Source organism: Pelophylax lessonae (assembly GCF_965119305.1).
Source record: "Pelophylax lessonae genome assembly, chromosome: 4".
NCBI lineage: Eukaryota > Metazoa > Chordata > Amphibia > Anura > Ranidae > Pelophylax > Pelophylax lessonae.
In genome coordinates this window covers 242,584,029-243,136,699 of record NC_138771.1, presented here as the reverse complement: position 1 = coordinate 243,136,699, position 552,671 = coordinate 242,584,029, and the positions used below count along the sequence as shown (strand labels likewise).

The 552,671-nt window shown below is 41.9% G+C and overlaps 1 protein-coding gene and 1 pseudogene across 2 annotated transcripts; one reads left to right on the top strand and one right to left on the bottom strand.

Moving 5' to 3' along the window:
• The first annotated feature begins 150,877 nt into the window (after positions 1-150,877).
• ADAMTS20 (ADAM metallopeptidase with thrombospondin type 1 motif 20) lies at positions 150,878-434,781 on the top strand. The gene is made up of 39 exons (XM_082253104.1): positions 150,878-151,112; positions 172,589-172,944; positions 184,981-185,143; positions 247,767-248,029; positions 272,210-272,293; positions 279,179-279,303; positions 294,603-294,643; positions 294,853-294,958; positions 304,599-304,745; positions 313,175-313,316; positions 314,674-314,778; positions 315,630-315,772; positions 319,190-319,371; positions 319,471-319,607; positions 322,643-322,760; positions 326,607-326,702; positions 328,820-328,986; positions 331,411-331,540; positions 338,141-338,267; positions 339,739-339,949; positions 342,954-343,118; positions 345,224-345,388; positions 346,664-346,783; positions 349,567-349,674; positions 350,268-350,432; positions 350,528-350,821; positions 351,242-351,403; positions 354,607-354,783; positions 407,114-407,278; positions 409,947-410,120; positions 413,291-413,461; positions 417,091-417,291; positions 417,879-418,008; positions 427,814-427,905; positions 428,953-429,047; positions 430,323-430,456; positions 431,374-431,465; positions 433,997-434,101; positions 434,582-434,781. Exons 1-39 carry the CDS (start codon positions 151,022-151,024, stop codon positions 434,678-434,680), a joined length of 5,748 nt encoding a protein of 1,915 aa, XP_082109230.1. The 5' UTR covers positions 150,878-151,021; the 3' UTR covers positions 434,681-434,781.
• Positions 434,782-511,034: 76,253 nt separating this feature from the next.
• On the bottom strand, positions 511,035-537,840 carry LOC309552597 (annotated as a pseudogene). Its single transcript has 3 exons — positions 537,648-537,840; positions 513,565-513,753; positions 511,035-511,611 (listed from the first exon to the last, which is right to left on the bottom strand). The product of its transcript is annotated as an uncharacterized misc_RNA (transcript).
• Between the last annotated feature and the right edge of the window lie 14,831 nt (positions 537,841-552,671).

Sequence of the window (552,671 nt, the reverse complement as noted above, 5' to 3'; positions counted from 1 at the left end):
GCAACATATTTTAGTAATATATAATCTGGTTTGTTTAATTTTTATTTGACCAAGCCAATGCCTACCAATACCCTTTGAACACAATCTTTGTTTTAGATGCACTTAGTCTAGAAGAGATTGAAGCTCTACTCTCTTTGGCTACAAAATCTGGAAAGTAAGTGTCTGAGAACTACAGTTCTCAAACTAAAGAGGATCTTGTGGAAGCCCTCTCTCTCTTCAAGTGGGTGCCATGTGATATAAGACCTCCTCTTAACTCACACTTTAATGCTTCCCACTGTAAAATAGTTTGTACCACTTGGGTCTTGTAGCTTCCCACTGTATAAGGTGTAAGGTAGTAGGATTATCATGATTTTCAAGAAAAGACGCGATTGCCTCCAATATAGCCAGTCTAGTTAAAGTGTATTTCGAGAGGGTTTTGTTGAACCTCCGAGTTGACTGGGGTTTAAATGTAGAAGGGAGGGTTAAACAGTTAAAGAAAGGTAGATTGCTGAATGGTCCTACCATAACTGGCTATCAATTGATGTTTGAGGAGGCCAGTCTAAAACCCAATGCAAAGCAAGGAAGTAGTTCAGTCTACTATAAGTAGCATGTACTGTATAGTCCTTTACAGTAGGATGTAGCATATGCCAAAGATCAGCAAGTTGAAGAGAATTGAATTGTCGCTTAAGACGGATTAAATGTGATATTGAAATTTGAGGGGTGACTGTCGTATCTAAAATGGGGTCCACGGTTACATTCAGATCTCCCCCCAGGACAGTCACTCCTTCCTGAAAAAAAGAGGTTGGAAATTCCATGCTTATGGAATAAATTAAGGCTGCAGCCTACCTCAAAATATAAAGAAAAATAGTGCAGCGCTAAAAATGTGTGAGTAAATGTGCACAAAGTAAAACGTGAACAATCAAACCAAGATGCAAAAAAATGCAAAAAATCAAAGTCCAGAATGTCCATAAAGTGTAAACTGTGACTTGAAAAAGGTGTTGACTCCAGCATGTGAAATAACTGCAACAAACGATAAATCCCACAACCAAAGGAATAAAGGAATCAAGATGTGCTCACCAGATGGTATGGACCCAAAGTACTGTACAGCAAATGGGTCATACACGCTGTATATGTAGATGTCCTCAGTACCGAATAGGCGTCTCTGGATCACAGGTGGTGATGAATATCTTCCAAACCGGTCCGCACGGGAATGCCTAGGAGTCCCCACTCATGGGATTGTTGAGAGGGATAAACCAAAAGGACACCATAGCATAATACCGTATGGGCAATTTATTGGAAGATAAAGGAATACACTTACAATTTCACAGGTGGTAAGAAGCATTCAGAAAAGATAGGCACTCATGATACTTCTAACACATTTCCTTAAAAATAACATCCTCAAAGGAATCAGCTAATTCCCATTAAGGCCCATTAATTCCAATATCCAAGCTGTCCATCCACTCGAACGGATGCGGCTCACCAAAATCCCTATATTGGGGGGAAAAAGACTCTCTACTTCTAGCTCTTAAAATAGTTGTTTGTAAAATCTACCTGTGGTTCAGCTTTAACTAAACCACTTTGCTCAGTGTGGCTATACACAAAAACAAAGAACAGAGGGCACACCAACCAGTGTCCCTGAGGAAGAGGGGATCTCCCCTCGAAATGAGCCAGCCGTTTGGAAGGTCTTTTCATGCTTGGGACATGTCTAGGTGACTAGGCTCTTTCAAGTACATTGTGGAATTTGATGTGCCTTATTGCTGATGCTGTTTGTGAGTTTACATTTGTTCTTTTAACATTAATAAAGCTATCACAAAGCTAACATTGGTGCCCCCTCTGGTTTTGCAGTACTCCTTTTGAGTTTCCCCGGCCCACAGCAAAGCCTGTGCAAATATTGGAGTAGCCGAAGAGGTCTGATTGATGTTGCCAGTTCACTTTTCTTAAGCGCAGGAGATTGGTCTCTTTTTTGTTTGTGGCTATACACAAAGCAAATATTGGCCTGATTCTGATGAACTAGCCTGAATTCGAGCTGTACGTGGCCCTGAAATATAAATGGCTAACAATATAAGTCCATAAGGTGATTGTTTGGTGGGTTAAATTTCAAAAATACGTTGATGGGTGAATCTCGGGGTGATCCAAAAACAGCGTGCCGGGTGAGGAAACTAGTGCTCCCCTCTCAATTCTGCCCACACTCACCAGAGATCAATACCCCTACAGGGGTAACCAGCGTGATGTTATATAAGGGGTTCCCTCTGCCAAGCAGGGCCTGGATGCTGGTATCCTCAGTTTGTTCTAATGGATCATCTCTCTCATGTATATGCTATTCAATGTAATCGATAAGCCTCATGTGTTATCCAAATCCCATCAAATATTTATGGCAAGTTCCAGATCATGTGCAAGAAGAATAGCCTCATATAGTGAAGTATTGTAAAATTACTTTTTTATTAAATAAGAAATGGTACTCACATTAAAAGCAGGTAAAACGAGCATGCAATGGTATAGGGGCCGCGGCTTCCTCGTTCGCGGTATGCTTCCGGAACGCTGTGCATTCCAACCGCCGGCTGTGCGTTCCAAGGTAGCGGAAATTACGTGATTACGCTTGAGCTATATTTCATCAGTCCCCTTATCTCACTCTGTTGACCGCCCCATATTGCAAGATCTTTGCAGATATACTGGGCTGGATGCATCAAGTCACTTCATATCAATTAATAATACTAATTTAATATATTTTTTATATCTTTTCTTTTTCCATTACCCCTAATAAGTTATATTATTGGACCAACCAACACTGAGTCACTTTACTATATATTTATTTGGACACATTCAATTTTAGTTTATTCACATGCTTTAAAGCATTTTTCACATACCAGTTGATATATGTGCTGATCACCTTTTGATGCACTCTGGTTATTATTGATTAATTACACTTGTCACTTTCCACCAAGCACTTTATATCTATTTCATATGTAAAAAATTCCTGTGATTGTGTTATAACTAATACTTATTGCTCATACCACGTATTATCACTTCATTGCACTGATTGCACTTTACAATTTATCTATTTATTGATATGTATTTATTATATTTGCAGTATTTATTGTGGTGTTAGAGACAGTAGTACGATCACCCTGCCTCTTACGTTTGTACCCTTATTTATCTATTGAAAGGCAGCGCCATTCACCTCACTATTCCTTTATCCTTCCTGAAAAAGTTTATTCAGGAAGGCTGTCAACATAGTGGCCTAGCTATGGTTCGGTACATATACTTTACGTTAGCCAATGCAAATTCACAGTTATAGATTTTTAATTTAAGTAGACGAAATCCCCCCTCATCATCGATAACTGTATGTACATAAGGGACTGGTAAAGAAGCGTACTCCTCTAAAAAAAATTTTTAACAGGATTATGGCTCATATACAGTACCAAGTATAAAAGAACCTATTGGGCATACATGGGGCAGAAGAGGGTTTAAAGTAAGTTTCCTGTAAGAATAACATATGTACCTTATTCTATTCATATCGTCAAGTGCCTGTGATCTCTTTTAGGGTACATTTAGACAAAGCATTGGGTCGTCATGACGCATGGTAATCAGTAAATGCTATCCTCGGCATGGAAAGTCCACCCCTGTCTAGGGCCCCCACCCCCCCAAAAAAAAACATATAAATATATATATATATATATATATATATATATATATATATATATATAAGTGGGGGCAAGGAAGAAAAGAGAAAAAATAAGGGGATGCAGGAAACATCCCGCAGTACAACCAGCCACAGATCACTTAGGTTCTCTTATCGGGAAGAGGTCAGATCGAGAGCCAGTCCTAAAGAACAAAAGTAGATTAACAATCATATTGTAATAGGGGCCTCAAGGGGGATTAACACATTTGTCCCCTGATATACTCAATAGGCTTTTGATGATAAATAAGCTATATGAAATATAAGAAAAGAAAAAAAAAAACATTAATTGCAATATCCAAGCTGTCCATGAACCCCGAACTTCCTGCTGCTCACCAAAATCCCTATATTGGGGGGGGAAAAGGACTCTCCACTTCTAGCTCTTAAAATAGTTGTTTGTAAAATCTACCTGGAGTTCAGCTTTAACTAAACCACTTTGCTCAGTGTGGCTATACACAAAAACAAAGAACAGAGGGCACACCACCCAGTGTCCCTGAGGAAGAGGGGATCTCCCCTCGAAATGCGCCAGCCATTTGGAAGGTCTTTTCATGCTTGGGACATGTCTAGGTGACTAGGCTCTTTCAAGTACATTGTGGAATTTGATGTGCCTTATTGCTGATGCTGTTTGTGAGTATACATTTGTTCTTTTAACATTAATAAAGCTATCACAAAGCTAACATTGGTGCGCCCTCTGGTTTTGCAGTACTCCTTTTGGGTTTCCCCGGCCCGCAGCAAAGCCTTTGCAAATATTGGAGTTGCCGAAGAGGTCTGATTGATGTTGCCAGTTCACTTTTCTTAAGCGCAGGAGATTGGTCTCTTTTTTGTTTGTGGCTATACACAAAGCAAATCTTGGCCTGATTCTGATGAACTAGCCTGCATTCGAAAAACTGTCCACCCAAAGCCCCTAACCATGTGATAAGCCTGATTTTAACTGTCATAATGTGAATTGCCATTTATCTTTTCATCACAGTAAATTTGTTAATATACTACACTCAGATTGCGCACTGCCGCTGTTGTTATCTGTCAGAAAACCTTAGCTGTTAGTGGAGATTCGTCCATCCACGCCATTTAGTGTTGTTGAGAGAATAAATATTTTTTTCTTGGACAGTCCATGAATCTGAACAAGAGAAATCTTACAATGTATAGCCATTTTTGGTGAAATTCATTATCATAATACAGTTAGGTTGTAGATTTTTAGAAAGGGAAATAATTGGTCGTATTCAGTAAGGGTCCTTTCACACAGGTGATCCAAATTGTTTTTTCAGGCGGACCTGATCGGACTCTTCACCCCTATGGAGCGGTGGATATCAGCCGTGACCTGTCCGCTGACACCTGCCGCTATCCTATCCGATCCTGTCAGCCAAATCCAGACAGATGGTGACCCTATTTTCCATCCATCTGGAGGATCAAAATGGATAAGATCAGGTGAAAACGGACAGGAGGTCCATTTTCACCCGATTTCCCCATAGAGGAGCGCAGGACTCTGTCTGTCTCCGCTCTGCACAATGAGCGGAGACGGAGCTGTCATCCACCTGCTCAGCGGGCATCAGCAGAGCGATCCCCCAATGAGCTAAGCGGAGTCCGCCGAGCGGACCGCCCATGTGAAGGGACCCTCAGGTGATTCAAAGAGCAGTAATTTGTTGCAGTAATTTGATTAAAGGAATCTGAACTCTGAGTTACAATGGATAACTGCACATTGTATATTCACATACTCTCCATTCTTCATTACTTGGGAAAGTAATAAACATTCTACTTTATGCCATAGCAATACATGGCAGGTTCCATTTTTCAATGTTATACATAACTATTTTGTATGCAAATGTTTTTATTAAAGGAAAATAGGTGGTACATATACATAATTATTTTATTACATGGGTAAAACAAGCAGTGTTTTTAGGCTGCAATATGTATTTTATCCTGCTGGTGGCAGTATGCAGCTAATAAATGAGTCTTTACAGCAATATGTTTCTTCCAATGCATATTAACCATAGAAAGTCACTAGAAAAAAGTCTGTTAGCAGAATCTTCTGTGATAAAGGTGCAAAAAAACAGTTTGGAATGCTACAGGTTTGTAATTGATTTGTAGAACTCGCTGCTAACAGCAATATGCTTGGAAGAGTATAATAAAACCTATCAGAGAATGGACCCTATATGTAAAAATGGTATGTGAAAAATAGTTTTTGCTGTGTTAGAAATCAGTCCTCTTTCAACTCTCATATTCCTAGGGCAAAAAAATTAGAACAATTAGCAGTAATTGAGATTTACATTGAGAAAAATGTAGCCAGTTGATAAAATGATTATTAACCGCTTGTCGACTGCCCGCCGCAGATATACTGCTGCAGGCTAGCTCAGCTGAGCGAACTGCCGTGCAGGTACGGCGATTTACAGAAGTGCTCCTGGGGGCGTGCGCCCGCCTTTCATTAGGAAGCGGGGAGGCCGATCCACGGGACCGGCGGCAGCGATTGCCGCCGGGCACCCGCTATCGCTCCCCGCTGAGAGAGAATGACGGTCTGCTGTTTTAAGCGCAGCTGACCGTTGTTTTCTCTGGAATCATCACAGAGTGCCTGTGATCCTCCTATTTAGGAACACAGGTCTCTGCGTTGATTCCACAAGTATCTCCCCTATACAGTTAGAAAACGCTCCTCTAGACTCACACTTAACCCTTTGATCACCCCTGGGTTAACCCCTGCCAGTGTCATTATTACAGTAACAGTGCACATTTTTTAGCACTGATTACTCTAGTATTGTCACTGGTCCCCCCAAATGTTTAAAAAATGTCAGTTAGGGGTCCGCAGTCCCGCTAAAAATCACAGATAATAAATAAATAAAAATGACATAAATCTTTCGCCTAGTTTGTAGACTCGATAACTTTTGCACAAACCAATCAAAATAGGCCTATTGGGATTTTTTTACCAAAAATATGTAGCAGAATACAGATTGGCCTAAAAGGATGAAACATTTTGATTTAAAAATTTTTTTTGGGGTAATGTTATATAGCAGAATTTGAAAAATATTGTTTTCTCTTACGTCCTCTGACAGACGCAGCCACTTCATAGTTTCCTCACAAATGGGTTATGTGCCACCTAGTAGACTAGGCAGTGAAACTATTTAGAAAAACTTTTCACTAGACACACCATTAGGGGCTGTCCCCTCGGACATTACCCCAGACACATCCAGCTTACTAATCAGTTTCTTGCTGCCTAGTGTTAGGAGTGGACCTAGGTTTCCCTGCTGAGACTCCGGTCTCAGTTTTTTATTTTCTTTGAGAAATGTTTCTGTTTATTTTTCTTTACTCACTATTGCTAGCTAGTGTCAGGGGGATTCTCCTGGTGAACTACAAGCGACAGCCAGGCTGAGGTTTCGCACTGGATAATCTAGATCCTTATGGTCTCCCAACCTGGCCAGCGAGCGTGCGCAGGTTGTGGGTTGCAGGTTGCCCAGTCCTCACCACGACGGTGCCCTGATGGATAGGGATGAGCCTGTGAACAGAGTTTTTTGCTGGGATGCATCACACTGGAATGCCCTGGTTGCAGCGTACCCTTCTTGGCTGGCAGCACCCCCACTCAGGGTGGGAGGCGAGCTGCCTTGGAGCGGAGACCGCGGTCCATGGTATGGTGAGTGATATTGTCCCCTGTGTCCCTGGCACAATCATCGGTGGGGGATCTGGGCCTACTTCTGGGGATGTCAGAGCTGCGGTCTCTGTAAGATCACTCTGGCCTGTCAGGACAGGTCCTGCCTTCCCTGCTCCTAATTGGGGCGCTATGTTGTCGTTTAACGCCTAGGGGGTTGTATGACTGCTACCTTGTCCTGGAGGGGGTCCCTGAGGTATATTACCGCACTGGCCTTGTTCCCTGGGCTCCTGATCGTGTTCGGCCTCCATTTTGGGTGTGGGCAGCCATGTTGCATCAATGTAAGGGCAGCAGCCATTTTCTGCTTTGCTGAGTGTTTTGGCACCGTTTTGGGGCGCCATCTTGGATGTGGGCAGGCTGCTCTGTATGGGCAGTGGCCATTTTCCCTGTGCTTCTCCTATTCTTTATTATGGCTAGATTTTCTTGTGGCTCAGGGGGAGTTCGGCCTCTAGTGAGCTGAGGTCACTTCCTCCCAGTAGTTTAACTTTCTGTAGACAGTGTGGAAAGCGGCTACTCATCCTGTTTTCTCTGGACACAGTAAGGAGGTTTTTTAGTCCTTTTGGCATTCTTCAGACACATTTAGCCTTGTCAGTGGGTCTGCCTGCTAAAGGGGAACTCCAACAGTAGTGCGATTTGGCGGTGTGGGCCGCTAGCGCGGATTTAAAGGCCAAGTGTACCTTTTTTTGTCAATTTGTCTAAATGGAGTCCCAGAGTGAAAATTTCCCCTCTGATCTTGTGTGTGCATCCGGATCATCCGGATTTCATTCCCTAGCATCCCTGTCTGCAGTCATGGTAGCTTTGGCGTCGAAAGTTGATCTTGTCATGTCACAAGTTCCTACTAAAAAACGACCGATGCCCTCTCAGTCTTCTGATTCTGAGCCTGAAGTGGTTGCCACAGACACTGCCCTCCCTGAGGGATCCCTGTCCTCACACTCGGACGGCGAGGAATATGAGTCCTTCTCCGCTGCAGCACGAGAACGCGCTTTTGTGGAAGCACTGATTCGCTCCATCAGGGAGACTTTGCATATTTATGATGAGCCCACACAGTGAGGAAAGCGGGTTGTTTTTGGCTCCTGCAAAGCCCAGAAGTGGGGTTGGGTTTTCTCTTGCCCCGAGGAGTTTCACAAGACTGTGAACGAGCAATGGCGGCACATTAAGCACATGCTGGCAGTGCCTAAACATTTTCAGCATCGCTACCCTTTTGCGGACGCAGTTTCCACACGTTGGACTGTGTCACCTAAAGCGGACCACACTGTGCCCCGGTTGAATAAATCCACGGTGGTTCCCATAGAGAACTCCCCGGTGTTTAAGGACCCGGTGAACAGGCACCTGGAATCTCTTTTCCGCCACCAACACTTGATGGTGGGCTCGCTCCTCAAGCCTGTGTTCGCTTCCGTACTGGTCTCTCAGACAGTCACGGAATGGATTAAGGTGCTTAAGAGCAACCTGCTGGCAGAGTCGGTTCCCCCAACTCTCCTCGAACTCACAGACCAAATGGCGCAAGCCATGGTGTATCTGTGTGACGCGGCCCTGGATGAGGCTCCCCTGGTCGCGAGATTGTCTGCGGTGGGGATTGCTATTCACCGCATGATCTAGCTTAAGAGCTGGTTGGCGGACCTAGCCTCTAAGTAGACCATGTCTGATCTCCCCTCTTTGGGGGAACGCCTTTTTGGTGATTCCTTGGATGAGATGATCAAGGGTCTCACAGGGGGTAAGAGTACCCTTCTGCCCCAGTCCGCGAAGGGCAAAGCGCCCCGCGGCAAACAGAGTCCCTCCTTTAAGGCTCACCGGGGTCATTTTCGTGCCTCAGGGGCGCAGGAAAAAGGAAAACCGCTCAAGGCCTCCAGCGGAAAAAAGAAGGCTTGGTCAGGTAAGCCCAAGGCCGGTCAGTCCGGTGCTGCGGCCAAGTCTTCCTCCGCTTGAAGGGACGCCCTCACCCGGCTCAGGGGTGGGGGGACGTCTGCGTTACTTTCAGGAACCCTGAATGTCTCTGATTCAGGACAAATGGGTTCAAAAACTGATTCATACAGGGTACAAGATCGAATTTCGATCTCGTCTGGCAGGCAGGTTCTTTCCATCGAATCTCCCCCTGTCCCCAGATCGCTTAAGGGATCTCCAGGGGGCTGTGCAAAATCTTCTCGCACAGGGCGTCTTTGTCCAGTTCCTCAGCGGGACAGGTTTCGAGGCTTCTACTCAAACCTGTTCACGGTACCCAGGAAGGATGGCAAGGTGCGCCCTATGCTGGACCTCAAATCTCTGAACTGCTTTGTACGGGTGCAGAAGTTCTGGATGGAATCCGTCCGTTCGGCGGTGGCATCTTTAAATCAAGGTGATTTTCTGTCCTTCATCGATTTGAAGGATGCGTACCTGCACATCCCTATCTACAAAGGTCCCCAGCGGTTTCTCCGCTTTGCAGTAGCGGAGGAACATTTTCAGTTTGTGGCGTTACCCTTTGGTCTAGCTTCGGCTCTGAGGGTCTTCACCAAAGTTTTGGCTGCGGTGCTGGCTCTGCTGCGCAAGAACGGGATTGTGGTCCTAGGCTATCTGGACGATCTCCTGCTGCAGGCAAGCTCGTGTGCCACTCTGTCAGGTGATCTGACAGTCACGGCTCAGATGCTCCAGGAGTTCGGGTGGACCATCAACGTCCAGAAGTCGACACTGACCCCATCAGTACATCTGAATTATCTGGGCATGGTCTTGGACTCTGCTCAAGCGTAAGTTTTCCTCCCGAAGGAGAAACTACAAACCTTGCAGCGCGAGATCAGAGCCCTCAGGGACAGCGATCTCTCCTCCCTGCATGAGGTCCCTGGGGCTGATGTTGTCAGCCTTCGAGGTGATACTGTTTGCTCAGTTTCACACCAGCGGTTCTTGCCAAGTGGAACAAGGACCCTCAGTCCTTGGACAGACTGGTTTGTTTGAGCCGTCTCATGAGGTCGGAGCTTTCATGGTAGCTTCTGTCACCCGCTCTGAGCCAGGGCAACTCTTTTCTGCCGCTGTTGTGGATGGTGATCACCACAGTTGCCAGCTTGATGGGCTGGGGTGGAGTACTGGGCACTCTTTGAGCACAAGGTGTGTGGTCAAGGGAGGAATCTTCCTTGCCGATAAATGTCCTGGAGCTCAGAGCCATCAAACTCTGCCTGCTCCATTGAGCGTCTCGGTTACATGGTCACCTGGTTCGGGTTCAAACCGACAATGCCACGGCGGTGGCTTACATCAATCACTAAGTGGGCACCAGGAGTGCCTGGACGGCCAGGGAAATGGGCGGAATTCTGACTTGGCCGAGGCGCACGTTTCAGCTCTCTCCTTGGATCAGGGGGAATGGTCCATGCATCCGGAGGTGTTTCGCCTCCTGTGTGTGGGGGACACCAGATGTGGATATGTTCTGTCTCGTCTCAACAGAAAGGTGGACAGGTTCATGGCCAGGGCTCAAGATCCTCTGGCAGACGACATGGACGCGTTGGTGGTGCCTTGGCACCGGTATTGGCTGATTTATGCCTTCCTTCTGATTCAACTGTTGTCCAAGTTCCTCTGCAGATTTGCATTGAAACGGATGCAGGTGATTCTGGTGGCCCCAGACTGGCCTTGCCAGTCTTGGTACACGGACCTCGTAAGGATGGTAATGGAGCCTTCCTGGCGGCTGCCTCTGAGGGAAGATCTACTTTCTCAAGGACCGATCTTCCATTCTGCTTTACGGTCTCTGGCTTTAACGGCGTGGCTGTTGAAAGCCAGGTGTTGAGAGATAGAGGTCTCTCTGCTGCCGTGATTCCTACTTTGTTGGGAGCTCGAAAGGCTACCTCCAGGAAGATTTATCATTGTACCTGGAAGGCATGTATTGCCTGGTGTGAGTTGCAAGTGTTGCATCCTCGTTCCTTTTCGGTGGCAAGGGTCTTAGCTTTCTTGCAGAAAGGTGTGGATCATCGTTTGGCTTTGGGCACGCTTAAAGGTCAGATGTAGGCCTCGGCCATTTACTTCCAGCGTCCCTTGGCGACTAATTCCTTGATTCGCACCTTTGTTCAAGGGGTGCGTCATCTGGCTCCTCCAAGGAGATCCCCCTTGCCTCCGTGGAATCTGAATTTGGCTTTGTCTGCTTTGCAATGACCTCCCTTTGAGAATATCAGAGAAGTCTCTCTGCCTGTGTTGTCCCAGAAGGTTGCCTTTCTTGTGGCTCTGACCTCTGCTCACAGGGTGTCTGTGTTGGTGGCTCTGTCTTGCCGTATGCCTTATCTGGTCGTTCATAGGGATAAGGTTGTTCTGCGACCCAACCAATCTTTTCTCCCTAAGGTGGTGTCTGAGTTCCACCTCAATGAAGATAGTGTGTTGCCTTTGCTTTATGCGAAGTCTAAGCATCCCAAGGAATTTGCTCTGCATGCACTGGATGTGGTCCGGGCGGTCAGGGTTTACCTGTCGGCCACGGGAATCTTTTCGTCCTTCCTGAGGGACCTCGTAAGGGTTCGGCTGCGTCCGCTGCAACCATTTCCAAATGGATCAGACAGGCGATTGTTCAGGCCTCTTCACAAAAGGGTCCGTGTCAGGGACTCACTACCCTGTGCAGGCTCACTGGCGCCGCTAACCGGCGAACGCCTATGCGCGTGCGCTGAGGCTACCATGGATAGTTTGCGGCTATCTTGCATTTGCGCGAACGAGCATGCGCATGCAAATCTCTTTGGCGCCAAGCGTCCTATTTAAAGCCAGTGATCACTCTGAAACATTGCTGTGTGATCTTCAGCTCTCCTGTACCCTGTGACCTGTAATTATCTGCTGTTCCTGTTTACCTGACCCGGCTTGTCTTTGGATTCTGATTACCTGCTGCCAGCCCTGACCTCGGCTTGTCTTGACTATTCTCCTGCCTCATCCTGATCTGTTTACCCGTTACCGGCTATTGGTCCTGGACTACTGGCTCAACCAGGGAATCCGGGGGACTGCGACCTGGTGTTAGCAAGCAGCCAAATCCATCCCCACCATCTGGGGCCCTGGTGAAAACCAGCTAACACTTAGACTCCGCACCTCTGGTGAACCTGTGTCACGCCAGATACCCGGTAAGACACTCCTCCTACGTCAGGCTCTGCCATAGTTTCCTGTGACAGTATCACACAGCCATGACTGAGCCTGCAAGAGGAGCCTCTCCTAGGGATGAGATCTGCCAGCATCTCGCGGCCCTCACTCAAGCTGTTAAGTCTCTGCAGGAGGGTTACACCCAGTTGAAGGGTCGTGTCCAGTCCCTAACCTCCACCACGGACCCAACCGTTTCTTCTGCTTCCATGGCTTCCACCGGGAATCCCTCTGGTCCCACGGTGGTGATGCTGCCTTCTGAGCCAAGGGTCCCTACGCCGGAAAGGTTTTCAGGGGATCAGAGCAAGTTTAGAGCCTTCCGCAATGCCTGCGAGTTATACTTCTCCTTGCAACCCTGAACCTTCTCCTTGGAGGCAACTAAAGTGGGGTTCATCATAGCCCTGCTGCAAGATGAACCTCAGTCCTGGGCTCACCGCCTGGTTGAAGAACGCAGTAATCAGTTGAACACCATGTCAGCATTTTTTGACGCAATGGCGCAGTTGTATAAAGACCCGCAGCGCACTGCCACCCCAGAAACCGCGCTCACCACACTTCAACAAGGCCGTAGAGCCGTGGAAGATTATGTCACCGACTTTAGGCGTTGGAGTACGGACACTCACAGGAACGACGCAGCTCTGCAACATCAGTTCCACCTGGGTCTTTCCCGACAAACCCGAAACCCTGGAGGCATTAATTGCCCTGGCCATACAGATTGACCGCCGGCTCCGTGAATGCAGAGCAGAGAGGTCCACGCAGCGGACCCATCCAGTCTGGATGATGCCGCGGGTTCCCAATCCTGTTCACATCTTCTCCTCTGGTTCCTGTCCCAGCAGCGCAACTCCGGTTACCCCTGAATCAGATACTTCAGAGCAGATGCAACTTGGGCTTATGCGCCCCTACTTATCGGCGGAAGAAGGCTTACGGCGATGTCAGAACAACCTATGCCTGTATTACGGAGAAGCCGGACACTTTGTATGCTCATGCCCAGCAAAGATGCGTAAGTGTCTTTCTATATCTCCCTCAAGTTACCCAGTTCCTGTCAACAATACCACTCACCTTGCTCTCTCTATCTCATTCCAGCTTCCAGAAGGCCCGATCCCGGTCACGGCTATAATTGACTCCGGGGCATGCAGCTGCTTCATTGATCTTACCTTTGCTGCACAACAACGCATCCCACTCTGACCCAAGTTGAAAGGACTCTCCATCTTCCTAGTGGATGGGTCCTACATCAAGTCTGGACTAGTAACTCAAGAAACCCCTCCATTGCCTGTGTCCACCCTCGAAGGTCACAAGGAGTTGTTGTGGAGATGCCTGGATGCCATTTCTTCTCCCTTGTTCCCTGTTATTCTGGGGTTACCCTGGCTGCAAGCGCACAACCCACAAATAAACTGGACTTCTGGAGACGTCAAGTTTCAGTCCCCTTACTGCCAGAATCATTGCCTGCCAGTACGCCCCAGTGCGCCTAGCACCCTACTTTGTATGGACGCTGATAAGGAGATGCATTCCTCTGACCCAGTACACTATCACGAATACTTGGATGTCTTCAGCAAACAGGGGGCCGAGGCCCTACCCCCTCACCGCCCCTATGATTATCCGATTGAGTTGCTCCCGGGGGCCGAGATCCCTTTTGGACGCAATTTTCCTTTGTTGGAACGAGAATTGGGTACCCTAAAGGACTATGTAACGGAAAATCTAGAGAAGGGATTCATCCGACCCTCTACTTCTCTGGCAGGAGCTGGGATCTTTTTTGTGGAGAAAAAGGACCATTCACTTCGGCCATGTGTGGACTACCGTGAATTAAATAAGTTTACGGTCAAAAACCGGTACCCCCTGCCTTTGACTCCCAAACTCTTCCAGAGATTAAGAACCACCTCTGTATTTACCAAATTGGACCTGCGGGGAGCCTATAACTTGGTCCGTATCAGGGAGGGGGACGAATGGAAGACAGCATTACGCACCCCATTCGGTCATTACGAATATTTTGCAATGCCTTTCGGTCTCTGCAATGCCCCGGCCACCTTCCAGCACTTCATTAACAATATCCTTAGAGACTATCTGGACATTTTTGTGATTGTTTACTTTGACGATATCTTGGTTTTGTCTTCCTCTCTGGTCCAGCATCGAGAGCACGTTAAAAGGGTACTCCACCGACTCCGGCATCACAGACTCTACGCAAAGCCTGAAAAATGTGAGTTCGAACAGCAGAGTATCCAGTTCCTTGGTCTGGTGATTTCCTCAGAAGGGGTCAAGATGGATCCACAGAAGGTCTCCGTCATCCTGAATTGGCCCGCACCTGTGGATAAGAAGGGGATTCAGAAGGGGGTTCAGCGTTTCATAGGATTCACAAATTTCTACAGGAGATTTATTAAGGGATTCTCCTCCATCATCTCCCCTACTACCCTGCTCACTAAGCAGAGTACCCATTTTCACTGGACTCCCGAGGTTCAGGTCGCCTTCACGACCCTAAAAGAGCTGTTCACTTCTGCCCCTATCCTGAGTCACCCGGATCCTGCCCTGCCTTACATCCTCGAAGTTGGAGCAGTTATCTCTGAGCGCCAAGGCATCAAGGACCTGGTCCACCTGGTAGCGTTTTTCTCCCGTAAACTTTCTCCTGCAGAGAAGAACTATGACGTAGGAGATCGGGAACTCCTTGCCATCAAGACCGCCCTGGAGGAGTGGAGGTATCTGTTGGAAGGGGCAGCACATCCCATACTCATCAACACTGATCATAAAAACCTGGAGTATTTGAGAACGGCTAAACGCCTGAGACCCCGCCAAGCACAATGGGCACTTTTTTTTTCTCGGTTTTCGTTCCACATCACCTACCGACCTGGTTCCATGAATGCGAAACCCAACGCACTCTCCCGGATGTACGACAGCTCAAAAGAAACCCTTGTACCTGACACCATCTTAACCAGAGGTAATTTCCTGTTATTACAGTCTGACTTTCTTACCTCTCTGAGACAAGCCACAGTAGATGTTCCCCATCCTCCTGGAATTGTACTGGTACCCAGGAATGGGTTGCTATGGAGAGGAGATCAAATGTTTGTCCCAGAAGATGCCCGGGTGTCCGTCCTGGGACTTTGTCATGATCACCCGATGGCTGGCCATTTTGGGATTCATAAGACCCTTGACCTTGTTCAACGCACGTTCTGGGGGCCTGACTTAGAGAAAAGTTGTAAGCAGTCACCTCCTGTGCTATCTGCACCCGAAGCAAGACAACCCGAAACAAGGCATGGGGCCTGCTCAGACCACTACCAGTCCCTGACAGACCATGGAAGATGATTGCCATGGATTTTATTGTGGAACCTCCTCCGTCAGGCGGTTATTCTGCAATTTTTGTGGTAGTGGACCGTCTGTCAAAAATGGCTAATTTTGTAGCACTAAGAAGTACACCCTCCGCTCCCGAGATGGCACAGGTCTTCAACAAGGAGATAGTGAGACTCCACGGTGTCCCAATGGACATTGTGTCGGATAGAGGAGTTCAATTTACTTCTTGTTTCTGGAGAGCTTTATGTGACTTATTGAAGATCAAGTTGTCAATGTCCTCCGCATACCACCCCCAGACTAACGGGCAGACTGAGAGGACCAACCAGACTCTTGAGCAATATATTCAATGCTTTACCACCTTTGTTCAGGATGACTGGGTCTCACTACTACCGTTGGCAGAGTTTGCGTACAACAACGCCAAACACTCGGCTACAGGTCAGTCTCCTTTTTATGCCAACTACGGGTTTCACTCATCCTTCTTACCCTGCTTTGTTTCTGAACCTACAGTGCCAGCAGTCCGGGATATTGTGGATTTCCTTAAAAAGAACAGCAAGTTATTACAGGATGCCATAACCAAGGTTTAGACCTCCAATAAAGAGACCTTTGACAAAAAGAGGAGAGGTGAGTTGGTTCTTCAACCTGGCAACCAGGTATGGTTAGCCACTACCAACCTCCGATTGGCATGCCCCTCCAAGAAACCTGCACCCAAGTTTATAGGCCCATTCTCCGTGAAGAAGAAATTAAATGAGGTGTCATGAACTCGCTCTACCCGACTCTCTCAAAATCCATCCGGTTTTCCACGTGTCACTATTGAAGCTTGCAGTACCTGACCCCTTTCCTGGTAGGAGTTCGGGACCACCTGCTTTTGTCACCATCAATGGCGATGAAGAATTTGAGGTGGAGGCCATCTTAGACTGTAGAAGAAGGAGGAATCAATTACAGTACTTGGTCAAATGGAAAGGCTACGGCCCCGAAGAGAACTCCTGGGAATCAGTACAGAACTTTCATGCCCAAGCACTAATCCAAAGTTTTTTTCGCAACCATCCTCACAAGAGCCATCTTTTTGGCACCCGGAGGTTGCCCTTAAAGAGGGGGCAATGTCAGGGACTCACTTCCCTGCGCAGGCGCACTGGTGCCGCTAACCGGTGAACGCCTATGCGCATGCGCGTGCGATGAGGCTACCATGGATAGTTTGCGGCTATCTTGCGTTTGCGCGAACGCGCATGCGCACGCAAATCTCTTTGGCGCCAATCGTCCTATTTAAAGCCAGTGATCACTCTGAAACATTGCTGTGTGATCTTCAGCTCTCCTGTACCCTGTGAACTGTTATTATCTGCTGTTCCTGTTTACCTGACCCGGCTTGTCTTCGGATTCTGATTACCTGCTGCCAGCCCTGACCTCGGCTTGTCTTGACTATTCTCCTGCCTCATCCTGATCTGTTTACCCGTTACCGGCTATTGGTCCTGGACCTGCTTCTGGCTGAACCAGGGAATCCGGGGGACCGCGACCTGGTGTTAGCAAGCAGCCAAATCCATCCCCACCATCTGGGGCCCTGGTGAAAACCGGCTAACACTAAAGCCCCGTACACACGTACCGATTGTCGGCCGAACGATCGGCCATCTTTTGTCCAGTGCTGTCGTGTTGGTTGAAAAGTGCTCAAGACTGCACACGAATTTTGTCGGCCAACAACAGCCAACTTCAGAAGTGATGCCATGTGATGGTTAACTTTCCGTGTGTTTTTTCTTCTCTGAGCATGCCCAGTCTTGCTCATCTGGCTTTTGTCGGCCGAAATCTGTACTGACTGACGAACAATCGGCCGTTCTGGTGTTGGCCAACAAAAATTTTATAGCATGCAGACCAGATTTTGTTCGGCCGAAAAGTCGCAGTCGGTTGTCGGAAGCATCATACTAACAAGCCGACAATTGGCCGATCGGACGTTGGCCGAATATTTACGGCCGACAATCGGTACGTGTGTACGGGCCTTTAGACTCCGCGCTTCTGGTGAACCTGTGTCACGCCAGATACCCGGTAAGACACTCCTCTTACGTCAGGCTCTGCCACGTTACCCCGTGACAGTCAGGTTCCTCCTTTCCCTGTGAGGGCATATTCTACTAGAGCCACGAGTGCCTCTTGGGCTTTTCGCCATCAGGCTTCTGTGGCTGAGGTGTGTAAGGCGGCGACCTGGTCGTCAGTACACACTTTTACTAAATTCTACAAGATTGATTTAATGGCATCCTCGGATGCTTCCTTTGGCCGCAAGGTTTTGCGGCTGCTGTTTACTGAAGAGACATGATTTTCTCTTCCTGGGGTGAATTTTTGTTTTGGGGTTAGCTCCTTTTGGTTGAGCTTATGTTGCCCTGTTGGCTATGTTTTTTTCTGGCCTTGATGGATCGTTACCGTTTAGTTGGTTGCGTTTCTTCCCACCCCTCATGCCTACACTGCTTTGGGACATCCCATTTGTGAGGAAACTATGAAGTGGCTGCGTCTGTCAGAGAATGTAAGAGAAAATATAATTTTTTGTAAGAACTTACCGTAAAATTATTTTCTCTGAGTCCTCTGACAGACGCAGCCCCCGTCCCTCTACTTGGGGTTGGTTGTCTTTTTCCTTCACTGCTTGCTACAAAACTGATTAGTAAGGTGGATGTGTCTGGGGTAATGTCTGAGGGGACAACCCCTAAGGATGTGTCTAGTGAAAAGTTTTTCTAAATAGTTTTACTGCCTAGTCTACTCCTGTAGGTGGCGCATTACCCATTTATGAGGAAAATATGAAGTGGCTGCGTCTGTCTATTTTTTTTTTTTTTAGAATTGTTGCTATTTTTTTGTTTATAGTGCAAAAAATAAAAATCACAGAGGTTATCAAATACCACCAAAAGAAAGCTCTATTTGTGGGGAAAAAAAGGACATCAATTTTATTAGGGTAAAGTGCCGCACGACAATTATCCGTTAAATTAACGCAGTGCCAAATCGCAAAAAATGGCCTGGTCATTAAGGGGGCAAAACCTTCTGGTCCAGAAGGGGTTAAATACTACAGTGTTTGACTTTTTACTGTCCTTATTTCCCAGTTCCCTGTGAACTCTGTAACATCCCTCTATTAATCTTACAAAGCATATTGTAAATGCGCAGATTCTCAGTAACTGAAGGGGAGTTACAGGTTTTATCCTGAGCTACCTGCAGTGCATTAGTAAGAAATCCCTGTTGTAGTTTATGTGGAGCCTCCTGCCCCAAAATGATCTCATGCTGAAGTGATTTTTACTCTTGTACAGATGTTTAGCGTATGAAGCCTTTAACACCATGTAAGTCATGCACATTGATTGGAAACTTTATTTAACCTCTTGACAGCAACAGACAGTTTCCAGCCTCCCTATCTGGCCTCTGTAGGCAGAGCAAATACTGGGCATGTAGTGGTTTATTTAATGTGTTAGGGCCTCTTTGTGTCTCCCTGGAGTAGCAATTATCATAAGAAGGCAGTTTCATGACCTGCTTATATGTGATGATTTTTTTTCTCTCTCTCTTCCCCTATTCTGTTTTTCCTACTGACTAACGTGTGTCAGTTGGTAAATAGCTTACTAGTATTTTGGAGCACTATTGTAGTTCTACCAACTAGTCCTAGTTGGGCTCTCTTTCTTTTTATTTTCTTCTTTTTGCAATTAAAGTGTTACTAAACCCAGGACCCTGCATTCACTATATCTGGTCTCCCACAGTACACAGAACACAGAAACCCAATTATTTTAGTAAATATAAACTGCCTAATACCTTTTCTCAGCAGCAGTATATAGCAGTCTTATGATTTCTATCAGTTCCTGGTTAAGCTTGTAGGAGGAGTTTTTATACTGCACTGAGCTGTCCTATGGGGCTGCCGGGCTCCTGGCCCTCTGTCTGGACAGTGCTGATTGGCCCTGTGCTGATCACATGTACTCTCCTAAGAAAAACAAACAAAAAACCTCTCTAGCAATACACACCAAACTGAGCATGTGCAGACTGACTCCAAAGACTCTGTCTTTTTCCGGGCATGTTTTAGAGTCATTGGAGCAAGAGGAGGATTTGTGCATGCAGAATCAAACAGCCTTTTTACACAATGCAGAGGATTAACCCCTTAGGTTCCACAGCTAGTATAATAACCGTGCTTTACTGCATATATAGACTGATTTTACTGTTGTGGGTTTAGTAACACTTTAAGTTTCATCTTGGAAAATACTAAGTATCCGCTTAAGAGGTATTGAAATCTCATATCTACATGACCTACTGTTAGGCATTTTTAGTAAAGGCGTTTTCCCACTAAGGACTGATATTTGGTCTTGTTGCCACCTTTTTTATTACATGCTGGATAACCTTTGTCTCCATTTATCGTTTCTGTACCGTGTACTGTTCCGTATCATGCTGTGATCCATTTTGTTCTTACTATATGCTATCATAGGAGGCACCTTTGTGTTTGGTATCATTATTCCTATTTTGTAAGACTTTCTGTCTTGCTGTAGTATTCAAAAAAAATTAAACTTTTGTAAAAAAAAAAATAATAATTGTGATGAGGTTAAAGTGAACCCGTGTGTCACCTGTGTGTTACCCTTGCAGACCAAATAGTTTCACTTTAATGCCAGCTCAAGCAGCAGCAGCTTATGTTTACCTACCTTAGACCACTCCATTTTTTACAGGGTGCAAGGGTAAAAGTCCTTGTATAAGCTCCAAGTTGGTTCTAGTCTAGGCCTATACAGGGAGGATTTTTTCACACTGATTCCTGTTTGGCCAGATACCAGCCATCAATGGTTTAACATGGAGGAAGGTTTGCTCCCAGTAGTGTGTAGCTAAAGAAAAGTGAGTATAAGCCTTTATAGGGCCATGATTAAAGAAAACTTTCCCAGCATAACACAAAGTGAAGAAATATCAACAGCACACCAAAGATTCCTCAAAAGGGTCAAAAGTTTTGTTCCGTGGTCAGGCAGTGAAGGGGCCCTGCGTGGCCCAGAAACATTGCTATATATTTATTATGCGACCGAATAAAGCTTTGGACCCTTTCGAGGGATCATTGTTGTTCCAATTACATTTCTTCACTTTGAGTATCCACGGTTTCCAACCTGTGGTCATTACAGCACCCAGCATCACTGAACAGCCGGTTATCTTGAATGTGTTTGTGGGGAATATTGCATCAGCATAACAAAGATTGACTTTACTTTGTGTGTGTTTTTATTTCTTCTTGACACTTTTTTTTGAATGGATGAGTAGGGGTACATTGTATTCACATGGGAGGAGGCAGGATCTGGGTCCCCTTTGTTAAACGGGGCTTCCAGATTCCAATAAGCTCCCTGACCGCAGACCCCCACAACCACAGCCCAGGGTTGTAGAGAAGAGGCCCTCTTGCTTCAAAGCACCCCCTCATGTTGAGAGCACGTGGACTGCTTTCCTGGCCTGCCAGGCTGCATTTTTTATGTAAGGGTTTGGTATGGATTTTGGGGGGACCCCACACTGTTTTTTTTTACATTTTGGTGTGGGGGGCCCCTTAAAATCCATACCACACCCGAAGGGCCTGCTATGGAATGGGGGGACCCCATGCCATTTTTTCACATTTTCCATTGCTGACAACGTTTTTTTCATTCTGCTGTCAGCTGGGAAGCATATTGACAACTGATGACGCACGGCGGCCGGCTTCCAGGCCCACTCCTTAACAACCAAGTATTCACTGTGCCCTGATTGGGCAAAGCTTTGCCCAATCAGGGCTTAGAATGCATATAACCCTGCCAGAGGTCCATAAGTTACCAGTCGTTTTTTAGTCTGGTGGCTTTATATGTAAGTGCCATATATGTTGTTGCACTGTATGGATCTCCATTTGTGTTTTGTAGATTGTTTTTTAATCATTCTGGAAGTTTTAATAAATACTACACCATGAGGAGATCTCTTTTCTCTCCTGCCTGTTAATTTGCCACTCACACATCTGAGGAAGGCATGTCCGGTGAAGGGATAAGAAGATCATTCCCCGCTTGATTCCTCTGGCTTCATCTCACACGTTTTTAGCTGTCCTGAAAAGACAGCATATGGGTCTGGTGAGTGTTCACTTTTTACTTTGGTGGAGAAAAACTAGCTGATGTCGGTATTGAATTCACATTGACACAGAATATCGTCTTCCACTTGGATTTATGAGTTATTTGGACTTATATTCCATTGAAGGACTTGATTTTTCAGACACATTTCACAATATTGTTTAGCGCTGCAACCTTTTATTTTTTTATTTTCCTTGACAATTCATATAGAGGCGACCAATACAATACATTGGTTTAATACAATTGGTTGATTTGTGTGATACACAAGACACAATATCCTGTATATAATCAGTAAAAACAGTGAAAAAGTCACACATATGTGGTATCACCATACTTTGAAGGAGTAGTAAAATATGTGTTGGGTTATAATCTTACAGTAAGTATACTCATGCTGTATGTGAGAAATATCTTATTAAATTGACAACTTTGTGTAAAAAAATAAATTTTTTTTTTCATTCTGCATTTTCCAATAACTTGCAGAAAAAAAACAAAGTCTTCAAAAGACTAACAATGCCTCTTTCAAAATACCTTGGAGTGTTTGCTTTCCAAATTGTGGTCATTTTGTAGGTGTTTCCACTGTCCTAGTGCTCGATGTGATCAGTACTCCATTTGGCTAGGCTGTGATAAAGTCTTACACATGTGGTATCCCTATACTCTAGAGGGGTAGCAGAATGTGTTTCGGGGTGTAATACTAAATACATATAAGTGTGTGTGTATATATACCCCTATACAGAAGTTCAGATGTTTTGCCGGCCTCCAAAGACCCACAAAAAATGCCCAAAAAAACGCCTGCGCCAAAAAAAAACGCCCAGGTGTGTCATTGCAGGCGTTTTTTTTGGGCATTTTTTTGGGGTCTTTGGAGGCAGGCAAAACATCTGAACTTCTGTATAGGGGTATATATACACACACGCTTATATGTATTTGTACACATACACACATATAGGTGTTATAGCAGAGAAGCCATATGGGTGTTAATTATTTCATTAGCGCAAGCATAGTGTTCTGCTACTTTCACACCTATATGTGTGTATGTGTAAAAATACATATAAGTGTATGTGTATATACACCCCTATACAGAAGTTCAGATGTTTTGCCTGCCTCCAAAGACCCACAAAAAATGCCCAAAAAACGCCTGCGCCAAAAAAATCGCCCAGGTGTGTTATTGCAGGCGTTTTCTTGGGGTCTTTGGAGGCAGGCAAAACATCTGAACTTCTTTATAGGGGTATATATACACACACACTTATATGTATTTATACACATACACACATATAGGTGTGATAGCAGAGAAGCCATATGGGTGTTAATTATTTCATTAGCGCAAGCATAGTGTTCTGCTACTTTCACACCTATATATGTGCATGTGTATATATACATATAAGTGTGTGTGTATATATACCCCTACACAGAAGTTCTGATGTTATGCCTGCCTCCAATAACCCCCAAAAAACGCTTGCTACAAAACCGGCAAGGTGTGAAAATAGCGGAGCCATATCCCTGTTCTATATTAATTCTAATACAAACAAACTTTTTTTTCTGGTTCTGGACATGCTCCAGAGCTGAAACTTCACAGGTACACTTTTTAGACCCCCCAGACACTAAATCCAAAGAAACCTCATTTTTTTTGTTTCAATAATTTTTTCAATAATTGGCTCTCTATCAAAAATGACAATTTTAAGAACTTTTTTTTGTGTGATTAATAGTCCCTGGGGCATGACCCAGAACCTTAGGGCATTTATTGTGTTTTAGGGCTTCAAAATGGTGTTTTTTGATTACCGAAGTTTGGGTCCCATTGATTTCAATGGGGTTCTGAAATCCGGGCCGAACTTTCGGGAAGTTCGGGTGTTCTGGTCGAACCGAACTTTTGAAAAGTTCGATCATCCCTATCTACCATATGTGGAATTACACTTGGATCGCTCACACCTATACACACTATCATAAGAAGTGTACCAATGCAAAATTATGAATAATAATTCTGCCATGCTCCTTCAACAGAAATCAGTGTTACTGTCTCTTTAAACTTGCCTTACCATATTGCAATACACTAAGTTTACAAATAATGAGTACCATAATAAGTAAACAGAAGTGTGCTGTGAACAATAATACAATCCTTAAAATGTCCTTTGGTATATGAATGTTTACATACACCTCCAACTGCAATAGTGAAAACACTTTGTTGGTATATTCAAACATGCATCTGTTTAAATAATGTCCACTTGTGATGTATAAATGCTTGCATACAACTCTACTAGCAGCAATGGAGAAACCTAATTTATTTATTCACACATGCATCTGCTAGTGTCCAACTCTGTGTGCTCCAATATACAGGATGCAATAGTGTTTTTTTCCTCACCCGATATGCCCTCACCTGGGGGACAAGAATAAACAATGGCCTGTATGCGTTGTTTTCCACTCTGGGGGTCTGAGATGATGTTTCCTTCCCTTGTGGTTAACTGCACTCATCCATATTGCAAAAAGGAGAAAGCTAAACATAGTCCTTATCTTTTTTTAAACCTGCCTTACCTTATAGCAATACACTAATATTACAATATTCCATCCCCTGAGGAAGCTACGTGTCCCTGTGGGGCAACCCGTAGGGGAGGAGCCAGTCTGACATCAGGCTGAGGCGCTCCACACGAGGATTGTGGTAATAAACAAACACTGTCTTGGAGCTTGATACCCGTGTTATGAGGATTCTTTGCTATGTATAGTTTGGTGGAATCACAGCACCTGTAAAATGTGAGTTTTTTATTGTAAAAACATTTAATAAAAGCATTCATCTGATGTTACAAAGTGATGCCAACAATACTAGGTTTTCCTATATTTTGAGGGTGTCTATCTAGCTTGATGTACAAGCTCCTCCTTTTCAGCGATCTTATTTATACGCCTGAACCAGTCAGCTATGGTCAGAGGGGTGGTTGCACGCCAAAATGTTGGAATGCGTATTTTGAGCTCATTTACTAGATGCATAGCTAGCGAAATACGACACTCTAGGGAGTGAGGTGTGGTGTAGGCGAAATTAAGCTGGGGAGTAATTAAATGTGTAAGTAGTAACTTGGGTAATGAGCCAGCGGATTTCCTTCCAGAAAGGCTGAATTAGCAGACATGACCACCAAATGTGTAAAAGCGAACCTACCTCCTCATTACATTGCCAACATTTGGGAGAGATTGCGGGAGAGATCTTATGCAACCGTAGTAGAGTCCTATACCATCTTGAAAAAATTTTAAAGTCGTTTTCCTGTGCAGAAACATTGACTGCCCACTTATGAATGTAAGTATAAATGCATTCCCACACCTCTTCTGTGAGGTCCATAGAAAGTTCTTGCTCCCAAGTATGACTGGCTTTATTAGATTTGGGATTGCGTTTAGAAAACAGGATGGAATATAAGTCCAAGATTACATAGTTACATAGTTAGTGAAAAGACACCAGTTCCATTCAGTTCAACCTATGATATGCGTGTTTGCAGTTAACAGTACATGGTATACCCCTGTATGTTGTGGTCATTATTGTGCCCATCTAATACTTTTTTGAAATTATCGATGCTCCCTGCTGATGCCACTGCTTGTGGAAGAGAATTCCACATCCTTACCGCTCTGACAGTAAGTATCCTGATTTCAACTAAACAGGAAGTTAGACTGACACCGCTTAAGCATTTTCTGTTCTGAATAAATATTTACCGCATGTGATTTTGAGAAGTTTATCTGTAGGTTAGTTAGTGCTTTAAACATGGAGAAGTCCTTGAGCAAGTTAGGGATAGTGGTAAGCGGTTCTGTTAAAAACAGAATAAAATCATCTGCAAAGCAGTAACCTATAGGTGTGCTTAGAGATGGAAACACCTTTAATAGCTGGGTTCATCCTTAGCCGGTGGAGTAACGATTCTAGGGTTAGAACAAATATTAGAGGAGAGGATACCCTTTTCTTGTTCCATTTGGATTGGAGAAGGCATTTGGTAGGTGGTCATTGACTCGAACATTAGTTGTGGGGAATGAATAAAGTGCTAAAATTAAGTGTAACATATGTTCTCAAAGGCCGAGAGCTTTAGTTTCTTCAGTCATATAGTCCTAGGCCACTCTATCGAATACCTTCCCTGCATCCAAGAATAAAAAGAAGCCGAGTTGGTGTAAGGAAGTAAGCCAATGGTGTATTTTAATAGCTTTCAAAGTGTTATCTCTTGCTTATTTTCCTGGTATAAAACCCACTTGGTCAAGAGATATCATCTTAGGTAGTAGAGCGTGTTGGCGGTTGGCTAAGATTTTAGCAAATAATTTAGGACCTACGTTTAGTAGCTATATTGGCCTGTAATTGGTGACCAAGGATAAATTGCCCTGATGTGGGCCTCTAAAAGGTCTCAAGAGGGATGGGCATGAGCAGATATGGGTGAAGGCTTTTACATAATGGGGTAGGAGTAAGACTGCAAAAGACTTATAGTAGCCAACCGTCAGTCCATCTGGACCGGGATCTTACCTATTTTCAGCTATTTAAGCACCGCCATAGCTTCTTCTGCAAAGATAGGGTATTCCAAATCTGTCGCCTTAAGATTAATCAAAGGTTTCGGACTACAGTATATTTATGTAAAAAGTCTGTAATCATCTGATGTCTGGAAGCACCATCTCTATCTGGTTCAGTGGAAGATAAATTATATAATTGAGAGTAATATTGTACCAATTAGTTCGCTATTTCGGCATTTGATACTATCTTACACCCCGAGGAATCTGTTAAAGAATGTACAGTTGCATCTGCCTTTTTAGATTGCTAAGAACTTCCCAGATGTATTTCCGTATTTATAAAACATTTTTTGAGACAGGATATATTTAGGTTTTACTTTCTAGCCTAGTTCTTCTAAGAGGTCAGACCTGGCCTGTAATAGGTCCTGTAGTGAGTGTGAGGCCTGTGATAGCTTGTGGGCCTGTTCAAGCGTGTGAATATGGGAAATCAACTTATCAATGCCGGATTGTTGATCTCTTCTATACTCGGCAGCTATGGTTGTTAATTCATCCCTGACAACACGTTTATGTGCTTCCCATCTAGTCATTGGCAACACCTCAGGAGAATCGTTATCAAAAAAATGTTGCTAAAAAATTACAACTTTAAAAAACTCGCCATGCCTCTTATTAAATAACTTGTACTGTCTACTTTCCAAAAAGAGGTCATTTGGGGAGTATTTGTACTGTCCTGGCATTTTAGAACCTCAAGAAATGAGATAGGCAGTCAATACATCAGGATTGATCAATTTTCAAATATGTACACCATAGTTTGTGGACTCTTTAAATAATATACACTGATTTAGGTTATTTTTACCAAAGAAATGTAGCCAAATTACCTTTGGCCTAAATTTATAAAGATTATTTATTTACAAAATTTGATAACAGAAACAAAGAAAACATGTTTTTTGTTCACACTTTGGATTTTATTCATTTATATAGCAAAAAAATAATAAAAACTCAGTGATGATTAATTACCACCAGATAAAAGCTCTATCTGTCTAAAAAAAAAGTATAATTTTTCATTTAGGTACAGTGTTGCATGACTGAGCAATTGTCATTTAAATTATGACACCACTGAAAAGTCAAAAATAGCCTGGACAGGGAGGGGTGAAAGTGTCTGGTATTGAGGTGGTTAAAAAAAAATACCTTTCATTTTCAATCTGCAACTACTGTAATTTTCTGGAAAGTTCAATGCAATATGGCAATCTGGAGGTATTCTGTACACCTTTGGCATAAAGAACGCCCCAAGATATGTCATTTCCTGCCTGTGTGATTGGCTCAGTGATTTATCCAGAAGTCTGCACTAATATACAAGTCAAATTTCAGGCACCCCCTGCAACAGGAATTTCAGAGATGCAGACCCTGCAGCTTTTCTCATTAGAACACTGAGAGAACACCAGGTGGTTATAATGAGCACAGACCTTCTTATTCAGATTCTACATAGGAAAAACAATCACCTATTTTTTCAGCACAACAAAAGATAACAATCTGCTGCAAAGTTTGTTAAAAGGCCAGCAATTTACATTGATAACTCAGTGAAGATTTTTTTTTTTCTCAACAAAAGTGGAGTGCTACTCAATAAGTCATTAATAAATGGAAATAGTATATTGTAACAGTAAATCTGCCAATAATAGGCTATACGCCAAATAAAAGGTCCCTGTAAAAAAGAAAGACTGGTCAAAGAGACCCCCAAGAGACCTATGATCACTCTGAAGCGGTTAGGCGTCAAAGTCCAAGACTACATACAACAGCTGTTGTCTGAGTGCTTTACCAGTTACAGCCTGAAGAAAAGAAAAGAAAGCCACTGTTAATTAAAACTCACATGACATACTGTCTACAGTTTGCAGAAGGCACTTGGTAAACTCTGAAGTCAGCTGAAAGTTTCTATCACTAATGAAACCAAAGTATTTGGCAATCATGATCATCAACACTGCACATCATCATAAACACATTAGCCCCATCGCAAACCATGGTAGTAGAAGTCTTCTGCTGTAAATAGGTTTCTCTGTAGTAGGCCTTTAAAGGTTTTTGACTGCAAAGGGTAGAATTAATACAGCAAAATACAAGGAAACCCTGGAGAAAAGCCTGTTACACTGTGAAGAAAAACCTTGAGAGATTTTTTATGGCTTGAAACAACAACATTAATGTCCAAGAAGCAAAGTCCAGATTTCAAGACAATAAAGAACATGTGGCTGGACTTCAAAAAGACTATTTATTCATTATCACCATGCAACATTACAAAGATTGAGCTGTCTTGCAAAGAGAAATTAGGGAAAAAGCAGCCGTGTCCAGATGTGCAGGTCTGATAGAGACTTGTCCACAGAGATTTAAGGCTGTAGTTTGGGCAAAGAAGCATCGACTAAACACTGACTAAAATAACTGTATACTTCACTTATTTTTTTTATGTAATTCATTTAAATCACTTTTCAGAGATCTGTTTTCTCTTTGAAATTAAAAAGTATCTTATGTTAATTGGTGTTAACAGGAAAAATATGATATCCAATGTTCTATGACTTTAAAACATGAAAGTGATTAAAGGATGTACACAGTTTTTTTTTTTTGCTGGCTCTAAATCCCATAGGCCTACGATTTTCTAGGAAAAGAAGGGGGAAAGGATATGGGGTTCCATGCTCCTGCAAAGTTTGTGTTGGTAAAATCAAATTGGGGGCATGGACAAAAAAATGGGTGTTTTTAGGGGCCATGCTCAAATTGTAACACCTTTAAGAACTTCAGCTCCGGAATGTTTTACCCCCTTAATGACCAGGCCATTTTTTGTGATTCTGCACTGCGTTGCTTTAACTGACAATTGCGCGGTCATGCGACAATGTAGCAAAATACAATTGATGTTTTTTTCCCACAAATAGGGCTTTCTTTGGGTGGTATTTTTTCACCTCTGCAATTTTTCGTTTTTGCGCTATAAACAAAAAAATAGCGTTCATTTTGAACAAACACCAATATTTTCTACATTCTGCTCTAAAACATTCACGATAAAAAATTTAACAAAATCTAATTTTTTTTATCATTTTAGGCCAATGTGTATTCCGCTACATATTTTTGGTAAAACAAAAATCCCAAAAAGGGCATATTAATTGGTTTGCGCAAAAGTTATAGTGTTTACAAACTATGGGATAGATTTATGTTTTTTTTAATCTTTTTATTAGTAATGGCGGTGATCAGTGATTTTTATCGGGACTGCGACATTGCGGCGGACAGATCAGACCCCTAACTGACATTTTTGACACTTTTTGGGGACCAGTGACATTAATACAGTGATCAGTGCTAAATAATATGCACGGTTACTGTATAAAGACACTGGCAGGGAAGGGGTTAACACTGGGGGTGATCAAGGGGTTAAATGTGTTCCCTTTTGTGCTTACTAACTGTGTGGGGGATGGGTTGGACAGAGGCAGAGAGAGAGAGATTGGTGTTTCAGCTTAGCCGAATCACACGATCTTTCTCTGACAGAAGAGCCGCCTGCTTTGTTTATATAGGCAGGCGGTTCTTCTGACATTCTAGCCGAGGATTGCGGGAGGCTGGCATGCGCCGCTGTGCACCTAATCACATAGATCTACATGATTATGCACAGCTGAGTAAATTTGCGTGGGGCGGTCGGCAAGCGGTTAAAGAATTATCAAGGAGACCACTATCTACACAGCTGTTCTGGAAATTTTAAAGGTAGGCAAATCCTATTTTCATGTTGATTAGTGGTTGCAAATATATATAATACTGTAGTAGGGAACAGAAACAAAAGATAAACTCAGCAACTTTTCAAATACTGTAACTGATCTGTTTATTTAATGAAATTTAAGTTTTTTATACAAATGATTACGTAGGTATCACGTTAATATTACAACTGTACTTTTATGGTAACAATGGGTGTAACATAGGCAGGCTAAATTCCAATAAGGATTTAAAAGAATGCAATATGTAATCAAAACATTTGTTCTGTCTCAGCATCGATTGTACCTGTGACCTTCTTGTAGACCCCCAGTCTGAAAGTGTGTGCAGCAGGTTGAATGATGGCTTTAACAGATAGTTTACTCAATGAATAAAGACTCCAGAGGTGTTCTCCAATGCTTCTTTATGCTTCAAGTTAGCAAAGGCATAAACATAGAGGCTTTTCCATAGGTAAATTTACAATGAAGTTACACAGCTTCCACACTCTGCAGTCTCCTCATAACAACTAAACAAAATGGTAGTTACAGCAGGAAAATGGAGGATGGGAGAAACCATCTAGCCAGAAACAGCAGGGGTGCAAGGAAGATACCAATAACATAGCATAACATAACATGTAATAACAACTGCTAGACAGTTAAAGCTGCGTGGCAGCACACTCCCCGCCTGGTATCATGAGATACCACTACACAAATATTTTCCATTAACATACAATTAATATTGCATACAGTATAATGCTATGTAGCCCTCTCCTCTAAGCTGAACACTGAATCAGGATTTTTGGAAGCAGGCATAATTAGGACTGTCTCAGTGACTGGTCTCAGGAAGGTTTTTGGGCTCCCGTCCTTTACAATCCTGACTTCCACACTTCGGACCTTTCCATCATCACTAGCAATGGCCTTTGTAATAACTCCAACTGGACACTGGATCCGATTGGTTTGCTTGTCTTTTAGAAGAACCAGGTCCCCTTCCTTTAAGTTAGGCTTCTGGGTTTGCCACTTTTTACGTCCTTGAAGAAGTGTGAGGTATTCCCTCCTCCATCTGTCCCAGAAACAATCTGCAAGGTATTGAGCGTATCTCCATTGACGTTTATATATGTCCTTTTCATCAAAGATGCTCTTTGGCGCTGGGATCTGTCCAATTTTCCGGCCCAATAATGCAACTGGAGTTAAAACAGTTGGACATTCTGGGTCTGTGGATACAGCTGTCAGCGGTCTTGAGTTGATTATTGCTGCGACCTCAGCAAGGAATGTAGTAAGTACTTCATGGGTAAGACGTGAAGAACTCACATCAAGCAACATAGAATCCAGTATGCGCCTTGCCATCCCAATCATACGTTCCCATGCTCCGCCCATGTGTGAAGCGTGTGGTGGGTTGAATTTCCACTGGTTTGCAGTGGCGGAGAAGGTGGCCCTTGGAGGTGGCTCTGTCTGAGAAGCTCGCTCCCGCAGGGGTTTGTTAATGCTCTGGGACGCTCTCTCGCTATAATTGAACTGGTTGGTCAGTTTTCTCTCCTTCTTGTTCCTGGATGGTATTTCCTCACCTTCTGTCCATTCTTCACTAGCCTGAGCGTCAGACTTCCCATCTGTATCTTTGTCTCCCGGCTCTGTGGAGTCGTTGGTCTGAGTCTCTTCAATGACTCCCAACTTCGCCATCTGTCGCCGCGCTTCATCAGAGTCTTCGCGTGGCATGTTTCCATCCAGGGAGAAGCGTACGGCCAGCTGGTCCACGATGCTAATGGGTTTGTAGGCCCGTTCCTTAAAACTGTACCTCACAATGTTCTGGGGGGCATGAGGGTTGTTTGCAGTCAGGATACGAGTGAATTCCTCCTTAAGTTCAGCGTCGCTGAGTTCCAGCTGGTCCGGAGGCTTAACCAGAGTCTTGGCCTGCATCCATTCATCAGCTCCATCCCCCATATCTGTGGAGTCATCTTCATCCTCCAAATTTCTTCTTGAGCAGATGTTGGAACTCAATGCTACAACTTCAGGCCAGATTTCCGGATCAGTATCTGGATCCTCCAGGTGGAAATCGATATCTTCTTCTGAGTTTGTAGAAGACTGGTCCATTAAAAACTTGGGTCCTGAAAACCAAATGGTTTGTGTGAGGACAACTGCTGGCACTAAAATCTTCTGCATGAATGCTAGAAAGTGCTCTCGCTTCTCAGGTTTGTTACGGAGAGTTTTCTTCAGTGCAGCAAATCTGGTTAAAGCTTGTTCTCGATTGTTAGGGAGAGTAAGCCTTGGTACTCGGAAGGGTACTGGAGCTACCCAACTGTTGGAATTGTCCTTGAAGAACTCTTCATCCATAATCTTGATGAACTCCTTGTCTTCGACTGAAGGGGCAATCTTGTTGTCATCACAAGTAGTCTGGTACACTGAATCACCAAAGTCCTTTTGAGAAGTGAGTTTACAGTTAATACTTTGAAGTGCTTGATATGGAACTTCGTTTTTGAAATCAAGTCTTTCCTTCACATAATAATGCGATGGACATTTCATCAATTGACAGGTAACATTAGTTTTGTAGGAAGCTACATCCAAGAGCTTGTGAGATTGGTCTAAACAGACTTCTCCTATTATCACCCATCCAAGATCAAGTTTCTGGGCCTGAGGAGCATCGTCTGGACCGTTACATAACTCTCTTATTTTATGAACTCTAGGAATGTCTCTCCCTAGTAGAATCAAAATCTTAACATCCTTGTTAAGTGGTGGAATGTAGTTAGCAATGTGGCTCAAATGAGGGTGATGACGTGCAACCTCTGGTGTGGGGATTTCTTCTCTGTTGTTCGGTAGCTGATCACATTCGATTAGAGTTGGGAGAGGAAACTCTGTGTCCTCATATTCTGATGCAACTATGAAGCCATGGGCTCTTCTTCCAGAAGTATTGACCTTTCCTGCACATGTCTGCAAGGTATAAGACCAGGTCTCTCCTTGAATGTTTAATAGGTCAAAGAATTATGTACTGGCCAATGAGCGATTGCTCTGATCATCGAGTATGGCATACATTTTTATGGAATTTTGTGGACATCCTTCAGGAAAAACTCTTACAAGACATATCTTGCTACAAGACTTGCTATGAAGCCCTTCTCCACATACCTCTGTACATCTTGTGGTTACGGGGTCGGCATATTGCTCAGTTCTCTCCCCGCCATCATCTGATGTAGTCTTGGGGTTGCTGCCGGGTGAAGGTTTCCTTTTGAACAGGTCTGAATGAAGAGCGTCCACATGTTTGGCACTGTTGCAGAGAGAACATCTGATGGCGATCTTACAGTCTCTAGCTAAATGATCGGAGGATGCACAACACTTAAAACAGATATTATGCCCTTTGAGAAATGACTTGCGTTCTTCAATAGGCTTGTCCTTAAATGCACGACATTTGGAGAGAGAGTGTGGCACATTATGAATAGGACACTGTTGATTAAGATTGCTAGCTTTAATGTCTGTAGCTAAGACGTTGGATGCTATTGCAGTCTTCCTAATGGCAATAGGATGCCTTAAATCCTTGAATTTACTGTTGGTGGCAATACCCCTTGAAGTACTTAAAGGAATGGTGGTTGTATCTGGATAGAAGAAGCTTGGGTCATTCTTGGATCTTGCAACCTTCCGCACGAACTCTGAAAAATAAGAAAAGGGAGGGAAGGAAACACGATGCTCATACTTATACTTTGATCCTACACTAGTCCACTTTCCCTGAAGATGACTAGGCAACTTTGCTACAATAGGATTTACGCCCTGAGCAGTGTCTAAATAGCTAAGACCTCGTAAACTAGGATCTAACTTAGCAATTTCAAGTTCATGAAGGAGGTCACCTAACTCTCTAAGCTTATGATTGTCCTTAACAGAGATTTTAGGGAAGTCGTTAAGTCTCTGGAATAAGGCAGATTCAATGACTTCGGGGCTCCCATAGTCTTGTTCTAGACGTTCCCAGGCAGCATCAAGGCCTGCTTTAAAGTTATAAATGTAGACAGATTTAAGTCTCTTTACTTGTTCTGAAGATTGACGCCCCAACCACTTTATTAGTAAGTCAAGTTCTGCTTGAGGATCAATGTCCAAGTTCTTGGTTACCGCCTTAAATGTAGATCTCCAACTCCTGTAGTTTTCTGGGCGGTCATCAAATCCAGACAGTCCAGTTGTAATCAACTCTTGTCGAATCATATACTTGCTGAACTCTGCAATGTCAGTGCTTTCAGTTTTTATAGCCACAGGGGGTACTGATGGTGCGCCGTCTTGGGCCATGGTTGTTATCTGATGTTGGCTGGTAGGTAGAGAGAAAGGTGTTGCAGATGGGTTTAATTTAGGTAAGGGTCTGTCGTCTGAAGGTCTCTGAGCATTTGAAGTCAAAGAGAGCTGTATCAAAAGGGGTATAGAGTTCATTCTGTAGTCTTCTGCTGTGCCCTTGTAATCTCTATGCACATAGGGTTGTGGTGGCACATGAGCTGCATAGGTTGATTCACTTGATTTTGTGACATGCGGTAATTGTGGAGGGTCTCTGTTAGTAGGTGCGTCTAGTTGACCAGCTTGCTTTGGCGACACATTGCCTTCTGATCCACTTGCTGGATGATTATGAGAAGAATCTCCAACTGTAGGTGGGACTGTATTGTCGTGGTTCTGAGTTAAGACAAACTGTAGGGTCCTTTCAACAGGGTCTTGAAAAGCAGCCAAGCTGGTACAAGCTGCTCCTTCTTCTTCCAATAGGGCTTTTTCCAAGACAGATAACTCTGCTAAAGCTACTTCCTTTTCTCTATTCTTCTGAAGAATTTCTAGCTGAGCCTCTGTTTCTGCTTGTATTCTTGCCTGAATGCGTTTAGCTTCTGCTTCCTTGCATTTAGCTTCTGCTTCCTTGCATTTAGCTTCTGCCTTGATGGCTGCTTCTTTTTCAGAGCAGGCGGCTTGAACCTGGGCTACTGCAACCTTTTGGCGAGCTTTGAGTATTTGGTCGCTCAGTATTGACCTTATAATGCAGGACCGCAATGACTTAGAAGAAGATTTATGATATGAGCGGGCAGACCTAGAAGATTTTCCTGAGTGTCTGGAAGAAGCAGAGTTACAGGATATAGTTTCATGTAGCTGTGCCAATCTACATTCTATCTGTGCCTTTGTTTCAAGATATGTGCTATGCCTCTGCTGGTCATTAGAAGTAAAGTCCTTTAATTCCAATGCAGCTTCCTCTATGTTGGAATGTGACAATAGGGAATAGTACTTCTCAGAAATTCTTTTATAATTCTCAAATGCCTTCTTAACCCTTGAGAGAGCAGTGTTCAATTGCTCAGAATTGTTGCTAGTTTCATTAGTGGCTGTTAGGGTTGAGCGGACACCTAGATGTCCGTGTTCGACGGGTTCGGCCGAACTTTAAAAAAAAGTCCGGGTCCGTGTCCCGGACTTTTACCGAACTTTTCCCGGACACCGAACCCCATTGAAGTCAATGGGGACCCGAACTTTAAGGCACTAAAATGGCTCTAAAACACCAAAGGAAAGGGCTAGAGTGCTGCAAATGGCAGCAAAACGTAATTAAGAGCATGGCAAGTGCTCTGCAAACAAATGTGGATAGGGAAATAACTTAAAACAACAAAAAAAAACAGAAAAATAAAACAATGTTCTTCTTCATCTCTGAAGGACGAGGCCCATATGGAGTAGGAGGGAGGTTGAGGTGGTGGTGGATGTGGCGGTGACATAGGCGTGCGCACAGGGTGTGCTGGGTGTGCCTGGGCACACCCTAATCACCTAGGGCACATAGCATTGCCAGTGAGGAGATGGGAAAGATCTCCCTGGGACCTGCTCTGCTCTATTTCTCCTTGCCTACAGGTACATGGCCCCGATACATTACTCTCCCTGCTGGCAAACACATGCATGTGTATTTCAACTTTGGGGTGCACACCTTAATGCAATAGGCTGCGCACACCTATGGGCGGTGTAGGTGGAAGCGGCGGTGGAGGAGGACCAGGGCCGGATTAACAGCATCATGGGCTTGGTGCTGAGGATTTTGAAGGGCCTTAGGGCCGTGCCTTGCCATGCACCCAGAGGAGGAAGGGTGCAGCCATGCATGCCTAATTCAACATGGGATGCTGTCTCTGAAGCCCATAAACACATCCATGCATCGCCAACTGTCCCTCCTTGTCCGGCCTTCACGCTGTGTGGGGAGGTTCTGAGGGTGCTGCCTGGGGAAGCGAGCATAGAAGCCAGACTTCTGTGTTTACAAGTGACAGAAGAGCGGTAACAGTGAATATGGCCAACCCGGGGCCTATATAAAAGGTAGGGGCCTGGAGCTGCAGCTCCAATAGCCCCTACATTAATCTGGCCCTGAGGAGGAGGACGAGGTAGCCAACACTGCTTCTTTTCACAAATTTTAAATGAGGGTACACCCCAAAAGAGTGAGAAAGAGCAAAAATGGAACAATGGGTGGGTAAGGTCGGTATCCATTGCTATTCTGCATAAGGTACGGAAAAGTCCCGTGGGATCCATGCCTGGTTCATTTTAATGAACGTGAGCTTGTCCACATTGTCTCTGGACAGGCGGCTGCGCTTGTCTGTTATAACGCCCCCAGCCGTGCTAAATACCCGTTCAGATAATACACTGGCTGCAGGGCACGCCAGCACCTCCAAGGCGTAAAGGGCAAGCTCAGGCCATGTGCCCAATTTGGAGACCCAGAAGTTGAAGGGGGCAGACCCGTCATTCACTACATGTAGGCGTGTGCACACATACTGCTCCACCATGTTGGTAAAATGCTGCCTCCTGCTAAGACGTTCCATCTGAGCTGCTGGTGCTGCTGTTTGTTGTGGCGTGCTGACAAAGCTTTTCCACATTTCGGCCATGCTAACCCTGCCTTCTGAGGTGCTGGCGGTGCCCTGGTTGCGTTGGCGACCTCCTCCTCCTCCTCCTCTGCCTTGTGCTTCCACTGTGGCCCCGCTGTCAGATGGGAATGCCAGCAGCATGGCGTCTACCAGCGTGCGCTTGTACTCGCGCATCTTGCGATCGCGCTCCAGTGAGTGAATTAAGGACGGTACGTTGTCCTTGTAACGGGGATCCAGCAGCGTGGCCACCCAGTAATCAGCACAAGTTAGAATGTGGGCAACTCGGCGGTCGTTGTGGAGACACTGCAGCATGTAATCGCTCATGTGTGCCAGGCTGCCCAGAGGCAACGAAAGGCTGTCCTCTGTGGGAGGTGTATGGTCCGTGTCCTCTGTATCCCCCCAGCCACGCACCAGTGATGGCCATGAGCTGGCCTGGGTGCCACCCTGCTGTGAACATGGTTCCATCTCCTCCTCCAGCTCCTCCTCCTCCTCATCCTCCTCATCCTCCAGAACTGTGCCCCTGCTGGACAATTGCGTCCCTGGCGTTTGCGTGTGCAGGAACCCACCCTCGGAGCCCCTTGCGAATGACTGCCCTGAAAGCCTTGGAAATGTTACCTCTTCATCCTCCTCCTCCTCCTCATCCTGTGCCACATCCTCTTCCATCATCGCCCGAATTGTTTTTTCAAGGAGGCATAGAAGTGGGATAGTTAAGCTGAGAACGGCGTCATTGCCACTGGCCATGTTGGTGGAGTACTCAAAACAGCGCAACAAGGCACACAGGTCTCGCATGGAGGCCCAGTTATTGGTGGTGAAGTGGTGCTGTTCCGCAGAGCGACTCACGCGTGCGTGCTGCAGCTGAAACTCCACTATGGCCTGCTGCTGCTCGCACAGTCTTTCCAGCATGTGCAAGGTGGAGTTCCACCTTGTGGGCACGTCACATATGAGGCGGTGAGCGGGAAGGCCGAAGTTACGCTGCAGCGCTGCCAGGCGAGCAGCAGCAGGGTGAGAACGCCGAAAGTGCGCACAAACGGCCCGCACTTTCTGCAGCAGCTCTGACATATCGGGGTAGTTTTTAAGGAACCTCTGCACCACCAAATTCAGCACATGCGCCAGGCAAGGGATGTGCGTCAAACCGGCTAGGCCCAGAGCTGCTATGAGATTTCGCCCGTTATCGCACACCACCAGGCCGGGCTTGAGGCTCGCTGGCAGCAACCACTCATTTGTCTGCTGTTCCATGCTCCTCCACAACTCCTGCGCGGTGTGTGGTTTGTCCCCCAAACAGGCAAGTTGTAAAACTGCCTGCTGTCGTTTACCCCTGGCCGTGCTGAAGTTGGTGGTGAAGGTGTTACGCTGTCCGGATGAGGAGGCAGTAGAGGATGAGGAAGCGGAGTAGGAGGAGTTAGGAACAGGAGGCAAACTGAAGCGCCCTGCAATCCTCGGTGGTGGAAGGACATGCGCCAAATTGCTATCCGCCTCAGGCCCATCCGCCACTGCATTTACCCAGTGTGCCGTTAGGGAGATATAACGCCCCTGACCGTGCTTACTGGTCCACGTATCCGTAGTTAGGTGGACCTTGGCACAGATGGCGTTGCGCAGTGCACACCTGATTTTTTCCCCCACTTGGTTGTGCAGGGAAGGGATGGCTTGCCTGGAAAAGTAGTGGCGGCTGGGCACGACGTACTGTGGGACAGCCACCGACATAAGGTTTTTAAAACTGTGCGTCTCCACCAGACGGAATGACAGCATTTCAAAGGCCAATAATTTTGAAATGCTGGCATTCAGGGCCAGGGATCGCGGGTGGGTAGGGGGGTACTTCCTCTTCCTCTCAAGTGTTTGGGAGATGGAAAGCTGAACGCTTCCACGGGACATTGTGGAGATGGTTGTTGGTGACCCAGGTGGTGGTGTTGCTGACAGATCGTCTGTTTGCGGGGTGGCAGGTGCCGGTATCACTACAGATGTGGCTGGAGCGGCCGAGACTGCAGCAGAAGAGGAAGCAGGATGAGCCAGAGACGTTTCTTGGTTTTGAAGGTGTGTACTCCACTGCAGCTCGTGCTTTGCACTTAGATGCCTGATCATGCAGGTTGTGCTCAGGTTGAGAAGGTTCATGCCTCGCTTCAAGCTCTGATTGCACAGGGTGCAAACCACTCGTGTCCTGTCATCAGCACATTTTCTAAAGAACTTCCACGCTAGAGAACTCCTTTGAGCTGACTTTGGTGCGCTCGTTCCCTTGCTGCGTTGGGCAGTAGCGGGCGTAGTTTCTAGGGCACGGCCGCTCCGCTTCTGCACCCTGCTCCCTCTTCTGCTGTGCTGGTGGCTCTGTGCGACCACCGCCTCTTCCTCCAAACTACTCAGTTCACCTGCATGACGTTCATTCCATGTGGGGTCGAGGACCTCATCGTCCTCCACATCATCTTCCACCCAGTCTTCACCCCTGCCCTCCTTGTCGGTCTCCACAATGCTGAACGCCGCAGCAGTTGGCACCTGCGTTTCGTCATCATCGGAGACGTGCTGCGATGATCCTTGCATGTACTCATCTTGAGAAATAAGTGGTTGGGCATCGCTGCACTCAATCTCTTCCACTTCTGGGGCAGGGCTAGGTGGATGGCCCTGGGAAACCCTGCTGACAGAGTCCTCAAAAAGAATAAGAGACTGCTGTATGGCTTGGGGCTCAGACTGCTGGCCTGATTTGCAAGGGGGTGAGGTGAAAGACGGTTGGACATTGGCTGCAGGTGCCAACTCTGACCTTTCTGCAGTAGACTGGGTGGGAGACAATGTGAAGGAACTGGAGGCACTGTCAGCAGCAAACCAATCTACTATCGCCTCAACTTGTTCTGGCCTCATCACTTCTAGGGGCGTTTGATGCCCTACCAAATACTGATGCAGGTTCTGTCGCCTACTCACACTTGAGGAAGGTGTTTCACTTGTGCGTGTAGCTGGCACAGATCGACCATGTCCTCTCCTTGCAACAGGAGCTCTACCAGCAGCACCACGACCCAGGCCACGGCCCTTATTTGACGGTCTCCTCATATTTCTGTAATTTAAGATCTTGCCCTAGAAAGGTTTTTATTGAATAGCGGAATAGAAAATATGATCCAAAAAAAGTGTATGTATCTCGCACGTACACAACCACACTAGGCCCCAATTACTATTGTTTGTACCCCTAAAAGGCTAGATGAGGAGTAGGGGGGGTATGGAACAGGCAGCACCCTCAAACCTTCAGAAGTATGAGATGAACCCCAACAACTTGGAAAGGTGGATCTCTCTCACACGTACCGACACAGACTATCCCGCAATTCAATTGATCCTCAAAGGTTTTTATTGAATAGCGGAATAGGAAATATGATCAAAAAAAGTGTATGTATCTCGCACGTACACAACCACACTAGGCCCCAATTACTATTGTTTGTACCCCTAAAAGGCTAGATGAGGAGTAGGGGGGGTATGGAACAGGCAGCACCCTCAAACCTTCAGAAGTATGAGATGAACCCCAACAACTTGGAAAGGTGGATCTCTCTCACACGTACCGACACAGACTATCCCGCAATTCAATTGATCCTCAAAGGTTTTTATTGAATAGCGGAATAGGAAATATGATCAAAAAAAGTGTATGTATCTCGCACGTACACAACCACACTAGGCCCCAATTACTATTGTTTGTACCCCTAAAAGGCTAGATGAGGAGTAGGGGGGGTATGGAACAGGCAGCACCCTCAAACCTTCAGAAGTATGAGATGAACCCCAACAACTTGGAAAGGTGGATCTCTCTCACACGTACCGACACAGACTATCCCGCAATTCAATTGATCCTCAAAGGTTTTTATTGAATAGCGGAATAGGAAATATGATCAAAAAAAGTGTATGTATCTCGCACGTACACAACCACACTAGGCCCCAATTACTATTGTTTGTACCCCTAAAAGGCTAGATGAGGAGTAGGGGGGGTATGGAACAGGCAGCACCCTCAAACCTTCAGAAGTATGAGATGAACCCCAACAACTTGGAAAGGTGGATCTCTCTCACACGTACCGACACAGACTATCCCGCAATTCAATTGATCCTCAAAGGTTTTTATTGAATAGCGGAATAGGAAATATGATCAAAAAAAGTGTATGTATCTCGCACGTACACAACCACACTAGGCCCCAATTACTATTGTTTGTACCCCTAAAAGGCTAGATGAGGAGTAGGGGGGGTATGGAACAGGCAGCACCCTCAAACCTTCAGAAGTATGAGATGAACCCCAACAACTTGGAAAGGTGGATCTCTCTCACACGTACCGACACAGACTATCCCGCAATTCAATTGATCCTCAAAGGTTTTTATTGAATAGCGGAATAGGAAATATGATCAAAAAAAGTGTATGTATCTCGCACGTACACAACCACACTAGGCCCCAATTACTATTGTTTGTACCCCTAAAAGGCTAGATGAGGAGTAGGGGGGGTATGGAACAGGCAGCACCCTCAAACCTTCAGAAGTATGAGATGAACCCCAACAACTTGGAAAGGTGGATCTCTCTCACACGTACCGACACAGACTATCCCGCAATTCAATTGATCCTCAAAGGTTTTTATTGAATAGCGGAATAGGAAATATGATCAAAAAAAGTGTATGTATCTCGCACGTACACAACCACACTAGGCCCCAATTACTATTGTTTGTACCCCTAAAAGGCTAGATGAGGAGTAGGGGGGGTATGGAACAGGCAGCACCCTCAAACCTTCAGAAGTATGAGATGAACCCCAACAACTTGGAAAGGTGGATCTCTCTCACACGTACCAACACAGACTATCCCCCAATTTAACTGATCCCCAAAGGTTTTTGATTAAATAGCGGAATAGAAAATATGATCCCAAAAAAGTGTATGTATATCACACGTACACAACCACACTAGGCCCCAATTACTATTGTTTGTACCCCTAAAAGGCTAGGAGTAGGGGGAGTATGGAACAGGCAGCACCCTCAAACCTTCAGAAGTATGAGATGAACCTCAACAACTTGGAAAGGTGGATCTCTCTCACACGTACCAACACAGACTATCCCCCAATTTAACTGATCCCCAAAGGTTTTTGATTAAATAGCGGAATAGAAAATATGATCCCAAAAAAGTGTATGTATATCACACGTACACAACCACACTAGGCCCCAATTACTATTGTTTGTACCCCTAAAAGGCTAGGAGTAGGGGGAGTATGGAACAGGCAGCACCCTCAAACCTTCAGAAGTATGAGATGAACCCCAACAACTTGGAAAGGTGGATCTCTCTCACACGTACCAACACAGACTATCCCCCAATTTAACTGATCCCCAAAGGTTTTTGATTAAATAGCGGAATAGAAAATATGATCCCAAAAAAGTGTATGTATATCACACGTACACAACCACACTAGGCCCCAATTACTATTGTTTGTACCCCTAAAAGGCTAGGAGTAGGGGGAGTATGGAACAGGCAGCACCCTCAAACCTTCAGAAGTATGAGATGAACCCCAACAACTTGGAAAGGTGGATCTCTCTCACACGTACCAACACAGACTATCCCCCAATTTAACTGATCCCCAAAGGTTTTTGATTAAATAGCGGAATAGAAAATATGATCCCAAAAAAGTGTATGTATATCACACGTACACAACCACACTAGGCCCCAATTACTATTGTTTGTACCCCTAAAAGGCTAGGAGTAGGGGGAGTATGGAACAGGCAGCACCCTCAAACCTTCAGAAGTATGAGATGAACCCCAACAACTTGGAAAGGTGGATCTCTCTCACACGTACCAACACAGACTATCCCCCAATTTAACTGATCCCCAAAGGTTTTTGATTAAATAGCGGAATAGAAAATATGATCCCAAAAAAGTGTATGTATATCACACGTACACAACCACACTAGGCCCCAATTACTATTGTTTGTACCCCTAAAAGGCTAGGAGTAGGGGGAGTATGGAACAGGCAGCACCCTCAAACCTTCAGAAGTATGAGATGAACCTCAACAACTTGGAAAGGTGGATCTCTCTCACACGTACCAACACAGACTATCCCCCAATTTAACTGATCCCCAAAGGTTTTTGATTAAATAGCGGAATAGAAAATATGATCCCAAAAAAGTGTATGTATATCACACGTACACAACCACACTAGGCCCCAATTACTATTGTTTGTACCCCTAAAAGGCTAGGAGTAGGGGGGGTATGGAACAGGCAGCACCCTCAAACCTTCAGAAGTATGAGATGAACCCCAACAACTTGGAAAGGTGGATCTCTCTCACACGTACCAACACAGACTATCCCCCAATTTAACTGATCCCCAAAGGTTTTTGATTAAATAGCGGAATAGAAAATATGATCCCAAAAAAGTGTATGTATATCACACGTACACAACCACACTAGGCCCCAATTACTATTGTTTGTACCCCTAAAAGGCTAGGAGTAGGGGGAGTATGGAACAGGCAGCACCCTCAAACCTTCAGAAGTATGAGATGAACCCCAACAACTTGGAAAGGTGGATCTCTCTCACACGTACCAACACAGACTATCCCCCAATTTAACTGATCCCCAAAGGTTTTTGATTAAATAGCGGAATAGAAAATATGATCCCAAAAAAGTGTATGTATATCACACGTACACAACCACACTAGGCCCCAATTACTATTGTTTGTACCCCTAAAAGGCTAGGAGTAGGGGGAGTATGGAACAGGCAGCACCCTCAAACCTTCAGAAGTATGAGATGAACCTCAACAACTTGGAAAGGTGGATCTCTCTCACACGTACCAACACAGACTATCCCCCAATTTAACTGATCCCCAAAGGTTTTTGATTAAATAGCGGAATAGAAAATATGATCCCAAAAAAGTGTATGTATATCACACGTACACAACCACACTAGGCCCCAATTACTATTGTTTGTACCCCTAAAAGGCTAGGAGTAGGGGGAGTATGGAACAGGCAGCACCCTCAAACCTTCAGAAGTATGAGATGAACCCCAACAACTTGGAAAGGTGGATCTCTCTCACACGTACCAACACAGACTATCCCCCAATTTAACTGATCCCCAAAGGTTTTTGATTAAATAGCGGAATAGAAAATATGATCCCAAAAAAGTGTATGTATATCACACGTACACAACCACACTAGGCCCCAATTACTATTGTTTGTACCCCTAAAAGGCTAGGAGTAGGGGGGGTATGGAACAGGCAGCACCCTCAAACCTTCAGAAGTATGAGATGAACCCCAACAACTTGGAAAGGTGGATCTCTCTCACACGTACCAACACAGACTATCCCCCAATTTAACTGATCCCCAAAGGTTTTTGATTAAATAGCGGAATAGAAAATATGATCCCAAAAAAGTGTATGTATATCACACGTACACAACCACACTAGGCCCCAATTACTATTGTTTGTACCCCTAAAAGGCTAGGAGTAGGGGGAGTATGGAACAGGCAGCACCCTCAAACCTTCAGAAGTATGAGATGAACCCCAACAACTTGGAAAGGTGGATCTCTCTCACACGTACCAACACAGACTATCCCCCAATTTAACTGATCCCCAAAGGTTTTTGATTAAATAGCGGAATAGAAAATATGATCCCAAAAAAGTGTATGTATATCACACGTACACAACCACACTAGGCCCCAATTACTATTGTTTGTACCCCTAAAAGGCTAGGAGTAGGGGGAGTATGGAACAGGCAGCACCCTCAAACCTTCAGAAGTATGAGATGAACCTCAACAACTTGGAAAGGTGGATCTCTCTCACACGTACCAACACAGACTATCCCCCAATTTAACTGATCCCCAAAGGTTTTTGATTAAATAGCGGAATAGAAAATATGATCCCAAAAAAGTGTATGTATATCACACGTACACAACCACACTAGGCCCCAATTACTATTGTTTGTACCCCTAAAAGGCTAGGAGTAGGGGGAGTATGGAACAGGCAGCACCCTCAAACCTTCAGAAGTATGAGATGAACCCCAACAACTTGGAAAGGTGGATCTCTCTCACACGTACCAACACAGACTATCCCCCAATTTAACTGATCCCCAAAGGTTTTTGATTAAATAGCGGAATAGAAAATATGATCCCAAAAAAGTGTATGTATATCACACGTACACAACCACACTAGGCCCCAATTACTATTGTTTGTACCCCTAAAAGGCTAGGAGTAGGGGGAGTATGGAACAGGCAGCACCCTCAAACCTTCAGAAGTATGAGATGAACCTCAACAACTTGGAAAGGTGGATCTCTCTCACACGTACCAACACAGACTATCCCCCAATTTAACTGATCCCCAAAGGTTTTTGATTAAATAGCGGAATAGAAAATATGATCCCAAAAAAGTGTATGTATATCACACGTACACAACCACACTAGGCCCCAATTACTATTGTTTGTACCCCTAAAAGGCTAGGAGTAGGGGGAGTATGGAACAGGCAGCACCCTCAAACCTTCAGAAGTATGAGATGAACCCCAACAACTTGGAAAGGTGGATCTCTCTCACACGTACCAACACAGACTATCCCCCAATTTAACTGATCCCCAAAGGTTTTTGATAAAATAGCGGAATAGAAAATATGATCCCAAAAAAGTGTATGTATATCACACGTACACAACCACACTAGGCCCCAATTACTATTGTTTGTACCCCTAAAAGGCTAGGAGTAGGGGGAGTATGGAACAGGCAGCACCCTCAAACCTTCAGAAGTATGAGATGAACCCCAACAACTTGGAAAGGTGGATCTCTCTCACACGTACCAACACAGACTATCCCCCAATTTAACTGATCCCCAAAGGTTTTTGATTAAATAGCGGAATAGAAAATATGATCCCAAAAAAGTGTATGTATATCACACGTACACAACCACACTAGGCCCCAATTACTATTGTTTGTACCCCTAAAAGGCTAGATGAGGAGTAGGGGGAGTATGGAACAGGCAGCACCCTCAAACCTTCAGTATGAGATTGTGTTCACTGTACCCCACAAAGATTGAGTTCACTGCACCCCACAATGATTGTGTTCACTGCACCCCACAAAGATTGTGTTCACTGCACCTCACAAAGATTGTGTTCACTGTACCCCCCAAAGATTGTGTTCACTGCACCCCACAAAGATTCTGTTCACTGTACCCCACAAAGATTGTGTTCACTGCACCCCAAAAAGATTGTGTTCACTGCACCCCAAAAAGGATGTTGTTCACTGCACCCCAAAAAGGATGTTGTTCACTCCACCCCAAAAAGATTGTGTTCACTGCACCCCACAAAGATTGTGTTCACTGCACCCCAAAAATGATTTTGTTCACTGCACCCCAAAAAGGATTTTGTTCACTGCACCCCAAAAAGGATGTTGTTCACTCCACCCCAAAAAGATTGTGTTCACTGCACCCCAAAAAGATTGTGTTCACTGCACCCCACAAAGGATTTTGTTCACTGCACCCCAAAAAGATTGTGTTCACTGCACCCCAAAAAGGATGTTGTTCACTGCACCCCAAAAAGGATTTTGTTCACTGCACCCCAAAAAGATTGTGTTCACTGCACCCCACAAAGGATTTTGTTCACTGCACCCCACAAAGATTGTGTTCACTGCACACCAAAAAGGATTGTGTTCACTGCACCCCAAAAAGATTTTGTTCACTGCACCCCAAAAAGATTGTGTTCACTGCAGCCCAAAAAGATTGTGTTCACTGCAGCCCAAAAAGATTGTGTTCACTGCAGCCCAAAAAGATTGTGTTCACTGCAGCCCAAAAAGATTGTGTTCACTGCAGCCCAAAAAGATTGTGTTCACTGCAGCTCACACACAGAAAAATGGATGTGGATCACTGACACCTGCCTATCTCCAATCCCACACCACACAGCAATATCGATTGTAGTTTGTAGAACACAGTTTCCCTAAAATTCAGCAGACTCTGTCCCTAACAGGATTGAGAAGAGATCGTAGATCAGGATTGAGTGCAGACCCCACCCCCCACACAGCAATATCGATTGTAGTTTGTAGAAGACACTGACCCTATATAATTCAGCAGACTCTATCCCTAAAATGCCTACAACTCGCCCTGCCTAAACACTCCGACCTGTCCCTCAATTCTATCCGGACACAAATGGTTTTTTCCTGCCTATCTTTCCCTAATCAGCAGCCAGCACGTTGATGTGTGCTCTGTCCCTGAATCTAAGCAGCATAATGACGCCGCTGCGGCTGCCTCGAACTTATAAAGACTTGGTCACATGCTTCAGACGGCCAATCACAGCTACTGAGACATTTGCAGGCATGGCTGGGATGGCTTAAGGCACACCAGTTAAACGATTGTTGATTGGCTGTTGAAAGCCCGCCATGAAAAGAGCGCCAAAGCATGCAAAACCCGGAAATAAAACGACCGAACACGGATTTTTACCCGAACATACAGTAAAGTGTCCGTGTCCGTGTTCGGGTACAAAAAATCCAATTATTCGGTACGAACACGAATAATACAGTCCGTGTTCGCTCAACACTAGTGGCTGTTATACAACTTAAAGTCTTTTCCCATAATGCAGTCAGGTTACTAGATGTTTCTTCCTTACTTGCTTCATAAACCTCCCTTGCCTTCAAGGATGGATGAGGGGCTCTGACAGGACGAGCAGAATGAAGTAAGGAGTCTGCTTTATCTTGACTAAATGCAGGTAATTCTGTGAGATCTCTGTCAGACATAATAAGTACTGTATTTCTGGTGTCTTGTTAGAAATCTGCCAGAGCTCAGCTCTGTAAGTAGTGACTTCTGTTATTAAGCAGGCTGGGCTGAGGTATTTTTTGTTACAATAGTGGCTAGTGCTGGAACTAGTTCAAACTGGATCACCTCAGAAGGCTGTAACAGTAATGAAGCATTCAGTAGGTAGCTGGTTTCATATGCAGAGTAATGCTTCTGGTGACACACAGGTGTACTTACGTTTCTGAAGCTGGAAATTTACTATTCTGAAGCTGCAGAGATACCTGGAAATTTACTTCAAGTACTTCTTGGAAATGTACTCTCTGAAGCTGTGTATTCCTGTAAATTTACTGTTCTGTCTCAGCATCGATTGTACCTGTGACCTTCTTGTAGACCCCCAGTCTGAAAGTGTGTGCAGCAGGTTGAATGATGGCTTTAACAGATAGTTTACTCAATGAATAAAGACTCCAGAGGTGTTCTCCAATGCTTCTTTATGCTTCAAGTTAGCAAAGGCATAAACATAGAGGCTTTTCCATAGGTAAATTTACAATGAAGTTACACAGCTTCCACACTCTGCAGTCTCCTCATAACAACTAAACAAAATGGTAGTTACAGCAGGAAAATGGAGGATGGGAGAAACCATCTAGCCAGAAACAGCAGGGGTGCAAGGAAGATACCAATAACATAGCATAACATAACATGTAATAACAACTGCTAGACAGTTAAAGCTGCGTGGCAGCACAACATTATTAGGGCAGTGTGCACAATGAGTACAAAATTAGAATACAGTTTTATACAGAATTTTACAAATTTCCTTTACAACAGCTTCTACTTCCTCCAGCAACCCGTGTTAATTTTGACCTTTAATTTAGTTTTAGATATAGTCTTTTGACTAAAATACCTGTAGCACAATTCCCAGCCGTTTTGCTGGATATGGGTCCCCATGGGTTACCGCTAACATCAACAGCCCATTTAAGCATGTTTCTCACTGGGACAATGACCAGTCCAGTATCTTTGGGTTTTTGATTTATTTAGGGACTTGGATGGGAGAAGGGATGAGTGGGATACTCCTTTAACTCAACTATGCACAATTGAGCAGAGACACTTAAGAAGTACTCTTTGACGCTGGTTAACGCTGGCTGAATGCCCACCAACGCTGACTTGACACTGGTTAATGCTGGGGGGATGCCGGTTAACACTGAACTATTCTTGTAACTGAGCTTCAACTAAAAAAATCCTCTCTTAGCTGCCTTAGGTACTCCTTCCTGAGGTAGCTACTTGTACACTTTTGCTGCACTGCTGAATGCTCCAGGGCCCACACTGGCGCCCCCTTTCACTCCCTTATCTTCAGGACTTAACACTTGGCACCCCCTTTCTATGCCACAACTACCAGTTAGCTGGCTCCTGGATCCCTTTGACCTGCTGTAGTGGCCCCCTCTCTTAGGCAGACCCCCGGGCAGATTTTGAGTACTCACAACACTGTTTTCCTGGAAACTCCTGCCCAGCAGCTCCACTCAGTCAGCAACACTCTGGATCCCTTTCCCCAGATGCCTGCATACTTACATGTGCCTCTTTTAATCATCAACCATGTGAGTTGCTAAATGTTGTACCTGCATTAAATATAACCATATTGCTACACTTAGAGGCGCCTCTCTTCTCCTTTATACTCAGTAGCTCCTGCTGGATTTTGCTTCTAATCCCCTTGTGGAGGCTGCCATTTGTGGGTGGATGTTTTATGGTTACACAACCTCACATTGCTATAATCTTTTTATATGTACTATAAACTGAAGGACTTGTGAACAAATGGTTGTGGAACAAATCATCTGAGTTTGCATTATTTCTTATAGGGAAATTTGCTCTGCTATAAGAGTGCTTTGGATGCCAAGCATGTTTCCAGAACAAATTATGCTCACAATCCAAAGTATTACTGTATGTGACCTTAGGTAAGGCGCCTGATTGCTTGTAAGACTTATTACTAAGTTGCACTTCACCCAGAACTTTGTGTGATATATATATATATATATATATATATATATATATATATACTGTATATACTATATATATATATATATATATATATATATATATATATATATATATATATATACTGTGTATATATATATATATATATATATACACACAGTACAGGGAAAGATGCAGGTATGAGGGCAAGTGTTAATTTATCTGGACAAATAACTTCTTTGTTCCCTTATTATTAAAGATTTTGTTTTACTTACACTGAACTTAAAAATTGTGCTCTTGTTAATACATGTATGTTTTGCTGCTCATAAAAATAATATTTTTTTTACAGTGCTGTTTCAATATCCATATGTATGGACTTTGCATCATGTATAATATTTGATACCTAGGCACAGAGTTTATATTATTATTATATTATATCAGATTATATTATTATATTTATATTATTATATATCGATGTTGAATACTGTGAATGTTAAGGTGCAAGAGCATCTTCTAATGAGATTTGGAATTCTTTTGAGATTTTGGATTTCGAGGAAACTTTCCCAGGAAGATCCATGATGTCATCCTCGCCAAGACATCATGGGCGGAGGGTTAGTATATTTTTAATTTTCCTCCTTAGGTTTTTTTTTTTGTAATGTTACTGTTTTTTTTACATGTGGGGTAAGGATCTATGGGATAAGCAGGCATTGCATTTTCCTGCAAGATCAAGTCTACAGTGATCACACAGCTCACTTAAACCAAGTTTTCTATTTTGTTCAATTTTGTTTAAAATATCTGTATAAAAAGTTTTTTCTTATGGTATCATCAAAATGTAAAGGAATAGCATTTCCTTTAAAGACCTTTATGATTGATCTTTGCAAGTGTAACAGTATTTAACGTACAGGCTGTGGAGAGCTTTTGAACTGAAAAACTAGAAACTGCAGCTAATTGCAAACAGGTCACTAAAAAGAACACTGATAAAGTACATCCTGGGTTTTACTGCCATCCACTGATAATGTACTAATTGCCTTTGATTTCCTCTTTTCCCATCATTTCATCATAAACTTCTGATTTGATTTCCTGGTGGCCTGTAACTTCAAACTTGAGCATTTCCAGTAAATGGTCCCATTATCTATTATTTTGTATTCACACGACCCTTTCCTTTAGTTCTTGTAAGCAATTTGCATGCACTGAGATCAAAGCATATTTCATGTTACATTAAATTCAGTACACCATTTTTTGCCTCTTTTATAATTGTGTCTAGAGCTTTTGAATAATGTATATTTAGTACAGAATTTTTTTTTTTATAATTGTTGGTAAAAGTTTCTAAGTAATATTCTTCTTCAACTCCTTCAAGACCAGAGATTCTAAATGTCAAGACCAAAAAAAGCAATGCCGGTATGTATCAGTTGGCTAGATAATAACCCTTTGACTTATGTACTTCCCTAAATCATTTTATATTGCTTGTTAGGGCATATGGGATTTTTAATTTTTTACACTGTTTTTTATAAACACCCCAAAATTTTTATTGCGGGCTAACAAGTAAAAACATGAAAGAATTGCAGTTGTGGGTATTTTACACAATACAGATATACATTTTTTTACGCATTTTGGATCAAACAATGGTTTTTATGATGATTATGTGATTGAGAACCATAGTGATTGGTTTCTGATATTTAATGTGTTACTTGCAGCTGTCTCAGAACAAGAGTATACGCAACTGTGCACTCCCTAATTTTCAGCTGAAATGAAAATGAATGTCCTCATAGCACAGGTAACTGTCCCTTAAAATCTACGGACTGCGGTCATCCGTTGGTTGCTCCATTGGTGATGCTTTTTTTCAGTCATCATTCTGTTTTTAATCAATTTTGGTAATTGATCTTTCAGTAGCAGAAAACTAGAAAAAGATGGATTAAAAACAATACACAGCATGAATGAAAACAGGCCCTGAATTTTATATCTGCTTCTCATGAATAGCTTTTAATATATGTACAAATACTGAGACCAGCAGAGGCAGCTTGTTTTGTTAAAACTGAAAAGAAAATATTAATCTAATATCTATGTCCATGAAATAACTGAAATAGGAACTGTAGTAAGCGACACTTTCGTTTCTGCTTTCAAAAAATATTCAAAATATATAAATTCTTGAGTAAAAACATCTGTGTGCATATACCCCAACATAGTTACAAAACGACTACAGTAATGCTATTGTGATGCAATGAATACAGAATTGGATTTCCAGATAATTTGGTTGCTTACCTATACTTTTATGCGAGGACTGGCTCAGGTACAAAATAGCAGTACAAAATATGGAGAAAAGGGGGGCTGTAATTAGCCCCTCTTTTCTTTATGGGATTGCGGCAGGGGCAATATTAACAAGTGACCCTTTATTGACCTTGTTCATATGTGGGGGTTGTGATGGCTCTGTCTCTGAGGAAAGGGCCATATGACCGTTTCCTTGGGGGTCAGCTAGAATCCTTTTCCCGCTCAAATTATTCCTTGTATCTGGGAAGATATGGTTTAGCACCCCTTCTTCCCACTCAAATTAGGCTTGTTTCTGGGGAGATTTGGCGCAGTACCCCTGTTCCCGCTCAAATCTCCCGCCTAAGTGGTCAGCCAGTTTCATCCAGATCCTTAAAGTCAGGGCTATTTAAGGAGGACCCCCAGCGGCTTGGATTCAGCCGCCTCAGAAACGGAGCTGTGGTGTTCCCCTCCCCCCCTCCCCTTGTGTTGTCGCGGCCAGTTATTATTTATTGGTAAGTGTCGCCTTTGTGTAATGCATATTTGCAAATTTGGGTTTCAGTGGTTGGATAAAATGATTTGAAGTTTAATGTTGTGTAATTGCAACCTGAGTCGTAGTGGCTAGGTTGTTTTGAGTGTATGTGTAATATGTTAGAAATAAAATCTTTTATTTACGTTTTGTTAATAAACCAGTAATAAAATGGCCGCGGCCTAATTTATTCCAATCCAATGTCGTGGTGGTGCCTGCTGTCCTATAACTTAATGCTACTACGTTTTTTCACTGATACCTAAAATCACTTTAGGGCAAACAGAATCATTACTTTATGGTATATTATCCTTTTAATTTAAAATCCAAAATGTTAGTTCGTTTTTTGGTTTTCAGCTTTTATCCTCTATCATTATTTCCACTTGAAATGTAATAAAACTGTGAGAATATCAGGAGACTAGCAGTTAAATTGGGCACAGACTGGTCACATAAATCAAAAGCCACCTTATGTACCTCAAGATGGTCATACACATGAACAAATTATCCAACCTTTTAAAATGTATATTTTCATCTTTATCCACAAGTACCTGTAGATGACATTTGAACATGGTCATTGGACAGAAAATGTTGATACCCATAAAAAATTTGGTGCTAGAAATGTCAAACATTCAATAGCTCTCTGACCACCAGACCTATCACTTGCCTACTAATGGTAACCTCTAGGAAAGGTGTACTTCACTAAAAACAAGTTCAGCAGAAAAAGCTGAGTAAAGGAAAATCATCTGTTCTTTAAAAGTGTTTGTGTCGGTCATAGTGTTAATAATATTAAACCGTAAAAGTGCAGCGCTAAATCAGTGAACCAATGTATGAATATATATAAATGTAAATTTATATAACCAATGTAAAAAAGTTCATAAGTGAGTCCAAAAGGTATGCAGAAATGAAGTAGTGCTTCAAACTCATAAGTGAAGAAAAATTGTGTAAAATCCCCACACCAAGAGTAGAAAATGGATGCGCTCACCGGAGGTTATGGACCCAGGATACCTTATAGGAGGCATGTCCAACCTGCGGCCCGGGACCTCAGGCAATGCGGCCCACTGCCCCCTGACACTTTTTTTTTTTGCTGGGGAGGAAGGAAGTCAGGTCGGGGGCACAGCCACAGCAGCTGCCAACTAACAGTAGGCAGAGGCTGCCTCAGAGGGGAGGGGGGGAGGGGAGCATGTGCAGTGTTTCTGACTCCTACCACCATGACCACTTCAAATCACTGAAGTGGTCATGGTGGTTAGAGTGTTCCTTTATTATCGCTCAGAAGAAGTAAACCTCTGTATACTGTTTCCATTTCATTTGATCATCCTCTAGTTGTGTTAAATTAGTGCAGGGGGTGTGGCGCGAGAAGGGCGCAGCGGCATTTTATTACTTATATACCTTAACTATAATATATATTTTATATGCGGCCCGAGAAAATTTCTCTACACTCAATGTGGCCCAGAGAAGCCAAAAAGTTGGACACCCATGCCTTATAGTATGTGGGCCATACAAGCTGGTAGATGGTATAATTCCCAAGCGGTGGCTGGAACCCTCGATGTTAAGAAAAGGTGGCCAGAGCGTCTCATGTAGGAACTTGCAGGTCTAAGTATCCAATGCAAATGAGCAGGGAATATACAAAGATTGATGGCATTCACAACTAATTCTAACGCGTTTCTTCTAATAAGACATCATCATAGGAAGCTGCCATAATGTGCTACTACCTCCAGTGCTTTTATATATATGAGTATACCCTTAATTAAGTGGACATTCAATTTAGCTGTAAGTGCACACCACCACCCCCTCCAAGATGGCGCCAGCGTGCACCTGAAGCCTATCTGTTCCAGTCCCACACTGAGCTGTCAGTGGCGGCTTCACTTTGGAGAGGAGGCAGAGGAGGAAGCTCTTAGCATACAGTTATATCTCATTTGCTGTAGCACATTGTTAGTGTCGTCTGTTTTTCATAGAATTCATATACAAATAAGACCCCTGCTTTTGCACTAGTGAACTGTCCCTTCCATATGCATTTCTGCTTGCTGAATAGACCAATTATTCTGTCATTAATTAGGATTTGGAACCCATTCTAGAAATCTGCAAGCAGTGATATCCTATACTTGAATAATCATCTAGTACCCATTTTATATTGACCTTACTGTTACAGAGGAACATGTGTTCTTTAATATATGAATGACCTGTATTTTATCTAAAGTTTTACATTAAGTAGAAAGGATAGCTATGTCTGTTGGTGATTTTACCTATCTACACTCCTACTAAAAATACTATATAAATGTTCACGTCTGCACTGTAACCCCCACCGAGGCAATGTTCTTGTGGAGCTTATCTGCTACATCATCTAAAAAAGTTCAATAGTTTGATTTATGTCATCATTGCAGAAACATTCCTTTGGAGGCAGAGGATCCTGGATATCACGACTGAGCACTAATACAATAAAGTTATAACTGGTTTTCCTGTGCAGTAATTGGGTATAAACTGGCTTTTTTTTGCTGATATTTTATTAGTTTATTTTAATACCACACTTAGTCATGTTAGCAAAAAATCGTTTTGTAAGCTTAAGCAGATGTTCGCAATCAGAGATATATTTGGTAAAGTGACTTTCCAGGATGAAATAAGGTGAAGCCATCATTATTTAAAAAGTACTGTGCGCTCAGCCTGCTTTGACATATATAAATATATAAGCTATTACAGTATCTCTGCTGCATATGAGTTCCCTTGAGCATATTGTATAAAATGATTTTTACAAGAGTTGCTTTTCTTCCTAACTGTAAGATGAAGTATCATGACATAGGCACTAAATGCACAATGACAAAGTACTTATGTCACATGTCTCTTGTGGAAACTACAAGCTGTTGTACTAACACACCTTGCTCAGGGTTGTATAGTGGAAACCATATGGTTGTCAAGGCACGTGACACATTCATATATATGTCGATAACCCCTCTAATGCATGTAATAAAATAATTGGTTTTAAAAAATGTATGACAAGAACTGAAAATACTTAAAAATTAAATCACATGACCCAAAGGAAGGCAAAGCAAAACATGACCAAGCCTCAAAAAGGAGGGATTGATAAAGTAAAAGATAATAACCAAATCAATAGACCAATTGGAAATCTAAATATTGCTCTAGTCCATTATTAATATTTGGTAGCTGAAGTGGGTAATGTAGTGTTTGTCTTAAAACTCCACTTCAGAGATGGGAGGGCATTTATTTCAGTATTTCAATAGATGCTTTGCAGAATATTTAGGTAAAAACTGGGATTATTACACTAACAAAATGTTAAAACAAAGAAAAGGAACTTACATTATGTCAAGAAAATTAGGAACAGAAGAGTTAAAAGTATACAGGCTCACAATGATATATATGCCTATTCTTGAATAAATAGAAGCGTTCCCCAAAGGAGCTATAGTTCATTTCCAGTTTATTATCTTGATTCATTTCTGTTCAAATACAGCATTACAGAGCTTTAAATCATGACTGTACTGTCATGATACTGTGTTTTTATTATTAGTTAAAACTAAAATAAAAGTAACAGGTGTCATCTGTGTGACTTCATTTTACAGATGACAATGCAAGTTGCACTGAAATCGCACATAAATAGTGCAGGGCCCTTTTTCAAAGTTTCTGTGACTTCTGTCGTAGCGATTTGAGCGGTTCTATCACCGCAAAAAGGGTGTGACTTTTTGAACTGTCAAGTCACATGGCAAGTCACACTGGTGTAAACCAGGGCTTAACATTCAATTTTTAAATGAATAGACTTTCCCAAATGACCTGCTCCTTTAAAGGCTCTCCCCAACAAACGTTGTCCTAACCCCACCAATGATTAGAAAATTAACCACAAAAACAAAAAAAATGTAATTAAGTTCTGCGAGTATTGCCAGCTTAAAGCGATTGTAAACCACTGGACTTTATTTTTTTTATTTTATTTTTTACACCTTGCAAGGAAAAGGCACTATGTGCTATTATGCATTGCATACTAGCACAATATGTTAAACTTATCTTAAAATGAAGCCCTCCCATGCCGAGATCTCAGAGCTGCAGCGAGCTCCCATCTTCACCCGTCTTGCTTCCGGGTTCGCGGACTCCGACTCTGTGGCCGGAGCCACGATGACGTCACTCCTGCACATGTGTGCAGGAGCTGCAAATTAGGGAGCAGGGCTCAGAAGGAACAGCACAGCACAGCTGGCCGTTCCTTCAGAGTGCATGCGCCAGTGACGCCACTGGCTGAATATAATGTAAATATCTCCTAAACGGTGCCTGTTTAGGACATATTTACACTACCTATAGGTAAGCCTTGTTATAGGCTTACCTATAGGTAAAAGTAATGTGTGGAACTTTACTTCCACTTTAAGGCATAAGAAACTGAGGTTCCTATGTTGCCATGAGAAAGAAGTTCTGTGAGTCCCCAATTTTTTTATGTTTGATGTGATATTGTCCTAGGTCCTCTTGCCACCTGAGCATATATGGTTATAAATATTAGCTACTGTGACGATAAACTGAGAGTAGAGTCCAGGCAGTACATGCATTGAAACCCTTTGTGTGTAGACCATGGTAATAAAAGTGGAAATAATATTTTAGGTAAGTTTATTGAAGAGGTTTTTTTCATAGTAAAGGTTATCAAAAAGTTTTGATTAGTAAGCAGGTAATCAATATATCTGAAGCCACTGGAGGCTTCATATAACATAACACAGTGTCAGACATTTAAAGTGTATCTCTAAGCAAAACCTTTTAGTTTTTTATAGAGTAGGAAGAGTTAAACCATCTGTTAATTTTTTAATGCTGTCTGTGCCCCCACTAGGGATATTCCACCCAACCTAGAGATAACTGTCTAAAAGAGGAATCCCCTCATTTTGGGAGATTTTCTCTACTTCTGTTGAATTTCTGGGACAGGAAGTGAGTGGAAACCTTTCCAATGGTATACAGTCAGAAAAAAATAACCTGGCAGGGTTTTAACCTCTCCCTATTCTATTCAAAATTTGAAAACAAAAGTTTTGGCTATAGATTTACTATGGGCCCCATTATTACATCCAAACTCAGTCTCCAATAGCTTTAGCATGCCTATAGTTGAACAATCCAAGCCACTGTCAAATTAAAATGATTCTGCCAAATCAAAGTGACTTTTTTACCTAAAGGGGTTAGTTCACCCTAAATGACATTATTCAAAAAAAAATGCTATGCATTTAATTTTCCTCGGTTCATGAATATGCAGTTCTTTGTTTTGTAAAAGAAGACTAAAGCCCCGTACACACGTACCGAATGTCGGCCGAACGATCGGCCGTCTTTTGTCCGGTGCTGTCCTGTCGGCTGAAAACTGCAAAAGACTGCTCATGAATTTTGTCGGCCAACAACAGCCGACTGCAGAAGTGATGTCATGTGATGGTTAACTTTCCATGTGTTTTTTCTTCTCTGAGCATGCCCAGTCTTGCTAATCGGCTGTTTGTCGGCCGAATTCTGTACTGACTGGCGAACAATCGGCCCTGTACTGACTGGCGAACAATCGGCCGTTCTGGTGTTGGCCAACAAAAATTTTAATGCCTGCACACCCGATTCTGTTTGGCCGAAAATGCGCTGTCGGCTGTCGGAAGCATCATACTAACAAGCCTACAATCGGCCGATCGGTCGTCGGCCGAATATTTACGGCCAACAATCGCTACGTGTGTACGGGGCTTAACTTTTCAAGTTGCTTATTCCACTGGCCACCCCTCTCTGTCCTGCCCCTGCAAGAGTGAAAGACAGTATATTGGGCATGCATGTAAGGTACGAAGGTAGGGAATGAAGCCGAGTGCTCCTTCCTGAGTTTCCAGGTTTGCGCATCTAACGCTTAGTACATCCATCTAGGCAGGATGGAGAGGGAAGGGCAATGGAGCAAACAACTTTAAAATTAAAGTAGAAGCTCACCCTAATGCTAAAATCTCTAAATAAACTGTCATCAATAATCTAAGACTAACCTATCTAGCCCTGTAAAGAAGAAATTGCTATACATACCGTTTTTGAAGCCAATCCAGTCCCACGCTGAGCTGTCAGCGGCGCCTTCTCTGTGGAGGTCAGTGCAGAGGAGGCAGCTGACAACAGAAGCCCCAAAGTAAATGTATAGATGAGGTCACTTCCCAGGCATTTCACAGCCCTTGTCAGCTGTCCCTTCTGCAGAGCGTCCGCATCTGGAGATCGGAGGGGCATCAGAAAAGGTATGTATAACTATTTCTTCTTTACAGGGCTAGATAGATTGTTGATGCCAATAGATTTAGAGATTTTAGTATTAAGGTCAACTTCCACTTTAAGTATTTGTCTACAAAATGGAGGACAGAATAATATTGTACCGAGGAAGCTGTAATGCATAGTGATTTTTTAGGGGCAAATGTTATTAAAGGTGAACTAATCATTTAAATTAGTCACTGCTGTTTGTATGTCCTGCATTAGACAAGATGTTAAGATTATAGTAAGGCAGCTATATTTGAATTCTCTTTGTGTCCTTAAAGGAGAAGTACAGTCAATGCTTGTGTGGCTGTACTCCTGTGTTATACAGGAGTGCAGATCATTCTACACTTATATAACCCGTTTTCAGCTGACAACGGGCTGAAGCCTGCTGTTGGCTGGCATCACAGAGCCAGTCCAGGCCTACAAAAAGATCGTGAGCATATGGTCAAGATCCACCCATATGCCTATATCAGTACCTGGCTTAGCCTCTTAGCAAGCCGCTGAGAGCCTGAGCCGGCTGCTCCCTCCTCCTCCACATCCTAGTACTCCAATCACTGACAGACATGAGCTCTCGGCAGGGGACAGATGCAGCAACCACCTAGGTAAGTATAATTCAAAAAAGAAAAATCCCATTATTCTCTTTTTAGTAAGATTTTTTGTGACAGTTTTGTTGTCAGGCTGCACTCTATGAATTAGTTCAGGGGAAATGTAAAAAGAAGAGCCAACAAGTACAGCCGATAAAGATAAACCTAAAAAAAATGTTTTCCTTTATTTGGGTGATATTGTTTCTTTTGAAGTGTGGGGTTATTTTATTTATTCTGTACTTGGTGGCCGTTGTTCTACTGCTTTTATTGTATAAAATAAATGGCTTGTTTTTTGACACTCCCATATTTCTTCCTATTTTATTAGCGCTACATGAATAGGAGGCTGATGCAATAATTAAAAAATCCTGACACTAGTGGGTATGAATTACTGAAAACACAGCGGCTATTTAGTGACCATGGAAATATTTACAAGAAATGATTTTCTGCCAACCCCTGTAAGTCATGAATTCCACAAAACAAAGAACTTGTGTCATTGCTCTTTTAAGTCACAGTCTCATTGTACATGCAATAATGGATATGTGTTGCTGAACTACTGTAGAATGCCAGCCACACACTATGGAATAAACTAGAACTTTCCTTTATGTAAATTTGTGGTCTAACGCATATTCATAACTTCAACAGATTTTGTAATTTGGAAAGAATAAAGTAATATTTCTCCTAACAAGTCATGTGAGGAAAAAATTCAAAATTTGATTTTTTAAGCACAGCTGAGAGCAAAGGCCATTTTGTTCAGTTGAAAGATATTATAACTGCTCCCAGGCCTAGCATAATAAGGTAAAGAGCAAACTACAGTAACTAATAACTAATTCATGTTTTCACTACTCTGTACTGATTACATGCATTGGCTACAGTAATGTATATTTATGTCAAAACTTTTTAATATCATTTTGAAAAGTGTTGGAAAGGGTTTTTTTTTTTTTTGCAGTTTGTGTTCCATTTTGGAGATTTCAACTCCAAAATGGAACACAATGCAAAAACATTAGGAAGTAAAAAGAAATCTCTAAATGAGAAAAATCCTTCCTTAGTTGTCACCATAAAAAATGTCCCCACTGGAAAGTGTTCCATCTCTTTATTTATGAGAACAACTCAAAAATCTGTATGTCTCCTTTATTAAGGTTTCAGTGACAATGGTCAATGGAAAAAAAAAGAAATAGAAAAAAAAAAATCTAAAATGTTCAATGTGTTGACAGCAAGGCTTTAGATATACAGTACGTTAACTGCATGTCACTGTTCTGTTTAGTTAGTGGTATTACCTAATAAATGGAAATTGACAAATATTTCTTCCTAACAAATGTCCAGTAGTACAGTATATTTTCCTCTTTTTTTTTTTCTTTTTTAGAGAAAACCAAAACTGTACATTTTCTGTAATTCCATAAACGTGAAATACACCACAAGTGGACACTTCATTATTTTTAATCAACCCATAGCCTAAAACATCCTAAAATGTACTAGCAGTCACATTTTCATCAAGTTTTCGTTCACCTCTGCGAACATATTACATATATTATGGGGGCTATTTATAAATAAGTGATATAGAAGAATTTTAACAGTGATTAGTTGCCCATTTAAAAAACCTGCACCTGTATTTTTTTTTTATGTAAAATGCTTAATAAAGTTGCCCCAAAACTACTATAATTTCTTTTAAAGGCACAATTTATAGTCCATTAAATACAGGAGCTATGAAAAACATGGAATAGATTTTTTGTTGACCAAAGATTACCTCAAGAGTCAAATTATGTGAACTGAAACCATGCTGTTTAAACATAAGGGCTGCGCTGTTGAACAGAAAAGGTAGCTTACAATAAATTCTCTAGGCAAAGAAGTTAACAAGACATTTGCCAACTGACCTAATTTAAATGCTGGGCTTGAAAAAACATCTACAGTATCTATAACTTCTTCACCCAGTGCCATCTAACAAATGATTTAAATACATCTCCAAACTAAAAACTCTGTTGCCCAAACAATTAGATCATCCTTTTCACTTCTAACATTGACAACTTTTGAATACATACACCTATGCTACCCTACCTCAAAGGGCATTATAACTACTGTGTACACCTCACTCTTGGAGGAGCAAGCCCCTCAACCACACATATACATGTCTAAATTGAAAGAGGACTTGGGGGTGGTTTGGCAGACCACAGCACATTGCTCACAGAACGCATCTGCCATAGGGTCAAATTATAAATTACTTTTGTTTTGGTATATGGTAACTCATGTTTGGTGAGATTTGGGTTTTCGGCATCTGACCGATGTTTCAGGGGATGGCCAGCAGCAGGCACCCACCTACATATTTGGAGGGATTGCCCTAACATAAAGTGGCTTTGGACCAACGTCTACCAACTTGTATTTGCAATATTGGGCAAAGACATTTGAAGGTCGCTGAAGAAGGCCCTTTTTAATTTAAAACAACTTGATTGCACCAATACACCATGTCAATTCCTAAAATTTATATTCACTTTTGCAAAGCAAATTTTGGTGAAAGCATGGTGGTCCTCCACCCCAAATATATCCCAAGTGAGCAAAAGATGGCATGGTACATGGTCAATGAAAAAATGGTGGCGATACTGACTGACACAACATGTAAATGTAAGAAATGTGAGAAATATCCCCCAAAAGACTAGTCCTAAGTGCTCATAAAACAGGCCCTGTTTCATGGCACACTTTTAGCACACTTTTAGCTTGCTGATCAGTTAGAGGTTCCATTCCCTGGTGTATTCTCTTCCCTTTCTCCCCTATCCCCCCCCTTCTTTTCTTTCCTCTTTTTTAAGCTCATGTCTCTTGTCTTCCTTCACCTATATTTTTTTTCTAGTCTAGACACTACTTCTATCACTCCAGTTCCTCTTTCATGTGTCTCACCATTTTCACCCAGTGCCTCATGGACACATCTTGAGATGAGTCCCCTCCACACATAAGGGGCACTGCACAATGCTGCCTTGCCAAATAATAGACCAATATAATCTCCTACCACCTAAGGCTTTGATATGCTTTTCTTGTTAAAGCTACAATCCCGAAAAGCAAAAATGGAAACTAACACTATTTATTTGCTATTTTACCTAAATGTGCAATTGCAGTTTTGCACGACTCTGAACCTATGTCATTTGCATTTAAAAACTGTTACTGTTTTTTTTTTAATTATGTTCGTTTTTTAAGTTACTAATAAGATTTATTGGAAATAAAAATATTTTTTTGTACCGCACTCTTTTTCAGTATGAGAAAATAACAAAGCACAAGAGTTGTAGCTCAGAGGGACCAATCAAAATTATTTTTTACTTTAAATTAAATCTGAAAGCATGAGCCTCTTGAGTTGTTACTCCCAGGCTCAATAGAATTACACATACGCACTTTTTCTTATAATCAACAAACAGAATGTGTAATTTTCTATGTATATGAATTGTGGTACAATTTTCTTTGGTATATTATTTTTTTGCAATTTTTGTATCTGTGTCTATATGACATGTTATCTATATTTTTAATGTGATTTAATAAATGTACATCTTTTTACTATATTGGTGTCTTTATTGCCCTTAAAGTTCCTAGTTATAGGGGGATCACCTTTGTTTTAAAAACAAACGTTGTGCAAACCAGATTTCCTCCGACAGTGGTATATTGATAGCTGTAGGTCTAAAAACATATATAATAAAAACCCTGGCACAATATTTGAGCATGTCTATGAACACAGCTGTAATGAAGCATACAAAATCATCAGAAAGAAAGACAAAACATACCTTGAAACATCTGGAGCACTTTGAGGGTCATCTTTGATCATATATTCTTGACAGGTGGCAACAATTTTTCTTGATTCACATTGAGATCGAATGACTTGATGTCATATTTCTGATTACACCATATAAAGAAACACATTTACTAGCAGACAGGATCAAATATTAGGATGACATAAGACTTTTTAGCTCTGTGTTTAATCTTTTACGATGACACTTTCTTTTAACGAAGGACTTAAATAGTAAACGTGATGCACATGAGTAAATACCATTTCATATGCAGTTGCTATATGCCCTTTATATTACAATGTTTTCAAAGAAAATCAGTTTCAGAATAATGCTCCTGCAAAAGAGCATAAAGATTTTTTTTTACATGATAATATTTTTAAGCAATGTTTAAACAAGTCGTTATCACTTTTGTGTTTCAGTTCTGGGTTCAGCACCAACCAGGGACAGAATCTGCAGGTATGTATGTCCTTGTCATTTGAATAGCCTTTTCTTGGGTGTTTCAGTTTCCTTCCCATAACCCAGAGAAAGCATGCTACTTAGTTCACCAGTTTCCACAAAACTGGCCTGTATGTGTGCATGCAAGTCTATGGTAAGAACTGTAAGCTCCTTTGGGAACTAGAACTCATGTGAATGGTCTCTCTCAATGCCATTAACACACAATGTGTAGTGCTTTGCAAAACACAGAAAATTCAGCTTTTGCTATGATAAATGTACAATGTAGTCTTACTACTACTGTATATTCATATCAAGTACACATATGGGCCAAACCTACCAATATTGTATTTTTTGCATGTGGGAAAATCTCAGAGAAAACCTGTGTTAAATTGGAGACAATATAAAAATATAATGCAGAAATTAAAGGAATTTAACCCAGGGCGGAAAGGTAAGGGTGGTAGCCACTTAGCATTTCTAGGTCATCTGTACTGGACATGGGGCTTACACAGAGTTACACAGAGTTGATGACTGTCCTCTCAAACAGCAAGTGAAAGTGAAGTGTGCCAGTCATCAAGCACTAACATTATTACATTAAAAGATGGGAAGTGAATGGGAATGATCCATTGGCTGGGTGGAATGCATGCATGAATCTGTATGCATCTTGATAAAGGTCTGTGTGGTCTTCAGATATTGTTGGATTGCACAATGCTAAAAAGAAGACTGAAGACTCAGTTGATACACTAGCTACTTTTTGGTCATTAGGAAGTCACATGCTTCCTTCTCATAACCAGAGGCACTGGGCATTTTTCTCTACTTCCAGCATTAAACTGTGCTTTGGAAGAGCAAAGTAGATTTGAACATGCACATCTTGAAGCTAAATCTAATTTGGGCAATAAAAAAATATAAGATTTCCTAAAGTTCCTAAAAAAAAAAAAGCAGCTCTAGCTGCTATATGTACAGTACCTCCTCTCAGTTACTCTGCCCCAGTACCTCTTCTCAGTTACTCTGCCCCATAGGGATACAGCACAGTTTCTCCTCCAGGTTGAATGACACATAGCTTCATTCAACCTACTTTCTGTGAGATGAGGGTGTAATGTTTAACTATTTTAGTTGAAAAAACACAGTTTAGTGCTAGGATGGTCTCCCTTTTGTGTTGTCTAAACTTTATGCACTTACATTGTTGGAACTGTTGAGGTTGGAAAAGATTGGGGAGGATTGCGGTCTATAAAGCTCTCTGATGTATGGATAAACTTCATGCAAGAATAGACCTGTTTATTAATTTAGGGGTCAACACTATCCAGTAAATGGATCCTCTTAATGGAGTGGAGTGTTGGAAGAAAGGCGAAGGTGACACATGTTGAAGCAAAGAAGGAGGATTATGATCACAGATATGCACTTTATGAGAGATATTTCTTTCCTGAATTTGCACCAAGAGTATTGTTTGGACCTTAGCACACAGCACTTTCATATTTTGAGTTTGTGTTTTGCACATTATTGGATAACATGCACTTTATTTTTTTGTGGTGATTTAACTGTTTTATTTGATTATGAATTTTTATTATACAGTATCTCACAAAAATGAGTACACCCCTTACATTTTTATAAATATTTTATTATATCTTTTCATGTGATTACACTAAAGAAAGGACACTTTTCTACAATGTAAAGTAGTGACTGTACAGCTTGTATAACAGTGTGAATTTGCTGTCCCCTCAAAATAACTCAACAGACAGCCATTAATGTCTTAACCACTGACAACAAAAGCAAATACACCCTAAGTAAAAATGTCCAAGTTAGGCCCAATTAGCCATTTTCCCTCCCCGGTGTCATGTGACTCCTTAGTGTTACAGGGTCTCATGTGTGAATGGGGAGCAGGTATTTTCTATTAAATTTAATGTGCAGCAATCCTCTCTTTGTCTCTCTTTCTCTCTCTCTCTCTCTCTCTCTCTCTCTATATATATATGTATATACATACTTACAGTATCTCACAGAAGTGAGTACACCCCTCACATTTTTGTAAATATTTTTTTTTATATCTTTTCATGTGACAACACTGAAGAAATGACACTTTGCTACAATGTAAAGCAGTGATCAATATGTGGTAGAAAAGGACTACCAAAAAAGGTGGATGGGGGCTCGAGGTGTTCGAGCCTTCATCCAGAAAATACATGGAAAGCCATGAATGAGCATAGAAAGGAAAGAAGTGTAGAGAAGGGGAAAAACAAAGGCTGGGTAAAAAAAGGGGGGGACGAGAGACAGAAAATGAAGAAAAAGAAAAAGGGAGGGGAAGAGAAGGGGAACAGGAAGAGAAAAAAGAAAAAATAGGAAAAAAGAGGAAAGAGAAGAAAAAAGAAGAACAAAGAGACAAAAATAGAAAAATGAGAAAGAAAAAGAAGAAAAAAAGAGGAACAGAACAAAGATCCAAGAAAAAATAATAATGAGGGCTGGTGGGATTTTAATGGTACCGTAGAAAAAATCATAGAAGAGGTAATAAAATCAAGTATTTTCTGGATGAAGGCTCGAACACCTCGAGCCCCCATCCACCTTTTTTGGTAGTCCTTTTCTACCACATATTGATTATTCAACTGGGATGTCGGTACTTTGCTAACATGTCTTGTATATCAAACACTTTAATCCTTTAATGTAAAGCAGTGAGTGTAAAGCTTGTATATCAGTGTACATTTCCTGTCCTCTCAAAATAACTCAACACACAGCCATTAATGTGTAAACCGCTGGCATCAAAAGTGAGTACACCCCTAAGTGAAAATGTTCAAATTGAGCCCAATTAGCCATTTTCCCTCCCCGGTGGCATGTGACTCGTTAGTGTTACAAGATCTCAAGTGTGAATAGGGAGCAGGTGTTAAATTTGGTTTTATCATTCTCACTCTCTCATACTGGTCACTGGAAGTTCAACATGGCACCTCATGGCAAAGAACTCTCTGAGCATCTGAAAAAAAGAAAATTTGATCTACATAAAGATGGCCTAGGCTATACGAAGATTGCCAAGACCCTGAAACTGAGCTGTAGCATGGTAGCTAAGACCATATAGCAGTTTAACAGGACAGGTTCCACTCAGAACAGGTCTCGCCATGGTTGACCAAAGAAGTTGAGTGCACGTGCTTAGCGTCATATTCAGAGGTTGTCTTTGGTAAATAGATGTATGAGTGCTGCCAGCATTGCTGCAGAGGTTGAAGGGGTGGGAGGTCAGCCTATCAGTGCTCAGACCATATGCCGCACACTGCATCAAATTGGTCTGCATGGCTGTCGTCCCAGAAGGAAGCCTCTTCTAAAGATGATGCACAAGAAAGCCTGCAAACAGTTTGCTGAAGACAAGCAGACTAAGGACATGGATTACTCTCCTGTGGTCTGATGAGACCAAGATAAACTTATTTGGTTCAGATGGTGTCAAGTGTGTATGGCAGCAACCGGATGAGGAGTACAAAGACAAGTGTGTCTTGCCTACAATCAAGCATGGTGGTGGGAGTGTCATGGTCTGGGGCTGCATAAGTGCTGCCGGCGCTGGGGAGCTACAGTTCATTGAGGGAACCATGCCTGCCAACATGTACTGTGACATACTGAAGCAGAGCATGATCCCCTCCCTTCAGAGACTGGGCCGCAGGGCAGTATTCCAACATGATAACAACCCAAAACACACCTCCAACATGACCACTGCCTTGCTAAAGAATGGACTGGCTAAACATGTCTCCAGACCTAAACCCTATTAAGTATCTGTGAGGCCTCCTCAAACGGAAGGTGGAGGAGCGCAAGGTTTCTAACATCCACCAGTTGCGTGATATTGTCATGGAGAAGAGGAAGAGGACTCCAATGGCAACCTGTAAAGGTCTGGCAAACTCCATTCCCAAGAGGGTTAAGGCAGTGCTGGAAAAGAATGGTGGCCACACAAAATATTGACACCTTGGGCCCAATCTGGACATTTTCGCTTAGGGGTGTACTCGCTTTTGTTGCCAGCGGTTTAGACATTAATGGCTGTGTGTTGAGTTATTTTGAGGGGACAGCAAATTTACACTATTCTACAAGCTGTACACTCACTACTTTACATTGTAGCAAAGTGTGTTGTCACATGAAAAGATGTAATAAAATATTTACAAAAATGTAAGGGGTGTACTCACTTTTGTGAGATACTGTATATACACCTTGTCGGGCTATAACAAAATAGGGATGAATATAAGGCTCCATTTTATTTATGTACAGTATGATTATTATCAGATGGATGTTTAGCATATTGCTATTTTTTTTGGAGGTTGTTCAATAATTAGGAGAGGTAGGGCCGTATACTGAGTACTTGGCATATATTCATACTGATGTATACTGTACATGTAGCATCCCTAAGTTTACTAAATTCACTAAGTGAGATTAAGATTCTCTTCATTATTGTGTGCTTGTACCTAACATCATCTTGACATAAACGCTTTTAAAGTGTATCTCAGGCCAAAAAACAAAAAAACAAAAAAAAAAAACATATGCAGTGTCTCTCTATGCAATACTTGCAAGTTTCCCCATGTTTTACCCCATTAGCGATCTCTGCAAATACAGAAAATATTTGTTGATCTGCCATAAAAAATTATTGAGTCCTGCTGTGGGCTGACAACACACTGCATTTGTATGATTGAGTGGTGACAGCGCTCTTGCTACTACACCCACTTTTCTGTCTACACAGCATAAACACTAAAAATTCTGTAGTCCCAAGAGAAGAAGTAAGAAGGCTAATTATTCTTCTTCAGATAACACAGAAGGTGTGCACAAGACACAGGACAGCTTTGAATTTTAAAAATAGCAAAAATGATTATCACACCAAAGATAACAGGTCTCAAATGTTTACAGTGATAACAACATAGATTGTGCAACATACATTGTACAGCCACCACATTATTACAACTAGGATCTCAGTAAGGATGAGATAGTGTGCTAGCCTTTCTGCTAATTTGAAAGGAGAAGGTACAGGATGGATTTTTTTTATCAGCTTTAAATTTCTATCAAAATACATTTTTTTTACTCTTAGTGAACAGATGTACAAAAAAATGCCTTTAATGGCATATTTAACAGACCAAGCAAGTAAATTATTAATTGTTAGGGTTAACAAACTTTTTTTTTTTTTTTAAATATGTAATTATTTATGATAGAGGTATGAACGAAAGGAGCAGATGAGGGTGAGCTAGGAAAAAAGAGAAATTGTAGTTTTATAGTTTTGATGGTGGTGGTGGGGGGTTATTTAGCCATAGGGAGTCACCCAGCAGAAGACTCCTAATCAGCAACATCAATAGCCAATGATGTCCTTAGATCTCAAGTTTTATGCATATTTTTTTTTTTTATAGAGTTATGCATATAGTCTCTTTTTTTGGAAGAGGGGAGTTTGTATCCCCTTTAAGGTAATGTAGCCTTAAGTAATATCTTTCACTGTGTACCATAAAGCTTTAATTTTTACTTTTTATTGCAAAGTTTCATATGTAATACAAAAGCATGAACAATGTTAAAGAAATGGTAAAAAGATGAAGCTTCCTCCTTGGTGCTCAAAGGCCAAATCATAGTACCCAAAGTACAGTTAAATCAAAAAAACAAAAAGATTTTGCCTAGCGTTTAGGCCCTATCTAATTATTAGGTACCTGTTAGGTAAAGTCCGAAGTGGAGCTTGAGTGCTGAGGATTCAGGCGAAAACTTAGTCAGAGTTCAGGCCGGCAACAGATCAGGCAAAACAGTACCCAAACGTAATCCAAAGAATGGTCAGGTAGGCAGAAGTCATACACAAGCTGGCGGTGAAGTACAGATTCGGCAGGCTGAAGAGGGGTCAAGAATACAGGCAAAAGTTCATACATGATAGTCAATAAAAGAGCAAACAGCACACCCAGGAAGATATTACAAAACAAACGGGCATTGAGGAACAGGAAGTGATGCTATTTAGAGGCTGAATAAAATTGTACATTGTTCACAGCTGGTTAAATTGTACATTGTTCGCAGCTGGCAGCAGGTGGAGCTAGTGAGTCCAAAAGTAAAGCATCAGGCTGGAAAATCACTGCCAAAACTCCAGAGCTTCTTTGTGGCACAACAGATAAGGCTGCAAGCTACGAAACAGGGAACCTCCCGGTTCAAGGACACCCAGGTACATGACACTAATATAGCAAGCTTATGTCTAAGCCTATAAGCCCATAAGTATAAACAACTGGTAACAAAAGAGAAATCAGAAAATGTAATTAATTGTAAAGTAACATTGCGATAAACTGCAGGTCCCAGAGAGGTTGCGGTACATTGTTTCCAGGCATTAAACTCAGTGCCTCATATCTCAAAGCCTAGTTCCTGAGGGAGTATAAAGATTAGGGAGGCTTTATTGTCCCCGGTCAGCATCCTTGCTTGAAATTATTAAAGCATAACAAAAACTGAAATAAAAAGAAAGTAGAAAAAGGAAAGAGGGAAAGAAAGAGAGAAAGTTATGGTTCGTCCCCTTGGCTCGGGCCTTCATCCACAAGAAGACCCAGCACTTAGGGGGCTTGAAGAGAAAATGTGGGAGTTTAAAGAAGGAGAATAGTCTACTCATCCTGTCCACCATTTGATCTGGCTTGAATGAGGTATGATTTGTGCCATATCCTGAACTGTCAGCATAAATTAAAACAGAAGAAAGATGGGACCTTTAACGGCGCTGCAGTCCCAGGAATAGAATCATAACTACAAAATATAGAATAAAAAAATATACATTTTATTGTGTACATAATATTAAAACAATTAATCAATGGTGTACCCAATAATACCTTGGATGGGGCATGTATCTCACCCTGTATATTTTCCCTCTAACAGACGACAACCAAATGTCTATAAATCATACCCTTGTACTCTACACAAAATATATAAAGATAAAACAGTCTTCAATATATAGAAGAGACCTAGGGCGAACAATAAAAAGCAGGGTAAATGTACAAAAAGGTGATGTATATTGTCCAGGAGTTGAGGGAGAACACCCCAGAAACTGTTCCAAGGTGATTAAAAGATGGGGTAGCTAACAAAGAACCCAAACCAGGGGGGTATCTCTGTGTTTATTGGAAAGATCTACCCATAGGCGATCAGTTCCCCAAAATACTAGTAACCGGACCATGCATAAAAATAAGGGGAAAGCAGAAATTGACATGCTCAGAAGAGCATTGTTTTTCATAGGGCAATAATTATTTCATGAATGATTGAATGGACAAAAGGAAATTCAGGGAAAAGGTGGGTAGAACTTGAACTTACACAAAATAACACACAATTAAATAAAACTATATGGATTCCACCAAAATTCAGAGAAACACAACACGAAGTACTTGAAATGACATGAGTGCTGTATAAAATCTGGGATAAGGCTAATAAACAGTTAAATTGGGAATTTAATTCCCCTTTGATATCGCTGGAAGGCACAAAATATTTTGCTCCTGCTAACGAGAAAGATTTTAATAATTGGATAGGAAACACTCAGTTAAAGGATATTATTCACAATGGTGAAATTAGGACATACCAAGAGTTAAATTTAAATAAAAATAATATAAAATTATATTAATTGAGGTATTTACAATTGAGGCATTTTGTGAGGTCTTTACCTCAGCTAATACGATCTGAGAAAGACTTACATATTGTTGACAAATTATGCAATACGACCTGTCAGGGTTATTTGGGGAGGTTAAATTTACAAATAGAAATGAAATGTCATATATTGTTCTACATAGAAATATGAAACAATGACATCCATTTTTTTGTTAGGTTACTGAAAGGTTAAATCTCCTTTAAAAATGCCTGTTCAGGAAATTCTTAAACAGGTTTACCCCAAACATGCGGTGTTGACCTAAGGTAATAAATAAATAGTCTGTTGACTTTCTTTAAGATAAAGTCTAAGACGCTATTCCAAGGTAATCTTATCTGTGTGTGGAATCATAAAACCTTAGTTAGTATTTTCTATGCTTAGACCTATGTAAACATAAGATGTACGGATATATTATAATCCTATGTAAAGGAATATTAACAATGAAATATATATATAAATAACATACATAAATATGTAGGAAAGCGTTATATATTATAATTGTTTCATATATTTTGCTAAATTCTAACTTTACTGATTTTGATGACTCATCACTGCATGTTTAGTAAGGCTTCAGTAAATAAGCTCTTGTAAGTGGTAAAGCATCATAAAACTTTTCTGGCCTTGCCAGATGTTTAGTCTAGGAGGTCTGAATTGTAAGCTCTCTATCAATATAAGGTGCAAAGTTTATTTGAAGATAAATAATGCTGCTATATGCTGTCATACTGAACCTAAGAGCAATGCAATACTGCCATCACTGTGACTGAATGCTACTACGGTATTTGAAGTCTTGGGTTAAAAAGTAAAATCCAATATATATTAAATAAGATATATTAAATATTATTATGGTGTTACCAAGATTTGATCTTTATTTAGATACATGATGGATATTAAATGGACATGTAATAGATGAGAGCATGGATACTTTTTATGTTGTTTTATGATACTCTTAAATATGGAGATATCATCATTTAGATTTAATTTTAATATACTGGTTGACCAAGAGGTGTCACCCTATGACATCACCAGTTAATGAATAAGATGTTCCAACCAATGGGGATCATGTTACTCCCTCTGGGTTTAACTTATGGTAATTTTAGTAGTCCTTTGTTCTATACCATATAAAAAGAAAAAGCCCAGATGACACATGACACTTGCCCAATATACATCACACATACAACATACACGCTACTACAGCCATGCATAGACTCATCTACACAGACTCCATTTTGCTCCATCATGTATCTGAACCTTTGAGGGACGCCAAACGAAACTCCTCCCTAATTGGCCACCATCTTGGAAATGCAGCCATCTTAAGGACTCTGGTAACGACCATTCTAAGCCAGCCGCCATTTTAAATATGGTAAATATGCCTTGCTGTTTATTTGATTATTATTCAATATTGTTTATGTACTTCCTTAAATGTTTTACATTTCATGCTAAAGGGTAACGAAAGTACAATCCCAGCCATATAAACCATATGTAGATTTTTCTCTAAAAAGCTGATTTTTGTTTTTATAACATTTTTATTAATATCAGATTTAGCTTATATTGGCGTATTAGTCTCACGTGTTGCATAGCCTATTCTCGCTTCATCTGCAGTGGAGTGACTATCAGACTGCGCATTGCGCAGACAATTGTGGTCTGATTATATAGAACATTCATTTATGGTTTATACTATACCTGGAGAAAACGTAATCTTGCTTTATTTTCACTTTCATTATTGAGCTACAAATCACATTGCATTTATTGTTTGAAGTTCGTATTTTTGTAAAGTTATCTTTTTGTGTCATCTCAAGTTTGATCATTTATTGTGATTACATGTCTGGTGAATAAATATTCTTATATATATTCCATACTGTAGACTGTTTTCACTAACATTGGTATATGCTTTTAAAAATAAATTAATCAATAAAAAGAATTCGCTAAATATTGATTTATGGAAATAAGTTGAGATTCTCCTTTCGCACAGATCTTTGCTTATTGACATAAATAGACACTGTTATATTCAGAGCAGTATAAACATTCTGACATAATGGAGGCGGCCCAGTGAGATATTATTCATTTCTGACATAATGGAGGCGGCCCAGCGAGATATTATTAATTTATTATTAATTCTGACAGACCAATAGATTAAAGCATAGTATATCTCAACTATACAAGATGCTAACAAAGGGGATATGCTTGGAGAAACCTCCATTCATGAAAAAATGGGCAAAGGAGATTGGGTCACAATTGTCAAATCAAGAAATAGATGTTATATTGAGGGCTGCACACTGCTCTGCAATCAGAGTGTGTATAGTTCTATAGTATATACTATACACATGTCAGAATGTGTATAGGAATTCAGAAGTTTGGAACACTATTATAGCATATTAGTATTTCCTTATTAAAATCAATCTAAAAGCAGCGCTAGCAGGTGTGAAAAATATGGATGAATATTGTTAAATAAATCCATGCATAGTATGATCAATAAATACAAAATTCATATATAATAAAGTGCATAGTATGATCAATAAATAGAAAATTCATATATAGTAAAGTGCATATAATAAAGTGCAATCATAATCACATATGTCCATAGTGCAAACAATGCAGTAGTGCAAAAAAATTTTTTTGAATTAAAGTGCAGCCCAAAATGAATGGTTCCCTTGACTGGAACTAAGGTGCTGGAAAGGTGCTCAAAGTAATCCACATAGGTGCCAGAGTGCTCTCAGGAAAGAAACCCCTATGGGGATGCACTCACCAGATCTAGGATAGAGACAAGCCTTAAACTGAGACAATGTCCCCTGGATGGATGGATCCAGCAAAGCCTTCAAAATATCTCTGTATCAGCTCCTCACCGCTTTCTCCACAGCCATGTATTTAAAAGAAGGGGAAGGAGCCAGACATAGTGAAGCCCGTAGGTGTTTATTTCATAAAATCTAAAACAAAAATGTACTCACAAAAGTATAATAGTACTCAGCATTGGAATAAGCGATCACAGCAAGTCATCCCACTTCCGCGTACGCTGCCGGCGTGCGTTCCATGGTGGTTTCAGGAAGTGACGTCGTGTGATGTTCCTCTGCCCGGAAGTGCATCGACGCGTTTCGCCTGCCTATTATGGGCGTTATCAAAGACATCACTTCCGGTTATGCAGATCTTATTTATACTACGCCGAATCGTCATGTAGCCAATCATGGGAGGCGGGAATAGGAATTTTCCAGTATAATCAGCTTGATGAATATATCCACAACCTCACTTCCTGTTTACAATAAGAAATATATAATGATATAAAAACTATCTTTATTTTTAAATAATTAAAATGATCTAAAATCTATAAAAACATTACAATAATGCCAATATTTATTGCATGACCCACAGAAATCAATATTTAATTTGAAAAAAATTATAAAAAAATTATAAAATAAAAAAATGATAAATAAATAAAAATAAAACTGAAAAAAACAGTAAAAATAAAAATAAATATAAACAAAAATAAAAATAAATATAAAGATACTAAAAATAAAACTAAAAATGAAAATAGAAATAAAAATAACAATAGAAATAAGGAAAAATAATAAAAAATTAAATAAAAAATAAAAAAATAAATAAAAATATAAATAAATAAAAAGTAATCAAATAAAATAAAAATAAAAATATAAATAAAAAGTAATCAAATAAAGATAAAAATGAAATAAAAAATGAAATAAAAAATAAAAATAAAATAACAATAAATATAAAAATAAAAATAAAATTAATATAAAAAATAAAAAATGATAAACATTATTTTACTGGCCAGATCCATGTGTATTGTTATTCTAAAATGGACAAATTACCAATTGGATAGGAAACAGTTTAAGTCCAGATCTATGTTGAGCCCCCGAGGTTGGAGGGTCCCTAAACGGTGTATCCACTGTGTTTCATTTTTTGAGATTGCTCTCTTGAGATTCCCTCCCCTCCAATGTGCCTCCACCCTGTCGATGCCACAAAATGTGAGGCCACTGGGGTCACAGTTGTAAACCAACCTGAAATGATTGGACACGCTATGATAGTGATAGCCCTTTTTAATATTAGTAACATGTTCCCGTAATCTAACTCTAAGTTCCCTGGTGGTCCTACCCACATATTGGAGTCCACATGGGCATGACAATAAATAGGTAACATGGGTGGATGCACATGTGATAAACTTATTAATAACAAACTGTTTCCCATAAGCATGTGAATTAAAATAAGAAGTTTTCCTTTTACGATGTTTTGAGGTCCTACATATTGCACATTTACCACAACTAAAATAACCAGCCTGGTCTAAGAAAGTGCATGTTTTTACGAGGGGGGTTGACTACATTGTGTGCCAATTTTAATCTTAACGTATTCGGTTAAGTGTAAATGAACTTAGGTCTTGGAGGTAAAATAGTTTTTAAAATATCATCTTTTAAAAGCAATGACCAATGTTTTCTTATTATGTGTTCCAAATGTTTGTATTGTCTTGTGAACCCTGTCATAAAAGCCAAACTATAATCATTGGTGGTGTTAAAATTTTTCATTGGATGTGGCTGTATGTGTAACAGCACAGATCAACGGTCCTACATAGCAGGACCGAGTGATCAGTGCTTTTACACAGGGGAGACTGACAGGCGGCTTTGTTTACATTAGCCGCCTGCCTTTCTCCCTCTCTACCCGATGATCGTGAGTGACCGTCGGACATCGGGTCCGCCGGTCACATGCGCACATGCGCTCACCCCCTATTCGCTCCTAGGCTAGTGACATACCGGTACGTCACTTTGCCTGGGAGGGGCTGACCGCCGCTGTATATAGTCGGGCGGCAGTCGGCAAGTGGTTAAGGAGTTCTTTAGAATCATATCCTTTGTTTGAATCTTTCTATTAGCATATCGGCTTGTTGGTTATAGTCTTCTTCCAAGTCACAATTACGTCTGACCCTTAATAGCTGGCTTTTGGGAACAGAACTCAGCCATTTTGGGTGATGGCAGCTCCCCGTAGGGATGTATCCATTTCTATCAACATCCTTAAAATGGGTGCGGGTATACAGTTTTCCATCAAATTTAAAGATTTCAAGGTCCAGAAAATTGATAGATCTATTTTGTATGGTTTCTGAAAATGAGATACCATATGGGTTCCTTCCAATAAAATCAAGAAAAACAGCAAGAGAATCCTGTGAGCCCCTCCAAACCATGATGATGTCATCTATATATCTATAGTAAAGCTTGAGTCGGGCTGGTTGGTTCATGAAAATGGTTTCTTCCTCCCATTTCCTCATAAAAATGTTGGCTATGGATGGCGCATATTTGGCCCCCATAGCTACTCCCCTTTTTTGTCTATAGATTTTTTTACTGTGCCAGAAAAAATTGTGGCTCATGGCTAAATCAAGAGCTTGCAGTAAAAATTATTTTTGTCTCTTCTTGATCTGGGTTGTATCAAGGGCCCACTTTGCTGCTTCCAAAGCATGTGTTTGTTGAATGTTAGTATAGAGTGAATTCACATCTATACTAACAAGTAAATCATTTTCTTCTATTTCCATACCATTAAGTATTCCCATGAGGTGTTTGCTATCTCTCAGATAGGACTTCCCTTGTTGCGCCAAGGGTTGGAAGAAACAATCTAGGTACTCACCAACCCTGGAAAACAAGGAGTCCACTCCACTGATTATGGGTCTTCCAGGGGGTTTCTTGCTGTCTTTGTGGATCTTTGGTAGTTGGTAAATTACCGGTATCCTTGGTGCATCTGGTACCAAATATCTGCTTTCCTTCTTGTTTAGGATTTCATCTTTTGTAGCTTTCTTAATTAGTTTCGTCAGTTTGGCTTTATATTGGTTACTAGGGTTTCCTCTCAATTCCTCATATGTTTCCATATCATTGACCAATCTATCAAGCTCATCCAGGTAGTCTTGTTTGTTTAAAACCACTAATCCTCCCCCTTTGTCTGCTGGTCTTATTACAATATTTTTCATTTTTTTCTAACTGCTTTAGACTTCTCTCAACATCTATCTTTCTTCTGGATGGTCGAGCTTTAAGTTTCTCCAAGTCATTTTCCACTAAAACTTTAAAAATATCTAAAAACTGGTTATTATTGGGCTTCGGATTAAAAACAGAATTATTCCGTAATTGCGTGTGCGCATATTCCTCGGCTTTCGCTTCTCCTTTTGGTGGATTTTTTACATTTGTTAAATGTTTCTTTATATTAACTTTTCGAACAAATTTTTGAAGATCAATAAAAGTATCAAACTTGTTGATATTTTTATATCTGGCGCAAATTTGAGACCCAGCGCCAGAACTTGCAGTTCATCATCAGTAAAGGTGGTGTCACTTAAATTAAAGATTCCTTCAGTTAGGTTTCTCTTTTTCTTCTTCTTTTACTTTATTATATGCACTTTACTATATATGAATTTTGTATTTATTGATCATACTATGCACTTTATTATATATGAATTTTGTATTTATTGATCATACTATGCATGGATTTATTTAACAATATTCACCCATATTTTTCACACCTGCTAGCGCTGCTTTTAGATTGATTTTAGTAATTCTTGGTTTTTACCTAAGTGAGTAGCAGCTTCAGGACACACACTCTTATCTATATTTATATATGTTCACTTAGCGCGGGTTTTAAAATTTTTTAGTCTTATTAGTATTTCCTTATGTTTGCACTTTACTATTTGTTTCATATGGGGTTTGTGCAATAGGATTATATACATATATTTTTTTAGTTTACCACTTCCAAAATAATCTTTTCACTTGTTTTTTTTTCATGAGAATTGCACATAATACATAGGCAGTGCCACCTATACTGTACCTCTTTCTCTTATTCATTACCATACCTCACTTTGTGGGATATATGAGGTAGGCAGCAGCCTTCTTGTCCACACCGTATCACGTAACTATAACCAATCCCATAACAGAACATTCTTACCTCTTTTTAAGAGCATTTCCCAGACCAAACCAATATAGAAAACTGTACCCTTATCACTCCTAGACTGTATAGCTTTGGCTAAAATTACTATTCTGCATAAGCCTCTCTTTTGTTCGAAACTGTGCCAAAGTTTTAAAATTTAAAAGCCTCAGACTGCCCAGCTCAGTTCTATATGCCCCTAAGCAATAAGATGGACTGGGGGTAGCAGACATATCCAAATACTAACAAGTAGCGCTCGACAGAGATGTGGTGGCAGTGGGTCTCTAGATCTCTGGTACACACTATCTTTTTTTTTAAAATAAACCCAGCAGGGCTGAGCAAAAGAAACCTGACAGCTCAGGAGGAGCCACTGTACTATCTATGCGATTTTAGTACACTGATTTCCCCTGCTGCGCTATTGTGTTTGGACAAGGGGGACTGCCTTTCGTCAGAATACTCCAGTCAGCCGATTGGCAGACCTTTTTTGGACATGCCGGCTTCTGTCAGTCCAGCTGCAGCACACATGGGCTGAATGTAGCCCGGTTTCTATTGAACCGGTCCATGCCGTACGACATTCGGCCCATGTGTACTAGGCTTTAGAGGCTAGGCAGTGTGGTGAGAGGCTGTGTGAGCATCAATAGAGTAAAATATTTATTTATTTATATTTTCATATTTATTTATTTATTTATTTCTCCTGAACACCTATGGTGTTAGGGTTTTTGTAATGTGAGCTGCTAAAAGTTCAATGCAGAAAGCAAAAAGTACGTGTGATGGGGGAGCCTTGACAGGTGTCATTGTACAGTGTAAACATGTGAGATGTAGCATGTGGCGTTTTCACCACTGCCGAGGGGGAAGAAAAAAGGGCTGATATTACTTGTAGAAATGAGTCTGTGATACCAATGTGGCTAAGGGCAGATGTGATAAAGGGCTAAGCTAAGCCTGTCAAAGGTTTTTTCAGTGTCTGGACATAGGGCTCCTTTGTTGGGTTTGTTAATATTGTTATTTAGGACAGTAGAATAGTTTATATTATCTCCTGCCTGTCATGGTGGGATAAAACCCACTTGGTCTTTGTAAATGTATTTGGGGAAAAGAGTGGTAAGTCAGTTTGCTAAGATGCTAGTGAAGATTTTTAGATCAGTGTTTAGAATGATGATTGATCGATAGTTGACACAGTCGTAGGGATCCTTACTTGATTTTGGTATTACTATCACGTGGGAGTGAAACATCAATTGGGGCATGGGATTCTCTTTTAGAAAACTGTTAAAAAGTGATAGTAAGTGGGGTTCCACTTCCAAGCATGGCGATAAACATTTTGTAGCAAAGGTATAAGAAAACCATCAGTGCCTGGTGCCTTAATATTTGGAAGCCTGCCTATTATTTATCTGATATTTTTATTCTGATGGAATAAGACTAACAAAAGGTCCTACACTATCCTTTCTCTGCTACTAATATAAGGTGGACATCGAGAAGGCTCCAACTGGTTAACTTTCCCTTAGTTAATGTGCAAATCAAACATGTAACTTGTGGCCCTCTCACAGTTTGTACAACTACACACCATACCTAGAATGTTTACTAGGGACACAGTGCTTGATATTAAAGTGATGGCAAATGCTTTGTCTTTAAAAAAATATATATATATATCTATATATAGATATATAGATATATATATATAACAAACAGGTTCGTACTTACCTGCTCTGTGCCAAAAATTGCACACAGCGGCTCCAAACCTCCACTTCTCGAGCCCCAACTGATGCTCCTGGCTCTTCTCTTCCCAGAATTACCATAGAATTACCCAGAATTACCCATAGAAAGTGGATTTTAATGGGAGCACTCATGCGGGCTCCCTCCCAAACCATGCTGTCTGCATCTATTAACACAGCCAGCTGGACTTGGCCCCACCCCCTGAATCCTTGCCATTGGCTTTGATTGACAGCAGCAAAGCCCAAGAGATCAGGAAGGGATGGGAGAGATGAACTGTAGACATAAACAACGCTGGATCGAATGAGGGTTCTGGTAAGAAAAAGGGAGTAAGGGGTGCCTGAGGTTCATATCTTCACTTCTCGAGCCCCAGCTAACACTCCTGTCTTTTCCTCTCCCAGAAATGCCTCCATAGAAACCAGATTTATATGGGGGCACTCATGCGTGCTCCCTCCCGAACCTTGCTGTCTGCGTCTATTGACCCAGACAGCTGGACTCGACCCCACCCCCTGAATCCTTGCCACTGTCTTTGTTTGACAGGAGCAAAGAGATCAGGAAGGGAGGGGAGAGACGAGCTGTAGACATGCTGGATCGAATGAGAGCTCTGGTAAGTAAAAGGGGGTAGGGGTGGCTGAGGGGGCATACTGATGCCTAAACATTTTTTACCTTAATTATACAATTATACATTGTATTTAAATATTCATATTTATTGCTCCTTCTTTGAACTCTGTCTAAAAATATATGGGTTTCAGAACAATTGCATCTATAAAGCCCGAAGATGGGATCCAAGAATAAAAGCTTTAATCTTCACTAACTTTGGTTAGCCAATATAGGATATCACTTAAACTCAAAACTTTCTGCATTAATTGATGGCTTACTTGGTACAATACGCTTTACCAGCTGGGAAATTCCTTGTAGGACAGATTAGTGGCCCACCCCAGTCAGTGATCTGAAATACAAGAGGAGAAAATTGCTGAGAGGAGGAGATACAAGAGGAGAAAATTATGTATACGCTGATAAGTGAAAATAAAGCCTATAAAGAGATTAAATAGAATAAAAGCCGTGCTAATTTGAGACATGCACATTAAAACATATACTTAAATTGACATTCAATTAATAAATGATACAAAAATAATGCTTGAATAGATAATCAAAGGCAAATAATAAGTCAATTGATGTATATCCAGATCTTATATAAGCAAAGAATAGAGTCCAAAGAGTTGTGCAAAGTGCAGAAACAAGAATTCCTCCACCGTAATAAATAGTCCTTCAATCTGCAATAACTTAAAAGACCACGCTATGCGCTTACCACAGATCGAGTTTAAACAGGGACAGTAATAAATGAGAGCGGTCAAGAAAGGGATTCATTCACCACAGTGCTTCAAATCCGTGATGACAGGTGAAGATCACACTATGCGCGTACCACAATTTTGATGAGAAAAAGCCCATCTTAATGCTTAGAAGGTAAGCTGCTGCCCAATCCAATAGCAGTGGAATGATCCATCCAACTGATGCAGCCCAACAGAAGCGCCAATCAAATGGGGGGCTAAGGCACAGACCCTCCGGATCAATCACGCTCCCGCATCAGCCACAAAAAAAGAGCTGTTTATTTTGTTCCATCAATGGTACTTGGTAATGTATTTTTCCACTGCTAAGATGCTTTTATTTCTTGGACTGAGATAGGCAGCTTCGAAGATTCATGACCACAGCTCACAAAGATCAGGGCAGCAGCTTACCTTCTAAGCATTAAGATGGGCTTTTTCTCATCAAAATTGTGGTAAGCGCATAGTGTGATCTTCACCTGTCATCATGGATTTGAAGCACTGTGGTGAATGAATCCCTGTCTTGACCGCTCTCATTTATTTCTGTGCCTGTTTACACTCGATCTGTGGTAAGCGCATAGCGTGGTCTTTTAAGTTATTGCAGATTGAAGGACTATTTATTACGGTGGAGGAATTCTTGTTTCTGCACTTTGCACAACTCTTTGGGCTCTATTCTTTGCTTATATAAGATCTGGATATACATCAATTGACTTATTATTTTCCTTTGATTGTCTATTCAAGCATTATTTTTGTATCATTTATTAATTGAATGTCAATTTAAGTATATGTTTTAATGTGCATGTCTCAAATTAGCGCGGCTTCTATTCTATTTACTCTTTAATTGGTGTGTTCCCACTTCAGCTGCTGCTTTGACTTTTTAGTTGTTTTCACTGTGTGTATTTATCAAGCACATATATTCATTTCTTCTAGTGTGTTTAGCGCGGTTATTTTTTGGTATCTATAAAGAGATTAGCATGATTCTTGACTGTTAACAGACTGGGAAAAACTGTGTGACACATCTTTCTGAACTAAATGGCAACCACCAAGATGAGAGTATGACCAAAAGAGGAAGATGGCCTATGTAATCCAAAGATAGGTCAGTACAAGACTTTGTGGGGTTCACCAAAGGATAAAAAAAGCCCTGGACCTTCTTGATTTTTTACAGCAGAAACAAGTATCTCATTAGCTCACAAACTCCATGACTAAAGCGACTAAAAAATGGGGCCGCTAAACTAATATTGCAATTGCATATTTTTGACAATGCCAGCTTAGTTTAGCCATTGATCTTTTTTTATTCTACTGTTAAATATTTCAGTGTAATTTCTCTGGCATACAAGTAAATGATTTGGCTAATAAAGTAGAAACCTATGGTGAAACTTTGTAAATGATAAGCCATTTCTAGAGACATAGCAGCCTAAAAAATGTTAGATGACAGGATGGTAACCACTACAAAACAACATATTTTCTATGTTACAGTCAGTCATAAAAAAATACAATAAAAAACGTTTTTGGCATATGGAATCCTGAAATATTGCTTATTGATACTGTATTTTTTTTTAGCTAGCAGGAAAAGTTTTTCTGCTAAAAAATGTAATTGCCTGGCTGCTTATCCTCTAACTTCAATACTATCTGAGACACATGTGTGGCCAAAATGTAGTGCAGGGCAGACGTGTTTGAGTGAAACTCCTGGTATCCTCTTAGGATCCTTTTATATTCACCTTATATTTGGCTTCATCCTACCTGCTTGGTAGGATATGCCGAAAATGCACAGCACAGCATACTCCTCTTCATGATAATCCATCAGCAGACAACACTATGAACATGATATCTGCTGTTGAAAGACTTCTTCTTATTGGTGTGGATAGATCATCTGACTCAGAAATGCAGCTTAATTAAAAATTATCTGGATAAAATCCACAGCCTGTTGACATAGACAGAGTCTCACATCTCCACCACGGAGGATCCTACTGCCCAATGTCCAGGTATCCTGGTGGACCTGTAATGCATGGTACAGGTTCTTGTGGCCAAATTTAAAGTTACTGAAAATAGGCTGCGCCAGAATAATGTCTGTTTTCTCGGTCTCCCAGAGGGGACTGAAGGCGATGGCAGAATTTGGGAAAGCATTTTTTAAAGACCTTCTTTGGCTAACTGAGTTCCCCCCACTTATGTTGTAGAATGGACACATCTCTTTCTAGTGGGATTTCTTACTGGGACAGAATCCTTACTGACTCCAGGAAGCATTTTTTGCTTCCTTATGGCAACACAGCCATACTTTTGTTCCCAGATTTCTTGGTAGAGCTTCAAAAGAAAAGAAAGACCTGAATGGGTGTTACACGATGTCTCCAGGAACAAAATGTGAAATACAGCATGATCTACCCTAGCTGCCTCTGTACTCAAAAAGCTGCTACTGTGAAATTATTTGATACTACTGCTGAAGCAGATTCCTGGCTCACCATGCTCCAGTATGATCTGCACAAAATGCCAGCAAAGTCCTTCCTGTTTTTGACTGCTGTCCTATTCTGTTCTCCTAAGGCTTAGAGACTGTTCATTCTTCCTCAGTTTCGTAACTTGTACATATGGAGCACTTTATAATCCTTTGTTTTCTCTTTTTTGGGATTGTCACCTTTTCTGTTTTGTGTGCCTAGGATATAGACACTCCTCAGCACCCCTCATTTGCACTATTACAGTCATATTTCTTTCCTCCTCCACCCCACCGCAAGATATTTAGAATCACAAATATGATTCTGTGGAACCAGGGAGGAGCTCAGCTATGAAGAAAGATTAGAGGAACTGAATTTATTCTCTCTTGAGAAGAGGACATTAAGGGGGGGTATGATCAACATGTATAAATGCATAAGTGGTCCATATAGTGAACAAGGGGGCATTCTTTATGTTTGCAGCAAAATAGATTTATTCTCCAAATACGGAAAGGTTTCTTCACAGTAAAGCCTCGTACACACACACTCACCAATAGTTTTTTTTCCATTCAACGCAATGGGTTGAACCAAAAAAAAATCTGACAGCTCAGCTCGGAGTCGCTGTACAAAAATCCGATCTTAGTACAGTGATCTCCCCTGCTGTGCTATTGTATTCTGACAAGGGGACAACATAACATCATCTTTTATATTTTAGGCATTCTCTGGGTATTTCTTCCCATTTAACACTTTATACAGCCAGCTTCCTCCTCCATCGGCTTCCACCTTGATGGGGATTTTGATGGATAAATCTCTGCCTTCTTTGTCAGTAGCCAATGCCTGTGAGTTGGATAAGGAGGTTTCTATTACGGAAATTGAGGTAGCCATACATTCCTTCCACAATAAAAAAAACTCTGGGACCAGATGGTTCTAGCCACAAGGTAATGAAAGCCCTCCAACAAAAGCAAAGAAAATTCCCAGCTGTACTAATGAAGGCCCTTCCCTTTTTGGTTGAAATTGATCAAACAGCCATTATGCCTGGCAAATTGACTGATATCAACCTTTGGAGGGTGTTCAAGCATTTACAGCTACCTTTGAAAAAATCTGCTACATGAGTAATGGTCATATTAGACATGAAAAGGCATTCAATTCTGTTGATTGGACTTATATATCTGCTGTCTTGGAGGCCATTAGCTTTGGACAAGGTTTTTGAAAATGAACTGAGGTATTGTATAGGTCTCCGATGGCACATATCTAATTGGAAGGGGAGCTCTCCTCTCCGTCCGGTACCTGTTGGGAGGGGGATGTGTCAGGGGAGTTCCCTTTCCCCATCCTTGTTTGCACTAATGATGGGACCCATTGCTTTGACGATTAGATGCTCTAATCAGGTGGCAGGAATTCGAATGGGCTCTATAGTGAAGAAACTAGCAATGTATGCAGATGATCTTATCCTTTTTCATATTGACCCAGGACCCGCTCTTAATGAGGTTCTCAGACTCCTATCCTCCTTTTCTGAACTTTCTGGATTGAAAGTGAACTGGGATAAGTCCCAAATCCTCCCCATTGACCCTAAAGCCTGAGAGGCAGCTGATTTCACCCTACTATTGAAATGCATAAGTGAGTTTAAATACTTGGGCATTTTTATTTCACCAAAAGTCTCAGAACAAACTTAACTTTTTGCCAATGCTACAGAAACAGAAATTGATAGCATGGGACAATTTGCCCTTGTCTCTCAAAGGTAGGATCAACTTGTAATGTAATTCCTTTGTGATGACTTTTTTATGGGGCTCCTGCTATCCTGTGTTCCATCAGTCCATCTATCTATACTTCAAAGGCCCTGGACACAAGGAGGCTTAGCTCAACGGGATCTGTTGTGTATTATTACATTATAAAAAAAAAAAATGTGTTTCCTCGCTTCACAACTCTTCATGCACTTACATAATCTACTCAAGATTTTAAACAACTCTGGTTGACATCAGGGCCCGTTCACACCAGAACCCGGTGTTTGCCATTTCCCACACCAAGTTTAAAACGCACTGCCCCAAATGCAGGTCACAAACACAGTGTTTTTGCAGACACTAGATCGTATGGTACCATGGTACCATGTTATTTGGTGCAGCACATATTCCAAAAGTCGTGCATGCAATACATTTTGTGCAATTAGGTTCAATTTCAGTCCATCCAAATAAATGGGCTGAAAATTGCACAGCAGGGAACAGACCGAATTGTGGTGTGAACTATCCCTAAGACAAGCCTATCTTTTATCCCCAACACTTTGCCCAGGCAATAGAGACACCAGCACATTTGTGAAAAGCATAACATTACAGGCCGGTATTGGCGGTTCACCAGCGCAAGCTTTGCCGCTTTGCAAATTATGTCACCTTACTTATTTTTAACCTTATTACCTCATTACTGAACCTTTTCTAGGTCTCAGGTAAGTTCTCTAATATTTCATGACTATGAAAAATGATAGAAAATCAAAGGCTCTCAGCTTCTTTCTTCCGGGTGTACCCGAAACCCCTTAAAACAGATATTCAGTTTTTAATGGCCTGCAGGTGCTCTTCCCTATCTTGGGATTAACCTCTCCCAATCCTGTGAAACAGTATTTATTGTCAGTTATCTTTACCTAAATGAAATAAGTCAAAAGCACAAAAACACACTGGCAGCATGGATTAAATATCCCTTATCATGGTTATCAATTCCTGTTATCAACTTGGCTCATACTATAAATAAGACTACATAGTACAGTTGATAACAACCACCTCAATGTCTCTTAGCCCCTTTCAAGCATTTAGACTAATTACTCCAGGCATTCCAATGCAATACCTGCTTACATTTAAAATTCATACTCACCATTAAATACACATCTGTAGATATACTTCACCAGCCTGATAAATCTTTCTTATCCGTCTACCCCCAGATGTCAGTTCTGCTATGAACCCTCTTGAAAAATATCTAAGGTTTGGGAAGGACAAGATGGATCACCATACAAACAACCCTGCATTAGAAATCTTATCACTAACAGATGTCAGCCATAGGTTGCCCAACAGAAAGGAGTAAAGAATCAGTGAAGTTTAGACAGGAAGACCAGTTCCAATTTTTAAAAACAAAATAAGGAAAAAAAATCTGGCTTTAATCATACCACTATGATGACATATTGTATGGGCTGAATAAAATGACTAGTTTACACATTTATTTTAAGTATGAGATACTAGTCCAAGACTTAGAGAGGTGTACTATCGCTGTATACAAAGCAATAGTAGGTAGGTAGAAGAGTGAAAGAATTTTTTGACAAAATTCATAATCCTAATTATATGTGTGTGTGTGTGTGTATATATATATATATATATATATATATATATATATATATATACACACATATATATATACTGTATATATATTTTTCTACTCCCATAGGTGCTGATTTGGAAGGGTCCTCTGTTCTTTGCCTCAATCTTTTCAAAAACCTCTAACACACCTGTTAGAGGTTCTTGAAAACCTGTGAGCAGGGTGTCCGTGGAACCCAGCTTACTTTAGAGAGGTTGGGAAACTCCTTGTTCAGCTCCCCAGGCCCCTCTTATGTGTAAGTCACCCTGTGTTTATAAGGGGCACAGAGTGACTGAGATAATGATGGACAACTACTCAATGGACGTTGAGAGCAAGGTTTGGATTACTTCACTTGGGACAGTAATACTTAGCATGAAGTGCTCTAGAATTTCCTGATAGGGCTGCACTTAATTGTACTTGATAAAACACAGTGGACCAACACCATCAGATGACATGGCTCCCCAAATCATCACAGACTGTGGAAAATGTTGAATTTCATTTGGAAATCAAGGTCCCAGAGTCTGGAGGAAGAACACAGAATCCAAGTTGCATGAGGTCCAGTGTGAAGTTTCCACAGTCTGTGATGATTTGGGGAGCCATGTCATCTGCTGGTCCACTGTGTTTTATCAAGTCCAAAGTCAGTGCAGCCCTCTACTAGGAAATTCTAGAGTACTTCATGCTTCCCTCTTCTGACTAGCTTTATGAAGATGCTGATTTCATTTTCCAGCACGACTTGGCACCTGCCCACACTGCCAAAAGCACCAATACCTGGTTAATTGACCATGGTATCTCGCCTGACCTAAACCCCATAGAGAATTTGTGGAGTATTGTTAAGAGGAATATGAGAGCCATCAGATACAACAATGCAGATGAACTAAAGGCTGCTATCAAAGCAACTTGGGCTTCCATAACACCTCAGCAGTGCCATAGGTTGATCACCTCCATGCCACTCCGCATTGATGCAGTAATTCATGCAATGGGAGCCCCAACCAAGTAATGAGTGCATACTATACTGTATATGAACATACTTTTCAGTAAGGTAACATTTCTGTATTAAAAATCCTTTTTTTTTTTGGTCTTATGTAATATTCAAATTTTCTGAGATACAGAATTTTGAGTTTTTACTAGCTGTAAGTTATAATTGTCAAAATTAAAAGAAAAAAATGCTTGAAATATAGCACTCTGTGTGTAGTACATCTATATAAACTATATGAGTTTCACTTTTTGAAGTGAATTACTGAAAAAAATAACTTTTCGATGATATTCTAATTTTTGAGATGCACCTGTACGTCTAATGTGCCTCCTAAGTGTCTTTCACCCATTGTTATTTGTGCTAATTAACTATTGTCTGCTAGTATTCCGTGTCTCTACTTAGGCTGGTGGTAATTAGCTCAAGTTAATTATATCACTGGCAGCTATTAGTTGCTAGAGGTGAATTAGCATATTTTATGTTGGCTGTTTCTTAGTTATCTTAATTATATTTCTGTATTCATTGTCCTTTGCACACGATAATATGATCAGCCTCACCTGAATGTGTAGTGTATAAATTCTGTGCGAGTTTTCAATAAACAGTTCCAGTTCTCATCTAAGCTATGGTCGGCTAGTCTTGGATCATCAGCTATAATATCTGGTATCTATGTCCAGACTGGAGGAAAGCGGTATACTGACAGAAGCACCAAAGCTGGGTGCTGGGACGGTTTTGTCACACCAGGCTTAATGTACAAGCATACATCACTGACAGTAATGCTTAGTACCAGTAGTAGTGCTATAACAAAGAATTTAACTTAATATATTGTCACCCAATATGACTGGTATTTAGGCAAACATAAAATGGACAAAAATGGTAATAACACAACTTAGCACGCAAAAGGATTAACAGTAAGGACTAGTACTGGACCTATACTGCCATAGCACATTTATGGTGGCGATGCTAGTCCTAGACCAACTGGGTATGCACTGTCCAAAAGAAAAGGAAAATGGTAGATGGGCTGGCAGGGAACAAAAAGGATTTGCATAATAATTATTACAGGAGGGGCAGTCCTGTGAGATGTTCTTCTGCTGGCAAACATTGGGGCCCTTTTAGAATGTTAGGGCACTTAATGACAGTCCCAGTTAACCTGCATGCAGTAGAAGTACACTATAGGTACAGTAAAGTCTTGGCACATGTGCAAAATAGATGTGGTTCAGATGTGGTAAAGGTTTGGAATAACGCAGTATAGGGTTGGTATAGGTGCAGTCTAGGTTTTAGTCTCTGCTGCTGGTCACTCACCCCATGGAAAATCCATATGCATCAGGACTAGGGGTAGGCTGAACACCCTCCTGTTTGGTTCGCACCAGAACACCTCGAACAGGGAAAAAGTTCTAACGAACATGCAAACTCTATTAAAGTCTATAGGACACAAACAAGAAAAATCAAAAGTTCTAATTGTAAAGGCTTATATGCAAGTTATTGCCATAAAAAGTGTATGGGAAGCTGGATACTGCCCTGGGGGACATGTATCAATGCAAAAAAAAAGGTTTTAGACACTCGTTTTTTAAGGAGCAGTGTTTGTAATGATGCTTAAAGTGAAACAATAAAATGAAAAATTCCTTTAACCACTTAAGCCCCGGAAGATTTTACCCCCTTCCTGACCAGGGCCTATTTTGCGATTCGGCACTGCGTGACTTTAACGGACAATTGCGCGGTCGTGCGATGATGTAACCAAATGAAATTGACGTCCTTTTCTTCCCACAAACAGAGCTTTATTTTGGTGGTATTTGATCACCTGTGCGATTTTTTGATCATGCGCTAAAAACAAAAAAAGTGCGACAATTTTGCAAAAATAATATTTTTCACATTTTTTTATATGAAATTCCCCCCCCAAAAAAATTTAAAAATCTAAATTTTTTAACATTTTAGGCCAATTTGTTTTCTGCTACATATGTTTGGTAAAAAAAATCGCAAAAAGCGTATTTTGATTGGTTTGCGCAAAAGTTATTGCGTTTACTAACTAAGGGAAAGATTTTTGTCATTTTTATTGTTTTTTTTAACGAGTAATGGCGGCGATCTGCGATTTTTTTGCGGCGGACAGATCGGACCCTTGACTGACATTTTTGACACTTTTGGGGGTACCACAGTAATCAGTGCTATACATATGCACTGTTACTGTAAAAATGACACTGGGAGGGAAAGGGTTAACTTTATTGGAGAGGGAGGGGTTAAGTGTGTACCTAGGGGCTTGCTTCTAACTGTGATTGGATGTGGCTGTGTGTGTAACAGCAAAGATCAATGGTCCTACATAGCAGGACTGTATGATCTGTGCTGTTACACAGGGGAGAATGACAGGCGGCTGTGTTTACATTAGCCACCTGCCTTTCTCCCGCTGTATCCGACGATCGCCCCCTATTGGCTCACAGGCTAGTGATGTATCGGTACGTCACTTTGCCTGGGAGGGGCTGACCACCGCCATATATAGTCGGGCGGCGGTCGGCAAGTGGTTAAATATCGTGCCTGGGGGTTCCCTTAATGTGCCTGTAAAGTGGCACATCTGTATGATGTATGGAGCCTGCTGGAGCAATACTGACATTTCTAAAGGAAAACATGTCATTTAAACTTGCTCCCATCAATGCAGATAAAAAAAAAAATGAAAAAAAAAAAAAAATGGCATGGAGTACTTCCCTCCCCCCCTCCCCAGTCGATACCAGGCCGTGCGGGTCTACCAATGTGTAGTTCATATGGATTTGAGGGATCGGCATAGGCTAGAACAGGGGCATTGGTTAAACCTTTCAGTTTGCGGAATGCCTTCTGACACTAATCTGTCCACTGGTCTTGGATAGATTCTCAGGGTCTTCTAGGTCCTTGACTTTGTTTCAGAAAAAACGTGTCAAAGGCAGATCACCATGTTGGTCATGGTCTAACATATAACACATTCAGCAGCGCTTAATCATCCTATTAAAAGCATGATGAGAGTTCATGATAAAAAGTCTCTTTCACATGAAAAAATGATAAACAGTAGTGTCCAGTATTTGAGCAGGGAAAAAACACTTGAGGTTGAAATACTCCTGGCTAAACAACACCCGTGTTCCTAAGCTTTAAAACAGCAGCCTTCACCACACCTTTCGTGCTCCCCTTAGAAGTGGACACTCACCACATCTCACAATGATAACAGCCTGTATGCATCAGCTGCATGAGCCCTTGCCCCCGGATAGCGGTCGCCTCCAACGCTTCAAAACCTCCTTTATCCTCCTGCTTCCACTTAGGGTAAGGCTCCAAATCTCAGCCAGACAATCAGAATGTAAGCAGACAACAAGGAACAGAGGATAGTGTAATACTGATATGACTTTATTCAAACACAAACAATCACCCTGATCCCCTTCAATCAATCTGCTTACATTTAGTCAAACTGTTACAGGCATGTAAAAAAGTATAGGACCGAGTGTACCGATGCTCGCCGGCCGCAAGCTGACAGTGTCACCTTCCACGGGAATACAGCAAACTCCGTCTCAGCGCTAGTTCCGGAACAAGCGCTGACTAGCTGGTCACACTCACGGTCTCCTAGGTAACGACGTACGAGTGACCTGACGTGTTTCGTCACGTGGGACTTCAACTGAGGACGCTGGCATGTCGTTAATCACGGGATTATGTATGCAGCCGGGGACCGCCCCTTCGCAATCATTGGTTCCCATACGTAAATCTCAATTTAGTCCGCCCCGTTTTGTATCTTAGGACGGCACTGCAGTATTATTGGATGTCCATTATAGAGCATTTATAAATGCAGGTATTATAATCCATCCTTCGGCAATTGTAAACTTATACAAGAGTCTATGCAGCATCTACTAGGAGCAGCGTCCCAACGGCTCCCAATTTGCTATGTAATTTAGAATATTATTATCTATATTACTCATTAGGTTGGTCAGCGATCAGATTGGTGACAGATCTGATCATGTATGGTCTCTCTTTCAGAAAATTTTACACTACTATTATTTCAAATGTGTCAACCTTCTCCATAAGAACTCTAGTTTACAATGCCTTCTAGATGTAACAATAAATATAAAATCAATCCATACAATATTTCAATCCATAAATCATTTCACCTATAAAAACTCACATATAAAATTCATAAAATTTAAGGTAAAATCGAACTGGTTTGGTGTAGGTCTATATACAATTGGTTGCTGTATTCTTAATGATAGAAACGTTTCGTAAAATATATCATGTGTCATAAAACGTTAAAAACTTATCTTCCATCAGTAATTACTGCATGGTAAAACATACAATCTCATAAAACGTTAAAACCCTCATGGTAAAAGGCTTCATAAAATATCACAATTCAGATCTAAGTCTATATTCAAGCCATTTGGCGTCAAAGAATTTGTTCTATAAATCCATTGTGTCTCTTTTTTCGAGAGTTCCCTCACTCTGTTTACACCTCTCCAGTTGGGTGGAATTTTTTCTATACCCAAAAACTTTAAACCCAAGGGGTCCCTGGAGTGTTTCTCTCTAAAGTGTAGTGGGACACTCTGCTCTTTAAAGCCAGTCGTGATTTTATAGATATGTTCCGAGATACGGATGCCCAATTTTCTTTTTGTGCGGCCTATATACATTAGACCGCAGGGGCATTCCATCCCATAGACCACATGTGTGGATACACATGAGATGAATTCCTTGATCTCAAATGTGCGATTATTTGCACTTGATGTAAACTCTGTGAGACCTCTGAAGTATGTATTCACCTGCTGACATGACTTGCATCTCCTAAATGCATGGAATCCCGTCATGTTCCAAAACATTTTAGGTATACTGGGAGGATCCAGCACCTTTTTTACTATTTTGTCTCCTATGGTGGGTGCTTTTCTATAAATAAACACTGGATTCTCGGGTAATGCAGGACCCAAGATGTTATCCAATTTTAATACTCCCCGGCCCAGTGTCTCTTCATAACCGCTTCCAATTCTTTGTATTGGATGTTGTAATTGGTCACGAAACCCCACTGTTGTGTTTCGTTCGATGTTTTGTTAGTGGGGACTAAACAGGAACCATGTGGAATGGCCAGAACATCCCTCACTGTTTGCTCCAGAGACTCCGGCCTATAGCCTTTCTCTATAAACCTGCTGGTTATAACATTGGATTGTGCGAGATAGTCTTCGTCAGTGGTACAGTTTCTGCGAATCCTCAGCAGCTGACCTTTTGGAATATTCCGCAACCAGCACGGATGATGTCCGCTTTGTATGGGCAGGTACCCATTTCAGTCCGTCGGTTTGAATTAGGCAGATTTGAAGATAAACTACTGTTTATCATTTTTTCATGTGAAAGAGACTTTTTATCATGAACTCTCATCATGCTTTTAATAGGATGATTAAGCGCTGCTGAATGTGTTATATGTTAGACCATGACCAACATGGTGATCTGCCTTTGACACGTTTTTTCTGATATAGAGTGATTTGTTTACAGTAGCTGCTAATGCACATTTGCACACAATATTTTACCGTATTACTATACACATATATCCTTTTAGACCACAGATTTTATATATAATTTTTATATATAAGAGCGCCGGGCGGGTGCATGTAGATTATCTTCAGACACCTTTTTAAATCCTTTACTTTGTTTGCTTGGCTTTGGTGTATCAATATCTTCTTCCTCCCCATTAATTGAGGGATAAGCTACTTTAGCAAACCCATTGACAAATCTTCTGTAGAAGGAACAGAATCCTAAGAATGACCTTAGTTCATTGACATTATTCGGTCTAGGTCATGACATCTTCCAGCTTTTTAGGGTCAGTGGCTACTCCTGTGAGATAAAAACAGAGAAAACTCCCAGCTCAATGCACACATTTGCAAATGCATTATCTAAGCTGCAGGGCCACTTCAGAGCACCCTGTATTACCTACAACTGTGTGCTAACTAAACCCCTGTTTTTAACGCATACTGTTAGACAGGTTAATTTGGTTGGTAAGCAAACTGGTTGGTGAATTGAGCTGGGAATTTTTTCTGTTTTTGTCTCACATGCGTTGCCCTTCCATGTGCTCTTTGCTATGAAGGCCAGTTAGAGGTGGGGACAAGGGTCATTTTGTTTGTTGTTGATGTATACTGGTGAGTGGATACACTGGATGCCTTTGCTGCCATTGTGCTATGAGCTGCGCGTCCACTGTGCCCCAAGTGTCTTTAAGGAGTGTTGGGCTACCTCCAGGCTTTCCCTCCTCCTTAGGGGTTTTTCCCCTTATGGAGGTGTATTGTGTCCCCTTTTTTCCCTTTTTCACCCCACAATTTTTGTTTATTTTCTTTATGTTTCTACTAATTTTATGATTATATTTTCTCTAATTGGTGGTCTCAAGTATCACCTATACACAGTGATGTGTTCATGTGATTTATAAGAAATCTTTTTTAATCATTTTTCCAATAAATGTTTCAATTTTATATATTTTCTTTTGTTTTCAATTGATTGCCTTAAAAATCCCAATTAGGAGGAGAAAAACAATGTTTATTTTTAAAAACTCCAGGCTCACCTACCCCCTATCTATCCATTAGAGTGCATGTGCTTCCACTGTGGAGACTCTCATAAATTTACAGGAGTTAGGACTGCAGGTAATACAGGGTGCCGTGAAGTGGCCCTGCAGCTTACACATGCATTTGCAAATGTGTGCTAACTAAACCCCTGTTTTTAACGCATACTGTTAGACAGGCTAATTCAGTTGGTAAGCAAACTGGTTGGTGAATTAAGCTGCAATTTTTTCTGTTTATGTCTCACATGCATTGCCCTTCAATGTGCTCTTTGCTATGAAGGCCAGTTATAGGTGGGGGCAGGGACCATTTTGTTTGTTGTTTATGTATATTGGTGAGTGGACACCCTCGATGCCTTTGCTGCCATTGTGCTATGAGTTGGGCATCCCCTGTGCCCCCAAGTGCCTTTAAGGAGGGTTGGGCTACCTCCATGCTAACCTGGCCCCTATATATCCTTTAGAGTGCATGTGCTTCCACTATATAGACTCTCAGAAAATTTACAGGAGTTAGGACTGCAGGTAATACATGGTGCCGTTAAGGGGCCCTGCAGCTTACACATGCATTTGCAAATGTGTGCTAACTAAACCCCTGTTTTTAACGCATACTGTTAGACAGATTAATTCGGATGGTAAGCAAACTGGTTGGTGAATAGAGCTGGGAATTTTTTCTGTTTTTGTCTCACATCCATTGCCCTTCCATGTGCTCTGTGCTAGGAAGGCCAGTTATAGGTGGGGGCAGGGGGCATTTTGTTTGTCGGTGGCTACTCCATCTGCGAAGACAACATGCTGCAGATAGGTGACTGAGGGTCAATGGAATCAGCATTTCTCCAATGACAGTTTTAACCCTTCTTTATGGAGTCTCTGCAGTACCTTTTCCAGTCTTCCAGTTGCTCTTCGTGTTTCTAAAGAGCCTTCCTGAAAATAATGATATCCAGCACCAGCACCTCAATCACATTCATGTCCCCCACAATATGTTTTATTAGCCATTGAAAAGTTGTAGAGGCTCCAGACAGTCCTTGGGGCTCCTCTTTTAATTAAAAAAAAAAACTCCAGTGTGGAGATGAAAGCAGTATTCTCCCTATCTTCTGGATGCATGGGGATTTGGTAAAACCCACTTTTTTCAAATCTAGCACTCTGAACCACTTAGCACTGCAGAGTATCTTCTATCCGTGGAGTGGTGTACTTTCAGGAATTGTTCTGCTAGAAAAATAAAGTGACCGCGCTCAAACAAGTGACACACAATAAATATAAAATGTAAAAAACAGTAATTCTGTGTATACGAGTTAATAATAATTTATATCTGAAATATCATAAATAATAACTTATATTAATATATAAGGGTGAGTCTTTTTGTGGTGAAAAAAAACCCACCAAGGATATCACAGTGTATAAGTGACGGACAATTTCCTTAAGGAAGAGCACTTATAATTATGCAGATAAAATGCAACCTCCACCGGATAGCTTCCACCAAGTGCACACAGAGTCTGCTTACCAGATAAGTTTGACCCCTTAATTATAGGGGGTCAAATCGGGCCGTATTCACAGATATATGCTCCTTCTAAGCTTAGTCCATCCATGTTTCAAAGTCCTCTTCCCTAGATGCATCTAGAGTCTTCCCTAAGAAGAATTATAGCATCCGATATCTATGATTAATGGGGACAGAACCATTCTTGAGAAAGGTCTCAACTGGCTTCCCTACATCGGTGAAGAAGGAAGCAGGAGGTAGAAGTAGGTAGTAGAAGTAGATGCAAGAGCGATGGTTTTCGCTTTTAGCCCCTGGTGTGATCTGGCTTAGGCTCTCAGGGTTTATGTCAGACACTGGATTAAGTGCACATGGACTTCTTCTGTTAGGTGGATACTGTCTTTCAGGAAATGGGTGGCAATGACCCTTCTCCATTCTAATAGCACATAGGTACAAGCAGCAGCTGTATTCTCTTTCATCTCTAGCATAAACATTCTCTGCTTGGGAGTTAGTATTTTTACCGCTTGGTGAATCTGATCTTTCGTCCATTCATCTTCCAGCACATCAACCATTTTGCTATTGGCACCATTCAACAGCTGCAACAGGGTCCATGCTGACTTCTTCTGGCTCATTAGTTAGGTTACTGGCACTCAGAAATCAGGAATCACAGACGAGCCCCCACATGCCCCTGATTAGGATGGGTCCTTTGTACTTTACCTCAACCTTTTCAAGAACCTCAGCCCCTCTAACAAACCAGGTTAAATTTACAAACATACAACATCACAGAAGATCACTGAAAGTAATACTTAGTACACACTACTTAGTAGTAGTGCTATGTCAAAGAAAACAGGCATAAAACAGGTAGTAAAGGCAAACATAATATATTGTCACCCACTATGGTTGATAACTAGGCAAGCATGAAATTAATTAACAATGGTATTAACACAATTTAGCATACAAAATTATTAACAATAAAGACCAGTCATAAGATGACATTTGGCTGTCGTGATTTAACCTGCAGTTTTCCTGCTTGTGTAATTCTTACCTCCTTGCTGCAGTGCTTCCCATAGTCCTCTGATTTCTTTAACATGTGTTGTTGGCTTCTGTGCTCACCTACTGTATGGGCATCACCTGCTATTCTGTTGGTTCATTTTTCCTTTTCCTTCCATCGCTTCCTGGCCCACTTCCTAGTTCTCTTTTCTATATATACATGTGCCCCTTGCAACCCACTTTGCCTGAGCCACTTCACAGTTCTCTAAACTCCTGTTTCCTTGCTATTGCTTGTATTCTGTGTCTGACTTCCTGTGTACTGACCGTCTGTGCTTGCCTGCCACCTGCCCTGGCCTTGGCTTGTTCCTAGATTTCCTTTTGTCTCCTGCCATTGCACTCTGCATACTGTATGCAAGTGGTCTCCACATCCTCAGCTGACCATATTTGGGGCCCATTACCTGGTTCCAGCTTGTTGCATGTCCAACCCCACCATCAGAGGCCCTGGTGAAGAAGCAGGCTAGGGCTTAGATTCCACGCCTAGGGGAGCCCCAAGCTGGTTATCTTTAAGGGCTCACTATCACTGAATCCTCACGGTGGCATCCAGATCAGCATAAACAGTAGCAAGGCCACTTCAAGTGCAGCAGAGAGCGATAGTAAAGTTTAATAAACCGAGTGCTGGAGAGTCAATAGATTGCGTGACAGGCAGTTCTAATGACAACAACTTTTTAAACAAGTTAAACAACTGTGAAGAGAAGACTTCAAGCTGCAGGTTTGACAGTCGAGTGGCTGTAACAAAGCCTTTGCTCAGGTGGCAAAATAAGAAGAAGAGGCTTGCCTGGGACATGAAGCACCACCACTTGACTACAGAAAACTGGAAGAAGGTTTAATGGATCGATTAATCAAAATTTGAGATCTTCAGTTCATCACGCAGGGTTTTTGTATGCCGTCAAGTAGGTGAATGGATGGTTACCCTGTGTGTGACAAACATGGAGGAGGAAGCGTTATGGTCTAGGACTCTTGCTGAATCGGTGACTTGCACGGAGTAAATGGCATCTGAACCAAAACTACTAGCACAGCATTTTGCAAAGCTATGGAATACATTTTTGTTAGTCAGGGGTTCATCTTACAGCAAGATCACCCAAAACATACCTCCAGGCTGATTCAGAATTACCTTAGAAGAAAAGATTAAGATAGTAGGCTTCAAATCATGGAATTGCGAGTTTCCAGGCTTACACCCCATTAGTAAATTTGGGATGAACTGGACAAAAGGGTAAAAGCAAAGCAACCTACAAGTGCAACACATCTGGGGGAGAATCTGCAAGTGTTGGGAAAAACTTTCCAAACAATATTTGATTTCCGTTGTAGAAAGAATGCCATGAGTGTGTTTGGCTAGTCGAAAATTTCTTTAACATTTTGTTAAAGAAATTGTTTTCATGATTTCTTTTTTTTATGTGCAATTTGTTCAATGCTTTATTTTCAGAATACATTGAGACATTAATCTGTGTAAATTTAAATAAAAAACTGTAAAAATGGAGGTGTTCTAAAAATTTTAAGAGATAGTGTGTGTGTGTCTGTACAGTATCTCGCAAAAGTGAGTACACCCCTCTAATTTTTCTAAATATTTTTATATATTTTTTCATGTGACAACACTGAAGAAATTACACTTTGCAACAATGTAAAGTAGTGAGTGTACAGCTTGCATAACAGTGTAAATTTGCTGTCCCCTCAAATTAACTTAACACACAGCCATTAATGTCTAAACCGCTGGCAGCAAAAGCTATTACACCCCTATGTGAAAATGTCCAAATTGGGCCAAACTATCCATTTTCCTTCCCCGGTGTCATTCGACTTCTTAGTGTTACAAGGTCTCAGGTGTGAATATGGAGCAAGTGTGTTAAATTTAGTGTTATTGCTCTCACTCTCTAATACTGGTCACTGGAAGTTAAATAAGGCACCTCATGGCAAAGAACTCTCTGAAGAATTGTTGCTCTACATAAAGATGACCTAGGCTAAAAGAAGATTGCCAAGACCCTGAAACTGAGCTGCAGCAAAGTGGCCAAGAACATACAGTGGTTTAACAGTACAGGTTCCACTCAGAGCAGGCCTCGCCATGGTCGACCAAAGAAGTTGAGTGCATGTGCTCAGCGTCATATCCAGAGGTTGTCTTCGGGAAATAGACATATGAGTGCTGCTAGCATTGCTGCAGAGGTTGAAGAGGTGGGGGGTTGGCCTGTCAGTGCTCAGAGCATACACCGCACACTGCATCAAAATGGTCTGTATGGCTGTCGTCCCAGAAGGAAGCCTCTTCTAAAGTTGATGCAAAAGAAAGCCTGCAAACGGCTTGCTAAAGACAAGCAGACTAAGGACATGGATTACTGCAACCATGTCCTGTGGTCTGATGAGACCAAGATAAATGTATTTGGTTCAGATGGTGTCAAGTGTGTGTGGTGGCAACTTGGTGAGGAGTACAAAGACAAGTATGTCGTGCCTACAGTTAAGCATTGTGGTAGGAGTGTCATGGTCTGGGGCTGTATGAGTGCTGCCAGCACTCTGGAGCTACACTTCATTGAGGGAACCAAGAATGCCTACATGTCCTGTGACATACTGAAGCAGAGCATGATTCCCTCCCTTCGGAGAATGGGCCACGGGGCAATATTCCAACATGATGACAACCGCAAACACACCTTCAAGCCGACCACTGCCTTGCTATAGAAGCTGAGGGTCAAGGCGATGGACTGGCCAAGCATGTCTCCAGACCTAAACCATATTGATCATCTGTCAGGCATCCTCAAACAGAGGGTGGAGGAGAGCAAGGTCTCTAACATCCACCAGCTCCGTGACGTCGTAATGGAGGAGTGGAAGGGGACTCCAGTGGCAACCTGTGAAGCTCTGGTGAATATATATATTGACACTTTTGGCCCAATTTGGACAGTTCCATTTAGGGGTGTACTCACTTTTGTTGCCAGCAGTTTAGACATTTATGGCTGTGTGTTGAGTTAGTTTGAGAGGACAGCAAAGTGTAATTTCTTCAGTGTTGTCACATGAAAAGATATAATAAAATATTTACAAAAATGTGAGGGATGTATTCACTTTTATGAGATACTGTATATACTGTATATACAGTATATACTGCTCCTAGCTATCAGATAATGCACTGCTCACATCATGGAAGATTTGTAGTACTTTTGACATGCATGCACAGTGTATAACAGCTATACTAGGTGTGACATAGTAAATCTTATGTAAGTCTTATTAAATCTTTTCTCTCTATAGTCTGCTCTGCTTTGAAAGCATTACTCTTTCTGCAGCCTTTCTGAATAACCCTGGATGTGTTACACTGCATGTAATGTAGGAGCCATTTATATGTATGAAGGATACTTTGAAGTCTGTAAATGGATTTTAATAGCAGTCCGCTTGATGACATATCTAATAACTGCTTTCGAAGTTACCAGGGGGAGTGTAAGGTTATGTTCTGGCAATGTGCCACTATACTGCATTGCCCCATAGAACTATATTCTTTCAGTGGACTCTAAGGGACGTTAAAGCATTAAAAGGAAGCAAGAACATAAAGAGTGCAATTGCTGACCTCTTCCTCTGAGCATACTAGTTGCCTGGCTGTCAGATTGATTCATTGGCTTTATTACTTTCTGAGTGACTGGCTTGGAACAAGTATGCAAATAGGAGTTTTGACCTCTGTGTGACTTCCTAATAGGCGGCATGTGTGTTCTAGGTCAGGGGTTCCAAAAGTATTAAAGATAGAGACAGTCAACTATTTTTATTTTTGGTATTCTCTTAAAATGGAGAGAAAAATTCTTGTGTTCTTCTTCTACAAAATAATTGTGGTGCAAATGGTGAAAGCTGATTGGTTGCTGCTGCCAAAAACACATTTTCTTTCCTCCAGTTTTAAGGAAGTAGACTATACAATGTTTAATTATTGTGGCTGTAATGATCTCTAATTTACTATTTGAAAGAAATTCCCCTTTCTGTGATGATAGAAGTCTGTAATTTGTTCTTGTGGACAGGCTTATACTAGCACTGACTTACAGAAATTGAACAGAATTCCGGCCAGCCATAAACAGCCATTCTATAGTCCAGATGTACTGTATATTCAGAAATCAGTAACCATATTTTTTATACTTAGTTTCTAAATCTATTTCTATAGTAATTTATTTAGGCAAACTCTTAATCTACCATGTAAACCCTTAGAATTAAACTATAGACTTTTTTCTTTAGGGTATACACATGAAAGGTATCTTCTTACAGTGATATTAAAGTTTTTTATTTTTTTATTTTAAAAATAACAAACATGTTATACTTACCTGCTCTGCGCAGTGGTTTTGCACAGAGCAGCCCCAGTCCTCCTCTTGTTGGGTCCCTCGTCAGAGATCCTGGCCCCTCCTTCCTACGAGTGCCCCCAGGACAAGCAGCTTGCAACTGGGGTCCCCAAGCAGGCTCATTCCCAAGCTGTGGCTCAGCATGTCCATTCACACAAAGAGTTGCAGCTCATCCTCACCCCCCCCCCCCTCTCTCCTCATTGGCTCACTGGCTGTGATTGTTTGCTTTGTGTACTATACGTGTTTTTAAAACTGTGTCCTGCATGCTGTCTATGGTACCTGTAGGTTCTGACGGCATGATCTGTATGTGCTCAGTCTGTGTGTTCTCTGACCACATTTGCTCTGTCTTCAAGTGATGTCTAAATGTGTGTCTCTGTTATGTTCTATGACTGTTGCCTCTCTTTTGTGTTTTTTGACTATGTGTGCATGCTTTGACTTGTATACTCCTACGTTAATGTCTTGACTGTGAATGCTTTGTCTACATGTTCTTTGACTGCGTATGCTCTATTGGTGCATGTTCTAATTGAACATGCTATGGCAACACTGCCTGTTGTGTGTTCTTTGACTGTACTGCATGTGATCTCACTGTGCTCGTTTTGACTGTCAATGCTCTGACTACATATGCTTTGCCTACCTGCTTTGCCTGCATGAGCAGTGTCTGTGCTCTGCATGTACTGTACAGTATCTCACAAAAGTATAAAAACACCCCTCACTTTTTTTGTAAATATTTTATTATATCTTTTCATGTGATGACACTGAAAAAATTACACTTTGCTACAATGTAAAGTAGTGAGTGTACAGCTTGTATAACAGTGTATATTTGCTGTCCCCTCAAAATATTTGAACACACAGCCATTAATGTCTAAACTGCTGGCAACAAAAGTGAGTACACCCCTAAGTGGATCTGTCCTAATTGGGCCCAAAGTGTCAATATATGGGTGTGGCCAGCATTATTGTCCAGTACTGCCTTAACCCTCTTGGGCAGGGAGTTCACCAGAGCTTCACAGGTTGTCACTGGAGTCCTCTTCCACTCCTCCAAGATGACATCATGGAGCGGGTGGATGTTAGAGACCTTGCGCTACTCCACCTTCCATTTGAGGATACCCCCCTGATGCTCTATAGGGTTTAGGTCTGGAGACATGCTTAGCCAGTCCATCCCCTTTACCCCCAGCTTCTTTAGCAAGTCAGTGGTTGGCTTGGAGGTGTGTTTGGGGTCGTTATCATGTTGGAATACTGCCCTGTGGCCCACTCTCTGAAGGGAAGGGATCATGCTCTGCTTCAGTATGTCACAGTACATGTTGGCATTCAAGGTTCCCTCAATGAACTGTAGCTCCCCAGTGCCGGCAGCACTCATGCTGCCCCAGACCATGAAACTCCCACCACCATGCTTGACTGTAGGAAAGACACACTTGTCTTGGTACTCCTCATCTGGTTGCCGCCACACACGCTTGACACCATCTGAACCATATACAATTATCTTGGTCTCATCAGACCACAGGACATGGTTGCAGTAATCCATGTCCTTAGTCTGCTTGTATTCAGCAAACCGTTTGCACACTTTCTTGTGCATCATCTTTGGAAGAAGCTTCCTTCTGGGACAACAGCCATGCAAACCGATTTGATGCAGTGTGCGGTGTATGCTCTGAGCACTGACAGGCTGACCCCCCACCTCTTCAACCTCTGCAGCAATGCTGGCAGCACTCATACATCTATTTCCTAAAGACAACCTCTGGATATGATGCTGAGCATGTGCACTTAACTTCTTTGGTCGACCATGGCGAGGTCTGTTCTGAGTGGAACCTGTTCTGTTAAACCACTGTATGGTCTTGGCCACCATACTGCAGCTCCGTTTCAGAGTCTTGGCAATCTTCTTATAGCCTAGGTCATCTTTATGTAGAGCACAATTCTTTTTTCCAGATCCTCAGAGAGTTCTTTGCCATGAGGTGCCATGTTGAACTTCCAGTGACCATTATTAGAGAGTGAGAGCGATAACACCAAATTTAACACACCTGCTCCTCGTTCACACCTGAAACCTTGTAACACTAACAAGTCACATGACACCGGGGAGGGAGAATGGCTAATGGGGCCCCATTTGGACATTTTCACTTAGGGGTGTACTTACTTTTCTTACCAGTGGTTTAGATATTAATGACTGCGTGTAGCGTTATTTTGAGGGGACAGCAAATTTACACTGTTATACAAGCTGTACAATAACTACTTTACATTGTTGCAAAGTGTAATTTCTTCAGTGTTGTCACATGAAAAGGTATAATCAAATATTTACAAAAATGAGAGGGTTGTACTCACTTTTGTGAGATACTGTATGTGCAATGTCTCTGCAATAACTGTGTGTACTCTATCTATGCGTGTTCTATGTATGCTCTAGACATGAATTTACTTTAGAGTCTGGATACTTAACAGTGAGGACAATGAATGAAAAGAGAAGCAACCACCAGGAGGTGAATGTAACATTGCAAGAAGTACATTAGTGGGGTTGGGGGTGAGTTACCCACTGTGAACAGAGCAGAGAGATGGGTGATGCATGAGGCCTGAGGGTGTAAAACTTCAAGAATTGCTGCCAGGAGACAGGAATTGCTGTTCTGTAAATGAGAGAGAGGAGAAAAGGAAATGGAGCAAGCTGCGTGTGTAAATCTGGATAGCTGTAAATAAACTTTCAGTGCTGCTGACAAAAAACAGTAAGTGTTCTCCTTTTATGTCACAGGATAAGTTCCTTTTTGTAATGTACTATTGCCTACCTAAAATGAAGCTTCTTTGCAAGGACTGCACAGATCCACACAGCTTCAGAATTTTCCCAGGCATAACCCCCATCTTTTTGAGATGGGAAGAGGGACACCTATTAGCAAACATATGTAGGCATAGCAGAGCTCAATATGTCAAGTCCTGAGCTACTAGCCAGGCCTTAAGGGTTACTCGCCACTGGTTGACCCACCCAACACCTACCCTGCCCTGGCCCTAAATCTGCCCCTAAACATGCCCTCATAAATGATCTCATAAAATTACACTGTTAAATATTTTTGCATTAATGCAGAAGTTACAAAAATAAATATTAATACCTCTTTGTCAGTGCCCATCAGTGCAGCCTCATTAGTGCCCATCAATGCACCCTATCAGTGCCCACCAGTGCAGCCTCACCAGTGCAGCCTGATCAGTGCCCATGAATGCAGCCTCATCAGTGCCCATGAATGCAGCCTCACCAGTGCTCTTCAATGCAGCCTCACCAGTGCCCATCAATGCAACCTCCCCTGTGCCCATCAGTGCAGCCTCATCAGTGCCCATCAATTCCCCCTCACCAGTGCTCATGAATGCAGCCTCACCAGTGCCCATCTATGCAACCTCACCTGTGCCTATCAATGCAGCCTGATCAGTGCCCACCAATGCTCATCAATGCAGCCTCATCTGTTACCATCAATGCAGCCTCCCCTTTGCCAATCAGTGCAGCATTCCCTGTGCCCATCAATGCAGCCTCACCTGTGCCCATCAATGCAACCTCACCTGTGCCCATCAATGCAGCCTGATCAGTGCCAATCAATTCAGCCTCATTTGTGCCCATCAATGCAGCCTCACCTCTGCCCATGAATGCAGCCTCACCTATGTCTCTCAATGACCCCTCTCCAGTGCCCATGAAGGCACTCTCACCAGTGTCCATCAATGCAATCTCACCTGTGCCCATCAATGCAGCCTGATCAGTGCCCATCAATGCCGCCTCACCTGTGCATATTAATGCAGCCTCACCTGTGCCCCTCAATGCAGCCTCCCCTGTGCCCATCAATGCAATCTCACCTGTGTCCATCAAAGCAGCCTGACCAGTGCAGGAGAAGAGAGGAGAGGAAGAGAAAGAAGTCAGGATCGCCCCGCTGTAACAGCTTTCATCTGAATTGCCAGGCACTCGCCATCCCACACACTCCCGCCTCTTGGATCGGCTCCTATGATAGACGTCACATGTCCCGGCATTGGACCAGTGTTCTGTGTATCATAGGAGCTGATAAAAGAGGCGGGACTGTCTGTGATGGTGAGCGTCCGGCCATTCAAAAGAAAGCTGTTACATCCACTCGGTGATTATCCGGCTGGCTTTCTCCTCTCTCTCTTCTATCTTTCTCTGGGCGGTCGCTGGGAGAACGGCTCCTGAGGCAGCCCCACACTCGCTCTCAATCATTTTCCACTCGCAAAATGTGAGCAGGTGAGTGAAAAGTTTGAGGACTGGGCATAAGACACACCCCCTGCCATGCCCTCTTAAGAGAATTATAGAAAAAATGATTAGTTAAAAGCCTTGATTGATTTTTATAGCCATTACTATTCCTTAATACTGGCTTTGAAAATTTACAAATGCAGCAATTTAGAAATCGGATGAAAGGTTTAGCACTGGAAAACACTTTTTGAAAGTTAAAACATTTATTTTATATACAACTATAGAGATAAAACCAAAATGAGGGACAAATGAGGAGGAAAAAGGGACAGGGGGACTTTGTTCCAAATCAGGAGCAGTCCCTCAAAATCAGGAACAGTTGGGCGCTATACTCAAGTCTGCATCTTTTCCCTAGCGCATAATACAGCCCAATCTCTATAAAAAACCTATCTACAGGCAGCCAACCTGCCGACAGGCTTTCCATTACAGAAAATGGGGTTCAGGCTACACAAGCAGAATAAGAAAGATTCCAAGGTATGTATAGTATGTAATGTATAGTATAGTGCATGGTATAGTATATTTTGTATAGTATAGTGCATAGTATAATATGTTATGTAGAGCTACCTCCAGAGGAGCCGCTGAATTATTTTTTGATTTCTCTGCACACCTGAAGATAATACAGTGGGGTTGATTTACAAAAGAAAGAGTATTGTTGGGAGTCTGGTGCTCCAAGATTCCAATGTTTAGGAGTCATCTGGACTGTTAAGGAAGGGGCTGTAAAATAAGTCTGCTGTCCATGCACAAAGTTAATTGCACTGTATTTCAGGCTGCCATCCTCACGGTGTGCACATGCTCTGTGGGTGTACAAGAAATTAGAGGGGGAAGAGGGGGGGGGGCGCCACTGAGTGCAGTAATAAATAGGATGCAAAAAATTAAAAACACTTAAAAGAATGTAAAAGGTAATAGGCATGTATAGAGATGAACAGTCTATCTCCTACTTCTGCATTCTAGAGGACTGGATCTCTCCAACGTAATTTGGGGTGAAGGGCTGGTATTCGTCCGTGGTGCTTCCACGTTTAGCCAGCATGGAACGCGGGGGCGGACGTGATGTTACTGGAACTGGGGAGTCCTGAACACAGAGTCCGTGGAGACTAGAAGGCTACGCGCTCAGAGCTGATGGCTCCTTCTCAAGTTATGTTAAGGGTAGTGAGGTAACTGGCGCTGCCTGTAGGTGTGTATGATAAATAGAGTATAAATATCACAATAAATTGCAGTAACTCATATACAGAAGTTTAGAACATATATAAATACTATATATAAAAACCATATAAATAATATAAATATAAAGTGCAATGGTATAAACAGATGAATAAATCAATCAAAGAAGTATATATCAAAAATATATATAAAGTGCTCTGTGATAGAGGTGACCAGATAAGGTGAAGGTACTGGCCTATGGGCTATATATTGCTCACCAAGAAAAGGTTAAACAATAGTTAAGACAAATCCACGTGTATCAGCCAAGGCTGGTAAAAAGATATGAAAGTGTAAGTGATTCCAATATGAGTAAATATGGAATATAGGAAATAAAGGTATAGGTGATTCCAATAAAAAATGGAATAAATTACAAGAAAAAAGTGATGAAGTGCAAAGAGGTCCTAGAATGGACCAGTGAAATAAAAAATGGCCACAGTATTACTAATAATGGTGAATAAATTATCTCAGCAGAAAGTGATATAGTACAATAGGTCCTGCTTACCAATAGTTAATCATAAGGACCCGTGAAACGTATTGGTAAACAGAAATCTGGCCAAAAAATTATCTGCATCCAAGCTTTACAAAAAATGGTAGGTAAAAAAAGTCCATAAAGTTCACACAAAATTGAAGTGATAAAGTCAGTGGGTGATTCTTGAGGTGATCCAGGTGTCTAAGTGCCGGGTGAGGAAACAGTGCTCCCCCCTTCCAATCTCTCCCGCACTCACCGGAAATCGGCACCCCTACAGGGGTAACCAGCGTGTAGGTGGCAAGGTATGCCCTCAATGGGGAGTACTCCTACGTGCCGATCCCTTCAGTGGTAGATCCTGAATCCTCTATCCCATATATATCATATAAAAAGCGGTCTTAGAGATGAACTTCACGAAAATAGTCAGACTGTTTAGCAACCAGCAAATTTTGTTCTGAGTAGTCTGTCTGCTTCATCAGTTGTTCTCAAAAGGAGCAACAACTGATGAAGCAGACAGAATGTTCTAAATTTCTGCATATGAGTTACTGCAATTTATTGTGATATTTATACTCTATATAAATATCTATACACACCTACAGGCAGCGCCAATTACCTCACTACCCTTAACATAATTTGAATATTGACCTCACAGTCTATATTTTTGAGGTAGGCAGCAGCCGTTCCACTCATTTCTCCATAGTGTGGACACTCCCACTTATACACCTTTAGGCTCCTTCTCAAGGCCTGCTGCCCCCTGGAGGGGAGCAGCTAATATACCCTAAATGTGCTGATTCATTGCTGCTGCTGCTGTGGGACTACAGAGGCCAGCAGACCAGCAATGTAATCATATACAAATCACCAAATAATGTCCCTAAATATAATTAAAACAAAGTGATAGATAATGACAAAGGACAAATATGTAGGTTAAAATACACATTTCTAAGGACCTAGCATCATAATGATGGTGTTAAAAAAACGTAAAAATAAAAATAAATATAATCTGTACAATGTGCAAGGCTGCACCAGATTTTGCACTCTCCAGTTTTTGTAAATCAACCCCACTGAATGAATGAGATATGGATTTTGTATATACTGTATATGGATGTCTAGATTTCACCTGGAAGTAAAGTCAAACTCTGAGATAGCAGATTGTTTGTCCTCTGTTTTCCAAAGGATTCCATAAAACAGAAACATCATTATGTTTTCCTTGTTTTAGTGGCTACTATGTCCTATTGAGAACCCCTTTTCTCTTGACTGCTGAGAAGCATAGGCTCATTTATGACCAGCTAATAAACAAATACCACGTCCCCCAAAAAGACACAGAAGCTGATTAATTTAGAAAAAGGGCAAGGCCACAGCTTTATTGAACTCTGCAAAAGTAACAACTTTCCAAATGTACCAAACAACAATGCCAGTCACAGTTATACTGTGAGCACCCATAAAACATAGACTCACATAGTCTAAGAGGCCTGTCCTTGCCATCAGTGCCAGACAGGATTTAGATTAACCCCAAGATGTTTATATACCTACATGCAATTTATACTGTTATGGACCTATATGTATACTTTTTTTGTATTTTTGCTGTTTGATCCTGTTTACTGTGTATTGTATGACAAAGTAAAATGCAGTATTTATGGCCTAGGGTACCCACCTCATTTAACCATGTGACGGGAGTCACTTTGGGCATGGGGGTTGTGGACCCCAAATTCCTTTAGAGAGGTTGGGGGCACCATGCCCAGCCTTATGGGTCTCTCTTATGTTTAAGTCACCCTGCATCTGTTATGGATGCAGGGTGACCAGGAGGGTGGTGAACACTGAAAGTATGGTTTGGACTACTACAAATGGGACAGTCATATTCAGGAATAATGTCTCCCTTGTAATATGAAGATTTTTATTCCCTGTACAGTATGAGGTCTCTGACCAGGAAGTACAACTCCTAATATGGTCATTCCAGGAAATGAGGAGACGGACTGTCTGGCAATGTTGCTTTTGTCTGAGGTGGCTTTCCATTCACCTAATGTCGGGTGTGCTAATGAACTCACCTGTTGTCTGCTAGGGGATATGTGTATTGGGGGCTCGTTATGGAACCATTGTTCTGTGTCTGGCTATTGTGTACATTGATTGCCCCCTGGGGCTTCTGTCTCATTGCACATAACAGTCCTTCTGGTCAAGCTATCCAAGCTGGACCAATCCCTGCTGACTCATTTTCAAGTCCTCATTTGCATGGCTGGAGAGGACATTAAGGGGAACTGCAGGTACTTTGCAATTGACCAATGGGAGGGCGGTTGTTGGGGGCAGGATGTTCCAAATTCTGTATAAAAGTGTGCTGTGTTCTTCCAATAAATTGTCTTCCTGTTTGAACTTACATACTAACATTGGTGTTTGTTCTAATGGATTCCGAACGGCACATAGCTGTAGTTCGGATCCCGGGATCCTTGGTTGACCGAACCATCAGACGTTGCGATCTGCAAGCTGACTCACTAGAAACAGAGGAGTGTCGGGAGAGCGGAAGCGAGCGATTAAGGGATTAACATCCAGGCCACTTTTTTTAACTTGGTACTGCCCGAATTTAACAGACAATTGCACGATCATGCAACGCTGTACCCAAACGAAATTTAGGTCATTTTTCCCCCACAAACAGAGCTTTCTTTTGGTGGTATTTGATCACCTCTGCGCTTTTCATTTTTTGCAATATTAATAAAAAAGAGCGAAAATTTTGCGAAAAATTGACATTTTCTACTTTGACAGTTAAAAAATATCCCATGGGCACTGTTATTTTATTTTTATATAACCCCAAAATTTACTGAACAACAATGCCAGTCACAGGTGTACTGTGAGAACCCATAAAACATAAACTCACATAGTCTAAGAGGCCTGTCCTTACCATCAGTGTCAGACAGGCATTAGACTGACCCCAGAATTTAGTTTGAGGGCAAAGCCCATAAAGCAACATCAATTACTGGCAAGGTCAAAACTGCCACACGAAAGTCAGTTGTATACTGACGAGCACCCCACCACAGCCAGCACCTTGGGCAGCCAGATTGTAGGCTGAGATTAACATATTTAGGCCAATCATTTAAATGAACCCAATAAGGTCTCAATAAATACTGTTATCGCAGCATATGCTGATGATTTACTATTTTTAATCACACAGCCCCACATTACCATGCCCAATTTATGTTCCACTTTTAAACACTTTGGCTATGTCTCTAATTGTAAAATAAATTATAAGAAATCAGAAGCAATGAACATCTAGACACCTTAGAGTCCATCTGGACTAATTGTGCCTTTAAGTGGGAAGAGAGAGGCCTCAAATACCTAGGTGTATGGCTCACATCTAACTTAAAAGCCATGTATGAGACAAATTTCAAACCCTAACTACACAATATAACCAAGGACCTAAGAGATGGACGCTGAAGCATTTCTCTTGGTTTGGTAGGGCAGTGATAATAAAGATGACAATCTTACATAAGATACTCTATCTGTTTCAAACCATACGAATACTCATACCGCAGAAATTCTTTAAAATTCTTCAAGCCCTGACGAGGAGATTTCTATGGGCATCTCGGAAGCCGCGCGTGGGTTTAGACATACTTGCACGGGATAAACGCTTGGGAGGCATGGGCCTTCCTAACTTTAAACATTATTATTAAGCTTCTCAGTTCACTAGGATCATTGACTGGAATTGTCACGCCGCAAATAAAGATTGGGTGGACCTGGAGAGTGCGGCTGCCGTGACCTCGGTGGCTTACTTTCCGTGGATCCCTTGGGAAACGTGTCCATCCACTCTGAAGCAACGCCTGCTGATAGGAGCCACACTCAACATATTCCAAAAAACTATAAAGGAATTTGCCATTTCATCCTCACCAGGGCCCCTGACACCATTAAGTTCTAACCTGGACTTTGCGCCTGGAAACCGCAAACAAAGGTCTTTCTCTACAATTCCAAACCCCTTTTGGCTACACATTGCATACTAGGTGGTAAGCTAAAGCCACATATTATCCTACAACAAGAACAGAGTAGTGACGCCATGACGGTTTGGTCATTTAGACAACTTCATAGCTATATTTCCAATTGATACGGGTTCCGCAGATTTAGTAGAGACTTAACCCCACTGGAGGCAATATGTTTACAAGGTTCTCAGCTGGATAAAACTACGTCCATGATATATTCATGGCTACAATCATTAAATAAGCAGGGTACAACGTGACATAAACTGCTATGGGGAATAGTCCTGACTCCTGAATACTTCCTTTAGTGACGAACAATGGCTATTTTTGCACATAAGTGTTCTATTAGTACTCGACTACAGGAAACCTCATTTAAACTTCTTACCCATTGGTATAATACCCCGGATAAACTTCACAGATGGTTCCCCAGAACCTCTGATAGATGTTGGAGATGCAAACGACATTTGGGCACCCTGTCCCATATATGGTGGGACTGCCCGCTCATACAGCCATACTGGCAAAAAGTCACATCCACGATTAGACTTTTAACAAACACCTCAATGCAATTGTCCACAGCATATTGTCTGCTAAACATCTCCTCATGCTCAATGAGGAAATATAAAAAGTCCTTGACCAAACATCTCCTTACCGCGGCTAAATCTGTGATTCTGCGGCTCTGGAAATCTACACAGACACCCCCCCCCCTTAAGGCTTGGCTATTCTCTGTAGGACACATGTACCATTTGGAAGAGATAAGGGCTATAGCGAATTACTCCACAGACAAATTTAATAACCTATGGAGCCCTTGGCTTGCATTTAAATTCTCAAAAAAATTTGAGGAACTCACAGGGACTAACGCGTGAGTCCCTGTGAGTTGGAGGCAATATGTTTACAAGGTTCTCAGCTGGATAAAACTACGTCCATGATATATTCATGGCTACAATCATTAAATAAGCAGGGTACAACGTGACATAAACTGCTATGGGGAATAGTCCTGACTCCTGAATACTTCCTTTAGTGACGAACAATGGCTATTTTTGCTCACTCACAGGGACTAACGCGTGAGTCCCTGTGAGTTGGAGGCAATATGTTTACAAGGTTCTCAGCTGGATAAAACTACGTCCATGATATATTCATGGCTACAATCATTAAATAAGCAGGGTACAACGTGACATAAACTGCTATGGGGAATAGTCCTGACTCCTGAATACTTCCTTTAGTGACGAACAATGGCTATTCTCTGTAGGACACATGTACCATTTGGAAGAGATAAGGGCTATAGCGAATTACTCCACAGACAAATTTAATAACCTATGGAGCCCTTGGCTTGCATTTAAATTCTCAAAAAAAATTTGAGGAACTCACAGGGACTAACGCGTGAGCATGGATATGTCTTTCTTCTGCTGTTATTATTTTGACATCCTCACTCTGATATCATTACTTTGACATCTGTCGCACACAAACAGTCATTGATAATGCTACACTCTTTCTCTCTTCTACCTTCTTTATCTTCTTTTATTCTTAGATCTTTATATGTTCTAACACAGGAAAATACAGTTACATACCTTTTGTGTTTTATCAGAGGCGTAACTAGAACCTTCAGGGCCCCGATGCAGGAAACGATGAAGGGCCCCCCAGACCCCTGGCCGGGGCCCTTCCCTTCAAGCCCGGGGCTCTTCCCACTAATCCTGGGGCTCGTTGCATGGCCTTTTAGTATGGTCCCGCAGCAGGATCCTTTCACAAGTTCTGCAGTGGGCCCCCTTCCTGTAATCTTGGGGCCTCCCCACAGTGGTGCAATGCCAGGGCCCGGTAGCAAGTGTGACCTTTGATATCCTGGAAGTTCACCCACTGGTTTGCTACCGGGCCCCCTGGAGCATGGGGCCCGGTAGCAATTGCAACCCTTGCAACCCCTGTAGTTACGCCCCTGTGTTTTATGGTCATAGAAGAATGGCCCCGGAACATTGTCATAGATTATATTCTATACCTGTTATTATGAACAGACATCTATGCTCTGGATAGTACGAAGGCTATGTTATGATTCTTACTTATTTTGTTCATGACTGTCACCATATGTTTGATACAAACTATTTTTTGTAACTTTTTCTTGTTTGAAAATTTTCAATAAAAATCTTTATTGTTGAAAAAAATAAATACTGTTATCTCCCTCAAGACCCTGGTGGCAGACAATGTCCTTCAAGCCAAGATCGAACCAGCAACCTAAGGATTCCTGTGTGATTTCCTTCTACAGTCCTGTGCTCTACCAGCTGAGCTATTGAAGGAGATAACAATGCCCCCAATCCTGCAGACAAATTTGAAAACCTAGGCATTCACCCTGCACCAGCTCCAAAGAAGAACTAAAACAAGAAAAAAGTACGGGACAGGCCAAAACCAGAAACGGGGACAATGTTGGACCAAACAATAGATTGGTAAAAGTGGCACAACATTGAGCAATAACATGCTTAATATATGAGATTGAATCTACAGACCGGCAATGCCCTTCATCGTTACCCCTAAATGATAAGAATAAAGGGACCTGAAACAAACTGTTTTAAGCAATACCAGCAACTAGCATAGGCCATGAGCACTGCAACAACAAATTCTGCCAACTGCAAAGGAAAATTCTCCCCAACAGTGTCAAAAAATCGGCATGGCAAAAGGCCCAATAAACAAAGGAGTCAACGATAATCCAAAGTAATGCTGGGGAGAAACATGAAATCAGAACAAAAGGTGGGGAAGAACATATAGCACAAATTTAAATGATTCCTATGTACCTAAAAAACATCTCTCTCACCTGAAAAACATATCCCATGGGCAGCAATGGCTGCGCCAATGAGGAAAGAGTATGTAGGAAAAATCAGTAGGAGGCAAGACCAGCTGAGAAAGGAAAAGTCGGCAGACCCGAAACAAAATCAGAGTTAGCTGAGGTTGAAAGAATCAGCGTGAGATCAAAACAAAGGATTCTGAGTTACCACCAATTGAGTGTTTGTCCTCAGCTACAAGTTCACTAATCCTAAAGGTGCCAAACAATGGCAAAGAAAAGGCAACTCAAAACAAGAGAGCTCTAAATGCAACAACAGACAGAGGGAAAAATGGAGAGGATGTTGGTTAAGTTGTGCACAGAAAACAGGTGCCGAGAATCAGGGAAGGAAGTCAGATGATTACAACCCTTTAAAACTCTCTGATTAGGAAAACCTTAGGGATGTCCTCCCAGCTGAATAGTCTGAACCAAAATTTGCCGGCAAGTTACCCATGAGTTCTGGGAATGGGAGACATGGACTGATTCCAACAGGAGTCAGAATCGAGAGTACACAAAAAACCTTGGACAAGGAAGACCCACAGCCGTTGAAGCCAAAGAGCAAAAGCGGGTGAACTGTAACCAAGAGGACAAATCAGCAATGGAATTAGCTACACCTGAAACCAAACAGTCCACTGCAGGGATGGAACAAGGGGTGGGCAGGAGGGACGGCTGCCCTGGGCGCAATGGTTTATTGCAGGGATCTGGGCGCCTTGACCCTAACCCTAAGGGAGGTGGGGGGCGCAGTTTAGCATCTTTGCCCTGGGCACTGGATGACCTTGTCCCCACACTGGTCCACTGAAGACATCCAAGCACCATAAAAACATAACAGGGAGAACAAAGGTGGAGAGCATGCATAGAGGCAGTTAACCACTTGTACCACACTATTCTGTGCAAAAAAAAAAAAAAAAACACTTGCCTATTCTGCAATTTTTACACCGATACTTCCACTATCACCACATTAGGAAAGAGTTCTGACAGCATCATACTACACAACAAATAGAGTTGGGCCCATGAGGCCAGCCAAGGTTCAGCACACCAGTCATCTTGGAAGAAAATGCCAAAGCTACAGGAGCTGAATGCAATCCTGTAAAACTCCATCTGTGAGTTCAGCAATTCCTCCATTTATCAAAGAATGAACATTAGAGGAGTGCAAGAAGGACAACCACGCTTCCAAGTCTCATCACTTATCAAGCATAGGTCTGATAATTTGTACGTAATGACGTGTATCTGATATACATTTCATAGACATCCATAGAAGGCACTGACCATCAGAAGTACGCAGAATATGAATACAAAATGTACAGAAAGTGAGGTTCCCCTTATTGGGACTTTACAGGCACATGAAATTATATGGAAAATAGTTATTTATAAAAATAATTTTTATTTTGTAAACACATATATTAATAGGTTAAGATCAGTGCAAGCAAATAAAGACAGGTAGATCAACCACAATGGTCTGAACTAAAAACCCGACATGTTTCGAAGCCAGAGAGATTTGCTTCTTCTTCAGGGGATGGTTCAAACGGTACTCTAGTAAATAATTATTATAATAAATAATTATTTACTAGAGTACCGTTTGAACCATCCCCTGAAGAAGAAGCAAATCTCTCTGGCTTCGAAACATGTCGGGTTTTTAGTTCAGACCATTGTGGTTGATCTACCTGTCTTTATTTGCTTGCACTGATCTTAACCTATCAATATATGTGTTTACAAAATAAAAATTATTTTTATAAATAACTATTTTCCATATAATTTCATGTGCCTGTAAAGTCCCAATAAGGGGAACCTCACTTTCTGTACATTGTTACTAGGGATGTGGCACACATAAAGCACTAGGCTTAAGCACCTTTCATGAATACAAAATGGCCCCAAAAAGTTTGACGTTGCTACAGCCAGAGCTTCCTAGAGTCCCTTGGGAATTTAACCAAGGACAGAAGCTAATTACCTTAGGAAGTAAGCAGACCATCTTCACAATGTCAGTCTCAATGCCCAAAAGGACAGAAGATGGGCAGGACCTTCCGTATTGTTAGGATGGAACAGTCACAGTGTACAGGAAGGAGGGGAAAGGCAGACTCGATGTCGGCCTTCACCAGAAGGGTTGAAATACAAGAGAACTCAGCAAAGAAAGCGTTGTATTAATAGTGGTGTATTGGTCCTGGGATTTCTCCTGATCAATAGCACCATTAACCGACAAGCTTGCAGGGAATAGAAAAGTGTAGTATAAATCAGAATTTTTTTTTTTGGGTACCACACCAAGTGAGTAAAACCCACTAGGAGCGTTAGGGAGGCAGGCCAAATGGGCATGCCATGAGACCAAAGTCCAATTCTTTCTCAGTTTTATCAGCTACCACTGATTCAAACTGTAGAGCTGATTTAAAGACATAGTAGGCTCATCTGATGGCATGAAAGGGATTCAAACCCCCCAATTATATCCCAATTGTAAGAGCCAAGCCTCCATACTGAGTCAGTGAAACATCTTTGAGATGTTCACTGGCATCCTCTGTCTTAGAAGGGTCGAACTTGGAACCTGTTGTGGCAGATATTCCCCATTCAGAAAGAGTCGAACTGCTGGGTGGGCACCACTACCAAGGGAAAAGTCATGTTTGAAGTAACATGCGGTGCACCGCACACAATGGCTCTCATTAAACAGCCAGAAGTTGCCTATTGGTATACCGCTGACGTTCTGTGCAAGTGACTGAAAAGAAGTTGGCCTGTGCAGGCACATGAGTAATAGCCATTTGCAGAGTAAATTCAGCGCTAGAGTGAATAATGTTAGCAGCTAGCAACGCAGGTCAATATACATATAGCATAGATTACGATGTCGACAGTCAAAATGCAGTTTTTTCCAGGCAGCCATTTTTAGGCAAAACTGGGTATCAAAATAAATAGCACTGTCCTCTATATATTGAGTTGACCTCCCAACTAAGATCCATATAACTGAATAGGGAAGGGACTAATTCTGGAAATGATTGACAGATCAATGCATTTGAACAGAAACCCTGTAGCCAGTTCCAAAAAAGTACAAGGAAGCTGCTTTGATTTTTCACCCTCGGTATTAACAGCTATATGCTTTGATTTGTCAGCTGTCTGTGTATCAAAAAGCACCAGCGTCAGCACATCAGTAAACTCATGGTGCCATTTTTAAAATGTATTTATTTAATAACCTGTCCTAAGTGCAAATCGACAGAAAAAATCAGAGGGCCACCCAGGTAAGAACCAGACCCTGGGTATAGGGTGGGTGCCACAGCTTGCATGACACCCACATAAACTATTAATATAAACTGATTGGACTGCTGCAGAAAATGCAGCCGTGGCCCTAAAATAGCTACACTTGACTTACCCCAGACCATCCCATAATCATACTTACCCAGCGGAGGTCGAGTAGGAGGACTGATGATTGCCTTCAGAAAGAGCTGGAGAAAGAGTGGGGAGTCCAAGAGTTGACCCTGTGTGTCAGAGGCTGCATTGGGACATGCAGGGTTAATAGAGAGGAGCCTCCTACCTCAAATGACACAGAAGCTCTGTTAGAGAATCTGAGGCATGTCACTTGGGGAGGCTGTAACACTGAAATCACCTGTTTCCGAAGAAGAGGAGAGCTGGCTTGCATGCAGGCTAAGACAGGGATGCAAAGAGTTAATAAGTGCCTCCTGCTGTATGTAAACCTAATCCCTCACACAGGCAGTGAGAGGGGCTGAGTGAAACACTGGAGGGGATAAGAGCTGACAGTATACCTCAGTTCCTGCCCTCCAGGGCACAGGGAGCTCAGTGTCAATGACAGAATCCAGGTAAGGAAATGCTGCAGGCATCCGAGGTCCCTTCACATGTGATGCCAGTGCTCTGGGAATCCTAGAATGGGGCAGGCAGTGTCCATTAACATTGAAAGATGCTGTATTAGAGACACAGCTGTGGCGGGAAGAGCTCAGGGGGATGCAGGCAGAGTGAGGGACTAGCAGAGAAGAAGTCGAGCTAGCGCCCTTGGTGCCAATAGCTCCAGAGGAGGTCCTGTATCTGGCTGTATTAGTAGTGACCCTGAAGGTGCTGGGGCTTGGTCTGGATGGAGAGAAATTGCATCGAATGACCCTGGAAGAGAGTGGCCTTGCAGCAAGGGATGGGTAGCAGATGTAGGAGCTGAGGGAACTCTCACCATAAGAAGAGGAAGCAGCCAGTCAGCCTGACCTCTGGATAAAAGTTCTGTGTCCATGATGATACAAGAACCCTGGGAAAGGACAACTCTTGTGACAGCTGAATCTCTTTAGAGCAGTGGATGTGCCCCAGCGTAGCCTTTTCCTAGGGTTCAGGCTCCACCCAGTCACCTCAGGTCTTTGTAACCAATTCTAAGGGAGCTACTTAACTTCCCTTTTAGATTCACACCCACAGTGATGCCATGCTTCCAGCAGTCAAGGCTCCCTTTCCCTGAAGGAGGTTCAAGGGGCCTTCATTTAGATTATCGTAATCAATGGCATTACCACCCCCCCAGCAAACTGGTAAAATAAATGGTAAGAATCAAATATAGTGATTCACAAACTATACAATGTACAATAAAATGCTTCTCAAAAGTATGAGAAACTATATTTTAGCAATAAAATGTAAAGACAACAATCTGAAATTATGTTTTTGAAATCTTTTCATGCCACTATTAATACATGTATCTTTACTGCCAAAAATATGTTCAGTATAAAATCATAAAAACCATTTATGTATTCCAAATCGAGTACTCTGTTAAGTGTACTCTGCTAGTTATAGCTCTGACCTACATTTCACTCTTGCATTTGTACAGTAGCTGACATTCCCACTGGCTGATACAACAGCTGCACTGTCTAATGGAACACCAAAAAGGGTGAAGTCCAATGCAGTTGCCGTTTCAATCCTGGCAGAATGCAGAAGCATACTGCCAACTTCTGATCTTGTGGATCATATCCTTACAAGCAGTGCACTTCTCTATCATATTTGGTTTCACGTTATTTAGTTGGTTTCGCATATTTATTTATCACTATAGTTTTGAAGACAAACTTTAGGTAATCTGCTAAATACACAGTTGAAGTATATAAGTAATGTTCTACCTACTAAAGCATTCAAAATTTTTGTGCAGTTGGTTTTGTGACCTGGCATGGCTGCCAGGCAGCACAGGGGTTCCCAAATCCTTGTGACCAAGCACACGCTTGGTCAGAGCACTAAGGTTTGACACCAGAATGTTTAAGCAGTAGTCACAAGTACAATTTTAATGTAATAATTCACCTGCAGAGAGGGAGGGGGACTAGGCTAGCATATTGCATTATTAATAAGGACTTACTGTATGCAGGCCATAGATGGATCGAATTTCGAACAAATTTTCTTTAAAAAAACAGAAATTTCATGCGCTTTGTGATCCACCATTGATTTCCAAATTCAACCAACCAAGCCTTTAATTTCATCTAAGTTGCTACAGAAAATAATTTTTGTGACCGGGAATCTTTTCTTTCTGGGAAGCTTCTTTTCTTTCCAGGAATTTTATTTTCTTGTGCTTATACACATTTCTTTTTTTTTCTTTATATTTCTCACATGATTCTCTCACCATGGATTAGCAAATCGTTAGTTTTTTAAAAAATTTCCAACATGCCCGATCTCTAAAATTCTTTCAAAATTCGTCCCATGTATGGCTGGGTTTTTTAAAACCAGACAGCCGTTTAATTGCACAGCTGCTGGTGTGTGCTTGCAGGAACAGTGCTGCCTTATTTTTGTGTCCAAACTTTTATGCATGCAGTACATTTTTTTTTTTTTTTTTTAGTGCTCAAAGTTGTGTGAACTGACTTGATAGGAAATAAGGCTTTTTACCTTGTCTTGTCTAGGGCTGGACAGTCCCAGCACACCTTGGAGCTTTTTCTCCCTTTCACTAAAAATCACATCATCATGCAGCTCAGCATGCTGATATGAACTCATCGTACATTCTAAGGTTAAACACTTAAACACATTGTACATTCAAAGGGTAAATATTAACAATTATTGTTTTTCCATTTCCTGGTTGAGTAAGGCACTGATAGTGTAACCAGGGCCTCACAGATGCTTCCCGGGAAGGATACATTACCATTGCATTCCCCATCAGATGAAAAAAATGTGGAAAAAGAAAAAATTGTATGCAAAGAACAAAAATCATGCATTTATCAATAATATCAGTTTGCCTTTACTAAACATTCCTAACAGGTGCTTTTGTTGTAACTTTTAAGATAAGGGTGACATTCCTCTTTAATACTAGGAATCATTATCATTGCCATGTTTCTTACTCCTGTAAAATTATGTAATAATATCACATTAAAATGTACATGATAATTTAAAAAAAATGTAACTCCCTCCATTTCTAAACAGCAAATACAAATCAGCACACTATAATAGTTGGCTAGTTAGAACATTTTTATTGCATGTTTAGGTTATCATATATGGAATTATAAACAAGTCTGGGTGAAGGTCATTTAATCTTTGCCACTGGCCCTCATCCAAGAACGCTAGTCACAACTGTTTACTATGGTTTTGTAATTCATATCTGAATTTTGTTTTACACTAAACTGCAAAAACGAATAACAGGTGGATACTGACGTTAAACCACATATTGGCCTATTGCGTACTTTAAAGAGGGTATTTCAGAATTTCCAGTTCTGCCCAATTTCCATGGTTATTACAAAGTCATTTGAAATGCCATGCTCTTCTGATGAGATCTTTATAATAGCGAGTTAACAAATTATAAGGTATCCAGATGCACACCTTCACCTTATGGGAAGATATGAAGGCACAAACTACTGAAAGGAATTAGGGCAGGTTTATATCTGTGTGGTGCATTTTTGGTGTGTTGCGTTTTAGTCACATTACAGTAGAACACTGTACTACTTGTATTTTTATGAAAGCACATCAAAGTTGCAGCATGCAGGACTTTTTAAATGCAATGTACCTATAACGCACCAATTCAACCCAAAGGTGCCTATCAAAAGCTGAAATATCAGTTTTTAATGGGGTTAGTGTTAATTAATTATATACTGTACATATACTTTATACTGTATTTGCAAATGTAAAGAGTCAAGCTTATCAAAGCTAGCAGATAGGTACAACAGGGAGATTAAAACTACAGTTTTGGTGTCAGAGGTTTGGGATCTTGGCACTAGAGTTTCTGGAGGAGGAAAATACAGAGATGAGTTTGGCCATGTGCTCTTTTTGACAGCTGCCATTCAGATGACAGGTAACTTGGCAAAAAGCATTATAAAGCGAATATGAGACACAAGTATTTAAAAAGAGCTAAATATTAATATTTGATTATTCATTGATGTAGCAACTTTATATACAGTGTAATGCAACTGTATTCTGTCTGTTTTGCCCAGTAGCATAGGAATTCCAGTTTGAGCATAAATGTGCAATTTTTAAATTTCCATTACATTCAGTAACAGTGCAAGAATGCCTTCTTTGGAAAACAGGACTACAATCCTTAATATTCTATCATTCTTACTTTTTCCAGCTCTCGCCTCATCCCCCAAGCAATGGTCCCTGGTATTTTATAGGACAGATGACAATAACTGGTATGTAGACGTTTGCTTATGTTGGCATAAAGCCTCCCAGTTATAGTGATACCATCACATTCCCTCGCATATTGACAGGTTTCACTATGGGGTCTGGATATGAAGGCCTCTACGTTCCACCTTAGTCACAATTCTTTCTGTCTGTGGCTATTTTAGGTCTTCAAAGAAAACTGAGGGCAAACAGCTAAATATACATTTAAAATACATGTATATTTACTGTTTACAATCAAAGAATTTACAATTGTGTAGCCAGCCTCATGGCTTATACACATTTCTACATTGCTTAGCAGAGTGTTCCAAAAACAATAGCAGGTATAAAGTACTGGCACTCATCTACAGCAGCCTCCATAACCTTCTTGTGATAGCCAAACTTGGGCCATTCTGCTAGACAAAGCTTTGGCACTTTCTGATAGTGCCAAAGCCTGCCTGCCTGCCCTTCCTACAACCTGCACATTTCTGTTGGCTAGTAGGGCTGTTCATAATAGCTATGGCCCAATAGTAATGTGGGAAGAAGGGCTTAGTTTCAACACTTACCTGAAAGTGCTGGAGCATAGTCTGTTAGAATATCCTGAGATTCAGCAGTGATTGGAAGGTCTGGGTGGTTGCTGAAGGTATGTGTCTGCACTTCATACCTGTGACAGTTCTCCCCTACCCTTCCTAACAAAGTATTTTTAAGACCTTATGAATATGGACGGTTTTGAGCCTTCAATACCAAATCTCAATGTTTTTTGGTGCCAAGGAGGCATAGGTGAAATATCCAGCCCTGTTGCTAGAATCCTATTAAAATGTATCCAGGAGAGAGAGAGAGAGAGAGAGAGAGAGAGAGAGAGAGAGAGAGAGAGAGAGAGAGAGCCAAGCTCCGATCTAAGTGTAGCACAGCAGTACTTTATTCACACACAATTAAAATGGTACTCACAAGAGATCCATAAAAGCAGGCATCTATAAAAGCAGTGAGGGGAAGGTCTCTGGTGTCACATCCGAGGTGGTAGATCCGGTCGGGCGGTAGCGCTGTGATGAGGGAGGACAACCGATGGCCTCATGTCGGAGGCGGGGGACGTACAACTCCTCTGTGGTGGCAATGCAGCGTGGGTCCGCCGGTCGGATGGCTGTGACGTCACTTCCGGAGACAGCAGGGGGTTCGAACGGCGACCCACACATCATATTTTATGGCCGGTACATAGATGACATCATTGTCATCTGGGACGGTCCCCAATCCACCTTCACCCAATTTGTACAACATTGCAATCAAAATCCTTTCAATTTATCCTTCACTTCTGTATGCGATTCGGCCCAATTGGCATTTTTAGACCTTACCCTATATCATGAAGAAGGCAACATTGTAGCCAAAAATTACACAAAACCCACCGCTGGAAACTCATTCCTACACTACCACAGTTGCCACCATCCCAGGTGGATCTCCAACATCCCAAAGAGTCAATTCTGCCGCCTAAAACGCAATTGCACCAAACTACAGGATTACTGCGAGCAAAGTGCCCTCCTAACCCAAAAATTCCTAGACAAAGGGTACCCCGCATCCCTGGTCCGACAAGCCCACTCAGAATACCTGTCACAATATGACTCTAGCGCTCCCCAGGCCCCACCCCACCCAAAGAACTCATTGCCCCAACCCCTACGATTTACCACACAGTTCTATACCAAACACAGACAAATGGAAAAGATCTTACGAAAACACTGGTCCATCGTATCAGAGGACCCTCATCTTAAATCCACCATCCCCCCTGTTCCCAAAGTCTCCTACAGAAAATCCTCAAACATCAAAAATCTCATCGCCCCAAGTAAACTCAAATCGGCCACCCCCCACCCCACCACCACCATCTGCCTCATCCCCCTCATAGGGATGTTCCAGTGCCGCAAAACCTTGTGCCTCACCTGCGCCCATGTCCAACACGGACAGACTGAGTTCACCGTAAAAGGCAAAAAACACCAAATTAAACAATTCTACAACTGTTCCACAGAATATGTCATATATTGCCTAACCTGCCCATGTGGACTATTCTATGTAGGCCGCACCATAAGGCCCCTTAGGAAACGATTTGGCGAGCATCGTCGGCTGGTCGAAAAAGGGAAGGACAAACACAGTGTCCCCAGACACTTTGCAGAGTTCCATAACCAATCTCCCGTTGGACTCAAGGTGTGGGTAATTGAGTCAATTCCGAACACCTTGCCCAGGACAGAGCGTTTCAAGCGGTTGTGCCAGAGGGAAACCTTCTGGATTTACTCCCTTGAAACGCTCTCGCCGGGGGGCCTGAACAAAGAAATTGAAATCAATGTGCTGCTGTAGCCCATCTCCCTAAGTTAGTAATTATTCTTGTGGTATACTAATATGATCATTTTTTGCCCAGGTTCTTCCTTCCGTCTTCCAGAGTCTTTTGAACCCTCCTGACATATGCTTCTCCATACCAAGCCAACTCCAAAGTAAGTATCCATATATAAGTTGACCTGACCCACATAGTCTCCTTACCACCATTCGATTTAGAGCATGACCTTCTTCTACATGTCACCCGCCCACACACTGGCACAACGATTCCATATGGATGTGCGTGCGTGTGTGTGGGTGTGTGCGTGTATGCATAAGCGCATACACGCATACTCGTGGGCGTGCGTGTGCAGACACGTAAACACGCAGGTTTGTGAGCAGTCGTGGCTGACTTCTGACCATGTACCAGGACCTGTGCAATGTGCATGTATAGATATGCCTGCATGCATGCGCACACGCACACACTCTCTTTCCCCCCCCACTTCCTTTTCTTCTCCCCCCCCCCCCCCTGCCCCCCATTTGTTGCCCTCATGCGTAGGACCATATATTCCACAATACCATTTGGAATCCATCGATCAATCATGCTGAACAAGTACAAACATTTCCCAAGTACAAACATTCCCTTACTACACCCTTCACACATTTATTTATCTATTATACCGATTCATATCAAATGTCCTTATTGCAGATGTCCACACACGTGCGCTCTCATCCCATGGGGCGTTTTCATTAATGCACATTACTCTCCATACTATATCTTCAGCCTGTGTTGTTACACCGTTATTGGCCCCATTACAAAACATCCAGTTCAGTCAGCACATTCCCCCCCCTCCCTCCCTTTCCCCCTCCCCTTCCCTCCTTCCCCTCCCCTCCCCACACATCCAAACTCTTCCTCCTCCCCTCTTTAACCTCCACCACTCTTGTTTAGTATGCAAATTCCATTGCTGGTTTGCCTTTCCTAAATTTGTCCCACCCGAGCCACTGTACTTGTTGTCCCGGACTATGGGCATAAATACCACATCCAAAATGGCCCCTGTACGGCCTGAAGAAGGAGCGGAGCTCCGCAACGCGTCGCCGTTCGAACCCCCTGCTGTCTCCGGAAGTGACGTCACAGCCATCCGACCGGCGGACCCACGCTGCATTGCCACCACAGAGGAGTTGTACGTCCCCCGCCTCCGACATGAGGCCATCGGTTGTCCTCCCTCATCACAGTAATTATTACCAAAAAGTTCTGGCGCTACTCCAAGATGATGAAGTCCTGGAATGTCCCTTCACAGAGAATACACGAAAACCTGTAAAGTTCATGTGTTGAAGGTGTATGGGAATAGCAACACTGTTCGCCCGATTCCTGATGTAAGACAGCATAGAACATGTATTGGAAATTGGATATAGGAGATGGCGCTCAGTGTGCATATAGTAACAAACCCCAATATGGACTTAGATGGATAGTCTCATAAACACTTTATTATGATGATCCAAGGGTAAAGCACATTATGAATAAAACAAGGTCAGTCCTACCACCCTTTGTAGCCTCTGGACATTCACACCGATGGTAATGGAATCCTGTAGGAGACCGGTCGATGATGTTAAGAGCCGGTTGTCAGATGGGGTCGCAGGCAGGAGAGCTCGGTTGGTCTGATGTGCGGCCGCTTCCTCAGACCGGAGCTTCTGTGTTACACTCCCTCGGCACCCGACAAGAGCCTCGGGAGTCGCGCTTTGATGACGTCACTGCACGGGACCGAAGATCCACAGCCAGCCGGCTTAGAGGAATACTAGGATGTCAGCATGGATGGGGGACTGGTTAAGTTTGCTTCTGAAGAGCCTCCCGATCGCCACAACGACATGTTTCGCTACAATAGTAGATTTATCAAGTTGTGGCAAGAGGCGATCGGGGGCTCTATAAAGCCGAAAAATGGGCGGAGTTAGGCACAATGGCCAATAAACTGACCCCAAACAGCTGAATCAGAAAAAGCATTAAGAGATCAATGAAAAAAAATGGAAAAAGGGGGAAATAAAGGTGTAAAAAAATCGGGAAAAAGGTGAAAAAATTGGAAAAATAATTGATAATTAAAAAACAATGAGCATGTAATAAATAAGAAATATATATATAAAAAAACATATATCATGGTATATTGAAGGTCCAGAATGCTACAGGGGGCTAACAAGAATTAGTATATCACAACTAAATGTATACGGTTATAATACCTTTGTTGATATACATGAAACGATCTAAAAATTGATAAGATAATAAATATGTGTAAATCAATAAAAATATATATCTATATGATATTTATCTATAAAAAATATATATATAAAATATATATATATATATATATATATATATATATATATATATATATATTAATTACGGGTTAATTTTAATATATATATATATATATATATATATATATATATATATATATATTTTATATATATATTTTTTATAGATAAATATCATATAGATATATATTTTTATTGATTTACACATATTTATTATCTTATCAATTTTTAGATCGTTTCATGTATATCAACAAAGGTATTATAACCGTATACATTTAGTTGTGATATACTAATTCTTGTTAGCCCCCTGTAGCATTCTGGACCTTCAATATACCGTTATATATGTTTTTTTATATATATATTTCTTATTTATTACATGCTCATTGTTTTTTAATTATCAATTATTTTTCCAATTTTTTCACCTTTTTCCCGATTTTTTTACACCTTTATTTCCCCCTTTTTCCATTTTTTTTCATTGATCTCTTAATGCTTTTTCTGATTCAGCTGTTTGGGGTCAGTTTATTGGCCATTGTGCCTAACCCCGCCCATTTTTCGGCTTTATAGAGCCCCCGATCGCCTCTTGCCACAACTTGATAAAACTACTATTGTAGCGAAACATGTCGTTGTGGCGATCGGGAGGCTCTTCAGAAGCAAACTTAACCAGTCCCCCATCCGTGCTGACATCCTAGTATTCCTCTAAGCCGGCTGGCTGTGGATCTTCGGTCCCGTGCAGTGACGTCATCAAAGCGCGACTCCCGAGGCTCTTGTCGGGTGCCGAGGGAGTGTAACACAGAAGCTCCGGTCTGAGGAAGCGGCCGCACATCAGACCAACCGAGCTCTCCTGCCTGCGACCCCATCTGACAACCGGCTCTTAACATCATCCACCGGTCTCCTACAGGATTCCATTACCATCGGTGTGAATGTCCAGAGGCTACAAAGGGTGGTAGGACTGACCTTGTTTTATTCATAATGTGCTTTACCCTTGGATCATCATAATAAAGTGTTTATGAGACTATCCATCTAAGTCCATATTGGGGTTTGTTACTATATGCACACTGAGCGCCATCTCCTATATCCAATTTCCTCCCTCATCACAGCGCTACCGCCCTACCGGATCTACCACCTCGGATGTGACACCAGAGACCTTCCCCTCACTGCTTTTATAGATGCCTGCTTTTATGGATCTCTTGTGAGTACCATTTTTTTTTTTTTTTTTTTTTTTATTTTTTTTTTGAAAGGTGTTTATTTAAATTTTTGCATAACAGTAACAAAAAGAAAACACAAGGGCAACATTGCCCATAAAACAAGTGTAAGGCAAGCATGTAAATTACACAAGGGTATCAGAAGACATCTTAACCTAACACCACAGAAGGGGGGGGGAAGGGGGGGGGGAATAGAGAGGGGCCTGAAGGCCCAAAACAAGGGGGGGAAGGGGAAAAAATGTGATGCGTACCACAAAGAGCCAGGAGGGCCAAGCAACTGCGAGGCTACACTCCCAACCGGTTGTCACAGAGATGGGGGGGGGGGGAGGAGAAAGGAACATACCAACAAGACTAACCATACCATACACACCCACACATCCACATTCACACACCATCCCCTACCTCCAGGTACCCACCCCCCAAGATAAGGGGGGGGGGTATAGGACAAACAACTCATGTAATAAAACAAATATAAACCGCATAACATCCAGGGCTACTCAGACTCAGTCGAGAGATAAGCTGGAGGGCAAAGGGGCATCTGCCCAATACGAGTCTTCCACATCAAGCCAGGGCTGCCAGACATTAGTGAACTTTTTAGGACACCCTCTACTCTTATAAATTAGCTTATAAAGCGGAACATCACTGCGCACCAAAGTATAGAACTCCTGTATGGTAGGCGGTTCAGCCCTCCTCCAATGTAACAAAATAAGTTTCCTGGCATAGAACAGTAAGATGCGGAGCAGGATCCTAGGGCGTACACGATGTACAATGTCATTCAACACACCCAGCAGGCCTACCTCAGGAGTAAGAGGGACCGACAGGTGCAGTTTATTAGTAAAAAAGGCAAAAATAGATGTCCAGTAACCTGTAACATGGGGACAGGACCAGAACATGTGGAGCAAGTCCGCAGCAGGACAGCCGCACCTAGGGCAAGCGGCTCCCGGGGCTACCCCCATACGGACCAACTTCTGGGGTGTATAATGCAGATGATGGATAAATTTAAACTGTATTAACCTATTATTCGAACTAATAAGATCCTGAAAACAAACCTCCGTGGCCTCCTCCCATGTCTCCTCTGTCAGGCCGGGCAAGAGCGCGACCCACCGGCCCATGGCCGTTTTAAACGGGTCAGCACCCGCCGCCTGCAGCCTCATATAAAACGTAGTGACCATTTTATTAATCCCTTCAATAGACAATAACAGCTCCATCGGGGATTCCCCGAGCTCCAGGGTCAGTCCCGCAAACTGTGCACGGGCGGCGTGGCGTAATAACAGGTATTTAAAGAAAAAACGGTTGCTCACACCATGGTGGGCCTTCAGGTCATCAAAGGAAACAAAATGAGACGACCGAAAGACGTGAGAGACATGGGTCACCCCAAGTCCAGACCACCAGCCCGAATCTGGATGACCATAGAGCTCGGGGAAGTTGTGATTATCCCATAATGGGGCATTGGGAGACACAGCAGGCGTCCCCACTAACAACTTATTACCAGCATGCCAGGCCAACCACCCTACCTCCATAGGAGAGTTACGGGAGCAGCGTCTAGGGACAGATCTGTGCAGGGCATCCGTAGCCTGTGCCTGCGAGCCATGCATGGCCAATACGAGAATGGTGGAGGAGTTACCCGGAGAATCGCCGAGGCCATCATACAAGTACGTAAGCTGGGACGCAATGAAGTACTTATAAAGGTCTGGACACGCCAGGCCCCCCTGGAATTTGGAGGCCTGGAGAGAGGACCTGGCTATGCGAGGGCGGGAGCCCTGCCAAAAAAAGGAGGTAAGGGCAGAGTCAATTTTGTTGAACAACCGCCTAGGTAGAAAAACTGGGGAAGCCCGAAAAACATAAAGGAATTTAGGTAAGTAAATCATCTTAAAAATGTTAATCCTGCCAATGAGATTCAGTGGCAGTGAAGACCAGGTACGCAACCGAACCTCCATGTGGGCGATAATAGGCTGTACATTCAAAGAGCTATAGACCTGGAGATCCGTGTGTACCCGTATCCCTAAGTATTTAAACGCTGTAGAGAGGGAGACGCCAAAACGCTGTAAAAAACTATAATCCGCGGGTGGGCCAAGCGGAAAAGCCACCGATTTATCCCATCCCACTCTAAGGCCGGACACCCCGCCGAACTCCTCCACCACTCCCAGCAAGGCTTCAAAGGAGGACTCGGTGCCATCCAGATATATGAGGGCATCATCCGCGTACAGCGAAATTTTCTCCTCCAGGCCACCACAAAGGATACCACCCACCGTCACCGTCTGTCGCACCGCCAGAGCCAACGGCTCAATGGCAAGGGCAAACAGTAGCGGCGACAGAGGGCAGCCCTGCCTAGTACCACGGTAGAGGGAAAAGGTCGCAGACACATCCTTATTCGTACAAATTCTGGCTAGCGGCCTTGAGTAGAGCAGACGCACCCATCTGATAAACTGGAGGCCAAACCCCATCTTCGACATAACCTGCCAAAGGAAGTCCCATCTCACAGTATCAAAGGCCTTCCGAATATCGAGAGACAACACCAGGCCACTCCTCGCCTCCTTAGTTGCAGTGTATTGGTGTATATGGAGCCTGCGAATATTATCATACGTGCTCTTCCCAGGCATGAACCCATTCTGATCGGGATGGATAAGGGTAGTTATAGCTTTAGCGAGGCGGGTAGCCAAAAGTTTTGCAAGAATCTTCACATCACTGTTAAGCAGCGAAATGGGTCGATATGAGTCACACAGTAAGCCGTCCTTGTCCGGTTTGGGCAGTACCACGATGAGTGCCTCCCGCATAGATGCCGGGAGTTCACCCTCATCCAGGGCCACCTTATATAGGTCCCGCAATCTACTGGCAAGATCCCCGGGGTACTCCTGGTACCATTCCGCGGGCAAGCCATCGAGTCCTGGTGTCTTATTAGATGGCAGGGAGCCAATAGCCGTCTCGATCTCCTTAGTTGTCAAAGGAGCGTCCAACATCAGCCTGTGGGCATCGGACAACACCGGAAAGACCAACGAGTCCAAAAACCCCACAAGCTCGGTCTCGTCAACCGCCCCCCGCTCCGAATATAAATCAGAGTAAAAGGAGCGGAATGTCTCATTAATTCGCAGTGGGTCCGCCACTACCGAACCATCAGTCGTTCTAATCTGGGCAATCGATCGGTCCACGTAATCCGCCCGGGAGAGAAAGGCCAGAAGTTTACCATTCTTCCCACTATGTTCATGCAGTCTAGCAGCAAGATACAGTTGCTGTTTACGAGTCATGTCAATCAAGTGTAGTTTAAGGGCCGTATGAGCCCCAACCAGGGCATCCCGGAGCACCGGAGTAGGGTCGGCAGCGTAACGAGCACGCGCAGTAGCCAGGGAGCCTTCCAGCTCACGCAAAGCAGCCCGGCTGGAACAGCGATGGGCCGCGATGCGGGAGATGTAGGCGCCCCGAGTAGAGGCCTTAAAGGCATCCCAGCGGGACCCCGCGGTAGAGGAGTGAGCATTAAATTCCCAGTAGGAATTCATATCCTGGAGGACCAAGTCCCGCAGTTCAGGCGCAGAGACCCATAAAGGGCTGAGCCTCCACGTCCGAAAAGCGACCCTGTGGCCCAACATCAATTCAACCGTAAGCATAGAATGGTCCGAAAGCGTCTGAGCAACGTAGTCCACAGAGTGAACCAAAGGTGTCATGGCAGAGGAAGTCAGGGCATAGTCAAGCCTGGAAAGAGCATTGTACGTTCTAGATTGGCAAGAATAAACCCTCGCCACCGGGTGGCGCAGGCGCCAGACATCAACATAGTTACCCGAGGCACACCACTGACTGAACAGCCTAGACTCATGTTGGAGGGGCCGCAAGCGGTCCAGGATAGGGTCCAGGACCGAATTAAAGTCCCCCAACAGGAGAGTAGGAACACAGGGAAATTCAGCCAACCCCACACTCAGGTCCGAGAAGAAGGCAGCCGTAACAGGAGGAGACACGTACACCACCACCAGGAGGAGCTGTACCGCATGTATTTGGCAATGTAAAAATATGTAGCGGCCAAACGGGTCCGTGAGCACCCTGGAACACACAAAGGGCAACCCCTTACGGATCAGTATGGAGACCCCCCTAGCGTAATTAGAGTAAGTGGAGTGGTAGGAACTAGAGACCCAATATTTGTGTAGCGCACGGGTGCGAGAGCCAGTCAGGTGCGTCTCCTGCAAACACAGGACATGCGGCTTATGGCTCTTCAGGAAATCAAACAACATGGCCCTCTTAAATTTTGAGTTCAGACCCCTCACGTTCCAGGAGACACACGTGACCCGTGACATAGATAAATCAACAAATAAGCAAGGAAGGGCTGTAAAACCCAACAAACCAAATCCCCAGGTACTGCAGCGTGATCCCGGAGGCAGAGGAAGGCCACAGAAAAACAGTCACACACATACACCTCATACACACAAACACACACCCAACCAAACAGAAAAGACATAAGACAAGAGGGGGGACAGGGCTCACAAAAAGAACAGCCCCAGCCCCCCAGCACACAAACAATCAGGGAGAAAAAAGGAGGGGGGAGGGGGGAAAAAACAAAATAACCCCTCAGAATCCCCTGCCCGGACGCCCAAAAGAGAGAGAACAAAAAAAACAAACTAGGCGCGGGCTTTATCCCAAAAACTTGTACTGGAAGCGAGAGAACGTGGCCAGCCAGGGTCAGTCGGCTAAGACCAACCTGGGCAATGTCCCCAGCATGTAACCAAAGGAAAGTACACTACTGTAGTGTTCAACAAGTCGAGGGGAAAAAAAAAAATGTAGAACAAGGGGGAATCAAAAACAAGGCAGCCCCTAGCTCTAGGAGGGGGAGCTCCCCTCACCAGAAGGGCTGTAAGGCATCCTAACACTCCCAGAAAAAGAGTCCAAGTGGTCCTGGGCGGGAGACGGCCATCACCAAACTGAACCAAAACAGCATCCGAGAAGACAGATCAGGTATCAGGGGCTCGGTGTCCAGACCCCCGGTCTTGGCGAGGCAGGGACTCCAACCAGGAAACAACAGCAGCAGGAGACTGGAAAAAATGTGCTTTATCTTGATAGGTGACTCGAAGGGTAGCAGGAAACATCATGGAGTATTGCATAGCCCTTTCCCGGAGCATCTGCTTGGCTTGTTGATACTTAGCCCGCAGAGTGCGGACCACAGGAGAGTAATCTGGGTAAAGAGAGACCACCGCATTGTTAATCTTCAGGTTCCCTTTAATCCTGGCAGAACGAAGGATAGAGTCCCTGTCCCTGTAGTTCAGGAAGCGAATTATCACTGTGCGGGGGGGGCTGCCCACAGGGAGAGGCCTACCTGGTACCCTGTGAGCCCGCTCAATCACAAAGCATGCGGACAGGGAATTTTGGCCAAATTCCTCCTGGAACCAGCTTTCCAGGAAGGACACAGGGTCAGACCCCTCAACCCGCTCTGGCAGCCCCACCAGCCGTACGTTATTACGGCGTAAACGGTTTTCCAAATCGTCCATCTTGTCCTCCACACTTTTAAGCCTCTTCCCGCACTGTCTCAAATCAGGGACCAGGGGGTGTACAGTGTCCTCCAAGTCACTAATGCGACGTTCCGTTTCAGTAACCCGGTCCCGGACTTTGCTCATGTCCTGGCGCATGATAGTAATGTCCAGCTTGAGCTCTGCCACCTTCCCCATAAGATCGGAATGATTTACCTTGAGGGCCTGCAGAACGTCCTTCAGGGTGGGTTCCTGCACCGGATCGTCATCCATCCCATCCGCGCTGGGGGACGTCTGGGAGAGAAGCTCCGGAGGAGCCGAGGCACCCGGTGAATGCGGTGGAGAGGCTCCGGATGCCTCCCCAAACAGATCCGGAGTGGAGGCCGGGGAAGGCAGAGGCATGGTGGAGCGGCGGCCATCTTGGCAGGACCGGGTGGTAACGTTCATCCTGGCCGGAGGCTGCTTTTTCCTCTTGCCCATCCACCGAAATGGCAACCGGAGGCACCCAGAACACTGCACCGAACTCCCGCAGCAAGAAAAAACGAAAAAGGAGCGTAGGATTCCAAGGATGGAGCAGGATTACAGCGAGGGGAGCTCAGAGCCGCCAAAAGCACGTCCGCTCACATGTCCCGCTAGCCACGCCTCTCGAGTACCATTTTAATTGTGTGTGAATAAAGTACTGCTGTGCTACACTTAGATCGGCGCTTGGCTCTCTCTCTCTCTCTCTCCTGGAAACATACAGGGTCGCTTCACCCTCTACAAGCCTGCAGCCATCCAAGTGTCTAGCCATCGGATTGCACCCCACCATCTGCCCACAGTATACTACGGCAGTCACCCACACTGTCTGATTGCGCCAATCTCTCTCTCCCCCCTCTATTAAAATGTATGACAGGCTGAAATAAACAGCAGATGGATACCATAGCAAATCATACTGATGTGTTCAGGGAAGTATGCCCTGAATATAGAATTCCTGCATTCAGGGCATATGCCCCTGAATACATATGGCCCTAAATGTGAGTAGCGCTCGCATCCATCCTCTGTGTGTTTCAGCCCATCATAGATTTTGATGGGCTGTTGGCTAGGCGCTGCACCTGTGCCTCCTTGAGTGCCAAAAAATGTCAGAGTTTGACACTGATGGACCAAACTGCCCATGTGCATATAGCCTAAACAATTTATTTTCCTGGTTTAGCCATACTGCCTTCTATGTCAGTACTTCACCTTCAGCCTTCTCACAAGACAGCGAATAATTATTGTCCTTAATTTTGTGCAGGGAGCTGACCCAGGAAGCAGTAATTGAAAACCAGGAATTAGAGTAGTTTTACTGACTAGCAGACATACTGTATATGTACCCCAAGAACTAATAGATGAAACAGATGAAATTACAAATCTTTTGGTAGGTAAAACAATAAATGTGTATGTATGTATGTATGTACCTCAATTTTGTTTTTAACTGTTTGCCTGAGTTTAATTTATCTTGTTCAGGACTTGATTTTTAAAATAAATCTAAGAGACTGCGCAAAAAAATACGGCCCATGAAAAGTCATTTTTTTTCTAAAAAAAATAAATAAAAATAAAACGGAAATTGTTAATTTTGTGCTGTATTTATATAAACGTTGTCTCTTTGTTACTTCTTGTTAGACCCTAAATGGTGTTTTATTGCATACCTCCTTGTTTAACATGTTAATCTCTTGCAGAACAGCTGGATATTCCATCACAAGCTGCATTCATTTCCTTGATAACTCGGGGTAGGCTGCTTGCCATGTATTAATCTAGAGCCATTTTCATACTGCTAAACTTCCTTATATCCAAGAAAACCTCTTGGAACAAGTCACTCTTTCTTTTTAGGATTAGCAATTGTTCAAAACAGTTTAAACTCTTCTTCACATAAACAGTAAAGCTCCAATACTTGACATTTAGTACTGTAGTCAGGTACTGGACTGCAACAGAATAGAAGAAAAAACACTGCTCTATTAATTTCTTTCCCTCCTCTCAGTTGCTAGTGTTGTGCTGCACAATCCTCCTCTGGCCAGCAGGGGTAGGGCTAAGTCAAAGTGAACCCATAGACTTTCTGGAGGCACCTGGAATACCAGAAGTCATCGTTAAAAGCAGCAGCAGCCATGAAATTAAAACATTTCTGAACTACATGATCAGACAGACTGTGAGTGGCAGGAGGAGCCTTAGGTGACTTCATGTTCTTTTGCCTGGCAAAAGCCAGGTCTCTTGGCCCCCTGAGAGTCCACAGATGCAGACTAGTTTGTGGGAGCCTAGTTATCAACTTTCCTGAGTTATAATACATTAAGTTTACCCTTATTGATTTCTTTGTTGTCAGCTTTCAAAACAGCCTTAGAATTTGGTAACAGCCATTATCTGCTGTGTTTTACTTACTAGTTTGCTTGTTTTTCTCTCAACCTGGTGTGTCAGAGGGGCTGAGGTTTTTGAGGAAGTTGAGGTCAAGAACAGGGGACCCTTCTTAACAAGTGGCTCCTTTAGGGGTAGCACTACAATATACTACTACATTTAGTGCAATCAACTGAATGTGTACATAAATGATACCAGTTTGCTCTTGAAGACTCGAGAGACTCTCCTTCAGCAAATACATTTACTTTAGCTGTATTCTAAGTCAATGATTCCATAACAATCTTTGTTATGTGCAGATTGTACTACTGCAGATAAAGGCTATTAATGAAAGTGTATGTCAAGTTAAAAAACAAAAAACATACGCACTACATATATGCTATACATGCACATTTCCCAAAGACCTTGCAAGTGCAGAAAAATACCCTGTTGATCTGCCAGAAATGCACTTACTGTAGCTCCCAAAGTGATATTAAACTCAAAGACAAAGGTGTAATATATTGTGGATTACCAATCACTTCAACGACATACGGACCTGGCAGCGAAAAGCTTAAAGTGTATTCCCACTTTTGAAAATAAAGTTGAGAACCCCCACTGTATGTTATTTGTTGCCATTCGTGCAACGTATCTAAAAGTTAACCACTTGAAGAACGGGATGTTAAACCCTCTTTCTGTCTAGGCCATTTTTCAGTTTTCAGCACTGCAATACTTTAAATGATGAATGCTCAGTCATGCAACACTGAACCCAATTTAATTTTATATCTTTTTAAGACAGATAGAGTTTTGTTTTGGCGAAGTTTAGTCCACTGTATGTTTTATTTTTTACTATATAAAGCAGAAAAAAAAAATAACTGTTTTTCTTAATTCCTGTTATAAACTTTGCAAAAATAACCTTTCTTCATAAATTCAGGCCAAAATGTATTCTGCTACATTTCTTTGGTAGAAAAAAAATTACAGTATGTAAAATGTATCAACCCTGATGTGCTGTCTGCCTTTTAAAAGGCTAGGAAAGTACAAGCACCCCAAAAATGACCCATTCTTGGAAAGTAGACAGTCCAAGGTATTTAGTAAAAGGCATGGTGAGTTTTTTGAAGTTGCAATTTTTATCACAATTTTTGGGGGAAAATAAAGAATGTAAATAAAATGTGATTTTATTTCACAAAGTTGAAAATGTAATGAGTTATTTAATACACACAGCATGGGCATACTTACAAAGACTTCAAAACACATTTTTATACTCTTCCCTAGTTGGGGACTTTTTTCCTGTCTAGAGGCATAGAGAGGTTCAAAATCCAAGGTGTACCTTCTGGCTTTTTTCATAAAGAATGCATCTGATTTCCTAACTACCTATCTAATTTCTTGTGGCCCTGAAGCACCAGAGCAGAAGAATTACTCACAAAATGATCTAATTTTGCAAAGTAGACTCTCCAACTTATGTAAATAGAGTCTATTTATTACATTTTTTTGCCACAACATTTTGGATACTAAAGGCAGAAAATGGAATTGTATCTTTCTTACAAACAGCATAGGCATACTTAGAATGACACCCCAAAATACATTCTACTATTCTTCCTGAACATAGGGATACCACATATGTGAGACATTTTTGAAGCCTAGCCGCATTATGGGGTCCAATAGCACTTTTAAGCTTTTAAGGGGCATAAATTACCCATCTAATTTCCTGACTACCTATCACGTTTGGAGGCCCTACAGTGCCAGGACAATAGAAACATCCACAAAATGACCGCCCAAGGTATTTTTTGAGAGACAGGATGAGTCTTTTGAAGATTCAGTTTTTCTGCTACAAACTTTTGGAAAACTCCAAAAGAAAATGAAAATTCCAAAAATTGTATTAAAAAAGCATTGGTAAAAATTATAGGAGGAAAAATTAACATTTAACACCACATAGCCAAAATATGCTTTAAAGCTGTAAACATATCTGTCAGATCACTGGGTGGAGGCCGAAGTGCTGAGAGGGCTTCCCTTGCAGCTCGGTGCGAATCATCCCTGGAAGTGAGACAGGAGGTGACGCGACCCAAGTAGCACTGGCTGCTTGTGGTGGTATAGGTGGATGGCTGAGAGGGATATCCGGGTCCCTTCTGAGAAGCTCCAGTGAAAGCAAACAGTGCAGTGGTAAATGCCAGGCCGGGGGTCATACACATGTGGTCAGTCCAAGTAACAGCAAGCCGGGGTCGGTACACAGGTTATCAGGCAGAAGCAGGTCCGTGGAGCAAGCCGGGGTCGGTACACAGGTTATCAGGCAGAAGCAGGTCCGTGGAGCAAGCCGGGGTCAGTACACAGGTTATCAGGCAGAGACAAGTCCGTGGAGCAAGCCGAGGTCACAACAGGAAACAGGAAACAGGCAACAGGAAACAGGAAGCTGACGATAATCCAGCACTGGATGAGAGGGTGAGTGATCCTTAAGAGGAGGCTGGGTTGGTACAATGTTCGTCATGATGCACGCACATGCGCACTCGCCTAGATGGATTGTAGGCTGCACAGCGGTGTCTGAGTCCCTGACAGTGCCCCCCCCCCCCAAAGGGAAGCCTCCGGATGCCCAACTGGGCTTGTTTTTCAGGGAATTTGTCATGGAATTCTTTTATGAGTTTAGGAGCGTGAATGTTACTTACAGGTTCCCACGAATTGTCCTCAGGGGGGTAACCTTTCCATTTGATTAGGTATTGTGTAGAGTTACCCTTCTTCCGACAATCCAGGATGGACTCGACCTCGAATTCTGATTCCCCCTCCACCGTGATTGGGGGTGGAGGCGGCTCTTCCCTCCCTGGGAAGGGACTAGGCACTGCAGGCTTCAGCAGGGAAGCATGGAACACAGGATGAATCTTGTAGGAGCCTGGTAGGGCCAGTTTAAAGGCCACAGGGTTGATGATCCTCCTGATCTTGAAGGGTCCGATAAATCTTGGTCCTAATTTCTTAGAAGGGCTCGAGATCTTTAAGTTGATTGAGGAGAGCCAGACTTCATCCCCCATCTTAAATGCAGGATTCTCCCTTTTCCCGAGATCGTGGAATCTTTTGTACTCCTGTTGAGCTTTTGTGATGTTATCCTGTAGCAGTTGATAATTGGTTTTAATGGTAGTTATCCGGTCCTGTACTGCAGGAACTGATGTCTCAGGTAAGATGTTGGGTAAAAAGGAGGGATAGAACCCGTAGTTTGCCCAAAACAGAGTCTGGTTAGTTGCAGAGTGCAAGGAGTTGTTATATGCAAACTCTGCGCAGGGAAGAAGCGGGACCCAGTTATCTTGAGAGCAGGTACAGAAGCAACGCAGATACTGTTCAAGGGTCTGATTGGTTCGTTCGGTTTGCCCATTACTCTGCGGATGATAGGCAGACGATAGGCAAACCTCAATAGACAGAGACTTGCAGAGTTCTCTCCAGAACTTGGAATTGAACTGAACACCTCTATCTGAGACTATGCTGTCCGGGAGTCCGTGTAGCCTGACCACTTCTTTTATAAAGGCATTGGCTGTGTCAACTGCAGAGGGTGTGCCCATCATGGGCAGAAAGTGAGCCATCTTAGAGAGACGGTCTACGACCACCAGAACGGTGGTAAACCCTTCTGAGGGTGGCAGTTCCACTCTGAAGTCCATAGAGATTCCCTTCCATGGTTGTTCAGGGATTGGCAGTGGTCTCAGTAGACCCCAGGATTTAGTTTTAGCTCCCTTATTCCGCTGGCACGTGACACATGAGCTTACATAGTTGGTACATTACCGGACCAGATTTGGCCACCAGAAGAGACGCTGAATGAGCTCACACGTCTTCTTGACCCCAAAATGGCCGGCCAGCTTGTGGTCGTGTAAGGTTTTCAAGACCCGTAGTCTAGCTTGTGCTGGGACAAAGATCTTTTCACGGTACCATAAGAATCCTTCTTGTCGTTTCAAGGAAGAGACACCCGGCTCTATACATTGAACGGAAGCTTGCTGGATTGCTGACCGTAAATCGGTCTGGATAAGTAAAAAATTTTGAGCCGAAAGAATGGTGTTAGGCTCAGTCATATTTGGAATGTCTGGAAACATCCGGGAAAGGGCATCTGCCTTCCCATTCTTTGATCCTGGTCTGTAGGTTAGGTGAAAGTTAAATCTAGAAAAGAACAAGGCCCTTCGGGCCTGACGGGGTCTCAGGCGTTTAGCTGTCCTGAGATATTCCAGGTTTTTGTGGTCTGTGTAAATCATGATGGGATGAGCAGCCCCTTCCAGTAGGTATCGCCATTCCACCAAAGCACATTTCATGGCCAGAAGTTCCCGGTCCCCCACATCATAGTTCCTCTCAGGAGGAGTCATTTTCCGGGAGAAAAAGGCAACAGGGTGAAGAAGGGCCTTTGGGCCTATACGTTGGGACAAAATTGCTCCAGTGGCTATTTCTGATGCATCTACTTCAAGCACATAGGGTATGGCTGGGTCAGGATGCTGAAGAATAGGTGCTGAAATAAACAAGGTTTTTAACTTGTCGAAAGCCATTTGAGCCTCTTGTGACCAATGGAAACTGACCTGTTGACGAGTCAGCTGGGTAATAGGTGAAATAATTGTGGAGAATCCTTTTATAAATCTTCTATAGAAGTTGGCAAACCCCACGAATCGTTGGACCCCCTTCTTATCGGTGGGAGCTGGCCATTCCAGGATGGACTTCACCTTTTGTGGGTCCATGGAAATGCCGTTGGTTGAAATAATAAGCCCCAGGAATTGGATGGAGCTCTTTTCGAACTCACACTTTTCTGCCTTTACATAGAGACCATGTTCCCTTAGGGTAGACAGTACTCTCTTAACATGGACCCGGTGGAGCTCAAGGTTGGGAGAAAAGATGAGTATATCGTCCAGGTAGACGATGAGAAAGTTATCCAGAAATTCCCGGAAGATATCGTTGACCAGATGTTGGAAGGTGGCCGGAGCATTACACAGCCCGAAGGGCATGACCAAGTACTCGAAATGGCCAAAACGAGTTCTAAAGGCCGTTTTCCATTCATCCCCCTTCTGGATGCGGACCAGGTTGTAAGCTCCGCGAAGATCCAATTTTGTGAAGATCCGGGCTGAGTGGAAGCGTTGGAACAGTTCTGGAATAAGGGGTAGAGGGTACCGATTTTTAATAGTGACCTTATTAAGTTCCCGGTAGTCCACACAGGCTCTTAGGGTACTGTCCTTCTTCTCCACAAAGAATATGCCGGCTCCTGCTGGTGAAGAAGAGGGGCGAATAAAACCTTTTTCCAGGTTTTCATTAACGTAGACTCGGAGGGTCTCCAATTCCTTTTCTGACAGAGGGAATATCCTCCCGAAAGGAATCTCTGCACCTGGAAGAAGCTCGATAGGACAGTCGTAGGGTCTGTGCGGAGGAAGAGCTTCGGCCTTTTTCTTGTCGAAAACGTCTGTGAATTCCCCATAGACTGTGGGGACGTTCTCGGGAAGATCCACTACTGGACCGACGGCCAGACAGGCAGCAGGGATATTGAATCCTGAAGGGAGGCAATGATTCAGACAATAGTTAGAGGTAAAGGCAATCTTTTTATTAACCCAATCAATTTGCGGATTATGGGCTTGAAGCCAAGGAAGTCCTAAGATGATAGGAAACATAGGTGAGGACAGGACATCAAAGCAAAGGAACTCTTGGTGATGGGAGTCTGTTGTGGTGAAGATGGGGTGTTGTCTCTTCACTGACTGGTCCAGAACTGGGCAGGGTGCCATCCGCTAACAGGATATGGAGTTGTTGCTTCTTGGCTTGCAGAGGGACACCCAATCTCTTGGCTAGTGAGAGGTGCATGAAGCAGCTACTTGCCTCAGAGTCAATGATTGCCAGGAGCGGAATCTTCTCTTCTGCTACCTGTAGGGAGACAGGGAGAACAAACTGAGCAGGAGATGGTTTGGCAATTTGACAACTCAGCAGAGGTCGGGTGTAGCACTTACTGGGCCTTACTGGGCAGCTGCGCAAGAAGTGGCCAGATTCCCCACAGTAAAGGCAGAGATTGGCCTGGCGTCGACGTTGCCTCTCTTCAGGGGTCAAGGAGGAACGGATCAGCCCTATTTGCATAGGCTCCCCCTCAGGTCCCGTGGTGGCGGGAGGCCCAGGATGCGGTGCGGCAGCAAATGGAACCTTGGGCAGTACCCAGGTGGGTCGAGACCCTTGAAGACGCTCCGAGCGTCTCTCCCGCAAGCGCCTGTCCAGCTGAATCGCTAGTGAGATCAGGTCTTCCAAAGATGCGGGGGCCTCTACCCGAGCCAGTTCGTCCTTAAGGGCTTCAGACAGTCCGTGTCGGTACTGGTACTTAAGGGCTGCCTCATTCCAGTCCGTGTCCGTGGCCCATCGGCGAAAGTCCACGGTGTAATCCTCCACAGGATGTTTATTATGCTGTAAGGCATGCAGAGCGGATTCGGCCGTGACTGTACGTTGCGGATCCTCATACAGTTGGGCCATGGCCTCAAAGAAAGAGGTCACGGAATTCAGGGCTGGACTCTTTTGCTCCAGGAGGTTATGAGCCCAGGTCTGGGGCTCTTCAGCCAGCAGAGAGATTATAAACCCCACTTTGACCGTCTCGGAAGAGAAGGTTCTAGGTTGAAGTGCCAAGTACAGAAGACATGCGTTTTTAAAAGACCTGAATTTTCTTCGCTCCCCACGAAAGCGCTCAGGAGTGGGGACCCTGGGTTCAGGTGCGGTAGCCATAACTTGTCCTTGCGGAGAGGAGACAGGCACCGAGCTGGCAGGAGGTTGATTGGGGTCAGCAGGAGGTGGTAAGCCTGCGAGATTTAATACTCGACCCTCCAGCTGGAAGTAGCCATCCTGCAGTCTTTGGACTGCTTCGGTCAGACTGGAAACTTGCTGACACAGTGCCTCGAGCTGGGAAGCGCCTCTGTCGGCCTCTGGCATGGCTGGATTATACTGTCAGATCACTGGGTGGAGGCCGAAGTGCTGAGAGGGCTTCCCTTGCAGTTCGGTGCGAATCACCCCTGGAAGTGAGACAGGAGGTGACGCGACCCAAGTAGCACTGGATGCTTGTGGTGGTGCAGGTGGATGGCTGAGAGGGATATCCGGGTTCCTTCTGAGAAGCTCCAGTGAAAGCAAACAGTGCAGTGGTAAATGCCAGGCCGGGGGTCATACACATGTGGTCAGTCCAAGTAACAGCAAGCCGGGATCGGTACACAGGTTATCAGGCAGAAGCAGGTCCGTGGAGCAAGCCGGGGTCGGTACACAGGTTATCAGGCAGAAGCAGGTCCGTGGAGCAAGCCGGGGTCGGTACAGAGGTTATCAGGCAGAAACAAGTCCGTGGAGCAAGCCAAAGTCACAACAGGAAACAGGAAACAGGCAACAGGCAACAGGAAGCTGACGATAATCCAGCACTGGATGAGAGGGTGAGTGATCCTTAAGAGGAGGCTGGGTTGGTACAATGTGCGTCATGACGCACTCACATGCGCACTCGCCTAGATGGATTGTAGGCTGCACAGCGGCGTCTGAGTCCCTGACAATATCCCTGTAGTTTAATGCAATGCCTTCGGCTTACCCCTACACAGGCTACCCCCCCTTCAATCCATCATGAATGCTGCTGCCAGACTCATCCATCTTACCAATCGCTCAGTGTCCGCCGCTCCTCCCTGTCAAGCCCTCCACTGGCTTCCGCTCACCCAAGGAATCAAATTCAAAATACTGACAACATTTTACAAAGCCATCCACAACTTAGCCCCCAACTACGTCACTAGCCTAGTCTCAAAATACCAACCTAATTGCTTTCTTCGTTCCTCTCAAAACCTCCTGCTCTCTAGCTCCTTCATCTCCTCCTCCCATGCTCGCCTCCAGGACTTTGCCAGAGCCTCTCCAATCCTTTGGAAGTAGTAGTGCTCTCTCTCTCTAGCAGTGGGCTCTTTATATAGCAGTGTGCTCTCTCTCTCTAGCAGTGGGCACTCTGTAGTAGTGCTCTCTCTCTAGCAGTGGGCACTCTGTAGTAGTGCTCTCTCTCGCTAGCAGTGGGCTCTTTATATGGCAGTGTGCTCTCTTTCTAGCACTGGGCACTCTGTAGTAGTGTTCTCTCTCTAGCAGTGGGCACTCTGTAGTAGTGCTCTCTCCAGTGGCGTATCATCCATGTGTCTAGGGTGTGCGGTGCACACGGGCCCCCAAGGCCACGGGGCCCACTGTGCCCTCTCACACTCTGCCCACGTGGATTAACAAAAATGCAATGTGCACATACTGTAGGCGGCAGCTGCCACCACATTTGCTGATGCCTGGATCCAGATCCAGCTGCCGCCCACAGCTACTGAAGTGCCCGGCCACTGGCGGAGCGATCTGCAGCTTTGGGAGCTGCACTGTGGCCTGGCACGTGTCTTCTGACCAGGGGCAGACTAACCATTGTTTACAGCAGTTTACACAGGGAAATCCTGCCCACTGCCCCACCCTGCAGTGAGACATTGCGCCCAGACTCCGACAGGTGTACCACCTGGAGATACTAATGTAAGGGGAGAGTGGGGAGGGGTGCAATGTATGGCAGCCAGGGAGTGATTTAAAGGGGGTAGAAGGCTGCGATCTCCTCATGCTGTGTGGAGGACTGGTAGCAGTCTGCTCTGTTGGGACTTGTAGTGCCCTTTGTGGGGGACTGAGATATGGCAACCTCATATGCTGGGACTTGTAGTGCCCTAAACTGTGGGGGGGGACTGATGAATCCTTAGTCCCACACAGATGCCATTCTTCAGTCCCGTAGGGCACTACAAGTCACAGCATAGCAGGCTGCTCTGACAGAACAGGAGAAGGAACCTGGGGAGAAGGAGATCTCTCAGCACTGAGTTTCCGGTGTCTGAAGTCTATGCTGGGACAGAAATATGAGGAGTTGTGCTAAATAAGGAGAGGGAGGGGAGATTCATGCTTGGAGGGATTAAGAGGATTTTTGGAGGTGAGAACAGGTTTATGGGGGGGATATAATTTGTGCTTGTAGTGGGAATTTGGGGGAATAAGAGAAATGGTGTAAGAAGGAGGGGTTTAGGCAGGATTTTTACAGGGAGGGGGAATATGGGGGGGGGGGGGATTTGGGGGGTAAGAGAATTCGTGTAAGAAGGAGGAGTTTGGGAGATTTATACTGGAAGGGGGGATATGGGGGGATTTGTGCTTGGAGGGGGAAGATGGAGGCAATGGTTTGTGCTGGGGGGGATTTTTACTGGGAGGGGGGAGAAGGAGGCAAGGGTTTGTACGGGGGGGGGGATTTTTTCTGGAAGGGGTATGTGGCGGTGAGGATCTGTGCTGAGAGGGAGGATTTGTGCTTCAACGAGGAATTGCGGGGTAAGAGAATTTGTGTAAAAAGGTAGGATTTATGCTGGGAAGGGGAGACGGGGAAGGATTTGTGCTAAGAGGGGGGATTTGTGCTGGGAAAGTGGAGGTGGAGGCAAGGATTTGTTCTGAGGGGGGATTTGTGCTGGGGGAGGTATTTGTACTAGAAGGGGTTATATGAGGGTGAGGATTTGTGCTGGAAGGGGGGATTTTGCTGGTAGGGGGGAGATGGAGGGGGGATTTTCACTAAAAGTGGGTGGGGTGTGGTAAGAGAATTCATGAATGGAGAGGTTTTAGGGGGGATTTATGTTGGAAGGGGGATATGATGAGTGAAGATTTGTGCTGAGAGGGGGGATTTTTGCTAGAAGGAGGTATATGGGGGTTTGCCATGTTTGCCCTGGGCACTGGATGACCTTGCCCCGGCATTGGTGCGGTCTATAAAGTGCAAGGAGCTGTGAAGAGGGAGAGCTGGGTGCCGACATGAAGAGTGGATCGGAAGCTGTTCCAGCCTGTACTGACACGGTGGTGACTGTTGCAGTCGGGAATGGCAGACCCTTGAGTACCTGGTGGCCCTGCTGAGTGGAGAGGCACACACACACACACACACACGTGTTTCTTTGATAAGAGAGAACACCCCCCCCCCCCAGCTAGCCCAGGTGTATAGAGTAGCGGTGGGAATACTTGGGACCTGGTCCTGCTGAGTGGTGGACCAGGACCCAGGTACTCCCACTGCCAATCTTTACACCTTGCCTGGGGGGGTGACTCTCTTACCAAAGAAACATGTGCGCCACTCCACTCTGCAGGGCGAGGACCAGGACCCAGGTACTCCCTATTTAAACATTCTGAACTATGTAAGTCACCTAAGACTCTATTTACCCACACCCCTTTAAACCACTCCCAATATTAAGTGCAACTTAAACCATGCCCACTTTTTGACACGGCACGCTACTTTGTAGCAGTGCTTTCTTTCTAGCAGTTGGCACTCTGTAGTAGTGCAGTCTCTCTCTCTGGCAGTGGGCACTCTGGAGTAGTGCTCTCTCTCTCTCTGGCAGTGGGCACTCTGGAGTAGTGCTCTCTCTCTCTCTCTGGCAGTGGGCACTCTGGAGTAGTGCTCTCTCTTTAGCAGTGGGCACTCTGTAGTAGTGCTCTCTCTCTCTAGCAGTGGGCACTCTGTAGTAGTGCTCTCCCTTTAGCAGTGGGCACTCTGTAGTAGTGCTCTCTATATAGCAGTGGGCTCTCTCTATGAGTGGGCTCTCTCTGTAGCAGTGTGCTCTCTCTGTAACAGTGGGGTCTCTATATAGCAGTGTGCTCTCTCTATGTATGGGCTCTCTATCTAGCAGTGGGCTCTTTCTGAAGCAGTGGGCTCTCTCTATGAGTGTGCTCCCTTTCTAGCAGTGTGACCTCTGTAGCATTGGGCTCTCTCTTTAGCAGTGCTCTCTCTGATATCCATTGCATCCCATGTACTATAATCCCATACTTAACTTACTCTAGCTCATATAATCAGACAGGCAGCCATAGTACTGATCCCATAGTACTGGTAGTGGTCTCTCTTTCTAGCAGTGCTGGTCTCTCTGTAGCAGTGGTCTTTCTGTAGCAGTGGGCTCTCTATCTTGCAATGAACTCTGTGTAGCATTGGTCTCTCTATATAAGTGGGTCTCTATCTAGCAATGGACTCTGTGTAGCAGTGGGCTCTCTCTGTAGCAGTGGGCTCTCTATCTAGCAGTGGGCTATCTCTATGTAGTAGTGGACTCTCTCTGTAGCAGTGGGCTCTCTATCTAGCAGTGGTCTCTCTGTAGCAGTGTTCTCTCTATATAGTAGCGGTCTTCCTCTGTAGCAGTGGTCTTCCTCTGTAGCAGAGGTCTCACTGTAGCAGTGGTCTCTCTCTGTAGCAGTGGTCTCTCTATGTAGCAGTGGCCTCTCTATTTATCAGTGGCATTTCTATCTAGCAGTGGACTCTGTGTAGCAGGGGCGTGGCGGTGTCCTCTCCCCAGCACCAGTCTGATATGAAGCCACAGCTGTTTTTGTAGGAATGGTGTGCAGTAGATAGACTCTCTATATATCAGTGGTCCCTCTCCCTATATGTCAGTGGTCTCTCTCTATACAGTATATATCAGTGGTCTCTATATATATATACTGTATATCTGTGGTCTCTCTCTTTCTATATATAAGTGGCCTCTCTCTCTATATATATCAGTAGTCTCTCTCTCTATATATAAGTGGTCTATCTGTATATATAGCAGTGGTTTCTCTCTGTTTACTGTATTTAAATGGTCTCTCTCTATATATATATATATCGGTGGTCTCCCCCTATGTATCAGTGGTCTCTCTCTTTATATCAGTGGTCTCTCTCTCTCTCTCTCTCTCTATATATATATATATCAGTGGTCTCCCCCTATGTATCAGTGGTCTCTCTCTTTATATCAGTGGTCTCTCTCTCTCTATGAGGGGTCTTCTCTTCCCAGCAGCCTGGTATGAAGCTGTAGTCAGAGGAGTGGAGTGCACAGTGTAGTAGATAGGCTCTCTATATATCAGTGGTACTTCTCTCTCTATGAGGGGTCTCATCTCCCTAGCAGCCTGGCATGAAGCTGTAGTTGGAGGAGTGGTGTGCACAGTGTAGTAGCTAGGCTCTCTTTATATCAGTGGTCTCTCTCTCTGCACAGTGTAGTAGATAGGCTCTCTATCTATATATATCAGTGGTCTCTCTCTCTCTCTCTATGAGGGGTCTCATCTCCCCAGCAGCCTGGTATGAAGTATTAGTCAGAGGAGTGGAGTGCACAGTGTAGTAGATAGGCTCTCTCTATATATATCAGTGGTCTCTCTCTATCTCTATGAGGGGTCTGCTGTCCCCAGCAGCCTGGTATGAAGTTATAGTCAGAGGAGTGGAGTGCAAATTGTAGTAGATAGGCTCTCTATATATATATCAGTGGTCTCTCTCTCTCTATGAGGGGTCTCCTCTCCCCAGCAGCCTGGTATGAAGTTCTAGTCAGAGGAGCGGAGTGCAAAGTGTAGTAGATATATATATATATATATATATAGAGAGAGAGAGAGAGAGAGAGAGAGAGAGAGAGAGAGAGAGAGAGAGAGAGAGAGTCTATCTACTACACTTTGCACTCCACTCCTCTGACTAGAACTTCATACCAGGCTGCTGGGGAGATGAGACTCCTCATAGAGAGAGAGACCACTGAAATATTTATATAGAGAGAGAGAGAGAGCCTATCTACTACATGTGTCACTCCACTCCTCTGACTATATCTTCATACCAGGCTGCTGGGGAGAGAAGACCCCTCATAGAGAGAGAGAGAGACCACTGATATATATATATATAGAGAGAGAGAGACTATCAGTGGTCTCTCTCTATGAGGGGTCTCCTCTCCCCAGCAGCCTGGTATGAAGTTCTAGTCAGAGGAGTGGAATGCACAGTGTAGTAGATAGGCAGAGATGTATAGTAACGAAGTAGAACTACTTAAGTACTGTACTTAAGTACCGAAATGCGGTATCTGTACTTTCCTAGAGTAGAATTTTTTTCTCCTACTTCTACTTTTACTTCACTACATTTTTTCGATGATTTCGATACTTCTACTCAAGTATTTTTTTTTGTGCTGCATAGTTACTCGTTACTTTTAAAAAAATTACCACTGCCAGAACAGTAGATGGCAGGTTGCATAAAGCTCAAAAAAATGTGTATAATGTCATTTGTAAATCAGCGCATACGAAAATAAAGGCTGTGTATAATAAAAGCTGCTTTACCAAATCTTTCCAATAAAAAGAAAATATGAAACAAACAAATAAATGGTGCTACAGCGCTTAAAGTGCATCAAGAAACTACTAACAAACACAGGTTAATCATTTGAATAAATCATTTGAAATAATAAAAAACAATATGATGTTCAAACTTTTGACTTCTTTCTTTAATAACTACATAACACAGTACTTGTACTTCTACTTTCAGTACTTGAGTAGAAATTTTTTTTCAAAACTACTGGTACTTTTTACTTTTAGTACTTAAGTAGCACATTTTTTGAAAAAACTACTTGCAATACTTAAGTAAAAAAAATGTTGAATACTTTAGTACTTCTACTTAAGTAACTTTTTCTGTGAGCACTTCCACTTCTACTCAAGTCACTTTTTGATCGAGCACTTGTACTTTTACTCAAGTAGAAATTTCGAGTACTTTATACAAGTCTGTAGATAGGCTCTCTATATATATCAGTGGTCTCTCTCTCTCTCTATGAGGGATCTCCTCTCCCCAGCAGCCTGGTATAAAGTTATATTCAGAGGAGAGGAGTGCACAGTGTAGTAGATAGGCTCTCTATCTATATATCAGTGGTCTCTCTCTCTCTCTATGAGGGATCTCCTCTCCCCAGCAGCCTGGTATGAAGTTCTAGTCAGAGGAGTGGAGTGCACAGTGTAGTAGATAGGCTCTTTATATATATCAGTGGTCTCTCTCTCTCTCTATGAGGGATCTCCTCTCCCCAGCAGCCTGGTATAAAGTTATATTCAGAGGAGAGGAGTGCACAGTGTAGTAGATAGTCTATGTATATATATCAGCGCTGCTAAAACTAGTGCTCAAAATTACCAATATTAAACTATAAATATCAAAAAAATGTATATATGATGTGCAACCAGTGCCATAAAGTGCTATACATCTCAATGCAATTCTTCATATGATATCATATCATAGCTTTTGAGAATGATCTGATTGGTGGAGCGAAACGTGTCAAGCCGTTGCTCCAGGGGCGTAACTACAGGGGTTGCAGGGGTTGCGGTCGCAACCGGGCCCCATGCTCCAGGGGGCCCTGTGCAGGTCCCCTGTACACCTGGATAGGAGGGGCAGCAGGGGCCGCATGTAGAGAAATCACTGCCCTCCTTTTTCCTCCTGTAGCTGCAGGGGGAAAATGGAGGAGATTGGTTCCTCTGTATGCTGCCCCCGCCCCTCCTCCTATCCATCCAGTTCACTTGTGTTCTGCTGTCTCTGGGCCCCTGTGTTCTCCCCTGGTCCCCCCCCCCCCACTGTGCTGCCCCCCCCCTATTGTGCACCCTACCCTCTCCTGCCGGCTGCTGCAGGGGATGTGTCACAATAGAGGACCAGGAAGGGGTCGGTAAATAGGTAATTTACCAGCCAGCTCCTTCCTTTTCTCAATGGACAGAGTCATAGTCAGTGACATTGTAAAAAAATAAAATAAAATGATAAAAAATAATACAATTAAAATACCAAAAAAATAAAAACAACTGACACCAGTGAGTGAACTTCCAGGATCGTAAAGGTCACACTTGCAACCGGGCCCTGGCATTCCGCCACTGTGGGGATGCCCCAACATCGCAGGAAGGTGGCCCACTGCAGAACTTGTGAAAGGGTCCTGCAACGAGAGTAAAGGGCCCCAGGATCAGTGGGAAGAGTCCCAGGCTTGAAGGGAAGGGCCCCGGCCAGGGGTCCAGGGGGCCCTTCATGGTTTCCTGCACCGGGGCCCTGAAGGTTCTAGTTACGCCTCTGCGTTGCTCATATGTACTACATCATTTCCGGTTCCGGTGGTTGGAACGCACATGGAGAAACCGGCTTCCACTACCAGGAAGAGAAGGGATACTGCACTGTGTTATTGTAAGTGTAGCCTTTTTTTTAAATGCAATAAATGTATCAAACATACTGCACAATGAAGATTCTCATTGGCTATACCTATGGGGAGAGCTGGATCAGGTTAACCAAGGAGCCCAGGAAGCTGCAATATTGCCACGCTACTACGATTCAATGTTGGTGTATGGTCACATTGCCCGCTTGCTACCCACCCCTGATGAGGTGGGATTTGATATTACAGGCTTTCTACCCCTTTCTGTTCGGTGAGTAGGGGACTGAGAGGGGAGCAGGCAGCGGAGACACCATGCACTGAGCACTTTGTGTGGAACTGTCAGCAATATATGCTATTTTGAGCACAGAGCACTTTTTGTGTGGAATTATCATCAATTGAGTTTAAGAGCACTGAGCACTGGACACTTTGTAATTGGAGGACATTGTTCATTTATTGATTTATTTATTAAGAAGAAACCTGGTATGAAGCTGTGGTAGTAGGAGAGGAGTGCACAGTGTAGTAGATAGGCTCTCTCTATATATATCAGTGGTCTCTCTCTCTGTGAGGGGGTCTCCTCTCCCCAGCAGCCTGGTATGAAGCTGTGGTAGTAGGAGAGGAGTGCACAGTGTAGTAGATAGTCTCTCTATCAATATATATCAGTGGTCTCTCTCTCTATGAGGGGTCTCCTCTCCCCAGCAGCCTGGTATGAAGTTATAGTCAGAGGAGAGGAGTGCACAGTGTAGTAGATAGGCTCTCTATCTATATATCAGTGGTCTCTCTCTATGAGGGGTCTCCTCTCCCCAGCAGAATGGTATGAAGCTGTAGTAGTAGGAGAGGAGTGCACAGTGTAGTAGATAGGCTCTCTATATATATATCAGTGGTCTCTCTCTCTGTGAGGGGGTCTCCTCTCCCCAGCAGCCTGGTATGAAGCTGTAGTAGTAGGAGAGGAGTGCACAGTGTAGTAGATAGGCTCTCTATCTATATATCAGTGGTCTCTCTCTCTCTCTATGAGGGATCTCCTCTCCCCAGCAGCCTGGTATGAAGTTATGGTCGGAGGAGTGGTGTGCACAGTGTAGTAGATAGGCTCTATCTATATATATCAGTGGTCTCTCTCTCTCTATGAGGGGTCTCCTCTCCCCAGCAGCCTGGTATGAAGTTCTAGTTAGAGGAGAGGAGTGCACAGTGTAGTAGATAGGCTCTCTCTCTATATATATCAGTGGTCTCTCTCTCTATGAGGGGTCTCCTCTCCCCAGCAGCCTGGTATGAAGCTGGAGTTAGAGGAGAGGAGTGCACAGTGTAGTAGATAGGCTCTCTCTCTATATATATGAGCGGTCTCTCTCTATGAGGGGTCTCCTCTCCCCAGCAGCCTGGTGTGAAGCTGTAGTCAGAGGAGAGGAGTGCACAGTGTAGTAGATAGGCTCTCTATATATATCAGTGGTCTCTCTCTATGAGGGGTCTCCTCTCCCCAGCAGCCTGGTGTGAAGCTGTAGTCAGAGGAGAGGAGTGCACAGTGTAGTAGATAGGCTCTCTATATATATCAGTGGTCTCTCTCTATGAGGGGTCTCCTCTCCCCAGCAGAATGGTATGAAGCTGTAGTCAGAGGAGAGGAGTGCACAGTGTAGTAGATAGGCTCTCTATATATATCAGTGGTCTCTCTCTATGAGGGGTCTCCTCTCCCCAGCAGAATGGTATGAAGTTCTAGTCAGAGGAGTGCACTGCACACACAGTGTAGTAGATAGGCTGTGTTCCAGTAAGAAGGGGTCTGCTGTGCATTTGTCAGGGGTTGGCCCAGAAGGCGGGCTCTCCTTTGATGTCGGCTCTTGGGCTGGTCAGAGAGTTTCTGGCACTGAGCTCAGTGAGCTGGTCTCTGTGTGTCTCTCTCTCCCTCGGGTGACACTCATGTGCTGGGAGGTGACTTGGTAGTGCCGTAGAGCTGAGGAGAGCGGGGGAGAGCCAGCGGAGGAGCGATGTCCGGAGAGGAGAGGCAGCTGGCACTGCTGAAGAGGGAGAAGCTGTGAGGGCTGAGCGGGGCTTGGAGGGGCTCAGGTTGGGGGAGAGCGGAGTGAAGGGGAAAGGGTCCCTAGCCCCTGTGTCCGGGGGAGAACATGCTGGTTGTAAAGTGGTTGGCGGGGCTGATCTGTCATCTATGCTTTCTGCATACTCGGTCCTTGGAAAGCCGGCTTCACCCCAAGCAAGGTAATACAACAAGTCACTGACAGCATGGGACTAACAGCCTGCATGGCGAGGGTTAACCCCCCATCTACTGATGTGGGCCACGTTCTTGTAATGAATGGAAGTCGGTGCCAAGCACTGACACTGGGAGGAAGCTTCTGCCAGGGAAATGTATAGAGGGCACAGTCTGGGGAAGCACAGCCTGCAATGCTACAACTTATATTAAAATGCATGGATAACCAAAACTTTATTTATTTCTGTTTTGCATACAGTAGGAGAGGTTTGAACCCCTGTCAGGTTATTATTTGCTCACCCCCTTTGTGAAGATTTCCCTTCACTTCCTTTCATGGAGACACAACAGGAAGTGAGAATAAAGTCAGGGCAATGCTGTCCCCAATGGAAGATTATCCCTCTGTTTCGGTACTGGTGACAACTTTACATTTTATTTTATCTAAGGTGATAAAAGCCAACAGAACATAATTGAGGTTGGTTCATCCAGGGAAACTCTGTCCCCAATGGAAGATTATCCCTCTGTTTCGGTACTGGTGACAACTTTACATTTTATTTTATTTAAACAGAACAAAATTGAGGTTGGTTCACCCCAGACAGTAATAAAAGCAGGGATTCCCCATCCTACGCATATATCTGATCAAGTCATCACATCACTTGTTCATCTGGTGTGATTATTGGGTAGTATTGTCTGTGGCCTGTAACGCTTTCCTTGGCCAATGTCAACGTCCTTTGTTATCATATCTAGCCATTGATTTGTAACTTTAAATAAACTATATTGAAATATAAAAACTTGACCAGGGTTCTACTCTGCCCAACACGTAAAATGCAAGCTTTGGCTATCCATCTCAGTAAGCTGTCCATGAATGGATCGTGCCCACCATAATATGGACACCCAATGCATTTGGTCAGATAAAAATAGAGTGCTCCTCCCAGTCAGATGAGAGAGACTATGGATCCTGGCTGACCAATCATTGACCTTAAAGAAATTATAAAGCAAAGTGCAGCAAAAGATGTCCGAATAAAGTGCAGTCCATTCAATGGTCAAGGTCTAGCTGCCTTCTGAATTCATGTGACGGCTCACTTGGTTTTCAAGCAGTGGCAAAGATGAGATCCTTCATTACCATTCATTACTGGTTGTACACTAATCTCTCACTGCCTGCTAGTGCATGTTTCTGCTATATACCATCACTGGAAATAAGTACATGTAATCATTTTTAACATCTAATGAACCAAAAGATTGTAAGCTCAGTTGGGCAGGGCTCTTACGTCTATCATTTCTTCTATTTGTATGTTAGAATTTGTTTTCTTATAGCTTTTTATAAATGTAAAGCCCAAATCCAACAAAAAGATGTATTTTATTTTCCTTTTTTCATAGCTTTTAATGGAGTGGGTGCTGGCTAGAGATTCTGGTGGGTCTTTATTGCTGTCTGTGGCTCTACTGGGGAGATTTCTCTATACTTTGTATCCCTGTGACACCATAACATGTAGGGCAGGGGTGTCAAACTCAACTTCACCTGAGGGCCACATCAGCATTATGATTGCCCTCAAAGGGCCGGTTGTATCTGTAATACTAGATGTCCAGAGTATCCCACCCACCTTACATCAGATGTCCCCCCTACCCTCCCTTACATCAAAGTGCACCCCCTTACCTTGTGTTGCTGCTGGACAGAAGCTGGGGACAGAGCTGGGAAGCAGATAATGCAGGGTCTGCAGGAGGCCCAAAGGAGGGCTGGAGCTCTACTGCAGCTTTTGGGTGAGGTGGGAGGGCCACATGAAATGGCCTGGAGGGCCGGATTCGGCCCGTGGGCCTTGTGTTTGACACATGTGATGTAGGGGAAAAAGGGTCACTGGAACACGAGGGCTTAGACCAGGGTTTCTCAACCTTTTTTCATCCAAGGCACTCTTTTGAATTATAGACAATCTCAAGCCACCTTTTAAAGTTATGGACAGTCATGAGGAACCCCATTCGTAAATGTAAAAAACAGTTCTAATAGCTTTACACAATGTAGCAACATCCACACGTAGGACACCTAAGTGTCCGTTCACACTAGGTCGGATCCGACTTCGGGGCGACCTGTGAAGTCACGTGCAGCGCGACTTGCACAGACTTCATAAAATGAATGTCTATGCAAGTCGCTCCAGGTCGCCCCGAAGTAGTACAGGACCCTTTTTCTAAGTCGGAGCAACTTGTGTCGTTCCTATTAGAACGGGTCCTGTACTACACTATGGGACGCGACGGTGCGTGACTTGTCAGGCTAACCAAGTCGCCTGACAAGTCGAACCAGTGTGAATGGAGACTGACGTTAGAGGTGACCTATTCTTACAAAGTAAATACACTTTTGCACACTGGTACTGACTAGTATACCAATGTTTCTCTTCTCCCTCCATTTCTCTCCATCAGTCAGCTAATATCAACTCAGTGCTGAGGGAGGGGGGCACAGGAGGGTCAAACAAGGATGCCATGGAGGCAACAGATATCCTCATTTTTAACTGATGATGTCACTGGTTGTTAGGATGCCAGTTTCTAGAAAGTCGTAATGGTGCATAATAAAAACCTGTGGCTTTTTTAAACTAAAAGGCAGGCTTGATCCACCTGCTGGCTTGTATACAATTTTTGATCAGTTTTTAGGCATTTTGCCAAGGTATTCCTGAAGAAACCTCCAGGCACCCCAGAGTGGTTGGGAACCCTGGTTGAAAAAGGCTGGTTTAGGCAGTAAGCCTGGGTTCACACCTGTAAGTGGGCATCAGCACACACGTGTGGTGCATTTGAAAGTCCACCAATGTCAATGGGCTGCCCAACGCATGACAGTTGCATTAAAGGGGTGCTACAACACATGCATGTTAGCAAAGTGCATTGGGATGCTGAATAATGGCACTGCAGTTCACCTGCAAAAGGACCTGTGTATTTGTGTGCGGCCGGGAAATCACAGGTGCACCGATGTGAACAGGAGCCAATAAAATCCATTCAGAGTTTTTAATTAAAGTGATTGTTTTTTTTTTTATTTAATTTTTTTTATAACAAACATTTAATACTTACCTACTTGTCCGTTATCATTGGTCAAAGCCAAAGACGGATTCAAGTGGCAAGCATCCAAAGGTGCATCAAAGTTGCACTCCAAAATCGCTGTACAAGAGCCATACAACTGTGAATGGAGCCTCTCTGTCCCAGACAGCACTAAAACTTGACAAGTCTTCTCCACTCTATCTCTAGTAGAAATAAGTCACATTCAACTGGACCTGATCTGTTTAGTTGAAGACATTTGTGTGGCTTTTCAAAGCCACTTCCTGAGTTCTAATGAGTGTCAGATCATTATTTACAAATACAAACTTTTAGCCCCCGTTCACACTGGGGCGACCTGTGAGGCGACCTGGTCGCCTCACAGGTCGCCGCAGGTCGCCTCCCATAGGGAAGCTGCGGACCCGTTCTGATAGGAGCGACACAAGTCGCTCCGACTCAGAAAAAGGGTCCGGAGCTTCTTTGGGGCGACCAGGAGGCGACCGCCATAGACTTCAATGTTACGAAGTCCGTGGCGGCCGCTCCGAGGTCGCGGCGCGCTGCTCGCACCAGTGTGAATGGGGGCTTAATTTGTTAAAAAAAAATGTTATGACTTTCTATGGAATGTGGTGCTATAACACACGGTCCAGAACAAGTTTAAGGCTGGGTTCACATAAATGCGGTGCAGGACACTGCATTCCTATTCAAATCACATGTGATCCATGTGCGGTGCGATTTGAGCCATTCATTTGTAGGACCCATTTTTTTCCCCCGCACTGAAATCGGATCGCATGGGTGTTCACACCTATGCGTTCTGATTCTGTCACTCACACTGCATTTTGCGAACTGTTTTGGGGGTGTTGTTAACTTAATTTTTAACTTTACTGATTCCAGCAGTGAAAGGTATGTTAACCACTTAAGCCCCGGAGGATTTGGTTGCTTAAAGACCAGGGGGTATTTTGCGATTCGGCACTGCGTGATTTTAACGGACAATTGCGCGGGCATGCGATGCTGTACCTAAACAAATTTGACGTCCTTTTTTTCCCACAAACAGAGCTTTCTTTTGGTGGTATTTGATCACCTGTGCGACTTTTACTTTTTGCGCTATAAACAAAAAAAGAGCGTCAATTTTGCAAAAATAACAATATTTTTCAAATTTTTTTATATGAAATTCCCCCCCAAAAAATGTAAAAAATCATAATTTTTTAACATTTTCGGCCAATTTGTTTTATGCTACATATGTTTGGTAAAAGAAATCGCAAAAAGCGTATTTTGATTGGTTTGCGCAAATGTTATCGCGTTTACTAACAAAGGGAAAGATTTTTGTCATTTTTGTTGTGGCGGCGATCTGCCACCAGTGACATTTCTACAGTAATCAGTGCTATACATATGCACTGTTACTGTAAAATTACACTGGCAGTGAAGGGGTTAACTTTATTTGAGAGGGAGGGGCTGTGTGTGTCCCTAGGGGCGTGATTCTAACTGTGATTGGCTGTGGCTTAAGCTGTAGAAACAGTGATCAACGGTCCTACATAGTAGAACCGTATGATCACAGTTTCTACACCGGGGAGAATGACAGGCAGCTTGTTTACACAAGCCGCCTGCCTTTCTCCCTCTGCACCGACGATCGCTGAGTGAGCGGCGGACATCGGGTCCGCCGGTCACACGCGTGGGGGGGGGGGGTCCGTCACCACGCGCTCGCTCCCCAGAGCCTCACAGGCTAGTGACGTACCCCTACGTCACTCTGCCTGTGAGGGGCTGACCGCCGCAGTATATCTACTTGCGGCGGTCGGCAAGTGGTTAAAAATGAATTGGGCTATAAGATTTTTTTTTTTCGGGTTCGTTACCTTATTTTTGAGGATAGTTTGTTATACTTCCTCCTTCTGCGGCTGCGGTCACTTCCGGCTTTGCATTGCGTCCTGGGAGATGTTTGTCATCAATCCCAGGAGGCAATGGGAAACCCGACATTGCCGATCTCAAACTACAGCGCATGCGCGAGATTGCCAGGTGCATTCTGGGTAGCCAGCTTGCACTGAAATCAGGAAGAAGGACACAGCGGCTTCAGATGCCCACACTGGAGATGGCCATGCTCTGCAAGCGTTTTTAAAAGTAAGAATTTCTCTACCATCAAATACTGTACTAGTTATAAATCTGAGAATAGTGATAATGTACATGGCAATATATTAGTATTAAAGGGGTATTTTTATTTAAAAAATTTGTCCGGAACTTCGCTTTAAAATTGACACCCGCTGCAGTTCACATAAATGCCATGCGATTTCAATGCGGAGTGGAAAACGCACAGGATTCACTGTGTTTCCTGAACCTCATATACAGTATCTCACAAAAATGTGTACACCCCTCACATTTTTGTAAATATTTTTTATGTCTTTTCATGTGACAACACTGAAGAAATAACACTTTGCTACAATGTAAAGTAGTGAGTGTACAGCTTGTATAACATTGTAAATTTGCAGTCCCCTCAAAATAACTCAACACACAGCCATTGATGTCTAAACCGATGGCAACAAAAGTGAGTACACCTCAGTTAAAGTGTCCAAATTGGGCCTAAAGTGTCAATATTTTTTGTGGCCACAATGTTTTTTCCAGCACTGCCTTAACCCTCTTGAGCAGGGACTTCACCAGAGCTTCACAGGTTGCCACTGGAGTCCTCTTCCACTCCTCCATGACGACATCACAGAGCTGGTGGATGTTAGAGACATTGCGCTCCCCCATCTTCCATTTGAGAATGCCCCACAGACGCTCATTAGGGTTTAGGTCTGGAGACATGCTTGACCAGTCCATCACCTTTACCCTCAGCCTCTTTAGCAAGGCAGTGGTCATCTTTGAGGTGTGTTTGGGGTCGTTATCAAGTTGGAATACTGCCCTGCAGCCCAGTCTCTGAAGGGAGGGGATCATGCTCTGCTTCAGTATGTCAAAGTACATGTTGGCATTCATGGTTCCCTCAATGAAATGTAGCTCCCCAGTGCCGGCAGCACTCATGCAGCCCCAGACCATGACACTCCCACCACCATGCTTGACTGTAGGTAAGACACACTTGTCTTTGTACTCCTCATCTGGTTGCCGCCACACACGCTTGACACCATCTGAACTAAATAAGTTTATCTTGGTCTCATCAGAAAAAAAAAATGAATGTAATGAAAGTCCCTGTAAACAGTCCCAATAAACACTGAGAAAGATAAGGAAATCCCTCAATCTGTGAAAATTGATTATAAATATTTAATAAATACATCCATCCATCTTTCCAATAATTAAAAAGGCCGAGATCCACCGTGCATGCGTAGTAGCGTGTGTGTGTAGCTAGATACATCGCGTTTCGTCATATGTGAAATCAGGGGACGTCACGTATGATGAAACGCGTTGGGTCTAGCTACGCACACAAGCTACTACGCATGCGTGGTTGATCTTGGCCATTTTAATTATTGGAAAGACAGATGTATCTATCACATGCTCCTGCCAAGGCTTTCTATATAACGTTCCTTGGCATATCTTTCATGAACGAGGGACTCGGTGTTGCCTTACTTATTGTGTCTGGAGCTGTTCATCTGATTGAGGGAGCTTCTTCCCAGAAATTTGGATTCTGCTTCCAATTGTTAAACAAAGTGAATGTGACCTACCTTATTAGGGGATCACTACATTAGGGTAAGCATGGTGTGAAATCACAGGCTGGTGGCATCTTTGCAAGTCTTCCATTTCTTTTCACGGATTGAAGGAATACCTTATCTTTCTCAGTATTTAATGGGACGGTTTACATAGACTTTCATTACATTCATTTATTTATTCATCACTAATAGTGCTGCACTTTTTTGATATGTGTTTGTTTGATCTGGTATCTGGATTGTGCACAGCTGCTGAAAATATTATATGTTTTCATCAATTGCGCAGTCTTTTTTTTTATATACTGATTTACACTTATTGGTAGCACTGGTGGGCACTGATTGGCAGCACTGGTGGGCACTGTTGGGACTGCACTGATAATCAGGACACTGATTATTAGTGTGCATGTTCCTTTTAGAGAAGCTGGTTTAGGCTGTCTTCTCCTCTCCTCACGCTGTTAGCATGAGGAAAGAAGTGCCGATTCTAGTTACATCTGTGATCAGCTGTCATTGGACACAGTTGATCACGTGGTAAAGAGCTGTGATCAGCAGTCCTCCGGAAACTGTTATATGATGGTCTCCCAGAACTAGTCGGCTGTGCTGTAGCTGTCATTCGGGTAGCACAGACACCTTAAATCAATCATCATGAAATGTCTAAGGCTGGGTTCACAGTTGTGCGTTCACAGACATTGCAAACTGTATGGCTGAAATTGCATCAAATTTGCACCAAAATGGTGCAGGAGCTTTTTTTGTTCTGCACTGGAATCAGATTGCTTGGGTATTTACACCTATACGATCTGATTCCTGCACCAATTCACAGTTCGCCCTGTGATCTGGGAACAGATCAGGGGGTGTAATTAACTTTACATTGACATCCGTAACAGTTCGCAGATGTCATTGTGAACCTCCAGCGATTCAGGTGCGATGCAGGAAATCATACAGGAATCATGCTGGTTCCTGCATAAAGGTTGATTGCCCATGAACAGGATGGGAGGTGTGAAAGTTATGCAACCACTCTGTTCTGGTTACAAAATGTCATTTTGGTTTTATGAAGGTATTCATCTTTACCTTGATAAATTGGAGCCTTCACAAACATCTTCTTTATTAAAAATTAAAAAGAAAATGTAAGCAGGAGTTGGGCATTGAGGGTAATGGGCAAATTGGTATGGTGCCCCCTGGGAGGTGTCATGGGCTGAGTCAATGCGCCATGACAGATGGCCTTCACCAGAGCCGCTGATGGTGGAGATGGGCTGGAAACCATAATGGTCCTGGTTTTCTTGCCTGCAAACTGACTTGATCATGTCACTTAGAAATACATCACCAAGGAGGGGTGGCTGGAATGGAAAGGTTATGATGTTGAGCTTGTTCATAGGGCTGCAGACCAGAGAGTATTAAGGTCTAGGCAGGGGTTAAGGTAAGCAGGAGAGTAGTCAAGCCTCAGAAGAGGTCCAGGCATGCGACACGCAAGAGAGTAGTGAGGTCAGTATGGGTCAGCAGCAAGTGGACAACTGGCAGGTAAGTATTATATTACTGTTGCTCTCAGATAGCTGGCAATAAGACCCAGCACCTGCTACTTTAAAGACTGGTGCTTTTAATACCATTTTGGTCAACGGACACACCAGCATCGTTACAAGGAACACTGGAAGTAGCGGAGGTCCTAGGAATGCTGGAAGACCCAGCAGGGATCCTGTGAATACTAGGGGTCCTAGTAGTCCTGGAAATTCTGAAAGATCCAGAAGGAAACCTGTGAGTACTGGAGGACCTAGGAATCATGGAAGATCTGAGGGATCCTGCAAGTACTTGCAAAATAACAGGTTGGCTGGGTGTCTTCAACATGCTGCCCTATTGACCCACCAGAAAAGCTCATGTTAGTACAAGAAGAGGAACCGTATCCCTGTGTAAGCTCTGACTCAGTGTATGGTGGGAGTTTCTGGGCTCTTGTAAAAGTGACAAATAAGGAGCTCATGGAAAGCAAGTGCGGGCTCCTTACCACCAGTAATTGTCAAAATACAGGTTCGCTTTATTGTAGAGCTGTGTAAAATATCAAGACTTCATACAGTACATCAGTAGTAGGTAGCATACACTGTTTTTAGCTTTATCCTTTGACTTAGATCCATTATATTTTCTAAAGTAAATTACCTTTGGATAAATAACAAGTGGATATAAAAACATACCATGAAAAACCTGCCTTTATTAAAACTGGCATGTCAATATATGAAATGGATTAGCTATAAGTTGCTTCTGAGTTATAAATGCTCTATAATGCAGAAGCAGGTGCTGTGACATGAGTACTGTAAGATGAGTACCTGCTGATAGGGTGTAGCAAGTGGCATCACTCAGAGTACAGTTACATGTGGCTGCCGTGCAACTGGTTGGGAAAGCATTGTTTTGAGATATAAATGATAATAGTTAAAGGGAATCTGCCGGGGTAGAAATATAAGTGCTGCTGTGGCTGACTATCTATTGAGAGTGCATATCATGGGCTGTTCTGCTTATCTTTACTTAAAAACTTAGTAAGTAGCTGACCCAGAGCAAGCATTTGAAATTCTGATGTCTTTTAACATTTTATATACACATGCTTGTTCCATGTCAGTGACTCAGCATGGACTGAATTAGAAATATGGAGGATAGCCCTGGAACAGGCAGCATCAAAACATATGTCTATACTGGAAGTTTCCTTTAAACATCTGCTAGAATTATACTTCCCTGTTTAAATTGTTAAAATCAGTTAGTACCCCTTTGAATCACTAATTTAGGTGTTGATGTTTTTTTAAATTCATCCAAAGGATGAAAGTGACATATACCTGACCTATAGAAGCAAGGTATAATTCACTAGACATTTGCCAAACACTTTAAAAAAATCCACAAACATAGTGCCCGAACCCCACTGAAATCTATTACAGCTAAATCTTGTAAGCTTTTTTAGCTGATTTTTTAAGGCCATTTTGCAAGCTATACACCATGGGGGACATATACCAATGACAAATGTTCATATCGTTCTGCAGGGAACAGGTCTTTAATAAGGATTTATAGCAGGGCAACTATAAAATGGAGCTACACTTCATCTAAGCACAGCAAACCAAAAATGCTATTTAATTCATTTTCAATATTCAAAATAAATTTACCCCACCTATTTATGTTTCTAAGCTTTGTTTTGCTAAGAAATTACTTAGAAAACCTCTCCCCAGCATTTCTGGCCATCTTGAGTAAGGGCAGATGATTCATGTAGCATTTACTTCCTAGAAACCACCTGCCCTAAGCGCAGGCACACAAGCAAGAGGGGGTGTGCTTAGCTGAGAAAGCCCCTCCTCCCCTACTGAAGACTCCTGGGATGTATGACATCATTTGCCTAGGCATTGAAAGCAGGAAGTAACTGATGAAATTTAAAAAAAACATTTAAAACAAGTTAATGATATACTTTGAAATCCATCTACTAATGCTAGCAGTATGTGGACTAAAAATAGCCAATGTTAATTGAGAAAGTGTATTTACGCTTTAAAAATACACGCTTCCTTTAATTAACATAAGTGGAGAATGCCTTAGACCTGCATATGAAGTGGTGCACCTATAGGATGTACTACAGTAAAGGAGATATAAAAAAAAAATTATATTATTTTGGTTAAATTACATTTATAACTCCTGGCTGCTTATGTTTGTGAACATTAACCTGGGTTATGTACCGTAACTGACATAATATGATCTTGGCCATGTTTGGTCAGTGACATCAGCCAAGTTGGTCAGTGCTGCTGTTTAACTACTTGCTTTCCGCTCATAGTACTTTTACTACGATGCGGGCAGCAGCTGCAGGGGCAATATTCTGGTGCATTGTGACACACATAAGCCCTGGGGCGCACAGTGGAGTGATCCCGTGACCGCTTCCTACAGCGGTCGTGGTATCATGTGATAGCTATGACCAATCCTAGCGATCACGTGATCACATGTATGCAAAACAGTCATGAAAGGCTTGGAACCTATAAAGCATTTTGTGACTTGCTTTGAACAAAAGGGGTCACAGATCTCTGGTGAGTGCACTATGTATCTGGGGGAGAGGAAGAGAACAATTTCTTTTTTGGTTTCACCTTTTTACTACTTTAATTGGACTTTTCTCATGTAGCAGGATTCCCAGCCATTTTGCTAGATATGGGTCCCCCTGGGTCACCGGGTGCAACAAAAGTACCTTTGTGCATGTTTCTCCAAGTGCGAGCACTGAAACAATGACCAGTCCAGTATCTTTGGATTTTTATATTTATTGGGAACTTTGATAGGAGAAGGGATGAGTGGGATACTCCTTTGACTTAACTATGCACAATTTACAGGGGACAACTGAAAAAAATGCCTGTTAGCGCTGACTTGATGCTGGTCAACGCCGGTTAATTCTGGTTAAGGCTGGTCTGTTGCCTGTTAACACTGAACTGACTTCTGATCACCTCCTTGTGACTCAAAGTCCTTTTGAAGCTCCCTTTGTCACTCCTTGCGGAGGTAGCTACTTTATCACTGCTGCACTGCTGAACACTTGTACGCTTCCGGGCCCGCACTAAAACCCTCTTTCACACGCTTATCTTCAGGGCTTAGACTCTTGCACCCCTTTTCTAAGCCTTCTCTACTGGTTAGCTGGCTCCCGGATCCCTCTGACCTTCTGGAGTGATCCCCTCTCCTAGTCAAACTCCTGGCCAGTTTACAGTACTCACAACACTGCTTTCCTGGAAACCTCTGCCCAGAAGCTCCACTCGGTCCACAGCACACTGGATCCCTCTCTGCAGCTCAGCTCAACTTTCCGTCCTCTAGGCCGACTGCCAAGGACCTTTCCTCATGCTGACAGGAGGAGAGACAGCCGTCCCCCTTCTCCTGGGACTCTGCTTCCCGCCAAAGACACTGCGTCATGTGTTCCCCTCAGACTTATACCCTCTCCCAGGGTGCTTTGCGGCAGATTCTGCCCTCTGGGATAGATACAAGCCCTGGTGTGCTATTGGTTAGATTTCCTCCACTGTCCAATAGGATCCCCCCATTGGACACAGTGAGGAGACTTCCCAACTCAACAGACACCCTGGAAACACATGACAGCCTAACTGAACAATTAGGCCCCCCTAATAAGCAAACAGGGCCTCCCTTATGGTTTTCCTAGCACCTACCTAGGAGGGTGCTACATCTATGTACTTTTTAGTTGTATGTTTATTAATATTTTGATGACACCTTCATTTCTTTTGGGGGGGGGGGGTTATTAAAGCTCAGTGTACAGTATTTATTTTCTTCTGGGTGATTCATCCCAGTCAACATGCCCTTGCAAAAAACATCTTGTGGGTTCCTCCTATCATCTTTATCCTAGATAGGGGTCTGGTATGGGTGTATAAGTAGCCCTATGCAAAAAGAAAAAAAAAAATCTGTACCAGATCCCGACCTAACCATGCATGCATCCTGGCTGTCCAGGAAAAGCAGGGGCAATGTGGCCCCAATTTCTCCCTGAACCATACAAAGCACATGGCATGAACATGGGGAGGGTACCTTGCCAGGATGGCTCTCATGGCAAGGGACAACCACCTATTTTCCACAACCTTGGCCTTGCGAATGTGGGGGTGGGGGAGGGGGGCTTGACTTTCAGACTCTGGAAGTCCTCTTTAAAATAAGGGGCTCCCAGATATTTAGCATGCCCCCCCATGCCCCACAATATAACTACAATTCACATTGTCCAGCAAGTAAGTCCATTATTAATCATTATGATTAATGACCCACGGACATGACAACCTGCGCCACAACAATCCTATCCTGACAATATTCTGTCGCAATTGACAATTACCTGAGCCGCTGTTGAATGTCAACAACGTGGCCAGGGAACAAGCATTGATTTGATTTTATTCTCTCTTTTGTTAATTTACTTTCCATTTTGTTAACTGATAAAAAAAATAAACTATTAACACTTCTATTTCTGAAAGTATTCTTAATTTACAGCATTTTTATACACTTGCCTAAAACTTTTGCACATGTGCAAAAGTGCATTTTTAATGTAAAGCCACACTATTGAGTCAAGGCTTCTCAGAAAGTTTGGTCCCTAACTCCATAATAGAGACCTAATCCTTTAATGGGTCATTGCTAGGTACACACTTTCAGTTTTTATTCGTTCAACCCAATTGGTGGAAAAAAAAAACAACCTGAAGAGCTTGGGAGGAGCTCACTACACTAATTTACTGATGTTAGTACAGCGATCTCTCCGCTGAGCTATTGTGTTCTGATGGGGACTGCCCCCCCCTGCCTGAACACACCTCTAAACTCTGGCAGCCATTGGCTGCCAGTGCTGATCGGATGCCAATCAGATGCTGGTTTTCCAGCATGCCCATGCGACAGAAGCCGGCCAGGCTTGTGTACACAGGCCGAATGTCCGCTGGTTTCTGTTGAACCAGCCAATACCAGACAATATTCGGCCTGTGTTTACCAGGCTAAAGGGGAAGAGTACAAACAACCACGGCCACGCAGTGGACACCTTTGCTGCCATTGTGCTATATGCTGGTTGTCCAGTGCACCCCTGTGCCTTTAAGGAGGGGTGGGCTCCCTCCACCCTCATCTGCCCTCTATCTATCCATTATAATGCATGTGCTTCTACTATGGAGGCTTTCAAATTGTATAGAGTTAGCACTGCAGATAATACAGGGGTGCCTTGTCGTGACCTCTGCAGCTTACGCATGTATTTGCAAATGTTTGCGAGCTAAACCCCTGTTTTTAACACAAACGGTTACGAATTTGGTTGGTTGCAGGCTGATGGCAAGTTGAGCTAGGAATTTTGCTTGGTTTTGTTTTAAAGGTGAAGAGACCTGAAGACCAGACTTGCTGAATGGCAGCTTAAAGCAATACTAATGGTTAGGCAAAAAAAATAACAAACATGTCAAACTTATCTTCTCTGTGCAGTGGTTTTGCACAGAGCAGTCCTAATACTCCTCTTCCCCGCCAGTGCTCCTGGCTCCTCCTCCCTGTTGCGTGCCCTCAGAGCAAGCCACTTGCTCTGGGGGCACACGTGCATGCTCGCTCCTGAGCTCTGCTCTGTGTGTCCCCTCCCCTACTTTCTCCTCACTGGCTGCGATTGACAGTTGCCAATGTCTCCCGCTGTTGTGTCTCAGCCAGTGAAGAGGGAGAGACCGGGAGAGTCGCTGCTGTTGTGCACATTACTGAATTGGGCTCGGGTAAGTATGGGGGGGGGGGGGTTTTACCTTCATGCATAGTATTGGCACTTTTCCACAGCAAGTACCGGTTCGGCTCTACTCGGCCCTGCTTGGCCCGGTTTGCTTTTCCACTGCTGGTACCGCATGGTACGGTGTTGGAACGGTTCGGTACGGTACGGTTAGGTCTGCTTTTCCACTAAAGTAGTACTAAAGTTAAGTGGGTGGGATAACAACGGGGTGGGTGGGATTCTCTGACCAATCAGTCGCTAGTAGTGACTGCATGCAAAGGATTGTGGGATATGGTACCGGGTATGGTACCTCTTGGAACCACAATCGAGTAGGTACTGTTTTTGAGAGCTGTACCGTTCGGTTCCATGCAGTGGAAAAGCGCCGCCGTACCGTACCGAACCGTTCCTACACTATACCATGTGGTACCAGTAGTGGAAAAGCACAAAAGCGAGCCGAACCGTTCGGTTCCATGCAATGGAAAAGCGCCATATGTGTAGCACCCTCCTAGGTAGGTTCTAGGTAGGTAAAAGCCTAGTGTCTCCATCTGCTTATCAAGGGAGCCTGATTGTTAGTTAGGCCTGTTGCATGTGTCCATGTGTGATTCATCTGGCCTCAGGGAGTGTCCCCACTGTATCCAATAGGGGAACCTGTTGGACAGTGGAGGAAACCCAGCCAGGTCCCAGAAGGGGGGTGACAGTTGTCTCTCCTTCTGCTGCAGTGGATGGTGGTCACAGGCGGTTGGCCTTGTGGACCATGAGTGTGGAGCTGAGCCAGGAGGTCCAGGAGAACTGACTAGTGGAGTTGGCTGCAGAGCAACCTTGGGAAAAATGGTGTCCGTGAGTACCGGGAAGCTTGCCAGGGGTCTGCCCAGGACGGGGACCACTCAGTGGAGAGTCAGTTGACAGGTGTCAGCGCACTCAGCAAGTGAGAAAGGGGTTACCAAGTTAGACCCTGAAGAGGAACCTAAACGAGAGTACACATTCTTTATCTTCCTTTCAGTAGCAGGGTTCTACAGTCAGTTGTCCTCAGGAATTGTGCATAGTTCAAGTTGGAGTATCCTACTCATCCCTTCTCCCATCCAAGTTCCAATAAAAACACAAAAAAAACAAAATACCCTGGACTGTTCATTGTCTGAGTCACGAACTTTTAATGCCGTGTATCCACTGTCAGTTTCTAATGGTAACCCTGGGGAACCCAAGAAGTGTAATTCTCAGCAGCTCCTTAGGGGACAGTGCTACTTATGCATGAGGTAAAAAACCTGCAGCATTTAGAACCACTTTAAGGCTTCTAGTGCTTATGTGCATCAATCTAATAAGCAAATTTAAAATGGCAGTCATTCAGATTATTTTGTACCTAGCATAAGTAAGGTGCACAGGCAGGGCAATTTATAGAACAATAAAATACACAGTTGATCCTGCCTGTGTCCCCCTCTGTGTGCTGACCACGATAATCATGGCTCCTGATCCTGATTACTGTGGTCAGTTTACGTGCCTCCGTCATCCCGCTGCTCTCGTTTCTCCCATCCCCCCCTACCTCTATGCCTGTCAGCTCTTGTGTGTGTCTCCCACCCTTTCCGCCCCCCTCCTGCCACTATTGGTAGCTGGTAGTAAAAGTAAAGAAATATTACAGCCACTCTGTTCTATTAATTTATCCTACATCGTGTACATGTTTTTTAAAAAGATGTGTGTAAACACCTTATCTTAGACCGCTTCAGGACTGTCACGTGACCTCCAGCCACTCTCTTCCCCCATCTAAGGGCTACAGCACAGCGGTTACATGACCTCCCCAGCTGATATCAGAGGAGGGTCTTGGTCCCTCCCACTGTAGTCCGTAGATCGGTGGAATAGAGTGGCCGGAGGTTAAATGACCGGCCATAAGAGATCTAAGATAAGGTAATTACAGGCATCATTTTAAAAAAAACATGTACACAGTGTAGGATAGATTAACAGATCAGAGAGCTGGCTGTAATTTTTGTCTACCTTTACAACCACTTTAAAGGTGAAGTTTAGTTAAAATGTTTTAGTTACATTACTTACCTGTAAAGATGTATGCTCCACAATTAATCTTCACTAGTGTTGCCTTGTCCTCATCTTGCTGCTGAATGTTCAGCACTGTTGGGGTTAATAGCTTCTTGTCCCTGGGGTCAGCTACACTGAATATGTTCCAACAGATACACGCCCCTCCTGCTGTCTCCTCCAGTGAGAAAACTTGTTTCACTGATTACGCTGACGGTAACATGATTTGTGAATGGAGGACAGAATTCTATTACTCACAGACTCTCCACCATTCATAAATCATGTTAAAGAGAGTTTATTTAATGAAAGTACTTTTCTCAATGGAGGGGAGGGCAGCAGAGAGCATTTCCCTGTGGGATCATCTTTAGAGCAGCTGAGCCCGGACACCCGAAGTTGTTAACCCCCACAGCACTGGGGGTTCATCAGCATTGAAGATTTCTAGAGAATCCAGAAACCTGCAGGTTGTAGGACATCATTACAGGGAAGTAATGTAACTGAAGCTGTAGAGAAAAAAAAAAAAATTTTTTAGCAAAATTTCAGCTTTTTAATCAAACATGCAGAAAGTGAAAGTCAGAGAACATACAGAATTCCCTATCTCCTTACTTGTTCCAGGTCAGTGACCTAGAAAGTGTAGAAGGCATCAGTATGGATAATGAAGCTGGCATTTGTTCAGCGATCAGTAGTAATGCAGAGTGCAGGCGTCAGAAGTAAGTAATGCAGAGAGCAGAGGTCCGTAGTATTTAACACAGTGCAGGGGTAAGTAGCAAATATTACAAAGGTCAATAGTTTGTAATGCAGAGTGCAGGGGTAAAGAGCAACATGGCCCCCCTTCTGCCTTTTGAACCCTACTGTCACAATCAAGGATTGGGCTCAGAGACCCTTAGCTATAGCAGTAGGGGGACTCCCACCAACCAGCAAGATAAGTATACAAGAAGGTCACCCTGGTGGATGACACTGGCTCAACTGAGGTGCGGAGTCCATGTACTAATCAGTGTTCACCAGAGCTCCTGATGGTGAAGATGGGTTTTGCTGTGTGTTAGTACCAGGTCACGGTCCTCAGGATCGCCCCACCAGGAGGTGAGCAAGTCGAGGTCATAGCAGGTAATATAGCAGGTAAGGATCAAACAGAAGCGCAGTCAGTGAACAAGCCAAGGGTTGGAACAAGTGATGCAGGTTGGGATTAAGCAAAAGTGTAGTCGAGGAACAAACCAAAGGTCGGTAGTGAGTGATAGCAAAAATATGGACGGCAGCAGGGAAGACAAGAGCCAGATATTGGCTGGAGAGAGCACAATAATCTGGGAAACCGGAAGTGCAGAGACATGGCTTTCAGCAGAAGTCAAGGCACAAGGCAGGGTTGTCCAATGGATCAAACAGGGTGCTATCTGGTAGCTTAGTGAGAAGAGTCATTGCCAGACACAGCAGAGGTCCCAGGTTCAGGCCCAGGCCCTGACTCCTACAGTAGTGCAGTCAGCAAAGTCTATGCTCCCTGCTGATTGTATAAAGGTTCATTTGAGGTTCCAGATAAGGGTTAGCAAAAATATATTTTCATGTGTCATCCTTTTTTTTCAGACTTTAGACCTTTTTATTTCTGTTGTGATCAAAAAAAATGTAGGTTATCATTAACATGTGAGTTTGGTTTGCTCTGTCTATTCCTGCATCCAGATGTACTGTAGTTAAACTTTTGCATTGGAAAAGAAAGCTAAAAGTTTTTTGTATGCATTTAAATGTGTTTTCTGTATGCGTTTCTAAGGGAAGGGTACTCCTACTTTTGGATTTCCTATGTGGTACTATTGAACCTGATGGATTCAATAGTAAGATTGTAAAGTAAAAACTGTACACACCATGTGAAAATGCATTTAACCAGTAACACTAATACAGTGATCTGTGCTAAAAATATGCACCGTCACTGTACTAATGACACTAGCTGAGAAGGGATTAAACATCTAGGATGACCAATGGATGATCAAGTATTTTTGTGAAATGTGTGTGCTGCTTTTACTAAGAGAAGAGATAGATCTTTCCCCTGCTTTGCAGGTACACAGAATCTAATCCTTTCCCCCTGTCAGAACAGAGAACTGCCTTGTTTGCATAGGCAGATATCTGTTCTGTGTGTTTAACTAACGATCAGCGGGTGCCAGCGGACATCCAGTGTCCGGCACCCACAAATCGGCTACTAGTGTGATTAATTAGCAGAAGTGGCCCATCTGCGGCGCTCATGCCCCTCTGTAGGTGGAAATGCAGAATCACGTATATATATATATATATATATATATATATATATATAGAGAGAGAGTATATATATCTCACAAAAGTGAGTACCCCCCATCACATTTTTGTAAATATTTTATTATATCTTTTCATGTGACAACACTGAAGAAATGGCACTTTGTCCATTGTAAAGTAGTGAGTGTACAGCTTTTATAACAGTGTAAATGTACTGTTCCCTCAAAATAACTCAACACAAAGCCATTAATGTCTAAATCGCTGGCAACAAAAGTGAGTACACCCCTAAGTAAAAATGTCCAAATTGGGCCCAAAGTGTCAATATTTTGTGTGGCCACCATTATTTTCCAGCACTGCATTAACCCTCTTGGGCATGGAGTTCACCAGAGCTTCACAGGTTGCCACTGAAGTCCTCTTCCACTCCTCCATGATGACATCACAGAGCTGGTGGATGTTTGAGACCTTGCGCTCCTCCACCTTCCGTTTAAGTATGCCCCACAGATGCTCAAGAGAGTTTAGGTCTGGAGACATGCTTGGCCATCACCTTTACCCACAGCTTCTTCAGCAAGGCAGTGGTCATGTTTGGGGTCGTTACCATGTTGGAATACTGCCCTGCGACCCAGTCTCTGAAGGGAGGGGATCATGCTCTGCTTCAGTATGTCACAGTACATGTTGGCATTCCTGGTTCCCTCAATGAACTGTAGCTCCCCAGTGCCGGCAGCACTCATGCAGCCCCAGACCATGACACTCCCACCACCATGCTTGACTGTAGGCAAGACACACTTGTCTTTGTACTCCTCACCTGGTTGCCACCACACACACTTGACACCATCTGAACCAAATCAGCTTATCTTCGTCTCATCAGACCGCAGGACATGGTTCCAGTAATCCATGTCCTTAGTCTGTTTGTCTTCAGCAAACTGTTTGCAGGGTTTCTTGTGCATCATTTTTAGAGAAGGCTTTCTTCTGGGATGACAGCAATGCAGACCAACTTGATGCAGTGTGCGGCATATGGTCTGAGCACTGACCCCCCCCCTTCAACCTCTGCAGCAATGCTGGCAGCACTCATACGTCTATTTTCCAAAGACAACCTCTGGATATGACGCTGAGCATGTACACTCAACTTCTTTGGGTGACCGTTGCGAGGCCTGTTCTGACCATGGAACCTGTCCTGGTAGACCGCTGTATGGTCTTGGCCACCATACTGCAGCTCAGCCTCTCTCCTGCGCCTCTAACCGACCTATCCAATAAAGGAGCTCACACTTGGCTTTCTGGATTGCCACGGCCTTGCTGTTCTTTAAGACTAAGGATGTCTGTAAGCACTGAAATCAAAAAACAAACAGAGGGCGCACCGGCCTACGCATTATCCTCAGTAATAGGCTTTATTAGATAAAAAAGTTATACTCACAAACAAATGTTTTATACAAGCACATCAAATCCATACATCTGGAACCATAACTATGATAAAAACAGGTGTCATGTCCTCAATAGATGGCTGTCATCTATCGAGGACATGGTATCTGTTTTTATTGTGATATTGATGGTTCCAGATGTATGGATTTGATGTGCTTATATAAAACATTTGTTTATGAGTATAACTTTTTTATCGAATAAAGCCTATTACTGAGGATAATGCGCTATAGGCCAGTGCACCCTCTGTTTGTTTTTTGATTTCAGTTTAGACATTAATAGTTGTGTGTTGAGTTATTTTGAGGTGACAGCAAATTTACACTGTTATACAAGCTGTACACTCACTACTTTACATTGTAGCAAAGTGTAATTTCTTCAGTGTTGTCACATGAAAAGATATAATAAAATATTTACAAAAATGTGAGGGGTGTACTCACTTTTGTAAGATACTGTATATAGCAGTAAATCTACTATTGGGTGGTCCAGACTTGGTTAATCTTAAAACTCATTAGGGTTGATTTACTAAAACTGGAGAGTGAAAAATCTGGTGCAGCTGTGAATGGTAGCCAATCAGCTTCTAACTTCTGCTTGTTCAATTTAGCTTTGACAAAAAAAAAAAACCTGGATGCTGCACCAGGTTTTGCACTCTCCAGTTTTAGTAAATCCCCCCCCCCTTTGTGTTTGGCTAAATAGACAACAACAGCCACAGTTGGGCCACATTTTTAAAAAAATTTTGTAACTTTCATAGGGCTCTTGGAAATGTTTAGAATTAAAATTTTTAAATACGTCCCTAATAATTGGTGCTTCTCCAAATCTTTATCTTGGAATTGTTTGGAAAACTCCTTGGTCATCATAAAACTTTGTGTACATACAGTATGTTCTCTACTGTCCTATTCACTGCCATGTTTTAAGTTACACTTTGTATGTGTCTAGCCGTGATCACCGCAGGTATTCACTGGCTGTGAGAACAGTCAAAAATAGCTATGGACACTGACAGCCTATCATTGTACAGTATGGGGTCAACGGCTGCAGTTATCCATACATAGCTGTCAATCCCAGCCACAGGAATTAATAGATTCTTGCATTTGGGATTCGCAATGTGGCTAGATGCCTAAGATGTGTTGTGTGTGCATTGCATTGGAAAAAGTCCTGTTTCCTATATTTTTCTTCTTTTATATCTTGCACAGAGGTGTACTCTATTCAGCTAATTATGTGACTTCCAATGTGTAACTCATCTGTAAATTGTTTAACCAAAACTTTATGATCTCCTATTGTACATAAGTGAGCCTGTGAAGATTACCAGAGATTCCTTTCATCGTATAGCTAAAAGTAGTAAATCACATTCAACTGGACTTGTTTTGTAATGTTGAAGACGTTTTGCTGCCCATTCAAGTAGCTTCCTCAGTTCTAATCAATATCTGGAACATATCATAGCATTTAACTCCACGTGGATAATGCAGTTACATCACTCAGTTGACTGAAGTTAACAACTAGCTGTACATCAGTGACATAATAAAAATCACAATTTTTTAAAAATGTTTTTAGTTCCCCTTGTGGAGTACCTTAACTTTGCCAATTTATTTTGTTACATTACCATGTGCTTCCCTGGATTAACATACACATGTTGCATTTCTGTTAACAAATAATGTTTTCTTTCATACGAGGGGTTTGCCAAATGTTCACAACCTGACATGGAAGATGACCAGACAGACATGAAACTTTATCACCACACCAAGCCACTCTTCCAGATGTTCGGTGCTGAAAATAGCGCGTGTGTGCTATACTTTTTTCATGTGCCCCTTTAAACTGCTGGCACCCCTCGTAGTTGAGTTAAAAATTGAGAAAGTGGAAAAAAAAAATGCCTGGAGTGTCCCATCATCTGGCAAAGTGATAGCGACAATCTTCTGGGATTCTGAGTTTGTGCTGCTGCACATCCCAGACTGTCATCATCACTTTGCCCACTGATGGAACACTCCGACCCTAACAGTTAGCTGGAAAGTCTAGGAATATTGTACATTTTTATGGGCAGTTTCTTTGTATTATTTTTAGTGAATTCTGTGTGTTTTTTTTGTTGCAGCTAATTTTGTGAAAACCCTTTCATCATATGAAATTGTCATACCTTCTCGAGTAAATGACTTTGGAGAAACCTTACCACATAACCAGCATTTTAGAAGAAGGAAAAGAAGCTCCGACTTTCAAACTTCACAGACTCATGTCAACAAAACAAATTATTATTTTTCTGCCTATGGACAGCGCTTTCATTTTAACCTTACCATGAATGCAAATTTTATTGCAGACTCTTACAGTGTTGTCCATATTGGAAAACCAAGTTATGGTCACCTTGACTCATCAGACCTCAAACATTGTTTTTACAGTGGGCATGTTAATGGTTTAGAGGAACATACAGCTGTCATGAATCTTTGTGGTGGAATGGTGAGTTTAATTATTGCATCAACCTATAATGTTTGAGTTATCTATACAACATTTACCATTATTCTGTCTTCTTGGTCTTCTGTATTTAACACATTTTCACATAGGGTAATGTTATTTCTTTTTCATATTTGAGCATTATAAACCACAATTTAGGTCAAATATGTCTTTATTCATGTATCCAATATAATATAGATACTGCAATGTCAGATGACAAAAACTAGAATAATAATAATACAGTAGGGGAGGATAGGGAAAGGGTAAGAACAGTCAAATACAGGTATACGACATACAGCAGGTTATGCTTGCCGTAAGATACTAAACCTAACATCTTGGGGCGGGGTGGGGGGGGGGGGAGGCTGAGCAGGTAGAGAATGACAGGTATGTACAAGAAATTGTAAGAGCGCCACAAACTAGTTCTTACTAAGTCAGGACCTTTAAAAATAATCAGTGTTGCTAAGGGCCAATTAACAAGTCCAAGTGGAGGAAGCCAACTCCGGTTATTTTTGGTCAAACGCCAGCAGAGTCTCTGTAGATATTATGTCATTAAGGACCTGTGCCTGTTCCATAATGGAAGGTGGCGTAGATGATTTCCATTGGCAAGAAATCACAACTCTAGTTGCCAAGAGACAATGAGTTTTGTGACAGACAACCTGGCACCCAGCCTAGGTGTTTCCGCCAAGATACAGCTTCCTCCACCCTGGAACCAGGAACCAGGTATTATAGCTGAATATTGCACTCAAGAACTAGACAACACTAGCTTAGGAGCTTGATCACATTATCCTAAGCAATGCTAACCGTAAATAGTAATATCATTAGCACATCTAAGGAACAGCTAACATAAACATAAACTATAATCTAATTAAACAGTAAGCTAATAACAACTAGTCACCTAGACAAGCCTAGGTGACTCAGCAAAATGCCCAACCAGACAGTTCGGCACCAGTATTTAAGAAGACCCAGGGCTGTCCAAATCTCATTAACCAACTTTCTTTTCACATACATCTTCTCACTAAGTTTCAAGTTGGCAGAGGCCATCATGACTTCCTTGGCTGTCAAATGTGGTAATGTCAACTTGCATTAGATAACAGTACATCTTCCTGAATGCTTGTAGCTCCCTCAAATGCCAGGGCCAATAGCCCATAGGCAAGAGGCTACCCCCAATGCCTCAAATGTACACTTTGTTTTAGGCAGAGAAAACATCACCAAACAGAGGAAATCTAGTACATTCCACCAAATATGTATCTTATCTTCAGAGCATCTCCAACAGTAACTGGAGGTGGATGGATAGATGAGACATAAGAAAGTATGATACCAGAAGGAGACAATGTTTTCAATTTCTTGAAAGTGTAAGGACTTTGACATTTTATGGGTGAGTGCAAAAGCCAGCTCGGTTCCAGTCCTCATTGGTAAATTCCTCACCTAGATAGCATTCTCATTTAGAAATAAATGGAGGTCTGCTCCTAGAGGACCTCTCTCTTATCAACCTGTGAAGTTGGAAAATAGCTTGGGAGAGGGATTTAGGAGCTGAAAAGAATGTTTCAAGCAGTGTAGGTCTTACATAGGTCACTATGAAGGGGCAACCAAATAAGAACCCACAGAATGCTAGGACTAAGTTCTTGCTCTAGCAGGGTCACCATCTTGTCATAGTGGTGATAAAATCAGTTGGAGATCTGATAAAACAGTACCACCTTTTATAACTCAAAGCCTGGGAGTCCCATTCCCCCCTCATCCTGGTTTCATGAGGATCGAATCTGGGTTTATGTTTCCTTCGCATGAACCCAATGGCCCTAGAATGGAGGTGGGTAAAGATCAAGTTGAAATGTGGTTTGAAAATACCACACAAATTTGTGTTAGCAAAAATGTAGTTGTTCAGCATTAGGCATTCATATATTTTCTTTTGTGGCAAATTGTTCAATATAGTCTTCTCTTCAAATGAATACGGTTGAATGCATACATGCTCTATTTTCTTTCCATTTAGTAAGATTGATCAGAAAACCAGTTTAAAACAGGAGCAGTGAGTCCCTGTTCACTTCTTCTGTGTTTTAAATGCAAAAACTGTACAATAACAAACTTGACACAGATGTCTGTAAAACCTGCAGTTTGTTCAAGATTGCAGGCTTATGGCTCAAATACAAGCACAATCTTTGTATATCCTTTGCAGAAAAATGAAGATTCATTGGCAGTAGACAGGCACCTCTTTCCAAATCTTACCTAATAAACCCACTCATTGCTTATAGACAGATATAAAATGTTCTCGAGACTTTTATTAGGCAAGCTGCTAAAAGCAAGAACCTAATAATAGCACCTGCTATGCAGTGGTGTTCGGGTAGGGCATTTTATTATCGATCATGCACACTAGAAATTTTGTGCCAAGTGTTTGAACGTTGATTCATTTCATTGGCCAAAATAAATAATTTAGGGGAAGGGGAAGCTCTGCTTCTTTGATTCCTCCCCTCCTCCACTGCCACATTTGGCACCTTTCGGGGGCTAGCGAGGATTGGGTACCTGTTTTTGACAGGTACCCGCTCCCACTTCCGGGTGACTTTGCTGTGGTGAAGGCACTCAGAAGTTCGGCCCCCCTCTTCCTTCCCCTGCTACAAGGCCATTCACAAAGCGCAGTGCGCTTCGCGCATGCACAGTAAGGAGCCGGCTGTGACGCTGCAAGGCTTCACTGTCAGTTTCCCTTATAAGAAATAGTGGCAGCAGCACCCGAGAGCCAACTGAAAAATCGGCTGGGGTGAAGACATTGCACGATTCCTGGACAGGAAGAGCTTCAAAGGACGCCCTAGTGGGAGGGGTGAAACGCGTCAAGCCATTGTTCGTACGTCCGGCGTCACATCTGGTTCCGGTGGTTAGAGCGCAATCGGTGAGATCGGCGTCCACCACCTGGAAGACAGGCGCATTGAAAGCTTCTGTTTGTAAGTGTATTGTATTTTATTTAATAAAAGTTTAACTCAATTACTACACTATGGAGGACCTTCTCTCTTTGTATGGCTATACCTGTGGGGGAACTGTATAGAATCTAGAGCCACGCCGTTGCCATGCATATTTGAGTGTGTGCATCCCAAACCAGCCGGCATCCATCTTCCAGACCGTGAGGAGGAAGTGACACTGACGGGCTGTTATACTCTAGTTGTCCGATGAGTGGGGGACCAAGAGGAGAGCACACGAGGAAGGCACAAAGCACTGATACACCTGTGTGTAGAACTGTCAGCAGTATATGTCACGTTTACACTAAGCACCAAGCACTTTGGATTTCTGAAGAGGAGATCCTTGTGGGACTATTGATTTATTGATTCATTTATTTATTTAATCATTGTGGTATATATATTTGTGGGACTGTCAACAATATTTACCACTGAAGCGCTGAGCACTGAGCACTTTGGATCTATGTGGAGGAGATCCGGGTGGGATCTTTGATTTATTAGTTTACTCACTGTGCACTTTGTTGTGATTTTTAGCACATGATAATAATTTGGTAGCATATTTTTATAGTATAATTTATTAATATATGTTTGCATATATATATATATCTTTTAAATCAAAGAGATGAACTTCGGTCTGTAAATGAGGGCAGTTTAACCACATAAAGACTAAGCCTTAGGGGCGTGGCTAGCCAGCAAGATGGCTGGCTGCATGTGATCGAAGCTCTGCAGGCCTCCACTCGAACTCCATGCGGTGCACCTTGATACCCACCTTGATCCAGACATCCATGCGAGTATTGCGGCAACTTGCGATACATACTGGGCAATATGAGTAAGGAGACAAGTAAGGAACGTCCTGCTACGGCAACAGAACATTTGAAGGAGTTTGTGCGGACCGAGAAGCAAGAAGCAGGTCGGAGCCCACCAAATACACGTAGTGGAGGAAGCAGCAGCAATACACAGAGCAACATGCCGGCGGAGAAACCAGCAAAACACTCACTTGAACAGGTACATTCTCAACTTATGGCTGCTATAACTGCAAGTAATACTATGTTGACTGGTAAAATGGAGGAAATTAGAATGAATATTGGTTTAATACACCATGATCTGCAGGCTGTGAGAGAGCGGATGGCAGAGGCTGAAAAAAGGATATCCTCATTAGAGGATAATTACACTCCAGTGCCAAATCGTATATTAGCAGCTGAAAAGCAAGTAACATACCTTAATCAAAAAGTTGATGACTTAGAAAACCGATTAAGACGTAATAAAATCAGATTTGTGGGCTTACCGGAGAGGGCTGAGGGGAAGAACCATGGAGATTTTGTGGAGACATGGATTAAAACCCTATTTCCTGATACTACTTTCTCCACAGTATTTGCAGTAGAGAGAGCCCATAGAATTCCTGCAAAACCACCAGCCCCTGGAGCCCCTGCAAGACCTTTACTTGCACGAGGCGGGGGGAGTGGAGGGACTGGGAGTTAAGGAACTATGGGGTTTGTTTTTTTTTTTTTTTTGTTTATACATTTTTTTGTGGACCAGACGGACTTCCGTTAGAAGTATATAGTAAATACGTGGATATTCTTGCCCCAGTGCTAGTTCAAGTATTTGATGCAGCTTTCAGGGTAAAAAGACTTCCTGAATCCATGTATTTAGCTACAGTAGTACTAATTCCAAAACCAGATAAAAATTTAACAGACTGTGCTTCATACCAACCCATATCATTATTAAATACAGACTACAAAATTCTTGCAAAAATTTTGGCCCATAGATTAAACAATGTAATACTTAATATTATACATCCAGATCAAACTGGATTAATGCCAGGGAAATCCACATCTATAAATCTTCGAAGAACACAACTTATAGCTCAGCTTAGAGATCAACTACCAGACTCAAGTGTCTTGGCCTCTCTTGATACAGCAAAGGCTTTTGATTCTATTGAATGGCCCTTTTTGCAGGCAGTGCTTAGGGTATTTGGATTTGGGGAGAAATTTTGTACTTGGGTGGAAATAATGTATCTAAATCCAACTTCTCAGCTGTTGGTAAATGGCTTTTTAACCAAGGCCATACAATTATATAGAGGCACCCGGCAGGGATGCCCTCTATCACCACTCTTATTTTCAGTAGCTATTGAATCTTTGGCACTTCGACTTCGGCAAACCCCTTCTGTACGGGGCATTACATTGGCAGAAAGGATAGATATAGTGGGATTATATGCTGATGATCTTGTTTTATATTTAAATGATGCACATGGATCATTGGAAGCAGCTATGCATATAATAGAACTATTTGGTTCTTATTCAGGCCTTAAAATTAATTGGCAAAAATCCTCCCTTATGCCATTGCAACCACAACTACTCACACTAAGCAAGGATTCAAGTTTATTAAAGGTAGTGTCCTCTTTCAAATACCTGGGAATAAATATTACAAGATTACCACATGCAGCTTTACAGGCTAACCTTAATCCACTCATGACAACAATTAAAACTAAATTAGCTACTTGGGCTAAATTACCACTTTCAGTTGCAGGGAGAATAAATTTAATCAAGATGGTCCTATTACCGAAATGTTTATACATTTTTTCACATATGTCGGTTATAGTCCCTAAAACCATTTTTAAAAAAATAGATGCCCTATTTACCACATTTATTTGGGGAAAGGGTAGAAATAGAATAAAGTTAACCACACTTCAGAGAGCTAAAACAGAAGCAGGTATGGCACTTCCTAATATATACAGATACTATCTCGCTGGACAACTTAAACATCTCACAGGATGGATAGTACCAGTAACACTACAGATGGTAGAATCACACCTGGCTCATGTTTTACAAATCGATAATTTACTTATAGCCCTAGAAGCACCTTTGAATAAATTAAAATATAAGCAAATACCAATGTTAACATTAGCTCGTACAATATGGAGAGAGGCAAAGAGGGAAACACACAAATAAACATGGATCTCCCACTATGGCGAAACCCAATAGGGATATCAGTCCTTGCAGACGTATATGACATAACACATATGTACTCTTTTTCAGATATACAAATTAAATATGATATACCACATACCTCATTATATAGATACCTACAGTTGCGACATGCATTACAAGCGCAATTTGGAGTTTTGGGACCTGGGATCTCTAGATATCCAATGATTGGTATCCTTAGGTCCCAGGGCCCTAAAGGATTAATCTCTAAAATATATGCACATTTAACCAGGGTTAATTCAGGAATGAATCCCTTGGCAATAAGAACAAAATGGCAGGAAATAATTCCCAATTTAACTGATGAAGATTGGAAAGAAGCCTGTTCATCCCATTTATATGTATCACCAGCAGCAAACAATAGGTTAATACAATTATATATGCTACATCAATCATATCTCTCTCCAAGTAGACTTTATGCTATGCAAAGCATTGCATCTCCTAAATGTTTGAGATGCAGTGCTAAGCGGGCAGACTTTATACATATTATGTGGTTTTGTCCAGTGATATCAAGATTCCGGCAGGAAATAATTCAAATATTATCCTCTGTATTGAATATGCCTGTACCTTTGACCCCAGAAACCTGTTTGCTGGGTATATTAGATGAAATAACATGGTCTAGATATCACAAGATAATGCTTAGAGAAACGCTGTTTATGGCAAGGAAAACAATCACAGTTAAGTGGATTCAAGTGAAGCCCCCTGTTGTTAAGAACTGGATAAGAGCGGTAAATCAGATTTTACCATTTGAAAAAGTATTGTATATGCATAGAGGATGCTCAACGAAATATAATAAAATTTGGAATAATTGGAGTCAATCAACATTAACCAATGGTTGAATATAAGGAGATAACTAAGAGGATATAGAGGGATGCACATAGTATGATGAGGAAATAAATCTATGAATGCAATGGAGCAAGGGGTTGGGGCACACCTGGACAACGGCGATCAATTAAGCTAAATGGATATACCTTGGCATAAAGGGATTATGAATACTAAGTAAACAGATAATTATTTGGATATTGTATAATTTTTTTATTTTATATTGTTTTGTCCCTTTGTTGAAAGGACGTTTGGAATGTTCGTTTTTATGCACATATTGAAATAAAAAGAATTAAAAAAAAAAAAAAAAAAGACTAAGCCTTTTTTCTGACACTTGTTCCTTAAAAGTTAAAATCAGTATTTTTTTTCTAGAAAATACATAGAACCGCTGAACATTATATATATATATTTTTTTAACAGAGAGCCCAGAGAATAAAATGGCTTTTGTGTATGTCACACTGTATTTGCGTGGCGGTCTTTCAAAAGCAATTTTATAAAAAAAAAATATACTCCAATGAATTAAAAAAAAACTAAACAGTAAAGTTAGTCCAATTTTTTATTATAATGTGAAAGATGATGTTACGATGAGAATCGTGATCTTTATTCTAAGCAAATAAAATTGTGATTCTTATTTTATCAAGAATCATGCAGCTCTAAGTGAAATCAATAAATTAATAAACTGTGTAAATATGTTTAATTGGGATTTGTGGTGAATGTGGAGTTATTTGCAGTTGTATATGTAGTTGCATATTCTTCTTAAAAGTATAACTGCAGTTAGTTTAGTTTTCTATAAAGCAGGGAAAGTTTAAAACCTCTGCCCGGTTACTTGTAGTCTGTGTCCCATTGGGGAGGTTTCTCTTCACTTTTTGTCCCAGGTTTCAACCCTTTTCCATTCTAAACTTAAAGAGGAAGTAAACCCTCCTCTGCAAGTTGTACCTATAGGTAAGCCTATGATAAGGCTTACCTATAGGTACTGTAAATATCTCCTAAACATGTACCGTTTAGGAGATATTTACCTTATATGCAGCCAGTGACATCACTGGCGCATGCGCTCTGAAAGAACGGCCGTTGGTGCCGTTCCTTCAGAGCCCCGTGCCGTGACCGTCGGCTCCCGCGTGCGTGCGCGGGAGTGACATCACCGCGGCTCCGGCCAATCAGATGGCCGGATGCCGCGATCCCGGAAGACGGGCGACTGAACATGTCGCCCGTCATAGAGGTAAGCGGGCGGCATGGCGGGGGCTCGTTCTAAGGTAAGTGTTTCATAATGAGCTAGTATGCGATGCATACTAGCTCATTATGTGTTTCTCTTTCAGGTTGAAAAAAAAAAATTGGGTTTACAACCTCTTTAAAAGAGGTTTGTTTTCCTAATGAAGATCTGACAGCCTGTGAGATGAAACATCTTATTTAAAGAGTATATTGTATGGGCAAGCTGTTTAAAGTTGCCCATATACATTCCCATCCAACAATTCCAGGTAATGCTATAAGCTATTTCTTGCATGGTTGCAGCTGCATGAAGTAAAAGGAAAAAATATTTTATTATTTTTTTTGTATCTCGGTACATACAGATTTGGTGTACGACACAGGTAACCTAAAGTACAACTAAAGGCAAAACATTTATTTTAGTTTTGTATAGGGTGTAGAAGGATTAGAAAACTTGTAATTTTTTATTGCTGTCTGTGCCCCCCTTAGGGAGATTCATCCTCTCTATTTGTCCTGTTTACCAATATCATTGAAAGTAGAAAATCCAAAATTTTGGGTTGTCCCCAGAAAAGTAATAGAGGGGAAATCTTCTAATCGGGACACTAGTTCTGGTGACCTGGGGGTCCCCAAAGATTGCCTTAATTTGCATGGATTGCCTCTCACTTCCGGTTTGGCTATGGGACAGGAAGTGAAGGGAAATCTCTGCAATGGGACACAGATGGAGAAAGAAAAACCTGACAGGGGTTATAACTCTCCCTTGCTCTATCCAAAATGAAAAAAAAAAAAGTTTATAGCCTATATTTCTACTTCAACAATAGACATCAGGCCACTTTCTTCTACTCTCTAAGCAAGCAAGATTCGGGTGAGTCATACAAATGTAACAAATTGTGCTGTTCAAAGTTTAGACCTAGAAATATTACAAACTTGCCCTATGATTGAATTTCACAGGATGAGCTAGTTTTTCAATTATATCTAGTTGTACACTGTGTGGCATTGCCAATTTTTTTTTTTGCAAAGAGAGGTGCTCGGGGACTGTGATGGGCTCTTTGGCTTCAATATATATTTACAGATATCTTTAAAGGACTTAAAAGACAAGTTCACCATCATTTTAACGTGTTAAATGTTACACCCGTATTTAGAATGTAACATGTTACTAAAGAGCACCTGCCTGCACCCCCCGATCCCCCCTTTCCCCGTGACAGTGAGTGGGAATCGGATCCCCGCACCCTCTGTCACAATTTAAAAACAGTGTGGCTGTGCGGAGCTCCCTCCAAACAGCTGTGTCATTCATTCACAGAGATCTGTGAATAAATAAACTACAAGTACCATCTACCACTGCAGCAGTTGGCTTGTAGTTCTCAATGAAATGTGAAGGCACTGATGAGTGCTCTTATAGTTCATTGATTCTTCCTGCTCTTCAGTAACTGTCTGCCCCTATGGGAGGTACAAGCAGACAGCTGTACTGAGAGTCTGCCAGAGCTTGACATTGCACCAGCGATCTGCTGATCATAGGTAAAATGCTTTGTAGGCTCCTGAAAAAATAAAAAAGCATAACTTTTTAATAGCAAAAACGTGCATTTATTTTTTTTTTTTTTTAAAGATGAACTTATCCTTTTATTCTAGATAGACAGAAAAATAGCAGTCACATACACATTAACATATTTTCCACTAATATTAGGAGAAGACATTCTCCATTTCACATTTGGTGGCATTAGCAGAGAGTGTAGATATGGGGTATTGCATTAAAATTCAAGGAGGTCCAGTCACTAAAATTTTCTTCCAGCCGAGGTCCAAATCTCAAGTCTGTGCCATGGAAGATTGTATGCATCTAATTTCCTTTTCTTGGTGCAAGCCATGCTCTCTGGCATTTTTGTTACTGTTTCCTCCACACACTCTGGTAATACTCTGTAAATATAAATTGGATGCTCCCCCTTACATCAGGTGACTCTACCAGAGAAATTCATTACATTGGGTGTCCCCATCAGACTACCCCCATAAATCAGTTGCCACCATCAGAGTACCCCCATATATCAGATGGCCCTATCAAAGTTCCCCCTTAAGTAATGTGTTCCCACCAGAGTGTCCCCTTAAGTAATGTGTTTCTATCAGAGTGCCACCTTACAACAGATATTCCTGTCAGAGTGCCCACATACATCAGGTTTCTGCAACAGAAGTCCCCCTTACATCTGGTGTCTCCCATCAGTGTGCACCCTTACATAATTTGTCCCCATCAGAGTGCCCCATTATATAAGGTCCTCACATCATAGTGCCCCCTTACATAGGGTGTCCTCATCAGAGTGCCCCCTTACATTAGGTGTCACCATCAGAGTGCCTTCTTACATCAGGTGTCCCCATCACATCAGGTGTGCCCATTAGAGTGCCCTTTAGATTAGGTGTCCCCATCACAGTGCCCCTTTACATCAGGTGTCCCCACCAGAATGCCTCTTTACATCAGGTGTCCCCATCACAGCGCCAGCTTACATCAGGCATTCCCGTCAGAGTGCCCCTTACATCAGATATCCCCATCAGAGTGCCCCTTAACATAAAATGTTCCCATTAGCGTGCCCCTTAACATTAAATAAGGGACATGCTGATGGGAACATTTTATGTTATGGGGTCCACTTATGGGCACAACAAAATATGCCCATAAGCGTGCCCCTTAACATAAAATGTTGCCATCAGAGTGCCCCTTAACATAAAATGTGCCCATCAGAGTGCCAATTACCATAAAATGTGCTCATTAGAGTGACCCTTAACAAAAAATAAGGGGCACGCTGATTGGCACAACAAAATGTGCCTATCAGTGTGCCCTCTAACAAAATATGCCCATCAATGATCCCCTGAAGAAAAAATGTGTCCAACATACCTTGAGGGCAGGAGTTGGCACAGGTGGAAAGCTGTAGGGGCGGAAGCTGAAAGGTATCATACCTCACAAAGAGCAAGAGCCAGGAGCCATGAGCAGCAAGAGGCGGGACTTGCAGGTGACATCACTCCTCAACTCGCCAGCGAGGAGTGAGAGACGGGAGTGAAAGCCGCGGTCAGCAGCAGGGGGCGGGACGCGGCGCACACACAATGTCACTGGTTGCTGGGACACCTGCGATCCCAGCAACCAATGATTGCTAAAATGTGGCACTACACTGGCGGCCTGAAGGTCCGGCAGGGGCGTTGCTTGGTCCGTGTTTGGACCGTGGGCCGCCATTTAGTGACAGCTGGCGTAGATTAACACAAAATACTTTTAGATGTGTTTAGTGAACGTAATGAGGAGAATTTACTAAAACTGGAGCGACAAAATCTGGTGCAGCTTTGCATAGACACCAATCACATTCCTGGTTTTTTGTCAAAGCTTAATTGAACAAGCTGAAGTTAGAAGCTGATTGGCCACCATGCACAGCAGAATCAGATTCTGAGTGTGCCAGCTTTAGTAAATCTCTCCCAATGTACGGGGATATGAAAAACAGTGGACACACAGGGGTTCATTTAGTAAAGGCAAAAGGACGGTGCACTTTTTAAAGTGCAGTTGTTCCAGAGCTTAGTAAATGAGATAAAGCTTCACTTTGCAACGGATACCCAATCACATGCAAGGAAAATAAAAAAACAGCATTTTTGCTTGCACATACATGGATGATGGAAATCAGCAGAGCTCTCCCCCATTTACTAAACTCTAGAGCAACTGCACTTGCAGAATGCAACCACACTTTCAAAAGTGCACAGTCTATTTCCCTTTAGTAAATTAATCCCACAAACTCTTCAGTTGAACTGTGAGATAAGATGATGATCCTTGTGATTTAGGTTATTGGATAGAGAGGATAACATATAACAGATATGCCACCCGCTGCAGTGGGGCGTTTTTAGGATGCACACTGAAGCAGTATGAAGTTCTCGGGAGTAAATTGTTTTTTAATGCAGTGATTTTTATGTACTAGATAAATATAGGTATATTCTTCACTGAAACTAGTAACTGCGTAAAATGTTTGAATTGTGAAATGCATCCCGTCTCTAACCTGTTACTGCTAATGAAAAAATAAAATAAAGATTATATAAAAAAGATGTTGTTAGTATGATTCTAATAAAAGCCCACCTTTTTTTTTTTTTTTTTGGTTTTGTAGATGGGCACTTTTAAAGCACATGATGGGGAGTATTTTTTAGAACCATTGGTAAAATATGATGAAGAGCATGAAGATGAGCACAGCAAACCACATCTTCTCTACAAAAAGCAACAAATGCTAGGGGAGCCTTCTGGAAAAGCAGGTCCAAACTGTGAGACCACAGGTACAGTTACTTTGTAGACTAAAATGTAAAGACATTTTATTCCTTAATTATTTAATTCATGTATCATATAGTAGTCAGCAGTTTAAATTACACTAAAAGTAGGCAAGCCTTTTCAGTATGAGTATTGCCCTCTTTTTCTGTGAGGCTCTACGTTACAAAATTTTGAATTCAAAGTGGCTGTAAAATGTATTTTCCTAGTTGTGAATAAAGCAGGGAACGGTTGAAATGTCTGTTAGGTTTGTTTTTGCTGTCTGTGTCCTCGCTACGGATGTTTACTCTCTTTATTTGCCTGATTGCCACTATCACTGGGATTACGATGAGGGAAAAGCCAACATTTTGAATTGTCAGTGGAAAAGAACTAAGGGGACATCTTCTGATCATTTGTTCCAGTGACAACTGTCTAAGAGGAGATTTCTCTCACTTTAGAGACATTTTCTCTCTTCATGTTGCTTCTACAAGACTGTAGGTAAAGGGTGCTCTTTATTTTCTGCCGTATCCAAAATGGAACAAAAATTGTTTTGACTTTAGATATACTTTAAAGTGTTACTAAACCCAGGATCCTGCATTCACTATATCTGGTCTTCCACAGTACACAAAACATGGAAATGCAATTAATTTAGTAAATATAAACTGCTAAATACCTTTTCTTATCAGCAGTATATAGCAGTCTTGTGACCTCTGTCAGTGTCTGGTTAAAGCTTGTCCTTTGAGGCTGCATGACCCCCCGACCCCTGTCTGGACATTGCTGATTGGCCCTGTGCTGATCACATGTACCCTCCCTAGATAAAAAAAATAACTCTCCAGCAATAAAAACTGAGCATGTGCAGAGTGACTCCAAAGGCTCTGCTTTATCAGGAGATGGATTGGGGACAGTGGAAGAAGGGGGGGGGGGATCAGAGAAGACAGGATCAAACAGCTCTTTTACACAGTGCAAAGGATTACCCCTTAGGTTCCTCAGTGAGTATAACAAGCATGCTTTACTGCAGGGGTGGGGAACCTTTTTTCTGCCAAGGGCCATTTGGATTTTTGTAACATCATTCGGGGGCCGTACAAAATAATCAACTTAAAAATTAGCCTGTTATATTTGACCACAGCGTGCCCCCTTTCAATGCAGAGAGACCACAGCGTGCCCCCTTTCAATGCAGAGTGAGCACAGCGTGCCCCCTTTCAATGCAGAGAGACCACAGCGTGCCCCCTTTCAATGCAGAGAGACCACAGCATGCCCCCTTTCAATGCAGAGAGACCACAGTGTGTCCCCTTTCAATGCAGAGACCACAGCGTGCCCCCTTTCAATGCAGACTGACCACAGCGTGCCCCCTTTCAATGCAGAGAGACCACAGCGTGCCCCCTTTCAATGCAGAGAGACCACAGCGTGCCCCCTTTCAATGCAGAGAGACCACAGCGTGCCCCCTTACAATGCAGACTGACCACAGTGTGCCCCCTTACAATGCAGACTGACCACAGCATGCCCCCTTACAATGCAGACTGACCACTGCGTGCCCCCTTACAATGCAGACTGACCACAGCGTGCCCCCTTACAATGCAGACTGACCACAACGTGCCCTCTTACAATGCAGACTGACCACAGCATGCCCCCTTACAATGCAGACTGACCACTGCGTGCCCCCTTACAATGCAGAGAGACCACAGCGTGCCCCCTTACAATGCAGACTGACCAAAGCGTGCCCCCTTACAATGCAGACTGACCACAGTGTGCCCCCTTACAATGCAGACTGACCACTGCGTGCCCCCTTACAATGCAGAGAGACCAAAGCGTGCCCCCTTACAATGCAGACTGACCACTGCGTGTACCCTTACAATGCAGACTGACCACTGCGTGCCCCCTTACAATGCAGAGTGAACAGTGTGCCCCCTTAAAATGCAGAGTGAACAGCGTGCCCCCTTACAATGCAGAGTGAACAGTGTGCCCCCTTAAAATGCAGAGTGAACAGCGTGCCCCCTTACAATGCAGAGTGAACAGCGTGCCCCCTTACAATGCAGAGTGAACAGCGTGCCCCCTTAAAATGCAGAGTGAACTGCGTGCCCCCTTAAAATGCAGAGTGAACAGCGTGCCCCCTTAAAATGCAGAGTGAACTGCGTGCCCCCTTAAAATGCAGAGTGAACAGCGTGCCCCCTTACAATGCAGAGTGAACAGCGTGCCCCCTTACAATGCAGAGTGAACAGCGTGCCCCCTTAAAATGCAGAGTGAACTGCGTGCCCCCTAAAAATGCAGAGTGAACAGCGTGCCCCCTTAAAATGCAGAGTGGACAGCGTGCCCCCTTAAAATGCAGAGTGAACAGCGTGCCAAGCCCCCCCGACCAGTGCACTTGACTTACATTCCTCTCTTTGAGTCCTCCCGCGTCCCGCCTCCTCCTCGGCAATGGCATTGGCCGAGGAGGGGTAGGATCTGTGAGACAATAGCGAATTTTCATTCGCTATTGTCACACAAATGGGCGGGCCCGAGGTGCACTGCTCTGCGCCTCGGGTCCACCCTTTTCGGGGGCTCAGTGTCAGGACGGAAGCCATCGGCTCCTTCTGACACAGCAGCACGGGGAGGGGGGGCGGACGTCGCGATCATGCGGGCCGGACGTCAGGATCGTGCGGGCCGCATGCGGCCCGTGGGCCGCAGGTTCCCCACCCCTGCTTTACTGCATATACAGACTGATTTTACTGTTGTGGGTTTAGTAACTCTTTAAGCATCAAGCTGTTCCACAGTATAACTCTAAAATAAAATAAAAATTCCAACAGAATTTCCAGCCTTGAAATGAGTGGGGCTTGCAAAGGCAGGTGCATGGCCAAATAGATTTTCAGTCAGAATGGAGATTAAGATATCTTGGGGCAAGTGTAGATTGATCTGCAGATGTCATTCTACTAGGCAGTTTATTCATTTATCTAGTTGGTTGGTTTAGCGGTTGACTTTTATAGAGAAATACAAAAGTTAGAAAGATTGCTAAAGACCAATAGGCTGTTTAATTTGTAAAGGCACTTGCACTGTACAAGGGAATGTTACCAGAACTTAGTGAATGAGGTGCATTTTCACTTTGCAAAAAATACCCCATCACATGCAATGACTATTTTTTTATATGAATATAAAAAAAATATTTTTTTTTTCCTTGGATGTGATTGGATGATGGTAGTCAGCAGAGCTTGACCTCCTTCACTAAGCTCTGGGGATAATTCCCTTGCAAAGTGCAACTTCCCTTGTAAAGGGAACATTCTGTTCAACCCCAAAGACTGTAACAATGGCAAAGCATTTACAATAATGTACAGTTATATGATTCCATAATTATATACTTAGGGCACAACATAAAGTAGCACAAAGTGTAGGGCACAACATAAATTATAAACTAATGGCAGTACAATTGAGGGTATAGGCTGGCACAATGTCTAGGACTAATTTAGTAAACTGGATATGACTTAGTGCTATATACTGTATGTATTTTCCTGGTATTACATGTCTGGACTCTGGCCCGAATAAGATGATGACTGCATGCTGATATATATGGGAGAGCTCAAAACATTCATTTTAGCACAAGTTATGATTTAGTGTTAGGTCATTTCCCAATATCTGTGGCGATCCTACTGTATGTGTAGTGAAAGAAAAAATACTATAGTTTTTGTTTTTATTAAATGTTTTATATTTACTATGTCCTTATGTACACCCTGATCTATATTGCTCAGAAGTATATGGTATATGAGAAGTGTGTGCAACCAATAGTTTAATTTTGCCATTTTCAAATTTTGTTTGTGTAGCTCGATGATTCCAAAACTACGAGTCGACAGCATGTACAAGTATGTTTTTACAATAGGGGTAGATTTTTAGCATTTTTTACAATTTTATGCAAATTTCTAATTGTAGAGTTTGATAAATATGTGTAATTTGCCCAAAAGCAGAAGACCTCTTTACTTAAAGACTAATTATAAACTGTGGTTAGTTTCTGGGGTCAGATGGTCCTTGGAAATAGCCTGTTTTAACTGTAGCCAAATAAAGTTACTACTTAGCACTCTGGAGCTTACAGAGCATGTTTATTGGTAGAAATGAGGTTTGAGTTTGTTACTACCTTAAGTTTGCTAAAAATCCACAGGGTTCATTGGGTTTGCAAACTGTGAACTATTGGCTAGAACTTTGCAGGTATAGTACCAGAAATAAGCAAATTCTCATAATGCAGTGCATAGCCATTTCTATAGACAGCGGAGTCACAAGAGCCAATAATTTGAAGAAACGGGTAAACCAGCCCACTCGCTGTAAAGGGTAGATTCACAGCAGCCAAATTGTCAGTGTGTGTTATTGTTAAGAAGAGTTGACAATTCTGTATAAGGAGAGATACTGTGCTTTTAACCACTTGCCCTCCTGAAGATTTACCCCCCTTCATGACCAAGCCGTTGTTTGCAATATGGCGCTGCATTATTTTAACTGACATCTGCGTGGTAGTGTGAAGCTGTACCCAAATAAAATGAATGTCCTTTTTTTCCACAAATAGAGCTTTCTTTTGGTGGTATCACCTCTGCAGTTTGTATATTTTGCGCTATAAACAAAAAAAGACCGACAAATTTGAAAAAAAACAAAACAATATTTTTTACCTACTGCAATAAAACACATCCAATAAAAAAACTTAGAACAATCAAATGTCTTCATAAATTTAGCCCAATATGTATTCTGCTACATACTTTTGGTAAAAAAAAAAAAAGCCCAAGACGTGTATATTGATAGGTTTGTTATAGCATCTACAAATAATGGGATATTTTAATTAATTAATGTATTTTTTACTAGTAATGGCGGCGATCATCAATTTATAGCAGGGCTGCGATAGTGCAGTGGACAGTCGGACACTAACTGACACTTTTGACACTTTTTGGGAACCAGTGACACTAATACAGTGATCAGTGCTAAAAAAAATATGCACTAATGACACTGGCTGGGAAGAGGTTAACCTCAGGGTTGATCAAAGGGTTCAATATGTGCCTATCCTGTGTTTTCTAACAGTCTGAGGAGGTGCTTTTACTAGGGGAAGGCATGGATCAATGTTCCTGCTTTGCAGGAACACAGAATCCATGCCTTCCCTACTGACAGAATGGCAATCTGTCTTGTTTACATAGGCAGACCCCTGTTTTCCCTCTGTACCGAATGTTCGGCGGGTGTCGGCAGATATCGAGTCTACGGTACCCGCCAATCAGCTCTCGCTGTGTATAATCACAGTGGTAGTGGGTCATCGGCGCCTACTAGATATGTGATTCAGTGCAGTAGTGCCACTTTGCTGCCGTATAGCTAAGGTATACTGTCGGCTAGGGGTTAATTATGGCATTGGTACATGTCCCCCATGGCAGTGCCTGGTATTCCATGACTTTTCTTTGACAATAGTATGTTTATTACCCTTACAGATATCCCGAATTAAATAACATTTGCCACTCCTTAGACTTTAATGGGGTTCACTGCACAGTTTGTAAACTTTGAGTGAGATCTGAAAAACTGTTCATGACCCAAACCTAGACAGGTTCGCTCATCCCTATTTATCAGACTGCTGTTGGTCTAAAAGAATCTCTGGCTTTGTAAAATACCAACTCAGTAAGAGTTTTACACCTTTAATAACAAAAGAAACATGAAAAAGACCTTTACATTTGTTTTAGTTATAGTACTGTAGTGTACTGCCATGGGGTCCACTAAATTGAGAAAACAGTGAGGTAACATGAACTGGATCACCATGCACATCACGGCTACTTCTTCAGACAGTTCACTCGTTTTTACTTTGGTTTCAAGACACTAAAAGCAGGTTGACCTAGTTTTTTCTTTTTTCCTTTCATACTCCCAAATAAAGACACAGTCATGAATGTTGAAAAGTAATAAGACTTTGGCGAAATGTGAGAACAGAAGCTTGCAATGCTGGAATCAACTTTACAAATTAATATCTTTTCTCTTACAATATCTTTTTATGGTATCTACTGTTGTAATTACCATTATTATTTATTTTGTTGTTTCTTTAAAAATGTCAAGTTTAATATTTATAAAACATCCATTATTTACCCTTTTGTAGGCAGACAATTGTGGTCTTTTACAAACTCCAACAACAGACAGCATAGTGTTTTCTCTGTAATCTGCAGATGTCATTATTAGGCCTTATTCAGCAAGGCAAGGAACAATATGCTAGAGGTTCAATTCACAAAGCTCACACAACATGATAAGGATTCTTATATATAAAAAAAATAAAAATAAATAAGTGACAGTTGTTTTTAGCTTAGTCCTTTAAGACTTCAAAATTACAGTCATGTGGATAAAATCATTATTCTTCAGCTTGTACTAAAGCTTTGTGAATTGAACCTTATGTGTTGGTAACCAATAGCAACTAATCCTCAACAGACCACTTACCTAACCAACAAGAGAGGCTATTGCTTACCATAAAAAGTAGTGTTTGTTGCTGATGTTTTGCAGGAAATAGTGGAGAATCCAACTAAAGTTTCAAACTTTCTAAACATTTAGGTGTCCTTTTATGAAATGGAGATGAACATCATTCTCAGTTTATGAAACAGAAATGATTGGGGGAGAACATGTTCTTCACTGATCATCTCTTCACACAGGAATCTGTCATTGACTGACACAGAAACAGCCAGGTCATGAAGCTGCGATCCCCGCACTTCACTGGCGATCTGTGCCAGAATTCACACTCCCGGATTCACCAGCCTGGAGCTTGTGAAACGGGGAGTGAAGACAGAATCGGGGGAGAACTGAGGGGGAAAAAAGAAGATTTTGGACTTCCTTCTTCCTCGTTCAGACCCCCCAACACAGTAATCATGTCCCCCTGCCATATTTATGTATATATATACATGTATATATATATACACACATACATGTAGATATATATTTAATGTGTGTATATATATATATATACTAATACTTGTGCCCACAATGTAAAAAAAATGTGGGGCATGCTGCAATATAAAGCATGTTAAAGAGAAACTAAATACTAAAGAACCCCAATTAATAGTTTTGTTTTGTATGGAGTAGGAAAGGTTTAGCTCTAATTTCCTGTTCTTATTGGTGTGTCCCTGTTTGAGATATCTTCCTGTCCTATTGATAGCTGTCACTAGGTCAGAAAATGGATCAGAAATCCTACCCTGTCAAGTGTCTTCAAAGTTGGGGTTTGCCCCATCTTTAACCACTTTAAGACTGGAAGATTTTGCTGCTCAATGACCAGGCCACTTTTTTCAACTTGGCACTGCTTGATTTTAACTGACAATTGCGCGGTCATGCAACGCTGTACCCAAATGAAATTTATGTCCTTTTTGTCCCATAAACAGAGCTTTCTTTTGGTGGTATTTGATCACCTCTGTGCTTTTTATTTTTCTCGATATTAATAAAAAAAGAGCAAAAATTTTTGCGAAAAATGTTAAAAAATATCCAATATATTCAATTTTTGTCATATATTTAGGCCAAAATGTATTTAGCTACATGTCTTTGATAAAAAAAACTCTCAATAAGCGTATTTTTATCCACTTTAAGACTGGAAGATTTTACCCCCTTCCTGACCAGGCCATATTTTGCGATTCGGCACTGCGTTATTTTAATGGACAATTGCTCGGTTGTGCGAAGCTGTACCCAAATTAAATTGACGTCCTTTTTTTCCCACAAATAGAGATTTCTTTTGGTGGTATTTGATCACCTGTGCTATTTTTAACTTTTTTTAAAAAAAACTACAATTTTGAAAAAAAAAATATATTTTTCACATTCCCCCCAAAAAAATGTAAAAATCAAAATTTTTTAACATTTTAGGCCAATTTCTTTTCTGCTACATATTTTTGGTAAAAAAAAAAATCGCAATAAGCGTATTTTGATTGGTTTGCGCAAAAGTTATCCTGTTTACTAACTACGGGAAAGATTTGTCATTTTTATTGTTTTGTTTTTTTTACTAGTTATGGCGGCGATCTGTGATTTCTTGTGGGACTGTGATATTGAGGCGGACAGATCGGACCCCTAACTGACATTTTTTACACTTTTGGGGGTACCAGTGACTTTACTGCATTAATCAGTGCTAAAAATATGCACTGTCAGTGTAATAATGACACTGGCAGGGAAGGGGTTAACACTGTTGGTGATGAAGGGGTTAAATATATGCCTCATGCTTACTGACGTGTGTGGGGGGAGGGGGTTCTGTGACAGAGACAGAGATCGCAGGTTCAGCTATGCTGAATCCTGTGATCTCTCCCTGTCTGTCACAGAGAAGATCCGCCCGCTTTGTTTACACAAGCAGGCGTATTTTCTCACACTTTCCCCGACGATCGGGGAAGAGAGACGGTGATTGCCACCTCTCCTCCTCTGACCCGACTCCCGCTGGATGGCTAGGAGTCCAGCGAGGTAGGTTTATGTCGCTGGACACAGGGCTGCCACTGTGCCGCAGTAGCAGCACAGTGAGCGGTCCTAAAGTGGTTAAGGAGATTTGCTCTTACATACTGTTGTGCCTTTGAGACAGTTAAACAGAATAAATTAAATAAATTCTCCACAACCAGGATACTTTTTCCTGGAAATAGTTACACATGTTAAAATATAGTATAAAATGAAATCATAAACAATTAAAAAATGTATAAAAATACTACAGAACTGAAGAGGCGAATTTAATAATTTCAGTTATCTCCTCTTAGAAGTTATTTTTTGCATTCATTTTAATATATGGGCCTTGCCTAAGAAATTATGGGTTTGTGAAGATCACCTGAACTAATACCAAAATCCTGTAGCTTTTTTGTCACAAACCCTGCTATGCCATTACTACAGATTGTACTTTACAAATGTATTGGCCAGCAGGCTACCATTAGAATACATAAATGTTCAAAGATGACCATACACAAACAGAGAAGATTACCTAATTAAATTACTTCAGACCATCTGTTCAACAATCTCACAGTGTATGGATTGCCAACAATTTAAAAAGATGGTTTTAGGAGGCTTATGTTGATAAAAAAATGTGTTAGGATTAAGCATTTTGGTTCATTCATTATAAACTTGCCTGTTCTGCACCTAACAATGGATGTGTCGTATGAAAGATTTTCAGATGGACTGGGGAACATAGTCTAGGACTGGGAATATGCCCAATGGTATACAATAAACCCTAGGAACTAGTTAGAAATGTATATTCAATTGCATGGCCCATCTAACTTGCTAAAGGAGTTTATTTTTTAATAGTTCCTGTATTCTTTGTTCCTATTAAAAGAGATCACCAATTAGCAAAGCAGTTTTTAGATCTTAGGTAACATTAGATGCTTTGCTATCTGCCAAGGCAGAGCTTTCATATAGATGGCCCATAGTGTCTATCTTGTTTTTTGAACTTCAGCATTATTCTTTTTTTATATTGCAAGATTAAAAGGCTAGACAATGGCACTGTGAATTTTCATTTTCATTTCCATCAAACAATGTGGCATCCTTTCATTCCTAACACATTACCCAGTCCATATCATTATAGATATCCAGCATGAGATTTTTCTCCATTTAGATCTGATGTGTTTTCAATGTGTTCCTTTCATTTTTTTGAGCAGTGTATATTAATATATGTATATTTATTTTCTGTTTAGCATCTCTGGCAAAATGGCCATGGGATAATGTGAGTATATTGCATATCCATTCAGTGGATCTCATTTACTATTACACTTCTTCTTCCTTCCTCTGGGCTTCAGTGATCATACTTTGAAACTGAACTTGGTTGTGACATTTGCTGACCTGATATCTTCAGTCCAAGTTCAGTCCTATCATTTTTATACTCTGAACAGGTGGTGCTGTGACAGTATTTGCTATAAGGACATTGGATAGGCTTAGTCTTCTTGATTTATAAGGTACATCCCATTTGAAATTACAAAGGTGGTATGAATAAAAAAACACACCATTTCCATTTAAACCCATCAAATAGAATATCTTCTGTAAACATTTAGAAAAACAGCAATCTAAAGAGAATTACTTTCTTTAGGCCAGAGTTTTTATATTTATTTCTATTTAAGTGATAATAAACCCCAAACCAAAAATGTAATATATTGCAGCTTACCATTCATTAGATGTGGTGGCTGCATTAGTTTTCTTTTTTTTTCTTTTTTTCCCTCTGTTTCCACCTGGTAATCTGGCCAGCAACACACCTCCTGTATTAGAGTTTCCCCGTCAACTCTTGTTTTAACCCCCAAAAACCTGCACCACCACACTGCTGGGTCACATTCATCTGGCAGCACTTTCTGCCAAGCATGACAACAGGGATACATTTTACCACTTTGTGATGGCAAGTGCAGTGGTTGTGGCATATGTATACCCCCTTCTGTACAGTTTATATTGACTAGAACTTAGAATGAATGTACTAAAGGCAACTAGGTTGTTCATTTGGCAAGGGAATTTGCATTCTTCAAATACATTTTTCCTTAGCATAGTGAATGAGCATAGTGAATGAGGTGATGCTTTGCTGACTTCCATTATCCATTTGTTGGCAAGCAAAAGTACTGTTTTTTTTTTTTGTTCCTTGAAAAAGTTTGGGTTATTTTTGCAAAGTGAATTTTCCACAACATTCACTAACTAAGGAAACATTCCATTGCAAAGTTCAAATTCCCTCTGCAAAGTGAGCAGCCTATTTGTATTTAGTAAATCAACTTCTTTGCATGAGCAGTTTATTTCTGAGCTAAAACCACCAATTGAAGCATATTACTTAAGCACGTTGCCAGTGTGCTTATGTCAGATCTCAACCAAACAGTTGTATACTCTGGTAAAATTTGTCAGTGCAATTTTGTATTAACTTTTTCCTGTATACCAAGTTGCACAGGCCATAAGTCAGCAAACCAGCTATAGAACATGATGTTCTAAAAATAATGTACATTGCTGGTAAAAGAATTCATAGAGAATTGGCATTCCTATATTGTGGAAAATGCATTTGCAATCTTTAGATGTGCAGCTGTGTGTAGAGTAACAGTTTGCTTTTTGTGCTCCATGAACACTGTTGTTGTTAGTATGTATGTACAAAATCCTTGAAACGTTCAAGACACTTGTGTGTGTTGTTGTTGCCCTTTTTTTCCCCCAATTTAGAAATGTAGGCTGGACCATTGCTTGCATACTTATACTTCGCCCACTCAAAGGGCGATTGACAACAGAACTCTCTTTTGCTAATTTTGACAGAGGGAGGCTGATCTGCTAAAGAAGTTGAGAATGTTCAGTTATCCAATCATGTGCAGATTATAAAAAAAAAAAAAATAATAATAATTGTCACACACTTTTTGTGTGAACATTTCCACCTCCCTTAGTAAATTTGCCTCTTTGTCTCACACCTTTATAGATATTCTTGCAACATCCTCTGATATTAACAGTAGATTATGTTAGTAATGCAATCTTGTATGCCTCTTATATAGAGTTGGGCACCATCAAACCACATTTTTAATATCATATTGGAGTATGTGTGTCAAACAACCTTTTTTTTATTTTTTTTTAACAAAGGTTTTATTTTACTTGTATTTTAGAATTACAGATCAAGAAAATAATGTGAATTCTATGGAATTAGACACATTTTAATAACGGTGTATACAGTGATTTTGATAAAATATGTTATTACTTACCATTCCTTGGTAGATGGAAAGTGGAAAGGGGCATTCTTGGTTCTTATATCAAAAGGGAGTCTGTTAAAAAAGTTATTTGAACAATAATATACAAGCTAAAGCTGCCATTCCTTTAAAAGTTTAGAATGCCTGTCCACAAAGACAGTGCTTAGTTTTTCCTCAACTGAAAGTTGAATTCCAGGCTAAACCTAACTAGTCTTAAAAATGCCCACTTCTAACACCTATGCTGATTAACCTGTGTAAGAAAGATGTATATACTCACCTATTCAAAGCCCGCTCTGATCTGGTCACGTGACCCCCCCCCCCCCCCATGTGAGCCAGCGGTGGCAGGGCAGAGAAGAGAGTATTCAATAATGGCTGGGAATGCCTGGGAGTAGTGACGTCACCCCAAGGCTGCCATGGCTATTGTCGTTGGTCCCTCCTCCTCCCTGCAGCCAATGCTGGCTGACACAAGAGAGCTGAATCACGTGACCAGACTGGAGCGGGTTGGACATAGGTTAGTATAGGGAACATTTTTAGAACTATTTAAGGTTAGCATGGAATTCTACTTTGGGCAATTTGGTGTGTTTGAGGGCATACATTTTGGTATCCTAGCCTGGGTAAGATACCAGCAAAACAGCACTTTGCAAGAATTCGCAAGTGATAAAAAAAATCACCAGACTTCTGGCTGTTTGAACTGATATCTCTGTTTAGTCTGCAGTGGGTAGAGCCTCCCCCAAGTAGAGGTTAGAGACCAGCCCTGGGGCATGAGGTCATAGAAGCATTAGTACGTTGTGTTTTCTTTGGAGCCTTTTTTGTCTGTGTATACAACCATGGAAATACTGTCATGCTAAACCTTTTTTTACACTCTTTACACCCTTTGTACTTGAAAGTTCTAAACCTGTCCCCGCTTTACATTCTTCCCTCAAGACTGTAAATATTACGTTCTTGTGGTTTCTTTTGATACGTTTTATCTCTCAGACCTTTTACCATTTTTGTTGCCTGTCTGTGTTATCAATATATTTTGGTAAGTGAGGTCTCCAGAACTGGACATGGTATTCTAAATTAGGAGGTCTAACTAAAGATTTACACACCGTAGGGGAATCATGACCTTCTACCATCTGCTGGTGATACATCTGGTGAGGCACCCTATTTGCCTTATCATTTTGCAATCATCTGAAATTAGCACTCCTGAATATTTTCCCTCTGTAGTTCTGGCCAACACTACACCCAATATTGTACTCTATCAGAGAATTATTTTGTCCTTAATGCATTTTCAAAAGTTTAACTTCAGTTTCCACTGATTGGCCTTGCTTGAAGCAATGCCAAATAATGTTCAATGTTACAAACAGGGAGCATGGGCTCCAGGATGGCTATTTAAAGCGGACTTTCATCCTATCCATATATTTCTCTAACAATTTGACAATTATTTATTTACATTTTTGTCTGTCAATTAGGTCTCCACACTCTGTCCCAGCACTGCTCAGTCCTGACTTTCTGTATTCTACTCCTGCCCCTGTGCTCTCCAACCAGCCTTCTGCAGTCTGACCCATGCCTGTCATGCTGCTCATCCTCAGCACTGTCACCCCCACACTTTCTCACTGGAAGTTCCAGAAAGGGTTGAACAGACAACCGATAGATATGTTTTTGTGTACAGTTTGTATGTGTGTATACAGTGTGTGTGTGTGTATACAGTGTGTAGGTATAGATGGTTCTGCTGTGCCATGTAAAAGTGGTGGTACATCCAGGTCTCCCTCAACTTAAGTATTATACCTACCGTATTTTTCGGCGTATAAGACGACTGGGCGTATAAGACGACCCCCCTAATTTTCATCTACCAGTAATACTTATACTTAGGCTACCTTGGAGATATTATACTCGGCGTATAAGACGACCCCCCATTTTTGGGCGATTTTTTTGAGGTTCAAAAGTAGTCTTATACGCCAGAAAATACAGTAGTTTTCTTTTTTGTAATCCCATTGTACCTTTTTTTCTGTCCTTCATATACCTAAAAAATACTGTAGCCCCTTGTTTTAACTAAGTAAGTCGATTCCTCCTCTTTATGTGGTTTAGCAGCTAGGGATTTTGTTTGGCCTCCTTTCCTCTGATTGTATACATTTTTCTATCTATATAATTTAAGTTCTTTTAATAGCGTCCACTGATTATAGAATCCTGCCATTTTACTCCCAAATTTTAATTATTTTTTTTTTTTATTCACCCATTTCAGCAAAATATGTCCTGTTGAAATCTACAAACTTTTGTCTTTGTATATGAACTTTCAATTTTTGCTCTTATATCAACCAAAGCCATTGGGGATGACTACATTTTCTATCATCTCAACATCAGACAACTGGTCCACATTTGTCCAAGCAGTTATTCTGTACCAGGTCTAGAATAACTGGTTGTCCCTTTTACTAACTGTTTTAGAGAAACTCCTTTTCTATGCCTCAGACATATCTCTGTTACTTATAAGGGTATTTTTAAAACTCTAGGTAATGTCCAGCATGTTGAAGTAACTCATAAATAAAATCTCTCCCTTCATTGTAATTTGAGTTATCTCATCAATCAACAGGTTATCATAATCCTCAGACTGTCCTGGGGCCTATATACTACACCAATTCTTAGGAAAGATCCCTCTCTGTCTTTAGGCAGACCCAGAGGGTTTCAAGTAATTCTATCTTATTATTCGTTTTATACAAATTTCATATTTCTGTATACTGTGTACCCTGGTTTAGCGATTTGAGTCCCTAAATTATGTCTCTGTAAGTCCAAGATACTGCCAGGCATAATAGCTTTCAGTTTATTTGGCTTGTTACCTAAACTATAAGTCTTAGTGCACAGGACCTGACAAACACTGCTGGCTATTTTTAGTATTTTAGTAGCAGAAACTCTAGCATTAGCCAAAGTCTTAGAAACAGCCACCCTCCAACAAAATACGTTTTGTGCATTATAGACAGGTAAGACATTTGAAAGTACAAGGGTCGCAAGATCCTGGCCCAAACTGAACGTTCTTGTGTGTAGAATACACATAATTCTGTGTCAAATCATTGGTACCAAGGTGCACAATAACATCTATATTGCATTGAACAAGGAAAAATAAAATGGTATCACTATCCCTGCGGACTCTATTTGTGCCCCAGAGTAACCGCTACAGGTGGGCGTGAACCAAATGGTGGGATTTTAAGGGTGAGGCTTGTAAGGGTATATGTTTAAGATAAATAATTCAAAAACAAGATAAAATTATAATTTTTATTACAAATTCGATAAAAACAATCACATACAGTGATACATCTTGATATCGCAAAGATACTTAAATGTACATAGAACCATTGAAAGGTGCTAGGGGTGCTAGGAAGGCATGGCACCTTCCTTTTCTTGTATAACATCTATATTGCATTCTTGACAGTATTTATAATGCTACTCTTTTCTCCTCTGGCAGTAGCACCAGTTAAATATTTAACTTCAGTTTTTTTGGATCCTCATATATGATACCTGCCTGCATTTTTGCATCAGATATGTTACACACATGTATTTACTTTTGGTAGAGCAAATAGGACCTCCATCCTATCGCTCACGAGGATCATAATCTTCACTAACAGCTATGCTTGCAAGTTCTGAAACTTCACCTAGTTCAGAAAGAACAGGATAAGGATTATTTGACACAGTGACACACCAAAAGCTACATGTTTATGGTCCACAGTCATCACTCTTCCAAACCCAACAGATATCCACACTGCTTTCTTCTGCACAGATTTTGATGTAGAGGTGGTGTTTTGCAAGGTAACTTAGTAGGACAAATTGTTTTATAGAGTTTTTTGATCTCAGATTGAATGGTGCAAACCAAAGATCCAGACAAGCAATGTCACCATGTAACCTGTCAATTTGCATACAAACAGGGCAATAATCCAGTTCCCAAACAGTGCTATAGAAAATAACTGCCAATCATGAAGTATGCTTCAAGGATGTATTGATGCAGGGTTTGACAGTGTTCTAGATCCATCAAAGTATGCCAGAGGTCCAGTAAAATGGGGTTAGGTTTAGTTAGTAACACCTAAGAACAAAGGTACTGGATGCGATCTGAGTAAGGAACTGCAAAGATTAACTCTAAACAGAGTAATGAAGGGTTATAATGTTTTTTTGCCATTTATGGCCGATTGGGGAGATTTATCTTCATTTCCTGTCCCATTGCCAAAACAGGAAATGAGAGGAAATTCCTGCAAATTAAAGAAACCCCTCGGGGTCCCCCAAGTCACAAGAACTAGTGTCTCCATTGAAAAATTTCCCCTCTGTTACTTCCCAAAATTTGAGATTTTATTTTCATTTCACTTTCAATGATAATGGTAAACAGGATAAATAGAGAGGGTGAATATCTCTAATGAGGGCACAGACAGCAATAAAAAAAGATGTTCTAATACCTCTCCACCCTATCCAAAACTAAAATAAAAGTTTTTCCTTTAGTAATATTTTAAGTAATTACAAAATATCTTTATAAATGCCAACTATTAAATGAAAATAATATAAAAAAAAACGCACATATATATATATATATATATATATATATATATATATATATACCTAAATATCTTCCACCAATAAAAAAGACAGTGTTGTAGAAAAGGGGGATTTATATATGCGTGTGATTTTAATAATATTTTCATTCAATATTTGCCATTCATAAACATTTTTTGTATTTTCTTAATTTACTTAGTTGTTTTTGATACACCGCGTGATTCCTGCAAAAGCAGCTTCTCTTTGACTGGTAGTCCAGTCATCTTTTTTTCTTTTGTATTAATACATATGCTGCATGAACCGCACCGACTTAGTGAGTTGGCATATTTCTACAGTTTAAACCATTTTACCTCTTTATTAGCAATAAAAACTGACTGGGGTTCTAATTTTTCTCCACTGTATTCACCCTACTGGATATTGCATGAGATAAAATATTGCATGCTTTCATGAGATAAATACTGCATATTTTGGAAAACTACTGCATGCTGTATTTTAAAAGCATTTTTTTAAGAGAATGCCAAAAAACTTTTGGAGAAAACACTAAGCTGTATTTTATCATATTTTTTAAATTGGTAAATACCGCTTTGTTATTGGAGCCCAACATATTTGCAGATCAAACTGGTCTGAGATCATTTAGGCTGAAGAAATGGGTCTCCTCTAGGCAGGGAACATCTGCATGTATGAATTTTAAATACTGTTTGATGTAAGTATACTAGGTTTAACCTTCCTAGCGGTATTCCCGAGCGTGACTCGGGGTTAGATTTTAGAGCCAAAAGCGGTAACCCCGAGCCACACTCGGGGTAGCGCTAGGAAGATTGCTGGATCCTGGTAGAGGTTTTACTTACCTTTTCTCCGGGATCCAGCGAAGTATGCGGGCAGTATGCGGCGGCGGAGCTTCCTCCCGATCGTCTGCGAGCCCCGGCTTCCGTCTCCGGCGACGTGACGTCCGCCGGGGGGTGGAACCGGTGGCAAATTCGAATGTAAAACACAACAAACACACTGATACCATTCAAAATAAAAAAAATTCATATTACATTGCCCCCCAGTGCCCTTTCCTGCAGTTTTACTGTACTTTTTATGTAAATATATGTATATATATATATCTATATACATATAGATATATATATATATACAGTATATATATATATATATATATATATATATATATATATATATACACGTATATATATATATATATATATATATATATATATATATATATATATACGTATATATATATACATATATATATATATATATATATATATATATATATATATATATATATGTATGTGTGTATATATATATATATATATATATATATATATATATACATATATATATATATATATATATATACACGTATATATATATATATACACACAATTCTTGTGAATGAGCAGCCCAAACCAACTGTATACATTATATATATATATATATATATATATATATATATATATATATATATAAAATATATATATAATAAATGTATACAGTTGGTTTGGGCTGCTCATTCACGAGAATTACATGCAAAATAATGGTACCGCTTTCAGCACCTAAAATCCAAAAGAATCATACCGCCAGGGAGGTTAACCACTTGCTGACCGCTCACAATAATATTACTGCGGCAGGTCGGCTCCCCTGGTTCCAGCGACGTAGACCTACGTCGCTGGACTCCTAGTGATCTTGGCGGCGCAGGCGTGCCACCGGAGGCTCGCTGTCTAAACACAGTGGGAGTTGGGCCGGAGGAGGAAAGGCGGCGATCGCCGTCTCTCTTCCCTGATTGTCGGGGAAAGTGTGAGAACATCCGCCCGCTTGTGTAAACAAAGCAGGCGAATCTTTTCTGTGATAGACAGGGAGAGATCACTGAATTCAGCATAGAGGAACCTGCGATCTCTGTCTGTATCACAGAACCCCCCCCCCCCTCCACACATCAGTAAGCATGAGGCATACATTTAACCCCTTGATCACCAACAGTGTTAACCCCTTCCCTGCCAGTATCATTATTACAGTAACAGTGCATATTTATAGCACTGATTACTGTAGTAATGTCACTGGTCCCCCCAAAAGTGTCAAAAATGTCAATTAGGGGTCCAATCTGTCCGCCGCAATGTCACAGTCCTCCAAAAAATCGCAGATCGCCGCCAATAATAGTAAAAAAAAGAAAAAAACAATAAAAATGACATAAATCTTTCCCGTAGTTAATAAACGCGATAACCAATCAAAATACGCTTATTGCAATTTTTTTTACCAAAAATATGTAGCAGAAAACAAATTGGCCTAAAATGTTAAAAAATTTTGATTTTTAAATTTTTTTGGGGAATGTTATATATCAGAATGTGAAAAATATATATATTTTTTTCAAAATTGTCGCTCTTTTTTTCAAAAATTTAAAATCGCACAGGTGATCAAATACCACCAAAATAAAGCTCAATTTGTGGGAAAAAAAAGGACGTAAACTTTGTTTGGGTACATGGTCGCACGACCGCGCAATTGTCCGTTAAAATAACACAGTGCCGAATCGCAAAATATGGCCTGGTCAGGAAGGGGGTAAAATCTTCCGGTCTTAAATTGGATAAAAATATGCTCATTGAGAATTTTTTTGTCAAAGACATGTAGCTAAATACATTTTGGCCTAAATATATGACAAAAATGTAATATATTGGATATTTTTTAACAGTCAAAGTAGAAAATCTAAATTTTTCGCAAAATTTTCTCTCTTTTTTAATTAATATCGCAAAAAAAAAAAGGGCAGAGGTGATCAAATACCACCAAAAGAAAGCTCTGTTTGTGGGAAAGAAAGGAAGTAAATTTTGTTTGGGTACAGCATTGCATGTCCGCGCAGTTGTCAGTTAAAGTTGCGCAGTGCCAAGTTGAAAAAAGTGGCCTGGTCATTGAGCAGCATAATCCTCCGGGGCTAAAGTGGTTAATTGGTGAATTAATAGTCTAGACATTGAACATTACTATGTTATATGCCATGGTATATCTTTAAAGTGATTGTAAAGGTAAAACTTTTTTTTATCTTAATGCATTCTATATATTAGGATAAAAAGCCTTCTGTGTGCATCAGCCCCCCTAATACTTACCTGAGCCCATCTCTATCCAGCGATGTTGCTGGATAGACTTGGCTGCCGGGGACTCTCCTCCTCATTGGCTAAAACAGCAGCAGAGTGACACTGGCTCCCACTGCTGTCAATCAAAATCAGTGAGCCAATGAGGAAGAGAGAGGGGACGGGGGCTAGCCGGGGCTCTGTGTCTGAATAAACACAGGGAGCTGTGACTCGGTTGTGGTGCCCCCATTGCAAGCTGCTTGCTATGCAGGCACTCATCAGGGGGGAGGGGCCAGGTAGAAAGAGGGAAATGAGAAGAGGAGGATTGAGGCTGCTCTATGCATAACCACCTCACAGAGCAGGTAAGTATAACATGTTTGTTATTTTTAGGCAAATAAAAAACAAAAAACGAGACTTTAGTATCACTTTAACCACTTTAAGACCGGAAGGATTTGCCCCCTTCCTGACCAGGCCCTATTTTGCGATTCGGCACTGCATTACTTTAACGGACAATTGCGCGGTCGTGCAACGATGTACCCAAATAAAATGAATGTCCTTTTTTTTCCCCACAAATGTAGCTTTCTTTTGGTGGTATTTGATCACCTGTGCGATTTTTATTTTTGCGCTATAAACAAAAAAAGCGCGACAATTTTGAAAAAAAAAAATATTTAATATAAAATATTTTTCACATTCTGCTATATGACATTCTCAAAAAAATAAATTTAAAAATCACAATTTTTTAACATTTTAGGCCAATTTGTTTTCTGCTACATATTTTTGGTAAAAAAAATAGCAATAGGCATATTTTGATTGGTTTGCTCAAAAGCTATTGCGTCTACTAACTGCGGGAAAGCTTTATGTCATTTTTATTGTTGTTATTTTTTACTAGTAATGGCGGCGATCTGCGATTTTAAAAGTAGTAAAAAGGCGGCGGGTGGTCGGGAAGTGGTTAAGGCACTTGTCCCAATAATAAGCTTACCTGGGTGAAATCATTGCAAAATTATTGGTTGCTGCAACAGGAAGGAAAGAAGGGAGATAAATTAAAGAAGAGTAGAAAGAAGAAAAGAACAAGGGCAACATTATCCTAGATGTTTTCATCAATATCTTGAGTGTTGAAAAATATATAGCAAAATATAGGTAAAATTAATTGTTTAATAAATAAGGTAGTATATTAATATAATTCTGAAGGAAATTAGACCATATTAGAAGCCATTGAAGGCAGGCAATTATAGTACTTCAGTTTGAGTGAACAAGGCCAAGCTACATCTAAGTCCATATTTTACTAACAATTTACTAACTGCTAAAACCAATAGCCACTACTCCATACTGCTATTACTTGACCTCTCTGCAGCCTTTGATACTGTTGACCACCCGTTCCTTCTTAATTAACTGTTTCCTTTGCCTCCAAGATTCTGCTCTATCTTGGTTCTCCTCCTACTTATCACAGCGCTCCTTCAGTCTTACCTACAGCTCTGTCTCCTCTCCATTGCCCCTTTCAGTGGGGGTTCTCCAAGGCTCTGTTCTTGGACTCTCTTCTCTTTTCTATTTACACCGCCTCCCTTGGTCATTTGATAATCTATCATTAATGCTGCTGCCAGGCTTATCCACCTTACTAACTGCTCAGTGTCTGCCACCCCTCTTCACCAATCCCGACACTGGCTCCCGATTGCCCAGCGAATTAAATTCAAAATACTAACCACAACATACAAACCCATTCACAACTCTGCCCCGAGCTACATCACCAATCTTGTCTCCAAATATCACCCAAACCATCCTCTCCGCTCCTCTCATGACCTCTTACTCTCAAGCTCCCTTGTCTCCTCCTCCCCCCATACTCATCTCCAGAATTTCTCCACAGCCTCTCCCATCCTCTGAAACACTCTACCTCAACCTGCCTAGCTATCTCCTCTAGTTGCCTTCAGGCGATCCCTGAAAACTCATCTATTCAGGGAAGCCAATGACACCTCCAACTAATCTTTGACCTCGTTCATCAGCTCGTTCCCCACAGTTACAACACCTGACCCACCCTATTAGAGTGTAAGCTCTTCTGAGCAGGGCCCTCTTAATCCTCTTGTATTTTATTGTATTGTAACTGTATTGTCTCCCTTTTTATTGTAAAGCTGTTGGCGCTATATAAATCCTGTATAATAATAATAATATTTTCCAGTCATTGAAATGTGCCAATGAGAAGATTAACATTTATTATCCTACTTACCAAGACACTCCTATGTTTCTGTTTTGGTTTGCTAAATAGATACAGTTGCCTAAATGCTTGTAAATATAGATAGCATCTGCTAAGTATATTACAGTTTAGTCAAATGGCTCATGGTGTTTTAACTGTATGCTATGATTTTCACTCTCTAATCTAAAAAGATGGTTATATACTCAAGAGCCATCTGCTCATGTGGCCTCTCACTCATGAAGGCTTCACCTCTTTTGACTTCCAGACAGCATAGGGTCCGTTCAGAAGTCTATTTCTGGTGAAAGAATTTTCAGTAGGGATTATATAAATAAATATAAACATGTTTTTTTCATTGTCTAGTTAAGAACATCAATTAATTTTAAAATAATAGAAAATATATATTGTAGGCCTTTTTTATGATGAGAAATGTAGAAAAAGATATAGATCACCTGTCATTACAGTTTGATCAGAATGCTACAACTAAGCTATCAACAAATGTGGTTCTTCACAGACCTTACTGAATGTTAGTAAAAAAAATGCTCCTTTGAGACTTCTTTGCTGACTTTTAATACACAAATTGATTAGGCTCTAGATATCTAGATTCATATTTTCCATTCTTTTCCTGGCTGATTCCCAGAGTTCATCCCAAATTAAATGTTGCATTGGCCTCATACTTAGTTCTTGTACTTTGAAAGTAAAACATTAGTTTTGGTACAAAAAAATCCATCACTAGACATATGGTATATTTGTAAACTATGCATCTTTGGATCAAGCTAATTTTAATTAAGCAAATACTTCAGTAGATTTGAACACAAAGCCTCCCTCTTGCCTATTGCATGCCAAAAAACATGTTTTAAGCTATTCATAGATATGAGAGTACAGATGGGCACATAAGTCACCCCAAAAACCTTGTCTCACTGAGAAAATGGGTCCCAGTTTCTATTGTTCCCCTTCCATAGAAAGACACTGAAGGAACGACTGAGCCAAGTTTTTAAGCCCGTGTATCATGCTGTAATCTATTTTTCCAGGAATCTGTTGGATTGTACCCAAATGTCCACTGCCTTCTGAAGTCTATAGGGTCCAAAGCCCATGAAAAGCAGGAATGGGTGCACCAGATATTAAGCAATATTACAAAGCCTTTCTTCTAGGTCAGGCCAAACACTGGTGGTCACTCTCAGAATGCCTCTCTTGGGTGCAAATTGAAGAAACTCCTCTTTGACATTCAACCAAGTCCCTACTGGATACTTTCTTGCTGCATTACAACCCATCCAGGTCCATTCTCAGCATGGTCAATGCAAATGTCAAAAACTGGCAGTCATCTTGTCAACATGCCAAAGGTCTATCGGTACAAGCTTTGGAGTACTTCCCTCTCTCCACACTGGAACTCCTATGCTCAGAACTGTTCACCTCTACTTGGTCCACAGCTGGAAGCAAACACATTGGAGATATGTATGACAATTGAGACTTATGTACATTTTAAGCGCTCCACAGGAAATACCGCATCCCAAATTGTGACTTCTACAAAAATCACTGGATACTGCACATCCTAAGAACTATCTTATGGTCGGACAATACCCTCACCGCTGACATTATACGTTTTTACGAAAAAAACACACTTCCTGATAAAGGTATCTCGTACATCTATAAGGTACTAAACTACACACAAAACCATACTAAATTACCTTCGATGAAGAAATGGGAACAAATCCCAAATTTCTCGGCAGACATTTCGGCATGGCATCAAGCAGTGAGCATCTCGTTTAGATTCTCCAGCTGCCTCAACCATTGGGAAAAGGCACAGAAACTTTTGCACCACTGGTACCAAACAGCAGCGAAACTCGCCTGGTTCTCTCCATCACACTCTGCTGCCTGCTGCTGGAGATGGTAAAGCAACCTAGGGTCAACTATACACATCTGGTGGTCTTGCCGATTGCTCATCTCTTTTTGGAAGAACGTGCAAACCCTTATTGTGAGAGAGACTGACAAACCTTATACAATTACTCCCCAGCAAGTGCTCCTGGGACTGGTTCAGGACACATGGCCTACTCAATATCACTCCATCCTCATGCATATTTTCACAGCATCCAGACTCTTAATTGCACACAACTGCAACAGCAGCCTCCCCATATCTCTTCAACAACTTTACATTTTACTCAATGAGCATCTACACCTGGAACAAAAGTACACTTAACTGTACCCAAATTTTAGAAACTATTGGCCCCATGGATTTATTACTCTCAAAATATCACAATTCCCTGACGGGTTCCGTTTAAAACTTCTGATGTAAAGATATCATTCCATGTAAGCATTTTTTGTGTCCTCCCCCCCCCCCCCCCCAGAACTTCTACTTAGCTACTTTTCTGAGTACCAACTGCTACTCTTTCCTTCCCTTCCTCTCCTTTCCTCTCCTACCTCTGTTAGCTGGTAAAAGTTGAACCATTGGATTTCTGTTTAACTTGTTACCTAAGCACCTGGGTCAACTGTTCTGAATGACCCATGGTTGCCATTTTTTCTGTTGCTCTATCTCTGTATACTGAAAATCTTTGAATAAAATCTTAAGTGAAAAAAAAAAAAAATCCAGGTCATTAAATATCCCTTGGAGTACAGTTAAAGCGGAGTTCCGGGCACAAAATCGATCTTTTTTTTTTGTGCCCGTCCGCTAGTTCTCCATCACCTGAAAAGGAATTAGATAGTTAGGTTCTTTTTTTTTTTTTTTTTTTACTCACCTTGTAATTGAAGATCGAAAATACTCACCTCAGGGTACTTCCTCCCTCAGCGCCGCGGCTCCGCCGTCACTGTCTGTCTCGCGATGATTCCTGGGAGCTGAACGTCATCACTCCCAGGAATCAATGCGACGGCACCGGCCCCGCTCGTCACTTCCGGGGCGACGCCGCATTCCCCTGCTAAACAGCTTCTGGGCATGCCCAGAACCTGTGGAGGAATGCGGCGCCACACCGGAAGTGACGAGAGGGGCCAGTGCAGGCGCATTCTGGGAGAAGAGGACGCGGAAGAAGACGCAGAAGAGGACCGCGCCGGCTTCAGCTGCCCACAAGAGAGATGGCAACGCTGTGGAAGAAATTTTATAAGTGAGTATTTCATCTTGCAGGTAAGTGCGAACCGGGACAGATCAGATGCTAGCCATTGTGGAATGTGCTAGCCCTGACTGTCCCGGGGGTATTTTTATTGAAAAATGGTTTCTGTGCCCGGAACTCCGCTTTAAATCAGCTATTAAAAAAGTCGGACCTTGCTATAAACCTGCGAAGACTAGGTCATCCAAAAAAGAGTATCTGTACAAGAAGGAAACTAGGGAGGGAGACCACCAAAAGACCTATGGCAACCCTAAAGGAATTACAGGCTCAGTAGCTGAACAGGGGAGACTGTGCATACAGCTGTTACACGGGTGTTTTACCAGCCACAGCTCTATGGAAGAGTGGTGAAAGTGAGTGTGATAACAAAAAAGTAAATAGCATCTCACATACAGTTTTCCAGAAGGCAAGGAGGAGTCTCTTTACTCAGCTGGCAGGAGACCAGATGAAGCCAAAATTAAGCTTCTTGGCTATCTGATCAAAACCGTTTGTTTGACATAGGCTAAACTGCAGATCATCATTATTGCACCATCCCCACCGTGAAGCATATTGGTGTCAGTATCATGCTGTGGAGGTGTTTCTCAACACTAGCCCCTGGAAAACTCATGAGGATATAGGGAACAAAAAATAGAGCAATGCACAGGATAATTCTGCAGGGAAATCTGATGTCATCTGCAGGAAACCCAAACCTTGAAAGATAATTTGTCTGCCAGCAGGATGATGAGCCCAAACATAAAGCCAAAATGACACAAAAAGTGCTTAAAGATTGTTATAATTTAGAATGGCTAAATCAGAATAAAAATCTCAATCCAATACAGAGTTTAAGGCTGGAATTAAAAATTAAAAATGGGGGGAAAACGATAGAGTCCAGATGGGTAAAGCGGATTCACCCATATAGTATCAAAGTTGTAATTTCTGTCAAAAGGTGCATTTAGTGAATACTGACATAAAGAGGAATCTCACTCACCCTTCTGTTATTTTTTCTTAATCCTTACTTGATCCAGGGTTGTCCTCTATTCAGATGACATATGTCAGCTCCACTCACTGGCTGCTGTGTATCCCTGCTGTTGTAGTTTAATAGGATATCTTAGGATACTGCTGAAGCAGAGACACCTCATTCTTTCTTAGGACAAAAATAGTAAAAAATAGCAAACAAACAACAAAAATTGACTGTTTCTTTTGTATAATAGGAAGGGAACTAAAATGGATCTGGAGGTCTGCTGTAAGGGAGTGTGAAATACATTTTCTGAAATCTTTTTTTCACTTTGATATAAATGAACCTTCTCTTAATCAATGAAAATAAAAGTAATCCACTATGATTTAAAGTTCTTTGGCATTAAAACTTGAACAATTTCAAGAAGGTAAATCATTTTTCATGGAGACTATATTTACATTATGGGAAACTTGGAATACTGAGCACAGGATTGTAACATTTTATTTCCTATTTTAACACCTATCTGAGCAAATCAAGATAATTTGGGAGTATAATACTTAGACTTAAAAAGAAACAATTGAAACCCAGGGTTCATCTACGTGAATACCCATCTATACTGCATTGTCATTCAACTGCTGTGAATGAAATTTGAGCATCTGATGAAAGAGTACTCTGGATGGTTGTCAAAAGCCTGTCTGCTTGGCTGTGTATTTATTGTGTCTTTTCAGCTATCATCAGTAGGCTGTCTGTTTACTGAATGAAACTTTCAAGTCATGTTAATCTTTTATTAGAAAGAACCAAGGTAAAGCTAAGCCAGCTGTATTCTGGTCCTGAGATTCTAATGCATATGATAGCCCAGTGCAGTATTCCCAGCAGGATACACTCTGTTTCTTTTGTTATATCTATGCTAAATATAATGAATGAAAAAATATCACCTTAAATTGTCCTCTTTGGACTAGTCGAAGACTAGGAGTCTTATTCAACAAATTGTTTTAGCTAATAATTGTCTTTAGTTTTGTATAGCAGATTATTAAGATTAAAACAATCCAGTTTTTCTAAATATCATTTTTCAGAGCAGGGTTTTTCAGATGCTTTAATAGGTGAAGCCAGAATGACAGATTGTAGGGCCCTTGAAGAGTACTGCCTCAGTTGTTACCATGGGAATGCTTTTGTCGCTCTACATATATATATATATATATATACAAGGGGCTACAAAAAGTTTCTGCACTTTTATATTTTCAGTGGAAACTGTGAGGGTGGGAGGAGTAGTAATTGGTCATGTCTGAGAGTGTCATGTGACTAGTCTGTCTAGCAAGCCAGCTGAGCTTGCAGTTTAGTATAAGAGTTGTCACGCTGTGGTGATGGCTGGCAAAACGTATATACTATATATATATATATATATATATATATATATATATATATATATATATATATATATATATATACTGTATATATATACTGTATATAACATAAATAAATATATATATATATATATATATATATATATATATACACACACTGCTCAAAAAAATTAAAGGAATACTTTGAAAACACAGAAGTCAGATCTCAATTGGGAAGAATATCATGCTGGATATCTATACTGATATGGACTGGGTAAACTGTTAGGAACAAAAGGATGCCAAAAGGATAAAACAAAAGAATGCCACATCATTTGATGGAAATAATCAATTATCAATGAATTCAAAGTGACCCCAAAAATCAAAGTGAAAAACTGATGCAGCAGGCTAGTTCATATTGCTCAAATTTCATTGCAGCAACTCAAAATGGTGTTCAATAGTTTGTATCACCCCCACATGCTTGTTTACATGCCTGTCAATGTTGGGGCATGCTCCTAATGATACGGCGGATGGTTTCCTTGTGTATTTCCTCCCAGATCTGGACCAGGGCATCACTGAGCTCCTGAACTGACTGAGGTGCAACCTGGCAGGGTCGAATGGACCGAAACATAATGCCCTAGAGGTGTTCTATTGGATTTAGGCCAGACGAGTGTGGGGGCCTATTCAATAGTATCAATTTCTTTATCCTCCAGAAACTGGCTGCATACTCTCGCCACATGAGGCCGGACATTGTCTTGCACCAGAAGGAACCCAGGACCCACTGCACCAGCTCAGGGTCTGACAATGGATCCAAGGATTTCATCCCGATACCTAATGGCAGTCCCACCACCAAACCGGTCATGCTGAACGATGTTACAGGCAGCATAATATTCTCCATGGCTTCTGCAGACCCTTTCACGTCTGTCACATGTGCTCAGAGTGAACCTGCTCATATCTGTGAAAAGCACAGGGCTCCAGTGGTGGACCTTTCAATTCTGGTGTTTAATGGCAAATGGCAATCGAGCTCCATGGTGCCGGATAGTGAGCACAGGGCCCACTAGAGGACATTGGGCCCTCAGGCCACCCTCATGAAATCTGTTTCTGATTGTTTTGTTAGAGACATTCACACCAGGGGCCTGCTGGAGGTTATTTTGTAGGGCTCTGGCAGTGCTTATCCTGTTCCTCTTTGCACAAAGGAGCAGATACTGGTCCTGCTGATGGGTTAAGGACCTTCTACAGCCCTGTCCAGCTCTCCTAGAGAAACTGCCTGTTTCTGGAATCTCCTCCATGCTCTTGAGACTGCGCTGGGAGACACAGCAAACCTTCTGGCAATGACATGTTTTGATGTGCCATCCTGGAACAGTTGGACTGCCTTTGCAACCTCTATAGGGTCCAGGTATCGCCCCATGCTACCAGTAGTGACACTGACCCTAGCCAAATGCAAAAGTGTTCCTTTAATTTTTTTGAGTAGTGTATATATACCTGCCATGGTTGGGTATGACGTAAAAATCACAGGGGATCTCAAGAATACAGTTTCCAGAATATGGGTTCTTAGTGAAGAAGACTGGCTTTTCAGTTTTCTCTGGGTTTTGTAATTCTCGGAGTGGGCTCTCCTTTGTCCAGGTTTTACCAGAAATCAGCAGGCTGTGTGTGCAGGTGTGCACAACCTATATAATCAAAGGCCTAACAGCAGTTCGGGGCTCCACCCACTCCATAAGTCTGTGAGGCTGCAAGGAAGCAGCCAGAGGTGTATGCACAGTCCAGGTGAAGTCTGTGAGGGAGCAGACAGAGGCCCTAAGTTGCAGGCCCAGCGCAGCAGGGAGCTGCAAGAAACAGAGAGCTGAGAGAGACATACAGTGGTTGTATGAGAGCACAGGGGTGCTGAAAGATGGTCTGGAGGACCAGACAAAAGGGCTAGGCCTGGGGCCTGAGCAGTGATACTGCAAGAAGAGACCAGGGGGCACCACATTTGAGCAATACCCATCCCATATCACAATATATATCTATGTATGCACATCCTGTATTTCTGCCCTTAGCTCTGCATGGAGGGTTCCGGTTTTCAGCTTGAGCCTGATTTCCTGCGACCTAACCTGTTGGTTCTGCATCTCTGTGTATGACCCAGATTGCCACCTTCTGCCTTAAACTTTGTTTGCCTGGCTGTTACTGACTTCGGCTTGTTTCCTGGACTCTGTTTTACCTTCCCAATCTGGTACTACGCTGGTCTGTTTTTTCTGACCTCAGTTTTTGCCCCAACTCTGCTTCTGTCTACTGGTCTGGAACCCTGATGCCTGGGCATGTTGAGCCTTGGCAAGGACCTCAACCTACTTCTTGTCACCAGTTCTAGCACCTCAGTGTTTCTTTGCTTGGTTCCTGCTCTGTGATCTTCAGTCCTCTGCTCCATCCGGCAGCAACACAGATCTGGTACTTACACTCCATGCCCTCACACTCTTTGTCACCACCTTCAGGAGTGCTGGGGAGGAGGTTCAAGAGTATCTCATCTACTTGATCTCTACCAGGTACTTGATACCCCAGCTGAGTGCAAGGGTTAGGAGGAGAGAAATATTACTTCCAAATAAAGAGCATAGTGATAATTAAAGAAACTGTGGGGGCATTCATTTTCTCTGATGGAAAACCATTTAACTTTATGGTTGGATGTACATCCTTGTTCGTATTGAAGAAATTTTGCATTGTAAAGATTTTAAATCAGACAACCAAGTGTGACTTATCTTTGATAGAGGGAACTGAAGCTGAGATGACTGTATCGTATCTCTGTTCTGTGGATGTGTTAAATATATCTCAAGAAGTATGGACCAGGACAGGTCTTTGAGAGGATGGTCCCCAGAGCTTCCCTGTGTCAGTTGGACACAGCTTGTTGCTGCAATTTTGCATACTCACCGGATGACTCTGCATGACTTGGAACAATTGGTCTGTGTCTAAAGAAATGAATTGGAATGATAGAACCCCCTTTGCTTCTGTGGAAGCTGAGGTGTGGAGAAAAATTCATGTGGCAGAAAAGTATAAAACTTGGTTAACCTGGGAAGGTGCAGGCTCCCAAAGACTAAAGAAACTTCTGGGCCTTATGTACCATGATAGGTTTCTGATGTCATAGTGCTGAAATAAGAGGAGACCAACTGTAATGTGGAGTAGGGTTGGAGGTTCCCTATACAGCCACAGCTAATCACATGGTACAGATGTTCTGTGATAGGCCCTGTCTGTACCTTGTGATCAGTGTGACCAACACACACGTACACAATGAATCGCATGAAAGGAAGTCGTCCATTGTGTACGATTGTCATGTGATCTGCTGTGATTGGTCACAGCGATCACATGGTACTGACAATGGGCCAGTACACTAATCTGTCCAGACACAGTGGGTGACAGGTCGCGATGCAGGTGAGGCACGTTCTGGGGAGGATGTCATATGACATCCACCCAGAACAGCAAATGTCCCGCCAGGCCATCATTTTACTATAGGTCGGGTGGGAAAGTGTTAAATCAATGAAAAGCATTTTTCCAGCACAGGAATAGCCTAAAAACATTTGGCTTTTTTTGCCCCATGTGAATTTTTACAGAAAAATACAAAGGGACACAGTAACGCAGGAAATTTGATGGGGTTCAGCTGCATTAAAACATACATACATTTTAGAGCTCCACAGCATACCATCTCTGCCTTGTGGTAAAAAAACAAAAGGTGCATGTCTTTTAAAATATGTGAGGTGGTGCATGGGCGGCCCATTCGAAGTTATATCATTTTGGTTAGGCTGCCTTACCACAATGCACATAAATAAATGTAATATTTGTAAAATATTACAAGTTATAGTATCCAGATTTTGGGTGTATAATTGCATTCATTCAGTGATGGAATATTCGTAGATCCCTGGAATTAGCCCTTTTTCCAGAAACTACTGGCAGAAGTGACCGGTAGTGCCACTTGACTATGTTAAAAACAAATTGAACTGGATCATGGTTAACAACAAGCTTACCTGTATCCTTCATAATAACACTGCAAAATTTGATAAAATGTGGGACCCATGAATTCAATACCTGTCCGTCCCTTAGAGAGTCCATGGTTGACCCTCTTCTACTCCATTTTCTTTCTTCTAGTTTCTTGCTTCTAACTTTCAATTCTCTGTCTTATTCTTACTTCTAGGTGTATTTGTCTTTCTCTACTCAGCCACTTCTATTGTCGTATTTCTCAGGTGTTTAGACAGTGGTCATCTTGGAGGTGTGTTTGGGGTCGTTATCATGTTGGAATACTGCCCTGCTGCCCCGTCTCCGAAGGGAGGGAATCATACTCTGCTTCAGTATGTCACAGTACATGTTGGTATTCATGGTTCCCTCAATGAACTGTAGCTCCCCAGTGCCGGAAGCACTCATGCAGCCCTAGACCATGACACTCTCACCACCATGCTTAACTGTAGGCAAGACACACTTGTCTTTGTACTCCTCACCTGGTTGCCGCTGCATAGGCTTGACACCATCTGAACCAAATATGTTTATCTTGGTCTCATAAGACCACAGGACATGGTTCCAGTAATCCATGTCCTTAGTCAGCTTTTTTTTAGCAAACTGTTTGCAGGCTTTCTTGTGCATCATCTTTAGAAGAGGCTTCCTTCTGGGACGACAGCCATGCAGACCAATTTGATGCAGTGTGCGGCGTATGGTCTGAGCACTAACAGGCGGATCCCCCACCCTTTCAACCTCTGCAGCAATGCTGGCAGCACTTATACGTCTATAAGTAACCTGTCCTGTTAAACCTTTGTATGGTCTTGGCCACCGTGCTGCAGCTCAGTTTCAGGGTCTTGGCAATCTTCTTATAGTTTACGCCATCTTTATGTGGAGCAGCAATTCTCTTTTTCAGATCCTTAGAGAGTTCTTTGCCATGAGGTGCCATGTTCAACTTCCAGTGACCAGTATGAGAGAGTGAGAGCGATAACACCAAATTTAACACACCTGCTCCCCATTCACCCCTTAGACCTTGTAACACTCAGTCACATGACACCGGGGAGGGAAAATGGCTAATTGGGCCAAATTTGGACATTTTCACTTAGGGGTGTACTCACTTTTGTTGCCAGCGGTTTAGACATTAATGGCTGTGTGTTGAGTGGCTAATGGAGTCTTTGTAGCATATCTCCCCACCTGATCCCCTCTCTGAGGCTGCGGGGCCCTCCGGGTCCTGACCATCCATTCCATGCACTGACAGCGGTCTGCCGGAGTTTTGAGCGTCATTGCGTCACTTCCAGCATTTTCTGGTTACCGGCCGTGTAATGCATGCATATCCTGGATGGAATATAGATACTGAATACCACGGTCTGTATAGTAAGGGGATATGTTATTTTAATAAGTTATATTTTAATGGTACACTATGGGCTATTGGTATTGTCTTTCCATGCTAATGAGACAAACCCGATGAGAGCGGACCCCAGGTAACAGATCCGGACACCTCCTATTGTTGAAAGGCCTGAGACCCCCTTGAGGGGACTGCTTTTTGGTGAGTGCGGGACCATCAGGGGGATCACTTTTTGAGCACTGGGAAACACTGAAGTCCCTTGAAGAGCACCGGTCACTATACATTGTCAACTTAGGAGAACTTACTATCACTTCTAATTATACTGATTGATATTCTGCTATTGACATTCTGGGACTGAATGTTTATTGGAAGCACAGAATTAATGAGGCACTGTGGAAAGCACTTGTCATTTTATGGTTGATGGAATCCTAGGAGCACTTGTCACTTATAATTGATGAATTTTGATTATATTTATTTTTATCTTTGTGTGCAATATTTTTATACACATTAATATTTGCTATTCATATATTTATACTGCATGGTTGATTGAATCCTAAGAGCACTTGCCACTTATAATTGATGAATTTTTATTATATTTATTTTTATCTTTGTGTGCAATATTTTTATACACGTTAACTATTTGCTATTCATATATTTATACTGCATATTTGCACTGTGAATTTAGGATTTTCTAGAGTACTCCCTCTAGTGGCGGGATCTCAAAACCCCTTTTTTTTTTTTTAGATAATGAACCAACATTTAGCACGTAGTCGCTTTATATAGTTCAATGCTATAGTTTTGTATGTATAGTACATTGGAGCACAAGTCTGCTTTTTCCCAAGGAAGGAATTTTGGGTTTATTATCTAAAACACACACGGATCATTCTTTTGTCAAGAAGTATTTGCATACTCACATTATGGAATAACTATAATAAGGTGCAGGGATATATACTATTAGTTTAGAGCAGCGCCATAACCCAATTAATTCTTATATCACTATCAACTTCCTCTAGGGAGAGGAGACGGGTAGGCAGCAGCTCTATTAATATATTTATATATTTTTTCATACCTTTTGCGCGGAATTAAAATATAATTGTTTATCGTCATATTTACGCCTTCCCTTCTCTCAAGCTTCTGCCAAGACTACAGGCTCAAGACAGAAGGGATTCTGGTCATTTTAGTGGCCCTGGACTGGCCCCGACGGGCCTGGTATGCCAACCTGGTGCGGCTGGTTCCTGAGGTTTCTGTGGAGGCTTCCTCTCAGGGAGCATCTGCTGTCCTAAGGGCCAATCTTCCAGCCTGCTTTACATTCACTGACTTTGACGGCTTGGCCGCTGAAAGCCAGGTGCTGAAGGATAGAGGATTGTCTGAATCAGTGATTCCTACGCTGTTAAAAGTCATGAAGTCTACTTCTTGGAAGATCCACCATCGTACGTGGAAGACGTACTGTACATTGCGTGGTGTGAATCCTTTCTTTCCTCCTCGCTTTTTTTGGTAGCTTGGATTTTGACCTTCCTTCAACGGGGGGTTGAACAGAAGTTGGCCTTGAGTTCTATCAAGGGCCAGGTGTAGGCCTTGGCATTTTTTCTTCCAAGGACCCTTGGCTACATCTCTGGTGCGTGCCTCTCTTCAGGGTGTTATTGCACTTGGTCCCTCGGATGTGGTCTCCTTTGCCGCTTTGGGACCTCAATTTTGTTCTTTCAGTTCTAAAGAAGTCTCCTTTTGAGAATCTTCGGGAGTTTCCCCTGCTTACGCTGTACCAGATGGTGGCCTTTTTGGTGGCTATCACATCTCCGCGCAGGGTGTCGGACCTGGTGGCCTTACAGTATCTTGTCGTTCACCTTATCTGTGGATTCACAGGGATAAGGTGGGGCTTTGCTCCTGTCCGTCATTTATTTCTAGGGTGGTCTCTGATTTTCATTTGAATATAGACATTGTGTTACCTTCCTTGTTTCCTAAACCAAAACATCTGAAGGAAATTGCCTTGCATGCCTTGGATGTCGTCCGGGCAGTTAGGGTGTACCTGGCAGCTACAGAGTCTTTCAGGAAGTCAGACTCTCTATTTGTGCTCACGGATGGCCTCATAAAGGGTTATCTGCTTCCTCTGCAACCATTTTTAGATGGCTCAGAGAGAGATTGTTCAGGCTATTCCATCAAGGGTCAGGCTCTTCCTTTCCCTGTCCAGGTGCACTCTACTAGGGTGATTAGTGCCTCCTGGGCTTTCCGTCATCAGGCGTCAGTGACGCAGGAATGCACATTGTTACAAAGTTTTATAAAGTGGATGTGTTGGCATCTGCGGATGCTTCTCTTGGCCTCAAGGTTTTGCTGGCAGCTATTTAAGAAGACCTGATCCTCTTTGAGGGTGTATTGTTTTTTCAGCTGGGCTCCAGTTGTTTGGTTGAGACACTGTTGCCTGCTTGGCTAATGTTTAGCCTTGGGAATTTTTAGCTGTTTTCCACCCCTCATGTTTAACACTGCTTTTGGACATCCCAATAGTTAAGAATACCAGAAGCTGTGCCCATCAATGAACGAAAGAGAAAATGGGATTTTTGACTTAACGTAAAATCCATTTCTCTGATGTTCTTTGATGGACACAGCACCCACCCTCCTGTGGAGTTATAATTCTCCTGACACTGCTTGTAACAAAACGGAGTGGCTATAGCAGAGAGAGGGAGTATACCCCCTGGGACTGCCCATGGGTGTAGCCAAATTTTTTTTCTACCTAGTCTCCTACTCAGTGGCGGCCGGTGTGTTGGGGGCGCAGGGGCGCTGCCCCCCATATCTATGCGTCTGGCCCCCTAATCTGCATGCAGGGGCGCCGGACACATGGAGTTCAATGGGGATTTTTTTTTTTTTGCATCACCTGATTAGAGCCAGAGGCTCTAATAGGCTGCAGCAAAGGGTGGAACCGGGGCGCAGAGCAGTGCACCCTGACTCCACCTATTGTGTGACAATAGCGAATTAAAATTCGCTATTGTCACACGGATCCTCCTCCTGGCCAATCAGGGAGCGGGTCTAATACCTAATTCCTGATTGGCCGCAAGGCAAACCCCATGCCATTGGCCGAGGAGGAGGCGGGAGCGGGAGGACTCGAGGAGACGCACCGTCGGGACTGAGGAGAAGCAGCCGCCGGGACTGAGGAGAAGCCGCCCGCCGCCGCTGCTGCTCCAGGTAAGTAAGGGGGCACGCATGCTGATCTCTGCATTGAAGGGGGCATGTACGCTGGTAACTGCATTGAAGGGGGCACGCACGCTGATCTCTGCATTGAAGGGGGCATGTATGCTGGTCACTGCATTGAAGGGGGCATGTACGCTGGTCTCTGCATTGAAGGGGGCATGTACGCTGGTCACTGCATTGAAGTGGGCACGCACGCTGGTCTCTGCATTGAAGGGGGCATGTACGCTGGTCACTGCATTGAAGGGGGCATGTACGCTGGTCTCTGCATTGAAGGGGGCATGTACGCTGGTCACTGCATTGAAGGGGGCATGTACGCTGGTCACTGCATTGAAGGGGGCATGTACACTGGTCTCTGCATTGAAGGGGGCATGTACGCTGATCTCTGCATTGAAGGGGGCATGTACGCTGGTCTCTGCATTGAAGGGGGCATGTACGCTGGTCATTCCTTTGAAGGGGGCAAGCACGCTGGTCACTGCATTGAAGGGGGCATGTACGCTGGTCACTGCATTGAAGGGGGCACGCACGCTGGTCACTGCATTGAAAGGGGGCACGCTGGTCACTGTGTATTGAAAGGGGGCACGCTGGTCACTGTGCATTGAAAGGGGGCACACTGGTCTCTCTGCTTTGAAAGGGGGCACGCTGGTCTCTGTGCATTGAAAGAGGGCACACTGGTCTCTGTGCATTGAAAAGGGCACGTTGGTCTCTGTGCATTGAAAAGGGGCATGCTGGTCTCTTTGCATTGAAAGGAGGCACGCTGGTCTCTCTGCATTGAAAGGGGGAACGCTGGTCACACTGCATTGAAAGGGGGCACGCTGGTCTCTCTGCATTGAAAGGGGGCACACTATACCTTAATTACTGAAGGCCCCTTTCAAATTTTTGCGACCTCAAAGACCCGCAATTTTTTACAGTGTTTAAGCAATGCCTATTACTTTTTTCTGTTTGCTCCCCCCAAAAAATTTTGAGCACCAGCCGCCACTGCTCCTACTCCTGTAGGGGTCAGTATAACCCAATGGTTAAGAATACCAGAAACTGTGTCCGTCAATAAAAACATAATAGATATCAAAAATCCCATTTTTACTTGTATGACAACCTGAGAGAAACTTGTTACTCACTACACTATGTTTTCTATTATTATACTCTTGCTACTTTAAAAAAAAAGATTTAAAATACAGAATATCGCACATTATTGTGCATGCAGTAACACACCCCAGCGTATTGGCAGAATCTGAATGGACCCACAGTGTAATTTTTTTCAGATACTAAATGTAGTCCTGCCATGCTTTTAGACTGCCTAATGCTCTGTAGTAGCTTGAACTATTTCTATATCTCTAGTCTTGATCTTGTGCCTGCACGCGTCCTGTTACAGAATACCTTGCAATTGGCAGGAAACTGAGACCACTGCTCATCATACCAGCATGTCAGCCACACATTTGTCATTTCAATCTGTAACTTAGAGATAGTTCATGTGACCAACATTCAGCGCTGCTAAAACAAAAGACTTGCTTATCACATTTAATTATAGGTATATTGCGTATAATTAGTTTAGTATGTCGTTTCTCTTGAATTGAACCTTATTTAAAACTTTCTCCTTTTGCTTAGCTTTCTAGTCTATTCACAAAATGAACACTGGCTTATGTCACATGAGTACAAAGGCTGCTAATAATGGCTTGTGATCTATCAAGCAATTTAATGAAAATTACATGTACAGCATAGAAGTTAAAAGCAAGCAATTATTATTTTTATTCTTATTATTTAGAAACAAAGATCATTTTAATACATACGTTCCAAATTACTAACTTTTAGTTTTTTTTCCACATTATTTTATTGTCTCTTTTGGTTACATTTCATGTAGCCACTGCTAAGGGTATTTTAAAAATTCTGACACTGCACAGCTGATGACAAAGTATGGTTCTGTTTAAAACTGACAGCTGGTTCCATGCCAGACATGTATGCTTTTTATTCTTTATAGTACACATGATGTAATGTTCTAAAAACTGTGCTGTGGGAAAGGCTGCAGCTTCTAATGAACTTCATGTATTCCATCTGTTGACTATAGCAGGACTGCAGCATATTTCTGAATATGTTTCTTCTGCTCAGATTTATGTTTCCCACATCTCCTACCAGAATAACAGGTGAAACAGTAAATTGTACCAAGTTACTGGTAATGATTTTGGGTTGTGATTTTTTTTTCTAAAATACATAAAACATTAAGTTCCCTTAAGGCAGGGTTGGAACCACTGTCCTTATTAACCAGTTCTGGACTGCCCACCACATATATACTGTGGCACGGTGGCCCTGCTGAGCTAAATCACGTATGGGTATGTGATGCACTGGCGTGCGCGCATGCATGCCCGCTGTTCCCGCAATTACCTGATTTGGTTCAGAACCGATCAGTCATCAGGTCCAGGCCAATAATTTATGGCCTGGACCTGCTGATCAGTTCTGATCAATGGAAGAACCTCCTGTGCCTGTGTAATGTAAACACAGGCACAGAAAATTATGCAATCTCCTCTCCTGGAGCCCTTTTCGGTTCCAGCATGGGAGGAGAGAGCATCACAGTGAGTACTCAAGCACTACACTGGCAGCAGTACACATAGGCACACATTTAACCCCCTGATCACCCCCCAGTAAACCCTTTCACTCCCTGTCAGAGTGTCACTATATTACAGTATACGTACAGGTAATTTACTGATCACTGTATTAGTGTCACTTGTGATGCAAGCTAGCGCTAGTAGAACTCCCAGAAAGGTTTAGGGTATCGGCCACATATCACCTATAAAGGTTTAACCCCTTGATCACCCCCAGTTATACCCTTCACTGCCCTGTCACAGTGTCACTATATTACAGTATACAGATACATTAAGTTACTGATCACTGTATTAGTGTCACTTGTGACGCAAGTTAGCGCTATCAGAAGTCCCAGATAGGTTTAGGGCACCAGCCATATATTCCCTATAAAGATTGAACCCCTTGCTCACCCCCCAGTTAACCCCTTCACTGCCTTGTCACAATGTCACTATATACCGTATACAGATAAAGGCACTTATCACTGTATAATGTCACGGCTGACGCTAGTTTGCTAGTTAGCATCAGTGTCAGTTTTATTATAGTGTCAGGGTCCCGCCACATATTTTCCAAGAAGTTTTAACTCCCTGATCGCTCCCCCCCCCCTCAGTTAACAGTCAGCATCAGCGTCAGTTAGGGTCAATCCCAGATAGCATCAGATTTTAACCCTTTGATTGCCAGTAATACTAAAAAACACACACACTATATACCTCCATTACTAGTATAGTGTCTGAACGGATCAATATCTTTGATCTGATCAGAACTATCCTGGCACCCCCAGTAGTTAAGTGTTCCCAAACACCCGGTGTTAGCAGGATTAGCCCTGACACCTGCCCGCATCTGCGTTTAGTCCCTCCGCCCAGCCCACCCAAACAAGCGCAGTATCAATAGATCACTGTCACTTCCAATGCACAGCACACAAAACCACAGCGTTAGCAGTCAGGCCTGATCTCTGCTAGCATTAGCAGTTATTTTTTTATCTGTGAGTCACACTAGGTACCTGTAAATTTATTGGTCAAAACGTTAAACGAAAGCTACACTAATGAAGAGGCCTACAGGATACTGAGAATGACAGATGAGAGCGATGGGGAGTCCTCACTGTCAGAATCAGGCTTAGTATGCAAACCTGTAGAGAGCAGTGGCACCCTGATAGATAGCTCTGACGATGAAGTAGAGGTCCCTGCTAAGGTCAGGCATACCTGATCCCATTCTTCTGTTGCTAAGGTGCAGCAACCGCACGATTCTCGTATGCAGCAGAGTGTCGGTACTAGTGCCACTCAACCTTCTGGTAAACTGGCAAGCACCAGTGACCTAGTACACCCTGGCCGTAAACAAACCAGCACTGCAGTATCACTTGGTAACAAGGCGAGTCCCATAAGTGCAGTTTAACCTGGTGCAGTGGCTAGCAAAAGTAGTGTCTCACAGCCACCAAGAACTCAAAGACAGGCCCCTAGAACCCATGGTGCCCTTCCTGATGCAACAAGGAAAGGGAATGACCCAAAAGAGAAACGGGTTCTATAGAGGAGGAAGAAGGCATGGCAACCGCGATATATACTCAAAAATTCCATTATTAATGCAAAACTGAAAAAACACACATCAAAAATACACTAAAAGAGCAGACTAAACACAGGGTAAAAGACAATGTTGTCTCTAAAAAGCACCTACCCCCAACATATACCTGCAGCCAAAGTTACAAAGTAATGTGATGCACAGGAACACATGGAATAAATATAGATTGATCCGGCTATACCAAGTTGCAGGTAACTTCGGCGGAGTCAGCTGTATACCAACTGTACAATCACACCAAGGACATCTGCGCTTGTATTTACCATTTATCTAACACATGTAAGTGGCAATATCAGAACAGTGGACAATCATGCCCTAAAGTGTAGGTCCATAGGCATCCTAATTAGGTGATGATCATTAAAAGTGCACTGTTGGAAGCAAGTGAAAAAAGGCAATCATCACTCCTGTCAGGTACAGATGGATAACTGGTGCAATGAGCAGACACTCCTCATAGCACAAAACGTTGCAGTATATGGTACAGCAGAAGCAAGTCATATGGTCAGATGCACTGATGTCCAGATTCCGGGGAGGCACGTGTAATCAACTGAATCATGAGAAACAGGAGAGATCCCAATATGGTGGGATGGATGCCTGAGTCACCACCGCAGCGGGTGACTGCCGTGTATTGCAGTAATGTGATGCCCAGAAACACATGGAATAAATATAGATTGATCTGGCTATACCAAGTTGCAGGTAACTTCGGTGGAGTCAGCTGTATAAAACTGTACAATCACACTGAAAACATCTGCGCTTGTATTTACCATTGGTCTAACACATGTAAGTGGCAATATCAGAACAGCTGACAATCATGCCCTAAAGTGTAGGTCCATAGGCATCCTAATCAGGTGATGATCATTGAAAGTGCATTGAAAGTTCTTCCAAACACTGAAGGGGGAATGGAAGAGAAGAAGAAGTCCACGCCACGCAGTGGACGAAACGTGGCTGTGTGAACCCCAGCACCTCCCCTGACCTATCCCTGCATCTCCACCATTCCCCCTTCAGTGTATGGACCACTCTGTGAAATCCATTTACCAGGCTTTCTTTCATTGGAATCTCGTTGCAGGCCCTGGAGACGATTTGCATCTTTAAAAGACTGTTTAGCCTGTGCCTTGTGGACCCCTGTATGAAAATCTCCATGTGGGTACCCCCAGCAGAAGATAGCCTCCCTGCATGGTGGGTTCCATATGCTAATGGCATTCACAGAGGCTACCATCTGACATTCATGAGGCTACCTGCATTGTCAGCATTACTGACATTCCTTGAGTGAAGAGACTTCGGCTTCAGTACGCACTCTAGGTGTCTCCACTCCCTTTATGGATACTTGAAACTCAGTGACGCCTGGTAACTTCCTGGTATCCACATGCTGGTTTGTGTTGATCTCTCTCCCTGTGGACTATGTGCCCTACAAGCCTCGAGCTGCATTGCCCCACAAAACTGACTCTCCGCTGGGGACTCTCACCCCCCAGGACACATGAGTACCCCGCAGCCAGATTTATCTTTATCCTGCAATACACTGCAGTCACCCGCTGCAGTGCTGACTCAGGTATCCATCCCACCATACTGGGATTTCTCCTGTCTCTCATGATTCAGCTGATTACACGTGCCTCCCCGGATCTGAGTCTGGACATCAGTGCATCTGACTATATGGCTTGCTTCTGCTGTACCACATACTGCAACGTTTTGTGCTAAGAGGAGTGTCTGCTCATTGCACCAATTATCCATCTGTACCTGACAGGAGTGATGATTGCCTTTTTTTTCCTTGCTTCCAACAGTGTTCTTTCAATGATCATCACCTGATTAGGATGCCTATGGACCTACACTTTAGGGCATGATTGTCCACTGTTCTGATATTGCCTCTTACATGTGTTAGATCAATGGTAAATACAAGCCCAGATGTCTTCAGTGTGATTGTACAGTTTTATACAGCTGACTCCACCGAAGTTACCTGCAACTTGGTATAGCCAGATCAATCTATATTTATTCCATGTGTTTCTGGGCATCACATTACTGCAAAACACGGCAGTCACCCGCTGCGGTGGTGACTTAGGCATCCATCCCACCATATTGGGATCTCTCCTCTTTCTCAGGATTCAGTTGAGTACACGTGCCTCCCCGGATCTGAGTCTGGACATCAGTGCATCTGACCATATTACTTGCTTCTGCTGTACCATATACTGCAATGTTTTGTGCTAAGAGGAGTGTCTGCTCATTGCACCAGTTATCCATCGGTGCCTGACAGGAGTGATGATTGCCTTTTTTCCCTTGCTTCCAACAGTGCACTTTCAATGATCATCACCTGATTAGGATGCCTATGGACCTTCACTTTTGGGCATTATTGTCCACTGTTCTGATATTGCCACTTACATGTGCTAGATCAATGGTAAATACAAGTGCAGGTGTGATTGTACAATTGGTATACAGCTGACTCCGCCGAAGTTACATGCAACTTGGTATAGCCGGATCAATCTATATTTATTCCATGTGTTCCTGTGCATCACATTACTTTGTAACTTTGGCTGCAGGTATATGTTGGGGGTAGGTGCTTTTTAGAGACAACGTTGTCTTTTACCCTGTGTTTAGTCTGCTCTTTTAATGTATTTTTGATGTGTGTTTAATTTTTCAGTTTTGCATTAATAAAGGAATTTTTGAGTATATACTGCAGTTGCCATGCCCCCTTCCTCCCCTATAGAACTCCTTTCTCTTTTGGGTCATTCCCTTTCCTTGTTACATGACTTGTGTTCTGGAGTCTGAAGGGGGACGCACCACCAATACGGTGAGTAGGTATCTCATACTTTACTGGTGTGATATTACCCAGTAATTAGAGCGGGCAGGTACCTTTTTCTTCTTTTGTTGTTACTGCGCACTTCCTGATGCGCTTGCAAATCCTGATTGGCAGCCCACAGATTCTGCAGTACTGAATTTCCTCCATTCACTGGCCAACCTAGAATTCAGTTGGAAACAGCCAATTTTATTCCCCTTGATATTTTTGAGCTGTTTTTCCTGAAAGATCTGTACAGATCTATTGTGAACCAAATCAATTTGTATGCTAATCAATTTATCGCCGCAAATCCAAATTTGACCCATGCCAGAAAATTTGTGTGGAAACCTATAACGGTTACCAAATATAAAATTTTTCTGGGCCTACAACATGGGCATTACTAAAAAGAGTGAGTTGCGGTCATATTGGTCCACTGACCCAATTCATCATATGCCCGTGTTCTCTGCTGTCATGGCCAGGGCTCGATACGAGCAAATATTGCGGTTCATGCACTGCAGTGACAATGAACTCTGACGTCTTTGGCATGACCCTGGATACACAAAATTTGGCCCCTCGTAAACCTCTTCAATCAAAGATTTGCAGCATTGTTTATCCCCCAACAAGATGTCTGCGTTGACGAGTCCATGATTAAGCTTTCTGGCCACCTTGCTTTTAAACAGTTTCTCCCCAGCAAGCGTGCCAGATATGAGGTCAAGATGTATAAGCTCTGTGACAGGGCAACAGGCTATACATGTAGTTTTATGGTTTACAAGGAAAAATATTGCAATGTGGAGCCCCCAACTGCCCAGACTACATAGGGAGCTGCTGCAAGATTGTTTGGGACTTGGTGTCCCCCTTTTCAGAAAGGGGCACCATTTATACTTGGACAAATTCTATACAAGCATGCTCATTTTTAGACACCTCTTTCATTTTTTCATTTAGGAATTGGTGCATGTGACACCGTGCTATCTAATCGCCGGGGGTTCCCCCAAAGGCTTGTAAATGCCCCACTTAGTCAGGGGGAGAGCCTGCTTGAGGTGCAAATAATTGCTTGTAGTGAAGTGGAGGGATAAACAGAACATTTTGGTTCTGTCTTCCATTCACGCAAACACGGCAGTCCAAATTACAATGGCCACTGGTGTTGTTGAGAAGCTACTCTGTGTCCACAACTACAACCATAAAATGGAAGGGGTTGACTTCAATGACCAGATGATGGGACCGTACTTAATTGCCGTAAGGCCAGACGCTGGTACAAAAAAGTGCCTTTATACTTATTTTAATTGGCTCTTTTCAATGCTTATGTGCTATACAAAGCGTCTGGACGAAGTGGATCCTTCCTACAATTCCAGGAAGAGATCATCACAGCCCTTCTGTATTCAGGAGGGGCTGTGGCCCAATTTCCCAATCAATATTCAGTGGGCCGGCTGCATGAGAGGCATTTTCCAGATGTCCTTCCTGGTACCCCTACCCAAAGAACACCCCAAAAAATATGCAATGTCTGTAGCATGCGCTTATATAGGCATGACACCAGTTATTTTTGTCCCTCCTGTCCTGGCGAACCTGGTCTCTGAATCGGTGACTGTTTCCATTGCTACCACACATTAGTGGAGTATTAGTATAGGGTACAGCACGGCACAGTCTAGAGCATACTTATACACAGAGTCTCAAAGATGTTAGATGGCTATTGCATTTTGAGAGACCCTAACCTGGAACATTTATAGTTGCAATAAAAGTGTAAAAAAAAAAAAAAGACAAAGAAACTCCCAAAAATTGTAAAATAAATAAATAAATAAAAAATAAAACAGTTTTACTGTATTTTATGCTATACTGTAATGTTTTATTGTTACTGTGTTTTATTGTTAACCATTGTTTGCTTTGCAGGTACACCATTCAGCTGCAGCACTGATTTGCTTATTTTGACAGCAACATGGTTTGCATTCACAGTAGGTAAAATCAGTGACTCCAGTGCTGTAATAGGTGATTTCACCACCACAGTAAAAAAAAAAGAGCATATATGATGAATTATTGGGGCAGGTGTGGACATGGGGGCAGATTGCTTCACCAAATCATTTTGTTGTTTTAATGAGTTAATGTTTGATTGATGCTGTGCTTTATCGTTAACCATTTTTTGCAGGTATGCCATTCAGCTGCAGCACTGATTTATTTATTTTGACAGCAACAGGGTTTGCTCTCATGATACATAAATCCGTGACTCCAGCGCTGTAGAAGGTGATTTCACAGTTAAAAAAAAAACATATATGCTGAAGCATAGGGGATGGGGTGGACACAGAAGGTGGATCTCTCCTATGCTTTGGCATATATTTTTATTCACTTTTCTTGGCAGAGATTTCTTCATCCACATCGATCGATGTGAATGGAGGAATCTGTTAGGTTCAAAGGGTAAACAAAAAAAGAACAGTGCATGTTTGCCCATCATAAGATGTGGGTGGATGCAGGGCAGTATTCCAATGATGGGCATACCACCAATTGATCAATGTGAATGGAGGAATCTGTTAAGTTCTCTGTTTTTGTTCAGCCCACAGGCTGCATGAAAAAAGAACATTACAATATATGCCCAACAAGGACCAGCAGCATACTGGTATGTTGCTGGACTTTGAGTGGTTATACATAAATGATGCCTGCAGGTTTAGACATCATCATCATATTGTTTTTTCAGCCAAGGTCAGCTTTCATGTAAAAGCAATCCCAGCAGCTAATTAGTTGGTTTTCTCAGGCTTTCCTGTCCCGCTGGGGAACCAGAGAATGCAGCTGGTGGTTACGCTAGGTGACCATAGAGCTGATCGGAGACCAGAACAGCTCCACTTATCTCTATGGTCTAAGAAACAGGAAGCTACGTGCATTTCATGACTTTGGTTTCCCTGGATATAAACAGCACCATTGAAAAATTGGGAAAGCATCTTATCACACCGTTCTTGGAAAAATAAATGAAAAAACAAAAATGAAAGCACTCCTGTCGCCCCATTTTTGCGTGCAAAGGCCAACGCAGGCATCAGTCTCGTGTCATATTTAAACAGCAGTTGCACCATGCATGTGAGGTATCACCGCAAACATCAGATTAAGGGCAGTAATTCTAGCAGTAGACCTCTTCTGTAAATCTAAAGTGGTAATCTGTAAAAGCTTTTAAAAATGCATGTAGTTTGGTGCCGCTGCATGGGCGTGAGCAATTTTAAAGCATGCTGTGTTTGACATCTACAGTGCTTTGCGAAAGTATTCAGCCCCCTTGAACTTTGCAACCTTTTGCCACATTTCAGGCTTCAAACATAAAGATATAAAACTGTAGTTTTTTGTGAAGAATCAACAAGTGGGACACAATCATGAAGTGGAACGAAATTTATTGGATATTTCAAACTTTGTTAACAAATAAAAAACTGAAAAATTGGGCGTGCAAAATTATTCAGCCCCTCTACTTTCAGTGCAGCAAACTCTCTCCAGAAGTTCAGTGAGGATCTCTGAATGATCCAATGTTGACCTAAATGACTAATGATGATAAATAGAATCCACCTGTGTGTAATCAAGTCTCCGTATAAATGCACCTGCACTGTGATAGACTCAGAGGTCCGTTTAAAGCGCAGAGAGCATCATGAAGAACAAGGAACACACCAGGCAGGTCCGAGATACTGTTGTGGAGAAGTTTAAAGCCGGATTTGGATACAAAAAGATTTCCCAAGCTTTAAACATCCCAAGGAGCACTGTGCAAGCGATAATATTGAAATGGAAGCAGTATCAGACCACTGCAAATCTACGAAGACCTGGCCGTCCCTCTAAACTTTCAGCTCATACAAGGAGAAGACTTATCAGAGATGCAGCCAAGAGGCCCATGATCAATCTGGATGAACTGCAGAGATCTACAGCTGAGGTGGGAGACTCTGTCCATAGGACAACAATCAGTCGTATACTGCACAAATCTGGCGTTTATGGAAGAATGCCAAGAAGAAAGCCATTTCTTAAAGATATCCATAAAAAGTGTTGTTTAAAGTTTGCGACAAGCCACCTGGGAGACACACCAAACATGTGGAAGAAGGTGCTCTGGTCAGATGAAACCAAAATCGAACTTTTTGGCAACAATGCAAAACGTTATGTTTGGCGTAAGAGCCGGTTCACACTGCCGCGACCTCTAAGTCGCCTCATAAGGGGCGACTTGTTAGCGCGACTTGTTAGCGCGACTTTTAGTGCGACTTCAGCGCGACTTGTATGATAGACAACTTTGTATGACTTTGTATTTGGCCAATCAGAATATGATGGTTCTGGGTCATGCTCAATCACACAAAAAAAAGTCCTTAAAAATTGTCGTTTTTGAGAGCCAATTATTGAAAAAATTATTGAAAAAATAAAAAAATTAGATTTAGTGTCTGGGGGGTCTAAAAAGTGTACCTGTGAAGTTTCAGCTCTGTAGCATGTCCAGAACCAGAATTATAGCATGCCAAACCTTCAAAAATGACTTTTTTGCGTAACCGCACCTTTCTTGAAGCCCTAAAACCCAATAAATGCCCCTAAAAAGTGCCTAGGGTTCTGGGTCATGCCCCAGGGACTATTAATCACACAAAAAAGTTTTTAGAAATTGTCGTTTTTGATAGAGATACAATTATTGAAAAAAATATTGAAAAAAAAAAAGAGATTTCTTTGGATTTAGTGTCTGGGGGGTCTAAAAAGTGTACCTATGAAGTTTCAGCTCTGTAGCATGTCCAGAACCAGAAAAAAAGATAATTTTTCTTATAATTATTAATAGAGCAAGGTAGTGGCTTCTCTCCACCTGGGCGTTTTTTTTTTTTGCTGGCATTTATCGGGCATTTTTTGGGCGTCTTATATATATATACACACCGATCAACCATATATTATCCTCCCACCTAGCATTGAGTAGTGAATCCACCACCACCACCACCACCACGAAGAACATGCAAAGATCTAATGGGCAATCCTGATCATGCTCTTCACAATTCCTTCCCCAATTAAATATTTTGGTTGGCCAAGAAGAAAGAAACCTCCATATAGCGTAACACTGTAAGGTTCAAACGTTTTATAAAACATGCATATACTCAAATAGAGGGCAATAAAACAAGCCACAGTAAATCAAAGATGGCGTCACGCTGTAAAATGCCATTGTAACAGGATGATCAATGGTATTCACTTAACCTGTAAGTGGTCATAAAGTTATGGCTAATCAGTGTGTGCAAACAGTATGCATGTTTCTCTTATACATTATGTATTTCTCTAATAACCTACTTTCTGTGTGATCCTGCACTTTACCCCTCTAGTCGTGTCTTGCCTAAATCTTGTTTGCCCTGTAATACTCTTTCTCTGTATATTGAATATATCCTATTTGCTCTATATCAGGGGTAGGCAACCTCGGGGAGGTGGAGATCTACCTGAACAACATGAAATAGATTAAAGATCACCAGGGTTTGGCTCCCTTTTTTACTCACTAGTAGTAGTGGTACTACACATCACACATGCTTGCTATTGGGGTACACGTGCGCATTTGCTCCTGAGCTGTGTGTGTCTATGGATCTGTGCAAGGAGCAGGGAATGCATGGGTAATGCAAGGTAAAAAACATTTTGCTTTTAAAACCACATTTAGAAAGTGGGGGCGGGGAGCTCATATCACGCACAGCAGGGAGTGTAATCTGAGATGTGAACGGAGAGAATGAATACCCACCTCTCTACAAGGAGGTCTCATGCACAGCTGAGACTGTCAATCACCTGCTGTGTGCCTGGAAAGGGGGGACATAGCCATCTACCAGGATTGTCTAAAGTTGGCATAGACTGTCAGAAGAGCAATGAGAGAAAAAGAGACAGATTTAAACTAGGTGATTTGGACAGAGTCAAACACACCCTATAGAAGGAAATGTTTTGTTCATTTTATATTTTAGAGTTTTAGAACCCCTTTGAAGTGTAACTTTAGTTAGAAAATAAAGTCCTGCTAGATCCCTTCAGGCTGGCCCCATTTGCAGGTATAGCTATGTAAAACATTAAAAATAAGTGCCTATACTGTTTAAAATCCAGTAACACACTGCCTCACCATGCTCTGCACATGCTCAGTTGCTCTCCATTTTTAGACACTGCTGAGTTTGTAGAGGCCAATCTTTTGACAGTCTTAAAGTGGAATTAAACCCTCCTATCCTTTACAGCCAAGGAAACTGCTTCTGTTTGAACTGCAACTGCCATATTGCTGCACATGTGATCAGTTATGCCTCCATGCCATTTGATGGTTTAACACTTTGGTTGAGGCCACAAGCAAATGTGACAGTTTGCATTTCCAACATTCTAGGAATGTAACTGTTTTTTGAAAATGGTAAATTGATGGGTTTAGTTTCGCAATATGATTTACTGCTGGGGCTTTGAGCTTCAGCAAAATGGCAGCCTCCAGAAAGAAAAAACAGGAGCAACGCTGGAGGCAATTTACACAGTACACATTCATTTTTTGTAGCTTGATTATTAATGTGGAATGTATGTTCCTTGCTAAAGAACATTCTTTTTAATCAAGTTGGTATGGGTAAAGTTCTGCTTTAAGGTACAGAATTATTTGGACACTTCCCATACATTTAACACAGCATTTCTTTTCTTCTACTCTTCTTTATGTTCTTTTAACCATTCACTGTCTCACATACAAACATTCTGCTGATATACAGTGCCTTGCGAAAGTATTCAGCCCCCTTGAACTTTGCGACCTTTTGCCACATTTTAGGCTTCAAACATAAAGATATAAAACTGTAATTTTTTGTGAAGAATCAACAACAAGTGGGACACAATCATGAAGTAGAACGAAATTTATTGGATATTTCAAACTTTTTTAACAAATAAAAAACTGAAAAATTGGGCGTGCAAAATTATTCAGCTTCCTTAAGTTAATACTTTGTAGCACCACCTTTTGCTGCGATTACAGCTGTAAGTCGCTTGGGGTATGTCTCTATCAGTTTTGCACATCGAGAGACTGAAATTTTTGCCCATTCCTCCTTGCAAAACAGCTCGAGCTCAGTGAGGTTGGATGGAGAGAGTTTGTGAACATCAGTTTTCAGTTCTTTCCACAGATTCTCGATTGGATTCAGGTCTTGACTTTGACTTGGCCATTCTAACACCTGGATATGTTTATTTGTGAACCATTCCATTGTAGATTTTGCTTTATGTTTTGGATCTTTGTCTTGTTGGAAGACAAATCTCCGTCTCAGTCTCAGGTCTTTTGCAGACTCTATCAGGTTTTCTTCCAGAATGGTCCTGTATTTGGCTCCATCCATCTTCCCATCAATTTTAACCACCATCCCTGTCCCTGCTGAAGAAAAGCAGGCCCACACCATGATGCTGCCACCACCATGTTTGACAGTGGGGATGGTGTGTTTAGGGTGATAAGCTATGTTGCTTTTACGCCAAACATAACGTTTTGCATTGTATATGTATGGGTATAAGTCTCGCGCTGTCCTAAGAGGTATGGATGTAAATATAGTTTATAAAAGGCTAGCGCTCAGGATTAAAATAGCTCTTATAATACAATAAAGTGGGCTGCTGCTTGGTATAAGAAAGGGATGTGCCTTAAAAAGTGTAAAATATGAAATTACCCGCGCTGCTCTACAAAACAAATAAATATATATATATATATATATATATATAATACATACAGTGCTCGTGCTTAACTTAATGTGCACAATAAAAATTGCCAATCAATATACATAAATAATGAACGTGAATGAATAAAATAAATCAATAAATATAAACTGTTGTCTTAATCTTTCAATTAATGATGTGCTCAAAAAACATTGTGCCGTGACAGTCTTTGTGCAAAAATATAAGGACGAATATATACTACGCCCGTCTGCATCCTACTTCCGGCAACGGGGATACGGGGAGTGAGTATAGCCATTTGAAGTGGCGACCCGTGGGATGATTTTCAGGCGTTTGAACCTCTGCTAAATTGTAAGTGTAACCTGTATTGTGTGCATCGAATAAAGTGTTTACATACTTCACGATGCCAGCATCTCTTTCTTTTTTGAGCATTACCTGGATGTTGTGATCTACAAAACACCTATAAAGCTGTTGAAAGGCTCGCTCAATAAGGCATTTATCTTCAAAGGATATTCTGAAAGCGCTGTAATATTTGGCTTCTGGTGAGTGGGGGACCAAGAGGGGAGCACCTACTCGTGTACAGATAGCACCAGCATTTTTTGTATGAGCATGCAGCACTTTGAACTTATATTTTTGCACAAAGACTGTCACGGCACAATGTTTTTTGAGCACATCATTAATTGAAAGATTAAGACAAAAATATGTGAGTGATAAATAATTAAAATGTTCAAAACTTGATAATAAATATAAAAAGAAATCTATATAAACCACTCCTCTATGTCTTCAAATAACCGATATCAAATACATTCCATATATCAATAATAATTATAGTGCTCAAGTAGTGATGTACAATATTCAATAAAGGAAAAAATAAATATCTGACTGTAAATAAATAAATACATCTTCCAAATATATATTAAAAGCTATGTCCTGTGAGCTACCCCCCTATCCTAGATTTTTAAACTGCTGCAAACACCTCACTCCTCAAAAAGTGCACTGTGCTAATAGTTAAATAAATAGTGTTGGGCAAAATTAAAAATCACTCTGTGTATATTGATCAAACAATATTGGTGGCAATCCCAAATTGTACCATGTATGGTATGACTAAAAATCCAATTGTTTAATGCAAGGATGATGTAGTGTACACCATACTCTATTCAATCCAAAACAATAATTGATGTGTACTCAGTGCTAAATAAATAATTAACATTAATGATAAAACAGTCCATCAAACTATAAAGTGCTGTGTGTTGATTCGATATTAATATGTCGATATTCCTTAAATACTGCAATATTGTGCTTAATATGTCCTCTCATGCAAAAAAAAATAATAATGTGGTCAATATCAAATATAGTCCATAAAGTGCTTATACATATTAGAATTATCAGTCCTTAGTGCATAAAAAGTGCCAAGTGCTTGTAGATTATCCTCTGTTTGTGCTCAATCCACCAAGTGTGTGGATGTGTTCCCAACCAGTGTGTGTGACCGATATGTCACAAAGCCTTCTCCCCCTGAGGAAGACATGAGGTCCCTGTGTCGTCACGCGTAGGAGAGGGTCTAGGACGGACGGAGCGTTGCACCGAGTGTAGGTGAGACTGTCAGGCAGACCAGAGAGGACGGTCGTATAGCCGAGGTGGTTCCCAGCTTATCAGGAAGGCATCCGGTGGCTACCCAGCAGACGGCTCACAGCGGTTCATAGGTGCATGTATGCACCTTATAATGTGAGTGTTTATTCTTTTATTCTACATAAAACAAAGTTTCAAAAGGATATAAGCACTATTTGGAGCTCTTTTTTCTACATGACATCGCCCCCTCTGGAGAGTCGGAGGAATATGTAGGAAGGTGCTGCCAGCGAAATATCAGGGTCTGAGTGGGAGTGAGGAGAAGTGTCCTAGAGGAGAAACCACTGACCACAATTTGGGGCCTATATATCTCTTATCTAAGGTGAGCGCCCAATCACAAGGGGGTGCACAGAGTGAGAAGGCTTTGTGACATATCGGTCACACACACTGGTTGGGAACACATCCACACACTTGGTGGATTGAGCACAAACAGAGGATAATCTACAAGTACTTGGCACTTTTTATGCACTAAGGAAAGATAATTCTAATATGTATAAGCACTTTATGGACTATATTTGACATTGACCATGTTATTTATTTTTTTTGCATGAGAGGACATATTAAGCACAATATTGCAGTATTTAAGGAATATCGACATATTAATATCAAATCAACACACAGCACTTTATAGTTTGATGGACTGTTTTATCATTAGTGTTAATTATTTATTTAGCACTGAGTACACATCAACTATTGTTTTGGTTTGAATAGAGTATGGTGTACACTACATGATCCTTGCATTAAACAATTGGATTTTTAGTCATACCATACATGGTACAATTTGGGATTGCCACCAATATTGTTTGATCAATATACACAGAGTGATTTTTAATTTTGCGCAACACTATTTATTTAACTATTTCCAAATATATATTAAAGTGCTTAACGTGATATTGTGTGCAGTAGAAAATATATAAATATATAAATGTGCCAATAAAGTGTTCAGTGCAATTTTAAACCAAAATATTCTATAGCTGTATTTCACAACATCGAATAAGGTGCCAAATGTAATATAAAGTGCTCAAGTGTCCCAAAATATCAGAAAAACATAGAGCGCTGATTATCCTCTTCCAGGTATCTCTATGAACTTTCTTCCACCTTTACACCTTAGTGATAGTAGAGGGTGCTCTGTGATGTCCTTCACCTGTGGGTGTGCTAAATGCTCACCTTAAATATTCAGGTATGGCGCTTTTAGATCTATAAAAGATCTGTTCTCTCCTCCTCTCCTTCTTAGGGTGTATGTGGTGGAGGGATGTTGGTATACTTCTCCTGATCTGGACCTAGTTGAGGGCCCTTCGGTACTACCTCGGATCTCAAAATAAGGGGCCAATATAGTGTAGTATATTCAATCCAATCAATTTATTTAATAAAAATCATAACAACTCACATAAAGATTGCCATTCTAAGCGGTTTGCATTCAGCTGCGGGTCTAACTTCCGCGTTCAGTACGTCACTTCCAGTGCTATGCCCTACGCGTTACATCACGATCGCTCACATGACTTCTTCAGGGGATGATTTGCATACGGGAATGACGTGCATTTGTAGTCCTATAGCCGGATATGTGTATATCGCCATTTTCTTTGTATAATATGTGTATGGGGCATCTAATGGGAACCGGATATGCCGACTCCGCCATATTTGATTATCTAATTGTGGGAAAATCTTGGTAAATAAAAACATGCTGATCGCATATAAACGAATCCATCTATATTGGATACCCGATTTATATGGGATGAACTGTAATTGAATATTCATATATTTTAATTATATTATTAAAACCGGAAGTGAGGTATAGTCGCTAATTATAAAACCATTTTTCGCAAGTGTACAATCAATACATAATACTGTGATATGGGATACATATAGTCTATCTATAAAATAACATCTTGTTGTACCTAAATAAAACAATATATTCATACAATATTATATCTTGTATCATAAAAAAATGTGTCAATGTGTGACTAATGGTATATATATGTAGTGGACGGACCTACATCGTAGTGGTAGTGAATGTAATAAATGAAAAATTACAGTAGGTGTAAACTGAGTATAAATATATGTTACAAATATAACGTATGTTTCATTCAATTGTACTGTCTATATAAAGTAGATGTAGGACTAAAATACTACTGAAGAAGAAATTGTTGATAGAAAAAAGTGAATAATTATTTTGTATATTCATAGTGTGAAAGGTAAATATTAAAAAAATGTTTTAATTATTTCAAAGTCATAAAATGAGCGTAGATATGTAGATATATGTAAAAGCTGATGGTCTGTGAATAATTTTAATCTAGGCTATAGAAAAAGATCAAGCAAGAAAAACTATAAATAATATACATTATCTGTTTCTTGTATATTGAGATTAAAAATAAAATAATGATAAACTGGTAAAATCAAGTCAGATAAAAAATGTTTAAAAGATGTTAAATATTACTAATGAAACAGTTAAGATCAAATTCTATGTTTAGGCCATAATGCGTAAGAGAGTCCAATGTGTGAATCCAATATGATTCACGTTGAGTGAGGGATCGTATTTTGTGGCTGCCTCTCCAGTGTCTTTTATATGGCTCAATTGCCCAAAATTTGAGTTGGAAGGGGTCTCTCTGATGATGTCGGTCAAAATGTCTGGATACGCTATGTTTATTGTAACCCTTTTCTATATTTTTTATATGCTCCTTAATTCTAATTCTTAAAAGTCTTTTCGTTCTGCCAACGTATTGTAGACCACAATCACATTCAAGGCCATAAACTACTCCTTCAGTATTACAACTGATAAAATCTCTTATTTTGTGGGTAGTTCTATTGCTTGTTGATTTGAATTCATAAATTTTTCCCTTTGGATATTTAGTTTTCAAACACGCATAGCATCTCTTACATGGGAAGAAGCCCTTTCCTGTAAAAAATGGAAAGTTATTTTTGGGCGGGTCGACTACTGTTTTAATGACCATATTCCTGATTGTTGGAGCTTTTCTGTATACAAATAGAGGTTTTTCTGGTAAACTATTGCTTAGACGTTTATCCATTTTTAAAATTTCCCAGTGTTTTTTAATTATTTTTTCAACTTTTTTATGTTGCATATTGTAGTCAAGTATAATGGGTAATTTGCCCACAAATTTTCCTTTTGTATTCTGTTTATCTTTTATTAAAGTCGCTCTGTCTGTATCTTTGACCTCCTTTATTTTATCTGCAATAAATCCTGTAGCATATCCTTTCTCGATGAATCTTTCTCTGATAATATTTGCCTGTTCCTCAAAGTCTTCACTTCTGGTGCAGTTTCTCTTTAACTTTAATTTTGACCTTTTGGGATATTATATATCCAATTCATATGGTGACAACTATCAGCTGGCAGGTAACTATTTTTGTCTACCTCCTTGAAGTGGGACTTTGTAATAATTTTTCTTTCATTTTGTATAATAGATAAATCCAGGTAAGTAACTTGTTTATTGCTGATGTCCCATGTAAGCTTGATATTTTTTTCATTTGTATATAATTTATTTCAAAAGTTTTCCAGTGATTCTATAGTTCCATTCCATAATATAAATACATCATCAATAAATCTTTTGTATAAAAATAATTCTTCTGTGGTTTCATTAAAAATAGTTTCTTCTTCCCATTGGGACATAAAAATATTTGCTACACTTGGTGCAAATTTCGAGCCTATAGCAACCCCTACTTTTTGATGATAATAAGACTTATTATACCAGAAGTAGTTTTTTTTAAGACAAAACTCTAAACATTTTATTAAAAATTTCCTTTGTTTGCAGATAAGTTGTGTATATTTTCTTAAAGCCCATTTTACTGACTCACAAGCCTCCTGATGATTTATTATCGTGTATAATGCTGCTACATCCACCCGCACCATGTAAATGTTATTTTCAAATTCCGGTAATTCATCTATTATTTGTAATATATGTTTTGTATCTTTAACAAACGCTGTTGTTAATAGTATTATGGGTTGTAGGTATGAGTCAATATATTGACCCAACCTCGCCGTCAAAGAGTCTATACCATTAACTATTGGTCTTGGTGGTGGATTTTCTTTATTCTTATGTATTTTCGGTAGTATGTAAATCATTGGAGTACGGCATGCTTCAAGTGATAAATATTTTGCTTCTTTCTTATTCAATATATTTTTCTTTAGGCATAAATGTAATAGTTGTTCTAATTCTTTTTTGTGTCTTAACAATGGGTTACTCATTAGTTTTTCATATGTATATGAATCTTCCAGCATTCCTTTTATCATTTCTTCATGTTTCTCTTTGTTCAGGATTACGATACCTCCTCCTTTATCTGCGGGTCTTATTATTATATCTTTTCTCTTTTTCAGCTTTTTCAATACTGTTTGTATTGCAATTGGCTCATCATACTTTTTGATCTTGAGATTTTTTATATCTTCTAAAACCAAATCTTTAAAAACTCCTATGTGTCTGTTATCGTTGATTTGTGGATTAAAAATAGATGTGTTTCTTAATCGTTGATCTTGATCGTTTCTGTATTTGAGGTAGTGCTTGTATATTTCATAGGGTTACTTAGTATATATTTTTTAATACTCAGTTGTCTAACATATTTTAGATGTTATTTTATAGATAGACTATATGTATCCCATATCACAGTATTATGTATTGATTGTACACTTGCGATATATGGTTTTATAATTAGCGACTATACCTCACTTCCGGTTTTAATAATATAATTAAAATATATGAATATTCAATTACGGTTCATCCCATATAAATTGGGTATCCAATATAGATGGATTCGTTTATATGCGATCAGCATGTTTTTATTTACCAAGATTTTCCCACAATTAGATAATCAAATGTGGCGGAGTCGGCATATCCGGTTCCCATTAGATGCCCCATACACATATTATACAAAGAAAATGGCGATATACACATATCCGGCTCTAGGACTACAAATGCACGTCACTCCCGTATGCAAATCATCCCCTGAATAAGTCACGCGAGCGATCGTGACGTAACGCGTAGGGCATAGCACCGGAAGTGACGTACGGAACTCGGAAGTTAGACCCGCAGCTGAATACAAACCGCTTAGAACGGCAATCTTTATGTGAGTTGTTATGATTTTTATTAAATAAATTGATTGGATTGAATATACTACACTTGTCAGGATCTGTGTCATTACATGGGTCACCTGCTGGTGGCACTGTTGTTCCTGGAACTGAGGGGCGCAGTTCCAGGGCCCACCAGCGGGTGTCTCCCAGCAGCTGGACTGTTCTTTTAATTAAGCTGCACCTGAGGAGGACTGCTGAGGGAATATAAGCCCGCCCTTCACTGAGGCTCAGTGCTTCAGTATTTTCTCTGCTAGCCGTGTCCCTGTATCCTGAAACCTGTATCCTGAAACCTGTATCCTGAAACCTGTATCCTGATCCTGAGTCCTGTTCCCTGCATCCTGCTTCCTGTACCTGGCTCCCTGCTTTCCTTGTCTCCTGTCCCTGTCCTGTCCTGCTATTGTTTGCTCCATCCCTTTGTATATAGTTTGTTAGGTTCTATTGGGGTTTTGTACTGTTATCATTTATATTTTGTTTACTTGTTTATGGTCACTGGTGTTGGTATTGGAGTGTGTCATTTTGCTTAATAAACTCATTTACATCTTTATCCATCTGGGTCCTGATTCCTTGGTGCAGCCAACTGATCTGATCACCCTTGCTGGATGCCTGCATGTGGTATCCCTGACAGAATACTGAAGCCACTAACGATCAGATCGGTTGCACCTGGGAATTAGGAATTTTCTGGTTGTTGCAAGATGCAGTCAGAGGAGGTCTTTTATTTTTCTTTGCTTGTAACAGAAGACAGGGAATATTGTCGCCAAATTTTGAAAACTTACACTAGCGAGCAGTTGTTGGAATGCATCCGTCTGGCCCACTCGTTTGTTGACAAAGGCAGAGTTTTGTTCAAAGAGATTCAGCCACTTATTCAGCTCTGTGCAGAGTTGGCTTTATCTAATACCCCTAAGGGTGGTGATGATTATTCTCCTCCTTTTAGTGTCTCTCAGGTGGTATCTCTTGTGTGGCTCTTGGAAGATGATAAACCCTATTTTATTGAACATTATTCAGTGTATTCTCCAGAGGCCCTGTTGGATTGCATGAATGCTGTATATTCTCTAATCAGACAAGGGGGTTGTAAATTGAGTTTTGTTCAGGCCTTATTGCAAACCTGGTCAGATCTTTCCAATTTAGCATCAGCTAACTCACACCAATCCACTTCTGCCTCTGGACACCAGTTTTCTCAAAGTTTATCCTCTCCGTTACCCATAGCAACCACAGCTGCAGTTAGGTATGGTTTGCTTTCCACTGCTTGTTCATATCCTGGCTTAACGAGTTGCACTTTTCCTGCATTTAACTCTGTGAAAACTTCCTCTACTACTCTGTTGCCTCTAGCAACCTCTCAGAAATTCTCCTCTGTAACTGTCTCTCCTTTTCCACCATCTCCCAATACTGCCATTTCGCTTCCATCTACTTCACAATCTATTCATAGCCCTGCAACCACTAGCAAGATTTCTGTATCTAAACCTAAAAAGAAAAGGAGATTTTTCCCAACACATACAATTATACCTGTTACCCAGCCTGCTGATCCAGTGCCCGCTGATCTGGTGCCTCCTACTGAGCCTGTTGATCCAGTGCCCACTGATCCGGTGCCTCCTACTGAGCCTGCTGATCCAGTGCCCGCTGTTCTGATGCCTGTTGTTCCAGTGCCTGCTGATCCAGTGCCCACTGATCCGGTGCCTCCTACTGAGCCTGCTGATCCAGTGCCCACTGTTCTGATGCCTGCTGTTCCAGTGCCCGCTGATCTGGTGCCTCCTACTGAGCCCGCTGATCCAGTACCTGCTGTTCCGGTGCCCGCTGATCCGGTGCCTCCTACTGAGCCTGCTGATCCAGTGCCCACTGATCCGTTGCCTTCTACTGAGCCTGCTGATCCAGTGCCCGCTGTTCTGATGCCTGTTGTTCCAGTGCCCGCTGATCCAGTGCCCACTGATCTGGTGCCTCCTACTGAGCCTGCTGATCCAGTGCCCACTGTTCTGATGCCTGCTGTTACAGTGCCCGCTGATCTGGTGCCTCCTACTGAGCCTGCTGATCCAGTGCCTGCTGTTCTGATGCCTTCTGATCCAGTGCCCGCTGATCTGGTGCCTCTTACTGAGCCTGTTGATCCAGTGCCTGCTGTTCTGATGCCTGCTGATCCAGTGCCCGCTGATCTGGTGCCTCTTACTGAGCCTGTTGATCCAGTGCCCACTGATCCGGTGCCTCCTACTGAGCCTGCTGATCCAGTGCCCGCTGTTCTGATGCCTGTTGTTCCAGTGCCTGCTGATCCAGTGCCCACTGATCCGGTGCCTCTTACTGAGCCTGCTGATCCAGTGCCCACTGTTCTGATGCCTGCTGTTCCAGTGCCCGCTGATCTGGTGCCTCCTACTGAGCCCGCTGATCCAGTGCCTGCTGTTCCGGTGCCCGCTGATCCAGTGCCTCCTACTGAGCCTGCTGACCCAGTGCCCACTGATCCGGTACCTTCTACTGAGCCTGCTGATCCAGTGCCCGCTGTTCTGACGCCTGTTGTTCCAGTGCCCACTGATCCGGTGCCTCCTACTGAGCCTGCTGATCCAGTGCCCACTGTTCTGATGCCTGCTGTTACAGTGCCCGCTTGTCTGGTGCCTCCGACTGAGCCTGCTGATCCAGTGCCTGCTGTTCTGATGCCTGCTGATCCAGTGCCCGCTGATCTGGTGCCTCTTAATGAGCCTGTTGATCCAGTGCCCACTGATCCGGTGCCTCCTACTGAGCCTGCTGATCCAGTGCTCGCTGTTCTGATGCCTGTTGTTCCAGTGCCCGCTGATCCAGTGCCCACTGATCCGGTGCCTCCTACTGAGCCTACTGATCCAGTGCCTGCTGTTACATTGCCCGCTGATCTGGTGCCTTCTACTGAGCCTGCTGATCCAGTGCCCACTGATCCGGTGCCTCCTACTGAGCCTGCTGTTCTAATGCCTGCTGTTCTAATGCCTGCTGGTTCAGTGCCCGCTGATCCGGTGCCTCCTACTGAGCCTGCTGATCCAGTGCCCGCTGTTCTGGTGCCCGCTGTTCTGGTGACCACTACCCAGTCTGCTGACCCAGTGCTTGCTGTTCCAGTGCCCGCTGACCCAGTGCCTGCTGTTCCGGTGCCTGCTGATCCGGTGTCTCTTACTCAGCCCGCTGATCCGGTGCCAGCTGATCCCGTGCCCGCTGTTCTGGTGACCACTACTGTGCCTGCTGATCCTGTGCCTGCTGATCATGTGTCTGCTGATCCTGTGCCTGCTGATCCTTTGCCTGCTGACCCAGTGCTTGCTGTTCCAGTGCCCGCTGACCCAGTGCTTGCTGTTCCGGTGCCTGCTGACCCAGTGTTTGCTGATCCAGTGCCTGCTGAGCCACGGTCTGCCGCCCTGTTTGATGTGCCACTGTCTGTTGCCCAGCCTGGTGTGCCACTGCCGGATATCCTGCATGCCGCTGGCGCTCCCCTGCTTGATGTCCAGCTTGCCTTCAGTCCCAGTGTTGGGACATGTGTTGCAATGAGGGCAGGTGTATCCCTAATGTTACGCCTCTTCAGGAACTTGACCTGTGGGGTGCCAAGACGGCTTCCAGACCCTGGTGGTGGGGCGCATGATCAATTGCTGGACTCTGGTGGCACGCCTTCCGGCAAGTTAAAGGACTTTGGCCTAGAGAGTGCTAGAAGACCCGCAGACATGGAGGGGAGACCTTTTTGGACTTTTGGGGTAGAAGCACAATGGAGCGTCCGGAGGCCGCTCCTTAAAGGGGGGGAACTGTCAGGATCTGTGTCATTACATGGGTCACCTGCTGGTGGCACTGTTGTTCCTGGAACTGAGGGGCGCAGTTCCAGGGCCCACCAGCGGGTGTCTCCCAGCAGCTGGACTGTTCTTTTAATTAAGCTGCACCTGAGGAGGACTGCTGAGGGAATATAAGCCCGCCCTTCACTGAGGCTCAGTGCTTCAGTATTTTCTCTGCTAGCCGTGTCCCTGTATCCTGAAACCTGTATCCTGAAACCTGTATCCTGAAACCTGTATCCTGATCCTGGCTCCCTGCTTTCCTTGTCTCCTGTCCCTGTCCTGTCCTGCTATTGTTTGCTCCATCCCTTTGTATATAGTTTGTTAGGTTCTATTGGGGTTTTGTACTGTTATCATTTATATTTTGTTTACTTGTTTATGGTCACTGGTGTTGGTATTGGAGTGTGTCATTTTGCTTAATAAACTCATTTACATCTTTATCCATCTGGGTCCTGATTCCTTGGTGCAGCCAACTGATCTGATCACCCTTGCTGGATGCCTGCATGTGGTATCCCTGACAACACTATATTGGCCCCTTATTTTGAGATCCGAGGTAGTACCGGAGGGCCCTCAACTCGGTCTAGGAGAGAACAGATCTTTTATAGATCTAAAGGCGCCATACCTGAATATTTAAGGTGAGCATTTAGCACACCCACAGGTGAAGAGCATCACAGAGCACCCTCTACTATCACTAAGGTGTAAAGGTGGAAGAAAGTTCATAGAGATACCTGGAAGAGGATAATCAGCGCTCTATGTTTTTCTGATATTTTGGGACACTTGAGCACTTTATATTACATTTGGCACCTTATTCGATGTTGTGAAATACAGCAATAGAATATTTTCGTTTAAAATTACACTGATCACTTTATTGGCACATTTATATTTTTATACATTTTCTACTGCACACAATATCACGTTAAGCACTTTAATATATATTTGGAAGATTTATTTATTTATTTACAGTCAGATATTTATTTTTTCCTTTATTGAATATTGTACATCACTACTTGAGCACTATAATTATTATTGATATATGGAATGTATTTGATATCGGTTATTTGAAAACATACAGTATAGGAATGGTTTATATAGATTTCTTTTTATATCTATATCAAGTTTTGAACATTTTAATTATTTATCACTCACATATTTTTATTAACACATTTTTTCACTACTACTGTACACAATACAATTATCCTTTGAAGCACGGTAGCTCCCCCCATTTTCTCTATAACGTTTTGCATTGTTGCCAAAAAGTTCAATTTTGGTTTCATCTGACCAGAGGACGTTCTTGCACATGTTTGGTGTGTCTCCCAGGTGGCTTGTGGCAAACTTTAAACGACACTTTTTATGGATATCTTTAAGAAATGGCTTTCTTCTTGCCACTCTTCCATAAAGGCCAGATTTGTGCAATATATGACTGATTGTTGTCCTGTGAACAGAGTCTCCCACCTCAGCTGTAGATCTCTGCAGTTCATTCAGAGTGATTATGGGCCTCTTGGCTGCATCTCTGATCAGTCTTCTCCTTGTATGAGCTGAAAGTTTAGAGGGACGGCCAGGTCTTCGTAGATTTGCAGTGGTCTGATACTCCTTCCATTTCAATATTATCCCTTGCACAGTGCTCCTTGGGATGTTTAAAGCTTGGGAAATCTTTATGTATCCAAATCCGGCTTTAAACTTCTCCACAACAGTATCTCGGACCTGCCTGGTGTGTTCCTTGTTCTTCATGATTCTCTCTGCACTTTAAACGGACCTCTGAAACTATCACAGTGCAGGTGCATTTATACGGAGACTTGATTACACACAGGTGGATTCTATTTATCATCATTAGTCATTTAGGTCAACATTGGATCATTCAGAGATCCTCACTGAACTTCTGGAGAGAGTTTGCTGCACTGAAAGTAAAGGGGCTGAATAATTTTTGCACGCCCAATTTTTCAGTTTTTTATTTGTTAACAAAGTTTGAAATATCCAATAAATTTCGTTCCACTTCATGATTGTGTCCCACTTGTTGTTGATTCTTCACAAAAAACTACAGTTTTATATCTTTATGTTTGAAGCCTGAAATGTGGCAAAAGGTCGCAAAGTTCAAGGGGGCCGAATACTTTCGCAAGGCACTGTAATGCATTCAAGGGGGTCTTATCCTGCCTTAACATATGAATAATGATTGTAATGAGCCAAAGGATTTAAGAAACACTTTGGTTGTATAGTTGGACTAAGAACCATAAACAAAAGTTCTGCCAAGCTATTAAATATGGTTTTTGTTAATAGTTTGGCTTGTTTAGAACTTTTACATGAACGTATATAAAAATCCCAGCTCGAAGAAAAGTATGCCTTTGCTTTGTGAAAAATGTGGTGGAGTGTAAAGCTTCCCTCCTACACATGGGAGTTTAATCCAAGTAATACAGGGGATTTAAGATACAAACCAGTGTGATAGTTTGCCAACTTATTTGTGTATGGTGTTTATGAAAACAGGTCATGTTTTAATCTCCATATAAAGAACATTTTAAATTATTTGCAACTTTTCTTTTTTGCAAACAAGGCACCCAAGTTTTTTAAATTTTTTTTGGTAAACAAAAAGGCGGAATATCATAATATTATCTTATGATTTATTTTCAGAATTCGACATGAAGAATGATGTGGTGCCTGTTCATATTTCAAATAACTTAGGACAAGATATTGCCATGTTTACAAATTTGGAACATTCTCTGTCATTACTACAAAATTCCACAACAGAAGAGGATGTAAACAGGATTCACATCAGAAGAAAACGCTTTATATCTTATCCCAGATATGTAGAACTCATGGTTACAGCAGATGTAAAAATGGTGCGACATCACGGCCGAAATTTACAGCACTACATTTTAACTCTGATGTCAATAGTAAGTGACTGGGAGAAATGGTTACAAAGCTAAGTTGTGTAAAAGAAAATTAATATTAATAAAGACACATACTGATGTATACAGTACATATTGCTTGACATATAAATGAGGGGCATATTTATCAAGTGGAAAGCCACCAGTTAAGCAGTCATTTGCTGGCAAATGCCCTAGGAATTGTCCCTGTAGTTATAAATTGCATTCTCCTGGCCAGATCTACTCCAACCCTTTCTGAACTGAGAATCATTTACCTCTGTTTTCTTTATGTGTAAATTTTTATTCTTGAAACTGGTAGTTAAAGTCTCAGAAACATTACTCTTTTTAGGTGGTAAATCATGAATTCTACCAGTAATGCACCATTGAATCCTGTGGAAGACCAAATGTGATTAATCCCACTCCCCCATCAACTCACACAATTGCCTTACAATTGATTCCATATAACTGAGGTGTTTAACCCCAAACCCTCAAGTACATATGTTGGTATTCACTATTTTCTTGGAAAATGAATAAATGCGGTGAGAATCAGTGATAAATATGCCCTATAAGTTTGTCTTGTATGGTTTTACGTTTTGATTTAAAATGGTTTTACATGTGTTTATAACCAATGAGAGTTACTTGTTAACTGCAATATAGCCTATGTTTAGTCAAAGCTTAAAAAAAATTAGCACAATGGTCAGAACTTAAAGTCAATGCAAAGTGCTCTTTTTGCTGCCGGCTGTGGTTGCTGCTGGCTGTGATTTTACTTAAAATTTAACGTCCTCTGATCCCCTGCTATCTGTACAGCTATTATCTTCTAGTGCTGCATTAATACGGGTTAATACGAGCCAAGCACAGGCACGTGTCAAGAGTGCAAACTATGCCTCTTTTTTCAGCCCCCCTCTTCTATTCATTTAAGCTGCACTTTAGCTTTAATGAACTAGAATCACTCTGTGAATGAAGGAGGAGGACCTTCCATTCATCTGCCCATTTTCCATTCATAGAAAGCTATGGTACAGCTTTTTTGAATGGAGAAGAGAGAAAGGACATGCATAGTCAACAAGTGCCTGTGACAGGTCCAGCCCTTGCAATAACCACTGCAGCACCATAAGATTACAGCTATGGGGCAGGGGGGATTCAAGAATTTCAGTTTTTAACTAAAATCGCTGTCATCAGCACAAGGAACACTTGCATTGACTATAAAACACTAACCCTAAAAAAAAAAAAAAAAAAAAAAGGTTTTACAGAACTATACATTTTTTTTTAATTCTCATTTCTGTTTTTCTTTTTGTTTTTTGTTTTTTTAATTCCAGTTTTGATTTTTGTATCTTCTAAAATGCATAGTTTAGGCAAGTTGTTAAAGCATATGTAAATCCAATAGCTATTTTTCAGTATGTTTCGCAAAGTTCCTAACTGCGTAAAATTGAATCTGCTGTGAAGTTACTTACTTAAGGATCCTACCAGTAACTGCACTTCCTGTTGAAGGCTGACAACACCAAGCCACTGTCTTTCAAATTAACTGCATTAATTAGCATTTTTAGGCTGCCCAACCACACTTCTTTTTTGACTATTAGGATGTCAAATGGGCGGCCCAATGGCCAACTGAAGAAGCTTTTATAACTGCTGTAACTAGTGAATCTTCAAGAAAGAAACTTTGTTACAGATTCACAAAAAGTAATCTTCTCTATTGTTCATTGACAGACGCAGCTTCATATTCTTCTTGATCATAGGGTTATGCTGCTCCCTACAGGAGTAGGACACTAGGCAGAAAAAAGCTTTACCACGCCTATGGGGCAGTCCCTGCAGGCATACACCCAGACAGTCTGCCATAGCCTTCAGTTTGTTTCTGCCTGGAACTCCGGACTTTGCTGGTTTTTTTTTGGGAACCTTTTTGTAAGACTTTATTTTTTTAGTTAGTGTTATTGAGAGAACTACAAGCAACAGTCGGCGGTGTTTCGGACTGGATATACTAGATCCTTAAGGTCTCCCAGCCTGGCCAGCGAGCGTGAGCAGGTTATAGTCCAGCACTAGGCCTCACCATGACAGAACTCCGATGGACGGGGGCTGGCCCACGAGTGAAGCACCTCGCCGGGACACATGCAACCTAGGATGCTCTAAGTCGCAGCATACCCCCTGGCCGTCAGCACCCCCACCACAGGTGGAGAGGTAGTCTGTTCAGAGTGGCGCCCACCTGATGCTGTGGTATGGTGAGTAAATGTCCCCCCATTTCTCTGGCGGTCTCTGGGTGGACATGGCCCCCTTCCCTGGAAAAGTCAGACCCTCGAGTATTCCTCGGTTCCCCTGGCCTCTCAGTGATATCAGGCCCCCCTTAGGCCTGCCCCCCCCCCCCCACAAGCAGGTTCCTACCTCTGGGGGGCAGATGTATTGTGGCCGCTGTGGCAGTTCTGTGGGGGGGGGGTTGTCCTGGTGGGGTCTCCGCCTGGGGACCCCCCGATGCACTGTCTGATGACCCCCCTGGGGGGGGGATGGAGACCACATGGCGCACCATGGGGCCGCTATATTGCTGTAGTTTTTTTGCCCTGCTTCAATGTAAAAGTTTCTCATTGGAATGCATGGGTGGCCATGTTTTGGTAGTTCCCCAAAGGAATGCATTTTTTTGGAGTCAACGGTTGCTGGACAGCAAGGGAGAAGCTAGGGTGGCTCTAGGCATGACCCAGATTTTTTTCTGTTCCTGTGTCAGATTGTTTCTCATCTTTGCACAGAACGTTTCCGTAGTCTCTAGACCATTTTGGTGGTATGTTCCTGGGGTCCCTGTAGGTATTTCTTACTCACTCTGTGTTAAGGCTGTGTTAAGGCTGGGACTTGTGGTAGCGCTGGTGTAGTGATGAGGATTGCGTTTTTTGCAACTTTTCTTAAAGTGACACTGCTTTTTTTGCATTAAGTGATTATGGAGTCCCAGGACCAAATCTCACCTATAGACCCCCTCAGTGCGGTTCCGGGACCCTCCGGGTCACAGCCCCTGTCTGCTTTTACAGCAGTTTTGGAAAACCTGGTGTCAAAAGTGGAGTTAGTTTTGAAAAATGCCACTAGCAGAAAGCCCTATGCCTTCTCCTGCCTCTCTAGTATCCTCAGATTCTGAGGTAGATGTGGCCGCCGTGGACACATACCATCCTGGTGGATCTGCGTCTTCACATTCTGATGGCGAGGAGGATATATCCTCGTCAGCTGCCACACTGGAAAGATCGCTGGTGGAGGCACTTACTGTGTCGGTGCGGGAAACCTTAAAAATGGTGGATGATTCTACAGTGTCAGGAACGCAGGTGTCTTATGGCACCCGCAAATCCCAGAAGTCGAGCAAGGTTTTTCCCTGTCCGTAACTTTTTGACAACTTTGTCAATGAACAGTATGAGCGCATCAAACAAATGTTTGTGGTGCCTAAACGCTTTAAAAGGCGCTACCCCTTTGCGGATGCGGTTTCCACTAGGTGGACCGTGCCACCAAAAGTCGATCATCGAGTTTCCAGACAAAACAAGTCTACTGTTGTCCCGCTGGAAAAGTCCCCGGTATTTACAGACCTCGTGGTTAGACGGATTGAGTCTATGTCCCGCCATTTGCAAGTGTTAGTGGGCTCAATACTAAATCCGGTCTCTTTGATCACTCTGGTGTCACAGACCATCACAGAATGGCCAAAGTTGCTGAAAGGTGACTACAAAATTGAGCAGCTCTCATTGGGCCTGATAGAGCTACAGTAACAGACTAAATGGTCTAAGCCCTTCTGTATATATGTGATGCGTCGCTGGATGAGGCTCCACTGGTAGCCAGAGTGTCTGCGGTGGGGATTGCTATTAGACGCATGGTGGGGCTAAAAAGCTGGTCTGCAGACCAGGCTTCTAAAAAGGCTCTTTCTGACCTTCCCTTTACGGGGGACAGGTTGTTTGGATCCTCCCTGGATGAGTTAATCAAAGGCCTTATGGGTGGGAGAGTACTTTTCTACCCCAATCCGCCAAGGGCAAGGCACCGCGTAATAGATGGGGGCCTTCATTTACTGCTCATAGGTGGCCCTTTCCTACTTCTGGGTCGCAGGAGAAAGGAGCTAAGCCATTTAGGTCTTCTGGGGGTTCCAAGAAGCCATGGTTCGGATAAGCCGAGAACAGGCTAGTCTGGATCTGCGGACAAATCTTCGTCTGCATGAAGGGACACCCTCACCAGTTTCTGGGATGGGGGGACGTCTTCTCTTCTTTCCAGAACTATGGACTTCCTTGATTCAGGACAAATCGGTCTACAAACGGATCCGATCGGATTACAAGATTGAATTCGGTCTCGACCGTCGGACAGGTTCTTCCTGTCCAATCTACGCCTATCTCCAGACCGGTTAAGGGATCTACGAGAGGCGGTACAAGATCTGCAGTCGCAAGGGGTGATTGTGTCGGTTCCTTCTCGGGAACGCTTTCAGGGGTTCTATTCAAACCTGTTCACTGTGCCCAGGATAGAAGGCAAAGTACGTCCAGTCCTGGACCTCAAGGCTCTGAACCGCTTTGTGCGGGTACAGACGTTTTGAAAAAACTGTCCATTCACATGGTAGTGGCGTCTCTACACCAAGGAGACTTTTTGGCCTCCATAGATATCAAGGAAGCATAGCTACACATTCCTATTTATGCTGGACACCAGCCTTTTATTCACTTCGCTGTAGGAGAAGAGCATTATCAATTTGTGTCATTACACTTTGGTCTCGCCTCCACCCCCAGGGTCTTCACCAAAGGTTTTGCTGTTAGCCAGAAATCTGTCCTCTCTGTGGACTTGCATGGGGGCCTAGGGTCTGATGGTGTCAACCTTCAAGGCGGTTCCGTTTGCTCAGTTTCACACAAGACCCTTACAAAGTGTAAGATTCTGGTACCTTCGGTACCCTTATTGCCCATTTTCCTTTTCATATTGCGTCCCACCTTTTCAGTTAGGTGGAACGCATATACTTTTAAGCCGCATGACATCATCGCTGAGCGCCGCTCTGAGCGGCTATTTCAATCGCCGGCTTTCTCTCACAGGTTGTTCGTTCAAACCGCATGCTTAACAGCCTTGTCTTATGCTGCCGGAGCCTCCAGCTATTCTCTTTACCTGGAACAGACCGGAACCTCGCTACTGATCCCGTATCTCACTACCGGATCACTCCCTTACTACCGGACCCTTCTACTTACTAACCTCACTAGTGATAAGTACCCCACAGGGGATTCCTTCATAACAAACTTACACTATCTACTTCTGCACATTAAGGACTGTTACTATCTATGCATTACTAATCCTATCATCTGCACTGTTACATAGATTGCTAGCTCTTGAGTCTACTACCATCTATCCTTGCACTGGGTTAGTCTCTCCTGTATATGTCATCTGCTGTCCTTACCACCTGTTACTATACATGATTACTAACCTATCTGCATTCTACCTATTACCATCTGCTACTCTCCTGAACATTACTATCAAGTGCTTATCATTGCTATCACTGCTCACGCCTGTCCCTTCAGCACATCACCTCTATACTGTCATATACATCCTATCACTCCAGGAACATCTTATTGAGTGTATGTATATTTGCATGCTGAAGCAGGCGGGTCCACAGTGATGAGTCTGGAGAGTTGAATCTGGTAATTCAACACATCTCTACATGACTACTGAGTGGAGATTCTGCAGCTGCAAATCCAGCTCACTATAACAAAAACGCAGGAGCGTTACACAAAGGGAGATTCTTGTCAAATAGAACAAAGATCCAAACTCATTGGACACTATGATTCGGTTGAGTCACAACACAAGAACTGCTCTATTATGGTGGCTTCACTCGTTAGCACTACGCCAGGGCAAGTCCTTCCTCCCACTGTATTGGACTGTGGTAACCACAAACACCAGCCTGTTCGGCTGGGGAGGAGTGCTGGGGAGGCTCTGTGACCAAGGGTCCTGGACAGTAGGAGAGTCCAGACCTTCGATCAATATTCTGGAACTCAGAACGATAAAGCTTTGCCTGAGTCACTGGACAAATCATTTACAGGGTTGTCCAGTCCGGATTCAATGGGACAATGCCACGGCCATGGCTTACATCAATCATCAAGGGGGCACCAAGAGTATCTTGGCGGCCCGGGAGGTGGCCAAAATCCTGGAATGGGCGAAAAAGTTTGTCCCAGCTCTTTCTGCAGTGCACATCAGTGCGGAAACCTGGCAGGCAGATTACCTGAGTTGACAGGTGTTTGATCAGGGGGAGTGGTCCCTGCTCCCGGAGGTATTTCACCTCCTGTGTGTACGGTGGGGGACACTTGATGTTGACCTGTTTGCTTCTTGACTCAACAGGAAGGTTCAGAGGTTTGTAGCCATGTTGAGGAATCCTATGGCCAACGCCACAGATGCACTATTGGCTCCTTGGGTTCAGCATCGGCTGATCTATGCGTTTCCTCCTCTGAAACTCCTGCCGAGACTTCTGCACAGAATAGAGGTGGAAGGGATTCCAGTCATTCTTGTGGTCCCAGACTGGCCTCACCTGTCTTGGTACACAGATCAGGTAAGGTTGGTCGTCGATGCTCCTTGGAGACTTCCTATCAGGGAAGATCTGCTGTCTCAAGGGCCGATCTTCCATCCTGCTGGCTTAAATGGCATGGCTGTTGAAAGTCAGGTAGTGAAGGATAGAGGTCTTTCTGATTCTGTGATTCCTACACTGTGGAAGGCCAGAAAATCTACTTCCAGGAAGATCTATCATTGTATGTGGAAATCATTCATCTCGTGGTGTGAATCGCTGAAGGTGCATCCTTGCCTTTTTTCAGGGGCTAGGATTTTGACCTTTGTTCAAAAAGGCATTGAACAGCGATTGGCTTTGAGCACTATTAAAGGCCAATTGTCGGCTTTGGCTGTATTTTTCCAATGCTCTTTAGCTATGCATGCCTTGGTTTGCACTTTTATACAAGGGGTTCGCCATATGGCTCCTCCGAGACGATTCCCGCTACCTCTGTGGGATCTTAATTTGGTATTGTCTGTTCTTCTTTTGAGAACATTGGGGAGATTCCTCTGCTCACACTGTCTCAGAAGGTTGCCTTTTTGGTGGCTATTACTTCTGCCCGCAGAGTATCTGAATTGGCGGCACTATCCTGCTGTTCACCTTATCTGGTGGTCCACAGAGATAAAGTGGTACTTCGACCTAATCATTTTTTTTCTAAGGTGGTTTCTGATTTTCATCTGAATGAAGACATTGTGCTGCCTTCACTCTGTCCTAAGCCCATGCATCCCAAGGAAATTGCTTTGCATTCTTTGGATGTGGTTCAGGCAATTAGAGTTTACCTGGCGGCTACAGAATCTTTCAGGAAATCAGACTCTCTTTGTCCTCACTGAAGGACCTCGAAAGGGATTGGCTGCGCCTGCTGCGACCATATCCAAATGGATCAGGTAGATGGTGGTACAGGCTTATTTACTGAAGGGTCAGTTTCCACCTTTCCCTGTGAATTCTACTAGGGCGCTGAGTGCCTCTTGGGCTTTTCGCCATGAGGCGTCGGTAATGCAAGTTTGCAAGGCGGCAACTTGGTCATCGGTGCACACGTTCACAAAATTCTACAAGGTAGATGTGTTGGCATCTTAGGCCTCTTTTGGCCTCAAAGTTTTGCAGGCTTCTGTCTAAAAGAGAAAAGATTCTCTTTGAGGGTGTATGTTGTTTCTAGGTAAGCTTCAGTTGTTCCTGGTTGAGCTCCATGTTACCTGGTTGGCTAAGTTTAGCCTTTGGGGAATTACGTTCTTTCTTTGCGTTTTTTTTCCTATCCCTCATGCAAATACTGCTTTGGGATGCCCCAAAGGTCAAGAAGAATATGGAGCTGCGCCTGTCAATGAACGATAGAGAAAGCTGGATTTTTGACTTACCATAAAATCCTTTTCTCTGAAGTTCATTGACAGATGCAGCACCCGCCTTTCTATTTATGAGTGGGATGGGGTTGTTTTCTTCTAAACACTGCTTGCAACAAAACTGGAGGCTATAGCAGAGTGTGTGGGTGTATGCCTGCAGGGACTGCCCCATAGGCGTGGTAAAGCTTTTTCCTGCTTGATGTCCTACTCCTGTAGTGAGCAGCATAACCCAATGGTCAAGAAGAATATGGAGCTGCGTCTGTCAATGAACTTCAGAGAAAAGGATTTTACGGTACGTCAAAAATCAATTTTTTTTTTAAAGAAGAACTCCGGGAAAACATTTTTTATTCCCTCCATGTAGTGGGGCTGTGCCTGCACTGCATGGGTTAATTGCTCATTTTTAGACAAAAAGAGGAAAAAAAAACCACTAGGGCCTAACTGTGAAGCATCGTAAAGTGGCCGACCCTATACCCAGATACAGAGTACAGCAAAGCTCAAAATAAAAAAAGTGCAGTGCTAAAATAATGTACATTAACCACTTGCCGACCGCCGCACGACTATCTACGTCGGCGGTCAGCCCCTCACAGGCAAACTAACGTAGGGCTACGTTGCTTGCTTGTGAGGGTCTAGGGAGCGAGCGCACGCCCCCGGGGGCGCGCTCCCGCTCCCGCGTGGTCACGGACCCCCCCGCGCGTGTGACCAGCGGACCCGATGTCCGCCGGTCACTCGGCGATCGGCGGGGGAGAGGGAGAATGTCAGGCAGCTTGTGTAAACAAACTGCCTGTCATTCTCCTCGCTGCAAAGACACTGATAAAACGGATCTGGTATGTAGATCCGTTGATCAGTGTCCTTACAGCTAGAGCCACAGCCAATCACAGTAGAAACCACGCCCCTAGGGACACACACAGCCCCTCCCTTCCAAATAAAGTTAACCCCTTCACTACCAGTGTATTTTTACAGTAACAGTGCATATGTATAGCACTGATTACTGTAGAAATGTCACTGGTAACCCCAAAAGTGTCAAAAATGTCAGTCAAGGGTCCGATCTGTCCGCCGCAATGTCGCAGTACCGCAAAAAAAATCGCAGATCGCCGCCATTACGCGTTAAAAAAAAAACAACAAAAATGACAAAAATCTTTCCCTTTGTTAGTAAACGCGATAACTTTTGCGCAAACCAATCAAAATACGCTTTTTGCGATTTTTTTTACCAAACATAGGTAGCATAAAACAAATTGGCCAAGAATTTTTAAAAATTTTGATTTTTACATTTTTTTTTGGGGGAATTTCATATAAAAAAATGTGAAAAATATTGCTATTTTTGCAAAATTGACGCTTTTTTTTGTTTATAGCGCGTGATCAAAAAATCGCACAGGTGATCAAATACCACCAAGAGAAAGCTCTGTTTGTGGGAAAAAAAGGACGTCAAATTCGTTTAGGTACAGCGTCGCACGACCGCGCAATTGTGCGTTAAAGTCACGCAGTGCCGAATCGCAAAATACCCCCTGGTCGGAATGGGGGTAAAATCTTCCGGGGCTTAAGTGGTTAAAAACGGATATACAATAAAGGTGAAAGCATGAAATATATACAACACCTCAAAACTTCAAATAGTGATCAATATATATCACATAAAAAATATATATATATACATCTCCACAAAAAGATATGTGCATAAATAATAAAATAACAAAAAAGTGAAAATCTCATAAATATTGATATAAGTCAATGGAGAGTCAAAAGGAAGAAAATAATCTTATCAGAAACCGATGGATGTCAGCAGCAGATCACAGAGAGCCCTCTAATGCCAGAAAGTCAGCAGATCCCACCACCCAAGTGCAGCAGGTGGGGGGCTTGCCAGAATATAATGACCCCGAATAAAGTGTGATCAAACAATGCTCGAGAAGACGCGTGGGTCTGTCACATCACCGCAGCAGTAACCCAATTTGCAGGTAGCTACAATACTGTTCCACTGGCCGTCACTCCCGCAGCAGACACCACTTCCACAAGTAGGCAATGCTCAATGCACAAAGTATGTCAACATCATACAAAAGAAGAGAGAATAGCACAGCTTTCTATCTCAGCAGTCAAGTTTGTATTTTGAATATGAGATTACCAAAATTGCATCTTGTATCAGTAAGTCCTATGTATCTTCATTTCATCTCCAGTGTAATCTTCCCACAACTTCATGTATGCCACACAGTAAAACATCTCCACAATGAAAATTGTGCTAAAAGGCAAGATTAGTGGAAGTAGCTGTGGACATTATGGGAGATATTTGTATGTCTATAGACTACCCAGAACTTTGCAAACACCCCTAAGCTGATACATCACAGAGGAAGAATTAGTTGGTTGGAATGGACTTTTCACTTTTTTTTGTCCAAGAAAAGTCAACATTGGAGGTATCTCCACTGTGCATAAATAAGCCAGTACAAGCATGTAAATTTATGCTATAGTTGTTACTTACAATGATAACTTGGAGGTCGCATCTTCCAATCAGTCAGTCCTATGTATCTTAATTTCATCTCCAGTGTAATCTTCCCTCAACTTCATGTATGCCACACAATAAAACATCTCCACAATGAAAAATGTGCCAAAAGGCACGGTTAGTGGAAGTATCCGTGGACATGATGAGAGATAATTGTATGTCTATAGACTACCCAGAACTCTGCAAACACCCCTAAGCTGATACATCACAGAGGAAGAATTAATTGGTTGGAATGGACTTTTCACTTTTTTTGTCCAAGAAAAGTCAACATTGGAGGTATCTCCACTGTGCATAAATAAGCCAGTACAAGCATGTAAGTTTATGCTATAGTTGTTACTTACAATGATAACTTGGAGGTTGCATCTTCTGAATGTTTATGTCTGTATCTGGAATAAAAATACATCAGGAGGTATACATAATTAGATTTCAAAGTGACTTTGGTAGGCAGAATTGTAGATAACTGGAGAATTGTCTGAGATGGAGCACTCAAGCATGTGTACAAAATCATTGCAGGTATTTTTTTAATCTCCATGCCATTTTTTTTTTTTATTGTTTGATTTCAATGAATGTTTTATTGGCCTACATATGGGAAAGTATATCTGGGAGATATGCGAACTGTACGTCAAAATGTCCCTTTTAGAGCTGTTGGCCCATATGGCTGATGGATATTTGTGATGCAAGTGCTATCAAGGTTTCATACTGCTTTTTCAATTGAAAAGAGAATATTCTAGCATCAGTCCTAAAGAAACATGATATAAAAAAAAAATGTAAAAACTTTTTTTGAACAATAATGATTGCTTTCGATGTTTAGAATTAGTTGACCTCCACTCTGCAAGACTTAGTTGTTGCAGGTTTAAAACAATGACATTGCCAACCCAAGTTTCTCTAGAAATGCTGTGGAATTTAGTGCTCTAAATTCCTCGGATTCAGTAGCATTGCAATGAGATAATTTCTTTTATCTATCAATAGATATTCCAAATATCAAATGTTGGTGAGCTTGTTTTTGGAAAACAATTGCTTTAAAATGTGTAGAATGCATGTATGGTCTGTGGATATGCAATGTAAGGTGTGTCCACATACATGGAATACTTACATTAAAAGAGATTATCCACATAGACACTGGAGCTGATTTATTTAAACTCCGGAAAAAAAGAAAACAAAAGCAAAAGTGGAGCAGCTGTTCTTCTTACCTGGACAATGAAGTTGGTTAAAGCAGTATTCAACCCAAAAGCAAACATTCATTAATATTGCAGCTTACCAATTCTTAGATGTGTTGGCTGTATTCGTTTTCTTTAAGCTTTCTCTCTTCTTTTTTTATCTGGTGATCCAGCCAGTAAGTCTGTTGTTTTTCAAGAGAAAAGCTCTTTTTCAGTTACAGTGATGAGACAGGCCATTTAACACTGTCAGGGGTGCTTACAATGATCAGCTTTTAACTATTTATGTAAAACCTTTTATCCCAAAAAGAAAAAAAAAACAGTTTACTGTAACTGATTATAAAGTATTAGCTGGAGTTCAACTTTAATTTGTTACTGTATTTAAATTTGCTAGTACATTTAACACTACCAAATGTTGCTGTCCAAATCTGACCCCTGTGCTCCTTTATCCCCAGTGGTGTCTGAATAATAAAGGAGGTTTGTTACCCTCCAACTGATTGGGGCAGCAGTGTGGTGGTGCAGGTTATTGGGTTAAAACAGGAGGTGTGGGGGCAACTCTAACACGGAAGGTGTTTTGCTGGCCAGATCACCAAGGGAAAACAGAGGGAAAAGAAAGAAAACAAATGCAGCCACCACATCTAATGATTGGTAAGCTGCAATATACTGTATTCATTTTTTGGTTTTGGGTTTTTAAGTTGACCTGGGCTACTGCTCAGTGTGTTGTTGATCCCTTTCAATGTTATTATCTAATGTACTGTATATAGATGCACCTTATATCAGCTGTCACGTGCACTGAATCACACATATTTGCATATTTTCCATAATTAAGATGACCTAATTAAAATATTTGTAATATATAAAGGTAATTTATGTTTTTAGCAATAATTAACCTTGCTGATTTGAATGCATGTCTTTCAGCTCTGTAGTTAACGAGCAGGCTGCTACTTTTCTCTGCACAGAATAATACGGTTTATTTTTTGTCAGTAGTATGAGTAGATGGTTTCTATATATAAATACTATGTTGTGTGTTACAAGGAACATAGTGTGACATTTGATATGATCACTTCTCCTTGGAAGCTTGCACCCACCCATGATTGAGAGCCTCTGTACTTTACGCACAATGAAATGCAGTGGGCAGCAGTACTAGATAAGGAAATGCATGCTTAAATCAGTACATTTCCAGGCTTTGCATTTTAAAATACCACAGTATTAGTTATTCTTGCTATTTTGATGACCTCTTAAGCCCTTTTTAGCATCAGCATTTTAGGAAAGTTATTTCAATTACTAAGTTACTGAATTAAATGTGTTTTGGTTAGAATGATCAAATATAAAATGTATAATTAAGCAACAATTAGAGAGAGTAGCACTTGTATTTTTTTTTTAAATCAGAAACAAAGTTTCAAGAAGAAAGAGAAGAAAATTACAGACTTCACAGTGTACATGCGTTTCACTAAGAGAGGTATAACCATGTACTAAAAGCATTACATACACTCGGAAATTGTCCCACGCTAAAAAACAGTTGACAGCTCAAACACATTACCAACACACTGGTCTTACCCCCTCCCCCACACCATTAGCAGAAACATTACTGTAGCAATCGATCAAGGACCCAGATCAGCAGGAGCCAAACCCGGGAGAGCACTTGTATTTTGCACTAGAAATTTTTTAGCAGGCATTGTGTTGTGGTGACTTTATAGCAAACTGTTATCTTCTTCTTTACAATTAGGTCTTAAAATTAGCCCATCTCTTTGTACTAGAGATAATTCTGCAAGGGAAAGGGTAAAGAAAGTAGTCATTGCTTTGTTTTTGTTCAGTTTTTTTTTAAGTTTATATATACTTGTTTACAACAGTTTATTTAGTGTGTGTGATATGTATATATACAGTATCTCACAAAAGTGAGTTAACCTCCAACATTTTTGTAAATATTTTATTGTATATTATCATGTGACAACACTGAAGAAATGACACTTTGCTACAATGTAAAGTAGTGAGTGTACAGCTTGTAAAACATTGTAAATTTGCCGGCCTTCAAAATAACTCAACACACAGCCATTATTGTCTAAACTGCTCGTAACAAAAGTGAGTACACCCATAAGTGAAAATGTCCAAATTGGGCCCAAAGTGTCAATATTTTGTGTGGCCACCATTATTTTCCAGCACTGTCTTAACCCTCTTGGGCATGCAGTTCACCAGAGCTTCACAGGTTGCCCCTGGAGTCCTCCTTTACTTTTTCATGACAACATCACAGAGCTGGTGGATTTTAGAGACCTTGCGCTCCTTCACCTTCCCTTTGAGGATTCCCCACAGATGCTCAATAGGGTTTAGGTCTGGAGACATGCTTGGCCAGTCCATCACTTTTACCTTCAGCTTCTTTAGAAAGGCAGTGGTCATCTTGGAGGTGTGTTTGGGGTCATTATCATGTTGGAATAATGCCCTGCGCCCAGTCTCTAAAGGGAGGGGGATCATGCTCTGTTTCTGTATGTCACAGTATATGTTGGTATTCATGGTTCCCCCGATGAACTTTAGCTCCCCAGCACTCATGCAGCCCCAGACCATGACACTCCCATCACCATGCTTGACTGTAGGCAAGACATACTTGTCTTTGTACTCCTCACAACAAAAACATAAAACAGTTTCTAGGGTTACCGAAAAACCATTAAACCCTTAGTTTTGGGGAGCGATTCTTCCTGAAGATATATATATATACACCATACGGTCAAGTATCGACCGGGGAGCCTCAGCAACCAAATTCAAGAACGTACCAAGAAAGGAGGACAAAAGTGCCACTGAGGACACCTTTGTTAGTGATTGCAAAACAAGGCTTAACACTGGTTTAAATGCACAAAAACTATTTTATTGAAGAATACTGATTGGCAAACAGATATCAGTCATTAAAAATCCACAGCTGACTGAAAAACAGACCTGTGGAATCGTTACTGCAAATTAAACCACTTTCACACACACTCACACATAATAGGGCCCAGAGCACCCCACCCCGCACCTCATAAACTTCTGCCCCTAAGCATCCTAATCGGTTGCAGTTTCATATGTATGATTAATTCATAATGAAAATACCAATAACATGCATAGCTGTATGGATGCAGGGCGGTCCAAACTCATCGCCGTAGCATTCTCTGTCTTTGTACTCCTCACCTGGTTGCCACCACACACGCTTGACACCATCTGAACCAAATGAGTTTATCTTGGCCTCATTAGACCACAGGACATGGTTCCAGTAATTCATGTCCTTAGTCTGATTGTCTTCAGCAAACTGTTTACGGTTTTTCATCTGCATCATTGTTAGAAGAGGCTTCTTTCTGGGACGACAACCATGCAGACCATTTTGATGCAGTGTGCGACGTATGGTCTGAGCACTGACAGGCTGACCCCCCCACCCCTTAAACTCCCGCAGCAATGCTGGTAGCACTCATTCATCTATTTCCCAATGACAACCTTTGGATATGATGCTGAGCACGTGCACTCAACTTCTTTGGTCGACAATGGTGAGGCCTGTTCTGAGTGGAACATTTCCTGTTAAACCACTGTATGGTATTGGCCACTGTGCTGCAGCTCAGTTTCAGGGTCTTGGCAATCTTCTTATAGCCCAGGCCATCTTTATGTAAAGCAACAATTCTTTTTTTCAGATCCTCAGAGAATTATTTGCCATGAGGGGCCATGTTGAACTTCCAGTGACCAATATGAGAGAGTGAGAGCGATAATACCAAATATTACACACCTGCTCCCCATTCACCCCTGAAACCTTGTAACACTAACAAGTCACACGACACCAGGGAGGGAAAATGGCTAATTGGGCCAAATTTGCACATTTTCACTTAGGGGTGTACTCACTTTTGTTGCCAGTGGTTTAGACATTAATGGCTGTGTGTTGAGTTATTTTGAGGGGACAGCAAATTTACACTGTTATACAAGCTCTATACTCACTACTTTACATTGTAGCAAAGTGTAATTTCTTCAGTGTTTTCACATGAAAAGATATAATAAAATATTTACAAAAATGTTAGGGGTGTACTCACTTTTGTGAGATACTGTGTATATATATATATATATATATATATATATATATATATATACATACACACACACACACACACACACAGTATATACAGTATATCCTTTTTATATAAGAATTTAATGTTAATCAAATGTATTAAGCATCTCCCTCTACTAAATAGATTGTATTGCATAAAGTGTATCGAACAATTGGTTGTCAGTGTTCATAAAAAGTATTAAGTATTTGATATGGAATTCTAGCAAGTTTAGGGGACCACACCTCTGGCCCACTTAATGTAGGAACAGTGGCCAGACTATGAACATTCAAATATTTACATATTTTTATAAGCAGAACATACATTTTAAAATAAGCCCTCACTGACCTCTGAAGTTGCAGGTACTGTGGAATAGGCTTGTAATCAAAGCTTCTGAATTTTGCTGCCAGAAGTTAATTCACAGTTTGCCAGCCTTCTAATCTCTAATGTATACATAAAGGCGTTCTTTCTTCAAACTTCATTTAGAGTCTTTTGTCAGAGTCAGCTGTCAGAGTCAACAGTTAACGTCAGGAGTCCATAGTCAGTTTCAGGTGTCAGTCACTAGATAGTTGTGTTTCTCTACCTCCTCTTTGCTTTGTCCTGTTTTCCCCTCTCTTGTCATTTTTTAATGGCTCCCTAAATTGTCTCATTATAGGTAATCAAACCTCTACAGTTAAATAAGTCATATTAAAAAGCCATAAATACTGGCAGCTCGTAGAGCAACTCTCAAATTGTGGATTTCACCTACAGCACCATCTGTCATAGTTGTAAAAAAATAATTAAATTCCCTGGTGTACATAAAAAAATTGGATACTATAGTAGGAAATTAAATTATGGGCCAACTAAATGCTTCTTTTCCAGATGGAAGCTTTTTATGGAACAAACTCTATCTGCTTCTGAGATATTGCTCCTTATGGCCTCATTTCAATATACAGAATGGAACAACAAGGCAAATCTAACTAATTACTTGGGCAGGTTGGAAATCTAGTTACTGCTGTTGATTCTTTGGTAGTGTTGTATGCTGTATCTCATTTATATTTTGATGCTGTTAGATTATTAGGTTATTTGTTTATAATTTCTCTTTTTTTTCCATGCTACCTTTGTATTGTTATGACCTACAGTACATTCCCATCCCTCCATTTCGGGCATTGCTGGGCTGTTTGGGTCGGAGGGCCTCTATCATTCATTTTCATCCACATCTCCATTATATGCTTACTACCTTCCAACCTAGAGTAACTGAAGTCTGGGGTCAACAATACTGTACTGTGATGTTTGCTTGGTCTGCTGTAATTCATTATATTGTAATTGCATCACTATGCTGTCCCCAACATTATAACACTAGAGGGTTTTTTTTTATATACATTGGCACCTCCAATGTTTTGTTTTTCTTTGTAACATCTATTGTAAAATGAATAAAACATGTGAAAAATAAGCTATAAAATTCAAATCAAATGCAAAAATCAAGTTTAATTTCAATATGTGATTTCATTTAGTTAGGTATCCAAGGCATGCTATTTAGTTTACCTAAAATGTCTTTAATTCATGAGGTTTATCCTCTGGTGATCATTCATTACCAAAATGGAGGACAGTGCACACAATTTAGGGAAATTATGGTTAAATTAATTACATTCTTTGAAAACTTTACAACATGAAGCTACATATTATTTTTTTTTTGTTCAGTTGGGTTAGGGCTTTTTACTATGACTTACTCAACTGTAGAGATCTGATTACCTATCATTACTATTTTAGGGGCCATTTTAATGGGAAGAAAGACAAAGGAGAGGGGGATGAGGAGTAACAAAAGTATCTAGTACCCCAACTCAACTGTAGAGGTATAATGGCTATAAGGACAAAAGAGAAGGGAAGGCAGGACAAAGTAGATGGGGTGCGAAATAACAAAAGTATCTTGTAACTCTGCCTCAGATTGCTGACTATTGACTCTGACACATGGTGCTTACCATTGACTGTGACACCTTATGTTAACTATTGATTCTGCCACCTGAAACTGACTAGTGATGCTAACCCCTTGACACATACTATTGACTCTGACAACCGACACTGACTAGTGACCCTCATACCCAAAACATACTACTGTAGTGATTTTGACACCTGACTGTTTACTCTAGCCCCAGACACTTTACTCTGACATCTGACTCTGAGAAGTGATTCTAATATCTGTCAAACGACAAGTGACTCCGACACCTGAGAATGACTGTGATTGTAATTTGATGGAATATTGTTGGAGCCAACCAATGTTTGCTGGATATCTGACAAAAGTTTGAAGGAAGTAGATAGAGCTTTGTATGAAAAAACTTAGACTAAACTGAGGTATGTCCTCAAATATAAAAATGACTTCTCTGCTTTTATTGTAAAGTTTGAGGATGCATTGCTTCACAATGGCTTCAACTATAGTCAGTATAGTCAGTAAATGTATATTTTAGAGCTTAGCTTTAGTGATTTAAAAGAAAAAAAAATCAGCATAAGGGATGGTACTTACAATGAATATAAAGTGTTCCTTGTGCTGGTGGCTGCTGTTTTGGTGAAGTCCTCAGTCCTCTTCCCCCTGGATATCCCCTCAGCTATGGTCTTCTGGTGCCATGGGGGTTAATATTAAGGACTGAAGCTGTCACAGGCAATCATCCAGTGCCACCCTTTCATTCATAGAAGCTGTACTATTGGTCCCCCACAATGAAAAGCACTGTATGAATGAAGGATTGGTGGATTAATGAAAAGTTCACCTCCTCCGTTCACAGAGTGATTCACTTAATCTTTTAAGAGGGTAGCAGTAGTAGAATAAGGATGGAGTGGTTTAAAGAAAACGGGTTGCAGATGTTAGCATTTTGTGGAGCAGGTGTGCAGTGGATTTATGGGAGTGGAGCGGTGTAACAGGGTGCAGAGGTGAGCAGTGGGGGTGCAGTGGTGTAATGGGGTGCATTGGTAGAAAAGAGATGCAGAGGTAAATGGTGGATGAGAGGTACATAAGTGAGCAGATGGTAAGGGGTACAGAGGTAAGTGGTGGATGAAGGGTGCAGAGGTGAATGATGGGCAAGGGGGCAAAGTTTGGATAAGTGCAGTGGATAAGCAGTGTGGATGTGAGTAGTGGAAGGGGGCACAGGGAGAATTTTCAGAGTGTTAATTGCTAGTCACAGATCTATTTTGCAGGCTGTGCAGTAAGTAGAATTTTCCTAGCTGTCTTTTTGTGTAAATTTAATGCCCTTAGAGATTCTGGTAATCACTGCCAGCACAAAAATGAACTCTGTATGCCTTACACAGTCTTTTTGAGGCTGTAAAAAATAGTAGAGTGTCCCCACTGCTAAAAACTGACAGCTGTTTTAGTTCTACAAAAAAAACACATTTAAAATAATTATTTTTTTTGGTTTTTAGAGTAGTTGTGTTAATAATTATTATTGCTGCTGCTTCTTAGCTTTTACCTGTCCTTGATTTAGACATACTCTATGTTATCATTAATGGCAGTAGGAAGGGTGCTGGAGGCGGCCAATCAAAATTTTTCTATGGTGCTCCATGATCTGCAGTTACACCTCTGATCTAGAAAACTTAAGCTCATAAAATGTCAGATTGTTAGTTCTGAGAAAGCATATTCTCTATCTGATTACTTTGAGGGTGTATTTCTTCAGTTGCCAAGCACTTAACCTAAGAATTTTATAGAGTAATCCAAAGCCTCTGCTGTGTTCCTTGAACTGCAGTTAATGTTACATTATTAGATGCTGTGCAGTCTAGCACAGGGAAGAAGATGGAACTTTAAACTTTTGTTTTACGTCAGTGATTTATTCACTCTCGGCTTTATAATCAAAATATTGTTTTTTGTGTGACATATTGTAACATTTTAAACAGATTGAAAATTACCACCAGTTGCTTCTCCACTAAGTTTTGTGCACGCTTGTGCACTTTTGATAACCCTTTCAAATTCCTCATCTGACTGGTATTTTTGTAGATATGCTGTAGATTATTTTCCAGCTGTTCCAATGCCCTAGAATATCAAACACTATTCCCTGGCACCTTACATGATACATTTATATTTGTGCCAAATAACAGAACTAACTAAGAATTGGAAGTCACATTTATTTGTCTGGAAGCCTTTTTCTTTTACAATGTTTTTAGAATGTGCTGCTCTTGTGAAGGTATAATCATTCAGAGTGGCATTACTTATTTTGCCTATTTGGTTGTAAACAGCTGAATTAAGTTAGCTTTACAACTTAGCCATGCCTAATGGTTTCTGTGTAAAACACTATTGTGATACTTCTAGGGGTTGTTTCAAAATGCTTTAACCATGTCTAGAGGCAGACAAAAATAATTTTATTTCTACTCAAAAAAATCGACTGCTTCCATAGTGGCAGATGTAGCATCACTGACCATCAAATGTAAAGAATGAGAATTTCTTGGACAAATTACTGTAGGATTTTATTGCCAAATGCAAGCCTATACACCTTATTTGATAAACCACAATTTCTCTTTATAGGACTTTGAAGGCAACTTCTAACCCAAAAATAAGATTGAAATAATATTTATTTTCTTTATTTAAAAGGTTTGAACCACATATATTACATCACATATTACAAAGTATAAAATATTGTACAACATTGGGTTACAACATCAACATTGTGAGCCAAATGGTATCCCCCACAGCTGATGATTTGGCTTGCAGTTACAGTATTGGAATACTGGGTTGCCCACTCAGTTTAGGGACTCCGACGTGTTTAAAATTTATATAACAATTATCTTCTTCAGCGATAAGATACCACTCTAGAATATAAATGATATTTTACTGTCCACACAGCACAATTTATATCTAATAGTTCAACCATCATGACACAAAACAAAGAGAAAACTCACATAATTTGTCATACCAGTCCTATATGTAAAAAGGAAAGTCCGGATCCATATAAGTACTTTTGACTCCTAAGTCATCGAGACCCCCATAAATGCATGCAGAGACCACCACTCATATTGCAGGCTGTTAAAGCATATACAATGATAATAAACTCTAATGTCTTCCATTCGATTTCCATGGCATAACAATGGTACTATATTTATGGTGGGAAAAATTACCCAGGCCAACCTCTCTAGTTGAAATACTAAACCCTGTACCATAGGGCAATATTATCCCACATCTGACTGCTGGGACTTACTGTAGATCTATTGTCCTTAAAACTCAGATGTAGAAACCACATTGCATATGCTCAAAAATCCCTCCATTTAAAACATAATCAGAATATGTAAAGCTATAATATAATATCCATAAAAGCATGAAATGCTGTGATTATAGCCTATACACCTTTTTATAATGCATCTACATCAATGAATGACAAAGTTGTTTTTAAATTGCAACAAGATCTATATTTAGATCACTCGCAGAGTATTTTTTACTATATCCAAGTACATCATCAAGTTGAGTTCTTCTATCAGGGGAGCTGCCAAATATAACAGTAATACTTTGCTGCAGTCAGTCATCTCCCTGATCTATAGTGCTTGCAACTAATGATCCCATTCTGTGTTCCACTACTGAAATAATATTTGTGAGTTTGTATACATTAATCGGAAGACAGAAGGTAGAAAAGAGGCACACTGGAACCCAGCCACTATATAGAGATGTAAAAATACGTCTTCAGACTGAAATCTGGCTATCCTTCTCTGAGAATCTCTATGATTAAGCCCTGTAAGCAGAGCGAAACATGACAGAGTGGCAAAGCCAGGAGGAGTTCAGTCTGAAAAAAATTCTTTATATCCTATAGAGGCTGTGTTCTAATGTGTGGCATTTCTACCTGTCTTCCAATCTGGATGAGCTTGTTTGAACGTCAGCACCTGATCTATGCTTTGGAATACAGGGAAAGTTTTGCATGCTTTGAGCTTTGCTTTGATAATTAAAGAAAAAAAATAATAGAGAGCCAACATAGTTGAAAAGTAAGAGACACCAAAGCCAATAGATTGCAGATGTCAATTCCAACAGTGATGCACTAAACTCAGAGAAAGAAAAAGTAAGTGTACTCTCAGTTTGTATTATGCACTTATGTATGACACTTTTTATCAAAAATAGTTTATAAAAAAATGCCTTTGCACAATTGAATATCTAGAAGCATTGTTGTTACCCCTCTATAGTGTATATCAAAAAACTATTAGAAAATATTCTATCAATCTTAGTTTTGAATGCTATGTTATTTCTTACCCCCTATATGAATCTGGACATAAACATTTTAGGTTATTATGTCACTGAGCTGACAAACTCATTTGCATTCGTTTTGGTCCTCCGTGAGACACAAATATTTTAGAATTCGGACATTATTCACAACCTCAATATTTTTCATGGAGTAAAATTGTTTTACCTGTATTTAGATATTAAAAAAAATATTTAAAAGTCTATTTTTCTCATAGTAGAATAGTATTGTTTCCTCTGAGGCCACAAGTATAACCAGACATTATGCCAAAGAAATTTGAGTCACAGTCAGTCATGTGCTCAACCTTATAATCCAAACACCATACCAGAAGATACAGTAAATAGCTGCTACTAATTAAAAATAGAGAGTGACCCAGATGAGCTTGCATAGACTGAGGGATTCCCTCTTTGATCTCCTCTGGGAATGCTGGACCTGCAGTTAACTGAGGCCTAACTATTTTAGTCTTTTCATGTGCTGCAAAGGTATACCTCACTATTCATGCTGCTTTTAGGAGCACATAATTAAATGGGCCACCTCTGCCTATTGTTTTTTCAGTGCAGGTTTCAGCAGAATATGTAATACATGTTATATAATGTGATGGTTAAGTGTTCCCAGAGTGGCATATGGGTAGGAGCAACCAATGTCCCAAAACTTGTTTTTGAGTTTCATGGTTATTCATTTTAGGAGATTTCCTTGTATAGCATAGTACATGGTAGGGTTAGGTGTTTTACTTTTCCAAAACACATAAATCAAAAAGGTCCTTACTAATCTAAATTGCTCATTTTTCAGAATGTAAAAAGACAATGTGTATGTTCCAGAGGCCAGATGTGGTTTTCTGTTTTTACTACAATTAGCAATAGGAAGAACCTGGAGCCTTGAGAACGCTGAGTACCATATTGGAGCATTCTAAAAATGGAATGACCTGAAGGGAGAGCAAAAACAAGACCAACCATCGAAGATAGCATAATGTAATTCACTGAATTAAAAATGCGACACTGGAAAAAGCTTTAAAAGCAGGGGTTGCCAGATCCCTAAATCCTCAGGACCTGTCTTACTATGGGAGAGATTTACTGCTCAGCAATGCTGCCTTTTTAAAATTTGAGGAGGAGATAATGTGAGTTGGACACCAGTAATAAATACCAAGTCATCCCAAAACTAGATTTATTTTTTGGTAGATTGTGCAAAATTCAATCACCTAGCAGTTTCTTATATCTCTCAGATACCCAATTGGTAAGGTTACTGCATTATTGAATCTGTATAACTGTTGTGCCCATTATTTTGGGCTCCTACTCTCCTGGCTAGAGATGCTGAGATAGTCAAATATGGGCAAGAACACTCAAAACTCCCAGATGGACAATAACAATGGTATGGAGATCTTTCAGTTGGAATATGCAGACAGCATAAGAAATCACGTGCCACCTAAAACAAAAATTACTTTTGGCTGGGCTGACTCTTCAGCGTCTTTCAGTTCAGCACGAAATGCTGAATTGTGGGAGATACTGAAAAGTGTCATATGTACATACATATACATAGAAGTATTTTGTGTTTTTCAGAGTTCTGACTATGAACGAGGCAGTGAGAAGAAGTATAGGGAAGGTAATTACAGCCTGCTTATAGTAGCTCCTGTGCAGTGAACCTGCTGTTTTATGAGGTTTGGGCAAAGGTTTTCTTTAAATATGTTATTTATGTGGCTTTAACAGTATATTTTCCAACAGCTGTATTGCAGCATCCTATGTTCTCAATTACCTTAAATCCAGATTACACTTCTCTACTGTATACGTTACTGCATTGTGGTGCCATTCATATTTAATGGAATCCCAGAGCAAAAGGCAACACATATGTGTTGTGGTAAGTTTAATTAGAAAAAAGGGTCATGCACAATTTTAAGCATGTTAGGGTGTGTTGGATTGGCTTGTCTATATTTCTGTCGCACACATTCTTGGCAACAAGGCTTATCAGTAATGGGTGCTGCAGCGAATACCAGCTGGATTCTGGAAACACCAAGTCAATTTACATATTCGCCAGCACACCAGGGATCTTCAGTTATTGTCCAAAGGTTTTTATTGCAGAAAGATACTATCACAAAGACATATGCAATGTTTCAGAGCCACGCAGGACTCATCAATGCCTAATGAAGGGGTCCTGCGTGTCTCCGAAGTGTTGCACTTGTCCTTGTGATGTAATCTTTTTGCAATAAAAACCTTTGGACGATAACTTAAGATCCCTGGTGTGCTGGCGACCATGTGCATTGACTAGATATCTTGACTGCCCGTTCATTTTGAATGAGATGCCTTAATGCAACATGTTAATTTGACAAAAAATGTGTCTTAATGTGCATGTGTTAACACACCACAAAGGTGTAAATGACCCTAACAGAAACAACAATTTACATCTAGAATACAGCTAGAATAGTGTAAAAGTATTGGGGAAATTTTGGGGTGTTTTCTTGTTAACCAATGCAATACAATTTGCATTTACCAAATCAGATGTTGAGTTTTTAGATCAGTAATCGATTTTTGCATGTTTTTTGCCAGGTTGCTGCTATTTATAAAGATCCAAGCATTGGGAATCTCATTAATATCTTGATTGTAAAGCTTATAGTAATTCACAGCGAACAGGTATGGTATTAGTACTTGATTGCTTACTTTCTTACAAGTTCAGACTTTGGTTTCAATAGGCATCAGAATCTAACTAAATGCAAGCATTTGATATTTTCTCAAAAAAAAACTAAACTTTCTTTTCATGCTATCAGTTTCTTTTTTTTTTTTGTCATACTTTAAGGTGTTTAGATTTTGACATTGGCCTTGAAGACTAAGCTTTTGTTGTAGCATTGACTTACAAATGTATATCAGTTACTTAGCAACATGTTATGTCTTTAAAGGATAACTTTATTTTCAGGAAAAGTACAGTAATCCTTTTTACATAGCCTTCCCTTTAACAAAATGAAGCCACTCACTCCTGCCCCAGATACATAATTACCTGCACCTGACAGACACAGCCTGCAGTAATCTTCCCAGCCTTCGGCTAAAATCTTCTTGCCACTGGCCGCGACTACAAAGTCTATCCCTATAGACCTCTATGAAACTGTCTCCCAATACAAGAGATGCTCAGGAGATGGTCTATAAACGTCTATGGGGATTAACTGTGCTTAAGCATGCAGTGGCTAGATGGTTTTGGCTGGAGGCAGGAGAGATTGCTACAGGCTACTCTTTTTGGATTCATTAAAGTATGCATCTAGGGTGGGGAAGGGTGGGTTAATTATATTTAGGGGAGGCTAGGGAACACAAGATAATTGTTGTTTCTTTGAAAGTACAGTTATCCTTCAAATACTTGGTGCCTGCACTCTGTATGTTAATGTTTCCCAGCATGATGTCCAAAAATACAATAATATACAGTACTGTGCAAAAGTTTTTGGCTGTGAAGAAATGCCATAAAGTAAGAATTCTTTCAAATGTATGTAATTGAATTGTTTATTTTTATCAGTTTACAAAATGCAAAGTGCGCAAACAGAAGAATCTAAATCACATCAATATTTGGTGTAACTACCCTTTGACTTCAAACCCACATCAGTTATTTCAGGTACACACAGTGCTTGTGCACACAGCAGTTTTTGAGGGAACTTGGAAGGTTGGTTGTTCCAAACATCTTGGAGAACTGCTGTCCAGCAGTTGCATTAGCACAGAACAGGCTGAAACCAGTGGGACCCAGGTACACTCATCTCCTGTCCAGAGAAGCCAGAAAGGGTCTTCATGAAAGAATTACAGCCAAAAAGCCATACCTCTGACTTGGAAACAAGGCTGAGAGACTCAACTATGCACGAAAACCTAGGAACTGGGGTGCAGAAACATGGCAGCAGGTGCTCTAGACTGATGAGCCAAAATTTGAAATAGTTAGCTGTAGCAGGAAGTGGAGGTGTCTTGCAATAAACAATTTAAATATATATACTTTTAAGCATTCTTACTTTACATAATTTCTTCACGCCTACTTAAAACTTTTTACACTTTTTACACTTCATGCGGCTGCTGGCTTTAAGACAGCCACTGACCTGGCCACAAGCAGAGTGATGACTCAGTTCGAAAAAAAGGAAAGTCTATAGCCGGCAGATAAAACTACCACCTTTATGCCTAGTACACGTTAAAAAGTATGGCTTCTGAAGCGATCGTACGATAATCTGATCAATCTGATCAATAGTACACAGCATTTGAGGACTGATCATGACAGTCCACCTGAAATTATCCGAAGAGACAAACACGAAAAATTTTCTCGTATGATACCAAATTGTACGGTTTTCGTTTAATCAGTACAGAAGTTGTTCAAAAAAAAAATTGAAGAGCAAGACCATGCATGCTCAGGAAAATAAAGAATACCTTACAATACAATACAACACATTACATCACTTCCAAAGTTATATTCTGTTGTACGAGAATTTTCGAAAGTTTAGTAACCTCTTAAATTTTGATATGAGACTAGCATGCAAAAAAACAGACGATCATTTGTCCAATATTCTCATCATGTGTACGAGGCTTCAGACTGTGCCTTTTATTTAACAGTTCAACTGAGAGATACATGTAAATAATACATACACATATAAATATATATCTATATGCAGTATCTCACAAAAGTTAGTACACCCCTCACATTTTTGTAAATATTTTATTTTAGTTTATATTTTCATGTGACAACACTGAAGAAATGACACATTGCTACAATGTAAAGTAGTGAATTTACAACACTGCTGGCTACATCTGCTGGCAACAAAAGTGAGTACACCCCTAAGTTAAAATGTCCAAATTGGGCCCAAAGTTTCAATATTTTGTGTGGCCACCATTATTTTCCAGCCCTGCCTTAACCCTCTTGGGCATGGAGTTCACCAGAGCTTTACAGGTTGCCACTGGAGTCCTCTTCCACTCCTCCATGACAGCATCAAGGAGCTGGTGGATGTAAGAGATCTTGCGCTCCTCCACCTTCCATTTAAAGATACCCCACAGATGCTTAATAAGGTTTAGGTCTGGTTACATGCTTGGCCAGTCCATCACCTTTACCCTCAGCTTCTTTAGCAAGGCAGTGATCATCTTGGAGGTGTGTTTGGGGTCGTTATCATGTTGGAATACTGCCCTGTGGCCCAGTCTCCGAAGGGAGGGGACCATGCTCTGCTTCAGTATGTCACAGTACATGTTGGCATTCATGGTTCCCTCAATGAACTGTAGCTCCCCAGTGCCGGCAGCACTCATGCATCCCCAGACCATGACACTCCCACCACCATGCTTGACTGTAGGCAATACACACTTGTCTTTGTACTCCTCACCTGGCTGCCGCCACATACGCTTGACACATCTGAACCAAATACGTTTATCTTGGTCTTGTAGGACCACAGGACATGGTTCCAGTAATCCATATCCTTAGTCTGATTGTCTTCAGCAAACTGTTTGCGGCTTTTCTTGTGCATCATCTTTAGAAGAGGCTTCCTTCTGGGACGACAGCCATGCAGACCAAATTGATGCAGTGTGCGGCGTATAGTCGGAGCACTGACAGGCTGACCCCCCACCCTTTCAACCTCTGAAAAATTGGTATCAGCACTCATATGTCTATTTCCCAAAGATAACCTCTGTATATGACGCTGAGCATGTGCACTCAACTTATTTGGTCGACCATGGCAAGGCCTGTTTAACCTCTCCTGTTAAACCACTGTATGGTTTTGGCTACCGTGCTGCAGCTCAGTTTAAGGGTCTTGGCAACTTCTTATAGCCTAGGCAATCCTCAGAGAGTTCTTTGCCATGAGGTGCTATATTGAACTTCCAGTGACCAGTATGAGAGGGAGAGCAATAACACCAAATTTAACACACCTGCTCCCATTCACACCTGAGACCTTGTAACACTAACAAGCCACCTGACAACGGGGAGGGAAAAATTGCCAAATGGGCCCAATTTGGACATTTTCAAATAGGGCTGTACTCACTTTTGTTGCCAGCAATAATTGCTGTGGGCTGAGTTATTTTGAGGGCACAGCAAACTGTATGCTCACTACTTTACATTGTATCAAAGTGTCATTTCTTCAGTGTTGTCACATAAAAAGATATATTAAAATATTTACAAAAATGTAAGGAGTGTACTCACTTTTGTGAGATACTGTGTATATGCAGTATTTTTCTTGTTTTTTAGCTAGAAAATTACTTAGAACACCCAAACATTATATATATATTTTTAGCAATGACTCTGGAGAATAAAATGGTGGTCGATGCACTATTTTTTGTCACGCAGTATTTGCGCAGTGGTCTTTCAAACACCATTTTCTTTTGGGGAAAAAATACATTTCAGTGCATTAAAAAAAAAAACTTAACAGTTAAGTTAGCCCATTTTTTTGTATATTGTGAAAGATGATGTCACGCCTAGTAAATAGATACCTAACATGTTATGGTTTAAAATTGAGCATACCCGCGGAGTGACGACAAATTACGGTCAATAAAAAAATCTCCATAGGCGACATTTTAAAATTTCTTACCAGTTACCAGTTTAGAGTTACAGCATAGCTCTTTTTTTAGAAGTATTGCTCTCGCTCTGGCGATCGCTGCAATACCTCACTTGTGTGGTTTGAACAGCGCTTTCATTTGCAGGCGCGACTTCCGTATGCGTTTTTTTTCGTGAGCGAGCTCACGGCGACGGGGGCGCTTTCAATTTTTTTTCTCCTATTTATTTTATTTAATTTTTTTAATTTTAGCACAGTTTTTTAAAAAAAATATAAAAGTCTGATTACTTTTTTTGCTGTCACAAGCAATGTAAACATCCCTTGTGACAGTGATAGGTAGTGACAGGTATTCTTTACGGAGGAATCAGGGGTCTAAAAGACCCCAGACCCCTCCACTGCACTTCAAAGTATTGAAAATGCCGAAATCTGCATTTTCGAATACTGTCACTTTTTTAAATTCGGCACCTTTAGCCGCCGAGTAACCCGAACGTGACGTCACCACGTCGCTAAAGGGTTACTACATCGGAGACCCGATCAAAGTCAAATCCCGTGAGATGGGAGACCCGGGCAGAGCCGCGGAAGGCGGCGGAGGGGGGGGGCCTCCTGAGTCACATCCGCCTTAACCACCTGAAAGCCAACCGCCGGCTCTAAAAAATGGTGCTTGGATGATGCCTCTAGCTGCAGGCATTACCCCCCCGATACAATCACTTCTCCGAGCCGACATAGAACTCCGTCGGTTTGTACTAATGCAGAGCATAATCCCCTCCCTTCAGAGACTGGGCAGCAGGACAGTATTCCAACATGATAACGACCCCAAACACACCTCCAAGACGACCACTGCCTTGCTAAAGAAGCTGAGGGTAAAGGTGATGGACTGACCAAGCATGTCTCCAGACCTAAACTTTATTGAGCATCTGTGGGGGATCTTCAAACGGAGGGTGGAGGAGCGCAAGATCTCTTACATCCACCAGCTCCGTGATGTCATCATGGAGGAGTGGAAGAGGACTCCAGTAGCAACCTGTAAAGCTCTAGTGAACTCCATGCCCAAGAGGGTTAAGGCAGTGCTGGAAAATAATGGTGGCCACGCAAAATATTGACTCTATGGGCCCAATTTGGACTGTTTCATTTAGGGGTGTACTCACTTTTGTTGCCAGCAGTTTAGACATTAATGGCTGTGTGTTGAGTTATTATGAGGGGACAGCAAACTTACACTGTTATACACTCACTACTTTACATTGTAGCAAAGTGTAATTTCTTCAGTGTTGTCACATGAAAAGATATAATAAAATATTTACAAAAATGTGGGGGGTGAACTCACTTTTGTGAGATACTGTAAATATATATATATACACAGTGATGGAAAAAAGTGTTCGATCCCCTGCTGATTTTGTACATTTTCCCACTGACAAAGTAATGATTAGTCTATAATTTTAATGGTAAAGGTTTATTTTAGCAGTGATAGACAGAATAACAACAAAAATATCCAGAAAAACGCATTTCAAAAAAATTATAAATTAATTCTCATTTTAATGAGTGAAGTAAAAATTTGATCCCCTATCAATCAGCAAGATTTCTGGCTCCCAGGTGTCTTCTATACAGGTAATGAACTGGGACTAGGAGCATTCTCTTAAAGGGAGTGCTGCTAATCTCAGCTTGTTACCTGTACAAAAGATGTCTGTCCACAGAAGCAATCAATCAGATTCCTATCTCTCCAATATGGCCAAGACCAAAGAGCTGTCCAAGGATGTCAGGGAAAATATTGTAGACCTACATAAGGCTGGAATGGGCTACAAGACCATCGCAAGACCATCGCCAAGCAGCTTGGTGAGAGGGTGACAACAGTTGGTGCGATTATTCTCAAATAGAAGAAACACAAAATAACTGTCAATCTCCCTCGGTCTGGGGCTCCATGCAATATCTCACCTCGTGGAATTTTAATGATCATGAAAACAGTGAGGAATCAGCCTAGAACTACACGGGAGAATTTTTGTCAATGATCTCAAGGCAGCTGGGACCATAGTCATCAAGAAAACAATTGGTAACACACTACGTTGTGAAGGAATGAAATCCTGCAGTGCCCACAAAGTCCTCTTGCTGAAGAAAGCATATGTAAAGGTCCGTCTGAAGTTCGCTAATGAAAATCTTAATGATTCAGAGGAGAACTGGGTGAAAGTGTTGTGGTCAGAGGAAACCAAAATAGAGCTTTTTGACTCAACTCACTGTGTTTGGAGAAGGAGGTATGTTGCCTATGACCCCAAAAACACCATCCCCGCCATCAAACATAGAGGTGGAAACATTATGCTTTGGGGATGTTTTTCTGCTAAGGGGACAGGACAACTTCACCACATCGATGGGATGATAGATGGGGCCATGAATCGTCAAATCTTTGGTGAGAACCTCCTTCCCTCAGCCATGGTATTGAAAATGGGTCTTGGATGGGTATTCGAGCATGACAATGACCCAAAATGCACGGCCAAGGCAACAAAGGAGTGGCTCAAGAAGAAGCACATTGGGGTTCTGGAGTGGCCTAGCCAGTCTCCAGAACTTAATTCCATAGAAAATGAAAGTTCGAGTTACTAAATATCAACCTTGAAACCTTAATGACTTGGAGAGGATCTGCAAGTCAGTGGGACAAAATCCCTCCTGAGATGTGTGCAAACCTGGTGACCAACTACAAGAAACGTCTGACCTCTGTATTTGCCAACAAGGGTTTTGCCACCAAGTGCTAAGTTATGTTTTGCAATGGGGTCAAATACTTATTTCACTCATTAAAATGCAAATCAATTCATAACTTTTTTTAAATGCGTTTTCCTGGATATTTTTGTTGTTATTCAGTCTCTCATTGTTAAAATAAATCTATTATTAAAATTATAGACTAATAATTTCTTTGCCAGTGGGCAAATGCTCAAAACCAGCAGGGGATCAAATGCTTTTATATATACAGTATATATGTATATTAACCCAGGCAGTGGGTTAATATTTGGTGTGCTGAAGTATATAGAAATGTAACTTCCTTTCTTTTTTGCTTTTTTTTTTTAAGGAAGGACCAGTAATCAGCTATAATGCAGCTACAACTCTTCACAACTTTTGTGTTTGGCAAAGAACGCAAAATGTGCCTGATGATTCTCACCCCTCTCATTATGATACAGCTGTCCTCCTTACAAGGTATCATTAGCCTTTTGATGTCTACAGAAGACAATGAACATGTCAGAAAACAGCTGTTCAGTGTGCATATTTTGTAGTTATTTTTTTGCACAAGGTTGAATTATACTGATTCCTAGGAAGTTCAGTTGCTAAAATTAAAGGCGGCGCAGCGGGGTGCTATTTGTGAGGTGGAGGTGGAACATTCTCCCTGACCTGGTAGCTCAGTTTAGATCTGGAATTGAATGGCCTGATTGGGCTGGGCAACTTGTGAGGCCCACTGCTGCGCTTTCTTGGTCCTTGATTTCTGTTGTCAGTACCCTTTGGGTCACCCACTACCTGACATTGACAGTTTTTAATGTCATTGCATTCTACTGTTTTTTTTTTTTTTTACCCCAGCTATCTCTTGTTTCTTTTAATACCACCTGCTTATTAGTTCTGTATAGTGGTCATAAACCGCAGCTTAAAAAAAAAAAAAATCTTTTCAAGGCAATGTCCTAATGTGCTGGTAAAACTATGCCCTCCAGTGGTGTGCTGTCATCGCTGACAGGGCTTCCATCTACCCCCGGTCTTTCTTCCAGGTTCGCAGCCTACGGGGCTGCGATTACGTCAAAGGTATGCCAGACCTTCACAGCACACATGTCATCGACTGCATGCAGTGTGAATGATCAATCCCAGCATAGATCATACCTCTGTACCATGTTGCACTGTTGTCTGCAGATCCCTGATATTCTGGGTTAGGTTTTGGCTTTATATCATGTGACATTTTACATGTCCTGCTGATAGACTCTTTCCGTTCCACACCCACTTCCTGCAGCTAGAACACACTCCTTTGTAGTCTTTCTGATTCTGCAAATGATGTAATATCCTTCACATCTCTAATTGTGGATGGGCTGTAATAAATCCAAATTAGCATTCAATGCCACCCAGTCACACCTACAGGAAGAGTCCAAACCTACTAAGTCCGGCCTCACAGATCACAGCATTATTCAAGAAGGAAACACCTTCATACACAGCCTGTCCTGCAAGCTAACTGTGCTGCTGCTGGGCAAGATTGAATGGATCAAAATTCAATCCTGCCCAGTTATATATGCCGACCAGTGTGAACAGGGAGAGTCTCACCTCCCCACCCCCCTCCCAGAGCCCTGCTCTCTGTGAAGTGATTAATTTACAGATAAGAGAAACACTTTCATAATAACTTCCCATAGCCCTCCCTCTGTAGTCTTGCAGTAAGCCAATATTCTTTGTCATGAGCAAGACAGGAATGACACAGGAGTAGGTATGACACATTTACACCTTTCACCACCCACATGAAGGCCCAGAAACACCCACAGTAACCCTAGAATTGACAGCGGTGTTGTAATTCATTTACATAAACAGTGCATCTGTTGTTTTGTGAAGGAAAAGTTCTTCATTAAACTACTTCTCTGAGATCAACTGCTTAATGATTTTGCGTGGGATGTTTGCCTGCAGTGTGCCTCCTCATTACTGATTGTTGCCTACTTACCCCCACATAGGCCACAGCCACTCTGCCTCAGAGAGTGAGTTCCTACACCCTCTGAAAAGTATTTCCTATTACCTATCTTCTGTCTCCCTTGTCAGTTTCACTCTCCTCGCACCCACTTTTCCTTCCCTCTCCTAGTACCCTTCTTTTTTTTTCTCTTTTTACTTTGTCCTCCTCACCCTCCCTATCCTGACTTTTTTTGCACGTTACAGTACCCTTTTTCCATTTAGCCTTTTTTCTGGCTTTCTAACCTCCTATTGAATCTCTCTTTTAGCCCCTCTTCTTTTTCTACGTCCCTACTATGCTCCCCTGCACTTCAATATTGTCGACCTCCATCTTAGCACACTATAAATAAACATTCTGCAGTAAACTATTTGTTAAAATTCTTACTCCAGCATTTGCAGTTTAAAACTTTCAATGCTACTCTCCCAATGCTTCTTTCCTGAACTTTGGGTCTTTACAGGAAAGAGTTAACAGTGGACAGCACAGTCTTGAGCTGGTCTGTAAACTTGGAGAAGGTAGGAGGGAGAAGAAGGGAGGAGCAGAGAAGTGCCTTGCCATCTTAGGTTATAAGGCTATGTGTTTTTATTGATTCTCAAAGTGTAGGGAGATACAACTCTAGTCCCTACATGCAAGGGTGACTCAATAGAATGCTGCAAGAAAAATGAGCCACTCTGAAACAGGAAACCTGGGGCAGTGGTCATGGCATCAGCTTAACCTGGTATATAGACAAATATTAAAAAATAATCTGCATGCTCAGAAAATAATTAAATCAGTTGCTGAAAAAACTGAAGGTGTAGTGTCACTTTATCTCCTCTGAAAAGCAGAGTATTCTTCTCTATAACCTGAAACAATTGGGCACCTTTTGCCCTCTCTATTTCTTATCATGATTATAACACAAAAATCTAAATATATTGGCTGTTGTGATATCAAGACTGGTCCATTGAACCTTTTTAGATCCCTACAGTGAGGGAAATGACTGGTCGCATCTCTTAAAGTCCCTCTAGTAGTTCTGTACTGCCCAAATGCAAATCAAGATATTCACACTCGATAATTTCTCTGCATTTATGGAAAGTACTCTTATTGTGGTTGGGGATTTCAATATCGCCCTTGTACCCAGATTGGGTACCTCATCAAGTGCTCCCTCTGTTACCTTTTCCTTTCGTAAACATATCTTACAAACCCTACACTAGTTGACGTTTGGCGACTCCATCACCCTGTCACCAGAAATGTTATCTTTTACTGTCCCCTTTCACATGGGGGTATATAGTCACCAAATCAGACATAGGGAATTTAATCTAGTCAGGCCTCTCACCCACAACTATCAGTTTATTCCTCTTACAACTTAGAACCCCTGAAATGTGGCTATGGAAACAAAATGATAGTTTTCTCCAAGACCCTCAAATTGTACCAGATATAGTCAAAGAATTTCTCTTTTACTTAGACATAAACACCATGACAGATTACCATGCTATCTTTGTCTGAGAAGTCCCCAAGGCTTACAATTTGGGGTGTTCTGTTTAAACATGGATCCCAGCTTAAATGTGACTGTGATGCTAATCTTGCTGATTCATTTAATGAGCTTTACCTTCTGGAAACTACACACAAGGCTCACTTGGACCCCAGATGGAAAATAAGCTTGTAGAACCAATTCACGTAATCAGTTTAAAGTCAAGGCAGCCATTAAACATTTTAGCCTCAATTAGTAACATGACAATAAATGAGGCCAACCTCCAGGTCCGAATGTCCAAGACAAATGGACTTTGTCCTTTGTTCCCCACATTGTTACAGCCAAGGGCGCAGGAAAGTTCATCACCCCAAAGAGATAGCTAACGCATTTGAGGGATTCTTTTTTTAGGTATATAACCTTTAATCCCTCGCCCCATCTGTAATACGCCAGACAGAAGTCAAGAAAGTCATACCTATCTCAAATATTGAACTTGTAAAAAATTGAATGATTCAGGTGGCTAGGGGTGTGATTGCAATCACACCTAATAAATCATCAAAGAATATTTTAAACCTCATTATGTAGGATTTTAGAGGCAATCTAAAGAAAAATTTGTATAAAACAAGTATTTTATTCAAAACATTGTTTTAAAAGACAAATAAAGACAGTTTGAGTAAAGAGACGTGGTGTTTATAGACATTGAGAGCAAAAATAATCAAGAAAAAATAATTGTGTATAGGGTCAGTTACAAAGTGGCATTCCCCAACTGACTGCTGTATAGATCCATATGAGGTAACTGCATAGATGTTACCACAGAGAGGGAAAATATCCAACGCGTTTCAAAATATATAACAGATTCTTCTTCTGGGATTTTTCTGCCACTTCTGCAATATATGATAATTATTACATTAAATTTGCGTGCTATGAGAATATAATAACCAAAATTACATGAACATTATATAGTTAAAAAAAAAAAAGAAAAAAAAAGAGCTTACGTAGTATATATATGACCTTTTGGTTTGAAAGTTCCATAGGTCAACAAGGGTTGTATATACTGTATATATATATATATATATATATATATATATATATATACGAGGAGGTTCAAGGCTAGGGATGTAGGGCTGGGTTGCAGAGGGAAAACAAAATGCACCCAGTACTTACAATAACATACAATAATAAAGTCTTATGGGAAACCATAATGGCAGCGTCTCTTGAATCCTTCTATTCCTGCCAAGGGGTGGCAGCTAACTCGCAGATTGTTCAGATAGTGAAGAGTGAATTTCCCTTATCTGCGTATGGAGGGGAGAGGAAATGGCATCGGAAGTGATCCCCAGCGTCTCCATATACGCAGCGCGCATGCATCCGGAGACCAGATCGCGGTCGTATTGGAGACAAAAACCACCAACACAGGAGACTTCTCTGGTAACTGAAGGCAAGAAGAAAAGACAAAAGTTTCTCTACTCAACCAGAGAATAGAAAAAGCCCCCATCATCGCAATGTGGGGACCTTCCTGTGTCGGGTGCAATTACTAGTTGCCACAGCAAGGGAGGAATTATACTTTTATAAACCCTTGGGTGCACTCATACCAGTACATTTGGCCATAAAGTAAGAGAACAACAAGCATACATTTAGATGCTCAAAATACAAAAATGAAAAACTATAAAATATAAAAAATTCCAGGGTGTATGTTTTATAAAATATAAAAAAAAACCCAGGCTGTATGACCTAGAAAAAAAGGTAAGTGAAATGGGGAGAAAACAACCACCACAGGGAAGAGAGATGGGGGGTTTTAGTACTGTTGTGAAGTCCTACCCAATACCCCAGAGATAAGTTGAAACCTTCAAGAAAAGGTCTTAAACTTCCATTCTCATTGAGGCCCGAGGGGGTTGTATCATTTAAGTACCTAATCCAGTGCATTTCGCGCTGGAGAAGGATCTTGTTCCAGTCATCCCCTCTGATTGTAATATGGACTCGATCTTGTACCATAAACCTAACATCTGGCATTCTATATTTATGATGTTTGGCAACATGTTGACCCAAAGGTAGGTAAAGATTACCAATTCTCATGCTTTGCAGATGTTTGCTGACTCTTTGTCTCAGTTCTTGTCGTGTCTTCCCTATATAAAAGGAGCCACATTGGCATTGTATTAAGTATACCACACCCTCAGTTTTACATTTTACGAAATGTTTTGCATATAATCGTTTACCATTAGGGAGAGTTGTATGTTTAATACTTCCAATTACTGGATAGAAGGAGCATGACCCACATGGAAAGGTCCCCTTTGTTTTGCAGGGATCTTTTCTTGATTCTCCTTTTGTATTCACTTTGGATAAGATATTCTCCAATGGATCCTGCCTTTTTATATGTAATGAGGGTTTTTTTGTAACCAAACTCACCAGGGTGGGGTCCTCGGTGAGGATGGACCAATGTTTTTCAAGAATTTTCCTTACCCTCTCATGTTGATTTAAATATCTCATAATAATTCTTGTAGCATTGTCCTGTTTGTTTGTTTTTTTAGATTTAGTCCCGGTTCACACATATGCGATGCGGGAGCCCCACAAATCCACTGCAGGTTCCCGCATTGCATTCAACTCACAGGCAGTTCACACTGTCATATGCGAATCGCTGGGGGTGTCAATACAGAGTTAACAACACCCCAAGATCAGTTCGCATAGCGCAGTTTTTACCAAAAATATGTAGCAGAATACAAATTGGCGTAAAATGATAAAAAATTTTAAATTTTACATTTTTTGGGGGAAAGTTATTTTTGTTTAATATATTTTTATTGAAAAAAGTAACAAATAGGTACAACACAGTCCGACACAACATATCGAATAGAAACTATGAAGGCAACACAACACAAATACAAAGGGTCAGCATTTGTCATGCAGCATTCGAGAAATGCAGTAGAACATAAATGCATAAATCACAGCCTGCAGAGCATTGGTTCAAGACAAGTAATCATCCTTTTAATAACACGAGCATGAAAACTAAAGCCATGTCAGAGGAAAGACAGAGAAAAGAAAAAAGGAGGGAAAAAGAAAAGAAAAGAAAAAGAAAAAAAAGGGGGGGAGGAGAGGGAGGGATGGGTAGACCTCGGGCTGTCAAAGGTACAACAAGTACATGTACATATTAATCGGGTGTAGCGGCGTCAGAAGCACCATCAGTGATTAGAGAAACATAGGTCGGGGTGGTTTTGAAAGTCGACCAGGAGTACCAGGTCGAATGGAAGCGGTCCAATTTATCTCGAGAAATAAAGGTGAGTTCCTCTAGCTGACACATTGCTTCCACCTTTAACAACCATTGCCGTATTGTGGGGATGGTGGAAGAGCCCCAGTGAACAGGTACCAAGGCTTTAGCAGCATTTAGCATGTGGGGTATGACTGAACGTTTATATTTGGAAAGAGGCAAGGTAGTGCCATGTAACAAGACCACCCATGGGTCAACCGGAAGTCTTACCTCCGTAATATCCTGAATTAGTTGTAGTATTTCCAACCAATAAGGCCGGATAGCAGGGCAGTACCACCAGATGTGCGCATGTGAAGCAACTTCTCCGCAGCTCCTCCAACATAACGGGGAGATGGCCGGAGAAATACAATGCAGTTTCCTGGGGGTGTAGTACCACCTAGCGAGCAACTTATAATTGGATTCAGCCACTTTGGATGAGATGGAGGAGATATGAGTTAAGGCAAGTACCTTGTCCTTCTTAGCGTCTGATATCCGGGAGTCAAGGTCCCGTTCCCACTGATGGACGAAATCTGGGTAGTGAGGGCATTGCAGGGATAGGAGGGCCTGGTAGAACTGGGACGTAGAGTGGAGAGGGGCGTCCCGGGAGTGAAAGATGGCCTCAATAGGGGTAAGGTCAGTGGAGTCCCTCAAGGGGCGTGGCAGGGAGTTAAGGAATGTACCCAATTGTCTATGTCTCCACCTGTCCATGTGCGTAGCGTTTCTAGGGCCCAGGATCTGGTGTAAGGGTTTCAAAGTATTGGAGTGAAGCACATGATGGAGCAATAACGGAGCCTGCGGGGACCACATTTTAAAACCAGCATCTAGGAGACCAGGGGTGAAGTAGGCATGATCCAAGAGTGGCATGAGGGGGGAATTGTGGGCCCAGGAGAACTTCCTTGGGGGAAAGTTATATAGCAGACTGTGAAAAATATTGTTTTTTTTTTTTTCAGAATTGTCCCTCTTTTTTTGTTTATAGCGCAATGAATAAAAATCATACAGGTGATCAAATACCACCAAAAGAAAGCTCTCTTTGTGGGAAAAACAGGACATCAATTTTATTAGGGTACAGCATTGCATGACCACGCAATTGTCCGTTAAAGTAATGCAGTGCCGAACCGCAAAAAATGGCCTTGGCATTAAGGGGGCAAAAGCTTCTGGGGCTGAAGTGGTTAACTATATATGTTCATGTAATTTTGGCAAATATATTCTCATAGCATGCAACTTTAATGTAATAATTATCATATATTGCAGAAGTGGCAGAAAAATCCAGAATATTGCAGAAATATATTTTGAAATGCATTGGATATTTTCCCTCTCTGTGGTAACATCTATGCTATTTCCTCATATGGATCTATACAGCAGCCAGTTGGGGAATGCCCCTTTGTAACCCACCCTATACACAATAATTTTTTCTTGATTATTTTTGGCTCTGGATGTCTATAAAATACTTGTTTTTTTACAATTTTTTTTCAAATGTTTCTGGATTGCCTCTACAGTAAAATCCCACATATTGAGGTTTAAAGTATTCTTTAATGTCCTATCAAATTTGGATTCCTCCCTAGGGTTGAAGTTTGATTCTCCTATTATGGTGGCTTAAATCTAGGGCTAATTCACATTGTTACAACCAAGGGCGCAGGACAGTCCGTCACCCCAAATCAGGGGTGGGGAACCTTTTTTCTGCCAAGGGCCATTTGTGTATTTATAAAATCATTCAGGGGCCATACAAAATGATCAACTTAAAATTTAGCCTGTTATATTTGGTCAAACATTTAATTAACTCACCCCTAATGTGATGGCTGCAACTGCTTCTCTTTGGTGAGGTGTGTGATGTTAGCTGGTATTGATGATGTTGCTACTCGCAACTGGTTTTCCAGGTTTGCATCGGTCAGTCTGGAGCGCAGTCGACTTTTTGTGGTGGTAAGTTTTGAAAAGAACTGCTGGAGGGTACTGCTGGTGGGTATAGCTGGCTGGTACTGCTGGTGGGTACAGCTGGCTGGTACTGCTGTGGGAACTGCTGGTTCAGGCTGGTACTGCTGGCTTGTACTGTGCTGAGGGTACTGCTGGCTGGTACTGCTGGCTCAGGCTGGTACTGCTGTGGGTAGTTCTGGCTGGTACTGCTGTGGGTACTGCTGGCTCAGGCTGGTACTGTGCTGTAGGTACTGCTGGCTCAGGCTGGCACTGCTGGCTGGCACTGTGCTGTGAGTACTGCTGGCGGGTACTGCTGGCTCAGGTGGGTACTGCTGTGGGTACTGCTGGCTCAGGCTGGTACTGCTGGCTGGTATTGCTGTGGGTACTGCTGGCTGGTACTGTTGTGAGTACTGCTGACTCTGGCTGGTACTGCTGTGGGTTTTGCTGGCTCTGGCTAGTACCTCTAGCTCTGGCTGGTACTGCTGGTTCTGCTGTGGGTACTGCTGGCTCTGGCTGGTACTGCTGTGGGTACTGCTGGTTCTGCTGTGTGTATTGCTGGCACTGGCTGGTACTGCTGGCTCTGGTTGGTGCTGCTATGGGTACTGCTGGTTCTGCTGTGGATACTGCTGGCTCTGGCTGGTACTGCTGTGGGTACTCCTGGTTCTGCTGTAGGTACTGCTGGCTCTGGCTGGTATCACACTTACAAGGTGGCAGGAAGTAACAAACTATCTGGTCTAGTCTCGTGGATGCTGCTCTCGCAGCATGCGTTCCACCGACCGGAAGTAGGGGCTGATGTCACACGTTCTCTGCCACGATAGACGCTGCGTTTCGCCCTCCTGTTGGGCGTTCTCAATAGCAGCGTCCATCAGACTAGACCAGATCGTTTGTTACTTCCTGCAACCTTGTAAGTGTGATTCTTTTACTTCAAATAAACTTTCATGATATACTTCACCATGGCAGGCTCTTTTTGTTCCATCCAAATGAGGTAATATACAGCCAGCGATGTTGCCAACAAACCTATAGAGATACAGGAACAGTGTGCAACCAGCCGGCTACTGCCATTTCCAGATATAAGGCATAATATCCATTTCTTTCTGGTGAGTGGGGTCACCTAAGGGGAGCACCAGCACTTTGTGTCTGAATACTGCACCCAACCACTTTTTTTCATCACCCAAAGAATTGTTGAAAGACTTTTTTAATTGAGAAGCACCTTGTATTTATCACTTTACGAATTGCTGAATAATTGCACATCCATCAAATTTTATTGCATATTTATCAATAATTTATGATCAGCACTTGTATGATATATTATTATATGATTAGCACTTTTGATATGCAATAGAGAGTATTACTTACCCCATTGTAGGTAAACAGGTATTGCACTCCGGCACTTTATAATTTATTACATTATAGTACACAGTATGTTCGAATAAATTAGGGCAGCGCTTATTCAAATATTTTTCAATTATAAAGGCAATACACCTTATTTATCAGCATCAGCCCCTTTGGGAAAAAACTGGCACGGTTTTAATTATTTATTAATGTATTTACTTATTTATTCATTTATTTACTTATTTATTCATTTATTCATTCACACCCCCCTTTTTTTTCATATAACCTTTACTACCTTGTCCCATCTGTAATACACCAGACAGTAGTCAAGAGAATCAAATCTATCTCACCTATCGAAATTGGATTCCTCCCTACGATTGGCGTATGATTCTCCTATTATGGTGGATTAAATCTAGGGCGAATTCACACTATGTGTCCTATTCACACTGCAACACAGCCAGGAGCTCCGCTGCAGCAAGCTGTGATAAAATGCAGACATGCTGTACTTTATCACAGCGCATTGTACAGGATCACTTGTCACTGTAGAGCAGTGCAGCGCATAGCGCTACTGTACAGTGACATAATTGACGCATTACTTTTGTGCACTTCAAATAAAGTTTCTACAAAAAGAAAAAAGGGAGCTGTGTGATGTGCTTAATCTCTCAATGGCACCTGTCTTGAGTGGCCAATTTACTGTGTTCACAATGTTGGAGTGCAGCCCATTGGCACGGGCTTGGAAGCAAGCAGAAATCACTGAAATAGCAGTATCTGCTTCAGTGAATTCCAGCTTCCAACAGCATCATCTCACATCCTGCATCTTACCTTATGAAGTCTCTGAATGCGTTGTCCCAAAATTCCCACTACACGTTGAATACCCTTCGGGCCTATATAACCATTACTCCCAAAGACGGTAAGGACAAGACATCCTGTACTTGTTTCCACCCCATTTCACTTTTGATCATAGATATTAAATGACTCAGAAATGCATTGGTTAATCACCTTCTTCCATTTCTCACCAAAAGAGTGCATTTTGATCAAGTGTCTTTTAACCCAACTGTGACAACATCTTCAAAATACTTGATCTGATCCACACAGCCGCCTCTTCTGCGAACCCCTACCTGCTGCTTGATAGGGTCAAATGGGCCTCCATCACTTCTGTCCTGCAACATATTGTGCTTGAGGAGAATATCTTAAAGTGGATCAATGTGGTCCACTCTATCTCTTCGTCTGAGGTAAAGGTTCCTTTCTGATCCTTAGACCATAGCCAACGGGACAAGACAGGCTTACCTACTCTCCCTTCTCCTTTTAACACTTACCTTTAAACTCTTTCTCTGCAAAATTTTGCTCAATCTAGATATCTCAGGTCTCCGGACTGGTGACACTTTCACAAGGTTCAGACCCTGCTGTTGGGGGGGCCAATAGGAGATGTTCTCCTGGTTTGGCAATCCAGCCTAAGTTTCTATATCTCATACAAGCAATTTCAGTCCACATACTCACAAACGTACTAAAACAGGTCAACACACTTTTCACTAAATTTTAAATGGTCTCTTATATGTTTACCAAAATAAATTCGGGGAATAACCCTTACAGATCTAGTCAAATATCAGTTAGCATCCCACCTAATGCAACTTCTTTACTTGTGCAAGCACTCCGACACTAAACAATGGCTGTGACTGGAAAAAGGCTGCCTTTGACATGCCTCTTCCAAAGTGTCCAGGTGGGGTGTATTCCCCCATCTTTGAGAGTGCACCCCAAGATGATCCCACCCCGAAGGAACCGTGTCTTAGCCTTTCAGACCTTTGGGTTATCTCCTACCAACTCACCTCTTTACCCGATCATAGTCAATCAAACTTCTCTTTGGGTTCAAGAGATGGTCTAGGCTGAGCTTTGATGTCCCTGGGAAAATTTCAAGCATATCCTTTTATATAATCTGGGCACTGGCCCTCCAGGGGTGATGTGACTATCCCAGATGGCACTTATGGTCTAAATTTGTGGAAAGCATTAAAGATGCAACACTTCTTATTTTTTCTCCCACTTTTGATCCCATGCACATTCACTGTTCATCCAGTGGCGGCCGGTGTGTTGGGGGCGCAGGGGCGCCACCCCCCCTATCCATGCATCCGGCCCCCTAATCTACATGCGGGGCGCTGGACACATGGAGTTCAGAGGCTCTAATAGGCTTCAGAAAAGGGTGGACCCGGGGCGCAGAGCACTGCGCCCTAGCCCACCCATTTGTGTGACAATAGCGAATGGAAATTCGCTATTGTCACTTGGATCTTCCTCCTGGCCAATCAGGAAGCGGGTCAGAGACCTGCTTCCTGATTGTCCATAGGGTGAACTCATGCCATTGGCCCAGGAGGAGTCGGGAGGACTGAGGAGAAGCCACCGCTGCAGGTAAGTGCACTGGTCTCTCTGCTTTGAAGGGGGCACAGCACGCTGGTCACTTTGCATTGAAAGGGGACACGCTGGTCACTCTGCATTGAAAGGGGGCATGATGGTCACTCTGCATTGAAAGGGGGCATGATGGTCACTCTGCATTGAAGGGGGCACGCTGTGTTCACTCTGCACTGAAGGGGGCACGCTGTGGTCACTCTGCATTGAAGTGGGCATGCTGTGGTCACTCTGCATTAAAAGGGGCACGCTGTGGTCACTCTGCATTGAAAGGGGGCATGATGGTCACTCTGCATTGAAAGGGGGCACGCTGGTCACTCTGCTTTGAAACGGGGGCACGCTGGTCACTCTGCATTGAAAGGGGGCATGATGGTCACTCTTCATTGAAGGGGGCACGCTGTGGTCACTCTGCATTGAAGGGGGCATGCTGTAGTCACTCTGCATTGAAGGGGGCATGCTGTGGTCACTCTGCATTGAAGGGGGCATGATGGTCACTCTGCATTGAAAGGGGGAACGCTGGTCACTCTGCATTGAAAGGGGGCACGCTGGTCACTCTGCATTGAAAGGGGGCATGATGGTCGCTCTTCATTGAAGGGGGCACGCTGTGGTCACTCTGCATTGAAGGGGGCATGCTGTGGTCACTCTGCATTGAAGGGGGCATGCTGTGGTCACTCTGCATTGAAGGGGGCACGATGGTCACTCTGCATTGAAGGGGGCACGCTGTGGTCACTCTGCATTGAAGGGGGCACGCTGTGGTCACTCTGCATTGAAAGGGGGCATGATGGTCACTCTGCATTGAAGGGGGCACGCTGTGGTCACTCTGCATTGAAGGGGGGCATGATGGTCACTCTGCATTGAAAGGTGGCACGGAACGCTTGTCACTCTGCATTGAAAGGGGGCACGCTGGTAACTCTGCATTGAAAGGGGGGCACGCTGGTCACTCTGCATTGAAAGGGGGGCACACTGGTCACTCTGCATCGAAACGGGGGCACGCTGGTCACTCTGCATTGAAAGGGGGCACGCTGGTCACTCTGCATAGAAGGGGGCACACTATACCTTGATTACTGAAGGCCCCTTTCACACTTTTGTGACCTCACGCAATTGTTTACAGAGTTTTTTGCCGCAAAGCAATGCCTATTACATTTTTCTGTTTGCGCCGCCACCAAAAATTTTGAGCACCAGCCGCCACTGTGTTCATCATGTGTAATGTTTTTTCTTTTCCACAACAGTGATATAGGCTCCTATCTGCAATACTGGGAAGATGGCTTACAACAATCTTTCACTACAGAACAGTGTTAGAAAATGCTGCATTTCTCCATTACATTCTTGACCTGCTCAAATATCAGTCAGAAGACCAACAAGAAAATGTAAAAACAGTAGCACAGGACCCCTACTGTCCTTCACAAACGTTACCCTGGTATATCACACTGCTGTTAGAATTGTGATCAGGAAAAGGGTACCATCATCCAAAGATTTTGGTCTTGTTTAAAATTGCCGCCTTTTTGAGAATAGTCAGGATCATCCCATACTCTTGTTTCTTTTTTGTTTTACACAACTCTCGCATCCCTGTAAGAAGATCGGTCCTCTGCCACCTCTTTAATGCAGCTAAACCCTGCATCCCCCTAAAGTGGAGGCATCATTTACTTCACTCAGGGTAAGCAAAAAACCTATATGAAAATGTGGTTTAATTGGGTTGACTTCTTCTAAGAAGAGAGGGAGGTCCTAATAGGTTCTCTACCTAATCCCCCCCATCTGTTGTCTCTCGCCTCCCTTTTTTCCTCAACTTCCTCTAGTCTTTTGCTCACTCTTCCCTTTTCCCCAATCAGTACTCACTGACTAAGTAAGGAACCTATCACTTTGTTCAAGCACAAAGTTAGTGTTTTCATAACATTATTAAAGGGTTTTAGTGGGGGACTGGGAGGACAAGTGGTGCTAGCAGAGTAGAACAGGATCCTTTTGGCCTTGTTCAAAGTTTGCCTTGTGTAACATTGCTACAGGTTCACTTTAAATAGTTACTAATAATTTTGTCTTCATTTCATTTCTTTATTTCTTAACCTAAACCTGGCAATGTGCATTTTAACTGATTGACCAACGCAAACAGAATCGTTTTTGTATATATTGTTTGCCTGCCCTGCTTTAAAGGTGAGCCCCACAGCTATCAGTTAAGTCAAAGCATTCTATTCTGGGCTGGATCACACTAGACACCAAACACCACAGGCAAAGGTACATTAAGGCGCTTTATGGTGCAATGTGTTGTAGCCCATTCAAAATTAATAGGCTGGAACACAGCATGCATTGTGGTTATGAGTAAGCGACCTACAGCGTTGTGAAACGCGTCAACCTGGCACATCTGTCTGCACACTGTCTGTCCATTTAATTTATGAAGAATAAAGGATACCTTTTGATTTCAACATACAGCTCGAGTGCGGTCTCAAATTTTGGATTTCTACAGTTCTTGGATTACGGATCTGACCTGCACCAGGTTTGGAACACACACCTGAGCGGCTTCTGCCCTCCCATTGCTTCGCAATGTGTTGTAGCCCATTCAAAATTAATAGGCTGGAACACAGCATGCATTGTGGTGCATTGCAGTGCAGGTGCTAGTCAGGATGATGTGCATCTTCCCATTTCCCCACAAAAACAGCCTAGTGCAAATGAGCCCTTAGTGTGAAATTATGTCTAAAGGAAGTAGTGCTACTTTTGCCCTTACTAATCAACTCTTTAAGTCGATTTGCTGCTACCAGCTTTTTCCTTGTTTGTCGCAACCTGTCTAGGTGTTGTCATGAAGAGATGACCAGCCCTGAGTAGCATTCGCCTTTGAGCAGCTTGGTGGCTGTATTTAAACAGTTGGTCAGTAGATATACAAGTGGCATCCGCCCCTCCTGTCATTACTGCACAGTGAATTTGTAAATTGTATAATTAGGGAAAAAACCTATTCACTATATTTCTGAAGTATATGCACATTTCTTTACAGAGCAGTACAGTACAGAAAAAAAAACCCTGTTGAATCTGCCAGAAATGAGCACCTTTCTTCCTGTACTGAACTCACAATGCTGCATTTGTTGCACCAAAATCCCAAGGAGTTTACTTGCAGTGGGTTTAAAAATGCAAAAAAAAAATGGCAACATTTTCTTGAATTGCAGAAATTTGTCATTTTTAGAGTGATATATTCACTTTACTAACTGAAGAAAGTACAAATATTGTATCTATCTTTTCTCCAACTTAAGAAAACTTTGAAAAGTGGAGGTGAAGAAGTAGATTATATTGTTTGGAATTCTGGTGTATGGGTAGTATATGCATTAAAACCTCATAAACAATATTTTATGAATTGTGGTTATTTTGGATGCTGATAATTCTTAGCATATTCCATATTAATTTCATTATAACGGGGAATGACATGCTAATGAATGTAGCATGTATACATTGACATTGACATACTGTAAATATAAAAAAGCATTAGATAGAAATTAGGAATTACTTTAACAAACTTTTGTGTCTCTTTTCTGCAGGGAAGACATATGCAGAGCCAGTAATAAATGTGATACTTTAGGTAAGAACCTTTTTGACAAGCATGTTTACAGGAGATGTTGAGTTTATACTTTATGGCCTTAATAAGTATTATAGACTGTAGAAATGCATAATGATAATATTTATGTTCAGGCACAGTTGAATAGTTTCTTAGAAAATGTATTCATAAACTGACCCTGAGGGATTATGCCAAGAACAGTACAATAAATTATTCTGCTTATACTTTTACAGGATTAGCTGAATTAGGAACGATGTGTGATCCTCACCGCAGCTGCTCTATCAGTGAAGAAAATGGTTTAGGTGCTGCATTCACTATAGCTCATGAACTTGGACATGTGTGAGTATTACCTTTTTCATGTCAAGACATTGAATGCAAATAATTTGGCTGGAGTGTAAAAGTTTCAGATAAACCAATTTAAAAAGATACACAAATATAATGGTTATTCGTGTGCAGGTGTGGTCTGTTCCCAAAACTTCACTACAAATCGAGTCCATATTTCACTGTCCTTTAATAATTTAGAGGTAAATTGGATCACAAAAATACGAAGGCTGCTGTAAGTAAACTTTCCTTTTGAAAAAATCTACCTGTTATGCTGATCCAAATGCTTCAATAATTTCTAAGTCAGTGACCTAGGTCAAGTATAAAAATCAGATGTCATCTAACTGCGCTAGCTAAACTTGAGCCAGATCAATTTAAAAAAAAAAAAATAGAAGTTAGGCTGTTTTAGAAGGAGATGAGTAATGGCTGCCTTTATGTTTCTCACATGGCAAGTTTCCTTTAGTATTTCATTACTGATGTTATTTTACGTACTGAATAACTTTTTTTTAGCTTAAAGCTCAACTGATGTTCTAAAGCAGGGTTTCACAACCTTTTTTTAGTCAAGGCACCCTTTAAAATTCTGCACAATCTCAGGGCACCTTTTTGAAAAAAGTAAAAAACTAAATGAATAGTTTTACAAAACACAGCAACATCCACACATGTAGGACACCCAACATCAGAGGTGATTTATTCTTCTCTCCCTCACTCAGCTAATGTGACCCCAGTGTTGATGGAGAGGGACAGGGGAGGGGCAAACAAGGATGCTGTGGAGGTGCTTAACATCCTCCTTATCAACTGATGACTTCATTGGTTGTTAGGATGTCGGTGGCTAGAAGGTTTTAATGGTGCACAATTAAAACCTGTGGCTTTGTGTAATTTAAATTTAGGCTTAATCTATCTGCTGGCATGTATACTATTTGTGGGCAATTTTGTGGGCATTTTGCCAAGGCACCCCTGAATAAACCTGAACGCACCCCAGGGTGCCTGGGCACCCTGGTTGAAAAAGGTTGTTCTAGCGGTACATACCTAGTCAAAGAGACATTGTACTAACAACCAACATATTTAAAGTCTTACCTCCATTTTCCCCCACTTAACAGTTGTGCAATATATCTAAATATGACTGCACAGCCTAATAATTATTATAGTTTGACTGCACTGACCAGTGCACCTTTAGATACCCCCGTCTTCCTCTGTACTACAAGTCTGCAAGAGAAATCTTGCAAGGAGGGTTATGACCAATACATAGAGCACTGGAGTGGATGGGTAAAAAGCAAATTTTCACAAATAAAAAACATATTCTGAGGCACTTCCAAATGAAAATCAGTTATACAATCGTAATATACAGTGGTACAGAACAAGAAATAATCAAATGATTCCCACTGCTGACTATCGTATTCAGTAGCCATGGATGCCTAAATATATTGCCATCTGACAAGATGTAGTCACTGGTTGGTTGATAATTTTCTACTCCACTTTTTTTTTTTTTTAAATGCAGGCTTACCCAAGGCTTGAATTTAGCCCAGAATTTGAGCCTTCTATGGCCAGCTTAAAGAAAATGTAAAGGCAGAAGTTTTTTTATCTTGATGCATTCTGTGCATTAGGATAAAAAAAACCTTCTGTCTGCAGCAGCCCCAATCAGCCCCCCCATAATACTTACCTGAGCCCGTCTTTATCCAAGGATGTTGCAGGAGTTTCTCAGCTGCCCAAGAATCCCCTCCTCATTGGCTGAGACAGCGGTCTGGTGCGATTGGCTCCCGCTGCTGTCAGTCAAAGTCAGTCAGCCAATCGGGAGGGGGCGGGGGTGGGGCCGTGTTGCGGCTCCGTGTCTAAATGGACACAGAGAGCTGTGGCTAGGCTCGGGTGCCCCCATAGCAAGCTGCTTGCTGTGGGGGCACTCAACAGGAGGGAGGGGCCAGGAGCACAGAAGAGGGACCCAAAAAAAGGAGGATCTGGGCCACTCTGTGCAAAACCGACTGCACAGAGCAGGTAAGTATAACATGTTTGCAATTTAAAAAAAAAATTGAGACTTTATCCTTACTTTAAGACTTTAGTTAAAGAAGTTATAAAGGCAGAAGTTTTTTTTAATCTAAATGCATTCTATGTATTAGGATAAAAAGCCTTCTGTGTGCAGCAGCCCCCCTCAGCCCCCCGTAATCCTCACCTGAGGTCCTTCTAGCTCCAGTGATGTTGTAGGCAGTGGCGGCTGGTCTATAGGGGGCACAGGGGGGCCGCCCCCCTAATCTCTGTGGCCAGTAAAAAAAAAGGAAAAAAAATACAATTTTCAGGCCACTAGGGGCACCGGACTAACTGGTGGCTATGGGGGGGGGGGGGTTTGCACCCCACGTGCTTGCAGCAGAGCCGCTGATTGGCAGCCTTCTGGGGGGTCATCGGGGCGCAGAGCAATGCGCCCCGACACTCCCCACTTTCAGGATGTCCTGCCTGTGATTGGTCCAGTCACCAGCCTGGACCAATCATAGCAGACATCCCGGGTGACGTCGCGTGGGGGGCGGTTAGTCATGCACCGTCCTGAAGTCACCTTCCCGCCCGCCGTCAGAGAAGAGGCAGCGGGCGGCGCGCATGGAGGAAGAACAGTCCGGTGTCCGGTCGGAGAACATCGGTCCGACCGAGTCGTGGCGCCATGGAGAAGGAAGAAGTCAACTCCCGAGCAGCACGGTCGCCAGGGAGTCGGGATGGTGATGGGTGGCACGCTGTAACGCTCCTGCGTTTCATGTATGGTGTGGATTTTCAGCTGCAGAAATATTCCACTTCAGTAGTCGTGTAAGAGAGATGCTGAGATACCATTCCCAACTCATCATGTGTGGAAGGTCTTAATTCAGCTAGTAAATACACACACTCAACAAGCTGGTTCCTAGAGTGACTTTATGTATGTAGTAACACAGTGATGAAGATTTAAGAGACAGGTTGAGTGGAGGTGGTAGGTGACAGACACTTGAAGGTAAGACAGTAGCAGATGGATGCAGGTAGGTTTAGCAATCATGTATGGTAGCAGATGACAGAGTAGCAGGTGGACATACAAGAGAGATCAACCCAGTGCAGGAATAAGTAGCAGTAGTCTTAAGAGCTAGCAATCTAGATATGCAGATGTGATAAATAGTCTTTACTATGCAGAGCTAGATAGTGTAAGCTTAGTATAAGTTTATAGAGGGTTCCCCTGCGGGGTACTTAGCACTAATAGCAATACAGCCGAAGGTTGGTTCAGGAGGAGCGGATGATCCGGAAGCGGGATGCAGGGATCAGCGCAGCGAGGTTCCGTCAGCGGGGTATGCTTGCAAGCACGAAAGCTTCAAGCCAAGTTAGCATCCAGGTAAGGGTGTTTGAACGAACACATGTGAGTGAGAACCGGCGATTTAAATAGCCATCTAGTCCGGCGCTGAGTGATGACAGCTTCAGTCTTAAAGGTGTATGCGCACCTTTCCAAAAGAGAATGGTGGGCGCATACACTTGTGAAAAGAGTAATTTAGGGTACCAAAGGTACCGGAACATTACAATACCCCCCCCTTAAGGCCGGCTCCTGAAGGCCTCTGGAGCTGGTTTGTCTGGGTATCTCGCATGAAAATTGCGGATTAATCTAGGGGCATGTATTTCAGAGGTGTTTAGCCAGGTGTCGTCTTGGGGCCCATAGTTCTTCCATCTAACCAAGTACTGAAGTCTTCTTCTGTAGATAAGAGAATCCAGAATCTCTTTTATCTCGTATTCTTCTCCACCTTCAACTTGTACAGGAGGCGGAGGTGGAATATTTGGCCTTATTCCTTGGTCCGGAACATGGGGCTTCAGTAGCGACACATGGAAAATGGGATGGATTTTTAGGTCTATTGGCAATGTAAGCTGTACTGCAGCTTTTCCAATAAGTTTTTTGATTGGGAAAGGTCCCAAGAACAGAGGTCCAAGCTTTTTGCTAGGGATCTTCAGTCTTAAATTTTTTGTTGAGAGCCAAACGAGGTCCCCGATAGTGTACTGTGGAGAAGGTCTTCTGCGAAGATCATAGTACTTCTTTTGTTGACTGTGAGCGTGTGCAATGGTAGTATTTAATAAACCCAGAGAATCCTTTATTTGGGTAAGATAGTCTGAGGCTACTGGGTTGTTTGAAGGAAGGATGCGTGGTGGAAGAATAGAGGGATGAAACCCATAGTTCAAGTAGAACGGACTCTGCTTGGTTGTACTGTGGGTTGCGTTGTTTTAGGCAAATTCTGCCAGAGGGAGAAGATCCACCCAATCATCCTGTTGGTAAGAAGTGTAACAACGTAAATACTGCTCGATGCATTGGTTGACTCTTTCAGTCTGTCCGTTGGTCTGCGGATGGTAAGGAGAAGTGAGCTTCCGCTCGATCCGTAGTATGTGACATAGTTCTTGCCAGAACTTAGAAATAAATTGGGATCCACGGTCAGACAGAAGAGTTTTTGGGATACCATGTAATCTAAAGACATGTTTCATCAGGAGTTCTGCCGTTTGTTTGGACGAAGGTAGTCTGCGAATAGCAATGAAATGTGCCATCTTTGTCAGATGGTCCACTGACACCAAGATGGTATTAAATCCTTTGGAAAGAGGCAATTCTACGATGAAGTCCAAGGACAAAACTTCCCATGGAGTTTGGGGTATTGGTAGACTGCATAGTAGACCGGATGGTCTCGTAGTGTCAATTTTGGACCTGGCACAGTAGAGGAAGCCTTCTGCATCAGTATTTAGTTGTGGTGGGGGTGAATCCAAACTTATACCATGCAAAACCTCTTCCTTCAAGGAACGGACAACTCCAATAATGCGTTTGTGAGGTATTATAGGAACGGAAGGGATTTCAAAGTAGTTTTCTTCAGTTAGTCGTGATAGTGCATCCGCCTTTTTGTTCTTATCTGCAGGTGTGTAGGTCACTAGGAAGTTAAACCTTAGAAAGAATAGTGACCATCATACCTGTCGGTGCGAGAGAGGTTTGCTAGTCTGAAGATATTGGAGGTTTTTATGGTCCGTGTATATAATTATTGGTAATTGGGTGCCTTCGAGTAAATGTCGCCAATTCTCCAGAGCCAATTTTATAGCAAGCAGTTCCTTTTCACCTACGGGGTAATTTATCTCGGGACTGCTTAGGGATTTAGAAAAAAAGGCGACTGGATGAAGTGGTGAAGTGTGGGTTGGTCGTTGGGAGAGTATTGCTCCTACTGCCATGTTTGACGCATCTACCTCCAGAATGTATTGGAGGGATGGGTCTGGATGGCGTAATATGGGAGCGGAAGTAAACCTTGTCTTTAACAAGTGAAAAGCTTTATTGGCTTCTTCTGACCATTTGAATGTTTTTTTTTTATGCTAGTGAGCTGTGTGAGGGGTCTCACAATAGCAGAAAAGTTTTTAATGAACTTCCTGTAGAAATTTGAAAATCCCAGGAATCGCTGTAGCGCCTTGCGTGTGGTTGGTGTAGGCCAATCCTGAATGCAGGATATTTTACTCATGTCCATCTCGATTCCTGTTTTGGATATGATGTAGCCTAGAAAGAGTACCTCGTCTTTATGAAACAAGCATTTCTTTAGTTTCACATAAAGGTTATGTGCAAGCAATCTCGATAGTACAAGTCTTACATGTCTTATGTGTTCAGACAGGGATCGTGAATATATAAGTATATCGTCCAGATATACCACAACACAGACATCTAGTAAGTCTTTAAAAATATCGTTTATAAATCGTTGGAAAACTGCAGGGGCGTTGCATAGCCCGAATGGCACCACAAGATATTCGAACAATCCGTATCTGGTTCTGAATGCAGTCTTCCACTCGTGTCCATCACGGATTCGAATGAGATTGTATGCTCCTTTCAGGTCCAATTTTGAAAAATACGTAGCTCCACGCACCTGCTCAATGAGCTCAGGGATAAGCGGTAGAGGATAGCGATCTTTTATTGTGATAGCATTCAATTTCCTGTAGTCGATGATAGGTCTGAGACTTGAGTCCTTATTGCGAACAAAAAAGAGTCCTGCTGCTGTGGAAGAAGTGGAAGGTCTAATAAAACCTTTTTCCAAATTCTCATCCAAATAGGTTTTGAGATGGGAAAGTTCATCCTGTGAAAGAGGATAAACATGACCGAACGGCAATTTGCTATTTGGGAGTAGATCAATGCTACAATCATAGTCTCGATGAGGAGGTAATGCTTGAGCATTTTTCTCAAGAAAAACCTCAGAAAGATCCTGATAACATAGTGGTGCAATCTCATCTGTCACCATAGACAGAATCTTCCCGGAAGACGGGAGGTTACACGTATCCTCGCAATAGCAAGAGAGGAAGGCCAAGGACCGTTCCTTCCAATCTATGGTTGGTTGGTGTGTGTGTAACCAGGGAAGTCCCAACACAATGGGAAAGTGGGGTGAAGGTATTAAATCGAAGGTAGTAGTCTCCCTATGAGACTCGTTAATAGTGACTAGAAGTGCTTGTGTCTGATCGGTGATCGGACCAGAGGATAACGGAACACCGGTAAAAAGACTTACTGAGACAGGTTTAAGTTTAGAAATAATAGGAATTTTATTTGAAGCAGCAAAACATATATCAATATAATTTCCACAAGATCCTGTGTCAATCATGGCCTTAGTAGTAATCCTGTTCTGGTCCCACTGTAATGTCAAACAAACAAAAATGTAAGGGTTAGTGAATGAAGTTGTCAATCCCCCTAGGAGGACATGTGAACACTCACCCTTCTTTTTGTTGACCAGGGGACAGACATTTATCTTGTGATCCGGGGATGCACAGTACAAGCAGAGATTTTCATATCGTCTTTTGGCTTTTTCCATAGTTGATAGCGGTGGGCGTATGGTTCCCACCTCCATAGGAACGGGGTTAACGGCCGGAATCCGAGAGGAAACGGATAATGGCATTCCCATTTTCTCAGCCTTTCTTTCTCGTAGTCTTCTATCTATGGTAATACTGAGTTGTATTAATGCATCCAGGGTTTTTGGTAGATCCGCTCGGGCGAGCTCGTCCTTAACGGCTTCTGATAGGCCAAGCCTAAATTGGGTTTTCAGAGATGCATCATTCCATTCTGAATCAAGGGTCCATCTCTTGAATTCCGCGACAAAGTCTTCTACAGGCCTCCTTCCTTGTTTCAAGGATCTTAATTGAAGATCGGCAGTACTCTGCCTATTGGGGTCATCATATAGGCTAGTGAGTTCTGCTAGGAACAAGGCATAGGAGTTGAGAAGCTGGTCGTTTTTCTCAAAAAGAGAGTCTGCCCAGGCTCAAGGATCGCCTGTTAGGTAAGAAATAATAGTACAAACCTTAATGTGATCAGTAAGGTAGGTACGAGGTTTTAGCAAAAAAAGTAACTCACATGCGTTTTTAAATTCGCGAAATTTTTTGCGATCGCCTGTAAATACCAAAGGGGGATTTATCTTGGGTTCAGGGGACTGAGCAGAGGTAAGTTGTGTCAGTCTAATTACCTGCTGCTACAGAGCCTGATTGTCTTCTTTTAATTCAGCAAGTGCGTGTATTAACGCAGTTACTTGCAGTTTTAATTGTGTCACCTGAGTGGTTATTTCTGCTGAATCCATTTGTGGTTCGTTCAATCTGTAACGCTCCTGCGTTTCATGTATGGTGTGGATTTTCAGCTGCAGAAATATTCCACTTCAGTAGTCATGTAAGAGAGATGCTGAGATACCATTCCCAACCTCAATGACTCATCATGTGTGGAAGGTCTTAATTCAGCTAGTAAATACACACACTCAACAAGCTGGTTCCTAGAGTGACTTTATGTATGTAGTAACACAGTGATGAAGATTTAAGAGACAGGTTGAGTGGAGGTGGTAGGTGACAGACACTTGAAGGTAAGACAGTAGCAGATGGATGCAGGTAGGTTTATCAATCATGTATGGTAGCAGATGACAGAGTAGCAGGTGGACATACAAGAGAGATCAACCCAGTGCAGGAATAAGTAGCAGTAGTCTTAAGAGCTAGCAATCTAGATATGCAGATGTGATAAATAGTCTTTACTATGCAGAGCTAGATAGTGTAAGCTTAGTATAAGTTTATAGAGGGTTCCCCTGCGGGGTACTTAGCACTAATAGCAATACAGCCGAAGGTTGGTTCAGGAGGAGCGGATGATCCGGAAGCGGGATGCAGGGATCAGCGCAGCGAGGTTCCGTCAGCGAGGTATGCTTGCAAGCACGAAAGCTTCAAGCCAAGTTAGCATCCAGGTAAGGGTGTTTGAACGAACACATGTGAGTGAGAACCGGCGATTTAAATAGCCATCTAGTCCGGCGCTGAGTGATGACAGCTTCAGTCTTAAAGGTGTATGCGCACCTTTCCAAAAGAGAATGGTGGGCGCATACACTTGTGAAAAGAGTAATTTAGGGTACCAAAGGTACCGGAACATTACACACGCATGCAGGTCGAGATGAGGACTCGGAGGGAGAAGACGACTGACCGAGTCCCGAGCAGCACGCCAGGCACGGTGACGGCAGTGGCACCAGAGGTAAGTGAAGTCCTCAGGGGGGGGAGGCACGCATTGATGGGGACATGCTGGACACTGTGCATTGATGGGAGACATGCTGGTCAGGTCACTGTGCATTGAATGGGGACATGCTGGTCAGGTCACTGTGCATTGAATTGGGACAAGCTGGTCAGGTTACTGCGCATTGAATGGGGACATGCTGGTCAGGTCACTGTGCATTGATGGGGGACATGCTGGTCAGGTCACTGTGCTTTGAATGGGGACATGCTGGACGCTGTGCATTGATGGGGGACATGCTGGACACTGTGCATTGATGGGCGACATGCTGGACACTGTGCATTGAATGGGGACATGCCGGTCACTGTGCATTGAATGGGGACACGCTGGTCAATCTTGAACCAACCTAATGATTGTTTGTTAAGTCACGCAATTTTTTACAGCGTTTTTTTGACGCAAAGCAATGCCTATTACATTTTTCTGTTTGCGCCCCCCAAACATTTTGAGCACCAGCCGCAACTGGTTGTAGGAATGTCTCAACCATCTGGGACTACCCTCCTTATAGAATGAGACAACAGCGCGATGCCATTGACTGCTGCTGTCAATCAAAGTTAGTCAGCCAATGAGAATAGAAAGGGGGTGGGGCCAGGCCGCAGCTCTGTGTCTGAATGGACACACGGAGTTGTGACTTGGCTCGGGTGCCCCTATAGCAAGCCACTTGCTGTGGGGGAACCCAACAGTAGAGAGGGGCTAGGAGAGCCAAAGAGGGACCCGGGAAGAGGAGGATCCAGGCTGCCCTTTGCAAAACCAACTGCACAGAGCAGGTAAGTATAACGTTTGTTATTTTTAATAATAAAAAAAAAAACGAGACTTTACAATCATTTTAAGCTTCAAGGATGTGTATAGAATACTGTCAACTGTAGATATAAAATATTTATTTTGTAATAAGTGGTTTTATACTGTACTGTTCCGATAAATAATTATTTCTGTGCATGGTGATACTGTATTATTCTCTTTAAGTCTCAGACACAGAGCAGCATTAGGCTATTTGGCTGCATACAGCTAATATGTTGCTGTTTGCAAAATGTTAAAGTGAAGCAGCTGAAAAACTATTGATTTTGTTCTGGTGATTATTTAACACTGATGGGATTATTTAAGAAGTAAAAAATATTTTTGAATTGTGACAGTCTGCTCTAATGGCTTGTTTATTACTTTTTGTTTTAGTTTTAATATGCCGCACGATGACAGTTCAAAATGCAAAGACATAGGAATTAAAAATGAGTTTCATGTGATGTCTGCGATTTTAAGTCATGACACAAGTCCATGGACATGGTCTAAATGCAGCCAGAAATATGTTACTGAGTTCCTAGAGTGAGTATTTTATTTTAAGGCCGTAAATATTGTTAATAATTTTCGTTGTTTGCTGAAGTGCATTAATATCAGAACTATGAATAGCCAAATAGAAGATAAAACAGAAAAACTAACTTTTGTAGCAATACTAAACGTCAATCCAGAGATTCCCCTGTAGTGTTTTTTTTTTTTTTTCTAATGCTAGATGTCCTTAGTCTGAGAATTATTCAAACCACTGCCTTTGAGCCCAGAATGCCCTTGATCCACCCTAGTCTGTCTCTGGGCCGTGAAAGGAGATGCAGCAGAGTATGGAGCTCATCACTGCTTTTTTATTCTATCAACATGCTTCTTGTCAACACTTGAATTGATTGGCTGCTTGTGTGCTTCGCCACCTACTTCCATGGTAGCTTTGCTAGGCAGGGACTGCAAGAAGCTGACAATAGGTCAATTTCCAGTACTTACACTGATTATATTAAAAAAATACATTTACAAGTCAAACTGTTCCTTTATTAAAAACATTGGCATGGGACAATGTCACATACATACCACAGCATGAAAAAGTACATAGATAACAAAAGTACAAGTACAAAATACAAAATAAGACCACAGAAGGAGGGGCATTCCACTTAAAAATAATTTCACACTTGACATAATATAAAAGATAAGAGATTAATGTTTTTGTATATCTGGGTCTTTGCTCGTCATCTGAGATACCCAACAGTGCCAGAGCAGGGGAGATATGGAGGGACGGCTGTAGACGGAAGTTAATTACCTCGAACACCTCCATACAGAACTGAGCCACCCTTGGACAGCTCCAAGGCTCCAAAACATATAGAAATAGGAGCCATGTCCTATCACACAGCAGGGACACTCCGGAGATGTCTGAGGAAATATTCTATGTCTCTGGGGGTTGTAGTACACTCTATGTAGAAATTTAGTCTGAATAAACCTGTCTCTGGATGAAATCATAAGTCTTGTACTATCCTCAAAACAGTCCTCCCAGTCCTCTCTGTCAAGGTCAGGTAGGTCCGCTCTCCACACCTCCCACAGTCCATCCATCCTTAAGGATTCCAAGCTCAGAAAACCAAGATGAAGAGATGAGAGCGGTTTGGCTAACGACTTCTGAGCTAAGAGTTCCTCAACGGGGTCCATTGCTAGTGTTAAGGTGTTAGGGAATTGAGCCCGAGCAGCATGTCCCAACTGAAGATATCTAAAATACATCCACCCAGGTTGTCCAAACTTTCATCGGAGGTCAGGTAATGGTATCAGAAAACCCATGGTGTATATGTCTTGTAAAATTTTTACCCCAAACCGGGCCCACATTTGGGAATCTGGTAGCTGAAGAAAATGTGCAAAATTTGGGTTCCCCCATAAGGGACAAACTGGGGATCAGTGATCAGGTTGCCTAAATCTTTTTCTCGCCATCTCCCAAACCCACAACGTTGTTCTAGTGAGGTGTGGAAGGTTGGGATATGCTCGGGCCCCTCTATAGACTAGGTTGCCAAGCTCTTGAAGAGAATCCAGCAATGCAGCCTCAAATCAAATTGCCGCACTGGCCCGAGACTGAATGAACCACCAACGGACAGTGGCTAAAACAGCTGCCCAGTAATAGGTCCTGTAATCAGGCAATGCCAGCCCTCCACACCGCAACTGAAGACTCAGCGTAGTCCTAGCCAACCGGGAATGAGACCCCACCCTGGTAAATGACCCAACACAGCCATCAATCTCCCTAAAGAAGGTAAGAGGTATTCTCATAGGGCAGTTGTGGAAGAAGTAAAGGAATATCTGAAGGAATATAATTTTGAATTTATTAATATGCCCCATTATATTTAGAGGCAATGTAGCCTATAAGGTACATCATCTGTCCCTCAACTGACTCAATAGAGGGCACAAGTTAAGAGTGTAGAAACAGGAGAGCTCCTGCCCCACCTGGACACCCTTAAAAAAATAAATTTAATGGTGTAATAAAAAGCTTCATTAATTCATGTATTTTATGTCTGCCTAGAGTTCAAATTTGAAAAAAGATATCTTTATTTAAAATCTGATGACCTACTAATAGTGAAGTGTAACAAATTCTATGCTGCCTCCTGAAGCTCTCTCCCTTATTTATATATTTATATCTGATGCTATACTTCTGTTGCTCCGACAGGAGACCTTTGGGTCTCCTACACAGCAGTCATGCCGTCATTTCCCTTCACCTCGTCACTGCTTGCAGAATCACAAACACTTTGTATTTTGTTCACCCAAAAACAAAATACAAAGCATTCTGTGAATTGACAGGGGAGGGAAGGGGTGGCTAGTGCAATCCTATTGGAGTGCCGCAGTATAGCAAATGCTATACTATCAGTGCTGCAGCTGTGAGCTTCTACCATTGTTTTCAACCAGCTCTTGGCTTTTCAGTAAAAGTGATCACTTGTACTGCAAAATAAAGGTGCCCCCCACCCACTTGCTGCTGCTGGCCATCATGGGTCTCAAGCTCAGAGCTTAGAGAATATATATTCCCTTATCTCTTCTGTGATGTATGAACCTGGAAGCAACAAGCATTTTGTAGCTTCCATGTTTAGAGTTGTCATTCCCCAGCTACTGTGGCCAGTTAAAAAAAGCTAATCAAGCACAGTCTCTGCTTAATTAGCTGCAGTAGAAATCAGAGGTAACATTAGGGGTGTAATACAACCCTGATGTCTTCATAAGTAGCTCCCGTCACCTACCCATGCTATCATATAGGGGACCAATAAATTTAGATTAACCACTTGCCGCCTGCTAACAGTACATTCACTGCTAGCGGGCAGCACAGCCAGGCACCACGACATACCCATACATTGCGGTGTACTTCATGGTTTAGAGGCGTGTGCCCCCTGCTAACCTGTGCTATGTTTGGACACAGCACAAGTTTGTCAGCAGGTTAACCACTTTACCACCGGAGGATTTTGCTCTTACGTCCAGGCCACTTTTTGCGATTCGGCACTGTGCGAATTTAACTGACAAATGCGTGGTCGTGCGACGCCGTACCCAAACGAAATTTACATCCTTTTTTTCCCACAAACAGAGCTTTCTTTTGGTGGTATTTGATAACCTGTGCGATTTTTACTTTTTGCGTTATAAACAAAAAAAATAGCGTAAATTTTGAAAAAATAACAATATTTTTCACATTTTTTTATATGAAATTCCCCCCCCAAAAAAATGTAAAAATCAAAATTTTTTTACATTTTTGGCCAATTTGTTTTCTGCTACCTATGTTTGGTAAAAAAAATCACAATAAGCATATTTTGATTGGTTTGCGCAAAAGTTATTGCGTTTACTAACTAAGGGAAAGATTTCTGTCATTTTTGGTGTTTTTTTTTTTTAACGAGTAATGGCGGCGATCTGCGATTTTTTTTTTTTGCGGGACTACGTCATTGCGGCGGACAGATCGGACCCTTGACTGACATTTTTGACACTTTTGGGGGTACCAGTGACATTACTACAGTAATCGGTGCTATAAATATGCACTGTTACTGTAAAAATGACACTGGCAGGGAAGGGGTTAATTTTATTGGAGAGGGAGGGGTTAATGTATGCCTGGTGCTTACTAACGTGTGTGGGGGGAGGTGACTGAGTGACACAGGGACAGATCGCAGGTTCAGCTATTCTCAACCCTGCAATCTGTCACTGTCTGTCACTTAGGAGATCCGCCCGCTTTGTTTACACAAGCGGGCGGATCTCCAAACTCGATTCCCCGACGATTGAGGAAGAGCGGCGGTGATCACCGCCGCTCCTCCCCTGGCCCGACTCCCTCTGTGACTGAATACAGCGGGAGCGAGCCTCCGGCGGCGCGTGTGCGCCGCCCACAAGGGGAGGAGTCCAGCGACGTAGGTCTACGTCGCTGGACGGGAACTAACCACTTTGCTGCAGTAGAGCTCGAGTGAGCGGTCGGCAAGTGGTTAAACCAGTCATTTTGACTGTATACCTGCTGATCAGCCATGGCCAATCACAGCACAGATCTGTGTGTTTGTAAACACTGGATTTGGCTGTATCTTTCCCTGCTATTCACAACTGAAAGCAAGAAGAGAAACCCAGCCAGATCTGTAAGTAAAAGCAGCATACATACACCAGTTAGGCACACAGTTAACCCCTCCTGATTACCCATGTCACCCAGCCAGTGTCATTAGTATAGTGTCAGTGTACAGTGTTATCACTGTTCACTGTATTAGTGTCACTAGTGATGTCAGGTAGTGTCCCTCTCAACCAGTATTAGTTAGCGTCAGATTGACCGCAACACTATCACAGTTACACTATAAGTTGTTGATCACTGCCATTGCTAGTATAGTGTCTGTGCAGATAAGTATCTTGATCATGATCAGAAAAAAAAACAGTGGTGATCAAATATCACCAAAAGAAAATAATGCCCTGGTCATGAAGGGGGCAAAACCCTCTGGAGGGTAAGTGGTTAAAAAGAAATTAGAACAAAATAAAAAAAAAATTAAAAAACATCTCCATCAGGCCATGCACACATGTGAATGCAAAAAAAGTTAACATTTAAATATGTGTGTGTGTGTGTGTGTTTGTTTGAAAAATTAAAAAAACACAAAATGGAGTATTTTAATATTAGCTTTAGGGCCGGTTCACACTCTAGCGAGGGTGGCGATCGCATGTAATATCGGAGCGCACTGCTCCTTCATTACATGCGATCAGATGTGCGGTGCGAATTTAGCCATACACTTTGTATGGCTGAAATTCGCACTGCACCCGCACAAAAGACGCACATGACCCATTTTTCCAGCCGCATCAGGATCGGATCTCACAGTGGTTCACACTTGTGCGATCCGATCCTGTGCGAACTGTCAGATCGCACTGCGATATGCGATCAAACTGGGGGTGTCGTTAACATTTAATTGACACCCCCTGCGTATCGCATATGGCAGTGTGAACTGCCAGATGTGCGTTTGCGATGCGGGAACAGGCTGCGAATTCGCAGCCTTCCCGCATCGCACAAGTGTGAACTGGGACTTAAAGCAGCATCAAACCAAAAAGCAAACATTGATTATATTGCAGCTTACCAATTCTTAGATGTGATGGTTGTATTTGTTTCCCTTTTCTTTCTTCTATTTTTATCTGGTGATCCAGCCAGCACGTCTGTTGTTTTTTTCTTTACGCTTAAGCTCTCCAGCAGAATGCATCCGTTTACATAGATGTGAAATCAAACAAGAAAAAAGTGAGCTCTGTAAATTTTTTAAGCAGCTGTTAAAAAGGTGAACATACAATTTCAAATAATTATAACACGGCCAAAAATGTGCAGCGCTTCCTGTGTTAAATAAATCAATACATAACAGTCCTATAGTATAGATGAAGTCCCAATGTATGAATTTATATATATGTGTATATATATGTATTTGTATAAACTGGATTTTACCAAGTCTTCAGTGTCACCCGGAACTATTCTAACAATGTGCGTGATATATCTAACCACTCACCAGAAAGTGAATAAAATCCAGCATAAAGTAAACATCCATTATGAGATAAACGTCACCCAATGTGCTTGGAAACAATTCGTCACACACGTGCACCTCCAGCAATCTGTACACTCACCAGATATTAAATCATAATGCACCTTTGGATCATACTCTGAAGCAAGGAGACATCTCGCCTTGGTGTGTTCATAGGATGGTGCTTTTGTACTTGATTTTAAATACTGTAAACTGCTACACTATATGAGCATCATCTGGGCTTCCACGGGTGAGCTTTCTTCCCTGGTGTGTGCGTTCAGGAGGCAAGAGGACGACAACAGGTGGCCTGCGATGGTGGGGAGCCGGTGTCATCTTGCTTGTCTCCATGGGGCCTCTGAACAAAGAAGGCCATTCGTTTATGTGGCTTCCTTGAGTCTTTTCTTTTCCTCGTCATGTCCCTGATGGTCTAGGGAGGCAAATCATCTGTTTAGCGGGTGTACTGCAGTTCTGGAGAGCCAAAGTGGGCCAATTATTCCCCCGGGGGAAGTAGAGCAGAGCCCTTACATGGCCATCTTTGGTCCTGGTCAGCCACGCCCCTATGGGTGAGCTTTCTTTTGCATAGTGTCAAGTTTTTTGGGGACCACTCACATATTAACACACCAAGGCGAGAGGTTTCTTTGCTTCAGAATATGAGCCAAAGATTTTATATCTGGTGAGTGTACAGATTGGTGGAGGTGCACGTGTGTGACGAATTGTTCCCATCATGTTCATCTCATAATGGAAGTTTACTTTATGCTGGATTTTATTCACTTTCTGGTGAGTGGTTAGATATATTACGCACATTGTTGGAATTATTCTGGGTGACACTGAAGACTTGGTGCAATCCAGTCACATATTCATACATTGGGACTTCATCTATACTGTAGGACTGTTATGTACTGATTTTTTTAACACAGGAATCGCTGCACATTTTTGGTTGCATTACATAGATGAGACTTAACACTGGCGGGGGTGATTAAAATGATCAGCTTTTATTTATTTATGCAAAACCTGTATCCCAAAATGAAAAAAGCTGTTTGCTGTAACTGATTATAAAGTGTGAGATGGAGTTTGATTTCAACTTGTTAGTGTATTTAAATCTGCTAATACATTTTACATAGTTAGTCTGGCTGACAAATGACACCAATTTACACTATCACCACCCCCCCCTCAGACTGGCAATGCTGGTGTCTGCTCTGCCTCCTGTGCTCATTACTCAAGAGTTGTGTCTCGCTAACACAGGAGGTGTGTTACTGACCAGATTACCAGGTAAAAACAGAGGGAAAAAAGCCAAAGAAACACTGATGCAGACACCACATATAATGATTAGTTAGCTACACTAAATGCTGTACATAAAATGTTGGTTTTGGGTTTAATACCACTTAACCACTTGCCGACTGCTGCACGACTATTTACGTCGGCAGTCAGCCCCTCACAGGCAGAGTGACGTAGATCTACGTCGCTAGCCTGTGAGGGTCTAGGGAGTGAGCGCGCGTCCCCGGAGGAAAGCTCTGTTTGTGGGAAAAAAAGGACGTCAAATTCGTTTAGGTACAGCGTTGCACGACCGCGCAATTGTCCGTTAAATTCACGCAGTGCCGAATCGCAAAATAGGCCCTGGTCAGGATGGGGGTAAAATCTTCCGGGGCTTAAGTGGTTAAAGACAAGCATCCTCGTTTAGGATTTGTTTTCTCTCACATCATAACTTTAGCTATTGAATTCACAGCCACAAATGAGTCCTGCAATTTCCAAGATAAATAACATTTATTGAAATCTACACATTACAGAATGTAAAATTACATACTGTGAAATGCTGAGACTGATTTAGTGCACTTCAAAAAGAAAATGTCAGACAGCCAGATTTATAGATATTCATGTATTGAAAGACAGACATGCACAAGAATTAAAGATAATTTGGGAGACATATGTAGACAGATCTTAACAAAGTCAGACGCAGACTGACAGTTATGTATAAGAAGACATGTTTGTGAAAAGCTGAAAGATCTAAAGATATAGGAACAGGTAGGGAAACCATCTATACAGTTAAACATACTTTCATGACCAGTGACTCCCCCCTCCTATTTGCAGTATATTCAATGTTTGTCTTTAATACAATGGTAATTACAAAATGTATTTGATGTATGAGACAACACTCACTCATTGTACTGTATTAATGAAGGATCAGTGTTGTCATCCTAGGATTGACCTCTCCTTTTCCTCATCTCCAGTATATAGGAAGAAGGTGATCTTTATAGTAGAAGTTCACCCTAAAACTAAAATCTGTAAATCTACTTGCATCCACAATCTAAAACAAATCTATATAGCCCTGTAAAGAAGAAATCACTATACATACCTTTTCTGAAGCCAATCCAGTCCAACACTGAGCTGTCAGAGGTAGGTTCTCTGTGTAGACGAGTTCAGAGGAGGCAGCAGACAATGGAAGTCTCATAGTAACTCTTTGGATTGGCTTCAAAAAGGGGGGTATAGCGATTTCTTCTTTAAAGGGCTAGATAGGTTATTCTTAGATTGAGGATGCCAGAAGATTTACAGTTTTTAGTTTTAGGGTGAACTTCTACTTTAAATCACAGGTGGTGGATGTGAACTAGGCAAGGCTGATAACACTGCTTGGGGTTTTTTGTGCAGCAGCGGTAGAGAGCACAGGAAGTTATCAGCTTGTATGATTTCTGGCAGGATCAAGAGTTATTTTGGCACTTCAGACAAATATAGCAAAAGATTTTCAATGGTATATTTAATGGGTTGGACAAAAGGGAACAAATAGGTTAATTGTTAGGGTTTACATATACTTTACCTGCTTTAGCCATAAGAATCGTGTTTCTTTTAGTGTGTGTCTAAAAATAAGAATCTGATTATTTGCTTAGGAATGCAGAATCAATTTTTTCCAACCCATTAATGCCCAATATTGTGTAGGTTCATAAGGTACATAAATATGTTTATATATATATATATTAATCTTACAATTTTTCATTCTAGCACAGGTTATGGGGAATGTCTACTTGATAAGCCTAGTGGACGGGTTTATGAATTTTCACACCAGTTACCTGGTGTAGTTTACGATGCTAATAAGCAATGTGAACTGATGTTTGGCAGCGGCTCACAAGTTTGTCCCTATATGGTAAGTTATTGCAAATTTACAGTAGTTAACGCTGCTAAAAAATGATGTGGATTGCTTTCCCAATGTTCATTCTCTGTGTTTACTATGAAGATGAAAGAGTGGAAGGATAACTGTGTATTTACAGTATCTCCCAAAAGTGAGTACACCCCTCACATTTTTGTAAATATTTTATTATATCTTTTCATGTGACAACACTGAAAAAATGACAATTTGCTACAATGTAGTGAGTGTACAGCTTGTATAACAGTGTAAATGTGCTGTCCCCTCAAAATAACTCAACTCACAGCCATTAATGTCTAAACCCCCCCCCCCCCCGTCTCTGCCCCCACCTTGTCTCTGTAGTCGGCAGCAGAGAGGACCAAACTCCTTTGCCAGATCCTGCCCTCCTCTGTGCAGGTGCAGAAAGGCTTGTCTTTGCCCACCCCCTCCTTCTCAGCAGTCCGCAGCAGAGAGGAGGGCAGAACTCCTCCTACAGATCCTGCACCTCTCTATACAGCTGCAACACCACCTTGCCTCTGGCTCCCCTGGTCTCAGCATTCAGCAGACTCTGAAAGCTGACTCCAGCCCTCCTCTGGGTCTCCTCCAGACCCTGCACTTCTTCCCAAATCCACCAACATCTTCTTCATGGGAGCAGCACAAGGTAAGGGGCTGCATTGTGATGTAAGGAAGGGTAGGTGACTTTTGACTTCTGATGGTGGGGGGGTTCTTGACATTTCCCTTGTAAGGGTGTAAGGGGGGCGTGGGATGCTCTGGACATCTAATCTTACAGATATAACCGGCCCTTTGATGGCAACCATAATGCTGATGTGGCCCGCAATGAAACTGAGTTTGACACCCCTGGCCTTGGCCATCTTTATGTAGACAATTCTTTTCTTCAGATCTTCAGAGAGTTCTTTGCCATGAGATGCCATGTGGAACTTCAGTGATCAGTGTGAGAGAGTGAGAGTGATAACACCAAATTTAACACACCTGCTCTCCATTTACACCTGAGACCTTGTAACACTAACGAGTCACATGACACCGGGGAGAGAAAATGGCTAATTTGGCCCAATTTGCACATTTTCACTTAGGGGTGTACTCACTTTTGTTGCCAGCAGTTTAAACATTAATGGCTGTGTGTTGAGATATTTTGAGGGCACAGCAAATTTACACTGTTATACAAGCTGTACACTCACTACTTTACATTGTAGCAAAGTCTCATTTCTTCAGTGTTGTCACATGAAAAGGTATAATAAAATATTTACAAAAATGTGAGGGGTGTACTCACTTTTGTGAGATACTGTGTGCGTATATATATATATATATATATATATATATATTTGTTTTGTTAATAAACATGTTTCTTTTTTTATATCAGAAACAGTGCAAAAGACTGTGGTGCACCAGTACTGAAGGAATGCATAAAGGATGTTTTACACAACACATGCCTTTGGCTGATGGAAGTGACTGTGGACATGGAAGGGTAAGCTTCTTCATTGTCTCTTATATCTATTTTCATTATACAGACATTTTTTAGGCACTTTTATACTGTATATCCTTATTGTTCACCTTTTTTTTTTTTTTTTTTTACTTTTAGATTCCTCCATGAAAAAATATTAGCGAGCATTAGTAGTGTATTAGCATTAACTTAAAAAAAGTATAAAAAGAGTATAAAAAGCACTCTCATGATTATTATTATTATAATACAGGATTTATAAAGCGCCAACAGTTTGCACATCGCTTTACAATATGAGGGAAGACAATACATTTACAAGACAATTCAATACAGTAGGGAGGGTCAAGCTAAACAAAAGGCAATAACTGTAGGGGATGAGCTGATGGAGAAAAGGGAGTAGAGTGTTAGGTGCAGTTAGGATAGGCTTCTCTGAAGAGGAGGGTCCTCAGAGATTGTCTAAAAGCTAATAGAGTAGAAGATAATCGAACAGATTGAGGTAAGGAGTTCCATAGGATTGGAGAGGCTCTGGAAAAGTTCTGGAGGCGAGCATGGGAGGTGGTTAGTGATTCTGTGCTTTAGCCAGCACTAGCTGTATCACACAAAAAAAGCTCACTGTTGCCATTTGTTAACAGTGACCTCGCTGCCGGCATATAGCTCGGTCGCTCACTGGCACCACAGCTTGGAAAATGGAAAGTGCTACATCACGTTCGTCACCTGCTCCTCCTTCCATCATGTTTCATCATCAGAAAGACTTTATCAAGTGTTTACCAAAAATAAAGTAGAATATCTTTCTTTCTTTTTTAGATGCTCTAGAGCTACACATTATTATGTACTGGTTGTCTCTGAAATACTCTTTATTTTATGTTTTCACTGACCAGCATTGTCGCAGTGGCCTTTGTGTGGACAAAGTTGACGCTCGTTCTGTGGATGGTGGTTGGGGACCATGGGAGCCATATAGTTCATGTTCAAGAACCTGTGGTGGTGGAATTAAAACATCTATTAGAAGTTGCAATCAACCTGAGTAAGATTTACAAGATGAATTATGCATTATTTATGTTACTGTTCCTGAGGTAAAGCTGTAATAATCTTAAAATTGGTACATTGTTAATTTCCAGAACCTTTTCCAACTTGATAGTAATCTGCTATAGGAGTTTATATTTTTCACACTAGTGTTTGACCTAAGCTTCTATGCTCTACATAGGAACTAATTAGCCCATTTAAAACTACATTCACCGGCTACTTTATTAGATAAACCTTTTCAATTGCTTGGCAACACAAATTGCTAATTAACCAATCACATGGCAGCAACTCAATGCATTGAGGCATCTAGATGTGGTGAAGATGCCTTGCTGAAGCTCAAACCGTCATCAGAATGAGGAAGAAAGTGGATTTAAGTGACTTTGAATGTGGCAAAGTTGTTGGTGCCAGACAGGCTGGGTATTTAAAAAACTGCTGATCTACTACTTTTTTTCTCAGTGAGCGGCAGTTGTGTGAATGAAAATGCCTTGCTGATGTCAGAGGTCAGGGAAGAATGGACAGACTTGTTTGAGATGATAAAAAGGTGACAGTAACTCAAATAATCACTTGTTACAACCAAGGTATACAGGAAACCATCCCTGAACACACAACACATCGAATCTTGAAACAGATGGGCTACAGCAGAAGACCACTCCTGTTAGCTAAGTACAGGAAATTGAGGCTACAATTTAGCTCACCAAAATTGGACAATAGAAGATTGGAAAAACCTTACCTGGTCTGATGAGTCTCGATTTCATCTGTGACATTCAGATGGTTGGGTCAGAATTGGATATAAACAACATGAAAGCATGGATCCATCCTACCTTGTATCAACGGTCCAGGCTGGTGGTGGTGGTGTAATGGTGTGGGGGATATGTTCTTGGTACACTTTGGGCCCCTTAGTACCAATTGATCCTTGTTTAAATGCCACGGCCTTCCTGAGTGTTGTTGCTGACCATGTCCATCCCCTTATGTGTACAGTGTACCCATCTTCTGATAGCTACTTCCAGCCTGGCACAAAGCTCGGCAGGAGAGAGAAGAAAAAGTGCCTGTATGTGCAGACAGTTTACAGGTTTACTAGGTGCAATAAAATACCAGGGGCAGCTCACATAGAGTGAAGTCAAACAAGCTCATCAGGAAGAGGAGTCCAGGATGTCAGCGATGGATGTCTGCGATGTGGAACGCAAGGGTTTACTGCTGCATGGAGAAGGCCAGGCAGAATTCCTCAGGTGGAAAGCCAAGCAGAGGGGATGAAGCTAGACCATGGCAAGGACTGCAGCGTGTGCAGATGACGTCATTGGAGGGAGGGAGATCGCGATGCGTTTCCGAGTCTGCGCAATACTGATTCAGGACCGACATCACGCAGACTTTGGAAAAACTTTTCTTCTCTCTCCTATCAATCTTTTAGAGCCTCCCTCTGATCCTGTGAATAAGCATGCCCTAGTGCTTGGACACCATGTTTCCGGATCCCCCCATGTTTGTCATGGGATCATTTTCTCCTACTTTTATGGACTTCTTATGGACTTCTTATGAACTGTTTATACAGAGACTGCCCCCTAATACAGAGTCTGGTTACCTGTTGGCGTCTTGTATCCTTGTAGTGTTTATGTGACAAAGCTAAAATAATCTCAAACTGGTTTCTTGAAAATGACAAGGAGTTCACTGTACTCCAACAGCCTCCACGGTCACCAGATCTCAGTCCAATAGAGCACCTTTGGGATTTGGTGGAACAGGAGATTTGATTCATGGATGTGCAGCCGACAAATCTGCATCAACTGTGTGATTATATCATGTCAATATGGACCAAAATCTCTGAGGGATGTTTCAAACACCTTGTTGAATCTATGCCACGAAGAATTAAGGCAGTTCTGAAGGCAAAATGGAGTCCAACCTGGTACTAGCAAAGTGTACCTAATAAAGTGGCCTTTGAGTGTATTTTTTTAACCAGAATTCTTGTATATAATCTTCAATGCCCCAGGGTCCCTAGATTCTGAGCTATTTGGTAAAACACAATAGTCTGTTCTGCTTTTGACATGAAACAATGGCTAACTTTAACAGAAATTGGTTATTAATAGAATCTGTGGGTGGGAAGGGCTAGCATTTCCTAGTATTTGCTACTTTTTTGGAATTGCAGGCATACGATTGATCTAACAGCTTTTTAAAGGAAGAAGTCATTTAGAATGGTGCTGCAAAATTTTAAAGGAAATCTATGGTCACAACATACACTTTTATTTTATAACATCACCATTATAATAACAATACAAACAATAGTTATATTTGACAATCCAATATAAGCTTACTTAAAAAATATTTATAAACATGTTGTGAGTTCTGCCTCACTGCTGGCCATTTCTTTCCACAATTTCCTGGATTCCCTACATGCTTTGCAGCTTCTTCTCTGCTGTTTATTTCAATGTCTAAGGACTACATGTACTGACTCAGCTCCTTGAAATTCCTCCTTTCAGCACCTCTGTAGTTCAGAAGGCAGGCTCTGAGAAATGTGTGACACAGCAGTGCCTACTCACAGGCCACAGTGAATATGTGTCACAGACAGTAAATGTATGGGGATAGTTACATAATCCATCCAGTTCACGGTTGATCGAGAGCAAGGCAAAAAAACAAATAAATCATGATCTAATTTGCTCCAACGGGGGAAATGTTTCTTCATGATCCCCGAAGAGGCAATTTAATAATCCCTGGATCAATTTTACCTATAAATGTTAGATCTAAGTAAGTTTACAAACTTGAAGATTGTTCAGATTAATAGAAGTAGCAAGGCGCAACAGTTAACTTTGCAGAAAATTCCAGTGCTCATGCAATTTTGAAAAATTTACAAAGATTTGTAATTAAGATAAAAGTGATACTAAAATGCCTGAAAGGCTTAATTTCACAAATGTATAATTGTCTGCTCAATATTCACACTTCTCAGAAAGCACATACGGCAGCAGAGACAAATAGAGGATATTTCTAACTATGGTGCAGACTGTTAGGAAGAGGTCCTGTGTACCACAGAGGAGTTTCCTAAGCAATACATTAAGCATATATTGTATTTACAAAAGTATTTATTGTCATATTGCGCATTGTAAAATCAGAGAAAGAATCAAATGTAGTGTATTTCTTTCATGTCTCGTCTTAGTAGACTGACATCAACTTAGAAGAACTGTAGTTCTGGTTTCCTTTAGCTATTTAAGATTAATTATTTGTGTTTTCCTGGGTATTTATGACTTTATTAAACTTTATGGCTGTATAAAATCGCTTTATGTTTATATTACTGCATGTGCATCTACCTAAGCCACCATATGTCCAGACCTTTACTTTACCTTTTTTTTTTTTTTTTTAAACAATTTTTTATGTTTGTGCTCACATTTCATAAGTGGGTTGGTGGTAATTTCATTTTTTTTTTTTTTTTTTTTTTTTTCAGACCAAGAAATGGTGGCAAATATTGTGTAGGGAGGAGACTAAAGTTTCGATCTTGCAGCACTGATTCCTGTCCAAAAGGAAAGAAAGATTTTAGAGAAGTGCAGTGTTCTCAATATGATGGCAAACATTTCAACATCAATGGCCTTACGACTAATGTACGCTGGATTCCAAAGTATAGTGGCAGTAAGTATTAAGAGGGACCCTTTGTTCCTGAAAAATAAAAACAGCACTTGATGCAGAAGCTTCACAGTAACAGAATAAAATGTTGTATTGTTTGTACAGTCTTAATGAAAGATCGCTGCAAGCTATTTTGTCGTGTTTCTGGGACGTCTTCCTATTACCAGCTGAAAGACAGAGTTGTTGATGGTACTCCTTGTGGTCCTGAAACGGATGACTTGTGTGTTCAAGGGTTGTGCAGGGTATGAATACAAATGTGTGTATGTACTATGTATATATGTATCTATGCATTACACTTTTTTATGTTTGCTAAGATTGCTTTTATTTTGTCTCCTAATTGGCTTTACTAAATGAAAAAGAAAAGTAGTCAAGTTCACTTTATGGCAGGATATTAAAAAAGCTTAAAGGGTATGATGTGTTCTACTCACTGATATGATTGCTTGGTGCCTGTGTCAAACATTTGTAGCATTTATTATGACAGCACTAGATGTTTTTATGAGTGTGATGCAGATGCTTTGCTGGCCTTCCTGGTATTTTAGGGTTTTGTTCAATGCTTTATTTGATCACTCATTTTCATCTTATGCATGAGCATTGTCAGCTGAACTAAGCACACCGTTGAAACAGGGAATTCACTCATGTGTGTAAGCCATTTCTACGTCTAGTTCAGTTTTTTGTTCTGACATGGTTACACATGCCCTTGTGTTTTAGGTATTCCACTTTCATCTGCACTTACTGCCATCTTTTATTTAATGGAAAGCGAAGTGCGGGATTCTAAAACAATAATCTTTAATGCTTACCTACAGTTTGCAGAGGGAGCATGGATCCAATGCTGCATCTGTCCCCCACCTCCTCTACACTGACTCTCTGCTCTGCCCTTTCAGTACTCACTGGAGCATCGGGCTGTGGAGGGAGCGGGTGCGGCTGGCTCAGGCTTTCTGTGGCACACTGGAAGGCTGAGCCAGCTGCCGGCCAGGCATCTGGGCAGATCCCAATACTATTGTTGGGATCCCTGCAGAGCCTGGACTGACTTTGTCACATCAGCCAACAGCAGGCTTTAGCCTGTTATCAGCTTAATCTGGGTCACAGGAGTACAAAATACTCCTTTTTAAGTTCTAAGACTGAGATAGAGATGGTTGGGTTACATTTCACATATGCTTCCATTGTATCCCCAAATTGCCCTGTTCCACCTAGGTGAGGGTAAAACATTGGGGATGATGCTGACATGCCTTGAATACACTTTGACATTTAGTGCCATGTATGCTTTGCCTAAGACTTCCAACAGACCTTTCCAAGTAAATCTAAGACAAACTCATTTTTTTAATTAGATTTACAGGATGAATTGAAAATGAAAATGAAGAGGCTCCATATGCTCCAGCTCCCAAGAAAATATTACCTGCAGCAAGGCAGTTCTCCTGTTATCAGAAGCAGCAGTTCAGTTTTGATTTATCTCAAAACTGTAAAGTTCTTTAATTTGTGGGTTGAACCCTCGTTCACATTGGATGCAGGTTTGAAATTGCGCAAGTTCAGCTGAACTCGCATGATTTCAAATCTGCTTTTCATTGCAAGTTCAGGGGCGATTTGAAAGACATCTGTGCGGGTTCATGCGCAGATGTCTATTGAAATTGCCCCCAAAGTCGCCAAAAGTAGTGCAGGAACTTTGGACGGTGTCGTTCCTGGCAATAGGCTGTGATTTGGCATGTGATTTGACATGTCAAATTACATGTCAAATCACCCTGATGTGAATAGGGGCTGAAGGATAGAAAGGTTTAAAAGTAATAAATGATCAAAAAAGTCTTTCAATCAGTGATATTTCTTCCCCTGTTGTGGTAATAAAATCCAATAACACTCGTGCTCCCCATCATCAGATGTGCTCTCACCTAATAGCTTGTGACCTCCCAACTAAGTGAGGTTAGAAATCACTATCAGGAATATAGTAGGAACTCTCAAGTACTCCTTCTTCCTCCTTATTACTCCTGCATCAATTTCCTCATTAGATCAGATGTAGTCATTGCCATAGGGATAAGAAAAAATCGGCAACAATAGTGCTTATAGTGTTTAAATATAAAACAGTTTATTTACACTAATAAAAGCTACTGACATGTAGCTGGTGCTTGTAGCGCACCACACTAAAACATCGCAATTGCATATAAACGCCTGTATCTTTGACACTGTTTCACACTCTCAACTCAGCGATCTGTGTACCCTTTCCTCTCCTCCTGACTACGAGCATCATGATGGCAGTTTGTCCCTCCTCTATGCATTATGTCACAGGATCAGTTTGGATTCACCCTGAGAATCTCCCTAAGGAAGCTATGTGACCCTGTGGCGTAACGTGTAGGGGAGGGGCAAACTGACGTCGCAATGGAGAGGAAGTGTACACAGATTACTGAGCTGACAGTGTGAAACAGTGTCAAGGATACAGGCATTTATACGCAATTTTGATGTTTTAGTGTGGTGCGCTACAAGCACCAGCTACATGTGAGTAGTTTATATTAGTGTAAAAGAAAGTGTTTTAGAATTAAAAAAGCACTATTGCTGACAATTTTTTCTTATCCCTATGGCTATGACTTCATCTGATGTATAATGAGGAAATTGATGCAGGAGTAATAAGGAGGAAAAAGTAGTACTTGAGAGTTCCTACTATAGTCCTGGGAAGACAATAAGCGATTTTTCCCACTTAGTTGGGAGGTCACATGCTATTAGGTGAGGGCACATCTGATGATGAGGGAGCACGAGTGTTATTGTGATCACATTATCTATACATAGTTTATTTGCAGAAGAGGAGCGCTACATATGTTTTTGATTTACATTACAATGGAAGGCCCATTGCAGCCTCACAGGCAGACAGGCAGACTTTCTATCGATTTTAATAGAGACCTCAGCACAATTGCACCAATACTCATTGGATTATTATTGAAGACATAAGTCAGGGGCTGTGTGGTATGAGGCAAGAACCAAAGTCAAGATCTGGGAAAGATATAGTCAAAATGCTGGGGGAGGCAAGGGGGGTGGTAGATGTGCGCTTATCCTTTAATTCTTGGTTTGTTCACACATCATTTCCGCCCATTTATTATATCATAAAACTTGTTCACAGAGTGACTTTTATAACTGTAGTAGTTGAAAATTTAGAGAACTAAGTACTTTTCAATGATAACTTGCAGTGCCAGTCCATGTTATAGAAGCTGTTTCACAGAAAAGAAAAACAAATTGAGTTTGCAGGTTATATTTCATGTGTGCTATGCTCTGCATTTCATCACCTTTTTTTCATTTCTTCTAGCAAGCAGGTTGTGATCATGTTTTAAATTCCAAAGCAAGAAAAGATAAATGTGGTGTTTGTGGTGGTGATAATTCCTCCTGTAAAACTGTGGCAGGAACCTTCAATAAAGCTCAGTATGGTATGTTGATATGCAGTATTCTCACTGAGTTTACAGAGCTCAGCATGTTTTATTACTGTACAGTTACAAGTTAAATAGTCAGTTGAGCTCATGTTGGTGTAAATTTTGTAAATAGTCAAATATATTTTGTTTGCTTGACTTACTGTACTGCACAGCAGCCATAGCCATCCACTTTTCAGCATGATGTTAATGCCCATATAGGATGGTGCCTTCATATCATCTAAACAATTTATTTCACAATGATGTTTTTGGCAGAAATGATACCATACATGAAAACTCCAGTGAATTGAAGCAAACAATTTTTATAGGGTTTTATTGAACCATTTCAGAATTTGTAGACTGATTAACTAGAACACCTTGACAGACTGACTTACAATACAATGGAGCATCAATTTAAAGAAGCCCATTTATATGGCTTGTTTAGTCTATCAGACATTTTTTTCAGATGGCTTAAAAAAAACTGTTCATCTTATACAGCCAATTCTACATATACACTACTATCTTTAAAGAAATTATAAAATATTTTTATAATTTAAACTATCAGGTTTATGTTTTCTAGTTTCCTTTGCTGTCTTTTGTTCCTATGCACATTTATAGGTTACATTTAAAGTCCTCGGTAATAAGAGAAATATGTTGAATGCCATGTCTAACTTTCCTTCCTATAAATGCTAGTTGCATGGATCATTGGCTGATCTAATGACTTAAAGTGGATTTCAACCCCATTCATGAAATTTGACCTGGGCACATCTATCTGTAGTCTTTACTTATCTCTCTCCAAAGCCCTATGTCCCAAGTCTTTCTGCTTCTCCGTTCCTCTCTTATCAGCATAATAACTTCTGACAAGTTCTCACAGGAGATAAAAGCAGCTGAAAATTTGTGTCAGGGTTGGTGCATAGAAATAGATTAGCAGAGGGTGGGTCTATTCACAGCACAGCTCTGCACGTTTTTTCCTTCCTCTGCCTATGTGGAGGAGGGGGGGGGGGTATGCCTTTCTTCCAATCAGCTGTCACACCCAGTGCTGGAACAGGAAGAAAAAATTCTAACACGATGTTCACTTTCTAAATAGTGTAGAAGCTGAGGACAGCAGATATACAAATACAACTAATGTAGGAAGATTTAATTCATCTCTGTGTATCATCTGAGGCTGTTCACTTCACTGGGTATATGTGAGGGATTACATCCACTTTAAGTACTTTAAACCAATAATCTGCAGGGAGGTTGGCATTTGCAGCCTACTTGTTTCCTCCAGTAACAGTTTCCTTACCTCCTGACAAAGCTATTTTCCTGTAGTATTGGGAATGGTTAGAACATCTCTGTCTGTTTGCTTTTGAGGAGATATTCCTAACTTCCTCTTCTTGAGAATACCCGGAAGTGAGTGGACATTTTCCTAAGTCAAGGGAAATCTCATAGACAGTTGTCACTGGATCTAGTGTCCCTATTTGATGACTTACCCTCACCTTCTGTTCCAGTGACATCAGGAAAATGTTAGATTTCCATCACTTTCAGTCTTGCTAATCACGGTCACAAGAAAAAATGTGGAAGACAAGTCTCTCTAGCAGGTGTACCGACAGAGAACAGACAGAGATTTTAGCCCTTCACTACTCCTGAATAAATATGAAAATATGTTTATTTCTTTCTAATACCTTCTCTCTAATAACTCCCTAGTTATATATAAACAGCAGCATTAATAATGTATGTTGTACACTTCATTTTAGTTATTCCAGTAATATTCATTTTTAACTAACATATTTTTCTGTCTACTAACAAGGTTGCTATATGAATTACAAACAGAACTAAAGCTTAAAAGCGGTATTTGGTTTATTTAGAATATAAATGTAGATATTGTGCTCTATACCCCTTCCCCCAATAAAACTCTGGCCAGCCACAGTAGATTTTTTTTTCTTTTTTTGGAGACTGCTGCCATCTGGTGGTAACTCTTCTACAAATATATTGTTAGCAATTTTATTTGTGTTATCTTTCAGGTTGCAGTAATGTGGAAATTTTTTTTTTAAAATCTGGAATGTGTTTTAATGTCTTTGTCTGTTGATAGTACATGCATTTATAATTTGTTTATGTCTGTCATGTGATTCAAAAAAGTGTTAGCTTATTATGGATAACATTTATTTAAACTCTTTGCTGTCAACAACAGATATATTATATACACAAGGTATATTCCGTATAGCATAAAAATGTATTTAAGTGGTCTCTAATCACAATGTTTACACAGTAGAGCATTTTGCTCCTTAGTTAAAAATTGTATTTTTTTCCATTTTGGATAGAGCAAGTAAGGGTTACAACCCCTGTCAGACTTTTTTTTTCACCATCTGTGTCCCATTGTGGAGATTTCCCTTCATTTCCTGTCCCATAGTCAAACAAAAAGTGGGAGAAAACTCCTGCAAATTAAGTGAATTCCTTGGGGACCCCCAGCTCACCAGAACTAGTGTCCCCATGGGAAGATTTCCCCACTATTACTTTTCTGGGGACAACCTAAAATGTGAGATTCTATTTTACTTTCACTTTCAGTGATAATGGTAAACATGACAAATAGAGAGGATGGATATCCCTAATGGGGGCACAGACTGCAATAAAAACTGACAGGGGTTCTAATTAGGGATAGACCGATTATCGGCAAGGCCAATATATCAGTGGCCGATATGCACTTTCCCCGATATATCGGTATCGGCCCTGGAACTGACCGATATTGCCACTATTTTTGTGACGTCATTCTGCCTTCTTAGGCCACCTCCCTGGCCTTGGCCAGCCTCGTCTGGAGTCGGGACTAGTCTCCCGGGAGTGTATCACAGCCATACACCCACCCACAGCAGCCCGGTGCCAGCCAGCCACCCACATCCACAGGCCTTGTACCAGCCAGCCACAGGCACTGTACCAGTGAGCCAGCCAGCCACCCACAGGCCCTGTACCAGCCAGCCAGCCACCCACAGGCCCTGTGCCAGCCAGTCACCCACAGCCCCTGTGCCAGTCACCCACCTACTACAGGGTGCCAGCCAGCCACCAACCACAGGGTGCCAGCAAGCCAGCCACCCACCACAGGGTGCCAGACAGCCAGCCACCCACCACAGGGTTCCAGCAAGCCAACCATTAAGCATTAAACAAAAACTAACATGTTCAGTACCAGATTTGTGTCAAAAATTGTCTAAAACAGTTTAAATGTACAAAATATCAGCCAATGTCGGCCGATACCAATACGTTGTGACCAAAATATTGGTATCGGCCCTGAAAAAACCATATCGGTCTATCCCTAGTTCTAATCCCTCTCCACTCCATCCAAAACTAAAAGAAAACGTTTTTCCTTTAGCTATACTTTAGGGCATCAGCATACCAAGACATTCTTGACAATTGAATGCTCCCAACTTTGTGGGAACAGTTTGGGGACGGCCCCTTCCTGTTCCAACATGACTGCGCACCAGCACACAAAGCAAGGTCCATAAAGACATGGATGAGCGGGTTTTGGGTGAAGGGAACTTGGCTGTCCTGCACAGAGTCCTGACCTCAACCCAATAGAACACCTTTGAGATGAATTCTAGTGTAGACTCCGAATCAGGCCTACTCCTCCACATCAGTGCCTGACCTCACAAATGCGCTGGAAGAATGGTCAAACATTTCCATAGACACACTCCTAAACCTTGTGGACAGCCTTCCCAGAAGAGTTGAAGCTGTTGTAGCTCCAAAGGATGGGCCAACTCAATATTGATCTCTACGGCCTAAGACTGGGGTGCCAATAAAGTTCAAGGTTCATGTGCGTGTAGAAGGTGTACTTTTGACAATATAGTGTATCTTTGGCTTATATAACCAAAAGAAAATTTAAAACTATTTTTGTTTTTTCAGGATATAATACCATTGTTAAAATTCCAGCTGGAGCAACAAATATTGATGTGCATCAGCATAGTTATTCAGGAAGACCTGATGATGACAATTACTTAGGTAATTATATATGAGCACAATATTTATATCACCATTTGTTGACCATGAGGGCTAAGTGGGTTAAGTGTTATTTAAATATGCTTTAGAGCAGGGGTCTTCAGACTTAATATGTAAAGGACCAGTGAATTGTCCTTCAGACTGCTTGGGTGGCCAGTAGGATTAAAAAAATGGCATCGGTTTCGAAGGTCAGTGGGAGTATTAAATACCCCTGCATCACTGCTTAATAGGAGTAATAATTGTCAATATAGATGTTACCAGTTTTTAAATATCAGTCTTTCTGTAAGCTGCTGTTATATTTTTGTATATATTTAGTTTTACATTAGCATAGATTGAGTTTATTTTCATTTTGTCAAAATTAGCTGTTATAAATGCACCAGAGTTAGTGATGAGTGGGAGCAATAAATGCTCCTGTGTTGGTGGTTAGTGGGTATAATAAATGTTAAAGTAGCAGTGGTCACAGGGAATAATTAATACCTGTGGTCAGTTGGAGTAATAAGAATAATGCCATGTCACTGTTGTCAGAAGTCAGTGAGAGGAATAGTACCCCATAATTGGTGCCAGTGTGAGAAAAATAGTCATAGTGCTCAATCGTTGCTGTTCAATGGAAGGAATGGTTGCCAATTATTGTTGTTGGTGGGGGGAATGGCTCCCCAGCATTGGCGGCACTTACTTAGGAGATTATTCTGCCCAATAGTCTCTATAATATACAAGGCACCTGCTGCCACTTTGCATACAGATGCACCCTGACTACATGCAGGGCCATTTCATTGCAGGGACCAGTTTACAACAAACAACAGTACTTGAAGTGGTTCTAAAGGCAAAAGGTTTCGTACCTTAATGCATCCCATGCAGTTTCCACCCCAGCCCCCCCCTTATTTGAGCCTGATTTTAATCCAGTGATGTGCATGAGAGCAGGGACTCTGTCTGCTCTCTCCCTCCTCATTGGCTTAGAGACAGCATCAGGGGCCATTGACTTATGCTGCTGTCAACCACAGCCAGCAACGAGGGAGCGGAGGGTGGGGCTGAGTTCCGCTGTTTGTGCAGCGAGTCCGCATGAGCTCCCCTATAGTAGATGAATTGCTATGGGAGCACTTGACAGGAGGAGGAGCCAGGAATTCCAATGGGGGACCTGAGAAGAGAAAGATTGGGGCTGCTCAGTGGAAAATTAGAGTAGGTAAGTATGACATGTTTGTTTATTTTGAAGGAAAAAAAATTCCATTTATAATCACTGTGACTGGCCTGAAGGTTGTAGTTTGGGGAGGGAGAGTCCACAAAGCTGTGCATGTAATGGACTGACATATGATAAAATATGCCAGTGTAATGTGATATTTACATTTCAGGCAAAACTTTACAAAAAAAAGCTACAGATATCTGATCATTTTTTGATCCTGTAAATTATTGTAATATTCAAACAATGAATTGCCTACGGTCTTTAGTGCCAGTCAAACATGTTAGGAGCTCATGCCCTTCATTTTATAGTTTCATACCTTCTCATTGGGCCCATGCCGCATCATTCTTTTGCTAAAATGATGGTAATATAACTCTCCAATCTCAAGGTAGAATATAGAAAGAAATTGCTTTTTCCTATATTCCAATCCAAAGTTGTGCTTTCTATTTTGACCCCAGTCTGTCAAGTGAACAGTGAAAGAGCAGCAACACATTAATGAGATTATTGTATTCTCACCTCCTTTAAGTATGATCACAGTGTTAGACTGACATTAATGAGCAAAGCAATAGCATCACAATTGACCCAGAGTACTGACCCTCCCTTTTGCAATCTGAATACTGCTTTGCAAGGGAGGAAGCTAGATAATAAAAGATTCAGGGTTTTATTAGCCGTATCAAAAATGCTTTCAATTATTTCCTTAAAGCAAACATACTTGGGTTAAAAGTTTCCTATGAATAGTTCACTGAAGGTTCTGATTAATCCGGGTAATGGTATAGTTGGTAGTGAAACCACTTCTAGCTAGGGCACTGTATTGCAAGCTAATAGAGGCAAAGACATATGTGAATTTTCACTTAGTGATAAGGGACAGCACATTATGTTATAACATGGCTATAATGTAACAAATATGGTATATTTTTCTAACATTGTCATTTCTATATGTTTATTTCAGCTTTATCTGACAGTCAGGGAAATTTTGTTCTCAATGGCAATTTTGTTGTAAGCAGATTTAAAAGGGAAATAAATGCCCGGGGTGCTGTTTTGGAATATAGTGGATCCGACAATATTGTAGAAAGAATAAACTGCACAGATCGTCTGGAGGAGGATTTAATTCTTCAGGTAACTAATTAAAAAATATATAATAATAATATGAATAATAATTAACCATGTGACTTTTTCTTTTTATCTCATTGTTAAAGTCACTGATCCTTATGCATCCCCCTGAAACATAACTTTAGTTAGTTATTTTTTTCCTTCTGTGAATGGATTTTAACGACTGTTTATACGGTATTTAGCAAGCATTTTCAGCATTTTTTGGTAAATACAGCACAAACGGTCTAGCAAATTGACATGAAATATTTAGGCAAAGTGTGTCCTGACACCTACATATTTCATGCAAGTTCACTTTGTGAATGGAGTCCATATTTATCATCAACCCCCATCCAGCGATCTGCATTGTGCAGCCCTACTTGGAGCCAGCTTTGCAACCCTATTAATTGTTTTGGGAAAGCTGTACTCCAAGCAAGCATTTAGAACCTCCATGAGTAGAATAAAAGGTGCCAGGGTACCTATGTACAGTATGAAGCTGCAATTTTCAAGCTAAACACTGAAGATCTCTGGATGATGGTTTTGTAGCTTTTAGGGGGTTTGGTGCAACTGATTAAAAAAAAAAGGACAACAAAAAACAGTTGTCCTTTAAAGTCCATAAAAAAAGTATGTTTCCATCTAAAGCTGGTCATAGAAGGTTTGAATCTCAGCAGGTTCAGCATGAACGTATGAATGTATGGGCAGGCTGATTGTGCCCAGGTCAATCCATTGACAACCAGCATGGAGCAGATGACGTCAAAGTGACGAAACGTGTAGGCCGGAGTCCAGGGTCATTGCGCAACTTCTGGTTTCTGTCCGTTGAACGCACAGCGAACCCAGACTTCCTAAATTGCCTGTATCCATGACTGAATGTCTTTTCTAATATGTAAGTGAACTATTTCCTTTAATAAAATTGTCTCAACGGTACTGCTCTATGGAGATTATGGTTTTCATGTCCATGGGGAAATACTGTTATTGATTCGAGGCGAGGGGAGAGGAGTCGCCGTTAAAGGCAAAACACACAAAGCTGGATATCCCTGCAAAGGGGCTTATTATCTGGTGAGTGCAACCTCAGTGGGGGACACGAGTGATAGCACTGGGGTCCATCGCACAACAGGGTGTTTCTTGGAATAGTTGGTTTCACTGAAGCTGTATTTACTGAAGTACTACAATGAACAGCAGGGCCAGGCTCAGCTCCCACTTGCATACGGCTCCTTCCGACCTGTACCCCATCTTCAGGGGTCTGGTTACAGTTCACCCAGTGGACCCAGCAGTCATTTCTGATCATCATCGCAATATACCGGTCTGGTACAGCAACAGTTTTGTTCGGCTTTTTTGCCTTCAATTGTATTTTAACTTTTACACTTCTTCAAAAAATGGTCTCTTAATTCCATCAGCTTGTTTATCAGCATCCTGATAATACCAACATCCATACAGCGCTGTTCTCTCCTTTTTGGTTGCTTGTCCTAACTGCACTGCCCACCATCTCCACTGTACCTCCATCTACCTGCTGCTAAAGATTCCTAGAAGCCCCATTCAAAACCAGCTTTGTGGATGTCAGCGTTTGCAAAGGCTTAGAACATTCCATGTTACAGTGTTCAGAACTGGAGATTGGCTACTACACACCACATACTGTATTGGGGGGCAATGTACAGGTGTGCTCAGAAGTTCTCAACTACTCTCTGGGCTTTAGCAGGAGAAGTAGCATGCTTAAAATAGTTGTGGACATACAATATTGTAGACACTTTCTAATACACTTATTACTATGCAGGCACCATAACTGATTTTGCTTAGTTTCAGAAATTATCTTTCTTTTTTCACAAGGTTAAAAAAGTAACATGACCATGCATCTCTTCTTCCATATAGTGCTGGGTGTGGTTACAGGACACATAGTCTGTTCAGCCTGAGGCAAGATGCAGGCTGTGCTAGAGCAGGGGAGGGGGAGGGGGGGAGGCGGGTGTGTGTTCAAGAGCAGGCTATGGTTTGGAGGGGTTGTCTGCCAGGGGAAGGCTGTGATTGGTCAGGAGGTGTGGTGGCTGAGCAAACTAACCAATACAGGCATGCTATGTGTCTGCACAGTGCCCTGTACCTCTGAATGGCCAGCCAAGCACAGATCAGCTTTTTTGCTTTGTGTGGTCAGTTTAGAACAAGAAAAAACGGTAATTGACAGGATCAACCATTTACTTCGGATGGAAGAAGTTCATGAAAATGATGACTATGATTTATAAAATACACATATGTGAACACACACATAGAAAAAAAAAGATATTTAGGGTACCATGCACTTTAGGGTAAATGGAGGCACTTTATTGTGCCTGCTACAAAGCCTTAGTATGACTTAGATGTTTAGAATTTATTTTTGTGACTATATGCATTAGCTTTCAGAAGCAAATCAAGTGATTTTCCTTTACTTGTTTTAAGGATATTAAATATTGCTGATTCATGTTTGTTTTTTAGATCCTATGTGTTGGAAATTTATACAATCCCGATGTACGATACACATTTAATATTCCCATTGAAGATAAAAGTAACCACTTTTCGTGGGATTGGTATGGACCTTGGCAACCCTGTAATAACATATGTCAAGGTACTGATATCAAGCTGTGCTTTGAAGCAAATTTCTGTTTTGCAAACTAATATATGTTTAAGAATGAATTAAATATTATATTGTAAGATTAGGATATAGTTAAAGAGGTTGTTTTTTTAAATAAAAATAACAAACATGCCTATACATACCTACCCTGTGCAATCATTTTGCACAGAGCAGCCCCAATCCTCTTCTTCTGTGGTGCCTCGCTGGTGCTCCAGGCCCCTCCTCTTTATCGGGTGCCCCCACAAAAAGCCGCAGTCCCTGGGGGCACCCATGTTGGTTCGCTCCTGAGCCCTGCTGCTAGTCTTTTGACACAGACAGCTGGACTTGGTCCCGCCCCCTGCTTCTGTGTCACTGGATTTGATTACCAGCAGTGGGAGCTAACTATAAACCTGTCCAATGAGGAGAGAGACAGCAGCTAAAGCAGCTGCGCTCATGCACATCGCTGGATCAGATCAGGCTCAGGTAAAAAAGAGAGGGGGGTTTGGGGGGAGCTGCAGCACAGAAGATTTTTATCTTAATGCATAGAATGCATTAGGGTGAAAAATCGTGAGGCTTCAAAACCACTTTGCCATGTCATGCCTTACATTTTAAATGTTTATACATTCATAATTTAATTTGTGACATTTGAAAATAAAGGTCTATATCAGTAAGGTCAACAATAATGATGTAGAACTTCTGCAAACCTGTTGCTATGTAAACACTGAGGTTTTACACTGTTAATATATTTTTTTCTTTTGGAAATATGTAAAAAGTAGGTGGGGCTAGTAACTACCTACAACAGTCTACAAAATATGTACAAATGATTTGGACATATTAAAAAAATGTAAAAAGCTTTCAGTCAGACAAATAGAGTATCAAAGCAAATTGTGCTGTCTCTTTAAATAAAACCAGCCATAGACAGATCAAAATTTGGCCGGTTTATAATTTTTGACCCTACAATATCTGTGCAAAATCATTTTTATCAATTAGTCTTGTATATGGGAACACATACTGTATATTTTCTCTACTAATATAATTTGTTTATTGCCGTTTTACTTTTTCAATATCAAGATAGAGCCTGTACTTTACACCCAGCAAAATCTACAATGTCTAACACACTGTGTTGATGTAATTTCAGCACATTGTCCTGAAATAGGGGTGTTTACAACCCTCATGCCCTTGATTTCTATGTCAGCTTCAATGTGCCACTAAACTTTTTTTAACAACAAGGATTTCTCTTTATTGAAATCATGGGCATGGCATATTAAGAGCAAAAAGCAGAGTGGTACAAACGATCATAGAGAATTACATTCATGGTAGTACAGACCACAGTCGAGCAAAAGCAGGTAAGGGTAACATACAAGGCATAAAGTAACAGCATGACAAATAATTAAGGGGATCCACTAGTAAAGACAAGGGTCAATTTCCTAGGACAGTGTTCTGGGTGAGAGAAAATAGAAGTAATCATTGGGCTATCCAAGGCTGCCAAATTCGATTGCATTTTTAGGACAGTTTTTATTGATATATGTTAGTTTGTACATAGGCAATACTGCATTAACTGAAGACTCCCATGAAGCCACAGAAGGGGGAGGGATAGTTCCACCTACTTAGTATTTCTTTTTTGGCATAGGATAGTAAGCATACAATCAGTAGCTTAGTGTAGCGAGGCCTCTGTACATCATCAAGGATGCCAAGTAATGCTAGCTCAGGAGAGAATAAGAGATACAGCTGAAGATGGTATTAATAAGGTCAAAGATGTCCGTCCGGAACTGTGTCACAGTGGGGCAAGTCAAAAACATATGAAAGTATGTTCCAGCATTTAGAACAAAATAATATTATAAGAAGGAACTCCAGTACAAATATATATACCTCTAATTAATTTAAGTGCATTGCGAAAGTATTCGGCCCCCTTGAACTTTTCGACCTTTTGCCACATTTCAGGCTTCAAACATAAAGATATAAAACTGTAATTTTTTGTGAAGAATCAACAACAAGTGGGACACAATCATGAAGTGGAACAAAACTTATTGTATATTTCAAACTTTTTTAACAAATAAAAAACTGAAAAATTGGGTGTGCAAAATTATTCAACCCCCTTAAGTTAATACTTTGTAGCGCCACCTTTTGCTGCGATTACAGCTGTAAGTCGCTTGGGGTATGTCTCTATCAGTTTTGCACATCGAGAGACTGAAATTTTTGCCCATTCCTCCTTGCAAAACAGCTTGAGCTCAGTGAGGTTGGATGGAGAGCGTTTGTGAACAGCAGTTTTCAGTTCTTTCCACAGATTCTCGATTGGATTCAGGTCTGGACTTTGACTTTGCCATTCTAACACCTGGATATGTTTATTTGTGAATTATTCCATTGTAGATTTTGCTTTATGTTTTGGATCATTGTCTTGTTGGAAGAAAAATCTCCATTCCAGTCTCAGGTCTTTTGCAGACTCCATCAGGTTTTCTTCCAGAATGGTCCTGTATTTGGCTCCATCCATCTTCCCATCAATTTTAACCATCTTCCCTGTCCCTGCTGAAGAAAAGCAGGCCCAAACCATGATTCTGCCACCACCATGTTTGACAGTGGGGATGGTGTGTTCAGGGTGATGAGCTGTGTTGCTTTTACGCCAAACATAACGTTTTGCATTGTTGCCAAAAAGTTCGGTTTTGGTTTCATCTGACCAGAGCACCTTCTTCCACATGTTTGGTGTGTCTCCCAGGTGGCTTGTGGCAAACTTTAAACAACACATTTTATCGATATCTTTAAGAAATGGCTTTCTTTTGCCACTCTTCCGTAAAGGCCAGATTTGTGCAGTATACGACTGATTGTTGTCCTATGGACAGAGTCTCCCACCTCAGCTGTAGATCTCTGCAGTTCATCAAGAGTGATCATGGGCCTCTTGGCTGCATCTCTGATCAGTCTTCTCCTTGTATGAGCTGAAAGTTTAGAGGGACGGCCAGGTCTTCGTAGATTTGCAGTGGTCTGATACTCCTTCCATTACAATATTATCGCTTGCACAGTGCTCCTTGGGATGTTTAAAGCTTGGGAAATCTTTTTGTATCCAAATCCGGCTTTAAACTTCTCCACAACAGTATCTCGGACCTGCCTGGTGTGTTTCTTGTTCTTCATGATGCTCTCTGCGCTTTAAACGGACCTCTGAGACTATCACAGTGCAGTTGCATTTATACGGAGACTTGATTACACACAGGTGGATTCTATTTATCATCATTAGTCATTTAGGTCAACATTGGATCATTCAGAGATCCTCACTGAACTTCTGGAGAGAGTTTGCTGCACTGAAAGTAAAGGAGCTGAATAATTTTGCACGCCCAATTTTTCAGTTTTTTATTTGTTAACAAAGTTTGAAATATCCAATAAATTTAATTCCACTTCATGATTGTGTCCCACTTGTTTTTGATTCTTCACAAAAAATGACAGTTTTATATCTTTATGTTTGAAGTCTGAAATGTGGCAAAAGGTCGAAAAGTTCAAGGGAGCCGAATACTTTCGCAATGCACTGTATATTGCTGCAGACACTTAATGTGTTCCCACATGAATCAGTAACCACAAATTCTATAAGACAGTGCTGCACAATATTTCTTATCTATCAAACCCTTTGTGGCATGTGTTATACCCTGTTAATGCAAAATAAACATACATATAAAATAACTTTCATCCCCCACAATTATGAAACAGGCACCTAAAATATTTCTTCCAAATATGTAATAAACTTTGTCAGTCCACCAAGCGTCAGTGCCCATGTCCTGTTTTATTTTTATATCCCTATATATCCCATTTTTTCCTTTTTAACCAATGCAACCTGTAGTTCTTCTTCCCATGCAATTTTTTGTGACTTCTTATCCCATGCACTTTGCAATCCTGACACCAGAAATCTCATGCTCTTACCTTCCTAACCTGACCCAAATGAATCAGATCTATGGCGCCTTCCCCTTTAAAAGGGGCCTATAAGCCACGACTGGTTCTTTCCTTTGCAGACTCCTGGAAACTCAACCCATCTTCTCACCTATCCATGGGAAACTGCCACCGTACACTCAAAAAGTTAACAATCATGTGCTTTCTGTCTTTCCGCCATTATTTTATTAACAAACATTTAAAAAACACTCACATAGACTTGTGCACAAATCTGGTGCACTTCAGAATAATAGTGTGTGTTTCTCTTAAGCTGTATAGTCTGTATAGCCTGTTGATACCTCACAAGATGGTGAAATGTTGACTTCCAGTTGTGGTGTGACATCATCGGCTCCTCCCTACTCCTTACGTCACGTGATAATATCATATGACTTAATCAGGCTGCCATGATGCCAAGCTGCATCTATAGCCAAGAAAGTGTAAATAGCCATAGTCCTTTCTTGTATTAGGAGATGCATGGACTCCAGAGAGAGAGATATAATTTTGCCCCTGTACAAATTATTGGTAAGACCTCATCTGGAATATGCAGTTCAGTTTTAGGCACCAATTCACAAAAAGGATATCGGGAACTGAAGAAAGTGCAGAGAAGGGCAACCAAACTGATAAGAGCTCAGCTATGAGGAACTAAATTTTATTCTCTCTTGAGAAGAGGAGATTAAGAGGGGATATGATCAACATGTATAATCAACATAAGTGGTCCATATAGTGAACTTGATGTTGAGTTTTTCACTTTAAAGTCATCACAGAGGACAAGGGGACACTCTGTACATCAGGAGAAAAAAACATGTGTTCTCCAAATGCGGAAAGGTTTTTTCACAGTAAGAGCGGTGAAAATGTGGAATAGACTCTCTTAAGCACTGGTTCTGTCCAGCTCAGTAGATTACTTTAAAAAGGCCCGGATTCTTTCCTAAATGTACATAATATAACTGGATACTAACATTTATAGGTAAAGTTGATTCAGGGAATATCCGATTTTCTCTTGGGGGATCAGGAAGGAATTTTCCCCTGCTGGAGCAAACTTGATCATGCTTTGCTGAGGTTTTTTTCGTTCCTCTGGATCAACTGTACGTATAGACAGTGGTGGCCCGTCCATTAGGGGTGCAGGGGCGCCGCCCCTCTAATCAATGCGCCCTGCCCCTAATCAACATGCAGGGAGCTGGACGCATGGATTCCAATGTTTTTTTTTTGTTGTTTGTTTTTTTTAGAAGCACATGATTAGAGCTGGACGGGCCCCCCAAAAAATTGAGCACCAGCAGCCACTTGGTGTAGGTTTTTGTATTTAGGATTGTAGTTCTCCAGTACAAGCTTACAACCACTATTTTATCAATTGTAGTCACTATTGAAGATCTTATTGTCCTAAAACCCACTGATTGAGTTTCCAGAAGTTTGCAAAGGAATGAACCAGTCATGGCTTATAGACCCCTTTTGAAGGGAAAGCCACATTAGACTTGATTCATTTTGGGTAAGGTCAAGAAGGTAAGAGCATCAGATTGTTGGTGTTGGAATTGCATGTTGTATGGCGATAAGAAAGCACAAATATTGCATTGGAAGAAGACATACAGGGTGCAATGGTTAAAAAGCAGGAAATAGGATAAATAAAAAAAAATAAAAGACATGGACATTGAGACTTGGTGGACTGACAAAGTTTATTGCATATTTGGATTGAATATTTAATGTGCATGTTGTTTTATAATTGTGGGGGATGTGAATTATTTTATATTTATATTTATTTTGCATAACGGGGTATTACACATAGGGTTTGATAAATAAGATAATAAGGCACTGTCTTATCAAATTTATGTTTGAGCATTTATTTGACATAGTAAACAGTAAGGAGACCTCTGCAGGTAGATTCTGTGCATTTGCTGAGGAGTATAGTACACCCTATGCAAAAATTGTGTCTAAATCAATTTATCCTTCGATGAAATAACAAGTTTGGAGCAATCCTCCAGTGTAGAAAAATCCAATCTCCACTGCTCCCACAGTTTGTCCATCTTAGGAGAGTATAAAGTCATTTTTATACTCACCTAGGTGAATGCAACATTAATGTCCCAGCCTCTGTACTAAGTGATCAAACACTGCTAATCGCTCAGTTCTCCCCTTCACTTTGAGCAGAGAGTCATGACTGTCAGTGATCCTATGTGATCCATAGAAGTAGGGCCAAAAAAGCTTTTTCCTTACTTCTCCTCAAAGGGAGAAAGAGGGAGTCCTGGGGAAAAGGCCCTTTATCAGATCTACCTCATGTCTGGGAGGATGCAGGAACTGTGACCAAGCTGCATGTCACAGTTGAAGATAGCAGAAATACATCCAACTGGAAATTTAGAAGAAAAATCCCAAAAGGACAGCAGGTTACCAGGTTCCTGAAGTTTCTTAATCCCAAATTGTGCCCTTACCTGGGGGTAAGGTAACAGTCTGTCAAAAGATGGTGTGTGTCATTAAACTTACCAGTTATTGCAGTCCCTGTACAGGATTTGGAGGCAAGGGCATTCTGATCCCTATGGCTGCCCCCTCCCCCCATCCCCAAAAGTTACAGCAGCAGGTATTTTGTATTTTAAAGCAGATATTGCAGTACATTGCTAGATCTGCCAATAATGTCTGTGTTTTCACATGTAAACATCACTAAGTGTTAGCACAAACTGTAATCATAAATGTACTTTCATAAGTAAAATTTAATTTATTATATTTAACTTTTAGGTGTCCGCAAGAGAAAGGTGACTTGCCTACGTAGAAATGACCGTGCTGTTGTTTCTGAGCAGAGATGTGAGAATTTACCTCGCCCAGAATCCATAACTGAGCCATGTAATACAGACTGTCAGTTAAGGTAAATATACATATAGGATGCTTGTATACTCCCTACTTATCATCTCCAATAAACCTTCATTATTTTTGCTTTCATTCATTATCAAAGTACAATAAAACTGAATTTTAAATAGTGTCTTACAACATAATTACATTATTCCCTGAAATGTTAAGTATTCTTGTTTAATATCAATAAGCTAAGCAATATTTATTAGAGCAGTAAATCCATAAAAGCATTCAAAACGAACAGTGAAGGGAGAGAGAAACAGTTGATGCATTTCATGCTGTGCTTAGCGCTTATTCATGTTATGAGTACTCAAGTTATAAGTACTCAGCGCTTACTCAGGTTATGAGTACTCCGGCGCAACACGTGCCAACCGTTTCTCTCACCTTCTACTGTTAGTTTTGACTGCTTTTATGGATTTACTGTTATAATATCGATTATAAAAGGAGGATCTGTAGAGTGCGGCAGTCCAGTTTTCTTTCTTTACACTGGAGCAGTTGCGAGCTGGACTGGCACGCTATGCATGCTGGATGTCGAGTCCTTTGGTGTGGACCAACCTGGAGTAGTGTTTAGGCACTTGAGTTTAGCAAAATGTTCACTTAAATGCTGCCCTCCCAAGCAGCACATACTTATATGCCTCTCCCTTCTCTCACTTGTTTTTCCTTCTGTTTTAAGGAGAAAGGAAAGAAAGTAATGTATAAGTTCTAAGTCGCTCTAGTCGCAGCTTGTATAGGACTAACGACTGTCTTCTCACCACCTTGGACAGCTTTTGGCACCAGTGCTTTCACCTGCTCCTTTATAATGAAGTATTTTCTTTGTTTTCAGCAGCTAAACATTATTGTAAAGGAAAGGTTTGTTTGTGCTGCTGCTGAAAAGGGCATCAACCCAAGCATCTTTTTTTGCCCTAACTGTACAGTTAACCTACAGTATTATAATTTAGATTTATTTTACAGCATATGCTTGCCAATGACTGCTGCTGCTGCTTAGCTTACTATTACCCAGTACTGCCTCTCCAGTTATGTTTTTTCTGTTTTACTTTTAAAGTGAATTGCTTTTGTTTGACCAAAGTGTATTAATCAGCACTACTGCTATGTGCTTGGGAAGAATCCTGGATGCTAGTCCCTGGCTGTATAGAGATCCTTGACTTAACTCCAAGCTGAGGTTACACCCTGCCAGATGCTAGCCAGGACTATTTATTCAGTGGACAAATATCAAAATGGGTCTTTGACCCATTTATATTCCATATTCCAAGATAGTCTGATGGGAGGTTACCTACTTAGTAGAGGTGACTGGCTGAACAGAATTACAAGCCTTTTGCAGGTAAAATTTTCACCTGTAAAGCATTAAAAGAGAGTCAGAAAATACAATGACCTATCAGATACAGTGATGTATCAGTAACTAATTTATTTAGCACAGGGGTTGGACAGCATGTATAGTGGTTAAATAAATATACATCAATTTGGCTCTGTCTAATGGATTATGTTTACAGGTGGTATGTGATTAGTAAAAGTGAATGTTCATCACAATGTGGACCTGGACATCGATCCTTAGATATACGCTGCATAAAATATTCTTCTGTAAGAGGCCTGACTACTCCAGTAGAAGATAAGTACTGTAACAGCTATCCTAAACCTGCACATCGAGAACCTTGCCATGGGGACTGCCACTCTGTCAACTGGCGTTATTCAGAATGGTCCCAGGTGTGTACAGCAATCATAAATGTAATATGTAACAGAAAAAGCAAAAACCCAGGCTATAGGCCTACAAATCCTTAACCAGTCTCCAGTCCTCAGTGCTTTTATATCATAGACCCAAACAAATCAAACACACCAATGCTAGACTTCAACAGACAGTTATATTATAGCAATAACAATGAATATCTTAAGACAAATAAAAAATAAGTAATTAACCATGTTCCCATCTAGAGACCATTAATTGTAAAAAAAAAAAAAAAAATACCAGGGATATAACAGGTTCAATCAATATCCCACCAAACCCCCCTCCCTCATTTTCCCCCCAATGAGAGCTCTGCCATTCTGCCATATGCTGTTCTCAACAGTACTATTAGCACAAACTCTCTGAACGATAAGATAACTGTCCTGATGTTCATCGAGGAATAAAAAAAGTAATTGTGAGAAGAGAACCAGTACAGTAAAAACCATGCATACAGTATGACATAACACTGTAAAGAATAATGAAGAATGTGGCATAAACAAAAGAAACGTTATTGTCTCAATAGTGCTCAGAAAACACCTTTCTCTAAAATGACTTTAGGTCACAGTCCAAGAAAAACTATTGGGCAACAACTAACAATGATCAATTGTTAATAAAGTGGGGCAGTCAGATGCATCCATAGTTGATGCAAGGCCAGAATTAAGTCTTCTCGTTGGCTTTCAAGGTAGCCTTTTTAGTGGACTGTAGAGGTCCTCCCATAAAATAATTCCCAACAGTAACAATAAGGCCAATATTGATTTAATTATGGCACTGATAGAAACAAAGTATGCAGCAAATGTTTGTTGAGATTTAAAAGTGTTATGTAATACTACTTGTGACACAACAAACATATGAGTGGTAGTGTCATGTGACCTCTTGTGCAATTCCAGTCCAAGCCCCCTGGTAGTGGAGACAGCTAGGGCAGTGAAAAGGTGCAGGTGCTGGGAAGCTGGAACAGTGAACTTGAGCTTGGAAACACAGGAGTCCTTCAAGTGGCATTATGGAGTCAGGTCACAAGCTATGTTCAGCAGCAACCAGGCAGACAGGTGCAGTATCTAGATCAAGTTCAAGGTCAGGAACAGCCAGTGTACTGATACTACTACTGCAGTGTTCAAATCCGCAAAGTACAAATGGGATTCATTCTTATCTTGGAGATCCTTTTCAGGGGCATATAGTGGGTGCCAAAACAAGTGTTCGAGCAGTTTTGCCAGCCACACTTGGCTTCATCAGAGATCAACTGGTAGTTCCTGGTAGGTCCCCTCTTATGGCAGAAGCTGGCACGATGGCGCCCACATGACCTTTCACACCAAAGGGCACATCGACAAACTTGGACTTCCATGTGTCTCCTCCCCAGCTCTGCATATCTCACACCATTGCAACCTATGGTTTCGTAGTGCATGCACAAATGGTCTGGTGACTCCCAGTCCACATAACCTCTGGGAGAGCACGCATGTCAAGCCAAGTAATACGCGACACAACCACCTGTTTTTTGTCCTCAACAGAGATATACTCAAAGATAACCAAATCCAACCTGCTCAGTCCATAAATAGTCATAAAGCACTTTAGTAATGCATACATTTTCCCTGTTTGAGTCAATGGAGTGATCCACCTTCTCCAACATTATCATTCAATAAAATATAATTGTTTAATCATGAGATAAATAGTCCCCAGGAAACATGGCTTAAAATAAATCAGCAAAATATTCAATTGGGTTAAGCAGTAAACATTTTCAAGAAAGGACTATAATTCAATTGTCATTCACTCCTGGAGGGTATGTTTTTTTGCAGCTCCCAAATCAATGGGCACTCTTCCCTGCTTCCTTTTCAAAGTCCTCTAGACTTGTACAATTTCTATGGGCTCTAAAATGTTGGCCCGTTGGAATGCCTCTCTTTAAATGTGGAAGCTATATGCATGTGAAAGATTATTAGTACATGTAGGGTTTCTAAATAATATAGGACTCAAGGTTCCATCATTTCACAATTCAATTTCAAGTTAGAAGTGTTTACATACAACTTCTCTATAAATTACTTGCTAAATGATGAGTATATCCTTGATGTACTTATACAAGCCTACTATTTTAATTAAAAAAGCTAACTATCTAAAGTCAAAAATATTTCTTCTTTGACAATGTAATTTTCAAGGTATGAGGTTTATTTGCATTACTCCCACCTCTCACATTTGAGTGCTGGAAGCATTAGGGGCAAAATGCTAGATCTGAGCACTCTTATGTGCAGGACGGTGAGTGTATATGAATACTAACTTTCAAAAAGTTAATGTTTGCATAGGAGTTTTCAGGTGTTTCAGTAGCTAAACAGAAAGCATGGAGACATTAAGAAGGTAAGAGCATACACTGTGCTGGACAGTGACTGCATTTGCTGAGAACAGGCTCATTTTAAATGGTTCTCCAAAGAAAAAATGTAACTCTTTCTACTTACAGAGCTTCCCCTCTATGTAAATATAATTGGTTATTCTTTGTAACATAAGCCCTTTAATAAACCAGCTTTGTTACATTTGTCTCTTACCTAATTTAAAGGGTCAGTCCTAAATCAAAAACTAATATTTCAGCTTGATGCTGGCCAGTTAAACCAGTTGATTCTCTGTGTGAATGCTATTTGTGTTAATTCTGCACTTCGTGAGTCTATGCACCTGCTATGACCATTATGACAGGGTCCCAATCTCCTTGTTGGAATTTTCATTTTTTGTAAATTTAGAATGTAAAAGAACATGCTACATTTTGCAATAACACCCAAAACTCCCAGGTGGCAGGAACTGTGCCTGGGAGATCCCTTTGCTGAAGTATCTAGAACATGGAAGTCAGAGGTTTTCTCAACCTGTTAGGATCAATCTACTAAAATATCACTTTTTGGTGGGCTGAACTTTAATGGGCTACATACATGCATTTTATCAGATCATGTGATTTAGTTTAGCATATTTCCTGATCTGATTTTTATTGAGCCGTGCATTATAAATATTGATAAATTCATGTTGCAGTGCTCTCGTAGTTGTGGAAATGGCGTGCAGTCAAGGGAAGCCTACTGTATGAACAACCTTGGACACCGTTTGGTTGATCGAGAGTGCAATGAAGATCATAAAATAGTAACCCAGACCTGTAATGAACACTCTTGCCCTGTCTGGATTACCAGTGAATGGAGTGAGGTAGGATTTGTGGACAAACTCATATTCTAAACGTGTTGCATGTTACAGCTAAGTATGTTATGTTAGCACACCTTAACCAAAAAAAAAATACAGTGTAGTGTTACAAAAAACAAGAGAAGGTTTTTTCACAAGTCCTTTATTAAAATGAAGAATGTCCCCTGTCGTAGCTCCAAACTGTATTCTTCCACCGGTCTTCCTCCTCTTGTGATAGCTTCTCCCTCTGTTGGTTTCTTCTCCTTCCGCTGTCTTCTCCATCCGGTGGTTTCTTCTCCCTTCGCTGTCTTCTCTCTTCGGTGATGTCTTCTTCCTCCGCTGACCCGCTAAAAATAACCAAAAATCTGTCTTGCTCTGACGCTGGCTCCCTCTGTTGTGTCGGCTCTGCTGTCTGGGATTTCTTATATAGCTATGGGACGTGGCCATCCGGTGACGTCACCCAGAGAACCCGCCCCTTGTGAATCTAGATTTAGGCACAGTGATTGTGGTCACCATTGAATAAAGCTTAAAACGTAAAAAGCCAGCGCTAGAGAAAATTTGTAGCAGCTGGCATTAAAGGTCACTATATAAACCTCAGATAGAATATTTTTTTTAAAATGCCACGCTCATATATGTGTAACACAATTCAGAAAATATACACCAGAAAATAAATGTGACAATAATTGCTAGTAAATGTCAAAACCATGTACAAAAGATAAATAAATTTGACTTAAAAGTCCACAGGGTGAACTTGTGGCCCACCACCAAAGTGAAATGACAGTCCTCTGTACTCTTTTCTTAATATAAAAATAATAAAGTTCTTTTATGTAAAAAAAATGGTGTCTTATTTCTTGAGCTCCACCACTGAAGAGATGTGCAGCACCTAGAGTGTCCTCCATGCCAACACCAATATGCACTCACCAGATATAAACTTGTACTACTCATATGAACAGATGACAATTAAGCTATTTCAGAATTACCAAGGGGGGGGGGGGGAGGGGGGTTATTATTAAGAAACCAATGCAGCTCAATAAACGTTTTTAAAAAAAAAATAATAATTGAGCCAAATTGGTACAAATTACAATAATATAGCCCTAAGAGCGATCACATCATAAAACTGCAGTGAAAGCACTTACAAAGATGGCCATCGACACGTCGCTCCTCCTCAATGTGTTTTGAGCAAATGCATGCCCTCAAGGGATTGCCGCAAGTGCTTTTTCATGATGCATATGATGCAAGTTTCATTATGTGATCATTTGGGGATTATTCTGTTTTTAACTTTCATTGAGCTGCACTGATTTCTTAATAACAATAATACTACACTATATACGTTTTTGTGGCTCCATTGCACAAGCGATTCCTCCTACATAGTGGCTGCCATTGGTCATGGGAGGTCCCTGCAGTGGTTAATGATGGAGATCTGGTAATTTTGGAATAGGCTAATTGTTATCTGTTTATTTGTCTTGTGCAAGTTTATATCTGTTGAATGCATAGTATTGTTGGCTTGGAGGACACCCTGGGTGCTGCGCATCTTTTTGGTGGTTGAACTCAAGGAATTAGACACCATTATTTTTACGTAAGAACGTTATTGTTTTTATATTCACCCTGTGGACTTTTATATTAAAGTTTGTTTATCTTTTGAAAAATGTTTGTACACTTTATGTAATTTTGTTATTTAGTAGAAATTCTTGTCACATTTTTTTCTGGTGAATACTTTATGAATTGTGTTACACACATTTATGTGTAGCATTTTTTTGGAAATACTGATTAAAGTTTAGCCTAATGGTTTTTTCATTTTCTAGTGCTGTATTAAAAACTTAGAACTTCACCCATACCGATTCAGATATGGGTATATGGACGTTGCACTGCATACCAACACACATACAGTACAGTAAAAGAGACTAGCACCAGAGCACATAATTGGATGATGGAAGTCAGCAGAGCTTCACTTCATTCACTAAGCTAAAGGAAATTTTCCCATGAAAAGTGATATTTGCCTTTAAAAAAATCAACCCCAAAGTGTAAATAGGCCCTTGAAGAAAAACACCTGCAATGTCAAAAGCAGCCTCAATATATCTTATAGTTTTCAGACTATTTGTTCTTTTTTTTTAATGTTTTTATTTATTTTGAAGTGCCTGGTGACATGTGGAAAAGGTAAAAGACGCCGTCATGTGATGTGCCAGTTAAATGATGAACAACTGAAAGACGATTATTGTGACCCAAACAACAAACCTGAGTCAGTCATATCCTGTGAGCTTCAAGAATGTGCTTACTGGCATATGGGACCTTGGGGACCAGTATGTATACATTTAAGCTATGCATTGTTCATGACTTACATCGTGTAAACAGCACTGTATGCTTAGTTAGAATGGATTTTATAGTGTACATCAAAGGTCTCCAAACTTTCTAAAGAAAGGTCCAGTTTTATTGTCTTTCAGACTTTAGGAGGGCCGAACTGTGACCAGTGGCAGTGTAATTTTCGTGGCATCAGAGGGCATAAACATATAAGCATGTTTGGTATTAGGTGGGGGGGGGGGGGTAGTGCCCCATTGCTGGTATCATTGGGAGGAATAGTGCCCCATCGTTGGTATTATTACGAGAAATAGCGCCCCATTGTTAGTATCCTTGGGAGGAAAAGTGCCCCATCCTTGGTATCATTGGGAAGAATAGTGCCCCATAGTTGGTATCATTGGGAGGGATAGTGCCCCATCATTGGTATAATTTAGAGGAATAGTGCCCCATTGTTGGTATCATTAAGAGGAATAGCGCCCCATTGTTGGTATCATTGGGAGGAAAAGTACCCTATCGTTGGTATCATTTGGAGGAATAGCACCCTATTGTTGGTATCATTGGAAGGAAATGTGCTCCATCGTTGGTATCATTGGGATCAATAGCGCCCCATCGTTGGTATCATTGGAAGGAATAGTGCCCCATCTTTGGTATCATTGGGAGGAAAAGCGCCCTATTGTTGGTAACATTTGGAGGAATAGTGCCCCATAGTTGGTATCATTGGGAGGGATAGTGCCCCATCTTCAGTATCATTGGGAGGAATAGCGCCCCATTGTTGGTATCATTGGGAGGAATAGCGCCCCATCATTAGTATCATTGGGATGAATAGCACCTCATTGTTGGTATTATTAGGAGAGATAGTTCCCCATTGTTGGTATCATTGGGAGGAATAGTACCCCATTATTGAAGTCAGTAGGAGAAATGGTGTCAGTTGGCAGAATAGTGTCTCATATCAGTGAGAATAATAGTGCCACAAGGGCCGGATAAAGGCAAGCAAAGGGCCGCAGTTTGGAGACCAATGGTGTACACATACCTAAGATTTTTTCAAAGGTGGATTTGTTCCAAATATATAGACCCACAATTTTGCTAGCTGTAATTCAGGGTCTGAATTACAGAAAATCTGCAGATTAAAAACACTTCTGATTGTCTGGCGGTAGAAATATATCTTTTATATCTTTTTTTAAAAACTCACATATTATTGTCTTCAGTTGTATTATCTGATTAATTTAATATTTTCAAACTCCTTAAAAAAACAGTGTTACTGTATTAATGTCCTTTAACAGTGCTCAGCTACATGTGGACAAGGCTACCAACTTCGAACTGTAAAGTGCAGTACAGGAACTTATGAGCCAGCTTTGGATGAACGTGAATGTAATGCAGCTTCTCGACCAACAGACAGCCAGGCAAATATTTTTTTTTTTATTATTATTATTAATAAAACAAACTCTTTATTGAGACTGTGAAAACAAATATTGCAAGTGCACTGAGAATGTAAATATAATGGTTGTACCTATGAAAAGGGCATAATAGCATAGCATATGATGTATAATGATATCCCATAAGGCATACCATCTGCAGGGGGCATATGTATACATACTGTATACATTACCTACTTAAAACATTTGCCACAGTTGAGTTCATCTCAGCTTTGTAAATCAGCCGGGACAAATGTAGAATACCATAATAAACAGTAATGAGAACAATAAAACTAGACCCTAATATCAGAACTGACGCTATGTAAAGAAAAACAGATCATTAATTAAGTATCAAGCCTAATTCTGACACATGTTGTTTACAAGTTAAAATCAGTATTCTTTGCTAGAAAATTACTTAGAACCCACAAACATTATATATATATATATATATATATATATATATATATATATATATATATATATATATATATATATATATATATTTTTTTTTTGCAAAGACTCTGGAGAATAAAATGTAGGGCATTGCAATATTTTTTGCCACAGCGGTCATTCAAATGCAATTTGTTTGGAAAAAATACACTTCATTGAATGAAAAAAAAAAAAACAGTAAAGGTAGCCCAGTTTTTTGGTATATTGTGATGATGTCACGCTGAGTAAATAGATACCTAACATGTTATGGTTTAAAATTGTGGAATGGCGACAAACTATGGTACTTAAAAATCTCCATAGGTAACGCTTTAAAAAATTTTAACAGTTACAAGTTTAGAGTCTTCTTTTGCTAGAATTATTGCTCTTACTTTGACGATCGCGGTAAAACCTCACATGTGTGATTTGAAAACTGTTTACAGGCGCGACTTACATATGCGTTTTCTTTGGTGCGCAAGGGATGGGGCACTTTAAATTTAAAAAATGTTTTCCTATTTATTTTATTAAAATTTTTTTTTTTACATTGTTCCTTGAAAAAAAAAAAAAAATCTTATCACTTTTATTGCTGTCCCAAGGGATGTAAACATCCCTTGTGACAGTAAAAGTCAGTGACTGGTACTCTTTATGGAGGGATCTGGGGTCTAAAAGATCCCAAACCCCCCCTCTGCACTTCAAAGTATTCAAACTCTGCATTTTTGAACACTGACATTTTTTTTTAAATCGGCGTCGTTGGCAGCCCAGTAACCGGGAAGTGACCTCATGACTTTCGCTTCCGGGTTACATAATCGGTGGGTTACATGACCAGCTTTGTTCGGGACTCTAACCAGCCCGCGAACGTTCCAACTGGTTTGTTCGGGTCTCCCGATGGGAGGGGAGACACAAGGCAGAGCGGAGGAAGGCAACGGAAGGGGGGGACGTCCCCTCCCGCTCACTGGGATAATGGCCGAGCGGCTGCTGAGCCGCATCGGTTCTTATCTCCAGAAAGATGGCTCTAAAAAACACCTGTAGTTGCAGGCATCACCCCGGTACAACCACTTCTTCAAGCCAGCTTACAGGTACGTCAGTTTGCGGGAATTAATCGTGGTTAATGTCTAAAAACATACCATCAACTGTCAAAACCACACTAAAGTTTCCACAACCTCATTTTCATATTAAACCATGGGTATGTGCTTGAGTACTGTTCAGACCTCAATTTCATCTACTGCTTAGAACTTAACAAATATTCTATTTTCACTACTTACCGCCCGCCCTATAGGCAAATGACGGCGGGAAGTTGGTTACATTATCCTGAGCAGACCTCATATGACGGCGATTGGTGCTGCGTTGTGTCACACTGACGTAGGCTCTTTACCATGTGACCAGCTGTGTCCAATCACAGCTGGTCACATAGTAAATAGGAAGTGCCGTTGATCGGCTTTCCTCAGTTCGTGCCTGACAGGCATGAGTAGAGGAGAGCCGATATGCGGCTATCCTGACAGGGGGGGTCTGCACTGGTAATCAGAGCATTGATTACCACCCATGACCCCAGAGATGCCCAGCCATGACCCCAGGGATGCCCACCATTTAGGGCTCAGGAAGCCTGCCAGTGCCCTCCCCATCAGGGCTGCCCACCAGTGCCCATCATTGCCATCTATCAGTGCCACCCACCAGTGCCCATTATTGCCCACCAGTGCCGCCTATCAGTGCCACCTATCAGTGCCACCTATCAGTGCACATCAGTGGCCATCAGTGCCGCCTATCAGTGCCCATCAATGCAGACTATCAGTGCCGCCTATCAGCGCCCACCAATGCATATCAGTACTACCTATCAGTGCCACATATCAGTGCCTATCAGTGCCGCATATTAGTGCCACCCCATCAGTGCCTCCTCATCAGTGCCTGTCAGTGAGGCCTCATCAGTGCTCATCAGTGCAGGAAAAATGTATCTATTTACAAAATTGTATAACATAAACAAAAAAACTTTTTTTTTTCCAAACTTTTCGGTCTTTTTTTATTTGTTTAGCAAAAAAGAAAAAACCTTGCGGTGATAAAATACCACCAAAAGAAAGCTCTATTTGTGGGGAAAAAAATTACATAAATTTGGTTTAGGTACAGTGTTGCATGACCGCGCAATTGTCATTCAAAATGCAACAGCGCTAAAAGCTATAAATTGGCCTGGGCGGGAAGGGGGAAAAGTGCCCGGTATTGAAGTGGTTAATTTGAATTCTGCAAAATAAGAGTATATTAAATGAAAACTCATGCACAATATTGCCTTGTTTTCATATTGGTGTTAGTGTTCTTCTAGTTATTGAGAAGTTGTATTTATGTTAGTTTTATATCTGCAGGATTGTGAAAGGATTCCTTGTCCAGTACAGTCCCGTATATTACCAACTATCTCTCCTGCAGATCAAGTACAAAAGAATGCACAGTGGAGATATGGGTCATGGACGCCAGTAAGTGTCATGCAATCCTTATTTGGTCTACATTACAAACTGTCTGGACACATCTGTCCCTGCATAGGCTGATTGTGCCTAGCATTTATATGGGCTGTGCCAGGAAGAATATACAAAATCTACTTTTCATTTGTTTCTTCTTTAAAGAGATTTGAGATAAATACCAGAAATAACTGTGATGTGAACACAAGTTTCTTTATTGTATACCATTTTTCAGAGTTTTCAAACCAGCAGATTTGTCCTAATCCTTACATTTTGTAAGACAGTCTTCATCTGCAAAAGACTCCGTCTCTCCACATTAGATTCCCTAGAACACTAGAACATCATAGCATGATAGCTGCAGGAAAGTTTGAAATGAGTGGCCTGAACTGCAGAGACTCTAAAGACTGTAAATGCTTTCAGGGGACAAAGTTTTGAGAGAAACACAGTTTTACTTACACATTTGATCTTGGTGTATAATGTTGTGCACTGTACAAGTGCTTTCACTTGAAATATCAGGATTTTGCTTATTTAGTAATCACCTGTTTTACTGCCTTATATAAAGCTTTGAGCTATTTCAGTAGGTCATGCTGCAATTTATTGTGTAATTCTAGTGCTCTGCCTCGTGTGGAAGGGGTAATCGTGCTCGATATGTCAGCTGCCGAGATGCACTGGGGGGAGTAGCTGATGAATCTTTTTGTACATATTTACCACGACCGTCTGAAGTCTCTAGCTGTTTTACACCATGTGGGGAATGGCAATCTGGTGACTGGTCTCCTGTAAGTATAAGTACTGGTAAAGAGATACAGTAGTTTTGTATTAAATTCATTATATAATGAGTTAACCTGTGGTTGACGTTCTTACATTTGAACAGTGTCCAGTAACATGTGGAAAGGGAAAAACTATGAGACAAGTTGTTTGCACAAGTTATCATGGAAGGATTGATGATGAAAACTGTGATCCTGAGAACAAGCCTATTATCGAACAAGACTGCAATATGGCACCATGTCAAATACACAATCATTTTCCTGGTAATCATAACCTTCCAATGCTATTTCCACAACCAGAAAGCCCACAAAAGTCTAGAGAAAATGATGTACACAATTCCATCAACCAAAGAAACACGCCTTCTCGGGGGAACCAGTGGCGGACTGGACCATGGGGAGCAGTAAGTTATTTTACTGAATTTAGCATGTGTGAATTCAGCCAACCTTACATATCCTTTATAGCAGTTTTTGTCCTAGACTATTTTCCTTTCTTTGCTGATTTTGGTAAATAATTTGGTCCTTGTGCTAGAAATTTATAAATGTTTTAATTTTACAAATGCAACAACAGAGAAGTATAGTGACTTAGTTTACTTTATACTCTTTAGAAAAAAATGTGTGATCGTCTTGTTTTAAAAAAAAAAAAAAATATATATATTTATAAGAAACTACAATTGAAAATTTTACACTTTTTACCTTACGTTTTTTTACATTTGATTGTTCGTTGTTTTCTATCCATGTCTCTTTTATCCCAGCCTTTTTTTCACATGGTAATCATTTTAATATTGTTTATATTATTAACTTCCTTCAAACTTCTTATATAGTGTTCTAGCACTTGTGCAGGTGGTTTTGAGCGCCGGGTTGTTGTATGCCAAGATGGTGAAGGAAGGATTAGTCATTTTTGTGATGAGACAACCAAGCCAGCTGAATCAAGACATTGTGATTCCGGATCCTGTCCTCGTTGGAACTATGGAAGCTGGGGAGAAGTAAGAATATATATCTATTGGTCATACAGTAATGTTGTCACTTGGAGAAACCATAATATATAATTAACTATACATTTTTACAATATGGATGTTGTTTAGTTTTTGAATGTTCAATGTTCCAGTCACTGACAAAGGCACATGTGCATTAAAATGACCTAGGATATTTTTTACAGAATAACACAACTTTCAAACTTTTTTTTTTTTTTTTTTTTTAATACTATAACAAAACTATCAGTAGATATAATGGTGTAGTGTGGAATAGTAGTAAGTATACTCATAGTTTTAGTTGATATTTTCCATTTCAGGCTCCATGCACACAGGATGTTTTTACAGCTGCTTCTAGGGGCGTTTTTTTTTTTTCCTGCCTCCAAACACCCCTCCACGTTAGCCTACAGTATGTGTTCATGCACACATATGCCTTTAGCAGCGTATAGTGGCAGGAGCTTTTAGAGACTTTTAGAGGCAGGAAAAACCCCACTGCCAGTGGGTCCAGGAGCAGCAGAATTTGGGCAGAAAAAACGGTTGACGCTACTAAAAGCTGCTAGAAGCTAGTAAACATGTCTAAATGCCCCCAAAAGCTAGTGCTTGAGCATTAATTCATTTCAATGGACAGAATAAATTATTTGTTCTGGCGAATTAATTGAATTAATGCCCAGGAGCTTGAAACCAGTAAAAGCCCCTAAAAGCTTGTAAAAGCTTTAGGCACTTTTACAAGTGTCAGGCATTTTTCTGCAAAAACACTGCTGGCTTCTATGACAAATTCTTTAAGTTGCAAGATGTTTGTGGGCTTCCTTACATGAACTTCCCATCTCAATTACCTCACAAATTTCAACTTTTCAATGGGATTTGAATCAGAGTTTTAACTTGGCTTGTCTGTAAACCTCCATTTCTTTTATCTGAACCATTCTTTGGTGGATTTCCTAGTGTGCTTCTAAACATTATCATTTAAAAATATTATTTTCCAATTCAGGTTTAACTTTTGAACAGATGGCCTCTTGTTCTTATCAAGCACACTATGATATAATGCAGAATTCATAATTAACTTGATAACTACAAGTTGCCCAGTCCTTAGAGCAACAATGTAATCCCAAACCATAACATTTCTACCACCTTTGCTTTACAGGCTGTCTTTGGTTTGTGAAGCTATGAGAAGAGCAAACATGCCTACAGCTACTTTGGCATTTTTAGTCTATCTTTGATTAATCAGTCTATTGCACTTTGTTCCAGAAGACCTGGTCGTTGCCTAAATGTTCAATGGCAAACTGTAGTCTTGCTCTAATATTCTTTTTGACAGCAAATTCATTACCTGGTACATATACAATGCAGGTTAAAATGGTGCAATCTCTTTCTTGTTATAGATTCATGCACTTTAAAATAAACTGTTGTAAGAGTTACCGTACTTGCAGAATGCACAATGAAATGTTGGGCTTCATGGAGACTTCTTTTAGCATTAAATGGTCAGTTCTTGAGCTGAATTTCCTGGATCAGCAAACCCTCAGCAGTTTAGCAGTTGTTTGAAACCTACACCACTTGTAGATTTTCTTTTATAGTGGAATGATTGATGTAGGTTGATTTTGTGATATTTTATTGCAGTTACACTTGTTTTAAAACCCTTCCTTCCCCATGCCAGTCTTAGTCTCCTATTCCCAAGCCAGTCAATGCACTGCCTCCTGTCAGAAACTTCTTTGCCAGGAGATATCCTAATCTTAGAAGAGTGCCTTTTTATTTGCATTGTGCTCAATCTCCTATAGGCAGAACATATACTCACAGGCCTGATGTGTCTCCCAGTGAACTACTAGAATAGAGGATTTTTATGCTGTGTCAGAAATCCATAATTTTAGCCATTTCTTTTTAAATTCTTTATGCTCCATTTGGTATTCTGCAACACGTACTACATTCAAGTAAACCCCAAAACCTTGCTTCTGCAGGCAATAATATAGTCTGAGCAAGCTCATTCTGTTTATTTCCTATTCTTGCACTGCTTTCTCCTACATAATTTAAAATGCCATAAACTGTTACCTAATATGCTGCTTATTCAATTACATAATTGTTATTTGTGTGCCTCCCTTTTGATTGTATGTGTAGGCAGGACATTCTCTTACTGTACCTTGCAGCTACTAGGTTTTTGCAATACAATTGTATGGGCATACCCTACTTTTAAGTACACAATGGGACCAGAGCATGTATGTAAAATGAAAATGTACTTAAAGTGAAGCAATACCTTTTTTCACTTCTCAGTGCAAGTAAATACACAAGCTGAATGGGAAATCTTAGTCAGCTTGACATGGCACTGCTCCCGGGTTTTTACCTTTAACATTGGTGTCTATGGCAAATCTTGGTCAAATTGACATGGCACTGCTCCCGAACCATAAGTGACAGGATAGTTCCCATTCCTGAATATCGCACACCTTCCTGAATATAGGCACATCTGTTGTGGGTGCTTCAGCAATCACCAACTAGACACTGGATCTGTCACAGATACATACATATTCGCCAGCACACCATGGATCTTGCAGAGCAGTCCGAATAAACTTTTTATTGCAAAAGGATCACATCAGGATAAGTGCAACGTTTCGGAGTCATAGGTGACAGGGACACCAAACTTGGGGAGCACGTTAAGGGGACCCTGGACTTTGACATGGTAGAATCACTAGGCAAGCTGGCTGACCCCATATGCTTATATGTTATAGTCCTGGGTCCCCTCTTGGTGCTCCCCAAGTTTGGTGCCCCTGTCACTTATGGTTCGGGAGCAGTGCCATGTCAGGCTTACCAAGATTTCCCATAGACGCCAATGGTAAAGACCGGGAGCAGTGCCATGTCAAGCTGATGAAGATTTCCCATAGATGCCAATGTTAAAGACCAGGAGCAGTGCCAATGCAAGCTGACCAAGATTTCTTATAGATGCCAATGTTAAAAAATAGGAGCAGTGCCATGTCAAGCTGACCAAGATTTCCCAAAGACGCCAATGTGTCTGTACTCACGAGTGTATGTAAAGTTAGGGTACGTAAAGGGGGGGAGGGGAAATGCCTGTATATACTTGTAGCTGGATGCACTATAATGTGAGGATATTTTACTAAGGAAGTTTGAAAATAAATTCCTGTTTATGTACTTTTGTATAGTCTATGGAAGATGATGGAGCTGTATACACCAGTAATTCTTTTAAATACACTGATATTAAACTTTGAATTCTGTCTATATTTCAGTGCACCCAGACATGTGGAGGTGGAATGAAAACAAGATTAGTGATCTGTCAGATGATGAACGGACAAGTGTTGGATGATCAAAACTGTGAAATTCTTGATAAACCACCGAATGTGGCACAGTGTAACACACACTCATGCCCTGCTGATGCTTCTTGGCATCCACGACCATGGAAATCGGTACGATAGCATATTTATGGTATTTCTATGAAACAATTTGTGTGGAAATCAACAAATATCTGATGTACAGTATAATTATTTAATTCTAGTATATTTAATTTTGAATAATATATTCATACTTGGGGCATTTCTTTGTGTAAAAATATATGTATATGTAGCTACACGGAGATGTGTTGAAATAATTTGTAAATGTTCATTTTCAGAGTTTAATTTAAATGATGAGCACATATTTAATACCATGTTAAGAGATAAATCTCTTAAAGTTTAATAATTTTGATTTGTGGTTTTGTTAAAAAAAAATAGTGAAAGAGTTGTAGTGAAAAATAAAAAAGTTATGGCCCAGTACAATTGTTTTACTAATTAGGGTTATTATTATGCAGTTCTTTGCACATGATTATTTTAGGACATTTTTATCCCCATTCAGAACACACTGAAATAACTTGAGCATCCTTAGGTGTAAAATTAATTTTGACGTGGCTTACTTTTTACTTATATTCCTGTAACTTAATTTAAGTTAATTATTTTACATGACAGGAGAAAATTTTCAGTACCAGCACTTATATTTTGTGATGTGTAGTAACCTGGAATTTGTACTGTACTGATACAAGAAAAAAGGGAAATATTCATATTATTTATATTACATTTCATAGCTGTAATTGCTGTAACTTGCATATAGATTTGGTTTAAAAATATTTAGTACAAGCTAAATACACTGTAATGACAGCAGTCTTGCTTTTGTAGCCTCAATCGAGTGTTTTTAGCTAGTGAGAGCCCATACTGCAGAAATTGTCCAAAATCATCTTTGTTGCCCATTCAATGTCACATACAACATAAGAAAGCTTGTCAACAGCAAAAAAAATAAATACATAAATAAAATAAAACATTTAAATCAATTGTAGTCTGTTTGATATTACCCAAACGATCAAAATTCCTATAGACCAGGGTTATTGACCTTGTGTCCAAATCTCCAGAACAATAGCTTTTTTTTTCTTAAGATTGCCGTCGCGCTATGGGGTTCATTTACTAAATCTGGAGAGTGCAAAATCTGGTGTAGCTGTGCATGTTAGCCAATCAGCTTCTAACATCAGCTTGTTCATTTAAGCTTTGACAAAAAACCTGGAAGCTGATTGTTTTCTGTGCAGAGCTGCACCAGATTGTGCACTCTCCAGTTTTAGTAAATCAACCCCCTATGTCTCTCAGAAGAGTAACATTCTTGTATCCCCAATGTTTGCAATAGGTTTGAGATGCAGTTGTAAAGGCAGCTTTTTCCCTATAAAAAAAAACTTAAAAAAAAAAATAAAAACTTAAATAAAAAAAAAAGTATATATATTTTTTTTATTTAATTATTGAAAAAGCTATTAGCAGTGGCATACTTGCTCCTGATTAGTCTAGCTCTTCGGGAAAGGGTGCCCTTTCATGATCAACAGGACTCTGCTACAACACTTACCCATGAACATGCTAATGTTAACATTTGAAAAACTGAAAACTACATTTGCTTGAAGCAACACAGTCAGAGAGTTCTTTTCATATTTCTTACGTTTAAAAAAAATGTATGTAATTTTAAGTGCAAGATGTAAGGTGAATTGGTGTGTCTAAATTCAGATTGCTGTCTAAATACAGGTACCTTTTAGTGTCTGGAAGTACCTTTGCTTATCCCCTAATGAAGTTCTGTGTTCCATTAGAATCCCTTAACTTGATACACAGGGTCCCGATTTATACAGAAGTCAAGGCTATGTGCATAGTGTTCATGTGGGATCTAGAGGCTCTCTTCATACTCTCTGGGTAAACAGTAATTAATTAGAGAGACATCAAACTTATTGGTACCTGGAATGTGGTGGTATTGCCCACCACATTAGGGCACACATTAGAAAGGTTTCTTTGAATGTATTTAATTGTATCACAGTATAAATGTTACCACTGTAATAGCTAACCCATCGGAAACTGACCTTATAGTTTTGGGTCGATTCAATGCAACTCTGGGTACCTAAAATGTTGTTATTGGGGATGTGTGAGTCTTGTGTTGGCATAGAATAAAGAGGTCCTTGTCCCTTGCTAGTTGCCCAGAAATGAAAAGAAACATCTGTTTACAAAATGTTTAATGTTTCAGTCTCTCAGCTTAAGGTAGACTGTTGACTTGGTGCTCCTCAAAGTGTTCTAATTTCAAATCACTTTAAATATGTTGGTAAATAATACCAGATACTCATTTACTTAATTTTTACCTTCAGTGGTTAACCTATTGCTTGACTAAATGAGGATAATCCATGGGACACCAAACCACTAAAATCAAAGTTCAGTAGAGTAGGCCAACTCCACCTTTCACAGCATGTTTCATATTACACCCATGTTGAAGGTGAAACATGTAACATGTTAATAACCCACAGCCCCCAACACTTGAACTGCCCCCTCTCCTCCCACTTACCTGAATTGCAGGCTTCTTTTCCCTGCAGGCTTTTGTTTACTTTTGAATTCTGAGATTGCCACATTCGTAGTTCATTGATACTTCCTGCAACTCCATAACTTCATACTTGTTGATACAGACCTGAGGCTGGAGGAATACTACAGTACACTGCACCTGTGGTCCACTAACCATGGTTGCAATGCTTTGCACCCTGAAATGCAAAGTAATGATTACAAACTTTTTTCTGGATACATTTATTATTGTTTTAACAATAATTGAATATGTCTTTAACCACTACACTACTGTCCTATAGCAGATTTACTGCTACAGGGCGTTTGCTCTGTGCAGAATCATGTATATATATGTGATTCTTCACTTTTGCCTAAGGGTTGCACGCGCCTTCTGCTGCGATAAGTCACAGACGAAGCCTATCAGCGGGTGCTATATAAACAAGGTAGAGCTCCATTCTGACAGTGGGGATGCAATGTATTTTCTTTCCCTGAAAAGCAGGGAATAAAATCCATCACATCCCTTAAAAAAAGCACCTCACAAAGTTCACAAAAACACTGGCTAGGCACACGTTTATCCCTTTGATCGCCCTAGATGTTAGACCCCTTCCCAGCCACTGTCATTAGTACAGGGACAGTGCATATTTTTTAGGAATGATCACTGTATTAGTGTCACTGGTTCCCAAAAAGTGTCAGTTAGTGTCCGATTGACTGCCGCAATATCGCAGTCCCACTATAATTTGCTGAGCGCTGCCATTACTAGTACAAAATAAAAAAAAAATAATATAATATAAATAAAAACACATTCCAGTATATATTGCCTAATTTATAGACGCTGTAACTTTTGCGCAAACCATTCAATATATGCTTATTGGGATTTTTTAACAAACATATGTAGCAGAATACATATTGGCCTAAATTTATAAAGAAATTAATTTTTTTATTTTTTTTTTATTGCATAAGTTTTATAACAGATATTAAAAAAAAAAATATATATATATATTTTTTTTTCAAAATTGTAATGATGGGGTAAATAGTCCGGAAGTGGTTAAATACATAACAGTTCTGTATCAGCTCTAAATCACACTTTAAATGTGTATGCTCTGCAAAACAAAGCATTTGTTAGCTAGAACTGAATAGGCTCTTATTATTTCTTAATAAACATATACAGTATATTGGTAGTTATGGAAAATACCAAAGTATACTTTTGCATACATTTTAATATTATACTCTGTGGTATTACAGAGTTTTACATATTTATGACTCATAGGAAAGGTGCTGTGTAAATTCTACACTATTTTAAAAGCTGGTTTCTTTGATCAAGACTAAATGTAGGGTTTTGGAAACTGCTTTGCTCAAAATATAAAATTAATAAGTAATAGTTTGTTTATCTGTTAAAAAAAAGGTATAGGTTGATCAAGAATTATTACATACATCTGCTCTGTATTAGACAACGGCATTTTCTTTTACTAGCAATGTACATATTATAATACATTGTTTTCATATACCTCAGTAAATCATACAATTATATGCCATAGAATCTTCAAGAGACAGTGGAGTTGATTTACTAAAACCAAAAAGGCTTTGCAAAGGAATTTTAACTTAGTAAATGTGGTGAAAATGTACCTTTCAAAGCATACCCAATCACATGAAATAAAAAAAAAAAAAGAAAAACTGTATTTTTGCTTGCACATGAACAAATGACGGAAGTTAGCAAAGCTTCATCTTGAGAGCTAAGTTAAAGGAAAATTCACTTGCAAAGTAAAAATCCTATTTTTCGTTAGTAAATCAATCCCAGTATCTTCAGTGCTGCACCATTGCACTATTTTCTTGAAGCCACCTGTTATTACGTTTTACAATGATGTGCATTGTGACTTGAGTATGTTGCTCATTAGAATAGCTAATGTGTTTGAAAATGCACATAATTAGTTAGCAGCAAGTGCTTGTTCAACAGTGAACTATATTTTATCTTTTAGCTTTAGCTTTAGTTTAATCTGTCTGGCAGCCTTAGATTTTGTTAATTTACACACTGCATTTTATGTAATTATGAATTTGGAGCCTGATGTATCACTCCATTGTATCACATATTGCATGCCAATATTTGGACATCAAGCAATATCATCAAACTTAATAATTTAATTTTCCACTGCATAGAACCAAACGGTTCGGCTCGCTTTTGTGCTTTTCCACTGCATGGTACCACATGGTACGGTGTAGGAACGGTTCGGTACGGTACGGTACATCGGCGCTTTTCTACTACATGGAACCGAATGGTATGGCTCGCTTAAACAGTACCACCTCAGTTGTGGTTCCAAGAGGGCAGTACCGGTACCATATCCCACAATCCTTTGCATGCAGCCTTGACTGTTTGTCACTACTAGCCACTGATTGGTCAGAGAATCGTTGTTATTCCACCCACTTACTTTAGTACTACTTTAGGGGAAAAGCAAACTATACCAAACCGTACCAAACTGTTTCAACATCGTACATGCGGTACCATGCATTGGAAAACCAAACAGGGCCAAGTGGAGCCGAGCCGGTACTTGCAGTGGAAAAGTGCCATAATATTGCTTAACTCATCAAAGGGAGAACAGTTCATGAAGTAATTATGCATGGACTGTTTCCCTTGCAAATAAAAATCTGATTCACAAAGCTTTTTCATGGAGAATTAGGGAATTTGGGCATTACGATAATTTTATCTTTTCACCTTCTTTAAGTATATGAAAAGCTATTTATTACACACTCAAACAGGGCTACTCTTATGTTACAGGAGCATTTTTGGTCATAAAAAATATAAATTAGGCCCGAGCATCCTGTGTGGTTATGTGGGATGGGGTTTAAAAGTCCATCAATTCAATTAAGAACAATAATTATTTGATGTTAAGTAAATACAAGCTATTGTATCAATCAGCTTTGTACTATTTTTGCACACCTCATCTAAAGTTCCAAATGTCCCCCCTCCTTTACCCCATTTTTCTCTTTATGTAACAGCTGGCTTAATAATATATTATTAATATATAACTTTTTGATTTATATGGATATACCTATGTTATACACATGCCAGTTGTCATATAGTATCTGTATATAATTTTCTTATTCCCCTTCCCCCCTTTTTCTCAAATAATAGGGATGGAAGCATTTTTTCCCAACTGGATAGTGCTTCATTTAAAGTCCCAACATCTTTTCAATTGATTGTTTTCCTACCAATCAATTTTTTACAACAAGCTATTGTATCAGTAAAATCTACATAAAAACAAACAGGTCCCTGCTTTCTAATGTATGTAGACATTTTTAGGACAGGTTCAAATCTATGCATTGAGGTATTACATGTAAATTGAAAGGTCTATATGTGTTGAGTCATTTTAATGCCACTCCAGCAAACTATTTTGCAACCAGGACAAAGGCAATAAAAGGTTCCTGGGGACAAAGACATTATGGAGAAACATTTTATAAGAATCTTTTGCTTCTCTGACTGTATCCTTTAGGCTGTAAATGACTAGGGGTATTTAGCATATTCAGGTTTAAACCAGCTTTTATTGGTAAAATGTGCCACATAGCTATAAGGGCAAAATAAGCAAATTGGTGGGATTACGTATACAAATAAAATGCTAACAAACAGAACTGGAATAGTTACCCAAGCAAACAAAAAGATTGCAGCTGTTATTCTGACCTCCTATTTAAAAAATAAAAGCACCTGATTGAAAGAAGTGCTAATTTTCTTTTGCTCCATGTTTGAAAGCTTGGAGAACTTATTTTAAAGCAAAACTTTACCCATAACAACTTGATAAAATAAATAATGTTCTTTAGCAAGGAACATACATTCCACATCAATAAATATGATACCAAAATTAGTGTGTGCAATAAATTGCCTCCAGCATTGCTCCTGCTTCTTCTTTCTGAGGGCTTCTATTTTGCTGAAACCCAGAGCCCCTGAGCCCCTGAACAGCAGTAAATCAAAAAGGGAAACTAAACCCACGGCTTCAGAAAACAGTTCGATTCCTGGAATGCCGAGATTGCTAACTGTCACATTTGCTTGTGTCCTCAACCAAACTGTCAAACCATCAAATGGCCGGTGTCCTAACTGATCACATATACAACACCATTTGCAGACCAAACAGAAACAGCTTCCTTGGCTGTAAAGGATAGGAGGGTTTAATTCCACTTTAGGGCTGTCAACAGATCGACCTCTAAAAATTTGGCAGTGCCTAAAAATATAGAGCAACTGAGCATGTGCAAAGCAGGGCAAGACAGCATATTACTCGATTTTAAACACTATATGCACCTATTTTCATATGTTTTACATAGCTATATCTGCAAAAGGGACCAGACTGAAGTGATCTAGCAGGGCTTACTGTAATTTTCTGACTAAACTTCCAATTTAAGTACCCATAGCAGCCAATCAGAATTCATATTGTACTATTTTGATTTATTCAGTGTTAATTCTTACTGAATGAAGTAGGTTATTGCACTTATGATTTAGCTCTAACAAAGGATTCCTCAAAGAATTAGTCTGTATAATTCCTTAAGCATTGAAGCATTGTAAAGGTCATTGACAACTGGGTAGTTATTTGAATTGAAATTCACTCAAGTAGTGCTCAGAACAAATAATAATACAATGTTCAGTTTGCAGCTATTGTCTTGTCCTGTGTCAATTTCTTAGTTTTTTTGATTTTGTATTTTGTGTTTATAACATTGTACTTGGTTGTACTGTAGCAATCTTGCTTTATTCAAGCATATCTTGAATATGAATACCTTAGAAGTCTGGGCAACTCCAGCTATGTTTTTACTGTGCTCTGAGAAGGCTGATTTGCACCTGATTTTTCCCATACAAAAAAGTCCAGTCTGTTTGATATTCCTGAAAATGGAAATCATATTTTTTTTATCTTTGGTGAAGTGACATCCCATTTGAAAATTAAAATTAAATATCCTTAAACAGGAATAAAAAATAAAGTGAGAAACCCGAATGTAATCAGTGCTACCCAACCATGGTAACATATTTATGTGTTGTTCCAATAGGCTATTTCACAGAGTTTGTAATCCTTTCGCCTTTCACCTTTTCTAAACAATCTGATTATTATTTTCTTTTTTAACATATATGCTATGTTCAATGAATTAAAATATGTTTGTAGAGAAATATTAACTACTTGTACCAAATATCACCAAAGTCACGTTTTTAAAATAGACTGGAAAATGTGCCTTAATATTATTTATAGACTTACATGTTTGCCATCCAGCTCATGTTCAAGATATGTTTGCAAAGAGCATGGTTTCTTGTGTTTTTAAATGTACTACATATTTTAACAAATTGCAAGTAACCTGATGATTTACCTAAACTACAGACTGACAGTCCTTAACATCTGCATTTTGCATTTGATTCAAATGGCAATGCTGACAGTTCCTAACATGTGCATTGTGGCTGTTTCAAGAAAATATAAAAAAAAACTTAAACTGAATGGCTTTTTTGTCTTTTCTCTTGGGCTATGGTTTTCTTCCATTTTCATATTGTTCTTTTTGTGTAGTCAGGAATGTACCATCATCAAAACATTTTCTGTGTCAAAGGTTTTACAAAATATTAATCTCTACCCATCTGCACTTCTACAATATTGGCGATCAGTTCTGAATGTCACATTTTCCAGAAACTCACCCTCAATGTCTCACACACCACTGAGAGAATCAGTGTCCAGGATGTACACTGATCTCTCCGGGTGTGGCCCCAAAGCCCCCAGAACCAATAACATCCAGTTTATAAATAAACACAGTAAGCTCAGACTAGTGCTTTATTATCTTTGTCTGTTTTTATAACTCACTTCCTTTTTTAGTACAACCATTATTACCAGGACAGTAAGAAAATTTTCATAACTAAAGAAAAGTTAGTTCAGCCACATTTACCATACTGTGTTAGAGAATGTTTGTAGTGCCTTATTAAATTAAAGTCTAAATTGAGAAATGACAGCTGAAGCACATGTGGCTCCAGACACCGATTTGAGGGGCATTGTATCTTTAATGGGTTGGTACCCTAAGAGCCTATGTTCATGGCCTTTAAGCTTGTGATTTTGGCATAATTTGACTTTAGGTGACATAAGTTTGATATGCTCCTGAGATCATGTAATGCATTTAACCTGCAGTTGACCTCCTCCTGAACTACATATGACCTGCTTCATAAACATATGGGAGTGCAAAAAAGTGCTTGAAACAAAAAAAAAACCAAAAAAAAAATGTTAAAACATGGCTCGTACAATGTAAGAAATATTAGTAAATGAAAACCAGAATATGTGGGGTATGAGCACAAAACTGAGAAGAACCAAAATGTTAATATGATGGGTTAATATGTAAAATTTTGTCCTTAAAAATAAAATGACCAGTAAAGCAAAGTTCACTAAAACAGTGAACTTTGTGGTTATTTGACATCAAAAATCCAGTGGGGATGAAAAACAGATGAGCTACTGACATTCAAACATTTACATCTACAGAACCTAAAAAACAACTTTGTTTTGAAAGTGGTTAAGCTCGTATTTAATATATATTTTACTGGTAGAGTGTGCCAATTCTAGAAAACTTAATGTGGAATGGTGTGTTTCATTTAAAGTGGTTTTAAAGGCTCAAAAAAAAAAAACCCTTCTGTGTGCAGCGGCCCCCCAGCCCCCCTAATACTCACCTGAGCCCCCTCTCGATCCAGTGATGTGAACGAGAGCTGGACTTCCCCTGGGTCTATCATTCCTCATTGGCTGAGACAGCAGGGAGAGCAATTGGCTCCCGCTACTGTCAATCACAGGCAGTGAGCCAATGAGGATAAAGCAGGGGTCAGGGCCGAGCCGCAGCTCTGTGTGTCTTATGGATGCATAGAACGGAGCGAGCTTGCACCATTGCCCCCAGAGCAAGTGGCTTGCTAGTGGGAGCATTGGCTGAAGAGGATGAGCCAGAAACACTGGCGGGGACCAGAAAGGAGTCGGATCGGTGCTGCTCTGTGCAAAACCAAAACCACAGAGCAGGTAAGTATGACATGTTTGTTTGTTATTGTTTTTTTGTATGAACCTTTAATGTCATTTTAAAGTACAACTAAAAGCAAAACTTTTTATTTTTTTAGTTTTGTATAAAATGGAGATGGATTAGAATGCTTGTCAGTTCGTTTTTATTGCTGTCTGTATCCCCGTTAGGGAGAGCCACCCTCTCTATTTTTCCTGATTACCATTATTATTAAAATTAAAAGAAAATCCCAAATTTTGGATTTCTCTTACGTCCTCCGACAGTCGCCGCCCACTCACACAGTCTTCACCAATGGGTATTGACCTTTGCTCCGCAGGAGTAGCTAGGCACAAGATTTGTTAGTAACAAAAGCTTTTAGCATAGACACACCCCTAGGGGCTGTCCCACTAGTCAATACCTCCCTGCACCAGCATTCCCAACTCAGTTTGATCTTGCCTAGCTTAGGAGTAGCAGGCTTTCCTGTGCTGGGGCTTCAGTCTCAGCCTTCTACCCTTCTTTTGATTTTATTTCAAAGTGTTTTTTCTTTACTTTACTAGCTGTTATTTTACCAGCTCTTAGATAGGGATCTTCGGATGAAGAAACATCATGCGGAGCTGGGTATCGGACTGGCCGCCCTGGGTCTCCAGGGCTGAGGGTCAGATGGATCCCCAGCCTGCCATCGAGCGTTCGGCCATGGTTCGCCCTGGCATTGTGAACGACCCATCCCTGCTCGCAGCAGGGATGCAGCCTGTGAGGTGGCTACCTCACTGGACGCTTTCTGCGGTTTTGTGCTGCCTGCGTCCCGGCTACGGCACTCCCTGTCATATGAGGACGGCGGTTTTCTGTTTATGGAGGCTACCCCACGCCATCCGGTACGGTAAGCACCTTTTCTATGTGGGGGCCTCTGTCTGGGGTGTCAGTCTGCTGTACTGTGTGTCCCCTCATGTCTGTGTAGTGGGCTCCCTGATGTGATCCCTGCGGGGTTAATATTTATTCACTGTGGTGAGGTGGGGACCCCTCTCTCTCATATGTCACCTTGTGTGTTCTGAGTGCAGACATGTATGTGCGGCGACCGCTACGGCTGAGCGCCGCGTGGTCCGCCATTTTCACTGTGAGTGACATGTTGGCTTCACCCTGGGCCTTGTACAGGGTTGCAGTGCGGTGCTTTTGGCGCCGATCGCCGCCATTTTTGGTGTGTGGCAGGCCGCTCGATCCGAGCACATGTCGGCGGCCATTTTCTAGAAGCCTCCATTGATTCCTATGGGAAGCCATTTTCCCTGAGCCTGCAGCAGTGTTATAGTTCAGCCTTCCTGACCTCGCTTCCTCGTTCTCTGGAACAGCGATCAGTAGCAACGCTCTGCGAGCTCTGCAGGTGATCTCTCCATACCTTTCTGGGCTATCCTTCCTAATTCAGCTGTTTTCTGCCCCTGTGGGGATCGGTGAATATTGTGGGCTTTGCGGTGGGCTGCGCTCGCCGCAGCGCTTAAAGGGCCAGTATCTTTTTATTCCACACTTGTTTGTTGACATGGATTCTCAGGATAGCTGGTTCCCCCCAGCCCTGGTGGTCTGGGTCTGCTGAACCCCCGCTGTGCCTTAATTGGCCGCTGTAGTGACATTTTTGGTGTCATGGATGGGGGTGCGGATGGCTGAACGTTCTGCGTAGTAGCGGGCCAGGTTATCCATCTCCTCTGTTTCAGATGGTGATGTGGCTGCTGTGACTGGCTTGCCCTTTTCAGGGTCTCGCTCATCTCTGGACCTTTTGGGGTCTGAAGGGGAGGCAGAAGTTGAAGGGGTTGATACGTCTCCCCCAGGCTCGCCTGAAGAGCTTGTGCTCATGGATGAGCTGCTCCCTCCCATAAAAGATCATCCTTTAGGATACATAGAACCCGCTAGTCGGCGCAGGTTTTTCCCCTGCCCTGCTGCATTTCATCACGCTGTGATTGAACAATGGCGCAATTAAAAAAAAAAAAAAAAGCCCTTTACGGTGCCTGGTCATTTTACAATTCTTCGGCTGTCTCCTGGGCACATGCAGGATCTCCTGGCCCAGGGGGTGGTGGTCCCGGTGCCTCACCGGGACAGGTTTCGGGGGTTTTTACTCCGATTTGCTCACTGTGCCCAGTAAGGAGGGCAAAGTACGTCCGATCCTGGACTTGTAAGCTCTGAACCGCTTCGTGCATGTTCGGGAGTTTTGCATGGAATCCCTGCGCTCGGTGGGGTTGCCCTGAGCCTGGGAGGATTCCTGGCCTTTGTCGACCTGAAGGATGCGTGCCTGCGCATCCCCATTTTCGAAGGTCGCCAGAGGTGCCTTCGATTTGCCATTACGGAGGACCGTTACCGGTTCGTGGCGTTGCCTTTCGGTCTCGCTTCGGCTCCACGGGTTCTTACCAAAGTGCTGGCACCTGTTCTGGGCCTGTTGAGAGCCCAGGGCGTTGCGGTCTTTGGTTATCTGGATGATCTCCTGTTAAGCTCGAGTGTCAGTTAGAGCCTGCTGAACGCCCTGTCCACTACGGTACAGGCGCTTCAGGAGTTCGGTTGGACCATCAACGTTCCGAAGTCGACGCTGTCTCCTTCGTTTCGCTTTCCCTATCATGGAATGGTTCTGGACTCTGCTCATGCTAGAGTGTTCCTGCCGGAGGAAGAGCTCCGGACTCTTCAGGATGGGGTCAGGTCCCTCCCGGACACCCGTTCCTTCTCACTCAGGACCTGTATGCGGTGCCTGGGGTTAGTGGTCTCGGCCTTCGAGGCGATTCCCCTTGATCAGGTTTCACACGCGGTCTCTCCAAGTGGAGATTCTGGCCAAGTGGAAAATGCATCCTCAGTCTTGGGATCTGAGGGTTTCGTTGAGCGCCGAACCAGAAGAGATCTTCTGTGGTGGCTCCAGTCCCCGTCTGTGTCGGGGGGCAAGTCTTTTCGTCCGTTGCTATGGACGGTGATCACCACGGCTGCCAGTCTGTCGGGCTGGGGTGGTGTTCTGGGCAACCTGTTTGCCCAGGGAACTTGGTCGGAGGAGGGATCCTCCCTTCCGATCAGCGTTCTGGAATTGGGAGCGATACAGCTTTGCCTTCTCCAGTGGTCGGAACGACTTCAGGGCCGTATGGTTCGGGTACAGACGGACAATGCCACCGCGGTGGCTTACGTCGACCACCAAGGGGGCACCAGGTGTGCCCGAGCGGCCCGGGAAGTGACCGGCATTCTGTCCTGGGCTGGAACTCACGTCCCGGCGTTCACGACAGTTCACATTCCGGGGGTGGGGAACTGGCAGGTCGATTATCTGAGCCGCCAGACCCTGGACCAGGGGGATTGGTCCCTACACCCGGAAATCTTTCAGATGCTGTGCACGAGGTGGGGATCCCCGGATGTGGATCCGTTTCGCGTCTTGGCTGAACAACCTGGGGGAAAGGTTCGTGGCAAGCACGCGCGATCCTCGGGCGGCCGCCTCGGACGCGTTAGTGGCACCTTGGCATCAGTATCGTCTGATGTATGCCTTTCCTCCACTTCAGTTGCGATCCAGGCTCCTTCACAGGTTGGCCTGAAAACCGCACGCGGTGTTTCTGATGGCACCGGACTGGCCTCGCCGGTCCTGGCACACGGACATCGTTCATCTGGCTGTCGTGCCTCCGTGGCGCCTGCCACTGCGGGAAGCCCTTCTGTCTCGATGACCGATCTTCCTTCCTGCTTTACAGTCGCTGGCTGTAACGTCCTGGCTGTTGGAAGCCAGGTCCTGTGGACGGGGGTCTCTCCCCTGAGGTCCTTCCTACTCTACTCACGGCTAAAAAGCCTTGTCTGGTAACATTTATTACCGTGCTTGGAAAGCGTACTTTGCCTGGTGTGTGTCCAGGGGGTTCTCCCCTCGCTCATACTCGGTGTCGAGAGTCTTGGCTTTCCTTCAGACTGGTGTGGTCCAGCTTTTGGCGCTGGCCAAGATAACAGGCCAGGTTTCTGCACTGGCTGTTCTTTTTCGGCGCCCTATGGCGTCTCATTTCTCATTCGCACCTTTGTTCGAGGTGTGCGTCTTTTGGCCCCTCCTCGGAGGGGGCCCTTACCTCCGTGGGACTTGGACTTGGTTCTGTCCGTGTTGCAGCTTGTCCCCTTTGACAACTTCAAGGGGATATCGTTTGTCTCTGCTGTCTGAAAAGATTGCCTTTTTTAGTGGCGATCATTTCGGCTCGCAGGGTGTCAGAGTTGGCGGCATTGTCCTGCCATTCTCCCTGCTCGGTGGTTCACAAGGGTAAGGTGGTCTTGCGACCTCACCCGTCCTTACTCCCTAAGGTGGCTCTGGCTTTCACCTTGGTGAGGACATTGTCGTGCCTTCGCTCTGTGCGAAGCCCGTGCATCCTAGGGGGTTGCTTTGCTTTCCTTGGATGTTGTCAGGACGCTCAGGGTTCCCCCTGTCGTCCACTATTTCTTTTCGCGAGTCGGATTCCCTCCTTGTCCTTCCTGAGGGTCCTCGGAAGGGCATGGCGGCGTCTGCGGCGACCATTGCCAAATGGATCTGACAGTCCATTGTTCTGGCCTATACTTGCAGGAACGGGTTCCACCCTTCCCTGTTAAGGCGCACTCTACCAGATCTCTGAGTACGTCTTGGGCCTTCCGGCTTCGGGCCTTGGTGGCCCAGGTGTGCAAGGCTGCGACTTGGTCGTCCGTACACACCTTCTCCACTTTTTATAAGATGGGTGTTTGGGCATCAGCCGATGCCTCCTTTTGGCCGCAAGTTCTCTGTGCGGCAGTGCTATAGGGACCCTTGTTTATGGGTCTTTGGCTGTGGGGGTGTTTCACCCCTGGGTTACTTGTTTTCCTGGGTTGTTGCTCATGTTGAGCACTTTCCTGTTGCCCAGCTGGTTCTCTTACGGTGTGTAAGGTTCCTTCTCTGCTGTGGGTGCTGCGTTGCTCTTCTGCGGCTGCGTTTCCCACCCCTCATGTCTACACTGCTTTGGGACATCCCATTGGTGAAGACTGTGTGAGTGGGCGGCGACTGTCGGAGGACGTAAGAGAAAACTGAATTTTTGTAAAATCTTACCGTAAAATTCCTTTCTCTGAGTCCTCCGACAGTCGCCGCCCCCGCCCCTCTTTTGGGGTTTTTGTGTACTCTTACTGCTATGCTACCAAACTGAGTTGGGAATGCTGGTGCAGGGAGGTATTGACTAGTGGGACAGCCCCTAGGGGTGTGTCTATGCTAAAAGCTTTTGTTACTAACAAATCTTGTGCCTAGCTACTCCTGCGGAGCAAAGGTCAATACCCATTGGTGAAGACTGTGTGAGTGGGCGGCGACTGTCGGAGGACTCAGAGAAAGGAATTTTTCGGTAAGATTTTACAAAAATTCAGTTTTTCCCCATCATAAAATAGAGGGGAAACTTTCCAATGGGGCACTAGTTCTGGTAACCTGGGGGTCCCCAAGGAATTCCTTTTATTTGCAGGGATTTCTTCTCACTTACTGTTTGGCTATGGTACAAGAAGTGAAGGGAAATCTCCACAATGGGACACAGATGATGAACAAACGTCTGACAGGGGTTATAACCCTTCCTTTTTCTTATCCAAAATGAAAAAAATAAAAAAAAGTGTTGCCTATAGTTCTATTTTAAATGTAAAGCATCATTAGATGGTAAAGTGATATATGTTGCCCCCTTGGTCATTTGGAAAGAACAATGCTGATGCATTGTGTGACCTGTGCTTACATCCTGAATATATATGAGGACTCAAGGTTGCCATGTTGCTAAAGGTATTTTTGTGGCTTAAATATACAAGGGATGAATTCAAACCATTTTGTTAGCCATTTTGCTTTAAGATACTGAGACAGCAAACATCTGACAACAGCATTTTGTATACAGCAATTGTGACCAAAAGTGACTTTTCTTTTAGCCGTATTCTAAATTATATGTAAAATATTTATGAAGACAGCCTGTGTATAATGCTTGTTTCCTGATGTTATGGAACACATTTTGCTTTTGTGCCAACCAAGCCACAATTTTACCACCATGCAGACATGTAACAGTAACATTTGCATGTGCACATCAATTCATTGCATGCAAGAATATGTGCTACATTAAGGTCAGAAATTAGATAACTCTGTTCTAACAATGCTTAATATAACATTAAGTGGAATTGTAATTTGTGTGCCCAGAATTTGCCATTGTAAAATTGAAAAGAATAAGAGGTAAGAGGAAGTTCCACAAAAAGGAGGGGAGAAGAGCGGTAGACCCTCAGAGTGTAAAGCTGAATATCTACAGGAACTTTCTAGTACTCCTGACCGGAGAAGGAGACATTCTTTAGCAAAGGAGAAAAGGGTGTGGGGAATACAACACTGTGGAGGAGAGCAGAAAGGGAGATGGTGCACATTAACTGATGGTGTAAAGCTGAATGGGTCCAAGAACCCTCTAGTACTGCTGGTAGGAATCCAAAAGTGCTGTTCTCTTCTTTTGGATCAAGCAGGATACAAGGTGGCTGATTATATATGTTTAAAACAAGGGCATTATTAAAACTGCATGTTATGCTGGCCATACAATATTTATTTATTTATTACTGGTACTTATATAGCACCAACAATTTACGTATCATTTTACTTATATATTACACATTTACATCAGTCCCTAGCGGCAAGGAGCTTACAGTCTAAGGTCCCTAACTCACATTCATTCATACAGATACTAATGCCAATTTAGACAGGAACCATTTATCTTACCAGCAGGTCTTTGGAGTGTGGGAGGAAACTGGAGTATCCGGAGGAAACCCACACAGGCACAGGGAGAAATTGCAAACTCCAGGCAGGTTGTGCCATGTTGGGATTCAAACTGTTGACCCTACTGCTGGCAGGTGTTCATATGCTATGCTGCCATGGATCGAATTCGGCTTCTATCGACTTCTAAAAAATCGCCTCATTGGGACATTTTGCTTTGATCGGCACATGAAGCCAATCGGCTGCAGCACGGAGCAGTGTATTCTTATTGGTTGAGGAATCCCACTGCTGGAATACAATAGCTCAGCAGGGCGCATCCCTGCATTCACCCCAAATGTGTTGATGAGAGAATTAGTTGAGTTTCGTTCAGCTGGCTGAATGAAAAAAAACTGAACCATGTTACATATAGTTACATAGTTACATAGTATATGAGGTTGAATAAAGACAAGTCCGTTCAACCTGTGTAGGTGTGTGTGGATGTATTTATTTCCCATGAATGTTTTGATCTTTGAGATGTTCGTCCAAGAGTCTTTTAAAAGTAGCCATAATCCCTGCAGTTACCACCATTTGTGGTAGAGAGTTCCACAATCTTATAGCCCTTACTGTAAAAAAACCCCTTGCGTAGCCTGAGGTTAAATCGCTTCTTCTCTAATCGCATTGAATGGCTTAGTGTCCTCTTACATTCCTTGCGACTGAATAGTTTTTTTTCTATGCTGAGATCACCGTTGAGGTATTTGTAAATCGCTATCATGTCGCCTCTCACGAGTCTCTTCTCCAGGGAGAATAAATCAAATGCTTGTAAACGCTGTTCAGAATTAAGGTCTTCAAATCCCCTAATTAGTTTAGTTGCCCTTTTCTGGACTCTCTCCAGTTCCAACACATCCTTTCTGAGGAATGGCAACCAGAACTGGACAGAGTACTCCAGATGTGGTCAGACCAGGGTTTTATAAAGTGGTAGGATTATAGTTTTATCTCTAGAATATATCCCCTTCCGTATCCATGCTAATATTCTGCCGGCTTTGGCAGCTGCAGCATGACATTGCATTCTATTGCTTAGCCTATCTTCTACTAAGACTCCCAGGTCTTTCTTTATTATTGATTCCCCAAGAGGTTCCCCCCCTAAAGTGTATTCTGCGTTTACAATTTTTAGTCCCCACCTGCAAGACCTTACCACTTCTCCACATTAAATCTCATTTGCCATGTAGTTGCCCACTCTGTTATTTTGTTCAGGTCATTCTGTAAGATTTCTACATCATGATATGAAGTTATTGCCCTGCTTCGTTTTGTCTCATCTGCAAAAACTGAGATTGAGCTAATGATCCCATCCTCAATGCTATATATGAATAAATTGAACAAAATTGGTCCCAGGACTGAGCCTTGGGGCACCCCACTTATCACTCCAGACCAGTCTGAGTACGTGTTATTAACATCCCTTCCAGTAGTTTACATACTATTGACGTCAGGCTGACCGGCCTATAATTTCCCAGGATATGCCTCTGCCCTTTTTTGAATATTGATATCACGTTAGCTTTCCTCCAGTCACCTGGTACAGTTCCTGTCAAAATACTATCTACAAAGATCAGGAACAGTGGTCTAGCTATAACCTTACTGAGTTCTTTGAGTATTCTCGGATGCACGCCATCCGGTCCCGGTGATTTATTTCTGTTAGTGTTATCCAGCCTTTCCATGATTTCACCCTCTGTTAGCCATATCGGCATGTCATGTGAAGTACTGCTAACCATACAGTCATGGTTAGTATACCCCTCCTTTTCCTGTGTAAAGACTGAGGAGAAGAAAGCATTTAGCACAGTTGCCTTCTCTGTGTCCTCTGTAACCATCCTCCTCTCATTGTTAATTATGTATGCAACATGCTCTAACCTCGTTTCTTTGCTATTGCTATATTTAAAGAATTTCTTTTACTTTCTTTTGCTATTTGTCTCTCTAAGTCAATTTTAGCCTTCTTGATTTCATATTTACATTTCTTATTTGATACCTTGTATTGCTGGAAAGCCGATAATGTCCCCTCCGATTTATATCTCCTAAAGGCCATTTTTTTTCTAATACATTTTTTTACATTATGGTTTAGCCACCCCGGATTGGCCTTAGCTCTTCTAAATGTATTTCCCATAGGAATGAACTGTGAGATGCTTTTGTTTAATATGTACTTAAAGCATTCCCATTTTTCCTCCGTGGTCAGTGTTCCTAGGGTTTGGTCCCAGTTTATTTTCTCTATTATTGAGCACAGTTTAGGAAAGTTTGCCCTTCTGAAGTTTAGGGTTCTTATGTTCCCCTCTTGCCTTGCTATCTTGTGATTTACGCTAAATGTGATCATCCTGTGAACTGTAGAACCCAAGTTTTCTCATACTTCTACATCTGTGATTAGATCTGGGTCATTAGTAATTAATAGGTCTAGCACTGCATTCTTTCTAGTAGGAGAATCCACCAACTGAGACATGTAGTTGTCCTGTAAGATATTCATGAAAAGATGGGCCTTTAGTGAGTGTGCAGTCCCCTCTTCCCAGTCAATGTCGGGATAATTGAGTTCCCCCAATATGATGACAGACCCCAGCTTGGCCGCGTTACCCAACAAGGATAGGAATTCCAGCTCTACCTCCTCCCTTGGGTGGCCTATAACATACCCCCACTATTACTTTCCCCTTTACTTCTTCCCTATGGAGTTCTACCCACATGGATTCTACCTCTGTTCTCATCCCTTCCATAATGTCACTCCTCTCTACCACCCTTACATTATTTTTGACATAGAGTCATACCCCCCCCCCCTTTTTCCTTCCTAGTCCTTCCGATACACAGAAAACCCTTGGATATTGGCCAGCCAGTCATGTGAGGGGTCGAACCAAGTTTCTGTTATTCCCACAAGGTCTATGTCCACCTCATGTACCAACAGTTCCAACTCATCAATTTTATTAGCTAGGCTCTTGGCATTTGCGTATATCCCTCTTAGTTTTGTAGAAGTGGATAGAGAATGTATAACCAGCTTTATAGTACATCAGCAATTAAACAATTTTCAGGGTGTGCATTTGGACTCACTCTACTTGAGTAGCCTCATAAATGATAGAGAAAAAAAAACAATTGGTAGAAAAAGGTAATGTGTAGCGATACATTCATTGTCAGAGCTGGTATTCCAATGCTGATAGAAGAGACTGCTTCAAGATTGTAGCAAATGGAACAAAGAAATTTCTTAATCTTAGATCTAGCTCAATAAAGACATTTTTCCAATTCTACCCCATCTTATTGTGATAACATGTTTTGTAAGTTAATTGAATAATATGATGATGGAACAGTTTTTTTACCAGTAAATGTATCCGTAATGCCACCCCTGAAGGAGCCGCTTGGAAATTTTGGGTTCCTTCTTACACACCTAGACTCCAAGAACAATCTCAACCCCTCTGACACCTTCTATGAGCACAAGTAACACCAGAAACGTAAAATATCTTTTGCCTAGCTGTGAGATATATCCAGTAAATAAACACACACACCAAGTTAGGGATAAACTTGCTTAATCTATTAATGTAGATTAGCATAAATGGCAATTTCCACAAAATGAAACACAGATCAGGCAAATTCAGATACAGGCTGCTAAAATAACTATAGCCAAGTATAGAAAGAAAAGGGGAAAGAAAAAAGTACAGTACACTTCTATATCATTAGCTAAAATCAATGTAAAATAACTGTAAATGCATTTAGAATGATAGCAGCTCTATACTGGTTTTGAGTGCACTCAAATGAATAGACAGGTGTGGGTTATCGCCTTAACTGGCCAGCGGTTAGAGCTTCAAGGTAATTACAACTAGGGGCAGTCTTTAGTCCTAAGTTTTGGTAAACCCCTCCTCCCCATGTACACACACATACAAATATGCTCATAGGGTGCACACATGTACATATACAACAATCATATAACACATATTAGGCATCCCCATGCATACCAGAGTGAGTAAATACGCTCTAGAACCATAATTTATGGTTAACTCTAAAATGATGAGGTGTAAATGCTTTGAAAGCATCGCCTACACTCTAAAAATGATTTGTTGGATTTACTTAAAAAAAATATGGTAGCATTCAGCTTTTCTTGTTTAAATTACAATAAAAATTATACATTTACATCATTTATATGTCCAAAACTAGTACTTGAAAAAACTAGTTAACACCAACAATTTATTGCAAGTGATTCTAACTAAGTGGTACAAAAGGTACAAAAGGATAAGATGAAAAAAAAGATATACATGATGCAGTCTGTCACTAGCATTACCAAGGCATGTTTTACTGAGGCCCTCCTGGAACATAGTTTTTGTGCCTGTTGATCCTGTTGCTATTTTTCAACTTCTTTAACAGACCAAGCAGTCCAGCAAAAATGGCAGCTATAGGGTTGTGACAAACTATGTAATGCGGAAAGGGATGCTTACAATGGTCAGCTTTTATTCATTTAGGTAAAACCTTTATACTGAAAAGAAATAAAACTGTTCTCATGCTGCTGTCCATAGGCAACTCTGTTGCTCTGCCTTAGATGAAGGATACACCCTAAGACACGAGATATGTTACTAGCCAGATCATCAGGTGAAAATAAGGGAAACAAAGCCAATAAACAGAAAACTAATGCAGCCATCACAGTCAAGAATTTCTAAGCTGCAATATATTTAGTTTTTGTTTTTGGGTTTATTGCGTCTTTAATATTCTGTTTTTTTTTTAAATAAAGATATTTGTAAGTAAGACATAAATTAAGGGAGTCATACGAATTTAGAATTGTATGTCTTGTTAGTAAAATTATGCTTTATTTACTACAGGCATTTATATAGCATTGGAAATGTTATGCAGCACCCTACAAACTTTCATATTAGTCCCTATCCTAAAGGAGCTTTCAATTTACCTACCAGAAAGGTCTTTGGAGTGTGAAAGGAAACACATGCAAGCTCAGGGAGAACATGCAAACTCTTTGCAGATAGTGTCCGGACCAAGGCTCAAACTGAGGATCCTACTGCTGCCAGGCAGAAATGCTAATCACTATGCTACTTAGCTTTAATTTTTCTTGCATAGGTTTCTTATTGCATGTGCGTAGGTTTCTGTCTAAAGACCTTCCTCGTAGATAATTGGCATATTTATTCAAACTAGGAACCTTAGATTGTAAGCTCTTGAGTGCCTCAATGCTAAATAAGTGCCTGTAATAAGGCAATGATTTGCTAACACAAAATAAAGTTCTAAATTCATATGACTCACTAAATGTATGTTGTTTTCCTAACTAAATAACCATAATTGGGAAAAACACAGAATGTTAATTTAGAATAGCTTACAATAAATTGTTTGTGTTAATTATTTTTTAAAAGTACTAGTTTGACCTAAAACAGAAATTTAATTTTTGATAATGTATGTTTTATATTGTAATTTAATTTTAAACAAACAGGATGCAAAATGCTGCCCTATTTTTTAAATACATCCAACCATCAATTTTTAAAGTGTAGAAATCATTTTGGTTATCAAAGGCTTCCCAGGTTTATGCAATTTTGAAGCTTGGCATACTTGATATCTATTCACTTGACACAACCTCATCTTTTATATTTTCCTTAAAAAATGGGAATGTTTTTTTTTTTTTTTTTATGTTTCAGTGCAGTAAAATGAATTTACTGGACTGAAAATTTAGTTTTTAAAACCGTAATACATATATCATGTGTAATAAGACATTGTAGCTTCCATCAGTTTATAATACAGGTCCTCAACTTTCATAAATGTATATATTATTTCCAGTTTTAAGTGTATTTGCTTGTAAATTGTGTTAATTTAGGCATGTGTGCAACAAACAAATAAATAAATAAAAAATTACTTTCAGCCATGAAAAGGGTAAAGAAGCAATCAGACAGATGCTGGAATAAAATGAATGGGATGCAGTAAAACCTTACATCATAGCACTTTTTTTTTTACCTTGCAGTGTCTTGTTAGGAATATCACCTGGTAAAATACAATACCCCTATGTATTTGGTTGTAAAACAGTGTTTTCCATATAATTTTACTTCATACGTTTACCTTTTCTTCATTTCTGGCAATGACACAATATTTCACAGTACAGTAAGTCCATAAACAGTTGTGTTCAATTTTGTGGTCATATTTTTCCTTTCCTTAAGGATGCTGTGTCCAACAGTATAACTAGTCTATAATTTGGTATGTAAATATTTTTTTACAGTATTTATTCTGGGAGTAACAGGAATGTGTAATAATAAATGGTAATATAACCATTTATTTACCAAATGTACTGTATATATATTTGCGGAACATCTGCTAAATACTCAGCTGGCATCCAGGTGTTGTGGTTTGAATTTCCAAGACTTGTTAAATCTGTGGTTTGGTTACATTGTTCATGAGCATGAACAGACTCACCTTGGTGATGAACACACATTTAAAGTTCAAGTCAGAATTTTCTTTTACTTGCAGAAAACCTTGACTATAATGTCTTAACGTTTACATTTCTTTAGCCATCATTCTTGATATCAACCAGATTAGTTCTAGTATAAAACAATACCAGATAAAAACAACACATTGATGCTAAAGTTATGTAAATAAAATAGGCTGCCTAAAAGTAAAGAACTTGATGATTCAAGATATTAGTGCTGTAGCCGGAAATGCTTCAGTTTTTGTTGTCCTCGTCCAGTTAGGGGATCTTTAATTCTAAACATCAAAATAGCTAGAAGAGTGCTACAGCTTTGTGCCTTGACTTAAAAAAAAAAAAAAGAATAATTAATTAATTGAATGACATACAAAATATACTCACAAATGCCATGTGGCTGCAAGCGTAATAAGATGGACTGAACCACTATTCCAACTAAAGTGCAGGGGATAGATGTCCAATGTAGGGACCAGGGCCCCACTCAACAATAGATGCCTTTCAAGGGTATACCCTCTTCCTCAGAGCTCTTAGGAAGGGAACACCCTCGAAACACATCAGCTCTTACTTCTGCTGTGGCCTTGTACTATAGAGGCCTTTTTGCTACTTTGTCATTTACTTGGAAAGTCTGAGTACAATGACCTCATCTGCTTATGTTTTCCTCATGCCCCAGGATAATGAGAAAGGTTAGCCGGAGGTTGAAAGATCTGTTGGATTTCAACAGTATAACTAGTCTATAATTTGGTATGTAAATATGTTTTTACAGTATTTGTTCTGAGAGTAACAGGAATGTGTAATAGTAAATGGTAATATAACATTTTTTTTAAACAAATATACTGTAGATAATTGCGGAACATCTGCTAAATACTCAGCTGACATCCAGGTGTTGTGGTTTGATTTTCCAAGACTTGTTAAATCTGTGGTTTGGTTCATGAGCATAAACAGACTCACCGTGGGGATGAACACACATTTAAAGTGCAAGTCAAGTCAGAATTTTATTTTACTTGTAGCAAACCTTGACTATAATGTGTCCTAACCTTTACATTTTTTTAACCATCATTGTTGATATCAACCACATTAGGTCTAGTATAAACCAATAGCAGACAAAAACAACACATTGATTCTGAGGTTATGTAAAAAAAACTAGGCAGCTTAAAAGTAAAGGACTTGATGACCCAAGATATTAGTGCGGTAGCAGGAAATGCTTCAGGTTATGCTGTCCTCTTCCAGTTGGGGATCTTTAGTTCTAAACATCAAAATAGCAAGAAGGGTGTGACAGCTTTGTGCCTTACCTTAAAAAAAAAAATGTCATTGAATGACATACAAAATATACTCACAAATGCCATTTGGCTGCAAGCGTAACAAGATGGCTCGAACCACTATCTTAATTAAAGTGCAGGAAATGAATGTCCAATGCAGAGACCAGGGCCCCACTCAACAACAGATGTGTTTCAAGGGTATACCCACTTCCTCAGAGCTATTAGGAAGGGAAACCTTGAGACACATCAGCTCTTGCTTCTGTTGTGGCCCTGGTCTCTAGAGGCTGTTGCGGCCTTCTTGTTGTTTTGTCATTTGCTTGGAAAGTCTGATTTTACAATGACCTCATCTGCAAATGCTTTCCTTATGAACTAGGAAATGTGAAAGGCTAGCTGGGGGTTGAAAGAACTTTTGGATTTGGCCAAGGCACACATTGCAGCATGCTGGTGACCCATTAGAGGTGAATGGATGTGAAGCATGCACAATGCACAAGCACAATGTGTGCTTAAAGCGGTTGTATACTTACCTAAAAAAAAAAAAAAAAAAAAAACCCTGCAGGAGAAAGGCATAATGAGCTAGTATGCATCACATACTAGCTCACTATGAAATACTTACCTTAAAACGAAGCCCTGACACGGTCACCCGATCACCGCTGAGGGAGCCGTCATGTTCCCTCTGCATCTCTTCCTGGTTCGGCGGCTCCGGCGCTGTGAGTGGCCAGAGCCGCAATGATGTCACTCCCGCCCATGCACGCGGGAGTTACTTTCCGGCAAGGATCCCGCAAAGAGCTCTGTCCGCCGGACCTTCAGAGCGCATGCGCCGCTGGTTTCAGCGGCTGCATGCAGGACGAATATCTCCTAAACCTTGCAGGTTTAGGAGATATTAATTATACCTACAGGTACGCCTTATTATAGGCTTACCTATATGTAAAAGGTAAAAAGGCGAGTATGCTACCACTTTAACAAGCATTACAGTACACGTACATGTAGGTGTGAAAGGGGCCTAATGCTATCTAAGTTTAACAGGCAGATATAAAAAAACACCATTTACCAACATTATATTTTATTGCAAAAATAGTTAAATGCATTTTTACACATAGAAAGCATAAGTACTTGATTCTGTCTTCATATCAATCTTCTGTCATCTGGCTGCATAACAGCACTCAGACTAAATAAAGGCAGGACATAACTAGTTGTTTCTCAGGCTCTACTGTGCACGTTTATGCTGATGAGGAAAAGGATAAGAGAGAGCAGTATAAAAAAAGCTGGCTATTGTAGTCATGCATGGCTGATTGAATGGCCACATAGTGCCTGCATCTGATAGGATTTAGTCACTGTTCAGATGAAAACTTTCCACAGGGCCACCAAGAATTTCAGCGAATTCTGTAGGAATCAACCAAAATTCGAGCCATTTATTGGTGGCTTAACTGAATAAATTATTCCACCCTCCTGACTGTACTGTCTGCCACAGGTATATAAACCACCTTTGGAAGTTAATACTGTTTACATAAGTGTATTCTATCTGCAGTCTAGCTTTTGAATAATGTGCAAGAAAAAATGCTGCTAGGGAAAACTATTGCAACTGCACTTGTGAAGTGCACAATCTATTTGCCTTTAGTGAATCCACCCCTATATTTCCTAATCCCTTTTAAAACAGTATAGAATATATTATGCATAAAAACTGAGGAACCATTAGAAAGTGTATTGTTTAGTGCCTTATAGCTTCATAAAAAGCGCATTGCTTGGTTTTAGATCTTATGAAAAGATTTCACTTACCTTTATATGTTTGATTGTCCTGTTAGGTTTGTGATCGCTTTTCTTTGGAACTGAGCAGTAAAATATCCCTACCATTTTTTTTTCTTCCACCATAGGGTGTTCCCACATCTTTTGTTACATTCTCTCTTAGCAAAGTAATGAAAACTGTTGTATTGGCTAGGTATGCAGACCTAAATACCTGTTTTGTTTGGACTTAGCTTTTAATACTAATATTAAAGGGCTACACAATGTAGCCACATAAGTTTAAATTGTTACAAAAGGTGTTGAGAATATTGAACCAAGTAAAATATAACTGAACACTAGCAGCGCTAAGGTAAACAGATCTATTGTAAAACACAACGTCCCTAAAGACTCATAAAATATATATGTGTGTACAGTCCATACAGTGGTATATCAGGCACAATCCATCCACCAGGGTAGGGAGTGAAGGGTCTTGTCTGTTCTGCCAAAGTTCAACCACACTCCAGTGCTCCCCCCCTTTAAATTGAACACTCACCAAAACACGGTGAATATAGAGCCTTCAATACGATCCACCAATCAGCGGGTGTATAGATCACTGCTGGGCTGTACCTAGCTGCTCCTCCCTCCAACTTTACCTCCGTTCAAAAATTCATGTAATTGAACAAAGTGGGGGCAACAATAGTGTAATTCTGCAACACTTTATTTAAAATCACACAAAATAACAAGCCCCTCTCCCCTCCAGATGGCTACTTACAAGAGGGCTATGGAGTGAAGGCATAAAGCTCAAAATATGCACACTCGATGACCATTCCAAAGAAAATTCCTGCAGCCTAATAGGAATCCCGAATGATGACCAGTGTGAAAAGTATAGCGACCGCGCACATCGGCTCTGACGTTTCGTCCACTTGACTTCTTCTGAGAGCCCATGTCATGCATATTTTGAGCTTTATGCCTTCACTCCATAGCCCTCTTGTAAGTAGCCATCTGGAGGGGAGAGGGGCTTGTTATTTTGTGTGATTTTAAATAAAGTGTTGCAGAATTACACTATTGTTGCCCCCACTTTGTTCAATTACATGAATTTTTGAACGGAGGAAAAGTTGGAGGGAGGAGCAGCTAGGTACAGCCCAGCAGTGATCTATACACCCGCTGATTGGTGGATCGTATTGAAGGCTCTATATTCACCGTGTTTTGGTGAGTGTTCAATTTAAAGGGGGGGAGCACTGGAGTGTGGTTGAACTTTGGTAGAACAGACAAGACCCTTCACTCCCTACCCTGGTGGATGGATTGTGCCTGATATACCACTGTATGGACTGTACACACATATATATTTTATGAGTCTTTAGGGACGTTGTGTTTTACAATAGATCTGTTTACCTTAGCGCTGCTAGTGTTCAGTTATATTTTACTTGGTTCAATATTCTCAACACCTTTTGTAACAATTTTATCTGTATAGCAGCTGCTTTGAGACTTTACGTCATCTTAATTATATCTTGTTGCCATCTATTCAATACTAGATCATTGTGCGCGGGGTGAGTTATTTCATGAGACTGGTACTCCGGTCACACATTATTTAACTCTTTGTTTTACATAAGTTTAAATGTATTTGTCTATTTAAAATATCAACGATTTCTGTGAGGAAGCCGCGAAGGCGTGGCAAAACACGTTGTGGACGTACCTTAATGATGTCAGCGCGCTAAACAGGAAGAAAGCACACTGATATGTGAAATCTGTGCTGGCATTGTTCCTTAAGGGGGGTGTACTGTTATAAAGAGGCAATTGTTCCAGTGCGCAAGACTTGTGCACTGGAAGATGTGAGTATATTTCCTTTGGATTTTTTAATGTTTTAATAAATGTATAGTGTTTTCAATACTGCTCAATGAGGATTCTTAATTCTTTTCGAGCACCATTTCATTGAAGATACTGTTAATTGCTTTCTAGAGAGTGTGGAGATCCCTGGTGGTGATTAGGATCCTGAGCACATCTGGAGAGTTCTGGGGAGCTATTACAGCCCAGTTAAAGGGCAAGGAGCTTGTATTTACATGAGTGAAGTGAGCAGCTAGTGTAATTGGTGGTGGAATACACTGGGTGTACTTGATAATTTATCTTGAATCATTATTACTGAAGGTTGTTTTTGGACACTGAGCACCTGTGGAGTATATCAACTGAACTGTGGATTGGACTTTTGTTCATATTATATTTTATGCACGTTTATGTATGCATTTTACATTGTGATATTTTTAGTCATTATGATTTTTGATACACGTTAATTTATGTAATTTGTTTGCACATTAATTCATATTTTTCGCTCTAAACCGTTAGATCATATTGCACTTGAAGTGAAATTAAAGGCAATTAAAAAAAACAAACATGTTATACTTACTTGCTCTGTGCAGTGGTTTTGCACAAAGCAGCCCTGATTCTCCTCTTCTCGGGTCCCCCTTGGCTCTTCTGGCCCTTCCTCCTGCAGAGTGCCCCCAGAGCAAGCAGCTTGCAGTGGGGGTACCCAAGCAGACTCGCTCCCGAGCCACTGCTCTGAATGTCCATTCTCACACAGAGCTATGGCTGGGGCCCATCCCTTCTTTCTCCTCATTTGCTCACTGGCTGTGATTGACAGGAGCAAGAGGCAGTGGCTTCCACTGCTGTCTGAACTAATGAGGAGGGAGAGCCCACAGAGAGCTAAGGCTCTCATGTACATCGCTAGATTGCGTTGGGGCTCAGGTAAGTATTAGGGAGGGGCGAAAGGCTGCTGCGCAGAGAAGCTTGAACCTTTAGAACCACTTTAAGTTGGGTTTTCACATTAATGCATGTCAGTAGTGCATTTCTTTTTATTACATTGTGATTGCACTGCACTTTTTTAAGGAATATTATTACCATTGGTGAAGGAATGTATGTCAGTGCGGGCTGCAATTTTTTTCTTTTTTTTTTTGTGTTAATCATTTGCACTGGGTAGTGTGGAGACACTTATTTCATTACCTACAATATGTAGACAAAGCAAAACATTTACCACAGATACATCAGTAAGTATACCATTGCATAACACAGACTGAGAGCTTCATATAAAGTATTATAAACAGGCATGAGCATGCTTCCCTCTGTACTTAATTTATTTTTTTTTGTGCTTAAAAAAAAGATCAATGTTTTCATTATATTTGTGTTGTGAGAGGCAGTCGTCCAAGATTTCCTTTATTAGATTCTATAAACAACAAACTGAAATTGAAGAATGCACTTTAGCCAAAAAGAAACACATGTAAAATAATGTGTGCTTTATTATTAATATGTTCTTAGTTAAAATCAGGTAACCATTTATAAAAACTGTGTAAAGTGAATGTGTGGCCTTAGCCTAAAGCAGCTTAAGGCTGCATTCTAGGTAAACAGCCAAACACACAGATTTAAAATATATATGGTATTCATTTTACTTGCCAAAAAACTTGAGTTTCGGTACTCCAGTTCTGAGATTTCCACAGTCCTGTCAGACAGCACAACTAACCTGGTAACCTGATTTTCTCTTCTGTAAACCAACACAGCTAAGTCACGTCGCTGCTTCTAGTCTAAAACCGGTCAGAGAATGAAGAGCGATGGACTGATAAAGTTATCTATCTGCTCTCATCTCCTGTTGGCATGTTCCATTCTTTAGCGAACACAGTACTCCTGATAGCCCCAGGTAAGGCCCCTCCCTTTCCCAGTCTTAAGCCCCATACACACGGGCCGAAAGCTGGACGACATCATCGGTTCAATTAAAACAATTCGGCATTCGGCCTGTATGTATGTAACTAATATTAGAACACCTTCACAATGCTATTTTCCAACACAGGGCAGCTGCGCTTTCTTGATGCAGGCACATTGAGATGTAGATTTATATAATGGAAGTGTGCTACTCCCTTTTTACATCTGCATAGAAATAATTTGCCAGCCAGCCAGTCCAACAGAAGCCGGGCGTTTGGCCGGCTTCTGTCGGACGACCATGCTGGAAAACCAACAGCCGACCGGCTCCCAATCAGCGCTCTCAGCCAATGGTTGAAAACACTGATTGGAGTGTTCTGGCGGGGGGCCGTCCCCCTGTTAGGACACAAAAGCTTAGCGGGGGAAATCGCTGTACTGTCGGATCGTTAGTACAGCAGGTTCGACCGTAGCTGACAGTTTTTTTTTGTTCAACTGGAAAAAAATCATAGTATGTACCAGGCTTTAAGCTGGCCATACATGAGTTTTTTTCGCTCAGCCATCATGTTAATTGAAAAAACGGAATGACTTCCCTCATTCACAAATGTAAAGTGGATAGAGGAATCCTCCCGACTGGGCTTTTGTATTCTGACAGCAGGGATTCCTCCGCTGTCAGAATGATGGCAGGGAAGTTTCTCTGCTGTCAGATTACAATAGCTCAGTGGGAGTGATTCCCCCATCTACCTTGACTGTTCAGCCTGCGAGGTTAAAAAATTATTAATGTATGGCCAGCTTTAAGCTGATTTTCAGGTGAACAGCAAAATACACAATTGAAATACATATATCATTTCAAAGGATTTATATTTCTGCTCAGCCCCTCCTCTGATATTGCCTCACCTGCTACCAACTAATGAAGTAATATAAAAAACATATATATTTTTAAATATAACTACCATATGTACCTAAACCTGTCTTGATATCAGCCTCCTCTATTCCCTAGACAGTCAAGCCAGCCGCACAACACAGACAGATCAAAATTCGACCAGTTCAGCAGAAACCTACCAAATTTTGATCCATCTATGTACTGAAGTCTATCTAGACTAACTTTGTTACAACCAGCCTGTTGGTTTTTTTTGGTCTGGTTACTGCTACCGGGTATAGCCAACAGCAGAAATGATTGTATTCTTATGGTGGGGAAACCTATCGCTGTCAAAATACAATAGGCCAGCAGGAGGGATTCAGTGAGTGTCGATGGGGAAATCAAGTGTTTTTTTTACCTTCAACCTCTGGTTGAAGGATGGAAATTGCTTAATATTTGGCCAGCCTAATACTCATGCTGGAAAAAGCTATATTGCACAGAGCTCCCAGTCAGTCTTCCCTAATTTGCTTACAGAAGAGAAAGAAAAGGGGTTAACATTGACTTGCTCTTTTATTGTCCAGTCAGCAAGTTGGGATGGGCTGTTCACAAAACTGCACTACCTAATTACACTGGATAAAAGTGTGGTCAATGATGTAAATATGCTTTTGAGTAGGATTGTCTACATCACATGACTGGCTAAACAAAATTACTTGTCATTGAATGGTAAGGCAGTTAGTATATATGCATGTCTCCTATGTATTTAGTGATTTGTCTAGAATTCATCTTTGCACAAAAATAAAAAAGTCTGTTCCAACAGCCCCAACCTGTGATAGAACAATAAAGGTGCATTCTCAAACAACTGAGGTAATCCCTCTGCTTTTACCTCTTTTAGGCAAGCATATAGACACCACTGTTCAAAGCCATAGAGACCTTTTTCCGGTTCAGAGTTCTTTCCTTTCCTTCACCCAAACTGAATACTGCATAAGAGATTACAGTAGGCTAACATAAAGATAGATTTACGTTCATTCTATTTTCATTTAAAGTGCATTTTATAATGTTCTAACAAATATTAAATTTGTTCCAGTTGTGAGTTTTGAAGGAAATCTGTCTTTACAATACTTTACTGACTGAGATAAGTATCTGTCCCAAAAGCTAAATACATGCAAATAGGCTGAATAGGTGTTTCACCACACCAGAACTAGTATATAGCCATACGTTGGAAAATGTACCTCTGTCCCAAGGGCTTCCTACATGCAAATAAACTGAATAGGTGTTTCACCACACCAGAACTAGTATATAGCCATACGTTGGAAAATTTACCAATACACAGACGCTGCTTTGACGGGTTTGTTTTGTCAATCCAGCTTCCATTTAAAATAATATACATTAGTACATCACTAGTACATCAGTACATCAGGATTAATCAATCTTCACATATATATATATATATATATATATATATATATATATGTATATATATACCATAGACTTTGTAGACTCTATAACTTTCACACAGATTAAATAATATACACTGATTTGGGTTATGTTTTACCAAAGAAATGTAGCATACTACATTTTGGTCTAAATTAATGAAGAAAGATTCTTTGTTGGAAAATGTTATAGCAGAAATTAAATTATCATTTTTTTTCAAAATGTTTGAAGCTCTATTAGTGTGAAAAAATGATAATAATTTAATATCCATACAGTGTTGCAAGACCAAGCAATTGCCTGTTAAAGTAGCACAGCGTAAATAGCAAAAAAAAAAAAAAAATGGTCTGGCCATAAAAGGGGTAAAACTTTCTGGTGTTTAAGTATTTAAAAGAAAATATCAGATGCTGGGCTGCCACCACCAGTAATAGAGGGGAAATCTTCCAATGGGGACATTCATTCATGGGTGACAACCAAGGATTCCCTCACTTTGGGGGGATTTCCTTTCACTTCCTGTTTTAGGTATGGGACAGGATATGAAGAGGGAAATCTCCTAAATATGCAAACAGATGGCAAAAAACTGAAAATAGTTATCCCCACCCCCCCCCCCTTTACTCTTCCCACATTTAGATAATTTAGTCCTACTTTAATTTTGTAGAAAAAAAACCTTTTCTACACAGCAATTGACATTCTGGGCAATGCAACTCAGTGCTTTGTGTAAACATTGTTAGAATGGTTTTATGTTGGATACCAGATCCCCTCATGGTGGATGGCATCTGACTTCAGAGTAATGGAACACTTCTGTGAAGAGCAAACTCATTCTCTATGTCATAATAACAAGACGTGATGCTCATAGATCCTAATAAAAAAAGAAATGAACTGTATTGAAAGTTGTCTACAACCTTAGGATAACTCTGGGTTTCCAGCACTATCTGTAAAGAAAAGGATAAGAAAATAATATGTTAATATTTAAGCAGTAAGGTTACAGTTATTGTTATCAAACACATCGTGTTATGTTCTTTAGGACTGAGAAGCTGCCACATATAAAGCAACAGTAATAAGTTCATCTTGCTTCTGCTATAGCTATCATAAAGAAAAAAAAAAGGAAAAAGATGAACTTTTAAGGTGCCAAACAAGAACACTCAACCAATCAGTACATTTTATTATTCCAACTTAAAGGCATTGAGATTGATCAAGATTACCACCCACGGAATACACATCATGCGTTATTCTATATTTAGTTATAAATTGTCTTTTAATTTGATTGTATTGGGTGTTTATCACTTTGGGGCATGTACCTGAGGGAGGTCCATTTTACAATACTGGGTCAGTCTTTTATGAGAATGTGTTTAATATATGTTGGAGCAATAAAATGTATTGATTTTGTTTAGGTGTTCTTGTTGGCACCCATAAAGTCCATTTTGTTCCTTTTTTTTCTTTTTGATTGCTCAAATAGGATGTTGGTTCCTTTTTACAATCCCCAGTAATTTTCCACTAATTACCTTTGCTTCTGCTGTAGCTAGTTTAATCTAAAAAAATGCAGTCTGATTTTGCAAAATGATTATGTTTTTTGTCTTATCAGTATGCACCGATGAACTACCACATAGTGTATTAAATCTGTGCCAAGAACTACCACATAGTGTATTAAATCTGTGCCAAGAATTCACAGATTTTGTACATTATATGTCACTTTAACTCAATGTGTGTCACAGTAGTATATAAATGAAAATGTTGTAAAATTTATGTTTTTAATCAGGTCTAAAATATTTATTATGACAGCTAATTCACTGCCTTAAAAGCAAATCTGGAAAAATTATGCAAAAAAAAATATATAAACAAATACCCTAGCTCCTTGCCACTTCTTGTAGGCATCAGTGATATCACTAGGCCTTTCATCAGGATCGTGGGAAATCTAGGGGTCCCAAATTAAGCAAGACAATGTTCCAGAACTGAGCTGGATTGCATTCCTTTGGGATTTAATATCCTATGCTTACCTAGGAACCCAGTGTGAGTCTAAGTGACATCACCTTTCCCTAGATTAGTGTCATGGGAGCAGAGCTGTAAACCTGGTATTTTCTACATTTTTCCTTTTGAAGTTTTATCCATCTATTGCTTTCAGTTAGTGTTTTTCTTTCAGTATATTAGGGGGCTGCAAGATACACTATATTACCAAAAGTATTGGGACACCTGCCTTTACACACACATGAATTTTAATGGCGTCACAGTCTTAGTCCGTACGGTTAAATATTGAGTTGGCCCTCCCTTTGCAGGTATAACAGCTTCAATTCTTCTGGGAAGGCTGTTCACAAGGTTTAGGAGTGTTTCTATGGGAATTCTTGACCAAACTTCCAGAAGCGCATTTGTGAGGTCGGGCACTGATGTGGACAAGAAGACCTGGCTCGCAGTGTCCACTCTAAATCATCCCAAAGTTGTTCTATCAGGTTGAGGTCAGAACCTTACGGACTAAGACTGGGATACTATTAAAGTTCATGTTTGTGTAAAGGCAGGTGTCCCAATACTTTTGGTAATATAGTGTATGTAAACCTTACATTTTCATGGAAGGCAAGCTTTAGCTTTATAACTGTATAACAGTCATCTTAGTTTTTATATGTGGTATATAGTTAAGTTAAAGTAACTGTGTAAAAAAAAAAATATCCCCTGAAGTATAGCAAACACTGTCTAGTGCCCCAATGTGCTTTAACTACCATTTTCTGCATTTGTCTACTGAGCCCAATCCCCACTGTAGCCACCTAGAAAATCCTGGTAGTTCCAGTTATGGCAAACATCAAATTTCCTCTGCTCTCCCACAATGCAGTACTCAGTGGCTGGGCACCAGGCCCAGCCACTGCAGATACCAGTCAGGCTGTGGGTGGCACTTTCCTCTTTACTGAGCCTGAAGTAGGTATTGGACAGGACAACAGGTGTGCCTTAAATGGAATGTATAGTAATTTTCCACATATTTAATTTTGTTATAAAGTTCAGGACTAAAAAATAAAATACCAATACATATTTCATATTTTCAAAGGCATACAGTAAGCGGTGCTCTTTGCTTCTTCACACCAGGACTTTTTTTTAGTTTTGGACAGGGTGGATGGAAGGTTACAGTACATTCCTTTCATCTTTTATAGCTAACAAAAGTTAATTTTCACATTTATTGAAAATTCAAAGCTAGACTCAGATTACCTATTCCAAGAAGTAAACCATGCATCCCCAACCACTGCTGCTCTCTTTCCTTATGCAGAGTGACTGGTCTTGTACCTGCCCCCCTTCTATAGTTTTCTGCAGGCAGCCTGAAGTGCGTGGACCTAATGGGTGCCTCCCAGATCTCCACTTTCCACATACGCTATGTGATAATGCCACTGCTACAAAGTGATAACTGAGTTTATAAAGGCATTTGATGAGTCAATGGTATGATCAGTATTTTACATATGCATGTATATGTTTTGGTGTAAGATTTTCTTATTGACACAAATAATGTGGGTCTAAGTTTAATAAAAAAAAAAAAAAACTATATATTTTTTTCTAAACATTTGGTTCTGACTTTCTAAACCTTTTTGCCAATATTTTTGTTAGTCTTTGTTTTGAAGGTTAAAACCACAGCCTTAATATATGTTAAATGCAGCTTCTGATACAGAAGCTCAGAGGTGAAATGCTGCTTTTTCAACTCCCCACCTTCTTCCTTAACATTTTCAACAGGCACCTTTTTTGACAGGTACCTGCTCCCACGTCCTTAATTCACACATGGTAAGAATGATATGCACTTAGGCATGCTCCTTGTCTACAGCCTCCTAGGACAAATCACATGTAATGTCACATTAGGAGGCCCCAGGACCAGTCCTGCAGCAGCACACAGTTTTGCACATGTGCAGGGGAAAGCTGGCTGTGATCCCTCAGGACTCACATATCCAAAATGATGGTGCCAGGAACCTGCAGTGATAACAAGAAGCAGCTACAGCAAGACAGCACTAAACTCCAAGTACTGATAAGGACCATATATTTTAAAGGCAGCAGCTACAGTATTTGTAATTCATTTAAAACAAAGAGTGAAGTTCCTCTTTAATGTTCCTAGTATACGTTTCTATAGTTGTCCTTTGCCCTCTTGGGGATACTTCCCTTCACTTTTTCTCATGAATACACAGAAGTATAAACCTGACAGGTTTAAACTTTCTCCATTTAAAGTCATAGTAAACCCTTCCATATAACCAGTGAAGTGACTGGTCTCAAGTGATACACAGAGTTAAAACGAATCCTCCCATATAAGTTGTACATGTTTATCTGCATTCTTTACTTCTCTACATCCATTAAAAATCCAGAATTTGCCAAGTATTTTTGAGCTTTCAGAAAACAGGGGATGGGGAGCTGAAAGTACACTCTTAAGAGCTCAGTGAGGGGTGCTATGACAGCTCATTAGAGGAAAGCACACAGGAACAGAGGTGAAGCTATCAATCAGCTGAAGATCCCTCCCCTGTCACCATTTTTCTCTTGAAAATCTTGTCAGAAGTGACTCATGCAAATAGCAGAGAAGTGAGGCAGCAGATAGAAATTACATTTAGGCCAGCCTTAGACGGTTCGAATCTCAGCGGGTTTACCAGGAACTGGCCAGGATTCTAACCATGTATGGGCAGACTTAATGTACCAAGTTGATCGATCAATCGGCTTGGGTACAACCAGTCTGCTGGATTTAACATTCAATTATCGCTAGTGGCTGATATAGCCACTGTTAATACTGTCTTCTCGTGGCGGTGTGTATGGCCAGCTTTGGTGCTTTGAATTGAGACAAGTAAGCTCTAAAGAGCGCTATAGAGGGATGTTGTATACATATTTCATGTCTGAGGTTTACAACAACTTTGAAAATTGAAGTCTTGCTTTGGGTTTACATCATAATGTACTAATATAACATACAGTTAATAAATACTAATATTGAAAAGTCAAGGTACAATTTAAATTTCAAGATAAAGACTGCAAAGTTAATTTTGTAGTGCTGTATGCAATACTGTTGTCCTACATATAAATCTAAATATAATTAAAGGTTCTCCTCTTGGCAGTCTCACTATAATAAACCTTAGTGACAAGTTAAAGTGTACGATAAGCCAAAACTTTTTCTTAGTTTGGATAGAATGGGAGGCGGATTACTATTTCTGTTGTCTACTGTTATTCAGGGCTCTATTTTGAGGTTTCCCTCCACTTCCTGTCCTGCTGAAAATGTTTTGCCAAACAGAAAATGTGCAATAGGGGCGCAGACAGAAAAAAATCTTTGAAGGGTGGATTAATGGCACTGAAACCCTGAGGTTTTATTGAATAGTAATTTTTTATTGTTATTTCATACAAGTATGATGGTGGTATGACTGAAGGGAAAATTGGCTGGCAGCTTCTGCGCATTGAAGGATTTCAACAGTCACCTGGAAAGGTGATAGGAACGAATCAATCTAAAATTGAAGAGTCACACCTTAATATTCGAGTCCAAAACATAGGTGTATTCCAAACATAAATTGGCAAAGCTCGGCTCCCTCATCAGGGCTGAAATGTGAAACAATGATTAAAAAAAACTATTATATTCATCTCATAGAATATATGTTTAGCATGACTGACTCCTAGAGTGATTCCTAGTATTATTAATAATTCAGAATGTTTAATTACATTAATAGTATATTATATTATAATTTAAAGATGTATAGACCAACACTAGCACTGAAATATAAAATATTCAGTATATTTTTATCTTTTTATGTCATTACTATAATACTCATTTATTTCTACTTTTTATCTTTTATGTTACATTATAGCCCTGATGAAGGGGGCAGAGCTTAGCCCTTGAAACTTGTTGGGCTGTTTATATAGTTTACATTTGGAACAAACCTTTTATTTGGACTTGACTATTACAATGTGAAGCTTAAATTTTGGATATATCAAGAAATAAAAATTTCACAGGGCATCTAGCCTTTCCTTACTCTACTATAGAAACAAATTTGTATTTCCATTTCTATTGCTCTTAGAGAGTTACCCTCATTTCCTGTCTGATAAAAGTTTTTTTGGGGTGTTAAAATCTGAGCACTACGCCACAAATTCTGAAATTAGGTTCTATCCTAAACATATAGCAGGTGCTACAGCCAATACGTTTTGGGGACTGCACATTGTACCCTTTATTTAGCCTATGTACACTGGAACAGTCAGTGTTAAAATTAGGTGCTGAGATATATGATTGGAAGATCCAGTGTTGTGAAAATGTGGACATTTGTTTTACCTTAAAATCAACAGTATCTCTTCATAGGGACTCAAATTGAGAGATTAAAACTCTATGTTGCGAGCACCCAGGAATGTTTCAGCAGCTGATTTTTCCTAAAAAAAAAAACGAATTTTGGACTCTTTCATGGTGTGGCACTCTGATTTTCACACTCAAACAACCTTTTATCAAACAGGAAATTAGGATAACTCTCCAAGAGCAACATAAATGCAAATAAAAATGGTCTTCTAGAGTAGAGTATAGGAAGACTAGAACTCTTGTCAGATTTTTATTTCTGGATAGATCTAAAATTGAAGCTTCACTTTAGGTTTATTCTAAATGTAAATTGTATACAAACCCAACACATTTTGAGGACCAAGCTCTGCTCCATTCACACTTAAACACCATTTCTACAGTCTTAGGCCGCTGGACCCGTCTCTTGGTTCACTGGAACAGCCGATCCATTGTCTGGATGCCCTTTTGGGATACTACCAGTACATTTTTGTGAAATGCATCAATTAGGACCCAAGTGTTTCTACCTGAGTTTCCAGTGCCATCTATCTACTGCTTCAAGCATGATAAAAGGTTATTAGCAGGACAGGTAGGGAGCCCCCGGATAGCAGTAAAAATCTGACAGCAGTTCTAACCTTTCCCCACTCTATCCAAAACCAAGAAAATTAGGATGGGTTGAACATACGTTTTAATGAAAGATACTATGTTGCATTTAAAGGAGAATAGGAATATATCTGTAAAGAGATGTATTATAATGTCATTGCAGATGGTTGCCCTATACACAATTTTTGGCTTTTTATTTTGCTTTAAAGATTACAGACAGGACATATTTTGCTCACTATTTCAGTAAATACAGTATAAGACAAGCTGTCACCATAAACATGCCTGCATATGTTAATTCAAAATCATATTATATATCTTTGCATTATGCTAAATATCTTTTAGTTTTTAAAACTGGGACTTGTGTGGCTGCACATGGTGCCATCCTGTGGGAGGTATTGATAACTGAATTTTAACACCTGTTTATTCAAAATAATTACAAATCTATGGAGAGCATATTTTACTTAGCTCCTGTATAGTTCAGAAGAGGGACTTGCTCCCTAGCCCCTTCCTCCCCCTCCCTCACCAAATTTATTTTTGTAAAATTCATCTAACTATTGTGGAAGTTTGTTAGGTGTTTAGGTTGGGCAAGAAGCAGCCTTCCCAATACCTCATTTTCTTCTTCATCATGAAGCAGTATTCACAGAATGTGTTCTGCTGACAATGTGAACATATACAGACCACACCTGATGTTAATACTCTGCAATTACTGGCATTTCAATGCAAGTGGGTGTCCTTGCCACTTGTATCTCTTACTGTTTCCAGTTTTCACAAAAGGATTACAGTGATTCTCTAAACATAACACCATACCTAACCACAGCACCTTGCAACACTAGATAAACGCACTAAGGAAAAATCTACTAGTAAATCTGAGTTTTCCACTTTGCAGGAATGATTGAATCCCTGGAATGTGTAAACACAAATGAAAAACTATACTAATGAAACCCATAGTGAGCTTTGTACTAATACAAATTTGAAATGCTTAAAAACTCTATGCAAATGTTATATAAAACAATACTGCATAATATTAACAACCTTCCTGAAGACACCAGGTGACAAAAATCATTGATTGTCTGTGCCTGATCCGGTAACCAGCCTACTATACATTTATTGCACAAAGTAAAGAAAAACATAGTAAATATGCATTATGCAAGTCACTCTTGAGCTGCTTACCTGTGCTTGTATGTAAAAAAAGAGACGAAAGCAAAGCGTTGGACTATTCCAGCCAGTGCAGCAGAGAGATAAGCAGTGCAGCAGGGAGGATCTGTATGTAAAGACTTTACTGCAAGGAGTTCAGCTTCTTGGCAGATGGAAATCTCAGGGGGAGGAGAGGGGGGCCCAGATTATGTGAGTGAGTTTCTTACCAATTCATCTTGAGAAAAGTGCCTGAATGTCTGTTTGCTGATGTCAGCAAAGCTGGAAGCATTTCTGAAGATATATAATGTTCATGAAACTTTTTTGTGTGCTCTATATAAGTGTCTAAAGCATGATAGCTTGCAGCTGTGATAATGATTCCCATGTTTGCTGTCTGGTTTACGGGAAGTTTTTTTCACTTTATTTTGAAGACAGGAAAGTGTTGACTGAAGAATTTAGACTCTGCAATGTTACATAAGTGATATTACTCAAGAGTTTTTTTTACCTTAAAACCCAACTCCAGGTACCCCTGTACTTATAGCTTTTGAGTGCTTACTATGTGTTTATCTTTGCTGTTTAGGTATGTGCTTACTGTAAACTTATGTAAATGTATCTGTTTAGTTTCCCCGTATAGTACTACATCCACTGTACTTCTGCCTCCCACTGACATCAGTAGGTCGATTGCATCACCATCACAGAGTGTGTTTTGGGAATGACTAGTAGGGGAAGGGGTCATAACATCAGCACCAGTGTCAGTTATGTCAGCAGGAGGCAGAGATACAAGGTTTAGAAAGAGTCAATAAGCAAACAGAAGTAAACACATAGTAAGCACTCGAAAGCTATAAAAAATAATGGTGCTCAGGGTTGGACTTTACAGCAGTATTAAACCCAAAAACTAAAATGTATTTTCTCTTACGTCCTCCGACAGTCGCCGCCTCTTCATATTCGTCACAATGGGGTAATTGACCTTTGCTCCGTAGGAGTAGCTAGGCAACAGAATATGTCAATATTAAAGCTTTTAACATATCCCACCCCAAGGGGGTGGTCCCCTCAGTCAATACCCTCCCGCTTCCTGTTCCATACCTCACTTTCATTGTCTAGCTTTCAGGAGTGAGCTGGCTGTTTCTGTGCTGGGGCATTTTGTCTCAGCCTTTATCTTCTTTTTTGATTTTATTTGAGGTTTTTTCTCTCTCTTTACTTAGCTGTTACTTTTGTCAGCATTAGTTAGTTCTTCTGATGAAGAGGATCGTGCGGGCTGGGTCTCGGGCTGGCCCCCCTGGTCACAGGTTGTGGGCCAGTGGCTTCCCAGCCTGCCATCGAGCGTTCAGTCAGGTATTTTTCCTGGCACATGTGAATGACCCATCCCTGTTCGCTGCAGGGATGCTATGGTGAGGTGGCTACCTCACTGGACGCCATGCGGTTTCACACCGCAGTTCTACTGCGTCCTGGCTGCAACTCTCCCTGTCACATGTGCAGTGGCTTGATCGCTTGTGCGGGTTCCCCACGCCATTCAGAAGGTAAGTGTACTCTGTGTGGGGACCTGTCTGTTTAGTGGGTGTCAGTCTGGGACTGTGTAACCCTGCATGTCTGTTCACACTATGGGGCTCCCTGTCTGGATGCTGCTGTGGGCTGCAAGGAGGGGGGCTGTGATACACTGTTCTGTGTGCCTAACTGTGTGATTTCTCTGTGTGACATGCTATATGTTGTAGGACATGCTGTGGTACGTGTTTTGTGCAACATGCGGCGGCCGCTGCGGCGGTCCACCATTTTAATGATAACTACAGGCATATGAGGGCTTCTTCTATAGCGGGGAGCGGCATTTTTGGTGCCAAGCGCCGCCATTTTGGCGGCGATCGCTCCGGCCTCATGTAGCACTGCATTTACCTCCTCCCCCGGCGGCCATTTTCTTGTAGCCTTCCATAGGCTTCATAGGAGCGGCTTCTGGTGCATCACTTCCTTTTCCCTGGGCACATCGATCGATACAGCAGCAGCAGTGATCTCTCCAGGTTTTTATCCTCCTTAGTCCTGTGTTCCTTGCCTGAGTTTGTAGTTTTCCCTGTGGGGGTCGACTTGTGCTGGTGTGTGTTTGCGGTGGGCTGCGCTAGCCACGCTTTTAAAGGGGCAGTTACCCTTTTTTTCTCCTGCACACTTCTGGGGGCATGGATTCTCAGGAAAGCAAATTTCCTCCCACCTTACTGGGTGGACAAGGGGCTGCTGCTGTTTCCCCTGAGGGGGGCGATTTGGCCACCGTTGTGGCTAACCTGGCTGCTCAGGTGCAGATGCTTGTGGCTGCTCAATCCACTAAAAGGCCCTGAGTTTCAATCTCCTCTGATTCAGAGGGCGAAGGTGATGGAGCTGCTATGGCTGGGGTCCCCTTATCGGGGTCCCGTTCGTCCCTGGACTTTGCAGGGTCGGAGGGGGATGCAGAGGTTGAGGGGGTTGATGATTCTCCCCCTGGCTCGTGTGAAGAGCTTGCAATCATGGATGATTTGGTTGCTTCTATCAAACAAACGCTGCATTTACAGGATGAACCGTGTCTACCTGCCGTTCTGGCTTCCTATGGGACACAGCGGAGGCGCACAACATCGCAGGTTTTTCCTTGCACGGAGGATTTTCAGCGCGCTGTTAGTGAACAATAGCGCAATCTAAAAAAGCCTTTTGCTGTGCCAAGTAGGTTCAGGCTGCGTTATCCCTTCACACCCGCCACTGATGAACGTTGGTGTGTGCCGCCTCCGGTGGATCACGCGGTGGCGGTTTTGAATAAATCCACTGCGATTCCGGCAGAGGATACCCCGGTGTTCCGGGACGCTACGGACAGGGGACTGGAGTCTCTCGCCCGTCATACTTAATCGGTTACCGGTTCCATGCTAGAAGCTATTTTTGCTTCCCTTATGGCAGCTCAGGCTGTTGCGGATTGGACGCAAGTACTCAGGCGCGTCTTGGTGGCTGATTCTGCCCCGCCGACGACATTGGCTATGGTGGATCAGATTCATCAGGGTGTCATGTATTTGTGTGATGCGGAATTAGATGTAATTCCTTTGGCTGCACGTGTGCACAGCGTGGCGGTGTTGACACGCCGTTTGATTTGGCTGAAATGTTGGTCTGTGGACCAATCGTCTCGCAAGACTTTGGCTAATTTGCCCTATTCGGGATCTCGCCTTTTTGGCGACTCACTGGATACGCTGATTAAGGGGATCTCTGGGGGTAAGAGCACGCTCTTGCCCCAATCTCACAAGGCTAAGGGCGCTCAAGGTAAGAAGCACGCTTCGTTTAGGCCCCCTCAGGGGTCCTTTCGTGCCTTTCGGTCGCACTATAAGGGCAAACCCTTCAAGGGTCAAGGTTCCCAAAAGAAACCATGGGCAGGTAAGCAGAAGTCCGGCCAGTCCGGTTCGCTGCCCATAACAACGCGGCCTGAAGGGACGCCCTCACAAAGTTCTGGGGTGGGGGGACGTTTGCTCGGTTTTCTTCAACCCTGGCTGGCCCGCGTTCGGGACAGGTGGGTTCAGGAGATCGTTCGGTCTGGGTACAAGATCGAGTTCCTATCTCGGCCGGCGAACAGGTTTTTTCCCTCAAACCTTCAACTGTCTCCGGAGCGTTTGCGGGATCTGCATCTGGCGGTGCAGGACCTGCGGGCTCAGGGAGTGGTGGTTCCGGTGCCTCATCGGGACAGATTTCGGGGGTTTTATTCAAATCTGTTCACTGTGCCCAGAAAGGAGGGCAAGGTACGTCCAATTCTGGACTTGAAAGCTCTGAACCGCTTTGTGCGGGTTCGCAAGTTCCGCATGGAATCCCTGCGCTCGGTGGTGGCTGCTCTAGTTCCGGGAGAATTCATGGCCTCCATCGACTTGAAGGATGCGTACCTACACATCCCCATTTTCGAGGGTCACCAAAGGTACCTTAGATTTGCCATTGCGGAGGATCATTATCAATTCGTAGCGTTACCCTTCGGTCTCGCTTCGGCTCCGCGGGTTTTCACCAAGGTGCTTGCACCGGTTCTGGCCTTACTGAGAGCCCAGGGTATCTCAATCCTGGGGTATCTGGACGACATTCTGGTTCGGTCTGCGACCAGTCAGGGTCTGGTGAAGGATCTGTCCGTCACGGTGCAGACTCTGCAGGAGTTTGGTTGGACGATAAACTTCCCAAAATCGACGCTGTGCCCGTCGGTTCGTCTTCCCTATCTGGGTATGATTCTGGATTCGGTTCAGGCAAAAGTCTTCCTACCGGAAGACAAGCTCAAAACGCTTCAGGACGAAGTCAGGTCCCTTCGGGACGTTCCGTGCTCATCCCTCCGGACGGGCATGCAGTGTTTGGGTTTGATGGTCTCGGCTTTCGAGGCGATTCCCTTCGCCCAGTTTCACACGAGGGATCTCCAGGCGGAGATCCTGTCCAGGTGGGACGGGCGACCACAATCTCTGGATCTTCAGATCTCGTTGAGTCTTCGCACGAGAAGGAATCTTCTATGGTGGCTGCAGTCCCCGGCGGTGTCGGGGGCAAGTCTTTTCGTCCACTTTCATGGACGGTGATCACCACGGATGCCAGCCTGTCGGGCTGGGGGGTTGTTCTGGGCGTTCTGTCCGCCCAGGGTACTTGGTCGGAGGAGGAATCCTCCCTTCCGATCAACATTCTGGAATTGCGGGCGATAAATCTTTGCCTTCAACGTTGGACGGACAAGCTACAGGGCTGTCCGGTTCAGGTTCAGACGGACAATGCCACAGCGGTGGCCTACATCAACCACCAAGGGGGCACCAGGAGTGCCCGAGCGGCTCGGGAAGTGGCCGACATTCTGTCTTGGGCCAAGACGCACGTCCCGGGGATAAAGGCAGTTCACATTCCGGGGGTGGAGAACTGGCAGGCGGATTATCTGAGCCGCCAGTCTCTGGACCAGGGGGAATGGTCGCTCCACCCGGAGGTCTTCCAGATGTTGTGCGTGAAGTGGGGTCTTCCGGATGTGGACCTGTTCGCGTCTTGTCTGAACAACAAGGTGGGAAGGTTCGTGGCAAGGACGCGCGATCCTCGGGCAGACGCGTCAGACGCGTTAGTGGCTCAGTGGCATCAGTATCGGCTGATGTATGCATTCCCACCAATTCAGTTGCTATCTCGGTTCCTTTGCAGGTTGTCCTCGGAACCAAAAACGCCGGTCTTGGTACGCAGACCTCGTGAATCTGGCGGTCGACGCTCAATGGCATCTGCCTCTTCGGGAAGATCTTCTGTCTCAAGGACCGATATTCCATCCTGCTTTACAGTCGCTGGCTTTGACGGCCTGGCTGTTGAGACCGAGGTCCTGAAGGATAGGGGTCTCTCTCCGGAGGTCATTCACACTTTGATCAATGCTAGAAAGGCCTCTTCGGGGAAGATATACTACCGTACTTGGAAGGCCTATTTTGCCTGGTGTGAGTCCAGGGGGTTTTCCCCTCGCTCATATTCGGTTTCAAGAGTGTTGGCTTTCCTTCAAACGGGCGTGGACCAGCGTTTGGCGTTGGCCACGATTAAGGGTCAGATTTCTGCTCTGGCCGTTCTTTTTCAGCGCCCTGTGGCGTCTAATTCTTTGGTTGGCACCTTTGTTCAAGGGGTGCGACACCTGGTCCCTCCTCGGAGGGAGCCTTTGCCTCCATGGGACTTGAACCTCGTTCTGTCCGTGTTACAACATGCTCCCTTTGAAAAGATCAGGGAGATCTCGTTGCCTCTGTTGTCCAAAAAGGTCGCCTTTTTGGTGGCGATCACTTCGGCTCGCAGAGTTTCGGAGCTGGCAGCTTTATCGTGCAGGTCTCCGTATCTGGTACTCCACTTGGATAAGGTGGTCTTGCGACCTAATCCTTCTTTTCTTCCGAAAAGGATTTCGGAATTTCATCTCAATGAGGACATTGTTTTGCCTTCGCTTTGCGCGGAGCCTAAACATCCGAAGGAGGTGGCCTTACATTCCTTGGATGTTAGGGCGATCAGGGTTTACCTGAATTCGACTAAATCCTTTCGCAAGACGGATTTTCTCTTTGTCCTTCCTGAGGGACCTCGGAAGGGCATGGCGGCGTTGGCTTCTACCATCGCCAAATGGATCAGACAGACCATTGAGCAGGCATATGCTTTGAAGGGGAAGGTTCCTCCTATGCCTGTGAAGGCGCACTCTACCAGATCTCTGAGTACGTCTTGGGCCTGTCATCATCGGGCCTCTGTGGCCCAGGTGTGTAAGGCCGCGACTTGGTCGTCCGTTCACACCTTCTCAAAGTTCTACAAAGTGGATGTTCAGGCATGGGCAGATGCTTCCTTTGGCCGCAAGGTTCTTAGTGCGGCAGTACCTTAAGGTCCCTTGTTTTTGGGCCCTTGGCTGTTTGGGATGTTTTTATCCCTAGGTTATTTGTTCTTCCTGGGTTGTTGCTCCTGTTGAGCAAAGTTTTTTTCATGCTGCCCAGCTGGTTTCCTTCCTTTGGTAAGGTTACTTTCTCTGATGTGGAGACTGCGTTGCCTTAGGCGCGGCTGCGTTTCCCACCCCTTATGTTTGCACTGCTTTGGGACGTCCCCATTGTGACAAATATGAAGAGGCGGCGACTGTCGGAGGACGTGAGAGAAAACTGAATTTTTGTAAAATCTTACCTGTAAAATTCCTTTCTCTGAGTCCTCCGACTGTCGCCGCCCCCGCCCCTCTTTTGGGGTTTGTTTATGTACTCTACTGCTATTCTACTGAAACTGAGGTATGGAACAGGAAGCAGGAGGGTATTGACTGAGGGGACCACCCCCTGGGGGTGGGATATGTTAAAAGCTTTAATATTGACATATTCTGTTGCCTAGCTACTCCTACGGAGCAAAGGTCAATTACCCCATTGTGACGAATATGAAGAGGCGGCGACTGTCGGAGGACTCAGAGAAAGGAATTTTACAGGTAAGATTTTACAAAAATTCCGTTATATTGCAGTTTACCAATTCTTAGATGTGGTGGCTGTAAAAATTTTAATTTTTAAGCTTTTTTCCCCTTTATATTTTTACCTGGTGATTCATGTAGTTAGGTTTCAACTTCCTTTTCATCTTCCTTTAACAGACCAAGCTTTCTGGTAAAAGTGGCAGTTAGAGGGCTAAGACGAACAATTTAACACTAACAGAGGCGCTTACAGTGGTTAGCTTTTATTTATGTAAAATTCTTATGCCAAAAGGAAATACTGTTGCTGCTTCAGCTCAGAAAGTGTTAGCTGGAGTATGGTTATAATTTGTTAGTCTAGTCCATCTAGATCTGCTACTACCCTCTCTCCAGACTGACAATGCTGCTTTCCAAAGATGTCTTCATTACTCCTCCATCAAGTGTGAAGACATCCTAAGACAAGGAGGCATGATATTGAACAACACAAGGTAAAAATAAAGGGGGGGGGGGAATCTAAGAAAGAAAACAAATGCAGCCACTGCATTTAAAGATTGGTAAACTGCAGTTTATTGCATTCTTTTTTTTTTTGGTTTATTACCACTTTAAGGAACCAATTCCTAAGTGTGGTAGCCCATTGCAAAAAGTTCATTCTCATGAGATCTACGCCTACATTAACAATGCAAAATGCATTAGTTGTTATTAGTTGCTGAGGGCCACTGAACTTTTTTTGTCTTCTAAAAAAATGGAACGGAGTAGACTCAATAGTCCGCTTGGTCTTGTTCTTGGTCTTGGTCTTAGGCTCTTTATTGAAAAAGACTGAAAAATGCAAATATTGATTTTGCGTGTGTGCCTGCTGTAGGTCAGTGGTACAATATGTTCCATTTTTACTTTTTTTTTTTTTTAGCAGTTTCTATTTAATCACTTAAGCCCCAGAGGATTTTCCTGCTCAAAGACCAGGGCCTATTTTGCGATTCGGCACTGCGTGACTTTAACAGACAATTGCGCGGGGGTACCAGTGACATTACTACAGTAATCAGTGCTATAAATATGCACTGTTACTGTAAAAATGACACTGGCAGGGAAGGGGTTAACTTTATTGGTGATCAGTGGGTTAAATGTATCCCTAGGGGTCTGATTCTAACGGTGGGGGGGGGCGTGGATTGTGATGTAACCACAGAGACATACGATTCTACATAGCAGGATCGTGTGATCTCTGCAGTTACACCTGGGAGAATGACAGGCGGCTTTGTTTACATTAGCCGCCTGCCTTTCTCCCTATCCAGCGGGAGATTGCGAGTGACCGGCGGACATCGGAGCCGCCGGTCACTCGAGCGGGGATGTTAGTGAACGAGCGGGGGTGGGAACACACCTCCGGCGACACGCGCTCGCCCCCTAGAGGCTCGTAGGCGAGCGATGTAGCCCTACGTCGTTTTGCCTGTAGGGGGCTGACTGCCGCAGTAAATAGTCGTGCGGCGGTCGGCAAGTGGTTAAAGACACAAAAAATATTGTTTTATAAATATATCTTAAATTATGTTTAAATCTGGTATATTTTCTTCCTTATTTAGACATTGTCAGCCTATACTATTTGGAATGTGCAATTTCACTATTTTTACTATTACTAATTTCTAAATATTTTACATTAGCAGAAGGGATGGGCTGTGTGTTCGAGTCGAACGAAAGTTGCTGAACACACAAATAAATGGGGTGCTCGGCGGGAAGTTCGCCTGCCGATGAACGCCCCATAATGCACTGCGCTCTTGCAGTGCATTGATTGCTGATAATTGGCCAAAGCATGGGCTAGACCTGTATGCCTTGGCCAATCACTGCACAATGTACTGTCAGAGCCATGATTGCTTTTGGCCAATCATAGCTCAGGGGCTAAGTCCCAGCCCCACACTATATACGGCTGCTGCTTACACGGCAGCCGTGTATAGTGTGTGACAATGGAGATTAGGCAGATAGTTAGTGGATAGTGTGTTCAGTCAGTATAGTGCAGTCAGTGAAGTGTACAGGCATACCCCACTTTAAAAATGTATGGGTATGTTTTAGTCCTGGGTCCCCTCTCGGTGCTCCCCAAGTTTGATGTCCCTGTCACTTATGGTTCAGGAGCAGTGCCATGTCAAGGTGACCAACATTTCCCATAGAAGCCAATGTTAAAGACAGGGAGCTGTGCTATCTCAAGTTGACCAAAATTTCCCATGGATGCCAATGTTAAAGACAGGGAGCAGTGCCATGTCAAGCTGACCAAGATTTCCCATAGACGCCAATGTTAAAGTAAAGAAAAAATTAATGCTGCGCTATGGTGATACGTGAAGTGTATCCAAAAGTGCTGCTGTGCATAAAATCAAAATGATTTTGATAAATGATAGTGCGAAAGAAAAACAGCGCAGATTTCGTGTAATAAAACTTCTAAAGTGCTCAACGTGCCGATGATGCAATAATGTAGTTGATTTTTGGTAAAAAAAAAAAAAAAAAATATATATATATATATATATATATATATATATAAAATTAATTAAGTATAGATATGAATTCTCAAAACATATACATACTCTAATAGTGCAATTCAACACCTAATAATGTGAATAGATAAATAAGTAGAAAATCATAAATAAACATATAATAAATAGTCCAAAGTGATAGTCCCAAAATGCAATATTCAGCAAGTAGCCAGTGAAAGTTGTTTGATGAAGAAACAACCCAGAAAGGTGCTCAAGTGCTGGAAATCAAATGCATGCTGCAATGGTGCGATGATATGGTGATTCTCTCCTCTCCCCTAGGTAATTCCACTTACCGGACAACGTGGACCCTCAGACCATATAGCGTAAGGGTCTCACAGGCAGAGTCCGGCATGTAATCCGGGCAATGATACTTTGGACTTGGATAGTGGCCAATACAGGATCCCCTATGTATTCTCAGCAGATGGTAGCCATATGGAAAGGAAAGAAGGAATCCCAATAGCGTAATATTGCCACAATAAATGTATTAATCTCAATGTAAAAAACTCACATTTGATGCGATAAAAAGGCACTGTATGAAATGGGTCGGTAGATCCCTGGGATGATGGTGCGCAGCAGGGCTGGCTTCTCTCCGGCGTGCGTTCCACCGCTACCGGAAGTGAAACATAGAAACATAGAATGTGTCGGCAGATAAGAACCATTTGGCCCATCTAGTCTGCCCAATATATCTGAATCCTATGATTAGTCCTGGCCCTATCTTATATGAAGGATAGCCTTATGCCTATCCCATGCATGCTTAAACTCCTTCACTGTATTTGCAGCTACCACTTCTGCAGGAAGGTTATTCCATGCATCCACTACTCTCTCAGTAAAGTAATACTTCCTCATATTACTTTTAAACCTTTGCCCCTCTAATTTAAAACTGTGTCCTCTTGTGGTAGTTTTTCTTCTTTTAAATATGCTCTCCTCCTTTACCGAGTTGATTCCCTTTATGTATTTAAAAGTTTCTATCATATCCCCTCTGTCTCTTCTTTCTTCCAAGCTATACATGTTAAGGTCCTTTAACCTTTCCTGGTAAGTTTTTTCCTGCAATCCATGTACTAGTTTAGTAGCTCTTCTCTGAACTCTCTCTAGAGTATCTATATCCTTGACGTTGCGAAGGGCTTGTAGCTGGAAATTGCGTCAACGCGTTTCGCCTCCCACTAGGCGTTCTCACAGACGTATTTCCGGCCACAGGACGGGCCATCTATTTATACCCCTCCGTGCTATTTCTACTTATGCACTTCCTTTTCCTTTGCCAATGTTAAAGACAGGGCCATGTCAAGCTAAGATTTCCCGTGGATGCCAATGATCACTGAAAGTTGAAAATTGCCCTATATTTAAGTAGTTAAGGGGAACCCCTATGACAGAATTTAAAAAAAAACAGGGTGGTGCCCCCCCCCCCCCCAAATACATACCAGGCCCTTTGTGTCTGCTATAGATTTTAAGAGAAATTCCACACCAAAATTTAAAAAAAGAAATGGCGTGGGGTTCCCCCCCTAAAATCCATACCAGACCCTTATCCAAGCATGCAGCCTGGCAGGCCAGGAAAGGGCAGGAGGAATGAGCGGCCCCCCTTCCTGAACCATACCAGGCCACTTGTCCTCAACATGGGGAGGGAGCTTTGGCGTGCCCCAAAGGCACCTTGTGCCCATATTGATGGGGACAAGGGCCTCTTTCCGACAATCCTGGACTGTGGTTGTGGGGGTCTGCAGGTGGGGGGCTTATCGGAATCTGGAAGTCCCCTGTAACATGATGTCACATGTCGTCAGAATGGGACAGTGCCACCGAGTGACGTAACTCTTGCCTATAAAAGAACTGTCAAAGCCGAAGAGTGGGCATACGATGGATAGCCTCTTAAGAGGCAAAGCGTTTTTTGCAATTTTTCTATTTTTCGGGTCGGCAGGTGTCGTGATTGACGATAGAGGGAGACTATTTTTTTTAATAAAGGTCTTGTCAAAAATTGTTTCTTGTGTTTTTTCCTTTTTTACACTTTTTTGGGGAATGGATATGGGTACGATGTACCCGATACCCATTCATATGGGGGTGCAGGATCTTCAAGATTCCGATAAGCCCCCACCTGGAGACCCCGACAACCACAGACCTTGTCCCCATCCCCCCCTGCCCCAATGTTGAGGGTATAGGGCCTGGTATATTTTAAGACAGGGGGGCACTCGCTCGTCCCCCGCACCTGACCTGCAAGGCTGCATGCTCGGATAAGGGTCTGGTATGGATTTTGGGGGGGCCCACGCCATTTTTCTTATTTTGGCCTGGGGTTCCCCTTAAAATGTATACCAGACCCTAATAGACTGGGGGGGGGGCTATGCCGTTTTTTAAAAATTTTTTATCTGTATTGCTGGGAGCCGGCAATACCTTACAGCCGCGGGCAAGTTTAAATTCAATTTTTTCCTTTAGAACTGTCAGTAGTGCTGCAGTAGGTTCCATACATTGTACATGCCCCATTTACAGGCACATTAAGGGAACCCCCCGGGCACGATATTTAAAGGAATTTTTCATTTTATTGTTTCACATTAAGCATCATTAAAATCACTGCTCCTTTAAAAACAAATGTTTTAAAAAAAAAATTGCATTTAAACATGTCCCCCAGGGCAGTACCCAGGTCCCCATACACTTTTTTTTATGGCAATAACTTGAATATAAGCCTTTAAAATGAGGACTTTTTCATGTTCATGTCCCATAGACTTTAATAGGGTTCGCTAGAACTTTTCCCTGTTCGAGATGTTCTAGTGCGAACTGTACAGCAGTGGGCAAAGTGGCTTTCAGATATCTTTATACAAGCTCCAGAACAGTACTACCAACTGCAAAGCAGCTAGACACAACAATCACAGCTTGTCAAGACAGAGAACAAGTTTATAATTTTGTACATATGTTCAGTAAAAAGCTGGCCAGTGCTGTTGTTATTAAAGTACAATTAAAGTTTTAATATGTGTATATTCAGATAACTTTTGTGAAATTTTTACAAAAGTGTCTGATATGAGAACTATTACCCAAAACAACAATTTATTTCCTTTTTAAGCATGCATTACGAAGTAAAAACTGAAGCTATTTGATTGCAATAAAAAAATGGATGTTCTTATTTTAACCACTTTGTTAAATGAGGCCTACTACATGTATCTTGCAAAAAAAAATTATGAAATTATTCTTTTTGGACTTGTATTTAACTTGATTTGACACTGATGCATGTGGCACATCACTTTTCATCCACTGCTCAATGATGATGTTGTAGTTCTGTTTTTGCTGTTGAACTTTATGGCATCATTGGATTTCAGTTTAGTTGGCTGTAATCCTGAATGCGTGGACTTGTTTTATTCTACAATGTCAAGACATACTGGTTATATTACTAACATCCTAAATGCCCATTGAGAATGTTTGCATATATGACAGGGGTTCAGAGGGTGATGTGTAAACTTTTTCTGGGGGGGGTTAACAATTTGTAATGTTGTCCATAAAACATTGACTATAATATCATCTTTTTATGATACACTAAAAGGACACAAAACTTTAGGTTAAACTGCAAAATAAATTAATGTTGAGGACACAAATTGCAATGTACTCTTCAGACTACACAAGTAACATTGTTTTAGATTACAGACTGATAGCATGAAAAGTCCATTTACAGATGCATTTTGTTTTCTTTCAGTGTTCTGTCACCTGTGGAAAAGGGGTGAAAAATAGAGATGTTCTATGTATGTTAAATGGCCAGTCGGTAGAGGACTTACACTGCAAACATGCTAGGAAGCCTCATGTACAGAAGATATGTAGGCTGGGTAGATGTCCTTCATGGAAAACCGGGAAGTGGGAAGAGGTAAGAAATGTACTGCCCATTGCTATTATTATTTAGAATAGAATAAGATTTTGGCAGATGTTAGAGAATAAAAAATATATTTAATAAATCTCTCAGGAGATCTGAGACTACCATACCCACCACAACCATTACTTAAAGGGTCCCTTTCTCTGTGTTCTCTTGCTTTGTGTTCTCCCTGATAAAATTTTCCTCCTCCTTTTGTCTTGGTGGGCAATATTACTTTTACAGTGTCTGGTGAGAAAATTTGAATTTTACAGCTATTACTTTAACAGGAGGTGAGGCGAAATCTTCCAATGCGGACACCTGATCTGGTAAAAAAAAATGTCCAAAAGGAGAATTTTTTTCACTTTGGAGAGATTTTCACTTCCTGTTATGTCACCAGGACAAGAAGTGAAGGGAAATATCCTCAATGAATCACAGCAAAAATAAACTCACTAAGATTTTAACCATTCCCTACTCTACTCTGTTTCCTCTGCAAGAGGAAATATTTTGACTGGAGATTCACTTTAGACATGTGCAAAATGGAAAAAAATAATTTTATTTCATTTTGGATAAATTCATTATGTTACTAACTTTGTTTCATTGATTCATTTCGGAATTCATTTAGTTTAGTTTCATTTCATTTCGTTTATTCATTGTCTAACAAATTCCAAATTTTCGGAACAATTGGAATTCGGATCGGTGGAAAAATGATTGACCGATTCGAAATTCTGTGTGAAGAAAAGCTGGTTGTTAAGGCGATGTCACAAGGATCGGGGTCACCCACTGTCGTCATCGGGTGACTCTGCCCCTTAGCTATTTTTTTATTTTTTCAGGTCTGGCGGTGCAGCAGAAATCCTAATTGACAATGGATCTACATCGGGGACATTTTTTGTTTATTTTTTAAAAATAGGAATTTTCAAAAATTCGTTTTGAGTCTTTATTCACTTTTTACACTTTTTTGGTGAATGGGTAGGAGTACTACGTACCGCAAACTCATTTACATGGGAGGCAGGATCTGGGGCCCCCCTTCTTAAAGGGGGCTTCTAGATTCTGACAAGCCCCCTGCCCACAGACCCCCACAACCACCGCCCAGGGTTATGGGGAAGAGGCCCTTGTCCCCATTAACATGGGGACAAGGTGCTTTGGGGTGGAGGGGCAGAGCCCACTCCTTGCCCCAAAGCACTCCCCTCATGTTGAGGGCATGTGGCCTGGTATGATTCAGGAGAGGGGTCCTCGCTTGCCCCCCCCTTTCCTGATCTTTTGGGCTGCAGGCTCAGATAAGAGTCTGGTATGGATTTTGGGGGGACCCCACGCTGTTTTTTCTTCTGAATTTTCTAATGTGGGCATTCTTTTGCTTATGTTACAACTCTCAGCTGGGAAGCCTGCTGACAGCTGATGAGTCATTGGTTGTTAAGGACGCTGCGGCCGGCTTCCCGGCTCGCTCCTTAGCAACCAGTTATCCTTTATACAGAATTAGAATCGGTAGATTATTTTTCGAGCGATCCGAATTTGAATAGTTTCAAAGTAAATTAAACAAATTTCAACTAAATTCATTACTATTTTATTCGGAGATTCGGATGAATCCGAATCTCCAAATAATCAATAATGTGTCTGAATTTACATTTGGACCGAAATGAATTGCACATGTCTAATTCACCTTCCAAATTTACAAAAAATGTGGTAAGAAATCCACTGGAGTCCCCCCAAAAACTAATGTTGTTCTTGAACTCCACCTTTATTTTCACTTGTGAGTGAAATGACCCTTTATTACAGTATGATTTGTCTATGGAACATCAAAGTGGCTTTTCTGTAAAGTAAAGTAATCAATTGACACTTTTGGGTTGATAGGAGAGTGCAAAATCTGAATCTGGTGCAGCTGCGCATGGTAGTCAATTAGCATCTAACTTCATAACTTAACTTTGTCCAATTAAGCACCAGATTTTGCACTCTCCATTTTTAGTACATTTTAAACCCCTTTATGTGCACGTAATGTGACCTGATTCCTTTGACCTGCTCCCTCAAGATGCCAACACTATTTAGTTGTCAGAAGTAGGTGAAAAGCTCTTTACCAAATGGTCCAGCAGTGCTGATTTATTTTTTAGTAACAGCCCTGGTCTTAATTATGTATGTCAAAATAATTACAATATATTTTTTTATATTAAAACAATTATATTTAACTGAAAGCTCTATTTTTACTATTTTTTTTCCTCATCAAAAAATATCTTCACAAAATTATTTTATATATATATTTAAATATATGGTGGTCTGGGCAGGCTTCTGATCCCTGGTAGACTATACAATGGGGTAGCCCAACCTTACTGTGGTAAATATAGGAAACTATAAATAAATATTCTATAGATCTTTTTTTGATTAGAGAAGGACTAGGGGTAGATAAGGGATTGATTCTGCTTTGTTAATCTATACTCAGCTCAAAATTGTGAGCCCGGTTGAGGTAAACATTTCAAGTGTGATGCAGACAATTACCTGTAATGTGTATATTGTGCAGCACTCACGAGAATATGTCCTTATGTAGCAATGTATAGGATATATATTCTTACTCTTTTTAACACTGACTGCTAAAAGCATACCAATAGTTTGCTAATCTGCTCAAGGTTGTTTTTTTTATTGATGGCGATTCCAAATATAAATGTGTGCAGATTTGTATACATCTTTTTTTCTTTTCTAGTGTTCTGTGACCTGTGGAGTGGGAATTCAACACAGACATGTGTACTGTAGAAAGAAAGGACAAGGTCGAATTGAGGATATGCTTTGTAATCACACTGCTCGTCCAGACAGTCAACAATCCTGTTTATTTCCAGACTGTATCCAGTATTATTGGGTTGCAGATGACTGGCCTAGTGTAAGTACATTTATTATCTCTTGACAACTTTTATTTCCAGTTTTCACCACCTTCTTAGAAATAAGTCAGCCGTTTCATTAATCTTTTGGCAATGTAATTTGTATTCAAATGAAGTTTGCCATATACATTGAATTATAAGAGAAAACATAAACTGCCAATCTGCACACAGATACACACTGAAGGGTCAGTACATTGAGAATGTTTATTCTTGCAATTTGTTTTAGTGTTGGAACCCCCATATGTTAGAGTGGAAACTATGCTTTCCATAGATGCACTTAAAGTGGTGAGTAATGTACAGACATATTTGTGCATTACATAGTTAATAAGACTAAAAAATATATCTAATAAAGCTGAACTCCACTCAATCAGATGAATAAACAGTTGAATTACATATACAGAATGTATCTGATTTTCCTGAAAAATAGGATGTAAACAGCCCTGCCAAACAGTAGAACCATTTTGGTGGACTGACTTTTCTCTATTACAAATAAGCAGAACAGCCAGGATACCTTTCCTAACCCCAGCCTGATTGTAAAGATATATTTTTGCTCACTTTGCTCTCTCCTTTCAACGTGTTTCCTTATGGTCCTTATGTAAGCTTGACCCCCTAGAGCTGCCTATTCCACTCCCATTCTATGTTCTGATTAACATGGAATTAACACACACTATAATACCAAAAGTATTGGGACGCCTGTCTTTACACGCACATGAACTTTAATGGCATCCTAGTCTTGGTCCGCAGTGTCTAATATTGAGTTGGCCCACCCGTTGCTGCTATAACAGTTTCAGCTCTTCTGGGAAGGCTGTCCACAAGGTTTAGGAGTGTCTATGGGAATGTTTGACCATTCTTCTAGATTTTTTGAGGTCAGGCACTGATGTTGGAGAGAAGGCTCACAGTCTGAACTCTAATTTACCCCAAAGATGTTTTATTGGGTTGAGGTCAGGAATCTGCAGGCCAGTCAAGCTCCTCCACCCCAAACTCTCTCATCCATGTCTTTATGGACTTTGTGCACTAGTGGGCAGTCATTTTGGAACAGAAAGAGCCAACCCCAAACTGTTCCCACAAAGTTAAAATTGTCCAAAATGTCTTGGTATGCTTTTAGAGTTCCTTTACTGGAAATACGGGGCCAAACCCAACCCCTGAAAAACAATCTCACACCATAATACCTCCTCCACCAAATGATTTTGACCAGTGCACAAAGCAAAGTTCTTAAAGACATGGATGAGCAAGTTTGGGTCGGAGGAAGTTGACTGGCCTTCACAGTGAAGTTCCAGTGAAGGGAACTCTTAAGGTGTTTCTAGCAAAACAAGACATTTTGGACAATTTAATGCTCCCAACTTTGTAGAAACAGTTTGGGGATGGACCCTTCCTGTTCCAACATGACTGCGCACCAGTGCACAAAGCAAGATCCATAAAGACATGGATGAGTGAGGTTGGGGTGGAGGAAATTGACTGGCCTGCACAGAGTCTTGACCTCAACCCGATAGAACACATTTGGGATAAATTAGAGTGCAGACTTCAAGCCAGGCCTTCTCTCCAACATCAGTGCCTTCTGAAAGAATGGTCATACATTCCCAAAGACACACTCATAAACCTTATGGAAAGCCTTTCCAGAAGAGTTGAAGCTGTTATAGCTGCAAAGGGTGGGCCAACTCAATATTGAACCCTACAAACTAAGACTGGGATGCCATTAAAGTTCATGTGTGTGTAAAGACAGGTGTCCTAATACTTTTGGTAATATAGTGTAGTTGATAGCGAATGAAGGTACTTGCACATTTTTAAGAATACATAACTGCATGTTTTTTATTTTTCTGGAGTTCTCACAGATCCTACAGTTTTGGTCTAGAGAAATGTCAAGCAAAACCTCATGTTAGCTTTTAGAAACAATAACTTTGGATATTACTAACTATATGAATATTAAACAGTCTTTTATTATTTACTTTTTGTTTCCTAGTAGTAAAGACTTGTGTTAAAAAGCATCCTGTTCTCTTTGTATTGCTTCCTTTGTGTGAAATAACTGATGACCCTGCCAGTCTCAGTAATCCAACTGACACAAATGGGAGGTGGATTGTCAGATTGGACAAGCAGTTGAGTGAGGGAGGGGCTAGGAGGACATTGGAGACAAGATGACAGGACGGGAGATGGAGAGGACACAGCCCGACTCCCGTGCATGTTGCTTTCCCTGCTCTCCCTATATCAGTATGCCAGGCTGCCAGTGACTGTGGAGAGCCAGAGCTAGAGGGGTATAGGCACTCTCCACACTATCCAAGTCGATCATGGTGTCTTGGGGAGATGACGCTCCTCTGGCAGCTGCACATATAGACTCCGCCTCCTGCTCCTCCTCTAGCTCCGGCTCTTGTTTATTTTTACGGGAGCGCCATCTCCCCCAGGATTTCACACCCAGGCCCCCTACATGTGTATAGGCTGTCCCCCCATGATGGTGGCCCTGTATAAGCCCAAAAGCTATATTGCCTTGGCTACCGCTGATCAGAGATAATTGTCTTCTAATTTTGATGAAAACATATGCTCTTTTCTAAACCAACTGGCTTCAATGCCTATCCTACCCACACCTAACAAATATACCTCCATTTTATCCATAAGCCCATCCCCCACAATTATTGCCTTTTGTTTCACTTGACCCTCCCGTCTAGATTGTAAGCTCTAACGAGCAGGGCCCTCTAGTTCCTCCTGTATTGAATTGTATTGTAACTGTATTGTCTTCCCTCACATTGTAAAGCGCTGCACAAACTGTTGGCGCTATATAAATCCTGTATAATAATAATAATATGCCAGAAGATGAGTGGATCACCCGTAATTACAACTCAATTATTGCTTGCTTCTTTTCAGGTTGTAGACACATTTTAACTTCAGTGACGTAACTGAACAATACAGAGCCAGCACAAATGTTTCATTGTTGGCATTGCTTGCACTTGTCAAAACCAATAACACTGACTGTTTTAGTTAGAAAAGGATACATGTACTAATTTTGAACAATAAACATATAATGAATACATTGTGGAAAAGGTTTCCATCAGTAAGGGTTTCTTATCAGTAAATCTTATAGAAATGTATTGTGCCAAGTATTGTTCGACATAGATTTGATCAATGAACATTGTGTAACATATAAAGGCAGCTGTAATAATGCTCATCATTATATCGTTTTAATTAGTGTTCTGCAGACTGTAAACAGGAGGAATCCAGGAGGAAGATAAAATGTATGGATAGCAATGGTACATCAGTGAATGAATCATACTGTGATGCTGCTGCTAAACCACCTGCCACTAGGAAATGCACTAATGCTGCATGCAAGTACATACTTGCCACTGAAGATGCTTCCCAGGTATGTTCACCAATAAAGTAGTTACGCTACTCATAGCCTTAGCGTATAGTTTATGGTTAGCAGTTTTGTATCTCTTTTATGAATTATTTACCTTTATATTAATCAGTACATTTTCACAAAATTGCATAAAAAACTGTACAGTGGTGATCGAAAGTTTGGGTACCCCAGGTAAAAATTTGTATACTTATACTAGTGTAAAAATTGTATACTTATACTATATGTAAACTTTTGCAGACGCCATTTTTTTGTTTTCTGTAATTTTGAAAGTGTCAATGATGGAAATAAAATCTAACTTTTTTTGACATATTATAATAATGTCTAATCTGTAATTTGATGCCTTTTGGAGATTTTTCCATCTTTCCTTGGCTTCTTTTTGCACATTAATACAAATTTTTACCTGGAGTGCCCAAACTTTCGATCATCACTGTAATCTTTGAAAGTAAATTCACAAATCAGAGTTAATCATTAAGCAATTCATATCATAGTTGTTTCCCAAAGTGCAGCAGGAGTGATACTCCCTAGTTTGTAGCAGATGGTGAGACAGGAAAACTTCAACCATAAAGTCACACTGCTTCCCTGAGCACTGCAGAAAGGTAGAGGCTGTTTTAGGACAGGATACATTAAATACTAATGTGTCAGTTATGGGTCATCTGAAAGTATATGAAAAGCTATGTAACAATGCCAAGTCAAGAAACAGACCTGAAAAATTTATCACACCACAAAAATCTGTTAGATTTGTAAAAAACAAAAAAACAAACAAACAAAAAAAGAAAACGAAACCCATAAGGGCTCTTTCACACGGGCGGTCCGATCAGATCCGCCTGTCAGTTTTTTAGGCGGATCTGATTGGATCCTCAATGCAGCTCTATGGGGCAGCGGGTGTCAGCGGAGGTCACCTCCGCTGACACCCGCTGCCATCCGCATCCGATCCTGTGCTGAAATCTGGACGGATGGAAACCCTATTTTTCCATCCGTTCAGTAATCGGAGCGGAGCGGATCTGATGAGAGCGGACAAGCGGTCCGCTCTCATCCGATCCCCCATAGAGGGCAGCGGGTGCTGAGACACCTCCCTCTCCGCTCTGCAAGCGGAGACGGAGCTGTCATCCGCCCGGCTCAGCGGGGATCGCGGATCGATCCCCGCTGAGCAACACGGATCCGCCTGCGGAGGCGGACCGTGTGAAAGAAGCCTAACTTTAACATAGTTATCCCATGCAAGCAATCATGCTGTTTTTACATTTTTCTTTGCATGCACTGTAATTTGGTATTTTTTACAAAGTTAAATAATAATTTGATTACTTAATAAAGTAAATAATAATTTGATTGATTTTTTTAATCTTTTAGATTTTAGCATCAGATATCATTTTTATGTGCTTTATGTTTTCCTTGTCAGCTGTAACCAGAGTTATAGTAGAAGATTAACCACTTTACCACCGGAGGATTTTCCTGCTAAAAGACCAGGGGTTTTTTTGCGATTTTTTTACTGCGTGACTTTAACGGACAATTGCGCGGTCGTGCGACGCTGTACCTAAACTAATTTCACGTCCTTTTTTTCCCACAAACAGAGCTTTATTTTGGTGGTATTTGATCACCTGTGCGATTTTTTGATCACGCGCTATAAACAAAAAAAGAGCGTCATTTTTGCAAAAATAACAATATTTTTCACTTTTTTTTATATGAAATTCCCCCCCAAAAAAATGTAAAAATCTAAATTTTTTAACATTTTCGGCCAATTTGTTTTACGCTACCTATGTTTGGTAAAAAAAATCGCAAAAAGCGTATTTTGATTGGTTTGCGCAAAAGTTATCGCGTTTACTAACAAAGGGAAAGATTTTTGTCATTTTTGGTGTTTTTTTTTTTAACGAGTAATGGCGGCGATCTGCGTTTTTTTTTGCGGTACTGCGACATTGCGGCGGACAGATCGGACCCTTGACTGACATTTTTGGGGGTACCAGTGACATTACTGCAGTAATCAGTGCTATATATATGCACTGTTACTGCAAAAATGACACTGGCAGGGAAGGGGTTAACTGTATTGGACAGGGAGGGGTTAAGTGTGTCCTAGGGGCGTGCTTCTAACTGTAGTGGGACATTCCTATTGGTGTAAAAAAAAGATCAACGGTTCTACATAGTAGAACCGTCTGATCTTCATTTTTACACAGGGAGAACTGACAGGCGGCTTGTTTACATAAGCCGCTCTATCTTTCTCCCGCTGTACCGGTGATCGTAGTGTGACCGGCGGACATCGGGTCCGCCAGTCACACTCCCGCACTCCTCCGTGAACGAGCCGAGGCGGGCGTGCGCCTCGGCAGGCACGCGCTCGCCTCGGCAGGCGCGCGCTCGCCCGCTATTGGCTCTAGAAGGAGTGACAGGCGAGCGACGTAGACCTACGTCACTCTGCCTGGCCGGGGCCGACTGCCGCAGTAAATATACTGTGCGCAGTCGGCAAGTGGTTAAAGAAGGAAGCCTACTTGCGGATACACTTTCCATAAGTCAGCATACAATGAAATGTTGAATAGGCTTTTATAAAGAATATTTTTGGTTGTCCCATTATACCTTTGGAAATGGGAATGTAGTTGGAATAATGCAGCTTTTTTTAAAGAACTAGGAAAAACAGCAGTTATAATGTCTATGTGTGTAAAGGCAGTCCCCGAGTTACATACATCTGACTTACATACGACTCATTCCTTCAAACGGAGGTAGACAACAGGAAGTGAGGGGAAATCTACCACAAGGAGGGGAACCCAAAAGTTTCAAATTCCAGTTGTCACAGGGACAGAAAGTGAGGTGAAATCTTCTGAACAAGGGCACAGACAGCAAAATAAACATTACAGGGGTATTAACCCTTCCCTATGCTATCCAAAACTTTAAAATATATATTTTTTTGGCTGAAGTTACACTTAAAAACTGTACCTGTTCCAACTTACATACAAATTCAACTTAAAGTGGAGCTCCACCCAAAAGGAGAAGCTCCACTTGTTTGCTTCCTCCCCCACTCTGCTGCCACATTTTGCACCTTTCGGTTTTTGACAGGTACCCCTCCCCACTTCTGTGAGACCTTTTGGCGGGAAGGTCCCTCAGAAGTTCGGCCCCCCCTTCTTCTCCTGCCGCCCGGCCATTCACAAAGCACAGTTTGCTTCACGCATGTGCAGTAGGGAATCGTCTGTGAGGCCGCAAGGCTTCACTGCCGGTTTGCCTTAAAACAAATAGTGGCAACAGCACCCGAGAGCCGATTGGAAAATCGACTGGGGTGCCGACATCGTGGGAACCCTGAACAGGTAAGTGTCCTAATATTAAAAGTTAGCAGCTACAGTATTTGTAGCTCCTGACTTTTAATTTCTTGGTGGGGGTGGGGGCGGAACTCATTTTTAAGAACAAACCTACAGAACTTATCTTGTTTGTAACCTGGTGACTGGTTGTATTGCAGTAATTAAAATCATATCAGATAGTGGCAGGATATCTTAACTTCAGAGCAGTGATGGAAGGTATTTGCCAGACCTGTGTGGAAAGTTTGTTTTATGTAGAAGTGTGTGTGGGACACAAAGACAATTTATCCAACGTATCATTGCACTTTACCTAAACCAAATTTACAGCAAGCATTCCATGACTATGAATTTATTTCTGTTTTTCAGTGTTCCAGAAGTTGCTGGTTTGGCCACAAACAAAAACTGACTTATTGTAGAGCAGTACTGTCAAAGCAAAATCAGTACGTGAATGGCTTACGAACTGCCAGTTATAAAAGCTGTCCTCTACGACAATATTCTTTGGATCACAAATGTAATGCAAAGATCTGCATCCAAACAGTATTTTGGAAAGTAGGGAAATGGAGCAAGGTGAGCTATATCAAAGCCATAGCACCTCAGCAGTTCCCATCTTAAAAAGCATTGTTTTTTTTAATTGAAGTGCCTCTTGAGCATTTTGGTTGAGTATATGGTTTTGCAGATTACTAATGATGTGATGTGTGCCTGCAGCATTTTTTGTAGCAAAGACAGCCAGTATGCAAGTGTATGGAACTCATTTCGAGAAATTGAAACCAGTAATAAACATTTTAAAATGGATTTGCCAACATGTGTGTACTGTTTGCAGTTGCTCTATTACAATACTGTAACTGAACTAACATATTTGACATGTATCTTATTAGCAAAAAACGTGCCTTCTTACATAGTTGCATAGTTTGTCAGGTTGAAAAAATACACAAATGTATCTAGTTCAGCCAATAAACAATAAATAAATAAATAGAAAACTTTCATATACAAACTCCTATGCCCACAACTAATCCAGAGGAATGCAAAACCCTAAAAAAAATAGTCCAATTTGCTCCAGTGGGGGATCCTTCCTGATCCCCCAAAGGCAATTGGATACTCCCTGGATCAACATACTAAAACTGATCTGTAAACATCTACTTTCCCTCTCTGAACAGTGCTCATCTGCATGCGGCATTGGAATTATTGAAAGAAAAGTGGTATGCATGACGGAGAATAATCGCTCAAGTGACTTGTGCCCATCACATGTAAAACCAAGATCTAGGAAGTCATGTTTGTCAAAATACTGTAAGTATTCAATTTTGTATGCATAAACAGTCACTGTCTATCTTTGAAAACAAAACAGTCTAAAGGATGTTTTCATTAAGTGCATGTATGACCTTTAAATAAATGTTGAGTAGCAAACAATAAGCAAAGCAATTATAAAGAAATTTGCATAGCAATTCACCCAGTGAGAGTGCATGCACATTTGTTCTGTGCAAATTGGGTAATTAATCAGGCTTATTCATGTCCTGGTTGAATGTTCTTCATTCATTTAAAATTTAAAACAATGTCTTTGGCCATTAGATGGCACTAAGTAACACAGGAATTTTCTATGATACTTAGCACCATTTAGTGGCCAAATGTGGTATTTTTTAATTTTAAATCAATAAAAACATTTATCCAGGGCAGGAAATAGTCTGATAACAATTTTTTTTGTCTAATCACACAGTATGAATTAACATGTAGTTTCACTGGGGGAATTACTATGCTTTTTTTTAAAAAAAAAATACAACTCTGAGTGTATGGTATATAAACAATATAATATCATTCTTATCAGTCTATACTGTAACTAAAGAGACTTTCGTGCAAGACATGTTTTGACTCTAGGCACTTACATAAATGGGCAGAGACAAGATAGAAATCAACCGTACACTGAAAGAGAAGCTGTTGTATTGACCTCCTGAAGTGCTAGGGTATTTCCAAATAGACAGAATTTCTCCACTTTCCTGTAAAGCGCAGTGCCTACTGCATGGTGGCCCCAAATAGGTGTAGTAGGTTACAATCAAGTAAACTGTATGAAACTTATGTAAAGCAAAATTCGGAGCAAATATTAAAACCCAAATTAATACAGTTCTGTATTTAATAATACATCCTGAAATATATGTTTTTGAAATGCAAACAGGGTAAGTACCTAAATTTGATTGGTATAAGCCTCTTGCAGTCCAATATGCAGCAGAGCTTAGACTTCAAGGTAGCAGCAGTTCATGGATAATAAGTTGTGCAGCAGTACAGGAGCATGCTGATAGGTGGAGAGAGCAGATATACAGAAAGAGGGGCTATTAAGTATCCCGCTTCTCCATTCACAGACCATTTAATGGCTGGGGGTGTGGAGGAGACCCGTAAGTGTTACTGAACTGCAGCAAAAACTAGGTCTCCTGCCCTGGCAAAGAAGGCTGAGTAAATTTCAGGACAGGATGGAAAACTACAAATTCTTTGTTAGGTAAAAAAAATTCTCATAAATACATTTTATCTACTGTATGGGTTTAAGAGGTTTGCCTGGAGTTCAAATTTAAATGATAAAACATTCTTTATGGGAACCCAGAACCAGGGAGACCCCTGTAAAGTTGCACAATTAGTTTGTACTCTTATGGTTAGCAAAATGTTTGCTCGCCTTATGATCAATCGCACTATGCAGTTAAGACTGTTGGTAGGCTCACAATCATGGCTGGTTTAAAGTTGAGGAGCTTTTAGATGGAGAAAACCTGGGTTTTAAAATTTGCCCATATCATATGCCACACTTTAACGCACTCATTTGCATTCTCATATCACCCTCAATTTAATCGTTTCCCTTCTGCACCAACAACTCTCCTTGCCATCTCATGTCCCTTCACTGGAGCCCCTTGTTTTCCCCTGCAGTGTGATATCACTCCCCCAACCACAAAATTTTCTCCAGCAGTTGCATGGCAAGTCAACTAATGAAATACTTTTGACATCCCATACCATTGCTCCATGGAGATGACAGATTGCCCTTGCTGGAATTTCAGAGCTTCCAGTACCAGACATTAAAATTAACAGTTTAACAGAGAAGGTAGCTATGAGCACTGTGTAGAGTTTCTGAGCAGTATACAGTGACTGAGAATCTGCTTGATCTGCTCTCATTGTGTTTGTCCACTAGAAGGCAGCACACAAAGTACACTGTCTTTACAGATATTTTTACAGGATTTTTCTGTGCCTGTTGGTAAATGTGTCCCTATTCATAATGATAACTGACAGTTAGGCATTGCAGCCTCTTTCTATTACATTATGTTCTAGTAGAATGTAAGGAAAATTTTAAAGCAGAGGCATTTCGTCATGAAAGCTATTTGTGACTGACATACAGTACATTGCAACATAGTTTTTAGGCTGTAGTTTTAGTAATAGTTTTGTACATTGTTTAAGATTAGATTTTTAACTAAGATTTCGATTCAGGTATTGCTTGCTGTAGTCTTGTTATCGCGGACTTAGTTATAGTCCCTTAGTCATGATTGTGACATTGCCCACAATGACTAACCACTGGCGAAGTAATACATTTTCTTTCAAATGTTGTTTTAGATAAACATGTAAAATAGTTGAGTTTGAAATCTATACTCTTACCAATATGTGTTATTATGTTAAAAAAGTGTATATATGCATAATTTGTAATAATATATGTACATGGGGCAGCCATATTTGCACATAACATATGTATGGTCTTCTTCCTGCTTTATAGACATACCCATGGTTGGGCTTTATGACACTTTCTCATAATTAAAAAGGTTTGCCAATCCACTAAAAAATATTTTTCTCTGTGTGGCTAACAGTGGTGATCGAAAGTTTGGACACCCCAGGTAAAAGTTTGTATTAATGTGCATAAAGAAGCCTAGGAAAGATGGCAAAATCTCCAAAAGGCATCAAATTACAGATTATACATTCTTATAATATGTCAACAAAAGTAAGATTTTATTTCCATCATTTACACTTTCAAAATAACAGAAAACAAAAAAATGGCGTCTGCAAAAGTTTGGGCACCCTGCAGAGTTAATATCTTGTACTGCCCCCTTTGGCAAGTATCACAGCTTGTAAACGCTTTTTGTAGCCAGACAAGAGTCTTTCAATTCTTGTTTGAGGCATCTTTGCCCATTCTTCCTTACAAAAGTCTTCCAGTTCTTTGAGATTTCTGGGCTGTCTGTCACGCACTGCTCTTTTAAGGTCTATCCATAGATTTTCAATTATGTTGAGGTCAGGAGATTGTGAAGGCCATGGCAAAACCTTCAGTTTACGCCTCTTCATGTAATCCCCCGTGGATTTCGACGTGTGTTTAGTATCATTATCCATTTGTAGAAGCCATCCTCTCTTTAACTTTTTCACAGATGGCATCAAGTTACCATCCAAAATTTGCTGAAATTTTCTTGAATCCATTTTTCCTTCTACTCGTGAGATGTTCCCTGTGCCACTGGCTGCAATACAACCCCAAAGCATGATTGATCCACCCCCATGCTTAACAGTTGGACAGAGGTTCTTTTCATTAAATTCTGTGCCCCTTCTTCTCCAAATGTACCTTTGCTCATTCCGGCCAAAAAGTTCAATTTTAACCTCATCGGTCCACAGAACTTGTTTCCAAAATGCATCAGGCTTGTCTATATGTTCATTTGCAAAGTTCAAATGCTGATTTCTCTTACGTCCTCCGACAGTCGCCGCCCCTTCCCAATTCGTCACCAATGGGTATTGACCTTTGCTCCGTAGGAGTAGCTAGGCAACAAGAATTGTTAATACAAAGCTTTTAACATAGACACACCCCTAAAGCTGTTATTTTGTCAGCTTTAGTTTAGGGATCTTCTGATGAAGTATCATCATGCGGAGCTGGGTCTCGGACTGGCCGCCCTGCATCCCAGGGCTGATAGCCAGTTGGATCCCCAGCCTGCCATCGAGCGTTCAGCTTAGGTTTTACCCTGGCACATTGAACGACCCATCCCTGCTCGCTGCAGGGATGCTGCCTGTGAGGTGGCTACCTCACTGGACGCCATGACTGCGGTCCGCAAGCGTCCTGGCTGCGGCACTCCCTGTCTGCCCTGATAGCGGTTTGTCGCTGAAGACGGTTCCCCACGCCATCTGGTATGGTAAGCACCTTCTGTGTGGGGGCCTTCTGTATGGGTGCAGTTTGTGGCTGTGTATACCCTCCATGTCTGTGTAACTGCGGGCTCCCTGTCAGATCCCTGTGTGGCTGCATGCCTGTGGGCTGCGGGGGGGGGGGGGCATCCTGCTCTGCTGTTTTATTATGCTCTGAGTGCAGTTTGAGTGCAGACATGTGTGTGTGCGGCGATTGCTGCGGCGATCCACCATTTTATTTGACTGTATGCTGTGACCGGCCCTGTCTCTATGCAGCGCCGTGTTTTGGCGCCATTCGCCGACATTTTGGCGGGCGATACTGTCCATGCACGTGGCGGCGCCATTTTATTGTAGCCTTTTTTCCTCTGCCGAGCGGCCATTTTGCTGGAGCCTTCCATAGGCAATATCTATCAGTCAGCATTGCATCACTTCCTCTTTCCCCGGGAACAGCGATCGGTGGCAGCAGTCTGGTGTGCTCTCTCCAGGTTTTTACCTGTCTGTCCTGTCATTCCTTGCTCAGTGTTTGTCTATCCCTGCGGGGTCAGTGCATACAGCAGTGTGCGGTGGGCTGCGCTCGCCGTGGTTTTAAAGGGCCAGTACCTTTATTGCTTTTCTGTACTGGGGCATGGATTCTCAGGATAGCAAGTTTCCCCCCGCCCTGGTGGGGGACCAGGGGGCTGCCGCGCCCTCCGAGGGGACCGATCTGACCACTGTGGTGGCTTCCTTGGTGTCTCAGGTGCAGATGCTGCTGGCTGAACGATCCGCAAAAAGGGCCAGGTTATCCATATCCTCTGATTCAGAGGGCGATGTGGCTGCTGTGGCTGGCGTGCCCTTCTCAGGGTCCCGCTCATCTTTGGACCTTGTGGGGTCTGAGGGAAAGCCTGAGGTGGAGGGAGTTGATGTTTCTCCCCCTGGCTCGCCTGAAGAGCTTGCACTCATGAATGAGCTAATTGCTTCCATAAAAGACACCTTGCACCTGGAGGATGAGCCTACTCCTCCTACTAGGACGTCTGCTTTTGGAACACAGAGGGCTCGCAAATCAGCGCAGGTTTTTCCCTTCCCTGCTGAGTTTCACCATTCGGTTAATGAACAGTGGCGCAATTTAAAGAAGCCTTTTACTGTGCCAAATAAGTTTAAATTGCTTTATCCGTTTGCGCCTGCCACCGACGAGCGTTGGTGTGTGGCGCCTCCGGTGGATCACGCGGTAGCCGTTTTGAACAAAGCTACTGCGGTGCCTTCTGAGGATGCCCCGGTTTTCCGGGACCCTACGGACAGGAGAATAGAGTCTCTTGCCCGTCATGCCTATATGGTGGCTGGTTCTATGCTGAAGCCTATATTTGCTTCCATTATGGCGGCACAGGCTGTTGCTGATTGGACCAAGATGCTCAGGCGCACCTTGGCGGCTGATTCCGCTCCACCTACCACGTTGGCTATGGTGGACCAGATCCATCAGGGTGTCATGTACTTGTGCGATGCGGACTTGAATTTAGCTCCCTTGGCTGCGCGCCTGTCCAGCGTGGCGGTACTGAACCGTCGTCTGATTTGGCTGAAGAATTGGTCGGTCGACCAATCTTCTCACAAGACACTGGCGGATTTTCCCTATGCGGGGTCTCGCCTGTTTGGCGAGGCTTTGGATACCGTGATAAAGGGGGTTACGGGGGGGCAAGAGTACTCTTTTGCCCCAGTCTTTCAAGCATAAGTCTTTCCGTGGTAAACGGAATTCCTCGTCTAGGTCCTCTCAGGGGTCCTTTCGTGCCTTTCGGTCGCAGACCAAGGGCAAGCCCTTCAAGGGCCAAGGCTCTCAGAAGAAGCCGTGGGCGGGGAAGCAGAAGTCCGGCCAGTCCGGTTCGTCTTCCCATACCACTTCCACCTGAAGGGGCGCCCTCACCCGTTTCTGGGGTGGGGGGACGTCTGCGTGGTTTCCTACAACCTTGGATGGCCCAAGTTCGGGACAGGTGGGTTCAGGAAATCGTTCGATCTGGTTACAAGATCAAATTTCTCTCTCGGCTGGCGGGCAGATTTTTTCCCTCAAATCTTCAGCTGTCTCCGGAGCGCTTGCAGGATCTGCACCTGGCGGTGCGGGACCTGTGGGCCCAGGGGGTGGTGGTCCCGGTGCCTCATCGGGACAGATTTCGGGGGTTTTATTCCAGTCTGTTCACTGTGCCCAGAAAGGAGGGCAAAGTGCGTCCGATTCTGGACTTGAAAGCTCTGAACCGCTTTGTGCGGGTTCGCAAGTTTCGCATGGAATCCCTGTGCTCAGTGGTGGCTGCCCTGAGTCCGGGAGAATTCATGGCCTCCATCGATCTGAAGGATGCGTATCTACACATTCCCATTTTCGAGGGTCACCAGAGGTACCTTCGATTCGCCATTGTGGAGGATCACTACCAATTCGTGGTGTTACCTTTCGGTCTCGCTTCGGCTCCGCGGGTTTTTACCAAAGTGCTGGCGCCGGTCCTGGCTCTGTTACGAGCACAGGGCATTGCTGTCTTGGGGTATCTGGACGATATCCTGATAAGGTCAAATGCCAGTCAGAGCCTGGTGACCGACCTGTCCACCACGATGCGGACTCTGCAGGAGTTCGGTTGGACCGTAAACTTTCCGAAGTCGACTCTGTGTCCTTCGGTTCGCCTTCCCTACCTGGTAATGATTCTGGACTCGGTCCAGGTGAAGGTTTTCCTGCCGGAAGACAAGCTTCGGACTCTTCAGGACGAGGTCAGGTCCCTCAGGGACATCCGACACTCGTCTCTTCGGACATGCATGAGATGTCTAGGTCTAATGGTCTCGTCTTTCGAGGCGATCCCTTTTGCCCAGTTTCACACACGGGGTCTCCAGGCGGAGATTCTGACCGAGTGGGACGGGCGGCCGCAGTCCCTGGATCTGCGGATCTCGTTGAGCCACGGCACCAGAAGGGATCTTCTGTGGTGGCTCCAGTCCCCGGCGGTGTCGGGGGGGCAAGTCTTTTCATCCATTATCGTGGACGGTGCTCACCACGGATGCCAGCCTGTTAGGCTGGGGTGGTGTTCTGGGCGTTCTGTCCACCCAGGGAACTTGGGCGGAGGAGGAGTCCTCACTTCCGATCAACATTCTGGAATTGAGGGCGATAAAGCTTTGCCTTCTGCGATGGACGGACCGGCTTCAGGGCCGTCCGGTTCGGGTTCAGACGGACAATGCCACCGCGGTGGCCTACATCAACCACAGGGGGCACCAGGAGTGCCCGAGCGGCTCGGGAAGTAGCCGACATTCTATCTTGGGCCGAGACGCACGTCCCGGCGATAACGGCAGTTCACATTCCGGGGTGGAGAACTGGCAGGCGGATTATCTGAGTCGCCAGACCCTGGACCAGGGGGAATGGTCCCTTCACCCGGATGTCTTCCAAATGTTGTGCGCGAAGTGGGGTTTCCCAGATGTGGACCTGTTCGCGTCTCGTCTGAACAACAAGGTGGAAAGGTTCGTGGCAAGGACGCGCGATCCTCGGGCAGACGCCTCAGACGCGTTAGTGGCGCCCTGGCATCAGTATCGTCTGATGTATGCCTTTCCACCGATTCAGCTGCTGTCCAGGCTTCTTCGCAGGTTAGCCTCGGAACCGCACACGGTGATTCTGGTAGCGCCGGACTGGCCTCGCCGGTCCTGGTACGCAGACCTCGTAAATCTGGCGGTTGACGCTCCGTGGCGTCTGCCGCTTCGAGAAGATCTCCTGTCTCAAGGGCCGATATTCCATCCTGCTTTACAGTCGCTGGCTTTAACGGCTTGGCTGTTGAAAGCCAGGTCCTGAGGGATAGGGGTCTCTCCCCTGAGGTCATTCCCACCTTGATCAAGGCTAGAAAAGCCTCTTCGGGTAAAATTTACTACCGTACTTGGAAAGCGTATTTTGCCTGGTGTGAGGCCAGGGGGTATTCCCCTCGCTCATACTCGGTGTCGAGAATTTTGGCTTTCCTCCAAACTGGAGTGGACCAGCGTTTGGCGTTGGCCACGATTAAGGGTCAGATTTCTGCGCTGGCCGTTCTTTTTCAACGCCCTGTGGCGTCTAATTCATTGGTTAGCACCCTTGTTCAGGGGGTGCGTCATTTGGCCCCTCCTAGGAGGGACCCTTTACCTCCATGGGACTTGAACTTGGTTCTGTCCGTGTTGCAACAGGCTCCCTTTGAAAAGATCAGGGAGATCTCGTTGTCTCTGTTGTCCAAGAAGGTTGCCTTTTTGGTGGCGATCACTTCGGCTCGCAGGGTGTCGGAGCTGGCAGCTTTGTCCTGCAATTCTCCCTACCTGGTGGTCCACAAGGATAAGGTGGTCCTGCGGCCTAACCCATCTTTTCTTCCGAAAAGGATTTTGGATTTTCATCTGAATGAAGACATTGTTTTGCCTTCGCTCTGCGCGAAGCCTAAGCATCCGAAGGAGGTTGCCTTACATTCCTTGGATGTTGTCCAGGCGATCAGAGTTTACCTGTCGTCCACAAAATCTTTTCGCAAGTCGGATTCTCTCTTTGTCCTTCCTGAGGGACCTCGGAAGGGCATGGCGGCGTCGGCTGCGACTATCGCCAAATGGATCAGACAGATCATTAAACAAGCCTATGCCTTGAAGGGGAAGGTCCCTCCCTTCCCTGTGAAGGCGCACTCTACCAGGTCTTTGAGTACGTCTTGGGCTTTCCGGCATCAGGCTTCTGTGGCCCAGGTGTGTAAGGCAGCGACTTGGTCGTCCGTTCACACCTTCTCAAAATTCTATAAGGTGGATGTTCAGGCATCGGCTGATGCCTCCTTTGGCCGTAAAGTTCTCAGTGCGGCAGTCTCCTAGGGTCCCTTGTTTTCATGGGCCTTTGGTTGTTGGGGTGTTTTACCCCTGGGTTACTTGTTTTTTTTCCTGGGTTGTTGCTCCTGTTGAGCATGTTTTCCTATTGCCCAGTTGGTTCTCTTACTATGGTAAGGTTCCTTTCTCTGATGTGGGTACTGCGTTGCCTTTTCTACGGTTGCGTCTCCCACCCCTCATGTCTACACTGCTTTGGGACGTCCCATTGGTGACGAATTGGGAAGGGGCGGCGACTGTCGGAGGACGTAAGAGAAAACTGAATTTTTGTAAAATCTTACCGTAAAATTCCTTTCTCTGAGTCCTCCAACAGTCGCCGCCCCCCCGCCCCTCTTTTAGGGTTTTTGTGTACTCTTACTGCTATGCTACCAAACTGAGTTGGGAATGCTGGTGCAGGGAGGTATTGACTGAGGGAACAGCCCCTAGGGGTGTGTCTATGTTAAAAGCTTTGTATTAACAATTCTTGTTGCCTAGCTACTCCTACGGAGCAAAGGTCAATACCCATTGGTGACGAATTGGGAAGGGGCGGTGACTGTCGGAGGACACAGAGAAAGGAATTTTACGGTAAGATTTTACAAAAATTCAGTTTTTTGTGGTGAGGACGTAGAAGAGGTTTTCTTCTGATGACTCTTCCATGAAGACCATATTTGTACAAGTTTCTCTTTATAGTGGAATAGTGTACCACAACTCCAGTGTCTGCCAGATCTTTCTGGAGGGATCGTGCAGTCAAACATGGGTTTTGAATTGTTTTTCTCACAATCCTGTTCTGTCTGATATTTTTCTTGGTCTTCCAGATCTTGCTTTAACTTCAACTGTTCCTGATGACTGCCATTTCTTAATTACATTCCGAACAGAGGATATTGACATCTGAAAATGCTTTGCTATCTTCTTATAGCCTTCTCCAGCTTTGTGAGCCTCAACTATTTTCATTTGCAATTTTTTTGTTTTCTGTAATTTTGAAAGTGTCAATGATGGAAATAAAATCTAACTTTTTTTGACATATTATAAGAATGTCTAATCTGTAATTTGATGCCTTTTGGAGATTTTTCCATCTTTCTTTGGCTTCTTTATGCACATTAATACAAATTTTTACCTGGGGTGCCCAAAATTTCGATCACCACTGTATATCTTATATATATTGCATAATGATATTTCATAGTTTTTGCATGTACCTTTATTTGGTTCTTCCTAGGTGAATACAAGAGCTGCAAGGAAATACGTCTTATTAAAAACACACAAGATGATGGTGAATATACACTAAAAATGAACAACAGAAAAGTCAAGGTATATAAGTTAAAGGAACACTTTGTATATTTATGGAAACGGGTACTAAACCTAGATCAAATTTAATCTAATTTGCTGGCAGTCTCCGCAATTATTATGTTTCAAAGTTCAGGCTAATATCTTTATTGGGTGCAGTATAGTACAAATGGTATTTCATATGATTCGAAGCCTTAGAAAACATTCAAATTACAAAGGTTAAGTCAATAATTTAATACTAAAAGTGGAACTGCAAGGCGCTCTACTCTATATAGAGGGGCAAAGCCCATTACTAAGGCAAATGAAAAAAATGAAGAAAGTACTGGTCTCTTTAATCATATAGACTGTTTTATTAAAAATCTGCTGGTAATCAGACCCGTTTCAAGGATCTGCCTCTGCTTTCTCAGGGCTTATTGGTGAGTAAACAGAGAGTAGCAGGAGAATAGCTGAAGCTCCTAAGATTGTAACCAATATGCTCAGAAACACAATGATTACAGGTGCTCCATAGTTCAGGAAAGCACCCTCAATAATTGTGTTTCTAATTGATGTGTTTAAACACATCCATCATCTCTGAAAAAGGGGACACAGATCCCTAAAACCTGTCAAGTTACATTTAGACCTTCAAAAATATATATTATTCATGATGAAAAAGAACAGTACTTCTTTCAATCTCTTTATTCCCTTTGGCAAGGGGCTTTACCCCTTGCCTGAACCTATGGATGTCGATTAAATCTTTTACCTCTGAAGATCCTTTCTTTTTCTCCAAATCAATGATTTGCCATCTAAAAACTGCAAATGTTAGAAATGAAACAAGACTGATGACTGCAAGATTTCCATTGTTCTAAATAGGTCAAATACCTGTGACCTGTGTTTCCTATTAAAGAAAAGGAAATGCAGATGTGTGGTTAATGGCAATAACAAACTTGATCCTGAGAAAATAGGAAAGGAGTGAATTTGGTGGGCATATTTTTTTAAAAAAAGAAAGATCCTCTGGCTGTACTACAATATATATATATTCCTCCATTTTTCCATACTCCATTTTGTATGCATTTTTTTCTGCATTTCTTGTAGATCTATTGCGCGGGCATGGAGTCAGATAGCCCAAAAGAATATATAACTTTAATTAAAGGTGAAGCTGACAACTTTTCTGAGGTGTTTGGATACAGGTATTTTTATATTTTACGCAAAATGTGATTTTATTTTGACTGAAAAGATGAACAGTCTATACAGAAGACAATGACATCAGCATGCCGCTGCTTGATGGCATGTTTGGGAACACTGGTTTTGCTGCTGTAGCTAATACCATGGCTGATACTGACACTGATTTTGTTTATATTTTTATTTAGATATATTTTTCATGTTATAGATAGGTACAATTAACTAACTATACTGCATATAAACGATATGCAAAAGGAATAAGAGGAAATCATGTAAAACATTGCCAGGCAAGAGATGCTAGGAGTAGTGAGTAAAATAATTCTAGAACAGGGCCAACGTGGAGGTCAGTTTCTCAAGGAGCAGGTACATGTGGCATGATCGAGTTACAGGCAACAGGATAAAGATCAAAGGTTGCAGAAAAAGCAAACATGCAGTATGGGCATCAAGATAAAATGTTGAGGAGGAGCTAACTATCACCCCAGCAGCCAGCATCAGGTGAAGACTATTTCCTGGGACCTGCTGACTGCTGGGAGATACCTGCACTTAAACTGCACTATATAGGTCCGTTGATCCAGTACCACTATCTGGTCTTCCAGCTCCTAACAGACTAGAGACAGCAGCTAGGTTACTAATTCTAAACCACTGAGAAAGGAAAACTGAAAGCAACTGCTGCTGTAGTAAGAACTGCAGTGCACTGTAATGTGAGAGGCACTGTGTGGGTTCTGAGAAGCACCAAACCTGAATGCAACCCCAATTGTACTCAGAAAATGGGGAATGTGCTCCTGCTACACTTTTACATGAGACCAGGAAGCAACTGAAGAAATGTAAAGTAAGAATGATATACTTTCTTACCTATTGTGCAATGCTAGCAGTATAATGATTAAAAATAGTTAAAACTCACAATACCATGCAAAAACTTGTGGTGCAACTTTAGGTGTTTAAATAAACCTCTATGACTAAGCACCAGTGGGAAGGGAAAAATGTGTCAGGGGCGTGGCTGTGGAGTTACAGACTGATGCCATTTACATCCTATTTCATAAGGTGGTGTGTGGCTTTCTTCTGTCCCTGCATTAAAAATATTTATTGTTAATTAAGAGTTTAGATTTGCTTTAATACTAACAAGGCGCTAAAACCAAAGCATACTGTCAGTGACTAAAGCGCTAAAGCATTTTGTAATGTTTATGTACAATACTTATTACTACATAATTTTGCATCAGTCAAGTAACTCCCATATCAGTATGCCATATTTTCAAATGTAAATTCTAACAGTTATGTCTTTGTAGGCTAAAAAATCCATATGAGTGTCCTTTTAATGGGAGCAGAAAACAAGACTGTATGTGTAAAAATGATTACCTTGCTGCTGGCCTCACTGTCTTCAGTAAAATACGATTGGACATTATCTCAATGCACATCAAAAGTGAGTTTTCAAAAAAACATTTAAACCTTTCTAAGGGCAATATGGGGGCTGCTATTGCTAACCTTCTTCTAAAAATGCTACTTACCTGGCTGTTATGCTAAATCAGTGGCTTCAATACTATCTGAGACACTGAGCTGGAACAAATATGCTGCTTGGGAAAGTCAGATTAAAGTAATGCCTTGTACACACAATGAGATTATTGAACGATCGATCGTCCCTTTTTTTTTGCATGCTAATCTCATATCGAAAATAAAGAGTTTACTAAAGTTATGAAAATTATTGTACGAGAGAATACAAATTCAGAAGGGATGTAATGTGTTGTAGTGTATTTGTATTGAATTTTTGAAAGACAACTCTACTGATTAAATGAAAATCATACGATCTGATATTTTCGTTCTTGTCCGATTGGATAATATTGAATGAGCTGTCATGACTGGCTCTCAAAAGCTGTGTACTAACGATCATATTATCGTACGAACGCATCAATAGCAGTATTTTTCGTACAATTTTCTGATTATGTGTATGGGCCTTAAGACCTCCTTAATAGCATACTTGTTCTGGGTCAGCAACTCAGAGTTGAAGCAAGAGACAGACAACTCTCATTTGCAGAATGAGAAGCCAGCCTTGGCAGCTTCCATGTTTTTCTCAAGAAAGTGTCCCCATAGGGAAATTATGTACTGTTTTAATATTTGTACTGTTGGTGCTGCATTTTATTTAGATAAGTCACACTAACTGTGATATGGTATATACATATGAAATTGGATAAAATAATACTTTACCAATAGGGCAAACTAACATACATTAGTTCAAAATATGAACAGATATGAAAAAAAAAATTAAAAAATAAATAAATAGATAAGTAGTAAAGTTCTGTGAGTGCTTGCTTGTCTGAAAAAATGTTTGTTTTAAATTTATAGCTACAGATCTTCTGTTTGCTCGAACAATGCTTGGTAGAGCTGTTCCATTTGCAACAGCAGGTGACTGCTACAGTGCTGCCAAGTGTCCACAGGTATGTCCACTTTTTTTTTCTTGTTCAAACATTTTATTAAGGTTTACAAGTGAAGTAAAAAGTCCAAAGAACAATGAACAACAGAGTAGATACATCATTAAGCACAATAACAAAGTGTTACAGAAAGCTGTAAAAGCAAAATAAACGATGCGTATAGGTGGATACAGGAGGTAACCACAGTATGATAAAGAGAGGAGGCGGGTCGGCCGCAGCCAGCAGCCAGCACCCAGGCACCCCGTATAGGGAACATGCTGTGCCTGTGTGGGGTGGTGCAACGACCGCCAACTATCCTGCAGAGAGAAGTGTCATTGAGAATCATCCAGAAGTTGTAAGAAAAACAAAGCAACAGTGGTGAAGTTAAAAACCATGTTTGAGTTAACAGGGGGTTACAGTTGAGGATTGGAAGAAGGGTCATGGACCCAGATGTGTTCAGAGTCATAACCGTTCCTGTAGGGGTTCATCATACTTGGAACGCATTAGCAACTGTAGTATGGGTTGATACAGGGGGAGAAAGGGAAGTGGGAGAAAGAGAGCTCAAGGAGTGAGAGAGGAAGAGAGGGGGTTAGGGATGGAGGGGGGAGAGGGGAGGGAAAAGGAAGAGGGGTGTCGCCTGGGGGGGGGGGAGAACTGGCGCCGTAAGATTAACTCAGCTAAGTATAAGGAGGTGCATCAGAGCAACAGAAGAGAGGTATCGAAATTAGGTGGGAGGAAATGGTCGACCCACGGTTGCCAGAGCCTATCGTATTTGTCAACTTTGTCTAGTAGTACTGCTTAAATTTTGTCATGAATCATGGCTTTTGTGATTCTATGCTTTACTTCAGGTATTGGTAAGTGTGGGGATTTCCAGGCTTTCGCAATGGTTTGTTTAGCTGCAGTAGTAACTTTTAAAAACAATTTGTGTCGGGATCTGGAGAAACTGTCCAGTTTCATGTTCAAGAGGGATCTGGGGAGATGGATGTGTCCAGCAAGGTGGAAAGAATATGGAAGATGCATTTCCAGAACTCCTGCACTTCTGGACACATCCACCATATATGGAGGTGGGTACCGGTATCTGGGCAACCGCGAAAGCACGTCGAGGGATAAGATGCTAGATACTTAGCTACACGTGCAGGTACTAAATACCAGTGCAGGAGTACTTTTTTAGTTAGTTTCAGAGGCCACTATATTCTGTGAAGCTGCCTTTGTTGCCTGCCAAATTTTGGACCAGTTTTCAGGGTCTAAGTGTAGTGCTAAGTCTAGTTCCCATTTATTGGTGTAGGAGGGAGGCAACTGGCTGGGGGAATCTGAGAGCCTGGAATAGAGAAGGGATATAAGGCCACGGGCATGTGGGTCACGCAGGCAGGCGTGTTCAAACAAGGTCAGGTTGGGTAAGGTAGAGTCAGTGCGAATGCATTGGGTTAGAAAGTGTTTAATTTGAAGATATCGGAAAATTTCAGAGCTTGGTAAACCGTGGGAATCACGGATGGCCGGAAAGGGTTTCAGTGAATTAGAGGCAATAGGCGAGTGAGCCTGGACAAGGCCAGCAGCAGACCAGCTATGGAACAAAGATGGGGATTCCCATGCAGGGGGGGAAGGATGGATTTTGCAAGTATGATAACAGGGGGTTATGGGGTGATTGGAGGTTAAACTTAAACTTCAGAGTATCCCAGAGATGTAGAGAGTGACGTATAATAGGATTAACAATCGACTTACGGTCAATGGGTTTTAGCCATAGAAGGTATGTCCACTTTTTTTATCTTCTTCTGAATATTTTATGAAAAGAGAGGTCACGGCAAAAAAACAATGGTGGCAGTATCCACATACAGGTTTCAAAGGATACCTGCCTACACCTTTTGTCTAGAATTCCACTTTATGTTCTGAATACCTTCTTCCATATTTCTTCTGAGAATCTTTATACTAGATTTACTGCTTTTTCACAGACTTTTTCCCTTTGAGGCTCCTATATTTTTCAGTGTTTTATTTACTGTTCTGAACTTTAGAAACTTCAGTCTTGCACTGTTCATGTGCCGATGCATAAGCTATGGACTGTAATAACTTGTCAGTATGTCAAATAAAGTTAGCAACATCAGCTCCCATAAATCTATCCTCACATGTTTCCTTTAAAGCATTTTCACTGTTTTAATTACTTTTCCAAACTCTAAATGCAGGAATGTACTATTCTATTTTCCTTTAGGCTTAGGTTTGTCATTTAAAAATCTGCCAAGTCCCTGGTAATGTCAACCATGGATTCCAAAAATAACTGGTTTCAGTAGGTGACTAGTAACATATTTCAATTCTGTTTCTAATTTTTTTAAGAATTTTAGAGAAGAAATACCAATATTTAAAATGTAAATGGCTTTTATAATAACTTTTCAGCTATGCAATAAGCCATACCATGCAATAATCCATACCTGTAATGCAGCTTTAGGAAAGGTCTTACCTTTTTTCTCTTTACAATTACTGAAAAGCGAAGACTTGAGCATGCCAACACTGTACATGCTCTTGTGAAGAAAGAAAACAATCAGGTCTTACATCCCTCTCCACTATTACAGGGGCAGTTCAGCATTAACCTCTCAGGAACAGATTTTCAAGTATCAGATGCAACTAAATGGATGGCTCAAGGAAATTATGCAACTGTTAATGTGCACAAATCACAGGTAAGTTTTAGGAAATGAGAATCACAACAGAAACCGCATCTAGAAACTTAGTATCTATCTTTTCATTTAACAACATTTATCATTTCTTGTTGTAGTGACAAGATTTTATACATTCTTGTTTTATCAGTTAAAGTATCCGTTCTTATCAATATAGTATAGTGTGAACACATCATTGGTAAATGCATTCACCCTAATTTATCAATATACCTTTAGTAAGAATTGTCTGTCTGTCCCCTCTGTCATTCAAAAAAGCTGAACTGAAAAATGGCAGTTCAAAACTGATTGAGTGCTTCTGGGCAATACAAACCATTTTATAACGAAAGGCCTTTCAAAAAGTGAAGCCTGTTGTTTTGTGTTTTGTTGAGGTAGAGAGGAAGACTTGATGATTGCTACAATTTAAGAAAAAGAATGTCATGTGATTTTTCTGATGCTTTGTATATTATGTGACACAAATGTTAAGTGTGTGTGTTTGCTCTTTAGGATGGGACTAAAGTATATGGAAGATGCGGAGGTTATTGTGGGAAATGCATTCCCAATTCAGCTATTGGTCTCCAGGTTCAAGTACAAGAACGTCAATAAAAGAGCAGATGGGTCATATATAGGTGCACTGATTATTGAAAATGAATGAACAATCACAGTTTTTGTGGCCCTAAAGTTCTCAATTCAGATCTATTCAAGAACAGTCAAGGTCTTTGGTATGACTAGTAAAGGTAAAATGATTGCATATGACTGGTAAAGGGTCAGTGCCTGCTTGTATTGATGGTACATAAATCAACTCAACACATCATCATAGTTGTCTCATAGTTCTCATGAGACAACTCATAGTTGTCTCAGGACTGGATGTATTGACCAGACCTGGTCAATAAAGGCCCGTACACACGTACCGATCGTCGGCATACAAACGTCGGTGGACGAAGGATCTGCCGATTGTACGCGTGTTAGTATGGTGCCTCCGACAGATGTCTGCGCACAATCCGCGGACAAAAGTCTTTCGTGCAAACATGAAAATATTTGTATGCCGACACCAGAACGGACGATTGTTCGCCTGTCAGTACACAATTCGGCCGACAGACCGCAGATTTGCAAGACTGGGCATGCTCAGAAAATAGAAAACACAGGGAAAGTTAACCATTACATGACATCACTTCTGCAGTCGGCGGACAAAATTCTTGTGCTGTCCTTGTGCTGTCTTTGCACTTTTCAGCAGACACCGACATCCCGGGGAGAAAAGAGGAACATTTGTAAGCCGACCATCGGTACGTGTGTACGGGGCTTAACAATAATCATCAGATCTGAGTAGAATAACTGGATCATATTACTAGATTTTTAATTGGTGCTGTTACTTACATGGGAACATTGCCATGGGAAATGAAAAATAATAATAAAAACAAAATAACATCCCAGTTCGGTAATACATTTGCTGCAATAAAATGTTTTAATAGGCAGTAATGCCCATTTTCAGGAAAGTGACACTCCTCATTTGGTATCAATGTGGGAGTTTATATTTATAGTATAGGCTTTTTGGGCTGGGAATATGTAAATTATAGTCTTGATCAGCCATGTTCTTGGCCTAATAAGATGTAAATGTTGTTGGCCATTCCTTGGCATTTGCTACAGGATACATCAAATTTCACAGAGGGGCTAAACTGGACAAAGTACATTTTTTTAACTTGTGATTTTGACAAGGATAAAAATGAAGTATATGGGACCCCTAGCAAAGTAGGAGATCTTTTTGGAATTGGTTTTCTACCTTGCTTGTGACTGAGATTGTTGAAGTTCTCTCACAGATCTATACAGGGAGTGCCAGGCTCTATCCCGATCCTATAGCAACTCACTGCTGTCCTCTGTGTGTCTTAAGTCTGTCCCAGCACTGCTGGGCCTTTCCTAAATTGTAAAATATCTGTCACAGTCTCACAAAAATCAGTGACCCCCTAGGGGCATAGAACACATTTTCCCTTATCTTTAATAGCACCAAACTATCTGTTCTACATAATGCATTAATCCCCAAAGTTGCTATATAAATGCCAGATTTTCAGAAAGTACATATTCCCATATTGCTGAACACACCCAGCCCCTCCTCCCCAAGTGACATAACTTAATCTTGGCAATTGGTTGCTCTGGCATTATGAACTGCATTTTGGGAGGAGGAAGGGATGAACTTGATTGTTCCATACTTGGAAGTTAGAATTGCCCAATGACGTTTGCAGTGGCTCAGATCAGGTACTCTATGGGAGAACTTAAGGTATTTTTTGATAATGGGGGCTACCTACTGTGCACCTGCATTCTCTTATCCTATCAAAGATTTTCAAATCATCCCTATTTAATGGGGATTCATTCATGCACATGAACTTTAATGGCACCCCACTCTTAGTCTGTAGAGTTCAGTATTGAGCTGGCCCACCCTTTGCAGCTATAACAGCTTCAGCTCTTCTCGGAAGTCTGTCCACAAGGTTTAGGAGTGTGTCTATGGGAATGTTTGACCATTCTTCCAGAGCACATCTGTGAGGTCAGGCACTGATGTTGGACGAGAAGGCCTGGCTTGCAGTCTCCATTCAAATTCATCCCAAAGGTGTTCTGTTGGGTTGAGGTGCAGGCTAGTCACGTTCCTCCACCCCAAACTCACTCATCCATGTCTTTTTGGACCTTGCTTTGTGCAATGGTCCAAATCATTTGGTGTAGGGGGGATTATGGTGTGAGGTTGTTTTTCAGGGGTTGGGCTTGGCTCCGTAGTTCCAGTGAAGAGAACTCTTGAGGTGTCAGCATACCAAGACATTTTGGAGAATTTCATGCTTCCAACTTTGTAGGAACAGTTTAGGAAACTGCGCACTGCGCACCAATGCACAAAGCAAGGTCCACGAAGACATAGATGAGCGAGTTTGGGATGGAAAAACTTGACTGGCCTGCACAGTCTCCTGACCTCAACCCCATGGAACACCTTTGGGATGAATTAGAGCAGAGACTGCGAGCCAGGCTTTCTTGTCCAACATCAGTGCCTGACCTCACAAATGCGCTTCTGGAAGAATGGTCGAACATTCCCATAGACACACTCCTAAACCTTGTGTACAGCCTTCCCAGAAGAGGTGAAGCTGTTATAGCTGCAAAGGGTGGGCCTACCCAATATTGAACCCTACGGACTAAGACTGGGATACCATTAAAGTTCATGTGTGTGTAAAGTCAGGTGTCCCAATACTTTTGACAAAATGGTGTATGTTACCATGACACATTACACAAAAACACATACACACTACAGTCAATAAGTCCTGGATTGTTTGGTCTGAATGATTTGATCCATGAACATACCTTCTGGTATTCCCAGTTGGAACATTTGGGAAAATAAAGCCAAATGCTCTATTCCACCAAAATACTATTTACAGCAAGTCTGCCTTCCCCTATGTTTTCTTAAAACTGAAAGGGCAATGACATGGCTACAATTGGGGCTGTTGGCAAGTGTGTATAAAATGATTATCATAGTACATACCCTACCTCTTAACCAAGTTCTTTTTAAAGATATATATGTAATATGCCTACATTTTTGCCTATATTTTTGTATTTATTTAAATTATTTTTAGATTTATATGAACTACTGCAATCAATGGAAAACTTATGAAGCATTAAATTGAAGGATATTAGAAAAAAGTTTTTCAACTAGTAAAGCAGGATCATATAGCTAGTAGTAGTTACTTTTAACTGACTTGTTCGATAATGTTGAAGGCAACACTCTTCCAAGTAGCTACTTGAATAAGCAGTGAGATGTTTTTTTACAGATACATTACAGATCAGGTCCAATTTAATGGGGCTAACTACTATTAGATATAACATGACCTGGATAAATGAAAACCTTCACAGAGAAACCAAAACCGAACGTCTCTATCAGACAAGAGCACACTAAAATTTAACAATGGATTAAATATGGTGCCTTGGATTACATTTAATCAGGTCATATTCTCAGGTATTATCTTTCTTTTAAAAGGAGAGTGATTTTTCTTTACTTTTAGTATTTTTTTCTCTCTCTCTTTTTTTTTTTAACAAATTATGTTTATTAGACAAAAAATTACATTTTATTTACTGACCTTTGATGAAAAGTAATCAACTGGTCATCATGGCAGCTGTTACCTAAAAAAGCAGTAAAGAAATCTTAGTATGTTTGCACTCTGAAAGATTAAAATGCTAGGGTTACATAAGTATTTTGAATCTTTTGCTAAAAGTTTAACCACTTGTTGACAGTCATCTCATAAGCAGCACTTTGATTACACTGCACTGCAAATTGGGTGACTGTCTTAGAGTTATATCTCTAAGGCTCTGTTCACATTTAGGCATTTTTGGGTGATCTGCTCTAAGCCTCAGCTCTAAAAACGCCCAACAATACAATTCCCATTAATTTCAATGGCCCCTGTTCACATCTGAGCGTTCTGTCACCTTAAGGCTATGTTCACATGTGAGCGTAGCGGATCGCGTGCAGAATCACCGCGATTCTGCCCACGATCCAGAATCATTGCAAATCGCGGGACGCCTGTGCGATGCCCGTGATTTGCAATGGCACCCCAAACGCTGTGCGATGTTGCCGCGATTTCCGCAAACAGAATCGCGGGACGCATGACGCACAAAAGAAGCTCCTGTACCTTTTTGGGCGTCATGCGTCCCACGATTCTGTTTGCGTGATGTTACCGCGATTCGGCAGGCGGAAATCGCTGCAACATCACACAGCGTTTGAGGTGCCATTGCAAAACACGGGCATCGCGCAGGCGTCCCGCGATTTGCAATGATTCCGGATCGCGGGCAGGATCGTGGTGATTCTGCCCGCGATCCGCTACGCCCACATGTGAACGTAGCCTAAGCAAAACGCCCGTCGCTCTAAAAAAGGACATGGGCTTCTTTTTTGGCAGATTACAGGCGTTTTTATTTGTTTTTCATTGGTCACTTGTCAACCTAAAAACGCCTGCACAAAAACACCTGTAAAACGCCCGGAAAAACGCCTGTAAAAATAGCAATGAATAGATGTGAACGTAGCCTTAGAAGCATGTGATTAAAATCTCCTGTGTAGTATTAGCAAAAATGTTACCTTAAAGTACATCTATCATGAGAAAAATAAGGAGGCTGCTATTGCTGTCCTTCTGGAAATGTTAGTGTGACTGTGTTTGGCTTCAGCATTTCTAAATCACTGACCTAGAACAAGCATGCAGCAAATAATAGAGAAAAGGCAGGGTTCTGTATCTTTATATTTATCAAAGTACTGAAGCCAAAGCGTTAGAATGGCAAAGAAACAACTAGCATATTTAAGGAGATTTCAGAAAAGGCAGCCTTCACTTTTCTCTTGTGAGGATTTTCTTTTAAGCGAACTTATACTTTGCCTGGACTGAACAAGGTAAACTATTTACTCAATTTCAGGCTCCACAAGAAATCTGTACTTACCTTTACCATCCACTGCTCAAGTCCAGTTCTGGAGCACCAGAAACTTTTGTGCAAGTTTTTCCTTTCACAAAGTAGAAACCTGCTTAGGCTTATTCCATCTCCCCTCGTGTGAAATCTTTTTACTCAGATTCTGTCAGAACTCCAAGTAGGGACCTCAAAGTTTAAATGTTTTGCAGCAAGTAAATATATTCAGTAATATGCTAACAGGAGAAGCAAGAAACATAAACGATTTATTAATGATACTGGGAGGCCTTATCTCACAACTACCTAACCATAAAACATTCAAATAGATTATAGAATTATTTTCTTCCTCTATTTTATGCACTTAAAATAGCACACCAGATAACAAATAAAACACTGTGTGATCAACAAGATATTATCATAAATTCATCATATTTTAGCATAAAAACAGAGCACATCTCTAAATATTATTAATTGTACTATGACAAAGCTTTCTAGATACTAAGATGCCAAGTCTTCATCCTCACCTTACCTATACAGAACATTCCCAGAGTAAAGAAAAAGTACAATTACTACATAATCCAACAGAGCAAAACTGGAAAAGCTTGTACTATAACATACTTGGTATGTTTACCACACCACCTAAACAAATCAAAACTACATATTAAGGCAAGCAAGTAAGTTCCACAAATAATGGCATGTGGGAAATCATGACAAAGCTGCATAAGAGGTTGGAGCGGTGGGTGAATCAGCAGAACCGCACTAACTTAGGGGTCCTACATGGTAACTGTAGAGTTGTGGCCATTGTGAGCTGCATTGCTACAGTGATTAAGTAAAGCTGTAATACTGAGTTGGGGCTGTTAGAAGTTGGCCTCCCCTAGAAGCCAGCGCAGACCTCCCATGTTGTGGGAAGTTCTGGGCTTATCACCCTTTCCTTTCCTGCATGTATTAGATTATTGCCAAGCTCTGCTGGTGGATTGGGGTGCAGGGAGGCCTAGGGAAGGTAAATATAAATTCCTTGTGGTGTCTGCTTTTAAGTGAACCTATTCATTTTCCTAATCCTGCCAAAGAACAGGTTTGCCTTAAAGTCTGCCATAAACGCTTTGAATATCAGCTGGTTCAGCAGGGACCCGCCGAGATTCAAACCATATATGAGCATGGTCTCCCCTGCTGAGAGAACAAAATCTCTCTGCAGATGTATTACCCCATCAAAACTGGCTGTGTTGATGGGGGAATGGAGCACCGTCTATGGCAGGCTTAAGGCTAGGGCTACATAGGCAATTAAATCCTTTTGCTGAACTGAAATTGATGCACTTGGTAGCAAAAAACAAAGTATTTCTGTAGTATAGAGATGTAATCAGCTATGTAATCCTAGGATAAAATGAAACTCCACCCAGTGTTCACTTTTTGTATGCTGCCAAAACAACAATAAGATCATTTTAAAAAAAATCTATATATTTTTGTTACTTTTTTGTCGATTTATGTACAGAATGCACAGGCATCACTATTTATACTGAAATAACAGAATAACACTGTTCCAATGAGCACATTAGTGAGCTTCCTAATGGTCCATGTGTCCTGACTGGTAAATTGCCCAAACAAACCTAACTAATTGACCAATCCACGGTTATTTCAGCAGCTCCTATTGAACCAGAATAACAACTGATTATAAAAGTATCACTTATCTCTATTAAATTTGACTGAAATCAGCATATAAGCTGAAGAGATGAGCCTGGAAAAGGTACTGTAGCAGGAGAATAAATCATAGTTTTTACACAAAAATGCTGAATTTTTTGAGGCACAGTCACTCATTTTCAATAAAACTGGGTGGAGTTTCCATGTAAATCTAGTGCTAAACTAGCAAAAATAAACACTGTTGTTTTGTCTACAATCATCTTCAGGAACAAATGTTTGCACTAAGTAAGATGTATACTTTAATATGAAATGTTTCCCATTGTAAAATAATTGCATTCATATTTGTAACTTATAAAAATATTTATGTGAGTTGCACTGGCTTTATTATTGCATATGTTTCTACCTGTTTTTTGGAATTAAATTGAAATTCTGAATCTGTGTTGATGTCTGCATAATTGTATACCCTTCCTACATTTTTTTTTTCTTCTTAGCAGTATTTTTGATTTTTTTTTTCACCTGCCATGCCTTCTTACTTTTCCCATTATAAGGTAAGTACGCAGCGCTGGAGCCACCATTATAAATCATTGGGCCCTGTACAGCCTACCTTACAACCTCCACTGGTCACTCTTGCATATACTTATTACAAAATTAAAGATGTAATAATTAAAATTATTATTATTACAAACATATTACACAAACGGTATTATAATGTATATACATAACATGATCAGATTATAAGCATCAGAGATGTCTTTATGTAGAACTTTCTTGACAACAACTAATGAAGATGCTGCAGCTGTCTTCAGGGCCTAAAAGGCATTTTTTTAAGCCTTAAGGTACATCCATCTTAAAGCTTAAAGTAAGGCTTAAGTACTGCTCTCTGAATGTGACGCATTCAACTGAATAAAGACACCCCACATGCGTCCCACAACTGTGTGCAATGCGTGTGGCTGTGGCACACTGGTGCAGGATTTAAGGAGTTAAAACAGGCAGCGAGGAGACAATATAACACTTCCTTACGGCCTGCCAAATGCCCTATAAAGAGCAATTCTATTCAGATTGCTTTGAAGAGGGTAACAGAAGTGGAAATCAGGCCCAAAAGGAACAATAATTCCGCTTATGTTCATCATTATCATGAACACAGTACAGGTGTATGCTGCATGGTTGTTTGAAGTGCTACTGCTACCTTTTCCAAAACTGCATCCGGGACCCCTGAGGCCACTTTAAATCCCTCAGTCATCACTTCAGTCACAGTACTTACTGAGGCTAATAACTAAGATGTATATCACTCTATCAGAGACAGACTGTGCTGGCCAGGGAGCCGGAACTATACTTTTACAACCATGGTGCTTGTTCGCCAAAATAAAGATAAAAATCCTCTCACTGCTCCTGTTCTTGGACTAGATCTACTCCCCTATTGGTGGCCCTGTGCATTGCCAGAACTGAAAAAGTGTCAGAAGCTTAACAGATGGGAGATAGGAGAACTGAAGCTGCTTATGTTTGAGGAGGATTTTGATTTTGTGGGAATTTTGGAGACTTGGTTTGACAGCTCTCATGATTGGCTGGCAACCATTCAGGGGTATTCCCTATATCGCAGAGATAGAGAGGGTGAAAAAAAGGGGGAGGGTATGCCTGTATATCAAGAACAATGTGCAAGTGAATATGAGGGACGATATCACAAATGGAGCTAGGGAGGAGGTGGAATCCCTATGGGTAGAGCTTCAAAGGGAGGGTACTATGGAGAAAGTAATATTGGGCGTATGCTATAGGCCCCCTAGTCAGAGGGAGGAGGGGAGGCAGATGTTCCATGACAGCTTGGAATGGCAGCAAGGATGAGAAATGTCATTATAATGGGGGGAATTTAATTATAGAGATATAGACTGGGCAGAAGGAACTGTGCATTCATCTAAGGCTCGCCATTTCCTAAATGTTTTGCAGGACAATTTGCATGGGTCAGATGGTGAATGCACCAACAAGAAACAATGCGTTTTTAGACCTACGGATTATTAACAATGCAGACCTGATCGCGAATGTAGAAATACGGGACAACTTAGGAAACAGTGACCATAGGTCAATTAGTTTCAGTATAAACCACAGAAATAGGAAACACAAGGATAATACAAGGACACTGAATTTCAAAAGAGCCAACATCCCTAAACTGCGCTCTTTGTTAGACGATATAAAAGGAGATAGAATCCTAGGAACAAAGAACATGGAGGAATAATTTGAGTGCTTTATGAACATACTAAATAAAGGTATTAGCCAGTGCATTCCAATGGGGAATACGTTTAAAAGAGCTAAAATAAACCCTGGGTGGCTAAACGCCAACGTAAAAATGTATAAAAAAGAAAAGGCCTTCAAAAAATACAAGGCTGAGGGGTCATTGGCAGCATTCCAACATTATAAAGAATGCAATAAGAAATGTAAGAGCGCAATCAAGGTGGCTAAGATAGAACGGGAAAGGCTCCGAAAAGGACGACAAAGGGAATCTGACTATCAAGGACAGAGATAAGGTGAAGGTGCTTAATAAATTCTTCTCCTCAGCCTTCACAAAATAATTGGAAGGGTACAGTAACTAGACTGTAATGTTAAAGTTAATAACACGTCACAGGAAGCACCCTCATGGTTAACAGAAGAAAGACCTAGACTTGAAAAACTTAACATAAATAAGACACCGGGACCAGATGGCTTACACCTGAGGGTCCTGAAAGAACTCAGCCAGGTGATAGCCAGATCATTGTTCCTAATTTTTATGGATAGTCTACTGACTGGAATGGTACCAGCTGACATGGTACCAGTATTTAAAATAGGGCCGAGATATATCCCTGGGAACTACAGGCCGGTTAGCCTAACATCAATAGTCTGCAAGATAGATATTGGAGGGAATGATAAGGGGCTATATACAAGACTTTAGTAATGAAAACTGTATAATTCGTAGTAATCAGCATAGATTCATGAAAAATCAATCTTACCAGACCAATCTATTAATCTTTTATGAAGAAGTGGGCTGCCATCTAGATAAAGGAAGGCCTGTGGATGTGGTGTATCTGGATTTTGCAAAGGCATTTGATACAGTTCCCCACAAACCTTTACTGTACAAACTAAGGTACATAGGTATGGACCATAGGGCGAGTACCTGGATTAAAAGCTGGCTTCAGGGGCGAGTCCAAAGGGTGGTGATAAATGGGGAGTTCTCTGAATGGTCTGGTGTGGAAAGTGGGGTCCCCCAAGGATCTTTCCTGGGACCAATCCTATTTATTTTATTCATAAATGTAGCAGCCCCTCCAACCTCCAGAGGCCTGGTGGTGACCTCCAGAGTCAGAGAGGGCAGACATCTCTCCTCAGGGTGCAGATTACTAGGCATGGTGGGTGGTGAACAAGATAGAAAGATGGGCGCCAGTCACTTTTATGCTTAAACAAGGAGAAGTTTATTTCTCACAACAGGAACAAAAATGGGAGAGAGGGGTAGGGCACAGGACACCCTTAGTGAAAAATGGCAGATTGGCAAACAGCAGTACAGAAAAAGAATCTTTAAGCTTGGACTGACCTGGGAGGCAACTCCCCTGGGTCCAGTCTCCTCTAGCTATCTGTACTTTGTAGCTTCAGCTGTCTCCTATATCAAGAACAAGTAACTCACGGAAGATATAGGAACTCTGAGGATGATTCTCTCTGTATGCTTTCCCAGCCTCTCCAACACATGGCAGAGTCACCTCTTGTACTCCATCTTAGGTCTTCCTCCTTTCTTTAATCTTCCTAGCAGTATGCAGGCTCTCCCTTGCAGAGCCCCAAGCACATGGTTAGGCCTCAGACTTCAGGCCTACCAAGCAGCAACAATTCCTCACACACCCACCCCAGACAGGGGTCTGGGTGGTAAGAGACAGATAACCTGACTTCTTCCAAATAAATAGTCTTTCCCAGCATGCACCGCTACTAGTGTGATTGGCTGAGAGAAACATACATATTCATAACCTGACTAACTGTAATTTATCACACTAATGCTAGAGGTAACAGTGCCACCTACTGACAGAAGGGAGAACCACAGCTAAAACAGGATTAGGAGGAAAATCCAATGACCACAGAACTATAAATCAGCCAGGCTAGCTACCACCTAGCACAACTAAATTTACTAGCAACCCTGCTTAGGACAAGAGTGCTACATAAACAACCTAGAGGATGGGATAAACAGCTCAATCTCCTTATTTGCAGACAATACTAAATTAAGCAGGGCAATAACTTCTACGCAGGATGTGGAAACCTGACAGGAAGACCTGAACAAAATAATGGGGTGGGCATCTACATGGCAAATGAGGTTTAATGTTGGAAAATGAAAGGGTAATGCAATTGGGTGCAAGAAATATGAATGCAAGTTACTCACTATGGGGAGAGCCTTTGGGGGAATCTAAGATGGTAAAGGACCTGGGGGTCCTAGTAGACCACAAGCTCAGCAATGGCATGCAATGTCAAGCTGCTGCAAGCAAAGGCAACAGAATACTGTCATAAGGAACAGCCTCGTCAACAAGTTTGAGAAGCATGAGGAGAATAAAAATGTTGTGCTTGCATGTCTTTTGGATCCTCAATACAAGAACCATCCTTCCTCTTCTGGTGATGTATTGGCCAAGGCAAAGCAATGGCTGACAGAAGATATTCAACAGAAGGTGCAGGAGGTTCCTCCTGACGAAAAGAAAAGTCAAGGACAAGAAGAGAAGGTTTCTGATGTGGAAGAGCAGGATGCAGGAGAAAAATGTCCCAAAAGACGACGAACAGAAGAGAAAATTCATTGTGCTCAAATAGATGCAATGTTCAGCGTTTTATTGGGGCCTCATGCAGAGGACTCATCAGAATCTGCAATAATGAGCCTGGATGATGAACTTCATCTCTATTTGAAAGAACCAGTAATTGACAGAAGAAGTGATCCTCTTCAGTGGTGGAAAGAAAATGAGGCATGCTACAAAAGACTTGCTTCTCATGCTAGAAGATACCTTTCTGCTCCTCCTTTTTAGCGTGTTTTTAGTGAAGTGGCAGCAATTTATGAAAAGAAAAGAAGCCGTTTAACTGGTGAACATGCTTAAATGTTATGATTTCTGCACTATAATATTGTTTTTCTTAACTGGGAGTATTGATTTGAAAGTGTAGTAGTAGTGTCTGTCCATCAGTCCACTGAGTCTGTCCAATCCACTGTCTAGCTTGTGTCTATCTATTATTTTCTAGCAGTTTTGCATTGACTGCGCTGCAGTCAGTGCATAACTGCTAGAAAAAAAAATAGACATAGTAGACTGTGGATTGGAGTCAGTGCCAGTGGACTACTGCTGCAGTAGAACACCACTCACTGCTGCAATAATTTTAAAACAGTAGTGCAGTAGTGATTTAAAATGATTGCAGTGAGTGAGTGCCCTACTGCAGTGGTAGTCCTCTGACTACAGTCCAATCCACTGTGTAGCTGTTGCCTTGCTCTTTTTCTAGCAGTATTGCACTGACTTCACTGGTTGCAGTGAGTGCCATACTCAGGTAGTCCTCCACTGAGTCCAGTCCAATCCACTGTGACATTTGTAGCTGTTGCCTTGCTTTTTTTCTAGCAGCATTGCACTGACTGCAGTAGTTGCAGTGAGTGGCATACTGCAGTGTTAGTCCTCCACTGACTCCAATCCAATCCACTGTAACATGTGTATTTGTTGCCTGGCTTTTTTTTCTAGCAGTATTGCACTGACTGCAGTAGTTGCAGTGAGTGGCATAATGCAGAGGTAGTCCTCCACTGACAGCAGTCCAATCCACTGTGTATGTGTATTTATTGTGTAGCTGTTGTTGTTGTTGCCTAGCTTTTTTCTAGTAGTTTTGCACTGACTGCACTGCAGTAGTTGCAGTGAGTGCCATACTCAGGTAGTCCTCCACTGACTCCAGTCCAGCCCACTGTGACATGTGTATTTGTTTCCTTGCTTTTTTTTCTAGCAGTATTGCACTGACTGCAGTAGTTGCAGTGAGTGGCATAATGCAGAGGTAGTCCTCCACTGACAGCAGTCCAATCCACTGTGTATGTGTATTTATTGTGTAGCTGTTGTTGTTGTTGCCTAGCTTTTTTCTAGCAGTTTTGCACTGACTGCACTGCAGTAGTGAATTAAAAATATTGCAGTGAGTGAGTCCACTACTGCAGCACTTTATTATGCATTAATGGTTAATGCACAATCAGATGATGTGCAATGCAAATGTCCCTGCAAGTGCACTTTTCCTATGAGTTTTCATGCAGTTAAGGTGTGAAGAATGTTAAAAATGTTAATAAATAAAGATTGACATGTTTATTAAGAGATTTGTGTCGAAATTTGTGGGGTTTTTTTTGCAAACTTTTACATGTGTGAAAATATGGGCCAATATCGGCCGATACCGATATCAGATTGACAAAATAGCGGTATCGATATCGGCAACGAAAAACCGATATCGGTCGATCACTAATTCATACCCCTTGAAATTTTCCACATTTTTTCATGTTACAACCAAAATTGTAAATGTATTTTATTGGGATTTTATGTGACAGACCAACAAAAGTGGCACATAGTTGTGAATGAAAATGATAAATGGTTTTCAACATTTTTTACAAATAAATACCTGAAAAGTGTGGCGTGCATTTGTATTCAGCCCCCTTTACTCTGATACCCCTAACTAAAATTTTGTAAAACCAATTGCCTTCAGAAGTCACATTATTAGTAAATAGAGTCCACCTGTGTGTAATTTATTCTCAGTATAAATACAGTTGTTCTGTGAAGCCCTCAGAGGTTTGTTAAAGAATCTTAGGCTGGCCATACATGTTCAATTGTCTTTTGCAATTTTCCTTTAGATTTACCTTAAACCATGCAGTGCAAGGGCCTGCGTAATTGGAAACTATTGAAAGTTGCTTAGTTTGTTTGACCTCATATATGGTTTTTGGTAAATCTAAAGGAAAATTGTACAATATAATTGAATATGTATGGCCAGCCTTAATGAACAAACAGCATTATGAAGGCCAAGGAACACACCATACAGGTCAGAAATAAAGTTGTGGAGAAGTTTAAAGCAGGGTTAGGCTATAAAACAATATCCCAAGCTTTGAACCTTTCACAGAGCACTGTTCAATCCATCTCCTGAAAATGGAAAGATTATGGCACAACTGCAGACTTACCAAGACATGGCCATCCACCTAAACTGACAGACTGGGCAAGGAGAGCATTAATCAGAGAAGCAGCCAAGAGGCCCATGGTAACTCTGGAGGAGCTGCAGAGATCTACAGCTCAGGTGGGAAAATCTGTCTACAGGACAACTATTAGTCGTGCACTCCACAAATCTGGCCTTTATGGAAGAGTGGCAAGAAGAAAGCCATTGTTGAAAGAAAGCCATAAGAAGTTCCGTTTGCAGTCTGACAGAAACCATGTGGGGGGCACAGCAAACATGTGGAAGAAGGTGCTCTGGTCAGATAAGACCAAAAATTTAACTTTTTGGCTTTGAACAAAATGCTATGTGTGGCAAAAAACTAACACTGCACATCACCCTGGATACACCATCCCATTGTGGGGATGCTTTTCTTCAGCAGGGACAGAAAAGCTGGTTAGAGTTGATGGGAAGATTGATGGAGCCAAATACAGGGCAATCTTAGAAGAAAACTTGTTAGAGTCTGCAAAAGATCTGAGACTGGGGCAGAGCTTCACCTTCCAGCAGGACAACGACCATAAACACACAGCCAGAGCTACAATTAAATGGTTTGGATCAAATCATATTCATGGGTTATAATGGCCCAGTCAAAGTCCAGACCTAAATCCAGTACAAGAAATCTGTGGCAAGACTTAAGGGCCATACACACTATAAGATTTTCTGAAGACTTTTTCCTTCAGATTTACCTTTTCTATGTAGAGCAAGGGCCTGCCAGATTGCATACAAATTGAAAGTGTTTAGGTTTGACCTCATATTATCTGGTTTTGGTAAATCTAAAGGAAAAAGTCTTCAGAAAATCTTAAAGTGTGTATGGCCCATTACTGTTTGCAGACGCTGTCCATCCAATCTGACAGAGTTTGAGCTATTTTGCAATGAATAATGAGCAAAAATGTCACTCTCTAGATGGGCAAAGCTGATAGAGACATACCCAAAAAGACTTGCAGCTGTAATTGCAGTGAAAGCTGGTTCTGCTAAGTACTGACTTAGGGGGGCTGAATACAAATGCATGGCACACTTTTAAAAACCATTTATCATTTTTCTTCCACTTCACAATTATGTGACACTTTGTGTTGGTCTATCACATAAAGTCCCAATAAAATAAATTTACGTTTTTGGTTGTAACATGACAAAATGTGGAACATTTCAAGGGGTATGAATACTTTTTCAAGGCACTGTAACTTCGTCATAAGTCACAAGGTGAGAAAAGCAAATCACAGAGTGAGAGAGATCAATTGCAGCTGATCTTTATATAAATCAATAGTGTATCATTGTTAAAATTACTAATTTACCTTTTGAAATGGCAAAGTTTTAGAGAGATTGCTGGCAGCGAAATAAACATTGTTCACATTGTAGATATAGAAAAAATTACTGAAACCTATATTTTCCTTTGAAGAATGGGAAATCCAAATGTTGGATAAACATTGACAGCAAAAGTGTTTGACAAGTATGAGAAATCTACTGATATGCATTTGTCAAGTCGATCACTGATCACTTTATAAACATACTCCCTAAGGCTAGGTTAAAAAAACACAATAGTGTGAAACTAGCCTAATGAAACAGAAGCAGAATAAAAATAAACTGCATAAAGTTGTATTCTAAACAGAATGTAATGCAGACACACAAATGATAAATAAGGGGAAGCGGCCATTACCTAATTTCACAGTAGAACCCTCTCTACCTTTTTTAAGTAATTATTTTTATGTGTAAATAGGGGGCATGATTTTTTTGTCAGGGCTTCTTTTTCTTTATATGCTTGATTATGTGATTATTGGAGGATTTATAGTACAAATGTGTTAGAATAGAGATACTTTGTTCAAGCTGCTCGATCATTTTTCTTTGACTTACAGCAGAAGATGCAAGCACCAAATAAAATGATTTTAGATACTATTAGTAAAGGCATCCCTATGGTTTGTATAGTTTCCCAGATATGTAATCTGTGACAAACTTCTAACAGTAAGAGGTCTAAAGGGCCGTACACACTTGACGAAAATCGGACGAAATATCCTGCGATTTTTCTCTGTCTTCTCAGCGTTCATTACCGTTTTTAGTCGACAGTGCATAAATGTTCACGAAATTTCTCGTCCGATTTTTCTTTTTTTTGGCACATTTGTTCCTAGACTTCCGGGTTGTCAGCAACTTCAGATCATGCGCGGTCTTTCGTATCCGATTTTTCACGGACGTACTGCATACACATTAAATGAAAATCGGTCGTCTGGGGTCGGACGAAAAACATTTTGGTGTTTGTCCGTCCGTTTTTTTTTTCGTTGAAAATGTCGGCATCGGCTGCTGAAAGTTGTGTACACACTAGGCGAAAATCGGACGATTTCACATCGGGCGGGAATTTTCGGCAGATTTTCTACTAGTGTGTACCCCACTTAAGTCACAGAGACCCTGATACAGAGATATCAGAGAAATTAAATGGTAGAAGTCTGACATCCAGAAATGAAATCAACAGCTTTAGCTTAACTGACACTCATTGCCACCACAATATATTTTTGCCTTTTCTCTTGCACAAAAACCTCAAAGTTGACGTTTTTAACTGCTAATATGTTCCCTGCCCCCGTTCTAATAACATGGTAATGGCCATGTAATGGTTTAATTGCATAAGTTATTTTAAATCCAGTGTAATCATCGCTAGGTCTCAATGCTTATCTACACATTGTAGGCAGATCATGGCTGGTGGGAGGTTTTGCCAAGGTGTTATACATAGCTTCCTGAAAACATCACAGCACTCTGACTCAGTACACTTCTGAAGAGCCCTCAGTCCTGATAAAAGCAGTGGGCTGCCTCTTTGGAGAAGTTATGCACCTAATAAAATGCCTTGATGGGTGGATGTCATTCTGGAGGAGTGAACATTATTACGCAGGCTGCAAAATATGCAGACTATACTAGGTGAAGCCCACATGTAATTCTGATCCTCTATGATTGAGAAAAAAACTCATGTCCAATGAGAGCAAGGGCTATGTCAGGGACAATTATGCTTGAGAGGAAAGAGTGCAGTGAAATCAGAGTAAGCAATTTCAGTACATGAGAGGAGCTTGTACAACTGTGCAAGACTGAAGGTAAGGCTGGAGTTCAGATTAACTGACACCACATGTCAGTTGTTAACACTTTCAAACTATTTGACAGGCAAACATTAGATCTTCATTCAGACGGTGCCTACAGATAAAGGTGACATACTTGAACAAATGATACATACAAGCGACATGGTATACTCATTATGCTAATCTAAATGAACAAAAATGCAGATTGTGTGAAAAAAGTAAGTGCATTCCTACATTTACCACCACTACTAATCCATTAAATTAGAATCAGATGTTTCAGATTGGTGCCAATGATTAGAGCTTCCTTGAGCAGTATGAAGGTTGAACCTACATTATTTATACCTCACATATTTTGGATCTAGTGTTGTGTGTGGTGTCAATAAGGTCCTCAGAAAAAGGATATGTATGAGTCTGGTAAGTGATTTAAAAACTAAAAAAAATTCCATTGTAATAAAAAATATTGTATTAGAGGCATAGATTTCATATAACTGTTATTCTTCCAGGACAACCTGGGCCACCAAACTCCAAAATGTAATTGGGAATCTGTAAATATCTTTTGCAACAGAAAGTCAGAAAATTGAAAATGACGCAGAAAATAATCTTTCAACATGAAAAAGGATCAGAAGCACACTTGTAAATCTACCAAGAAATGGCTTAAAAAAGACTATAATAAAAAAAAAAAAAAGACTAGAGACTTCAGATATTTTACAGTTGTGGCTGGAGACTGGAGACATGCTGCAAGACACATACTGAGACGGGGGAACATGTTACAAAATGTTGTGTGAGATCTTTTGTTCTGTCCCTTTACAAATCAATACTCATACTACTGACTGCTGAGGTCCAAGGGCTGCACAATAAGAAACAAAATGCTTCCTGTGGATTTTGGGGTGCCAGTTACTCATCAGGGACCTAAAGTATGTGAAAGCATGTTAACAAACAGACTTTGGAATTTTAGGTTTAGAATATTCTTTAGCCTTATAACAAACTACCAATTCTTTAAAAACACACTTTAACTAGATTTTATTTTTTCACTTTTGAATTAGACATGTGGACAGTGGTAGAAACAGGCACGTGGTGTTCTGAACTGACTGCATAGAATAACATCTCACTTGTCAGCACAGATGTTCTAAAACACTCCCAGCAGATGTTAGCAATACTTTAAGATGGTGTGGCTCAAAAATAGGTTATTCATAGTGCATATGCTGCATAAAATGTCTTTGATGCACAGATGTTGACCAGCACAAACTATAACATAATTATTTCTGCTGCACACTGTAAAAAACATATTTGCCCACTGTCAAATAAATTCACCATTTTTATTTGTCAGATATTTTTGGTGATACATTTGGTAACAGAAAGTGCATTTTGTGATAAGGTTTAATCAGAGCCACCTTTTATTTATCTCCTTTTTTTACTTATTGCAAATTGTTTTGACAGGCAGATCTTCAAAGGAACAAAACCTAAAAATTACTATACTAGAGCATTTTATCTGTTCTTAGAAGTGTGTGGCATTCCTTTAAAATGAAGACTTGAAAGAGATGGAAGGAATGCTGTCTGAAGTGTATTCCAATAAGATGTGAACACACAGAACTGTATATCACTTTTCTATTTCTGTCATGTTTGGTGTTAATGTTTTACAGTATACTGCTTAGAAGATCATGTAAAAATGTATTTAATTACTTAGGAGCTACATATTCTTTTTACAATTATAACAAATACATTCTGTGTTCCAATCTAGAAATACCGTAGTTGCAAAATGTTGTTTTTTTTTTTTTTTTTTTATTGATTGATGAAATGTGGCTACCTAAAGGACAGTTCCAGCAATACAAGAAACCAATCTTTGACCTTTTCATGCTGTCCAGCCAACCCTTCCTGTGTGCTAAATTTACCCTGTTCTGAGTATTGTAAAATCGACTGTAGCCAAAGTTCAGGAACCTCACAGGGTCACTGGTGCATGGGCCATGTAGCTTCCTCTATCTCTTTCTCTCTGCTTCCTGAATGACTAGTCATCTTGTGGTTGAGAAGAGGTATTGTAGGGGACAGAATCAAACTTAGGGCGAGTATCTCAAAATGAGTTGCTTTTTTATTTTTTAAGCAACTCCCACCCATCTGTATAGACAAATGATGGTGTGTGGGTGGCTCTCTCGTTCTGACTTTCACGCCCAGCGCTGCGATTTTTACCCTTGTGAACAGCTGTGTCCAATCACAGCTGATCACATGAAAACAAGGAAATGACGGTTATTGGCTTTCCTCTCCTAACACTGACAGCATGTGAGGAGAGGAGAGCCGATCAGTGGCATTTTCTCACAGGGCAGACCTGCACAGATAATCAGGGCACTGATTATCAGTGCCCTGATTATCAGTGTAGCCCCAACAGTGCCCAGCATTGATGCCAGTCAGTGCCCAACAGTGATGCCAATCAGTGCCCATTAGTGATGCCAGTCAGTGCTGCCTTTCAATCTCCACCAGTGCCTGCTCATCAGTGCTGCCCATTAGTACTGCCTATCTGTGCCGCCTACCACGGCCCATAAGTGCCCCCTATCAGTGCTGCCTATCAGTGCTCATCAGTGCTGCATATTAGTGCCTCCTCATCAGTGCTGCCTCATCAGTGACCATCAGTGCAGCCTTATCAGCGCACAACAAGGAAGTAGAAAAATTACTTATTTACAAACCTTTCTAACAGCAAAAAATAAAAAACCCAGTAGTGATTAAGGATGATCGAACTTATGAAAAGTTTGGTTCGGCCAGAACAGCCGAACTTCCCGAAAGTTCGGCCCGGATTTCAGAACCCCATTGAAATCAATGGGGCCCTGAACTTCGGTAATCAAAAAACACAATTTTTAAGCCCTAAAACCCAATAAACGCCCCTAAAAAGTGCCCAGGGTTCTGGGTCATGCCCCATTAACTATTAATCACACAAAAGTCATTTTTGATAAAAAAGCCAATTATTGAAAAAATTAAAAAAAAAAAAAAAAAAAAGAGATTTTTTGATTTTGACTTTGGATTTAGTATCTGGGGGGTCTAAAAGGTGTGCATGTGAAGTTTCAGCTCTGTAGCATGTTCAGAACCATGAAAAAAAAAAAAAAAGATAATTTTCCGTAGGACAGGGATGTGGGTCGGGACCCTCCTTTAACTTTAACACCTATATGATCTTTATTTCTGGTTCTGGACATGCTACAGAGCTGAAACTTCACAGGTACACCTTTTAGACCCCCCAGACACCGAATCACACAAAACAAGTTCTTAAAAATTGTCATTTTTGATAAAAAAAGCCAATTATTGAAAAAATTAAAAAAAAAAAAGAGATTTTTTGATTTTTACTTTGGATTTCAGATCTGGGGGGTCTAAAAAGTGTACATGTGAAGTTTCAGCTCTGTAGCATGTCCAGAACCAGAAAAAAAAAAAGATCGTTTGTATTAGAACACTTTCTTTCAGGACAGGTAGTTAGTTTCTCTCCCGGTTTAATAGCAGGCATTTTTTGGGGTTCTTTTTTTTCATTTTTTTTGGCTTTTTTTACTTTTTTTGTGTGATTTGGTGTCTGGGGGGGTCTAAAAGGTGTACCTGTGAAGTTTCAGCTCTGTAGCATGTCCAGAACCAGAAAAAAAAAAGGATTGTTTGTATTAGAACACTTTAAACACAGGTAGTGAGCTTCTCTCCCGGTTTAATAGCAGGCATTTTTTGGGGTTCTTTGCAGTCAGGAAAAACATCTGAACTTGTGTATAGTGGTACTGTGCACAAGTTCTGATGTTTTGCCTGCCTCCAAAACCCCCCAAAAAATGCCAGCAAAAACACACCTGGGCATTTTTTTTTTTTTTGACGCTAGCGTTTTTTTGGCATTTTTTTGGGTTCTTTTGAGGCAGGCAAAACATCTGAACATGTGTATAGGGGGTATATATAGACATATATGTCTGAATATATACCCCTAGACATATATAGGTGTGATAGTAACAGAAATATATTCCTGTAAATGATTTCATTAGCGCAAGCATTTATTTCTGCTACTATCACACCTATATATCTAGGGGTATATATTCAGACATATATGTCTATATATACCCCCTATACACATGTTCAGATGTCATGTCTGACATCAAACATGTCCTCAAAAAAGCACTGGCAGTAGCAGCCCCTGCAGCATAAAAAATGCTTGGCTGGTGAGAAGCCATATTCCAGTTACGAAGCTATTCAGAGAAATGATCATTTCTCTATAGCGGTCACCCTGCTATGGAAGGGTTTTGTCACCCTGCCATAGCAGTCACTGCCAGTTAACCCTACACTACACTACGGTCCCCTTACACTTAACACTTTCCCTACAGAAACTCAATTTTTGAAGCTAACTTAAGTGTAAAGGAGCACTCTAACTACACTAGATATCCCTTTCCTCACACTAAAAATAGCTAAATGACACTTTTAAAGTAAAATTAGCAGAACTGCTTCCATTCTCTTCCATGTCCAGTATAACAATGCTAGGAATATGGTGGGGGCGATCTTATATACTGGGGGGCGTATTCACTAATGATTGGTCTAGGGACCCCCTAGTCACTCCAATCACATTCCTATCATTCTCCTGCCCCCTCAATTGGCTTTTGCTAATGGTTCTGGTCCAATCACGGGCTTTTAAAGCCCATTTCCTGAAGCATTGCATTTTGGGCGGTTCTGGTTGCCGAATTCCGAACTTTTTGGGCAAAAAGTTCTAAATTCGGCCGAACCTCGAACACCCAATGTTCGGGTCGAACCGATGGTGGACCCGAACCGCTCGATCATCCCTAGTAGTGATAAAATGTCACCAAAATAAAGCTCTATTGGTCTCAAAAATATGATAAAAATGTAATTTGGGTACAGCGTTGCATGACCGCACAATTGTCATTCGAATTGTGACAGCGCTGAAAATTGGCCTGGGCAGGAAGGGGGTGAAATTCCCAAGTATTGAAGTTGTTAGCTTTGCCTGGGACACAGTATAAAAGACAATAGTCTAAAGCTGAGCTTTAAACTTTCAGTATAGGTTTCTAGTTGATTGGTGGCTGTCAACAGAATGTAGTGGTAAATGAGATGTAAAGACAAGTAATAATGTTTATGAATTGACTTTAGGTCTTACTGACATGGTAACGCATATGTGCGGTGGCAAGAAAGGTGGGTCCTAATATTTTGCCGCTGCACATATGCAACTATGGTGGCAGAAGATTGCGAGCTGGGAGCAGTACACTGACAACTCTCAGTCAAGGCTGCTGATTGGGAACTCCTGATTATGTGAATGCAGTGAGAGCCAATCACTGCCTCCCAGGCATGAAAACCCACTTAAAGGGCCACTGAAAGGCAGGGTTAAGGGATAACCATACAGAATACTTCCATATCGCTCATGACAGACTTTCCAAATTTACTACTACATTGCACTGGTGATCCTACTTTAAAGCAACCAAGATTATTCACAGCTATTGCTAAATGTTTTCTATGGTTAATGTGAAACTTTTCACTTACTGGATGTTCCTCCTTGGGCAACCATGTGGAACCCTCACACCCATTTTTGTGTGAGGAGTGCTTGGTATAGAGAGTAAGTGTGTGTGTGTTTTTTTTTTTTTTTGCAACCATTCTTCTTTGTGCATTCCTAGATCCCCTTCCCCTTAATCCCTCTCCCACCACAACCACCTCCACCACTTATTTATTTTTTCTCTCTTCTTTCTCATTTTTGATCTCACAGTTTAGTATCCTTTTCATTAGCATTTTAAATGCCCCCTGCTCTACTATGATCCTCTAGGTTGCTTGCCTCTGGAGATGTTCAGTACTTGATATGTCTAGTGTTGACAAATCTTAAGGCCCGTACACACGAGTCGAAATTCGGCTGGGAATTTTCTTCCGACGACCGATCTGCCGATTTCCGGCTTGTTAGAATGGTGCTCTCGACAACCGACTCCGACTTTTCGGCCAAAAAAATTCTGGTGTGCAGGCTATAAAATTTTTGTCCACCGTCAAAACACGTCCGATTTTCGTGCAGTCAGTACAGATTTCGACAGGGAAAAATCTTATAAGCAAGAGTGGGCATGCTCAGAGATGAAAGAACACAAAGAAAGCAATCCAACACATGACATCACTTCTGAAGTATAATTCTGTCGGACGACAAAATTCGTGTGCAGTCTAGAGCACATTCCAAAAACAGACACCACTCTGGACAAAAGACGAACGACCGGGCGGTGGAAATTCGTTGCGTGTGTACGAGGCTTTAGTTGTTCCTTGTTCCTACACTTTTGTTAAGTGCAATGTGAAGGTCTTTTTCATGTTCAGTTTCCTGCCTTTGGAATAGTATGTAGCTGAAACCATCTCTGTATACTGACTTATCTTGTTCAATAAAACATTTGTGGAAAAAATAAACATAGAGAATAGGTCATAAACGTATAACCTAATATGCATGCTGTAAAGTGCATCCTTGTGATGTGACCTTTAGGCTTCACTCACGCGGTGTGTTTAACTCCATGCTCCATGCAGGGCCATGTTTTACCAGCATTGGTAAGTCATATTGCTGTCAAGTGGGTCACAGCAGCTGCACGGACACAGCCACTGCTCCTAATGTGCCTTCTGTGATATGGCATGTGATATATATATATATATATATATATATATATATATATATATGACATCCCATAGACCTAATACAAATTTATTTAACAGTTTCTCCATTAGCCAAATTGAGACCATGTCAGAGATAAATCCCATAAATCGTGTCTACCTCTGATGTAAAATTGGATTACAGTTTAGAAGAATCAGCAGAAACATTTTATGGAAAAAAATGTGTTTTATTATGACTTAGCAGAACATGGGAAAAGTAATACTTTCATATCACAAATTACTAAAACTATTCTTGTAATCTGATGTCATTTTACTAGATGATTTTAAAGTGACACTAAACTCGGGTTTTAAAAAAATAAAAAATTATATTCAGTATGTATGAACTAAAAAAAAAAACAAAAAAAAAACTACTATTACTCTTAGCCTCCTCCGGAAAATTCCATCATTTTTTCTGCTGTGATTGGCTTCCTGTTAGAAGGCGATTATGTTTTTTCTCCATGATCCCACTGTGGGAACATGGCCACCCTCTCTTGCTCACTCCTGAAATGGACTATGTGAATTGTAGTGTTCAAAGAGGTTCAGGAGCTCACGTAAGATGTTACAAGGAGGCAGAAAAACCCAGTAAGAAACAACCTAATGAGAATAGATTACATAGCCTTTAAAGCGGAGCATCACCCAAAAGGGGAAGTTCCACTTTAACTTCTTCTGGCCCACGCTATAGCCGAAAGACGGCTACAGCGCGGGCTCTAATTTCCGGGAGGCCGTCTTTAAATGGCCTCCCTTGGACACAGCCAATCACAGATTGTGGTGAATGGCCAATCACAGCGGCCATTTACCACGTGATCGGACCCTGCAATGAGAGATGATCTCATATGTAAACATATGAGATCATCTCTCATCGCCAGCTCTCCTTCCTCACACAGAGACTGCGTGTGAGGAAGAGCAGAGCCGATCAGAGGTTAGGGGACACAGAGGAATGTAATCAGGGCACTGATCACCAGTGCCCTGATTACACAAAAGGTAAATAAAATACAATAAGTGCCCACCATCAGTGCCCACAGTGCCCGCCATCAGTGCCCACAATCAGTGCCCATAGTGCTGCCAGTCAGTGCTTATCAGTGCCTGCTCATCTAGGCACTGATGGGCACTGACTAGCAGTACTATGGGCACTGAGTGTGGGCACTGATGGTGCTGCCCATCAGTGCCGCCCATCAGTGTCCATCAGTGCCACTCGTCAGTGTCCATCAGTGCCACCCATCAGTGTCCAGCAGTGCCGCCTCTCAGTGCCCATCAGTGCCGCCCGTCAGTGCCGCCTCTCAGTGCCCAGCAGTGCCACCTCTCAGTGCCCAGCAGTGCCACCTATCAGTGCTCATCAGTGCCGCCTATCAGTGCTCATCAGTGCCGCCTATCAGTGCCACCTATCAGTGCTCATCAGTGCGGCATATTAGTACCTCCTCATCAGTGCCACCTCATCAGTGCCCATAAGTGCCACCTCATCAGTGCCCATAAGTGCCACCTCATCAGTGCCCATCAGTGCAGCCTATCAGTGCCCATCAGTGCCACCTCATCAGCGCACATCAGTGAAGGAGAAAAATGTATTTATTTTCAAAATTTACACGCAGAAAATAAGAAAAACTTTTTTTTTCAAAATTTTCTGTCTTTTTTTCTTTTTTTTTTGTAAGAAATAAAAAACCCAGAGGTGATTAAATACCACCAAAAGAAAGCTCTATTTGTGTGAAAAAAATGATAAAAATTTCATATGGGTACATTGTAGCATGACCGCGCAATTGTCATTCAAAGCGTGAGAGCGCTGAAAGCTGAAAATTGGCCTGGGCAGTAAGGGGGTGAAAGTGCCCGGTAGGCAAGTGGTTAAGGATTCGTTCCCCGCTCCTCTTGAACAATTGGCACTTTTAAGGAGGGGAAAGCATGGACCCAATTTTGTCAGGTACCCACTTCCCACTTCCATTCCGAGCGCCGCGGCACTTGGAAATGGAAGTTTTTCTCCCTACCTACCCCCTGCAGTCTTCTGGGACAATGACAGGTCCCAGAAAACTGCATCCACTATTCATGATGAGCAGCTTAACTCCTCCTGCACCCAGCTGTAACGGGTATATATACTTGGAGTATATCCCTCGCGCCAATGGACCAGGGTAATGGTTTGGGGAAAATGCCTCTGAAGACATCAACGTTATGACGAAACGCGCGTAAGGTGGAACGCACGCTGTATACGTCACAGGAGCCGGGTGGAACGCAGCACGGTGATTACCGCTCTCCACTCCTGGGCTCCTTTCTGCTGGCGTTTTTACTGCTTTTTTCTTCATTTGTATTGTGGAAGTTAAATAAAAACTTTTAAATGTTATCACACCATTTGGAGCCCCTTTTTCAATCCATAACCTGCCCAGACATGTGGATGGAGGTGAATTAGGAGCTGACAGTCCTGAGGATTGAGGTACAACATCCCTTAGCGGGACCCACCCTGGCCCAGGTGGCCAAACAATCGCTGCCCGGTCTTAATACTATATGGTATATAAGACCCATTCTTTCTGGTGAGTGTGTTTTCTTACTATTCCCCATGGTGGAAACAAGTACCATCACGTGACCGTTTGGAAGCTGAGCACAGAGCACCTGCACTTTATTGCACCCAGCAATTATTTGAATGATATGCACTACAAGTCACCTATGAACTTTATTGAACTATGTTCCTTTTTTTATGAGGATTTCTATGAATTTTTTTGAGCACATATTGAACATTAGTAATCACAAGTAATAGTGCTCTGATATTTAATTTTGCATCATTTTACTGTATTTATTTGTATTTTATGTCATATCAGCATCTCTATTTATTTATTTACTTACCAAGTATACAACTCCTTATTACCGCATTAAGCACCTTAGGTGTGTTCATCAATTTTTGTATTTACTATTGATTGTTTATGCATTGTTAGCACTTTTAGAATTTATAATCCAGCATTTCAGATGCACCCATCCCATTTGACACCATTTCTCTTTGCATTTATATTTTTTTTTTTTTGAGGCACTGTTAGCACTTTATTTAGCACTATTATTATTGTACACTCATAGCAAGCGCTATAGGTAGCCCCTTCCCCTGTGGCTATATACCATACCCAGCTGTGAAGCCACAAGTTTTCACAGCTGGGTGCCCATAGTGAAGATGCCAGTGTCGGGGACCAAAGACAGCGAGTGAGACCAACTGGGGTGAGCACACTGCTGGATCGTGGGACAGGTGAGTGGCTGTTTTTAAAAGTCAGTAGCTACAGTTTTTGTAGCTGCTGACTTTTATTTTTTCCACAGGTGACTAGAACTTTGCTTTAAAGAATAAGTCTAGCCAAAACCTAACTAACGCTAAACCTGCTCTGTGCCACATTCTAAGACTATTCTATCTAACCCTGTAAAGCAAAAACCACTGTACTTATCTATTCTGCACCTGATTGAGTCCGGTCCCACGCTAAGCTGTCAGCAGCGGCTTCAGCGTGGTGGCGGGTGCAGGATAGGCACATGACGATGGAAGCCCCATAGTAAGTCCATGGGTGACATCACTTCCCATTCATTTCACAGCGGTTGTCGGTCCTCTCCTGCACAGAGCTTCGGTCACTGGAGACCCGACCGGATTGAGTGTAGAAAAGGTAAGTACAGTGATTTTGCTTTACAGGGTTAGATAGAATAGTCCTAGAATGTGGCACAGAGCAGGTTTTGCATTTGTTAGGTTTTGACTGGACTTACCCTTTAACTAGTTGATGTGTATAGATTATTTCCGGAAGATAGGAATATAGTTTAGGGTCTTTTTAAGCAACAATATTAGATAATAAGTACACTATCTCTATTGTAAAATGTGGTTTTAGCATATGTGGATCTACAGGTGTGTTTTAGTATCTTTTATCCAATGGAAGTAAAGTTCCACACATTACTTTTACCTATAGGTAGTGTATATATCTCCTAAATGGGCACAGGTGTGTTTTAGTATCTTTTATCCAATGGAAGTAAAGTTCCACACATTACTTTTACCTATAGGTAGTGTATATATCTCCTAAATGGGCACTATTTAGGAGACATTTACATTACATGCAGCCAGTGACATCACTGTCGCATGCCCTCCGAAGGAACAGCCAACTGTGCCGTTCCTTCGGAGCCCTGTAGCGTAATCTGTGGCTCCCACGCAAGTGCGGGAGTGATGTCATCGCAGCTCCGGCCGGTCACAGAGACGGAGTCTGCAAACCCGGAAGTAAGAGGGGTGAAGATGAGAGCCTGCTGCAGCTCTGAGATCTTGGCGCAGGAGGGCTTCAGTTTAAGGTAAGTTTAACATAATGTGCTAGCATCCTATGCATACTAGCACATTATGCCTTTACCTTGCAGGTTGTAAAAGAAAAAAAAAAGTCCAGCTGTTTCCAACCGCTTTAATAGACAATGGTAACCAAAAACAAAAATCAACAAGAGTACCTTGTCAAGTATCAGTGTGCTCTTTAAACACTTCCCGCCCGCCCTATTACAAATTAACGACGGGAAGGTGGTTCAGTTATCCTGACCCGGTGTCATATGATGGCGAGCAGGAAAAGCAGCTAGGGGGCACTCCCGAGTGCGCGCACCGTGGCGATCGGGCATGTAGTGTGTCCCTCAGACACAGCGCATACCCGATCAGGGTAAACAGCCAATAAAATTGTCTGTTTACCATGTGATCGGCTGTGTCCAATCACAGCCGGTCACAATCAAAACACAGAGCAGCTGTTACTACTGATCTGAGCTCTTCTCCTCACACACCGATCGTGTGAGGAGAAGAGCGTTGATCAGTGATCAGTGAGTGACATTTTCTGTATTTTCACAGTACTGTGCACTACACAGGCCCCCCCCCCCAATAAAGAGAACCTTGTCACCTAATGTCGCAGCCCATCTCTGTCACATCTGGATCTGTCAGCACATCTGGATCTGTCACACAGGCCCACCATCAGTGACCATATTTGGATCTGTCACACAGGCCCGCCATCAGTGACCACATTTGGATCTGTCACACAGGCCGCCATCAGTGACCTGTCACATAATACAGTTAACAGTGACCTGTCACACAGTACCACCGTGACCTGTCACACAAACCTGCCACCTATCCAACAGCCCGCCAGTACCCATCAGTACTGCCATCACCCATCAGTACCGCCAGTACCATCAGTACTGCCAGTACCCATCAGTACCGCCATCATATCTAAAAGGCTTTTTACAGCAGAGGAGGCATATGAAATGCTTACCATGTCAGATAATGAGCGCAGCGGGGAGCTCGCATCATCTGATACTGGTTCGGAATACGAGCCAGTAGAGGATAGTGGATCAGACCTTGAATCCGAGGAGGAAACAGTCCCTCCTAAAAGGATAAGGAGAATAAGCCCAGAAGACCTTTCTACAATCAGCAGCACCATACACCCCAATGGCACCAACACCGCTGCAGCTAGACCCCAGGAACAGGAGTCCAGTACCAGCACTGGACTAACAAGTTCAACTCAAAGAATCCAGGTCCAAACTTACCTTCCCGATGCCCTGGCTAACCCCGTATGGTTGCCTGCCAGCTCAGGATTAACTATAATCACCGCACAACCAGGTGTGCAGCCCAACACTTTAAATTTTTCCCTATTAGATTTTTTTTATTTGTTTTTTCCCCCAAGATTTGCTGCAGTACATGGTGGACCAAACAAACCTTTATGCAGAGCAATTTATTGCCTCCAACCCCAATTCTTCCTACGCCCATATGTTCAATTGGCGCTGTCTTACACTTGACAAATTCAAAGTATTTTTGGGCCTTACACTTAATATGGGGCTTACAAAGAAAAATGAAGTCCATGCCTACTGGTCCAGCCACCCCATCCACCCCATTATGAGCTTCCTACATTTTAATGACAGTTCGCAGTGCCCTCCCCGAGATCATCCCAGCCACGACAAACTATATAAATTACGTCCCCTTATAAATTATTTTTCAAAGCAATTTGCGGAAGTGTATGTCCCAACAAAAATATCTGTGTGGATGAATCCCTTATCCATTTTACTGGCCGGCTGCACTTCAAGCAATACATCCCAAGTAAGAGAGTCAGGTATGGGTTGAAAATTAATAAACTTTGCGAGAGAGCCACTGGGTATGTATATGCCTTCTGCGTGTATGAAGGCAAAGACTTCCAGCTCCAGCCCCCTGAATGCCCAACATACATCGGAACCAGTGGGAAAATTGTCTGGGACCTGGCATACCCTCTATTCAAAAAAGGATATCATCTCTATGTAGACAATAACTACACCAGCTTGCCCCTTTTTCATCACCTGTACCATGAAAAAAACCCTGGCCTGTGGTACCAGCAGAAAACATAGGAAGAGATTTGGTACAAAAAAGTCTACAACAGGGGGAATCCGCATTTATGAGGAACGAGGAAGTGTTGGCCATGAAGTGGAGGGACAAGAAAGATGTTTACATCTTATCCACCATCCACAATGACACCTTGGTGGAGATTCCTAGAAGACGTGGCCCCATTACAAAGCCTGAATGTGTCCACGAATATAATCTGTTCATGGGGGGGTGGATTTAAATGACCAGATGCTGCAACCCTATTTATCAACCCAAAAGTCCCGTTACTGGTATAAAAAAGTTGCGTTTCATATGGCCATGTACAATTCGTTTGTCTGCCATCAAAAGTCACCAGGAAACCAACACACCACCTATCTCAATTACATTGAAGACATTATCATTGCCCTAATTTATCAACAAGGACCGGCCCCAGCAAGCATTCGCTCTGATTGTGTGAGTAGACTTCGCAAGCTACATTTTCCCTATAGCATTACCCCCGCAGAATCAGGAAGAAGGTGCCAAAAGAGATGTCGTGTGTGCAGCAGAAATGGAATTAGAAGAGACACTAGTTTTCATTGTCCCGATTGTCCCTCCCAACCTGCCTATGCATCGGAGATTGCTTCAAAATTTACCATACAGCTATAAGACTTTAGATCCCCTTATTTTTAAGACTGCCATTTCCCATTTTGAAATACCTGTCCATATCATTTGCCTGCTACCATGTTTCTACCTTGCACGTTACCTGACCCTGGCCTGTTTACCGACGATGCATTTGCCTGCCGTTTTAAAAACCACGTTTCTGACATCCACGTGCACCGACCTTAGCCTGTTTACCGACGATGCCTTTGCCTGCCGTTTTAAAAACCACGTTTCTGACATCCACGTGCATCAACCTCAGCCTGTTTACCGATTATGCCTTTGCCTGCCATTTTAAACCAAATTTCTGACTTCCAAGTGCACCGAACTCGGCCTGGTAATTGACCACGCTTTTTGCCTGCCACTTGGACTGATCTTTTGCCCTTCTACTTCAGCACACAGGGGTCTCACACATATGTGAGGGGCTTCAGAATAGTGTTTGGAGTATAGAAAAAACGTTTTTAGGTTTTCTGTGTTCCCAGAACAGGGTCTGGAGTTCGGAGGCTTCAAAGAGATTTGGGAGGGAGAAGCCTCTACCCCTGTCCCCATTCTTTCCTGACAGAGGCCTTAAGCTTGATGGTCCTTCCTGCTGCCTGGATCAATATTTTGGCTGTGCTGAACATATCACTGCATATAATGACCCAGGACTTTATAGACCACATCTCTGCCTGCTACCTGGACCAATGCTTTGGCTGTGCTGACAGTATCCCTGCCTGCAATGACATTGGACAGTATTTCTGCCTGCTGCCTGTAATGAATATGGACAGTATTCAGGACTTTATAGACAACATCTCTGCCTGCTACCTGGACCAATGCTTTGGCTGTGCTGACAGTATCCCTGCTTGCTGCCTGTAATGCCTATGGGCAGTATTTTTGACTGCTGCCTGTAATGAATATGGACAGTATTTCTGCCTGCTGCCTGTTCGATTGCTTTTGCTGTCACTGACCACATCCCTGCCTTCTACCTGGATGCTCTCCTCTGTGGACCACTACTAAAACCACAGGTAATCTTTTGTTTACCCTTTGCTCAGCAGAATATATTTTGAGGTGTAATTGGTATGTACATGCTATGTGTTAGAAATATTAAGCGCCTTCAAAAATGTAATAGGTTGTCAAGAAATTAGATGTAAAATGCATGCTCCTAGAACGTCTGAAGGTGTCTACTTGGATGTTGTTTATGGCCAGGCGGTGTGAAAGTCTCACACATGTGGTATCGTCATACTTAGGAGGAGTAGTAGAATGTATTTTGGGGTGTCATTTTTGCTATGTACATGCTATGTGTTAGAGATATCCTATAAATTGACAACTTTGTGTAAAAAAAAATAAGTTTTCATTTTTTCCCCACATTTTCCAAAAACTTGTGGGGAAAAAAATGACATGTTCAAAAGACTCACAATGCCTCATAGAATATACGTTGGAGTGTTTTCTTTCCAAAATGGGGTAATTTCATGGGCGTTTCCATTGTCCTGGCCAGCCAGGGCCTTCAAAAGTGTGATATGTAGTCAGAAAGTTATATGTGTAATTTATGCTCCTAGAACGCCTGAAGGTGGTACTTGGATGTGGAGTCTCTTTATGTGGCCAGGCTGTGTAAAAGTCTTACACATGTGGTATCGCCATACTCAGGAGTGGCAGAATGTATTTTGGGGTGTCATTTTTGCTGTGTATGTGCTATGTGTTAGAAATAGTTTATAAATTGACAACTTTGTGGGAAAATAAATAAAAAATATATATTTTTTCATTTTCCCAAGAATTGTAGGAAAAAATGAAAACTTCAAAAAACTCACCATGCCTCTTACTAAATACATTGTACTGTCTACTTTCCAAAAAGGGGTCATTTAGGGGGTATTTGTACTGTTCTGACATTTTAGGTCCTCAAGAAAGGAGATAGGCCGTTAGTACATCAGGTGTAATCAATTTTCAGGAATTGGTACCATAGCTTCTAGACTCAATAACTTTCACACAGACTAAATAATATACACTAATTTGGGTTATTTTTTTACCAGAGAAAAGTAGCAGTATAAATTTTGGCCAAAATGTATGAAGAAAAATTAAGGTTTTTTTTTCAAACTTTTTGCTCTTTTTTTGCTTATATCAGAAAAAAAAACCCAGTTGTGATCAAATAACACCAAAAGAAAGCTCTATTTGTGTGAAAACAATTATAAAAATTTTGTTTGGTTACAGTGTAGCATGACTGAGCAATTCTCATTCAAAGTGTGAGAGCGCTGAAAGCTGAAAATTGGTCTGGGCAGGAAGGGGGTATAACTGCCCTGTATTGAAGTGGTTAAATCATGTCTATGCCTGAAAGATATAGGACATATATAGACAAATAATATTGTTATACCATATAACTGATTGTGTTGAACTGTATAATCTTGTAAGTGAAAGTCCAGACCTGTGCCGACCATATACTGAGCAAAATGTATTCCTGCATCCACGGGTTGCAAAAAATAAATTTGTTAGATTCCCCCAAGACAGTGTTGATGCGGGAATCCCTCCTGCCAAGCCATTGTCTTTTCCCGGTGGGGGGTGGGAGAAGCTTTCCCCACCAGGAGAAGACAGTGATTATTGCTAGCTGGTATAGCAGCCGCTAGCAATAATTGCAGGTAAAAACCAGCATGCTGATTGTACCCAAGTTGATTTTTCCATCAACTTGTTATATTCAGCCTGCCTATACACAATTCAAATCTTGGCTGGTTCCTGCTGAACCGGCCGAGATTTAAACCTATATGGCCTGCCTTACTGATGAAAAAAGCAATCCTCTGTAATTCAGTTATACTCATCAAAAGACTTTTCATCACCAGAGTATGTAAACTTTTGATCAGGGTCATTTGGGTAGTTTCTGTTGTCATTATGATTTTAAAAGAGTAAACACAGTTGATTGATAATAAATGGCTTCAGCCAAACACTAACCATGAGTGGAAGAAAAGTTTTTGAGTTTTCATTCATTTACTTGGAAAAATGGGCAAGAAATCATAAATTCTGCCAGGGTATGTAAACTTATGAGCACAACTGTATATTCCATATGAGTGTAAATGTTTTGTGTTTTGTGGGTATGTCTTTGTTTTCTTATACAGGTACTTTATTTTCTATACTTTTTTACTATCACAAGATACCCAAAATTAGACATAGGCTTTTACTTTTACCTCTACCTCTGCTTCCTCATCACCCACCCCACCATTTCAGGGGTTTGAATAGCATAGTTTATCTCTGCTGTGCTACCAGTGCAGATGTATACCTTCATATGCTCTCGTTAAGGATGAATCACTGAGAACCTAATGGTTCATTCTGTAGGAGTATAAGTTCAGAGAGGTGGCAGAGATGCGTCTTTCAGTTTGTGAAAAAATGTGATCAGCTGTCCATTGGCCAATGGGTCATATCCACAACTACTTCAGGGGTCTGGGAGTAATTTTTTAGTGAACATAAGTTTGTGTTCATAAGGTGAAAATTAATTATTCATGGATGATAGCCCCTTGTGATGGTGCTGCTCCACTACTGGACAAAGCTTTTTTTTTGCCCATATTTCTCTTGTAGGTAAAAAATTGCACTTACTTTTGCTCTCCAGTTACCCAGAATCAGCTTATAGTGTCATTCACTGCTCTCCACTCGGAGCAGAACAACAACTGACCAATCAGCGATCATGTAAAGACTCAGTTCTCGGTCTTAGAGGTGATTTGGAACAGCTGCAGCATCGGTGAATATGGATGTAATGTATTTTTTATAAACCCCATACATCTTTAAAATAACATTCATGGCACTAAAGGGTTAAAGTGATTGTAAATGATCACATTGTAAAACAACCCATTCAGTTTAAAATAGAAATGAAAGGCAAAATATTTTTGTATAGATATTAAAAACATTATAAGTGCCTTTTTTCTATTTTTTTTAAGTTATCACATTCCCATTTTTCTCAGCTGCATAAGAGCTGGGGGAGGAGAAGCAGCAGCACACTGAGATTCCCAGTGAATGGCGGGGGAGTGTCAGTACAAATCTGATCATTGGAGGGGAGCAGGCTGAATTCCCAGGATAGCTAGAGAAATGACCAGGATGAGCTCTGCTGCTTAGTGTGGTCAGTTTTTAATACGAAAGTAAGGGGACTAGCAGAAACACCAGGGATTTTACACAAAGGAAGCAATACAAAGAGAACAGAATACTTTCTCATACAAGTACATACAGCAGGATCATATAGGGAATATGAAGTGTTGGGATAACAAACACTAATTATTGTGCAGATTCAATGGACCTTCACAAATTTTAAGAGCCAGACAATCGAGATTCATGAATTGAATGATCCTGCCTAAGTTAGGTGAGTTAACAGATTCATTTTCAGCAGAAAGTCAGCATCAGGTTTGCCTTATTGCAAAATAAATATGCTTATCCTCGAAATGTTGTTTATAAAGTTCTGCATATATTTTAATGATGGGGATATGTGTTACAGAAAATGTGATTACATTTGAAAAGTTGGTTATCAAAAGTTTCATACCTTGTCATTTTTGAAAAAAAATACCTTTTTAATATTGTATAGTAGATCTGGAGTCATATTTTATTATTATCATTATAATTTTTCATCTGGGTGATACTATTTCTTTTTATTTTTGTTCTTAATGGCTTTTCTAATGCCTTTGCTCTGCTCTGTATATATAACTTTGCACTAACAACATTTCTATTTCGAAGCACTATGAATATCTAAGAAATAGAAAGGTGACTTGCAAATTCATATAAATAAGGAGCATAGTGCAGTAAGGGAAAAATATATATTTTTTTGTAAACAGACACTTAGACATCACAGAGGAACAAAATCACAATTTTTCATAAAGGGTAAAAAAAATGTGACTGCCAAATGTTTGTTTTCCTCCTGGCCTGCAATGAAAAGGTTTTCCGTATCACATGCCCAAAAAGACTTTGCACACACATCATGTATGGGGGTCTAGAAAGATTGGATTTAGGCAGCTGGCTGCCAAGCAGTCAGGTCACAACCTTTTCCTGTTCGGGGTATAGAGTTATGTTTGTTTAAATATGCTGGTTTGCAATTTTTATATTTTTTTCCCTGTCTTTGTCTAGGATATCATATTTATAAAGCATTTTATATTACATGCCTTGTGCTAGTCATTGTGTGTATAATTTATTTATTTTCTTTAAATATTGAAAATAATTTTGTCTTAGCTTCCACTGAGTTTCAAGTTTTTTTGTTTTTTTTTTAAATTTCATGAAAGGTTCCATAAGTCGAACATGCACAGGCAATTTCTCCTTGTAAGTATTTGCTTATTACCATCCCATACTCATGGGTTTGAAAAGTGATTTTTGTTTCGGCTTTCTTAGGTGTTTAGGCCCTCAATAATGTAAATTATATAACTACTAAAATGTTTTTGATTATATTTTTTTATTATTACAGCAGCAAGTTTAACTACTTAGCATTAGATCCATGATTTTATTTTATGTGTACGCTCACATTTCATGAACTTCTTGCCTGGATAATCTTCTCTTGGTTTTGTTTATGTTGGCTTTAATAGCCATAGTTGTGTTCTGTTTCTGATAAATGTAACCCTGTACAAACATGGAGATCAAGCCGTACAGTATTTATGTCTGTAAGGAATGCTTAAACACAAGCAGCTGTGCCTGCAGAAAGCTATCTGCTGTAAGAAAAAAGAACTTCGGTGTTCAAGTCTGGAGTTTTTAGGAATACAGTTCTTTCAATAATTAAAAAAAAAATCACAGTAACATTGTCTACTTTTTTCCTAATGCAATTCTACCACAAAAATGATCAGAGTTGGATAAAACTCTAGCTGATGTAGATGACTACATTTTTAGTGCTTTTTTCTCCTTTGCATCTGAAACAGGTTTTCAAAGAATGCTCAGCTTCTGCTAGTTTTAAAGGGCAATGCAACATAAATCTGAAGTTCAACTTAAAAATTATAATCACTGTTGCAGACCCTTTTTTCTAATCTTCTGCGTGAGGTTCCTTGCTTGTGCACCTTATTGTAGGCCCCAAAGTAAACTGCAAATATATCGTCACAATCCACAGAAAGTGAACTGAATATCCCAGTGTTTGCATTAAAGAGAAAGAGGTCATGTTTACCTAAAATAACTATTTTATGTGATTTGAAAAGTAGAACTAAAGGCAATTTTTTTTGGGAGAAAGAGTAAGGGTTGGTTTTACCCCCGTTAGTTTTTTTGCCATCTGTGTCCCTTTAGGGAGATTTCCATTCACTGTCTGTCCCATTGCCAAAACAGGAAGTGAAAGGAAATTTGTCCAAAGTGAGGAAATCCCAGTTTCTCACTAGGGTCACCAGAACTAGTGTCCCCATTAAAAAATGTTCCCTATAGATCGATAATCTTTCCTCTTACAAATGACGGCATCTATATGAGGAGAAGATATTGTGTTTAGGTCTGAGCTTTTACCCCTACCAGAATATCGATCATTTTGAGGTTATTAAAGATGTTCATCTTTTTGCCAGAAAAATAATTTTTCATGTAATTCATGCCAAAGATCATATGTCCTATGGGTCCTCCAACGAGAATACCGAATTTTGGAAAGCTTTTATTATAAATGATTTCTGAGCCCTCCATGAACTTAAGCTCCTTGGGAAGAGGCTCCATTTGAGAACTTGGAATCTCTCATGGAGGAGCATGGATCCTGATTGTACCACATATAAATTGCAGTATAACGAAAAATCACAAACTTTCCCATCACTTTAGTTAAATACCTATATCTGGGCATTTGTACAGAAGGTCATACATGACATCAATAACCTTTCAACCTCCCAGTCTGATCCTGAGAATTTAGAACCCACATTATATGTAACATTACAAAAATTGTAATTGGGAGCATGGCTAGTGACTATTGATATAGAAGCTTCATATAAGTCTGCTTGACCTTACAATGCCTTCCATTTAGAGCTATTAAAATACATTTGGTCTTGGAATTAGTTTATGTTTATGGGCTCTCACTTTCTTCAGGTGCAGGGGATGGTGATGGAGACTGGGTGTGCCCCATTGTATTCCAACCTGTACCTAAAGGGGTTGGAAACCACTTCTTTTTTCATCAGGAGTCATTGATGGACCTGTGCCACATCTTATCGTGGCACGGGTACATCAACAACATATTTATATTTTGTACTGGCATGCGATCAGGGCTGGATATATTCATGATTAAACTTGGGTAAAATAACTACAACTTGAAATTTAGAAAAAAGTCATTTAAAAAGGTATTCCAGAAGGTGAGGAATAGGACCAGGGAATCCCTGATTCTTTCTCAGAAACAGGAATTTACCCCCTAACAAGCACAAAATATTACCTGTTTCTCTCAACAACATGCTAAACTACAAAAAAATATTAAAAGGCCCTTACTTGTACAAGATCCTATAGTGTAAAAATATGTGGGGTCTAGACCAGGAATTACATATAGAAGAGCTAGATCTCTGAGGAACCATTTAAAACACAGCCATCTTGTCAAGATTTGTAGACAACCTGCCCAATATCATAATAGAAGAGATACTTTTAGTGAATATGGCAAGGGGGTGCAGCGCCAATTGAAATAACAAAGTCCAGTTAAAACAGAAAAAGTCCATAAGTATAAAACATTTGATGTTTAGAAGAAATCCCCACACCGATTGCTGTGAGCCAGAAACACAAGTCACCACAGTGAGGGAGAAGGGAATCCTGTTTACCAGATCACATTGACCCTCAAGTTATAGAGAGGTCAGTAAAAACATATGGAAAGCCAGAATACAACCATTCGTTAGCTGGGCCAGGTATAGACTATATTTTTCACACTGATCCCAAGGCCACAAAAGGACTCCATACTCGATCTTCAAAAGGCTTCCAATCTGGAAGCAGTGGGCAGGATCAACATCTTAACCTCAAGGATACAGAGATGCTAACATAGTGTTGTAAATCTTGGAATAAAACCAATTTATTTGAATAAAATACACTCACATTTCAAAGAAAGCATAAAAGCGAGTGCTCAGCATGTAAACAAAGATGGTCTCCGCGTATAGCGTGCTTGCGTCATGTTGCCAAATCCCGACTTACGCGTTTCATAACAAATGGGCGTCATCTTTGTGTACATTCTTCCGGATTGGAAGTTTATAGAAGATCGAGTGTGGAGTCATTTTGCAGCCTTGGGATCAATGTAGAGAACATAGTGTATACCTGGCCCAGCTAATGAATGGTTGTATTCTGGCTTTCCATATGTCTTTACTGACCTCTCTATAACTTGAGGGTCAATGTGATCTGGTAAGCAGGATTTCCTTCTCCTTCACGGTGGTGATGTGTGTTTCTGGCTCACAGCAATCGGTGTGGGGATTTCTTCTAAATATCAAATGTTTTATACTTATGGACTTTTTTCTGTTTTAACTGGACTTTGTCATTTCAATTGGCACTGCACCCTCTTGCCATATTTCTGTTGTGGGTGTACAATCAAACCTATTGGTGCTGGCTGCTTTATTATCATACTAATAACTAAGCGCAGATAATTTTTTGTTTCTAAATATGGTGAATGCAAGTTTTGTAAATGGATTCTTGAGGGTAGGAATACTCAGTTACCTAACTGCAAACAATGGACACACAGCTGTAATATCAACTGTCAAACAGTAGTTGGATATTTTATGAGTTATTGTAATGCCTTTAACATTGGAAATGCCAAGAGACTGTTCTGGAAGCGTATACATGACAATATTTATTTGATTAAAAAGGTAATTGCCCATTTTGTGCCCAATTAAGGTATTTCCACTTTGTCCACACATTTGCATTATCATCTTGTATGATATATATATTCTGTTGTAGAAAAATCTTTTGTTTCAAAATTATTTTTTGGTACTATTATTATCTGCATTGATGTTGCTTCATCATGCTGCATTTTTCGAGTATGGTGGTGTCCACTTTCAGGTATGAATGTGAAAGCCTACCATATTTTGAGGTGATGTTCAAATTTAATTATTATCCTGCTTTCTGTATTTTACAAAAATGGTGATGATGGCAAAAGGGAATGGGGTCCTTGGAGGGGCTGCACCAATGGCTATGCCCCTGTCTTCCTGTGGGCTTGGCATGCTACTGGCAGGAAGGGTGGAAGTGATCACACTGCGATAGCGGATGATGTAATTTCCACCCGCTTCCGGCAGCTGCAGCACTCCTTGGGATCAGCGGGGCTGCGGGTTTGTGTGGTGTCTCCACGCCACCACTGGGAATACTTGGCAAAGGTGGGGACAATGCATGACTAGTGGCTTAATCTGAATGAGTAAATACAAGGAAAATCCTTGCACTGATGGGCCAAAAAGAAAATATTGATTGTTTTATAAAAGTGTGTAATCACCTAAATTAAACAATGAGAGAATAACCAATGTATATAGAAAAAACATTAAATATAGAAAAAAGTTGCTGCTGACAAATAAGGTGAATGTGCCTTTAAGGAATGCAAATACGTGAGTGTCAGCACTGCTTGACAAACTATCCACTCAAATTTCATGAAACAATGACAATAATCAATAATAAATAATAAATACAAAATAAAAGTGCTCAGTGCAGTCCGTGCATATAATAATGTCCTCCAAAGAATAAGTTCATAACTTGCTGCCAAAAATAGCAAAAAAGTGCTGTAGTGCTTCAATCAAATTGTGCTCTGTGGAATTGTTCTCCCCTGCTGCATCCCTACACACCAGAACGACTTTAGACAAATGCCTGTATCTTATGGATGGTATCCCAATGTAGGTCTGAGCAGGAACCACAAGAGTTGTGTGGGGCTACTATGCCCTATTGCTGGCTGTATACTTCTCCTCAGTGACACACAAAGACTCCTCCTCAGTGACACGCAAAGAAATGACCCGACATCGTGAAATACATTTATATTGCTTTATTGTAGAAAAATATCCACTTACATTTAAAATTAGAACAGTCTACTAGTCTACAGTTCCACCAGCCGGAAGTGATGTTTCTACGCTCATACCTCGCTAGACGTGATTCGCCCTCCCACTAGGCGTCATCTGTCATATAAAACAAGCTCACTGTTACTGTTTTGTTTAGCTGGCTCTTGGACTTTATGTAAAAGCTATCAGTTTTATGATAATGTGAAATGTAAGGGTCCCCCCCCCCCCAAACCCCTCTAGCCTGGTCTCTTGCATTCCCAGGAAGACCATTATAAATGCTTTCAGGGTGGCAAGTAGGAGTAGATCGGAGAACATACATTAACCTATCTGCTCTACGATCAATGAACTTGGAAACCTGCAGAACTAAGCATTTCTGGTTTCAGAGCTCTGAAAATCCATGCTGGGTAAGCAGGCAGTCAAGCTCATTTCAAGCATGTTTTGTGTTTAATTAGATGGAATGGAGGCAAGGGAGACATTAGGGGTCTAAGAAAACTGGTCATCCACCAATTCTATCACTTGTTAGCCTTCCTCTGATTTCAGAAAATAAATAATTGTTTGGAGGTTTTAAATAATTTTCTAGCAAAAAATGCATAACGTATTTAAAAAGTAAAAAATTTGCTCTGGTAGAGAAGTGTTTAAAGTTGCAGACACTAAACACTGTTGTTTTCATCAAACGTTCAAGAGCTATTGAGTAACTGACCTGCCACAATTGTAGCAAGGTTTCCAGGCCTGTGGCCTGATGTGGGTCTGCTATTAGTACCGGAATCCTCTCCAGCCCATGTGAGCTGGGTCCCTGGGTGTGCCAAATGAAGCAGTGACAACTCCGGCATCTTTGTTTGTGGTTTTTATTATAAGTTAAAGGGGATGGGAGAAGGGAATGAGTGGGATACTCCTTTAGGCTCGAACTAAATACAATTGGGACTTTGATCCTGAAAATGTCCGTTGGCGCTTCCTTGACGCCAGCTGGTACTAGCCAACGCTCACTAACACTGAGTACACACTGCAACTTGATAGAAGTGCTGAATCCTCGACTGAAAGTCCAGAAGATCCAGGACTGTGAAACTGTAGAATTACTGACACTACTGAACTGTGAAAGTCACTAGATACTTCCCTCTGGCCTTACACTGGTGTGAGGTAGTATACTGTAGAACACTGCAAAGCTGTAACTTGACTGGCACACTCTGCACAACTCAGGGCCCAACTGTGGAGGCCCCCTTTAGCTTGACTCTTCAGGGTCCACTGACTATGTACCCCCTCTGCAACTTCAGGGTCCTCAACCTAGGTACCCCTTTTACTTGCTAGCTGACACTGGATCCCAGAACCTCTTCCGGAGTGGTCCCCTCTAACATCAGGCAGACCCCCAGGGGCAATCCTCAGTACTCACGACCTGTGTAGGCTTTCCTGTGACTGGACCCCTCTCGCTCTCCGCAGGCTCTCGGCACACCGGATCCCCTCAGCTCAACTCAGCACTCTCTGGATACTCAGGCGACACCCCGAGATATCCGCTTCCTCAGACAGGAGGAGAGAGGCAGCCGCACTCTCCCTCCTGGGACCCTGCTCCCACCAAAGATGCTGAGTCATGCACTCCCCTCAGACTTATACCCACTCCCAGAATCCTTTGCGGCAGAGTCTGCCTTCTGGGGTAGTTACAAGCCTGAATGTGTCCATGATTGGGTTTCCTTCACTGTCCAATGAGAAGCCTCTCACAGGGCCAGTGAGGAGACTTCCCTCACAGCAGAAACTCTTGGTAGCCATGACAACCTACCTCACAAAAGAAAACATGGCTCTGCTGTTAGGCAGACAAAGCCCACTATATTTTACCTAGCACCTACCTGTAGGGTGCTGCACCAGTATGGAAGCCAGGGTGCAGACTTTTCTGATTTAATTTTCTGCATGGTTATTTAAGGTCACTTATGCATCTTGACATTGAAGTCAAGATCCAAGTGACAACCCCAAAGCCTGCATCTTTACAAACTGGGTGAGCAATTTCAGCTCCAAAATTGCTCTTCTCACAGGTTCACTTCAAAATAGACAGCCATAAAGAAAAAAAAAAACAAAAAAAACACCAAGAACCTTACATAGTCTTATCTCAAAGGATGGTAGGAATATACATAAACGCTTAAACCAGCAGCCAATCTACCGTCATCTCACCTTAAGGCATGGGTAGGTGTGATCCCAGTAGCTCAGCAAAATCATAAACCACATATCAGGGCAGATAGAAACCCAAAAGTAAGTTACCCATGGGACCAAGTAGCATTAGTAGTACAAGGCTTTATTGAGAAAAAATATGGTTTATACAAAAAGAGCATAAAACCACACTACCCATCACCACACCTAAAAATGAAAAGATAACGTTGTCTCGTCAACAAGAGCTGCTCATCCAACCCACAGGAACGGAAAGGAAGGACCATGAATATACCTGCCTAACATTAGTATGGTAAGTCCTAAGCAGAAGTCATTATATTTATAAAATATTTTTTTTGAAGTATTTGATGAGCATCCACTTTCCTTCACTTCACTTTAACCTTTCACTGCACAGCGAGTCTAGCCAAAAAACAAAAAATTGAACCGAGGTTCAGAGGGTGGGACTTTAATTGAGGCTCTACCTAATGGGGGCTAGATACCTCCATCCCTATTCATGTTGAATATAAGGGGAATATCGTAACAAATCGATAAACAAAATACATCAGGCAGTGGGCTTGTATGAAGATAATAACGTAGAAGCATAGTAATATAGCAATAATTATTATACATCAGTACATTAGAGCCCACTACCTACAAAAAGGTACTAAACTGGGGGGACGGTTAAAAAAGGGGGGAAAAAATGGGACTTTAAATGAAGTGTGAGGACATGCGGTTGGTAATAATTTGTTTAGAGAACATTGATAAAAAACAAAACAGGTTTATTGTTACATATAAACTTGTATAGCATTGCATCAATTGCATAGTACATACATATAGTATTAGCAGATCATGGTACAGTACAGAGCGTAATATTGAAAACACATGATGTAATAAAATTGTACATAGGTTCCTTGGTAGCTATGGGTGCATATTGTAAAATCCAAATCGTAGTAAAGTAGATGCATCGGTAAAAATCTCGACGCGTTTCGTGGACATAACCACTTTATCAAGAGCAGGTGCATCATAAAATATATATTAGCAAAATTTTGTAAGCATAGGACACACCCCCTGCCATGACCCCCCCCCCCCCCCAATAAGAATTGTACAAAAAAAAAACACTAGGGTAAACACACTAGTGCTTTTTTTATTATTACTACTATCCCTTTTATATTGAGTTTTGGAATTTATTAACCTCCCTGGCGGTGATCCCGAGCATGACTCGGGGTTGATTTTTTCTATCAGGAGCGGTAACCCCGGGTCACGCTCGGGGTAGATGTGCAGAGAGCGCAGCGGTGTCTCTTACCTTCTCCTGGCGATCCAGCGATGATCTCTCATTGCTGTGACCGCCAGCCGAGATCCCCGCCGCTCCTCCGTCCTCCGTCGGTGTGATGACTTCCTAGTTCCGTTCCCTGCATATATATGCATATATATATATATATATATATATATATATATGCACACACACACATACATATATATATATATAAAATTATATTATTGATTCAATTATAATTCATGCGTTATAATATATTACATATATATATATATATATATATATATATATATATATATATATATATATATAATATATAATGCATGAATTATAATCTAATCAATAATATAATTTTATTATATATATTATATATTAAATAATAAAATTATATTATTGATTTGATTATAATTCATGCGTTTGTGTTTCAAATTTATCATGTCTACTAGACTCTTGTTTTGGTCAGGTTTAAGTCAGTAATTACTAAGAATTGTAGGCCTATAATACATAACGCCAAATTTCATACCACCAGGGAGGTTAATTGCATCGATTTAGAAATTGGATGAAAAGTTTAGCACTTTGAAACACATTTGGAAACATATGTAGCACCCTACCAGGTAGGTGCTAGGCAAAGTATAGTGGGCTTTGGCTGCCTAACAGCAGGGCCATGATTTTCAGCTGGGCTGTCATGTCTCCCAGGTGTTGCTATTGAGGTTGGGGAGTCTCCCCACTGGCTTCATGAGAAGGGTTCTCATTGGGCAGTAGAGGAAACCCAATCAGTGGCACATTCAGGCCTGTATCTACCCCAGAAAGGCAGACTCTGCCACACAGGATTCTGGGAGTGGGTAGAAGTCTGAGGGGAATGCATGACGCAGCATCTTTGGCCGGAATCAGAGTACCAGGAGGGAGGGTACGGCTGTCTCTCCTCCTGTCAGAAGGATCGGTTGTGTCTCAGATGGCTGCCTGAGAGTCCAGAGAGAGAGAGAGCTGAGCTGCAGAGAGGATCCGGTGTGCCGAGACCAGTGGAGATAGAAGGGTTCAGTTCCAGGAGAGCATTCCAAGTTCGTGAGTACTGTGAATTGCCTAGTGTAGAGTGGATCACTCTGGTGAAGGTCCCAGGGATCCAGGAGCCAGCTAGTGTTAAGGGGGTGCCTAGTGAGAGGACCCTGAAGTGTTAGAGGGGGTGCCTAGTGAGAGGACCCTGAAGTGTCAGAGGGGGTGCCTAGTGAGAGGACCCTGGAAGTGTAGATGGGGCGCCAGCGGTTGGACCCTGAATAGTCAAGTGTACAGTGTTAAGGGTTGCAGCAGCACAAGCAGTTACAAGGAGCATCCTCAGTCAGTGAAGGGCTGAAGGGAGCCATTCGCAGGACTTGTGAGCTAGACATGGTGCCAAGAGTCAAGAGTTACTACAGTCCTGAATCTTCTAAGTTAATCAAGGAGTTAAAGTCGAAGTTTAAGCACAGTTCAGCAAAACAGTATGTTCAAGAAAGCGTTGGTTGGCATTCAGCTGGTGTCAGGACAGCACTAACAGGCATTTTTCTATGAAGTGTCACAGTTAAACCTAGTTGTGCCAGAGGAGTATCATTCCCTTCTCCCATCCCCATCACAAAATAAACAAAACAAATCAAAGATGCCTGAATGGTCATTGTCTCAGTTCTCACACTTGGGTTTTCAGCTTAAATGTGTTGGAAGTGTTACCAGTAACAATGGTAAACCCACATCAGGCCCAATGCCTGGAAATCCTTCTACACATATATATAGTGAATTTTAAATACAACTATATAGATCAGACCAAAATGAGGGACAAATAAAGAGAAAGGGGACAAAGGGAGTCTGTTCTATTTCGAGGGACAGTCCCTCAAACTCAGGCACAGTTGGGAGCTATGGTGTGTGTGTGTGGATCGGATTAGCAGCTGCCGTGGTAAATACACAACATTGTCTTTTTATTCTTAAGTGTGATGATAGCTAGCGAGCCTCAGCGGGCGGATGTGGGGGGCGGGAGGCTTGTGGAGGGGGATTACTCTCTGCCTTTATTTAAACTCCGTTTTTTTGCTGGGTTAGTCTAGCTCTGTTTTGTTCCGTCATGCGGTACATCCCATCTCAAGCACCAGATCAGACTGTATGGTAAGCGGTTACTTCCCCTTAAGTTCATAGGGCAGTACTTTTATACATCTAGCTTTAGTACTCTGTCTAGTTTCTTAAACTCCTATGCAATTTTTTCCTTTTCAATAGTCTCCTGGACAGCCAGATTCAATCATTGGCAATCTCGGTGTGACCATTCCCTTAATTGGGAGGTCTACATTGATCTTCCACTCTTCTCTTCTATCACGAGCCTGCTTTTCATCCGGATGATTGCTCTTTAATAGATGGGAAGGTTTCTTTTCTTCCTTCCCATATTTGAAACATTGGGTGAGTTTCCTTTTTATGGGTGACTCACTACTGATATATAGTAATTTAATTAAATATTATTGATACACTTTTTTCTACACACTCATTCTTTGTTTAGTTCTCACTTTAGGCTATACCACAACCTTTTCACTTCTGTCTGGTCACCTTTCATCTATGCTCTGTACTCTTACAGACCTATGTCCAAGCACATATATGGTTTTATTCACTGGATTGCTTCTCAGTTACCCTCATTCCAACCCTACTTTGTTTTCTCATGCCATGCACTCTTATACACGCATACCTGTTTACTTTCATCATTTAAATAATTTAATAATATTTTTAATAATATTCTTTCAGTTTGATTACCAGCCTTTATTCGTCTCTCTCTCATCACTATCTATATTGGTTTATGTAGATCTGATATGTATATTGGCACCCATATAATTTTTGGTCATTTTGTGAAAAAAAAAAGAAATGATTAAATACTGTTAATAAAAAATTCAAGAAATTGTAAAATAAAATAATTGTAAACATTTTTAACATTTTTTTTTAAATTATAATTTTAAATGTAAAACACAATTAAAATTGCTAATTTACACTGGTTCTCTGTTATGTTTGTGTCCGCTATTAATGAATTTATTGTATTTTTAGTGAAAATATTGTCTTGATATATTCGGGGGGGGGGGGGGGGCTGCCAGGTAGGTTGTATGGGGCCCTGTGATTTCTAACAGCATTCCTGCCTTTTACTAACACCTGTCCACTGACTCTTCTAGCTGCATGGATGGCCCCCTTAGGTCAGGCACCTTGACACAGATCTGTACACACTGTATGCACAGTCAGATCCTTCCAGTGTCTCCCTTCCAGTCAGCTCTACAGGACCTCCGGGTTCAGTTCCTCTCTAGCTCTTTAGGCCCTCAGGTCGACCACCTAAAGCCACATGGAAATGTTTTAAGAGGGGGAAGCAGCCGCCCCCTCTCTCCGGGACACCGCTCTTCAGCTGAAAGACCCTGAGCACATGTGCTCTTGCCATTTTTACAGTATCCCAGCATGCACCAATGCACTCTCCTCTGCCAATCACCAGGGCTGTACTAAATGCCTGTGCACTCATTTGTGAGGTTTCCTCCCACTGTCCAATATGTCTCCCTATTGGACCAGTGTTAAACACTTCAGACAAACTAAACTGCACCTGAGCACCATGAGCAGACCTCACTAGCAGATCCTGCTCTCTGGTAGGCAGAGAAAAATACAGATTTACCCAACAATCCTTCTGGTAGGCAGAAAGGAGCCAAAACTATACTTTCTCTCTCTAGCACCTACCTTGGAGGGTGCTACATCTATATATTTTTTTTTAATCAGTAAAGCCTTGTACTAATAATGCTACTTGGTCCTATGAGTAACTTCCTTTCTGGGCTTCTATTGCCCCCACTATGTGGTTTATCACTTCAGACTTGAGTAAGGTCCATTTTAAGTCTTGACATGTTTGTAAAGCTATGGTCCAAGGCAGCAGTTTCTTATAAAATAAAAGCATGACCTAGCAGAACTTTCAACATAGTGGCTGCTTGCTCATAGCATCTATAAGGGTGCATTTTTACTGCCCCTCAACCATTCCCCCTTAAGGACCACTCTTTAGAGTTATAATGCTAGTGTAAACTAGGCCTTACACAGTTTGAGTACCCTTGTAACAAAACTCGATTTCTACTTCAAGCAGTAGTAAAGTCCGCTGTGGAATTAAGATCCTACATGTTATGGCACACTAAGAGCACAAAAATAAAGATACACACTACCCTAATAACCTTGGATCCAACTGTTTGCATATGTACTAACTAGTTCTCAAAAGTTCATTACTTTTACACTTCAGCATCTAAACATCAACTCTATGCTGGTCTAAATCAACTATTGAATATAAGTTTAATGAATCAGTGTGGCAATGGCAAAATAAGAAGATGCAGGTAATGAGCCAGAGATACACTGCAGAGTCCATGCACCATATAGTGTACACAGAAAATAAAAAAAACTACTGGAGAGTAGAGTTGAGCGGACACCTGGATGTCCGTGTTCGGCGGGTTCGGCCGAACTTTAAAAAAAAGTCTGGGTCCGTGTCCCGGACTTTTGCCGAACTTTTCCCGGACACCGAACCCCATTGAAGTCAATGGGGACCCGAACTTTCAGGCACTAAAATGGCTCTAAAACACCAATGGAAAAGGCTAGAGTGCTGCAAATGGCAGCAAAACATAGTTAAGAGCATGGCAAGTGCTCTGCAAACAAATGTGGATAGGGAAATAACTTCAAACAAAAAAAAAAAACAGAAAAATAAAACAATGTTCTTCATCTCTGAAGGACGAGGCCCATATGGAGTAGGAGGGAGGTTGAGGTGGTGGTGGGTGGATGTGGCGGTGTCATAGGCGTGTGCACAGGGTGTGCCGGGTGTACCTGGGCACACCCTAATCACCTAGGGCACATAGCATTATCGCTCTGTTTGGCAGTGAGGAGATGGGAAAGATCTCCCTCGGACCTGCTCTGCTCCATTTCTCTTTGCCAGCAGGGAGAGTAATGTATCGGGCCATGTACATGTAGGCAAACACATGCATGTGTATTTAAACTTTGGGGTGCACACCCTAGTGCAATAGGCTGCGCACACCTATGGGCGGTGTAGGTGGAAAAAGCGGTGGAGGAGGAGGACGAGGTAGCCAACACTGCTTCTTTTCACAAATTTTAAATGAGGGTACACCCCAAAAGAGTGAGAAAGAGCAAACATAGAACAATGGCTGGGTAAGGTCGGTATCCATCGCTATTCTGCACAAGGTACGGAAAAGTCCCGTGGGATCCATGCCTGGTTCATTTTAATGAACGTGAGCTTGTCCACATTGTCTCTGGACAGGCGGCTGCGCTTGTCTGTGATAACGCCCCCAGCCGTGCTAAATACCCGTTCAGATAATACACTGGCTGCAGGGCACGCCAGCACCTCCAAGGCGTAAAGGGCAAGCTCAGGCCATGTGCCCAACTTGGAGACCCAGAAGTTGAAGGGGGCAGACCCCTCATTCAGTACGTCTAGGCGTGTGCACACATACTGCTCCACTATGTTGGTACAATGCTGCCTCCTGCTAAGACGTTCCATCTGAGCTGCTGGTGCTTCTGTTTGTTGTGGCGTGCTGACAAAGCTTTTCCATATTTCGGCCATGCTAACCCTGCCTTCTAAGGTGCTGGCGGTGCCCTGGTTGCATTGGCGACCTCTTCCTCCTCCTCCTCCTCCTCCTCCTCCTCCTCTGCCTTGTGCTTCCACTGTGGCCCCGCTGTCAGGTGGGAATGCCAGCAGCATGGCGTCTACCAGCGTGCGCTTGTACTCGCGCATCTTGCGATCGCGCTCCAGTGAGTGAATTAAGGACGGTACGTTGTCCTTGTAACGGGGATCCAGCAGCGTGGCCACCCAGTAATCAGCACAAGTTAGAATGTGGGCAACTCAGCGGTCGTTGTGGAGACACTGCAGCATGTAATCGCTCATGTGTGCCAGGCTGCCAGCCACGCACCAGTGATGGCCATGAGCTGGCCTGGGTGCCACCCTGCTGTGAACATGGTTCCATCTCCTCCTCCAGCTCCTCCTCCTCATCCTCCTCATCCTCCAGAACTGTGCCCCTGCTGGACAATTGTGTCCCTGGCGTTTGTGTGTGCAGGAACCCACCCTCGGAGCCCCTTGCGAATGACTGCCCTGAAAGCCTTGGAAATGTTACCTCCTCATCCTCCTCCTCCTCCTCCTCCTCCTCATCCTGTGCCACATCCTCTTCCATCATCGCCCGAATTGTTTTTTCAAGGAGGCATAGAAGTGGGATAGTTAAGCTGAGAACGGCGTCATCGGCACTGGCCATGTTGGTGGAGTACTCAAAACAGCGCAACAAGGCACACAGGTCTCGCATGGAGGCCCAGTTATTGGTGGTGAAGTGGTGAGGTTCCGCAGAGCGACTCACGCGTGCGTGCTGCAGCTGAAACTCCACTATGGCCTGCTGCTGCTCGCACAGTCTTTGCAGCATGTGCAAAGTGGAGTTCCACCTTGTGGGCACGTCACATATGAGGCGGTGAGCGGGAAGGCCGAAGTTATGCTGCAGCGCTGACAGGCGAGCAGCAGCAGGGTGAGAAAGCCGAAAGTGCGCACAGACGGCCCGCACTTTCTGCAGCAGCTCTGACATATCGGGGTAGTTTTTAAGGAACCTCTGCACCACCAAATTCAGCACATGCACCAGGCAAGGGATGTGCGTCAAACCGGCTAGGCCCAGAGCTGCTATGAGATTTCGCCCGTTATCGCACACCACCAGGCCGGGCTTGAGGCTCGCTGGCAGCAACCACTCATTTGTCTGCTGTTCCATGCTCCTCCACAACTCCTGCGCGGTGTGTGGTTTGTCCCCCAAACAGGCAAGTTGTAAAACTGCCTGCTGTCGTTTACCCCTGGCCGTGCTGAAGTTGGTGGTGAAGGTGTTACGCTGTGCGGATGAGGAGGCGGTAGAGGATGAGGAAGCGGAGTAGGAGGAGTTAGGAACAGGAGGCAAACTGAAGCGCCCTGCAATCCTCAGTGGTGGAAGGACATGCGCCAAATTGCTATCCGCCTCAGGCCCATCCGCCACTGCATTTACCCAGTGTGCCGTTAGGGAGATATAACGCCCCTGACCGTGCTTACTGGTCCACGTATCGGTAGTTAGGTGGACCTTGCCACAGATGGCGTTGCGCAGTGCACACCTGATTTTTTCCCCCACTTGGTTGTGCAGGGAAGGGATGGCTTGCCTGGAAAAGTAGTGGCAGCTGGGCACGACGTACTGTGGGACAGCCACCGACATAAGGTTTTTAAAACTGTGCGTCTCCACCAGACGGAATGACAGCATTTCAAAGGCCAAGAATTTTGAAATGCTGGCATTCAGGGCCAGGGATCGCGGGTGGGTAGGGGGGTACTTCCTCTTCCTCTCAAGTGTTTGGGAGATGGAAAGCTGAACGCTTCCACGGGACATTGTGGAGATGGTTGGTGACCCAGGTGGTGGTGTTGCTGACAGATCCTCTGTTTGCGGGTTGGCAGGTGCCGGTATCACTACAGATGTGGCTGGAGCGGCCGAGACTGCAGCAGAAGAGGAAACAGGATGAGCCAGAGACGTTTCTTGGTTTTGAAGGTGTCTACTCCACTGCAGCTCGTGCTTTGCTCTTAGATGCCTGATCATGCAGGTTGTGTTCAGGTTGAGAAGGTTTATGCCTCGCTTCAGGCTCTGATTGCACAGGGTGCAAACCACTCGTGTCCTGTCATCAGCACATTTTCTAAAGAACTTCCACGCTAGAGAACTCCTTTGAGCTGACTTTGGTGCGCTCGTTCCCTTGCTGCGTTGGGCAGTAGCGGGCGTAGTGTCTAGGGCATGGCCGCTCCGCTTCTGCACCCTGCTCCCTCTTCTGCTGTGCTGGTGGCTCTGTGCGACCACCGCCTCTTCCTCCAAACTACTCAGGTCACCTGCATGACCTTCATTCCTTGTGGGGTCGAGGACCTCATCGTCCTCCACATCATCTTCCACCCAGTCTTCACCCCTGCCCTCCTTGTCGGTCTCCACAATGCTGAACGCCACAGCAGTTGGCACCTGCGTTTCGTCATCATCGGAGACGTGCTGCGATGGTCCTTGCATGTACTCATCTTGAGAAATAAGTGGTTGGGCATCGCTGCACTCAATCTCTTCAACTTCTGGGGCAGGGCTAGGTGGATGGCCCTGGGAAACCCTGCTGACAGAGTCATCAAAAAGAAGAAGAGACTGCTGTATGGATTGGGGCTCAGACTGCTTGCCTGATTTCCAAGGGGGTGTGGTGAAAGACGGTTGGACATTGGCTGCAGGTGCCAACTCTGACCTTTCTGCAGTAGACTGGGTGGGAGACAATGTGAAGGAACCGGAGGCACTGTCAGCAACCCAATCTACTATCGCCTGTACTTCTTCAGGCCTCATCACATCTAGAGGCGCATGATGCCCTACCAAATACTGATGCAGGTTCTGTCGCCTACTCACACTTGTGGAAGGTGTTTCACTTGTGCGTGTAGCTGGCACAGATCGACCACGTCCTCTCCTTGCAACAGGAGCTCTACCAGCAGCACCACGACCCAGGCCACGGCCCCTATTTGACGGTCTCCTCATATTTCTGTAATTTATGATCTTGCCCTAGAAAGGTGTTTATTGAATAGCGGAACAAAACAACAACAGTATCGCATGGGTGTATCTCACAGTCAAATATGCAAACTATGCCGCAATTTAATGTTTTTTTACCCCAAAAGGGTGTATATTGAATAGCGGAATAGGAAAAAGGATAAAAAAACGGTGTATCTCACACGTACAAACACAGACTAGGCCCCGATTCAAATTTTTTGTACCCTAAAGGGAGGATGAGGAAGAGGAGTAGGAGGAGTTGGGAACAGGAGGCAAACTGAAGCGCCCTGCAATCCTTGGCGGTGGAAGGAGATGCGCCAAACAAATTTAAAAGGTGTATCTCACACGTACCAATACAGACTATGCCGTAATTTAATTTTCTTACACTCCAAAAGGGTGTATATTGAATAGCGGAATAGAAAAAATGTTATAATACGGTGTATCTCACACGTACAAACACAGACTAGGCCCCGATTACAATTTTTTGTACTCTAAAGGCAGGATGAGGAAGAGGAGTAGGAGGAGTTGGGAACAGGAGGCAAACTGAAGCGCCCTGCAATCCTCGGCAGTAGAAGGAGATGCGCCAAACAAATTTAAAAAGGTGTATCTCACATGTACCGATACAGACTATCCCGCAATTTAATTTTTTACACTCAAACAGGGTGTATATTGAATAGCGGAATAGGACAAATTTTACAAAACGGTGTATCTCACACGTACAAACACCAACTAGGCCCCGATTACAATTTTTTGTACCCTAAAGGCAGGATGAGGAAGAGGAGTAGGAGGAGTTGGGAACAGGAGGCAAACTGAAGCGCCCTGCAATCCTCGGCGGTAGAAGGAGAAGCGCCAAACAAATTTAAAAAGGTGTATCTCACATGTACCGGTACAGACTATCCCGCAATTTAATTTTTTACACTCAAAGAGGGTGTATATTGAATAGCGGAATAGGACAAATTTTACAAAACGGTGTATCTCACACGTACAAACACAAACTAGGCCCCAATTACAATTTTTTCTACCTTAAAGGCAGGATGAGGAGTAGGAGGAGTTCAGAACAGGCAGGAGGCAGACTGAAGCACCCTCAAATCCTCGGCAGTATGAGATGCGCCCCAAAAATTGGAAAGGTGTATCTCACACGTACCGACACAGACTATCACGCAATTTAATTGTTTATACCCAAAGGTTTTGATTAAATAGCGGAATAGAATATATGATCCAAAAAAAAGTGTATGTATATCACACGTACACAACCACACTAGGCCCCAATTACTATTGTTTGTACCCCTAAAGGCAGGATGAGGAGTAGGAGGAGTTTGGAACAGGCAGCACCCTCAAATCTTCAGAAGTATGAGATGAACCCCAAAAACTTGGAAAGGTGGATCTCTCCCACACGTACCAACACAGACTATCCCCCAATTTAACTGATCCCCAAAGGTTTTTGATTAAATAGCGGAATAGAAAATATGATCAAAAAAAGTGTATGTATATCACACGTACACAACCACATTAGGCCTCAATTACTATTGTTTGTACCCCTAAAGGCAGGATGAGGAGTAGGAGGAGTATGGAACAGGCAGCACCCTCAAATCTTCAGAAGTATGAGATGAACCCCAAAAACTTGGAAAGGTGGATCTCTCCCACACGTACCAACACAGACTATCCCCCAATTTAACTGATCCCCAAAGGTTTTTGATTAAATAGCGGAATAGAAAATATGATCAAAAAAAGTGTATGTATCTCACACGTACACAACCACACTAGGCCCCAATTACTATTGTTTGTACCCCTAAAAGGCTGGATGAGGAGTAGGGGGGAGTATGGAACAGGCAGCACCCTCAAATCTTCAGAAGTATGAGATGAACCCCAAAAACTTGGAAAGGTGGATCTCTCCCACACGTACCAACACAGACTATCCCCCAATTTAACTGATCCCCAAAGGTTTTTGATTAAATAGCGGAATAGAAAATATGATCAAAAAAAGTGTATGTATATCACACGTACACAAGCAGACTAGGCCCCAATTACTATTGTTTGTACCCCTAAAAGGCTGGATGAGGAGTAGGGGGAGTATGGAACAGGCAGCACCCTCAAATCTTCAGAAGTATGAGATGAACCCCAAAAACTTGGAAAGGTGGATCTCTCCCACACGTACCAACACAGACTATCCCCCAATTTAACTGATCCCCAAAGGTTTTTGATTAAATAGCGGAATAGAAAATATGATACAAAAAAGTGTATGTATATCACACGTACACAACCACAGTAGGCCTCAATTACTATTGTTTGTACCCCTAAAAGGCTGGATGAGGAGTAGGGGGGAGTATGGAACAGGCAGCACCCTCAAATCTTCAGAAGTATGAGATGAACCCCAAAAACTTGGAAAGGTGGATCTCTCCCACACGTACCAACACAGACTATCCCCCAATTTAACTGATCCCCAAAGGTTTTTGATTAAATAGCGGAATAGAAAATATGATCAAAAAAAGTGTATGTATATCACACGTACACAAGCAGACTAGGCCCCAATTACTATTGTTTGTACCCCTAAAAGGCTGGATGAGGAGTAGGGGGGGAGTATGGAACAGGCAGCACCCTCAAATCTTCAGAAGTATGAGATGAACCCCAAAAACTTGGAAAGGTGGATCTCACACGTACCAACACAGACTATCCCGCAATTTAATTGATCCCCAAAGGTTTTTATTGAATAGCGGAATAGGAAATATGATCAAAAAAAGTGTATGTATCTCACACGTACACAACCACACTAGGCCCCAATTACTATTGTTTGTACCCCTAAAAGGCTGGATGAGGAGTAGGGGGGAGTATGGAACAGGCAGCACCCTCAAATCTTCAGAAGTATGAGATGAACCCCAAAAACCCCAAATATCATTCAGCTCTGCTGCAGGCCACAACTTAATTTTTTTTAACCCAAGGCTGTATATTGAATAGTGGAATAGAAAAAAAGTGTATGGTTTTTGAAACCACTCAATATTAGCACATGTGAACTGAACACAGCAGTGTATGATCAGTCACTCAGCACAGCACAGCTGAAGGAAAAATGCTGCACACAGTGACTGATAGAAAAATACTTTTCTCCCTCCTCCTCAGTGGGCAAAAAAGATTGTGTTCACTGCACCCCAAAAAGATTGTGTTCACTGTACCCCAAAAAGATTGCGTTCACTGCACCCCAAAAAGATTGTGTTCACTGCACCCCAAAAAGATTGCGATCACTGCACCCCAAAAAGATTGTGTTCACTGCACCCCACAAAGATTGTGTTCACTGCACCCCAAAAAGATTGTGTTCACTGCACCCCAAAAGGATTTTGTTCACTGCACCCCAAAAAGATTGTGTTCACTGCACCCCACAAAGATTGTGTTCACTGCACCCCAAAAAGATTGTGTTCACTGCAGCCCACACACAGCAAAATGGATGTGGATCACTGACACCTGCCTATCTCCTATCCCACACCACACAGCAATATCGATTGTAGTTTGTAGAACACACTATCCCTAAAAATCAGCAGATTCTATCCCTAACAGGATTTATAAGATTGTAGATCGGGACTGCAGACCCCACCCCACACAGCAATATCGATCGTAGTTTGTAGAACACACTTTCCCTAAAAATCAGCAGACTCTATCCCTAACAGGATTTATAAGATCGTAGATCGGGACTGCAGACCCCACCCCACACAGCAATATCGATTGTAGTTTGTAGAACACACGTTCCCTAAAAATCAGCAGACTCTATCCCTAACAGGATTTATAAGATTGTAGATCGGGACTGCAGACCCCACCCCACACAGCAATATCGATTGTAGTTTGTAGAACACACTTTCCCTAAAAATCAGCAGACTCTATCCCTAACAGGATTGATAAGAGATCGTAGATCGGGTGACTGCAAACCCCACCCCACACAGCAATGTCGATTGTAGTTTGTAGAACACACTTTCCCTAAAAATCAGCAGACTCTCTCCCTAAAATGCCTACAACTCGCCCTGCCTAACACACTCCGACCTGTCCCTCAATTCTATCCGGACACAAATGTTTTTTTTTTCCTGTCTGTTCCTAATCAGCAGCCAGCACGTTGATGTGTGCTCTCTCCCTGATCTAAACAGCAGAATGACGCCGTAGCGGCGCTGCCTCGAACTTATAAAGACTTGGTCACATGCTTCAGACGGCCAATCACAGCTACTGATACATTTGTAGGCATGGCTGGGATGGCTTAAGGCACACCAGTTAAACGCTTGTTGATTGGCTGTTGAAAGCCCGCCATGAAAAGCGCGCCAAAGCATGCAAAACCCGGAAATAAAACGACCGAACACGGATTTTTACCCGAATATACAGTAAAGTGTCCGTGTCCGTGTTCGGGTAAAAAAACTCCAATTATTCGGTACAAACACAAATAATACAGTCCGTGTTCGCTCAACACTACTGGAGAGTACAACTTTTTTTTTTTTTTTTTTTGAAGAGAGACCTTAAATATCTCTTCTACAAAAAATCTACTTTCTAGCAGTTTCTGATTTTTAAGGTTTAATTCTACTTTAATTTTTTTTCTTGGCAAAACGGTTAGGCACTGACGTACACTTTGGGAGAGAAACAGAATTGTTACATTCACCTGACTCATCCCAGTTTCTGTAAAGTGTTAACATGTTGCCTGGATGGAGACTAAAGCAAGGAACCTTATGTGTATGACTTAATTACCTGTTTCATAAACTGCATATTAGCTGCAGGAATGGTGAAGTTATTAGATCTGCCAGCAACTCTTCCACGTGTTTTTTTTTTTTTTAGATTATTTTTACAAGCCGCTGAAACAAGTTGAAATAAAGGGACTTTCATTTTTATATTGCAGCAACTGGAGTGAGCGCACCTGCAGTCACTTTAAGAGATCTCTTCTGAACTGGGTGGGACATTAGTCATTTTTGAAACCGTGGGAGGAACAGAGGAAGTTTCAGATTAGGACAAAACTATAAACAGACCCAGTGAGTACTTTGAAAAGTAGATGTTTAGACAAGTTGCACACAAAGTGGGGAAAATATTGACAATTCTATGACCAGGTTACAATATCTAGCAAGCTTCAAGTAGATAAAAATATTTTCATTCCATGTCCTGTCTGATGAAAAGGAATTGGGAGGGCTAAAAGTAAAATCAAAGCTATGTCTGCTACTAGAAATCTAATAAGCCCTAAGAAGGGAATATTTTGATTAGGCTGCACCACCCCAAACTTTTGTTGATACAGGCCCTGTGGGTTTAAGTGCCGCCCTAGTTCTGAATCAACCTGCTGGGGATTACATGCCTACTGTATATAAGTTTGAAAAACCTACTGATGCAGAGAAATTATGCTCCCAGGCTGTAAAAGTGGTTTTAGCTGTTTTTTAGGAATCTAAATGATTCCAACATATGTTTATGGATTTGACTGTGACATTGTGATGGATCAAAATCCATTAGAGTTGATATACTCTCCTTACCCTTAACCTTCTGCCAGAAATGTAGGGTTTATATTTACATAGAAACATAGAAACATAGAATGTGTCGGTAGATAAGAACCATTTGGCTCATCTAGTCTGCCCAATATATCTGAATCCTATGAATAGTCCCTGGCCATATCTTATATGAAGGATAGCCTTATGCCTATCCCATGCATGCTTAAACTCCTTCACTGTATTTGCAGCTACCACTTCTGCAGGAAGGTTATTCCATGCATCCACTACTCTCTCAGTAAAGTAATACTTCCTCATATTACTTTTAAACCTTTGCCCCTCTAATTTAAAACTGTGTCCTCTTGTGGTAGTTTTTCTTCTTTTAAATATGCTCTCCTCCTTTACCGAGTTGATTCCCTTTATGTATTTAAAAGTTTCTATCATATCCCCTCTGTCTCTTCTTTCTTCCAAGCTATACATGTTAAGGTCCTTTAACCTTTCCTGGTAAGTTTTTTCCTGCAATCCATGTACTAGTTTAGTAGCTCTTCTCTGAACTCTCTCTAGAGTATCTATATCCTTCTGGAGATATGGCCTCCAGTACTGCGCACAATACTCCAAGTGAGGTCTCACCAGTGTTCTGTACAGCGGCATAAGCACTTCTCTCTTTCTACTGCTTATACCTCTCCCTATACATCCAAGCATTCTGCTGGCATTTCGTGCTGCTCTATTACATTGACTTCCAAACCTTTAAGTCTTCTGTAATAATTACTCCTAAATCCCTTTCCTCAGATACTGAGGTCAGGACTGTGTCAAATATTCTATATTCTGCCCTTGGGTTTTTACGCCCCAGGTGCATTATCTTGCACTTATCCACATTAAATTTCAGTTGCCAGAGTTCTGACCATTCTTCTAGTTTTCCTAAATCCTTTTCCATTTGGCGTTTCCCTCCAGGAACATCAACCCTGTTACATATCTTTGTGTCATCAGCAAAAAGACAAACCTTACCATCGCGGCCTTTTGCAATATCACTTATGAAGATATTAAACAAAATTGGTCCCAGTACAGATCCCTGAGGTACCCCACTGGTAACTTGACCTTGTTCTGAATGTTCTCCATTGACTACAACCCTCTGTTGTCTGCCACTCAGCCACTGCCTAATCCACTCAACAATATGGGAGTCCATGCTCAATGACTGCAGTTTATTGATAAGTCTTCTATGTGGGACAGTGTCAAAAGCCTTACTAAAATCTAGATATGCAATGTCTACTGCACCTCCACCGTCTATTATTTTAGTCACCCAGTCAAAAAAATCTATAAGATTTGTTTGACATGATCTCCCTGAAGTAAACCCATGTTGTTTTTCATCTTGCAATCCATGGGATTTAAGATGTTCCACAATCCTATCCTTTAATAGGGTTTCCATTAATTTGCCTACTATTGATGTCAGACTCACTGGTCTATAGTTGCTCGATTCCTCCCTACTACCTTTCTTGTGAATGGGCACAACATTTGCCAATTTTCAATTTTCCGGGACGACTCCTGTTACTAATGATTGGTTAAATAAATCTGTTAATGGTTTTGCCAGCTCACCACTAAGCTCTTTTAATAATTTTGGGTGTATCTCATCAGGACCCTGTGACTTATTTGTCTTCACTGTAGACAGCAATCTTAGAACGTCTTCCTCTGTAAAGACACATGCATCAAACGATTCATTAGTCATCCTTTCAAGTGGAGGTCCTTCTCCTTCTTTTTCTTCTGTAAAAACTGAACAGAAGTATTAATTAAGGCAGTCGGCTAGCCCTTTATTCTCTTCTACATACCTTCCGTCCTTTGTTTTTAATTTAGTTTTAATTTCCTTTTTTCATTTATATATCTGAAGAATGTCTTATCCCCCTTTTTCATAGACTGAGCTAGTTTTTCTTCTAAGAAGGGCAAAAAAATATACTATGTATATTAGCGCGCCAGAGAGGCAGTGACCGTAGCCTGGTTAAGATTTATATAAATAAGTAAATTAATTGTGATAATTAAGTGCAGCTGCTAGTAAAGTGCGGGTGCAAATTAGAAGAAAAAGTATTCACAATAGTGATACCTCTAGCGCTTGCTAATCCCTAGTGGAAATTTACAATATGTGCTAAAAATTCACAGTGGATACAATTAATAAATAAACATGAAAATCAATCACTTCAAAATTAACTTAAAAATAATAGTCCATCCAATGTGTAGTGATAAGTCAATCAGCATTAATAATAAACCATAAAATGATAAAGTCCAAATCCAAATAATTTTGTAATAAAGTGCTGGTGCTTCTTCCTTAATAACTGGTGCTTCCTTTCCCGTGATAAATAAATAAATAAATTGCCCACTCACCAGATGTTGTGGGTTCTATATGTCTTATGACATTAGAACCTAACTTGCTTCAAAAGAAAATCCTTTCCAGGTTCGGGTTCCCTCTCCCTGGGTATGGACAGGCCGTTCGGTTAATAATCCACCATGGGATGAGTCTCCTCCAGCCACGGGCCAAAGTATGAGATGTATTCCCTGCAAATCACCTCCAATCACAAGCCGTGATGGGGGAATAAATGGATAGTGTGGTATTGCTTTTCAAAGTTTTATTGCACACACCAAAAGACAATATTGCACACTCAACGGTCAAATCCGTAAACTCCAAATTTGATAAAAGCAGGTGTCATACACTTCCACATCTTCAAAAACAATATCCAGCAAAGTGAAATAGAAGAAAAGCTGTGCTCAATCCAAAAAAATGGCAGACAAACAGGACAGGATCGTCATACACGTGTGCTGGAGAGTGGAGAGCGGTAGTTCCGGCTTGCGTTCCACTCAACAACGTATGACGTCACGGCGTGCGTTCCACCTAACGCGTTTCGTCATTGGTTCAGACGTCTTCAGAGGTGGAGTCACACGTCTAGCTCAACCCTTATATGCCGGAGCTGCCGCTCTGCACTGCGCACGACTCCGCCCATTTAATTACTCTGTCGGAAACAGGAAATACCTCCCGTGTCCCCGCAATAACATTGTGCTATGTAAACCAAGAAAATCATAACAAAATATCTTTGTGCTATTCAAAATGTAATTATTAAACCAGCTCTCACTTTCCCCTAGATTAATAGCGCTTGACATTCATAGTGTATGTGTACTATTTTATTTATTATTTCTCAATAATACTTTTATTAATAATAAAAATTATCTATAAAAATTATTTTTTAGAATTTTATTTGTAAACCTAAAATAACATTATTGTAAAAGGTAACTGATGCTAAAAAACGTCAACCACCCGCCCGGCGCTAAAATATATATATAAATCAGTGTAAGGTATAAAGAAATAAATATATCTACTCAAATCATGAATAAATAGTAAATAAAATCATGTAGATAAAATCATGTAAAACATGTCACTCTGTGCATCCTTTTAATGCACTAGCTGCCACTGTAAACGTAAAACTTGCAAAATCAAATGTATAATAATAGCCCAATCTGTGCGTCTCAGTTCGTTATATCATACATTCAGCGGCGCTTCAGCACACACAATGTATGTGTGCAAGTATATTAGTCAGTTCCTGCAGTGCTTCAGAGCCTGCAATTGCAAACTAGTCCCAACTCCACAGGATGTGCAGTCACAGCCAGCAAAAAGATTTCTCCTCTGATGTTCAGCACCAGTGATTGTACACACAGTATCACTAATCCTTCACCACACCGACTGTGCACCCCTATGAAGTGGCCACTCACCGAATTGCCCTTGAAATATCGCCTTTATGCATAAGCTGCATGAGCCCTTGCTTCTAGTCGGTCTGTCGTCGCTTAGGCACGTCCAGATCCTATCCGTCCACCAGGGGTCACTATCAGGCTGTATATCTCCTCAGTGCAATTTGTAAGCAAACGACATGAAGCAAGAGAGTAGTGTAATACTGTTTCGACTTTATTAATTAAATAAAACTTCCCTCCCCTTCAGCGTATATGCTTACATTTCAATCACCCTTTGCACGCATATCATAAACACAGAGGCTTTGAAAGGTACCGCCGCTCGCCGACCGCGAGCTAGTCCCTGCTGTGGATTACAGCGCTCCTGCGGCTAACAGGCGAGATCCAGAACAACAGCGGTATCCTCCCTTCGTCTCCTCAGCAGCAGCGTACGTGCATCCTGACCGGTTTCGTCTGGTAGACTTCAACAGAGGACTCTATCCTCTGTTGAAGTCTACCAGACGAAACCGGTCAGGATGCACGTACGCTGCTGCTGAGGAGACGAAGGGAGGATACCGCTGTTGTTCTGGATCTCGCCTGTTAGCCGCAGGAGCGCTGTAATCCACAGCAGGGACTAGCTCGCGGTCGGCGAGCGGCGGTACCTTTCAAAGCCTCTGTGTTTATGATATGCGTGCAAAGGGTGATTGAAATGTAAGCATATACGCTGAAGGGGAGGGAAGTTTTATTTAATTAATAAAGTCGAAACAGTATTACACTACTCTCTTGCTTCATGTCGTTTGCTTACAAATTGCACTGAGGAGATATACAGCCTGATAGTGACCCCTGGTGGACGGATAGGATCTGGACGTGCCTAAGCGACGACAGACCGACTAGAAGCAAGGGCTCATGCAGCTTATGCATAAAGGCGATATTTCAAGGGCAATTCGGTGAGTGGCCACTTCATAGGGGTGCACAGTCGGTGTGGTGAAGGATTAGTGATACTGTGTGTACAATCACTGGTGCTGAACATCAGAGGAGAAATCTTTTTGCTGGCTGTGACTGCACATCCTGTGGAGTTGGGACTAGTTTGCAATTGCAGGCTCTGAAGCACTGCAGGAACTGACTAATATACTTGCACACATACATTGTGTGTGCTGAAGCGCCGCTGAATGTATGATATAACGAACTGAGACGCACAGATTGGGCTATTATTATACATTTGATTTTGTAAAATAACATTATGACCAATCTTTATGAGGTTTTGTGGCATGTAATTACCTTTATAGTTTATAAATGTATAGAGTTTTTAAAACTTTATTTTATTTAAAAGAATATAATTTATTAAATCAATACTTTTACTAATATATTATGTGGATATATTTAAACATTGTATTCTATTATATATTATATATTTATTATATAAATTACGTAAATCCAGAAACATATATATACATATGATTAAAAATTTTATTAAAAAATATTTAAAATATTATTATAAAGATTTTAAAATTTGCAAAAATTGAGCGGAAATTTAAATATTAAAATAATCTATGGATTTGATATAAAACAGTTAATATCCATGTCAACGTTCATACCATTGGGTTGCAAGGTGGAAAGTTCATAAATCCACCGAGATTCATTTTGGGAGACAGCAATACGCATGTTACTGCCCCTCCAGTTCTGCTCAATCTTGTCGATGCCCAAAATAGTAAGAAAGGTGGGGTCCCTATTATGTACCAATCTAAAATGTAGGGAAAGGCTGTGCTTTTTAAATCCTTTCTTAATGTTGGCGATGTGTTCGCCCATACGCACCCTAAGTTCTCTTGTGGTGCGACCAACGTATTGAAGCCCACATGGGCAAGTGAGGAGGTAAGTAACATGGGTACTACGGCATGTGATTCATTTCTTAATATTATATTTCTTTTTAGTCACATTTGATTGAAATTCAAGTACTTGTCGTTTTCGGGTTTTCACAGTTCTGCATGATTTGCACCTTCCGCATGAATAAAATCCTTTGTAATCTAGAAAAGTTAAAAGTTTCTTAGGGGGATCCGGAACATTTTTCACCAGTTTGTCTCTGAGGTTGGGTCCTCTTCGATAAACAAACTTCGGGCGAGTTGGGATAACCCCCCTCAACTTTTCATCTCTCAAAAGAAGGTGCCAATGCTTTTTTATGATGTCTTCCACTTCCTTATATCTTACGTTATATTGTGTGATGAAGTTCAGAGAGTAATCCGAATTTTCTTTTTTCTTATCTTTTAGAAGTGTTTCTCTGTTCATACCTCTTACATCTTCTCTAACTCTTTCCAATATATTTCTTTTGTATCCTTTTTCTTGGAACCTATCTGGTATCATATTCGATTGGGTAATGTAATCCTGTTCATTGCTGCAATTCCTCCTCAGGCGCATCAGTTGTCCCTTAGGGATTCCTTTTATCCAGTTAGGGTGGTGTCCACTATGAGTAGGGATATATCCATTCCTATCTGTTGCTTTAAAGTGCGTCTTAGTGCAGAGTCCATTTTCTCCTTTAAATATGGTAAGGTCCAGGTAGTGTATTTCATTTTTATCCCATGTTCCACTAAATTTTATTTTGTAACGGTTGATCTTCAAATCTTCTATATACTGCCTCAGAGTTTCTTCCGATCCTTTCCAAACGATGATCACATCATCTATATACCTTCGGTACATTACCAGTTCTTCTCGTTTTTTACCCCAGATTTCTTCTTTTTCCCACTTACTAAGAAAAAGATTGGCTACACTCGGTGCGTAGCGGGCGCCCATAGCAACTCCTTTGTGTTGGCGATAGTATTCACCCTGGTGCCAGAAATAATTCCTCTTCATTGTCATCTTTAGAAGTTTCAAAATGAATTCTTTTTGTTCCGATTCCAACTCTAATTGGTCTTCTATGGCCCATTTTATGGCTGATAGGGCATCCTCTTGTTCAATGTTCGTGTATAACGATTCCACATCTACTGTGGCTAAGATGATGTCTTCGTTCTCCCATGTGTGTGAATCGATAAGATTGATAAGATGTTTGCTATCTCTGAGGTGTGATGGATATTTTGTAACCAGAGGTTTCAGATAGGTGTCTAGGTACTCTCCTATGCGTGAGAAAAGGGAGTCTATCCCGCTGATTATGGGCCTGCCTGGCGGTTTTTCAGGATTCTTATGGACCTTAGGGAGTTGATAAATGACAGGCGTCTGAGGGGCTTCGGGAAGTAGATACCGATATTCTTTGTTGGTAAGTATTCCCTTTTTGTGTGCCCTCTTCAGGTATTTCTTACATTTCTTTCTATATATATTTAAAGGATTACTCGTGAGTTTTGTGTAGGTTTCTTCATCATGCACTAATTTATTAAGTTCTTCATAGTAGTCCTCTTTCCTTAGGATTACTATGCCCCCACCTTTGTCCGCGGGGCGAATGACAACGTTTTTCCTTTGTTCCAATTCACGTATACCCATATTAATGTTTTCTTTAGGTTCATGCCACTTTTTATTCATCGATTTCAAATCTTGCTCCACCATTGATTTAAACGTATCCACAAAATGGTTATTGGTACATTTTGGGTTAAACGTTGATTTATTCTTTAATCCGCTATTCACATATTTGTTATCATTGGTTAAAACTTTAAAATCAGGTTTATTTAAGAAATGTTTCTTTATATTAATTTTTCTGGTAAATTTCTGAATATCCACAAAAACTTTAAAAGGATCTAAAAGTTGGTCAGGGGCATACTTAAGACCCATATCTAGTACTTGCAGTTCTTTTTCTGAGAATTCAACCCCGCTTAGGTTGAAAATTCCCAGGCCTATTGGGCCCTTTTCCTTTTTGCCCCTGCCCCCTCTGCATCCTCTGCGTCTCTTCCCCCCTCTTGGTCTTTCCGAGGTGGGGGGTGTTGGTTGGGTGGATTCTGGTAGTAAGGTTGGTACCCTTGTTGGGGCGGTGGGGGTTGGGGCTGCCAATGTCCTCCTCTGCCCCCCCTTCCTCTCCCATAATAGGGTTGGTTCCAACCTCTGTTCCAACCTCTGTAACCCCGAGTTGGTCGTTGGTAATATGGTGCCTGATTCACATACCCATTCCACACTGGAGGTTCCTGGTTCTCCCATCCGTGAAAATCCCGATATTGGGGCTTTTCTGGGGTGTAATAACCTTGTTGATAGTTTTTCTTCTGCCTGCGCTTTAGAAGTTCTTATAACTTGCTTGGCCTCTTTCTGCCTAATCTTGTAGATTTCCTTATCTTCATTGCTCTGGGTTTTTTTATAATTACAAAATGCTAGCTTTTTATTTTTAATGATTTGGGCCACCACAGTGGTCTCTTCCTTTTTTGCTTTTACTGACAAGTCTAATGCAATTTTCTGTTGCCTTCAATAATGCACCTTTTAAGTAATCCCATTTCTCCTGGACTCCATGTAATCCGTTCCAGTCTGATAAGGACTCATTTATGACTAATTTCATTTTTGAAAAGTCTGTTTTTCTAAAATCTAAAACTTTTGTTTTTGTGTGGTGTGACTCTTTGGATTTCTTTAGTCTTCTCTCTTACATATTCAGAGTGTGGGTGAAGGTGCAGGATGGAAACTTTCTGGTGCTTGCCCCTCACATGCTTCACCCAGGAGCATATCATGAAATCAGTGGGCCCGTGTGTAAGATCAAAAATGGGCACTAGGGAAAAAGTGGTGAACAGTGGATGTAGTTTAAATAGTGTCTGAGAAGACTTATATAGTGCAGAAAGTGGTATTGTTAAATAGGGAATGTTTGGCGGTGGGTAGTATGTGCAGGGAGAAGGGTACAGACTACAGAGTATATGGTGGTGGGTAGTATGTGCAGGAAGAGGAGTGCGAAGTGTTTGGTGATGGGTAGTATGTACAGGGAGAGAAGTGCATGGCAGTGGGTGGTATGTGCAAAGAGGAGTCCACAGTGTATGGCAGTAGGTGGTATAGGCGGAAGAGGAGTGCAGAGTGTATGGCAGTAGGTGGTATGTGCAGGAGAAGAGTGCGGACTATATGGCGGTGGGTAGTATGTACAGAGAGAGGGGCACAGAGTGTATGCCGGTGGGTAGTATGTGCAGGGAAAGGAGTGCATTCTTTATGGCGGTGGGTAGTATGTACAGGAAAGGAGTGCAGAGTGTATGGTGGTGGGTAGTATGTGCAGATGGTAGGAAAGTATATGGTCCTAAGTCATTGCTTCAGCACTACAGAGGCCACTGGGCAGTGGATGCATGGAGTAACTTATGCTGACTACAGGCACACTGCAGAAGTACTGGCATCCCACCATCTTGCAGACACTGCTCTCACCCCCTCACTGCTATGTTAATTCCCCTCCTCAAGTCCCTGCACACAAGTCCCTCCTGGCATCTTAAAAAACCCTGTCAAATTACCCCCCCCCCCAACACATCCACCTGTCACGAAATACATACAGCGCTGCTAAATTGATATACCGCTGGCCTGGATTCTCCCTCCACCTCTTTTAGAATGAACCCCTGTAGCTGGCATCCCTCCCGGCATGAACTCGGGCAATGAGCTCCCATCCAGCTACCACTTGTCAGCCTCCACCCCGTAGACATTTTTTTACAAATGGCACTAGAGCACACTAAAAATGAGTGCTGGGAGAACTGGAGGGAGGAGAATCCAGGTTGGTGGTGTTTAAACTTAGCGGTGCTGTATGTACTTTATGACAGGAGCAGCTGTAGCGCCTGACACATGTCTCATTCATGGATGCAGTGCATGCGTTGCACCCAGGGATGATACTCCACTGACTCAGAGGTTGATATCGTATTGGCCAGTATACAACAAATATTGCTCAGCACCTCCCCCCCCCCCCATTCCCAGTACAGACTCCCTAAATTACCCCCTTTACAGACTTTTCGCCACTCTTGGCTCTCTCTAGTCTGAAGAGATGGTATAGCTGTCAGGGTGCCAGGAAACCAAACCACACAGGAATACAGGTAAAATAAAGCAGTTTATTGGAGGAACAGCAATAATAATAATCGCACAGCAACAGTGAGGAAATGAGAGCAGGAACAAGCCGGGTCAAGTCCTGGAGCGGGTAATACTCCAAGCCGGGGTCAGATCCAGAAGTGGGTAGTCTGCTGAAGCCGGGTCCAGGGCCAATAGAGTCGTCAGCCAATGCCGGGTCTAGAGGAAGAAGAGTCGTCAGCCAAAGTCGGGTTGAGAGCCAGGAGAGTCGTCAGCCAAGCCAGGTCATGCACAGAGGAACACAGAGAACAAAAGACTGCTAGCAGAGATGCATCTTGGAGCAGAAACACAAGGGCAATGATTGCAACCCTGCAGGTGATAGATATAGTCAGGTGTGTGACATCACCAATGTGCGACACTCAGGCATCAGCAAGTGATGATGCAATCAGAGTCTATAAGAAGCAGCAGTCTGCACATGTCCAAGATGGCTGCCAACAGTAGGGAAAGGTAACACCTTGACAATAGCAGGACATGCTATGTATGACTTGCTTCCTAGAGCTCACTGTCTGGTACAATACCTCTGTTCTGGGTGTCTTTTTTTGTCACCCTGCTACATGTCAGAGAGAAAAAGCTTGGGAGCACCTCTCGTGTGTCTCCAACAGGAGGATAAATTGACTATCTTGGTACCCAAGGATTACAGTGGCATTTAAAATTTAAAGTTTTATATGTACATGATTAAAAACAGAGACAAATGTCCATAAATGTAAGGAGACATTTCAAAAATCCTTAACATTCCAAGCTGATGTTGCTGATAAGGTGTAGTTACTCTTTGGATGTATGCTGAATCCTCTACATGTTTCACAGTGAAAACCTCTTATTCAGGAGGAATTATACACAGATCATCTACAACAATACAATATAATATCAAAACAATACAATTATGTTTAAACAAAACATGATATGTGATGGAGAGGAGAACTTTGGTTGCTTACCCAAGAGGAACAGGCAAACAAGGTCATTGAGCGTAGACCCCATTCAGACTAGCGTGACTTGTCAGGCGTCTTGTCAGCCTGACAAATTGAACAATATATCTTCTCTATGAATAGTGTTGGACCCACTGAAAATGGGGTACTTTGACGTAGTGGTGGGCTTAAGCACAGTATGGCCATATGGTGTGACCAAATCCCCATATTTACAGGTGTTCTTAAATAGCCTTGCAAAATTTGAAAACAAATTTTTTTTTCTGTGTATGTGTGCGCTATTATATTGTTCAATTTGTATATTGGTCTTTTAGCAGCACCAACCAGAGAATTGTGCGTTTTTAGGGTGTGCCCCCCAATATCATTTTTGTCCGCCTGACAAGTCGCGCTCGGTCGCTCGCCATTGATTAGCACAGGACTCGTTCTAATAGGAGCGACACAAGTCGCTCCGACTTAGAAAAAGGGTCCTGTACTACTTTGGGGCGACCTGGGAGCGACTTGCATAGACTTCCATTATGTGAAGTCCCTGCAAGTCGCGCCGAAGTCGCGGTGCACGCTGTGCACCGCGACTTCACAGGTCGCCCCTCGAAGTCGGATTGCGCCAATCTGAATGGGCTGTTCGGGATGCCTGAAGGCACTCCCCCATAGCAGGCACAGGGGGCAATAAATGGACACCGGGTCCTAGAGAGGGTTCAGCCCAACTCACTGGACATCCCCATATGTTGTACGAACCTGACAATGGGGTAGGGTTTCACACACAACCCGTGGCTGCAGCCACAGGGATTCTGTGTAAAACTGACAGGCAGACTCCTGCCTGTCAGGTAGATGCATTCAGATGGCTGCGCTGCTGCCCAATTGCCTCCACACACCCCTGGTGGGTGCTGGCTGGTGGAGGGGAAGGAGAAGAGCGGCTGACACATGTCCACTCTCCTCCCCTACTTGCTGTGACTTGGAAAGTGTATAACGTCACTTCCGGATCAGGCTCTCAGTGTCCCCAGCTAGAATAGCTGGGAGGGATGTATTGCAATGAGATCTGCTTTGCAATACATTCAGTGGAGCCCAGAGGAGGCATGACATGCAGGGTCATTTTTTGGAGGCCCCTCATCCTGGCATTTATGCACGTACAAATGTAAATGCATTAGATACCTCAAACCCCACTAGAAGAACAACACAGTCTATACTCCCCCTAATGGCAAAATATGAACTATTTGATATTTGGCGCTCTATGCACGGAACTGAAAGAGACTACACCTTTCTCTCCCCGGTCCATGCGGTCTATTTTCGTATAGACTTTTTTCTTACAGATAAAATCATGCTACAAAATATTCAGAAAGCTGAAATTGGCACAGCTGGATGGTCTGACCATGCACCGATTATTTTGACTGTGGATGATAGATTGTCAAATACTCCACCCCGACGATGGAGACGGAATACATCATTATTACAGAACACCGATCTGTGCCAAAAAAAAATGAGTGAGCATAAACAATACTTTGAGTTTAAAGATAACCTTGAAGTTAATAGGTTTGTACTATGGAACGCATATAAAGCATATATGAGGGGCATTTTGATTAAAATGTCATCATATATTAACCGGCAGAGGGGAAAAAAGATAGAAGATATCCTTGATAGTATAGCACTAGGCGAAATAGCAAATAAAAAAAAACCTACGCCACAACATACACAGACCATATTGAAACTTAGACAAGAACTAAGGTTATTATTATTAAACAAACAGGAATATCACCTAAAGGTCCTTAAAGCGAAAGAATATGGTATGGGTGATAAAGTGGGGCGTTGGTTAGCTAGAAAAGTAAAGACAAAACAAGTAGGCCAAAAAATTGAAGAGCTTCTACACCCTCACACATAAGAGATTAATAAATCCTAAAGATATTGCAAATGCTTTTGCAGATTATTATCAGTCATTATATGACCTCCAAAAGGATACAACTATACCCCAACCTACTACAGAGATAATTTCAAATTATTTGGCACAGATTTCCCTACCTAAGCTTACAGAGGACCAATTGAGCTCAATTTCCGAACCATTTTCCATTCAGGAGATTAGTTTGGTTATTAATAAACTCCCTAATCAGAAATCACCAGGAGAAGATGGTTTCTCTAACGAATTTTATAAGAGCTTATCTACAGAAGTGGCTCCCCAGTTAAAATTAGTATTTGAATTGGTAGCCACTACTGGTACATTCCCGTCGGAAATGCTGAAGGGATTAATTGTTACAATCCCTAAGCAGAAAAAGGAAACTAAAGATCCCTCATCCTATAGGCCAATCGCCTTATTAAACACAGATATAAAGATTTTTGCTAAACTGTTGGCAAGCAGATTGCAGGGGTTTCTGCCCCATTTGGTACATGCAGATCATGTAGGGTTCGTGCCAGGGAGACAGGCCCCTGATGGTACTAGAAGAATTGTGAACCTGCTGGCGTGGATGGGATCCTGTCGGACGCCTTCCCTGCTCCTGTCCTTGGATGCAGAGAAGGCGTTCGACAGGATCCACTGGGGCTACCTGGAGGCAGTTTTGTGTAAGTTTGGGATAGGGGGATGGTTGAAAAAAAATATAATGGCTCTTTATTCTGCGCCAACAGCAAATGTATTTATATCTGGAATGTTATCTGAATCCGTTAGGATAACCAATGGGACGAGGCAGGGATGTCCCCTTTCACCAATTGTCTTTGCGTTGCTTATGGAACCTTTCGCTCAGAGTATTAGAAGTAACGCGAGGATAACTGGGTGGAAGGTTGCCGAAGCAGAACACAAGATTAGCTTGTTTGCTGATGATGTTATGCTAATCATTACAAACCCACTCTCTTCTTTAATAGAAGTCGAGGAAATTATAAATGAATTTAGCGCAGTATCATTCTATAAATTAAATATTACAAAATCACAAATTATGGGCATTAATACTTCTACTTTGATACAGAAACGGATAACTGCGAAATTTTCATTTACATGGTCTCCATGTATACCATTTTTGGGGATTATTTTAAGCCCATCTACTTCCCAACTTTACGATTATAATTATAGACCTTTTTTGGATAGCTTATTATCACAAATTAGAGATTTAAAAATCCAAGATTTGACCATAGCAGGTAGAGTGGCTACGTTAAAAATGATTATTTTACCTAAACTAATCTACCTGTTCCGTACGTTGCCAATTACCCTTCCATCTCAATATTGCACCTCTGTTCAAAAGTATTTTAATAAAATTATATGGCAAGGGAAACCACCCTGATGTTCATCCCTCATTATGAGGAGACATAGGAAGCACGGAGGGATGGGAGTCCCCTCGGTCCTTGCATATTATAAAGCATCTGTACTTGATCAACTGAAGTATTGGTGGTCTTCTGAGCAGCATAAAAGATGGGTGGGATTAGAGATGAACGATTGTAAACAGGAGAATCTTAGAACTGTAATGATAGCTGTAATGATGGGAGCTGGTGTGCCTAGTACTCAATCTATAACGGTCCAAACAGCCCTCATAATGTGGGCAGAAATTTTTCGAATGCCCTTCGAATATGGGATGATATCTGAATTCCCCACTCCTCTTGCAGTTCTCCCGTGCTTCATCCCTAATCTTGATATAAAATTGTGGTTGAGAAGTGGTGTTGACAGTTTGAAAGATTTGTATAACGACACAGGTATTTATTCCTTTGAGTATTTGGCCTACCAGTATAGAATACCATCATCAGCACTATTGAGCTACTATCAAATACGTTCGTTCTTACAGAAGAATAATCTTCCCTTATATCTCAAGTTACCAACTTCTATACATAAGTTGTATCAAGAACCGATGACTACCACTAATGGTATCTCAATTATTTATGACATATTGAACAAGCATAATACCTATTCTAAATCCACTACTGTCTTGAAATGGGAGAAAGTACTAGGGAAACCTTTTTCTGAAATTAGCTGGTTGAAAGCCTTTGATGTCATATATGTCTCATCAAAATGTATCAACCATTGGGAACTATACCAAAAAATCTTAAATTTTTGGTATTTGACTCCCATTAAGCTGTCCAAATTCTATTCTTCAATGTCAGCATTATGTTGGAGAGAATGTGGTGAACAAGGGTCGTTATTCCATATAACTTGGGAGTGTAAATCGATTAGAGCATTCTGGAACAAAATATTCTCCTTGGTCTCAGAAGTTGTGGAAAAAAACATAATTCCAAGCCCTGAAATGGCGATCCTTCATTTAAATACACATGAGATTCTCCCTAAGTTCCGAGTAGTAATTATACATCTCTTATTAGCGGCAAAACTTTTAATTACTAGAAGATGGAACTCCCAGGAAGTACCAACTCCATCTGATGCGGTTGAATTACTAAATCAACAATGTGAGATGGAAAAAATTATGGCTACTATAAGCTCAACAAAGAAAATATTTGGAGTCAGATGGAAACCATGGCTAAATAATTTAAGATGTACAGTAACATTGGATTAGAGATACCGTATCTGGGTCAACATAAGAACTGTTGAGTATTACCAAATTTTTACTTCCCATTACAAAATTGATGCCGAGTGAAGAGAGACTCGAGATAAAGGGTATTCTAAATATGGGAATCTCTTGAGTGGTGATCAAACTAGACTGGAAGGAAGGTCCCTCTTCTTCTTCTGTCTTTCTCTTCTTTTTTTTCTCTTCTTTTTTTTCTTCTCTCTTCTCTCTCCTTTCTCTTTTTTTTTGTTTGTTTGTTTTTATTTTTCTGAAGGTATAATGTTATAACTGACAAATTTATTGTAATATTGTTGCTTTATATTTTGTTATTGTTATCTTTACTTGTATGTTATTTTTTTTGTGGAAAAAATATAATAAAAGAGACATTGAAATAGAAATGTAAATGCATGTGTCTGTGTGCCTACGCATGAAAACGTTGAATGCAATACACGCCACAGTGAGAGCAATACTTTTAGCACAAGACCTCCTCCTTAACACTAAAATTTACCTATAGAAAATATAGGGTACTAAAGTTTGTCGCCATTTCATGGGCGTACACAAATTTAGGGTTTGACATGTTGGGTATTTATTTACTTGGTGCAACCTCGTCTTTTATATTTTACCAGTAGTTTAGTAAGTGTTTGCCCTAAAATTAACTTTAGTGTGTTTTTTATTGAAATTGTGCATTTCCTAGATCTTTGCAGTAATATCAAGTGACATCAAAAATCGAAACTACCAATATTTTATTCTCTAGGGTGTCTGCTTTCAGAAAATATATAATGTTTGGGGGTTTTATGTAATCTTCGGGCCTAAGATGATTTTTTAAACATGCAAAAAATGCAAAAACAGCTCAGGCCATTGCAAGGTGTATGTCCCCAGAGCCACAGTCAATACTGTACCGGCACTCCAGAAACATGCCAGTAAAACTTTAATATCACTACCAGAAACATGTCCATGGAGCTTCAAACAGTACATTTTTGACACAACCAAGAACATGTATGGGGAAACCACAATCATTACCCTAATGACATACAGATAACATGTCAGCAGAGGCACAATCAGTACCACACTATACCAGAAACATGTACACATAGTCACAACAATAAGTACTGTACTGACACACCAGAAACATGTCTGCATAGCTACAGTCAGTACTGTACTGACACACCATAAACATGTCCCCATAGCCACAACCAGTACTGTACTGACACCAAAAACATGTCCACACAACCACAATTAGTACTGTACAGACACAACAAAAACATGTCCACATAACCACAATCAGTACTGTACTGACACACCATAAACATGTCCCCATAGCCACAATCAGTACTGTACTGACACAACAAAAACATTTCCACACAACCACAATTAGTACTGTACAGACACAACAAAAACATGTCCACACAACCACAAACAGTACAGTACTGACACACTAGAAACATGTCTGCATAGCCACAATTAGTACTGTACTGACATGACAAAAACATGTCCACACAACCACAATTAGTACTGTACTGACACAACAAAAACATGTCCACACAACCAAAATCAGTACAGTACTGACGCAACAAAAACAAGTCCACAAAACCACAATTAGTACTGTACTGACATACTAGAAACATGTCTGTATAGCCACAATTAGTACTGTACTGACACAACAAAAACATGTCCACACAACCACAAACAGTACTGTACAGACACAACAAAAACATGTCCACACAACCACAATTAGTGCTGTACAGACACAACCAAAATCATGTCCACACAACCACAATCAGTACTGTATTGACACAATAAAAACATGTCCACACAACCACAATTAGTGCTGTACAGACACAACAAAATCATGTCCACACAACCACAATCAGTACTGTATTGACACAACAAAAACATGTCCACACAACCACAATCAGTACTGTACTAACACAACAAAAACATGTCTACTATAGAGACACAACAACAACATGTCCACACAAACAGTACTGTACAGACACAACAAAAACATGCCCACACAAACACAATCAGCACTGTACTGACACAACAAAAATCATGCTCGCACAACCACAGTTAGTACTGTAGAGACACAACAAAAACATGTCCACATAACCACTATCAGTACTGTACTGACACAACAAAAATCATGCCCGCACAACCACAATTAGTACTGTAGAGACACAACAAAAACATGTCCACACAACCACAATCAGTACTGTACAGACACAATAAAAACATGTTCACGCAACCACAATCAGTGCTGTACAGACACAACAAAAACATGTCCACACAACCACAATTATTGCTGTACAGACACAACAAAATCATGTCCACACAACCACAATCAGTACTGTACTGACACAACAAAAAAATGTCCACACAACCACAATCAGTACTGTACTGATACAACAAAAATCATGTCCACACAACCACAGTTCTAGTACTGTAGAGACAAAACAAAATCATGGCCACACAAACGCAATCAGTACTGTACAACAAAAACATGTCAGCAGAGCCATAATCAGTGCTGTTCTGAAACACCAGAAACATGCTCGCATAGCCACAATCAGTACTGTATTCATAGTTCCCAACTGTCTCTGATTTTGAGGGACTGTCCCTCTTTCCTCCTCATTTGTCCCTCATTTTGGTCTGATCTATATAGCTGTTCATTAAGTGCACTATTTATCATTCAAAACGTGTTTCCTGGTGCTAAACCTTTCCTCCAAATTTCTAAATTGCTACCTTTGTATAAAGCCAGTATAAAGGAATAGTAGTGGTAAAAAAAACACTTGTTGGTTTAACTTATCATTTTTTTGTATAATTTTCCTTTAAGGAGGTGTGGCAGGGGGTTTGTCCTATGCCTACATACTTTTGCTAATATGTGTGCCTCGTTCCCATCTCAAAAAGTTGGAAAGTATATTGTACTGACAACAAAAAAATGCCTGCAGAGCCAAAACCAGTACCAAATTGACACTACTAGAAACATGTTCGCAGAGCCATAATTGGCATCATACTGAACCAAAATACACATGGTGCAGTGCAATGCACAGGATACACATAACAAGTGTGTTTTGCTTCTCTGTAGTGCATGAGCATATGGTATTGTAGGCCACACTCCCGCATAATCTCACTTAACTTAACTAGAATAATAACACTAACCCCAGTTTTGGCAAAGATAAGGTAAGGCCGCGGCACTCTTTATTGGTTTAAATAAATAAATAAAATCATAACAATTACTTGCTTGTAAAAACACTCAAACTGAAATAACTTATAATTGCTCAGTTATAAAACAACTCGAGCAACAATAAACATAAAATACCATACGAAATACAATGTCCCCCCTAGTATACTAGGGTGACCCAACCACACAAAGGTGCTCGCGACAAATGTAGGGGAGGGCGGGGAACTTTCTTCTTTGTGCTCTTCGGTGCAAAAGGAAGCACTCCAGCCCAAACCAAGCTTATAAAGCCTCTGCCCAGCTTGCTAGAACCCTCCCTGCACACCGATTGGCCGATACCTGCTGTATGCTCAGGTAAAATTAACCTCTTACTAGCCTAAACCTGTAAACCTATACCCCTATGCTTAACTGACAGAGCTGCTAATGGTGGCCACAATCCCACACAAGTGGCCACATAATGTGCCCCCTTTTATATGGAATTGTAGGCCACACTCCCGCATAATCTCACTTAACCTAACTAGAATAAAAACACTAACCCCAGTTTTGGCAAAGAAAAGGCCGCGGCACTCTTTATTGGTTTAAATAAATAAATTAAATCATAACAATTACTTGAATCATAACAATTAATTGCTTGTAAAAACACTCAAACTGAAATAACTTATAATTGCTCAATTATAAAACAACTCGAGCAACAATAAGCATAAAATACCATACGAAATACAATGTCCCCACCAGCCGGGCTTGAGCAACAAGGACGGCCCTACCCCACCACCGCGGCCCTTTCAATGCTACACTGCAGCCCTAGATTAAAAATATCAATCCCCACATCCGAAAGGTGAATGCCATCCTGGCGATAGAGCCCCTGGATGCCACCCTCCAGATCCACATGCCTATAGGACAAGCCGCCAATAGACGGCATACACTTTTCCATTGCCCTATTCACCCTTTTCCTCATCTTCTCCATGACTTTCCTCTGCGATGAGGAAAGCCAAGGAAGCCGAGGAACTATTTCGGAAAATACCACCACTGTCCCTGGAGAAGAGAGGGAAAATAAATGCAAATCTCTCTTTATCTTAAATAGTAAGTCCAAAGTTTTAATATTACCAAGGTCATTACCTCCAGCGTGAATAACCACGATGGACGGAGGAGGCCAAACTTGGAACAATCTAGACAAATGAAAGTACAGCTGGTGCCACTGCAAGCCTCTAATTCCTTTTCCAAAATAATTTAAACTCCGGAGGTAGTGCTAAATTCGTACTGTAAATACGTTGTGAAGCGCTTTTTCCTTGCCCAAAAAAAGAATGAGTGGCCCAAGATCCAGACTGTTCGCTGAAAACCTGAAGAATTCAAATAAACAAGTTAGGCCTTACATACACTTTAAAACATTTTGATTTCCACCTTTCCATACTTTGTATTACCCTGTCCAGAAATCCCCTTCTAGCTGCCTCTGATGCTGCCCCTATCCTGAATGAATGTGAGGAAAACCTAAAATTTTTTAAGCCCAGCCACTCTAAGCATTTTCGTAAAACAAAATCGAATTGATATTTTGTGAGTGGAGTGGAATCCATGTGGACCAAAAAACGCCCACCACAAACCGGTCTTACTTCCAAAAATTGATTGACTATGCCCAACGGGCAAACTCCCTGATTATGCTGAGCCTTAATAGTAATTCCCACACCTCTCCCCAGAGTGTCCTACTTTGAGCGACGTAACCAAATCTGGATATCTTCCCTGCCTACCATTACCTGATCATATAAAAGGCCTCCCTCAGTCTTCTTTGACAAAGGTAGCAGCTCAGAGATGCGGAGCGCCCCAAAAAAGGTCAATACAAAAGCCGTTCTGAACAACAGCGCTTCATAGTCAGAATTACACACTAATGAGGTCATACCGCAGATATCCCCCAATAACTCAATAGAAATAGGTCTCCTGTCATCTGTTACCGTCACCTCCCTCCTATAACCTTTCAATGCTTGCTGTACTGAAAAATAGGTCCTGAAAACCTTTTAGGCGGCAGAAAAAAAGAGATGCCCACCAGTGTCTTACGTAAATAACTATAAGACAGTTTCCGCTGCATCAAAGAACCTATAAACTCCAGAACCAAACATTCCTCCGGTCGACCCTCCATCTGGCCCTTTGCCTCCATGAAAGCCAACCAACTGCTCCAGGCAGCAGAATAATTCGCCCATGTTCTCGGGGCCACTGATCCCTCGATCGACCTCTCGACTAAATCCCAACAACTGTCCAAACTCGGCTCGGAATCTCGGTACCTTCTTCGTCCGCCTCCGGCAGCAGCTGGAGAAAATGGTCCATCTGAAACCGAGATAGAGCATCGGCCAGATTATTCAAGACACCCGGTGGGTGTTTCGCCTTAAGCCATATATTGAGCTGTAAACACAAAAGGACAATCCTCCTGAGCACTCTAATTACAAAAATGGACTTGGATGAGAGGCAGTTAACCGCGAACAAGACCCCTTTGTTGTCAGTTTCCACCAAAATCCCTCTATTCGCAAAACATGCACCCCACAGTTCCAACGCCACTAAGATCGGGAACAGCTCCAACAAAACCACATTTTTTGTCAGCTTTCCACTTTTCCATGACTCCGGCCATCCTGCACAACACCAATGCGACTGCCATATGGCTCCAAAGCCTCTAGAGCCCGCCGCATCTGTAAACAAACGAAAGTCAGGGGCAAAAATGAAATCCTCCTGAAAAAATGAACGACCGTTACACACCTCGAGAAATTCCGCCCAAACAGCCAAATCCTCCCAAAGATCACTAGTCAATCTGATGTGTGAAAAGGGGGCCTTCAAGCCCGAAGTAGACAAGTAAAGGCGCCTTGAAAACACCCTACCCATGGGCATAATTCTGCATGCGAACGCTAACAAACCCAAGAAAGACTGCATCTCCTTCAATAGGACCTTCCTCCTTGACATAAACAACCGCACCAGAGATTTCAGCTTTGCCACCTTATCCACCGGTACACAGAACTCCATACGATCCGTATCAATGTGAATGCCCAAAAAAATTATTTTTGTAGTAGGCAAGCAAGTTTTTTCCTCCGCCAGAGGAACCCCAAAATCTTCTGCCACTTCCCTAAAGATTTGCAACAAATTAGGACAATACACAGAATCCGGTGGGCCCACGAACAAAAAATCGTCCAGGTAATGCAGAACTCCCACACTACCCGACTTAGCCGATACCACCCAGTGCAAAAAAGAAGAAAAGGCCTCAAAGTAGGAACAGGACACAGAACATCCCATAGGGAGGCTTTTGTCAAAGAAGTACAGACCTTCCAGCTTAAAGCCCAGAGAATTGAATGCCACAGGTGATATAGGCAAAAGACGAAACGCGGACTTTATGTCCGCCTTCGCTAACAATGCCCCTTGGCCAAACAGCCTTATCTTAGCAATGGCTTCTTCAAACGTGGCATATGACACTGAAGACAAATCTCCATGAATGTCATCATTCAGTGAGCTTCCTTTCGGGTAAGAGAGGTGGTGTATGACACAGAATTCATTCTGCTCTTTTTTGGGGACCACTCCAAGTGGAGAAACACGAAAACTATCAAAAGGCGGATGCTCAAAAGGACCCGCCACCCTACCCAGCTCAATTTCCTTAAAAATCTTGTCCCTAACTACCTGTGGGAAGTTTTCCACCGATTTCAGAATGCCAACCTCTGTACATCCTTTCCCTGCAAATGAGGGCAAAGGGAAACCCTTCTCAAAACCTTCAATGAGAAAACTGGCCCTCTCCCTGTTTGGGTATCTGTCCAACCACGGAAGCATTCTTTCCAGCCTCACAGGCGTGCAGACTTTTTGGAAAAATATCCTTTGGAACTTGCCCCGATCCTACAGTAGCATTTTTTCTAAAGCACTTACTCACTGGATGTGGGCCAGAGCAAAATGAACATTTGTGCTTATAACGGCAAGCCGCATTCCAAAGACATTGACTTTCTTGAATGCGAAACAACAACCCTTGCTATAAGCTGCATTCTGAGTGTTCACCCCCGGCTGCCTAGCAGGCTTCTGCCTCTGTGGGGACATCAAGTTCAGCCAAAGGCCGACATCCTTCATACCCCATCTTAAAGAGGGGTGGACTGACAGCTTCTGACGAAAAGACTCGTCGTAATAGTACCAGCCCAACCCCCCAAAGCTCTTGTAAGCTTCCAAGATATGATCGAGGTGCTGAAATAGGCCCCCACACCTCTCAGGGTGCTTCTCAGCCATCACCCCCGTGAATATACAAAACGCCTGCAGCCAGTTATGGAATGACCTAGGGGCCCCCCTGCGCCGCTCCTCATCCTGCTTGTCGTCTCTTTTATCAGTCCTAACCGACAGCTCCTTGTGAGCAGGTAACAGTGATAACAATTCGACAAACTCGCCCTTCCATATTTTTTCCTTAACCCCAACACTACCTACAAGTGGTAGCCCAGAGGTGACATCTCACATGGCATTGCGCCCTTCATACACACCTCCGGCACACCGCTACCTCCCAGCAATGGTGCATGCGCGGACAAAACATTATCTTCCTTAGATACACTTTGACTAATACTACTATAAGCGAAATTATCACCATAAGGAATGGAGACAGTAGATACTGCAGGTGAGAAATTAAGTTCACAGCTTGGCTGCTGCTGAACAGACACAACAGGCTTAACAGGCATAGGAGAAACAGCAGGGGAGACACGAGAAAAAGATTGCACCAAAGAAGATAAAGAGTTAATTAATATAGACAGATTCTGTACACTGCACAACTCACCAGCTGCTGGGGGGAGAACAGGCTGCTGCTCAGCTTCCTCCAGCAGCACACTGGCAGTTGCTCCTGTTGTCTCATGCTGCGCTGTTGCCACTCCCACAGCAGGCATTCTTGAAAGTACAGGGATGATTCTCTGTGGAGATGGCAGACGCCCTCTCCGCCTGGCAGTTTTCAGCCCACCCTCCACCGCCCCTTCTTGGAGACAGGGAGGTTCGTCTTCTTCTTTTAGATGCTTGACACCGCATGGCGGCTTGCCTGCAGGTACACACGCCGGCTTCTCAGGCGTCTTCTCTCTCACTGGGGGCGGGTTCCTCCGCGCTCGCATCTCCCGCCCTGGGCTGACCACTGGCCTCGCTGTAGGCGCTTCTGCCTGTGAAGGAGCAGGGTGAACTTCAACCGCAACTTGCTCTGTAATTCCGGACATAGAGAGACAATGCCGCAGCCCGGCTTCTCCCCCCGCACTCTCCGCCTTCTCAATCAGCTGCTTCAACAAGGCCTCCATGACAGCAGGTAAGAAAAACCTCCTGGACTACTTCTGCTGAACTTTCTTCTTTGTGCTCTTCGGTGCAAAAGGAAGCACTCCAGCCCAAACCAAGCTTATAAAGCCTCTGCCCCAGCTTGCTAGAACCTTCCCTGCACACCGATTGGCCAATACCTGCTGTATGCTCAGGTAAAATTAACCTCTTACTAGCCTAAACCTGTAAACCTATACCCCTATGCTTAACTGACAGAACTGCTAATGGTGGCCACAATCCCACACAAGTGGCCACATAATGTGCCCCCTTTTATATTCATTGCACATGGAGCCAGAATGACTCTGTGGGCTGTGGCAAATATGTATTTGAGCACTATTATCCATGGTAGCTACCTGCTTATAGTACTTAAATACGCAAGACAGTAGAGGCCAAAATGCTTTGCCAACAGCTGGATTTCAAAGGGCCTAGGAAGCCAAGTGCCACCCCCTGCAGCTCTCATGCACTAGGTCATGGCCTTTGTGACCTAGCTTGAAGCACAGCCCTGCAAGTAACATTGCTTACAGAATTCAAAGAGGCCCAAAAACATTAGAAAAATCACAGTTTTAGTTTGGACATGCCACTGCTTAGCTGAAGTATTTTTGCACACTGTTTTAAATGTGTTTAAAAATACAACCCACAAGTGTATTGTGTGTTTAATTGCATTTTCACAGATACAATAGTTGTTTAGCATGCTTCTTGTATATCTCTTTTCTTTTTTCTAACAACATTTGTGTTTTAGGATGTAAATACCTCTGTACTGGGTTAAACACACATTAGTACTGAGCACTACTAACTTTGTATACTTCTTGTATACTTCTTCTTAAAAGAAAAATATAAGAAAATAGTAGGTAATGTAGCAGTTTTTCCAGGCCTTGTGCCTGATGTGGGTCTGCCATTGTTACCAGAGACGCCTCCAACATTTTTGAGTTGTGAACCCAGGTGTGAGAACTAAGACAATGATCATTCCGGCATCTTTGGTTTGTTTTGTTTTATTGTATTTAGGGGATGGGAGAAGGGAATGTGTGGGATACTACTCTGGCTCAACTAGGTACACTTTAGGACACTTGAAGAAAAATGCCTGTCGGCGCTGCCTTGACGCCAGCTGAATGCCGACCAGTGCTTCTTGACGCCTAAAGATACTGTAGTACTGAAACTGTGCTGGAACCTCGACTTTAACTCAGAAGATCCAGGACTGTAGAACACTTGACTCCTGACACTGCTTTAGCTCAAAAGTCACGGAACAGCTCCCTCCAGCCCTGCACTGGCTGAGGTAGCTCTGTGTAGATACGTGTCCTGCTGCAACTCTTAACTTGTACACTTCCAACTGTACACTGACTCTTCAGGGCCCAAACTACAGGTTGTCCCCTTTCACACTTGAGGGTCCTCTACCTAGGTACCCCCTCTAATACTTCAGGGTCCTTTGACCAAGCACCCCCTTTCACAACTAGCTGACTCCTGGATCCCTAGAACCTTCTCCGGAGTGGTACCCTCTGACACTAGGCAGACCTCCAGGGGCAGTCCACAGTACTCACGACCTTTGTAGGCTTTCCTGGAACTGGACCCCTCTCTCTCCACTGGTTCTCCGCACACCGTATCCCCTCTGCAGCTCAACTTCACACTCATTGGATTCCGCCACCCGGAACACCTGCTTCCTCTGACAGGAGGAGAGACAGCCGTACTCTCCCTCCTGGGACTTTGCTTCACGCTGCGTCATGTGTTCCCTTCAAACTTATACCCACTCCCAGAATCCTCTGCGGCAGAATCTGCCTTCTGGGGTAGATACAAGCCTGACTGAGCTACTAATTGGGTTTCCTCCACTGCCCAATGAGAATCCTCTCACAGAGCCAGTGGGGAGACTCCCCTCTCAGTAACCTCACCTGGGAGACATGACAGTCCAGCTGAAATCATGGTCCTGCTGTTAAACAGCCAAGGCCCACTATACTTTACCTAGCACCTATCTGTTGGGTGCTTCATCAATATAGAAGAAATATGGTTTCAAAATGTGCGTACAATGACCCCATTTGCCTTTAGTAAGTATTCATGTACATACCAAATTTATAATTTTAGCTATGTGAAGGATTTGAGTAGTAATTCTTGTTTAGGTCTTTGGGGTCTTTATGTATTGTCTAGGGTCTTAATGTCCATGATAACGTGGTGCAATTGTGCCCTTACAGAAGCTATATAAATCTGTGCCAGAGTATGAACTACTTCTCTTTTCCAAAGTTATTGGAGTAGGGTTGGGTTAACAAATGCTTAGTATTATGAAAGAGGATGCGGTGGGGGGATAAAGAGTAGATGATCAAGCAGGATAAAGGGTAAACACATGAGCTACATAGAGCAGGGTAAATCTGTGGAAGAAAAAAAAGAAGGGGAAGAGATGAGTGGGGGTGGGGGCAATGAGGGCAGAATGGGATGTGACCTAAGGGTAGGGAGGTGGTAGAGATTTATAACCTTTTCTCCATCCCCGAACTCCCACTTCTTGTGCAAGACTTCTCCCTTCTCCAGGGCACCAAAGGTATTGACCATGCCTAGTTTAAAGTGTATGTGTTTAGTTGTGTGAGGGCACAAAGTCAGACTTTTCTTGATTTCACTCAGAAAAGGAGAGGCCTCATAGTCTGGTATTCAGCCATCGTTTTGAAATAACTCCAACAGGACCACAATGTTGTGAACTTAGCAAGCCTGCCTTGGCTTATTTGGATCAGTTCTTCCATCTCTGCTATTTTATTAGGTCTAGTAAACCACACCTGTATTGTTGGTGATTGTTTGGATTGCCAATGTGTTGCGCTACACACAGTGGCAGCATTATTTATGCAGAAAGCTAGTAATATACAGTAGGGCTAATCAAGACAAGATGAGTAGAAGAGGAGGTACTGGGCTGATGTGTAATCTAGAGTGTACGCAGAAAATGTAGAGGTGATACCATGTACTTAATGCCAAAAGTGCTGTAAATCTGTGTTCTACTTGAACCTCCTCTAGGTTTTAGTTAACTTTTTTTAATTTAATGCTTGCAAATATTGTTAGAAGACTTTTTTTTTAATTAGTACTAGCAGTTGTTTCACTTTCAATTAATTTAATTTGTCCTTATCAAATTTGTTTAAATCAATAAAAGTTTTATTAAGAAATAAAACATAAAACAATAAGCCATGCATACGTAGAAATACCAAGACAGCCATACACAAAATCTCAAACATTGTCAAGGAACAGTGTGTAAGCCATTGAGCAAACCAATAATATAAAAACAAAAGATCAAAAGCAAAACAGTGCAATAACCATCTCAATAGAGACATTCAGAAATGCGTTCCCCACCTTTGACACTAGTTGTCAAGCGTACTAACTAATATTTATTAGTTAGATTACTCCAACCTAGCATATAAGAAGTCAATCTATCACTAGTCTCACCGCACTTAAAGCGGAATTCCGGGCACAGAAACATTTTTTCAGTGAACATACCCCCGGGACAGTCAGGGCTAGTACATTCCACAATGGCCAGCTTCTGATCTGTCCCGGTTCGCACTTACCTGCAAGAAGAAATACTCACTTATAAAATTTCTTCCACAGCGTTGCCATCTCTGTTGTGGGCAGCTGAAGCCAGCGCGATCCTCTTCTGCTTCCTCTTCCTTGTCTTCTTCTCCCAGAATGCGCCTGCACCGGCCCCTCTCGTCACTTCCGGCGTGGCGCCGCATTCCTACACAGCTTCTGGGCATGCCCAGAAGCTGTTTAGCAGGGAATGCGGCGTCGCACCGGAAGTGACGAGTGGGGCCGGTGCAGGCGCATTGATTCCCGGGAGTGATGACGTTCAGCTCCCAGGAATCATTGCAAGCCGGAAGAGACGGCGCGGGCCGAGGCCGCAGAGGGAGGAAGTGAAGAAAGGTGAGTATTTCTTTCTACAATTACAAGGTAAGTAAAAAAAAAAAAAAAAAATTATCCTAACTACCCAATTCCTTTTCAGGTGAAGCAAAGCAAGCGGATGGGCACAAAATCGATTAGGTCGATTTTGTGCCCGGAACTCCGCTTTAAGCCTGGGGTATCTAGCCACAGGCCCCAAATGTTTAAATTGTTTTGATATTTGCTCTGAAATCCTCTAGAATTTGAACAGTTTTACATAGTTAGTCAGGTTACAAAAAGTCTATCTAATAGAAAAAAACAAACAAATAGAAAACCCCAGTATACAATATTATATACCCACTGTTGTTCCAGAAGAAGACAAACAACTAAAAAAAACATGATTCTGATTGCTACGGCGGGGGAAAAAAATCCTTCCTGATCCCCCAAGAGGCAATCAGATCATCCTTGGATCAACAATCCCTAGATTATAACCTCTAAATATTAGTATCCAGTTATATTTTGTGCATTTAGCAATGCATCCAGCTCTTTTTTTTTAAAATATACTGAGCTGGGCAGAACTACAGTATTCCTTGAGGTAAAGTACATTTTCACAGCTCTTACTCTGAAGAAATCTTTTATGTGGAGGCTAAATCTCTTTTCCTCCAGACAGAAAGAGTGCCCCCTTGTCCCCTTTTCAGTGACCTGAAAGTGAATAACTCTATGCCAAATTCAATATATGGACCACTTATGTATTTATCCATGGTGAACATATCCCCCCTTTATCTCCTCTTCTCAAGAGAGAATAAACTCAGTTCATCTAATCTTTCCTCAAAGCTGGGCTCCTCCATGCCTCTTATCATTGTTGTGATGACAAATATTCTGTAGTTTCCTCTGTAGTGACCTAAAAGTGAATAACTCTACGCCAAATTCAATATATGGACCACCTATGTATTTATTCATGGTGAACATATTCCCCCTTTATCTCCTCTTCTCAAGAGAGAATAAACTCAGTTCATCTAATCTTTCCTCAAAGCTGGGCTCCTCCATGCCTCTTATCATTGTTGTGATGACAAATATTCTGTAGTTTCCTCTGTAGTGACCTAAAAGTGAATAACTCTACGCCAAATTCAATATATGGACCACCTATGTATTTATCCATGGTGAACATATTCCCCCTTTAACTCCTTTTCTTAAGAGAGAATAAACTCAGTTCATGTAATCTTTCCTTTAAAGCTTGGCTCCTCCATGCCTCTTATCATTGCTGTGATGACAAAGATTATACATCTACATTCATTTTCATACTAAAATAGGTTTAAATGTGATTGGAGGGAGCAGAAAAGTCTGCATACTTAGACCAGAATTACTGTACCTAACGCTATGCTGCCATCTTCCAGCACATCAGAGCTCTTTGCACTGTCTGTTTTCTGCCAGGGATAGTTTAATGTGTTTATACAGACCATAAATATTTTGGTAAAAGGCATAGTTGAGGCCCTGTTCATGCCAGTGTTTAATTAAAGCTATGCAGTTACAGAATAGAGGAAAAAAATGATGTTGACGTATGAATTTATAAACGTGATCTGTTCTAGGGTATACTGACATAACATTAATCATGAACATGTGAATATAATCTACAAGCAGAAAAATACGGTCTATATTCATTTTATTGGAATATTTTGCGGTCTTCAAGGTACACTAAAATATTTTTGCATGTTTTTCTTCTATTAGGTATAAAGTCAGATTAAACTTGAGGACCACCAATGTAGCCTCTAATAACTTCCGCAGATACTCTAAAGCTGTTGGAGTTGCTCAAAGCCTTCTTTATTGGACTGAGGACATAGTAACAGAAACACAAACCACACACACACATACACACACACATTCTCATAACTTAACTTAACCAGCCGTTAATCTAACATTAAGAAGTCAAGCATTTTTACCATCTGGTCCTGTATGCACTATTTATAGTAAAAATTAGAAAAACATTATGGAATGTGGGTTATTGAGTCTAATACTAAATTTAACATTTTTTTTACAGTTAAAATGTTTTACTGCTATAAACTGGCTGGAAGCTAATTGTAAAAGGGTTATCATGCAAAAGACTCTAGCAATGTGCAAAGTACAGTGTGACCCATGGCAAACAATTAGAGTTCATGTAGTCAAATTTGAATGGGCTATATTTTGTTACCTCAGTCTGCATATAGCTCTTTGCTTTAATCCAAATGCATTGAAGATATGATAAATACATAATAAATATTAAGTAAATGTTAAATAATTAGGTTCTTCCTTTTTAAGGGAGTTATTTGCATGCAGAAAATAATCACAACTTTATGTGTACACTAGGGGGCACTAAGATGATATAAAATGTATTTATTATGTACCGTACTGTATTAGGCATTAGTGACACTCCCTCTGATTTTTTTTATGCAATAAGAAATGCTGGAAACAGCTGACATGGAAAAACCAAAAATATATTAAATTATCGTTAACACACACTACTACAGTGGGTTTTATGCATAATACAGTTTTACATCTGCTTCCAAATGTGTCATTTTCTAAGCAAGTGCTGTGTGCATTAAGCACTTGGAAATAACAATTGTGTAATATAGTTTTCTATTACTGCTTTTACAGTGATCATCTTTCACAATGCAAAAAACATTTCTTGTACGCTGCCATCCAGAAAGCTATATATACAATATATTTGTTTTTTTATTATTATATGGAGGAGTCTTCATGCTTTTTTGGACAATAGTAAGTAGGGAGTAAAAAAAATATAAATGTAAGATAAGAAGTAAACCTTCCCATTTACAGTATATCACACCTCCTTGGTGAGTTTTTTTTAGAGAAAGATACATGTTTACACGTTTTATTGAATTGTTTCCAATTTATGTGCTTCCAATACAATTTTATATCCCCAAAGTGAATTCCAGACAGGACATTTAACGTTTAAAAACACTGAAAAGGCTGAGTTCAAAGTGGATCTTAGGCTGAGGATAAGGCAAAGACGGGGTCAGGCAGGCCGGCTGGGATCTTGATATGAGATACAAAGTTGGGATGCGGGAGAGTAGTTGGGAGGCAGGCAGAGGTCAAGACACGAATGGACAGCAAGGTAAAAAAAAACAGCAGGTAGAAGAACTGTCAGGAAACAGGCAAGAGTCATGGTGTAAATCCAGCATATAACACACAGGCAGCTCACACAGGAACTAACCCAATCAATGGGCCCAGAGCACAGGAAGTGTCCGGTATTTAAAGCCTGAGATAATTGCAGGTCTTCTACAGCTGGTTGGCAGGTGGAGCTACAGTGTCCATAAGGAGAGTTGCACAGTATAGAACAAAAAAATATGTAGCAGAAGTCCTTCCAAAGGCTGAATGGCTAGAGAACCTGCACCAGAAACCTGGGTTCAAACCCTGAACAGGAGCTGATCCGACAGGTACGTGACAGAGCCCCCCCACAAACGGACCCCTCCGGGGGCCTAGCGGGGTTTAGAGGGTGAGGCTGCATGGAAGGTTCATATTATAGCGGGGGCATGTAAATCCTTGGCAGGAACCCAAGAGCGTTTGGTAATAGGATATCCTCTCCAGTGTACAAAGTATTGAAGACCACGACCCTGTCTTTTAGAATCGAGGATCGTGGGCACCTCATACTCATGTTGTCCGTCAATGAGAAGGGGAGGTGGTGGCCAGACCACCCTGGAGTAATGGTTGAAGATGGCCTTTTTGAGAAAGGAAGTGTGGAAAACCAGATGTATTTGAAGAGAGGCGGGTAACTGTAAACAATACGTTACTGGTTCAATTTGAGAAAGTACTCCGTAGGGACCAATAAAACGAAGGCCCAATTTAGGCGATGCTTATTTAAGTCGAAGATTTCTAGTAGACTCTGTCTCCTAAAGCGTACAGATGTAAGTAACGTCTTCATCTATTGGCATGGACTTTATATTTATTGGCATGGACTTTATATTTCCCAGAAGCTTTCTGTAACAGGACACTGATCTTTCTCCAATGCAGCAACAAATCCTTCATGCCTTGGTCTGCTACAGGCATGCCAGAAGATGTTTGCGGCAGGGGACAAGATCGAGGGTGATAGCCAAACACTGCATAGAAGGGAGTAGTATGCAGTGCATTGTGTCAACAAGAATTGAGGGCAAATTCTGCTAAAGGCAAAAGCTTAGACCAATTGGACTGTAGTGAGTTGGCATGATGATGAAGATAGGTTTCTAGGGTCTGGTTTATACTCTCAGTTTGTCCATCAGTTTGTGGGTGGTATGAAGTAGAGAGGGACACCGTAGTCCCTAAACCTTTGCAAAAGGATGTCCAAAATTAGGATATGAACTGGGAACCAAGGTCTGAGAAAATGCTGATAGGTATCCCGTGGTGCCAGACAATATGGGATAGGAAGAGTGCAGAGAGAATTGGGGCAGAAGGTAGTCCTGACAGTGGTACAAAGTAGGACATTTTAGAAAAACGATCCACTATGACCCATACAGCAGTCATGCCATCAGATTTAGGAAGATCTCTAATAAAATCCATATTGTATCCTTTTTCATTCTCGGCCACCAAACATGACGTTGCAAGGACTTGAGGGTCATGGCAATGTCTAGATGCCTGGAAAGTACTTCATGCGCCCAGAGAAATACTGCTTTCCTTAGTCCCAGGGCCACAAATAGAAGGCCTGGGGGAACCTTCTTGCCTCGAGGTAAGCGGGTTTGAGCTCCTTGTAACTGTTGTAGTAGAGCAGTGGAGATCGGTGCTATAATCTTATGTGGGGGAATTATGTACTGCTCAGTGGGCAGGACAAGTTCAGAGGGTAAAAACTGACGAGAAAGAGCATCCTGTTCTTGTGTCCTGGAATATATGACAAAATAAAATTGAAGCTGGAAAAGAAAAGGGCCCACCGGGCCTGATGTGAATTCAGACGTTTGGCAGACTGAAGATACAATAAATGTTTGTGGTTCATCAGAATCATAAAAAGTTTTAGGGTCCCTTCCAAGAAATGTCTCCACTCGGTCAGTAGCATTTTAATTGCCAGAAGTTCACAATTGCCCACATCATAATTTATTTCCGCAGGAGAAAATCTTTTAAAAAAAAATCAGACTGGGTGAATCTTGCCAGATCTTGGTTGTCTTTGAGATAACACAGCCCCAGCTCCCACTTCAGAGGCATCTACTTCAAGGATATACTGAAGATCTGGGTTGACTACGCCTATGGGCAGTCCCAGGGGGTATACACCCACACTCAGCTATAGGCACAGTGCTGTATTTTGGCCTAGGGCGGCACTTTGCAGGGGGGCGTCAAAACATCCACCCCCCTGATTGCTAGAGCTGCCTCTCTCACCCTCTCTCTCTCTCTTTCTCTCTCACCCCCCCTCTCTCTCACCCCCTCTCTCTCTCTCTCTCAACCCCCTTCTCCCTCTCTCTCTCTCTCTCTCTCAACCCCCTTCTCTCTCCCACCCCCTCTCTCTCTCTCATCCCCCTCTCTCTCATCCCCCCTCTCTCTCATCCCCCTCTCACCCCCTCACGCTCTCTCTCTCTCACCCCCCTCTCTCCCTCATCCTCTCTCTCTCACCCCCTCCCCCTCTCTCTCCCTCACATCCCCTCTCTCCTCCTCTCTCTCCCTCACATCCCCCTCTCTCTCTCCCTCACATCCCCCTCTCTCTCTTTCTCTCTCTCACCCCCCTCTCTCACCTCTCACCCCCTCTCAATCTCTAATCCCCCCTCTCTTTCTCTAATCCCCCCTCTCTCTCTCATCCCCCTCTCTCTCTAATCCCCCCTCTCTTTCTCATCCGCTCTCTCTCTCTCTCACCCCCTCTCTCTCTCTAATCCCCCTCTCTCTCATCCGCCCTCTCTCTCTCTCACCCCCCTCTCTCACCCCCCTCTCTCTCTCTAACCCCCCCTCTCTTTCTCATCTGCCCTCTCTCTCTCATCCTCCTCTATTTCTCTCTCTCGTCCCCCCTCTCTCTCCCTCCCTCACCCACCCCTCTCTCTCTCATCCGTTCTCTCTCTCCCTCCCTCCCTCACCCACCCCCTCTCTCTCTCTCCCACCCCCTCTCACGAGATCTCAGGGGTTCATGCTGGGACTTATAGTCCTTCAATTTTGGAGGGAGTCACATCCATTAAAAAGGAAGGAGTGGGGCAAATTTACATAGGAGGGGGAGGGGGGCGCCCAATTTTAGTCTTGCCTATGGCAGCACAAAACAAAAATACACCACTGTATAGGCACTCAGCTTTTTTTTACCTAGTCAGGAGTAGGGACCTAGTTCCTTGCTATAATCTCTGGTCCTGGCAATTTTTTTCCTTTTAAATTGATTTTTCCCTATTTTTGTTATTTTGTTCCTGTGAGAATCTACTATCAACTGCCGGACTGTGTGATGGACTGAATAATCTAGGTCCCCCCTGTCTGGCCAGCATGCGCGTGCAGGCCTCAGCTCTGCACTAGGTCGGCAGTGACGTAGCCCCACTGGACGTGGGCTGGCCTGTGAGTTAAACATCTCGCGAGGGTGCATACAACCTGGCCTCGGCCTGAGTCGCAGCGTTCCTCCTGGCCAACAGCCACCTACACCCAGATGGAACGGTGGTCTGTCAGGAGCGGTGCCCACCCTGTTCCTGGTATGGTAAGTAGCTGTCCCCCCTCTACCCCTGGAGGGTTTTGGGGTGGACGTGGTCCCCTCACTGGGATGGTGGGACACCCGAGTTCCCCTCCCTCCTGGTCACTGTGGGTCTTCAGGCCCACTCCCCCCCCCCCTCACCTGGGTGAGGTTATGAGCTGGCTTTTGCCACATGCTCTTAAGGGGGGCTTGTTGGAGTTTCTGCTGACCGGGTTTTTCCTGGTGCACAACTGGGGGATTGAGCAGGGTTTCCCTGCTAACCCAGGGGTTGGTGACTAGGGCAGGGATGTCCTCTGGGATGCTGCAGTTGTTGGGCTGGGGGGAGTGGATGGTTTGGCATCAGTGGGTCCGAGATGCAAGCGGCGGGATCTGGCCCCAAACTTAGGCTTATTGGTCTGGAGCTATGTGGGACGGCCCCAGTGAGGATGGCTGAAGACGCTAACCTCTGTTTGGGCATCTCCCTTAATTTTTGATGGCAACCATGCTGCCATTACTATGAAGGACAACTACCCCTTTTAGTGCTGCAGGACCATCAGGATACCCTGCCTGCGTGTCCGCGTCACTTTTTTTTTAAGAGGGCTCTTTCCTATTGTGCAGGCCTCTATTGAGGGGCTCGGAGGATGACCCCCATATTTTTTTTGCTGGGTCCAGTAGGTGGTCCATTTGTAGACCATGGGTCAGCGTCCCCCTTGCAGGATCGCAGTCGGCGGCCCTCCCCTGATTGTTTTTTTTCCTGGTGACCTTAGTATATTGCATCCACTGCCCTCCCCTGCTTCACCTGTCCATCAAATCCTGAATCTGTTTCGGCCGTCGTGGATGGGAGTCACCCTACTGGGTCTGCGTCCACGCACCCTGAGTGCTTAGACAATGTGGATGTTTCCTCTGCTCCTCTAGCTGTGCATGAAAAGGCACTGGTGGATGCACTGATTGTGTCAGAGCATGAAATTTTAAACATGGCGGAGATGCTGCGTCCGAGTTGCTGGTCCCTGTTGGCACTACAGGTACTCTACTGTGGCAGGGGTGTTTCCCTTTGCCACTTACTTTAACAACATTGTCACATAACAGTGGGGTTGTCCAAAATGCACTCGTGTGGTCCCTAAGCGTTTTGCTATGTGGTATCCTTATAAGGATTCCCAGCTTAAAAAGGGGACAGGCCCACCTGTAGTGGACTTGCCAGTTTCCAGGTTAAATAAAGCTACCTTAATTCCTGTTGAGGATTTCTTGGCCTTTAAAGATCCGATTGATAGGGCAGCTGAGGCTCTGGCCCGCCATATGTTTCACTATGGCTGGTTCGGCTTAGGCCTTTGCGACACTGGTGGATCATTTGATCCAGGGACTACAGTTTATTTGTGATGTCTCTTTGGATGCGGCTCCTTTGAGTTTAGGCTCTCTGTATCAGCAGTGGTCCTTCGGCATCTTATTTAGCTGACAATGCTGGTCTGCGAACCAGACTTCTAAGAAGGCCTTATCTGATCTCCCCTTTGTGGGGGATCGCCTGTTGGAGCTTCCTTGGATGACATCATTAAGGGTTTCACAGAGGGGAAGAGTGCTCTTCTTCCGCAGGGTACAGAAGGCAAGGAGCCCCATCGTAGACATGGACCATTCTTTTCGGCTCTTAAGAGGCCTTTTCAACCCTCAAGAAATAAAAGTCCTTCAGGGCCTCCCTGGAGGTTCCAAGAGGACCTGGTCTGGCAAGCCACGAGGGGCTCTTCCAGACAAGGCTTCCTCTGCATGAAGGGGTGCCCTCACCCGTATCTGGGGGTGGGGGGACATCTTCATTGATTTCCGGATCCGTGGACCTCTCTGGCACAGGTCAAGATGGTCCACAAAGTAATTTGCTCTGGCTACAAGATCGAGTTTTGGTCTTTTCCTCCGGAAAGGTTCTTCCCTTCCAATCTGCACTTGTCCCAGATCGCTTGCGGGGTCACTTTAGGGCAGTGCAAGACTTGTAACTTCATGGGGTTATTGTCCTGGTTCCGGCTTTGGGTTGTTTTTAGGGGTTTTACTCAAACCTGTTTACAGTTTCCTGGAAGGAAGGCAAGGTATGTCCAATTCTTGACATCAAGGCGCTAAACTGCTTGGTGCGGGTACAGAAGTTCTGAATGGAGTCCATTCGCACGGTAGTGGCGTCCTTACATTTGGGGGATTTTCTTGTTTCTGTTTACATAAAGGATGCCAACCTTCACATTCAAATATGTGCCAGTCACCAGCGCTTCCTCCGCTTTCCCGTGGGCGAGGAGCAATATCAGTTTGTGGCATTTACCTTTGGTCCCGCCTCGGCTCCTTGGGTCTTCACAAGTGTTGGCCCCGGTGCTAACATTGTTTTATTGTGGGGATCGTGGTACAAGGGTACCTGAATGATCTTCTTCTGCAAGCAGAGTCCCTGACTGCTCTAAAGGACACCTTGCAGATTGCTCTCTGATCTCTGAGGGAGTTCTGTTGGATTCTGGAGTCCCAGAAGCCGACTCATCAGTGGATACGCGTCGGGGGAGCCAGCCGTGCTGCTATTTGTCACGGATCGCACTGCAGGCGACCGTGACTTTATGTAATGTTCCGGTACCTTTGGTACCCTAAATTACACTTTCCACAAGTGTATGCGCCCTACCATTTACTTTTGGAAAGGTGCGCATACACCTTTAAGACTGGAGCTGTCATCACTCAGCGCCGGACTAGATGGCTATTTAAGGCGTCGGTTCTCACTCACATGTGTTCGTTCAAACACCCTTATCTGGATGCTAACCTTGCTTGAAGCTTCCATGCTTGCAAGCTTACTTCGCTGACGGAACCTCGCTACGCTGATCCCTTATCCCGCTACTGGATCATCCGCCTCTCCTGAACCACCCTTCGGCTGTATCGCTAATAGTGCTAAGTACCCCACAGGGGAATTCTCTATAAACTTATACTAAGCTTACACTATCTAGCTCTGCATAGTAGAGACTGTTTATCACATCTGCATAAACTAGATTGCTAGCTCTTGAGACTACTGCTACTTTTCTGCACTGGGTTGATCTCTTTTGTATGTCCACCTGCTATTCTATCATCTGCTATCATACAACATTGCTAAACCTTCCTGCATCCATCTGCTACTGTCTCACCTTCAAGTGTCTATCACCTACCACCTCCACTCAACCTATCCCTCAACGTTCATCATTGTGTTACCACATGCATAAACTCACTCTAAGAACCAGCTTGCTAATTGTGTGTATTTACTGGCTGAAATAAGACCTTCCACACATGATGAGTCATTGAGGTTGGGAATGGTATCTCAGCATATCTCTTACATGACTGCTGACGTGGAACTATTTCTGCAGCTGAAAATCCACACCATATAAAAACGCGGGAGCGTTACAGATTGAACGAACCAAAAAATGGATTCAGCAGAAATAGTTCCAGAAATAACCACTCAGGTGACACAATTAAAACAGCAAGTATCTGCGTTAATACACGCACTTGCTGAATTAAAAGAAGACAATCAGGCTCTGTCGCAGCAGGTAATTAGACTGACACAACTTACCTCTGCTCAGTCCCCTGAACCCAAGATAAATCCCCCTTTGGTATTTACAGGCGATCGCAAAAAATTTCGCGAATTTAAAAACGCATGTGAGTTACTTTTTTTGCTAAAACCTCGTACCTACCTTACTGATCACATTAAGGTTTGTACTATTATTTCTTACCTATCAAGCGATCCTCGAGCCTGGGCAGATTCTCTTTTTGAGAAAAACGACCAGCTTCTCAACTCCTATGCCTTGTTCCTGGCAGAGCTCACTAGCCTATATGATGACCCCAATAGGCAGAGTACTGCTGATCTTCAGTTAAGATCCTTGAAACAAGGAAGGAGGCCTGTGGAAGACTTTGTCGCAGAGTTCAAGAGATGGACCCTTGATTCAGAATGGAATGATGCATCTCTGAAAACCCAATTTAGGCTTGGCCTATCAGAAGCCGTTAAGGACGAGCTCGCCCGAGCGGATCTGCCAAAAACCCTGGATGCATTAATACAACTCAGTATTACCATAGATAGAAGACTACGAGAAAGAAAGGCTGAAAAGATGGGAATGCCATTATCCGTTTCCTCTCGAAGTCTGGCCGTTCCTATGGAGGTAGGAACCATACGCCCACCGCTATCAACTATGGAAAAAGCCAAAAGACGAAATGAAAATCTCTGCTTGTACTGTGCATCCCCGGATCACAAGATAAACGTCTGTCCCCTAGTCAACAAAAAGAAGGGTGAGTGTTCACATGTCTCTCTAGGAGGATTGACAACTTCATTCACTAACCCCTACATTTCTGTTTTTTTGACATTACAGTGGGACCAGAACAGGATTACTACTAAGGCCATGATTGACACAGGATCTTGTGGAAATTATATGGATATATGTTTTGCTGCTTTAAATAAAATTCCTATTATTTCTAAACTCAAACCTGTCTCAGTAAGTCTTATTACCGGTGTTCCGTTATCCTCTGGTCCGATCACCGATCAGACACAAGCACTTCTAGTCACTATTAACGAGTCTCATAGGGAGACTTCTACCTTCGATTTAATACCATCACCCCACTTTCCCATTGTGTTGGGACTTCCCTGGTTGCACACACACCAACCAACCATAGATTGGAAGAAACGGTCCTTGACCTTCCCTTCTTGTTATTGCGAGGAAACGTGTAACCTCCCGTTTTCCGGGAAGATTCTGTCTGTGGTGACAGATGAGATTGCACCACTATGTTATCAGGATCTTTCTGAGGTTTTTCTTGAGAAAAATGCTCAAGCATTACCTCCTCATCGAGACTATGATTGTAGCATTGATCTACTCCCAAATAGCAAATTGCCGTTCGGTCATGTTTATCCTCTTTCACAGGATGAACTTGCCCATCTCAAAACCTATTTGGATGAGAACTTGGAAAAAGGTTTTATTAGACCTTCCACTTCTTCCACAGCAGCAGGACTCTTTTTTGTTCGCAATAAAGATTCAAGTCTCAGACCTATCATCGACTACAGGAAATTGAATGCTATCACAATAAAAGATCGCTATCCTCTACCGCTTATCCCTGAGCTCATTGAGCAGGTGCGTGGAGCTACCTATTTTTCAAAATTAGACCTGAAAGGAGCATACAATCTCATTCGAATCCGTGATGGACACGAGTGGAAGACTGCGTTCAGAACTAGATACGGATTGTTCGAATATCTCGTGATGCCATTCGGCCTATGCAATGCCCCTGCAGTTTTCCAACGATTTATAAACGATATTTTTAAAGACTTACTAGATGTCTGTGTTGTGGTATATCTGGACGATATACTTATATATTCACGGACCCTGTCTGAACACATAAGACATGTAAGACTTGTATTATCGAGATTGCTTGCACATAATCTTTATGTGAAGCTGAAGAAATGCTTGTTCCATAAAGATGAGGTACTCTTTCTAGGCTACATCATATCCAAAACAGGAATCGAGATGGACATGAGTAAAATATCCTGCATTCAGGATTGGCCTACACCAACTACACGCAAGGCGCTACAGCGATTCCTGGGATTTTCAAATTTCTACAGGAAGTTCATAAAAAACTTTTCTGCTATTGTGAGACCCCTCACACAGCTCACTAGCATAAAAATACCATTTAAATGGTCAGAAGAAGCAAATAAGGCTTTCCACTTGTTAAAGACAAGGTTTACTTCCGCTCCCATATTACGCCATCCAGACCCATCCCTCCAATACATTCTGGAGGTAGATGCGTCAAACCTGGCAGTAGGAGCAATACTCTCCCAACGACCTACCCCCACTTCACCACTTCATCCAGTCGCCTTTTTATCTAAATCCCTGAGCAGTCCCGAGATAAATTACCCCGTGGGTGAGAAGGAACTGCTTGCTATAAAATTAGCTCTGGAGAATTGGCGACATTTACTCGAAGGCACCCAATTACCAATAATTATATACACGGACCATAAAAACCTCCAATATCTTCAGACTAGCAAAACTCTCTCGCATCGACAGGTACGATGGTCACTATTCTTTCTAAGGTTTAACTTCCTAGTGACCTACACACCTGCAGATAAGAACAAAAAGGCGGATGCACTATCACGACTAACTGAAGAAAACTACTTTGAAATTCCTTCCGTTCCTATAATACCTCACAAACGCATTATTGGAGTTGTCCGTTCCTTGAAGGAAGAGGTTCTGCATGGTATAAGGTTGGATTCACCCCCACCACAACTAACTACCGATGCAGAAGGCTTCCTCTACTACAACGACAAACTTTACATACCACCTACCCTACGCACCAAGATCTTGGAATTATCGCATGATGTGCCTATGGCAGGACATATGGGTATGACAAACACTTTCAATTTGATTTCTCGGCAATTCTGGTGGCCTGACATGAAAACATCTATACAAAAATTCGTCTCTTCATGCAATGTCTGTGCCAGGTCCAAAATTGACACTACGAGACCATCCGGTCTACTATGCAGTCTACCAATACCCCAAACTCCATGGGAGGTTCTGTCATTGGACTTCATCGTAGAATTGCCTCCTTCCAAAGGATTTAATACCATCTTGGTGTCAGTGGACCATCTGACAAAGATGGCACATTTCATTGCTATTCGCAGACTACCTTCGTCCAAACAAACGGCAGAACTCCTGATGAAACATGTCTTCAGATTACATGGTATCCCAAAAACTCTTTTGTCTGACCGTGGATCCCAATTTATTTCTAAATTCTGGCAAGAACTATGTCACATACTACGGATTGAACGGAAGCTCACTTCTCCTTACCATCCGCAGACCAACGGACAGACTGAAAGAGTCAACCAATGCATCGAGCAGTATTTACGTTGTTACACTTCTTACCAACAGGATGATTGGTTGGATCTTCTCCCCCTGGCAGAATTTGCCTACAACAACGCAACTCACAGTACAACCAAGCAGAGTCCGTTCTACTTGAACTATGGGTTCCATCCCTCTATTCTCCCTCCACGCATCCTTCCTTCAAATAACCCAGTAGCCTCAGACTATCTTTCCCAAATAAAGGATTCTCTGGGTTTACTAAATACTACCATTGCACACGCTCACAGTCAACAAAAGAAGTACTATGATCTTCGTAGAAGACCTTCTCCACAGTATACTATCGGGGACCTCGTTTGGCTCTCAACAAAAAACTTGAGACTGAAGATCCCTAGCAAAAAGCTTGGACCTCTGTTCTTGGGACCTTTCCCAATCAAGAAACTTATTGGAAAAGCTGCAGTGCAGCTTACATTGCCAATGGACCTAAAAATCCATCCCATTTTCCATGTGTCGCTACTAAAACCCCATGTTCCGGACCAAGGAATAAGGCCTAATATTCCACCTCCCCCTCCTGTACAAGTTGAAGGTGGAGAAGAATACGAGATAAAAGAAATTCTGGATTCTCGTATCTACAGGAGAAGACTTCAGTACTTGGTTAGATGGAAGAACTATGGGCCCCAAGACGACACCTGGCTAAACACCTCTGACATACATGCCCCTAGATTAATCCGCAATTTTCATGCGAGATACCCAGACAAACCAGCTCCAGAGGCCTTCAGGAGCAGGCCTTAAGGGGGGGTATTGTAATGTTCCGGTACCTTTGGTACCCTAAATTACACTTTCCACAAGTGTATGCGCCCTACCATTTACTTTTGGAAAGGTGCGCATACACCTTTAAGACTGGAGCTGTCATCACTCAGCGCCGGACTAGATGGCTATTTAAGGCGTCGGTTCTCACTCACATGTGTTCGTTCAAACACCCTTATCTGGATGCTATACAAAAAAACTATCAGCGCAAACCCAATATATGTGATAAAATAACTCAACCTCAATTCACTGTGCATAAATCAGGTGTGTGAAAGTATATAAGTGGTATCCGGCAGCATACACCAATCGTGTTTCACAAATCACAATAAACTATAAATCCTACCAAAATGTGATGCGCCAGAAATATAATAAAAAAGTGATGACTTTAAATACAATAAATCATATCCAGTTCATAAGGCACATAGCAATGTGTGTGCTTCCAATAAAGTGATATGAAGAGTGTCCCCGTATCCAATTGAAGAAAATCCAGTGATGAAAACAAGTTGTAAACACCAATTAGTGAATCCCTCCACCAGGTGAATTAGCCTCTCACCTTCCTAAAGGACCCAAACGGGCCAGCAATCACATGTATCATGGATCAGACTTCCAGGAAAGAGCCACACTGTATTGCACCTCGAGGGATCCCGGGACATATAAAAAACAGATGAAGAAATCTAGTGCTCTCTGCTTACTAATAAGGGTGTGCTTTATTAGAGAAAGGCAGATCAACTCACATTTGTTGGGCACTCAGCCGTGCCTGCTGTATAAGCGATGTCAGCGATCTGTTACCAGAGAGAGACTCTGCGTCGGCCACGCACGCTCCGTCCCCCTATACGCGTTACGTCGAGCGTAATGCTCCTTTGACTTCCTCGGTAGGGGTGGCTAGTGCGTGCCAAGCCTCACTTTAAATACATCAACACTCAGGTGGATTGGCCAGCAGATCTCAGTCCCTCCCCCCGCTCATAGCTCACAACAAGACATCTGAACCTCCGAACCAGGCATGTTTACGGCGGTGTCACTGGCTCATATCGCTAATGGGGCAATTTTAATGTATGGGCATTGATCAAATTACTATTGCACATTGCGGAGATCGCGTGGTGGCGCAGATACCTCTCTGGTTTACATTAAAACAACTAAAACACGTATTCACAAAATCTCATACCATAATTAACAATATTAAAAATATTAAAAGTACATCAATAAGCTAAAACCTGGAATAATAAATGTTGGCAATTGAAATAAATGTTATAAAATATATATATGTAAAACATTTTTTTTTTTTTTTTTTTTTATTAAAATGTTTAGTCTCAGATAAAAATATAATGCATGATGGGGTGTTATCTATTACTAATAAAACAATTTAGATCGAAATCCTTATTTAAACCTCTGGGTGCCAACACCTTGGCCTCGTAGACCCAAAAGGATTCCCTTCTACTAAGCTGGCGAATATAATTACCTCCTCGCCAGTGTGGTTGGACATGTTCAATTCCCCAGAATTTCAGGGAATGAGGTTTTTTATCATGAAACATTTTAAAGTGCTTGGATACGTTGTGTGAAACCTCCCCCTTCTTTATGTTAGAGATATGTTCCCCTATCCTCACGTTTAGGGCTCTGGAGGTGCGTCCTACGTACTGGAGTCCGCACCCACATTCCATCATGTAAACAACCCCAATTGTGGTACATGTTATTAGGTCTTTAATCTGGTATTCTTTACCTGTGCTATTACAAATAAAAGTTTTCTTCTTTTTGGTGTTTTTTTTAGTCTGCTGGCAAACACCACATCTGCCGCACGCATGGAATCCAGACCAGAACTGAAAAATTGTATTTTTCTTGGGTCTAGGGGGATCTATCACTCCCGGGGCCAGCCTGTCCTTCAAAATAGGAGCTCTCCTATATATGAAGCCAGGTCTCTCCGGGAGGTGGGGTCCCAAAATTCCATCTTGTTTAAGCACCCCCCAGTGCTTTCTTACAATGCGTTCAACCTGTTTATGCTGAACGTTGTAATCTAGCACTAGTTTAAAGTTGCTGTTGTTTCTATTATCATCCCTGGACGCAACAGCCTTGTTGGCTAAAAGTTCTGTTCTATTCAGATTGGATACTTGTTGTAAATCAGAAGACACTTTTTTCATATCGTACCCTTTAATTTTAAACCTGTCTACCAATATTTGGGACTGTGCTTTGAAATCTTCCTCCTTAGAACAGTTCCTCTTAATACGGATCAGCTGACCCCTCGGAATATTAAAAAGCCAATTCCTGTGGTGGCAGCTGTCCATAGACAAATACGAGTTACGGTCAGTAGGTTTAAAAAAATTCCTAGTGTGTAACTGGCCGTCTAGAACAAAAATCTCTAGATCGAGGAACTGTATCTTTTCTTTGCTCTCAGTCCATGATAAAACAATGTTCCTATTGTTAAAATTCATTCTACCTTTAAAATCATTAAAAGAATTCAAATCTCCCTCCCAAATCATGATCAGATCATCTATAAATCTCTTGTAAAAGATCAGTTCTGGGGGTCTGTTGGATAAAACCTCTTCTGCTTCCCATTGGGCCATGAATAAATTGGCTACACTGGGGGCAAATCTAGCCCCCATAGCCACGCCTTTGGTTTGTAAGAAAAAGTCCCCTGAGTACCAAAAATAATTATGTTTTAAACAAAAATCCAAACTTTCTAACAGGAATTCTATATGATCACCATCCAATCCCGACTCATCCAGGGCCCATGATGCGGCCCTCATTGCGGCATCATGCCCGATGATCGTGTACAGAGAGCCTACATCTGCAGTCGCCAGAATGCAGTTCTCTGAGATAGGAAGGGATTGTAGGTCCTGAATGATATGTTTGGTATCTTTTGTATATGCTGGTGTCCGGGTAACCAATGGCTGCAAGTAAAAATCAATGTATTGGCCCAATCTGGAGCTCAGGGAGTCAATACCGTTAATGATTGGTCTCCCCGGAGGTTTCTCCACAGACTTATGGATTTTAGGGAGAAAGTATATAATAGGGGTTCGACAGGCGGTAGGGTTTAAATAAAGTGCTTCTTTTTTATTCAAAATGGCGTCATCCAGCCCATTTTGAATTAGTACATCCAGTTCTTTTTTATATACATTGAGTGGGTTACCCCTCAAGCAACAATATGTATTCGGGTCTGAAAGTTGTCTTTCCATTTCATTATTATAATAATCTTTACTCATGACAACAATACCCCCCCCCCCCTTTATCCGCTGGTCTTATCACCAGCTGTTTATTAGCTTCCAGGCTAGTAATACCATTTTTAATCCATTGGGGGTCTTGAATTTTCCTAACTTTTAATTGCTCGATATCTTGTGACACCAGATTTTTAAAAACCTCCATATATTTACTATCTTTATTTGGTGGATTGAACACAGATTTGTTTTTCAACATCGAGTAGTGTGTTCTCTCACTATTCATGGGGCGATGGTCTGGTTTAGATAGGAAATACTTCTTCTGATTTAAACCCCTCATGTATTTCTGTAAGCTAACATATGTGTCGAATTTATTTAGGTTTTTCACTGGGGCATATTTTAACCCTTTATCCAAGACTTTCGTCTCCTCCTTGGTCAAAGGTATGCCACTGATGTTGAATATGCCTGCTCCTATTGGGTTTTGCTCTTTTTGGAGGTGTCGACCTGCTCGTCGTCCTCTTTTCCTTTTCTTTTTTCCCCAGATTGTTTTCCAATTGGACCCTTGTACCCCCACAGGGCACCGGGTTTCTCTAAAAAAACATCCGGGGGATTGTTGTTTGCGGCTGGCGGGTAGAGTGGGGTGACCCTATTCATGGTGGGGATATTATATGACGTAGACGGGCGAGGGGAGTCATATATTGACTCGTCCCTCATGTCTTGTCGTTGATTCAGGGTGCCCCTTGGTTCCTGGGGGTACCAATTCCCTTGTTCTGCCTGATAGGGACCATTCCTGTTCCCTTGTGTTGGGAAATACGGCCCATTACTATTCCTTGGTGCCTGTTGATATGGGCCGCCATTTCCCTGTGTTTGATGATAAGGGCCACCATTGTTCCTCCCTTGACCTCTCCCTCTTCCTCTTGGTCCACCTCTTCCTGCTCTCCTCCCCCTTCCATTACCTCTTTGTGGTGCATGGTAGGTGGGTACAGGAGTGTTGTTAGATTCCCGCCTTGCAGGAGCAGGCGGCGCTCTGCTCCATACAGGGGGTGTCATGTTTACTCTCTCCGGTGTACTGTCACGGGATGGTAATATAGAGTTACTCTGAAGATCTTTCTGCCACTTAAAGACTTCATTCCCTCTATAATCATTCATATCCCTAATGAACTTCTTTCTCTTTTTTTCCTGAGTTTCTTTATCTGTTTTTTCTAATTTTTTCTTTAGTTCTCCTGCTAGTTGGTTAAATTCAGGAGAGTCTTTAAGTGACTCCAATTTCTTTTTGAGCTCAGCTATATGCGATTCAATTATCGCAAGTTTCCTGCGTTTGCGAGTAAGCAGGAAGTTCATGAGGTCTTGTCCTTTAGAATTGAAAAAGATAAACCACTCATCTAATGACTCCTCATCCTCAAGTCCGTCATTAGGGGGGACTTCCCACCTTAGACGTCTTGGGGTGAGTTGGTGGGCTATATACTGCTCAAATGACACAATATCCCACCAAGCCCTGGTTTTCTTTTCCATAAGAATACCTAATTTCTTAAAGGACTGTGTAATGTCCTCATATCTGCCTCTGTTTTTATCTCCTGAGAAGATGTCATCAATTATAATATTCCTATTATCAAAATAATCAAATATATCCATGGTTGCTGCTAATAGGTGAGTGAAAGACACAATCAAATGAAATACAAAAAAACTATCAGCGCAAACCCAATATATGTGATAAAATAACTCAACCTCAATTCACTGTGCATAAATCAGGTGTGTGAAAGTATATAAGTGGTATCCGGCAGCATACACCAATCGTGTTTCACAAATCACAATAAACTATAAATCCTACCAAAATGTGATGCGCCAGAAATATAATAAAAAAGTGATGACTTTAAATACAATAAATCATATCCAGTTCATAAGGCACATAGCAATGTGTGTGCTTCCAATAAAGTGATATGAAGAGTGTCCCCGTATCCAATTGAAGAAAATCCAGTGATGAAAACAAGTTGTAAACACCAATTAGTGAATCCCTCCACCAGGTGAATTAGCCTAACTTTAAATACATCAACACTCAGGTGGATTGGCCAGCAGATCTCAGTCCCTCCCCCCGCTCATAGCTCACAACAAGACATCTGAACCTCCGAACCAGTCATGTTTACGGCGGTGTCACTGGCTCATATCGCTAATGGGGCAATTATAGTTGTTTTAATGTAAACCAGAGAGGTATCTGCGCCACCACGCGATCTCCGCAATGTGCAATAGTAATTTGATCAATGCCCATACATTAAAATTGCCCCATTAGCGATATGAGCCAGTGACACCGCCGTAAACATGCCTGGTTCGGAGGTTCAGATGTCTTGTTGTGAGCTATGTATTTGTATTTAAAGTGAGGCTTGGCACGCACTAGCCACCCCTACCGAGGAAGTCAAAGGAGCATTACGCTCGACGTAACGCGTATAGGGGGACGGAGCGTGCGTGGCCGACGCAGTCTCTCTCTGGTAACAGATCGCTGACATCGCTTATACAGCAGGCACGGCTGAGTGCCCAACAAATGTGAGTTGATCTGCCTTTCTCTAATAAAGCACACCCTTATTAGTAAGCAGAGAGCACTAGATTTCTTCATCTGTTTTTTATATGTCCCGGGATCCCTCGAGGTGCAATACAGTGTGGCTCTTTCCTGGAAGTCTGATCCATGATACATGTGATTGCTGGCCCGTTTGGGTCCTTTAGGAAGGTGAGAGGCTAATTCACCTGGTGGAGGGATTCACTAATTGGTGTTTACAACTTGTTTTCATCACTGGATTTTCTTCAATTGGATACGGGGACACTCTTCATATCACTTTATTGGAAGCACACACATTGCTATGTGCCTTATGAACTGGATATGATTTATTGTATTTAAAGTCATCACTTTTTTATTATATTTCTGGCGCATCACATTTTGGTAGGATTTATAGTTTATTGTGATTTGTGAAACACGATTGGTGTATGCTGCCGGATACCACTTATATACTTTCACACACCTGATTTATGCACAGTGAATTGAGGTTGAGTTATTTTATCACATATATTGGGTTTGCGCTGATAGTTTTTTTGTATTTCATTTGATTGTGTCTTTCACTCCCCTATTAGCAGCAACCATGGATATATTTGATTATTTTGATAATAGGAATATTATAATTGATGACATCTTCTCAGGAGATAAAAACAGAGGCAGATATGAGGACATTACACAGTCCTTTAAGAAATTAGGTATTCTTATGGAAAAGAAAACCAGGGCTTGGTGGGATATTGTGTCATTTGAGCAGTATATAGCCCACCAACTCACCCCAAGACGTCTAAGGTGGGAAGTCCCCCCTAATGACGGACTTGAGGATGAGGAGTCATTAGATGAGTGGTTTATCTTTTTCAATTCTAAAGGACAAGACCTCATGAACTTCCTGCTTACTCGCAAACGCAGGAAACTTGCGATAATTGAATCGCATATAGCTGAGCTCAAAAAGAAATTGGAGTCACTTAAAGACTCTCCTGAATTTAACCAACTAGCAGGAGAACTAAAGAAAAAATTAGAAAAAACAGATAAAGAAACTCAGGAAAAAAAGAGAAAGAAGTTCATTAGGGATATGAATGATTATAGAGGGAATGAAGTCTTTAAGTGGCAGAAAGATCTTCAGAGTAACTCTATATTACCATCCAGTGACAGTACACCGGAGAGAGTAAACATGACACCCCCTGTATGGAGCAGAGCGCCGCCTGCTCCTGCAAGGCGGGAATCTAACAACACTCCTGTACCCACCTACCATGCACCACAAAGAGGTAATGGAAGGGGGAGGAGAGCAGGAAGAGGTGGACCAAGAGGAAGAGGGAGAGGTCAAGGGAGGAACAATGGTGGCCCTTATCATCAAACACAGGGAAATGGCGGCCCATATCAACAGGCACCAAGGAATAGTAATGGCCCGTATTTCCCAACACAAGGGAACAGGAATGGTCCCTATCAGGCAGAACAAGGGAATTGGTACCCCCAGGAACCAAGGGGCACCCTGAATCAACGACAAGACATGAGGGACGAGTCAATATATGACTCCCCTCGCCCGTCTATGTCATATAATATCCCCACCATGAATAGGTTCACCCCACTCTACCCGCCAGCCGCAAACAACAATCCCCCGGATGTTTTTTTAGAGAAACCCGGTGCCCTGTGGGGGTACAAGGGTCCAATTGGAAAACAATCTGGGGAAAAAAGAAAAGGAAAAGAGGACGACGAGCAGGTCGACGCCTCCAAAAAGAGCAAAACCCAATAGGAGCAGGCATATTCAACATCAGTGGCATACCTTTGACCAAGGAGGAGACGAAAGTCTTAGATAAAGGGTTAAAATATGCCCCAGTGAAAAACCTAAATAAATTCGACACATATGTTAGCTTACAGAAATACATGAGGGGTTTAAATCAGAAGAAGTATTTCCCATCTAAACCAGACCATCGCCCCATGAATAGTGAGAGAACACACTACTCGATGTTGAAAAACAAATCTGTGTTCAATCCACCAAATAAAGATAGTAAATATATGGAGGTTTTTAAAAATCTGGTGTCACAAGATATCGAGCAATTAAAAGTTAGGAAAATTCAAGACCCCCAATGGATTAAAAATGGTATTACTAGCCTGGAAGCTAATAAACAGCTGGTGATAAGACCAGCGGATAAAGGGGGGGGGGGGGGTATTGTTGTCATGAGTAAAGATTATTATAATAATGAAATGGAAAGACAACTTTCAGACCCGAATACATATTGTTGCTTGAGGGGTAACCCACTCAATGTATATAAAAAAGAACTGGATGTACTAATTCAAAATGGGCTGGATGACGCCATTTTGAATAAAAAAGAAGCACTTTATTTAAACCCTACCGCCTGTCGAACCCCTATTATATACTTTCTCCCTAAAATCCATAAGTCTGTGGAGAAACCTCCGGGGAGACCAATCATTAACGGTATTGACTCCCTGAGCTCCAGATTGGGCCAATACATTGATTTTTACTTGCAGCCATTGGTTACCCGGACACCAGCATATGCAAAAGATACCAAACATATCATTCAGGACCTACAATCCCTTCCTATCTCAGAGAACTGCATTCTGGCGACTGCAGATGTAGGCTCTCTGTACACGATCATCGGGCATGATGCCGCAATGAGGGCCGCATCATGGGCCCTGGATGAGTCGGGATTGGATGGTGATCATATAGAATTCCTGTTAGAAAGTTTGGATTTTTGTTTAAAACATAATTATTTTTGGTACTCAGGGGACTTTTTCTTACAAACCAAAGGCGTGGCTATGGGGGCTAGATTTGCCCCCAGTGTAGCCAATTTATTCATGGCCCAATGGGAAGCAGAAGAGGTTTTATCCAACAGACCCCCAGAACTGATCTTTTACAAGAGATTTATAGATGATCTGATCATGATTTGGGAGGGAGATTTGAATTCTTTTAATGATTTTAAAGGTAGAATGAATTTTAACAATAGGAACATTGTTTTATCATGGACTGAGAGCAAAGAAAAGATACAGTTCCTCGATCTAGAGATTTTTGTTCTAGACGGCCAGTTACACACTAGGAATTTTTTTAAACCTACTGACCGTAACTCGTATTTGTCTATGGACAGCTGCCACCACAGGAATTGGCTTTTTAATATTCCGAGGGGTCAGCTGATCCGTATTAAGAGGAACTGTTCTAAGGAGGAAGATTTCAAAGCACAGTCCCAAATATTGGTAGACAGGTTTAAAATTAAAGGGTACGATATGAAAAAAGTGTCTTCTGATTTACAACAAGTATCCAATCTGAATAGAACAGAACTTTTAGCCAACAAGGCTGTTGCGTCCAGGGATGATAATAGAAACAACAGCAACTTTAAACTAGTGCTAGATTACAACGTTCAGCATAAACAGGTTGAACGCATTGTAAGAAAGCACTGGGGGGTGCTTAAACAAGATGGAATTTTGGGACCCCACCTCCCGGAGAGACCTGGCTTCATATATAGGAGAGCTCCTATTTTGAAGGACAGGCTGGCCCCGGGAGTGATAGATCCCCCTAGACCCAAGAAAAATACAATTTTTCAGTTCTTGTCTGGATTCCATGCGTGCGGCAGATGTGGTGTTTGCCAGCAGACTAAAAAAAACACCAAAAAGAAGAAAACTTTTATTTGTAATAGCACAGGTAAAGAATACCAGATTAAAGACCTAATAACATGTACCACAATTGGGGTTGTTTACATGATGGAATGTGGGTGCGGACTCCAGTATGTAGGACGCACCTCCAGAGCCCTAAACGTGAGGATAGGGGAACATATCTCTAACATAAAGAAGGGGGAGGTTTCACACAACGTATCCAAGCACTTTAAAATGTTTCATGATAAGAAACCTCATTCCCTGAAATTCTGGGGAATTGAACATGTCCAACCACACTGGCGAGGAGGTAATTATATTCGCCAGCTTAGTAGAAGGGAATCCTTTTGGGTCTACGAGGCCAAGGTGTTGGCACCCAGAGGTTTAAATAAGGATTTCGATCTAAATTGTTTTATTAGTAATAGATAACACCCCATCATGCATTATATTTTTATCTGAGACTAAACATTTTAATAAAAAAAAAAAAAAAAAAAAAAATTTTTTACATATATATATTTTATAACATTTATTTCAATTGCCAACATTTATTATTCCAGGTTTTAGCTTATTGATGTACTTTTAATATTTTTAATATTGTTAATTATGGTATGAGATTTTGTGAATACGTGTTTTAGTTGTTTTAATGTAAACCAGAGAGGTATCTGCGCCACCACGCGATCTCCGCAATGTGCAATAGTAATTTGATCAATGCCCATACATTAAAATTGCCCCATTAGCGATATGAGCCAGTGACACCGCCGTAAACATGCCTGGTTCGGAGGTTCAGATGTCTTGTTGTGAGCTATGAGCGGGGGGAGGGACTGAGATCTGCTGGCCAATCCACCTGAGTGTTGATGTATTTAAAGTGAGGCTTGGCACGCACTAGCCACCCCTACCGAGGAAGTCAAAGGAGCATTACGCTCGACGTAACGCGTATAGGGGGACGGAGCGTGGCTCTCTGGTAACAGATCGCTGACATCGCTTATACAGCAGGCACGGCTGAGTGCCCAACAAATGTGAGTTGATCTGCCTTTCTCTAATAAAGCACACCCTTATTAGTAAGCAGAGAGCACTAGATTTCTTCATCTGTTTTTTATATGTCCCGGGATCCCTCGAGGTGCAATACAGTGTGGCTCTTTCCTGGAAGTCTGATCCATGATACATGTGATTGCTGGCCCGTTTGGGTCCTTTAGGAAGGTGAGAGGCTAATTCACCTGGTGGAGGGATTCACTAATTGGTGTTTACAACTTGTTTTCATCACTGGATTTTCTTCAATTGGATACAGGGACACTCTTCATATCACTTTATTGGAAGCACACACATTGCTATGTGCCTTATGAACTGGATATGATTTATTGTATTTAAAGTCATCACTTTTTTATTATATTTCTGGCGCATCACATTTTGGTAGGATTTATCTGGATGCTAACCTTGCTTGAAGCTTCCATGCTTGCAAGCTTACTTCGCTGACGGAACCTCGCTGCGCTGATCCCTGTATCCCGCTACTGGATCATCCGCCTCTCCTGAACCACCCTTCGGCTGTATCGCTAATAGTGCTAAGTACCCCACAGGGGAATTCTCTATAAACTTATACTAAGCTTACACTATCTAGCTCTGCATAGTAGAGACTGTTTATCACATCTGCATAAACTAGATTGCTAGCTCTTGAGACTACTGCTACTTTTCTGCACTGGGTTGATCTCTTTTGTATGTCCACCTGCTATTCTATCATCTGCTATCATACAACATTGCTAAACCTTCCTGCATCCATCTGCTACTGTCTCACCTTCAAGTGTCTATCACCTACCACCTCCACTCAACCTATCCCTCAACGTTCATCATTGTGTTACCACATGCATAAAGTCACTCTAAGAACCAGCTTGCTAATTGTGTGTATTTACTGGCTGAAATAAGACCTTCCACACATGATGAGTCATTGAGGTTGGGAATGGTATCTCAGCATATCTCTTACATGACTGCTGACGTGGAACTATTTCTGCAGCTGAAAATCCACACCATATAAAAACGCAGGAGCGTTACACTTTATTAAGTGTATCGCTGTCTATCGTTCTGGAATCTGTAAGTGTTATTCCACCTATTTTATCAATAAATTTGGAGGTAATGCACTATTCGTCCTTTCTTCTCTTTGGTACGATCTCTCTGGTGGTATCCCTACCCCTGGAAGCCTATAGATCCCCCAACCGGGAAGCTGACGATTGATCCATTCCATTTGGGATTCCATTCCATCTAGCTGACCAATTGGACTTTTGGATATCACAGTACACGCTTTCATCTCTCTTGAATGTGGTAAGAGTCCACTCCTATCACTGGGTGTCATCACAAAATTATATGCTTTTCTAAAAGTCACTTTTTTGGATTGCTGTTTGGGAAGAGGTTACACCCACCTTCATCATTTCCTTACACCTACCATTCATCAGTTGGTTTTCCTTTATTTGAGAACACTCTCTTTTGGATGCAAAGACTTTTTCAGTTGTTGATCTCAACTGTTTTCACATTATGGACAGTTTTGTTCTTTTGTTTTATATTAGCGCACTTTTGTAACGTATGATTTATATGGTACATTTTTATGCATTCCAAATAAACATTTACTAGAAAATCTATTTGCAGTGTTTACCACCAACACTGATCTGTCTTTTCCAGTTAAAACACTCGTTTATAGATTAGACCAGACATTTAAAGCAATTTTTTGAAAGATAGAAATTATTATATCATTACACGTATGTTAATAGAAACCTCTATTAAAAGTTGTATTATTATTATTAAAGTGGTTCTAAACTCAAAACGTTTTTTCTTACTTTCATCCTTTCTTTGCATTACGTAAAATAAATCTACTAGTACCGCTTTTTCTTCTCTCCCATTCCAAAACGCTCATATCTGTCTTCTCTCACAATCCAGCATTCTCTGGGCTGCAGCCCCGCTCTCCCCCTTTCCTGGTCTAACATTAGACACAGGGAGCAAAAGGAGCCAAGGGCTCCTGCTGCTGTCAGTCAAACTCCTGTGAGGAGGGTGTTGGGCTAACCAGCACTGTGTGTGTCTATGGATGCACCCAGCCTGGATCAGGAGCGCACTTGCACGGGTGCCCCCTCAGCACAGGGCTTGCTATGGGGCCACTCGTAGGAAGGAGGAGTGGAGAACACCGGTGGGATCTGCAGAAGAGGAGGTACAGGACCACTACAATCGGTCAGATACGGTAGGTAAGTATAACCTCTTTTTTATTTTAATGAAGAAAAATAGTTTTTACAATTACTTTAAAGAAAGCTTTTTTTAGAGGTTATTCCTGGTAGTTTTATAGCATATTGGAATATTCTGCAAGGGAGATGTTACTAAGTACTGAATGACAAGGAACTCAAATTTATTTTGTATGTTCTTATGTGATCTATTATATTCAGAAATGAATATAAATTTACAGAATTACAGTATATGGTGATTATTTTTTTTCTTACAGTAATAAAGAAGAATTCCAGACATAGATATTTTTTACATAGGTAGATTGTTCCAGTTTTGGCCAATGTAACTATGTACGTATATAACATACCTGGCTAATGCCAATGGAAGCTGGAAATCCCCACTACTTTAATAATTTCCACTTGCTTCTGGGGACCTTGCTGAGTGACTAGCCTTATGCATTCTATACACAGGAGGTCGGCTGCTTGGCATGAGCACTATTCAGAGAATTGTGAAACAAGGGATGGAGACAGCACTCAATATTATCTATCAGTGGATCTAATAGTCGACAATCAATCTTAATATACAAATTAGGTTCCCCTGGGTAATCAGGGTAATCCCTGATGACGTCATACGTTGGATGACAAAACACATCGGGCCCCGTCCTACGCCCTATGTCACTTACGGTTTCTGGAACGCAGCCGGAACGCAAACCAGCTGCCGCGCTACTCCATTGAAGCTGTTCCTTGCAAACTGTAATGTAAGTGACTACATTTTTTATTAAATCTCGGAATCATTACATACTATACCATGAGCTTCCTTTGTCTTCTTATGGCATACTGAAATCATCATATACGATCTGAGCGGGGTACATAGCAGAATCCATATCAAGCCCTCCTTATACAGCAGAAGGACTCCCGGATATAAAGATAGCGGGGAGACGAAAGTCTGGAAGAGATCCCGGGAATTCCTATAGATGCCACTTACCTATGCTAGACCCCAAGGGGTCATTTGGTAAGTGAGCTGGGCATCTGGTGACGGATTCTTCTTTCCCTCATTTGCATGAAGGATGCACATTTGCTGAACACAAAGCACCTTAAATCACTTAGATTTGTTTGTTGCACATTGCACTTGCACTTTGAAGACAAAAGGACTATATTTTAATAAATTTTTGTAATTTTTTGCAATTTATTCAATTTTTGCACAGTCACTTTATGTTATAACACCTGGGGAAACCCATATACTATGAGTAACAACAATTACTCACACTCCTCCTTTTTGATCCACTATTCAGAGAATGCTTTGCATCTCCTAAATGAATGCAAAATGTTCTCTGATTGGACAAGGTGGAAAGTGTCATGTCACCACCTCTCCAACTAAGGACATGTCCTCAGTTTTCCAGTGTTGCTTATGCTCTCTGCATGCTCATTAAAACTCAATGAACTTTTTAGACCTCATTGGTGTATGGCCTGATTTCTTTGGCTTATAAATGGTATATGTATAGTTACACTGGTCCAAACTAAAATATCCATACCTGGAATTCATTTTTAACTTTTCATTTGAAAAATCAGCGAAACATGAAATTTTGACTGGGGGTAACCAACTGTTGTTACTACTGTAATTATAGGATGCCTTGTTCAACCATACCTTAGTTGTTAAGGAAAAACATCAATTGAAACAGATTTTTCCATTTTGTTCAGGAAATCTTTATTTTTGCTAAAACTAATATACCAGGTGCAGTCAAAGTCAAATTCCAAGCACCCTCTGCAATAGCAGTTAATTTGGGTGTACTTTTTCTTAGGCGGTTCTTACCTAAAGGGATACTGGCACCAAAACCAGTGCTCTCTCTGCTTTTTGTATCACCAATCACATTCAAATGTCCAATGCATGTTTGGTTATTGCTTATAAATGTATGTAATGTATGTATGCTATGTCTAAGCGACAGCAATGAGTGTATATTGCTCTCTGCTTCAGAAGATGGGTTTTGTCAGATTAGCAGAATATTGAAAAAGGGACTAAGGTAGACTTCTGCACTGTAGCCATGTCTAGATTTATGCCCCGTACACACGTGCAGATTATCTGAAGACTTTTGTCTTCAGATTTACCTTTTCTATGTAGTGCAAGGGCCTGCTGGATTGCATACAAATTGAAAGTGTTTAGGTTTGACCTCATATTATATGGTTTTGGTAAGTCTGCAGACAAAAGTCTTCAGATAATCTGCACGTGTGTACGGGGCCTAAGAAGTAAAGTTCCCTGTATGCATTTTCAAATTCAACTAGAATGTACCTTCAGTTTTTAGTAAGTTCTACCCCTACTGGATTTAGAGTTGAGAAGCATTAGACCTCCTATTGGGTTTTCACTGCTATCCAGGGCTCTGTTAATGAGATTTTCCCTCACTTATCGTCACACCAACTTTTGCTCATTTCCTATCTGGTGAAACCATTTTCAGTTAGACAGTAAAGGCTCATTCACAGCATGTGTTTTAACCCGCATTAACCTGCACAATTCAATGCTGGTTCACCTCAAAGGCACATAGAAAGCAATTGTTTTATACAGTATGTGCCCTCTTCACACCACAAGGCTGCAGTGCATTGCATAAAAATGCAGACATCTTGCCGCACATCAACTTAAATCAGTGTGTCTCACTGCACCAAATAATAAAATGTAATTTTGTAGCAATTTAATAAAGTTTTTTTTTAAAAAGGAAACAAAGGTATACAGCAACATGAGTTGTAACATCAGGCACCGCTTGCATGCTAAAATGGCCCATTTTAGCACATGGACTGGCATAAATGAGTGCCAAAAAAAAAAAAAACTCTGTAACAGAGCCCTGCTTAGCAGCAAAAAAACAAAAGGGCTGCTTCATCCTTATCCCTGCTTTACTATTTAATGGGTCGCTGACATAAGCTATTCATACACTGTTGGAATTGCAACAATTAGTCACATATCTATATAAAGTGCAAAAATAAACATAAATATAAATACATCAATTCTAAAGAGCAGTATAATATCACAATAAAAATAAAGTATATATGTATAATAGTGCATAAAGTGCTAATAAAGTGCTAAAACCTCCTGTATAGTCCTAAAACCATATGTATTATAACTCCTCCACCAATGACACAGATTGTTACCAGATTCTTCACAGTGTAAATAAGCACCAGCCACCACCTCATGAAATGAGCTCTCACCAGAAAATGTGCTACGAAATGTGTAGAAATCTTAGCATGTCATCATTGATAGGTGTCATCCTGACTAGCCTATGCATTCATCTGTAGTGCTCTCCTCTTCAGTTTCCAGCACTGATCCAAGCTGCAGAAAATTAAGCTCTCACAAGATCCAGCAAAGATGGTAATAGTGTAGTATTTATTGTACCATGAGAATTACATACATAGCACGCCATACAAACTGTTGAAATTTTAGTTGATTTGCGTGAATTGGTTGAAATTTTAACCACGGATGTTTCGGCTGGCACTGCCTGACGGAAAAAATTGAACGTGGCTGGTAGAAAATTGTCTGCTTAGCAGTAACTGCAGCCAATTATCTGCAGTCAGTGTTTTGGTATTCTGACAGGTGCAGGCACCTCTGTCTCAATACATTAGCCAGCAGGAGAGATTTGTCCATTCACACTATTTAGCATAATGGGGGAATAAAATTATTACTTTTGTTCAGCCCATGGGGCTGGACAAGAGAAATCTAGGTGTGTATGGACAGCTTTAGACTATTTTACTCACACACCCACAATAGCTAAACGTAGTTTAAGACCCCTTTCACACTAGCGGAATCCACCTGTCAGTTTTTCAGGCGGATCTCAACGGATGCCCCATGCATCTCTAGGGGGCATCAGATGTCAGCGGAGAAATGTCCGCTGACATCCGATCCGGTCTATCAAATTCAGACAGATGGAAATATTATTTTCCATCCGTCCAGTGGATCAGATTGGATGGGATCGGATGAGAATGGACAGGCGGTCCCTTCTTATCCGATTCCCCCATAGAGAACAGCGGGGACCTGACAGCTCTGTCTCCGCACACAGCACGGAGACAGAGCTGCCATCCGCCTGCTCAGTGGGGGATCAGCGGATCGATCCCCCACTGAGAAAAACTGAGTCCGCCGATGGAGTCCCATGTGTGAAAGGGGCCTTAAAGTGCTCAAAAACCTAATGAAACTACACACACAATGTAGACTGTAAGAACTAGCATCAACGATTTCTTTTGTTCAGCCCATGGGGCTAGACAAGAGAAATCTAGGTGTGTATGGTCAGCTTTAGACTATTTTACTCCCACACCCACAATAGCTAAACATAGTTTAAAAGTGCTCAAAAACCTCATGAAATTACACACACAATGTAGACTGTGAGAACTAGCATTGATGGTAGAGCTTTAAAGTATAACTAAAGGCAAAACTTTATTTTTTTTTAGTTTTGGATAGAGTTTTTTGTTTTTGTTTTTTTTTTTTCTGTCTGTACCCTAGTAAGGAGATTCATCCTCTCTATTTGTCCTATTTACCATTATGATTGAAAGTAAAACTAAAAAAAAACCTCAAATTTTGGGTTTTCCCTAGAAAAGTATTGGAGGGGAAATCTTGCAATGGGGTCCCCAATTAATTCTCTTCATTTGCATTGAATTTCCTTTCCTGTTTGGCTATGGGAAAGGAAGTGGAGGGAAATATTCCCAATGGGACACAGATGGCGAAAAAAAAAAACCTGACAGGGGTTATAATCCCCCTTACTCTATTTAAAATGAAAAAAAAGTTTTGCCTGTAGTTCTACTTAAACCACTTGCCGACCGCCACCCGACTATATACGGCAGCGGTCAGCCCCTCCCAGGCAAAGTGACGTACCGGTACATCACTAGCCTGGGAGCCAATAGGGGGCCAGCGTGCGCCGCGGGAGGCGCGCTCCCGCCCCCACTCGTTTACTAGGAAGCCCGCGCGTGTGACCGGCGGACCCGATGTCCGCCGGTCACTCGCGATCGTCGGGTGAAGAGGGAGAAAGGCAGGCGGCTAATGTAAACAAAGCCGCCTGTCATTCTCCCCTGTGTAAAAGCCCAGATCACTCGGTCCTGCTATGTAGGACCGTTGATCTGTGCTATTACACACACAGCCACATCCAATGACAGTTAGAAACACGCCCCTAGGGACACACTTAACCCCTCCCTCTCCAAGAAAGTTAACCCCTTCCCTCCCAGTGTCATTTTTACAGTAACAGTGCATATGTATAGCACTGATTACTGTAGTAATGTCACTGGTACCCCCAAAAGTGGCAAAAATGTCAGTCAAAGGTCCGATCTGTCCACCGCAATGTCGCAGTCCCGCAAAAAAAAAATCGCAGTTCGCCGATATTACTCGTTAAAAAAAAACAACAAAAATTACAAAAATCTTTCCCTTAGTTAGTAAACGCAATAACTTTTGCGCAAACCAATCAAAATACGCTTATTGTGATTTATGTTACCAAACATAGGTAGCAGAAAACAAATTGGCCAAAAATGTAAAAAAAATTAGATTTTTACATTTTTTTGGGGGAATATAAAAAAATGTGAAAAATATTGTTATTTTTGCAAAATTGTCCCTCTTTTTTTGATTATAGCGCATGATTAAAAAATCGCACAGGTGATCAAATACCACCAAAAGAAAGCTCTATTTGTGGGAAAAAAAGGACGTCAAATTTGTTTAGGTACAGCGTCGCACGACCACGCAATTGTCCGTTAAAGTCACGCAGTGCCGAATCGCAAAATACCCCCTGGTCAGGAAGGGGGTAAAATCTTCCGGGGCTTAAGTGGTTAAAGACTTAGCCACTCACTTTATTCTTCTTTATAGGGGTTTTAGTGCCAACTTTTAGAAAAGAAGGTTCCAGAAAACACAAAACATACATTTTCCATCACAGGGGTTTTCAGCATTTATCTTCCTTTAAAACAAACAAACATTCAGCCTACAGACTTATACATGCGGCACTCTTGCTCTGGCCCTACCCTTTAGGCCTCTCTCTGTCTCCCACAGACCATCTTACTACACAACTATGTGCACACAGCCCCAGCTGCTCTGGCTCCCACCTCTCTTCTAGGTGGAGCCGTACCTGACTCCTGGGCAATTACCTCCCGTCTGCCGGGGTGGAGCCCAGAACCATGGTCAGATCACTACTAGAAGCCCAGCACACACCTGACCAATTATTGTGCTGATTGCTGTGGATACCTTAACCCAGGGTTGGAGATTTCATCACACCCATATCACTTGGAAATCTCCAGGCTCCAGACCCCAAAACTGACTTTACCAAACACTGAGGAAACTGAAAAGCTAGTTGCCTTTCCATGACACAAGTTCCCTGGAGCCCCTCAACCTGCCTGGTTGAGAATTCTGGGTCATAAAGCGGAGTTCCACCCAAAAGTGGAACTTCCGCTTTAGGGAGTCCTGACCCCCTGACATGCCACATTTGGCATGTCATTTTTTTGGTGGTGGAGTGGGTACCTAGTTTTGACAGGTACCCGCTCCCACTTCCGCTCGGAGCGCCGCGGCGCCCTGAACGGAAGTTCTCCTCTCCCCCCTCCCTCCCTGCAATCTTCTGGGACACGTCAGTGGTCCCAGAAGATTGCCGGCCAATCACGGCGCGCAGCGCGACTCGCGCATGCGCAGTGGGTACCTGGCTGTGAAGCCGCAAACTGTCACA

What these genes read in the sequence shown, in the direction of transcription:
- ADAMTS20 (XM_082253104.1), top strand. Translation starts at nt 151,022, where the DNA reads ATGCTGGTTGTAAAGTGGTTGGCGGGGCTGATCTGTCATCTATGCTTT. An exon ending in TCCAAACTGTGAGACCACAG is followed by an intron (nt 185,144 to 247,766) that starts GTACAGTTACTT and finishes ATTTATTTTCAG; the next exon opens with AATTCGACATGAAGAATGAT. An exon ending in AAACCGGGAAGTGGGAAGAG is followed by an intron (nt 407,279 to 409,946) that starts GTAAGAAATGTA and finishes TTTCTTTTCTAG; the next exon opens with TGTTCTGTGACCTGTGGAGT.